Here is a 544504-nt window from a genome sequence, read left to right as displayed (position 1 = left end):
GTTGGGGGGGCAGGGGGGTTAAACTAATATGGCAGAGGGATGGGAACATATGCAGGGAGACAGAGGGAAGTAAAATGGGGGCAGAAGCAAAAGATAGAAGAAGCAAAGTAAAACTGGAGGGCAGAGAAACCCAAGGTAAAAATCAAAAAGGGCCGCATTACAGCAAATTTCTAAAGGAACAAAGTGTGTTAAAAAGACAAGCCTAAAGGCTCTGTGCCTCAATGTGAGTATTCATAATCAGGTGGACGAATTAACTGTGCAGGCAGCTATTAATGAATATGATATAATTGGGATTATGGAGACATGGCTCCAGGGTGACCAAGGCTGGGAACTCAACATCCAGGGGTATTCAACATTCAGGAAGGATAGACAGAAAGGAAAAGGAGTTGGAGTAGCATTGCTGGTTAAAGAGGAAATTAACGCAATAGTAAGGAAGGACATTAGCTTGGATGATTTGGAATCTGTACGGTTAGAGCTACGGAATACCAAAGGGCAGAAAACGCTAGTGGGAGTTGTGTACAAACCACCAAACAGTAGTAGTGAGGTTGGGGACAGCACCAAACAAGAAATTAGGGATGCGTGCAATAAAGATACAGCAGTTATCATGGGCGACATTAATCTACATATAGATTGGGCTAACAAATTGGTAGCAATACGGTGGAGGAGGATTTCCTGGAGTGTATCAGGGATGATGTTCTAGACCAATATGTCGAGGAACCAACTAGAGGCTGGCCATCCTAGACTGGTGATGTGTAATGAGAAAGGACTAATTAGAAATCTTGTTGTGCGAGACCCCTGGGGGAAGAGTGACCATAATATGGTAGAACTCTTTATGAAGATGGAGAGTGACACAGTTAATTCAGAGACTAGGGTTCTGAACTTAAGGAAAGGTAACTTCGATGGTATGAGATGTGAATTGGCAGGAACAGATTGGCGAATGATACTTAAAGGGTTGATGGTGGATAGGCAATGGCAGACATATAAAGAGCACGTGGATGAACTTCAACAATTGTACATCCCTGTCTGGAATAAAAATAAAACGGGAAGGTGGCTCAACCGTGGCTAACAAAGAAAATTAGGGATAGTGTTAAATCCAAGGAAGAGGCATGTAAATTTGCCAGAAAAAGCAGCAAACCTGAGGACTGGGAGAAATTTAGAATTCAGCAGAGGAGGACAAAGGGTTTAATTAGGAGGGGGAAATAGAGTATGAGAGGAAGCTTGCTGGGAACATAAAAAACTGACTGGAAAAGCTTCCATAGAGATGTGAAGATTAGTGAAGACAAACGTAGATTCCTTGCAGTCAGAATCAGGTGAAAGAAATGGCAGACCAATTGAACAAAGACACTAAGGAAGACACAAATAACCTTCCGGAAATACTAGGGCACTGAGGGTCTATCGAGAAGGAGGAACTGAAGGAAATCCTCATTATTCAGGAAATTGTGTTAGGGAATTGATGGGATTGAAGGCCGATAAATCGGCAAGGCTTGATAGTCTGCATCCCAGAGTACTTAAAGAAGTGGCCCTAGAAATAGTGGATCCATTGGTGATCATTTTTCAACAGTCTATCGATTCTGAATCAGTTCCTATGGACCGGAGGGTAGCTAATGTAACACCACTTTTTAAAAAAGGAGAGAGAGAAAACGGGGAATTATAGACTGGTTAGCCTGACATCGGTGGTAGGGAAAATGTTGGAATCAATTATTAAAGATGAAATAGCAGGATACACACCAACAACCTCGGGGTCACCACTGACCAGAAACTTAACTGAACCAGCCACATCAATACTGTGGCTTAGTAACTGATTCAAAGTGATGCATTTCTCAATGATATGGAACAATATTTCACCAGGTAATAAGATGCTACTCAACAAACATTCTTTGTGAGGACTAGTAAAGGTTTAGAATAAAACAGACGCTTAGCCTAAATCTGATGTTTCAACTTCTGACAGTAATTTATTCTGTAAATCTGTGGCTCAAATGTCATCATTAATAATTTTATTCTAAATAATTCTTGTTTCACATTCATTATTGCATTTATTTGGAAGACTGACAACAGAATATCTATATTATTGATCCTGATTCCTTTAGCCACAAGCGACTGCCAATCAAGTTCAGCCTTCATTTTCCAATGATACATTTAATTTAAGTAATTATCTGTAAACATAGATGCGTAACATCACACTGACGTGTAATGTCCCTACCGTCTCCATCACTAGAGCACTTTGAAGAGAGGAGCCCTGTCAATTGGTACAGGAGACAATGGGATCTGTTGGGGAGACCGCAGTCTGCAACATTCTTACTGAAATTCCAGAACAGTGACAAATTACCACGACTGAAAGACTCCTGTAATGTTGCAGCATTAACGGGAGTTATCAATTTAACTAACCAGTCCCATTCTAGCACCTGTGCTGTAAAACATAGGAACAAGGCTAACCCCTCGAACCTGTTCCACCATTCAATGAGATCATGGCTGATCTCTGACCAAACTGCATATACCCGCCTTTGCTCCGTATCCCTTAATACATTTGGTTAACAAAAATCTATCAATCGCAGATTTAATATTAACAACTGACACATCACCAACTGTCATTTGGGGAAGAGTTTCAAACTTCTACCACACTTTGTGTGTGTAAGTGGTTCTTAACTTCACTCCTGAAAGGCCTGGCTCGAACTTTTAGGCTATGTCACCTGCTCCTAAACTCTCCAACCAGGACATACGGTTTCTCTCTTATGTAACCTATCAATTCACCTTATAGGCCCTGAAATTCCGATGTCCCGGGTCCGTACGAAGTGTGTACGGACCCGGGAAGGCATCTGAAAAGCCGGTTTTCAGCACACAATGCGCATACGATGAAAACCGGCTTTTCCGACCTGGCCAACTGGACCTGGACGGGTCTTGCCCGTGCGATGATTTCTCACGCAGAATTCAGAGTTTTAGAAATCTTCTGTCCAGGATTAGGGCACGAATGTTCTGCGCGAGATAAAGCCTTTATTCTCTGCACATCTGTCTGAAACTTTGCTTCAAACAGCTCAATAGCCTTCAGCATAAGCAGCAGTCAGTCGATGCTGAGGCATTCTGCAGAGTAAAAGTTTAATACATACTAAATAAACAGCAGGAAATGGAAACAAGCAGCTTCCTCTCAAAGTAATGAGAGATTCAAATCTTCCAACTTTTATAACATTTGAGGTACCGTGTTGTCTATTGCAGCTTGGAAAGTCGGACATTCAGTACCTAGCTCAGTAATTGTGTTGAGATAGAATGCTTTCCAAGGGGAATACAGAATGTAGACGAAGGCTTCTTGAGAATAATAATGCAAAGGCTTTCCAGCAATTGTAGTGAGTCCCAAAATATGGCCAAAAGTTCCCACAAACAATCTCAGTTGAACAGCGTACTTTCAACCACCTTGGTGAATGGGTCCTGACACACCTTTTACATAGAGGCTCAGCTTCTCGGGAACGGATGGGAGGGCAGGAGTTTTGGAATTTAGGACAAGTGCAGTCATCCCATCCTAACTCCATCATCTTTATGCTGCTGCACTAGGAGAGCAGTTGCTTCATCAGTGTGTTGTGTCATACATCGGCCCAGCCAACAATTCCTGTCCTCGCCAACTTACACCCTCCCCCAAACCAGAAATGTGGTCATCATTCTTATAAACATTTTCTCCTCCTTTCATTTGTACATGCAGTTTAGAAGTCGCTATTTTTTATTTGCTGGCCATGCTATTACACACTGCACAACCACGACCCGTTCAGAAATGCAAGACATTTTTATAGTCTTTATATTGCTTTAATTAACTTTTAAAACTGTTAAAATGTTTAAAATAAATTAGAAAATCTTTAAAGTATTCTAAAAGATAAAAAAATCATCGAAAAATCTCACCTTTCAAAGCCGTGTAGTGATCTCGAACCAAATCCAGAACTGAAGGTAAAAAGAAAATCGGGGGCGTGGCCTATGTAAATGAGCTCCTGTGGGCGGGGACAGACTTTGAAAGAATCCACAGGCATCGCACGCGCTGCGTTCCCGGGCGGCGTGACGTCAGACGCTGCCCGGGAATCTTCAACAAAAAGTCAAAAGAGAAAGGTAAGTGCGCTTTTTTATTTTAGCAGATTGCCCGCGGGAATGTCTTACAGGAATTTCAGGGCCAATGTTTCCATTTGTGAGGAAGAGCATAACTAGAGGTTTTTTCCTCACTAGTTCTCGATAGTGAGGAATTAATTTTGGTTATCAGGGGTGCAGCGCAGATTCATCAGAATGATACCAATGCTTGAAAGGTTAAATTGAGTACAGGCTGCATAAACTTACTTCTATTGCCTTGTGTTCAGAAGGTTGAGTGGGCGGTCTAATTAAGGCCTTTAAAATGATAAAGGGATTTGATGGGGAAGATGCGGAGAAACTATTTCCTCTGGTGGGAGAATCCCGGACAAGAGGTAGGCAATTTAGGAGTGAAATCAGGAAACACTTTTTTTTTCTCAAAATTTAGTGAAAATCTGAAACTGGTTGCTGAGTCAATTGACATTTTCAAGACTGGTCAATTAATTTTGTTGGGTAAGGGTATGAAAGGATATTGAGCAAAGGTCCAAAACCAGGGGTCACAGTCTAAGGATAAGGGGTAAGCCATTTAGGACCGAGATGAGGAGAAACTTCACCAGAGTGGTGAACCTGTGGAATTCTCTACCACAGAAAGTTGTTGAGGCCAATTCACTAAATATATTCAAGAAGGATTAGATGTAGTACTAGGGGGATCAAGGGGTATGGTGAGAAAGCAGGAATGGGGTACTGAGGTTGCATGTTCAGCCATGAACTCATTGAATAGCAGTGCAGGCTCGAAGGGCCGAATGGCCTACTCCTGCAACTATTTTCTATGTTTCTATGAGGCCATCAATATAAGATAGTCACCAAGAAATCCAACAGGGAATTCAGAAGAAACTTCTTTACCCAAAGAGTGGTGAGAACGTGGAACTCGCTAACACAGGGAATGGTTGAAGCGAATAGTGTAGGAGCTGGAGGAGGTTACAGAGATAGGGAGGTTGTCAGGGCTGGAAGAGGTTACAGAGATCAGTAGGAGTGTAGGAGCTGGAGGATGTTAGAGATAGGGAGGGCTGTAGGCCTTGGAGGAGGTTACAGAGATTAGTAGGAGCTGGAGGAGGTTATAGAGATAGGGAGCTGAGTAAGGCTGGAGGAGGTTTTAGAGATAGGTAGGGGTTGGAGGAGGTTAGAGATAGGGAGGTGTGTAGGGGCTGGAGGAGGTTATAGAGATAGGGAGGCCAGTAGTGGCTGGAGGATGTTAAGAGATAGGGAGGGGTGTAGGGTATGGAGAAGGTTACAGAGATAGGGAGGGGTGTAGGCCTTGGAAGTGGTTACAGAGATCAGTAGATGTGTAGGAGCTGGAGGAGGTTAGAGATAGGAAGGTGTGCAGGGGCTGGAGGAGGTTACAGAGATAGGGAGCTGTGTGTAGTTGCTAGAGGCGGTTATAGTGATAGGGAGGAGTGTAGGGCCTGGTGGAGATTATAGAGCTAGGGAGGGTTGTAGGGGCTGGAGGAGGTTACAGAAATAGGGAGGGGTGTAGAGGCTGTGGGTTACAGAGGTAGGGAGGGGTGTAGGGGCTGGAGAAAGTTACAGATATAGGGAGGGGTATAGGCCTAGGAAGAGGTTTCAGATATAGGGAGGGTTGTAGGAGCTGGAGGAGGTAACAGAGATAGGGAGGGGTATAGGGGCTGGAGGAGATTACAGCTAGGGAGGGGTATAGGGGCTGGAGGAGATTACAGCAAGGGAAGGGTGTCGGGGCTGGAGGATGTTAAAGAAAAGGACGGTTGAAGTGCTGGAGGAGATTACAGAGAAAGGCAGGTGTGTAGGGGCTGGAGGGAGTTACAGAGATAGGGAGGGGTGTAGAGTCTGGAAGTGGTTAGAGAGATAGGGATGGGTGTAGGTGCTGAAGGTTACAGAGATAGGAAGGGGTGCAGGGGCTGGGGGAAGTTACAGAGATAGGGGGGGCTGTAAGGCTGGAGGATGTTAGAGAATGGGACGGGTGTAGGGGCTGGAGGTTACAGAGGGAGAGGTGTAAGAGCAGCAGGAGGTTACTGAGATAGGGAGGGTTGTAGGGGCTGGAGAAGGTTACAGAAATAGTGAGGCCAGTAGTGGCTGAAGGTTAGAGATAGGGATGGGTTTAGGGGCTGGAGGTTATAGAGATAGGGAGGAGAGTAGGGGCTGGAGGATGTTAGAGATAGGGAGGTGTGCAGGGACTGGAGGAGGTTACAGAGAGTGGAGAAGAGTACAGAGATAGGGAGAGGTGTAGGCCTTCGAACAGGTTACAGAGATCAGTAGGGGTGTAGAAGCTGGAGGCGGTCACAGAGATAGGGAGGAGTCTAGGGGCTGGAGGAGGTTACAGAGATAGGGAGGTGTGTAGGGACTGGAAAAGGTTACAGAGATAGGGAGGGGTGTAGGGGCTGGAGGAGGTAACAGGGATAAGGAGGAGAGTAAGAGCTGGAGGATGTTACAGAGATAGGAAGGGCTGTAGGGAATGGAGAAGAGTACAGAGATAGGGAGGGGGTAGGCTTTCGAAGAGGTTACAGAGATAAGGAGGGTTGTAGGGGGTTACAGACATGTGGAGGGGCTGGTGGAGGTTAGAGATAGGGAGTTGAGGAAGGCTGGAGGAGGTTGTAGAGATAGGGCGGGTTGTAGGGGCTGGAGGAGGTTACAGAGATAGGGAGGTTTGTAGGAGCTGCTGGATGTTACAGATGGGGAGGGGGTTTCGGGGCTGGAGGTTAGAGATATGGAGTGGTATTGGGGCTGGAGGAGCCTACAGAAATAGGGAGGGGTATAGGGGCTGGAGGAGCCTATAGAAATAGGGAGGGGTGTAGGGGCTGGAGGTTACAGAGATAGGGAGGGTGTAGGGGCTGTAGGTTACAGACAGGGTGGGATATAGGGTCTGGAGGAGGTTACGGAGATAGGGAGGGCTGGAAGAGGTTACAGAGAAAGAGAGTGGTGTAGTGCTGGAGGAGATTACAGAGAAAGGCGGGGGCCAGTGTCGGGGCTGGAGGAGGTTATCGAGGTAGGGAGGGATGTAGGGTGGCAGGAGGCTAGTGAGATCGGAATTGATGGAGTGGTTGGAGGTTACAGAAATAGAGAGGGGTGTAGGGGCTGGAGTAGGTTACAGAGATAGGGAGGGGTGTAGGGCTGTAGGAGAATACAGAGATAGGAAGGGGTTGAGGGGCTGGCGGAGGCTACAGAGATAGGGAGGGGTGTAGTGCTGGAGGAGGTTCCAGAGATAGGGAGGGTTGTAGGGGCTGGAGTAGGCCATACGGCCCCTCGCGCCTGCTCCGCCATTTAATACGACCATGACTGATCAGATCATGGACTCGCGTCCACTTCCCTGCCCGCTCCCCATAACCCCTTAGTCCCTTATCTGTTAAGAAACTGTCTATCTCTGTCTTAAATTAATTCAATGTTCCAGCTTCCACAGCTCTCTGAGGCAGCAAATTCCACAGATCCACAACTCTCAGAAGAAATTTCTTCTCATCTCAGTTTTCAAATGGGCGGCCCCTTATTCAAAGATAATGCCCCCTGGTTCTAGTCTCTCCGATCAGTGGAAACATCCTCTCTGCATGCACCTTGTCAAGCCTCCTCATTATTTTATACGTTCCGATAAGATCACCTCTCATTCTTCTGAATTCCAATGAGTACTCAAACTTTCCTCATAAGTCAACCTCCTCATCTCTGGAATCAACTTAGTGAACCTTCCCTGAACTGCCTCCAAAGCAAGTATATATTTTTGTAAATATGGAAACCAAAACTGCACACAGTATTTCAGGTGTGGTCTCACCAATACCCTGTACAATTGTAGCAAGACTTCCCTGCTTTTATACCCCATCCCCTTTGCAATAAAGGCCAAGATACCATTGGCCTTCCTGATCACTTGCTGTACCTGCACACTATTCTTTTGTGTTTCATGCACAAGTACCCCCAGATCCTGCTGTACTGCAGCACTTTGCAATCTTTCTCCATTTAAATAATAACTTGCTCTTTGATTTTTTTCTGCCAAAGTGCATGACCTTACACTTTCCAACATTATACTCCATCTGTCAAATTTATGCCCACTTCGCCTGTCTATGGTCTTTTGCAGATTTTTTTGTGTCCTCCTCACACATTGCTTTTCCTCCCATCTTTGTATCAACGACAAACCTGGCTACGTTACACTCGGTCCCTGCCTCCGTTACACTCGGTCCCTGCCTCCAAGTCGTTAATATAGATTGTAAATAGTTGGGGTCCCAGCACCGATCCCTGCGGCACCCCGCTGGTTACTGTTTGCCAACCCGAGAATAAACCATTTATCTCTATTCTCTGTTCTCTATTAGTTAACCAATCCTCTAACCATGCTAATATATTACCCCCAACCCCGTGAATATTTATATTGTGTTGTAACCTTTTATCTGGCACCTTGTCAAATGCCTTCTGGAAGTCTAAGTACACCACATCCACTGGTTCCCCTTTATTCATCCTGTTTGTTACATCCTCTATTCTAGCAAATTTGTCAAACATGGAGATAGGGAGAGGTGTAGGGGCTGGAGGAGGTTATAGAGATTGGGACGGTTGTAGGGGCTGGAGGTTACAGAGATAGGGAGGGGTGTAGAGGCTGAAGGTTACAGAGATAGGGAGGGGTGTAGGGGCTGGAGGTTACAGAGATAGGGAGAAGTTTAGGGGCTGGAGGAGATTACAGTTGGGAGGGGTTTAGGGTCTGGAGGAGGCTAGCGAGATAGGGAGGGGTGTAGTGGCTGGAGTTACAGAAATAGGAATGCTTGTAGGGGCTGGAGGAGGTTACAGAGATAGGGAGGGGTGTAGGGGCTGGAGGAGTTTGTAGAGATAGGGAGGGTTGTAGGTGTTGTGTATCTGTAAAGCATGCACTCCCATGTTCCGCCACCAGGGAGCGCATACCCTGGTGTCCCAAGGGCTCCCAGCATCCCTTGGGAGCACTGTATAAGCCGGCCCCTAAGGCCTGTTCCTCACTCGAGTGTCTTAATAAAGACTGAGGTCACTGTTACTTTAACCTCCCTGTGTGCAGTCTCATCTGTGTAAGGAACACAATAGTCGGGACTGGAGGAGGTTAGAGATTTGGAGGGTTCTGAGGGCTGGAGGAGGTTACAGAGATAGGGAGGGGTGTAGAGGCAGGGGGACATTATAGAGATGGGGGGCTGTAAGGCTGGATGAGGTTACAGAGATAGGGAGGGGTGTAGGGGCTGGAGGAGGGTACAGAGATTGGGAGAGGTGCAGGGGCTGGAGGGTACAGAGATAGGGGTGCGTATGGTGGGAGGAGGTTGCAGAGGTAGGGAGGGTGTAGGGGCTGGAGGAGGTTAGAGATAGGGGTGCGTATGGTGGGAGGTGGTTGCAGAGGTAGGGAGGGTGTAGGGGCTGGAGGAGGTTACAGAGATAGGGAGGGGTGTATGGGCTGGAGGAGGTTACAGAGATAGGGAGGGGTGTAGTGGCTGGAGGTTACTGAGATAGGGAGGGGTGTAGAAACTGGAGGAGGTTACAGAAATGTGGAGGGGTGTAGGGACTGGAGGAGATTACAGAGATAGGGAGGGGTGTAGGGACTGGAGGAGATTAGAGATAGAGAGGGTTGTAAGGGCTGGAGGAGATTAGAGATAGGGAGGGGTGTAGGGGCTGGAGGAGGTTACAGAGATAGGGAGGGGAGGGGCCATCGAGGGATTTGAACACGAGGCTGAGAATTTTAAATCAGTGCCTCGCTGGGGCCGAGGGTGGGACCAGGGCAGGAACACAACCCCCACACTACCTAACCCTGCACTAACCCCCATCATCTGTTAAATCACCTGGAGTTCCAGCGACACTCCTCCCCCTCTCTCTTGGTATTTATCTACTCACTGCCTCACTCAAAGCTTATCTCCCATTGACAGTCCATGTGAGGGCCTTCATTGTCCCAGAATTGCTCCCCGTGGACTGACCTTCCCCGTGCCTCCGTCGCCCTCCTCCTGTTCTGTGACGGCCGACAAATTCAGGTTGTGTTTGAGTCAGCAAGCGAAAGATCGGGGGCATAAAAATTAAATCACATGGTGGGCCAGAGGAAGGGGCTTTGGAGGTCTTGTCCGTCCCGTGGGCCATATGTTTCACGCCCCTCATCGACCCTGTCAGAATTTTATGTTTCAATGAGATCACCTCTCATTCTTCTAAACTCTAGAGAATATAGGCCTAGTCTACTCAATCTCTCCTCATAGGACAATGCCCGCATCCCAGGAATCAGTCTGGTGAACCTTCATTGCCATCCTCAATGGCAAGTACATCCTTCCTTAAGTCAGCAGCCAAAACTGTACACAATTCTCCAGGTGTGGTCTCACCAGGGTCCAATATAATTGCGGTAAGACATCAAAGAGCAAGTAATTATTTCAATGGAGAAAAATTGCAAAGTGCCGCAGTACAGCGGGTCCTGGGGATACTTGTGAATGAAACACAAAAGGATAGTATGCAGGTACAGCAAGTGATCAGGAAGACCAATGGTATCCTGCCTTTATTGCAAAGGGGATGGAGTATAAAAGCGGGGAAGTCTTGCTACAGTTATATAAGGTATTAGTGAGGCCACACCTGGAATACTGTGTGCAGTTTTGGTTTCCAAATTTACAAAAGGATATACTTGCTTTGGAGGCAGTTCAGTGAAGGTTCACTAGATTGATTCTGGAGATGGGGGGGTTGACTTTTATGAGGAAAGGTTGAGTAGTTTGGGCCTCTACTCATTGGAATTCAGAAGAATGAGGTGATCTTATCGAAACGTATAAGATTATGAGGGGGCTTGACAAGGTGGATGCAGAGAGGATGTTTTCACTGATGGGGGAGACTCGAACTAGAGGGCATGATCTTAGAATAAGGGGCCACACATTTAAAACAGAGATGAGGAGGAATTTCTTCTCTCTGAGGGTTGTAAAACTGTGGAATTCACTGTGTAAGCTGGGACATTGAATAAATTTAAGACAGAAATAGACAGTTTCTTAAACGATAAGGGGATTTGGGGAACGGGCAGGGAAGTGGACCCGAGTCCATGATCAGATCAGCCATGATCTTCTTGAATGACGGAGCAGGCTCGAGGGGCCGTATGGCCTACTCCTGTTCCTATTTCTTATGATCTTATGTTTACTCTTATCCTCAAATCCTGTGTTAATAAAGGCCGACATACCATTTGCTTTCTTAATTGCATGCTGTGCCTGCATACTAACTTTGTGATTCGTGTACAAGGACACCAAGGTTCCTCTGAACACCAACATTTCCCAATATCTCACCATTTCAAGTAGCTGTTTCCAGTCCACTTTGGCTAAATCACATCTCAGCTGAGTAAAATTGGCCTTTCCCCAATTGAGAACCTTTATTCCTGGTCTATCTTTGTCCTTTTCCATAATTACCCTAAATCTAACTGAATTATGATCACTAGAACCAAAATGCTGTCCCATCGATACCCCTTCCACCTGCCCAGCTTCAGTCCCTAATACTAACCCAGAACTTCCCCCTCTCTTGTTTGGCTTCCGACGTACTGGCTAAAAAGATCCCCTGGTTGCTGACCCCTCTGTGAAGGGAAATAGGTCCTTCCTATCCACTCTATCTAGGCCCCTCATAATTTTATACACCTCATTAAGGTCTCCCTTCAACCTCCTCTGTTCCAAAGAAAACAAACTATTAAGAGGGTTGGTGGGATAGAGGAGATTAGAGATAGGGAGAGGCGAGGCCCTGGAGAGATTTGAACAAGAGGATGTGTATTTTAAAGGCTGAAGCTACCAGCCATCTTGCCCAGCACAGAATGTGACTCACTACCAACAGGAAGGATGTTACTTAACTACTACAAATGTACAATGAGGGGAAATCAATCACACTACCTTTTAACTAACAACGACATGGAAAGAGGGAAATGAATGACCTTTAAACACCTGGTCCACTTGGCAATGAAGTGTCTGAAACTCATAATAGGAAATCCAAGGAAATAAAATATTGACAGAAATTAAACTGTTTTGCTGAAAAAAGAAATCTCGATTTAACTTTTAAAAGATGAATTGTTTAACAGGGGTTTACACTGACTGACCTGACAGGCCGACTCAGGATCCACCCCTCAAGCACCGCGATTGGTTGCAGAACACGCTGCTCCCTGGTCCCTCCGGCCTCTGAGCTCTCTTCCTGTTGGTTCCCAGGGCAATCAATCACCACTCACCAACATTACGCTGCCAGATTAAGTTGACGGGCTCGGAGGAAGAAATAAAATGAGGCCGTGAATCTGAATTAAGAAATAAAATTATAGAAACATGATTAAATGAATGAGGAGAGGCAATATAAACTAAAGGGTACAATCCTAAAGGGGCTGCATGAACAGTGAGACCTGCGGGTATATGTGCACAAATCACTGAAGGTGGCAGGACAGGTTGAGGAAGCGGTTAAAAAAGCTTACAGGATCCTGGGCATCATAGAGTACAAAAGCAAGGAGGTTATGATGAACCTTTGTAAAACACTGGTTCAGCCTCAACTGGAGCATTGTGTCCAATTCTGGGCACCACACATTAGGATGTGAAGGCCTTAAAGAGGGTGCAGAAAAGATTGACAAGAATGATTCACGAGGTGAGGGACTTCAGTTACGTGGATAGACTGGAGAAGCTGGGGTTGTTCTCCTTGGAGCAGAGAAGGTTGAGAGCAGAATTGATAGAGGTGCTCAAATTGCTTTTCCTCCCATCTTTGTATAATTGGCAAACTTGGCTACATTACACTCAGTCCCTTCCTCCAAGTCGTTAATATAGATTGTAAATAGTTGGGGTCCCAGCACTGATCCCTGCAGCATCCCATTGGTTACTGATTGCCAAACCGAGAATGAACCATTTATCCCTACTCTCTGTTTTCTGTAAGTTAGCCAATCCTCTATCCATGCTAATATATTACCCCCCAACGCCGTGAACTTTTATCTTGTGCAGTAACCTGTTATGTGGTACAGAAAAACATAGAAAATAGATGCAGGAGTAGGCTATTCGGCCCTTCGACACTGCACCACCAGTCAATAAGATCATGGCTGATCATTCACCTCAGTACCCCTTTCCTGCTTTCCCTCCATACTCCTTGATCCCTTTAGCCGTAAGGGCCATATCTAACTCCCTCTTGAATATATCCAACAAACTGGCATCAACAACTCTCTGCTGTAGAGAATTCCACAGGTTAACAACTCTGAGTGAAGAAGTTTCTCTCATCTCAGTCCTAAATGGCTTACCCCTTATCCTTAGACTGTGTTCCCTGGTTCTGGCCTTCCTCAACATTGGGAACATTCTTCCTGCATCTAACCTGTCCAGTCCCGTCAGAATTTTATATGTTTCTATGAGATCCCCTCTCATCCTTCTAAACTGAAGTGAATACAGGCCCAGTTGATCCAGTCTCTCCTCATATGTCAGTCCTGCCATCCCAGGAATGAGTCTGGTGAACTTTCACTGCACTCCCTCAATAGCAAGAACGTCCTTCCTCAGATTAGGCGACCAAACTGAACACAATCTTCCTGGTGAGGCCTCACCAAGGCCCTGTACAACTGCAGTAAGATCTCCCTGCTCCTATACTCAAATCCCCTAGCTTTGAATACTAACATACCATTTGCCTTCTTCACCACCTGCTGTACCTGCATGCCAACTTTCAATGACTCATGTACCCAGGTCTCGTTGCACCTCCTCTTTTCCTAATCTGCCGCCATTCAGATAATATTCCGCCTTCGTGTTTTTGTCACCAAAGTGGATAACCTCACATTTATCCATGTTATACTGCATCTGCCAGGCATTTGCCCACTCACCTAACCTGTCCAAATCACCCTGCACCTTCTTATCGTCCTCCTCACAGCTCACACCACCACCCAGCTTAGTGCCATCTGCAAATTTGGAGATATTACACTCAATTCCTTCATCTAAATTGTTAATGTATATTGTAAATAGTTGGGGTCCCAGCACTGAGCCCTGCGGCACCCCACTAGTCACTTCCTGCCATTCTGAAAGGACCCGTTTATCCCGACTCTCTGCCAACCAGTTTTCTATCCACATCAGTACATTACCCCCAATACCATGTGCTTTAATTTTGCACACCAATCTCTTGTGTGGGACCTTGTCAAAAGCCTTTTGAAAGTCCAAATACACCACATCCACTGATTCTCCCTTGTCCACTCTACTAGTTACATCCTCAAAAAATTCTAGAAGATTTGTCAAGCATGATTTCCCTTTCATAAATCCATGCTGACTTGGACCGATCCTGTCACTGCTTTCCAAATGTGCTGCTATTTCATCTTTAATAATTGAGTCCAACATTTTCCCCACTACTGATGTCAGGCTAACCGGTCTATAATTACCCGTTTTCTCTTTCCCTCCTTTTTTAAAAAGTGGTGTTACATTTAGCTACCCTCCAGTCCATAGGAACTGATCCAGAGTCGATAGACTGTTGGAAAATGATCACCAATGCATCCACTATTTCTAGGGCCACTTCCTTAAGTACTCTGGGATGTAGACTATCAGGCCTTCAATCCCATCAATTTCCCCAAGACAATTTCCTGCCTAATAAGGATTTCCTTCAGTTCCTCCTTCTCACTAGACCCTCGGTCCACTAGTATTTCCGGAAGGTTATTTGTGTCTCCCTTCGTGAAGACAGAACCAAAGTATTTGTTCAACTCGTCTGCCATTTCTTTGTTCCCCATTATAAATTCACCTGAATCTGACTGCAAGGGACCTAAGTTTGTCTTCACTATTTTTCTCTTCACGTATCTATAGAAGCTTTTGTAGTCAGTTTTTATGTTCCCAGCAAGCTTCCTCTCATACTCTATTTCCCCCCTCCTAATTGAACCCTATGTCCTCCTCTGCTGAATTCTAAATTTTTCCCAGTCCTCAGGTTTGCTGAGTTTTCTGGACAATTTATATGCCTCTTATTTGGATTTAACACTATCCTTAAGTTCCCTTGTTGGCCACGGTTGAGCCACCTTTCCCATTTTATTTTTATTCCAGACAAGGATGTACAATTGTTGAAGTTCATCCATGTGATCTTTAAATGTTTGCCATTGCCTATCCACTGTCAACCCTTTAAGTATTATTCGCCAGTCTATTCCAGCACCTTGTCAAATGCCTTCTGGAAGTCCAAATACACTACATTCCCTGGTTCCCCTTTATCCACTCTGTTCATTACATCCTCAAAGAATTCTAGCCAATCTAAATTGCCTTGCAGAGTCTTTGCATCCTCCTCACAACTCACAACCCCACCTAGTTTTGTATCGTCAGCAAACTTGGAAATATTACATTTGGTTCCCTCATCCAAATCATTTATATTGTGAATAGCTGGGGCGCAAGCACTGATCCCTGTGGTACCCCACTAGTCACTGCCCGTTACCCCGAAAAAGACCCGTTTATTCCTACTCTCTGTTTCCTGTCAGTTAATCAATTTTCAATCCATGTCAGTACATCATCCCCAATCCCATGTGCTTTAATTATGTTCCATAATCTATAAAATGTTGTAAGATGACAACCAATGCATCTACTATTTCCATGGCTACCTCTATTAGTACTCTGGGACGCAGATCATCAGGCCCTGGGGATTTATCCACCTTCAGTCCCATTAGTTTCTCCAGCACTATTTTCTTACTAATAATCATTTCCTTTAATTCCTCTTGCTCACTGGACCCTTGGTTCCCTCGCATTTCTGGGACATTATTTGTGTCCTCTTCTGTGAAGACAGAACCAAAGTATTGATTTAATTGTTCTGCCATTTCCTTGTTCCCCATTACACATTCTCCCGTTTCTACTGTAACTGACTGGTTTCTCTCCCTCGCCTCCTCTGAAGGTGCTGGCTATGTTAGATCTGGTCCTGTGTAATGAGACAGAATTTATCAACAATCTCCTAGTAAAGGATCCCCTTGGAATTAGTGATCATAGCATGGTTGAATTTCAAATTCAGATGGAGGGTGAGAAAATTGCATCTCAAACCAGCGTACTGAGCTTAAATAAAGGAGACTACAAAGGTATGACGGCAGAGTTGGTTAAAGTGGACTGGGAAAATAGATTGAAGTGTAGGACGTTTGATGAACAGTGGCGTATATTTTGGAGATAGTTCATAACTCTCAAGACAAATATTTCCAGTGAGGAGGAAAGGGTGTAAAAGAAAAGATCGCCATCTGTGTCTAACTAAAGAAATAAAGGATGGTATCCAATTAAAAACAAGGACATACAAAGTGGCCAAAACTACTGGAAGGACAGAAGATTGGGAAGCTTTTAAAAGCCAGCAAAGAATGTCGGTGGATAGTCAAGGGGCTATGGGGGGGGGGGGGGGGGGCGGAGGAACTTACCACAATCACAAAGGAGGTGGTACTCAGTAAGATAATGGGACTAAAGGCGAATAAATCCTCTGGACCTGGTGGCTTGCATCCTAGGGTCTTAAGAGAAGTAGCGGCAGGGATAGTGGATGCATTGGTTGTAATTTACCAAAATTCCCTAGATTCTGGGGATGTTCCAGCAGATTGGAAAACTGCAAATGTAATGTCTCTATTTAAAAAAAGGAAGCAGCCAAAAAGCAGGAAACTTTCGACCAGTTAGCCTAACATCTGTGGTTGGAAAAATGTTGGAGTCCATTATTAAAGAAGTAGTAGCAGGGCATTTGGAAAAGCATAATTCAGTCAGGCAGAGTCAGTATGGATTTATGAAGGGGAAGCCATGTTTTACAAATTTTCTGGAGTTCTTTAAGGATGTGCTGAACAGGGTGGATAAAGGGGAACCAGTGGATGTGGTATATTTGGACTTTCAGAAGGCATTTGACAAGGTGCCACATAAAAGGTTACTGCACAAGATAAAAGTTCACGGGGTTGGAGGTAATATATTAGCATGGATAGAGGATTGGCTAACTAACAGAAAACAGAGAGTTGGGATAAATGGTTCATTCTCTGGTTGGAAACCAGTAACTAGTGGAGTGCCGCAGGAACCAGTGCTGGGACCCCAACTATTTACAATCTATATTAACGACTTGGATGAAGGGACCAATTGTAAGTAGCCAAGTTTGCTGATGATACAAAGATGGGAGAAAAAGCAATGTGTGAGAAGGACACAAAAAACCTGCAAAAGCTCAAACAGGCTAAGTGAGTAGGCAAAAATTTGGGAGATGGAGTATAATGTTGGAAAGTGAGGTTATGCACTTCGGCAGAAAAAAAAAAATCGAAGAGCAAGTTATTATTTAAATGGAGAAAGATTGCAACGTGCAGCAGTACAGCGGGACCTGGGGGGGTCCTGGTCCATGAAACACAAAAGGTTAGTATACAGGCACAGCAGGTGATCAGGAAGGCCAATGAGATATTGGCCTTTATTGCAAAGGGGATGGAATATAAAAGCAGGGAAGTCTAGCTACAGTTATACAGGGCATTAGTGAGGCATCACCTGGAATACTGCGTGCAGTTTTGGTTTCCATATTTAAGAAAAGATATATTTGTTTTGGAGGCAGTTCAGAGAAGGTTCACTTCTTGACAAGGTGGATGCAGAGAGGATGTTTCCACTGATGGGGGAGACTAGAACTAGGGGGCATAATCTTAGAATAAAGAGCCGCCTATTTAAAACGGAGATGAGGAGGAATTTCTTCTCTGAGGGTTGTAAATCTGTGGCATTCGCTGCCTCAGAGAGCTGTGGAAGCTGGGACATTGAATAAATTTAAGACAGAAATAGACAGTTTTTTAACCAATAAGGGAATAGGGGGTTATGGGGAGCGGGCAGGGAAATGGACCTGAATCCATCAGCGGATCAGCCATGATCTTATTGAATGGTGGAGCAGGCTTGAGGGGCCATACGGCCTAATCCTGCTCCTAGTTCTTCTGCTGACTCTGTCTGGGTTCAGTTCTACACTCACTGGTTCTCCTCCCCTGAAGGTGCTGACTCTGGCTGGGTTCAGTTCTACACTCACTGGTTCCCCTCCCCTGAAGGTGCGGACTCTGTCTGGGTTCAGTTCTACACTCACTGGTTCCCCTCCCCTGAAGGTGCTGATTCTGTCTGGGTTCAGTTCCACACTCACTTGTTCCCCTCCCCTGAAGGTGCTGACTCTGTCTGGGTTCAGTTCTACACTCACTGGTTCCCTCCCCTGAAGATGCTGACTCTTGCTGGGCTCAGTTCTACACTGACTGGTTCCCCTCCCCTGAAGGTGCTGACTCTGGCTGGGTTCAGTTCTACGTTCCCTGGTTCCCTTCCCCTGAAGGTGCTGACTCTGGCTGGGTTCAGTTCTATACAGTGACATCATTCACTTTGTTCCTGCACCAAGATGGCCGCGCATGCGCTGTGCTACTCACTGAATCAAAATGGCGGAGCGCTGAACCTGCCTTCCTGCATGAAGATGGCCGCCGATAGCCTGGGCCTGTGACCGGGAGAAAGCCCCGAAGCTGCAACCGCCGATGTTCCGGTTATTATTCCGAGCTTGCGGCGGGCACCGGTTGTTTATGAAGCCTCCCCGGCTCACCGCTGGTTCATTACTCCGCTCCGTCCCGCTGAAAACGACACTTCTGTGGAGCCTCTCAAACACGAGTCTCCTCCGCCATTACACGCACCGCGCATGCTCCAAACACAGCCAGGACCCGCGCCTGCGCACTGAGCTCCTGTGGTCTGCGTGCGGCACATTCTCCACCGCGGGGCATGCTGGGTACATAAGACCATGAGAAATAGGAGCAGGAGTGGGCCATACGGCCCCTTTCCCCATTCAATAAGATTTGATGGGACAGTGTAAGGGCAACTTTACTCCAGCCAACCCGTGCTGTACCTGTTCTGCAGTGTTTGATGGGACAGTGTACAGGGAGATTAACTCTGTGTCTAACCAATGCAGTACCTAACCTGGGAGTGTTTGGGACAGGCTGGAGGGAGATTTAATCTTTATATAACCCATGCTGTACCTGCCCTGGGAATGTCTGGTGAGACAGCGTAGAGGGACTTTTACTCTGCGTCTAACCTGTGTTGCATCTTACCTAGGAATAGTTGATGGGACAGTGTAGAGGGAGAAATGACTCTGCATTTATCCCGTGCTGTTCCTGCCCTGGAGTGTTTGGGGGAGATAGACTCCATGTCTAACCTGTACTGTACCGGCCCTGGCAGTGTTTGATGGGACAATGTTGAGGGGGCTTTACTCTATATCTAACCTGTGCTGTGCATGCGCTGGGAATGTCTCGTGGGACAGTGCAGAGGAATCCTTGCTGTGTTTTTAATATGTGCTGTCCTGCCCTTGGACTGTTTAATGGGACAGTGTAGAGAAACATTTACTCTGTGTTTAAACCATGCTGTACTTCACATGAGAGTGATGCAGCAGAGTGGAGGGACCTTTACTCTGTATCTATCCCATGCTGTACCTGTCCTGGAAGTGTTTGATGGGACAGTGTAGAGTGTGCTTTACTCATTATCTAACCCCGTGCTGTACTTGCCCTGGCAGTGTTTGATGGGACAGTGCAGAGGGAGCTTTATTCTGTATCTAACCAATGCAGTATCTACTCTGGAATGCTTGGGACAGTGTAGAGGGGGATATACTCCGTATCTAACCTGTGTTGTATCTGCCCTTGGACTGTCTAGTGGGACAGTATTGAGGAAGCTTTACTTTGTATCTAAACAAGGCAAGTATATCCTTCCTTAGATAAGGAGACCAAAACTGTGTACAGTACTCCAGGTGTATTCTTACCAAGGCACTGTACAATTGTAGAGCGAGGTTTGATAGGGTTACCCTTTATCTAAATTATGCTGTACCTGCCCTAGGATGTTTATTTGGAAAGTGTAGAGGGTGCTTTACTTAGTACCTAACCAATGCAGTACCTGCCCTGGAAGTGTTTGTTGGGACAGTGTAGAGTGAGCTTTACTCTGTATCTAATTCCTGCTGTACCTGCCCTGGGAATATTTGATGGGATAATGCAGAGAGAGCTTTATGCTGTACCCAACCCGTGCTGTACCTGCCCTGCGAGTGTTTGATGGGGCAGCGTAGACGGAGCTTTACTTTGTATCTAACCTGTGCTGTACCTGCCCTGCGAGTGTTTGATGGGACAGTGTAGACGGAGCTTTACTTTGTATCTAAGTGTGGATAAATGGGTAATTTTCCAGTTGGCAAACAGTGACTAGTGGGGTGCTGCAGGGATCGGTGCTGGGTCCTCAACTATTTACAATCTATATTCATGACTTGGATGAAGGGGCCAAGTGTAATGTAGCCAAGTTTGCTAATTACACAAAGATGGGTGGGAAAGCAAATTGTGAGCAGGACACAAAAAAATCTCCAAAGGAATACAGACAGGCTAAGTGAGTGGGCAAACATTTGGCAGATGGAGTATAATGTGGGAAAATATGGGGTTATTCACTAGGCGACAGTCTTAGAATAAGGAGCCGTCCATTTAAAACTGAAATGAGCAGAAATTTCTTCTGAGGTTTGTAAATCCATGAAATTCTCTGCCCCAGAGAGCTGTGGTGGCTAGCTCATTGAATAAATTAAAGGCGGAGATAGACAGATTTTTGAGTGATAAGGGAATAAAGTGTTATGGGGAGCGGGCAGGAAAGTGGAGCTGACCCCAAGATCAATCAGCCATGATCCAATTAAATGGCAGAGCAGTGTCGAGGGGCCAAGAGGCCGACTCCTGCTCCTATTTCTTATATTATAATCTACCCTGTGCTGTACCTGCCCTGAGAGTGTTTGATGGGACAATGTAGATGGACTTCAGTCTGTATCTAACCTGTGCTGTACCTGCCCTGGGAGTGTTGTTGGGACAATATAGAGGGAGCTTTACTCTGTATCTAACCCGTGCTGTATCCACCCGGGAATGCTTTGGACAGTGTTTTGTGGGGGCAGTGTAGAGGGAGCTTTATTCTGCATCTAACAAATGCTGTATCTGCCCTTGGAATGGTTGGGACAGTGTAGAGGGAGCTGTGCTCCATGTCTAATCTGTGCTGTACCTGCCCTGGGAATGTCTGATGGAACAGTATAGAGTGAGCTTTACTCGATATTTAAACTATGTTGTACCTCCCCTGGGTGAATTTGATGGGACAATTCAGAGGGAGCTTTACTCTGTACCTAACCCGTGCTGTACCTGCCCTGGGAGTGTTTGATGGGGTAGTGCAGTCAGAGCTTTACTTTGTATCTGAGTTGGGATAAATGGGTCATTTTGCTGCTGGCAAACAGTGACTAGTGGGGTGCTGCAGGGATCGGTGCTGGGTCCTCAATTATTTACAATCTATATTAATGACTTGGATGAAGGGACCGAGTGTAATGTAGCCAAGTTTGCTGATGATACAAAGAAGGGTGGGAAAGCAAATTGTGAGGACACAAAAAAATCTGCAAAGGGATATAGACAGGGTAAGTGAGTGGGCAAAGATTTGGCAAATGGAATATAATGTGGGAAAATGTGAGATTATCCACCTTGGCAGAAACAATAGAAAAGCAAATTATAATTTAAATGGAGAAAAATTGCAAAGTGCTGCAGTACAGAGACACCTGGGGGTCGTTGTGCATGAAACACAAAAGGTTACTATGCAGGTACAGCAAGTAATCAGGAAGGCAAATGGAATGTTGGTCTTTATTGGAAGGGGGATAGAGTATAAAAGCAGAGAATTACTTCTACAACTGTACAGGGTATTGGTGAGGCCACACCTAGAGTACAGCGTACAGTTTTGGCCTCCGTATTTAAGGAAGGATATACTTTCACTGGAGGCTGTTCAGAGAAGGTTCACTAGGTTGATTCCGGAGATGAGGGAGTTGACTAATGAAGATAGGTTGTGTAGGTTGGACTTATATCCATTGGCATAGAGAAGAATGAGAGGTGATCTTATCGAAACAGAGTCTCAGAATAAGAGGCCGCACATTTAAAACTGAGATGAGCAGGAATTTCTTCTCTGAGGGTTGTCAATCTATGGAATTCTCTGCTCCAGAGAGCGGTGGAGGATGGGTCATTGAATAAATTTAAGGTGGAGATAGATAGATTTTTGAGCGATAAGTGTTATGGGGAGTGGGCAGGAAAGAGGAGCTGAGTCCATGATCAAATCAGCCAGGATCCTATTAAATGGTGGAGCAGGCCCGAGGGGCCAAGTGGGCTACTCCTGCCCTTGGAATGTCTGGTGGGACAGTGTTGAGGGAGCTTTACTCTGTATCTAAGCAAGGTAACTATAGCCTTCCTTAGATAAGGATGCCAAAACTGTGTACAGTACTCCAGGTGTGGTCTCACCAAGGCCATGTACAATTGTAGAGCGAGGTTTGAGAGTGGATTACCCTGTATCTAAATTATGCTGTACCTGCCCTAGGAGTGTTTATTTGGACAGTGCAGAGGGAGCATTACTTAGTGTCTAACTGATACAGTACTTGCTCTGGGAGTGTTTGAGGGGACAGAGTAGAGGGAGCTTTACTCTGTATCTAACCCCGTGCTGTACCTGCCCTCTGATTGTTTGTTGGGACAGCATGGAGGAAGAAATTACTTTGTATTTATCCATAGCAGTACATGTGCTGGGCATGTTTGATGGGACAGCATAGAGTGAGCTTTACTCTGTTTCTGACCCGTGCTGTACATGCCTGGGAGTATTTGATGGGACATTGTAGAGCGAGCTTTATTCTGTATATATTCCTGCCCTGTGAGTTGATGCGACAGCGTAGAGGAAGCTTTATTCTGTATCCAGCCAATGCAGTATCTACCCTGGAATATTGGGACAGGTTAGAGGGAGATATACTCCGTATCTAACCTGTGTTGTACCTGCCCTTGGAATGTCTGGTGGGACAGTATTGAGGAAGCTTTACTCTGTATCTTAGCAAGGCAAGTATATCCTTCCTTAGATAAGGAGACCAAAACTGTGCACAGTATTCCAGTTATCTCACCAAGGCCATGTACAATTGTAGAGCGAAGTTACAGGGAGAATTACACTTTATCTAAATTATGCTGTACCTGCGCTAGGAGTTTTTATTTGAACAGTGTAGAGGGAGCTTTACTTAATATCTAACCAATGCAGTACCTGCCCTGGGAGTGTTTGATGGGACAGTGTAGAGGGAGCTTTACTTAATATCTAACCAATGCTGTACCTGCCCTGGGAGTGTTTGATGGGACAGTGTAGAGGGAGCTTTACTGTATAACTAATCCGTGTTGTACCTGCCCTAGGAGTGTTTGGGATATTGTCGACTGAGATTTACTCTGCATCAACCCTGGTAGTGTTTGGGACAGGATGGAATGAGACTTGCTCTGTATCTAACCCATGCAGTACCGGTAGTCCTGACATCAGTAGCAGGGAAAACGCTAGAATCTCTTATTAAACACATGATAACAGCACACTTCGGAAGTAATAACAGGATTGGGCAGAATCAACACGGATTTATGAAAGGGAAATTGTACTTGACAAAACTGTTAGTGTTTTTTGAGGTTGTAACTAGCATGATAGATAAGGTGGAACCACTGGATGTGGTGTATTTAGAATTACAGAAGGCATTCGATGAGGTGCCATACAAGAGTTTATTAAACAAAATTAGGGCTCATGGGATTGGACGTAACATACTAGCAAGGTTGAGGGATTGGTTAACGGACAGAAAACAGAGAGTAGGAATAAACGGGTCTTTCCGGGTTGGCAGGCTGTAACTGGTGGGGTGCTGCAAGCATGCAAAGCTAGTTGGGAATGTAAGTTGTGAGGAGGATAAAAAGATGTTTCAAGGGGATATATACAGGCTCAGCGAGTGGGCAAGAACATGGCAAATGGAATATCATGTGAATAAATGTTAAGTTATACACTGATAGTAAAAATAGAAAGGCAGAGTATTTTTTTTAAATGGTGAGAGATCGGGAAATGTTGGTGTTCAGAGGGACCTGGGACACAAATTGCTAAAAGTTAATATGCAGGTACAGCAAGCAATTAAGAAAACAAATGGTATATTGGCCTTTATTACAAGAGCATTTAAGTATAAGAGTAAAGATGTCTTGCTGCAATTATACAGGGCCCTGGTGAGATCGCACTTGGAGTATTGTGCACAGTTTTGGTCTCCTTACCTAAGGAAAGATAAACTTGCTATAGAGGGAGTGCAACGAAGGTTCACCGGACTGATTGCTGGGATGGGGGATTGTCCTATGAGAGATTGAGTAGACTAGGCCTATATTCTCTAGCATTTAACGAGAGGCAATGCCCACATCCCATGAACTAATTTTAAAAAGAGATGAGTGAAGTGTTTAAATTTGATCAAGGACACCAGCCAAATTATTAGAGACACTCCCTGTCCTCAGGACCTGTGTCTAAGGGAGAAGCTGATGGGTTTATCTGATCATCTTTGGGCTAAATGTTGTGCTCATCGAGTTGAGCATCTCATGCCGAGCATCAAACACTCTTCAATCGGGCACAGTATGGGTTAGATATGGAGTGAACCCATCGGTCGCTCCCTGACACAGATACTGAGGGACAGGGAGTGTCCGGGACAATGACATTTCTCACTCAATAAGATATAAATTGATCCTTTACCTCTCCCCATTAATCCTGGGCTCCACACGGGTCGAATCCTGCTCCTGTTTCCCTTCCTGTAACAGCAATGAGCTCAACCCAGCCCATAATGAGCAGGGCTCAGGGAGGTTGGTTGTTAGGCACTGCAGTGATATCATAAAGCAGGGCCATTCCTTGCCCCTTTAAAGGTGAAGAGCTGGGACATCCTGTCTCAATACACAGCCCCCTGTTCATACTGAGAATCCCTGGGGAAGGCCCAAGGCTCAGAGTGTGGAACACCACCCAGGGGGCAAGGGGAGATAAATCAAGGAGTCGGGATTGAGGGCCACCAAGCTTCAGTTTTGGAGCCTGTAGACTGCAGGAGGGGAAGAGTGAGTTCTGTAGTTTCAGGATCCAGGAAGAGAACAAGGAACAGATGGAGAAACCGGTGTGGATTCCAGCACAGTGAGGATGTCGGGGGAGGGAGATTGTGTCGGGCCGTGTATTAGGCGTGTAGGAGGGACAAGAGAGGAAAGGTCAGAGGAGCAATTACTGCAGCAGTGTCCATCAATAGTGAGAGAGAGAAGGTGGGGGTCAGAGTGGGCCCTGGACAGGCCGGTAAACTGTTTGTTTGTTGTGACCAGCTTTCCTTCTGTCACAAATAGCCTCCTGTAGCCCAGTGACACAAACAGCCCATTAAACACCAGCAATGTCCTTTGGTCTGGTGAGGTCTCCCTTTGTGAAACATCGGCTGCTGTTAAAGCTTCTCATTCTGACTCGCTCGCAGTGAGACAGTATTCACTGTCCCTTTTATTCCATAGGCTTCATCTTTGCTGGTATTGGTAACAAGCCCGGGATCACTAAACACAAAACCCAGTCTGTTCATTACTTCTAGCTACTGGACTTAGCGTGTACCCCAGAGCATCTCTCTCTCCTTCAATGTGTGAATAGAGCATCACACCTGCAAAGCTGGTTTAAGTTTATATCCAAGCAACAAATCTATTTAAGAAAAGCCTGTAGGCCAATGAGGCACTGTTCAGGTGTCAGTGTGCAGCTGGTTTGCCCGGTATTTTGCCTGTAATGGAACATGACTGAACATTTCTCCCAGTGTAACCTTTGCTGTAATGAAATGTGTCTTTTAATAAGCCTCACGTTCTTGCTCATGTCTGCTGCAATTGTGTAGAAAGGGGGTGTGTGAAGTGATGGTTTTTGTATGGAGATGTGAAGCAAGGAAACGCTATCTGTGTATGGCAGTGACACAGCCTTGTGGTCACAGGCAGAACAATGCAGCGATATCCTTGTGGTTATTGTTTGAGCAGGGTCAGTTCATGAATGCTCAAGCTAAGAGGTGCCAGGGATGGGGAGCAGCGGCAGTAAATAAAAGCTAAATGTAAATTCTGATGTAATTTATCTTCATTTATTCCTATATTAATAGATTTTGCTGAATGTGGTCCATGCCAAGTGCCAGGATATTGGATAAGGCCCACCATAGAAAATGAGTTTGACACCCTGAGGTAGACAATGTCAACTGGATTCCCCCATCCACCAACCTAACGGCTTCTTTACAAACTCAAGCTAGTTTGTAAGACATGACCATGTTTACCAGAATCCGTGTTCAGTATCTCTAATGGCCCCTTCCCTTTCCCCATGATCGAAAACAGCATCTCTCAGGATCCCTTCAAGCACCTTCCCATAATCGAGGTCACGTTGATGGGCCTTCAGTTCACGAGTTCTGACTTGTGCCCAATTTGGAAAATGGGAACTACACGTGCTGCCTTCCAATCTCAGGCAACAATCCCTGACTCTACTGAGCTGTTGGAGATATGGGCAAGGGACTGACAGAGCACCTGTCCCATCACTTTAAACACCCTTGTCTGGATATCATCCACACCTTGCACGCATCAAGATTAACCCGCATGGCGACTTTGCTGTCAATGAAGAGAGATGAGAATGACCAAAGTGCCATTTGGCCCTCTCAGTGTGACCCTGAAGGACTGTGTCCAGACTCCCCCCATACGATCCTCCCCCCAGATTGTCCTCTCTGAGCTTCAGCCAGCTGATGCTAAACACTCCGGTGGGAAAGACAAAAATCCACAACAATGTGTTGAAAGCAACATTAATTTATTTGTATATATCCCAAATATTAAACTCCAGTCCAGTTACAGGCGTTATTAACATCAGCGGAAACAAACTCCAACTGTCAGAATGAACACGGTTCAGTCGGGATGTGATTAACAGCAACAATAACAGCAGAATCCAACCCCTGCAATCACTTGTGAACTCGCTGGTGTCTCAGCAGGTTGGATGATCGAGTGAATCCCTTCCCACAATCAGAGCAGGTGAATGGCCTCTCCTCAGTGTGAATTTGCTGGTGTCTCAGCAGGTGGGATGACTGAGTGAATCCTTCCCCACACTCGGAGCAGGTGAACGGCCTCTCCCCAGTGTGAACTCGCTGGTGCCTCAGCAGGTCGGCTGACCAAGTGAATCGTTTCCCACAATCGGAGCAGAGGAACGGCCTCTCCCCAGTGTGAACTCGCTGGTGTGTCAGCAGGTTGGATGACCAAGTGAATCGTTTCCCACAATCGGAGCAGGTGAACGGCCTCTCCCCAGTGTGAACTCGCTGGTGTGTCAGCAGGTTGGATGACCAAGTGAATCGTTTCCCACAATTGGAGCAGGTGAATGGCCTCTCCCCAGTGTGAACTCGCCGATGTGTTTCCAGCTGGGACGGGTAGTTGAAACGTTTCCCACGGTCTCCACATTTACACAGTTTTTTCCCAGTGTGACTGCACTTATGTCTCTCCAGGTTGGATGATCGGCTGAAGCCTTGTCCACACACAGAGCACGTGTGCAGTTTCTCCCCGCTGTGAACAGTGCTTTTTGCTTCCATGGTCAAAGACCGATGATATTCAGGTCCCGATGAATTGAATGACTCAGTCAGATCTTAATGTAATGTTTGGTTTGAGCCACTGGTCAACAAATCCTCTCCGTTTAATACCCTGTAAAGTGAATTTCAAATAGGAAAAAGGTTGGATGAGAGAGAACCCACAAAAACACAAAGGCAGGTTGTGAAATTGAGCTGAATGAACCTGGCTATTTGTGCAGCCGTCTGCAGAAAAAAAGTGAGCATGAAAGCTGTCGGATTGTGGTAATAACCCAACTGGTCACTAATGTCCTTCAGGGACGGGAACCCACCACCTGGTCTGGGCCTACACAAGACTCTGGCCTCTATGGGAGGAGGGAGAGGTGGGCGGGGTGAAGGGGAGGGACTTTATACATCTGCAAGTCAACCAGAACTTTGACAGAATCTCCCAAACCCACAACCTCTCCCACCGAGATGGACCAGGGCACAGGTGCATGGGAAATCCATCACCTCCAAGTTCCCCTCCAAGTCTCTCACCATCCTGACTTGGGCATATATCGCCGTTCCTACATCATCACTGGGTGAAAATCCTGGAACTCCTCACCTAACAGCATTGTGGGAGGACCTTCACCACACGGACTGCAGCAGTTCGAGAAGGCCCACCATCACCTTGTCAAGGGGCAAATGGAAATTGGAAATATATTCTGACCTTACTAGCGACACCCACATCCCAAGAATGGGTTAAAACAAATCTGTACATTGAACGCCTGTACAGAAATACTTGTTCCTAACACAATACTCTTCTACATTGTGCGGGCAGTGTGTGTTTTGCAACCTAATCTCCCCGAGAATCCACCGCCGTTGACAGTCTCTCATCGGAAATTGTTGGGCCCAACTGGGCTCAGAGGTACTGGGGGTTAAACCCAGCACCTTCTCCCCCCCTCTCCACTCCAGCTCAAACTGATGCAACAAACAGACCCACACAGGAGGCCAGGGAGCGACTTCCGCATCCAGTGCCCACCCTGATACAGAGCGGCTCTGGATTGGTCGCTCTGTGTTTCCAGTATCGATGCACTTCAGATCAGCCTGTGAGGGAGAAGGGAATAGAGGCTTATGCTGATAGAGTTAGAACCATCGAATCAGAGAATGGTTACAGCGTGGAAGAAGACCATTCGGCCCATCGAGCCCAGTCAGTTCTCTGCAAGAGCACCTCAGCTAGTCCCACTGCCCCGCCCTTACCCCACAGCCCTGCAAATGTTTTTCTTTGAGGAACTTATCCAACTCCCTTTTGAAAGCTGTGATTGAGTCTGCCTCCACCACCCTTTCAGACCGTGCATTCTAGATATTAACCATTCACTACGCAAAAGGCTTTTTTCTTGTGTTGCCTTTGGTTCATTTGCCAATCCCCTTAATCTGTGTCCTCCGGTTCTTGACCCTTCTGCCAATGGGAACAGTATCTCTCTATCTACTCTGGCAAGACCCCTCTTAATTTTGAACACCTCTATCAAATCTCCTCTCAATCTTCCCTGCTCTAAGGAGAACATACAAACATAAGAAATAAGAGCGGGAGTAGACCATTTGGCCCCTCGAGCCTGCTCCATCATTCAATAAGATTATGGCTGATCTGATCATGGACTCAGTTCCACTTCCCTCCCATTCCCCATAAACCTTTACTCCCAAATTGCTCAAAAATCTGCCTATCTCCACCTTCCAGCAGGAAGAGCAGTGCAAGGAAGGGAGTGCAGGGGTCCCCTGCGGTCATCCCCCTGCAAAACAGATGCACTGTTTTGAGTACTGTTGAGGGGAATGACTCATCAGGGGAGGGCAGCAGCAGCCAAGTTCATGGCACCGTGGCTGGCTCTGCTGCACAGGAGGGCAGGAAAAAGAGTGGGAGAGCGATAGTGATAGGGGATTCGATTGTAAGGGGAATAGATAGGCATTTCTGCGGCAGCAACCGAGACTCCAGGATGGTATGTTGCCTCCCTGGTGCAAGGGTCAAGGATGTCTCGGAGCGGGTGCAGGACATTCTGAAAAGGGAGGGTGAACAGCCAGTTGTCGTGGTGCACATTGATACCAAAGACATCGGTTAAAAAAAAGGGATGAGGTCCTACAAGACGAATTTAAGGAGCTAGGAGCTAAATTAAAACGTAGGACCTAAAAAGTAGTAATCTCGGGACTGCTACCAGTGCCACGTGCTAGTCAGAGTAGGAATCGCAGGATAGCTCAGATGAATACGTGGCTTGAGCAGTGGTGCAGCTGGGAGAGATTCAAATTCCTGGGGCATTGGAACCGGTTCTGGGGGACGTGGGACTAGTACAAACTGGACAGTCTGCATCTGGGCAGGACCGGAACCAATGTCCTAGGGGGAGTGTTTGCGAGTGCTGTTGGGGAGGAGTTAAACTAATATGGCAGGGGGATGGGAACCAATGCAGGGAGACAGAGGGAAACAAAAAGGAGACAAAAGCAAAAGACAGAAAGGAGATGAGTAAAAGTGGAGGGCAGAGAAACCCAAGGCAAAAAACAAAAAGGGCCACTGTACAGCAAAATTCTAAATGATCTAAGTGTAATAAAAAGGCAAGCATGAAAGCTCGGTGCCTCAATGCAAGGAGTATTCGGAACACAGGAGAGGGCTCTGAGCTAGTTCGAATGGGTGAGAGCTCAGATGAACAGGATCCCAAGAAAGAATGCAAAAGGCAGGAAGCAACAGAGCAGAGTAGCACTGGGGTAAGTGTAAACCACAAGGTGATAGGAAGGGACAATATGTATGAATATAAAGGAGCTGCAGGAGGGATCAAAACTAAAAATCATGGTTTAAAAACTAGTATTAAAACACTCTACCTAAACGCACACAGCATTCGAAATAAAGTAAATGAGTTGACGGCACAAATCATTACAAATGGGTATGATTTGGTGGCCATTACAGAAACGTGGTTGCACGGTGGCCAAGACTGGGAATTAAACATACAGGGGTATCTGACAATTCGGAAAGATAGACAAGAAGGGAAAGGAGCTGGGGTAGCTCTGTTAACAAAGAAGATGTCAGGGCAGCTGTGAGAGATGATATTGGCTCTAATGAACAAAATGTTGAATCATTGTGGGTGGAGATTAGAGATAGTAAGGGGAAAAAGTCACTGGTGGGCGTAGTTTATAGGACCCCAAATAATAACTTCTCAGTGGGGCGGGCAATAATCAAGGGAATAATGGAGGCATGTGAAAAAGGAATGGCAGTAATCATGGGGGATTTTAACCTACATATCGATTGGTCAAATCAAATCGCACGGGGTAGCGTTGAGGACGAATTCATAAAATGCATACGGGATTGTTTCTTAGAACAGTATGTTACAGAACCTACAAGGGAGCAAGCGATCTTAGATCTGGTCCTGTGTAGTGAGACAAAAATAATAAACGATCTCCTAGTAAAAGATCCTCTCGGAATGAGTGATCACAGTATGGTTGAATTTGTAATACGGATTGAGGGTGAGGAAGTAGTGTCTCAAATGAGTGTACTATGCTTAAACAAAGGGGACTATAGTGGGATGAGGGCAGAGTTGGCTAAAGTAGACTGGAAACACAGACTAAACAGTGGTACAATTGAGGAACAGTGGAGGACTTTTAAGGAGCTCTTTCGTAGTGCTCAACAAAAATATATTCGAGTGAAAAAGAAGGGCGATAAGAGAAGGGATAACCAGCCGTGGATAACCAAGGAAATAAAGGAGAGTATCAAATTAAAAACCAATGCGTATAAGGTGCCAAGGTTAGTGGGAAACTAGAAGATTGGGAAAATTTTAAACGACACCGTTTAGTCTGTGTTTCCAGTCTACTTCAGCCAACTCTGCCCTCATCCCACTGTAGTCCCCTTTGTTTAAGCATAGTACGCTCGCTTGAGACACTACTTCCTCACCTCAATCAAGAATGACTAAGAAAGCAATAAAGAAAGGAAAGATAGATTACGAAAGTAAAACATAAAAAGAGATAGTAAAAGCTTTGACAGGTACATAAAACGGAAAAGAGTGACTAAAGTAAATGTTGGTCCCTTAGAAGATAAGAAAGGGGATTTAATAATGGGAAATATGGAAATGGCTGAGACCTTAAACAATTATTTTGCTTCGGTCTTCACAGTGGAAGACACAAAAACCATGCCAAAAATTGCTGTTCACAGGAATGTGGGAAGGGAGGAACTTGAGACAATCACTATCACTAGGGGGGGTAGTGCTGGACAGGCTAATGGGACTCAAGGTAGACAAGTCCCCTGGTCCTGATGAAATACATCCCAGGGTATTAAAAGAGATGGCGGAAGCTTTAGCAGGTGCATTCGTTATAATCTACCAAAATTCTCTGGACTCTGGGGAGGTACCAGCAGATTGGAAAGCAGCGAATATAACGCCTCTGTTTAAAAAGGGGGGCAGACAAAAGGCAGGTAACTATAGGCCAGTTAGTTTAACATCTGTAGTGGGGAAAATGCTTGAAACAATCATTAAGGAAGAAATAGCGGGACATCTAGATAGGAATAGTGCAATCAAGCAGACGCAACATGAATTCATGAAGGGGAAATCATGTTTAACGAATTTACTGGAATTCTTTGAGGATATCACGAGCATGGTGGATAGAGGTGGACTGATGGATGTGGTGTATTTAGATTTCCAAAAGGCATTCGATAAGGTGCCACACAAAAGGTTACTGCAGAAGATAAAGGTACGCTGAGTCAGAGGAAATGTATTAGCATGGATAGAGAATTGGCTGGCAAACAGAAAGCAGAGAGTCGGGATAAATGGGTCCTTTTCGGGTTGGAAATCGGTGGTTAGTGGTGTGCCACAGGGATCGATGCTGGGACCACAACTGTTTACAACATACATAGATGACCTGGAAGAGGGGACAGAGTGTAGTGTAACAAAATTTGCAGATGACACAAAGATTAGTGGGAAAGCGGGTTGTGTAGACGGGTTGTGTAGAGGACACAGAGAGGCTGCAAAGAGATTTAGATAGGTTAAGCGCTTGGGCTTAGGTTTGGCAGATGGAATACAATGTCGGAAAGTGTGAGGTCATCCGCCTTGGAAAAAAAACAGTAAAAGGAAATATTATTTGAATGGGGAGAAATTACAACATGCTGCGGTGCAGAGGGACCTGGGGGTCCTTGTGCATGAAACTCTTTTTGGGAGTAAACAAAAAACATTAAACCGTGCCCCCCCGATCTGGGGGAAACACCAAACATTTACAGACCCTTTTATTTTTTTTGTGGTTTTTTTTGGGTTTTTTTGGGGGCACAAAAACATATTTTTTCTCCAAGTGCCCCCCACAAAAGGGGAGGGGGACACTAAAAGCACCGGCAATTAAAACAAATTAACTTAAAAACATAAAGTCAAATTAAAATTTGGTTGCCGGGCGTGATGATGCACTCCAGTCCCTCCGGTGACCACCTCTCGCGGAAGGCCGCGAGCGTACCGGTGGACACCGCGTGCTCCATCTCCAAGGACATCCTGGACCGGATGTATGCGCGGAAGAGAGGCAGGCAGTCAGGTTGAACGACCCCCTCGACCGCCCGCTGCCTGGACCGGCTGATGGCCCCCTTGGCCGTGCCCAGGAGCAGTCCTACGAGGAGGCCCTCGGACCTACCCGCTCCCCTCCGCACAGGGTGCCCAAAGATCAGGAGTGTGGGACTGAAGTGCAGCCAGAATTTCAGGAGCAGCTCCTTTAAATAACAAAACAGGGGCTGCAACCTCGTGCACTCAATAAAAACATGGAACACGGACTCCTCCAGACCGCAGAAATTGCAGGCGGCCTGGGAGCCCATGAACCGGCTTAAAAATTTATTGCACGGCACTGCTCCGTGCACCACCCTCCAGGCCAAGTCCCCGACAAATAGTGGGAGGACCCCTGTGTAGAGTGCCCTCCATCGGGGACCCCCGCCTCCTCCGGACGGCAAGATGGTACGCCATGGCGTGTTCGGACGGCAGGCGAGGATGGCAAAGTTGAGAGTGTGCAGGAGCAGCCCGTACAGGAAACCCCTCCGCGCGGAACTGAAAGGCACGGAGGGGATTTCCCCGAGGCGGCTCAAGTTGTGAGGCGCTGGCCCCCGAGGGAGGTTCCGGGGTTTGGCGCCTATGAGGAATTCCGTCCGGACGGGGGTCAGTTCGGACGGGATCTCCCCACGTGCTTGAGACTCCTCGATGCACCTAACGGAGTCGGGGCCCAGAGCTGTTTTTAGCGACTCGATGGCATCGGCCGCGTGGCGGACATTGGCAGAATTTAGGCGCCGCGCCAGCGTGTCTGGCGCCATCCAGCCCGCTCCTCCGCCATCGAGTAGGTCCCTGACCCTGGTCACCTCACCAGCCACAGCCCTCTCATACGACCGCCACAAAAAACCTCGGTCGTGGAGGTATGGATTCCCGAGCAACGGCTCCTGCAAGACGGCCGCCACTCCAGCCGGTGGAGAGCTGCGTTTGGTGGAGACTTTGTTCCAGACCCTGATGAGTTCCTTGTAAAAGACAGGCAGCTCCCGGAGGGCGGTCCTGATGCCCCCCACACTCACAAACAGGAGCTGCGTGTCGTAGTTGAGGCCGTGCTGCTGGCAGAAGAAATACATCGCCAGAGCACGCCACCTAGGAGGGGGCTCGCGTAAAGGTATCTCTGCAGGGTCTGAAGATGGAAAGTCGCAAGCTGGGCGCTGACACACACCAACGACTGACCGCCCTCCCCAAGCAGGAGACTCAAGACCGCGGCAGAGACCCAGTGCTTCCTGTTGTTCCAGAAGAAGTCCACCAGCTTCTTCTGTATCTTGGCGACAAACGCAGGGGGAGGGGTCAAAGTGACCAGCCGGTACCACAGCATTGCGGCCACCAGCTGGTTTATGACTAGCGCTCGACCCCTGTAGGACAGCACTCGAGCAGTCCTGTCCAGCGCCTTAGGCGAGCGGCGACCTTGGCCTCCAGCTCCTGCCAGTTCGCCGGCCAGGCTCCCTCGTCGGGGCTAAGGTAGACTCCCAGATAGAGGAGATGGGTCGTGCTCCAGGCAAAAGGCCTGAGCTCCTCCGGCAGGGAGTCCACCCGCCACTGACCCACCAGGAGTCCGGAACATTTCTCCCAGTTGATCCTGGCGGAGGACGCGGCCGAGTAAATCTCCTGGCACTCACGCATCCTCCGCAGGTCAGCGGGATCCTCTACTGCGAGGAGCACGTCATCGGCGTAAGCCGAGAGGACGACCTCCACGCCCGGCCCTTGCAGAGCCAGTCCCGTCAACCTCGTCCGCAGGAGGCGCAGGAAAGGCTCCACGCAGACGGCGTATAACTGGCCGGGCATGGGGCATCCCTGGCGCACCCCTCTCCCAAAGCGAAGGGGCGCCGTCAAGGACCCGTTAACCTTAATCAGACACTCCGCGGCGGCGTACAGAAGTCGGATCCGGGCGACGAAATGCGTCCCGAACCCGAAAGCGCGCAGAGTTCCGAGCAGATAGTCGTGATCCACCCTGTCGAATGCCTTCTCTTGGTCGAGGGATAGGAAGGCGACCGACAGACCAGCCTCCTGGGAGTAATGGATGAGGTCCTGGACCAGATGGATGTCCCAAAAAGTGAGTTTGCAGGTGCAGCAGGTAATCAGGAAGGCGAATGGAATGTTGGCCTTCATTGCGAGAGGGATGGAGTACAAAAGCAGGGAGGTCCTGCTGCAACTGTATAGGGTATTGGTGAGGCCGCACCTGGAGTACTGCGTGCAGGTTTGGTCACCTTACTTAAGGAAGGATAAACTAGCTTTGGAGAGGGTACAGAGACGATTCACTAGGCTGATTCCGGAGATGAGGGATGATAGATTGAGTAGACTGGGTCTTTACGCGTTGAAGTTCAGAAGGATGAGGGGGGATCTTATAGAAACATTTAAAATAATGAAAGGGATAGACAAGATAGAGGCAGCGAGGTTGTTTCCACTGGTCGGGGAGACTAGAACTAGGGGGCACAGCCTCAAAATACGGGGGAGCCAATTTAAAACCGAGTTGAGAAGGAATTTCTTCTCCCAGAGGGTTGTGAATCTGTGGAATTCTCTGCCCAAGGAAGCAGTTGAGGCTAGCTCATTGAATGTATTCAAATTACTGATAGATAGATTTTTAACCAATAAGGGAATTAAGGGTTACGGGGAGCGGGCGGGTAAGTGGAGCTGAGTCCACGGCCAGATCAGCCATGATCTTGTTGAATGGCGGAGCAGGCTCGAGGGGCTAGATGGCCTACTCCTGTTCCTAATTCTTATGTTCTTATGTTAAATATATTCAATGACCCAGCCTCCACAACTCTCTGGGGCAGAGAATTCTACAGATTTACAACCCTCAAGAGAAGAAATTCCCCCTCATCTCAGTTTTAAATAGGTGACCCCTTATTCTGAAACTATGCCCCTATGAGTGGAAACATCCTCTCTGCATCCACCTTGTCAAGCCCCCTCAGTATCTTTTATGTTTCAATACAATCACATCTCATTCTTCTGAACTGCAATGTGCAGAGACCCAAACTACTCAACCTTTCTTCATAAGTCCACCCCCTCATCTCAGGAATCAACCTGGTGAACCTTCTCTGAACTGCCTCCAATGAAAGTATATCCTTCCTTAAATACAGAGACCAAAACTGTACGCAGTACTCCAGGTGTGGCCTCATCAATACCCTGTACAGTTGTAGCAGAACTTGTCTGCTTTTGTACTCTATCCCCCTTGCAACCCCAGCTTCTCCAGTCCAGGTAACTGAAGTCCCTCATCCCTGGAATCATTCTCGTAAATCTTTTCTGCATCCTCGCTAAGGCCTTCACATTATTCCTTCAGTGCGTTGCTCACAATTGGGCATAATACTCAGGTTGAGGCCGAACCAGTGCTTTGTACAGGTTCATCATAATATCCACACTTTTGTACTCTATACTTCTATTTATAAACAAAGTACTGTCTAATGTAATATAAACAGGAACAGAGTCTAGTGTAGTATAAACAGAGGCAGGGTCAAATGTAATATAAACCGAGACAGGGTCTTGCGTCATTATAAACAGTGACATGGTCTCGGGTGATATTTAAAATTAGTCCCGGTGCCATGAGCTAGTGAGTTCAGAAATAGAAGGATAGAGCAGATGACTGTGTGGCTGGAGAGATGGTGCAGGAGGGAGGGCTTTAGATTCCTGACACATTGGGACCGCTTCTGGGGGAGGTGGGACCTGTATAAGCCGGACGGGTTGCACCTCAACAGAGCCGGGACCAATATCGTCGCGGGGGCGTTTGCCAGTGCTGTTGGGGAGATTTTAAACTAGCTTGGCAGGGGGATGGGAACCTGAAAATAGATTCAGGAGGGAGGGAAGTAAAGCTAGAATTAGAAAGCAAAAATGTAGAAAGTGAGTTTGAAGGACAGAGTTAAAAAAGCAGGAAAAAAGGGTAAAAAAACAAATTTAAAAGATCTTTGTCTAAATACACATAACATTCGTAATAAAATAGATGAGTTGACAGTACAAATAGATATGATTGGATAGCCATGACAGAGACGTGGTTGCAAAGTGACCAGGACTGGGAACTGAATATTCAGGGGTATTTGACAATTCGGAAGGACAGACAGAAAGGAAAAGGAGGTGGGGTAGCGTTGTTGTTAAAGGATGGGATCAGTGCATTAGTGAGAAACGATATTTGCTCAGAAGATCAAGATATTGAATCAGTTTGGGTGAAGATAAGGAATAATAAAGGGAAATAGTCGCTGGCGGGCAGAGTCTGTAGGCCCCCTAACAGTAGCTACACTGTTGGACGGAGTATAAATCAAGTAATAATGGAGGCTTGTAATAAAGGAATGGCAATAATTATGGGTGATTTTAAACTTCATGTTAATTGGACAAAGCAAATTGGTCAGGGTAGCCTTGAGGAGGAGTCCATAGAGTGTATCCGGGATAGTTTCCTTGAACAGTATGTTGCGGAACCAACCAGGGAGCAGGCTATCTTAGATCGAGTACTGTGTAATGAGTAAATAATCTTGTAATAAAAGATCCTCGAGGAATGAGTGACCATAATAAGGTTGAATTTCAAATTCAGTTGGAGGGTGAGAAAGTTGGTCCTCAAACCAGTGTCCTAAATAATGGAGACAACAATGGTATGAGGGCAGAGTTGGCTAAGGTGGACTGGGAAAATAGACGAAAGAATGGGACGGTTGATGAGCAGTGGCAGACATTTAAGGAGATATTTCATAACCTGCAACAAAAATATATCCCAATGAGAAGGAAAGATGGTAAGAGAAGGGATAACCATCCATGGCTAACTAAGGAAATAAGGGACGGTATTAAATTGAAGACAAAGGCATACAATGTGGCCAAGACTAGTGGGAGACCAGAGGTTTATGAAATTTTTAAAAGCCAGCAGAGCACGACTAAAAAAATGATTAAGAGGGAAGATAGATTATGAAAGTAAACTAGCACAAAATATAAAAACAAATCGTAAGAGTCCTTCATGGAAGAAGACACTAAAAACATCCCAATAGTGGATAATCAAGGGGCTGTAGGTAGGGAGGAAAGTAATACAATCACTATCACTAATGACGTAGTACTAAATAAAATAATGGGATTAAAGGCGGACAAGTCCCCTGGACCTGATGGCTTGCATCCCAGGGTCTTAAGAGAAGTGGCTGCAGAGATAGTGGATGCATTGGTTGTAATCTACCAAAATTCCCTGGATTCTGTGGCGGTCCCAAAAGATTGGAAAACCGCAAATGTAACGCCCCTATTTGAAAAAGGAGGCAGACAAAAAGCAGGAAACTATTTCCTAGTTAGCTTAACATCTGTCGTTGGGAAAATGCTAGAGTGCATTATTAAGGAAGCAGTAGCAGGACATTTGGAAAAGCATGATTCAATCAAGCAGATTCAGCATGGTTTTAAGAACGGGAAATCATGTTTGATAAATTCGCTGGAGTTCTTTGAGGATGTAATGAGCAGGGTGAATAAGGTGGTGTATTTGGATTTTCAGAAGGCATTCGATAAGGTGCTACATAAGAGGTCACTGCACAAGATAAATGTTCACAGGGTTGGGGGTAATATGTTATGGCATGGATAGAGGATTGGCTAAACAGAAAAGAGAGTCGGGATAAATGGGTCATTTTCCAGTTGGAAAACATGACTAGTGGAGTGCCACAGGGATCGGTACTGGGTCCTCAACTATTTACAATCTATATTAATGACTTGGACGAAGGGACCAAGTTTGCTGTTATACAAAAATTGTGAGGACACAAAAAAATGTTCAAAAGGATATAGACAGGTTAAGTGAGTGGGCAAACATTTGGCAGATGGAGTATAATGTGGGAAAATGTGAGGTTATCCACTTTGGCAGAAATAATTGAAAAGCAAATTATAATTTAAATGGAGAAAAATTGCAAAGAGCTGCATTACAGAGAAACCTGGGGGTCCTTGTGCATGAAACACAAAAAGTTAGTGTGCAGGTATAGCAAGTAATCAGGAAGGCAAATGTAATGTTGGCCTTTATTGCAAGGAGGATAGAGTATAAAAGCAGAGAAGTCCTGCTACAACTGTACAGGGTATTGGTGAGGCCACACCTGGAGTACTGCGTACAGTTTTGGTCTCCGTATTTAAGGAAGGATATCCTTCCATTGGAGGCTGTTCAGAGAAGGTTCACTAGGTTGATTCAGGAGATGAGGGGGTTGACTTATGAGGATAGGTTGAGTAGGTTGGGCCAATACTCATTGGAGTTCAGAAGAATGAGGGGTGATCTTATTGAAACTTAATGATAATGAGGGGGCTCGACAAGGTGGATGCAAAGAGAATATTTCCATTCATAGGGGAAACTGAAACTTGAGGACATCGTCTTAGAATAAGGGGCTGCCCATTTAAAACTGAGACGAGGAGGAATTTCTTCTCTCAGAGGGTTGTAAATCGGTGGAATTCTCTGCCCCAGAGAGCAGTGGAGGCTGGGTCATTGAATATATTTAAGGCAGAGATAGACAGATTTTTGAGCGATAAGGGAGTAAAGGGTTATGGGGAGCGGGCAGGGAAGTGGAGCTGAGTCCATGATCAGACCAGCTATGATCTTATTGAAGGGCGGAGTAGGCTCGAGGGGCAAAATGACCTACTCCTGCTCATATTTATGTTCTTATGTAATTGTGTGAACATAAACCGTAAGCTCAGAACTGAGCATCGTCTTTAGGGAAGATGGTGAGAAATCCGAGGTGTGGAGAGTGAGAATAAATTATCTGTGACATTCCTTTGCCCACTCGGACCCGGTTGGAAATAGACAATGACATCATTCACTTTGTTCCTGCACCAAGATGGCCATACATGCGCTGTGCTACTCACTGAATCAAGATGGCGGAGTGCTGAAACTGTCTTCCGTTAGACTGGGCCTGTGACCGGGAAAAAGCCCCGAAGCTGCAACCGCCGATGTTCTGGTTATTATTCCGGGCTTGCGGCGGGCACCGGTTGTTTATGAAGCCTTCGCGGCTCCCCGCTGGTCCATTGCTCCCCTCAGACCCGCTGAAAATGACAATTCTGAACAGCGTATGCGAAACGTGTCCGTTCCGCCATTACACGGACTGCGCATGCTCCAAACCCAACCAGGATCCGCGCCTGCGCACTGAGGTCCTGTAGTCTGGGTGCGGCACATTCTCGCTCGCGGGGCATGCCGGATAAAAGCCTCGCCATTGACAGATTGAATTTGTGAATGGAACAGGATTTACTGTGATTGCATTGGGCACTGAACCATGTTCATTCTGGCAGTTACTGTTTGTTTCTGATGATCTTAATAACCCCTATATATGAGCTAGAGATTAATATTGTGTATAAATATGAAATAAATCAGCTTTGTTTCAAACACAGTGTGTCGAATATTTGAAGCAAAGGATAAAAAGAAGAAAAGTAAAAGTGGAGGGCAGAGAAACCCAAGGCAAAAATCAAAAAGGGCCACATTGCAGCAAAATTCTAAATGGGCAAAGTGAGTTAAAAAGACATGCCTGAAGGCTCTGCGCCTCAATGCGATGAGTATTCGTAATAAGATGGACGAACTAACTGCGAAGGCAGCAAATAACGAATATGATATAATTGGCATCACAGAGACATGGCTCCAGGGTGACCAAAGCTGAGAACTCAACATCCAGGGATATTCAGCATTCAGGAAGGATAGACAGAAAGGAAATGGAAATGGAGCTGGATAAAGAGGAAATTAACACAATAGTAAAGAAGGACATTAGCTTGGATGATGTCGAATCTGTATTGGTGGAGCTGCGGAATACCAAAGGGCAGAAAACGCTAGGGGGAGTTATGAACAGACCACCAAACTGTAGTAGTGAGGTCGGAGACAGCATCAAACAAGAAATTAGGGATGCGTGCAATAAAGGTACAGCAGTTATTATAGGCGACTTTAATCTACATATAGATTGGGCTAACCAAACTGGTAGCAATACGGTGGAGGAGGATTTCCTGGAATGTATTAGGGATGGTTTTCTCGACCAGTATGTCGAGGAACCAACTAGAGGGCTGGACTTCCTCGACTGGGTGATGTGTAATGGGAAAGGACTAATTAGCAATCTTGTTGTGCGAGGCCCCTTGGGGAAGAGTGACCATAATATGGTAACATTATTTATCAAGATGGAGAGTGACACAGTTAATTCAGAGACTAGGGTCCTGAAGTTAAGGAAAGGTAACTTCGATGGTATGAGGCGTGAATTGGCTATAAATAGACTGGCAAATGATACTTAAAGGGTTGACGGTGAATAGGCAATGGCAAACATTTAAAGATCACATGGATGAACCTCAACAATTGTACATCCCTGCCTGGAGCAAAAAATAAAACGGGGAAGGTGGCTCAACCGTGGCTAACAAGGGAAATTAAGGATAGTGTTAAATCCAAGGAAGCGGCATATAAATTGGTCAGAAAAAGCAGCAAACCTGAGGACTGGGAGAAATTTAGAATCCAGCAGAGGAGGACAAAGTGTTTAAGTAGGAGGGGGGGAAATAGAGTATACGTGGAAGCTTGATGGGAACATAAACACTAACTGTAAAAGCTTCTATAGATATGTGAAGAGAAAAAGATTAGTAAAGACAAACGTAGGTCCCTTGCAGTCAGAGTCAGGTGAATTTATAATGGGGAACAGAGAAATGGCAGACCAGTTGAACAAATACTTTGCTTCTGCCTTCATGAAGGAAGACACAAATAACCTTCTGGAAATACCAGCTGACAGAGGATCTAGTGAGAAGGAGGAACTGAAGGAAATCCTTATTAGGTGGGAAATTGTGTAAGGGAAATTGATGGGATTGAAGACCAATAAATCCCCGGGGCCTGATAGCCTGCAGCTCAGAGTACTTAAGGGGTCTACAGTGGGATGAGGGCAGAGTTGGCTAAAGTAGACTGGAAACACAGACTCCACGGTGGCACAATTGAGGAACAGTGGAGGACTTTTAAGGAGCTCTTTCATAGTGCTCAACAAAAATATATTCCAGTGAAAAAGAAGGGCGGTAAGAGAAGGGATAACCAGCCGTGGATAACCAAGGAAATAAAGGATAGTATCAAATTAAAAACCATAGCGTATAAGGTGGCTAAGGTTAGTGGGAAACTAGAACATTGGGAAAATTTTAAACAACAGCAAAGAATGACTAAGAAAGCAATAAAGAAAGGAAAGATAGATTACGAAAGTAAACTTGGGCAAAACATAAAAACAGATAGTAAAAATGGAAAAGAGTGACTAAAGTAAATGTTGGTCCCTTAGAAGATGAGAAGGGGGATTTAATAATGGGAAATATGGAAATGGCTGAGACCTTAAACAATTATTTTGCTTCGGTCTTCACAGTGGAAGACACAAAAACCATGCCAAAAATTGCTGGTCACGGGAATGTGGGAAGGGAGGACCTTGAGATAATCATGATCACAAGGGAGGTAGTGCTGGACAGGCAAATGGGACTCAAGGTAGACAAGTCCCCTGGTCCTGATGAAATGCATCCCAGGGTATTAAAAGAGATGGCAGAAGTTATAGCAGATGCATTTGTAATAATCTACAAAAATTCTCTGGACTCTGGGGAGGTATCAGCGGATTAGAAAGCAGTTAATGTAACGCCTCTGTTTAAAAAAGGGGGCAGAAAAAAGGCAGGTAACAATAGGCCGGTTAGTTTAACATCTGTAGTGGGGAAAATGCTTGAAGCTATCATTAAGGAAGAAATAGCGGGACATCTAGATAGGAATAGTGCAATCAAGCAGACGCAACATGGATTCATGAAGGGGAAATCATGTTTAACTAATTTTCTGAAAAACTGATCTCACTTCACATCCCATTGCACGGCCTCATGCTGGATAATTGTGCTCGGTGGTTAGTCTGTCCCGGTCTCATTTCCTGTCTTACCTTGTAACCTGTGTGTACTGTCTACAGGACCGGTGTGTATCTGAGTAAATGGCACTTTCTCTTACCTTTCTCCCCAGTCAATCGATTGAAGCGCTTTCAATCGGAAGAGGCTCACTGGTTGGTGCTCTCTCAATCCTGTGCTGGTTCACCTGCTGTTGTTCCTCAGTCCACAATCCCTGTTACCTTCCAGCTGTAGAACTTTCTCAATCACTCCGCCATTCACTGGGATCTAATTATCACAGGGCAGAAAGTTAGAAGATTAATGTTGTGAAGTGGAATGTAATGTAAAGTGTTTTTCCAATGTTTCAGAAAAGTATATGTCCAGTATTTCTGTTTGATTTTATCCTTTTCCTCAGATCTCCGCCCGTCTGGACTTACAGAAAATCACCAGAATTCTCCCCGGGTTACACACTGTCTGATCTCACCGGGCCCCCGGGTTACACGCTGTCTGATCTCACTGGGCCCCCGGGTTACACACTGTCTGATCTCACTGGACCCCCTGGTTACACATTGTCTGATCTCACTGGGCTCCCGGGTTACACACTGTCTGATCTCACTGGGCCCCCGGGTTACACACTGTCTGAAATCACTGAGCCCACTCCCAGGTTACACACTGTCTGATCTCACTGGGCTCCCGGGTTACACACTGTCTGATCTCACTGGGCCCCCGGGTTACACACTGTCTGATCTCACTGGGCCCCCGGGTTATACACTGTCTGATCTCACTGGGCTCCCGGGTTATACACTGTCTGATCTCACTGGGCCCCCGGGTTACACACTGTCTGATCTCACTGGGCCCCCGGGTTACACACTGTCTTATCTCACTGGGCCCCCGGGTTACACACTGTCTGATCTCACCGGGCCCCCGGGTTACACACTGTCTGATCTCACCGGGCCCCGGGTTACACACTGTCTGATCTCACTGGGCCCCCGGGTTACACACTGTCTGATCTCACTGGGCCCCCGGGTTAAACACTGTCTGATCTCACTGGGCCCCCGGGTTACACACTGTCTGATCTCACTGGGCCCCCGGGTTACACATTGTCTGATCTCACTGGGCCCCCGGGTTACACACTGTCTGATCTCACTGGGCCCCCGGGTTACACACTGTCTGATCTCACTGGGCCCCCGGGTTACACATTGTCTGATCTCACTGGGCCCCCGGGTTACACACTGTCTGATCTCACTGGGCCCCCGGGTTACACACTGTCTGATCTCACTGGGCCCCCGGGTTACACACTGTCTGAAATCACTGAGCCCACTCCCAGGTTACACACTGTCTGATCTCACTGGGCTCCCGGGTTACACACTGTCTGATCTCACTGGGCCCCCGGGTTACACACTGTCTGATCTCACTGGGCCCCCGGGTTACACATTGTCTGATCTCACTGGGCCCCCGGGTTACACACTGTCTGATCTCACTGGGCCCCCGGGGACGGGCGGTGGTGACGAGGGGCCGAGGGGAGGGGGAGAGGAGAAGACGGACAATTACAGAAGTTCCTCAGCTTTCCCCATCCCCCATCTGTCTCCTCCCTCCCCAGTCATTCTGGGGGTGTGCCTGTGTCAGTCTGTGTGCGTGTGTGGGTCTCTTTTGCCCGCTCCCCCTGGACACTCTCCCTCGGCCCCCTCTCTCTCCCCCCCGGGACACTCTCCCTCGGTCCCCTCTCCCCCCGGTGCCGCTCAGCTCCGCTCACTTTCCGCCATCTTGTTTACCTTCACCAACGGCCGGCCTCCGGGAATCCTGGACATGCGCAGTGCCGCCTCCCAGCACGCTCAGGGAGGCGTTGTCCGCCCCTGCAATTGGCTGTTTGACCTGATTGACAGGCCGCCCACCAATCGCGGCCCTGTATCTGCCATTTACTCCGCCCACTCCCACAGTCCGAGGCGGCTCGCTCCGGGTCACGTGGCTGCGATTCGAACTCGCGCCGCCGTTCACTCAGCACCAGTGACGTCATCAACCCGGCAAGAAGGGGTGTGTGACGTCAAAACCCCAGCAAGGTGAGGTGTGTGACATCATGAACCTGGCAACGCAGTCTATGTGACGTCATGTAGCCTGGCAAGGTCGATACCGACCCCACAGGATGGCATATAACGAGCCTAGCACCAGGGGAGGGCATCGGCCCCACAGGATGGGCATATACTGAGCCTGGCACCAGGGGAGGGCACCGACCCCACAGGATGGCCGAGTATTGAGCCTGGCACCAGTGGTGCTGGGGGGAGCGGGGGAGAGGAGGGCACAAACCTCACAGGATGGCCGAGTATTGAGCCTGGCACCAGTGGTGCTGGGGGGAGCGGGGGAGAGGAGGGCACAAACCTCACAGGATGGCCGAGTACCGAGCCTGGCACCAGGGGCGGAGAGGGCACCAGGAAAACCATTGTCCCATTGGTTGTCACGTGTGTGTCCAGCGGGGCGGGAGCTGCGGGTTTTACCATCAGTGACATGCCCAGATTACCCAGGTGTATCGGCGCTGCATGGCCCATGGGACAGGAACAAGAAGGAGAGAATGTTCTGAAGTTCTATCCTGTACTTACAGTGATGACTTTTGTAAACTCCTTTTACAGGGTGTTAGAAGGAGAAGATTAGCACACGGGAAGCTCAAACCCAAAGATCACATCCCTATGTGCCAGAGTCAGTCGATTCATCAAGGGCTGATTATCATCGGCCTGTTACATAAGAACATAAGAAATAGGAGCAGGAATAGGCCGTACGGCCCCTGGAGCCTGCTCCGCCATTTAATACAATCATGGCTGATCTGATTATAGACTCAGGACCACGTTCCTGCCTGCTCCCAATAACCCCTTAATCCCTTATCGGTTAAGAAACTGTTGACCTCTGTCTTAAATTTATTCAATGTCTCAGCTTCCACAGTTCTCTGAGGCAGCGAATTCCACAGATTTACAACCCTCTGAGAAAAGCAATTTCTCCTCATCTCAGTTTTAAATGGGCGGCCCCTTATTCTAAGATTATGCCCCCTAGTTCTAGTCTCCCCTATCAGTGGAAACATCCTCTCTGCATCCACCTTGTCAAGCTCCCTCATAATCTTATACTTTTCCATAAGATCACCTCTCATTCTTCTGAATTCCAATGAGTATAGGCCCATTCTACTCAACTTTTCCTCGTAAGTCAACCCCCTCATCTCCGGAATCAACCTAGTGAACCTTCTCTGAACTGCCTCCAAAGCAAGTACATCCTTTCATAAATATGGAAACCAAGGCAGTATTCCAGGTGTGGCCTCACCAATACCCTGTACAATTGTAGGAAGACTTCCCTGCTTTTATACTCCATCTCCTTTGCAGTAAAGGCCAAGATACCATTGGCCTTCCTGATCACTTGCTGTACCTGCATACTAACCTTTTGTGTTTCATGCACAAATACCCCCAGGTCCCACTGTACTGCAGCACTTTGCAATTTTTCTCCATTTAAATAATAACTTGCTCTTTGATTTTTTTTTGCCAAAGTGCATGACCTCACACTTTCCAACATTATGCCAAATTTTTGCCCACTCACTTAGCCTGTCTATGACATTTTGAAGGTATTTTGTGTCCTCCTCACACATTGCTTTTTATCCCATCTTTGCATAGTCAGCAAACCTGGCTACATTGCACTCGGTCCTTTCTTCCAAGTTGTTAATATAGATTGTAAATAGTTGGGGTCCCAGCAGCACCCCACTAGTTACTGATTGCCAACCCGAGAATGAACCATCTATCCCTACTCTCTGTTTTCTGTTAGCCAATCCTCTATCCATGCTAATATAATTACCCTTAATCCCGTGAACTTTTATCTTGCGCAGTAACCTTTTATGTGGCACCTTGTCAAATGCCTTCTGGGAGTCCAAATACACCACATCCACTGGTTCCCCTTCATCCACCATGTTCGTTACATCCTCAAAGAATTCCAGCAAATTTGTCAAACATGACTTCCCCTTCATAAATCCATGCTGTCTCTGCCTGACCAAATTATGCTTTTCCAAATATCCTGCTACTGCTTCTTTAATAATGGACTCCAACATTTTCCCAACCACAGATGTGAGGCTAACTGGTCTAGTTTCCTGCTTTTTGTCTGCCTCCTTTTTTAAATAGTGGTGTTACATTTGCCGTTTTCCAATCTGCTGGGACCGCCCAGAATCCAGGGAACTTTGGTAAATTATAACCAATGCATCCACTATCCCTGCCATTACTTCTCTTAAGACCCTAGGATGCAAGTCATCAAGTCCAGGGGATTTATCCGCCTTTAGTCCCATTATCTTACTTCTTAGTGATTGTGATAAGGTCCTCCGCCCCCCCCCCCCATACCCCCTTGACTATCCACTGTTGGAATATTGCTTGTGTCCTCTACCGTAAAGACTGATACAAAATATTTGTTCAGAGTTTCTGCCATCTCCATGTACCCCATCATTAATTCGCGATATCGTCCTCTAAGGGACCAACATTTACTTTAGTCACTCTTTTCCTTTTTATTACCGAGAGAAACTCTTGCTATCTGTTTTTATATTTTGTGCTAGTTTACTTTCATAGTCTATCTTCCCTTAATGATTTTTTTAGTCGTTCTTTGCTGGCTTTTAAAAGCTTCCGCATCTTCTGTCCTCCCACTTGTTTGGGTAACTTTGTATGCCCTTGTTTTAAATTGGATACCGTCCTTTATTTCTTTAGTTAGCCACGGATGGCTATCTTTTCTTTTACACCCTCAATGGAACTGGAACTGGATTGCAGTGGGACTTCCAGGAGAATATTAAAGTTGGGCACCACAGAAATAATTACAACGAGCGTCAATATCAGGCCAACTTATTCCCGGGGCATTCATTCATCGTGGGCCACCCTGACTTGTGAGAGGTCACCACCGCAGGTCAGGAGGATAAAAGAACAGCGTGGGTCCTGGGACATCGTGGGTCACCTTGACCTGTGAGAGGACATATTCTCATCCGTTCCGTGTACTGCTTTCATCTGCATAGTGCTACATCTAACGAGATTCATGATCGGTATTGAAGTATATCCTGGAATGTAATGTAAACCTGTTATTATCTGCTCCATGTAATACCCTTATTTGCACAGTACTACATGTAACTTGATTTATGGATTGTACTAAACTGTACCTTGAAATGAAATGCACGCTAGTGCATCGTATGGAACTGCTGTCAGCATCCAAACGAATTGTATGGAATTGCTGACTGCAAAGTACTGAACTACTTTCCAATGTATTGAGAAAATTTTATTTGAATAAAGTATATTTTTGAAGAAAAAAAAGCCACCGCGGGTCGGGAGGATAAAAGAGCATACCACTGCAGCTTCCAGAGTGAGCTGCTACAAGTGTGTGACGGCTTCGAGGTGGGCGACTGGATGACATCATCAAAACCCAGGTCACAGTTTGGAGTGTGGGCAGGAACATCGGCGGGTCCAGGTACAGCGGGGGAGCGGGAAGGTCGGGGCGGAGGATCGGCGAGAGATCGTGGCGGTGGAACGGTGAGAGATCGTGGCGGAGGTGCGGTGAATGAGGGTACGGGCCCAGAAGAGCCGAGAGCCCAGGGGCAGCACTGGCCTGCCCACACTACGATATGTGTGCGCACTAGGTCCTTGCATCAGAGCAGGTCTCCTGCCGTCCTGGTTAACCCTTGCCACTGGATAAAGGCCAAGCTCTGTCAATCCCATGTGGTGGCTGGTGTGCGACGGTCACCACATGTTAAAACAATCCAGGCACAGGCATCTTCCACCCTTTAATTGAAGTTCAGGACTGGAATATCGGCTCCTTCATTGAAACATCTGCGAACCCATGTGGAAGCAAGTCATCCTGGTTCCAGGGACCGCCAATGATGATGAAGACCATTCTCGGGGAGGTTGCGGGTATTCCCGGGATTCTGTAGATATTGTGGGAGGCAGATTAGTTCGGTGACAATCACAGATCCGCCCCGGAATAGACAAAACAATCTGTGACCCTCCTGTGAAGCGCCTGGGGACCTTTTACTGCGGTAAAGGCACTATATAAACACAAGTTGTTGTTGTTGTCCCGCCAATCCCTCTTTTTTTTCATAGGCAGTCCCTCGGAATCGAGGAAGGCTTGCTTCCACTTCGAAAATGAGTTTTTTTTGTGGTTGAACACTCCAATATGAGAGCCACAGACCCTGACACAGGTGGGACAGATATTCGTCGGAGGAAGGTGGGGATGGCACTGATTTATCACACGCTCCTTCCGCTGCCTGCGCCTGACCTCTTCACGCTCGTGGCGTTGAGATTCGAAGAGCTCAGCAACCTCCCGATGCACTTCCTCCACTTCGGGCGGTCTTTGGCCAGGGACTCCCAGGTGTCAGTGGGGATGTTACACTTTACCAGGGAGGCTTTGAGGGTGTCCTTGTAACGTTTCCTCTGCCCACCTTTGGCTCGATTGCCGTGACAGTGCTCTGTGTAGAGCGCTTGCTTTGGGAGTCGCGTGTCGGGCATGTGGACAATGTGGCCTGCCCAGCGGAGCTAGTCGAGTGTGGTCAGTGCTTCAATGCTGGGGATGTTGGCCTGGTCGAGGACGCTAACATTGGTGCGTCTGTCCTCCCAGGGGATTTACAGGATCTTGCGGAGACATCGTTGGTGGTATTTCTCCAGCGACTTGAGCTGTCTGCTGTACATGGTCCATGTCTCTGAGCCATACAGGAGGGCGGCTATTACTATAGCCTGTAGACCATGAGCTTGGTGGTAGGTTTGAGGGCCTGGTCTTCAAACACTCTTTTCCTCAGGCGGCCGAAGGCTGCACTGGTGCACTGGAGGCGGTGTTGGATCTGGTGGTCAATGCCTGCCCTTGTTGATAAGAGACTCCCGAGGTTTGGGGAATGGTCCCCGGTGTCCAGGGCCGCACCGTGGACCTTGCTGACTGGGGGGCAGTGCTGTGCGGCGGGGACAGGTCACTGGAGGACCTTTGTCTTACGGATGTTTAGTGTAAGGCCCGAGCTCTCGGCCGCCTCAGTAAATACGTCACAATGTCCTGGAGTGGAACACAGGGGCAAAGGTCGCCACCCGTTAAACATTCAAATATTTCAACCCAACCGCCAAGCCCCGAGCGCGAGCCTCGCTCAACCCAAATCATGGCCGCAAACCCCGCCTCCCGGCAGCGCTGATTGGCCAGGGACGGCCCAGTGAGGAGCTCCCGGGGGAGCGGATTGGTCGGAGCGACTGTCACCCAGAGTGAGGGAGGCGGGCGCAGGCCTGGGCCTCAGTGGGACTCGGAGCTCGGGCAGTGTGTTTCGGCCGGGCGCGACGCGGCGCTGGGCCCTTGTGTCGGTTAGTTGGAGCCGGTGGTAGCGGCTGCCTGGTTTTATACCCGGGGGGCTGGGGTGAGGAGGAGGAGGAGGAAGAGGAAGAGGAAGAGGAAGATGATGAAGAAGAAGAAGAAGGTTGGAGCAGGATGTGGGGTGGGAAGTGAGAATAGGTGTAAGGAGTCAGAATGGGAGTGAGGAGGAGGGAGGATGCGGGGCAGGATGTGGGTGGTGTGTGAGGAGGGGGACAGTGTGGTTGAGGGGAGGATGGGGGTGAGGATGTGGGTGGTGTGTGAGGAGGGGGACTGTGGTTGAGGGGGAGATGTGGGTGGCGTGTGAGGAGAGGGACTGTGTGGTTGAGGGAAGGATGGGGGTGAGGAGGTGGGTGGGGGGTGAGGAGGGGGACAGTGTGGTTGAGGGAAGGATGGGGGTGAGGAGGTGGTGGTGTGTGAGGAGGGGGACAGTGTGGTTGAGGGGAGGAAGGGGGTGAGGATGTGGGTGGGGGGTGAGGATTTGGGTGGGGGGTGAGGAGGGGGACAGTGTGGTTGAGGGAAGGATGGGGGTGAGGAGGTGGGAGAATGTGGGTTAAGATGTGGGGAGGAGATGGGGGAAGAGGATGGGGCAGTGAGGAGGAGGGGGTGGGATGTGAGGAGGAGATGGCACAGGAATGTGGAGGTGAAGGAGGGGTCACATTGTCCAGTTTAACACTTTGCCGATTGTACAAACTATAAATTTACTTTTAATTTGTTTAATTTTAGCAGCGCCGTGGCTCTTGTCAGCTCCTAGAATCATAGACGCACACAGCACAGGAGGAGGCCATTCAGCCCATGGTGCCTGTGAAAGAGCTGTCCCATTAGTCTCACTCCCTGCTCTTACCTCAGAGCCATGCGAATGTCTCCTATTTAACAATTTAGCCAATTCTCTTTTGAAAGTTACTATTGAATCTGCTTCCACTGCCCTTTCAGGCAGGGCACTCCAGATCACCATAACTTGCTGTTTAAAAATGTATCCCCTCATTTACCCCCTGGATTGTTTTTTGCCATTTGCCAATTATCTTCAGATCTCGGAGTTTCAATCCCAGGAGAAAATGAAGACAATCCTACATTCTCTGAGGCAGAAGAAAACCTCTTGACGATTTTGAGTTTGAGCAGCAAGAGAGCATCTCTGAAATGACGGTGAATTCTCAGTGGGCTGATGTGGGCTGTGCCTCTACAGTTAGTGTGTTATGTATCCCATGCTGGCTAACAGAACTCTATCCCTGTGCATTTTCAGCAGCGTAGCTTGGCGTTTATTAAGCATTGTGATCAATATGCTGGTGACCTGCAATAGTTTTGCTTCCTCCTTGAACTCTTTTTGTCTACACAGGAACAGTCGAATCAATCGCAGGTTCTCATCGACTCTGAATTTTCTACATTGCGCAATATTTTGGATGAAAAGGAACAGAATTTGGTCGAAGAACTGAATGAGGAAAAGGATGATATTTTATTCAGAATGGAGACAAATCTGTGAGAAATCTGAGACAATTCACGATAAGCTTTCCTTGCTGTAGATAAAGAACCTGAACTTGGGGATAGAAAATACAATTTTGAAGTTTGCAGACGAGTCAAAACTTGGCAACGTAGTGAATAGTGAGCAGGATAGAAGCAGACTTCAGGAGGACAAAGACAGACTGGAGAAATGGGCAGACACATGGCAGGTACAGTTTAACGTGGCTGAGTGTGAGGTGATGCACTTTGGGAAGAACAACATGGAGAGGCAGTGTAATCTAAATGGTGCTATTTTGAGCGTTGTGCAAGAACAGAAGGAACTGGGGTAAATGTTCACAAATCTTTGAAGGTGGCAGAGCAAATTGATAAGACAGTGAAGAAAGCTTGTGGGATACTTGGCTTTGTAAACGGGGGCATTGAATTCAATACAAGGAAGTCATGCTGAACCTTTACATATCACTGGTTAGGCTGCAGCTGGAGTATTGTGTAGAATTCTGGGAACCAGACTTGAGGAAGGATGTCAAGGTCTTGGAGAGAGTAAGGAGGAGGTTTATTGGGATGAGAGTAGGAACGAGGGACTTCAGTAAAGTGGAGAGATAGCAGAAGCTGGGATTGTTCTCCTTGGAGCAGCAAAGGTCAAGGGGACACCTAATGGAGATAATCAAAATTCTGAGGGGTTTTGATTGAGCAAACGGGAGAAACTGTTTCTTCTGGCAACCGGACCGGTAGCCCGAGGTCACAGATCTAAAATAATTGGCAAGAGAACTAGAGGGGAAATGTGGAGATATGTTTTCAGATTTGGAACCTGAAAGGGTGGTGGAAGCAGATTCCATCGGGACGTTCAAAGGGCAATGGGAAATGTAGCTGGAGAGAACTAATTTGCAGGGTTATGGGGAAAGGATTGGGTGTGGGAATAAATTGGACAGCTCTTTCACAGGATCAACAGCTTTAATCTCCTCGGTGTCTTTGACATCCAGGCCCACATCACATCCCTGCTGTCTACTCTGCTGTGCCTGAATACTTTTACAAAAATTATTCATTCACAGAGTTGTGGAAATCTGGAACACTCTCCCTCAAAAGACTGAATGTGAGAATCAAACAAATCACCATTTTCCAGACTGAGATGGGTATATTTGTGTTGGTTAAGGGCATCAAGGGATATGGAGCAGAAGTGGGTAAATGCAGTTGAGGTACAGATCGAACTGAATGGTGGAACAGGCTCCTCCTGTCCCTGTGCACCATCCTCTGCAGTCAGCCATGTTTATAATATTCCCACAACACTGGAGTTCCCGAGTGCTGCAGTAACCTCGTGCTTTGGAATTGCTTATTCCGAATGCATTCAGCATTCACGTCTATACAGCTTACTGTAGATGTTCCATCTTTTGGCCCCTAGTTTACCCTTGTTAATGTTACCTGGTTCTTGTATATCACCCACCTGCTGTTCAGATTCCACTCTGTAATCAATGTCATGTGGATCACCTTTCCTCCTGGCCTTCTCCCTCCTCCAATGAAAATGCTTCTTGCAGTTACTTCACCGTTCCTGACCAGTTCCATGGTTTTTATTTGGTCATCTCTCTCCCATTTTTTGTCACAGGAACAGCGCCATTTACGTTTCAACGTCCCAGTATTATTTTCGCAGCAGATTTACATAATTTGCGATTTTCTTTGCAAACATCTTTGTCACCCAGAACAGGAAGTATAACACAGGGAATTGCCTTGATTTTCTCGGCCATCCTTGCATGGGAGGGTTCAGTACCCTTACAGGATTTCATACATTGTCATTTAACGCCCCCCCCCCCCCCCGCACCGCTCCTCCAGTAGCTTTTGTCATTTATCTTCAATGTGCACAGACCTATCCCTGGGTAACCAACTCATCATCATTACCACACTCATCGCCACCCATCTCCCGACAGCCAGAATCTCCATGCACATTAACAGACTGCAGGAAGATATCAGTGAACTGGTCACGTGGGCAGAACAGTGGCAAATAGAATTCAATCTGCAGAAGTGTGAGGTCATGCATTTTGGGAGGGTTAACAAGGCAAGGGAGTATACATTAAATGATGGAACACTGAGCAATGTAGAGGAGCTGACACTGAGACACACACGGGCCATACAGTACCAGGCGGGAGTGAATCATTCTCCTTTACCCACTGTGTGCTGTACATGTACAGGAGATGACACTGAGACACACATGGACTTTACAGTAGCAGACGGGATTTATGAGGATGTTGCCTGGACTGGAGAATTTTAGCTTTGAGAAAAGACTGATAGGCTGGGGTTGTTTATTCTTTGGCAAAGAGGAGGCTGAGGAGAGACCTGAGTGAATAGGAAGGAGCTATTTCTCTTAGCAGTGGGGTCAACAAGCAGGTGGCATAGATTTAAAGTAATTGGGAGGAGGTTTAGCGGGTATTTGAGGGGAAATGTTTTCACCCAGAGCTTGGTTGGGGTATGGAACTCACTTACCGAAAGGTTGGTAGAGGCAGAAAACCTCACCACGACTAAAACGTACTTGAATGTGCACTTGAAGTGTCATAACCTACAGGGCTAGGACCGAGAGCTGGAAAGTGGGATTAGGCCGGATAACTCTTCGTCGGCCGGCACGGACACAATGGGCCGAAATGGCTTCCTGCCCTGCTGTAAATTTCTATGATTCTATGAACTGCATCTTTGTCCTAACTATGTTCTCTGGCTTCTGAACTACTTGTTCCTCCATTACTTGGTCTTCTGCATTCGGAGTTAGTGCTTGATCTAATTAAATGGTGGAACAGTCTTGAGGGGCTGAATAGCCTACTCCTGTTGTAAGACCAACTCGCTACACGTGCTACTCACGTCATTCTCAGCATCGTGGATGCTCCAGAGTGAATCCATCCTCAGCTCCAATTCCACAACGTGGTCCGTCAGGAGCTGGAGGCGGGTACACTTCCCGCACACGTAGTTGTCAGGGACACCGGAAGTGTCCCTGAGTTCCCACATGGTACAGGAGGAGCATATCACTTCAGATTTTGGGCAGCTGAGATCAGTGAGTTGCTCCACACTTTACTATTGACTCTCTAGCTCTCTCATGCTGCAAAGTCGAGCCTTGTTTAGTCTGTTTGAGCACTGCCAGTGGTCTGCTGTGCGTTAACATTTGTGTTTCTGTCTATTTCAGGAGAGTCCGCCAGAGGAGCAGAGGTACGACACGCTCCAAAAATAACTGAACAACATTATAAAGTAGGATATTGAAGAGCGGTTTTATTTTCTGCTGTTCAATATTTCATAGTACGCTTCACTAATAATGTAAATATTAGCCAAACATAGCGGGAGGCAGCCTGTCTCTGGGAGCATTTAAGGGACCCACCCAGTATAGAGTGTGGAGACATGTAATGGACATTCTCAACCCTGGTACGGAGGGCCTTTCTTGGTTTCTAACTTAACCCGTAAAATCCTCAATAAGTGGGCACATCTTAAGAATACCAGACACGAGTAAAAGAATATAAATATTATCCATATCTCTTCAAATAAGAAAATAGATGAAATGGCAGCATTTGATGTCTGATTCATGATTTATAATGCAACAATCTAATAATCACAACTATTTTAGAAGCAATCGGCCATTAGAATTCATTCATTAGTAAACAAAAACAGTGATCTAAATCATTAACCTGTTACACTGGGTTCTCTCATGGTTTAAAACTGGAAAATTAATGCACGAGTATATTCACAACTGATTTGGTCAAATCACTTTTAATCACCTCCTGACTCCCCAAAGCCTTTCCCCCATCTCAAAGGCATAAGTCAGGAGTGTGATGGAATACTCTCCACTTTCCTGGATGAGTTTAGCTCCAACAAAGTTCAAGAAGCTCGACACCATCCAGGACAAAGCATCCCGCTTGATTGGCACCCCATCCACCACCTTCAACATTCACTCCCTCCACCACCGGCGTACCGTGGCTGCAGTGTGTACCATCTACACGTTGCACTGCAGCAACTCCCAAACCCGCGACCTCTACCACCCAGAGGGACAAGGGCAGCAGTTGCAGGGGAACACCCTCACCTGCAAGTTCCCCTTCACGTTGCACACCATCCTCACTTGGGAAATATATCAGCTGTTCCTTCATCGCTGGGTCAAAATCCTGGAACTCCCTCCCTAGCATCCCTGTGGAAGCACCTTCACCACACGGACTGCAGTGGTTCAAGAAGGTGGCTCACCACCCCCTTCTCGAGGGCAATTAGGGATGGGCAATAAATTCTGGCCTTGCACCACCATATCCCAGCAACGAATGAAAAAAATACAGAAGAGACTTTCAACATGAAATGTTCACACTTTCATGGACAAAGATGAAGGAGCGGCCTTGAAGGGAGTGGAACACGGGGAAGGTTGAAAATATTTGTGAACAAAATGAAGTAAATCAGAAATATAATGGTTACGATGTCAGGAATGTGTTTGTTTTTAGGAAAGAGATCTGTTTTATAAAAAATATTTCTGAGCCGCCTCCAGCGAGTGTTTGAAGAGCAGCTGGTTCGGCCGCTCAACGTGCCCTCACTCTGCCCATTTGTACCTCAGAATTGCAGTCAGGGTCCTCTGTACATCACGGGACCCCGGTTTGATGAGGTTTCCCCCCTGAAACAGGCAGACTTTCCCGCTGCCCATCTCAGGACCCCACCCACAGTGACGATGGCTGAAGCACCAGCGTAAATTTTAGTGCCATTTCCAGGCGACTATCGCTCCGGTTACACCAGGCGGGGTCTCTTAAAATCAGTCCTGTTAGTTCAGGATAGGAGCAGGAGGAGGCCATTCTGCCCCTGGAGCCTGTCCCACCATTCAATGAGATCACGGCTGATCTGTGACCTGTCTCCATAAACCCGCCTTTGGCCCATATCCCACAATCCCTTTGGTTAACGAAAATCCATCAACCTCCGGTTTAAAATTAACAATTGAAGCTGCATCAATTGTGGTTTGCAGAAGAAAATTCCAAACTTCTCCCACCCTTTGTGTGTCGAAGTATTTTCTAACTTCACTTCTGAAAGGCCTGGCTATAATTTTTAGATGATGCCCCTAGTCCTTGACAACCCACGCAGCGGAAAGACTTACTCTCGGTTCTTAATATCTTGAAAACTTCGATCAAATCACGTCTTAAACTTTTAAATTCCAGGGATGGGTAAGGTGAAAATTTAAAATAAGAACGTTTAGTACATGACTCTGGGATGTAGTTAAGCCCCCAATTCACTTAAAAAAAAATCAATGTTGCTTCTGTTGTGTAGTTTAATAACAGGCTTGCCAGAAGAGGTGTTGCACTAATTCATCTCAAACACCGCCATGTAGTGTCACCTTCTGCCTGTGGAGCAACATTACAGGCAGGAAGATCACCGGATTCTTGTGTTACACAGCTCATTCCACCCAGTAACTCCCCGTCTACAATTCACCATCGATTTGTTTCTTCTCTCTTCCCCACCCCCCTCCGCGCACGCGCTTTCTCTCCCTCGCTCCCTCGCTCCCCAGCTCCCTCCCCGCACCACCTGTGACTGGGACCAATGGCCAGCAGGTGGCAGGTTGAAATTTTGGGATGGGCCTGTTGGTGAACTTTAACCCCACAGATTGTCAGTGGTGTGGAGTTTTTCCTGCCATCATTCAGCCCCGGGGAGAATCTCTCAGTGAAAGTGTGGAGATGGGACATGATGGGACAAGTTGTCTGCATTGTAAAATAACATCTGTACACCCTCATAGTCCAGGTACACCCTGATCGTCAGGGTCTTCACACTCTGGGTGAGGTGGGTTAGTGAGGGGGAGGTGCCGGCAAAATAGCCTCTTCCGGGATCCAGCCCCACAATCCAGTATCCGGTCTCTGTGCTCGGGGTGAATGGCCCTTTTCTCCCGGCAGACTCTCTGACCACTCCCAGACCCCACCTTGTTCCACACCTCCACCTCTGATCCCAGGACACAGCCCCAGGGATCAAACCTCTCCAGGGTGTCAGGGAGCGGCTGCCATTTGTCTCCATGTCTCACACGGGTCCGGTCCTCAGACAGGATGAGCCGGGGATTCGCTGTGTTCGGATCTAGAGTCATCGAGGCTGGAGCTTGGGTAAAGTTCAAATACAACAGTCAGTGATTCAGTTTCTTGCTGTGATTTATTCAAACACTTTCCTGTTTAAAGTGCCGACTCGGGCTCTGGCTTGTTATCATAGAATCAGCTACTGCTCCAGGGTTTACGCCCTGGGGGGGCGATTTACGTCGATTTCGGGCCCGAATCAGCGCCCGGAGATAAAGACCCGAAAACCGCTGGAGAGAGCGGGGGAGGAACATAGAAACATAGAAATTGGGTGCAGGAGTAGGCCATTCGGCCCTTCGAGCCTGCACCACCATTCAATAAGATCATGGCTGATCATTCACCTCGGTACCCCTTTCCTGCTTTCTCTCCATACCCCTTGATCCCTTTAGCCGTAAGGGCCATAACTAACTCCCTCTTGAATATATCCAGTGAACTGGCATCAACAACTCTCTGCGGTAGAGAATTCCACAGGTTAACAACTCTGAGTGAAGAAGTTTCACCTCATCTCAGTCCTAAATGGCTTACCCCTTATCCTTAGACTGTGTTCCCTGGTTCTGGACTTCCCCAGCATCGGGAACATTCTTCCTGCATCTAACATGTCCAGTCCCGTCAGAATTTTATACATTTCTATGAGATCCCCTCTCATCCTTCAGTGAATACAGTCCCAGTTGATCCAGTCTCTCCTCATTTGTCAGTCCTGCCATCCCGGGAATCAGTCTGGTGAACCTTCGCTGCACTCCTTCAATAGCAAGAACGTCCTTCCTCAGATTAGGAAACCAAAACTGAACACAATATTCCAGGTGAGGCCTCACTAAGGTCCTGTACAACTGCAGTAAGACCTCCCTGCTCCCATACTCAAATCCATTAACGAGGAAGGCCTTCTTCACCTCCTGCTGTACCTGTATGTCAACTTTCAATGACTGATGTACCGTGACACCCAGATCTCATTGCACCTCCCCTTTTCCTAATCTGCCACCATTCAGATAATATTTTGCCTTCGCATGGGGGGAGGGGGAGAGAGAGCGGGTGGTGTGGGGGAGGGCGCGCAAAGAGAGAGAGCATGGGGGACAGAGAGTGGGGAGGGGGAGAGAGCGCAGGGGGGGCAAGAAAGTGGAGGGGTGGAGAGAGAAAGGGGGGAAGAAAGAGCAGGTGGGGGTGAGGGGAGAGAGCAGTGGGAGGGGAGAGAGCAGTGGGAGGGGAGAGAGCGCGGGGGGAGGGGGAGAGGGGTGGGGGCAGCTGTTTCCAAAGGCCACAAGGAAAGTGGTGTTGTGAATAAAATATTTCACAGGTAAGACAGCGTCCAGTATAAGGAATGCGATGGAAATAAACACATTGTAATTACATCTGAAGGAGAAACTTACATTTCCAATGTTCCTGACAAATATCTCAAACCACTTCCCATACCCTCTGCATAAAGTAGTTGGGAGTGATTTACGTCTCACTATTGTCCGGATTTACACCATAAACAGACCAGTAACGAGACAAAAATCACCCGCAGTGGTTCCCACTAAGGGCCGCCGGGAAATTATGCCACAGCCGCGAAATAGGAATCCAGCGTTCCCACAGAGGGAATGATGCAAGGAGTTAATTCCCTCCGGTATCCTGGACAATATTTATCCATCAACCAACATCATGAGAACTGGTTATCTGGTCATTATCACTTTGCTGCTTGTGGGAGCTTGCTGTGCACAAATTGCAACAGTGACTACACTTTAAAAACTCTTCATTGTCTGTAAAGAGCTTCGGGACGTCCCGAGGTCGTGAAAGGTCGGATATAAAAACAGGTTCTTTCTATTTATTCTGTGTGTAACAATTTCTCTGTGGCCGGGAGGTGCAGGAATTGTCCTGTCCGCTGCTGGCTGTTCCTCGACTTTTCCCCTCCGCCCCACAACCCCCCCCCCCCCCCCACCATCCTATCTCCTTCCCCCCCCTCCCCCACCATCCTATCTCCTTCCCCCTCCCCCCGCTATATTTTCCCGCCATTCTCTGAGTTCGAGACTATCGCTACTTTGTTGTCGACTCTGACTGTGTTAAACCTCTGGATGTTTATCTTCTCTCTGTGGCTAAGGATCTTGAATACTTCAGTAAGATGACCCCAAGCCCTCCCTTATCCAATGCAAAGACTCCTGACTTCCAGACTAGACACGGACATCAGCGATCTTTTAATCCAGGGTCTGGAAGTCGGTTTAGGCCTTTCTCATCTGGATTGAGAAATGCGAGAGAACAGATCGGCAAGTATAAGTGCTGGAGCGGTGGGCCTGGGACATCGTGGCCCCCAGCCTGCGAGAGAACAGCTCCGCAGGTCGGCAAGTATAAGAGCTGGACCACTCCAACCTCCAGCGTGAGCTGCTCCAAGTATGCAATGATTTTGAGATGGGCGACTGGGTGACGTCATCAAAATCCTGGTTGCCGTTTTGGCGCGTGGGCAGGAACATTGGCAGGACCCAGGTACAGAGGAGTGGAAGGTCGGGGCGGATGAGTAGTGAGTGTTTGTGGCGAGATGCGGTGAACGTTTATGGCGGAGGAGCGGCGAGAGATCGTGGCGGAGGTGCGACAGATGAGGGTACGGGGCCCAGAAGAGCCGAGGGTCCAGTGGTAGCACAGGTCAGCCCACACTGCGATATGTGCGTGCACTAGGTCCGTGCAGCAGAGCAGGTCTCCAGTCCTGGTTAATCCTTGCCTCTGGATAAAGGCCTGGCTCTGTCAAGCCCGTGTGGTGGCTGATGTGCAACGGTCACCACACGTTTAAAAAAAAAATCCAGGCACAGGTATCTTCCACCCACTCAATTGGAGTTCAGGAGTGGAACCTCGGGTCCTTTATCGAAACACCTGTGAACTCGTGGAAGCAAGTCATCCTCGTTCAAGGGACCACCTATGATATAAAGCAGGAAAAGGAATATAGGAGATTTACTGGGGTTAATGTCGTCTATCATGTCTCTCCACATTGTGTATTGTAAAGTGCCATTGAACTTTCTGATAGGCAGGGTGTCATCTGCTACTGACAGCTTGAGATAATCCTCACTAATCCTGTAAATATTACACAGTTGATGTTATAAATTGACCATAAACACTTTAACAAACTGCAGAGTTTCAGTAAAGAACATGTTCTACCTCCTCTTCCGACAAGCTTCCTCCTGAAATAAATAAAACACAAACAGTGAGGAGGTCAGTAAAAGGCTTCAGGAGGCCATCGACAGGCTGGTGAAATGAGCAGATACAGGGCGGATAAAATTTTAAACAGAGACGTGTGAAGTGATGCATTTTGGAAGAAAGAATGAGGAGAGGCAATATAAACTAAATGGTCCAATTTTAAATGGGGTGCAGGAACAGAGACCTGGGGGTCACATACACAAATCTTGAAGGAGCGTGGGGATTGGTTTTAACAGTGAATCTCAGAAATGTACAGCATGGCAGGAGGCCATTCAGCCCATCGTGTCCGTGCCAGCCGACAAAGCGCTATCCAGCCTAATCCCACGCTCCAGCTCTTGGTACATAGGTTTAAAGGCTACACCGCTTCAAATACATATTCAAGTATTTTTAAATGTGATGAGAGTTTCTGCCTCTACCACCGTTTCAGGCAGTGAGTTCCAGATCCCCACCACCTCTGGGTGAAGCATTTCCCACTCAAATCCTCTCTAAACCTGCAAGGAATTGATTTAAATCGACGCCCCCTGATTGTTGACCCCTCTAAGGGAAATAGGCCCTTCTATCCACTCTATCGAGACCCCTCATAATTCGATACACCTCAATATGGTCTCCCCTCAGTCTCCTCTGTTCCAAAGTAAACAACCCCCAGCCTATCGAATCTTTTGTCATAGCTAAAATTCTCCAGTCCAGGCAACATCCTCGTAAATGTCCTCTGCACCCTCTCTAGTGCAGTCACATCTTTCCTGTAATGTACGCAGTACTCCAGCTGTGGCATAACTCGTGCTTTATGCAGTTCAAGCGTAATCTCCCTGCTTTGTATTCAATGCCTCAGTGAATGAAGGCAAGTATTCCATATGCCTTCTTAACAACCTTATCTACCTGTCCTGCTATCTTTGGGGATCTGTGGACATGCATTCCAAGGTCCCTCTGTTGGCTCAGAGACATGGACCATGTACAGTCGACACCTCAAGTCGCTGGAGAAATACCACCAACGATACCTCCGCAAGATCCTACAAATTCCCTGGTAGGACAGGCACACCAACATCAGTGTCCTCGTCCAGGCCAACATCCCCAGCATTGAAGCACTGACCACACTTGGTCAACTCCGCTAAGCAGGCCACATTGTCCGCATGCCAGACACGAGACTCCGAAAGCAAGCACTCTACTTGGAACTCCTTCATGGCAAATGAGCCAAAGGTGGATAGAGGAAATGCTACAAGGACACCCTCAAAGCCTCCCTGATAAAATGCAACATCCCCACTGACACTTGGGAGTCCCTGGCCAAAGACCACCCTAAGTGGAGGAAATGCATCTGGGAGGGCGCGGAGTGCCTTGAGTCTCATTGCCGATTGCATGCAGAAGACAAGCGCAGGCAGCGGAAAGAACATGCAGCAAACCTGTCGCACCCTCCCTTACCCTTAATGACTGTGACAGGGACTGTGGTTCTCGTATTGGACTATTCAGCCACCTAAGGACTCATTCTAAGAGTGGAAGCAAGTCTTCCTCGATTCCGAGGGACTGCCAATGTTGATGATGTTCCACAATGACTTGTGATGATCAGGAATGCATGAATGACAGCGTGGAGCAAGCAGATTCCATAGTAATTTTAAAAAGGGAATTGGAAATACACTTGAAAAGGAAATAAATGCAAGGCTGTGGGGAAAGAGGAGTGGGACTAATTGGAAAGCTCTTTCAAAGAGCCGCACAGACACAATGGGCCATTTGTGCTGTAGGATTCTATGATTGTAAGTAGTTGAATATTCCGATTCGTGTGCCAGATACTGGAACTATACATCAGTGCCACTCACACACACACACAGTGACTGTCACACCCACCGTACCAGACACACCCACACACTCACAACATGGAACTGTAACTGGATTGCAATGTGAGTTCCGGCAGATATTAATCAATTGGGCAGCACACAAATAATTATAAGCAAAGTACTATGATCACTCTGCGCTCGGACTCGGTGCCGGGGAGCTCTCGGACTCGGCGCTCGCTGCCGGGGGTTGCCCGGACTCTGCACTCGGTGCCGGGGACCTCTCGGACTCTGCGCTCGGTGCCGGGGGCGCTCGGACTCTGCGGTTTGTATTTTATTTATTTCCCCGCCCGCGCTTCACTCCGTTATTTATTTTTAAAAACACTCATAAAACTCACTTTCCGCCGGTGATCCGGGCTCTCGGGTGGTGTTTGTGCCGAGCATGCGCGGTACGGGCCGGGCGCTTGTGTGTGTGTGGTGTTGTCGGGGGTGCAGGGGGCGCTTGCGCGGTGTCAGCCACAACTCAGCGCGGGGGCCGGAGCACTTTCTGTAACGCGGGGGTTTGTGGGTACCCTAGCCACCATTACTATTCGTCATTTCAACCAACCTGTGCGGCAGCTGGGCCTGAAAATCAGCTTCACTACCCCAGTGCTGGGAAAGAGCGACAAGAGACAACATTTTTTAAGTTTCTGCTGATGGGTTGTTTGGCTATTTCCAACCCCCCCCCCGAAAAAAAATTAATCTTTTTTTAAATAAAAATAGAGCAACTTTTGAGAAAGCAACATGATATTGGGTGGGAGGATAGAAACAGTCAAGAAAGCCCTCTGGTTTCTTGAGCATCTCTTTGTCCCAACACACTATTCACCAGCTGAAAGGATATAGATATGATTCAGTTGGTGGGCCTCACAGGCTAGCTTTCATTCAAATATTGGAATATGTGTTGGTCTTTTCCTCTTTCCTCCCCTCCTCTGTGTGTGCGAGCCAGCCGTGGCTTAGTGGGTAGCACTCTCACACCTGAGTCAGAAGGTTGTGGGTTGAAGTCACACTCCAGAGACTTGAACACAAAATCTAGGCTGACACTCTAGGGCAGTGCTGAGGGAGTGCTGCTCTGTCGGAGGTGCCGTCTTTTGGATGAGACGTTAAACCAAGGTCCTTTCTGCTCTCTCAGGTGGACGTAAAAAATTCCATGACACAATTTTGAAGATGAGCAGGGGAGTTATCCCTGGTTCCCTGGCCAATATTCATCACTCAATCAACATCATTAAAACAGATTATCTGGTCATCCTTATATTGTAGATATTGGCTGCTGCATTTCCCACTTTATATCAGTGACTGCACTTGAAAATTGGGTGCAAGCACTTTGGAACGTCCAGTGATCATGAAAGGCGCTATATAAATGCAAGTCTGTCTGTCTCAATCGATGTTTAAAGAGGCCATTAATGGCCCTTTAGAATCATAGAATCGTTACAGCACAGAAGAAGGTCATTCAGCCCGTCGAGCCCGTGCCCACTCTCAGCTCAACCCACTCCCCTGCCCTTTCCCTGTAGCCCATATCTTTCCCACTATTTGGTGGTCGATAGAATACACCTAGTAGTATAATGGATGAGGTAGAAAGAATGAGGAGAGGACATATAAACTAAATGGTACAATCCTGAAAGGGGTGCACGAAGAGAGAGACCTGGGAGTAAATGTGCATAAATCGTTAATGATGGCAAGGCAGTTTGAGAAAGCAATTAAAAAGGCTTACAAGATCCTGAACATGAGTATGGAAATTATGATGAACCTGTATAAAACACTGGTTCGGCCCCCAACTGGAGTTTTGTGTTCAATTCTGGGCACCACACTTTCGGAAGGCTGTGAAGGCCTTAGACAAGGGCAGAAAAGATTTATGAGAATGATTCCAGGAATGAGGGCCTTCAGTTACATGGATAGACTGGAGAAGCTGGGATTGTTCTCATTGAAGCTGAGACGATGGAGAGGAGATTTGATCGAGGTTTTCAAAATCATGAGGGGTCTGGACATGTAGCTAGAGGGAAACTGTTCCCATTGGCAGAAGGGTCGAGAACCAGAAGACATATAGAGTAAGGTGATTAACAAAAGAACCAAAGGTGACCTAAGAAAAAACTTTTTTTATGCAGCGAGTGGTTCAGATCGGGAATGCAGAGCCTGAAAGGGTGGTGGAGGCAGACTCAATCTTATCTTTCAAAAGGGAGTTGGATAAATATCTGATGGAAAATAATTTACAGGCGGGGAAGAGGGACTAATTGAGAGTCGGCATTGGCTCGACGGGCCGAATGGTCTTCTTTGTGCTGTAACCATTCTATGGTTCTAATTTGTTGTTTCTCTGCTAGTCACTGGGACCCTGAAGCCCAAGAGATGTCAGGGCACATAGGATTGGGCGAGGAGAACATAAGAAATTGGAGCATGAGAGGCCATTTAGCCCCTCGAGCCTGCTCTGCCTTTCAGTAAGATCATGGCTGGTCTTCTACCTCAACTCCACTTTCCTCCACTATCCCCATATCCATTGATTCACTTAATATCCAAAAATCTATTGATCTCTGTCTTCAATATACTCAACAACTGAGGTTCCAAAGCTCTCTGGGGTAGAGAATTCCAAAGATTCAACACCCTCTGAGTGAAGAAATTTCTCCTCATCTCAGTCCTAAATGGCTGACCCTTTATTCTGAGACTGTGACCCCTGGTTCTAGACTCCCCAGCCAGGGGAAACATCCTCCCTGCATCTACCCTATCAAGCCCTGTAAGAATATAGGCCGAGTCTACTCAATCTCTCCTCATAGGTAAATCCCCCTATCCCAGGAATCAGTCTGGCGAGCCTTCAGCTAAATTTATAATGGGGAACAAGGAAATGGCAGACCAATTGAACAAATATTTTGGTTCTGTTTCACGAAAGAAGACACATATAAGCATATAACCTTCCGGAAACACTAGGGAACCGAGGGTCTAGTGAGAAGGAAGAACTGAAGGAAATCCTTATTAGTCAGGAAATTGTGTTAGGGAAATTGATGGGATTGAAGGCTGATAAATCCCCAGAGCCTGATAGTCTGCATCCCAGAGTACTTAAGGAAGTGGCCCTAGAAATAGCGGATGCATTGGTGGTCATTTTCCAACAGTCTATCGATTCTGGATCAGTTCCTATGGGCTGGAGGGTAGCTAATGTAAGACTACTTTTTTTAAAAGGAGGGAGAGAGAAAACGCGTAATTGTAGACAGGTTAGCCTGACATCAGTAGTGGGGAAAATGTTGGAATCAATTATCAAAGATGAAATAGCAGCGCATTTGGAAAGCATTGACAGTATTGGTCCAAGTTAGCATGGATTTATGAAAGGGAAATCATGCTTGACAAATCTTCTAGAATTTTTTGAGGATGTAACTACTAGAGTGGACAAGGGAGAACCAGTGGATGTGGTATATTTGGACTTTCAAAAGGCTTTTGACAAGGTCCCACACAAGAGATTAGTGTGCAAAATTAAAGCACATGGTATTGGGGGTAATGTATTGACGTGGATAGAGAACTGGTTGGCAGACAGGAAGCAGAGAGTAGGGATAAACGGGTCCTTCTCAGAATGGCAGGCAGTGACTAGTGGGGAGCCACAGGGCTCAGTGCTGGAACCCCAGCTATTTACAATATACATGAATGATTTAGATGAAGAAATTGAGTGTAATATTTCCAAGTTTGCAGACGACACTAAGCTGAGTGGCGATGTGAGCTGTGAGGAGGATGCTACGAGGCTGCAGGGTAAATTGGGCAGGTTAGGTGAGTGGCCAAATGCATGGCAGATGCAGTATAATGTGGATAAATGTGAGGTTATCCACTTTGGTGGCAAAAACATGAAGGCAGAATATTATCTGAATGGCGGCAGATTAGGAAAAGGGCAGGTACAACGAGACCTGGGTGTCACGGTACATTAGTCATTGAAAGTTGGCATGCAGGTACAGCAGGTGGAGACAAAGGCAAATGACATATTGGACTTCATAGCTAGGGTATTTGAGTATAGGAGCAGGGATGTCTTAATGCAGTTGTACAGGGCCTTGGTGATGCCTCACCTGGAATATTGTGTTCAGTTTTTTGTTCTCCTAATCTGAGCAAGGACGTTCTTGCTATTGAGGGACTGCAGTGAAGGTTCACCAGATTGATTCCTGGGATGGCAGGACTGACATATGAGGAGAGACTGGATCGACTGGGCCTGCATTCACTGGAGTTTTGAAGAATGAGAGGGGATCGCACAGAAACATATACAATTCTGACGGGACTGGACAGGTTAGATGCAGGAAGAAGGTTTCCGATGTTGGGAAGTCCAGAACCAGGGGACACAGTCTGAGGATAAGGGGTAAGCCATTTAGGAACGAGATGAGGAGAAACTTCTTCACTCAGAGAGTGTTAACCTCTGGAATTCTCTACTGCAGAGAGTTGTTGATGCCAGTTCGTTAGATATATTCAAGAGGAAGTTAGATATGGCCCTGATGGCTAAAGGGATCAAGGGATATGGAGAGAAAGCAGGAAAGGGGTACTGAGGTGAATGATCAGCCATGATCTTATTGAATGGTGGTGCATTCCTAGTTTCTATGTTTCTATGCTTCATTATATTCCCTCTATGGCAAGTGTATCCTTCCTTAGGTAAGGAGACTAAAATTGTACACAATACTCCAGGTGCGGTCTTACCCAGGGCCCTATATAATTGCATTCGGATGGCTTTATTCTTGTACTCAAATCCTCTTGTATTAAAGGCCAACATATCATTTGTTTTTCTAATTGCTTGCTGTGCCTTCATGTTAGGTAGGTTTTAAAGAACACTTCAAAGGTGGAAAGTGAAGTTAAATGGAGAGATGAAACGATTTAAGTAGGGAATTCCAGCGCTTAGGACTGAGGCAGCTCAAGGCGCGATCGTCAATGGTGGAGCAATTAAAATCGGTCATGATCAAAAGGCTAGAATAGGTGGAGTATTGAAATCTGGGGGATTATAGGGCAGGAGGAGATTCCAAAGCTTTGAAGGAGCAAGCCCATGGAGGGATTTGAAAACAAGGATGAGAAGTTTGAAATTGATGTGTTGCTTAACTGAGCGCCAATGTCGGTCAGAAAGCACAGGAGTGATGGGAGAATGGGACTTGGTGAGAGTTAGGACCACGGGCAACCGAATTTTGAATGGCCTCAACTTTATAGAGGGTAGAACTAGGTAGGCCAGCCAGGAGTGCATCGGAATAGTCAAGTCTAGAGGTGATGGATGAGGCTTTCGGCAGCAGATAAGTTGAGTTAGGGCAGAGACGGGCGATATTATGAAGGGCGATATTCGTGATAGAACGGATATGAGACGGGAAGCACAATTTGTGATCAAATATCACACCAAGGTTGTGAACAGACTTGGTCAGCCTCAGACAGTTGCCAGCAAGATAGATCGAATCAGTGGAAAGGGACCGAAGGTTGTGGCATGAACCAAAGACAATGGCTTCAGTCTTCCCGATATTTAATTGGAGAAAATTTCTACCCATCCAGTGCTGGATGTTGGTCAAGCAGTCCAATAGTATATAAAGTACATATTCACGTAGCAGAATGGATGGAAAGATTGCTACAAAACAGAAATAAGAGTGCAGAAGTTTAAGGACGTTTCTCAGACTGGTGGAAAGTGAGAGGTGGTGTCCCACAGGGATCTGTGCTGCTGGGACCAATGCTGTTTACCATGGTTTAGACTCAGAATTTCGAGTATGGTGTCAGAATTTGAAGATGACACCAAATTGGATGGTATTACTAATAGTGTGGGGGATGCACCAAAATACAGGAAGACATAAACAGGCTTGCAAAGTGGGCAGAGGAATGGGGAATGAAATTCAACATTGTGAAATGTGAGCTGGTTCATTTTGGTAGAAGGAATAAGGAGACCACTTATTCCTTAGAAGGGAAGAAATTAAATGAATGACAGGTATAAAAAGACCTGGGAAAAAAGACACAAAAATTAGCAACACAATTTGGACAGGCCATAAATAGTGCAAAGAAAATACTGGGCTCATTTCTAGAACAGAATACAAATACAAAAGCAGAGAGGTAACATTTACTCTATATTGAACGTTGGTTAGACACAGTTAGAGCACTGTGAGTAGTTCTGGGCTTCACACTATAAAAGGATATTGACGCACTAGAGAAAATGTTGAAAAGATTTACAAGAATGTTACCAGAATTGAGAGGATGCAACTCGCAGGCAAGATTGAGCGGGCTGGGGCTTGGGTTTTCTCTGGAAAAGGGGAGACTAAGAAAAGACCAGAAAGATATGAAGGAGTTTGATAGGGTAGATGTGGATAAACTGTTTCCACTTATGGCTGAGTCAGAACAAGGAGATAGAAACATAAGATAGTCACTGACAGATCAAATAAAGAATTAGGAGCAATTTATTTACTCAGAGGGTGGTGAGAATGTGGAACTTGTTGCCACAAGGAGTGGTTGAAGCAGATAGCATTTAAGGGGAGGCTTGATGTATCCATGAGGGAGAAGGGAATAGAGGGATATGGGGACAGGATAAGATCATTAGAGTGAGAAGAGGTTCGTATGGAGTATAAACACTGGCACAGACCAGTTGGGCTGAATGACCTGTTTCTATGCTGTAAATTCTATATCTGTATGGCAGGGGTGGTTTAATACTCGGGTCTACGGGACCCTGGGGTGGATGAATGCTCAGAACTATGTGGCCCTTGCCCATGAGGTGCTTTAATGCATAGGCTGATTGGCCCTCCCCAGACTGGCTCAGCAATTGGGGTTTTCAATGGCGGAATCGTTACCTAGAGTCCCCCGCACGGCAGAAAGTGCCCTATCAATGACAACGGGAGCCCAGTGCTCAGGCGCAGGACTGGGCTGCACTCTGAGCATGTGCAGTGCCAGTGATGGAGATGGTCTCGGGCGGAAGAGACGGTTCCCCGAGGTGGTAGGAGCTTGTGGGTGCAGGGGAGTAATTGGACCCCTGGGTGGGCTGAGCAGCTTCATAAACTCTCGGTAAAGGCCTCAGGTCCTGAATAAAAGCCCAGGCCCCGAATAAGAGCCCACTGGTCTCGAGTTTGCAACGTAATGATAGGCTCCGTCGCTCCAGGTAACTGGCCGCCATGTTGGACAGGGAGGGATCAGGGCTCCTGCGTGGCCATCTTGCTAGTGACTTTCTCCCCGGAGACAGACCCAGGCTACAGTACATGCGCGGCCATCTTGGTACAGGAGCAGAGGGTGGGCGGGGCTTCAGGGTCCCAGTGACCAGGAGAGAAAATCATTGCCTCATTGATTTTATTCTCACTCTGCACGCAGCGGGTGTAGAACTGAACCCAACCTGAGCAAAGGGAGGGAGAAAACTGGGGATGGAGGAATGAAATGATGGAGATGTTACGATTGGGTTTGGATTTCAGCACGAGCAGGGAGGGAGAGTGAGTGGGACAGGGATTTACAGCTTTGGGGAACAAGAGAGGAAAGAATATTCCATAGAAACTAGGATTGCCTGTCAATTTCTATCCTGTGCTGACCTTTGTAAACTCTTTTTACAAGGTATTAGAAGGGCAGGATTTACAGACGGGAAACGTGAACCAAACATCACATCAAGATCTGACAGAATCACGCGATTCATCAGGACCTGACTATCTGCGGCCTTTCAAAGTAGGAGAAATGTTTATCTGTTTGGTCTGTGGGAATAGATTTCCAACATCAGTGTGACTGGAAAAGCACCGAGACACACACACACCCGAGTGACAGTGTTCCAGTGCAATGACTGTGTAAAGAGCTTTAATCAGTTACACAGCCTGAAAAACATCGCACCATTCACAGTGGGCAGAAACTGTACACGTGCTCTGTGTGTGGTCGAGGCTTCAACTGATCGTCCAACCTCCATAGACACAAGGACACCCGCACCATGGATAAACCATGGAAATGTGGAGACTGTGGGAAGGGATTCAATTACCCATCTGAGCTGGAAACTCATCGACACAGTCACACCAGGGAGAGGCCATTCACCTGCCCCGTGTGTGGGAATGGATTCACTCGGTCATCCAACCTGCTGACACACCAGCAAGTTCACACTGGGGAGAGGTTGTTCATCTGCTCAGTGTGTGGGAAGGGATTCGCTCGGTCATCCAACCTGCTGAGACACCAGCGAGTTCACAAATGATTGCAGGGTTTGGATTCCGCTGTTGTTGCTGCTGTTATTCACATCCTAATGAACTGTGTTCATTCTGTTAGCTGGTGTTTGTTTCTGCTGATGTTAATAACCCTTCAACTAGGCTGGAGTTTAGTATTTTGATACTTCAATTAACAGTGTTGATATTTGATGTCTCCAAGATAAGAGGAGGCTAATTGATGTCCTCTTTCTGTTCGGGGCGCAGGAGCAGTGAGAGATCGGGACCCAGGAGCGAGGTTTTGGGTCCAGGAGAGGCGAGGGCCCAGGGGCAGCATGGGCCAGCCCACACTGCGATACGTGGATAGTAGGAGCATGCGTGCACACTAGGTCCATGCAGCAGGACTTGTTCTCCAGTCATCTTGGTTAACTCTTGCCACTGGATCAACACCTAGCTCTGTCAAGCTCGTGTGGTGGCTGGTGTGCAACAGCCACCCCACATTAAAAGAATCCATGCACAGGCATCTTCCACCCTTCAGTATGTAGCTTGGGACCTCGAATGTCAGGTCCCTCATTGAAACACCTGTGAACTCATCCCTTTTTGGTGTGGAAGCAGGACATCCTCAATACGAGTGACGGCCTCATACTATACCACCATCTTGAGCCTTTTCTCCTTTCTGACTCTAGATTAGTTCAGTTCTCATACCTTCGGTTACTCAGGGACAAATCCCAGCTCCCCATACCTTCCAGAGTGCCTCTCCTAGCCTTGGTATCCAGGGAAGGTATCGGTAACATGCCCGGGATCACTAAACACAAAACCCAGTCTGTTAATCACTTTCAGTTACAGGACTTAGTGTGTGCCCCACAGCATCTCTCTCACCTTCGATTTGTGATTGGAGCATCACGCCTGCAAACCTGGGTTCAATTTAAATTTAAATCCACACCGTGTATTTAAAAAAAAATACATACAAGTACACAGATCACATCAAATAATTGGCAACGGTTTAGAGTCAACAAGATGAACATGTAGCCACACCAAGGCCCAATAAACCAGCTCTGTATTCACAGGAGAAAGTCTGTTATGTAACTCCTCGAGTGACAGAAAGATCGGGACCATAAGAATATCTAGAATCTGTTGTAAATATATTTGAAATCCTCACTGGTACAACCTGTCTATTTCTTTTCAATTGAAGATGAGGAGGGGTTGGAAGAGAAGTTAGGGTGAGGGGTGAAGGTGGACGGAGAGGAGTTGTAATGGAGAAAATGCAGCAGCCAATTTGTGCACAGCCAGATCGCACAAACAGCAATGTAATGATAACAAGATAATCCATTCTCAGTGATGTTAGTTGGGGGATACACATTGTGCAGGACACCACCTGTTCTTCCTCAGAATCGTGGCCATGGGATCTTTTATGTCCAACTTATGGACTCGGGTGACATCGGTTTGATGTCTCATCTGAAAGACAGTACCTCTGATGTGCAGCACTCCCTCTGTACTGCACCTGGAGTCTCGGCCTAGATTATGTGCTCAGGTCTCTGGATTGGGAATTGAACCCCGACCCCCTGACTCAGGGCCAAGAGTGTTACCACTGAGCCAAGGCTGACATGGTCTGTTCCCTGTTCCCATTACACTAGACCATGCCTGTGTTATTACACTAACCCCACCCATTCATACTGCCGTGGGCCTTCACTCTGTTATTAGACATTCGGCAAAGCATTTGCTACAACAATAAAACAACCAGAACTTACATTAATATAGCGCCTTTAACTCAGTGAAACTTCTCATGGTGCTTAACAAGATCGATATCAATAAAAGAAACATTTTTGACACAGAGCCACAGTGAACGATATCAGGACAGATTCGCAAAAGATTGATCGAAGAGGTATATTTTAAAAATAACCTTGAAAGAGGAGGTGGAGGTTTCGGGGAATTCCAGAGCTGAGAGCTTCGGCAGCTGAAGGCATGGCCGCCAATGGTGAAGCGATTAAAATCAGGGATGCTCAAGAGGACAGATTTGGAGGAGCGCAGGGAACTCGGAGGGTTGTGGGGCTGGAGGAGATTACAGAGATAGGGAGGGGCGAGGCCATGGAGAGTTTTGAAACCAAGGATGAGCATTTTTAAATTGAGGCGTTGCTTAACTGGGAGCCAATGTAGGTCAGTGAGCACAGGGGTGATGGGTGAATAAGATTATAACAATAGGCCTTGACTTGCACACACTATTAGATGAGACCCAATCTTTGTTTTGTTGCACTAGATACTGGCTGTGTGACCATCACACTAGATCCAGCATTGTGTTCAGTATAACACTCGAGTCTGCCTCTGTTATTATTGGATCAAACACTGTCTTTGTTACTCTCACAGTGGGCCATGCATTTGCTGTTATTACTCTGGATCCTGTCTCCACTCTTATTGTATGGGCCCCTGTCTCTGGAATTGTTACACTAGACCCGGCCTCTGCTATGATTGGAAAATAACCTGTCCCTGTTATTCCAGTTCTAGTGCACACCTCTATTATTATAACTATAGATCTTGTCTCTGTTGTATTCAATAGAGTATGTTTCTGATATTGTTAAAGTAGACCCGGCTTCTGTTAGTGTGACACTATCACCTCTTTCAGTTATTATTGCAAAAAAACTTTAGATTCTTAAAGATTTGTTTCTAGTGTAAAACAAGGCCTTGTTTCAGTTATTAATGCACTATACCCTGTCTCTGTTTATATTACACTAGACCCTGTCTCTGTTTATATTACACTAGACTTTGTCTCTGTTTATATTACACTAGACCCTGTCTCAGTTTATTGAACCTCGACCATGTCTTAGTTATTGCAGCACTAAACAACATCCACAAATATTGGAAGAGGTTGGGGAGGAAACATTGAAAGTAACAGTCAGAAAATAGAAGACTGGAGACAGAAACAGAGCAAATTTCGCTGGATAGTTGCAAGTGTTTCATTCCTTTCCAAACGAAGGACATAACCAGTGAGAGAATGAGATATTTATTAACCTCACGGCAGGTATAGGTACAGTTTCACTGTTGCCATCACTGGCACCAATTATCACACACTGGGGGTAAATCTCAGGAGCTTCTGTGCGATGGTGAGGTGATCACTGGACAATAAAGCTCAGAGACTGGTGGGGAGCTGCTCATTATCCTCAATGTGATTTAATCCCCTTTCCCACTGAATACTGCGGACAGACATGGTCACCTTGGTAACAGAATGGTCAGTGTGACATCACTTTCTAAACAAGTGCACACAAGACAATGGGTTATCAGTAAATGGTAAAGGTATTAAACACTCTGCAATTACATTGTGAAGAAAATGGAAATAAAATGCTGGAAAATAATTGCTGAAGATAATAATTTATCTGTGGTATTGACTAGCAAACTTGAAGAATGATGTGTTTTGTTTACACACACACACAAACATATATCTACATAATATCAGGCTCTGTGTGTGCGCTTTTCTGTTTTCTGCTGCACCCGATGGTGAAATTACTGTGGACTTTTGGACCCTGCGGCAGCCTATCCGGCGGCGCTTGCTGGGTCAGGATCGAAAGAGTCTGCGCGCTGTTCCTCCTCCCACTGCCTGGGGGAATGGGGCAGATATTTTAAGGGGCAGCGACTCCCCTTTCTCTGCCTATTTATAGTTAAAGGGACAGTCCAGTTTATCTTGGGGTGTCGGAGGACTTCACTAACAGAGCTCCCATTAACAGTCGCTCCCTTCTGTACTGTGCAGTGATTGTAAAGCTGTCTATTTCAGTGACTTGAGCCTTTCTAAAATGTCTCACTGTTTTTGATGTTCCAGTGACGAAGGTTTCGGTTAAAGGTGGAGTAAAATTTGTTTCAAAATATTCTGTTCTTACCCTCCCTCAACCCCCCAAATTTTAGAACACTCTGCAGTACTGCCTGGGAAGTTCCCAAGTTCGTTCCTTGATCTGGGCTGTTAGTTGATCTCAGCCAAGGCAGCAGTTCAAGGGTTATAATTGTCCTCAGTAGCACTGGGCTAAACATGAGTAAAAATCAGCCAGTGTCCCTGCTCTTCATACCGATCCAGTGACCTCAACTGGGAAGTGTGTGGATAAGAACATAAGACATAAGAACATAAGAATTAGGAACAGGAGTAGGCCATCTAGCCCCTCGAGCCTCCTCCGCCATTCAATAAGATCATGGCTGATCTGGCCGTGGACTCAGCTCCACTTACCCGCCCGCTCCCCGTAACCCTTAATTACCTTATTGGTTAAAAATCTATCTATCTGTGACTTGAATACATTCAATGAGCTAGCCTCAACTGCTTCCTTGGGCAGAGAATTCCACAGATTCACAACCCTCTGGGAGAAGAAATTCCTTCTCAACTCGGTTTTAAACTGTCTCCCCCGTATTTTGAGTCTGTGCCCCCTAGTTGTAGTCTCCCCTACCAGTGGAAACAACCTCTCTGCCTCTATCTTGTCTATCCCTTTCATTATTTTAAATGTTTCTATAAGATCACCGCTCATCCTTTTGAACTCCAACGAGTAAAGACCCAGTCTACTCAATCTATCATCATAAGGTAACCCCCTCATCTCCGGAATCAGCCTAGTGAATCGTCTCTGTACCCCCTCCAAAGCCAGTATATCCTTCCTTAAGTAAGGTGACCAAAACTGCACGCAGTACTCCAGGTGCGGCCTTACCAATACCCTATACAGTTGCAGTAGGACCTCCCTGCTTTTGTATTCCATCCCTCTCACAATGAAGGCCAACATTCCATTCGCCTTCCTGATTACCTGCTGCACCTGCAAACTAACTTTTTGGGATTCATGCACAAGGACCCCCAGGTCCCTCTGCACCTCAGCATGTTGTAATTTCTCCCCATTCAAATAATATTCCCTTTTACTGTTTTTTTTCCCCAAGGTGGATGACCTCATACTTTCCGACATTGTATTCCATCTGCCAAACCTTAGCCCATTCACTTAACCTATCTAAATCTCTTTGCAGCCTCTCTGTGTCCTCTACACAACCCGCTTTCCCACTAATCTTAGTGTCATCTGCAAATTTTGTTACACTACACTCTGTCCCCTCTTCCAGGTCATCTATGTATATTGTAAACAGTTGTGGTCCCAGCACCGATCCCTGTGGCACACCATTAACCACCGATTTTCAACCCGAAAAGGACCCATTTATCCCGACTCTCTGCTTTCTGTTCATCAGCCAATTCTCTATCCATGCTAATACATTTCCTCTGACTCTGCGTACCTCTATCTTCTGCATTATTTGAGGACAGGATTTGAGGCTGTGATGCCTACCACAGTGGAAATCCTGCTGGCACTCACTGAATCGACTGACGGTGAGGCACGAGAGGTTAAATAATGTCTGTGGAATTGCACACAGCCAGATTCAGCACTTTCTGGAGATAAAAAATCTCAGCTGCTGAAAGGAATGTTGATTTTTAGACAGTGAAGATGGAGGGAGAGTGTCTAGAATAAGGAGGGACAGGAGGGGACAGAATGTTCTGTAGAATCTAGAATTGTCTGTTCTGAACTTAAAGTAACGTTTGTAACCACCATTTATTTGCAGGGTATTAGAAGGGGAGGATCTGCAGCTGGGAAACTCAATCCAAACATTGCCTCAAGATTTGACAGATTCCCGGATTGATCAGGATCACCTTCTCATCAGCCTTTGTAAAAACACCAATCACAGCGGGGAGAAACAGGACACATGTTGTGTGTGTGGATACACCTTCAACCAATCGTTCAGCCTGTGAGACTCGTGTACCCACCGGACTCAACACTAAATGTGGGGACAGTGGGAATGGATGGTGTTGTACATGGAAAGTGATTCAGTCGCTCATCTCACCAACTGACATTTGAGTAATTAGATAACAGACTTTCTCCTGTGAATATAGAGCTGGTTTATTGGGCTGTGATGTGTTTACTTATTCATCTTGTTGACTCTAAACCATCGCCAATTATTTGATGTGATCAGTTTATATGTACATATTTTGAAAATACATTTGCTGAGTGGATTCAAATGCAAATTGAAACCAGGTTTGCAGGCGTGATGCTCCATTTGCACATCGAAGGTGAGAGAGATGCTGTGGGGCACACGCTAAGTCCAGTATCTGAAGGTGATTAACAGACTGGGTTTTATGTTTCGTGATCCTGGGCGTGTTACCAACACCTTCCCTGGATACCAAGGCTAGGAGAGGCACTCTGGAAGGTATGGGGAACTGGGACTTGTCCCAGAGAGTAACCGAAGATATGAAAACTGAAATAACCTCGAGTTAAAAAGGAGAAAAGGCCCAAAATGGTGCAGTTGGTAACAGAACATACATCAGTCTCCTCTTATAGTGGAGACATCCAATATTGACACACTTTGTTATTTGAAATATCAAACTATTAAACTCCAGCCGAGTTATAGGGGTTATTAACATCAGTAGAAACAACCCCCAACTGACAGAATGAACACGATTCAGTCAGGATGCGATTAACAGCAATTACAGTAGAATCCAACTCCTGCAGTCACTTGTGAACTCGTTGGTATCTCAGCAGGTGGGATGACCGAGTGAATCCCTTCCCACATACAGAGCAGGTGAATGGCCTCTCCCCGGTGTGACTGCGATGATGCATTTCCAGTTTATAAGGTTGGGTTCAGTTCTGCACCCACTGTGCGCAGATGAGAATAAAATCAATGAGCTGCTAATTTTCTCTGCTGGATACTGGGCCTTCTGTGCTGGCCCAATAGGGTGAGCCCGGGCTGGCCCAATAGGGTAATGTAATGACCAGAACTGTGTGAGTACTCCAGCTGTGTCCTAACTAGTGTTTTACACAGTTCTAGCACAACCTCCAGAGGGAGGTGGGAGTCTGGAACTTACTGCCCGAAAGAGCAGCAGAGGCAGAAACCCTCATCGCATTTACAAAAGTACTTGGATATACACTGGAAGTGCATTAACCTACAGGGCTTCAGACCAAGAGCTGGAAAGTGGGATTAGGCTGGATAGCTCTTTTTCGGCCGCACAGACATGATGGGCCGAATGGCCTCGTTCTGTGTTGTAAACTGCTATGATTCCATGTCACCAATCCCCTCCTGTCTGATATAATATTGCGAAACACAGTGAAAGGCCAGAAGATTGGGAAATTTTTAGAAACCAACAAAGCACGACTAAAAAAATGATAAAGACAGAGAAGATAGCATATGAGAGCAAACTAGCAAGAAATATAAAAACAGACAGTAAGAGCTTCTACAGGTATATAAAATGGAAACAAGCGGCTAAAGTAAATGCTGGTCCCTTAGAGGATGAGACTGGAGAATTAATAACGGGAAACACGGAAATGGCAGAGATTTTGAACAAATATTTTGTATTGTTCTTCACGGTAGAGGACACTAAAAACATCCCAACAGTTGATAATCAAGGAGCTATTGCGGTGGTGAGTGTGGGGTGAAGCGGGACTTAAAACAGTCACTATCACTAGAGATAAAGTACTCGGCAAACAAATGGGACTAAAGGTGGACAAGTCCCCAAGACTTGATAGCATGCATCCTAGGGTCTTAAAAGTGGCTGCAGAGATAGCGGATGCACTGGTTGTAATCTACCATTCCCTGAATTCTGGAGAGGTCCCAGCGGACTGGAAAACTGCAAATGTAACACCCCTATTCAAGTAAGGAGGGAGGCAGAGCAGGAAACCATAGACCAGTTAGCCTACCATCTCAGTGGGAAAATACTGGAGTCCAGCATGAAGGAAGTAGTAGCAGGACATTTAGAAAATCATACTGCAGTCAGGCAGTCAGCATGGTTTTATGAAAGGGAAATCATGTTTTGACAAATTTGCTGGAGTTGTTTGAAGATGTATCAAGCAGAGTGGATAAAGGAGAACCAGTGATGTTGTATATTTGCATTTCCAGAAAACATTCGAGAAGGTGTCACATAAAAGGTTACTGCACAAGGTAAGAGCTCAAGGGATTGGGGGCAATATATCAAAATGTATAGAGGATTGGCTACCGAACAGAAAACAGAGTCAGTATAAATGGGTCATTTTTCGGTTGGCAAACCGTAACTAGTGGGGTGCCGCAGGGATCAGTGCTGGGGCTTCAACAACTTACAATTTATATTAATGACTTGGATGAAGGGACTGAGTGTAACGTGGCCAAATTTTCTGATGATACAAAGATAGGTTGTTGTGAGGAGGACGCAAAGAATCTACAAAGGGATATAGATAGGCTCAATGAGCGGGCAAAAATCTGGCAGATGGAATATAATGTGGTAAAATGTCAGGTTATCCCCTTTGGTAGGAAAAATAAAAAAGCAAATTATTATTTAAATGGAGACAATTACAAAATGCTATAGTGCAGGGGGATCTAGGGGTTCTTGTACATGAAACTCAAAAGATTAGCATGCAGGTGAAGCAAGTAATCAGAAGGCAAATGGAATGCTGGCCTTTATTGCAAGGGGGATAGAGTATGAAAGTAAGGAAGTCCTGCTACAATTGTACAGGGTATTGGCAAGACCACACCTGGAGTACTGCGCAGTTTTGGTCTGGACTTGTCTCCATTCCCGTGCCAAGGGGATTGCTACACCAGATGGGAGGGGCAACATTTGGGGACACTGATTCCCCACTAATTCCCATTCCCCTTCTTTCTGGTGGATAATGGAGGGGCCACTGTGTGTAATGTGCAAGTCAGTAAGAATTGTCAGCAAGCTCTTTCTAATTGGAGATTTTATTCATGTGGAAACTTTCACACACTATTGTAGATTTTGTACCAAAGATCAGTTTAGGATTAAAGTAAAAGTTCATAATTTTATTGCAAACTGAATTTCTGTTGAGAGTCGATGAATTAAGGGGAAAGATAACACACAGCATTTCTTAAATGGACACTGCAGCCCCGAGAACACAATCAGCAATATATCCAGAATATTAAAGTCCAGCCCAGTTATAGAGTTATTAACATCAGCAGAAACAAACCACAACTGTCAGAATGAACATGGTTCAGTCGGGATGTGATTAACAGCAGCAATAACAGTAGATTCCAACTCCTGCAGTCACTTGTGAACTCGCTGGTGTGTCAGCAGGTTGGATGACTGACTGAATCCCTTCCCACACTCAGAGCAGGTGAACGGCCTCTCCCCAGTGTGAACTCGCTGGTGTGTCAGCAGGTGGGATGACCGAGTGAATCCCTTCCCACACTCAGAGCAGGTGAATGGCCTCTCCCCAGTGTGAACTCGCTGGTGTCTCAGCAGGTGGGATGACCGAGTGAATCGCTTCCCACACTCAGAGCAGGTGAACGGCCTCTCCCCAGTGTGAACTCGCTGGTGTGTCAGCAGTGTGGATGATGTAGCGAATCCCTCCCCACACTCAGAGCAGGTGAATGGCCTCTCCCCAGTGTGAACTCGCTGGTGTCTCAGCAGGTGGGATGAATGAGTGAATCCCTTCCCACACTCAGAGCAGGTGAATGGCCTCTCCCCAGTGTGAGTACGCTGGTGTTTCACCAGGTCGGATGAACAAGTGAATCCCTTCCTACACTCAGAGCAGGTGAACGGTCTCTCCCCAGTGTGAACTCGCTGGTGTATCAGCAGGTGGGATGAACAAGTGAATCCCTTCCCACACTCAGAGCAGGTGAACGGCCTCTCCCCAGTGTGAACTCGCTGGTGTATCAGCAGGTGGAATGATGTAGTGAATCCCTTTCCACATTCAGAGCAGGTGAACGGCCTCTCCCCAGTGTGAACTCGCTGGTGTATCAGCAGCTGGGATGATGTAGTGAATCCCTTTCCACACTCAGAGCAGGTGAATGGCCTCTCCCCGGTGTGAACTCGCTGGTGTATCAGCAGGGTGGATGACCGAGAGAATCCCTTCCCACACTCGGAGCAGGTGAACGGCCTCTCCCCAGTGTGATTGTGTCGATGAATTTCCAGCTCTGATGGTGATCTGAATACCTTCCCACAGTCACCACATTTCCACGGTTTCTCCATGGTGCGGGTGTCCTTGTGACTCTCCATGGTTGGATGATCAGTTGAAGCCTCGTCCACGCACACAACACGTTTACAGTTTCTCCGCGCGGTGAATGGTGCGATGTTTTTTCAGGCTGTGTAACTGGTTAAAGCTCTTTCCATAGGCAGTGGAACACTCACTCGGGTGTGTGTGTGTCTCGGTGCCTTTCCAGTCACACTGACATTTGAAATCTTTTCCCACAGGCAGAACAGGCAAACATTTCTCCTTCCACTTTCAAAGGCCGATGATATTCAGGTCCTGAAGAATCGATTGACTCCGTCAGATCTTGACGTGATGTTTGGTTTGTGTTTCCTGTCTGAAAATCTCCCCTTCTAATATTCTGTAAAAGGAGATAATAAAACTCATCACTGTCAGTACAAGACAGAAATTCAGAATAGACAATCTAGGGACCAAGTTTCAACAGGAGTTGCTCCTATTTTTTTGGAACAACTAGTTTTTTTTTGAATATCCTAGAAATCGCAATTCTCCCCATTTAGTTTGCTCCAGTTTCAGTCGGTTAGTTCAGTTTTTTTTTTAGTTCAGTTTTTTTTTCCAAAAGAGGGCGTTACCAGCCACTTACGCCTGTTTTGGCCATTTAAGTAAGTTTAGACAGCGAAAAGTTACTCCAAACTAACTTAGGCCTGAGTAAATGTCCACTTTGATATGTTCAGAAAAACCTTGCGGACACTTTAGCAATCAGTCGCATGTAGCCAGAGTTAAGGGGAGGGGGAAGTGAAGTTAGAGGATTTTCCAAAGCATTAAACACTTCATTTTTAAAAATAAAGAACCATCATCAATAATAAATGATCAATAAATCAATCAATAAATAAATCAATAAATAAAAAAAATCAATAAATCAATAAATAAAAAATTATCAATTCCTACCTCACCTACTGCAGCACCGATGCGTTGGGGAGCACCGGGAGCCCTCCAGCAGCACACGGCCCACACTCAGCCCTGCCTGCCTGCCTGATTACATTTTCAAGGGGAAGAGCTCGGGTGTGCCCCGCCGCCGAGGAGGTGGTCCGGTGGGGCCCGCTGCCGAGGAGGTGGTCGGGCGGCCCCATCGCGGAGGAGGTGTTCAGGCGGGCCGGCGAGGAGGCCTTGAGGTAAGAGCAGTGGTGGTGAGGTGAGGCCCGAGGTTGGGCAGCGGCGAGGCGAGGGGTGGCGAGGTGAGGCCTGAGGTTGGGCAGCAGTGAGGTGAGGGACGGTGAGGCGAGGCCCGGGTTTAGGCAGCAGTGAGGCGAGGGACGGTGAGGCACGCAGGCCACTCGGCCAGGGATAGGGTCACCCGGAGCCACGATGCGCTGGGAGGGCCAGGAACTACTGCACATGTGCACAGACTTCACTACGCACGCGCGCAGCTGCCAGCACTTTTTTGGGCGAAGGGCTGTAGCTCCGCCCCCCACTGCTTCTGCTGCGCTGCACCCAGTCCAAAGCAGGCCTGATCATCGTGGAGAATCCCGAGGTAAGTATTAGGTGCGCTTTTCCTTCTAGAAAGTCGACGGACCTCTCGGAGGTGCACCATTCTACGGGTCGGTCGAAACTTGGCCCCAGAGTTTCCATGGAACATTCTTTCCTCTCTTGTTCTTCCAAAGCTGTAAATCCCTGTCCCACACATTGTCCCTCCTGCTGTGCTGAAATCCAAAACCATCGCACATTTCTAGACTGTTTCTCCTCCACTGCTAGTTTTCACCACTAATACTGGCTGGGTTCAGTTCTACATTCACTGGTTCCCCTCCCTCTCCTCCCCTGAAGGTGCTGACTCTGGCTGGGTTCAGTTCTACACTCACTGGTTCCCCTCCCTCTCCTCCACTGAAGGTGCTGACTCTGGCTGGGTTCAGTTCTACACTCACTGGTTCCCCTCCCTCTCCTCCCCTGAAGGTGCTGACTCTGGCTGGGTTCAGTTCGACATTCACTGGTTCCCCTCCCTCTCCTCCCCTGAAGGTGCTGACTCTGGCTGGGTTCAGTTCTACACTCACTGGTTCCCCTCCCTCTGCCTCCCCTGAAGGTGCTGACTCTGGCTGGGTTCAGTTCTGCACTCACTGGTTCCCCTCCCTCTCCTCCCCTGAAGGTGCTGACTCTGGCTGGGTTCAGTTCTACATTCACTGGGTCCCCTCCCTCTCCTCCCCTGAAGGTGCTGACTCTGGCTGGGTTCAGTTCTACACTCACCAGTTTCTCTCCAGTAGTGACCTATGTGCCCAATCTCCCTGTGTGAACCTCAACATTGAGTGTCGACAGGCTTTTCCACTGTCCTCACCTGAGGCCTCACACGTGCATTTTCCAGCAGGGTCACTGGACCCTCCTCCCAATTACTCAGTTTCTAAACGATAAGCGGATAAGGGGCTATGAGGAGTGGGCAGAGAACATAAGAACATAAGAAATAGGAACAGGAGTAGGCCATACGGCCCTACGAGCCTACTCTGCCATTCAATAAGATCATGGCTGATTCGAGTATTGACTCAGCGCCACTTACCCGCCCGCTCCCCATAACCCCTTATCGGTTAAGATACTATCTATTTCTGTCTTAAATTTATTCAATGGCCCGGCTTCCATAGCTCTCTGAGGCAGCAAATTCCACAGATTTACAACCCTCAGAGAAGAAATTTCTCCTCGTCACAGTTTTAAATGGGCGGCCCCTTATTCTAAGATTATGCCCTCTAGTTCTAGTCTCCCCCATCAGTAGAAACATCCTCTCTGCATTCACCTTGTCAAGCCCCCTCATAAATATTATATGTTTCGATAAGGTCACCTCTCATTCTTCTGAATTCCAATGAGTAGAGGCCCAACCTACTCAACCTTTCCTCATAAGTCAACCCCCTCATCCCCGGAATCAACCTTGTGAACCTTCTCTGAACTGCCCCCAAAGCAAGTATATTCTTTCGTAAAATTGGAAACCAAAACTGCACGCAGCATTCTAGGTGTGGCCTCATCAATACCTTATATAGCTGTAGCAAGACTTCCCAGCTTTTATACTCCATCCCCTTTGCAATAAAGGCCAAGATACCATTGGTCTTCCTGATCACTTGCTGTATCTGTATTTCATGCACAAGTACCCCCAGGTCCTGCTGTACTGCGGCACTTTGCAATCTTTCTCCATTTAAATAATAACTTGCTCTTTCATTTTTTTCTGCCAAAGTGCATGACCTCACACTTTCCACATTATACTCCAGCTGCCAAATTTTCGCTCACGCACTGAGCCTGTCTATGTCGTTTTGCAGATTTTGTGTGTCCTCCTCACACATTGCTTTTCCTCTCATCTTTGTATCATCAGCAAATTTCGCTAAGTTACAATCAGTCCCTTCTTCCAAGTCATTAGTATAGATTGTAAATAGTTGGGGTCCCAATACTGATCCCTGTGGCACCCCACTAGTTACTAGTTGCCAACCCAAGAACGAACCATTTAGCTCGACTCTCTGTTTTCTGTTAGTTAACCAATCCTCTATCCATGCGAATATATTGCTCCCAACCTCCTCCATATTTCCTCATAAGTTCACACACTCATCTCTGAAATCAACCTTGTGAACCTTCTCTGAACTGCCTCCCCTCTCCTCCCTTAAGATGCTAACTTTGGCTGGGTTCAGTTCTGCACTCACTGGTTCCCCTCCCCTCCCCTGAAGATGCTGACTCTGTCTGGTTTTAGTTCTGCACTCACTGGTTAACATAAGAATTAGGAGCAGAAGTAGGCCATACGGCCCCTCGAGCCTGCTCCGCCATTTAATACGATTATTCGTGAGCCGATCATGGACTCAGGTCCACTTCCCCGCCCGATTCCCATAACCCCTTATCGTTTAAGAAACTGTCTATTTCTGTCTTAAATTTATACAAATGTCCCAGCTTCCACAGCTCTCTGAGGCAGCAAATTCCACAGATTTACAACCCTCAGAGAAGAAATTTCTCCTCATCTCAGTTTTAAATGGGCGTCCCCTTATTCCAAGATTATGCCCCCAAGTTCTGGTCTCTCCTATCAGTGGAAACATCCTCTCTGCATCCACCTTGTCAAGCCCCCTCATAATCGTAGATGTGTTTCGATAAGATCACCTCTCATTCTTCTGAATTCCAATGAGTAGAGGCCCAACCTACTCAACCTTTCCTCATAAGTCAACCCCCTCATCTCCGGAATCAACCTTGTGAACCCTCTCTGAACTGCCTCCAAAGCAAGTATATCCTTTCTTCAATATGGAAGCCAAAAGTGCACGCAGTATTCCAGGTGTGGCCTCACCAATACTCTGTACAACTGTAGCTAGACTTCCCTGCTTTTATTCTCCCTCCCTTTTGCAATAAAGGCCAAGATTCCATTGGCCTTCCTGATCACTTGCTGTACCTGCATACTAACCTTTTGTATTTCATGCACAAGTACCCCCAGGTCCCACTGTACTGCAGCACGTTGCAATTTTTCTGCATTTAAATAACAACTTGCTCTTTGATTTTTTTTCTGCCAAAGTGCGTGACCTCACACTTTGCAATATTATACTCCATCTCCCAAATTTTTGCCCATTCCCTAAACTTCTGTCCTTTTGCAGATTTTGTGTGTCCCCCTCACTCATTGCTTTTCCTCCCATCTTTATATCGTCAGCAAACTTGGCTATGTTACACTCGGTTCCTTGTTCCAAGTCGTTAATATAGATTGTAAATAGTTGGGGTCCCAGCACTGATCCCTGCGGCAACCGACTAGTTACTGATTGCCAAACCGAGAATGAACCATTTATCCTGACTCTCTGTTTTCTGTTAGTTAGCCAATCCCCTATCCATGCTAATATATTGCCCCCAACCTCCTCCATATTTCCTCATAAGTTCACACACTCATCTCTGAAATCAACCTCGTGAACCTTCTCTGAATTGCCTCCCCTCTCCTCCCCTGAAGATGCAGACTCTGTCTGGTTTCAGTTCTGCACTCACTGGTTCCCCTCCCACTCCTCCCCTGAAGGTGCTGACTCTGGCTAGGTTCAGTTCTACATTCACTGGTTCCCCTCTCTCTCTTCCCTGAAGGTGCTGACTCTGGCTGGGTTCAGTTTTAGACTCACTGGTTCCCCTCCCCTGAAGGTGCTGACTCTGGCTGAGTTCAGTTGTATACTTGCATGTTCCCCTCCCTCCCATCCGCCCCTTCCCTTAAGGCGCTAACTCTGGCTGTGTTCAATTCCACATTCACTGTTTCCCCTCCCTCCCCTCTCCAGCAGGCAGAGTTTAGGGAGCTAGCAGGGAGATTAAAAAGCAGGACCTCAAAAGGTAGTAATCTCTGCATTACTCCCGGGTGCCACGAGCTAGTGAGTACAGAAATTGGAGGATAGAGCAGATGAATGCGTGGCTGGAGAGATGGTGCAAGAGGGAGGGCTTTAGATTCCTGACACATTGGGACCACTTCTGGGGGAGGTGGGACCTGTAAAAACCGAATGGGTTGCACCTCAACAGAGCCGGGACCAATATCCTTGTGAGAGGGTGAGGGGGTTTGCTAGTGTTATTGGGGAGGGTTTAAACTAGCTTGGCAGGAGGATGGGAACCTGACAATAGATTCAGCAGGGAGGGGAGCAAAGCTGGAATTAGAAAGCAAAAATAAGGAAAGTGAGTTTGAAGGAGAGAGGAAACAAGCAGGAAAAAAGGGTAAAAAAAACAAACTTAAAGGCACTTTGTCTAAATGTACGTAGCATTTGCAGCAAAATAGATATGTTGACGGCACAAATTGAGACAAATGGGTATGATCTGATAGTCATTACAGAGACGTGGTTACAAGGACCGGAAATTAAATATTCAGGGGTACTTGACAATCCGGAAGGACAGACAGAAAGGAAAAAGAGGTGGAGTAGCTCTATTGATAAAGGATGGAATCACTGCAATAGTAAGAAACGATATTGTCTCAAATGATAAGGATGTTGAAACAGTTTGGGTGGAGATAAGGAACAATAAGGGGAAAAAGTCACTGGTGGGCATAGTCTATAGGCCCCCTAACAGTAGCAACTCTGTTGGTCGGAGCATAAACCAGGAAATAGAGAGGGCTTGTAAAAAGGGAACAACTAATCATGGGTGATTTTAATCTCCATATTGATTGGATAAATCAAATTGGTCAGGGCAGCCTTGAGGAGGAATTGATGGAGTGCATAAGGGACAGGTTCCTTGAGCAGTATGTAACGGAACCAACCAGGGGGCAGGCTATCTTAGATCTGGTCCTGTGTAATGAGACAGGATTAATAAACAATCTCCTCGTAAAGGATCCCCTCGGAATGAGTGATCATAGCATGACTGAATTTCAAATTCAGATGGAGGGTGAGAAAGTTGGATCTCTAACCAGCGTACTAAGCTTAAATAAAGGAGACTATGAAGGTATGAGGGCAGAGTTGGGAAAAGTGGACTGGGAAAATAGATTAATGTGTAGGACGGTTGATGAACAGTGGTGTACATTTAAGGAGATATTTCACAACTCTCAAGAAAAATCTATTCCAGTGAGGAGGAAAAGGTGCGAGAGAAAATAGAGCCATCCATGGCTAGCTAAAGAAATAAAGGCCGTTATCCATTAAAAACAGGTATACAAAGTGACCAAATCTAGTGGGAGGACAGAAAACTGGGAAGCTTTTAAAAACCAGCAAAGAATAACTAAAAAATGAGTAAGAAAGGGAAGATAGACTGTGAAAGTAAACTGGCACAAAATATAAAAACAGTTAGCAAGAGTTTCTATAGGTATATAAAAAGGAAAAGAGTGGCTAAAGTAATTGTTGGTCCTTTAGAGGACGAAACCAGGGAATTAGTAACGGGGAACAGGGAGATGGCAGAAACTCTGAACAAATATTTTGTATCCGTCTTTACGGTAGAGGACACTAATATTCCAACAGTGGATAGTCAAGGGGATACAGGGGGGGAGGAACTTAACACAATCACTAAGGAGGTGGTACTCAGTAAGATAATGGGATTAAAGGCAGATAAAACCCCTGGACCTGATGGATTGTATCCTAGGGTCTTAAGAGAAGTAGCGGCAGGGATTGTGGATGCATTGGTTGTAATTTACCAAAATTCCCTGGATTCTGGGGAGGTCCCAGCAGATTGGAAAACTGCAAATGTAATGCCACTATTTCAAAAAGGAGGCAGACAAAAAGCAGGAAACTATAGATCAGTTAGCCTAACATCTGTGATTGGGAAAATGTTGGATCCATTATTAAGGAAGCAGTAGCAGGACATTTGCAAAAGTAAAATTCAGTCATGCAGAGTCAGCATGGATTTATGAAGGGGAAGTCATGTTTGACAAATTTGCTGGAATTCTTTGGGGATGTAATGAACCGGGTGAATAAGGGGGAACCAGTGGATGTGGTGTATTTGGACTTCCACAAGGCATTTGACAAGGTGCCACATAAAAGGTTACTGCACAAGATAAAAGTCCACGGGGATGGGGGTAATATATTAGCATGGATAGAGGATTGGCTAACTAACAGAGAACAGAGAACAGAGAATCAGGATAAATAGTTCATTCTCTGGATGGCAACCAGTAACTAGTGGGGTGCCACATTGATCAGTGCTGGGACCCCAACTATTTACATTCTATATTAACGACTTGGAAGAAGGGACTGAGTGTAACGTAGCCAAGTTTGCCGACGATACAAAGATGGGAGGACAAGTAAAATCTGCAAAAGGACACAGACAGGCTCAGTGAGTAGGCAAAAATTTGGCAGATGGAGTATAATGTTACAAAGTGTGAGGTCATGCACTTTGGCAGAAAAAAAATCAAAGAGCAAGTTATTATTTAAATGGAGACAGATTGCAAAGTGCCGCAGTACAGTGGGACCTGGGGGTACTTGTGCATGAAACACAAAAGGATAGTATGCAGGTACAGCAAGTGATCAGGAAGGCCAATGGAATGGAGTATAAAAGCAGGGAAGTCTTGCTACAGTTGTACAACGTATTGGTGAGGCCACACCTGGAATACTGCGTGCAGTTTTGGTTTCCATATTTACGAAAGGATATACTTGCTTTGGAGACAGTTCACAGAAGGTTCACGAGGTTGATTCCATGGATGAGGGAGTAAGGTTGAGTAGGTTGGACCTCTACTCATTGGAATTCAAAAGAATGAGAGGAGATCTAATCAAAATCTATTAGATATAAGGGGGCTTGTAAAGGTGGATGCAGAGAGGATGTTTCCACTGATGGGGGAGACTAGAACTGGAAGGCATGATCTTAGAATAAGAGGCCGTCAATTTAAAAGAGAGATGAGAAGAAATTTCTACTATCAGACGGTTGTAAATCTGTGGAATTCACTGCCTCGGAGAGCTGTAGAGGCTGGGACATTGAATAAATTTAAGACAGAAATAGACAGTTTCTTAAATGATAAGGGGGATAAGAGGTTATGGGAATCGGGCAGGGAAGTGGAGCTGAGTCCAAGATCAGATCAGCCATGATCTTATTGAAACTCTTTTGAGTTAACCTGCAAAACATAAAACATGTATCCGTGCCACCCGACCTGGATGACACACACAAGACATTTATAAGGCCCTTTTTTTGTTTTTTTTGTGTGTTTTTTTTTGGGCACTAAAATCAAATTTTTCCTTATTCCAGTGCCCCCTATAAAAGGAGAGGGGGACACTAAAAGCACCGGCAATTAAAACAAATTAAACTTTAAAACGTAAAATCAAATTAAAATTTGGTTGCCGGGCGTGATGATGCACTCCAGTCCCTCCGGTGCCCACCTCTATGATCTTATTGAAACTCTTTTGAGTTTACCTGCAAAAACATAAAACATGTATCCGTGCCACCCGACCTGGATGACACACACAAGACATTTACAAGGCCCTTTTTTGGTTTTTTTGGGGGGTTTTTTTGTGTTTTTTTTTTGGGCACTAAAATCAAATTTTTCCTTTTTTCCAGTGCCCCCTATAAAAGGAGAGGGGGACACTAAAAGCACCGGCAATTAAAACAAATTAAACTTTAAAACGTAAAATCAAATTAAAATTTGGTTGCCGGGCGTGATGATGCACTCCAGTCCCTCCGGTGCCCACCTCTATGATCTTATTGAAACTCTTTTGAGTTTACCTGCAAAACATAAAACATTAAGACCATGCCACCCGACCTGGGTGACACAGCAGACATTTTCAAGGCCCCTTTTTTTTTTAAATTATTTTTTTTGGGTTTTTTTTGGGGCGCTAAAATCAAATTTTCCCAGTGCCCCCTATAAAAGGGGAGGGGGACACTAAAAGCACCGGCAATGAAAACAAATTAAACTTTAAAACGTAAAATCAAATTAAAATTTGGTTGCCGGGCGTGATGATGCACTCCAGTCCCTCCGGTGCCCACCTCTATGATCTTATTGAAACTCTTTTGAGTTTACCTGCGAAAACATAAAACATGTATCCGTGCCACCCGACCTGGATGACACACACAAGACATTTACAAGGCCCTTTTTTGTTTTTTTTTGGGGGGTTTTTTGTGTTTTTTTTTTGGGCACTAAAATCAAATTTTTCCTTTTTTCCAGTGCCCCCTATAAAAGGAGAGGGGGACACTAAAAGCACCGGCAATTAAAACAAATTAAACTTTAAAACGTAAAATCAAATTAAAATTTGGTTGCCGGGCGTGATGATGCACTCCAGTCCCTCCGGTGCCCACCTCTATGATCTTATTGAAACTCTTTTGAGTTTACCTGCGAAAACATAAAACATGTATCCGTGCCACCCGACCTGGATGACACACACAAGACATTTACAAGGCCCTTTTTTTTTTTTTTTTTTGTGGTTTTTTTTTGGGCACTAAAATCAAATTTTCCTTTTTTCCAGTGCCCCCTATAAAAGGAGAGGGGGACACTAAAAGCACCGGCAATTAAAACAAATTAAACTTTAAAACGTAAAATCAAATTAAAATTTGGTTGCCGGGCGTTATGATGATGCACTCCAGTCCCTCCGGTGCCCACCTCTATGATCTTATTGAAACTCTTTTGAGTTTACCTGCGAAAACATAAAACATGTATCCGTGCCACCCGACCTGGATGACACACACAAGACATTTACAAGGCCCTTTTTTTTTTTTTTTTGTGGTTTTTTTTTTGGGCACTAAAATCAAATTTTCCTTTTTTCCAGTGCCCCCTATAAAAGGAGAGGGGGACACTAAAAGCACCGGCAATTAAAACAAATTAAACTTAAAAACGTAAAATCAAATTAAAATTTGGTTGCCGGGCGTGATGATGCACTCCAGTCCCTCCGGTGCCCACCTCTATGATCTTATTGAAACTCTTTTGAGTTTACCTGCGAAAACATAAAACATGTATCCGTGCCACCCGACCTGGATGACACACACAAGACATTTACAAGGCCCTTTTTTGTTTTTTTTTGGGGGGTTTTTTGTGTTTTTTTTTGGGCACTAAAATCAAATTTTTCCTTTTTTCCAGTGCCCCCTATAAAAGGAGAGGGGGACACTAAAAGCACCGGCAATTAAAACAAATTAAACTTTAAAACGTAAAATCAAATTAAAATTTGGTTGCCGGGCGTGATGATGCACTCCAGTCCCTCCGGTGCCCACCTCTATGATCTTATTGAAACTCTTTTGAGTTCACCTGTGAAAACATAAAAACAATAAACGGTGCCACCCGACCTGGGTGACACTCCAGACATTTTCAAGGCCCTTTTTTTTCCCCCCTTTTTTTTTGGTTTTTTTTTTGTGTTTTTCTTTTTTTTTTTGGTTTTTTTTTTTGGGCACTAAAATCACAATTTTCCCCAGTGCCCCCTATAAAAGGGAAGGGGGACACTAAAAGCACCGGCAATTAAAACAAATTAAACTTTAAAACGTAAAATCAAATTAAAATTTGGTTGCCGGGCGTGATGATGCACTCCAGTCCCTCCGGTGCCCACCTCTATGATCTTATTGAATGGCGGAACAGGCTCGAGCAGCTGTGTGGCCTACTCCTGCTCCTATTTCTTATGTTCTTATAAGGTGCTGACTCTGTCTGGGTTCAGTTCCAGACACTGACATCATTCACTTTGTTCCTGCACCAACATGGCCGCGCATGCGCTTTGCTACTCACTGAATATAGATGACAGACCGTTGAACCTGACTTCCTATACCAAAATGTCCGCCGTTAGCCTGGGCCTTTGACCGGGAGAAAGCCTCGAAGCTGCAACCGCCGATATTCCGGTTATTATTTCGGGCTTGCGGCGGTCACCGGTTGTTTATGAAGCCTCGCCGGCTCTCCGCTGGTTCATTACTCCGCTCTGCACCGAAGGAAAGGACACTTCTGAGGAGCCTGCCCAAAACGTACTGCCTCCGCCATTGCCCGCATCGCACATGCTCCAGAGCCCCTCCCCCCCCCCAGGACCCGCGCCTGCGCACTGAGCTCCTGCAGTCTGGGGGCGGCACATTCTTCCCCGCGAGACATGCTGGGTCCATAAGACCATGAGAAATAGGAGCAGGAGTGGGCCACCCGGACCCCCGGGCCTGCTCCCCATTCAATAAGATCATAGCTGATCTGATCATAGAGTCAGCTCCACATCCCTGTCCGCTCTTTACTCCCTTATCGCTCAAAAATGTGTCCATCTCCAACTTAAATATATTCAATGAACCAGCCTCAACTGCTCTCTAGGGCAGAGAATTCCACAGATTTACAACCCTCTGAGAAAAGAAATTCCTCCTCATCTCAGTTTTAAATGGGCTGAGGAGAAAGGCTGCATTTGTGAATAGAACAGGATTTACTGTGATTGCATTGGACACTGAAACATGTTCATTCTGGCAGCTCTTGTTCATTTCTGATGATCTTAATAACCCTTATACCTGAGCTGGAAATTGATACCCTGTATAAATGTTGAATAAATTATCTGTGTTTCAAACACAGTGTTTCGAATATTTGATTGCTCCGTGATCACAGGAGACCAATTGATGTTTCATTTTAGTGCTTTTCTTAATTTAACTTATATCACTTCTTACCGAGTTTGCCTTCTATCATATAAACCCCAAACTTGTTCTGTTTGAGGTCCGACAAGACGAATTTATGGAGCTAGGAGCTAAATTAAAAAGTAGGACCTCAAAGGTAGTAATCTCAGGATTGCTACCAATGCCACGTGCTGGTCAGAGTAGGAATCGCAGGATAGCTCAGAGGAATACGTGGCTTGAGGAGTGGTGCAGAAGAGAGGAATTCAAATTCCTGGAATATTGGAACCGGTTCTGGGGGAGGTGGGACCAGTACAATTGATCTACACCTGGGAAGGACCAGAACCAATGTCCTCAGGGGAGTGTTTGCTAGTTCTGTTGGGGAGGGGTTAGACTAATATGGTTGTGGGATGGCAACTTATGCAGGGAGACAGAGGGAAGTAGAATGCAGGCAGAAGCAAAGCCATTGTAAATGTCAACAATTGTATTTAAGTGCTGTTCAGAGGGCAGTGTCATTAATTTAGAATTTTTTACATCAACAACAATACCAGGAATCAGAGAGTGTAGATGAATGGAGTAGGATTCAAGAGTAGAAAGAAGAAAAGTAAAAGTGGAGGGCAGAGAAACCCAAGACAAAAAGCAAAAAGGGCCACATTACAGCAAAATTCTAAAGGGGCAAAGTGTGTTGGAAAGACAAGCCTGAAGGCTCTGTGCCTCAATGCGAGGAGTATTCGTAATAAGGTGGACGAATTAACTGCACCGATAGCTGTTAACAGATATGATGTAATTGGCATCACGGAGACATGGCTCCAGGGTGACCAAGGCTGGGAACTCAACATTCAGGAATATTCAACATTCAGGAAGGATAGACAGAATGGAAAAGGAGGTGGGGTGGCATTGCTGGTTAAAGAGGAAATTAACGCAATAGTAAGGAAGGACATTAGCTTGGATGATGTGGAATCAGTATGGGTGGAGCTACGGAATACAAAAGGGCAGAAAACGCTAGTGGGAGTTATGTACACACCACCAAACATTAGTAGTGAGGTTGGGGGCAGCATCAAATAAGAAATTAGGGATGCGTGCAATAAAGATACAGCAGTTATCATGGGCGACTTTAATCTGCATATTGATTGGGCTAACCAACCCGGTAGCAATGCAGTGGAGGCGGATTTCCTGGAGTCTTTTACGGATGGTTCTCTAGACCAATATGCCGAGGAACCAACTAGAGGGTTGGCCATCCTATGCTGGGTGATGTGTAATGAGAAAGGACTAATTAGCACTCTTGTTTGCGAGGCCCCTTAGGAAAGAGTGACCATAATATGGTAGAATTCTTTATTAAGATGGAGAGTGACACTGTTAATGCAGAGACTAGGGTCCTGAATTTAGGAAAGGTAACTTCGATGGTATGAGACATGAATTGGCTAGAATAGACTGGTGAATGATACTTAAAGGGTTGTCGGTGGCTTGACAATGGCAAACATTTAAAGATCACATTGATGAACTTCAGCAATTGTACATCCCTGTCTGGAGTAAAAATAAAACGGGGAAGGTGGGTCAACTGTGGCTAACAAGGGAAATTAAATAGAGTGTTCAATCCAAGGAGGAGGCATATCAACTGGTCAGATAAAGCAGCAAATCTGAGGACTGGGAGAATTTTATAATTCAGCAGAGGAGGACAAATGGTTTAATTTGGAGGCGGAAAATAGAGTTTGAGAGGAAGCTTGCTGGGAACATAAAAACTGTCTGCAAAAGATTCATAGAAACATAGAAACATAGAAAATAGGTGCAGGAGTCGGCCATTCGGCCCTTCTAGACTGCACCGCCATTCAATGAGTTCATGGCTGAACATTCAACTTCAGTACCCCATTCCTGATTTCTCGCCATACCCCTTGATCTGTAGATATGTGAAGAGAAAAAGATTAGTGAAGACAAACGTAGGTCCTTCGCAGTCAGATTCAGGTGAACTTATAATGGGGAACAAAGAAATGGCGGACCAGTTGAACAAATACTTTGGTTCTGTCTTCATGAAGAAAGACACCAATAACCTTCCGGAAATACTAATGGACCGAGGGTCTAGTGAGAAGGAGGAGCTGAAGGAAATCCTTATTAGACGGGCAATTGTGTGAGGGAAATTGATGGGATTGAAGGCAGATTAATCCCCAGGGCATGATAGACTGCATCCCAGAGTACTTAAGGAAGTGGCCCTAGAAATAGTGGATGCATTGGTGATCATTTTCCAACCGTCTATCAACACTGGATCAGTTCCTATGGGCTGGAGGGTTGCTAATGTAACACCACTTTTTTTAAATGGCGGGAGAGAGAAAACGGGTAATTATAGACCAGTTAGCCTGACATCAGTAGTGGGAAAAATGTTGGAATTCATTATTAAAGATGACATAACAGCGCATTTGGAAAGCAGTGAAAGGGTCAGTTCAAGTCAGCATGGATTTATGAAAGGGAAATCATGCTTGACAAATCCTCTAGAATTTTTTGAGGATGTAACTAGTAAAGTGGACAAGGGAGAACCAGTGGATGTGGTGTATTTGGACTTTCAAAAGGCTTTTGACAAGGTCCCACATAAGAGATTGGTGCACAAAATCAAAGCACCTGGTATTGGGGGTAATGTACTGAAGTGGATAGAGAACTGGTTGGCAGACAGGAAGGAGAGAGTTGGGATAAAGGACTCCTTTTCAGAATGGCAGGCAGTCACTAGTGGGATGCCGCAGGACTAAATGCTGGGATGCAAGCTATTTACAAGATAAATTAATGATTTAGATGAAGGAATTGAGTGTCATATCTCCAAGTTTGCAGATGACACTAAGTTAAGTGGCGGTGTGAGCTGTGAGGAGGACGCTAAGAGACTGCAGGGCTACTTGGACCGGTTAGGTGAGTGGGCAAACTCATGCCAGATGCAGTATAATGTGGATAAATGTGAGCGAATCCACTTTGGTGGAAAAAGCATGAAGGCTGGGTCTTTATTCACTGGAGTTTAGAAGGATGAGAGGGGATCTCATGGAAACATATAAAATTCTGACGGGACTGGACAGGTTAGATGGAGGAAGAATGTTTCCAATGCTGGGGAAGTCCAGAACCAGGGGACCTTATCTGAGGATAAGGGGTAAGCCATTTAGAACTGAGATGAGGAGAAACTTCTTCACTCAGAGAGTTGTTAACCTGTGGAATTCCCTACTGCAGTGAGTTGTTGATGCCAGTTCATTGGATATATTCAAGAGGGAGTTAGACATGGCCCTTATGGCTGAAGGGATCAAGCGGTATGGAGAGAAAGCAGGAAAGAGGTACTGAGGGAATGATCAGCCATGATCTTATTGAATGGTGGTGCAGGCTTGAAAGGCCGAATGCCCAACTCCTGCACCTATTTTCTATGTTGCTATGTTTCTATGTTTGAGTACATGAGTTGTGGTTGTAGTAGACTTAAATGCAGTGTCTTACTTTAAATTCAGCTGAAATCCTTTGAACCACCCCTTTATTGAACTGTCTTGCATAAGATTTATCATGGGTGACTTTAATATGGATATAGATTGGGCTAACCAAACTGAAAGCAAGATGGTGGAGGAGGATTTCCTGGAGTGCATAAGGGATGGTTTTCTCGACCAATGTGTCGAGGAACCAACTGGGGGGAGGCCATCTTAGACTGGGTGTTGTGTAATGAGAGAGGATTAATTAGCAATCTCGTTGTGCGAGGCCCCTTGGAGAAGAGTGACCATAATATGGTGGAATTCTACATTAGGATGGAGAATGAAACAGTTAATTCAGAGACCGTGGTCCAGAACTTAAAGAAGGGTAACTTTGAATATATGAGGGGTGAATTGGCTAGGATAGATTGGCGAATGATATTTATGGGGTTGACTATGGATGGGCAATGGCAGACATTTAGAGACCGCATGGATGAACTACAACAACTGTACACCCCTGTCTGGCGTAAAAATAAAAAAGGGAAGGTGGCTCAACTGTGGCTATCAAGGGAAACAGGGATAGTATTAAAGCCAAGGAAGTGGCATACAAATTGGCCAGAAATAGCAGCGAACCCGGGGACTGGGAGAAATTTAGAACTCAGCAGAGGAGAACAAAGGGTTTGATTAGGGCAGGGAAAATAGAGTCCGAGATGAAGCTTGCAGGAAACATTAAGACAGACTGCAAAAGTTTCGATAGATATGTAAAGAGAAAAAGGTTAGTAACGACAAACGTAGGTCCCCTGCAGTCAGAATCAGGGGATGTCATAACGGGGAACAAAGAAATGGCAGACCAATTGAACAAGTACTTTGGTTCGGTATTCACAGGAGGACACAAACAACCTTCCAGATATAAAAGGGGTCAGAGGGTCGAGTAAGAAGGAGGAACTGAGGGAAATCCTTATTGGTCGGAAAATTGTGTTGGGCAAATTGATGGGATTGAAGGGCCAATAAATCTCCAGGGCCTGATGGACTGCATCCCAGAGTACTTAAGGAGGTGACCTTGGAAATAGCGGATGCATTGACAGTCATTTTCCAACATTCCATAGACTCTGGATCAGTTCCTATGAAGTGGAGGGTAGCAAATGTAACACCACTTTACAAAAAAGGAGGGAGAGAAAAAACAGGTAATTATAGACCGGTTCGCCTGACATCGGTAGTGGGTAGAATGATGGAATCAATTATTAAGGATGTCATAGCTGCGCATTTGGAAAGAGGTGACATGATAGGTCCAAGTCAGCATGGATTTGTGAAAGGGAAATCATGCTTGACAAATCTTCTGGGATTTTTTGAGGATGTTTCCAGTTGAGTGTGTTAGTGTGAATGTTTTGAAGAATCACTCAACACTCAGAGTCAGTTCCAATGCCAATGCGGCCTTTATTTTCGTTAGCGGGGAGGAAGCCTCAGGACTGGATCCAGGCACTTCTCTCCGATGAACAAAGAAACTCATTGATATTTATATGTTTTACAATAGTTCTTTACAGTTACTCAGGCCACTTCGGCTGGACACAATCCAATCATAACGATTATAGATTACGTATAGGTTTCTTTAACCCAATAGAATTCTCCTGATATCTCAGGAGCTGTATGTTAGGTTTTTGTCAGCTCGGGCTGATTAATGACCTCGTTATGTGAGGCAGGTTCCCCCCTTTTCTCTGTTCCTCGGGGCTCGGCTGTGTGAAATCACTGATTATACCAGTGTACTATAAAGGTTCGTTAGAATTATCTTGTATCCAAGGCATTCCTGGTAGTGGGCCTCACTAGGTCATTGCTCGGTCAGCCTCAGTCAGTAGTTCATTACTTGACTAACTGAGTACCCATCATGCTTGGGCAACCATTTTATATGCGGCCACTTTAAACTTATATGAGTTTAGCTTTATTCAGCAGGTGCCTAATTCCGAGTGTTTTGACATATTCAGCAGGTGCCTAATGCCTACAACAAGTGGACAAGGGAGAACCAGTTCATGTGGTGTATTTGGACTTTCATAAGGCTTTCGACAAGGTCCCACACAAGAGGTTAATGTGCAAAGTTAAAGCACATGGGATTGTGGGTAGTGTGCTGACGTGGATTGAGAACTGGTTGGCAGACAGGGAGCAAAGAGTAGGAGTAAATGGGTACTTTTCAGAATGGCAGGCAGTGACTAGTGGGGTACCGCAAGGTTCTGTGTTGGGGCCCCAGCTGTTTACATTGAACATTAATGATTTAGACGAGGGGATTAAATGTAGTATCTCCAAATTTGCGGATGACGCTAAATTGGGTGGCAGTGTGAGCTGCGAGGAGGATGCTATGAGGCTGCAGAGTGACTTGGATAGGTTAGGTGAGTGGGCAAATGCATGGCAGATGAAGTATAATGTGGATAAATGTGAGGTTATCCACTTTGGTGGTAAAAACAGAGAGACAGACTATTATTTGAATGGTGACAGATTAGGAAAAGGGGAAGTGCAACGAGACCTGGGTGTCATGGTACATCAGTCATTGAAGGCTGGCATGCAGGTACAGCAGGCAGTTAAGAAAGCAAATGGCATGTTGGCCTTCATAGTGAGGGGATTTGAGTACAGGGGCAGGGAGGTGTTGCTACAGTTGTACAGGGCCCTGGTGAGGCCACACCTGGAGTATTGTGTACAGTTTTGGTCTCCTAACTTGAGGAACGACAATCTTGCTATTGAGTGAGTGCAGCGAAGGTTCACCAGACTGATTCCTGGGATGGTGGGACTGACATGTCAAGAAAGACTGGATCAACTGGGCTTGTATTCACTGGAGTTCAGAAGAATGAGAGGGGATCTCAGAGAAACGTTTACAATTCTGACGGGTTTAGACAGGTTAGATGCAGGAAGAATGTTCCCAATGTTGGGGAAGTCCAGAACCAGGGGTCACAGTCCAAGGATAAGAAGTAAGCCATTTAGGACCGAGATGAGGAGAAACTTCTTCACCCAGAGAGTGGTGAACCTGTGGAATTATCTACCACAGAAAGTTGTTGAGGCCAATTCACTAAATATATTCAAAAAGGAGTTAGATGAAGTCCTTACTACTAGGGGTTCAAGGGGTATGGCGAGAAAGCAGGAATGGGATACTGAAGTTGCATGTTCAGCCATGAACTCATTGAATGGTGGTGCAGGCTCAAAGGGCCGAATGGCCTACTCCTGCACATATTTTCTATGTTTTCTATGTTTCTATGTAAGATTTGAAATCCGTTACTTTCTGTATCAGTTAACCCGGTTTTGGAACCGATTGAATTTAACAAACTCATCCATACATTTTACACGTAATAGCCTGTGAAATATCGTGATATTTGTAATTGTTATTGCCACAAACTCCGTTCCCTAGTCACTGATTCCATCCCTCTCCCCAACTTCTGCCTGACGCTGAACCAGCCTGTTCGCAACCTTGGTGTCATACTTAACCGTAAAATAAGTTTTTGACCACATATCCACATCATAACTAAGATTGCCTATTTCCACCTCTGTAACATCGCCCGTCTCTGCTCTTGCCTCAGCTCATCCACTGCTGAAGCCCTCATCAATGCCTTTGTTATTTCTGGTCTTGACAATTCCAACGCACTCCTCCCACATTCTACCCTATATAAACTAGAGTTGATCCAAAACTCGGCTGCCCGTGTCCTAACTCACATCAAGTCCTGGTCACCTATCACCCCTCTGCTCACTGACCTGCACTGGCTTTTGTTAAGCAATGCCTTGAGTTCAAAATTCTAATACTTATTTTCAAATCCCTCCATGGCCTTGCCCCTCCCTAGCTCTATAAACTCCTCCAGCACCACATCTGCTCCCCACACCCCCACACCCCGGCCAAAAATATAGCTGCCTTCCTGAGCATCCCTGATTATAATTGTTCAACTACTGGTGGCTTTGTTGGCTGTACCTTCTGTTGCCCAGGCCCCAAGTTCTGGAATGCCCAGCTTCAACCTTCCTGTCTAACCCGTGCTGTACCTGCCCTGGCAGTTTTTGATGGGATCGTGTGTAGCAAGCTTTTCTCTGTATCTAGTGGACATAGTCTCAGAAAAAGTGGCCGCCCATATAAAACTGAGTTTTGGAGGAATTTCTTCTCTCAGAGGATTGTAAATCTGTGAATTTTCTGCCCCAGAGAGCTGTGGAGGCTGGGTCATTGAATATATTTAAGGTGGAGATAGACAGATTTTTGAGCGATAAGTGAGTAAAGTGTTCTGGGGAGCAAACAGGAAAGTGGAACTGACTCTATGATCAGACCAACCATGATCTTATTGAATGGGAAGCATGCTCGGGGTCTGGGTGGCCCACTCCTGTTCCTATTTCTCATGGTCTCCACCCACCGAGCCTGTTTTTTTCCCTTGTCTCTAGTGCCCACTGATCATTATCCCACCATTCACACCCTATCCTGACTAATGTTGTTCTAACTCCTACCAGTACCATTTGAATTCGGCCCATCCTCCCTTTTGTCTCTCTAATCACTCCTGCCTTCCCCCTATCACAGACCTTCTCTGTTGTCCTTTCTCCCCCTCCCCCTTTCAGTGCTCCTTCAGGATCGGTTCTTTCCCAGCACTCTCCAGTTGTGACGGAGGGCCGCGGCCCCGCCCCCTCTGACGCTGCCCACAGATGCTGCCTGAGCCGCGGACACTTCCAGCATCTTCTGTTTGTGTCGCCAGAGACACTTTCCCTTCAGCACCGCGCGCCCTGGATTGTTCGCCGATTGATTGATTGGTGCCGCGGCCCCGCCCCGCCGCTGATTGGCGCGGAGCAGCGCGCGCTGGGTGGGCTGGTGCGCCGCGTCGCCTCGCCATTGGCTGGGGCTGCGTGCTGCGCGCGCGCGGGCGGTTGGCGGTTTGTTGGCGGACTCCGCTCGCGGCCTTTGAGCTCGGGGGCCCGGGTGAGGCGGGGCGGAGTTGTGCGCAGGCGCGGGCCAGCTTATTGGCCGCGGATGGACGGACGTTTTGCCGCCGCCGTGGAGGATGCAGGAGCGGCCCGAGCAGCGCGCCCGGTCTCCCTGTGGACTCACGGACACGCGCGGGCAGCGAGATTTGGTCGGCGGGTGGCGGCTGCGGGGCACCTTCGGGTGGGGACGGGCCTTGGTTACTGTCGGGGGTTGCGGTGAATTCGGCCGCCATCTTTGGGTAGCGCGGGACTGCCCGCCGCGGGGAGCGGCAGCAGCAGGGCTTCCTCGACGTCACAATGCTTGCCATTGTCCCACTGCAGGGCAGGGAGCATGCGTGGCGGCCATCTTACTGCAGGGAGGCCATCAGGTGCAGGATGGGGACCAGTGACATGAATACATGAGAACATCCGATATAGGAGATGAGTCGGCATTTGGTCCCTCGAGCCTGCCGCCATTCAATAAGATGATGGCTGCAACATTAGGGGTGGTTCTCCTTGGAGCAGTGAAGGTGCAGGGCAGGTTTAACAGAGGTGCTCACAATCAGGAAGGCTTTAGATTGAGTCACAGACCAGACTTATGTGTTCTGCTCACACAATCAGAATGGTTACTGCACGGAAGGCCATTCAGCCCATCCAGCCCTTGCTGGCTCCCAGCTAGTCCCTCTGCCCCGCCCTTTCCTCCGGCCATGCAAATGTTTTCTTTCAGATAATTATACAACTCCCTTTTGAAAGCAGTGATTGAGTCTGCCTCCACCACCTTTTTCAGGCCGTGCATTCCAAATCGTAACCACTTGCTGCATAAATAAGATTTTTCTTACATCACCTTTGGTTCTTCTGCCAATTCGCTCATGTACCAGCAGGTTGGATGAACGAGTGAATCCCTTCACATACTCAGGGCAGTTGAATGGCCTTTCTCCATTGTCACGGCGTCGATGAGTTTCCAGTGCAGAGGGGCAATTGAATCCCTTCCCACAATCCCCACATTTCCACGGTTTCTCCGTGGTGTGGGTGTCCTTGTGTCTCTCCAGGTTGGACGATCAGTTGAAGCCTGATCCACACACAGAGCATGTGTACAGTTTCTCCCCACTGTGAATGGAGCGATGTTTTTTCAGGCTATGTAACTGGTTGAAGCTATTTTCACAGGCAGTGCACTGGAACACTCTCACTTGGGTGTGTGTGTGTCTCGTTCATCCCACCTACTGGTACACGAGCGAATTCACACTGAGGAGAAGCTGTTCAACTGTCCTGTGTGTAGTTTCTTTGTGTGTCTTACCCGCAGTCTACCAAAGAGTGCACCATCGGAGCAGGCCAGGGAGCAGAAGGAGCAGCATGGCGGCCTGGCCCAGCAGTCTGTGCGGACCCTAGCCTGCGACCACCATTGGAGCAGGCCGGGGAGCAGAAAGAGAAGCATGGCAGCCTAGCCCAGCAGACTGAGCGGCCCCCGGCCTGCGACCACCATTGAAGCAGGCCGGGGAGCGGAAGGAGCAGCGTGGTGGCGTACCACTCCAGGGAGCAGAATGTGCTGCAGCAGGAGAGCAATGGCAGTGAAAAGGGCCGTCACAAAGGTCCAGGTCAGTGATTGGAGCTTGGGCAGGTACAGCAGGAGTGGCGAGGTCGGGGTGAAGGAGCGGCGAGAGATTGTAGAGGGACGTGATTGGGGCCCAGGAGAGGCGCGAGGTCAGGGCCTAGAAGAGCCGAGGACTCAGGTGCAGCATGGACCAGTCCACACTGCGATTTGTGTGCGCACTAGGTCCGTGCAGCAGAGCTGGTCTCCAGTCATCTTGATTAATCCTTGCCACTGGACCAAGACCTAGCTCTGTCAAGGCAGTGTGGTGGCTGGCATGCAACGGTCACCACACGTTAAAAATTCCACGCACAGGCATCTTCCAGCCTTCAAGATTTAGTTTGGACCTGGAATTTTAGGTCCTTCATTGAAACACATGTGAACTTTTTAACATGGAAGCAAGTCATCCTCGATTCAAGGGACTGCCTATGATGATGATGATCTTCTGCCAATCACCATAAATCTGTCTCCTCTGGTTCTCAACCCTTCTGCCAGCGAGAACAGTATCTCTCTATCTAATCTGTCTGGACCACTCATGATTTGGAACACCTCTATCAACTTTGCTCTCAACCGTCTCTGCTCAAAGAAGAACAACCCCAGCTTCTCCAGTCTATCCACGTAACTGAAGTCCCTCATCTCATGAATCATTTTTGTCAATGTTTTCTGCACCCTCTCTAAGACCTTCACGTCCTAATGTGCGGTGCCCAGAATTGGACACAATGCTCCAGTTGAGGCTGAACTAATGTTTTACAAAGGTTCATCATAACCTCCTTGCTTTTGTACGCCATGCCTCTGTGATGCACAGGATCCTGTAAATTTTTTAACTGCTTTCTCAGCCTGTCCTGCCACCTTCAGCGATTTGTGTGTGTAAACCCGCTCACTGTTCATGCAGCCCCTTTAGGATTGTACCCTTTAGTTTATGTTGCCTCTACTCGTTCATTTATTCATGCTTCTCTAATTTTATTTCTTAACTCAGATTCACGGCCTCAATTTATTACCTCCTCTGAGCCCCTCAACTTAATCTGGCAGCATAATGTTGGCGAGTGGTGATTGATTGCCCTGGGAATCAACAGGAAGAGAGCTCAGAGATCGGTGGTGTTATGCTCATAATAAAGTAATGCAACTAAGTACTGTAGATAATGAGTAAATGTAACCTGAGCTCCTTTATTCAGACTCCAAAGTGTTGGTACAGTGTGGGAGGCCTGCTTAGATGCAGTGCTCCCAAGGGATGCTGGGATCCAACAGGTAAGCCCTCTGGTGGCAGTATTATACAGGTTACCTGGGGTTGCATACATGACATCACTCCCTCCCAAAGTCAATATTACTCTTATTTACAGGGTGAGATGATTTGGGGCTTTTCACTCCCTTGTCGATCGTCTCGGTACAAATGCAATTGTGGGTGAGTTGGTTGGTTCTTCGCTGGGCTGCTGGACAGCTGCCCTTGCCGGGCTGCTGGGGCTGGTGAGTTCCGTTTTGTGGTCAACCGTGCTGTCGGTTGTCGCTTGTGTATATGTTGGAGTGTATCGGGCAGACCGTGTGTGGCAAACATGGCTTGAAGGCTTTCGATGGTGGCAGTGGATGTGCTTACAGACAATATTACACATTCAATCCATTTTTAAGCATCCACAACAACCAAAAACATTTTGCCTCGGAACGGGCCTGCAAAGTCATTGTGGATCCTCGACCATGGTTTGGAGGGCCATGACCACAAACTTAGCGGTGCCTCTCTGAGTGTATTGCTCAGTTGAGAGCAAGTGTTGCATTGGTGCACGCATGACTCTAAGTCTGCGTCGATGCCGGGCCACCACACTTGGGATCTGGCTTTCGCTTTCATCATTACTATGCCTGGGTGGGTACTGTGTAGGTCATGTATGAACATTTCCCTGCCTTTCTTCGGCAAAACCACGCGATTACCCCACAATCGCCTGTATGGACATTTCATCGTTGCACCGCTGGAATGGCTTGATCTCTTCATGCATCTCCGCTGGGATGCTGGACCAGCTCCCATGGAGGACACCATTTTTTACAAGGGACAGTAAAGGATCCTGGCTGGTCCAGGTCCTGATCTGGCGGGCGGTAATGGGTGACTTTTCATTTTCGAATGCATCCATCACCAAGAGCAAGTTGCAGGCTTTGCCATTTCCACCCCGATGGTGGGCAATAGTAGCTGACTGAGAGCATCAGCGCATTTCTCTGCCTGGTCTGTGGTGGATTACATAGTTGTATGCAGCCTGCATGAGCGCCCATGTTTGGATGCGGGCAGAGGCATTGGCATTAATCCCATTGCTCTCTGAGAATAGCGATATCAGCGGCTTATGGTCATTTTCCAGCTCAAACATGGGACCAAACAGATACTGGTGCATTTTTTTCACCCCGTAAATGCATGCCAGAGCTTCTTTTTCAATCATGCTATAGACCCTTTCGGCCTTGGACAAACTCTTGGATGCATAGACGACCGGTTGCAATGTTCCCGATTTGTTAGCTCGTTGTAACACACACCCGATCCCGTATGAAGACGCATTGCAAGCTAGCACTAAGCGTTTACATGGGTTATACAAGACAAGCAGTTTGTTGGAACATAACAGATTTCTGGCTTTCTCAAAAGCAGCCTCTTGTGATTTACCCCATACCCAGTCGTCTCCCTTGCATAGTACATGTAGAGGTTCTAGCAAGGTGCTTAACCCAGGTAGGAAATTACCGAAATAGTTGAGTCCCCTGAACGATAGCAGCTCTGTCATGTTCTGTGGTCTTGTTGCATTCTTGATGGCCTCCGTCTTGGCGTCGGTGGGTCTGATGCCATCTGCCATAATTCTTCTCCCTAAGAACTCGATCTCTGGTGCCAGGAAAACACACTTTGCGCATTTCAACCTGAGTCCCACATGATCTAGCCGACTTTGAACCTCTTCCATGTTCTGCAAGTGTTCGACGGTGTCCCGCCCTGTGACCAGTACGTCGTCCTGGAAAACCACGATGCATGGAACCAACTGCAGCACACTTTCCATGTTCCTTTGGAAAATTGTTGCGGCCGATCGAATCTCAAACGGGCACCTATTGTAGATGAACAGATCTTTGTGCGTGTTAATGCAGGTGAGGCCTTTCGAAGATTCCGCCAGCTCCTGCGTCATGTAGGCCGAGATCAGGTCCAACCTGGTGAACTTCTTTCCTCCAGCCAGAGTCACAAATAGGTCATCTGCCTTGGGTAGCGGGTACTGGTCCTGTAGCAAAAAACAGTTAATCGTTACTTCCTAGTCCCCACAAATTCTGACCGTGCCGTCACCTTTGAGAACCAGAATAATCGGGCTGGCCCACTCATTGAACTCTACCGGTGCAATGATGCCTTCTCACTGCATCCTGTCCAGCTCAATTTCCACTTTCTCTCGCATCATATATGGTACCGCCTGTGCCTTTTGCTGGATGGGTTGTGTACCGGGTACCAAGTGGATCTGTCCCTTTGACCCCGAGAAACTTCCGATGCCTGGCTCAAACAATGACAGGAACTTGCTCAGAACCTGGGCACATGAGGCGTCATCAACAGACGAGAGTGCTCGGATGCTGTCCCAGTTCCAGCGGATTTTTCCCAGCCAGCTTCTGCCGAACAGCGTGGGGCTATCTCCTGGTGCAATCCATAGTGAGAGTTCGTGCACTGCTCCATCATAGGAGACTTTTACTGCTGCGCTGCCAATTACAGGGATCAGCTCTTTAGTGTAAGTTCTTACCTTGGTATGAATGGAGCTAATCTTGGGCCTGTGTGCCTTGTTGCACCATAGCCTGTCAAAGGCCTTTTTGCTCATGATAGACTGACTCACACCCGTGTCCAGTTCCATGGATACTGGAATTCCATCCAGTTTGACTTTTAGCATGATCGGTGGCCATTTCGTGGTGAAGGTGTGTACCCAGTACATTTCTGCCTCCTCAGTTCTAGTCTCTAGTTCAGCCTGATCCGTCATGGATCTGTTCTCCTCCGCAACATGGTGGTTTGCAGGGTTTGCAGCTCATCTGCACATTCGCTGGAGGTGTCCCATTGTTCCACAGCCTTTGCACACACAGTGTTTGAAGCGATATTGATGGGCTCAATGATCACCTTCACAGCAACATCAAGGTGTTAACTGCCTTGCATTAATGATTGATGGCAGACTCTGGGTCATCTGCGGACGTACAGCTGCAGGCGTGTACATTCTGCCATATCCATTTCTGCCTGAAAAGGACATTACTTTGTGTACAGTACTTGGCAAAACCTCTTTATGCTGCAAAATTCGTTTAGTGTTATCGTTGGTGGCCATAAATGCCTGGGCTATCGTTATGGCTTTGCTCAGATTTGGTGTTTCAACAGTCAACAGTTTGCGAAGGATAACCTTATGGCCAATGTCAAGCACAAAAAGTCTCTAAGCATTTGCTCAAGGAATCCATCGAATTCCAATGTCCTGCAAGGTGCCTTAGTTCGGCGATGTAGCTTGCCACTTCCTGGCCTTCAGACCACTGACACATGTAGAATTGAAACCTTGCCATCAGAACGCTTTCCTTCGGATTTAGGTGTGTTCAGACCAGCGTACACAGTTCTTCATAGGATTTGGTTGTTGGTTTCACCGGAGCGAGAAGATGCTTCATGAGGCCATAGGTTGTTGCCCCGCAGACGGTGAGGAGGATCGCCCCTCGTTTGGCAGTGTTCTCATCTGCTTCTAGCTCGTTGACTACAGAGTATTTGTCGAGTCACTCCATGAAGGCCTCTCAATCATCCCCTTCTGAGAATTTCTACATGAGACCAACAGTGTTCCATGATTGGTCGCGTGGTTGTTCATTATCTCGTCGCCAATTGTTATGCTCATAATAAAGTAATGCAACTGAATACTGTAGACATAGAAACATAGAAAATAGGTGCAGGAGTAGGCCATTCGGCCCTTCGAGCCTGCACCACCATTCAATAAGATCATGGCTGATCATTCCTTCAGTACCCCTTTCCTGCTTTCTCTCCATACCCCTTGATCCCTTTAGCCGTAAGGGCCATATCTAACTCCCTCTTGAATATATCCAATGAACTGGCATCAACAACTCTCTGCGATAGGAAATTCCACAGGTTAACAGCTCTCTGGGTGAAGAAGTTTCTCCTCATATCAGTCCTAAATGGCCTGCCCTTTATCCTAAGTCTGTGTCCCCTGGTTCTGGACTTCCCCAACATTGGGAACATTCTTCCCGCATCTAAGCTGTCCAGTCCCATCAGAACCTTACTTGTTTTTATTAGATCCCCTCATCCTTCTAAACTCCAGTGTATAAAGGCCCAGTTGAACCAGTCTCTCCTCGCATGTCAGTCGAACCATCCCTGGAACCAGCCTGGTGAACCTTCGCTGCACTCCCTCAATAGCAAGAACATCCTTCCTCAGATTAGGAGACCAAAACTGAACACAATATTCCAGGTGGAGCCTCACCAAGGCCCTGTACAACTGCAGTAAGACTTCCCTGCTCCTATACTAAAATCCCCTTGCTATGACGGCCAACATACCATTTGCCTTCTTCACCGCCTGCTGTACCTGCATGCCAACTTTCACTGACTGATGAACCATGACACCCAGATCTCGCTGCATCTTCCCTTTTCCTAATCTGCCGCCATTCAGATAATATTCTGCCTTCGTGTTTTTGCCCCCAAAGTGGATAACCTCATATTTATCCACATTATACTGCATCTGCCATGTATTTGCCAACTCGCCTAACCTGTCCAAGTCACCCTGCCGCCTCTTAGCATCCTCCTCACAGCTCACACCGCCACCCAGTTTAGTGTCATCTGCAAACTTGGAGATTTTGCACTCAATTCCATCATCTAAATCATTAATATATATTGTAAAGAGCTGGGGTCCCAGCACTGAGCCCTGCGGCACTCCACTAATCACTGTCTGCTATTCTGAAAAGGACCCGTTTATCCCAACTCTCTGCTTTCTGTCTGCCAATCAGTTTTCTATCCTCATCAGTACATTACCCCCAATGCCATGTGCTTTAATTTTGCACACCAATCTCTTGTGTGGGACCTTGTCAAAGCCTTTTGAAAGTCCAAATACACCACATCCACTGGTTCTCCCTTGTCCACTCTACTAGTTACATGCTCAAAAAATTCCAGAAGATTTGTCAAGCATGATTTCCCTTTCATAAATCCATGCTGACTTGGACCAATCTATCACTGCTTTCCAAATGCACTGCTATTTCATCCTTAATGATTGATTCCAACATTTTCCCCACTACTGATGTCAGGCTAACTGGTCTATAATTACCCGTTTTCTCTCTCCCTCCTTTTAAAAAAAAAGTGGTGTTACATTAGCAACCCTCCAGTCCATACGAACTGATACAGAGTTGATAGACTGTTGGAAAATTACCAATGCATCTGCTATTTCTAGGGACACTTGCTTAATTACTCTGGGATGTAGACTATCAGGCCTTGGGGATTTATCGGCCTTCAATCCCGTCAATTTCCCAAACACAATTTCCCGCCTAATAAGGATATCCTTCAGTTGCTCCTTCTCTGGCCCCTCTGTCCCCTGGTACATCCAGAAGGTTATTTGTGTCTTCCTTTGTGAAGACAGAACCAAAGTATTTGTTGAATTGGTCAGCCATTTCTTTGTTCCCCATTATAAATTCACCCGAATCCGACTGCAAGGGATCTACGTTTGCCTTCACTAATCTTTTTCTCTTCACATATCTATGGACGCTTTTGCAGTCAGTTTTTATGTTTCCAGCAAGCTTCCCCCTCTTAATTAAACCCTTTATCCTCCTCTGCTGAATTCTAAATTTCTCCCAGTCCTCCAGTTTGCTGCTTTTTCTGGCTAATTTATATGACAATGAGTAACTGTGACCTAAGCTCCTTTATTCAGACTCCAGAGTGCTGGTACAGTGTGGGAGACCTGCTTATATACAGTGCCCCTAAGGGATGCTGGGATCCCTTAGGACTCCAACAGGTAAGCCGTCTGCTGGTAGTATGCAACCCCAGGCAACCTGTATAATACATGACAGGTGGGCCAAGGCAGCAGCGTGTTCTGCGACCAATCGCGCTGATTGAGGGTTGGATCCTGAGTCAGACTGTCAGGTGAATCAGTGTGAACCCCTCTTAAAGAATTTATCTTTTCACAGTTAAATCGAGGTTTGTTTTGGCAACATAAGAGGTGAACATTTGTCAGTATTTTGTTTCCCTGGAGTTCCTATTATGAGTTCCAGGCACTTCAGTGCCAAGTTGAATAAAAATTGAAAAGATCATTCATTTCCCTCTTAGCATGTCACTGTTAGTTAAAGGAACAGAGATTGATTTCCCCTCATTATGCATTCGTAGTAGTTAAAGTAACAGCCTTCCTATTGGTAGTGAGTCACATTCTGTGCTGGAGGAGATGGCTGGTGGTTTCAGCCTTTAAAATACTCCTCCACTTGTTGAAATTCCTCCAAAGTATCACCCTTGCCTATCTCTGTAGCCTCCTCCAGCCCAGCAACCCTCTTAATATTTTGGTTTTTTTTCTTTGGAACAGAGGAGGCTGAAGGGAGACGTTATTGAGGTGTATAAAATTATGAGGGGTCTAAATCGAGTGCATAGGAAGGACCTATTTCCGCTCGCAGAGGGGGGTCAACAACCAGGGGGCATAGATTTAAAGTAATTGGTAGGAGGTTTAGAGGGGAAATCTCCTCACCTAGAGGGTGATGTGGGGTCTGGTACTCACTGCCTGAAAGGTTGGTAGAGGCAGAAACCCTCATCACATTTAAAAAATACTTGGATGTGTACTTGAAGTACTATAACCTACATGGCTACGGACAAAGAGCTGGAAAGTGGGATTAGGCTGGATAGCTCTCTGTCGGCCTGCGCAGACACGATGGGCCTAAATGGCCTCCTTCCATGCTGTAAATTTCTATGCTTCTATAATGAGAAACAATTTACAGTGTCGGGGGTCTGTGTTGCTGTTAGTTAAAAGGTACAGAGATTGATTTACCTTCATTATGCATCTTTAGTCATTAAACAAAATCTTTTTCTGTTAGCAGTGAGTCACATTCTGCACTGGGAGAGACAGCTGGTGGCGTCAACCTTTAAAATACTCCATGTCCAAGTCCCACCAAGGTCTCGCCCCTCACTATCTCTGTAACCTCCTCCAGCCCACCAACTCTCTTAATTATAAGGAGAAACAATTTTCAGTGTCAGAAGGCTCGGTAACCAGAGGTCACCGATTTAATGTGATTGGCAAATGAACCAGATGCTACACGAGGGGGAAAAAATTAAGCAGCCAGATGTTATGGCCTGTAACGCACTGCCTGTATGGGAGATGGAAGCAGATTCACATGTTACTTTCAAAAGAGATAAATATTTGAGTTGGAAAGATTTGCAGGGTTATGAGGCAAGAGGAGTGGTTTGCATCCTCATAGAAACATAGAAACATAGAAAATAGGTGCAGGAGCAGGCCATTCAGCCCTTCTAGCCTGCACCGCCATTCAACGAGTTCATGGCTGAACATGAAACTTCAGTACCCACTTCCTGCTTTCACGCCATACCCCTTGATCCCCCGAGTAGTAAGGACTTCATCTAACTCCCTTTTGAATATATTTAGTGAATTGGCCTCAACTACTTCCTGTGGTAGAGAATTCCACAGGTTCACCACTCTCTGGGTGAAGAAGTTTCTCCTTATCTCGGTCCTAAATGGCTTACCCCTTATCCTTAGACTGTGACCCCTGGTTCTGGACTTCCCCAACATTGGGAACATTCTTCCTGCATCCAACCTGTCCAATCCCGTCAGAATTTTAAACGTTTCTATGAGGTCCCCTCTCACTCTTCTGAACTCCAGTGAATACAAGCCCAGTTGATTCAGTCTTTCTTGATAGGTCAGTCCCACCATCCCGGGAATCAGTCTGGTGAATCTTCGCTGCACTCCCTCAACAGCAAGTATGTCCTTCCTCAAGTTAGGAGACCAAAACTGTACACAATACTCCAGGTGTGGCCTCACCAAGGCCCTGTACAACTGTAGCAACACCTCCCTGCCCCTGTACTCAAATCCCCTCGCTATGAAGGCCAACATGCCATTTGCTTTCTTAACCGCCTGCTGTACCTGCATGCCAACCTTCAATGACTGATGTACCATGACACCCAGGTCTCGTTGCACCTTCCCTTTTCCTAATCTGTCACCATTCAGATAATAGTCTGTCTCTCTGTTTTTACCACCAAAGTGGATAACCTCACATTTATCCACATTATACTTCATCTGCCACGCATTTGCCCACTCACCTAACCTATCCAAGTCACTCTGTAGCCTCATAGCATCCTCCTCGCAGCTCACACTGCCACCCAACTTAGTGTCATCCGCAAATTTGGAGATACTACATTTAATCCCCTCGTCTAAATCATTAATGTACAATGTAAACAGCTGGGGCCCCAGCACAGAACCCTGCGGTACCCCACTAGTCACTGCCTGCCATTCTGAAAAGTACCCATTTACTCCTACTCTTTGCTTCCTGTCTGACAACCAGTTCTCAATCCACGTCAGCACACTACCCCCAATCCCATGTGCTTTAACTTTGCACATTAATCTCCTGTGTGGGACCTTGTCGAAAGCCTTCCGAAAGTCCAAATATACCACATCAACTGGTACTCCTTTGTCCACTTTATTGGAAACATCCTCAAAAAATTCCAGAAGATTTGTCAAGCATGATCTCCCCTCTACAAATCCATGCTGACTTGGACCTATCATGTCACCATTTTCCAAATGCGCTGCTATGACATCCTTAATAATTGATTCCATCATTTTACCCACTACTGAGGTCAGGCTGACCGGTCTATAATTCCCTGCTTTCTCTCTCCCTCCTTTTTTAAAAAGTGGGGTTACATTGGCTACCCTCCACTCGATAGGAACTGATCCAGAGTCAATGGAATGTTGGAAAATGACTGTCAATGCATCCGCTATTTCCAAGGCCACCTCCTTAAGTACTCTGGGATGCAGTCCATCAGGCCCTGGGGATTTATCGGCCTTCAATCCCATCAATTTCCCCAACACAATTTCCCGACTAATAAAGATTTCCCTCAGTTCCTCCTCCTTAATAGACCCTCCGACCACTTTTATATCCGGAAGGTTGTTTGTGTCCTCCTTAGTGAATACTGAACCAAAGTACTTGTTCAATTGGTCTGCCATTTCTTTGTTCCACGTTATGACTTCCCCTGATTCTGACTGCAGGGGACCTACGTTTGTCTTTACTAACCTCTTTCTCTTTACATACCTATAAAAACTTTTGCAATCCGCCTTAATGTTCCCTGCAAGCTTCTTCTCGTACTCCATTTTCCCTACCCTAATCAAACCCTTTGTCCTCCTCTGCTGAGTTCTAAATTTCTCCCAGTCCCCAGGTTCGCTGCTATTTCTGGCCAATTTGTATGCCACTTCCTTGGCTTTAATACTATCCCTGATTTCCCTAGATAGCCACGGTTGAGCCACCTTCCCTTTTTTATTTTTACGCCAGACAGGAATGTACAATTGTTGTAATTCATCCATGCGTTCTCTAAATGTCTGCCATTGCCCATCCACAGTCAACCCCTTAAGTATCATTAGCCAATCTATCTTAGCCAATTCATGCCTCATACCTTCAAAGTTACCCTTCTTTAAGTTCTGGACCATGGTCTCTGAATTAACTGTTTCATTCTCCATCCTAATGCAGAATTCCACCATATTATGGTCACTCTTCCCCAAGGGGCCTCGCACAATGAGATTGCTAATTAATCCTCTCTCATTACACAACACCCAGTCTAAGATGGCCTCCCCCCTAGTTGGTTCCTCGACATATTGGTCTAGAAAACCATCCCTTATGCATTCCAGGAAATCCTCCTCCACCGTATTGCTTCCAGTTTGGCTAGCCCAATCTATGTGCATATTAAAGTCACCCATTATAACTGCTGCACCTTTATTGCATGCACTCCTAATTTCCTGTTTGATGCCCTCCCCAACATCACTACTACTGTTTGGAGGTCTGTACACAACTCCCACTAACGATTTTTGCCCTTTAGTGTTCTGCAGCTCTACCCATATAAATTCCACATCATCCAAGCTAATGTCTTTCCTAACTATTGCATTAATCTCCTCTTTAACCAGCAATGCTACCCCACCTCCTTTTCCTTTTATTCTATCCTTCCTGAATGTTGAATACCCCTGGATGTTGAGTTCCCAGCCCTGATCATCCTGGAGCCACGTCTCCGTAATCCCAATCACATCATATTTGTTAACATCTATTTGCACAATTAATTCATCCACCTTATTGCGGATACTCCTTGCATTAAAACACAAAGCCTTCAGGCTTGCTTTTTTAACACCCTTTGTCCTTTTAGAATTTTGCTGTACAGTGGCCCTTTTTGTTCTTTGCCTTGGGTTTCTCTGCCCTCCACTTTTCCTCATCTCCTTTCTGTCTTTTGCTTTTGCCTCCTTTTTGTCTCCCTCTGTCTCCCTGTATAGGTTCCCATCCCCCTGCAATATTAGTTTAACTCCTCCCCAACAGCACTAGCAAACACTCCCCCTAGGACATTGGTTCCGGACCTGCCCAGGTGCAGACCGTCCGGTTTGTACTGGTCCCACCTCCCCCAGAACCGGTTCCAATGCCCCAAGAATTTGAATCCCTCCCTGCTGCACCACTGCTCAAGCCATGTATTCATCTGCGCTATCCTGCGATTCCTACTCTGACTAGCACGTGGCACTGGTAGCAATCCCGAGATTACTACTTTTGAGGTCCTACTTTTTAATTTAGCTCTGTCTGAAGAGAAGTAGCGGCAGGGATAGTGGATGCACTGGTTGTAATTTACCAAAATTCCTTGGATTCTGGGTAGGTCCCAGCAGATTGGAAAACTGCAAATGTAACGCCCCTATTTAAAAAAGGAGGCAGACAAAAAGCGGGAAACTAGTTAGCCTAACATCTGTGGTTGGGAAAGTGTTGGAGTTCATTATTAAAGAAGCAGTAGCAGGACATTTGGAAAAACAAAGTTCGGTCAAGCAGAGTCAGCATCGATTTATGATTGACAAATTTGATGGAATTCTTTGAGGATGTAACGAACAGGGTGGATAAAGGGGAACCAGTGTATTTGGACTTCCAGAAGGCATTTGACAAGGTGCCACATAAAAGGTTACCGCACAAGGTAAAAGTTCATGGGGTTGGGGGTAACATATCAGCATGGATAGAGGATTGGCTAACTAACAGAAAACAGAGAGGTGGGATAACTGGTTCATTGTCTGGTTGACCATCAGTAACTAGTGGGGTGCTGCAAGGATCAGTGCTGGGGCCTCAACTATTTACAATTTATATTAATTACTTGGATGAAGGGACCGAGTGTAACGTAGCCAAATTTGCTGATGATACAATGATGGGTGGGAAAGCAAGTTGTAAGGAGGACACAAATAATCTACAAAGGGATATTGATAGGCTCAATGAGCTGGCAAAAATCTGGCAGATGGACTATAATGTAGTAAAATGTCAGGTTATCCCCTTTGGTAGGAAAAATAAAAAAGTAAATTATTATTCAAATGTGGCAATTACAAAATGCTGTAGTACAGAAGAATCTGGGGGTTCTTGGACATGAAACTCAAAAAGTTAGTATGCAGGTACAGCAAGTAGGCAAATGGAATGCTGGGGGATGGTATAAAAGTAGGGAAGTCCTGCTACAACTGTACAGGGTGTTGGTAAGACCACACCTGGAGTACTGCACACAGTTTAGGTCTGGATTGTCTCCATTCCCGTGCCGAGGGGATTGCTACACCAGACAGGAGGGTAACAATTGGGGACACTGATTCCCCACCAATTCCCATTCCTCTTCTTCCTGGTGGATAATGGAGGGGCCACTGAGTGTAATGTGCAAGTCAGTAAGAATTGTCAGCAAGCCTTTTCTAATTGGAGATTTTATTCAGTGGAAACTTTGACACTATTGTTGATTTTGTACCAAAGATCAATTTAAAATTAAAGTAAAAGTTCATAATTTTATTCCAAACTGAATTTCTGTTGTGAGTCGCTGAATTAAGGGAAAAAAACACACAGCGTTTCTTAAATGGACACTGCAGCCTCGAGAACACAATCAGCAATATATCCAGAATATTAAAGCCCAGCCCAGTTATAGGGTTATTAACATCAGCAGAAACAAACCTCAACTGTCACAATGAACATGGTTCAGTGGGATGTGATTAACAGCAGCAATAACAGCAGATTCCAACTCCTGCAATCACTTGTGAACTCACTGGTGTGTCAGCAGGGTGGATGACCGATTGAATCCCTTCCCACACTCAGAGCAGGTGAAGGGCCTCTCCCCAGTGTGAAGTCGCTGGTGTGTCAGCAGGGTGGCTAACTGAGTGAATCCCTTCCCACACTCAGAGCAGGTGAACGGCCTCTCCCCAGTGTGAATTCTCTGGTGTGTCAGCAGGGTGGATGATCGAGTGAATCCCTTCCCACACTCAGAGCAGGTGAACGGCCTCTCCGCAGTGTGAACTCGCTGGTGTCTCAGCAGGGTGGATGACCCAGTGAATCCTTTCCCACACTCAGAGCAGGTGAACGGCCCCTCCCCAGTGTGAACTCGCTGGTGTGTCAGCAGGTTGGATGAATAAGTGAATCCCTTCCCACACTCAGAGCAGGTGAACGGCCTCTCCCCAGTGTGAACTCGCTGGTGTTTCAGCAGGGTGGATGACCCAGTGAATCGCTTCCCACACTGAGAGCAGGTGAACGGCCTCTCCCCAGTGTGATTGCGTCGATGTATTTCCAGCTCAGATGGTTTTCTGAATCCTTTCCCACAGTCACCACATTTCCACGGTTTCTCCGTGGTGCAGGTATCCTTGTGACTCTCCATGTTTGGACGATCAGTTGAAGCCTCACCCACGCACACAACACGTTTACAGTTTCTCTGCAATTTGAATGGTGCAATTGTGCAGCTGGCTCAAGCTCTTTCTACAGTCAATGTACGGGAACACTCACTCGGGTGTGTGTGTCTCGATGCTTTTCCAGTCACACTGATGTTTGAAATCTTTACCCACAGACAGAACAGACAATCATTCCTCCTTCCACTTTCAAAGGCCGATGATATTCAGGTCCTGAAGAATCGATTGACTCCGTCAGATCTTGATGCGACGTTTGATTTGTGTTTCCTGTCTGAAAATCTAACCTTCTAATACGCTGTAAAAGGAGATAACAAAACTCATCACTGTCAGTACAAGACAGAAATTCAGGATAGACACATCTAGTTTCCATGGAAAATTCTTTCCTCTCTTGTTCTTCCAAAGCTGTAAGTCCCTGTCCCACAGATTGTCCCTCCTGCTGTGCTGAAATCCAAACCCATCGCACTTTTCTAGACTGTTTCTCCTCCACTCCCAGTTTTCACCACCAATTCTGGCTGGGTTCAGAAATACACTCACTGGTACACTTCCTTCCCCTCCCCTGAAGGTGCTGACTCTGGCTGGGTTCAGTTCTACACTCACTGGTTCCCTCCCTCTCCTCCCCTGGAGGTGCTGACTCTGGCTTTGGTCAGTTCTACATTCACTGGTTCCCCTCCCTCTGCTTCCCCTGATGGTGCTAGCTCTGGCTGTGTTAAGTTTTGCAATCACTGGTTTACTCCCTCCCATTTACCCTTCACCTTAAGGTGCTGAGTCTGGCTGTGTTCAGTTCTGCACTCAGTAGTTCCCCACCCTATCCCTCCCCTGAAGACGTTGACTCTGGCTGGGTTCAGTTCTACATTCACTGGTTCCCCTCCCTCTCCTCCCCTGGACGTGCTGACTCTGGCTGGGTTCAGTTCTACATTCATTGGTTCCCCTCCCTCTCCTCCCCTGAAGATGCTGACTCTGGCTGGGTTCAGTTCTACATTCACTGCTTCCCCTCCCTCTCCTCCCCTGAAGATGCTGACTCTGGCTGGGTTCAGTTCTACACTCACTGGTTCCCCTCCCTCTTCTCCCCTTAAGGTGCTGACTGTGGCTGGGTTCACTTCTATGCTCACTGGCTCCCCTCTCCTCCGCTAAAGGTGCTGACTCTGTCTGGGTTCAGTTCTATACTCACTGGTTCCCCTCTCTACTTCCCTAAAGATGCTGATTCAGGCTGTGTTCAGTTCTACACTCACTGGTTCTCCTCCCCTGAAGGTACTGACTCTGGCTGGGTTCAGTTCTACACTCACTGGTTCCCCTCCATCTCCTTCCCTGAAGATGCTGACTCTGCCTGGGTCCAGATTTAGACTCGCTGGTTCCCCTCGCTCGCAGCTCTCTCCTCCTCTAAAGTTGCTGAGTCTCACTGTGCTCAATTCCGCACTCACTTGTTCCCCCCCCACCCTCTCCTCCCCTGAAGGTGCTGACTCTGGCTGGGTTCAGCTCTGCATTCGCTTGTTCCCCTCCCTCTTCTCCCCTGAAGTTGCTGACTGTGACCGGGATCAGTTCTACACTCACTGGTTCCCCTCATTCCCATCCCTCCCCTCCCCTGAATGTGCTGACTCTGGTTGGGCTCAGTTCTGCACTCACTGGTTCCCCTCCCTCCCCTGAAGGTGCTGACTCTGTCTGGGTTCAGTTCCACATTCACTGGTTCCCGTCCCCTAAAGATGCTGACTCTGTCTGGGATCAGTTCTACAATACCGGTTCCCCTCCCCTCCATCTTTCTCCTCCCCTGAAGATGCTGACTCAGGCTGGGTTCAGTTCTACATTCACTGGTTACCCTCTCTCCCATGATGGTGCTGACTCTGACTAGGTACAGTTCTACACTCACTGGTTCTCCTCCCTCTCCTCTCTGCGGGGAGTGTTCAGAGTGGGGTGGACGAGTTGACTGTGCAGATGGCGGTTGGTGGATGTGGTGTGGTTGGCGTCGCGGGGGCGTGGCTCCGGGGTGGCCGGTGCTGGGGGCTCGACATCCGGGGGTGTTCGGCATTTGGGAAGGATTCTGACGGGACGGGGCGGGTTGGGTGCGGGGGGAATGTTCCCGGTGTTGGGTGGGTCCGGAGCCGGGTGGTGACATGCTCTTGGGATGGGGGGTGGGCTGTTTGGGGCTGGGATTGGGAGAGACTTCTTCACTCGGGGAGTTGTTGGCCTGTGGGGTTCCCTGCCGCGGAGAGTTGTTGATGCCAGTTCATTGGATGTGTTCGGGAGGGAGTTGCATGTGATCCTTGCGGCTAGGCGGGTCGGGGGGTATGGAGGGGCGTGGGGGGTGAGGTGCTGGGGTGGGTGATCAGCCATGATCTTGTTGAATGGTGGTGCAGGCTCGAAGGGCCGAATGGCCTACTCCTGCACCTAGTTTCTATGTTTCACTGGTTCCCCTCCCCTGAAGGGGCTGACTCTGTCTGGGTTCAGTTCTACACTCACTGGTTCCCCTCCCCTGAAGGTGCTGACTCTGTCTGGGTTGAGTTCTATACTCACTGATTCCTCTCCCATGATGGTGCTGACTCTTGACTAGGTACAGTTCTACACTCACTGGTTCTCCTCCCTCTCCTCTCTGCGGGGAGTGTTCAGAGTGGGGTGGACGAGTTGACTGTGCAGATGGCGGTTGGTGGATGTGGTGTGGTTGGCGTCGCGGGGGCGTGGCTCCGGGGTGGCCGGTGCTGGGGGCTCGACATCCGGGGGTGTTCGGCATTTGGGAAGGATTCTGATGGGACGGGGCGGGTTGGGTGCGGGGGGAATGTTCCCGGTGTTGGGTGGGTCCGGAGCCGGGTGGTGACATGCTCTTGGGATGGGGGGTGGGCTGTTTGGGGCTGGGATTGGGAGAGACTTCTTCACTCGGGGAGTTGTTGGCCTGTGGGGTTCCCTGACGCGGAGAGTTGTTGATGCCAGTTCATTGGATGTGTTCGGGAGGGAGTTGCATGTGATCCTTGCGGCTAGGCGGGTCGGGGGGTATGGAGGGGCGTGGGGGGTGAGGTGCTGGGGTGGGTGATCAGCCATGATCTTGTTGAATGGTGGTGCAGGCTCGAAGGGCCGAATGGCCTACTCCTGCACCTAGTTTCTATGTTTCACTGGTTCCCCTCCCCTGAAGGGGCTGACTCTGTCTGGGTTCAGTTCTACACTCACTGGTTCCCCTCCCCTGAAGGTGCTGACTCTGTCTGGGTTGAGTTCTATACTCACTGATTCCCCTCCCATGAAGGTGCTGACTCTGACTGAGTTCAGTTCCAGAAACTGACATCTTTCACTTTGTTCCTGCACCAAGATGGCCGCGCATGCGCTTTGCTACTCACTGAATCAAGATGGCGGAGCGCTGAACCTGACTTCCTGCACAAAGATGGCCGCCGTTAGCCTGGGCCTGTGACCGGGAGAAGGGCCTGTGACCGGGAGAAAGCCCCGAACCAACAACCGCCGATATTCCGGTTATTATTCCTGGCTTCCGGCGAGCACCGGTTGTTTATGAAGCCTCCCCGGCTCCCCGCTGGTCCATTACTCCACTCCGTCCCGCTGAAAAGGACACTTCTGAGAAGCCTGTCCAAAATGTGTCTCCTCCGCCATTAAACGCACCGCGCATGCTCCAAATCTAGCCAGGGCCCGCGCCTGCGCACTGAGCTCCTGTAGTCTGGGTGTGTCACAGTCTCCCCCGCGGGGCATGCTGGGTATATAAGACCATGAGAAATCGGAGCAGCAGTGGGCCACCCGGACCCCCGAGCCTGCTCCCCATTCAATAAGATCATGGCTGGTCTGATCATTGACTCAGCTCGACTTCCCTGCCCGCTCCACAGAACCCTTTACTCCCTTACCAAACCTGGAGTACCGTGCACAGTTTTAGTCTCCTTATCTAAGGAAGGATGTACTTGCCTTACTTAGATACACAGAGTAAAGCTTCCTCAACACTGTCTCACTAGACATTCCAAAGGCAGGCAATAGGAGCGGCGTGGGAGGATGAAGGGTGGCGGCAACAGCGACTGAGAGTGGCGGCAGTCCGAGGGGCTAGCATCACGAGAGGAGCATCTTGGGAGGATGAAGGGCGGTAGCAGCGACTGAGAGCAGCGACAGTCCGAGGGGCCAATATTGTGAGAGGAGCAACGTGGGAGGATGAAGGGCAGTGGCAGTGACTGAGACAGGCTGCAGTCCGAGGGACTAGCATCGCGAGAGGAGCAGCTTGGGAGGATGAAGGGCGGTGGCAGAGACTGAGAGCGGCAGCAGTCCGAGGAACAATGCTGCTGCAGAGGCCGAAGGTAAAACAAAGAAGTAGAAAGAAATCAAAGTGTGACATCACAGCCAAGTGGGTAAGTGATTGGCTGGTGGATTGGTGAGTATTTAATCTTTTTTTTCTTCTTTTTATTTCTTTATCAGTAGGTAACTTTGACATTGTTGCCAAATTAAGTTAATCTAATGGTTAAGTCATGGCAGGATCGCCAAGACCCATGTCATGCTCCTCCTGTGCTATGTCGAAAGTCAGGGACGCTTCCAATGTCCCTGATAACTACATGTGCAGGAAGTGTATCCAGCTGCACCTCCTCATGGATCGTATTGCAGCACTGGAGCTGTGCATGGATTCGCTCTGGAGCATCTGTGATGCTGAAGCTGTCATGAATAGCACATTTAGTGAGTTGGTCACACCGCAGGTAAAGGTTATTCAGGCAGATAAGGAATGGGTGACCATCAGGCAGAGCAGCGGAAGGAAGGTAGTGCAGGGGTCCCCTGCGGTCATCCCCCTCCAAAATAGATACACCACCTTGGGTGCTGTTGGGGAGGTGACTCATCGCGGGGGGTGGGGCCGGGCGGGTAGCAGCAGCCAAGTTCATGACACCAACGGTGGATCTGCTGCACAGGAGGGCAGGAAAAAGAGGGGAGAGGTATAGTGGTAGGGGATTCTATTGTAAGGGGAATAGATAGGTATTTATGCAACCACAATCGAGACTTCAGGATGGCATATTCCTTCCCTGGTGCAAGGGTCAAGGATGTCTCGGAGCAGCTGCGGCACATTTTGGAAGGGGTGGCTGAACAGCAAGTTGTCGTGGTGCTTATAGGTACCAACAATATAGGTAAAAAAACAGGATGAGGTCCGACAAGCTGAATTTAGGGAGCGAGAAGTTAAATTAAAAAGCAGGATCTCAAAGGTAGTAATCTCAGGATTGCTACCAGTGCCACGTGCTAGTCAGAGTAGAAATAGTAGGATGGCTCAGATGAATATGTGGCTTGAGGAGTGGTGCAGGAGGGAGGGATTCAAATTCCTGGGACTCGGGGAGGTGGGACCAGTACAAACCGGATGGTCTGCACCTGGCAGAACTGGAACCAATGACCAAGGGGAGTGTTTGCTAGTGCTGTTGGGGGGGAGAGGGGATAAACTAATATGGCAGGGGGATGGGAACCTATGCAGGGAGACAGAGGGAAGTAAAATGGGGTCAGAAGCAAAAGATAGAAGAAGCAAAGTAAAACTGGAGGGCAGAGAAACCCAAGGCAAAAATCAAAAAGGGCCGCATTACAGCAAATTTCTAAAGGAACAAAGTGTGTTAAAAAGACAAGCCTAAAGGCTCTGTGCCTCAATGTGAGTATTCATAATCAGGTGGACGAATTAACTGTGCAGGCAGCTATTAACGAATATGATATGATTGGGATTATGGAGACATGGCTCCAGGGTGGCCAAGGCTGGGAACTCAGCATCCAGGGATATTCAACATTCAGGAAGGAATAGACAGAAAGGAAAAGGAGTTGGAGTAGCATTGCTGGTTAAAGAGGAAATTAACGCAATAGTAAGGAAGGAAATTAGCTTGGATGATTTGGAATCTGTACGGTTAGAGCTACGGAATACCAAAGGGCAGAAAACGCTCGTGGGAGTTGTATACAAACCACCAAACAGTAGTAGTGAGGTTGGGGATAGCATCAAACAAGAGATTATGGATGCATGCAATAAACATACAGCAGTTATCATAGGTGACTTTAATCTACATATAGATTGGGCTAACAAATTGGTAGGATTTCCTGGAGTGTATTAGGGATGATGTTCTGGACCAATATGTCGAGGAACCAACTAAAGGCTGGCCATCCTAGACTGGGTGATGTGTAATGAGAAAGGACTAATTAACAATCTTGTTGTGCGAGATCCCTGGGGGAAGAGTGACCATAATATGGTAGAACTCTTTATGAAGCTGGAGAGTGACACAGTTAATTCGATGGTATGAGATGTGAATTGGCAAGAACAGACTGGCAAATGATACTTAAAGGGTTGACGGTGGATAGGCAATGGCAGACATTTAAAGAGCACGTGGATGAACTTCAACAATTGTACATCCCTGTCTGGAATAAAAATAAAACGGGGAAGGTGGCTCAACCGTGGCTAACAAAGGAAATTAGGGATAGTGTTAAATCCAAGGAAGAGGCATATAAATTTGCCAGAAAAAGCAGCAAACCTGAGGACTGGGAGAAATTTAGAATTCAGCAGAGGAGGACAAAGGGTTTAATTAGGAGGGGGGAAATAGAGTATGAGAGGAAGCTTGCTGGGAACATAAAAAACTGACTGGAAAAGCTTCCATAGAGATGTGAAGATTAGTGAAGACAAACGTAGGTCCCTTGCAGTCAGAGTCAGGTGAAAGAAATGGCAGACCAATTGAACAAAGACTTTGGTTCTGTCTTCACTAAGGAAGACACAAATAACCTTCCAGAAATACTAGGACACTGAGGGTCTATCGAGAAGGAGGAACTGAAGGAAATCCTTATTAGTCAGGAAATTGTGTTAGGGAATTGATGAGATTGAAGGCCAATAAATCGCCAAGGCCTGATAGTCTGCATCTCAGGATACTTAAAGAAGTGGCCCTAGAAATAGTGGATTCATTGGTGATTTTTCAACAGTCTATCGACTCTGAATGTGTTCCTATGGACCGGAGGGTAGCTAATGTAACACTACTTTTTAAAAAAGGAGGGAGAGAAAACGGGGAATTATAGACTGGTTAGCCTGACATCGGAGGTGGGGAAAATGTTGGAATCAATTATTAAAGATGAAATAGCAGCGCATTTGGAAAGCAGTGACAGGATCAGTCCAAGTCAGCATGGATTTATGAAAGGGAAATCATGCTTGACAAATCTTCTAGAATTTTTCAGATGTAACTAGTAGAGTGGATAAGGGAGAACCAGTGGATGTGGTGTATTTGGACTTTCAAAAGGCTTTTGACAAGGTTCCGCACAAGAGATTGTGTGCAAAATTAAAGCACATGGTATTGGGGGTAATGTGTTGATGTGGAGAGAGAACTGGTTGGCAGACAGGAAGTAGAGAGTCGGCATAAACGGGTCCTTTTCAGAATGGCAGGCAGTGACTAGTGGAGTGCTGCAGGGCTCAGTGCTGGGACCCCAGTTCTTTACAATATACATTAACGATTTGGATGAAGGAATAGAGTGTAATATCTCCAAGTTTGCAGATGACACTAAATTGGGTGGCGGTGTGAGCTGTGAGGAGGACGCTAAGAGGCTGCAGGGTGATTTGGACAGATTAGATGAGTGGGCAAATGCATGGCAGATGCAGTATAATGTGGATAAATGTGAGGTTATCCATTTTGGGGGCAAAAACACGAAGGCAGAATATTATCTGAATGGCGGCAGACTAGGAAAAGAGGAGGTGCAACGAGACCTGGGTGTCATGATTCATCAGTCACTGAAAGTGGGCATGCAGGTACAGCAGGCGGTAAAGAAGGCAAATGGTATGTTGACCTTCATAGCAAAGGGATTTGAGTATAGGAGCAGGGAGGTCTTATTGCTGTTGTACAGGGCCTTAGTGAGGCCTCACCTGGAATATTGTGTTCAGTTTTGGTCTCCTAGTCTGAGGAAGGACATTCTTGCTATTGAGGGAGTGCAGCGAAGGTTCACCAGACTGATTCCAGGGATGGAGGGCTTTCATATGAGGAGAGACTGGATCAACTGGGCCTTTATTCACTGGAGTTTAGAAGGATGAGAGGGGATCTCATAGAAACATATAAGATTATAAGATTCTGATGGGACTGGACAGGTTAGATGCGGGAACAATGTTCCCGATGTTGGGGAAGTCCAGAACCAGGTGACATAGTCTTAGGATAAGGGGTATGCCATTTAGGACTGAGATGAGGAGAAACTTCTTCACTCAGAGAGTTGTTGATGCCAGTTCACTGGATATACTCAAGAGGGAGTTAGATATGGCTCTTACGGTTAAGGGGATCAAGGGGTATGGAGAGAAAGCAGGAAAGGGGTACTGAAGGAATGATCAGCCATGATCTTATTGAATGGCGTTGCAGGCTCGAAGGCCACATGGCCGACTCCTGCACCTATTTTCTATGTTTCTATGGACTAGGCTCCACTTCCCTATCCGCTCCCCATAACCCTTTACTTCCTTATCACTCCAAAATGTGTCTAAATCCACCTTAAATATATTCAATGGCACCCAGATTCCACAGCTCTTTGGGGGCAGAGAATTCCATGGATTTACAACCTCATCTCAGTTTTAAATGGGTGGCCCCTTATTTGAGACTGTGTCCCCGAGTTTTAGTTTCCCTGATGAGTGGAAATATCCTTTCTACATCCACCTTGTCGAACCCCCTCATTATCTTATAAGGTTCAATAAGATCACCCATCATTCTTCTGGACTCCAATGTGTATAGGCCCAACCTATCCTCATAAGTCATCCCCCTCATCTCTGGAATCAACCAAGTGAACCTTTTCGGAACAGCCTCCAATGCAAGTATATCCTTCCTTAAATACGGTGACCAAAACTGTGCACAGTACTCCTGGTGTGGCCTCACCAATACCCTTTACAGTTGTAGCAGGAATTCTCTGCTTTTATACTCTATCCCTTTTTACAATAAAGGCCAACATTCCATTTGCCTTCCTGATTACTTGTTGTACCTGCACACTAACTTTTTGTGTTTCATGCACCAGACCCCCAGGTCCCTCTGTACTGCAGCACTTTGCAATTTTTCTCCAATTAAATTGTAATTTGCTTTTCTATTATTTCTGCCAAAGTGAATAACCTCACATTTTCCCACATTATACTCCATCTGCCAATTTTTGTCCACTCACTTAGCCTTTCTATCTCTTTGCAGATTTTTTGTATCCTCCTCACAATTTCCTTTCCCACCCATCTTTGTGTAGTCAGAAAACTTGGCAACATTACACTCAGTCCCTTCATCCAAGTCATTAGTATAGATTGTAAATAGTTGGGAACCCAGCACCAATCCCTGCATCATCCCACTAGTCACTGGTTGCCAACCGGAAAATGACCCATTTATCCCGACTCTATTTTCTGTTTGTTAGCCAATCTTCTATCCATGCTAATATATTACCCCCAACCCTGTGAGCTTTTATCTTGTGCAGTAACCTCTTAAGTCGCCCCTTATCGAATGCCTTCTAGAAATCCAAATATACCACATTCACTGGTTCCCCCTTATCTACCCTGCTCATTACATCCTCAAAGAACTCCAGAAAATTTGTCAAACATGATTTCCCTTTCATAAAACCATGCTGAATCTGCTTGATCGAATCATGTTTTTCCAAATGATCCGCTACTGCTTCCTTAATAATGGACTCCAGCATTTTCCCAACCACATATGTTAGGCTAACTGGTCTATAGTTTCCTGCTTTTTGTCTGCCTCCTTTTTTAAACAGGAGCGTTACATTTGCAGTATTCCAATCTGCTGGGACCGACCCAGAATCCAGGGAACTTTGGTAGATTACAACCAATGCATCCATTATCTCTGCAGCCACTTCTCTTAAGATCCTAGGATGTAAGGCATCAGGTCCAGGGGCCTTTAGTCCCATTATCTTACTGAGTACCAGCTCCTTTGTGATTGTGGTAAGATCCTTCCCCGCCTATAGCCCCTTGGCTATCCACTGTTGGGATATTTTTAATGTCCTTAAACATAAAGACTGATACAAAATATGTGTTCAGATTTTCTGCCATCTCCATGTTCCCCATCACTGATTCCCCGGTTTCATCCTCGAAGGGACCAACATTTACTTTAGCCACTCTTTTCCTTTTTATATACCTGTAGAAACTCTTGCTATCTGTTTTTATATTTCGTGCTAGTTTACTTTCATAATCTATCTTCCCTTTCTTAATTTTTTTAGTCATTCTTTGCTGGCTTTTAAAAGCTTCCCAATCTTCTGTCCTCCCAGTAGTTTTGGCCACTTTGTATGCCCTAGTTTTTAATTGGATCCCATCCTTTATTTCATTAGTTAGCCCTGGATGGCTATCTTTTCTTTTACACCCTTTCCTCCTCACTGGAATATATTTTCCTTGAGAGTTGTGAAATATTTCCTTCAATGTATGCCACTGTTCATCAACGGAAGAAATAGCGGGACATCGAGATAGGAATAGTGCAATCAAGCAGACGCAACATGGATTCATGAAGGGGAAATCATGTTTAACTAATTTACTGGAATTCTTTGAGGATATAACGAGCATGGTGGATAGAGGTGTACAGATGGATGTGGTGTATTTAGATTTCCAAAAGGCATTCGATAAGGTGCCACACAAAAGGTTACTGTAGAAGATAAAGGTACGCGGAGTCAGAGGAAATGTATTAGCATGGATAGAGAATTGGCTGGATAACAGAAAGCAGAGAGTCGGGATAAATGGGTCCTTTTCGGGTTGGAAATCGGTGGTTAGTGGTGTGCCACAGGGATCGGTGCTGGGACCACAACTGTTTACAATATATGTTGTAGGCATTAGGCACTTGCTGAATATATCAAAACTCATATAAGTTTAAAGTGGACATATATAAAATGGCTGCCCAAGCATGATGGGAACCCCGTTAGTCAATGAATGAACTGGGACTGACCGAGCAATGACCGAGCAATGACCCTGTGAGGCCCACTACCAGGAATGCCTTGGATACAAGATAATTGTAACGAACCATTATAGTCCACTGGTATAATCAGTGACTTCACACAGCCGAACCCCGAGGAACAGAGCTAAGGGGAGAACCTGCCTCACATAACGAGGTCATTAATCAGCCTGAGCTGACAAAAACTGAACACACAGCTCCTGAGGTGTCAGGGGAATTCTATTGGGTTAAAGAAATCTATATGCAATCTATAATCGTCATGATTGGATTGTGTCCAGCCGAAGTGGGCTGAGTAACTGTAAAGAACTATTGTAAAACATATAAATATCGATGAGTTTCTTTGTTCGTTGGAGAGAAGTGCCTGGATCCAGTCCTGAGGCTTCCTCCCCGCATGTGAAAATAAAGGCCGCATTGGTGTTGGAACCGTCTCTGAGTGTTGAGTGATTCTTCTGAGAAAACATTCAAGCTAACAGTGGCATCACAAACAGGATTTCGGGGTCGCTGATGCTCTTGGAGAAACCGGGTGAGTATACCTTAAACAAAATTTTATAACGGGTGCGGAAGGTGGATGCTGGTTGATCGACACGAGGAGACGGTCCAATATCTCAAAAACCTAGCCTGAGCCTGAATTAAGAGGACTTTAGTCCCACGTGATGGCCAGGAACTAAGTAGGTGCCGGGAACACACTTGGACCGTGGGATCATGATACCGAAAGACATCTTCCGGACCCAGTTGTGTAATTTGAAGTATACCCCGGGGTAGAACCAAGCGGTGTACAGTGGCTAACGGAATCCAAACCTGTGAACAGGGTCGGACCAACGGGCAGAGCGGTGGTAGGTAGTCATTAAGGATACGTAGAGCACTGCTGGAATTGCTTAAACGCATTTTAAGAATTGTATAAGTTTGTGTAACAGCAGAACTTGTGACCTGACAGTAGCCAGGAGACGGTCTACTACAAGTTACAATAGGTAGAAAGCGGACCTCTGAGAGTAGATTCCTAACGGTTCTAGTCCTATCCAGGAATGGCCACGAAAGCAAGTAACCTCGAGTGGGGACCAGAAGGGTCCCTTACCCGCCACCTGGCGGAAAAACAAAAGAAACTAATCGAGAAAATGATTAGAGCAGAGTGGGATCCTCAGGACCTGCCAGCGAAGCAAAGGGAATGGTGGGAGAAGGAAAAGAAAGACAAAGAGGGAAAGGCAGTAGTTTTGATACTGCGAGCCCATGTAAAGTTAACAGAGAAAGTTAACCAGTATGTGCAAACAAAAAGAAAGCAAGTAACTGTTGATAACGAACAGACAGTTTTGCCAGTCCTGACCATAAATAGCCCAAGTGCGCCACCTAGTGAGGAAGATTGGGAATGCCTGGGGAATGAAACGGATAGTTGTGACTCGGTTAAAGCGGACATCTTGCCACCCCCATATGCCACAATAAACCCGGCCAAGATCACGCCGCTAAAGGTGGAACGCATACCCGCGGTCCCAGCAGGAGCAAGACGTCATGGCAGTCCCGCCCTACCCGCACAAACACGAATAACATAGACATCGTTGTCCCCCGGGGACACGATGTAGTTGTTAGACAAACTGCCACCCCTAATACCCCGCCATAGCAATGCAACCTTCTGGCAGAAGCTCAAGGAAATGAAAATTTGCCACCAGCTCCACAATCAAGACATCGCTGGTATAGTTAGGATTAAAATGCCAGAAAACTACTGGGACAGACTACATAATGAGTACCGAAGCGGTACCTGGTGTACCGACCTGTCTGCTACGAGGCAGCAGCAGGAGACGAGCATGACAGCATTCAAAGCGAACGTGACACTCGTCTTAGGCCAGGTTCCCGTAAACTGGAACTCTATAGTGGGAGTAGTGCAAAAGAAGGACGAACGGGCACAAGAGTATGGGGTTAGAAAATTTGAGGCGTTCTTGGCACATAGCGGAGTACTGGACGCAGACCGGCAGAACCCGGCCTTCATACAGTTGTATAAGGACGGACTAAGCTCCGCACACCAAGCCATCCTAAAAACAGGCTTAGTGGTCTATAATAATTTTGATGATCTGGAAAGTTGGGTGACCTCGGCAGACAATCAACAAAGGTCCAAAATAGCCGACAGTACAGCGGAGGTCTGCACGGCCACCGACAAAAAGGCGGCTGAGACATGTTATAACTGCAACAAAACGGGACATCACCGCGCCGAGTGTAGAGCCCCAAAACGCGACGGACGCAAAAAGTGTAGGAACTGTGACCGATTAGGTCACGAGTCAAAGGACTGTTGGGCAAAGGGAGGCAGCAAGGAAGGGAAGGGACCGCAACGGGGACCTAAAACAGGACAAAACCCCAATGAAAGAGCCCCAGACGTTAGTACCCTCGGAAATCAGCAGCTGCTGGACATTATACAGCAGCTGACCCAGAAGCAGACGAATCCCCAATGAATCGCATCGGCCCCCAGCCAAGAACCCGATCCCCGTATGTGGATCAATGCATCGTTAGGGGGCCGGTGATGCGGTATGTTGATAGACACCGGGGCATCGGTATCCCTAACCAATCTCGACCTACCCACTACCCGGCGATCCATCATAATCCAAGGGGTAGGGGGAGACAGGACCACGGCATATCAAAGTGAAACACAAGTGCTCAAGGTGGGCGGTATAATGGTACTGGTCCAGTTCAGGGTATGTCAAAATTCAGAGGGCACTATATTAGGGATGGACCTACTCCGCGAACTAGGCACCATAGTGGACGCACAGCGAAGGCGGGTAACCTGGAAGACTAAGAAAGGATATAAGGATAAAGTTGCCAGGAGATGGGCCCCAGTAAAAAATATAGCCACATTAGGTAAAACAGGCACCTTGACGAGAGACTGGTCTAAGGACGGGATGTTGGGATTACTGTGTCAGGCCATCCCGGGAGTTTGGGCAAAAAGCAAACAGGACTGTGGACTCATTGATATAACACCGGAGAAGGTCACGGGACTGGTACATCCTCCCCACAAACAATACCCTTTTAAACCAGAGGCCATGCGGGCCACTGAGGAAATAATAGAAGCCCTGGTAGACCAAGGCATATTACGACAGACAGTGTCAGTCACGAACTCCCCGATGTGGCCAGTTAAAAAGCCGGATGAGAGTTACCGACTAACGATAGATTATACAGCCCTAAATAAAGTAACGCCCAGGGAACACCCGATTGTGGCCAGCCCAGCGACTATCTTCAACGGTCTGAATCCGGAACACAGGATTTTCACCCTTTTAGATATTGCTAACGGATTTTGGTCAATCCCACTGGACCCTGCGTCTCAGGAAAGATTCGCATTTACCTCCAGAGGCAGACAATACACGTGGATCCGACTCCCTCAGGGATTCCATAATAGTCCGAACATTTTCCACCGAGTCATGAGTAATGCCTTGGAACAGTGTAACTTAACCCCTTACAATCGCTCAATCCTTCACTACGTGGATGACATCTTGATAGCCTCGTCAAGCAACCGAGAGCACTTAGGGGCCGTAGCCACGGTTTTAAGGACTCGAGACAAGGCAGGTTTTAAAATAAATCCAAAAAAGGCACAGATCGGGCAAGCCATGGTTCGATATCTGGGACATGATATCAGTCAGGGGAAAAAGACCCTTCCGACAGACCGAAAGACAGCCATCGCTGATATGCCCCGACCAACTAAGGTGCAGGCAGTGTGACGGGTGATGGGCTTGTTCAACTATTGCAGGAATTTCATTCCTCAATTTGAGAATATGGCCGAACCCATTCAGCGACTAGTGAGGGGAGGAAAACCAGGAACAGAACAGGTAGAGTGGGGATTGGAGCAAGAGGAAGCCTATGGGAAATTAAAAGCCGAATTATTGGCAGCCCCGGCGCTGAAGCTACCTGACATGACGAAGCCGTTATCGAGGGAGGTTTCTATAGCGCCGTCATAACCCAGGAAAAGGGAGGGGTAATGAGACCAGTAGCGTATTACTCAACACAAGAGTCCCCGGTAGTGAAGGGACTTCATCGGTGTCTGGCTGCCCTCGATTGCGCCGCTTGGGCTGCAAGAATATGCGAACCAGTCACAATGTCGGGGCAGCTAATCCTACACATGAAGCACACCATAGTGGAATTGCTAAACACCGGGAGGTTAAAAACAGTGTCAGATGCGCGACGAGCTACCTGGGAGGCAGTACTATTACCCAAAGACCAGTCTATACAAGTAATCAGGGATATAGGTTTTAATCCCGTGGAGAGAATAGTGACCGAAGGTGAACCCCACAGTTGCAAAACTGAGATAGACCAAGGAACGGAAGGGGGAATAGCCGATGAACCTCTGAGCGACCCCGATTTAACCCTTTACGTTGATGGGTCCCGACGATATATTGACGGGCAATTCCGCACCGGATGGGGCGTGGTAGACCAGGACGGTACCACCCTCCTGCGAGGGGCACTGGAAGGAACAGTGTCCGCCCAAGTGGCGGAGCTTGTAGCATTGACGAAAGCCCTCAAATGGGCAGAGAGAAAGCGTGTAAATGTTTATACTGACAGCCGGTACGCATTCGGGGTAGTACACGACTACATGATAGCATGGAGCAGACGTGGATACATAACTTCAGTGGGGGGACATATTAAACACGAGAATATAGTTCGGGAATTGGTAAAAGCCGTTAAAAGACCTGTGACGGCAGCAGTAATAAAGATCAAGGCGCATCAAAGGGTAGAGACCAGGGAACAGCGGGGAAACATGCTGGCAGATCAAGCAGCCAGAAGCGCAGCGGAAGAAGATGAGCCCCAGATAATCAAAGTAGCCGTGATAGGACCAGGAGAGCTGAATATCCGTAAGGTACAGGAAGAAAGTAGCTCGGAGGAACGGTCGCTATGGGAAAGCAAGGGGGCCAGCATTGGGGAGGACGGGGTGTGGAGGAAGGGATTACAAGTAGTCACCCCGTCCTCAATCCAGACCGAACTACTCCGGCTACACCACGAGCCGGACCACACTGGGCGAGACGGAATGCTGAGCCGTCTACTCAAAGACTGGTGGTGGGCCGGGGTAGGGCGAGACGTAGCCAAGCATTGCCAGCGCTACATAGTATGCACACAGCATAATCCAGGCAGACCCATAAAGGTCAAAATGGCACATCAGACACGTCCCAGGGGCCCGTGGGAGAATCTACAGATTGATTTCACAGGGCCCCTACCCAACAGTCGGGGAAAGAAATACTGCCTGGTCATTATCGATCAGTTTACCAGGTGGGTTGAGGCTTTTCCCACCCGGGATTGTGGAGCATCCAGGGTAGCGCAGATTCTCGCATTCGACATAATCCCACGGTGGGGAGTGCCCCTTCAAATTGACTCAGACCAGGGGACACACTTCACGGGACAGGTCATGAAGTGGGCATGCGGTCTGCTCGGAATCCGACACCGGTTCCACATCCCGTACCACCCCCAGAGCTCAGGAATGGTTGAGCGAATGAACCGCACCCTCAAGACAGCAATTGCCAAAGCCATAACTGAAACCGGGAAGGGATGGGTGGATGTTTTACCCTGTATACTAATGAGACTTAGGGCTACCCCTAACCGGACCACAGGCCTGACCCCCTTTGAATTAATGACGGGGAGGGCCATGAGACTCCCCGAAGGCTTCATAACGGGGGGAGAGGACATGGGGCCTTTACGAGATCGGATTAAACAATATGTAAAACAATTAGATTCACAGCTAAAGGAACTAAGGAAAGAGGTGGTAGAGCAACAGACCATACGGGACTTGGAGACCCAAAACAAAGGAAAGGTCGACGCACAGCTCCCACAGGTAGGCGACAAAGTGTTGGTACAAGTCACCCCCAACAGGACGGGGTTTGCCCCAAGATGGACCGGGCCGTATGACATCATTTTGACTAGCGACACGTGTGCATGTGTCGACATGAGAGGGAGAGGCTGGTGGAAGCACTGGTCGCAATTAAAAAGGTATAACTCAGAAGGGTAATGGCCGAACCAAGGGTGATACGCCTAGACGAGACGGAATGGTATGCTGCAAAATACCAGGAGTGGTTAGACACCCTTTTGGAAGGGGTGTTCGGAGGAATAGCTTTGGTCTTGGTGATAATAGGAGTTTGGGTAATATTTAAGTGGGTAAAGACACGGGCGCACGCCCTACAGATTCAGCTCGAAATGGTTCGATTATAACCTTGTGCTTCTGATTTCGCAGGGTGACAGGGATACTCGTAGAGCAAAACCTAACCCCTGGTGACGACCAGGCCGTCTGTTTAAAATTACAGATAATACTTACCTGAATGAGAATACGAACGGCGCTACTCATAATATGGATAGCCCTGCGACATGCACGTACCCCGGACAACACCGACGGACAGCACAGCACGCTGGAAATAAACAATCACATGAACTATGGAGTTTTATTCAATTTGACGGACGGAGTGTGTGTCCCAGCGACTAAAGATTGGAGCAAGGACAGGACTTATTTTAATGCATGGTTACAAGTAAACCCTAATAAGAACCGGGTATGTGTACAGTGCTCCACGGGTATAAGGAGCAGCTGCATTAAACATAGGGATGTCAAAGGGCCGATGAATGTACTTTCGGCATAATTTGCGCACCTCCGGGACAGTCCCAGCAATCAGTCATCTGCAAAAAGGGAATGAGGCTGTGTGGGAACTACGAGGAGGCGGGGGCGGCTGCAATATCATTGTATGTATGTTTCTCACCCCTTCCGACACCGCACCCCATAAGAACCACTACATTGCCCGAGGAACTGCCTTGTCCCATAACTACTAAGGGACCAGAGAACGGGATTGTAATGTACAACGAAGGGGAATTATTGTATGATAATGTTAAACATGAAATTGTGCCTGTTCTGATCAATATTTCAGGCATCCAGATGCTGGAATACTGTACAGAACAGTCAAGGAAGATATACAATGTATTAAGTAAAGTTGTAATGCAGCAGGCTGCCGATGCAATGGGTGCCAGTAGATTCCGGGGACAGGGGTCAGCCCCCAGGGTCAAGAGGGAAATAGTTAATGATATTGCCACCGTTTTCAATACAGGGACCTCCGTAGTAAACTCGATAGATATACAAGGGTTAAATGAGAGGGCGGAACAGCTTAGAGGGGTGATGAAGGGGTTATTAGAGAGGGTGGAGCAAAACCAGGAAGACCAAGCCAACCTAGGAAAGGAGGGTGCCGAAATCCAGTTGGATGGCATCTCAGTCCTGGAAGCTCACGCCAAAACCATCAATCACCTCATTGATAGAGAAAAAGAAGATACAGGAAAGCAAAGACAGGGGCAACTCTGTCACGCTTATGGTCTGTGGATGGTGGGACAGATCCACCACAATCTCGACCAGATCTAACGCGGGGAAGTACCCGATTGGATAGACAGTTCACATTTGGTTCAGTTGGCTAACCAGAGGGGGACACTGGATAATTGTACTCTGAAGGGACTGACCCGAGTATACCCAGCAATTCCATATTGCCAGATGGGTAGGAATACTGGGATAGGGATAGTCCTGATGATCCCTATAGCCACGCCGGACTTAGGGCCGTTCCCCCTGTACCAACTAGAGAATATCGGAGTAATGCGGGAAAATGTCTCCATGCATTACTATCTGACCACCACCTCCGCCGTTCGTCAAAACAACATACTTACCAGGATTTCCCTAACAGATTGCAAGCAAAGGGGGGAGATCACAATATGCCCTCACCCAGTAGACCGAGGTGAGCTAGACGAGTGCGGGTTTAACCGAACCGACGGGTGTGTACTAGAAATAGTGCCCGCACACAGGCACTTTGCGAGGGCAGGCTATGGAGGGAAAGGAAGATACTGCGTCTCTACTACTGAGCGGTCATACCAGTATAATGACCTGCAGTGCCCTATACCACAGCCAAACTTTTGCTTTACGCCACTACGACCTGTCACGATCGGGCAAGCGCATATCACCCAGGTTAGGTGCCGGAAGTCCGAAGTTATTGAGGTAACCGATCAGCTCCATGATCATTTGCAGGATTATGATGAGCCAGATCAAGTCCCTATCCCACATCTAACCGAAGTATTACGAGAGTTGAGGCTCAGAGTGGGTCAATCCGTAAAGCTCTACCACCAACTGCAAACTAAAATCAAAGTACTGGAAGAAGATATCGATGTAGACTTACAAAGTCAGAGTTGGTGGAGAAAGGTCTGGGACTGGGGAATAAATGTGAACATCCATCCTTGGATTCGAATAATTTCACACATACTGGTCGGGATACAATTGATCTTAGCAATAACATGGGGCATAATGGCCTGCCAGGCATGCAAGCACCATGCACAACAAAGAGGGACCCATGACCGGTCCCCCAAATACTAAACAAGCCTGTCTAATAAAGGGGCAGGAGGATTTCGCCTTTGTCAACTTGATTTAAGCAACCGCATGAAACCGCATGACTGGCCAGCACGTTGAGGCAGGGAGCACCGGGCCATGCACAAAATCTAATAAAAGTAGGGCGGTCGGTTAAAGGGGGACTAGGACTAGTCCCTTTACTGAAAGGAGGGAATTGTTGTAGGCATTAGGCACCTGCTGAATATATCAAACACTAGGCATTAGGCACCTGCTGAATATATCTAAACTCATATAAGTTTAAAGCGGCCACATATAAAATGGCTGCCCAAGCATGATGGGAACCTCGTTAGTCAAGTAATGAACTGGGGCTGACCGAGCAATGACCGAGCAATGGCCCTGTGAGGCTCACTACCAGGAATGCCTTGGATACAAGATAATTATAATGAACCAGTGATTTCACACAGCCGAAGCCCGAGGAAGAGAGATAAGGGGAGAACCTGCCTCACATAACGAGGTCATTAATCAGCCCAAGCTGACAAAAACCGAACATGCAGTTCCTGAGGTATCAGGGGAATTCTATTGGGTTAAAGAAACCTATATGTAATCTATAATCGTTATGATTGGATTGTGTCCAGCCGAAGTGGGCTGAGTAACTGTAAAGAACTATTGTAAAACATATAAATATCGATGAGTTTCTTTATTCGGCGGAGAGAAGTGCCTGGATCCAGTCCTGAGGCTTCCTCCCCGCTAGCGTAAATAAAGGCCGCATTGGCGTTGGAACCGACTCTGAGTGTTGAGTGATTCCTCTGAGAAAACATTCACGCTAACATGGGCATCCTGGAGAAGTTCTCGGAGGGTGAGGACTGGGAAGCCTATGTCGAACGGCTAGACCAGTACTTTGTAGCCAACGAGCTGGACAGAGAAGAAAGCACGGCAAAAAGGAGAGCGGTCCTCCTCACGGTCTGCGGGGCACCGACCGACAGCCTCATGAAGAATCTTCTGGCTCCAGTGAAACCCACAGATAAGTCATATGAGGAGCTGTGTACACTGGTTCGGGAGCATCTTAACCCGAGGGAGAGCATGCTGGTGGCGAGGTTTCAGTTCTACACATGCCAGCGATCTGAAGGTCAGGAAGTGGCGAGCTATGTCGCCGAGCTAAGGCGACTTGCAGGACAATGTGAGTTTGATGGCTACCTGGAGCAAATGCTCAGAGACTTTTTTGTACTGGGCATTGGCCACGAGACCATCCTCCGAAAACCTTTGACTGTAGAGACACCGACCCTCAGTAAGGCCATTGCAATAGCACAGGCGTTTATGTCCACCAGTAATAACTCCAAACAAATCTCTCAGCACACAAGTGCTAGCAATGTTCATAAATTAACTGGAACTGTGTTTGCAAGCAGAAATGTACAGGGCAGAAACCAAGAGTCTGCAACTGCCAGCAGGCCTCAGGTGACCCAGATGACTCGGAGTCCGCAACAAAGGATGAATGCAAGGCAATTCACACCTTGTTGGCGTTGTGGAGGCTTCCATTCAGCCTATTGAAGCCGCTTCAAAGGTTATGTTTGCAAGAGCTGTGGAACAATGGGGCATTTCCAATGAGTTTGCAGACGAGCTGCAAGCTCTGTGAAACTTGCTAACCACCACGTGGCAGAGGAAGATCGGTTCATGGTGGATCAAAGTAATTTTGAGCCTGAGAGAGGAGGCAGATGCTGAAGTACACGGGGTGCACACATTTTCAACGAAATGTCCACCTATAATGCTAAATGTAAAATTGAATGGCTTACCCATAGCCATGGAACTGGACACTGGCACTAGCCATTCCATCATGAGTAAAAAGATGTTTGAGAGACTGTGGTGCAACAAGGCACTCAGACCAGCCCTGAGCCCCATCCACACGAAACTGAGTATGTACACCAAAGAGCTTGTCACTGTCCTGGGCAGTGCCATGGTCAAGGTCACCTACGAGGGCATGATGCACGAATTGCCACTCTGCATTGTCCCGGGCGATGGCCCCACACTGCTTGGAAGGAGCTGGCTGGGCAAAATCCACTGGAACTGGGATGACATCTGAGCGCTATCACATGTCGATGAGGCCTCATGTACCCAGGTTCTTAACAAATTTCCTTCCCTTTTTCAGCCAGGCATTGGAAACTTTTCCGGGGCGAATGTGCAGATCCAATTGGCATGACCCATTCACCACAAGGCGCGAGCGGTACCTCACATGATGAGGGAGAGAGTGGAAATCGAGCTGGACAGGCTGCAATGCGAGGGCATCATCACCCCAGTGGAATTCAGCGAGTGGGCCAGCCCGATTGTTCCAGTACTCAAAAGTGATGGCACGGTCAGGATTTGCAGCGATTATAAAGTAACTATTAATTGTTTCCCGCTACAGGACTAATACCCGCTACCTAAGGCAGACAACCTATTTGCGATGCTGGCAGGAGGCAAGATGTTCACCAAGCTCGACCTGACTTCGGCTCACATGACGCAGGAGCTGGAGAAGTCTTCGAAGGGCCTCACCTGCATCAACACGCACAAGGGACTGTTCATCTACAACAGATACCCGTTTGGAATTCGGTCTGCTGCAGCGATCTTCCAGAGAAACACAGAGAGCCTACTCAAGTCGATACCACGCATAGTGGTTTTTCAGAACAACATATTGGTCATGGGTTGGGACACCGTCGAGCACCTACAAAACCTGGATGAGGTCGTCCAGCGATTGGATCGCATAGGGCTGCAGCTGAAGAGGTCGAAATGCATCTTCATGGCAACAGAAATGGAGTTTTTGGGGAGAAAGATCGCAGCGGATGGCATTCGGCCCACAGACGCCAAGATAGAGGCTATTAGGAATGCTCCCAGGCCACAGAACGTCATGGAGCTGCAATCGTTCCTGGGACTCCTCAACTATTTTGGTAACTTCCTACCATGATTAAGCACCCTCTTAGAGCCCCTACATGTGTTATTGCATAAAGGTGAGAACTGGGTATGGGGAAAAAACAAGTAATTGCTTTTGACAAATCCAGAAACATTTTATGCTCCAACAAGCTGCTTGTATTGTATAACCCGTGTAAAAGAATTGTGCTAGCATGTGCTGCATCAGCGTACGGAGTCGCGTGTGTATTACAAGAAGCTAACATTGCAGGGAAGTGCAACATGTCGCCTATGCCTCCAGGAGATTTTCTAAGGCCGAGAGAGCCTACAGTATGATTGAGAAAGAGGCATTAGCGTGTGTGTTCGTGGTAAAGAAAATGCATCAATATCTGTTTGGCCTCAAATTTGAGCTGGAAACCGATCACAAGCCCCTCATATCCCTGTTTGCTGAAAACAAGGGGATAAATATTAATGCCTCAGCCCGCATACAAAGATGGGTACTCGCACCATCAGCGTATAACTATACCATCCGCCACATGCCAGGCACCGAGAACTGTGCAGATGCTCTCAGCCAGCTACCATTGTCCACCACGGAGGTGGAAATGGCGCAGCCTGCAAACTTGTTGATGGTGGCACAGCCCACAGACTTGTTGATGGTCATGAAAGCATTTGAAAATAATAAATCACCTGTCACAGCCTGCCAGATTAGGACTTGGATCAGCCAAGTTCCTCTGCTGTCCCTAGTAAAAAAACTGTGTACTGCATGGGAGCTGGGCCAGCATCCCCGTTGAAATGCAAGAGCTAATCAAGCCGTTCCAGTGGCAAAAGGACGAGTCGTCCATTCAGGCAGACGGCTTGTTGTGGGGTAACCGCATAGTGCTACCCAAAAAAGGGCAGGGAGACGTTCATCTCGGATCTCCACAGCACACACCCGGGTATAGTAATGATGAAAGCAATAGTCAGATCCCACGTGTGGTGGCCCAGTATCGACTCTGATTTAGAGTCCTGTGTACGGCAATGCCGCGTGAGTGCTCAGTTGAGGCACCACTATGTTTGTGGTCCTGGCCCTCCAGACCATGGTCAAGAATCCATGTCGACTATCTGGGCCCGTTTCACGGTAAAATGTTCCTGGTGGTGGTGGATGCTTTTTCAAAATGGATTGAATGTGAAATAATGTTGGGAAGCACTGTCACCACCACCATTGAAAGCCTGAGGGCCATGTTTGCCACCCACGGCCTGCCTGACATACTGGTCAGTGACAACGGGCCATGTTTCACCAGTGCCGAATTTAAAGAATTCATGACCCGCAATGGGATCAAACATGTCACCTCGGCCCCGTTTAAACCAGCCTCCAATGGGCAGGCAGAGCGGGCAGTACAAACCATCAAACAGAGCCTTAAACGAGTCACAGAAGGCTCACTCCAAACCCGCCTGTCCCGAGTATTGCTCAGCTACCGCACGAGAGCCCACTTGCTCATGGGTGATCCCGGCTCAGCTACTCATGAAAAGGACACTTAAAACCAGACTCTCACCGGTTCACCCCAACCTGTATGATCAGGTAGAGAGCAGGCGGCAGCAACAAAATGTAAACGATAGTGGCGGCACTGTGTCATGGGAAATTGATCTGAATGACTCTGTGTATGTGCTAAACTATGGACATGGTCCCAAGTGGATCGCGGGCACGGTGATAGCTAAAGAAGGGAGTAGAGTGTTTGGAGTCAAACTAGACACTGGACAAATTTGCAGAAAGCACCTGGACCAAACGAGGCTGTAGTTCACAGACTGCCCTGAACAAACCACAGCAGACACCACCTTTTTCGAGCCCACAACACAAAGGATCAATGACACCACCCCGGACCAGGAAATCGAACCCATCATGCCCAACAGCCGAGCAAGGCCAGGCTCACCCAGCAGCCCTGCAGGGCCAACACACGCCAGCGCAGCGAGGGCACAGCCAACACACCAGAATAGACATTTGTACCGAGGCAGTCCACCAGGGAAAGAAAGGCTCCCGACCGCCTCTCTTTGTAAATAGTTTTCACTTTGACTTTGGAGGGGAAGTGATATTGTGGCTCTGTAAAGCATGCACTCCCATGTTCCATCACCAGGGAGTGCATCCCCTGACATCCCAAGGGATCCCAGAATCCCTTGGGAGCACTGTATATAAGCCGGCCCCTAAGGCCTGTTCCTCACTCTGGAGTGTCTTAATAAAGACTGAGGTCACCGTTACTTTAACCTCCCTGTGTGCAGTCTCATCTGTGTTAGGAACACAATAGCGACGAGATAACCAACAACCACGCGAAAATGCAGAGAACTGTTGGTATCCTGGAGAAATTCTCAGAAAGGGACGATTGGGAGGCCTGCATGGAGCAACTCGACCAATACTTTGTCGTCAATGAGCTGGAAGTGGATGAGAACACTTCCAAACGAAGGCCGATCCTCCTCACTGTCTGTGGAGCAACAACCTATGGCCTCATGAAGAATCTTCTCGCTCCGGTGAAACCAACAAGCAAATCCTATTAAGAACTGTGTACGCTTTTCCGAAAGCACCTAAATCCGAAGGAAAGCGTTCTGATGGCAAGGTATCGATTCCATACGTGTGAGCAGTCTGAAGGCCAGGAAGTGGCGAGCTACATCACCGAACTAAGGCGCCTTGCAGGACATGAGCTGTGAGAAGACCGCTAAAAGGCTGTATGGTGACTTGGACAGGTCAGGTGAGTAGGCAAACGCGTGGCAGATGCAGTATAATATGGATAAATATGAGGTTATCTACTTTGGTGGCAAAAACACGAAGGCAGAATATTATCTGAATGACGGCAGATTAGGAAAAGGGGAGGTGCAGCGAGACCTGGGTGTCATGGTACATCAGTCTATGAAAGTTGTCATGCAGGTGCAAAAGGCGGTGAAGAAGATAAATGGTATGTTGGCCTTCATAACTAGGGGATTTGAGTATAGGAGCAGGGAGGTCTTACTGCAGTTGTACAGGGTCTTAGTGAGGCCTCATCTGGAATATTGTGTTCAGTTTTGGTTTCCTAATCTGAGGAAGGACGTTCTTGCTATTGAGGGAGTGCAGTGAAGGTTCACCAGACTGATTCCCGGGATGGCAGGACTGACATATGAGGAGAGACTGGATCGACTGGGCCAGAAATAGCAGCGAACCTGGGGACTGGGAGAAATTTAGAACTCAGCAGAGGAGGACAAAGGGTTTGATTAGGGCAGGGAAAATGGAGTATGAGAAGAAGCTTGCAGGGAACATTAAGACGGATTGCAAAAGTTTCTATAGATATGTAAAGAGAAAAAGGTTAGTAAAGACAAACGTAGGTCCCCTGCAGTCAGAATCAGGGGAAGTCATAACGGGGAACAAAGAAATGGCGGACCAATTGAACAAGTACTTTGGTTCGGTATTCACGAAGGAGGACACGAACAACCTTCCGGTTATAAAAGGGGTCGGGGGGTCTAGTAAGGAGGAGGAACTGAGGGAAATCCTTATTAGTCGGGAAATTGTGTTGGGGAAATTGATGGGATTGAAGGCCGATAAATCCCCAGGGCCTGATGGACTGCATCCCAGAGTACTTAAGGAAGTGGCCTTGGAAATAGTGGATGCGTTGACAGTCATTTTCCAACATTCCATTGACTCTGGATCAGTTCCTATGGAGTGGAGGGTAGCCAATGTAACCCCACTTTTTAAAAAAGGAGGGAGAGAGAAAACAGGGAATTATAGACCGGTCAGCCTGACATCGGTAGTGGGTAAAATGATGGAATCAATTATTAAGGATGTCATAGCAGTGCATTTGGAAAGAGGTGACATGATAGGTCCAAGTCAGCATGGATTTGTGAAAGGGAAATCATGCTTGACAAATCTTCTGGAATTTTTTGAGGATGTTTCCAGTAGAGTGGATAAGGGAGAACTAGTTGATGTGGTATATTTGGACTTTCAGAAGGCTTTCGACAAGGTCCCACAGAAGAGATTGATGTGCAAAGTTAGAGCACATGGGATTGGGGGTAGTGTACTGACATGGATTGAGAACTGGTTGTCATACAGGAAGCAAAGAGTAGGAGTAAATGGGTACTTTTCAGAATGGCAGGCAGTGACTAGTGGGGTACCGCAAGGTTCTGTGCTGGGGCCCCAGCTGTTTACACTGTACATTAATGATTTAGATGAGGGGATTAAATGTAGTATCTCCAAATTTGCGGATAACACTAAGTTGGGTGGCAGTGTGAGCTGCGAGGAGGATGCTGTGAGGCTGCAGAGCGACTTGGATAGGTTAGCTGAGTGGGCAAATGCATGGCAGATGAAGTATAATGTGGATAAATGTGAGGTTATCCACTTTGGTGGTAAAAACAGAGAGACAGACTATTATCTGAATGGTGACTGATTAGGAAAAGGGGAGGTGCAAAGAGACCTGGGTGTCATGGTACATCAGTCATTGAAGGTTGGCATGCAGGTGCAGCAGGCGGTTAAGAAAGAAAATGGCATGTTGGCCTTCATAGCAAGGGGATTTGAGTACAGGGGCAGGGAGGTGTTGCTACAGTTGTACAGGGCATTGGTGAGGCCACACCTGGAGTATTGTGTACAGTTTTGGTCTCCTAACCTGAGGAAGGACATTCTTGCTATTGAGGGAGTGCAGCGAAGGTTCACCAGACTGATTCCCGGGATGGCGGGACTGACCTATCAAGAAAGACTGGATCAACTGGGCTTGTATTCACTGGAGTTCAGAAGAATGAGAGGGGACCTCATAGAAACGTTTAAAATTCTGACGGGGTTAGACAGGTTAGATGCAGGAAGAATGTTCCCAATGTTGGGGAAGTCCAGAACCAGAGGTCACAGTCTAAGGATAAGGGGTAAGCCATTTAGGACCGAGATGCGGAGGAACTTCTTCACCCAGAGAGTGGTGAACCTGTGGAATTCTCTACCACAGAAAGTTGTTGAGGCCAATTCACTAAATATATTCAAAAAGGAGTTAGATGAGGTCCTTACTACTAGGGGGATCAAGGGGTATGGCGAGAAAGCAGGAATGGGGTACTGAAGTTGAATGTTCAGCCATGAACTCATTGAATGGCGGTGCAGGCTAGAAGGGCCGAATGGCCTACTCCTGCACCTATTTTCTATGTTTCTATGTATTCACTGGAGTTTAGAAGGATGAGGGGGGATCTCATAGAAACATATAAAATTCTGACGGGACTGGACAGGTTAGATGCAGGAAGAATGTTCCCGATGTTGGGGAAGTCCAGAACCAGGGGAGACATAGTCTAAGGATAAGGGGTAAGCCATTTAGGACTGAGATGAGGAGAAACTTCTTCACTCAGAGAATTGTTAACCTGTGGAATTCCCGACCGCAGAGACTTGTTGATGCCAGTTTATTGGATATATTCAAGAGGGAGTTAGATATGGCCCTTATGGCTAAAGGGATCAAGGGGCATGGAGAGAAAGCAGGAAAGGGGAACTGAGGTAAATGATCAGCCATGATCTTACTGAATGGTGGTGCAGGCTTGAAGGGCCGAATGGCCTACTGCTGAACCTATTTTCTATGTTTCTATATTTCTATTGCGAATTCGATGGATTCCTTGAGCAAATGCTTGGCATTGGCCATGAGGTTATCATTTGCAAACTATTAACTGTTGAAACACCGAATCTGAGCAAAGCTATAACGATAGCCCAGGCATTTATGTTCACCAGCGATAACACCAAACAAATTTTGCAGCATAACGAGGTTTCGGCAAGTACTGTACACAAAGTAACGCCGTTTTTAGGCAGAAATGCATATGGCAGAACGTACACGCCGGCAGCTGCAAGACCTCAGATGACCCAGAATCCACCATTAATCATTAATGCGATGCATTTAACACCTTGTTGGAGCTGTGGAAGTGATCATCAAGCCCATCAATGCCGCTTCATACACTATCTGTGCAAAGGGTGTGAAACAATGAGACACCTGCAGCGAATGTGCAGACGAGCTGCAAACTCTGCAAACCACCACGTTGCAGAGGAGAACAGATCCATGGCGGAGCAGGCTGAACTACAGACTCGAACTGAGAAAGGCAGAAGTGTATGGGGTACAGACCTTCACCATGAAATGCCAACCGATCATGCTAAAAGTTGAACTGGATGGAATTCCAGTATCTGTGGAACTGGACACGGGTGCGAGTCAGTCGATCATGAGCAAAAAGGCCTTTGACAGGCTGTGGTGCAACAAGGCAAAAAGGCCAAAGCTTAGCTCCATTCATACCAAGCTAAGAACTTACACCAAAGAGCTGATCCCTGTAATTGGCAGCGCAGCAGTAAAAGATCCTATGATGGAGCAGTGCACGAACTCCCACTATGGATTGTACCAGGAGATAGCCCCAAACTGTTTGGCAGAAGCTGGCGAAGAAATATCCGCTGGAACTGGGACGGCATTCGAGCATTTCCATCCATTGACGATGCCTCATGTGCCCAGGTTCTGAGCAAGTGCCCGTCATTGTTTGAGCCAGGCATCGGAAGTTTCTCGGGGTCAAAGGTACAAATCCACTTGGTTCCCGGTACACAAACCATATATGATGCGAGAGAAAGTGGTAATTGAGCTGGACAGGCTGCAGCAAGAAGGCATCATCGCGTCAGTGGAGTTCAACGAGTGGGCCAGTCCTATTGTTCCGGTTCTCAAAGAAGACGGCATGGTCAGAATTTGTGGGGACTATAAAGTAACAAATAACCGTTTTTTGCTGCAGTTCCAGTACCCGCTACACAAGGAAGACGACCTATTTGCGACTCTGTTTGGAGGAAAGTAATTCACCAATTTGGACCTGATCTCGGCCTACATGACGCAGGAGCTGGCGGAATCTTTGAAAGGTCTCACCTGCATCAGCATGCACAAAGGTCTGTTCATCTACAATAGGTGCCCGTTTGGGATTCAATCAGCCGCGGCAATTTTCCAAAGGAACGTGGAGAGTCTGCTAAGTTCCGTGCACCATGGTTTTCCAGGATGACATACTGGTCACAGGTTGGGAGACCATCAAACACTTGAAGAACCTGGAAGAGGTTCTAAGTCAGCTAGATCGCATGAGACTCAGGTTGAAATGCTCGAAGTGTATTTTCCTGGCACCAGAGGTCGAGATCTTAGGGAGAAGAATTGCGGCAGATGACATCAGACCCACCGTCGCCAAGACGGAGACCATCAAGAACGTGCCGAGACCACAGAACATGACGGAGCTGCGGTCGCTCCGGGGGCTCCTCAACTCGTTTGGTAATTTCCTACCTGGGTTAAGCACCTTGCTAGAACCCCTACATATGCTGCTATGCAAGGGAGATGACTGGGTATGGGGGAGATCAAAAGAGGCTGTTTTTGAGAAAGCCAGAAATCTGTTATGTTCCAACAAACTGCTTGTTCTGTATAACCCATGTAAATGTTTAGTGCTCGCTTGTGATGCGCCTTCATACGTGGTCGGGTGTGTGATACAACAAGCTGACGAATTGGGAACATTGCAACCGGTCGCCTATGCTTCCAGAAGTTTGTCCAAGGCCGAAAGGGCCTATAGCATGATTGAAAAAGAAGCTCTGGCATGCACTTACGGGGTGAAAAAAATGCACCAGTATCTGTTTGGTCGCAAGTTTGATCTAGAAACTGATCAAAAGCCACTCATATCACTATTCTCAGAGAGCAAAGGGATTAATATCAATGCCTCTGCCCGCATCCAAAGATGGGCGCTCACGCTGGCTGCATACAACTATGTAATCCGCCACAGACCAGGCACAGAGAACTGCGCTGATGCTCTAAGTCGGCTACCATTGCCCACCATCGGGGTGGAAATGGCACAGCCTGCAGACTTGCTCTTGGTGATGAATGCATTCGAAAACGAAAAGTCAACCGTTACGGCCCGCCAGATCAGGACCTGGACCAGCCAGGATCCTTTACTGTCCCTTGTAAAAGAACTGTGTCCTTCATGGGAGCTGGTCCAGCGTCCCAGTGGAGATACATGAAGAGATCAAGTCGTTCCAGCGGTGCAAATGTCCATACAGGTGGACTGTCTTTTGTGAGGTAATTGCGTGGTTTTGCCAAAGAAAGGCAGGGAAATGTTCATACGCGACCTACACAATACCCACCCAGGCATAGTAATGAAGAAAGCTATAGCCAGAGCCCATGTATGGTGGCCTGGCATCGACGCAGACTTAGAGTCGTGCGTGCACCAATGCAACAGTTGCTCTCAACTGAGCAATGCACCCAGAGAGGCACCGCTAAATTTGTGGTTATGGCCCTCCAAACCTTGGCCGAGGATCCATGTTGACTTTGCGGGCCCGATCCTAGGCAAAATGTTTTTGGTTGTTGTGGATGCTTATTCAAAATGGATTGAATGTGTAATAATGTCTGTAAGCACGTCCATCGAAAGCCTAAAAGTCATGTTTGCTATGCACGGCCTGCCCGATTTCTTTGTCAACGACAATGGGCCATACTTCACCAGTGCTGAATTCAAGGAATTCATGACCCACAATGGGATCAAGCACATCATATCTGTCCCGTTCAAGCCCACAACCAATGGTCAGGCAGAACGGGCAGTCCAGACCATCAAGCAAAGCTTGAAATGCGTGTCGGAAGGCTCCCTGCAGACCCGCCTGTCCCGAGTCCTGCTCAGCTACCGCACCAGACCCCACTCGCTCACCGGGGTTCCCCCAGCCAAGCTGCTCATGAAAAGGGCGCTCAAAACAAGGCTCTCTCTTGTCCACCCTGATCTCCATGATCACATCGAGGATAGGTGGCATCAACAAAGCATGTACCATGATCGCGCAAATGTTTCACGCGATATTAAAGTCAATGACCCTGTATTTGTATTCAATTATGGACATGGTCCCAAATGGTTTGCTGGCACTGTCATAGCCAAAGAAAGGAGTAGTGTGTTTCAGGTCAAACTTGCCAATGGACTAATGTGCAGAAAGCATTTGGACCAAACCAAACTGCAATTCACAAACAGCCACGAGCAACCTGATGAGGACACCACCAACTTCGACCCTCCAACATACACACAAGTGGCAACCGACATCACGGTTGACCACGAAACTGAACTCACCATCCCCAGCAGCCCGGAAAGGCCAGCTGTCCAGCAGCCCAGTGAAGAACCAACCAACTCACCGACACCCGCATTTGCACCGAGACGATCGACAAGGGAGTGAAAAGCCCCAAATCGTCTCACCCTGTAAATAAGAGTACTATTGCCTTTGGGAGGGAGTGATATCATGTTTGCCACCCCAGGCAACCTGTATAATACTGCCATCAGAGGGCTTACCTGTTGGATCTCAGCATCCCTTGGAAGCATTGTATATAAGCAGGCTTCCCACGCTGGAGTCTGAATAAAGGAGCTAACGTCACACTTACTCATTTTCTACAGTGCTCAGTTGTATTACTTTATTATGAGCATAACACCACCGATCTCTGAGCTCTCTTCCTGTTGGTTCCCAGGGCAATCAATCACCACTCGCCAACATTATGCTGCCAGATTAAGTTGAGGGGCTCAGAGGAAGTAATAAATTGAGGCCGTGAATCTGAGCTAAGAAATAAAATTAGAGAAGCATGAATAAATGAACGAGGAGCGGCAAGATAAACTAAAGGATACAATCCTAAAGGGGCTGCATGAACAGTGAGAACAGCGGGTTTACGTGCACAAATCACTGAAGGTGGCAGGACAGGTTGAGAAAGCAGTTAAACAAGCTTACAGTGTCCTGGGCATCATAGAGGCATGGCGTACAAAAGCAAGGAGGTTATGATGAACCTTTGTAAAACTGGTTCAGCCTCAACTGGTGCATTGTGTCCAATTCTGGGCACTGCACATTAGGATGTGATGGCCTTCGAGAGGGTGCAGAAAAGATTTACAAGAATGATTCATGAGATGAGCCATTTCAGTTATGTGGATAGACTGGAGAAGCTGGGGTTGTTCCCCTTTGAGCAGAGAAGGTTGAGAGCAGAATTGATAGGTGTTCAAAATCATGAAGGATCCAGACAGATCAGATAGAAAGATATTGTTCCCACTAAAGTGTTGAGAACCAGAGGAGACAGATTTATGGTGATTGGCAGAAGATCATCCTCATAGGCAGTCCCTCGAATCGAGGATGATTTGCTTCCACGTTACAAAGTTCACAGGTGTTTCAATGAAGGACCTAAAATTCCAGGTCGAAACTAAATCTTGAAGGATGGAAGATGCCTGAGCATGGAATTTTTAACGGGTGGTGACCGTTGCATGCCAGCCACCACTCGAGCTTGACAGAGGTCTTGGTCCAGTAGCAAGGATTAACCAAGATGACTGGAGACCAGCTCTGCTGCACGGACCTAGTGCACACACATATCGCAGTGTGGGCTGGCCTGTGCTGCACCTGGGCCCTCGCCTCTTCTAGGCCCTGAACTCGCGCCTCTCCTGGGCCCCGATCACGTCCCTCTACAATCTCTCGCTGCTCCTTCGCTCCAACCTCGCCCCTCCTGCTGTACGTGCCCACGCTCCAATCACTGACCTGGACCCTGGCGACGTCCCTTTTCACTGCCGTTGCTCTCCTGCTGCAGCACGTGCTGCTCCCTGGAGCGATATGCCATCACACTGCTCCTTCCGCTCCCTGGCCTGTTTCAATGGTGCTCGCAGGCTGGGGGCCGCTCAGACTGCTGGTCGAGGCCACCACGCTGCTTCGTCCACTCGCTGGCCTGCTCCGATGGTGCTTGCAGGCCTGGGGCCGCTCAGTCTGCTGGGCTAGGCCGCCATGCTTCTCTTTCTGCTCCCTGGCCTGCTCCGATGGTGCTCGCAGGCCAGGGGCCGTGCAGACTGTTGCGCCAGGTCGCCATGCTGCTCCCTGGCCTGCTCCGATGGTGCACTCTTTGGTGGACTGCAGGTAAGGCACACAGAGCAACTACACACAGGACAGTTGAACGGCCTCTCCCCAGTGTGAATTCGCTCGTATACCAGCAGGTGGGATGAACGAGACACACACACACGAGTGAGAGTGTTCCAGTGCACTGCCTGTGAAAAGAGCTTTAACCAGTTACACAGCCTGAAAAAACATCGCACCATTCACAGTGGGGAGAAACTGCACACATGTTCTGTGTGTGGATCAGTCTTCAACTGATCGTCCAACCTGGAGAGACACAAGGACACCCACACCATGGAGAAACCGCGGAAATGTGGGGATTGTGGGAAGGGATTCAATTGCCCCTCTGCACTGGAAACTCATCGATGCCGTGACAATGGAGAGAGGCCGTTCAACTGCCCTGTGTGTGGGAAGGGATTCACTCATTCATCCAACCTGCTGGTACATGAGTGAATTGGCAGAAGAACCAAAGGTGATAGAAGAAAAATCTATTTTATGCAGCAAGTGGTTACGATTTGGAATGCACGGCCTGAAAAAGGTGGTGGAGGCAGACTCAATCACGGTTTTCAAAAGGGAGTTGTATAATTATCTGAAAGAAAACATTTGCAGGGCCAGAGGAAAGGGCGGGGCATTGTAACTAGCTGGGAGTCAGCAAGGGTTCAATGGGCTGAATGGCCTTCCGTGCTGTAACCATTCTGATTGTGTGAGCAGAACAACTCTGCTCCCTGACTCAATCTAAAGCCTTCCTGATTGTGAGCACCTCTGTTAAACCTGCCCTGCACCTTCACTGCTCCAAGGAGAACCACCCCAGATGCTGCAGCCATCACCTTATTGAATGGCGGCAAATGGCCGAAGCATCTCCTATTTCTGATGTTCTCATGTATTCATGTCACTGGTCCCCATCCTGCACCTGATGGCCTCCCTGCAGTAAGATGGCCGCCGCGCATGCTCCCTGCCCTGCAGCGGGACAATGGCAACATTGTGATGTCGAGTAAGCCCCGCCCCTTTCGCTCCCTGCGGCGGGCGGTCCCGCGCTGCCCAAAATGGCGGCCGAATTCCCCTCATTCACCGACAGTAACCAAGGCCCGTCCCCTCCTGAAGGTGCCCTGCAGCCGCCACCCGCCGACTCGGCGGCCAAATCTCGCTGCCCGCGTGAGTCCGCAGGGAGGCCGGGCGCGCTGCTACATCCTCCGCGACGGCGGCGGTGGCGAAACATCGTCCGTCCGTCCGCGGCCAATAGGCTGGCATCACGCCTGCGCACAATCCGCCCCGCCTTACCCGGGCCCCGAGTTCAAAGGCCGCGAGCGGAACCCGCCAACAAACCGCCAATCGCCCGCGCGCGCGCAGCACTCAGCTCGCAGCCAATGGCGAGGCGGCGCGGGGCACCAGCCCACCCAGCGCGCACTGCTCCGCGCCAATCAGCGGAGGGGTGGGGGCCGGGGCCACGGCACCAATCAATCAATCGGCGAACAATCCAGGGCGCGCGGTGCTGAAGGGAAAGTGTCTCTGGCGACACAAACAGAAGATGCCGGAAGTGTCCGCAGCTCAGGCAGCATCTGTGGGCAGCGTCAGAGGGGGCGGGGCCGCGGCCCTCCGTCACAACTGGAGAGTGCTGGGAAAGAATAGATACTGAGGAGCACTGAAAGGGGGAGGGGGAGAAAGGACAACAGGGAAGGTCTGTGATAGGGGGAAGGCAGGAGAGATTAGAGAGACAAAAGGGAGGATGGGCCGAATTCAAATGGTACTGGCAGGAGTTAGAACAACATTAGTCAGGATAGAATGTGAGTGGTGGGATAATGATCAGTGGCCATTAGAGACAAGAAAAAAAAACAGGCTCGGTGGGTGGAGACCATGAGAAATAGGAACAGGACTGGGCCACCCGGACCCCGAGCCTGCTTCCCATTCAATAAGATCATGGCTGGTCTGATCACAGACTCAGCTCCACTTCCCTGCCCGCTCCCCAGAACTCTTTACTCACTTATCGCTCAACAATCTGTCTATTTCCGCCTTAAATATATTCAATGACCCAGCCTCCACAGCTCTCTGGGGCAGAAAATTCACAGATTTACAATCCTCTGAGAGAAGAAATTCCTCCACATCTCAGTTTTATATGGGTGGCCACTTTTTCTGAGACTATGTCCACTAGATACAGAGAAAAGCTTGCTACACACGATCCCATCAAAAACTGCCAGGGCAGGTACAGCAGGGGTTAGACAGGAAGGTTTAAGCTGGGCATTCCAGAACTTGGGGCCTGGGCAACAGAAGGCACAGCCAACAAAGCCACCAGTGGTTGAACAATTATAATCAGGGATGCTCAGGAAGGCAGCTATCTTTTTGGCCGGGGTGTGGGGGTGGGGGGAGCAGATGTGGGGCTGGAGGAGTTTATAGAGCTAGGGAGGGACGAGGCCATGGAGGGATTTGAAAATAAGTATTAGAATTTTGAACTCAAGGCATTGCTTAACAAAAGCCAGTGTAGGTCAGCGAGCAGAGGGGTGATAGGTGAGCAGGACTTGGTGTGAGTTAGGACACGGGCAGCCGAGTTTTGGATCAACTCTAGTTTATGTAGGGTAGAATGTGGGAGGAGTGCATTGGAATTGTCAAGACCAGAAGTAACAAAGACATGGATGACGGCTTCAGCAGTGGATGAGCTGAGGCAAGAGCAGAGACGGGCGATGTTACAGAAGTGGAAATAGGCAATCTTAGTTATGATGTGGATATGTGGTCAAAAACTTATTTCAGGGTTAAGTATGACACCAAGGTTGTGAACAGACTGGTTCGGCGTCAGGCAGAAGTTGGGAAGAGGGATGGAATCAGTGACTAGGGAACGGAGTTTGTGGCAATAACAATTACAAATATCACGATATTTCACAGGCTATCACGTGTAAAATGTGTGGATGAGTTTGTTAAATTCAATCGGTTCCAAAACCGGGTTAACTTGTCGAAAGCCTTATGAAAGTCCAAATACACCACATGAACTGGTTCTCCCTTGTCCACTTGTTGTAGGCATTAGGCACCTGCTGAATATATCAAAACACTCGGCATTAGACACTTGCTGGATATATCTAAACTCCTATAAGTTTAAAGTGGCCACATATAAAATGGCTGCCCAAGCATGATGGGTACTCAGTTAGTCAAGTAACGGATTTCAAATCTCACATAGAAACATAGAAAACATAGAAAATAGGTGCAGGAGGAGGCCATTCGGCCCTTCGAGCCTGCACCACCATTCAATGAGTTCATGGCTGAACATGCAACTTCATACCCCATTCCTGATTTCTCGCCATACCCCTTGATCCCCCGAGTAGTAAGGATTTCATCTAACTCCTTTTTGAATATATTTTGTGAATTGGCCTCAACAACTTTCTGTGGTAGAGAATTCCACAGGTTCACCACTCTCTGGATGAAGATGTCTCTCCTCATCTCGGTCCGAAATGGCTTACTTCTTATTCTTAGACTGTGACCCCTGGTTCTGGACTTCCCCAACATTGGGAACATTCTTCCTGCATCTAACCTGTCTAAACACATCAGAATTTTAAACGTTTCTATGAGATCCCCTCTCATTCTTCTGAACTCCAGTGAATACAAGCCCAGTTGATCCAGTCTTTCTTGACATGTCAGTCCCACCATCCCAGGAATCAGTCTGGTGAACCTTCGCTGCACTCGCTCAATAGCAAGATTGTCCTTCCTCAAGTTAGGAGACCAAAACTGTACACAATACTCCAGGTGTGGCCTCACCAAGGCCCTGTACAACTGTAGTAACACCTCCCTGCCCCTGTACTCAAATCCCCTCACTATGAAGGCCAACATGCCATTTGCTTTCTTAACTGCCTGCTGCACCTGCATGCCAACCTTCAATGACTGATGTAGCATGACACCCATCTCGTTGCACTTCCCCTTTTCCTAATCTGTTACCATTCACATAATAGTCTGTCTCTCTGTTTTTACCACCAAAATGAATAACCTCACATTTATCCACATTATACTTCATCTGCCATGCATTTGCCCACTCACCTAACCTATCCAAGTCACTCTGCAGCCTCATAGCATCCTCCTCGCAGCTCACACTGCCACCCAACTTAGTCTCATCCGCAAATTTGGAGATACTACATTTAACCCCCTCGTCTAAATCCTTAATGTACAATGTAAACAGCTGGGGCCCCAGCACAGAACCTTGCGGTACACCACTAGTCACTGCCTGCCATTCTGAAAAGTCCCCATTTACTCCTACTCTTTGCTTCCTGTCTGCCAACCAGTTCTCAATCCACGTCAGCACACTACCCACAATCCCATGTGCTTTAACTTTGTACATTAATCTCTTGTGTGGGACCTTGTCGAAAGCCTTATGAAAGTCCAAATACACCACATGAACTGGTTCTCCCTTGTCCACTTGTTGTAGGCATTAGGCACCTGCTGAATATATCAAAACACTCGGCATTAGACACTTGCTGGATATATCTAAACTCCTATAAGTTTAAAGTGGCCACATATAAAATGGCTGCCCAAGCATGATGGGTACTCAGTTAGTCAAGTAATGAACTACTGACTGAGGCTGACCGAGCAATGACCTAGTGAGGCCCACTACCAGGAATGCCTTGGATACAAGATAATTATAACGAACCTTTATAGTACACTGGTATAATCAGTGACTTCACACAGCCGAGCCCCGAGGAACAGAGATAAGGGGGGAACCTGCCTCACATAACGAGATCATTAATCAGCCCGAGCTGACAAAAACCTAACATACAGCCCCTGAGATATCAGGAGAATTCTATTGGGTTAAAGAAACCTAAATGTAATCTATAATCGTTATGATTGGATTGTGTCCAGCTGAAGTGGGCTGAGTAACTGTAAAGAACTATTGTAAAACATATAAATATCGATGAGTTTCTTTGTTCATCGGAGAGAAGTGCCTGGATCCAGTCCCGAGGCTTCCTCCCCGCTAGCAAAAATAAAGCCCGCATTGGCGTTGGGACCGACTCTGAGTGTTGACTGATTGTTCAAAACATTCACACTAACACACTCAACTGGAAACATCCTCAAAAAATTCCAGAAGATTTGTCAAGCATGATTTCCCTTTCACAAATTCATGCTGACTTAGACCTATCATGTCACCTCTTTCCAAATGCGCAGCTATGACATCCTTAATAATTGATTCCATCATTTTACCCACTACCAATGTCAGGCTGACCGGTCTATAATTACCTGTTTTTTCTCTCCTTCCTTTTTTGTAAAGTGGTGTTACATTAGCTACCCTCCACTTCATAGGAACTGATCCAGAGTCTATGGAATGTTGGAAAATGACTGTCAATGCATCCGCTATTTCCAAGTACTCTCCTTAAGTACTCTGGGATGCATTCCATCAAGCCCTGGGGATTTATTGGCCTTCAATCCCATCAATTTGCCCAACACAATTTCCCGATCAATAAGGATTTCCCTCAGTTCCTCCTTCTTACTAGACCCTCTGATTCCTTTTATATCTGGAAGGTTGTTTGTGTCCACCTTAGTGAATACCGAACCAAAGTACTTGTTCAAGTGGTCTGCCATTTCTTTGTTCCCCGTTATGACATCCCCTGATTCTGACTGCAGGGGACCTACGTTTGTCTTTACTAACCTTTTTCTCTTTACATATCTATCGAAACTTTTGCAGTCTGTCTTAATGTTCCCTGCAAGCTTCATCTCGGACTCTATTTTCCCTGCCCTAATCAAACCCTTTGTCCTCCTCTGCTGAGTTCTAAATTTCTCCCAGTCCCCGGGTTCGCTGCTATTTCTGGCCAATTTGTATGCCACTTCCTTGGCTTTAATACTATCCCTGTTTCCCTTGATAGCCACAGTTGAGCCACCTTCCCTTTTTTATTTTTACGTCAGACAGGGATGGACAGTTGTTGTAGTTCATCCATGCGGTCTCTAAATGTCTGCCATTGCCCATCCACAGTCAACCCCATAAATATAATTTGCCAATCTATCCTAGCCAATTCACGCCTCATATATTCAAAGTTACCTTTCTTTAAGTTCTGGACCACGGCTTCTGAATTAACTGTTTCATTCTCCATCCTAATGTAGAATTCCACCATATTATGGTCACTCTTCTCCAAGGGGCCTCGCACAACGAGATTGCTAATTAATCCTCTCTCATTATACAACACCCAGTCTAAGATGGCCTCCCCCCAGTTGGTTCCTCGACATATTGGTCTAGAAAACCATCCCCTATGCACTCCAGGAAATCCTCCTCCACCATCTTGCTTCCAGTTTGGTTAGCCCAATCTATATCCATATTAAAGTCACCCATGATAAATCTTATGCAAGACAGTTCAATAAAGGGGTGGTTCAAACGATTTCAGCTGAATTTAAAGTAAGACACTGCATTTAAGTCTACTACAACCACAACTCATGTACTCAAACATAGAAACATAGCAACATAGAAAATAGGTGCAGGAGTAGGCCATTCGGTTTTTCAAGCCTGCACCACCATTCAATAAGATCATGGCTGATCATTCCCTCAGTACCTCTTTCCTGCTTTCTCTCCATACCGCTTGATCCCTTCAGCCATAAGGGCCATATCTAACTCCCTCTTGAATATATCCAATGAACTGGCATCAACAACTCACTGCGGTAGGGAATTCCACAAGTTAACAACTCTCTGAGTGAATAAGTTTCTCCTCATCTCAGTTCTAAATGGCTTGCATCTTATCCTTAGATAAGGTCCCCTGGTTCCGGACTTCCCCAGCATTGGGAACATTCTTCCTCCATCTAACCTGTCCAGTCCCATCAGAATTTTATATGTTTCCATGAGATCCCCTCTCATCCTTCTAAACTCCAATGAATAAAGGCCCAGCCTTCATGCTTTTTCCACCAAAGTGGATTCGCTCACATTTATCCACATTATACTGCATCTGGCATCAGTTTGCCCACTCACCTAACCTGTCCAAGTAGCCCTGCAGCCTCTTAGCGTCCTCCTCACAGCTCACACCGCCACTTAGCTTAGTGTCATCTGCAAACTTGGAGATATGACACTCAATTCTTTCATCTAAATCGTTAATTTATCTTGTAATTAGCTGGCATCCCAGCATTGAGTCCTGCGGCATCCCACTAGTGACTGCCTGCCATTCTGAAAAGGAGTCCTTTATCCAAACTCTCTCCTTCCTGTCTGCCAACCAGTTCTCTATCCACGTCAGTACATTACCCCCAATACCAGGTGCTTTGATTTTGCGCACCAATCTCTTATGTGGGACCTTGTCAAAAGCCTTTTGAAAGTCCAAATACACCACATCCACTGGTTCTCCCTTGTCCACTTTACTAGTTACATCCTCAAAACATTCTAGAGGATTTGTAAAGCATGATTTCCCTTTCATAAATCCATGCTGACTTGAACTGACCCTTTCACTGCTTTCCAAATGCGTTGTTATTTTATCTGTAATAATGAATTCCAACATTTTTCCCACTACTGATGTCAGGCTAATTGGTCTATAATTACCCGTTTTCTCTCTCCCGCCTTTTTAAAAAAGTGGTGTTGCATTAGCAACCCTCCAGCCCATAGGAACTGATCCAGAGTTGATAGATGGTTGGAAAATGATCACCAATGCATCCACTATTTCTAGGGCCACTTCCTTAAGTACTCTGGGATGCAGACTATCAGGCCCTGGGGATTTATCTGCCTTCAATCCCATCAATTTCCCTCACGCAATCGCCCATCTAATAAGGATTTCCTTCAGCTCCTCCTTCTCACTATACCCTCGGTCCGCTAGTATTTCCACAAGGTTATTGGTATCTTTCTTCATGAAGACAGAACCAAAGTATTTGTTCAACTGGTCCGCCATTTCTTTGTTCCCCATCATAAATTCACCTGAATCTGACTGCAAAGGACCTACGTTTGTCTTCACTAATCTTTTTCTCTTCACATATCTATAGAATCTTTTGCAGCCCGTTTTTATGTTCACAGCAAGCTTCCTCTCAAACTCTATTTTCCGCCTCCAAATTAAACCATTTGTCCTCCTCTGCTGAATTATAAAATTCTCCCAGTCCTCAGATTTGCTGCTTTATCTGACCAGTTGATATGCCTCCTCCTTGGATTGAACACTCTATTTAATTTCCCTTGTTAGCCACGGTTGAGCCACCTTCCCCATTTTATTTTTACTCCAGACAGGGATGTACAATTGTTGAAGTTCATCAATGTGATCTTTAAATGTTTGCCATTGCCAAGCCACCGACAACCCTTTAAGTATCATTCACCAGTCTATTCTAGCCAATTCATGTCCCATACCATCGAAGTTACCTTTCCTAAATTCAGGACCCTAGTCTCTGAATTAACTGTGTCACTCTCCATCTTAATAAAGAATTCTACCATATTATGGTCACTCTTTCCCAAGGGTGCTAATTAGTCCTTTCTCATTTCACATCACCCAGCCTAGGATGGCCAGCCCTCTAGTTGGTTCCTCGGCATATTGGTCTCGAAAACCATCCGTAAAAGACTCCAGGAAATCCGCCTCCACTGCATTGCTACCGGGTTTGTTAGCCCAATCAATATGCAGATTAAAGTCTCCCATGATAACTGCTGTACCTTTATTGCACGCATCCCTAATTTCTTATTTGATGCTGCCCCCAACCTCACTACTACAGTTTGGTGGTGTGTACATAACTCCCACTAGCGTTTTCTGCCCTTTTGTATTCCGTAGCTTGACCCATACTGATTCCACATCATCCAAGCTAATGTCCTTCCTTACTATTGCGTTAATTTCCTCTTTAACCAGCAACGCCACCCCACCTCCTTTTCCATTCTGTCTATCCTTCCTGAATGTTGAATACCCCTGAATGTTGAGTTCCCAGCCTTGGTCACCCTGGACCCATGTCTCCGTGATGCCAATTACATCATATCTGTTAACAGCTATCTGTGCAGTTAATTCGTCCACCTTATTATGAATACTCCTCACATTGAGGCACAGAGCCTTCAGGCTTGTCTTTCCAACACACTTTGCCCCTTTAGAATTTTGCTGTAATGTGGCCCTTTTTGCTTTTTGTCTTTGGTTTCTCTGCCCTCCACTTTTACTTTTCTTCTTTCTACTCTTGAATCCTACTCCATTTATCTACACGCTCTGATTCCTGGTATTGTTGTTGATGTAAAAAAAATTCTAAATTAATGACACTGCCCTCTGAACAACACTTAAATACAATTGTTGACATTTACAATGGGTTTGCTTCTGCCCGCATTCTTTTTCCCTCTGCCTCCCTGCATAGGTTCCTATCCCCCAACCATATTAGTCTAACCCCTCCCCAACAGAACTAGCAAACACTCCCCCGAGGACATTGGTTCTGGTCCTTCCCAGGTGTAGATCAATTGTACTGGTCTCACCTTCCCCAGAACCGGTTCCAATATTCCAGGAATTTGAATCCCTCTCTTCTGCACCACTCCTCAAGTCACGTATTCCTCTGAGCTATCCTGCGATTCCTACTCTGACCAGCACATAGAATTGGTAGCAATCCTGAGATTACTACCTTTGAGGTCCTACTTTTTAATTTAGCTCCTAGCTCCATAAATTCGTCTTGTAGGACCTCAAACAGAACAAGTTTGGGGTTTAAATGATAGAAGGCAAACTCGGTAAGAAGTGATATGTTAGATTAAGAAAAAGCACTAAAATGAAACATCAATTGGTCTCCTGTGATCACGGAGCAATCAAATATTCGAAACACTGTGTTTCAAACACAGATAATTTATTCAATATTTATACAGGATATCAATTTCCAGCTCAGGTATAAGGGTTATTAAGATCATCAGAAATGAACAAGAGTTGCCAGAATGTTTCAGTGTCCAATGCAATCACAGTAAATCCTGTTCTATTCACAAATGCAGCCTTTCTCCTCAGCCCATTTAAAACTGAGATGAGGAGGAATTTCTTTTCTCAGAGGGTTGTAAATATGTGGAATTCTCTGCCCTAGAGAGCAGTGGAGGCTGGTTCATTGAATATATTTAAGGCAAAGATGGACAAATTTTTGAGCGATAAGGGAGTAAAGGGCTCTGGGGAGCGGGCAGGGATGTGGAGCTGACTCTATGATCAGATCAGCCATGATTTTATTGAATGGGGAGCAGGCCCGGGGGTCCGGGTGGCCCACTCCTGCTCCTATTTCTCATGGTCATATGTACCCAGCATGTCCCGCGGGGAAGAATGAGCCGCCCCCAGACTACAGGAGCTCAGTGCGCAGGCGCGGGTCCTGGGTGGGAGGGGCTTTGGAGCATGTGCGGTGCGGGTAATGGCGGAGGCAGTATGTTTTCCGCACGCTCCTCAGAAGTGTCCTTTTCATCGGTGCAGAGCGGAGTAATGAACCAGCGGGGAGCCGGCGAGGCTTCATAAACAACCGGTGCCCGCCACAAGCCCGAAATAATAACCGGAATATCGGCGGTTGCAGCTTCGGGGCTTTCTCCCGGTCACAGGCCCATCTAATGGCGGACATTTTGGTGTAGGAAGTCAGGTTCAACGGTCTGCCATCGATATTCAGTGAGTAGCAAAGCGCATGCGCGGCCATGTTGGTGCAGGAACAAAGTGAATGATGTCAGTGTCTGGAACTGAACCCAGCCAGAGTCAGCACCTTCAGGGGAGGGGAACCAGTGAGTGTAGAACTGAACCCAGACAGACTCAGCACCTTCAGGGGAGGGGAACCAGTGAGTGTCAAACTGAACCCAGACAGACTCAGCACCTTCAGGGGAGGGGAACCAGTGAGTGTAGAACTGAACCCAGACAGAGTCAGCACCTTCAGGGAAGGGGAACCAGTGAGTGTAGAACTGAACCCAGACAGAGTCAGCACCTTCAGGGGAGGAGAACCAGTGAGTGTAGAACTGAACCCAGCCAGAGTCAGCACCTTATAAGAACATAAGAAATAGGAGCAGGAGTAGGCCATACAGCTGCTCGAGCCTGCTCCGCCATTCAATAAGATCATGGCTGATCTGATCTTGGACTCAGCTCCACTTCCCTGCCCGATTCCCATAACCTCTTATCTCCCCTTATCGTTTAAGAAACTGTCGATTTCTGTCTTAAATTTATTCAATGTCCCAGCTTCTACAGCTCTCTGAGGCAGTGAATTCCACAGATTTACAACCGTCTGATAGTAGAAATTTCTCCTCATCTCTCTTTTAAATTGGTGGCCTCTTATTCTAAGATCATGCCTTCCAATTCTAGTCTCCCCCATCAGTGGAAACAGCCTCTCTGCATCCACCTTTACAAGCCCCCTTATATCTAATACATTTTGATTAGATCTCCTCTCATTCTTTTGAATTCCAATGAGTAGAGGCCCAACCTACTCAACCTTACTCCCTCATCCATGGAATCAACCTAGTGAACCTTCTGTGAACTGTCTCCAAAGCAAGTATATCCTTTCGTAAATATGGAAACCAAAACTGCACGCAGTATTCCAGGTGTGGCCTCACCAATACGTTGTACAACTGTAGCAAGACTTCCCTGCTTTTATACTCCATTCCATTAGCCTTCCTGATCACTTGCTGTACCTGCATACTATCCTTTTGTGTTTCATGCACAAGTACCCCCAGGTCCCACTGTACTGCGGCACTTTGCAATCTGTCTCCATTTAAATAATAACTTGCTGTTTGATTTTTTTTCTGCCAAAGTGCATGACATCACACTTTCTAACATTATACTCCATCTGCCAAATTTTTGCCTACTCACTGAGCCTGTCTGTGTCCTTTTGCAGATTTTACTTGTCCTCCCATCTTTGTATCGTCGGCAAACTTGGCTACGTTACACTCAGTCCCTTCTTCCAAGTCGTTAATATAGAATGTAAATAGTTGGGGTCCCAGCATTGATCCCTGTGGCACCCCACTAGTTACTGGTTGCCATCCAGTGAATGAACCATTTATCCTGATTCTCTGTTCTCTGTTAGTTAGCCAATCCTCTATCCATGCTAATATATTACCCTCATCCCCGTGGACTTTTATCTTGTGCAGTAACCTTTTATGTGGCACCTTGTCAAATGCCTTGTGGAAGTCCAAATCCACCACATCCACTGGTTCCCCCTTATTCACCCGGTTCATTACATCCCCAAAGAATTCCAGCAAATTTGTCAAACATGACTTCCCCTTCATAAATCCATGCTGACTCTGCATGACTGAATTTTGCTTTTGCAAATGTCCTGCTACTGCTTCTTTAATAATGGATCCAACATGTTCCCAATCACAGATGTTAGGCTAACTGGTCTATAGTTTCCTGCTTTTTGTCTGCCTCCTTTTTGAAATAGTGGCATTACATTTGCAGTTTTCCAATCTGCTGGGACCTCCCCAGAATCCATGGAATTTTGGTAAATTACAACCAATGCATCCACAATCCCTGCCGCTACTTCTCTTAAGACTCTAGGATACAAGCCATCAGGTCCAGGGGTTTTATCTGCCTTTAATCCCATTATCTTACTGAGTACCACCTCCTTAGTGATTGTGTTAAGTTCCTCCCCCTCTGTATCCCCTTGACTATCCACTGTTGGAATATTAGTGTCCTCTACCGTAAAGACCGATACAAAATATTTGTTCAGAGTTTCTGCCATCTCCCTGTTCCCCGTTACTAATTCCCCGGTCTCGTCCTCTAAAGGACCAACATTTACTTTAGCCACTCTTTTCGTTTTTATATACCTATAGAAACTCTTGTTATCTGTTTTTATATTTTCTGCTAGTTTACTTTCACAGTCTATCTTCCCTTTCTTACTCATTTTTTAGTTATTCTTTGCTGGTTTTTAAAAGCTTCCCAGTTTTCTGTCGTCCCACTAGATTTGGTCACTTTGTATGCCCTTGTTTTTAATGGATAATGGCCTTTATTTCTTTAATTAGCCATGGATGGCTCTATTTTCTCTCGCACCTTTTCCTCCTCACTGGAATCGATTTTTCTTGAGAGTTGTGAAATATCTCCTTAAATGTACACCACTGTTCATCAACCGTCCTGCACTTTAATCTATTTTCTCAGTCCAAGTTACCCAACTCTGCCCTCATACCTTCATAGTCTCCTTTATTTAAGCTTAGTACGCTGATTTGAGATCCAACTTTCTCACCCTGCATCTGAATTTGAAATTCAGTCATGCTCTGATCAATCATTCCGAGGGGATCCTTTACTAGGAGATTGTTTATTAATCCTGTCTCATTAGACAGGACCAGATCTAAGATAGCCTGCCCCCTGGTTGGTTCTGTTACATACTGCTCAAGGAACCTGTCGCTTATGCACTCCATGAACTCCTCCTCAAGGCTGCCCTGACCAATTTGATTTATCCAACCAATATGGAGATTAAAATTACCCATGATTATTGTTGTTCCCTTTTTACAAGCCCCCACTATTTCCTGGTTTACGCTCCGACCAACAGAGTTGCTACTGTTCGGGGGCCTATAGACTATGCCCACCAGTGACTTTTTCCCCTTATTGTTCCTTATCTCCACCCAAACTGTTTCAACATCCTTATCATTTGAGACAGTATCATTTCTTACTATTGCAGTGATTCCATCCTTTATCAATAGAGCTACCCCACCCCCTTTTCCTTTCTGTCTGTCCTTCCGGATTGTCAAGCACCCCTGAATATTTAATTACCGGTCCTTGTAACCACGTCTCTGTAATGGCTATCAGATCATACCCATTTGTCTCAATATATCTATTTTGTTACAAATGCTACGTGCATTTAGACAAAGTGCCTTTAAGTTTGTTTTTTTTACCCTTTTTTCCTGCTTGTTTCCTCTCTCCTTCAAACTCACTTTCTTGATTTTTGCTTTCTAATTCCAGCTGCCCAACCTCAGGCCTTGCCTCACCGCCCCTCACCTCGCCGCTGCCCAACCTCGGGCCTCACCTCGCCACCACTGCTCTTACCTCAAGGCCTCCTCGCTGGCCCACCTAAACACCTCCTCCACGATGGGGCCGCCCGACCACCTCCTCGGCAGTGGGCCCCAACGGACCACCTCCTCGGCGGCGGGGCACACCCGAGCTCTTCCCCTTGAAAATGTAATCAGGCAGGCAGGCAGGGCTGAGTGTGGGCCGTGTGCTGCTGGAGGGCTCCCGGTGCTCCCCAACGCATACTGCTGCATTAGGTGAGGTAGGAACTTATAATTTTTTATTTATTGATTTATTGATTTATTTTATTTATTGATTTATTTATTGATTGATTTATTGATCATTTATTATTGATGATGGTTCTTTATTTTTAAAAGTGAAATGTTTAATGCTTTGGAAAATCCTCTAACTTCCCTCTAACTTCACTTCCCCCTCCCCTTAACTCTGGCTACCTGCGCCTGATTGCTAAAGTGTCCGCAAGGTTTTTCTGAGCATATCAAAGTGGACATTTACTCAGGCCTAAGTTAGTTTGGAGTAACTTTTCGCTGTCTAAACTTACTTAAATGGCCAAAACAGGCGTAAGTGGCTGGTAACGCCTTCTTTTGGAAAAAAAAACTGAACCAAAAAGAAACTGAACTAAAAAAAAAACTGAACTAACCGACTGAAACTGGAGCAAACTAAATGGGGAGAATTGCGATTTCTAGGATACTCAAAAAAAAAACTCGTTGTTCCAAAAAAATAGGAGCAACTCCTGTTGAAACTTGGTCCCTAGATTGTCTATTCTGAATTTCTGTCTTGTACTGACAGCGATGAGTTTTATTATCTCCTTTTACAGAATATTGGAAGGGGAGATTTTCAGACAGGAAGCACAAACCAAACATCACATCAAGATCTGACGGAGTCAATCGATTCTTCAGGACCTGAATATCATTGGCCTTTGAAAGTGGAAGGAGAAATGTTTGCCTGTTCTGCCTGTGGGAAAAGATTTCAAATGTCAGTGTGACTGGAAAGGCACCGAGACACACACACACCCGAGTGAGTGTTCCACTGCCTATGGAAAGAGCTTTAACCAGTTACACAGCCTGAAAAAACATCGCACCATTCACCGCGCGGAGAAACTGTAAACGTGTTTTGTGCGTGGACGAGGCTTCAACTGATCATCCAACCATGGAGAGTCACAAGGACACCCGCACCATGGAGAAACCGTGGAACTGTGGTGACTGTGGGAAGGTATTCAGATCACCGTCTGAGCTGGAAATTCATCGACGCAATCACACTGGGGAGAGGCCATTGACCTGCCCAGTGTGTGGGAAGGGATTCAGTCAGCCATCCACTCTGCTGAGACACCAGCGAGTTCACACTGGGGAGAGGCCGTTCACCTGCTCTGAGTGTGGGAAGGGATTCACTCAGTCATCTGACCTTGTAGTTCACCAGCGAGTTCACACTGGGGAGAGGCCATTCACCTGCTCCGTGTGTGGGCAGGGATTCACTCGGTCATCCAAACTTGTAGCTCACCAGCGAGTTCACACTGGGGAGAGGCCATTCACCTGCTCCGAGTGTGGGAAGGGATTCACTCAGTCATCCAACCTGCTGATACACCAGCAAGTTCACGCAGGAGAGAGGCCGTTCACCTGTTCTGAGTGTGGAAAGGGATTCACTCAGTCATCCCACCTTGTAGCTCACCAGCGAGTTCACACTGGGGAGAGGCCATTCACCTGCTCTGAATGTGGGAAGGGATTCACTACATCATCCCACCTGCTGAGACACCAGCGAGTTCACACTGGGGAGAGGCCATTCACCTGCTCTGAGTGTGGGAAGGGATTCACTCATTCATTCCACCTGCTGAGACACCAGCGAATTCACACTGGGGAGAGGCCGTTCACCTGCTCTGAGTGTGGGAAGGGATTCAGTCAGTCATCCAACCTGCTGATACACCAGCGAGTTCACACTGGGGAGAGGCTGTTCACCTGCTCTGAGTGTGGGAAGGGATTCACTTGTACATCCGACCTGCTGACACACCAGCGAGTTCACAAGTGACTGCAGGAGTTGGAATCTGCTGTTATTGCTGCTGTTAATCACATCCCGACTGAACCATGTTCATTCTGACAGTTGGGGTTTGTTTCTGCTGATAATAACCCGATAACTGGGCTGGACTTTAATATTCTGGATATATTGCTGATTGTGTTCTCGGGGCTGCAGTGTCCATTTAAGAAACGCTGTGTGTTATCTTTCCCCTTAATTCAGCGACTCTCAACAGAAAGTTAGTTTGCAATAAAATTATGAACTTTTACTTTAATCCTAAACTGATCTTTGGTACAAAATCTACAATAGTGTGTGAAAGTTTCCACTGAATAAAATCTCCAATTAGAAAGAGCTTGCTGATAATTCTTACTGACTTGCACATTACACACAGTGGCCCCTCCATTATCCACCAGAAAGAAGGGGAATGGGAATTAGTGGGGAATCCGTGTCCCCAAATGTTGCCCCTCCCGTCTGGTGTAGCAATCCCCTTGGCACGGGAATGGAGACAAGTCCAGACCAAAGCTGTGCACAGTGCTCCAGGTGTGGTCTTACCAATACCCTGTACAATTGTAGCAGGACTTCCCTACTTTCATACTCTATCCCCCTTGCAATAAAGGCCAGCATTCCATTTGTCTTCTGATTACTTGCTTTACCTGCATGCTAATCTTTTGAGTTTCATGTACAAGAACCCCTAGATCCCTCTGGACTAAAGCATTTTGTAATCATTTCCATTTAAATAATAATTTGCTTTTTTATTTTTCCGACCAAAAGGAGCTAACCTGACATTTTACCACATTATAGTCCATCTGCCAGATTTTAGCCCGCTCATTGAGCCTATCTATATCCCTTTGTAGATTCTTTGCGTCCTCCTCCTTGCTTTCCCGCCTATTTTTGTATCATCAGAAAATTTGGCTATGTTACACTCAGTCCCTTCATCCAAGTCATTAATATAAATTGTAAAAAGTTGAAGCCCCAGCACTGATCCCTGCGGCACCCCACTAGTTACAGTTTGCCAACCGAAAAATGACCCATTTATGCTGACTCTGTTTTCTGTTAGGTCGCCAAACCTCTATCCATTCTGATATCTTGCCCCCAACCCCTTGAGCTCTTACCTTGTGCAGTAACCTTTTGTGTGACACCTTCTCGAATGCTTCCTGGAAATGCAAATATACAACATCAACTGATTCTCCTTTATCCACTCTGCTCGTTACATCTTCAAACAACTCCAGCAAATTTGTCAAAACATGATTTCCCTTTCATAAAACCATGCTGACTGCCTGACTGTAGTATGAGTTTCTAAATGTCCTGCTACTACTTCCTTAATGCTGGACTCCAGTATTTTCCCCACTGAGATAGTAAGCTAACTGGTCTATGGTTTCCTGCTCTGTGCCTCCCTCCTTACTTGAATAGGGGTGTTACATTTGCAGTTTTCCAGTCCGCTGGGACCTCTCCAGAATTCATGGAATTTTGGTAGATTACAACCACTATCCACTAGTGCATCCAGTATCTCTGCATCCACTTCTTTTAAGACCCTAGGATGCAAGCTATCAGGTCCAGGGGACTTGTCGAGCTTTAGTCCCATTTGTTTGCTGAGTACTTTATCTCTAGTGATAGTGACTGTTTTAAGTCCCCCCCCCCCCACCTCACCACCACAATAGCTCCTTGATTATCAACTGTTGGGATGTTTTTAGTGTCCTCTACCTTGAAGTCCAATACAAAATATTTGTTCATAATCTCTGCCATTTCCATGTTTCCCGTTATTAATTCTCCAGTCTCATCCTCTAAGGGAACAGTATTTACTTTAGCTGCTTGTTTCCATTTTATATACCTGTAGAAGCACTTACTGTCTGTTTTTATATTTCTTGCTAGTTTGCTCTCATATGCTATCTTCTCTGTCTTTATCATTTTTTTTAGTCGTCCTTTGCTGGTTTCTAAAAATTTCACAATCTTCTGGCCTTCCACTGTGCTTTACAACATTATATCAGACAGGAGGGGATTGGTGACATGGAATCATAGCAGTTTACAACACAGAACGAGGCCATTCGGCCCATCATGTCTGTGCGGCCGAAAAAGAGCTATCCAGCCTAATCACACTTTCCAGCTCTTGGTCCGTAGCCCTGTAGGTTAACGCACTTCCAGTACATATCCAAGTATTTTTGTAAATACGATGAGGGTTTCTGCCTCTACTGTTCTTTCAGGCAGTAAGTTCCAGACTCCCACCTCCTTCTGGAGGTTATGCTCGAACTGTGTAAAACACTAGTTAGGACACAGCTGGAGTACTCACACAGTTCTGGTCATTACATCACCCTATTGGGCCAGCCCGGGCTCACCCTATTGGGCCAGCACATAAGGCCCAGTATGCAGCAGAGAAAATGAGCAGCTCATTGATTTTATTCTCAATCTGCGCACAGTGGGTGCAGAACTGAACCAACCTTGTAAGCTGGAAATGCATCGTCACGGTCACACCAGGGAGAGACCATTCACCTGCTCTATATGTGGGAAGGGATTCACTCGGTCATCCCACGTGCTGAGATATCGACGAGTTCACAAGTGACTGCAGGAGTTGGATTCTACTGTTATTGCTGTTAATCGCACCCTGACTGAATCGTGTTAGTTCTGTCAGTTGGGGGTTGTTTCTGCTGATGTTAATAATCCCTATAACTGGGCTGGAGTTTAATGATTTGATATTTCAAATAACAAAGTGTGTCGATATTTGATGTCTCCACTATAAGAGGAGACTGATTTATGTCCTATTACCAACTGCTCCATTTTGGGCCTTTTCTCCTTTCTAACTCTGGATTATTTTAGTTCTTATACCTTTGGTCACTCTCAGGGGCAAGTCCCAGTTTCCCATACCTTCCAGAGTTGATCCCTTAGCCTTGGTATCCAGGGAAGGTGTTGATAACACGCCCAGGATTACTAAACATAAAACCCAGTCTGTTAATTACCTTCAGATACTGGACTTAGCGTGTGCCCCACAGCATCTCACTTACCTTCGATGTGTGAATGGAGCATCTCGCCTGCAAACCTGGTTTCAATTTAAATTTGAAACCACTCAGCAAATGTATTTTTAAAAATATGTACATAAAAACTGATCACGTCAAATAATTGGCGACTGTTTAGAGTCAACAAGATGAATAAGTAAACACATCACGGCCCAATAAACCAGCTCTATATTCACAGGAGAAAGTCTGTTATCTAACTCCTCGAATGTCAGTTGGTGAGATGAACGACTGAATCACTTTCCATGTACAACACCATCCATTCCCACTGTCCCCACATTTACAGTGTTGAGTCAGGTGGGTGCACGAGTCTCACAGGCTGAACGATTGGTTGAAGGTGTATCCACATACACAACATGTGTCCTGTTTCTCCCCGCTGTGATTGCTGTTTTTACAAAGGCTGATGAGAAGGTGATCCTGATCAATCCAGGAATCTGTCAAATCTTGAGGCGATGTTTGGATTGAGTTTCCCAGCTGCAGATCCTCCCCTTCTAATACCCTGCAAATAAATAGTGGTTACAAACATTGTTACTTTAAATACAGGATAGAAATTCAGAACAGACAATTCTAGATTCTACAGAACATTCTGTCCCCCCTAAGCTGTAAATTCCTTATTCTAGACACTCTCCCTCCATCCTCACTGTCTAAATTCAACATTCCTTTCATCGTCTGAGATTTATTATCTCCAGAAAATGCTGAATCTGGCTGAGTGCAATTCCACAGACAGTAGTTAACCTCTAGTGCCTCACCATCAGTCGACTCAGTGAGTGCCAGCAGGATTTCCACTGTGGTAGGCATCACAGCCTCAAATCCTGTCCTCAAATGACATCCACACACTTCCCAGTTGAGTTCACTGGATCGGTATGAAGAGTAGGGACACTGGCTGATTTTTACTCATATTTAGCCCAGTGGTACTGAGGACAATTATAATTCCTGAACTGCTGCCTTGGCTGAGATCAACTAACAACCCAGATCACGGATCGAACTTGGGAACTTCCCAGTCAGTACTGCAAAGTGTTCTAAAATTTGGGTGGTTGGGGGAGGGTTAGAACAGAATATTTTGAAACAAATTTTATTCCACCTTTCATCGAAACCTTCGTCACTGGAACATCAAAAACAGTGAGACATTTTAGAAAGGCTCAAGTCACTGAAATAGACAGCTTTACAATCACTGCACAGTACAGAAGGGAGCGACTGTTAATGGGAGCTCTGTTCGTGAAGTCCTCCAACACCCCAAGATAAATTGGACTGTCCCTTTAACTATAAATAGACAGAGAAAGGGGAGTCGCTGCCCCTTTAAATATCTGCCCCATTCCCCCAGGCAGTGGGAGGAGGAACAGCGCGCAGTCTCTTTCTATCCTGACCCAGCAAGCACCGCCGGATAGGCTGCCGCAGGGTCCAAAAGTCCACAAAAAATGTATACATCTGGTGTAGCAGAACAACTGAAAAGCACACACACAGAATCTTTGCTATATATATATATATGTTTGTGTGTGTGTAAACAAAACACATCATTCTTAATGTTTGCCAGTCAATACCACAGATAAATTATTATCTTCAGCAATTCTTTTCCAGCATTTTATTTCCTTTTATGTAAAATGTAATTGCAGACTGTGGAATACATTTACCATTTATTGATAACCCATTGTCTTGTGTTGTCTTGTTTAGAAAGTGATGTCACACTGACCATTCCATTACCGAGGTGACCATGTCTGTCCGCAGTATTCAGTGGGAAAGGGGATTAAATCACACTGAGGATAATGAGCAGCCCCCCACCGGTCTCTGCGCTTTATTGTCCAGTGATCACCTCACCATCACACAGAAGCTCCTGAGATTTACCTCCGTGTGTGATAATTGGTGCCAGTGATGGTAAAAGTGAAGCTGTACCTATACCTGCCGTGAGGTTAATAAATCTCTCATTCTCTCACTGGTTATGTCCTTCGGTTGGGAAGGAATGAAACACTTGCAACTATCCAGCGAAATTTGCTTTATTTCTGTCTCCAGTCTTGTGTTTTCTGACTCTTACTTTCACTGTTTCCTCCCCAACCATTTCCAATATTTGTGGACATTGTTTCGTGCTGCAATAACTAAGACATGGTCGAGGGTCAATAAACTGAGACAGGGCCTCTTGCAGTATAAACAGAGACAGGGTCTAGTGTAATATAAACAGAGACAGGGTCTAGTGCAGTAATAACTGAGACAGGGTCTAGTGTAATATAAACAGAGACAGGGTCTAGTGTAATATAAACAGAGACCGGGTCTAGTGTAATATGAACAGAGACAGGGCCTAGTGTAATATAAACAGAGAAGGGTCACGGGTAATATAAACAGAGACAGGGTCACGGGTAATATAAACAGAGACAGGGTCTCGGGTAATATAAACAGAGACAGGGTCTCGGGTAATATAAACAGAGACAGGGTCTCGTAACATAGAAACATAGACAATAGGTGCAGGAGTAGCCCATTCGGCACTTCGAGCCTGCACCACCATTCAATAAGATCATGGTTAATCATTCACCTCAGTACCTCTTTCCTGCTTTCTCTCCATACCCTTGCTCCCTTTAGCAGTCAGGGCTATATCTAACCCTCTCTTGAATATATCTAATGCAACAACAACTCTCTGCGGTTGAGAATTCCACACGTTAACAACTCTCTGAGTGAAGAAGTTTCGCATCATCTTGGTTCTAAATGTCTTACCCCTTATCCTTAGACTGTGACCCCTGGTTCTGGACTTCCCCAACATCAGGAACATTCTTCCTGATTCTAACCTGTCTAGTCCCGTCAGAATTTTATATGTTTCTATGAGATCCCTTCTCATTCTTCTAAACTCCGGTGAATACAGGCCCAGTCAATCCAGTCTCTCCTCAGATTTCAGTTCTGCCATCCTGGGAATCAGTCTGGTGAACCTTCGCTCCACTCTCTCAATAGCAAGAACGTCCTTCCTCAGATTAGGAGACCAAAACTGAACACAACATTCCAGATAAGGCCTCACCAAGGCCCTGTACAACTGCATTAAGACCTCCCTGCTCCTATACTCAAATCCCCGAGCTATGAAGGCCAACATGTCATTTGCCTTCTTCACCACCTGCTGTACCTGCATGACAACTTTCAATGACTGATGTACCATGACACCCAGGTCTCATTATGCCTCCCCTTTTCCTAATCTGCCACCATTCAGATAATATTCTGCCATCATGTTTTTGCCACCAAAGTGGATAACCTCACAATTATCCACATTATAATGCATCTGCCATGCATTTGCCCACTCACCTAACCTGTCCAAGTCACCCTGCAGCCTCCTCACAGCTCACACCGCCACCCAGCTTAGTGTCATCTGAAAACTTGGAGATATTACACTCAATTCCTTCATCCAAATCATTGATGTATATTTTAAATAGCTGGGATCCCAGCACCGAGCTCTGCGGCACCCCACTAGTCACTGCCTGCCATTCTGAGAAGGACCCGTTTATCCCGACTCTCTGCTTCCTGTCTGCCAACCAGTTCTCTATCCACGTCAATACATTACCCCCAATACCATGTGCTTTAATTTTGCACACCAATCTCTTGTGTGGGACCTTGTCAAAAGCCTTTTGAAAGTCCAAATACACCACAATCACTGGTTCTCCCTTGTCCACGCTACCAGTTACATCCTCAAAAAATTCTAGAAGAGTTGTCAAGCATGATTTCCCTTTCATAAATCCATGCTGACTTGGACCGATCCTGTCACTGCTTTCCAAATGCGCTGCTCTTTCATCTTTAGTAATTGATTCCAACATTTTCCCCACTACTGATGTCAGGCTAACCGATCTATCATTCCCCGTTTTCTCTCTCCCTCCTTTTTTAAAAAGTGGTGTTACATTAGCTACCCTCCAGTCCATAGGAACTGATCCAGAGTCGATAGACTGTTGGAAAATAATCACCAATGCATCCACTATTTCTTGGGCCACTTCCTTAAGTACTCTGGGGTGCAGACTATCAGGCTCTGGGGATTATCGGCCTTCAATCCCATCAATTTCTCCAACACAATTTCCTGACTAATAAGGATTTCCTTCAGTTCCTCCTTCTTGCTAGACCCTCAGTCCCTGAGTATGTCCGAAAGATTATGTGTCTTCCTGCATGAAGACAGAACCAAAGTATTTGTTCAATTGGTCTGCCATTTCTTTGTTCCCCCATTATAAATTCACCTGAATCTGACTGCAGGGGACATACGTTTGGCTGCACTAATCTTTTTCTCTTCACATATCTATCGAAGCTTTTGCAGTCAGTTTTTATGTTCCAAGCAAGCTTCCTCTCATACTCTATTTTCCCCCTTCTAATTAAACCCTTTGTCCTCCTCTGCTGAATTTTAAATTTCTCCCAGTCCTCAGGTTTGTTGCTTTTTCTGGCCAATTTATATGCCTCTTCCTTGGATTTAACACTATCCCTAATTTCCCTTGTTAGCCATGGTTGAGCCACCTTCCCTGTTTTATTTTTTACAGGGATGTACAATTGTTGAAGTTCATCCATGCAATCTTTAAATGTTTGCCATTGCCTATCCACCGTCAATCCTTTAAGTATCATTTGCCAGTCTATTTTAGCCAATTCACATTTCATACAATCTAAGTTACCTTTCCTTAAGTTCAGGACACTAGTTTCTGAATTAACTGTGCCACTCTCCATCTTAATAAAGAATTCTACCATATTATGGTCACTCTTCCCTAAGCGGCCTCGCACAACACGATTGCTCATTAGTCCTTTCTCATTACCCAGTCTAGGATGGCCAGCCCTTTAGTTGGTTCTCCGACATATTGGTCCAGAAAACCATCCCTAGTACACTCCAGGAAATCCTCCTCCAGCGTATTGTTACCAGTTTGGTTAGCCCAATCTATATGTAGATTAAAGTCGCCCATGATAACTGCTGTACCTTTATTGCACACATCCTGCTGTCCCCAACCTCACTATTACTGTTTGATGGTCTGTACACAACTCCCACTAGCATTTTCTGCCCTTTGGTATTCCGCAGCTCTAACCATACAGATTCCACATCATCCAAGCTAATGTCCTTCCTTACTATTGCGTTAATTTCCTCTTTTACCAGCAATGCTACTCCACATCCTTTTCCTTTCTGTCTATCCTTCCTGAATGTTGAATACCCCTGGATGTTGAGTTCCCAGCCTTGGTCACCCTGGAGCCATGTCTCCGTAATTCCAATCAGATCATATTCATTAATAGCTACCTGCGCAGTTAATTCGTCCATCTTATTACAAATACTCCTCGCATTGAGGCACAGTGCCTTCATGCTTGTCTTTTTAACACACTTTGTCTCTTTTTGAATTTTGCTGTAATGTGGCCCTTTTTGATTTTTGCCTTGGGTTTCTCTGCCCTCCAATTTTACTTTTCTTCTTTCTATCTTTTGCTTCTGCCCCCCCATTTTACTTCCCTCTGTCTCCCTGCATAGATTCCTATCCCCCTGCCATATTAGTTTAACCCCTCCTCAACAGCACTAACAAACACTCCCCCTAGGACATTGGATCCAGTTCTGCCAAGGTGCAGACCATCCGGTTTGTACTGGTCCCACCTCCCCCAGAACCGGTTCCAACATCCCAGGAATTTGAATCCCTCCCTGCTGCACCACTGCTCAAGCCACGTATTTATCTGAGCTATCCTGCCATTCCTACTCTGACTAGCAAGTGGCATTGGTAGCAACCCTGAAATTACTACCTTTGAGGTCCTATCTTTAATTGAATGCCTAGCTCCCTAAACTCAGCTTGAAGGACCTCATCCCGTTTTTTTAACCTATATCGTTGATACCTATATGTACCACGACAGCTGGTTGTTCACCCTCCCTCTCCAGAATGCGCTGCATCCACTCCGAGACATCCTTGACCCTTGCACCAGGGAGGCAACATACCATCCTGGAGTCTCAATTGCAGCCGCAGAAACGTCTCTCTATTCCCCTTACAATAGAATCCCCTATCATTATAGCTCTCCCATTCTTTTTCCTGCCCTCCTGTGCAGCAGAGCCACCCATGGTGCCATGAACTTGGCTGCTGCTGCCTCCCCTGATGAGTCATCTCCCCCCAACAATACCCAAAACTCTGTATCTGTTTTGGAGGGAGGTGACCACAGGGGACCCCTGCACTACCTTTTTTCCACTGCTCTTCCTGATGGTCACCCATTCCTTATCTCCCTGTGTAACATTTGCCTGCGGTGTGACCAACTCACGAAACGTGCTATTCACGACATCCTCAGCATTGCAGATGCACCAGAGTGAATCCATGTGTTTAATATAAGCAGGGACAGGGTCTAGTGTAATATAAACAGAGACAGGGTAAAGTGTAATATAAACAGAAAAAGGATCTAGTGTAATATAAACAGAGACAGGGTCTAGTGTAATATAAACTGAAACTGGGTTTAGTGTAATATAAACAGGGACAAGGTCTAGTGTAATATAAACAGGGACAGGGTTTAGTGTAATATAAACAGAAACAGGGCCTCGTGTAATATAAACAGGGACAGGATCTAGTGTAATATAAACAGAGACAGGGTCTACTAATATAAACTGAAACAGGGTCTAGTGTAATATAAACAGGGACATAATCTCGTGTAATATAAACTGAGACAGGATCTAGAGTAATATAAACAGAGACAAGGTGTAGTGTAATATAAACAGGGACAGGGTCTAGTGTAATATAAACACAGACAGGGTCAAATGTAATATAAACACAGACAGGGTCAAGTGTAATATAAACACAGACAGCGTATAGTGCATTAATAACTGAGACAAGGCTGAGTTTTACACTAGAAACAAGAGGTGATAGTATCACACTAACAGAAGCCGGGTCTACTTTAACAATACTAGAAGTAGACTATAGTGAATACAACAGAGACAAGATCTATAGTTATAATAATAGAAGTGTGCACTAGAACTGGAATAACAGGAGAAGGTTATTTTCCAATCATAGCAGAGGCCGGGTCTAGTGTAACAATTCCAGAAACAGGGTCCCTCACAATAAGAGTGGAGACAGGGTCCAGACAACAAATGCATGGCCCACTGTGAGAGTAACAAAGACAGTGTTTGATCCAATAATAACAGAGGCAGACTCGAGTGTGATACTGAACACAATGCTGGATCTAGTGTGATGGTCATACAGCCAGTATCTAGTGCAACAAAACAAAGATTGGGTCTCATCTAATAGTGTGTGCAAGTCAGGGCCTATTGCTATAATCTTATTCACTCATCACCCCTGTGCTTACTGACCTACATTGGCTCCCAGTTAAGCAACGCCTCAATTTAAAAATTCTCATCCTTGGTTTCAAAACTCTCCATGGCCTCGCCCCTCCCTATCTCTGTAATCTCCTTCAGCCCCACAACCCTCCGAGTTCCCTGCGCTCCTCCAAATCTGTCCTCTTGAGCATCCCCGATTTTAATCGCTCCACCATTGGCGGCCGTGCCTTCAGCTGCCGAGGCTCCAAGTTTTGGAATTCCCCGAAACCTCCACCTTCTCTTTCAAGATTCTTTTTAAAAACTACCTCTTTGATCAACCTTTTGGGAATCTGTGCTGATATCTTTCTCTGTGGCTGTGTCAAAAATGTTTTTTTTTTATATCGATCTTGTTAAGCACCGTGAGAAGTTTCACTGAGTTAAAGGCGCTATATTAATGTAAGTTCTGGTTGTTTTGTTGTTGTATCAAATGTTTTGCCGAATGTCTAATAACAGAGTTGGGGCCCACTGCAGTATGAATGGGTGGGGTTAGTGTAATAACACAGGCACGGTCTAGTGTAATGGGAACAGGGAACAGACCATGTCAGCCTTGGCTCAGTGGTAGCACTCTCGGCCCTGAGTCAGGGGGTCGGGGTTCAATTCCCAATCCAGAGACCCGAGCACATAATCTAGGCCGAGACTCCAGGTGCAGTACAGAGGGAGTGCTGCACGGTCAGAGGTGTCGTCTTTCAGATCAGACATTGAACCGATGTCCCGTCTAGTCCCTAAGCTGGACATAAAAGATCCCACGGCCACGATTCTGAGGAAGAACAGGCGGAGTTCTCCATGGTGTCCTGCACAATGTGTATCCCTCAACTAACATCACTGAGAACGGATTATCTTGTCATCATTACATTGCTGTTTGTGGGATCTGACTGTGCACAAACTGGCTGCTGCATTTCCTCCATTACAACTCCTCTCCAAGCCCCCCCCCCCCACCCTAACTCCTCTCTAACCCCTCCTCATCTTCCATTCACTTCAATTGAAAAGAAATAGACAGGTTGTACCAGTGAGGATTTGAAACAGATTTACAACAGATTCTAGATGTTCTTAGGGTCCCGATCTTTCTGTCACTCGAGGAGTTAGATAACAGACTTTCTCCTGTGAATACAGAGCTGGTTTATTGGGCCTTGGTGTGGCTACATCTTCATCTTGTTGACTCTAAACCTTTGCCAATTATTTGATGTGATCTGTATACTTGTATGTATTTTTTTTTTTTAAATACACGGAGTGGATTTAAATTTAAATTGAAACCAGGTTTGCAGACGTGATGCTCCAATCACACATGGAGCAGGTGAATGGCCTCTCCCCAGTGTGAACTCGCTGGTGTGTCAGCAGGGCGGATGACCGAGTGAACCCCTTCCCACACATGGAGCAGGTGAACGGCCTCTCCCCAGTGTGACTGCGTCGATGTGTTTCCAGCTCAGATGTGTAATTGAATCCCTTCCCACAGTCTCCACATTCCCATGGTTTCTCCATGGTGCGGGTGTCCTTGTGTCTATGGAGGTTGGACGATCAGTTGAAGCCTCGACCACACACAGAGCACGTGTACAGTTTCTCCCCACTGTGAATTGTGCAATGTTTTTCAGGCTGTGTAACTGGTTAAAGCTCTTTACACGGTCATTGCACTGGAACACTGTCACTCGGGTGTGTGTGTCTCGGTGCTTTTCCAGTCACACTGATGTTTGAAATCTATTCCCACAGACAGAACAGATAAACATTTCTCCTACTTTGAAAGGCCGCAGATAGTCAGGTCCTGATGAATCGCGTGACTCTGTCAGATCTTGATGTGATGTTTGGTTCACGTTTCCCGTCTGTAAATCCTGCCCTTCTAATACCTTGTAAAAGGAGTTTACAAAGGTCAGCACAGGATAGAAATTGACAGACAATCCTAGTTTCCATGGAATATTCTTTCCTCTCGTTCCCCAAAGCTGTAAATCCCTGTCCCACTCACTCTCCCTCCCTGCTCGTGCTGAAATCCAAACACAATCGTAACATCTCCATCATTTCATTCCTCCATCCCCAGTTTTCTCCCTCCCTTTGCTCAGGTTGGGTTCAGTTCTACACCCGCTGCGTGCAGAGTGAGAATAAAATCAATGAGGCAATGATTTTCTCTCCTGGTCACTGGGACGCTGAAGCCCCGCCCACCCTCTGCTCCTGTACCAAGATGGCCGCGCATGCACTGTAGCCTGGGTCTGTCTCCAGGGAGAAAGTCACTTGCAAGATGGCCACGTAGGAGCCCTGATCCCTCCCTGTCCAACATGGCGGCCAGTTACCTCGAGCGACGGGGCCTATCACTACGTTTCAAACTCGGGACCAGTGGGCTCTTATTCGGGGCCTGTGGGCTTTTATTCAGGACCTGAGGCCTTTACCGAGAGTTTATGAAGCTGCTCAGCCCACCCAGGGGTCCAATTCCTCACCTTCATCCACAAGCTCCTACCACCTCGGGGAACCGTCTCTTCCACCCGAGACCATCTCCACCACTGGCACTGCACATGCTCAGAGTACAGCCCAGTCTTGCGCCTGAGCACTGGGCTCCCGTTGTCATTGATAGGGCACTTTCTGCCGTGCGGGGAACTCTAGGTAATGATTCCACCATTGAAAACCCTAATTGCTGAGCCAGTCTGGGGAGGGCCAATCAGCCCAAGCATTGAAACATAGAAACATAGAAAATAGGTGCAGGAGTAGGCCATTCGGCCCTTCTAGCCTGCACCGCCATTCAATGAGTTCATGGCTGAACATGCAACTTCAGTACCCCATTCCTGCTTTCTCGCCATACCCCTTGATTCCCCTAGTAGTAAGGACTTCATCTAACTCCTTTTTGAATATATTTAGTGAATTGGCCTCAACAACCTTCTGTGGTAGAGAATTCCACAGGTTCACCACTCTCTGGGTGAAGAAATTCCTCCTCATCTCGGTCCTAAATGGCTTCCCCCTTATCCTTAGACTGTGTCCCCTGGTTCTGGACTTCCCCAACATTGGGAACATTCTTCCTGCTTCTAACCTGTCTAACCCCGTCAGAATTTTAAACGTTTCTATGAGGTCCCCTCTCATTCTTCTGAACTCCAGTGAATACAAGCCCAGTTGATCCAGTCTTTCTTGATAGGTCAGTCCCGCCATCCCGAGAATCAGTCTGGTGAACCTTCGCTGCACTCCCTCAATAGCAAGAATGTCCTTCCTCAGGTTAGGAGACCAAAACTGTACACAATACTCCAGGTGTGGCCTCACCAAGGCCCTGTACAACTGTAGCAACACCTCCCTGCCCCTGTACTCAAATCCCCTCGCTATGAAGGCCAACATGCCATTTGCTTTCTTAACCGCCTGCTGTACCTGCATGCCAACCTTCAATGACTGATGTACCATGACACCCAGGTCTCTTTGCACCTGCCCTTTTCCTAATCTGTCACCATTCAGATAATAGTCTGTCTCTCTGTTTTTACCACCAAAGTGGATAACCTCACATATATCCACATTATACTTCATCTGCCATGCATTTGCCCACTCACCTAACCTATCCAAGTCGCTCTGCAGCCTCATAGAATCCTCCTTGCAGCTCACACTGCCACCCAACTTAGTGTCATCTGCAAATTTGGAGATACTACATTTAATCCCCTCGTCTAAATCATTAATGTACAGTGTAAACAGCTGGGGCCCCAGCACAGAACCTTGCGGTACCCCACTAGTCACTGCCTGCCATTCTGAAAAGTCCCCATTTACTCCTACTCTTTGCTTCCTGTCTGACAACCAGTTCTCAATCCATGTCAGCACACTACCCCCAATCCCATGTGCTTTAACTTTGCACATTAATCTCTTGTGTGGGACCTTGTCGAAAGCCTTCTGAAAGTCCAAATATACCACATCAACTGGTTCTCCCTTGTCCACTCTACTGGAAACATCCTCAAAAAATTCCAGAAGATTTGTCAAGCATGATTTCCCTTTCACAAATCCATGCTGACTTGGACCTATCATATTACCTCTTTCCAAATGCACTGCGATGACATCCTTAATAATTGATTCCATCATTTTACCCACTACCGATGTCAGGCTGACCGGTCTGTAATTCCCTGTTTTCTCTCTCCCTCCTTTTTTAAAAAGTGGGGTTACATTGGCTACCCTCCACTCCATAGGATCCAGAGTCAATGGAATGTTGGAAAATGACTGTCAATGCATCCACTATTTCCAAGGCCACCTCCTTAAGTACTCTGGGATGCAGTCCATCAGGCCCTGGGGATTTATCGGCCTTCAATCCCATCAATTTCCCCAACACAATTTCCCGACTAATAAAGGATTTCCCTCAGTTCCTCCTCCTTACTAGACCCTCCGACCCCTTTTATATCCGGAAGGTTGTTTGTGTCCTCCTCAGTGAATACCGAACCAAAGTAGTTGTTCAATTGGCCTGCCATTTCTTTTTTCCCCGTTATGACTTCCCCTGATTCTGACTGCAGGGGACCTACGTTTGTCTTTACTAACCTTTTTCTCTTTACATATCTATAGAAACTTTTGCAATCCGTCTTAATGTTCCCTGCAAGCTTCTTCTCGTACTCCATTTTCCCTGCCCTAATCAAACCCTTTGTCCTCCTCTGCTGAGTTCTAAATTTCTCCCAGTCCCTGGGTTCTCTGCTATTTCTGGCCAATTTGTATGCCACTTCCTTGGCTTTAATGCTATCCCTGATTTCCCTTGATAGCCACGGTTGAGCCACCTTCCCTTTTTTATTTTTACGACAGACAGGAATGTACAATTGTTGTAGTTCATCCATGCGGTCTCTAAATGTCTGCCATTGCCCATCCACAGTCAACCCCTTCAGTATCATTTGCCAATCTATCCTAGCCAATTCACGCCTCATACCTTCAAAGTTACCCTTCTTTAAGTTCTGGACAATGGTCTCTGAATTAACTGTTTCATTCTCCATCCTAATGCAGAATTCCACCATATTATGGTCACTCTTCCCCAAGGGGCCTCGCACAACGAGATTGCTAATTAATCCTCTCTCATTACACAACACCCAGTCTAAGATGGCCTCCCCCCTAGTTGGTTCCTCGACATATTGGTCTAAAAAACCATCCCTTATACACTCCAGGAAATCCTCCTCTACCGTATTGCTTCCAGTTTGGTTAACCCAATCTATGTGCATATTAAAGTCACCCATTATAACTGCTGCACCTTTATTGCACGCACCCCTAATTTCATGTTTGATGCCCTCCCCAACATCACTACTACTGTTTGGAGGTCTGTACACAACTCCCACTAACGTTTTTTGTCCTTTGGTATTCTGCAGCTCTACCCATATAGATTCCACATCATCCAAGCTAATGTCCTTCCGAACTATTGCCTTAATTTGCTCCTTAACCAGCAATGCTACCCCACCTCCTTTTCCTTTTATTCTATCTTTCCTGAATGTTGAATACCCCTGGATGTTGAGTTCCCAGCCCTGATCATCCTGGAGCCACGTCTCCGTAATCCCAATCACATCATATTTGTTAACATCTATTTGCACAGTTAATTCATCCACTTTATTGCGGATACTCCTTGCATTAAGACACAAAGCCTTCAGGCTTGTTCTTTTAACACCCTTTGTCCTTTTAGAATTTTGCTGTACAGTGGCCCTTTTTGTTCTTTGCCTTGGATTTCTCTGCCCTCCACTTTTCCTCATCTCCTTTCTGTCTTTTGCTTTTGCCTCCTTTCTGTTTCCCTCTGTCTCCCTGCATTGGTTCCCATCCCCCTGCCATATCAGTTTAAATCCTCCCCAACAGCACTAGCAAACACTCCCCCTAGGACATTGGTTCCGGTCCTGCCCAGGTGCAGACCGTCCGGTTTGTACTGGTCCCACCTCCCCCAGAACCGGTTCCAATGCCCCAGGAATTTGAATCCCTCCCTGTTGCACCACTGCTCAAGCCACGTATTCATCTGCGCTATCCTGCGATTCCTACTCTGACTATCACGTGGCACTGGTAGCAATCCCGAGATTACTACTTTTGAGGTCCTACCTTTTTAATTTAGATCCTAGCTCCTTAAATTCGTTTCGTAGGACCTCATCCCTCTTTTTACCTATGTCGTTGGTACCAATGTGCACCACGACAACTGGCTGTTCTCCCTCCCTTTTTAGAATGTCCTGCACCCGCTCCGAGACATCCTTGACCCTTGCACCAGGGAGGCAACATACCATCCTGGAGTCTCGGTTGCGGCCGCAGAAACGCCTATCTATTCCCCTCACCATTGAATCCCCTATCACTATAGCTCTCCCACTCTTTTTCCTGCCCTCCTGTGCAGCAGAGCCAGCCACGGTGCCATGAACTTGGCTGCTGCTGCCCTCCCCTGATGAGTCATCCCCCTCAACAGTACCCAAAGCTGTGTATCTATTTTGCAGGGGGATGACCACAGGGGACTCCTGCACTACCTTCCTTGCACTGCTCTTCCTGTTGGTCTTCCATTCCCTATCTGGCTGTGGACCCTTTCCCTGTGGTACGACCAACTCGCTACACGTGATGCTCACGTCATTCTCAGCATCGTGGATGCTCCAGAGTGAATCCATCCTCAGCTCCAACTCCGCAACGCGGTCTGTCAGGAGCTGGAGGCGGATACACTTCCCGCACACGTAATCGTCAGGGACACCGGAAGTGTCCCTGAGTTCCCACATGGTACAGGAGGAGCATAACACCCGACCGAGCTCTCCTGCCTTAACTTAACCCTTATATACACTTAAATTGGCAACAACAATGTTAAAAGTTACTCACTGATATAGAAGAGAAAAAAGAAAAACTACTCACCAATCACCAGCCAATCACTTACCCTCTTGGCTGTGACGTCACCTTTTGATTTCTTTCTACTTTTTTGCCTTCTCCCTGTAGCTGCACAAGTCATGCCTTTTATAGGCCTCTCCAACGGACCTCCTCGACGCTGGGCCCGACTGCCGCCGACGCTGGGCCCCGGACTCCCTGCTGTGCCTTTTATAGGCCGCTCCACGCACCTCCTCGACGCTGCTCCCGACTGCCGCCGACGCTGGGCCCCGGACTCCCTGCTGTGCCACGTCATGGGCAAGGGCCACATAGTTCTGAGCAATCATCCACCCCAGGGTCCCGTCGACCCGAGTATTAAACCACCCCTGCCATACAAATGTAGAATTTACAGCATAGAAACAGGTCATTCAGCCCAACTGGTCTGTGCCAGTGTTTATACTCCATACGAACCTCTTCTCACTCTAATGATCTTATCCCATCCTGTCCCCATATCCCTCTATTCCCTTCTCCCTCATGGATACATCAAGCCTCCCTTTAAATGCTATCTGCTTCAACCACTCCTTGTGGCAACAAGTTCCACATTCTCACCACCCTCTGAGTAAATAAATTGCTCCTAATTCTTTATTTGATCTGTCAGTGACTATCTTATGTTTCTATCTCCTTGTTCTGACTCAGCCATAAGTGGAAACAGTTTATCCACTATATCATCTATTATATTCAAAAGGGAGTTAGATGAAGTCCTTACTACTCGGGGGATCAAGGGTTATGGCGAGAAAGCAGGAAGGGGGTACTGAAGTTTCATGTTCAGCCATGAACTCATTGAATGGCGGTGCAGGCTAGAAGGGCTGAATGGCCTGCTCCTGCACCTATTTTCTATGTTTCTATGTTTCTACCCTATCAAACTCCTTCATATCTTTCTGGTCTTTTCTTAGTCTCCCGTTTTCCAGAGAAAGCCCAAGCCCCAGCCCGCTCAATCTTGCCTGCGAGTTGCATCCTCTCAATTCTGGTAACATTCTTGTAAATCTTTTCAGCATTTTCTCCAGTGCATCAATATCCTTTTATATTGTGAAGCCCAGAACTACTCACAGTGCTCTAACTGTGTCTAACCAACTTTCAATATAGAGTAAATGTTACCTCTCTGCTTTTGTATTTGTATTCTGTTCGAGAAATGAGCCCCTGTATTTTCTTTGCACTGTTTATGGCCTGTCCAAATTGTGTTGCTAATTTTTTGTGTCTTTTTTCCCAGGACTTTTTATACCTCTCGTTCATTTAATTACTTCCCTTCTAAGGAATAAGTGGTCTCCTTATTCCTTCTACCAAAATGAACCAGCTCACATTTCACAATGTTGAATTGCATTCCCCATTCCTCTGCCCACTTTGCAAGCCTGTTTATGTCTTCCTGTATTTTGGTGCATTCCCCACACTATTAGTAATACCATCCAATTTGGTGTCATCTTCAAATTCTGACACCATACTCGAAGTTCTGAGTCTAAACCATGGTAAACAGCACTGGTCCCAGCAGCACAGATCCCTGTGGGACACCACTTCTCACTTTCCACCAGTCTGAGAAACGTCCTTAAACTTCTACACTCTTATTTCTGTTTTGTAGCAATCTTTCCATCCATTCTGCTATGTGAATATGTACTATATATAATATCAGACTGCTTGACCAACATCCAGCACTGGATGGGTAGAAATTTCCTCCAATTAAATATCGGGAAGACTGAAGCCATTGTCTTTGGTTCATGCCACAACCTCCGGTCCCTTTCCACTGATTCGATCTATCTTGCTGGCAACTGTCTGAGGCTGACCAAGTCTGTTCGCAACCTTGGTGTGCTATTTGATCACAAATTGTGCTTCCCATCTCATATCCATTCTATCACTAATACCACCCTTCATAATATCACCCGTTTCTGCCCTAACTCAACTTATCTGCTGCCGAAAGCCTCATCCATCACCTCTAGACTTGACTATTCCGATGCACTCCTGGCTGGCCTACCTAGTTCTACCCTCTATAAAATTGAGGCCATTCAAAACTAGGCTGCCCGTGGTCCTAACTCTCACCAAGTCCCATTCTCCCATCACTCCTGTGCTTTCTGACCTACATTGGCTCTCAGTTAAGCAACACATCAATTTCAAAATTCTCATCCTTGTTTTCAAATCCCTCCATAGGCTTGCTCCTCCAAAGCTTTGGAATCTCCTCCTGCCCTATAATCCCCCAGATTTCAATACTCCGCCTATTCTGGCCTTTTGACTATCACCGATTTTAATTGCTCCACCATTGACGATCACGCCTTCAGCTACCTCAGTCCTAAGCTCTGGAATTCCCTCCTTAAATCGTTTCACCTCTCCATTCAACGTCACTTTCCACTTTTTAAGTGTTCTTTAAAACCTACCTAACATGCAGGCGCAGCAAGCAATTAAAAAAGCAAATGATATGTTGGCCTTTAATACAAGAGGATTTGAGTACAAGAGTAAAGCCATCCGAATGCAATTATATAGGGCCCTGGGTAAGACCGCACCTGGTGTATTGTGTACAATTTTGGTCTCCTTACCTAAGGAAGGATACACTTGCCATAGAGGGAATATAATGAAGCATAGAAACGAGGAATGCACCACCATTCAATAAGATCGTGGCTGATCATTCACCTCAGTACCCCTTTCCTGCTTTCACTCCAAATCCCTTGATCCCTTTAGCCATCAGGGCCATATCCAACTCCCTCCTGAATATATCTAATGAACTGGCATCAACAACTCTCTGCAGTAGAGAATTCCAGAGGTTAACAACTCTCTGAGTGAAGAAGTTTCTCCTCATCTCGTTCCTAAATGGCTTACCCCTTATCCTTAGACTGTGTCCCCTGGTTCTGGACTTCCAAATATCGGAAACATTCTTCCTGCATCTAACCTGTCCAGTCCCGTCAGAATTTTATATGTTTCTGTGCGATCCTCTCTCATTCTTCTAAACTCCAGTGAATGCAGACCCAGTCGATCCAGTCTCTCCTCATATGTCAGTCCCGCCATCCCAGGAATCTGTCTGGTGAACCTTCGCTGCACTCCCTCAACAGCAAAAACGTCCTTGCTCAGATTAGGAGAACAAAAAACTGAACACAATATTCCAGGTGAGGCATCACCAAAGCCCTGTACAACTGCATTAAGACCTCCCTGCTCTTTTACTCAAATCCCCTAGCTATGAAGGCCAATATGTCATTTGCCTTCGTCTCTACCTGCTGTACCCGCATGGCAACTTTCAATGACTAATGTACCATGACACCCAGGTCTCGTTGTACCTCCCCTTTTCCTAATCTGCAGCCATTCAGATAATATTCTGCCTTCAAGTTTTTGCCACCAAAGTGGATAACCTCACATTTATCCACATTATACTGCATCTGCCATGCATTTGCCCACTCACCTAACCTGTCCAAGTTACCCTGCAGCCTCAAAGCATCCTCCTCACAGCTCACATCGCCACCCAGCTTAGTGTCGTCTGCAAACTTGGAGATACTACACTCAATTCTTTCATCTAAATCATTGATGTATATTGTAAATAGCTGGGGTCCCAGGACTGAGCCCTGTGGCACCCCACTAGTCACTGCCTGCCATTCTGAGAAGGACCCGTTTATCCCTACTCTCTGCTTCCTGTCTGCCAACCAGTTCTCTATCCACGTCAATACATTACCCCCAATACCATGTGCTTTAATTTTGCACACTAATCTCTTGTGTGGGACCTTGTCAAAAAGCCTTTTGAAAGTCCAAATACACCACATCCACTGGTTCTTCCTTGTCCACTTTAGTAGTTACATCCTCAAAAAATTCTAGATTTGTCAAGCATGATTTCCCTTTCATAAATCCATGCTGACCTGGACCAATCCTGTCAATGCTTTCCAAATGCACTGCTATTTCATTGATAATTGATTCCAACATTTTCCCCACTACTGATGTTAGGCTAACCACTCTATAATTCCCCGTTTTCTCTCTCCCCCCTTTTTAAAAAAGTAGTCTTACATTAGCTACCCTCCAGTCCATAGGAACTGATCCAGAGTCGATAGACTGTTGGAAAATGATCACCAATGCATCCACTATTTCTAGGGCCACTTCCTTAAGTACTCTGGGATGCAGACTATCAGGCTCTGGGGATTTATCAGCCTTCAATCCCATCAATTTCCCTAACACAATTTCCTGACTAATAAGGATTTCCTTTAGTTCTTCCTTCTCACTAGACCCTCGGTTCCCTAGTGTTTCCGGAAGGTTATATGCTTATATGTGTTTTCTTTCGTGAAACAGAACCAAAATATTTGTTCAATTGGTCTGCCATTTCCTTGTTCCCCATTATACATTTACCTGAAGGCTCGCCAGACTGATTCCTGGGATAGGGGGATTTACCTATGAGGAGAGATTGAGTAGCCTCGGCCTATATTCTTACAGGGCTTGATAGGGTAGATGCAGGGAGGATGTTTCCCCTGGCTGGGGAGTCTAGAACCAGGGGTCACAGTCTCAGAGTAAAGGGTCAGCCATTTAGGACTGAGATGAGGAGAAATTTCTTCACTCAGTGGGTGTTGAATATTTGGAATTCTCTACCCCAGAGAGCTTTGGAAACTCAGTTGTTAAGTATATTGAAGACAGAGATCAATAGATTTTTGGATATTAAGTGAATCAATGGATATGGGGATAAGTGGAGGAAAGTGGAGTTGAGGTAGAAGACCAGCCATGATCTTACTGAAAGGCAGAGCAGGCTCGAGGGGCCAAATGGCCTCTCCTGCTCCTATTTCTTATGTTCTTCTCGCCCAATCTCATGTGCCCTGACATCTCTTGGGCTTCAGGGTCCCAGTGACCAGCAAAGAAACAACAATTAAAACAATAGAATGGTTACAGCACAAAGGCGGCCATTCGGCCCGTCAATCCCATGCCGACTCTCAGTTAGTCCCTCTTCCCCGCCTGCAAATTATTTTCCATCAGATATTTATCCAACTCCCTTTTGAAAGATAAGATTGAGTCTGCCTCCACCACCCTTTCAGGCTCTGCATTCCCGATCTGAACCACTCGCTGCATAAAAAAAGTTTCTTCTTAGGGCACCTTGGGTTCTTTTGTTAATCACCTTACTCTACATGTCTTCTGGTTCTCGACCCTTCTGCCAATGGAAACAGTTTCCCTCTAGCTACATGTCCAGAGCCCTCATCATTTTGAAAACCTCGATCAAATCTCCTCTCCATCGTCTGCTTCAATGAGAACAATCCGCGATTCACCAGTCTATCAACGTAACTGAAGGCTCTCATTCCTGGAATCATTCTCATAAATCTTTTCTGCACCTTGTCTAAGGCCTTCACAGCCTTCCTAACGTGTGGTGCCCAGAATTGGACACAAAACTCCAGTTCGGGGCCGAACCAGTGTTTTATACAGGTTCATCATAATTTCCACACTCATGTTCAAGATCCTGTAAGCTTTTTTAATTGCTTTCTCAATCTGCCTGCCACCATCAACGATTTATGCACATATACCCCCAGGTCTCTCTCTTTGTGCACCCTTTTCAGGATTGTACCATTTAGTTTATATGTCCTCTCCTCATTCTTTTTACCTCATCCATTACACTACTTGGTGTATTCTATAGACCACCAGATAGTGGGAAAGATATGGGCTTCAGGGAAAGGGCAGGGGAGTGGGCTGAGCTGAGAGTCGGCACGGGCTCGACGGGCTGAATGACCTTCTTCTGTGCTGTAACGATTCTATGATTCTCAAGGGCCATTAATGGCCTTTAAACATCGATTGAGACAGTCAAACTTGCATTTATATAATGCCTTTCATGATCATTGGACGTTCCAAAGCGCTTGCACCCAATTTTCAAGTGCAGTCACTGATGTAAAGTGGGAAATGCGGCAGCCAATATCTACAATATAATAATGACCAGATAATCTGTTTTAATGATGTTGATTGAGCGATGAATATTGGCGAGGGAACCAGGGATAACTCCCCTGCTCATCTTCAAAATTGTGTCATGGAATCTTTTACGTCCACCTGAGAGAGCAGAAAGGACCTCAATTTAACGTCTCATCCAAAAGACGGCACCTCCGACACAGCAGCACTCCCTTAGCACTGTACTGGAGTGTCAGCCTAGATTTTGTGTTCAAGTCTCTGGAGTGTGACTTCAACCCACAACCTTCTGACTCAGATGTGAGTGTGCTACCCACTGAGCCACGGCTGGCTCGAACACACACAGGAGGGGAGCAAAGAGGAAAAGACCAACACATATTCCTATATTTGAACCAAAGCTAGCCTGTGGGACCCACCAACGGAATCATGTCGATATCCTCTCAGTTGGTGAATAGTGTGTTGGGACAAAGAGATGCTCAAGAAACCAGAGGACTTTCTTGACTGTTTCTATCCTCCCACTCAATATAATGTTGCTTTCTCAAAAGTTGCTCTATTTTTATTTTTTCGGGGGCGGGCATGGGGGGGGGGGGGTGGTGGAAATGTCCAAACAACCCATCAGCAGAAACTTTAAAAACGTTGTCTCTTGTCGCCCTTTCCCAGCACTGGGGTAGTGAAGCTGATTTTCAGGCCCAGCTGCCACACTGGTTGGTTGAAATAACGAACAGTAATGGTAGCTACGGTACCCACAAACCGCCGCGCTACAGAAAGCGCTCCGGCCCCCTCGCTGAGTTGTGGCTGACACCGCGCAAGCGCCCCCTGTACCCCCGACAACGGCACACACACAAGCGCCCGGCCCGCACCGCGCATGCTCGGCACAAACACCACCCGAGGGCCCGGATTACCGGCGGAAAGTGAGTTTTATGAGGGTTTTTTAAATAAATAACGGAGTGAAGCGCGGGCGGGGAAATAAATAAAATACAAACCGCAGACTCCGAGCGCCCCCGGCACCGAGCGGAGCGGATTGAGCGGCCACAGCACTGGGTTTCCTTTAGGGTGCCACGTGATCAACGCCACGGCCGTGACTGACGTGACCTTCCACCAATAGGGAGAGACGGAGGTGCTTGGAGGGCTGAGGTGACGCGGGCACTCCAAGCAATCGGGGGATCCGAGGGGTGGGACTTCCACTGCACAGACAAGAATAATGCAGCGGAGGGCGCTCTTCTGAGTTTCGGCGTGAACTCCTGAGTGGAATGGATACATGTTAGGGAAAACTTCTGAGGAAAACACACGAGGGAAGAAAGGAATAGAAGCTTGTGAGACAAGTGGAATAGCTTTTTAAAATTTGTTTATGGGATGCGGGCATCACTGGCGTTTATTGCACTCGAGAAGGTGATGAGCATGAAATTATATTTAAATAAACTTGTGTGGTGAAGCTCTGGCCCTTCGAAAGGTTGCTCACTGTGGCCGCTCTCCCAGATTCCAGACCCAGCTCTGTGCTCACTGTGGCAGCTCTCCCAGATTCCAGACCCAGCTCTGTGCTCACTGTGGCTACATTCCCAGATTTCAGCCCCAGCTCTGGGCTCACTGTGGCCCCTCTCCCAGATTCCAGCTCTGTGCTCACTGTGGCCCCTCTCCCAGATTCCAGCCCCAGCTCTGTGCTCACTGTGGCCCCATTCCCAGATTCCAGCTCCAGCTCTGGGCTCACTGTAGCCCCTCTCCCAGATTCCAACTCTGTGCTCACTGTTGCTCCTCTCCCAGATTCCAGCCCCAGCTCTGGGCTTACTGTGGCCCCTCTCCCAGATTCCAGACCCAGCTCTGTGCTCACTGTGGCTCCTCTCCCAGATTCCATCCCCAGCTCTGGGCTCACTGTGGCCCCTCTCCCAGATTCCTGCCGCAGCTCTGAGCTCACTGAGGCCCCCTTCACAGATTCCAGCCCCAGCTCTGTGCTCACTGTGGCCCCTCTCCTAGATTCCAGCCCCAGCTCTGTGCTCACTGACCCCTCTCCCAGATTCCAGCCCCAGCTCTGTGATCATGGTGGCCCCTCTCCCAGATTCCAGCCGCAGCTCTGAGCTCACTGTGGCCCCCTTCCCAGATTCCAGCTCTGGGTTCACTGTGGCCCCTCTCCTAGATTCCTGCCGCAGCTCTGTGCTCACTGTGGCCCCTCTCCCAGATTCCAGCCCCAGCTCTGTGCTCACTGTGGCTACATTCCCAGATTTCAGCCCCAGCTCTGGGCTCACTGTGGCCCCTCTCCCAGATTCCAGCTCTGTGCTCACTGTGGCCCCTCTCCCAGATTCCAGCCCCAGCTCTGTGCTCACTGTGTCCCCTCTCCCAGATTCCAGCCCCAGCTCTGTGCTCACTGTGGCCCCTCTCCCAGATTCCAGCCCCAGGTCTGTGATCACTGTGGTCCCTCTCCCAGATTCCTGCTGCAGCTCTGTGCTCACTGTGGCCCCATTCCCAGATTCCAGCTCCAGCTCTGGGCTCACTGTAGCCCCTCTCCCAGATTCCAACTCTGTGCTCACTGTGGCCCCTCTCCCAGATTCCAGCCCCAGCTCTGGGCTTACTGTGGCCCCTCTCCCAGATTCCAGACCCAGCTCTGTGCTCACTGTGGCTCCTCTCCCAGATTCCAGCCCCAGCTCTGTGCTCACTGTGGCCCCTCTCCCAGATTCCAGCTCTGTGCTCACTGTGGCCCCATTCCCAGATTCCAGCTCTGGGCTCACTGTGGCCCCTCTCCCTGATTCCAGCTCTGTGCTCACTGTGGCCCCTCTCCCAGATTCCAGCCCCAGCCCCAGCTCTGTGCTCACTGTGGCCCCTCTCCCAGATTCCAGCCCCAGCCCCAGCCCCAGCTCTGTGCTCACTGTGGCCCCTCTCGCAGATTTCAGCCCCAGCTCTGGCTCACTGTGGCCTCTCTCCCAGATTCTAGCTCTGTGCTCACTATGGCCCCTCTCCCAGATTCCAGCTCTGTGCTCACACTGTGGGCCCTCTTCCAGATTCAAGCTCTGTGCTCTCTCTCAGCTGCTCTCACCTGTGGCCAGTGCCACACAATCGTCCCCAGCACAGCTGAGCTGGACACCAAGCTCTGCCCCCTAGTTGCACCACCACTAATTGGAGGACCCGCCGCCAGTTTGCTCCTCCCACCTCCGCCAGTTTGCTCCTCCCACCTCCGCCGGGCTCTTCCCATTGGTCAGTCAGGCCAGGCCCCGGTGTCACGTGCTCCAGTTCACTCCGCCCCCTCGCAACACCAGGTGACAGGTGGCTGAATCCGCTCCATTCGGTGTCCGGGGAGCTCTTGACCGACTCTCGGGTTTGGGTGTTACTATATTCCCTCTCCCTGCACCCACCTCGAGTTAAATCGGCTCAGAAAACGCATTTTCTGTCGGTGATTCGGCCTCAACGGCCGACCTTTCCCAAGACACTAATAAAAAAGTAAAATACTGCAGATGCTGGAAATCTCAGCGACAGTGGAGAGAGAAACAGAGTTAACGTTTCAGGTCGATGACCCTTCGTCAAATCTGGCGAATGTTTGAAATGACACCGAGCCCGGTGCGCAGGCGCAGGAGAGGCCAGTTTGTGGGACTCCTGAGCATGCGCGGTGCTGAGCAGGTGAGCTGGACATTTAAAGGGACCCTGTCTCTATCTGTGTTGTGGTTAATTCCAGGAACACTCTTCCAGATCATTCTAGAATGCAAAGATAAGCCTCGGCTTCTATTATCCACTGCCAACAATCTTCTTAAACACCTCTCCCCTAGCTCTTCCACGTTTAATCCGAGATCTCAGGGAACAAGAGGGGCAGATTCTAGAAACAATGGAGAAAAACCTTCGAGAAATTCAAGAGAATTAAAATTCTATTCAGGAGGAGCTCTCAGCGTTGCAGAAACAGATGGAGCAAAAAGACGGACTGATATTTCTGAAGTTGAGGATTATATTGTGGGTCAGTTCAGTGAAACTTTCCACAGTCACAAAATAACCGACGATAACTGAAATAAATGCAGCATTTGCTGAACATTTCTAAACTGATTTAAACCCATTGTTTTATCTGTTCATGGGCGGTTCCGCTATCGACACGGAATGATCCCACTCCCACACTGTCTGTAGAATCATGGGAATGAATTGTCGTGATCGTAGTACTTTGCTTATAATTATTTCTGTGCTGCCCCATTGTTTAATATCTCTCGGAACTCACATTGCAATCCAGTTACAGTTCCATGTTGTGAGTGTGTGGGTGTGTCAGGTACGGTGTGTGTGACAGTCACTGTGTCTGTGAGTGGCACTGATGTATAGTTCCAGTATCTGATACACGAATCGGAATGTTCAACTACTTACATTCATAGAATCCCACAGCACAAATGGCCCATCGTGTCTGTGCGGCTCTTTGAAAGAGTTTTCCAATTATTCCCACTCCTCTTTCCCCATAGTCCTGCATTTATTTCCTTTTCAAGTGTATTTCCAATTCCCTTTTTAAAATTACTATGGAATCTGCTTCCTCCACGCTGTCATTCAGTGCATTCCTGATCATCACAAGTCATTGTGGAACATCATCATCATAGGCAGTCCCTCGGAATCGAGGAAAACTTGCTTCCACTCTTAGAATGAGTCCTTAGGTGACTGAACAGTCCAATACGAGAACCACAGTCCCTGTCACAGGTGGGCCAGACGGTGGTTGAGGGTAATGGAGGGTGGGACAGGTTTGCCGCACGTTCTTTCCGCTGCCTGCACTTGTCTTCTGCATGCAATCGGCAATGAGACTCGAGGCACTCCGCACCCTCCCGGATGCACTTCCTCCACTTAGGGCGGTCTTTGGCCAGGAACTCCCAGATGTCAGTGGGGATGTTGCACTTTATCAGGGAGGCTTTGAGGGTGTCCTTGTAACGTTTCCTCTGCTCACCTTTGGCTCATTTGCCATGAAGGAGTTCGGAGTAGAGCGCTTGCTTTCGGAGTCTTGTGTCTGGCATGCAGACAATGTGGCCTGCCAAGCAGAGCTGATCAAGTGTGGTCAAAGCTTCAATGCTGGGAATTGCCTGGACGAAGAAACTGATGATGGTGGATTTGCAGGATCTTGCGGAGGCACCGTTGGTGGTATTTCTCCAGCGACTTGAGGTGTCGACTGTACATGGTCCACGTCGCTGAGCCAACAGAGGGACCTTGGAGTACATGTCCACAGATCCCCGAAGGTAGCAGGAACAGGTAGATAACATTGTTAATAAGGCATACGGAATACTTGCCTTCATTCACCGAGGCACTGAATACAAGAGCAGGGAGATTACGCTTGAACTGTATAAAACACAAGTTAGGTCACAGCTGGAGTACTGCGTGCAGGTCTTGTCAGCACATTACAGGAAAGATGTGATTGCACTAGAGAGGGTGCAGAGGAGATTTACAAGGATGTTGCCTGGATTGGAGAATTTTAGCTATGACGAAAGATTCGATAGGCTGGGGGTTGTTTACTTTGGAACAGAGGAGGCTGAGGGGAGACCATATTGAGGTGTATCGAATTATGAGGGGTCTAGATAGAATGGATAGGAAGGGCCTATTTCCCTTAGAGGGGTCAACAACCAGGGGGCATAGATTTAAAGCAATTTGTAGCAGGTTTAGAGGGGATTTGAGGGGGAAATGTTTCACCCAGAGGGTGGTGGGGATCTGGAACTCACTGCCTGAAATGATGGTAGAGGCAGAAACCCTCACCACATTTAAAAATACTTGAATATGTACTTAGAGGCGTAACCTTTAAACCTATGTACCAAGAGCTGGAGTGTAGGATTAGGCTGGATAGCTCTTTGTCGGCCGGCATGGACACAATGGGCTGAATGGCCTCCTGTCGTGCTGTACATTTCTATGATTCATTTAAAACCAATCCCCACACTCCTTTGAGATTTGTGTATGTGACCCCCAGGTCTCTGTTACTGCACCCTATTTAAAATTGTACCATTTAGTTTATATTGCCTCTCCTCATTCTTTCTTCCAAAGTGCATCACTTCACACGTCTCTGTTTTAAATTTTATCCGCCCTGTATCTACTCATTTCACCAGCCTGTCGATGGCCTCCTGAAGTCTTTTACTAACCTCCTCACGGTTTGTGTTTTATTTATTTCAGGAGGAAGCTTGTCGGAAGAGGAGGTAGGACATGTTCTTTACTGAAACTCTGCAGTTTGGTAAAGTGTTTATGGTCAATTTATAACATCAACTGTGTAATATTTACAGGATTAGTGAGGACTATCTCAAGCTGTCAGTAGCAGATGGCACCCTGCCTATCAGAAAGTTCAATGGCACTTTACAATACACAATGTGGAGAGACATGATAGACGACATTAACCACAGTAAATCTCCTATATTCCTTTTTCTGATTTATATCACAGGCAGTCCATTGAACAAGGATGACTTGCTTCCACAAGTTCACAGGTATTTCGATAAAGGACCCGATGTTCCAGTCCTGAACTCCAATTGAGTCGGTGGAAGATGTTTGTGCCTGGATTTTTTTTAACGTGTGGTGACCGTTGAACATCAGCCACCACACGGGCTTGACAGAGCTAGGCCTTTATCCAGTGGCAAGGGTTAACCAGGACGACTGGAGACCTGCTCTGCTGCACGGACCTAGTGCGCGCACATATCGCAGTGTGGACTGGCCAATGCTACCCCTGGCCCTCGGCTCTTCTGGGCCCTGTACCCTCATCTGTCGCACCTCTGCCATGATCTCTCGCCGCTCCTTCACCATAAACGTTCACCGCATCTCGTCACAAACACTCGCTACTCATCCGCCCCGACCTTCCCACTCCTCTGTACCTGGGTCCTGCCGATGTTCCTGCCCTCGCACCAAAATGGCGACTAGGGTTTTGATGACATCACCCAGTCGCCCATCTCAAAATCATTGCGTACTTGGAGCAGCTCACGCTGGAGGTTGGAGTGGTCCAGCTCTTATACTTGCCGACCTGCGGAGCTGTTCTCTTGAGGTTGGGGTGGGGCGTGAGAGGGAGCCATGATGTCCCAGAGCCGCCGCTCCAGCGCTTGTACTTGCCGACTGCAGAGCTGTTCGAGGTTGGGGGGGAAGAGGGGGCCACGATGTCCCAGGCCCACCGCTCCAGCTCTTATACTTGCCGACCTGCGGAGCTGTTCTCTCGCAGGCTGGGGGGTGGGGGCCACGATGTCCCAGGGCCGCCGCTCCAGCACTTATACTTGCCGACCTGTTCTCTCGCATTTCTCAATCCAGATGAGAAAGGCCTAAACCGGCTTCCAGACCCTGGATTGAAAGATCGCTGATGTCCGTGTCTAGTCTGGAAGTCAGGAGTCTTTGCATTGGATAAGGGAGGGCTTGGGATGATCTTACTGAAGTATTCAAGATCCTTAGCCACAGAGAGAAGATAAACATCCAGAGGTTTAACACAGTCAGAGTCGACAACAAAGTAGTGATAGTCTCGAACTCAGAGAATGGCGGGAAAATATAGCGGGGGGAGGGGGAAGGAGATAGGATGGTGGGGGCGGGGGGGGGGGAAGGAGATAGGATGGTGGAGGAGGGGGAAGGAGATAGGATGGTGGAGGAGGGGGAAGGAGATAGGATGGTGGAGGAGGGGGAAGGAGATAGGATGGTGGGGGCGGGGGGGGGAAGGAGATAGGATGGTGGAGGAGGGGGAAGGAGATAGGATGGTGGGGGGGGGGAAGGAGATAGGATGGTGGGGGAGGGGGAAGGAGATAGGATGGTGGGGGAGGGGGAAGGAGATAGGATGGTGGGGGAGGGGGAAGGAGATAGGATGGTGGGGGAGGGGTTGTGGGGCGGAGGGGAAAAGTCGAGGAGCAGCCAGCAGCGGGCAGGACAATTCCTGCACCTCCCGGCCACAGAGAAACTGTTACACACAGAATAAATAGAAAGAACCTGTTTTTATATCCGATGTTTCATGACCTCGGGACGTCCCGAAGCTCTTTACAGACAGTGAAGAGTTTTTAAAGTGTAGTCACTGTTGCAATTTGTGCACAGCAAGCTCCCACAAGCAGCAAAGTGATAATGACCAGATAACCAGTTCTCGTGATGTTGGTTGATGGATAAATATTGTCCAGGACACCGGACGGAACTAACTCCTTGCATCATTCCCTCTGGGGGCTTCCAGCAGTCCCTTTAAGGACCACAGGTTGGGCCATTCTACAGACTGTTCCACTGGGCGGGACTTGCACAGCTCACACAACGACCAATGGAAGACCAAGATTGCACGGGGTTCCCATGTACATTCTGGGATCCGGTTTGCATAAACTAATGAGGCCTCCCCCATGTTTAGTGCGGGAACGCTGGATTCCTATTTTGCGGCTGTGGCATAATTTCCCGGCGGCCCTTAGTGGGAACCACTGCGGGTGATTTTTGTCTCGTTACTGCTCTGTTTACGGTGTAAATCCGGACAATAGTGAGACGTAAATCACTCCCAACTACTTTATGTAGAGGGTATGGGAAGTAATACATTGTGAGAAGTGGTTTGAGATATTTGTCAGGAACATTGGAAATGTAAGTTTCTCCTTCAGATGTAATTGCAGTGTGTTTATTTCCATCGCATTCCTTATACTGGACGCTGTCTTACCTGTGAAATATTTTATTCACTACACTACATTCCTTGTGGCCTTTGGAAACAGCTGCCCCCACCCCTCTACCCCTCCCCCTGCTCTTCCCCCCCTCACCTGCTCTTTCTCCCCCTCTTCGCTCTCTCCACACCCCCCCACTTTCTCGCCCCCCTGCGCTCTCTCCCCCTCCCCCCCGCTCTCTGTCCCCCACTTTTCCTCCCCCCGCTCTCCCTCCCCCCCCAACCACCCGCTCTCTCTCCCCCTCCCCCCACGCGAAGGCAGAATATTATCTGAATAGTGGCAGATTAGGAAAAGGGGAGGTGCAATGAGATCTGGGTGTCATGGTACATCAGTCATTGAAAGTTGGCATACAGGTACAGCAGGCGGTGAAGAAGGCCTTCTTAGTTGGGGGATTTGAGTATGGGAGCAGGGAGGTCTTACTGCAGTTGTACAGGACCTTAGTGAGGCCTCACCTGGAATATTGTGTTCAGTTTTGGTTTCCTAATCTGAGGAAGGACGTTCTTGCTATTGAGGGAATGCAGCGAAGGTTCACCAGACTGATTCCCGGAATGGCTGGATTGACATATGAGGAGAGACTGGATCGACTGGGCCTGTATTCACTGGAGTTTAGAAGGATGAGAGGGGATCTCATAGAAATATATAAAATTCTGACGGGACTGGACAGGTTAGATGCAGGAAGAATGTTCCCGATGCTGGGAAAATCCAGAACCAGGGAACACAGTCTAAGGATAAGGGGGAAGCCATTTAGGACTGAGATGAGGAGATACTTTTTCACTCAGTTGTTAACCTATGGAAATCTCTACTGCAGAGAGTTGTTGATGCCAGTTCATTGGATATATTCCCCAAGGGAGTTAGTTCTGGCCCTTAGGGCTAAAGGGATCAAGGGGTATGGAGAAAAAGCAGGAAAGGGGTACTGAGGTGAATGATCAGCCATGATCTTATTGAATGGTGGTGCAGGCTCAAAGGGCCGAATGGCCTACTCCTGCACCCAATTTCTATGTTTCTATGTTTCTCCCCCCGCTCTCTCCAGTGGTTTTCGATTCTTTATCTCCGGGCGCTGATTTGGGCCCAAAATCGACGTAAATCGCCCCCCAGGGCATAAACCCTGGAGCAGTAGCTGATTCTATGATCACAACCCAGAGCCCGAGTGGGCACTTTAAACAGGAAAGTGTTTGAATAAATCACAGCAAGAAACTGAATCACTGACTGTTGTATTTTAACTTTCCCCCAGCTCCAGCCTCGATGAGTCTGGATCCGAACACAGCGAATCCCCGGCTCATCCTGTCTGAGGACCGGACCCGTGTGAGACATGGAGACAAATGGCAGCCGCTCCCTGACACCCTGGAGAGGTTTGATCCCTGGGGCTGTGTCCTGGGATCAGAGGTGGAGGTGTGGAACAAGGTGGGGTCTGGAAGTGGTCAGAGAGTCTGCCGGGAGAAAAGGGCTATTCACCCCGAGCACAGAGACTGGATACTGGATTGTGGGGCTGGATCCAGGAAGAGGCTATTTTGCCGGCACCTCCCCCTCACTAACCCACCTCACCCAGAGTGTGAAGCCCCTGACGATCAGGGTGTACCTGGACTATGAGGGTGGACAGATGTTATTTTACAATGCAGACAACTTGTCCCATCATGTCCCATCTCCACACTTTCACTGAGAGAATCTTTCCCTACTTCTCCCCGGGGCTGAATGATGGCGGGAAAAACTCCGCACCACTGACAATCTGTGGGGTTAAAAGTCACCAACAGGCCCATCCCAAAATTTCAACCTGCCACCTGCTGGCCGTTGGTCCCAGTCACAGGTGGTGCGGGGAGGGAGCTGGGGAGCGAGGGAGCGAGGGAGAGAAAGCGCGTGCGCGGAGGGGGGTGGGGGGGGGCGAGGAAGAGAGAAGAAACAAATCGATGGTGAATTGTAAACGGGGAGTTACTGGGTGGAATGAGCTGTGTAACACAAGAATTCGGTGATCTTGCTGCCTGTAATGTTGCTCCACAGGCAGAAGGTGACACTACATGGCGGTGAATTAGTGCAACACCTCTTCTGGCAAGCCTGTTATTAAACTGCACAACAGAAGCGACATTGATTTTTTTTTTTTTTTTAAGCGAATTGGGGGCTTAACTACATCCCAGAGTCATGTACTCAACGTTTTTATTTTAAATTTGCACCTTACCCATCCCTGGAATTTAGAAGTTTAAGCCGTGATTTGATCGAAGTTTTCAAGATATTAAGAACCGAGAGTAAGCCTTTCCGCTGCGTGGGTTGTCTAGGACTAGGGGCATCGTCTAAAAATTATAGCCAGGCCTTTCAGGAGTGAAGTTAGAAAATACTTCGACACACAAAGGGTGGGAGAAGTTTGGAATTTTCTTCTGCAAACTGCAATTGATGCAGCTTCAATTGTTAATTTTAAACCGGAGGTTGATGGATTTTCGTTAACCAAAGGGATTGTGGGATATGGGCCAAAGGCGGGTTTATGGAGACAGGTCACAGATCAGTCGTGATCTCATTGAATGGTGGGACAGGCTCCAGGGGCTGAATGGCCTCCTCCTGCTCCTATCCTGAACTAACAGGACTGATTTTAAGAGCCCCCGCGTGGTGTAACCGGAGCGACAGTCACCTGGAAATGGCACTAAAGTTTACGCTGGTGCTTCAGCCATCGTCACCGTGGGTGGGGTCCTGAGATGGGCAGCGGGAACGCCTGCCTGTTTCAGGGGGGGAAACCTCATCAAACCGGGGTCCCGTGATGTACAGAGGACCCTGACTGCAATTCTGAGGTACAAATGGGCGGAGTGAGGGCACGTTGAGCGGCCGAACCAGCTGCTCTTCAAACACTCGCTGGAGGCCGCTCAGAAATATTTTTTATAAAATAGATCTCTTTCCTAAAAACAAACACATTCCTGACATCGTAACCATTATATTTCTGATTTACTTCATTTTGTTCACAAATATTTTCAACCTTCCCCGTGTTCCACTCCCTTCAAGGCCGCTCCTTCATCTTTGTCCATGAAAGTGTGAACATTTCATGTTGAAAGTCTCTTCTGTATTTTTTTCATTCGTTGCTGGCCAGCATTTATTGACCATCCCTAATTGCTCTCGAGAAGGGGGTGGTGAGCCACCTTCTTGAACCACTGCAGTCCGTGTGGTGAAGGTGCTCCCACAGGGATGCTAGGGAGGGAGTTCCAGGATTTTGACCCAGCGATGAAGGAACAGCTGATATATTTCCCAAGTGAGGATGGTGTGTAACGTGAAGGGGAACTTGCAGGTGAGGGTGTTCCCCTGCAACTGCTGCCCTTGTCCCTCTGGGTGGTAGAGGTCGCGGGTTTGGGAGTTGCTGCAGTGCAACGTGTAGATGGTACACACTGCAGCCACGGTACGCGGTGGTGGAGGGAGTGAATGTTGAAGGTGGTGGATGGGGTGCCAATCAAGCGGGATGCTTTGTCCTGGATGGTGTCGAGTTTCTTGAACTTTGTTGGAGCTACACTCATCCAGGAAAGTGGAGAGTATTCCATCACACTCCTGACTTATGCCTTTGAGATGGGGGAAAGGCTTTGGGGAGTCAGGAGGTGATTGAAAGTGATTTGACCAAATCAGTTGTGAATATACTCGTGCATTAATTCTCCAGTTTTAAACCATGAGAGAACCCAGTGGAACAGGTTAATGATTTAGATCACTGTTTTTGTTTACTAATGAATGAATTCTAATGGCCGATTGCTTCTAAAATAGTTGTGATTATTAGATTGTTGCATTATAAATCATGAATCAGACATCAAATGCTGCCATTTCATCTATTTTCTTATTTGAAGGGGTATGGATAATATTTACATTCTTTTACTCGTGTCTGGTATTCTTAAGATGTGCCCACTTATTGAGGGTTTTACGGGTTAAGTGAGAAACCAGGAAAGGCCCTCCGTACCAGGGTTGAGAATGTCCATTACATGTCTCCACACTCTATACTGGGTGGGTCCCTTAAATGCTCCCAGAGACAGGCTGCCTCCCGCTATGTTTGGCTGATATTTACATTATTAGTGAAGCGTACTATGAAATATTGAACAGCAGAAAATAAAACCGCTCTTCAATATCCTACTTTATAATGTTGTTCAGTTATTTTTGGAGCGTGTCGTACCTCTGCTCCTCCGGCGGACTCTCCTGAAATAGACAGAAACACAAATGTTAACACACAGCAGACCGCTGGCAGTGCTCAAACAGACTAAACAAGGCTCGACTTTGCAGCATGAAAGAGCTAGAGAGTCAATAGTAAAGTGTGGAGCAACTCACTGATCTCAGCTGCCCAAAACCTGAAGTGATATGCTCCTCCTGTACCATGTGGGAACTCAGGGACACTTCCGGTGGTCCCTGACAACTACGTGTGCGGGAAGTGTATCCGCCTCCAGCTCCTGACGGACCGCGTTGCGGAATTGGAGCTGAGGGTGCATTCTCTCTGGAGCATCCACGATGCTGAGAATGACGTGAGTAGCACGTGTAGCGAGTTGGTCTTACCACAGGTGAAGGGTCCACAGCCAGATAGGGAATGGAAGACCAACAGGAAGAGCAGTGCAAGGAAGGTAGTGCAGGGGTCACCTGCGGTCATCCCCCTGCAAAACAGATACACCACTTTGAGTACTGTTGTGGGCGATGACTTACCAGGGGAAGGCAGCAGCAGCCAAGTTCAAGGCGCCATGGCTGGCTCTGATGTACAGGAGGGCAGGAAAAAGAGTGGGAGAGCGATAGTGATAGGGGATTCAATTGCAAGGGGAATAGATCGGCGTTTCTGCGGCCGCAACCGAGACTCCAGGATGGTATGTTGCCTCCTTGGTGCAAGGGTCAAGGATGTCTTGGAGCGGGTGCAGGACATTCTGAAAAGGGAGGGTGAACAGCCAGTTGTCGTGGTGCACATTGGTACCAACGATATAGGTAAAAAACGGGATGAGGTCCTATGAGACGAATTTAAGGAGCTAGGAGCTAAATTAAAAAGTAGGACCTCAAAAGTAGTAATCTCGGGATTGCTACCAGTGCCATGTGCTAGTCAGAGTCGGAATCGCAGGATAGCTCAGATGAATACGTGGCTTGAGCAGTGGTGCAGCAGGGAGAGATTCAAATTCCTGGGGCATTGGAACCGGTTCTGGGGGAGGTGGGACGAGTACAAAACGGACGGTCTGCACCTAGGCCGGACCGGAACCAATGTCCGAGGGGGAGTGTTTGCTAGTGCTGTTGGGGATGAGTTAAACTAATATGGCAGGGGGATGGGAACCAATGCAGGGAGACAGAGGGAAACAAAATGGAGACAGAAGCAAAAGACAGAAAGGAGATGAGTAAAAGTGGAGGGCAGAGAAACCCAAGGCTAAAAACAAAAAGGGCCACTTTACAGCAAAATTCTAAAGGGTCAAAGTATAATAAAAAGGCAAGCCTGAAAGCTCTGTACCTCAATGCGAGGAGTATTCGGAATAAGGTGGATGAATTAACTGTGCAGATAGCAGTTAACGGATACGATGTGGTTGGCATCACAGAGACATGGCTCCAGGGTGACCAAGGCTGGGAACTCAACATCCAAGAGTATTCAACATTTAGGAAAGATGGACAGAAAGGAAAAGGAGGCGGGGTGGCATTGCTGGTTAAAGAGGAAATTAATGCAATTGTAAGAAAGGACATTAGCTTGGATGATGTGGAATCGGTATGGGTGGAGCTACGGAATACCAAGGGGCAGAAAACGCTAGTGTGAGTTGTGTACAGACCTCCAAACAGTAGTAGTGATGTTGGGGAGGGCATCAAACAGGAAATTAGGGGTGCATGCAATAAAGGTGCAGCAGTTATCATGAGTAACTTTAATATGCATATAGATTGGGCTAACCAAACTGGAAACAATACGGTGGAGGAGGATTTCCTGGAGTGCATAACAGATGGTTTTCAAGACCAATATGTCAAGGAACCAACTAAGGGGGAGGCCATCTTAGACTGGGTGTTGTGTAATGAGAGAGGATTAATTAACAATCTCGTTGTGCGAGGCCCCTTGGGGAAGAGTGACCATAATATGGTAGAATTCTACATTAGGATGGAGAAGGAAACAGTTAATTCAGAGACCATGGTCCAGAACTTAAAGAAGGGTAACTTTGAAGGAAAAAGGCATGAATTGGCTAGGATAGATTGGCGAATGATACTTAAGGGGTTGACAGTGGATGGGCAATGGCAGACATTTAGAGACCGCATGGATGAACTACAACAATTGTACATCCCTGTCTGGCGTAAAAATAAAAAAGGGAAGGTGGCTCAACTGTGGCTATCAAGGGAAATCAGGGATAATATTAAAGCCAAGGAAGTGGCATACAAATTGGACAGAAATAGCAGCGAACCAGGGGACTGGGAGAAATTTAGAACTCAGCAGAGGAGGACAAAGCGTTTGATTAGGGCAGGGAAAATAGAGTATGAGAAGAAGCTTGCAGGGAACATTAAAATGGACTGCAAAAGCTTCTATAGATATGTAAAGAGAAAAAGGTTAGTAAAGACAAACGTAGGTCCCCTGCAGTCAGAATCAGGGGAAGTCATAACTGGGAACAAAGAAATGTCAGACCAATTGAACAAGTACTTTGGTTCGGTATTCACTAAGGAGGACCCTAACAACCTTCCGGATATAAAAGGGGTCAGAGGGTGTAGTAAGAAGGAGGAACTGAGGGAAATCCTTATTAGTTGGGAAATTGTGTTGGGGAAATTGATGGGATTGAAGGCCGATAAATCCCCAGGGCCGGATGGTCTGCATCCCAGAGTACTTAAGGAGGTGGCCTTGGAAATAGCGGATGTATTGATAGTCATTTTCCAACATTCCACAGACTCTGGATCAGTTCCTATGGAGTGGAGGGTAGCCAATGTAACCCCACTTTTTAAAAAGAGGGAGAGAGAAAACAGGAAACTATAGACCGGTCAGCCTGACATCGGTCGTGGGTAAAATGATGGAATCAATTATTAAGGATGTCATAGCAGCGCATTTGGAAAGAGGTGACATGATAGGTCCAAGTCAGCATGGATTTGTGAAAGGGAAATCATGCTTGACAAATCTTCTGGAATTTTTTGAGGATGTTTCCAGTAAAGTGGACAAGGGAGAACCAGTTGATGTGGTCACAGTCTAAGGATACGGGGTAAGCTATTTAGGACAGAGGAGAAACTTCTTCACCCAGAGTGGTGAACCTGTGGAATTCTCTACCACAGAAAGTTGTTGAGGCCAATTCACTAAATATATTCAAAAAGGAGTTAGATGTAGTCCTTACTACTAGGGGCATCAAAGGGTATGGCGAGAAAGCAGGAATGGGGTACTGAATTTGCATGTTCAGCCATGAACTCATTGAAAGGCGATGTAGGCTCGAAGGGCCGAATGGCCTATTCTTGCACCTATTTTCTATATTTCTATGTTAGGGCCTTTGAGAGGAGCAGATGGGAACTAATGAAAGGAAACGGTTGGAAAGCTAATAAGCAAAGACCCGGGTTGGACAAATTGAGTCAGTTTAGTGAAGTGCATGGGCTGGTACTCAATATTGAGGGCGAGTCACTGGGGAGCTGGGACAGGGATTTTTGCAAACAGGTACAGGGGCAGCAAGAAACAGAAATAACTGCTGGGGGAAACTGAGCACATAAGATAATAGAGGATGCACTGACGGCAGGAAGAATGCTTGTAAAGACACTGAGAAAGTCACCTTTCTTAAGGAAGGATATACTGGCTTTAGAGGGGGTACAGAGACAATTCACTCGGCTGATTCTGGAGATGAGGGGCTTACCTTATGATGATAGATTGAGTAGACTGGGTCTTTACTCGTTGGAGTTCAGAAGGATGAGGGATGATTTTATATAAACATTTAAAATAATGAAAGGGATAGAAAAGATAGAGGCAGAGAGGTTGTTTTCGCTGGTCGGGGAGACTAGAACTAGGGGGCACAGCCTCAAAATATGGGGGAGCCAATTTAAAACCGAGTTGAGAAGGAATTTCTTCTCCCAGAGGGTTGTGAATCTGTGGAATTCTCTGCCCAAGGAAGCAGTTGAGGCTAGCTCATTGAATGTATTCAAATCACAGATAGATAGATTTTTAACCAATAAGGGAATTAAGGGTTACGGGGAGCGGGTGGGTAAGTGGAGTTGAGTCCACGGCCAGATCAGCCATGATCTTGTTGAATGGCGGAGCAGGCTCGAGGGGCTAGATGGCCTACTCCTGTTCCTAATTCTTGTGTTCTTATGTTCTTACAACAATGTGCAGATATTGGAACATAGGTACAGGAGTAGGTCATTCAGCCCCTCGAGACTGTTCCACCATTTAATTAGATCAAGCACTAACTCCGAATGCAGAAGACCAAGTAATGGAGGAACAAGTAGTTCAGAAGCCAGAGAACATAGTTAGGACAAAGATGCAGTTCATAGAATCATAGAAATTTACAGCAGGGCAGGAGGCCATTTCGGCCCATTGTGTCCGTGCCGGCCGACGAAGAGTTATCCGGCCTAATCCCACTTTCCAGCTCTTGGTCCTAGCCCTGTAGGTTATGGCACTTCAAGTGTACATTCAAGTACATTTTCGTCGTGGTGAGGTTTTCTGCCTCTACCAACCTTTCGGTAAGTGAGTTCCATACCCCAACCACCCTCTGGGTGAAAATATTTCCCCTCAAATACCCGCTCAACCTCCTACCAATTACTTTAAATCTATGCCCCCTGCTTGTTGACCCCACTGCTTTGGGAAATAGGTCCTTCCTATTCACTCAGGTCTCTCCTCAGCCTCCTCTTTGCCAAAGAATAAACAATCTCAGCCTATCCAGTCTTTCCTCAAAGCTAAAATTCTCCAGTCCAGGCAACATCCTCATAAATCCCGCCTGGTAGAAACATAGAAACATAGAAAATAGGTGCAGGAGTAGGCCATTCGGCCCTTCTAGCCTGCACCGCCATTCAATGAGTTCATGGCTGAACATGCAACTTCAGTACCCCATTCCTGCTTTCTCACCATACCCCTTGATACTGTAAAGCCCATGTGTGTCTCAGTGTCATCTCCTGTACATGTACAGTATACAGCGGGCAAAGGAACAATTCACTCCCCTCTGCTACTGTAGAGCCCACGTGTCTCAATGTCAGCTCCTCTACACTGCTCAGTGTCCCACCATTTAATGTGTATTCCCTCGCCTTGTTAGCCCTCCCCAAATGCATGACCTCACACTTCTGCGGATTGAATTCTATTTGCCACTGTTCTGCCCACGTGACCAGTTCACTGATATCTTCCTGCAGTCTGTTAATGTGCAGGGAGATTCTGGCTGTAGGGAGGTGGGTGGTGATGAGTGCGGTAATGATGATGAGTTGGTTACCCAGAGATAGGTCTGTGCACATTGAAGATAAATGACAAAAGGTACTGGAGGAGCAGGGGAGGCTAAATGACAATGTATGAAATCCTGTAAGGGCTCTGAACCATCCCATGCAAGGATGGCCGAGAAAATCAAGGCAATTCCCTGTGTTATACTTCCTGTTTTTGGTGACAAAGATGTTTGCAAAGAAAATCGCAAATTATGTCAATCTGCTGCGAAAATAATACTGGGACATAAATGGCGCTGTTCCTGTGACAAAAAATGGGAGAGAGCTGACCAAATAAAAACCATGGAACTGGTCAGGAACATTGAAGTAGCTGCAAGAAGCATTTACATTGGAGGAGGGAGAAGGCCAGGAGGAAAGGTGATCCACATGACATTGATTACAGAGTGGAATCTGGACAGCAGGTGGGTGATATACAAGAACCAGGTAACATTAACAAGGGTAAACTAGGGGCCAAAAGATGGAACATCTATAGTAAGCTGTATAGACGTGAATGCTGAATGCATTCGGGATCAGCAATTCCAAAACACGAGACTACTGCAGCACTCGGGAACTCCAGTGTTGTGGGAATATTATAAACATGGCTGACTGCAGAGGATGGTGCACAGGGACAGGAGGAGCCTGTTCCACCAGTTAGATCATGGCTGATATGTACCTCAACTGCATTTACCCACTTCTGCTCCATATCCTTTGATGCCCTTAACCAACAACAATCTACCCATCTCAGTCTGGAAAATGTTGAATTGTTTGATCCGAGCATTCAGTCTTTTGAGGGAGGGAGTTCCAGATTTCCACAACTCTGAATGAATTTTTAAAAAAGTATTCAGGCACAGCAAAATAGACAGTAAGGATGTGATGTGGGCCTGGATGGCAAAGACATCGAGGAGATTAAAGCTGTTGATCCTGTGAAAGAGCTGTCCAATTTATTCCCCCACCCAATCCTTTCCCCATAACCCTGAAAATTAGTTCTCTCCAGCTACATGTCCCATTGCCCTTTGAACGTCCCGATGGAATCTGCTTCTACCGCCCTTTCAGGTTCCAAATCTGAAAACATATCTCCACATTTCCCCTCTAGTTCTCTTGCCAATTATTTTAGATCTGTGACCTCGGGCTACCGATCCGGTTGTCAGAAGAAACAGTTTCTCCCGTTTGCTCAATCAAAACCCCCTCAGAATTTTGAATACCTCCATTAGGTGTCCCCTTGACCTTTGCTGCTCCAAGGAGAACAATCCCAGCTTCTGCTATCTCTCCACTTTACTGAAGTCCCTCATCCTACTCTCATCCCAATAAACCTCCTCCTTACTCTCTCCAAGACCTTGACATCCTTCCTCAAGTGTGGTTCCCAGAATTCTACACAATACTCCAGCTGCAGCCTAACCAGTGATATGTAAAGGTTCAGCATGACTTCCTTGTATTGAATTCAATGCCCCCGTTTACAAAGCCAAGTATCCCACAAGCTTTCTTCACTGTCTTATCAACTTGCCCTGCCACCTTCAAAGATTTGTGAACATTTACCCCAGTTCCTTCTGTTCCTGCACAACCCTCAAAATAGCACCATTTAGATTATACTACCTCTCCATGTTGTTCTTCCCAAAGTGCATCACCTCACACTCAGCCACGTTAAACTGCACCTGCCATGTGTCTGCCCATTTCTCCAGTCTGTCTTTGTCCTCCTGAAGTCTGCTTCTATGCTGCTCACTATTCACTACGTTGCCAAGTTTTGACTCGTCTGCAAACTTCAAAATTGTGCTTTCTATCCCGAGGTTCAGGTTATTTATCTACAGCAAGGAAAGCTTATTGTGAATTGTCTCAGATTTCTCACAGATTTGTCTCCATTCTGAATAAAATATCATCCTTTTCCTCATTCAGTTCTTCGACTAAATTCTGTTCCTTTTCATCCAAAATATTGCGCAATGTGGAAAATTCAGAGTCGATGAGGTTCTGCGATTGATTCGACTGTTGCTGTGAAGACAAAAAAAGTTTGTTAAAGAAGAAAACAAAACTATTGCAGGTCACCAGCACATTGATTACAATGCTTAATAACCACCAAGCCACGCTGCTGAAAATGCACAGGGAAAGAGTTCTGTTAGCCAGGCATGGGGTGCATAACACGCTCCCCGTACAGGCACAGCCCACATCGGCCTACTGAGAATTCACCTTCATTTCGGAGCTGCTCTCTTGCTGCTTAAACTCAAAATCATGAGATTTCCTTCTGCCTCAGAGAATGTAGGATTGAGTTCATTTTCACCTGCAATTTAAATTAAATGAGGTCTGAAGTTAGTTGGCAAAAAATCCAGGGAGGAAATGAGGGGAAACATTTTTACACAGCGAGTTAAGGTGATCTGGAGTACACTGCCTGAAAGGGAGGTGGAAGCAGATTCAATCGTAACTTTCAAATGGGAATTGGATAAATAGTTGACTAGGAGACATTCACAGGGCTCTGGGGAAAGAGCAGAGGAGTGAGACTAATGGGACAGCTCTTTCAAAGAGCCAGCACAGGCACGATGGGCAGAATGGCCTCCAGTGCTGTGTGTTTCTATGATTCTAGGTGCTGACAGCAGAGTCAGGGTTCTGCTACAATTAGGATTAAATGTGAATTTTAAAATAAATTCTTAGCTGGACCAACTGTTTTAACTTCACTTCATAATGGTTGCAGCTGGTGCAAAGCTGAAGTGGAGTCAAACTCTCTCCTGGCCCACGGTCAATGGAAACTATTGGTCTTCAGAGTTACTCTGCACATCTCCCCTCGCCATCAATCTCAAACTGCTTTGCATCAACACAGAGTATGTGACATGACTGTCCCAATCACACTGAGCCAGGACATACTGAGTTAAGACATGCAGAATCAGCTGAACTATGAACAGAAGTACTGAGCTTTCTATACTTCAACAACATTAGATGCACCGTAAGATTCCTGCCCTCCTCCAGCTCACAAGATATCCTGAAATTTAAATAAAATGCAAAGTCTGGCAACACCATGTTTCCTATTGGGAAGGAGAGAGCAGGGGAGTTCACCTCAGTGTCCTGGGTCAATCCTTCAACCAACATCACTAAAACAGATGAGCTGGGCATTGTCACAGTGCTGTTTGCAGGATCTTGCTGTGCGCAAATTGGCTGTTGCGTTTCCTACTTTACAACACCGACTACACCTCAAAAGTACTTCATTGGCTGTAAAGCACTTTGGGATGCCCTGAGCTCGTGAAAGGCGCTATATAAATGCAAGTCTTTCTTTCTTTCTACGGGATCAACACACGCCATTATTGCAGCATGACATGCCCTCTGCTAGAAACTGTCAGACACAAGTCAGCGACAGTGTGTGACTGAGATAGTTCTGATACAGCATCATTTCCTGTTGTTGCTGATTCAATCATTTCTTGCCCATACTCCCAGCTATGAGCAGATTCTTCACACTAAAGTCTAATTTAAGAACACACATACACACCTTACAATAGATGACAGCCCCCTCAAAAAAAACAGAAGATACCATGCACAGATGGTCTTTAATCCATGACTAAGATTACCCACCATTATATTATGGGAATTATTTGCATCCATCCTCTGCCTCACCATTCCTCCTCCTCATCCCATCCCCCTTCCTCTCCCCCTCCTCACCATTCCCCCTCCTCATCCCATCCCCCTTCCTCTCCCACTCCTCATCATATCCCCCATCCTCTCCCTCTCCTCATCCCATCCCCCTTCCTCTCCCCCCCTCCTCTCCCCCCTCCCCAATGCACATTGGGCCCATACTCTCTGGAGTTAAGAAGAGGTGTGATCTCATTGAAACACAAGATTCTGAGGGGGACTGACAGGGTAGATGCTGAGAGGTTGTTTCCCCTGTCTGGAGAGTCTAGAACTAGGGGACATAGTCTCAGGATAAACGGTCGGTCATTTAAGACCGAGATGAGGAGGAATTTCTTCACTGAGAGGGATGTGAATCTTTGAAATGCTCTAACCCAAAGGGCTATGGATGCTGAGTCTCTGAGTATATTTAAGGCTGAGATCGATAGATTTTTGGACTCTGGGGGAAATCAAGGGATATGGGGATTGGGTGGGAAAGTAGAGTTAAGGTCGAAGATTAACCATGATCTTATTGAACGGGGGAGCAGGCTTGAATGGTAAGGGGGGGTGGAGGGGACCCTGATAATAAAGGATGACAAAGAATAATAAAGAACTTAGTTTCCCCTCAATTGCATCTGTGCTATTCTCCTCAACAACTCCATGCAGCAGCAAATTCCACATTCTCAACACTCTCTGGGTAAAGAAGTCATCCTCTTAAAACTGTGCCTTCATATAGTGTGACAGGAGGGAGATAATTGCACCAAGACCTGTCCCCAACTCCTCCTGTCTATTTTTCTGTATTACCAATTTGGGTTTTTTAAGACTCAGAAGGTTATGGGTTTAAGTCCTGCTCCAGAACCTTGAGCACAAAATCTAGGCTGACACACCAATGCAGTGCTGAGGGAGCGCTGCACTGTCGGAGGTGCCGTCTTTTGGATGAAATCTTAAACCGAGCCTCCCGTCTACCCCCTCAGGTGGATGTAAAAGATCTCACGGCACTATTTTGAAGAGCAGGGGAAGTTATCCACAATACCCTAGCCAATATTTATCCCTCAACCAACATCAACAAAAACATATTATTTGGTCGCTAACACATTGCTGCTTGTGGGAGCTTGCCGTGTGCAGATTGACGGCCACGTTTCCGACATTACAACCACAAATACACTTCAAAAGTAGTTCCAGATCACAACAACTCGCTGTGTTTATAAAAACAAAGTTGCATTTCACCCCGCTTCTTAAATCGGTGTCAACACTGAGCCACGTGAGGAGATATTAAGACAGGTGACCAAAAGCTGGTAAAAGAGGCAGGTTTTAAGGAGCGCTTTAAAGGAGAGGGGTAGCGAGGCGGAGAGGTTTAGGGAGAGAATCCAGAGCTCAGGGCCCAGGCAGCTGAAGGCACGGCTGCGGTTTGTGAATTTAAAAATGATCCGCTATATGGTGCCCACTCCAAATAACAGACTTGGCAGGTCCGGAATTAGGTGCATTACCTTCCAATAGATGAAACATTTGATCTGTGCCTTCTGCAGCACATCCTGTACCCAGCAGCCAGGCCTGTGGCTCACTCACTGGGCAGCAGACCCTGTCATTGCAAACACTATTTCAATGTGTTTCCCCTCTGTAACAATCCACAACAACATTCAACACATTATATATAGTACAGACTGGAGCAAACACATCCCCCTCCTCCTCACCCCCCGGGTATAAAACCAGGCGGCCGCCCTCAGCCGCTCCCACCGGCTCCAACTCACCGACACAAAGGCCCAGCGCCGCGTCACTGGCGCCCGGCCCAAACACACTGCCCGAGCTCCGAGTCCCACTGAGGCCCGGGCCCACCTCCCTCACTCTGAGTGACAGACGCTCCGGCCAATCCGCTTCCCCCGGGAGAGCCCCGCCCCGGAAACCCGCCTCCCTCACTCTGAGTGACAGGCGCTCCGGCCAATCGGCTTCCCCCGGGAGCTCCTCACCGGGCCGCCCCTGGCCAATCAGTGCCGCTGGGAGGCGGGGTTTGCGGCCATGATTTGGGTTGAGCGAGGCTCGCGCTCGGAGCTTGGCGGTTGGGTTGAAATATTTGAATGTTTAACGGGCGGTGACCTTTGCCCCTGTGTTCCACTCCAGGACATTGTGACGTATTTACTGAGGCGACCGAGAGCTCGGGCCTGACACTAAACATCCGTAAGACAAAGGTCCTCCAGCAGCCTGTCCCCGCCGCACAGCACTGCCCCCCAGTCAGCAAGGTCCACGGCGCTGCCCTGGACACCGGGGACCATTCCCCAAACCTCGGGAGTCTCTTATCAACAAGGGCAGGCATTGACCACCAGATCCAACACCGCCTCCAGTGCAGCCTTCGGCCGCCTGAGGAAAAGAGTGTTTGAAGACCAGGCCCTCAAACCTACCACCGAGCTCATGGTCTACAGGGCTGTAGTAATAGCCGCCCTCCTGTATGGCTCAGAGACATGGACCATGTACAGCAGACAGCTCAAGTCGCTGGAGAAATACCACCATAGATGTCTCCGCAAGATCCTGCAAATCCCCTGGGAGGACAGACGCACCAACGTTAGCGTCCTCGACCAGACCAACATCTCCAGCATTGAAGCACTGACCACACTCGACCAGCTCCGCTGGGCAGGCCACATTGTCCGCATGCCAGACACGGGACTCCCAAAGCAAGCGCTCTACACGGAGCTCCGTCATGGCAAACGAGCCAAAGGTGGGCAGAGGAAACGTTACAAGGACACCCTCAAAGCCTCCCTGATGAAGTGCAACATCCCCACTGACACCTGGGAGACCCTGGCCAAAGACCGCCCTAAGTGGAGGAAGTGCATCGGGAGGTTGTTGAGCACTTCGAATCTCAACACCGCGAGCGTGAAGTGGTCAGGCACAGGCAGCGGAAGGAACGTGTGATAATTCAGTGCCACCCACCACTTCCTCCGACGAATATCGGTTCCACATGTGACAGGGTCTGTGGCTCTCATATTGGACTGTTCAACCACCAAAGATCTCATATTTTAGGAGTGGAAGCAAGCCTTCCTCAATTCCGAGGGACTGCCTATGAAAAAAAAGAGGGATTGGCGGGACAACAACAACAACAACTTGTCTTTATATAGCGCCTTTAACGCAGTAAAACGTCCTCTGGCGCTTCACAGGAGGGTCACAGATTGTTTTGTCTATTCCGGGGCAGATCTGCGATTGTCACCGAACTAATCTGCCTCCCACAATATCTACAGAATCCCGGGAATACCCGCAACCTCCCCGAGAATAGTCTTCATCATCATCGGCGGTCCCTGGAACCAGGATGACTTGCTTCCACATGGGTTCGCAGATGTTTCAATGAAGGAGCCGATATTCCAGTCCTGAACTCCAATTGAAGGGTGGAAGATGCCTGTGCCTGGATTGTTTTAACGTGTGGTGACCGTCTCACACCAGCCACCACACAGGATTGACAGAGCTCGGCCTTTATCCAGTGGCAAGGGTTAACCAGGACGGCAGGAGATCTGCTTTGCTGCAAGGACCTAGTGCGCACACATATCGCAGTGTGGGCAGGTCCGTGCTGCCCTGGGCTCTCGGCTCTTCTGGACCCCGTACCCTCATTCATCACACCTCCGCCACGATTTTTCACCGTTCCTCCGCCATGATCTCTCACTGTTCCTCCGCCACGATCTCTCACCGTTCCTCCACCACGATCTCTCACCGCACCTCCGCCACGATCTCTCACCGTTCCACCGCCACGATCTCTCACCGTTCCACCGCCACGATCTCTCACCGTTCCTCCACCACGATCTCTCACCGCACCTCCGCCACGGTCTCTCACCGTACCTCCGCCACGATCTCTCACCGTTCCTCCGCCACAATCTCTCACCGTTCCTCCGCCACGATCTCTCACCGTACCTCCGCCACGATCTCTCACCGTTCCTCCGCCACGATCTCTCACCGTTTCTCCGCCCCGACCTTCCCGCTCCTCCGCCACGATCTCTCACCGTTCCTCCGCCACGATCTCTCACCGTACCTCCGCCACGATCTCTCACCGTACCTCCGCCACGATCTCTCACCGTACCTCCGCCACGATCTCTCACCGTTCCTCCGCCACGATCTCTCACCGTTCCTCCGCCACGATCTCTCACCGTTCCTCCGCCCCGACCTTCCCGCTCCTCCGCCACGATCTCTCACCGTACCTCCGCCACGATCTCTCACCGTACCTCCGCCCCGACCTTCCCGCTCCTCTGCCACGATCTCTCACCGTACCTCCGCCACGATCTCTCACCGTTCCTCCGCCACGATCTCTCACCGTTCCTCCGCCCCGACCTTCCCGCTCCTCCGCCACGATCTCTCACCGTACCTCCGCCCCGACCTTCCCGCTCCTCCGCCACGATCTCTCACCGTACCTCCGCCACGATCTCTCACCGTTCCTCCGCCACGATCTCTCACCGTTCCTCCGCCCCGACCTTCCCGCTCCTCCGCCACGATCTCTCACCGTTCCTCCGCCCCGACCTTCCTGCTCCTCCGCCACGATCTCTCACCGTACCTCCGCCACGATCTCTCACCGTTCCTCCGCCACGATCTCTCACCGTTCCTCCGCCCCGACCTTCCCGCTCCTCCGCCACGATCTCTCACCGGTCCTCCGCCACGATCTCTCACCATTCCTCCGCCACGATCTCTCACCGTACCTCCGCCACAATCTCTCACCGTACCTCCGCCACGATCTCTCGCCGTTCCTCCGCCACGATCTCTCACCGTACCTCTGCCACGATCTCTCACCGTTCCTCCGCCCCGACCTTCCCGCTCCTCCGCCACGATCTCCCACCGTTCCTCCGCCACGATCTCTCACCGTTCCTCTGCCCCGACCTTCCCGCTCCTCCGCCACGATCTCTCACCGTTCCTCCGCCACGATCTCTCACCGTTCCTCCGCCCTGACCTTCCCGCTCCTCCGCCACGATCTCTCACCGTTCCTCCGCCACGATCTCTCACCGTTCCTCCGCCACGATCTCTCACCATTCCTCCGCCACGATCTCTCACCATTCCTCCGCCACGATCTCTCACCATTCCTCCGCCACGATCTCTCACCATTCCTCCGCCACGATCTCTCACCGTACCTCCGCCACGATCTCTCACCGTTCCTCCGCCACGATCTCTCACCGTTCCTCCGCCACGATCTCTCACCGTACCTCCGCCACGATCTCTCACCGTTCCTCCGCCACGATCTCTCACCGTTCCTCTGCCACGATCTCTCGCCGCTCCTCCGCCACGATCCCTCGCCGCTCCTCCGTCCCGATCTCTCGCCGCTCCTCTGTCCCGATCTCGCATCGTTCCTCCGCCACGATCTCTCACCGTTCCTCCGCCACGATCTCTCACCGCTCCTCCGCCACGATCTCTCGCCGCTCATCCGTCCCGACCTTCCCGCTCCTCCGCTGTACCTGGACCCCGCCGATGTTCCTGCCCACGCTCCAAACTGTGACCTGGATTTTGATGATGTCATCCAGTCGCCCACCTCGAAGCCGTCGCACACTTGTAGCAGCTCACTCTGGAAGCTGCAGTGGTATGCTCTTTTATCCTCCTGACCCACGATAGTCTTTTTTTTCCTTCAAAAATATACTTTATTTATATAAAATTTTCACAGTACATTGGAAAATAGTTCAGTACCTTGCGGTCAGCAATTCCATACAATTCGTTTGGATGCTGACAGCAGTTCCATACGATGCACCAGCGTGCATTTCATTTCAAGGTACAGTTTAGTACAATCCGTAAATCACGTTACATGTACGACTGTGCAAATAAGGGTATTACATGGAGAAGATAATAACAGGTTTACATTACATTCCGGGATACATTTCAATACCGATCATGAATCACGTTACATGTAGCACTATGCAGATGAAAGCAGTACACGGAACGGATGAGAATATGTCCTCTCGCAGGTCAGGGTGACCCACGATGTCCCAGGACCCACGCTGCTCTTTTATCCTCCTGACCTGAGGTGGTGTCCTCTCGCAGGTCGGGGTGGCCCGCGATGAATGAATGCCCCGGGAATAAGTTGCCCTGATATTGACGCTCAGATTTTAATTATTTCTCTGGTGCCCAACTTTAATATTCTCCTGAAAGTCCCACTGCAATCCAGTTCCAGTTCTATTGAGGGTGTAAAAGAAAAGATAGCCATCCGTGGCTAACTAAAGAAATAAAGGACGGTATCCAATTAAAAACAAAGGCATACAAAGTGGCCAAAACTAGTGAGTGAACAGAAGATTGGGAAGCTTTTAAAAGTCAGCAAAGAATGACAAAAAAAATCATTAAGAAAGGGAAGATAGACTATGAAAGTAAACTAGCACAAAATATAAAAACAGACAGCAAGAGTTTCTATAGGTATATAAAAAGGAAAACAGTGGCTAAAGTAAATGTTGGTCCCTCAGAGGACGAGAACGGGAATTAGTGATGGGGAACAAAGAGATAGCAGAAACTCTAAACAAATATTTTGTATCAGTCTTTAAGGTAAAGGACACAAGCAATATTCCAACAGTGGATAGTCAAGGGGTTTTCGGGGGGGTGGGGGAAAGAACTTATCACAATCACTAAAAAGTAAGATAATGGGACTAAAGGCGGATACATTCCCTGGACCTGATGACTTGCATCCTACGGTCTTAAGAGAAGTAACGGCAGGGATAGTGGATGCATTGGTTACAATTTACCAAAATTCCCTGGACTCTGGGAGGTCTCAGCAGATTGGAAAACTACAAATGTAACGCCCCTATTTAAAAAAGGAGGCAGACAAAAAGCAGGAAACTAGGCCAGTTAGCCTAACATCTGTGGTTGGGAAAATGTTGGAGTACATTATTAAAGAAACAGTCGCAGGATATTTGGAAAAGCATAATTCGGTCAGGCAGAGTCAGCGTGGATTTATGAAGGGGAAGTCATGTTTGACAAATTTGCTGGAATTCTTTGAGGATGTAACAAACATGGTGGATAAAGGGGAACCAGTGGATGTATATTTGGACCTCCAGAAGGCATTTGACAAGGTGCCACATAAAAGGTTACTGCGCAAGATAAAAGTTCACGGGGTTGGGGGTAATAGATTAGCATGGATAGAGGATTGGCTAACAGAAAACAGAGAGTCGGTATAAATGGTTCATTCTCGGATTGGCAATCAGTAACTAGTGGGGTGCCGCTGGGACCCCAACTATTTACAATCTATATTAACAACTTGGAAGAAAGGACCGAGTGTAACGTAGCCAAGTTTGCTGACGATGCAAAGATGGGATAAAAAGCAATGTGTGAGGAGGACACAAAATACCTGCAAAACGACATAGACAGGCTAAGTGAGTGGGCAAAAATTTGGCATAATGTTGGAAAGTGTGAGGTCATGCACTTTGGCAAAAAAAAAATCAAAGAGCAAGTTATTATTTAAATGGAGAAAAATTGCAAAGTGCTGCAGTTCAATGGGACCTGGGGATATTTGTGCATGAAACACAAAAGGTTAGTATTCAGGTACAGCAAGTGATCAGGAAGGCCAATGGTATCTTGGCCTTTACTGCAAAGGGGATGGAGTATAAAAGCAGGGAAGTCTTCCTACAATTACAGGGTATTGGTGAGGCCACACCTGGAATACTGCCTTGGTTTCCATATTTACGAAAGGATGTACTTGCTTTGGAGGCAGTTCAGAGAAGGTTCACTAGGTTGATTCCGGAGATGAGGGGATTGACTTACAAGGAAAGGTTGAGTAGAATGGGCCTCTACTCATTGGAATTCAGAAGAATGAGAGGTGATCTTATCGAAACGTATAAGATTGTGAGGGGGCTTGACAAGGTGGATGCAGAGAGGATGTTTCCACTGATAGGGGAGACTGGAACTAGGGGGCATAACCTTAGAATAAGGGGCCGCCCATTTAAAGCTGAGATGAGGAGAAATTTCTTCTTTCAGAGGGTTGTAAATCTGTGGAATTCGCTGCCTCAGAGAGCTGTGGAAGCTGGGACATTAAATAAATTTAAGACAGCGGTAGACAGTTTCTTAACCGATAAGGGATTAAGGGGTTATGGGGAGCGGGCAGGAAAGTGGACCTGAGTCTATAATCAGATCAGCCATGATTGTATTAAATGGCGGAGCAGGCTCCAGGGGCCTTACGGCCTACTCCTGCTCCTATTTCTTATGTTCTTATGTAAAAGGCCGATGATAATCAGCCCTTGATGAATCGACTGACTGTGGCAGATCGGGATGTGATCTTTGGGTTTGAGCTTCCCGTATGCTAATCTTCTCCTTCTAACACCCTGTAAAAGGAGTTTACAAAAGTCATCACTGTAAGTACAGGATAGAACTTCAGAACATTCTCTCCTTCTTGTTCCTGTCCCGTGGGTCATGCAGCGCCGATACACCTGGGTAATCTGGGCCTGTCACTGATGGTAAAACCCGCAGCTCCCGCCCCGCTGGACACACACGTGACAACCAATGGGCCAATGGTTTCCTGCTGCCCTCCACGCACCTGGTGCCAGGCTCAATACATGGCAATTCTGTGGTGTTGGTGCACTCCCCGCGTCCGCCACCCCCCACCACTGTTGCCAGGCTCAATACTCGGCCATCCTGTGGGGTTTGTGCCCTCCCCTGGTGCCAGGCTCAATACTCGGCCATTCTGTGGGATTTGTGCCCTCCCCTGGTGCCAGGCTCGGTATACGCCCATCCTGTGGGGTCGGTGCCCTCCCCTTGTGCTAGGCTCGGTATATGGCCATCTTGTAGGGTTTGTGCCCTCCCCTAGTGCCAGGCTACCGCGGTATACACCCATCCTGTGGGGTCTGTGCCCTCCCTTGGTTCCAGGCTCGGTATATGCCATCCTGTGGGGTGGGTGCCCTCCCCTGGTGCCAGGCTCGGTATACACCATCCTGTGGGGTGGGCGCCCTCCCGTGGTGCCAGGCTCGGTATACGCCCATCCTGTGGGGTGGGTGCCCTCCCCGACATGACATCATAGAGACTGCGTTGCCAGGTTACTGTGTCACACAGCTCGCGTTGCTGGGGTTTGACGTCACACACCCCTTCTTGCCGGGTTGTGACGTCACGCAGCTCATGCGACCGAATTGGTGACGTCATTGGCGCTGAGTGAGTGGCGGCGCGGGTTCGAATCGTAGCCACGTAGCAAGCCGCCTCCGACAGTGGGAGTGGGCGGGGTAAATGGCAGAAACAGGGCCGCGATTGGTGGGCGGCCTGTCAATCAGGTCAATCAGCCAATTGCAGGGGCAGACAACGCATCCCTGAGCGCGCTGTGAGGCGGCACTGCGCATGTGCGGGATCTCCGCAGGCTGGCCTTTGGTGAAGGTAAACAAAATGGCCGAAAGTGAGCGGAGCTGAGCGGCACCGGGGGGGGGGCCGAGGGAGAGTGTCCCGGGGGGGAGGGCAAAAGAGACACACGGGCGCACAGACTGACACAGGAGGCACACCCCCAGAATGACTGGGGAGGGAGGAGACAAACCGGGTGTGAGAGTGGTGGGGGTTCCTGGGAAAGCTGACGGACTCCTGTAATTGTCCCCCACTCCTCTCCCCCTCCCATCCCCTTTCCTCCCCCTCCCCTCGGCTTCTCGTCACCGGGGCCCAGTGAGATCAGACGGTGTTCAACCCGGGGGCCCAGTGAGATCAGACAGTGTGTAACCCGGGGTCCCAGTGAGATCAGACAGTGTGTAACCCGGGGGCCCAGTGAGATCAGACAGTGTGTAACCCGGGGGCCCAGTGAGATCAGACGGTGTTTAACCCGGGGGCCCAGTGAGATCAGACAGTGTGTAACCCGGGGGCCCAGTGAGATCAGACAGTGTGTAACCCGGGGGCCCAGTGAGATCAGACAGTGTGTAACCCGGGGCCCAGTGAGATCAGACAGTGTGTAACCCGGGGGCCCAGTGAGATCAGACGGTGTTTAACCCGGGGGCCCAGTGAGATCAGACAGTGTGTAACCCGGGGCCCAGTGAGATCAGACAGCGTGTAACCCGGGGGCCCAGTGAGATCAGACAGTGTGTAACCCGGGGCCCAGTGAGATCAGACAGTGTGTAACCCGGGGGCCCAGTGAGATCAGACGGTGTTTAACCCGGGGGCCCAGTGAGATCAGACAGTGTGTAACCCGGGGCCCAGTGAGATCAGACAGCGTGTAACCCGGGGGCCCAGTGAGATCAGACAGTGTGTAACCCGGGGGCCCAGTGAGATCAGACAGTGTGTAACCCGGGGGCCCAGTGAGATCAGACAGTGTGTAACCCGGGGGCCCAGTGAGATCAGACGGTGTTTAACCCGGGGGCCCAGTGAGATCAGACAGTGTGTAACCCGGGGGCCCAGTGAGATCAGACGGTGTTTAACCCGGGGGCCCAGTGAGATCAGACAGTGTGTAACCCGGGGGCCCAGTGAGATCAGACAGCGTGTAACCCGGGGGCCCAGTGAGATCAGACAGTGTGTAACCCGGGAGCCCAGTGAGATCAGACAGTGTGTAACCCGGGGGCCCAGTGAGATCAGACAGTGTGTAACCCGGGGGCCCAGTGAGATCAGACCGTGTGTAACCCGGGGTACCAGTGAGATCAGACAGTGTGTAACCCGGGGGCCCAGTGAGATCAGACAGTGTGTAACCCGGGGGCCCAGTGAGATCAGACGGTGTGTAATCCGGGGAGAATTCTGGTGATTTTCTCTAAGTCCAGACGGGCGGGACAGAGATCTGAGGAAAAGGATAAAATCAAACAGAAATACTGGACATATACTTTTCTGAAACTTTGGAAAAACACTTTACACTACATTCCACTTCACAACATTAATCTTCTAATTTTCTGCCCTGTGATAATTAGATCCCGGTGAATGGCGGAGTGATTGAGAAAGTTCCACAGCTGGAAGGAAACAGGGATTGTGGACTGAGGAACAACAGCAGGTGAACCAGCATAGGATTGTGAGAGCACCAACCAGTGAGCCCCTTCTGATTGAAAGCGCTTCAATAGATCGACTGGGGAGAACGGTAAGAGAAAGTGCCATTTACTCAGATACACACCGGTCCTGTAGACAGTACACACAGGTTACAAGGTAAGACAGGAAATGAGACCGGGGGAGACTAACCACCGAGCACAATTATCCAGCATGAGGCCATGCAATGGGATGTGAAGTGAGATCAGTTTCTGTCTAAACACAGTCACAGTGAATCTTGTGTGTGTTTTAGAGTAAAGGGCTTTGATCTTAGAGGTGACTCCAGTTTGAGGCCGAGCCCAGCAGATGGACCGGTCTCTGTACATTAGGTGCGGCTGAACTCACACTGACACCATCAGAGCTCAATGTTCAAATATTTTCCATCTGGTGAGAGAGCCAATGGAAAGATTGAACCGGAAGCACATCATCAATTCACTGATCACGGTGCACAGACCGATCTGAAAGACCAGCACGGCCTATCACCCACAGAATCAAGTATTCATTCATCAACATTTAGAATTATAAGAAAATATATTGATAACTACTTTATATTGATAACTACTAATATTGAAGCATTGATCACTAGAGATGTGTAGTATTCTAATATACTGAAACACAGATATGGAGAGTTGCAATTTATTGATTGGCCTCATACTTGACCCCAGGGTGAGCTTCCGAACCCATATTCCCTCAATCACCAAGTACGCTTACTTCCACCTCCATAACATCGCCGGTCTCTGCCCCTTCCTCAGCTCATCTGCTCAAACCCTCATCCATGCCTCTGATCGGCCTCACACCTCACACTCTCCGTAAACTTAAGCTTAAACCTAGGGAGCATAGTTTTAAGGTGGTTGGTGGAAGGTTCAGAGGGGATTTGAGGGAGGGGCTTCTTTACGCAGAGGGTTGTGGGGATCTGGAACGCACTGCCTGGAAGAGTGGTGGACACAGAAGCCCTCACCACTTAAGAGATGGTTGGATGGGCACTTAAAGTGCCGTAACCTGCAGGGTTACAGACCTCGAGCTGGTAATTGGGATTAGACTAGATCACCTCTTGTTGGCCAGAGCAGATATAATGGTAAGTGCTGCACGGAATCGAATATGGCCAGGGTGATCTTGACTAGTTTCGATCGCCTAGATGGGTAGGAGAGAAATGTTGCCAGATTTTTTTCCCATAAATTGGCCTGGGTTTTTACCTGTTTTTTGCCTCTCCCAGGCCATCACATGGTTCTGGTTGAGGTGGAGTGTAGAATGTTTCGGTGCAAGGGGTGTCGCAGTTGTGTGAGGCGCGCTGGTTGCTATTTACCTTTCCACCATTGTTCATAGATTTATATATAACCTTCAGGGCTGCTGACCGAGGGCCGTGCGGCTCTTTGTCGGCCGGCACGGACACGATGGTCAGAAATGGCCTCCTTCTGTGCTGTAAATTTCTATGTTTCGAAAATACTCCTGCCCGTATTCTTATTCAAGAACACAAGTAGCAGGAGTTGGTCATACGGACCCTCCCATCTGCTCCACCATTCAGTAAGATCTCTATTCGATAAAGAATTTTAAAGATTCACAACTCTCTGAGTGAAGAAATAGCTCCTCTTAGTCTTAAATGACCGATCTCTTATCCTAATGCTAGATCCCCTAACTCACGACTATCCAGCCCTTGTCAGTTCCTCCTAAGAATTTTATATGTTTCAATGATATCACCTTCCGTTCTTCTAAACTCCAGAGAATATAGGCCTATTCTACTCAATCTGTCCTCAGCCCTCTCATCCCAACTTGTACCAATTTCCGTTCACCCATCACCCCTGAGCTCGCTGAACTACATTGGCTCCTGGTCCATCAATGCACCGCTTTCAAAATTCTCATCCTTGTTTTGAAATCCATCCAGGACCTTGCCCCTCCCTATTGCTGTAACCTCCTCCAGCGCGACAACTCTCAGATCTTTGCATTCCTCCAATTCTGGCCTCTTGAGCAGCTCCAATTTTCATTCCACCAATATTGGTGGCCGTACCTTCAGCTGCCAAGTCCATAAGCTCTGGAATTCCCTCCCTAAACCCCTCCACCTTTAAAACGCTCCTTAATACCTAGCCTTTTGGACCAGCTTTCAGTCACCTGTGCTAATATTTCCTTACGTGACTGGGCGTAAAATTTTGTTTGCTAACAGTCCTGTGAAGTGCCTTGCGACATTTTACTACGTTTAAGGCGTGATATAAATGCAATTTGTTGCTGAAATCTGAAGATATTTTGAATTATAATGATACGAAACTACAGGCATGGGGAATTGCAATAGATTGATAACTACAGAGGAAAAGGATTGTTATGTATTGCCAATAGCGTGAATTCTTTTAAGGTGAGGTGACCCTTGCACATTAGCTACCGCACGGGCTTGGCAGAGCAAGGTCTTGGTCCAATGGCAAGGGGATCCAAGATGACTGGAGACCAGGCTGTGCTGCATGTTTCCTCTGGCACTGATTCTCACTGGAATACAGTTTCTTCTGGCACTGACTCTCTCTGGGGTACAGTTTCCTGTAGCACTGACTCTCCCTGGGGTACTGTTTCCTCTGGCACTGACTCTCACTGGAATACAGTTTCCTCTGGCACTGATTCTCACTGGAATACAGTTTCCTCTGGCACTGATTCTCACTGGAATACAGTTTCCTCTGGCACTGATTCTCACTGGAATGCAGTTTCCTCTGGCACTGACTCTCACTGGGGTACAGTTCCTCTGACACAGATTTACTATGTACCTAATTTGTGCTGTCCCTGCCCTTATTAGGAGAAATAAAAAAGCAAATTATTATTTAAATGGGGAGAGATTACAATATGTCTTGTACAGAGGGATCTGGGGGTCCTTGTACATTAAACACAAAAATTTAGCATGCAGTTACTGCAATTAATTAGGAAGGCAAATAGAATGCTGGCCTTTATTGCAAGGGGGATGGAGTATAAAAGTGGGGAAGTCCTGATGCAACTGTATATAGCATTGGTAAGACCACACCTGGAGTACTACGTACAGTTTTGGTCTCCTTATTTAAGGAAGGATATACTTGCACTGGAGGCTGTTCAGAGAAGGTTCACGAGGTTGATTGCTGAGATGAAAGGTTGAGCAGGTTGGGCCTATACTCCTTGGAGTTTAGAAGATTTAGAGGTGATCTTTTGAAATGTATAAGATTTTGAGGGGGCTTGACAGAGTAGATACAGAGAGGATGTTTCCCCTCGTGGGGGTATCTAGAACTAGGGGGCATAGTTTCAGGATAAGGGGTCGCTCATTTAAAATGGAGGTGATGATGAATTTCTCCAGGAGGGCTGTGAATGTTTTGAATTTTTTACCTCAGAGAGCTGTGGGGGCTGGGTCATTGAATGTATTTAAAGTGGAGATAGACAGATTTTTGAAAGATAAAGGAGTCAAGGATTATGGGGAGCGGGCAGGGAAGTGGAGTTGAGGCCTGGATCCAATCAGCCATGATCTTATTGAATGGCGGAGCAGCCTCGATAGGCCAAATGGCCAACTCCTGCTATTTCTTATGTTCGATACCTGCCCTTTGAGTGTTTGACGGGACAGTGTAGAGGGAGCTTTACTCTAGATCTAATCCAGGCTGTACCTGCCCTGGGAGTGTTTGATGGATAATGTAGACGGAGATTTACTGTCTCTCTAACCTGTGCTAACCGAGCAAGTTGTGAGGACACAACAAATGTACAAAGGGATATAGATAGGCTAAATGAGTGGGGAAAACTTTGGCAGATAGAGTATAATGTGGGAAAACGAGGTTATCCACTTTGGTTGGGGAAATAATAAAGCAAATTATTTAAATTGTGAGATTACGAAATGCGGTGGTTTAGCGGGATCTGGGGGTCTTAGTACATTAAACACAAAAATTTAGCATGCAGTTACTGCAATTAATCTGGAAGGCAAATGGAATGTTGGCCTTTATTGCAAGGGGGATGGAGTATAAAAGTAGGGAAGTCCTGCTACAACTGTACATGGCGTTGATAAGACCACACCTGGAGTACTGCGTACAGTTTTGGTCTCCTTATTACAGGAAGGATACACTTGCACTGGAGGCAGTTCAGAGAAGGTTCCTGAGGTTGATTACTGAGATGAAGGGGTTTTCATAATGAGAAAGATTGAGCAGATTGGGCCTGTAATCATTGGAGTTTAGAAGACTTAGAGGTGATCTTATTGAAACGTATAAGATTCTGAGGGGGCTTGACAGGGTAGATACAGAGAGAATGTTTCCCCTCGTGAGGGAATCTAGAACTAGGGGCATAGTTTCAGGATAAGGGGTTGCTGATTTAAAAGGGGAATGAGGAGGAATTTCTTCTCTGAGGGTTGTGAATCTCTGGAATTCTCTACCTCAGAGAGCTGTAGCGGCTGGGTCATTGAATGTCTTTAAGGTGGAGATAGACAGATTTTTGAACGACAAAGGAGTCAAGGATTATGGGGAGTGGGCGGGGAAGTGGAGTTGAGACCTGGATCCAATCAGCCGTGATCTTATTGAATGGCGGAGCAGGCTCCGTGGAGCCAAATGGTCTACTGCTCCTATTTCTTATGTTCCATGCCTGCCCTGGGAGTGTTTGATGGGACAGTGCAGAGGGAGGATTGCTCTGTATCTAACCCATGCTGCACATGCCCCGGGAGTTTTTGACAGGACAGTGTACAGGGAGCGTAATGCTGTATCTAACCCGTGCTGTACCTGTCCTGGGAGTCTCTGATGGGACAGTGTAGGCGGAGGTTTACTCTGTATCTAATCCGTGCTCTACCTGCCCTGGGAGCATTTCGTTAGACAGTGTACATAAGAGCATAAGGAACAGGAACAGGAGTAGGCCATACGGCCCCTCGATCCTGCTCCGCCATTCAATAAGATCATGGAATCAGCTCCACTTCCCCGCCCGCTCCCCATAACCCCTTATCCCCTTATCGTTTAAGAAACTGTCTATTTCTGTCTTAAATTTATTCAATGTCCCAGCTTCTACAGCTTTCTGAGGCAGCGAATTCCACAGATTTCGAACCCTGTGAGAGAAGAAATTTCTCCTCATCTCTGTTTTAAATGGGCGGCCCCTTATTCTTAGATCATGCCCTCTAGTTCTCGTCTCCTCCATCAGTGGAAACATCCTCTCTGCATCCACCTTGTCGAGCCCTCTCATAATCTTATACGTTTCGATAAGATTGCCTCTCATTCTTCTGAACTCCAGTGAGTAGAGGCCCAACCTACTTAACCTTTCCTCATAAGTCAACCCTCTCATCCCTGGAATCAACCGAGTGAACCTTCTCTGAACTGCCTCCAAAGCAACTATATCCTTTTGTAAATATGGAAACCAAAACTGCACACAGTATTCCAGGTGTGGCCTCACCAAAAACGTGTATAGCTGCAGCAAGACTGCCCTGCTTTTATACTCCAACCCCTTTGCAATAAAGTCCAAGATACCATTCGCCTTCCTGATTACTTGCTGTATCTGCATACTATCCTTTTGTGTTTCATGCACAAGTACCCCCAAGTCCCGCTGTACTGTGGCACTTTGCAATCTTTCTCCATTTAAATAACAACTTTCTCTTTGATTTTTTTCTGTCAAAGTGCATGACCTCACACTTTCCAACATTATACTCCAACTGCCAAATTTTTGCCCACTCACTTAGCCTGTCTATGTCCTACAGATTTTTTGTGTCCTGCTCACACATTGCTTTTCCACCCATCTTTGTATTGTCAGCAAACTTGGCTACGTTACACTCAGTCCCTTCTTCCAAGTCGTTAATATAGATTGTAAATAGTTGGGGACCCAGCACTGATCCCTGCGGCACCCCACTAGTTACTGGTTGCCAACCAGAGAATGAACCATTTATCCCGACTCTCTGTTCTCTATTAGTTAGCCAATCCTCTATCCATGCTAATATATTACCCCCAACTCCGTGAACTTTTACCTGGTGCAGCATCCTTTTATGTAGCACCTTGTCAAATGCCTGCTGGAAGTCCAAATACACCATATCCACTGGTTCCCCTTTATCCACCCTGTTCGTTACATCCTCAAAGAACTCCAGCAAATTTGTCAAACATGACTTCCCCTTCATAAATTCTTGCTGACTCTGCCTGATCGAATTTTGCTTATCCAAATGTCCTGCTACTGCTTCTTTAATAATGGACTCGGGCAACATTTTCCCAACCACAGCTAACTGGTCTATAGTTTCCTGTTTTTTGTCTGCCTCCTTTTTTAAATCGGGGCGTTACATTTGCAGTTTTCCAATCTGCTGGGACCTCTCCAGAAACCAGGGAATTTTGGTAAATTACAACCATTGCATCTACAATCCCTGCCGCTACTTCTCTTAAGACCCTAGGATGCAAGCCATTAGGTCCAGGGGATATATCTGCCTTTAGTCCCATTATCTTACTGAGTACCACCTCCTTAATGATTGTGATTGTGTTAAGTTCTTTTCCCCCCCCACCCCATAGCCCCTTGACTATCCACTGTTGGAATATTGTTGGTGTCCTCTAACGTAAAGACTGATACAAAATATTTGTTCAGAGTTTCTGCCATCTCCATGTTTCCCATTATTAATTCCCCGGTCTCGTCTCTAAGGGACCAACATTTACTTTAGCCACTCTTTTCCTTTTTATATACCTATAGAAACTCTTGCTATCTGTTTTTATATTTTGTGCTAATTTACTCTCATAGTCTATCTTCCCTTCTTTATTTTTTTAGTCGTTCTTTGCTGACTTTTAAAAGCTTCCTAGTCTTCTGTCCTCCCACTAGTTTTGGTCACTTTCTATGCCCTTGTTTTTAGTTGGATACCATCCTTTATTTCTTCAGTTAGCCACGGATAGCTATCTTTTCTCTTGCACCCTTTGCTCCTCACAGGAATGTATTTTTCTTGAGAGTTGTGAAATATCTCCTTAAATGTACACCACAGTTCATCAACCGTCCTACACATTAATCTATTTTCTCAGTCCACTTTACCCAACTCTGCCCTCATACCTTCATAGTCTCCTTTATTTAAGCTTAGTACGCTGGTTAGAGATCCAACTTTCTCACCTTCCATCTGAATTTGAAATTCAATCATGTTATGATCACTCATTCCGAGAGGATCCTTTACTAGGAGATTGTTTATTAATCCTGTCTCATTACACAGGATCAGATCTAAGATAGCCTGCCTCCTGGTTGGTTCTGTTACATACTGCTCAAGGAACCTGTTCCTTATGCACTCCATGAACTCCTCCTCAAGGCTGCCCTGACCAATTTGATTTGTCCAATCAATATGGACGTTAATATCGCCTATGATTATTGCTGTTCCCTTTTTACAAGCCCCCACTATTTCATGGTTTATGCTGCGACCAACAGAGTTGTTACTGTTCGGGGACCAAAAGACTATGCCCACCAGTGACTTTTTCCCCTTATTATTCCTTATCTCCACCCAAATTGTCTCAACACCCTTATCATTTGAGCCAATATCGTTTCTTACTATTGCAGTGATTCCATTCTTTATCCATAGAGCTACTCCACCTCCTTTTCCTTTCTGTCTATCCTACCGGATTGTCAAGTACCCCTGAATATATAATTCCCGGTCCTGGTCACCTTGCAACCACGTCTCTGTAATGGCTATCAGATCATACCCATTTGTCTCAATTTGTGCCGTTAACTTATCTATTTTGTTACAAATGCTACGTGCATTTAGACACAGTGCCTTTAAGGTTTTTTTAAATCTTTTTTTCCTGCTTGTATCCTCTCCTTCAAATTCACTTTCTTTATTTTTGCTTTCTAATTCCAGCTTTACTCCTCTCTCTATTGAATCTATTTTCAGGTTCCCAACACCCTGTCAAGCTAGTTTAAACCCTCCCCAACAACACTAGCAAACCCACCCGCAAGGATATTGGTCCCTGCTCTGTTGAGGTGCAACCCGTCCGGCTTGTACAGGTCCTGCCTCCCCCAGAAGCAGTCCCAATGCCTCAGGAAACTAAAGCCCTCCCACCTGCACCATCTCTCCAGCCATCTGCTCGATCCTCCTATTTCTGTACTCACTAGCTCGTGGCACCAGGAGTAATCCAGAGATTACTACCTTTTGAGGTCCTGCTTTTTAATTTCTCTCCTAGGTCCCTAAACTTTGCCTGCAGAACCTCATCCCTCTTCCTACCCATGTCATTGGTACCGATGTGAACCATAACCTCTGGCTGTTCAACCTCTCCCCCCAGAGTGCAGAGAGAGCTTTACTCTCTACATAACCCGTGCTGTACCTGTCTTGTGAGTGATTGATGGGACACTTCAGAGGGAGCTTTGCTCTGTATCGAACCCATGCTCTACCTGCCCTGTGAGCTTTGATGGGTTGGTGTAGGGGAAGCTTTCCTCTATATCTAACCCATACTCTACCTGCCCTAGTTGTGTCTGATAGGACAGTGTAGAGGGAGGTTTACTCTATCTAATCCAAGCTGTACCTGTCCTGGGAGTGTTTGATAGGAGAGTGTAGAGGGAGGTTTACTCTCTATCTAACATAAGCTGTACCTGCTCTTGGAATATTTGATGGGACAGTGTAGAGGGAACTTTGCTCTATATCTAATCCATGCTGTAGCTGCCCTGCAAGTGTTTGATGGGACAGTGTAGACGGAACTTTACTCTGTTTCTGACACGTGCTGTACCTGCTCTGGGAGTTTTTGATGGGACAGTGTAGAGGGAGATTTATTCTATATCTAAAATTTTGCTATACCTGCCCTGCGACTGTTTGATGTGGCAGTGTAGAGGGAGCTTTACTCTGTATCTAACCCGTGCTGTACCTGCCCTGAGAGTATTTGATGGGACAATGTAGAGGGAGCTTTACTTTGTATCTAACCCGTGTTGTACCTGCTCTGCGAGTGTTTGATGGATAATGTAAACGGAGATTTACTCTGTATCTAACCTGTGCAAACTTAGCAAGTTGTGAGGAGGATGCAAAGAATCTACAAAGGGATATAGAGAGGCTAAGTGAGTGGGAAAAACTTTGGCAGATGGAGTATAATGTGGGAAAATGTGTAGTTATCCACTTTGGTCGGAGAAATAAAACAGCAAATTATTATTTAAATGGGGAGAGATTACAAAATGTGATAGTACAGAGGGATCTGGGGGTCCTTGTACATTAAACACACAAAGTTAGTGTGCAGTTACAGCAATTAATTAGGAACACAAATGGAATGTTGTCCTTTATTGCAAGGGGGATGGAGTATAAAAGTAAGAAAGTCCTTCTGCAACTGTACAGGGCATTGGTGAGACTACACCTGGAGTACTGCGTACAGTTTGGTCTTATTTAAGGAGGAGTATACTTGCACTGGAAGCAGTTCAGAGAAAGTTCCCGAGGTTGATTACTGAGATGAAGGAGTTGTCATAAGAAGAAAGGTGAAGCAGGTGGGGCCTGTACTCTTTGGAGTTTAGAAGACTTAGAGGTGATCTTATTGAAACGTATAAGATTCTGAAGGGGCTTGACAGGGTTGATACAGAGAGGATGTTTCCCCTTGTGGAGGAATCTAGAACTAGGGAGCATAGTTTCAGAATAAGAGGTAGCTCATTTAAAACTGAAATGGAGGAATTTCTTATCTGAGGGATGAGAATCTTTGGGATTCTCTACCTCAGAGAGCTGTGGAGGCTGGGTCATTGAATGTATTTAAGGTGGGGATAGACAGATTTTTGAATGATAAGGGAGTCCAGGGTTATGGGGAGTGGATGGGCAAGTGGAGTTGAGGCCAGGATCAGATCAACCATGATCTTTTTGAATGGCGGAGCAGGCTCGAGGGGCCAAATGGCCAACTCCTGCATCTATTTCTTATGTTCTATACCTATCCTTGGAGTGTTTGATGGGACAGTGTAAAGGGAGCTTTCCTCTATATTTAATCCAGGCTGTACCTGTCCTGGGAGTGTTTGATGGAACAGTGTAGAAAGAGATTTACTCTGTATCTAACCAGTATTGTACCTGTCCTGGGAGTGTCTGATGGGACAGTATAGAGAGAGGTTTACGCTATCTAATCCGTGTTGTACCTGCCCTGGTGGGATAGTGTACACAGGACTTTACTCTGTATCTGACCCATGCTGTACCTGCTTTGGGAGTGTTTGGGGCAGTGTAGAGGTAGGTTTACTCTGTATCTAACCTGTGCTGTACTTGTCCTGGGAGTGTTTGATGGGACAGTGTAGAAGGAGCCTTGCTCTTATCTAGCATATGCTATGCCTGCCCTGGCATTGTTTGATCGGGGAGTATAGAGGGAGCTTTACCCTCTGCCTAACCCATGCAATACCTGCCCTTGGAGTGTCTGTTGGCCGGTGTCGAGGAAACTTTACTCTGTATTTAACCCGTGCTGTACCTCCCCTGGGAGTGTTTGATGGGACAGTATAGAGGGAGCTTTACTCTGTATCTAACCCATGCTGTGTGGGCCCTTGGAGTATTTGATGGGACAGTGAAGTGGGACCATTACTGTGTATTAAGACCCAAGGTTGCAAGCTATCAGGTCCAGGGGACTTTTCCATCTTTAGTCCCATTATTTTATTGAGCCTTTTTTTTGTGATAGTGATTGCTTTAAGTTCCTCCCTCGCTATAGCCTCTTGATTATCTATTATTGGGATGTTTTTAGTATCTTCTACCGTGAAGACTGATACAAATTATTTGTTCAAAGTCTCTGCCATTTACCTGTTCCCTATTATTAATTCCCCAGTCTCGTCCTCTAAGGGATCAACATTTACTTTAGCTACCCTATCCTTTTTACATACCTGTAGAAGCTCATACTATCTTTTTTTATATTGCTTGCTAGTTTACTCTCATAATCTATCTTCCCTCTCTATTATTTCTTTAGTCATCATTTGGTGTTTTTTTTAAAAATTGCCAATGCTCCAGCCTCCCACTGATCTTGGCCACTTTGTATGACATTGTTTTCAAATTGATATCATCCTTTACTTCCTTCGTTAGCCACGGGTGATTCTCCCTTCGCTTAAAGTCTTTCCTTCTCACTGAAATATATTTTTGTTGAGTTATGAAATATTTCCTTTATTGTTTGTCATTGCTTCTCAACTGTCTTACACTTTAATCTATTTTCCCAGTCAACTTAAGCCAACTTTTTTTTTAATATGTTCACAGGGTGTGGGCGTCGCTGGCAAGGCCAGCATTTATTGCCCATCCCTAATTGCCCTTGAGAAGATGGTGGTAAGCCACCTTCATGAACTGCTGCAGTCCGTGTGGTGATGGTAGTGCCACAGTGCTGTTAGTGAGGGAGTTCCAGGAATTTGACCTCGCGACGATGAAGGAATGGCGATATGCTTTCAAGTCAGGATGGTGTATGACTTGGAAGGGAACGTGGAGGTGGTGGTGTTCCCATGCGCTTGCTGCCCTTGTCCTTCTTGATGTTAGAGATCGCGGGTTTGGGAGGTGCTGCCGAAGAAGCCTTGGCGAGTTGCTGCAGTGCATCTTGTAGATGGTACACACTGCAGCCACGGTATGCCAGTGGTGGAGGGAGTGGGTGTTTAAGGTGGTGGATGGGGTGCCAATCAAGCGGGCTGCTTTGTCCTGGATGGTGTCGAGTGTTGTTGGAGCTGCGCTCATCCAGGCAAGTGGAGAGTATTCCATCACACTCCTGACGTGTGCCTTGTAGATGATGGAAAGGCTTTGGGGAGTCAGGAGATGACACACTCGCCTCAGAATACCCAGCCTCTGACCTGCTCTTGTTGCCACAGTATTTATTTGGCAGGTCCAGTTAAGTTTCTGGTCAATGGTGACCCCCAGGATGTTGATGGTAGGGGATTCGGCGATGGTAATGCCATTGAATGTTAAGGGGCGGTGGTTAGACTCTCACTTGTTGGATATAGTCATTGTCAGGCACTCGAGTGGCGCGAATGTTACTTGCCACTTATCAGCCCAAGTCTGAATGTTGTCCAGGGCTTGCTGCAAGCGGGCATGGACTGCTCCATTATCTGAAGAGTTGCGAATGGAACTGAATACTGTGCAGTCATCAGCGAACATCCCCAGTTCTGATTTTTGTCCTTTGTAGTCGCCTTTATTTAGAATCAGGGCACTGGTTTGAGGTCTGACTTTCTCACCCTCCAACTTAATTTGAAATTCAACCATGTTATGATCACTTTCTCCGAGAGGATCCTTTACTATGAGATAATTTATTAATCTTGTCTCATTGCACAGTACCAGATCTAAGATAGCCTGCTCCCTGATTGGTTCTTCAACTTACTGTTCAAGGAAACCATCCCGGGTACACTCTTATAAACTCTTCCTCAAGTCTACCTTGGCCAATTTGATTTGTCTAATCAATATGAAGATTAAAGTCGCCCATGATTATTGCCGTACCTTTCTTACAAGCCTCCATTATTTCTTGATTTATTCTCCGTCCAACAGTGTAGCTACTGTTAGGGGGCCTATGGACTACGCCCACCAGTGACTTCTTCCCCTTATTATTTCTTATCTCCACTCAAACTGATTCTACATCTTGATCTTCTGAGCCAATATCATTTCTCACTACTGCACTGATCTCATCCTTTATTAAGAGAGCTACCTCACCTTTTCCTTTCTGTCTATCCTTCTGAATTGTTAAATACCCCTGAATATTCAGTTCCCAGCCTTGGTCACCTTGCAACCACATTTCTGTAATGGCTATCAGATCATACCCATTTGTATCTATTTGTGCCGTCAACTCATCTATCTTGTTACAAATGTTGCGTGCATTCAGATAAAGAGCTTTTAATTTTGTCTTTTTACCATTTTCCCCTGCTTTGACCCTACTTTCTGTTGCACTCTTATTTTATACATTCTGTCCCTTCCTGTCACAGTCTGGTTATCATTTCCCCCACCGCTACCCTGCTCTATTGCCTTCTCCTTGCTCTTTGACTTTTTAAATTTCCGCTCACCTGAACCCTCCCCCCTTCCCCCCCCCCCCCCACCCCCAGTACTGGTGCCAGTGCCCCATGAACCGAAACCCATTTCTCCCACACCAGTCTTTGAGCCAGGTGTTATCTCTCTGATCTTATTTACCCTATGCAAATTTGCTCGTGGCTCGGGTAGTAATCCAGAGATTATTGCCTTTGTGGTTCTGCTTTTTAATTTAGCCCCTAGCTGCTCAAAATCCCTCAGCAGAACCTCTTTCTTTGTTCTGTCTATGTCATTGGTCCCTATGTGGGCCACGACAACTGGATCTTCCCCCTCCCACTCTCCAGCCCGGAGGAGATGTCCTTAACCTTGGCACCGGGCTGGCAACACAGCCTTCGGGACTCCCGCTCTCGGCTGCAGAGAACAGTATCTATCCCCCGAACTATACTCTTTCCTACCACTACAACATTTATTTTTACTCCCCCCATTGAATGGCCCCCTGTACCACGGCGCTGTGGTCAGTTTGCTCATCCTCCCTGCAGTCCCCGCCCTCGTCCAAACAGGGAGCAAGAATCTCGTACCTGTTGGACAATTGCAAGGGCTGAGGCTCCTCAATCACTACCTCCTGGGCCCCCACAGCTGCCTCGCTCGTAGTCACACCCTCCTGTCCCTGACCACGGACCAAATTTGAATGAATTAATCTAAGGGGTGTGACAGCCTCCTGGAACACAGTGTCCAGGTAACTCTCCCCCTCCCTGATGTGTCGCAGTGTCTGCAGCTCGGACTCCAGCTCATCAACGCGGAGCCGAAGTTCCTCGAGCAGCCAACACTTACTGCAGATGTGGTCGCCGTAGGCCTCAATGGGGTCAACCAGCTCCCACATGTAGCAGCAGTAACACATCGCCTGCCCTGCCATCTCGAATGGGTTTAATTAAGTTTTCACGTTTTGAAAGTTTAGATTTTTAATCCCAGCTCTTAATTTAAACCAATGCCCAAGAAAAGAGAAAAACTGACCAACCAATCACTTCCCTGCTTTCCTGTGATATCACACTTTGAATCTTTTTACTTCTTACCCTCCCAGGTCACTTGGTGCTGTTTCGGCTGTCTGCTCGGCTGACTCACGCCCTTTGTAGGCTTACCGCTGCTCCCACTCTCGGGCCCTTTCCGAAGTCCCACTGCTCGGCTGACTCACGCCCTTTGTAGGCTTACCGCTGCTCCCACTCTCGGGCCCTTTCCGAAGTCCCGCTGCTCGGCTGACTCACGCCCTTTGTAGGCTTACTGCTGCTCCCACTCTGTGCCCTTTCCGAAGTCCTGCTGCTCGGCTGACTCACGCCCTTTGTAGGCTTACTGCTGCTCCCACTCTGTGCCCTTTCCGAAGGTAGGTTTTCCCCCTCGTGTTGGTTCTCTCACCACCTGCTGCAGGCCCAGTCTGGCAGCTATATCCTTCAGGACTCGGCCAGCTCGGTCAGTAGTGGTGCTGCCGAGCCAGTCTTGATGGACGTTGAAGTCCCCCACCCAGAGTACATTCTGTGCACCTTGCTACTCTCAGTGCTTCTTCCAAGTGGTGTTCAACATGGAGGAGTACTGATTCATCAGCTGAGGGAGGGCGGTGGGTGGTAATCAGCAGGAGGTTTCCTTGCCCATGCTTGACCTCGAGCCACGAGACTTCATGGGGTCCGGAGTCAATGTTGAGGAGTCCCAGGGCCACACCCTCCCGACTGTATACTACTGTGCTGCCACCCCTGGTGGGTCTGTCCTGATGGTGGGACAGGACATACCCAGGGATGGTAATGGAGGAGTCTGGGACATTGTCTGAAAGGTATGATTCTGTGAGTATGACGATGTCAGGCTGTTGCTTGACTAGTCTGGGGCATCTCTCCCAATTTTGGCACAAGTCCCCAGATGTTGGTGGGAAAGACTGGGCTGGGTGTGCCGTTGTCATGTCCGTAACCGGGGCGGAGGTCGATGCTGGGTGGTCCGTCCGGTTTTATTCTTATTGATTTTCGTAGCGGTGGATCAATTGATGAATCAGTATGGTCTTGAATGGCAGAGCAGGGTCGAGGAGCCAAATGGCCTACTCCTGCTTCTAATTCTTATGTGTTTATATCTTAGCCCAGATCATTTCTCTATATTAAGAGCAATGGTCCCAACACTGACCCTGGGTACACCACTGTTTACATCCCTCCAGTCTGAAGAACATCCATTAACCACTACTGTCTGTTTTCTGTCCTTTACCCAACTTCCTCTCCACGCGACCCCACTCCCTTTAATACCGTGAGCCTTAATTTGATCAACAAGCCTCCTGTCCGGCACCTTATCAAACACCTTTTGACAATCCATCTACACAACATCCACTGCATTTCCTTTCTCACTGCACTGTGTTATTTCCTGCAATAATCCCTGCTGTCTGTCCTCAATCAACCCATTTCACTACCAAATGTTGCAACGTTTACTTCTGTAGCCAGAATCACCCGCGCAGGGGTAAAGTGCTCTATCAATGACAACAGGAGCCCAGACGTGGGACCGGGCTGTGCTCTGAGCAGGCGCAGTGCCAGTGGTGGAGGTGGTCTGAGGCGGAAGAGATGTTCCGCGAGTCGGTAGGAGCTTGTGGGCTCAGCGGAGGAATTGGACCCCTGGGTGGGCTGGGCAGCTTCATAAACACCTGGTGTAGGCCTCAGGCCCCGAATACGAGCCCACAGGCCCCATGTTTGACCCGCGGTGATAGACCTGACCGCTCGGGGTAACTAGCCGAATTCTTGGACAGGATCAGGGCGCCTACACGGCCATCTTGCTACAGGAGCAGAGGGTGGGCGGGGCTTTAGGGTCCCAGTGACCAGGAGAGAAAATGATTCCTCATTTATTCTCAGTCTGCACACTAGGGATGTAGAACTGAACTCAACCAGAGAAGAGGGAGTGAGAAAACAGCAGATGGAAGAAAGAAATGATGGAGGTGGAGCGATGAGTTTGGATTTCAGCAGCGGGAGGAGGGAGAGTGTGTGGGACGGGAATTTACAGCTTTGGGGGAACAAGAGAGAAAAGAATGTTCCATCGAAACTCGGAATGTCTGTCCTCCATTTCTATCCTGCACTTCCAGTGCTGACTTTTGTAAACTCCTTTTACAGGATATTAGAAAAGGAGGATTTGCAGACGGGAAACTCCAACCAATCATGTCGAGATCTGACAGTCACTCGATTCACCTGTATATCATCGGCCTTTGAATGTGGAAGGAGAAACATTTGTCTGTTCTGTCTGTGGGAAAAGATTTTCAACATTAGTGTGACTGGTAAAGCACCGAGACACACACACCCGAGTGAGAGTGTTCCAGTGCACTGACTGTGGAAAGAGCTTTCACCAGTTACACAGCCTGAAAAAACATCGCACCATTCACAGCGGAGAGAAACCGTTCATGTATTGTGTGTGTGGACGAGGCTTCAACTGATCGTCCAACCTGGAGAGACACAAGGACACCTGCACCATGGAGCAACCGTGGAAATGTGGAGACTGTGGGAAGGGATTCAATTCCGCATCTGAGCTGGAAACTCATCGACGCAGTCACACCGGAGAGAGGCCGTTCACCTGCCTCGTGTGTGGTAAGGGATACACTCGGTCATCCGCCCTGTTGGTACACCAGCGAGTTCACACTGGGGAGAGGCCATTCATCTGTCCTGTGTGCGGGAAGGGATTCACTCGTTCATCCCACCTGCTAGCACACCAGCGAATTCACACTGGGGAGAGGCCATTTACCTGTCCCGTGTGCAGGAAGGGCTTCACTCAGTCATCCAGCCTGCGGGCACACCAGCGTATTCACACTGGGGAGAGGCCGTTCACCTGCTCAGTGTGTGAGATGGGATTCACTCGTTCATCCCACCTGCTAGCACACCAGCGAATTCACACTGGGGAGAGGCCATTTACCTGTCCCGTGTGTGGGAAGGGCTTCACTCAGTCATCCAGCCTGCGGGCACACCTGTGCACTCACACTGGGGAGAGGCCATTCATCTGCTCCGAGTGTGGGAAGGGCTTTACTTGTTTATCCAACCTGCTGACACACCAACGCATTCACACTGGGGAGAGACCGTTCATCTGCTCTGAATGTGGAAAGGGTTTCGTTCGATCATCCCAGCTGCTAGCACACCAGCAAGTTCACACTGGGGAGAGGTCGTTCACCTGCTCCGAGTGTGGAAAGGGATTCACTGATTCATCCACCCTGCTGACACACCAACGCATTCACACTGGGGAGAGACCATTCACCTGCTCCGAGTGTGGGAAGGGATTCACTCGAACATGTGACCTGCTGACACACCAGCGAATTCACAGGGGACTGCGGGGGTTGGACTCTGCTGTTATTGTTGCCGTTAATCACATCCCGGACTGAACCATGTTCACTCGGACCGTTGGGGTTTGTTGCCGCTGGTGTAATTAATCCCTACAACTGGGCTGGAGTTTAATTTTCTGGACATCATAGAATGGTTACAGCAGAGAAGGAGGCCTTTCAGACCGTCGAGCCCGTGCCGGCTCTCTGCAAGAGCACTTCAGCTAGTCCCACTCCCTGCCCTTTCCCCGTAGCCCTGCAAATGCTTTATTTCCGGTACTTATCCAATTCCCTTTTTGAAAGCCACGATTGAATCTGCCTCCACCAGCCTTTCAGGCCGTGCATTCCAGATCCTAACTACTCGCTGCGTAAAAAAAGTTTTTTCTCATGTCGCCTTTGGTTCTTTTGCCGATCACCTTGAATCTGTGTCCTCTGGTTCTCCATCCATCCGCCAGTGGGAATATTTTCTCTACTCTGTCCAGACCCCTCATGATTTTATCAAATCTCCTCTCAACCTTCTCTGTTCTAAGAAGACCCCCAGCTTCTCCAGTCTATCCATAGAACTGATGTCCCTCATCCCGCAAATCTTGTTGTGCGAGGCCCCTTGGGGAAGAGTGACCATAATATGGTAGAATTCTTTATTAAGATGGAGAGTGACACAGTTAATTCAGGGACTAGGGTCCTGAACTTGGGGAAAGCTAACTTCAATGGTATGAGATGTGAATTGGCTAGAATAGACTGGCAAATTATACTTAAAGGTTTGCCGGTGGATAGACAATGGCAAACATTTAAAGATCACATGGATGAACTTCAACAATTGTACGTCTCTGGAGTAAAAATAAACCTGGGAAGGTGGCTCAACCGTGGCCAACAAGGGAAATTAAGGATAGTGTTAAATCCAAGGAAGAGGCATATAAATTGGCCAGAAAAAGCTGCAAACCTGAGGACTGGGAGAATTTTGTAATACAGCAGAGGATGACAAAGGGTTTAGTTAGGAGGGGGAAAATAGAGTATGAGAGGAAACTTGCTCGGAACATAAAAACTGACTGCAAAAGCTTCTATAGGTATGTGAAGAGACAAAGATTAGTGAAAACAAATGTAAGTCCCTTGCAGTCAGATTCGGGTGAATTTATAATGGCGAACAAAGAAATGGCAGACCAGTTAAACAAATACTTTGGTTCTGTTTTCACGAAGGAAGACACAAATAACCTTCCGGAAATACAAGGGGACCAAGGGTCTAGTAAGAAGGAGGAACTGAAGGGTATCCTTATAAAGCGGGAAATTGTGTTCGGGAAATTAATGGGATTGAATGCCGATAAATCCCGAGGGCCTGATAGTCTGCATCCCAGAGTACTTAAGGAAGTGGCCCTAGAAATAGTGGATGCATTGGTGGTCATTTTCCGACAGTCTATCGACTCTGGATCGGTTCCTATGGACTTGAGGGTAGCTAATGTAACACCACTGTTTAAAAAAGGAGATCGATTAGCCTGACATCAGTAGTGGGGAAAATGTTGGAATCAATTATTAAAGATGAAATAGCAGTGCATTTGGAAAGCAGTGACAGGATCGTTCCAAGTCAGCACGGATTTATGAAATGGAAATCATGCTTGACAAATCTTCTGGAAGTTTTTGAGGATGTAACTAGTGGAGTGGACAAGGGAGAACCAGTGGATGTGGTGTGTTTGGACTTTCAAAAGGCTTTTGACAAGGTCCCACACAAGAGATTGGTGTGCAAAATCAAAGCACATGGTCTTGGGGGTAATGTACTGACGTGGATAGAGAACTGGTTGGCAGACAGGAAGCAAGGAGTGGAAATAAACTCCTTTTCAGAATGGCAGGCAGTGACTCGTGGGGTGCCGCAGGGTTCAGTGCTGGGACTCCAGCTATTTACAATTTACATCAATGATTTGGATGAAGGAATTGAGTGTAATATCTCCAAGTTTGCAGATGACACTAAACTGGGTGGCGGTGTGAGCTGTGCGTTTGACGCTAAGAGACTGCAGGGTGACTTAGACAGGTTAGGTGAGTGGGAAAATGCATGGCAGATGCAGTATAATGTGGATAAATGTAAGGTTATCCACTTTGGGGGCAAAAATACAAAGGCAGAATATTATCTGAATGGCTGCAGATTAGGAAAGGGAGGTGCAACGAGACCTGGGTGTCATGGTTCATCAGTCATTGAAAGTTGGCATGCAGGTACAGCAGACGGTGAAGGCGGAAAATGGTATGTTGGCCTTCATAGTTAGGGATTTGAGTACAGGAGCATGGAGGTCTTACTGCAGTTGTACAGGGCCTTGGTGAGGCCTCACCTGGAATATTGTGTTCAATTTTGGTCTCCTAATCTGAGGAAGGACGTTCTTGCTATTGAGGGAGTGCAGCGAAGGTTCACCAGACTGATTCCCGGGATGGTGGGACTGACATATGAGGAGAGACTGGATCAACTGGGCCTTTATACACTGAAGTTTAGAAGGATGAGAGGGAATCTCATAGAAACTTGCAAGATTCTGACGGGACTGGACAGGTTAGATGTGGGAAGAATGTTCCCGATGATGGGAAAGTCCAGAACCAGGGGACACAGTCTTAGGATAAGGGGTAGGCCTTTTAGTACTGAGATGAGGAGAAACTTCTTCACTCAGAGAGTTGTTAACCTGTGGAATTCCCTACCACAGAGAGTTGATGATGCCAGTTCATTGGATATATTCAAGAGGGAGTTAGATATGGTCCTTACGGCTAAAGGGATCAAAGGGGTATGGAGAGAGCAGGAAAGAGGTACTGAGGGAATGATCAGCCATGATCTTATTGGATGGTGGTGCAGGCTCGAAGTGCAGAATGGCCTACTCCTACACTCGTTTTCTATGTTTCTTAATCATTCTTGTAAATCTTTTCTGCGCCCTCTGTCAAACAACTGTCAAATAAATTAGCTTTGTTTCCTACATACAGTGAATCGATTCCTTGATTTCTCCATGGGGAGGCTAATTGACATCCTGTTATCGACTGTTCCATTTTTAAGCTTTTTCTCCTTTGTTAAAGGAAGACTTGTATTTATAAAATGCTTTTCACAGCCTCTGTTTTAGTGATGTTGGTTGAGGGATAAATGTTGACCAGGACACCGGAGAGATATTTTTTTCTTCGAAATAACGTCATGGAATCTTTTACACCCACTTGAGAGGTCAGATGGGTCTGATTCATTTTTTTATTCGTTCAATGGATGGTAGGCATCGCTGGTAAGGCCAGCGTTGCTGGTTACAGAGGAGATTAACACAATAGTAATGAAGGACATTAGCTTGGATGATGTGGAATCTGTATGGGTAGAGCTGCAGAACACCAAAGGGCAGAAAACGCTAGTGGGAGTTGTGCACTGACCACCAAACAGTAGTAGTGAGGTTGGGGTTGGCATCACACAGGAAATAAGGGATGCGTGCAATAAAGGTAGAGCAGTTATCATGGGTGACTTTAATCTACATATAGATTGGGTGAACCAAACTGGTAGCAATACATTGGAGGACGATTTCCTGGAGTGTATAAGGGATGGTTTTATAGACCAATATGTCGAGGAACCAACTAGAGAGCTGGCCTTCCTAGACTGGGTGTTATGTAATGAGAGAGGATTAATTAGCAATTTTGTTGTGCGAGGCCCCTTTGCGAAGAGTGACCATAATATGGCAGAATTCTTCATTAAGATGGAGTGTGACACAGTTAATTCAGAGACTAGGGTCCTGAACTTAAAGAAAGGTAACTTCGATGGTATGAGATGTGAATTGGCTAGGATAGACTAGCGAATGATACTTAAAGGGTTGACGGTGGATAGGCAATGGCAATCATTTAAAGATCACATGGATGAACTTCAACAATTGTACATCCCTGTCTGGCGTAAAAATAAAACGGGGAAGTTGGCTCAACCGTGGCTAACAAGGGAAATTAGGGGATAGTGTTAAATCCAAGCAAGAGGCATATAAATTGGCCAGAAAAAGCAGCAAACCTGAGGACTGGGAGAAATTTAGAATTCAGCAGAGGACAAAGGGTTTAATTAGGAGGGAGGAAATAGAGTATGAGAGGAAGCTTGCCGGGAACATAAAAACTGACTGCAAAAGCTTCCATAGATATGTGAAGAGAAAAAGATTAGCGAAGACAAATGTAGTCCCTTGCAGTCAGAATCAGGTGAATTTATAATGGGGAACAAATAAATGGCAGACCAATTAAACAAATACTTTGGTTCTGTCTAAACTAAGGAAGACACAAATAACCTTCCAGAAATACCAGGGGACCGAGGGTCTAGCGAGAAGGGGGAACTGAAGGAAATCCTTATTAGTCAGGAAATTGTGTTCGGGAAATTGATGGGATTGAAGGACGATAAATCCCCAGGGCCTGATCGTCTGCATCACAGAGTACTTAAGGAAATGGCCCTAGAAATAGTGGATGCATTGGTGGTCATTTTCCAACATTCTATTGACTCTGGATCAGTTCCTATGGATTAGAGGGTAGTTAATGTAAAACCACTTTAAAAAAAAAAATGAGGGAGTGAGAAAACAGGGAATGATAGACCGGTTAGCCTGACATCGGTAGTGGGGAAAATGTTCGAATCAATGATTAAAGATGTAACAGCAGCAGCTTTGGAAAGCAGTGAATGGCTCGGTCCAAGACGGCATGGATCTATGAAAGGGAAATCATGCTTGACAAATCTTCCAAAAAATTTTGAGGATGTAACTAGCAGAGTGGACAAGGGAGAACCAGTGGATGTGGTGTATTTGGACTTTCAAAAGGCTTTTGACAAGGTCCCACATGAGATTAGTGTACAAAATTAAAGCACTTCTATTGGGGGTAATGTATTGACGTGGATAGAGAACTGGTTGGCAGACTGGAGGCAAAGATTCGGAATAAACTGTTTTTTTTCAGAATGGCAGGCAGTGACTAGTGGGGTACCGTAAGTTTCAGTGCTGGGACCCCAGCTATTAACAATATACATTAATGATTTAGACGAAGGAATTGAATGTAATATCTCCAAGTTTGCAGACGACACCAAGCTGGGTGGCAGTGTGAGCTGGAAGGACGATGCTAAGAGGCTGCAGGGTGACTTGGACAGGTGAGGTGAGTGGGCAAATGCATGGCAGATGCAGTATAATGTGGATAAATGTGAGGTTATCCACTTTGGTGGCAAAAACAGGAAGGCAGAATATTATCTGAATGGTGACAGATTAGGAAAAGGGGAGGTGCAGCGAGACCTGGGTGTCATGGTTCATCAGTCATTGAAAGTTGGTCTGCAGATACAACAGGCGGTAAAAACGGAAAATGGCATGTTGGCCTTCATTGCGAGAGGATTTGAGCACAAGAGCAGGGAGGGCTTACTGCAGTTGTACAGGGCCTTGGTGAGGCCACACCTTGAATATTGTGTACAGTTTTGGTTTCCTAATCTGAGGAAGGATATTCTTGCTATTGAGGGAGTGCAGCGAAGGTTCACCAGACTGATTCCGGGATGGCAGGACTGACATATGAAGAAAGACTGGATCGACTCGGCTTATATTCACTGGAATTTAGAAGAATGAGAGAGGATCTGATCGAAACATATACAATTCTGACAGGATTGGACAGGTTAGATGCAGGAAGAATGTTCCTGATGGGGAAGTCCAGAACCAGGAGTCACAGTCTAAGGATAAGAGGCTGAGGTGAGAAGAAACTTCTTCACTCAGAGAATTGTGAACCTGTGGAATTCTCTACCAGAGAAAGTTGTTGAGGCCAGTTCGTTCGATATATTCAAAAGGGAGTTAGATGTGGCCCTTACAGTTAAAGGGATCAAGGGGTATGGAGAGAAAGCAGGAATGGGGTACTGAAGGTGCATGATCAGCCATGATATTGAATGGTGGTGCAGGCTCGAAGGCCCAAATGGACGACTACTGCACCTTTTTTCTATGTTTCTATGTATTTATTGCCCATCCATAATTGCCCTTGAGAAGATGGTAGGGAGCTACCTTCTTGAACCGCTGCAGTCCGTGTGGTGATGGTACTCCCACAGTACTGTTAGGAAGGGAGTTCCAGGATTTTGACTCAGCAGCAATGAAGGAACGGCGATATGCTTCCAAATCAGGATGGTGTGTGACTCGGACGGGAATATGGAGGTGGTGGTGTTCCCATGCGCCTGCTGCCCTTGTCCTTCAAGGTGGTCGAGGTCGTGGGTTCGGGAGGTGCTGCTGAAGAAGCCTTGGCGTGTTGCTGCAGTACATCTTGTACATGGTAAACACTGCAGCCATGGTACGTCGATGATGGAGGGAGTGAATGTTTAAGGTGTTCGATGGGGTGCCAATAAAGCGGCCTGCTTTGTCCTGGATGGTATCGAGCTGCTTGTGTTGTCGCAGTTGCACCCATCCAGGCAAGTGGAGAGTATTCCATCACACTCCTGACTTGTGCCTTGTAGATGGTGGAAAGGCTTTGGGGAGTCAGGAGGTGAGACACTGGCCGTAGAATACCCAGTCACTGACCTGCTCTTGTTGCCACAGTATTTATGTGGCTGGTCCAGTTAAGTTTCTGGTCAATGGTAACCCCGAGGATGTTGATGGTAGGGGATTCGGCGATGGTAATGCCATTGAATGTTATGGGGAAGTGGTGTCTCGCTTGTTCGAGATAGTCATTGCCTGGCACTTTTGTGTCGTGAATGTTACTTGCCACTTATCAGCCCAAGCCTGAATGTTGTCCAGGTCTTGCTGTATACGGGTATGGACTGCTCCATTATCTGAGTAGTTACGAATGGAACTGAACACTGTGCAGTCATCAGCGAACATCCCCATTTCTGGAAGGAAGGTCATTGATAAAACAACTGAAGATGGTTGGGCCCAGGCCCTGCCCTGAGGAACTCCTGGGGCTGTGATGATTGACCTCCAACCACCACAACCATTTTCCTTTGTGCTAGATATGACTCCAACCAGTGGAGAGTTTTCCCCCTGATTCCTCTTGACTTCAGTTTTTCTAGGGCTCCTTGATGCCACACTCGGTCAAATGCTGCCTTGATGTCGAGGGCAGTCATTCTCACCTGACCTCTGGAATACAGCTGTTTTGTCCATGTTTGGACCAAGGCTGTAATGAGGTCTGGAACCGATGGTCCTGGGGGAACCCAAACTGGGTATCGGTGAGCAGGTTATTAGTGAGTAAGTGCCGCTTGATAGCGCTGTGGACGACATCTTCCATCACTTTGCTGATGATTGAGAGTAGACTGATGGAGCGGTAATTGGCCGGATTAGATTTGTCCTGCTTTTTGTGGATAGGACATACCTGGGCAGTTTTCTATATTGTTGGGTAGATGCCAGTGCTGTAGCTGTACTGGAACAGCTTGGCTAGAGGCACGGCTAGTTCTGGAGCACAAGTCCTCAGCACAACAGCCGGGATGTTGTCGGGGCCCATAGCCTTTGCTGTATCCAGTGCATTCAGCCGTTTCTTGATATCACGTGGAGTGAATCGAATTGACTGAAGACTGGCTTCTGTGATGGTGGGGACCTCAGGAGGAGGCCGATATAGATCATCCACTCGACACTTCTGGCTGAAGATGGTTGTAAACACTTCAGCCTTTTCTTTTGCAGTCACGTGCTGGGCTCTGCCATCATTGAGGATGGGGATATTCATGGTGCCTCCTCCTCCCGTTAATTGTTTCATGGTCACCACCATTCACCACTGGATGTGGCAGGACTAGAGCTTTAATCTGATCCGTTGGTTGTGGGATCGCTTAGCCCTGTCTATGATATGCTGCTTCCGCTTTTTAACATGCGTGTCGTCCTGTGTTGCAGCTTCCCCAGGTTGGCACCTCATTTTCAGGTACGCCTGGTGCTGCTCCTGGCATACTCTTCTGCACTCTTCATTGAACCAGGGTTGGTCCCCTGGCTTGATGGTAATGGTAGAATGTGAGGGATTTGCCGGGCCATGAGGTTACAGATTGTGGTGGAATACGATTCTGCTGCTGCTGATGGCCCACAGTGCCTCATGAATGCCTAGTTTTGAGCTGCTAGATTTGTTCTGAATATATCCCATTTAGCACGATGGTAGTGCCACACAACACAATGGAGGGTGTCCTCCGTGTGAAGACGGGAGTTCATCTCCAGAATGACTGTGCGATGGTCGCTGCTACCAATGCTGTCATGGACAGATGCATCTGCAACAGGTAGATTGGTGAGGACGAGGTCAAATAGGTTTTTCCCTCATGTTGGTTCTCTCACCACCTGCTGCAGGCCCAGTCTGGCAGCTATGTCCTTCAGGACTCGGTCAGCTCGGTCAGTTGTGGTGCTACCGAGCCACTCTTGATGATGGGCATTGAAGTCCCAGAGTACATTCTGTGTCTTTGCTACTCTCAGGACTTCTTCCAAGTGGTGTTCAACATGGGGGAGTACTGATTCATCAGCTGATGGAGGGCAGTAGGTGGTAATCAGCAGGTTTCCTTATCCATGCTTGACCTGAAGCCATGAGACTTCATGATGTCTGGGGTTTTACCTATTACTGATGTCAAACTGATGGGCCTATAGCTACCTGGGTCTGCATTGTCACCTTTTTAAAAAATGGGGACTCCTTCCAATCTGTCGGAACCATTCCAGAGTACAGTGAGCAATTAAAAATACAGGCAATTAGCGATAATTAATCCCTGCCCGTGAGCTTGGTCCACTTGAACCCAGATAGCTTCAGCTGTGCCTAATGAGGCAATATCAAGTCTCTCTCGAGCTGTTAGATTCTCACAGATAAAAATAGCAACCCCACCTCCCCTTTGGCCTACACTAACCTTTCTGAAACCCTTGTAGCCCTTTAGGTGAATGTCTGTGCCATCATTGTCATCTAGTCATGTCTGAGAAATACACAATGTCTAAATTCTTCAACACAGCACAAGATTGCAATTCTGACAATTTGCTTCTAACACTCCTTTGCATTTACATGAAAGCAATTCAAAAGGTCTCACATCTATTAATTCTTGTTTGCTCCCTAACTGGTTTATCTTCATGCTTTGCTGCTATGTAATTATCACGTGCAGTAAGGCTAACTTTGAACTTATCTACACTATCCCCTTGCTGAACACCTCCCGATTATTGATGAGGTGAAGCTTCTTCTTGCAGAGGTCCTGAAGCCGATGTTGAATCCCACGGATTTGCCTGTTCCTCTCCCTCGATCTGGACATGATGGTAATAGCCCGGAGACTACTAACCTTGCACCCCTTTGCTGAAGGACATCTATGAGGCTTTTGTAGGAATCCTGCAAAACAAATGGACTTCTATCCATGATATCGTTAGTTCCAATATGTAAACCTACTGCAGAATCCTGACACTCACCTTTCATTAGTTCATCCACACGATCCCGGAGATCAGCTATCTTGGCTCCTGGAAAACAGAAGTCTGCTCTTGACACAGCCTTGCCTCTACACAGGGTGCTGTCTGTGTGCCTGATGATGGAGTCCCCTATGAGGATTTCCGTTTGCCTCTTGCTTTTCCTTGGCTGTTCAAACAACGTCCTTTTGAACTTTGCAGCCTTCCTCTTATCTTTTCCAAGATGCTGATATGAGCATTGAGGTTCGGTGTCACTGCTGCTAACATCACTGCCTGTTCTCCAAATCACAAAGTGGGGCATACCTGTTTGAAGTAATCAGAAAATCCAAAGAAACTGTCCCTTTAAACGGGCACATAGACTCTCCCTTTAAACGGGCACATAGACAATGTGAAACTAAGAAAGAAGCATTATTGGCCAACTAAAAGTAAACCAGATGCTGGCGCCTGTAAGTCACCATAGGCAGTCCCTCGGAATCGAGGAAGACTTGCTTCCACTCTGAGCATGAGTTTTTAGTTGGCTGAACAGTCCAATCCGAGAACCACAGTCTCTGTCACAGGTGGGACAGACAGTGGTTGAAGGAAAGGGTGGGTGGGGAGTCTGGTTTGCCGCACGCTCTTTCCGCTGCCTGCACTTGACGTCTGCATGCTCTCGGCGACGAGACTGAGGAGCTCAGTGCCTTCCCGCATGCTCTTCCTCCACTTCGGGCGGTCTTTGGCCAGGGACTCCCAGGTGTCAGTGGAGATGTCACACTTTATCAGGGAGGCTTTGAGGGTGTCCTTCTAACATTTCTGTTGCCCACCTTTGGCTCGTTTGCTGTGGGCAAGTTCCGAGTAGAGTGCTTGCTTTGGGAGTCTCGTGTCTGGTATGTGAATTATGTGGCCTGCCCAGCGGAGCTGATCGAGTGTGGTCAGTGCTTCAATGCTGGGGATGTTGGCCTGGATGAGGACGCTAATGTTGGTGAGTCTGTCCTCCCAGGGGATTTGTAGGATCTTGCGAGACATCGTGGGTGGTATTTCTCCAGCGACTTGAGCTGTCTACTGTACATGGTCCACGTCTCTGAGCCATACAGGAGGCGGGAATTACTACGGTGCCTGTAAGTAGCGCTCCACCAGCCGACATCCAACTGAACCCCGACTGCTGAAGCTGTGGTTGTCAGTGCCAGGCACAGGACCAGGGGGCCAGGGACAATTTTTGGTCCGGGGCGCTGTGCATGGTTATTACTTCAGCATCACGGAGTGCAGCAGAGTCACTGCAAAACTCCCGCCAACTTTAGCGGAAAGCACTGTTCTCACCGCGCCCAGTCGCAAACTCTCTTGCACCCCATTACGTGAGCTGGGGGCAGTAACACGAGATGCAAAGTAGCAAAATTTCACTCCCTCTCCCTTTAAACAAACACAGAGACACTGCAAATTTAAACAGAGACACTGCCCAGTTAAACAGGCAGTGACACCCTCAAAGCCGCCTTGAAAAAATGCAACATCCCCACCGACACCTGGGAATCCCTGGCCTAAGACCACCCGAAGTGAAGGAAAGCTTCCGGGAAGGCGCTGAACAGCTCGAGTCTCTTCGCCGGGAGCAAGCTGAAGCCAAGCACCGACAGCGGAAGGAGCGCACGACAACCCAGGCTCCCCATCCACCCGTTCCTTCAACCACCTTCTACCTCACCTGTGACAGAGACTGTAATTCCTGCATTGGACTCTTCAGTCACCTGAGAACTCATAGAAACAAAGAAACTAGGTGCTGGAGCAGGCCATTTGGCCCTTCGAGCCTGCACCACCATTCAATATGATCATGGCTGACCATGCAACTTCAGTACCCCATTCCTGCTTTCTCTCCATACACCCTGATCCCTTTAACCGTAAGGGCCACATCAAACTCCCTTTTGAATATGTCCAACGAACTGGACTCGACAACTTTCTGTGGCAGAGAATTCCACAGGTTCACAACTCTCTGGGTGAAAACGTTTCTCCTCATCTTGGTCTGTTGATACTGGATTCTTTTCCCTTCAATCTGTTTCAGCGAATTCACTGACACACGAACACTTTTAGTCTTAGCAACATAAGACCTTTATTCTGTAGATTCTCCGGCCGGGACCTGTTAGGATAAAGGGAACACTCTCGATTCGAGCCTGTCCTCCTCTCTACTGACAAGTCCCGTAACAGTACAAAAGCTCAACACTTATACATTGTTGCAGCAGAACACATTTGAGTGACACTCAGTTTATACAATCATTGGTCGATTTCCCCCATAGCATACCCAATTGCAGGCTAACAACTCTCCAAATAGGGCGGGCTCCAGGGATGTGTTTATTGTTTCGATTTTCATAGTATTTCCCTATTTCATGGCTGTTTATAGCAGCCCCTCGTCTGACTCATGTCTAACTTTTGCTTTTTCGCGTAACTCGTGTTTGACCGCAACTCTGAGTAACCCCTTTTTGTGCTGACATTGTAGTTATCACAGCTTGACATCTTTGGTCAGCCATTTACCCATGATTCCCTATCTCCATCCTTTTGCTACCTTCTCTAGCCATCTACCACTTTCGCAATCCTTTTTCACATTCTCATTCCCCCCTTTTATCATTCCATGATAACCCTGGTGATTATTCCAGGAGTATCGCATTCAGCCGTTCGCATTCTTGTTTCTCATACTCTTCTTGATTCTCGAGTAAATCTTTAGTCTGTTGAACCAGATTCCGGGAGCCCGTGACTGTAAGAGTTTGCTCCAATTTTGCCATCATTACTTTACAACAGACATTAAAGCAACCAATAATCAGACAACAGGTAACTATTATCATAACGAGAATAACTGCTCCATGCATTAAATAAGATCTCCAGGATCCTCCAAATAACCAATCCAACCAACTATTTCCTTTCTCTGGGTATACCCCCTTTTGGGGCATGGGACAGTGAGTGGTCCTATAGTTCCTACTGCAAAGAGGACCGGGAGGGTTGGTGTTGCTGTCTTGAAGGTGCAGTTGAGGAGGAACACGAATCCTTCCTTAGCTCTATAACACTTTACGTCGGTGTTGCTAACACTCGTGAACTGCTTATACCACCAATTGCTAGGTTCCCTTAAATTTGAGCCTGATCCTACCAATTGGTAAGCATCAAACGGGTATGCCCATGTTTCTGAGCTGACATGAGTTCCGTTACACTGACCACAGATAACTTGCCTTCCTGCGGTCACGTTCAGGCATCTTTGCTCGTTACAGGTACAGGTAAACTGGCCCTTACGCACTCGACAGTGCTGACGGGCACACTGCGTCTGCACACAGGTGGCGTTCCCGGGGACCAGGGCATATACACAACCCTACCCTTGTCCTGAGAAGCAAAGCGGGTAGCTTGCAATGTCCGAGCATACCGCTCCGTTCTTTCCCTGGGACCCCCTGCACTCAGGATTCATGGAGTCTATTAATTCCACACATCTTCCCGGTATACCCTTTCTATATTCGCCCGTTTGTCCCTCACAGGGTGCGTCCGAGGTATCCGCCGTATATAAGTCGCGGGGTGGCCACGAACAGGGCCTCTACTGATTGGGCTAGTGGGTAACACACAGTTCGATTACCATGCAATCGGGTATGGGTTTGATAAAGTAAGTTATCCTGTAGCCCTTCTAGTTCTGCTAGGATAGCACAAGATAGCACAATTATACCTGCTAGCTTACACATGCTTAAATAATTTTAGACGATACTATACATTAGTTAACAATAGGATAAGGATAGATCAGAAAACAGCTAAGTCTGTTTGTTCCTTTCTCCTGCCGTGTTCTTGGCGTTTTTCTTCCTGCCCCAAGGATGTGGTTTATTCAGCTATGGAGGAGAGGAAATCTGGAACAGAAACAAGGGTTAGGACGACCAGTGAGAGGCTCATTATGAAGTAATAAGTTTACAGTGGTGCAGGTGAACCCAGACACTTCTCCCTTCAACCTTAGCTGCGGTGGGGGTAGTGAATAACACCTGAAAGGGCCCCTCCCATCGTGGCTCCAACCCATTTCTAATCCATTTCTTAATCAGGACATACTTCCCTGGTGCCACGAGGGACGATTCGGGTAACACTGGGAGGTCGAGGTGAGCCTCTCGAACCTGGTTGTGAGCTAGTCGCAGAGCCTGAGTCAGAGAAAGAACATAGGTGGTCATCAGTCGAGCTGGGATACCATATCTAGGAACAATTTCCCTCATTCACACCTTAACAACAGTTTGAGCCTTATTGTCCAGGGTAGGGTAGGCTTCAATCCATCTGCTAAACACATCTACTGTTACTAACACATATTTGTAACACTGAACTCTTTGCAACTCAATGTAGTCCAACTGTAAGGTCTCAAAGGGGCCTTCTGGTAGGGGCGTCTTACCCCAATCACAGGGGACTCCCTTCCCTGGATTATGCTGTTGGCAAACAAGGCAGCGACTACTGATGTTCTGGGCTAGCATCTGGAGTCTAGGGTGCCACCAAGTGGCCAAAAGCGTGTCACTTGTTGTCCTCGCTCCACAATGAGTAGCAAAATGCATACATTCAATAACCCATAGAGCCAACTCGTCAGACATGCAAGTCTGTTCTGCGGGAGTGGTCCAGAGTTTAGAAACATTATCATAAGTACATCCATAATCTTTCCACAACAGTTTATCCTTTTCAGGAGCGTCCTCCTGTGCTTTAATGACATCTTGGATGGTTGGCATTGGTTTTTCCGAGGCTAACTTATCCTTGGCAGGACTTTTAGTTTGACTCATCATTCTAGGCACCACCATTTGTTGTCCGCAAGAGACCTTTTTAGCCTCTCTGTCAGCACGGCGGTTTCCTATATCGACCGGAGAGTTTCCGGTAGTGTGGGCAGTGCACTTGACAATAGCAATACGTTTAGGAAGCATGAGGGATTGCAACAAATCTGATACTAGTTGCCTATGAGATATCTCGTTTCCCTGTGAGGTCAGGAATCCCTTATCTTTTTCATAACTGTCCGAAATCATGGGCTACCCCAAAGGCATACCTAGAGTCGGTATGGATATTGACTTTGAGGTCTTTGGCCAAGATACAGGCTCGGGTGAGGGCGAATAGTTCAGCTTGTTGGGCAGAATAGGCGGTTTCAAAAGCGGCAGATTCCAAGACCTGATTCTCCTGGTTTACTATGGCGTATCCTGAGATTCGTGTACCTTCTGGATTAATAGAAGAACTTCCGTCAACATACATAATACAGTCTGGGTCTTCCATTGGTACGTCAACTAAATCTTCCCTGACCGACGAGGCCTCCTGAATTAAAGATAAACAATCATGACTGGGTTCTTCCTCATCTTGGGGTGGCTCAGTAAGAAAACAGGCCGGATTAATGGTAGTACAGTGCCGAAAGGTCAGTTTAGGATTATTCAGTAGGTAGATCTCATATCTGCTTTGCCTGACCATGGTAAGGTGTTGAGTCTGCAGTTGGCCCAGGAGGGCAGCTACAGAGTGAGACGTGTACACAACAATATCCTGCTGGAGAGTAATGTTGGCAGCGGATTGAAGGCTATTGTAGATAGCGGTTAATATTTGGGTACATACAGGGTGCCCCAAGGCAACGGGGTCTATTTTGGAAGAGTAGTTGGCAACAGGCCTATGCTTATCCCCGTGTTTCTGAGTTAACACAGCAGTGGCACAGTCTTTCAAGATTGTGCAGTACAGTTGAAAGGGCCGGTCATAAAGGGGTCGGCCCAAAGCCGGAGCTTGCAGCAGGGCTGTCTTTAGTTCCTTAAAGGCTTGAACGTCTGTGGCTTCTATTTCAAAGCTGCCTTCTTTAGTTGTGTACGGTGTGAGGTGCTTAGTCATCAGGGCAACGTTAGGGATCCAGGATCTACAGTAATTGATCATCCCCAACCACTGTCGCATTTGTTTAGCCGTGCTAGGGACTGGAAACCGGCAAATCGGTTCGTCATCCGGGGAGGTTCTCTGTACAATCAAGTTACGTAATCGGGGGACGGTTGGCCAAAGAGGTTGTTCTGGGAGAAGTTAGTGTAAGATCCCCGTCCTCTCCCCCCTTGCCCCCCTCCTCTTCCTCTTTCGTGCCGACGGGAGGGATACTCTCTACTCCAATGTCCTTCTTGCCCACAATTAAAACACCCATCTCTTCTCTCCCATCCTCGGCCTCTTCCCATACCGGGCCGGGGACAATAGGGTGGTCCGTAATTAGCAGGGCCTGGGCCATTTGGGTGATGGGTATATCCGTATCCTTGGTTATCCACCCATCCCTTTACACAGTACTGTGGTTCCATTTGATATCCCCTTGGGTCGGGTTTCGGTCCTCCCCGTGAGGGCTCTTCCCTTATTACATATTCGGTCTTGACCCGGGTTAGGGGGGCACCTCCTCCTTCCCCTCCCTTCTTCTCCTGCCAATAATATTTTACCGCTCTTTCCATTTGGGCTTTACTGGTATCTGCCCAATTCATATTATTTGTCCGGATAGCGTGAGCAATCGAATAGGGCAGGCACTGAAGTAGAATAGCGCAGAATTGAGGTGAATTATCCCCTGCCCTGAAGGCATTATCTCCTGATTGACCTCCGTATATTCCAATAAATCTTTCCATAAATTTGTCGGCAGTTTCTTCTCGTTTAGGTTTAGTCTCTAATACTGCTGCCATACTGATGGGCTTCTGAAGGTTCTTGCTGAGAGCATTAAAGATAGCGTTTAGGCGATCCTGGGCATTATTAGGGTGAGCAGTCACTAATGCATCATGGGTGGCTCGCCTCAAATTTTCTAAGAACCGGACGTGTTCAGTCGGGCTCAGGGTCTGCTGCACTAAGGACCACAAGTCTCTTGATTCCGCATTATAAACTCCAATGGTGAGTCGGAGGCGATCTATAAATTTGACCGGTTCTCTCTTTCGATCTGGTATGGTAGCCAGGATGGTCATAATCTCATTTGGTTTCCATGGTACATATACATCTATAGTGGGGTGGTTTGCAGCTTGTTGTGCATCAGGGTTTGACATTGGTCGGACTGGGAATTTCTAGGTCGGAGGATGGTTTGGAGCTGTCTGACTGCTCGGCACCTCCGCGTCTTGATCGGTGGGAGTGTTTGCTATGCCTTTCACAACTGGGACTGGTAGTTTGACTAGAGGATTTACGGGACTGTCTGTGATGTCGAGATATAGTTCTGCCCTTCCGAGTGTGAGATCTGGTCCTCTCAGCTATATTGCCTGTGAACTGGGGATCTGAATCGCTATCAGAGGATGAGGAGTCCGTTTGGGCTTGTCGCTTCGTTGGTGTGGGGTTACGGTTATCTTTAACTCCTCTTGTCGGAGTGTAAGGTGGAGGGGGATGGGAAGGAGGCTGTGGTGAAGGGCCCGGGGCTGCAGGAGGCGCCGTTGGGCGCGGCTGTGTCCATTCATCAATTTCATCATCAGCCTCGGTCAACGCAAAACCAACCATTCGACTACGTAGTCTATCGGTACCCTTCTCAGAGGTCCCAAGGGAACTCTTAGTACGTTTCTCGTGCGCGCACTCTTTCTTTAGGACGTCTACAGTTTTAACATGTCCTCCTTCTGTCAAGGACAGCCCTAATTTAGTGGCGTTTTCCTGCCAGCTTGACAGAAGGGACTCATCTTTCAGCTTTTGACAGTACTGTCTCCATTTGGCTATTAAATCCTTTTTTAACCACTGGGACCATATATATATATATTTTTACTCAACAAACCTATCCTTTGTGCATTTCCTGGCTCCGTAACTTATCATCCGACTATACGTAATTCAATAAGGTTCACACTCTTAAACTTCCCACATCCAGGACAACACTACGAAGGGTTAAAAAAAACTTTCACTGTTTGAAAAAGTGGGTGGAGCTAAAACAAACCACAACTCCCCGGTCTCCCCACACAAGCTTTCTCATCCACAGTAAAAATCATACAAGCATTTAAAACAGACGTTCACAAGATTCTCTCTTTTTTTTTGGATCCATGACCTTTCAGGGAATTCGTAGTTTTATCTAAATTACCCATCCTTGTGTCGCCGCACGTTGGATCGGGGTCCTAATTAATCCGAATCGTCCCCCACGCCACCCCGTGGTGATCTCAGTTTAGCTTACCCAGAGCCTAGGTGGACCAAGTGATATACAAGATCGACACCGCACCTGGCGTAAGTACAGTTTAAAATTTACACAGTCCCGCAGCTTAATTTTACATAATTCCCTAACCTCCGCGTTTCCCTACGCGGTTCGCGCGATTCTCTATTTACTTGGGCCTCGAACCCACACAGCCTGTTCGTGACGCCGCACGACACTCCTTACTTTTTCTAGGTTCCCGATTTAAATCCAATCAGTGCCTAGACGGGCCAAGTGATATACAAGGTCGACGTCACACCTGACTTGGACACTTATTTTCTAAATTTAAAACGTGTTCGCCAGATTGACTTGGATCTCGTTCAGACACCACCTGAGAACCAGCGAGTGGCTAAACTTTCCTCAGACTTTTGAAACCGGAGGAAACTGGAGCAGTATTGAAATTATACTTACTCCAGTGGCCATTTTCCCCTCGTCTCGTCCAAGGCTAGTCTAGCTCTTAATTCGCAAGTTTTCGGCAGTCGTCCGTTGAGATCCCACTTCTGACACCAAATGTTGATACTGGATTCTTTTCCCTTCAATCTGTTTCAGCGAATTCACTGACACACGAAAACTTTTAGTCTTAGCAACATAAGACCTTTATTCTGTAGATTCTCCCGGCCGGGACCTGTTAAGATAAAGGGGAACACACTCGAGTCGAGTTTGTCCACCTCTGTCCTGACAAGCTACGTAACAGTACAAAAGCTCAACACTTATACATTGTTACAGCAGAACACATTTGAGTGACACTCAGTTTATACAATCATTGGTCGATTTCCCCCATAGCATACCCAATTGCAGGCTAGCAACTCTCCAAATAGGGCTCCAGGGATGTGTTTATTGTTTCGAATCTCATCACACTTCCCTATTTTACTGCTGTTTATAGCAGCCCCTCATCTGAATCATGTCTGACTTTTGCTTTTTCACGTAACTCGTGTTTGACCACAACTCTGAGTAATCCTTTGTTTGTGTCGACAGGGCAAATATCGCAGCTGCACAATTTCTCTTGGCCATTTTCCCATGATCCCTTACTAACACATTCGTAAACCTTCTATCTACATTCTCACCGGCATCTGGATGCCTGAAATATTGATCAGAACAGGCACAATTTCATGTTTAACATTATCATGCAATAATTCCCCTTCGTTGTACATTACAATCCCATTCTCTGGTCCCTTAGTAGTTATGGGACAAGGCAGTTCCTCGGGCAATGTAGTGGTTCTTATGGGGCGCGGTGTTGGAGGGGGTGAGAAACATACATACAATCATATTGCAGCCGCCCCCGCCTCCTCGTAGTACCCACACAGCCCCACTCCCTTTTTGCGGATGACTGATTGCTGGGATTGTCCCGGAGGCGCGCAAATTATGCCGAAAGTACATTCATCGGGCCCTTTGACATCCCTCCGTTTAATGCAGCTGCTCCTTATACCCGTGGAGCACTGTACACATACTCTTATTCTTATTAGGATTCACTTGTAACCATGCATTAAAATAAGTCCTGTCCTTGCTCCAGTCCTTGGCTGCTGGGATGCACATTCCATCCATTAAATTAAACAAGACTCCATAGTTCATGTAGTTGTTTATTTCCAGCGTGCTCTGCTGTCAGTCGGTGTTGCCCAGGGTACGTGCATGTCGCAGGGCTATCCATATTACGAGTAGCGCCGTTCGTATTCCCATTCCGGTAAGTATTATCTGTAATTTTAAACAGATGGCCTGGTCATCACCAGGGGTTAAGTTTTTTGCTCCACGAGTATCCCTGTCACCCTGCAAAATCAGAAGCACAAGGTTATAATCGAACCATTTCGAGTTGAATCTGTGGGGCGTGCGCCCATGTCTTTACCCACTTAAATATTACCCAAACTCCTATTATGACCAAGGCCAAAGCTATTCCTCCGAACATCGTTGTCTGCTTTACCGTTAGGTTGGGTTTGTGGACTACACCTACCCACCGTGGGGTACATTGGCTCTATTGCCATAGGTGATGGTGCTATGGCTGCGCACTGCACTATCCGTCTAGTCCCGTTATCTCTTCCAGCCTGTTTATCTTAGCTTTTAACTCTTCAATTTGTTTTATTGAGTATCTATTCCTTTATTGTATAAGGCAAGTATTATTACATAAGCTAGTTCTGTTTTTATTTCATGTTTCCTCTGTTTGGTGAGTCTTTTTTTTCCTATTAAGAAATCCAAACTAATAATGTTCAGTATCTTAAACGGCTGTTAATGGAAAGGGTTAACTCCTTTCCAGGTTTGTAAGAAGACCTGATGTCATTACGTGACTTCACGTAATCATCTGGAAAAAAAAAAGTCTTTGTGCCTTCAAAACTTACTTAGAAATTAGGAATCCGTTAAACAGCATAAATAATAAAAATCTTCTCATCAGGGAAGACGGCATTTTAGAGTAAACTCCAATGTTTTCTTAACTTCTAATTCAAGTACTTGCCAAATAAATTTTTTTTTTAATTGATATAAAACGAGACCACACATTTTTAATAGCAATTTTGTTTACTGAAATTCAATTTTTTTTTAAAATTTCTCTCTCAGCCCAAAATCTAAACTTCTGTGCAATTTTCTATAAGAATTTAAGAATTCAGTAAGATTCTCTAATTCCCAGTTTTTTTTTTTCTCTGTGCTGAGTTCGCATAGCTTAGATCTTCAAAACTCTCCTGCTTGTTTAGACTGTTCGGGACTTTTCTTGATAAACACTGTCCATTTTGGAAATCTTTTCAAACTGCATTGAAACTTTCTCATAATTTAAAATGTTGAGTGTTTTTTTACCTCTTCCAAATTTTTTTATTTTTCTAATTAAACCAATATCTTTTTCACAGCAAACATCAACTAATATTTAATAAGTTATGTCTTTTTCCATCACAAACACATTTTGTTTACTTTCAAAGTGGCGTCTTTATTTTCTGTGCCTTCTCTGAATATCTCAAAATCCCAATTCAAACTTTGTAATTTCAATCTTTATTTAAAACCTTTTTTTTTTTGCTAGAAGCTCTTTTTTTTTTAAAAAGCATTCTTTATCTCATTCTGAGACTAAATTTATGTCTTTCAACCCAGTCAGTCATTGCATGTTTTCTTTCGACAAGTAAATTCTTTTTTTTAACCACCGGGACCATGTATTTTTAATCTTTTGCTCAACAAACCTATCCTTTGTACATTTCCTAGCTCCGTAACTTATCATCCGAATAAATCCACACCTGCGTTTCTAACTTAAAATGTCTTAAAACTTCCCACATACAGGACAGCACTACAAAGGGTTAGCTAAAATAAACAGACACTTGCATTCCTCTTCCAACCAGGCTTTCAGAAACATGACAACAAAAAAATTCATTCCGCAGTCACAAAATCACACAGGCACTTCTCATTTAAAACAGACGTTCACAAAAGTCTCTCTTCTTTCCTATTAATCTTTTTTTTTCTTTGGCCGGTTCTATTCCTCTTCCATACTTCACTTAAGACAATCACCGTCAGTTTTTTTAAATCTTAGTTTCCTATGTTAATTTACATGGGCTCGCAGTATCAAGACCACAGCCTTTTTTTCTTTTTGACTTTCCGTTCCTTCTCCCACCATTCCCTTTGCTTTGCTGGTAGTTCCTGAGGATTCCACCCTGAGCTAATAATTTTTTTTCGATTAGCTTCTTTTGTTTTTTCCGCCAGATGGCGGGTAATGGACCCTTCTGATCCCCACTCGAGTTTACTTGCTTTCATGGCCATTCCTGGGTAGGACTAGTACCGTTAGGAATCTACTCTGAGGTCCGCTTCCTTCCTAGCGCAACTTGGAGTAGACCGTCTCCTAGCTACTGTCAGGTCACAAGTTCTGCTGTTACACAAACTTATACAATTCTTAAAAGGCGTTTAAGCAATTTCCCGCAGTGCTCTACGCCTCCTTAACGACTACCTACCACCGCTCGGCCCGTTGGTCCGACCCTGTTCACAGGTTTGGATTCCGTTAGCCGCTGTACACCACTTGGTTCTACACCGGGGTATTTCAAATTACACTACTGGGTCCGGAAGATGTCTCTCGGGATCACGATCCCACGGTCTAAGTGTGTTCCCTACACCTACTTGGTTCCTGGCCGTCACGTGGGACAAAAGTCCTCTTAATTCAGGCCCAGGCTAGGCGTTTGAGATATTAGACTGTCTCCTCGTGTCGATCAACCGGCTTCCACCTTCCGCACCCTTTATACTTAAAAATTGTTTTTTATACTCACCCGGGTTTTTCCAAGGGCGTCCAGCGACTCTGGGATATCCCGTCGACTACGCCACTGTTAGCGTGAATGTTTTCTCAGAAGAATCACTCAACACTCAGTCGGTTCCAACACCAAAGCAGCCTTTATTAACGCTTAGCGGGGAGAAAGTCTCAGGACTGTATCCAGGCTTCTCTCCACAGAACAAAGGGTTACATGGACTTTTATATGTTTCACAACAGTTTTTACTACAGTTACTCAGCCCATCACGGCTGGACATAATCCAATCAAAACGATTATAGATTACATATAGGTTCTTTTAACCCAATAGAATTCCCCTGGTGCCTCAGGAACTACATGTTCGGTTATTGTCAGCTCGGGCTGATTGATGACCTTGTTACAGGAGATAGGTTCTCTCCCTATCTCTTTCTTCTTGGGGAAATAATTGGTTTATGACCTTGTTTACAGGAGATGGGTTCTCTCCCTATCTCTTTCTTCTTGGGGAATTAATTGGTTTATTATTCTTATCCTGCATCCAAGGCATTCGTATAGTGGGCCTCACAGGGTCATTGCTCGGTCATTGCTTAGTCAATAGTTCACAGCTTGACTACCTGATTTCCCATCATGCCTGGGCAGCCATTTTGTGTGTGGCCACTTTAAACTTATATGAGTTTAGATATATTTAGCAGGTGCCTAATGCCTAGTGTTTGATATATTCTGCAGGTGCCTATCTCCTACAACATGGGTTAAACCCTACATCTCTTATTATCGGTACGGACTGATCTTTGGGTATCAACACCGCTTCCCAAGTCGCCCGTCGGGCATCTGACACCGTTTTTAACCTTCCAGTGTTCAGCAATCCCACTATAGTGTGCTTAGTGTGTATAACCAACTGTCCGGACATGGTCACAGGCTCACATACCCTCACAGCCCAGGCTGCACAGTCGAGGGCCACTACGCATCGATGGAGTCCCTTTACTATCGGGGATTCCTGTGTGGAGTAATACGCTACAGGTCTCATCGCACCCCCCTTTTCCTGGGTCACTACTGTGCTGTAAAAGCCCCCTCCAGGTTGTAATACACGTGGAATGGTTTGGACATGTCTGGTAACTTTAGAGCAGGGGCTGACAGCAGCCCAGCCTTTAACCGTCCACAGGCTTGCTTCTGTTCCACCCCCCATTCCACTTGCTCTGTCCCAGGTTTTCCGCCCTTGACTAAACACTCTACAGTAGTTAAACATTCCCATTACCCACCGTACGCCCTGCACTCTGGTGGGTCGAGGCATGTCGGCAATCGCCGCTTTCCGATCCGTCGGGAGGGTTTTGGTTCCCTGACTAATGTCATGCCCCATGTATCGTACTCTAGCCTGTCCTATTTGTGCTTTCCTTGGATTTATCTTAAACCCTGCTTCCCTAACGTCCTCAATACCACAGTTAGGGTGCCTCGGTGCTCCCGGTCATTTGACGAGGATATTAGGATGTCATCCACGTATTGTAATATCGTACTGTTGTACGGTGTTAGGTCGCATTCTTCCAGGGTCCTACTCATAACTCGATGAAAAATGTTTGGGCTGTTGTGGAACCCTTGGGGGAGCCGTGTCCACGTATATTGCTTGCCCTGGGAAGTGAAAGCGAACTTTTCCTGGGACTCAGGATCCAATGGGATCGACCAGAATCCGTTAGCGATGTCCAGGACGGTGAAGACCTTGTGTTCCGGACTCAGGCCGTTAAAAATTGTGGCAGGACTGGCTCCGATTGGGTGTTCCTTTATTCAGGGCAGTGTAGTCTATTGTTAGTCGGTAGCTATCATCGGGTTTTTTCACCGGCCACATTGGAGAGTTCGTGACTGATACTGTTTGTCTCAATATACCTTGTTCTACCAAGGCTCTTATGATTTACTCCGTGGCTCATATGGCTTCAGGTTTAATCGGGTACGCTTGTGGGGAGGGTAAATGGGCCCTATGATCTTTTCTGGTAATATATTAATTAGTCCACAGTTTTGTTTGTCCTTAGCCCATATATCAGGCAGGGCTTGACATATTTAGTCCCAACATCCCTTCTTTAGTCCAGTCCCTAGTTAACTTGGCTGCATTACCCACGGTTGCTACAATCTTCACTGGGACCCACTTTCCGCTGATTTTGTCTTTATGTCCCTTTCTCGTTGTCCAAATTACTTGTTTGTTTCGGGCGTCTACTACCATGCCTTGCTCACTCAACAAATCCATTCCTAATATGGTACCCTCCGTGTTCGGACATACCCAGAATTGTACCGGTAGCATAGTGCCGTCTACTTCTAGCAATTGGTATTCACTCTGATATGCAACGGTTTGGTTACCTCCTACTCCCTGTACAATAATCGATCGTCGGGTCGTGGGCAAGTCAAGGTTGGTCAGGGACACTGATGTACCCGTATCTATTAACATGTCGCTCCGCCGGCCCCCTAACGATGCGTTGACCCACAGACGAGGATCACGTCCCTGACCGGGGGACGATGCGATTCAAAGGGACTGTTTCTGTTGCTGGGTTAGCTGCTGGATGATGTCCAAAAGCTGCTGGTTCCCCAGTTTATTGGTGTCTACTGTTTTCTCATCCGATCGCGGTTTCTTTTTTCGTACCAAGGGAGGTCTCTGACCCTCCCGACCACCTCCCCTTGACCAACAGTCTGGTTGTTCATGTCCCCATCTACCACAGTTCTGACACTTTTTGGGAGTAACTTCTACACGGCACTCCGCTCGGCGGTGTCCCGGTTCTTTACACTTATAACATACTTCAGGTGTCACGGCAGCTGCTGCACGGATTTCTGTGGTGTGGGCTGCAGCTTTGGATCTCTGCTGATTATCTACCGCAGTGGCCCAGTTTTCCAGGTCATCATAATTATTAAATACCACTAGCCCTGTCTTCAGTATAGTTTGGTGTGTGGGGCTTAACCCATCTTTATACAGCTGTATAAAGGCTGGGTTCTGCCCATCTACGTTTGGTACTCCACTATGTGCTAAAAAGCTTCAAATTTCCTCGTTCCGTATTCCTGTGCTCCCTCGCCTTCCTTTTGGGTTACACCTACTATCGAATTCCAATTCACGGGGACCTGTCCTAAAGCTGTTGTAACTTACATTTTAAATGCTGCTATATCGGCTTCTTGCTGTTGCTGGTCAGTGGACAGGTCCTCGCACCAAGCCCCGTCTCTATAAGCTGCGGGTAGCCGTGCCCAGTAATTTTCGGGCATCTTAGTTCTAACTAATCCCACTACATCCCGATTGTGGAGTTGGTGGCAAATGCGCATTTCTTGAATTTTTTGCCAAAAAGCCGCATTGCTACTTCGGGGTAGCAGGACTGGTAATTTGTTTAGCAGCTGCATCGTATCCCCGGGAGATAGGGAGATGTACGTCATTTTTACTTGCGGGGGTCGAGCAGCTTGTCCCGTTCCTCCTTGCCCAGGGCACCGCGCTGGGATCCCTGGTATATATTCTAGTTTTATCGGGGCTGCTTTGGCCGAGTATGTCGGGGCATATGGAGGGGGCAGAGCATCTCCTTCGCCCCCATCATACTCATTCGTCCCTTCATCTGGGAATCCCCAGTCAATGTCCTCCTCATTAGGTGGTGCACACACGTCCTTGGTCAGGGTGGGCAGGACGGTCGGTCCGGACATGACCTTCCCCTTCTCCCTTTTATATCTTATATATTGGTTTACCTTTTCTGTCAATATTACATGGGCCCGGAGGATCAGGACCAAGGCTTTTTCATCTTTATCTTTCCTTTCCTGTTTCCACCACTCTCGCTGATCCTCTGGCGAGTCGTGGGGTTTCCAACCTGATGTAATCATCTGACTTATCATCTTTTTCTGTTTTCCCACCAAGTGGCGGGTAAGGGACCCTTCGGGTCCCCACTCAAGTTCTGTTGTTATATTGGCCATGTTTAGAACTTCGTATAGTTAGAGATCTGACCCTCAGAGGTCTGCCTCCCCCGACGTGACTTGTAGTAGACCACCTCACTCTCAGCGGTCCACCTCCCCCGACGTGACTTGTAGTAGACCACCTCACTCTCAGCGGTCCGCCTTCACCAGCGTGACTTGTAGTAGACCACCTCACTCTCAGCGGTCCGCCTTCACCAGCGTGACTTGTAGTAGACCACCTCACTCTCAGCGGTCCGCCTTCACCAGCGTGACTTGTAGTAGACCACCTCACTCTCAGCGGTCCGCCTTCACCAGCGTGACTTGTAGTAGACCACCTCAGTCTCAGCGGTCCACCTCCCCCGACGTGACTTGCAGGAGGCTGTTTCTATCCACTGTCAGGTTACGAATCTGCTATTACACAAACTCGTGCAATTCCTAAAACACGTATAAGCAATTCCCGCAGTGCTCTATGCCCTCCTTAATGACGACCTACCACCGTTTTGCCTGTTGGTCTGACTCTCCTTACAGGTCAGATATTGTGTCAGCCTTCGGACACTGCCTGGTCCCTTCCCCCTGGGATTTATTGCCCCCTTCCTTGTTGGGTCCGAGAGGTCTCGCTTTTGGTCTCTACGCCTACTTGATCCTGGCCGTCACGTGGGACTAAGTCCTCTTAATTCAGGCTCAGGCTAGGTGCGTGAGATATTGGACCATCCATCCATGTCGATCGACCTGTGCGTTCACCTCCAACACCCCGCTATTTTTATGCTCGGACTTATACTCACCTGGATTCTCCAGGGGTGTCCCAATGACTTCCGCAATATCCTGCCAACTACGCCATTGTTAGCGCGAATGTATCCTCCAAGAATCACTCGTCATTCAGGGTCGGTCCATACTTCAAAATGGTTTATTACGCCGGCGGGGAGATGAAGCAACTGGTGGGTCCAGGTACCTTTCTCCGCCGAACAAAGGGTTTCATGGATTTTTATGTGTTTTACAACAGTTTACTACAGTTACATCAGCCCATTTTGGCCGGACACTATCCAATCATATTGATTATAGATTCAAATCGACCAATAGAAGTAGTTTCTAACCATTATGTGACTGCGTGATTGTCTCATGTGTTGCTAAGGGTTATTCATGGTCTTGTGACATGGTCTGCCCCCCCCCCCCCTTATCTTACTGTCCTTGGGTGCTGTCTTTGGGCAGTCTCCTTATCTTAGTCCTGTTACAGAGTCATATTGTTCTAACATGGACCGGGACATCTCGTCTGGGGCCTATTAGCCCGTTGATTAGGGACATCTGCAGAGCTCATGTGTATCCCTGTGTGAGAAAACAGCAGTTATCAGTAACTAAGAATGCAGCCTCTTTCTGCTGGCTGAAATCCCTTGGGGCTTTGCTAAACCACAAGTAGCCATCTTTACACATTTTACACACGCATTTAATACTACAGTTACATATTTCGTTCTAACATCTATTCTACAGGTGCCGTTGCCCGAGGGGAAAATCTTTCTCTAGAACACTGACTGCTCCATTCTCCCCCCACCCCCACGTTGGTATGGCAGGGGCTCCTGGCATTCATGTACACACAAGTTCAGGGAAGTTGTGGTGCGAGAAGAGCGTTAGATGCCTTGTCGATGCAGTGACCGGTGCGTAGGGACAAGCTAGTTCCGGAGCTGCTGGGTGGTGTCCCTGCAGTCCTGTGGTGGTTCAGTGCCCGGTGCTGGCAGTGGGAAGCCGTTTGGCTCGCGTAGCCTGCTCTCGGGGCTGTCGCCGTGGTTCCTAACATCAGGCAGGTTCACAGATGTCTATGACCCCTCGACCCCCCCCCCCCCGGTCCTTTCTTTACGCCCTGGGTCCCAGCTGCTCCCTGAGGAGCTGTCGTCGAGCAGTGCACAGGGAACAGCTGACTCACTGGCCTGAGTGTCGCTTGGTTTGAGATCCTGGCTGGTGCTTGTTTCCTCTGGGGAAACAGTGGCGGGTGACCCGACATCTAGGGATATGGCCTTAGTGCAGTCTGCTCCTTCAGGCTCGTGGCAGTTGGTGCCATCGATTGCCTGAGTGATGGAGCCGACCCAGGGCATGGTATCACCACCGGTGCCTTTACCCTGCTGAGGTCACTTGCTTAGCAGCTCGTGTGTGTTGGCTGCTTGTGGCCACACTTCGTGGTGCATGACTCTGGTCCCTGGGACGCAGGCTACTGCATTGGGTAGCTTGCTGGACCTGTGTGCACCCGATGTGTGTCTGCCGCTGCATTGGCTGCGTGTGGTGGGAATCACACATCGCACAGCTTTACTTATGGACACTCTGGGGGTCCGATCGTGATCTCGTGACTTTTCCTCACTGGTTGAATATGCACAGTTCCGATCATCAATTACACATTGTGCATAATCACATGACCTTTCCTCGCTGGTTGCATGTATGCAATTCCGTTTATCAGTTACACATTTTACATGGTCAGTTACACACTTTACATAATCCGTTACACCTTTAGTCTCTAACTTACAATTCTTGTTACATTGCTTAATTGTGTGGAACTGTCCCTTTAATTGTAGTGGGTTGCCGGCCTCCTTTAAGGGAGCCTTGCTTACTTTACCCCAATCCGCTTCTCTGTTTGGTACCACGTGTTGCTCCATCAGCGCTGCACCTCGTGGCCTGGCCGCGGCCATCTTTGTCTTCAGCGCATCGCCTCGTGGTGCGGGCGCCATCTTTTCTTCGTCCACGATGTTGACTGCGACGATCCTCTTCACCCCGCGTTCTGCCTCCGTTGTTGGGAAGTCGCTGCTGGATCCGATTTTCTCCCTCCTGAGTCCTGCCACTGGAGCCTGGAAGGTGCCTTCGGGTCGTCTCAGCTGGATCATCTCCACGCAGTCGTGCTGGGCTGTCTGTGTCTCGGGTGCCGTGCTGGTCAGTTCATCGGTGCTGGGTCCACCCTTGGGGGAGGGCTTGCTTTGCCTCTGAGCGCAGAGGGCTTCGATCGCTGGAGGGGTGAAATCTTCCCACTGCCACTGGATCTTCTCCATCCACCTTCTGCCGAGCAACGTTGGTCCATCACCTGCAACAATCCACAAAGGTAACTTGTGCACCGCGCCATCATGGAGTACCTTTACATTCACACTACCAACGACTGGGATGATTTCATTGGTGTAGGTGTGCAGTTTTGCCTGAACCGGGGCCAACTCAGGTTGTTCAGCTGGATTGTCCCATAGCCTCTCAAAGGCTGACTGGCTCGCCCCCGTGTCCACTTCCATGAAGACTGGACTTTGCTCTGTCTCGACTTCCATCTTCAGCGGGGAGCACTCATTGGTGCAGGTAAACATGCTATGTACTTCCCTGTTAGATCGCTTAATTTCCAATGAAATACGAACTCCGATGGTAGTTTTAACTTTTTAATCTTGGCAGAGAGCAACAAACTGCTTGGCTTCAAGCCAGGTCTTTGTTCTCACTGAGACACATGGTCAGAATGGCTGTATTTATGCCTGGATCAATTTACAGAAAAGAACTCGCCTTCTTTGACCTTATTGGCTCAATTGAAAGTCTTTTAACGTTTTATTGGCTCGCTACCCAAGGTCCGAAAATGTCAAGTTGATTGATGAGTTAATGCAACATGCCGAACTCCATGTCGCAGCCTTGACTTGGGGGTCTGTGAATTTTCAGAGTCTGTCTAAATGAGCCTGTTTGAATTCTCTATCAATCCCCCCTTTGATTCTTTCACAAACTGAATCATAAAACATCAGGTATCACTGGTTAAACATTCTACAAAATAATTTCATACATGTTAATAGAGTTTCCTTCTAAACTTTGTTGATGTGTTTCGCCACATGTCCGGACTAGTAGCTTCCACACAAATTTACACCAACCCGAGTTCCATCGTGGCCACAATGGAAGTCTGGTTTTAATAGGTTAATTAACCTTATTCCAATTTAATCCAAATCAATATCTTAATTCAACCAGTAAACAACCTTTCCTTAAGCATAGCATACCCCTGTGCCACGTACAGACGGTCTGCTGGGACCTGCAAGGTGTCTCACCTGCGGGACAGCAGCTACAGCCGCCTGGTCGCAACAACATTTAATCAACATAAACAAACAATTTACATGTAATTTCCTTGCTACCCTACTATTCCCCTTTGGTGCAGAGGGTCGGCTAGTAAGAAGTAGGCCTGTGCCTAGAATACCTACAATCAATAATACAGTACATTTATACATTTTCGCGAAAAGTAATTGTCCTTATTAGATTTCAGCTTCAGTTACAGGTGCTCGTTTAACGTGTGAAGCGTGGATCCAGGCTTTCTTTCCTTGGACTTTAACAGCTGCCTGGGTGGTCAATAACACTTGATAAGGTCCCTCCCACTTGGCACCCAAAGGTTCTTTATGCAACTTTTTCACATACACCCAGACTCCCGGGATGATGTCGTGTCCTCCTTTGGGTGGATTACCCCAAGCTGCCGATACCTGTCGGGAAACAGAACTAATAGCATTGGTTAAGTTCTGACAGTATGATAACAAAGTGTCACTCATTAAGTGAACATCAGCTTTCCGTAAATCGATAGTTCCTGGCAGCGACATGGATCTTCCTGTTATAATTTCAAATGGGCTTAGACCTGTAGTTCTGTTCGGGGTTGCCCTAATGCTACATAGCACTATTGGTAGTGCCTGGGGCCATGGTGTTCCTTCTTGGTGATATTTTGCAAGCTGTTGTTTCAGAGTTCGATTCATTCGCTCTACTTGTCCTGATGATTGTGGATGATAAGGACAGTGTAAATCCCACGTAATGTTCAGTAACCTACAGACTTCTTGGCAGACAGCACCTGTGAAGTGTGTTCCCTGATCTGAGTCAATGCTACTCGGAACTCCCCATCGGGGAATGTAATCCTTACACAAGACCTTTGCAGTGTGATTGGCTGTGGCTCTTTTAGTTGGGACAGCTTCTACCCATCTCGACAATCTGTCGACCATGACAAGAATGTTAGTGTATCCTTGGCATGAAGGAAGAGATATATAATCAGCCTGCAGATGCTGGAATGGTCCGACAAGGGCAGGGGGCCTCAGTTGGGGCATTACCGTGATGGGTCCAGAATTATTTTTCTGGCAGACCACACAGCGGTCTGTTACCAGCTGGGCATGTTTTTTAAATTCCTGACCCCACCAGCTTTTCTGGAACCGTGCCGTCATCTGTTGTGAGGCCAAGTGTCCCCACGAGTGGATCTGTTGGGCTAAAAAAGGCATAAGCGCTTGTGGCGCGACTGGCTTGTCGGTAACTCTTTGTCTCCAGACACCATCTTCGCATAGCTTAATTCCTGCCTCAATCCATGTCCATTTTTCCTCTCGGGAGCATTCGCCTTGCATTGTTTGAAGGTCTCGTGTCAGAGTCCTGAGTGCTTTCAATCTGCACATCTGTGTTGGTTCTTGGGGGAACGCTCTGTGAGGCGGCATCTTTAGCTGCCTGATCGGCTAGGGCATTTCCCTGTGCTTCTGTGGTATTTTCCTTGGTATGGGCCTTACACTTCAGGATGGACACTTCCTGAGGTAATTGTATGGCCTCCAGTAAGTCTCGGACTTCTTTTCCATTTCGGATAGGTGTACCAGCAGCAGTGAGGAATCCTCTTTTCCACCATAACATACCAAAGTCGTGAGCGACTCCAAAAGCATAACGCGAATCTGTGTAGACATTAGCTGTCTGTCCTTCTGCTATTCGACATGCTTCTGACAGGGCCCGTAACTCGGCCTGTTGTGCTGACGTTCCTGAGGGTAAACGTCCTTTTGCCACTACCTCATATAAGGTTGTAACTGCCCATCCTGCTTTTCTGGTACCATTGTCAACAAAGGAGGAACCATCTGTAAACAGGATGAGGTCTGGGTTGTGCAGAGGCCCCTCTGCTGCTAAGGCTGCTTCTTCTGTTTCTTTTAAAATCTCCACGCAGTCATGCTCTTCACATTCTCCCCCCTCTTGCTCCCTCGATTCTGATATCGGGAGCATAGTTGCGGGATTAACCGGGCTGGCCCGGACGATATGGAGATTAGGAGCTTCCAAAACTGCTGTCCAGCGGGTCCATCTTGCTGCTGTCACCTGAGACATTCTATTCATAGACAGCAAAGCGTGTACGGTGTGGGGACACTTGACAATCAGCTTTTGGTCGAGGACTAGACCCGCAGTGATCATTACCGCTCGACATGTAGCTTCCATGGCCCTTAGGCAATTTCCCCATCCGAGGGCTACCGCATCCAGTTTTGCTGAATAATAGCCAATAGGTCTTTGCCGATCCCCATGTTCTTGTGTCAGTATAGCTGTCATATATCCTTCTTTCTCATGGACAAACAGGGTAAATGGCTTACCACTGTCGGGGATTCCCAGAGCCGGTGCCAAACACAAAGCCTTTTTCAAACTCAGGAAGACCTCTTGCTGTTCTTTAGTGAGGGTGATGGCTTCTTTAGAGGCACATTTCCCCTTTAAAATATCATTCAGTGGCTGAGCAAGCTGTGTGAAGGAGTCAATCCAATTTCTGTTAAAGTTACACAATCCCAAAAAGACCTTAGTTCCTGAATAGTGGTGGGTTTTTTAGCAGCCCAAATGGCTGCAGTTCTATCCTGGGTAAGTTCTCTCTTTCCTTGTGAAATCTTTTGTCCCAGGTATACAACCTCTTCTTGGGATATTTATGCTTTGTCGATGCTGGCTTTATGTCCTTTCAGCCGAAGGTGATCCAGCAAAGCTCGTAAATCTTGTTCATGCTGTTCTTCCGTGTTTGAAGCTAGCAGGATATCGTCTACATATTGGATGACTGTGGATGACAGGGGAGGTAATTCTCGCAAATGGCTTTGTAAAGCCATGTGGAATACCGTAGGGCTGTTGTGGAAACCCTGCGGTAACCGGGTCCAAGTATACTGTTGTCTTTGGACAGTGAAAGCAAACCACTGTCGAACCTCCGGTGCCAGAGGCACCGACCAAAATCCGGTGGCCATATCTATAACCGAGAAATATTTATGTTCCAGTTTGAGGGCATTAAAAATGGTGGAGGGATCTGCGACCAAAGGAGCTTTTTGATCAATACACTGGTTAGCTTTCCTATAATCGACAGTCAAATGGCAAGTCTCATTAGATTTCTGTACCGGCCACACGGGGCTATTGGAGGAGCTATGCGTTTTAATAAGCACCCCTTGTTTCTCCAATTGCTGAATAACCAGTAAGATTCCCGCGATGGCAGTTGGACTGATGGGATACTGTTTAGTGCATGGAGGCTTGGTCCCTGTAAATGACGCAGGCTCCATCTGGAGTAGGCCACAATCGTTCTTATCTTTAGCCCATATCGGGTGTTCCTTCAATTCTTCTTTCTTTAAAGTTCTAATTGACCATGTCACCCGACCATTCTCGAAATGCAACGATGAATCTATTTGGATTAGAACGTCCATTCCCAAAAGGGGTTGATCTACTGGGCCTATCCAGACCGGCGTGGTTAGTTCATGTGGACCCAGCCCTATAAGTACCGGTGTTGTCCTTTTAATTTCCATTTTATGGCCCCCAACTCAATAGGCTGTACGTGCCCTACCATCCAACGGCAAAAAGTCTCCATATTTTAGGGGTAAGCATGTTAATTCCGCCCCTGTGTCTAAAAGACAGTCCACATCCTTATCGCCCACCTTCACAGTTATATATAGCCCATCTCCCCTTTGTTGCATTAGTGCGAGGAGGGGGGCCAGGGTGGGCTCTAATCGTTTTTTGCTATCCCAAGTAACTCCTTCTGTTGTTGTATTATCAGTCGCTTAAATGCTTCTATGAGGTCGTTATTGTATCCCTGGCTGCGTCCTCTTCCCCAGCCACGACCTTTCTGTTTTGCCCTGCACGTCTTGGCCCAGTGACCTTCTTTCCCACAATAATGACATTTTCCGGGTAATTTTCCTAATAACTGTTTATCGGAATCCTGGGATTTCCATCCCATAGCCTGTACAGCTCGGACTTTAGCTCCCATATCCTGATCTAATTGGTTACATCGATCCACCAATGCTGCAAAATTAGTTCCTCTACCTTCCCAGTCCGGTAACACTACCTTAAGCATTTTGGACAGTTCTGGCTTTAGTTCTGCCACGAAAGCTGCTTTCAGGGGTCCAAACGCTTGTTCATCCATTTCCTCATCCGTATTATTCATACCCGAATGTTCTAGCCACGTGCATCTAAACCGCTCGTCATACTCCAGGACCTCCTCTGTTCCTTTCTGTTGGCAGGCTGCAATTTTTCCCCAGTCTGTCTTAGCTGGACTGAAGGCTTGCAGCCAGTGTTTAATCGCCTCCCATCCTGCGTCTAATTCTTGCTCATTCTGCCCCAAAGCTTCATCTACCTTGTCGTGCAATTTTCTTCCCTGTGTTTTTGGCACCATTATGGTCAAAATTTGCACTCCGTCCCAGGGATGAAGTTGATATATATTTCTTAAGCGGTCCAATTGGTCCCACGTTTTTACTCCCCCTTTCTTTGGATTGAGCAATTCTTTGGACCATTTATCAATTTTCTCTGGGTCTGCTGGAGCATGAACTAAGTATTCTTCGTACACCCTTCTCTTTGTTTTTTTGGTTCCGCCCTCATCCGCAGTCTCTTCTGATTTGACTACAACTCATCTTTTTTTAAACGGGGCAAAGCGCACCCCTAATTCTTCATCATCCTCCGACACTGTATTGTCGGAGGATTCAGAAACCGTATCTATTCCTCGGTCGTGTCTTCGGGTTTGCGCTTTTAATTTATCCAAACATGGGTACCCTGGGAATTGATCAATACATTTTCCTTTTCCCATTACTGTCTCTTGACCTAATGATTTTTTCCATTCTTTAATTTCACCTTTAAGATCTTTAACTTCCGCTTCCAGCTTTTCAAGTTCAAGCTTTTTCTGTCGCAGCTGTGCACAAACTGCTTGCAATTGATCCTTTGTACTGGTAAGTTCTCGATCATGTTGGGAACGCATTATAATTTCATTCCAGTTTTGGATCTGGCCCATAACCGCTAGGGACCATCTAGTTCGCTCTTTATTTTTCATACAGATCGTTTTTCCCCAGACCCTTTTAATCTCGTCCAAGGACCATTGTCCTTTGGAGGTTCCGTACTTTTGTTCGATCTTAATACAGGTTTTAGATAAGTTGAATTGTTGCTCTATGTATTCTTTCAACTGTTCGAGAATTAAATCTAGCGAAACTTGAGGTGGTGCCTGCCCACCTTTAACAGTTGCAGGCAATTCTTTGCCCTTATCTCCTGCCTCCATTTCTTTACTGAGTTCTTTACTGGGGTCTCGAGTCTTAGGCCTGCTAGCCGATCAATAGGTCGGTGATTAATTAACTAACACACCGCCGAAGTTTAGACGTCTATGGGACCTAGAGCCGACTACCAACCGGAGGGTTCGCAAACCGGAGGCTTTCGGAATCGCATAGAAGGAGAGGCGAATTTAGACTTTTGACTGAGGACTTTTTTTAAAAAGAGGAGTTCTTACCTCAATATGTAGGTCTGATGTCCAAAATTCAGTTTCTTTCCTCAGCGATCCTGTTCGCAGCGCCAAAATTGTTAGATCTCTTAATTTCCAATGAAATACGAACTCCGATGGTAGTTTTAACTTTTTAATCTTGGCAGAGAGCAACAAACTGCTTGGCTTCAAGCCAGGTCTTTGTTCTTACTGAGACACATGGTCAAAATGGCTGTATTTATGCCTGGATCAATTTACAGAAAAGAACTCGCCTTCTTTAACCTTATTGGCTCAATTGAAAGTCTTTTAACGTTTTATTGGCTCGCTACCCAAGGTCCAAAAATGTCAAGTTGATTGATGAGTTAATGCACATGCCGAACTCCATGTAGCAGCCTTGACTTGGGGGTCTGTGAATTTTCACAGTCTGTCTAAATGAGCCTGTTTGAATTCTCTATCACTCCCCGTGGGACTGGGCTGCCTCTCTGTCTGACAAGTTATAATCCACGCTTGATTCATGGCCACCTACAGACTCCTCATCGACACAGTTAGTCCTATTTCTCTTACACATTCACTGCAGGTGGCCCTTTGTGCTGCAGCCTTTGCAAACATAGTCTTTAAAACGGCACTAGTGAGCCCTCTAATTCCCTCCACAACTCCAGCATGGTGCTTCTGGATTAATCCCCCTTGCCGGCACTGAGTTAAGGGACTCAGGGGCCTGTTCTCTCTTCCCTGAGAGGATTCGCGCTTTACAGTCCAGCTCCTGAACGGCGTCTCACTGTGCACAGTACCTGCGGGTTTCAGTCCTGAGGGTGAGACATCTGCCTAGAGCCGCAGGTCGAGGTCATGAAAGACTGGCTCACAGAGATGGCCTTCTGCAGGGTGACTGTGGTATCTGACAACAGTAACTTTTGGAGAAGGCCCTCATGTCCAATTCCAATGATGAAAATGTCCCGCAGCACTTCGTTAAGGTGGGTGCTGAACTCGCTCGGTGCCACCAGCCTCCTGAGGTCTGCGGCAGACTTCGCGACTTCTTGGCCTCAGGCCGTCGGTGGGCATAGAACCAGTGTCTGGCTGTGAGGATGCTCTCCTTGGGCTTGAGTTGCTCCTGGATCAGGGTTATGAGCTCCTTGTATGACTTGGTCATTGTCTTCGCTGGTGCTAGTAAGTCCCTGATGAGGCCATAGACGTTGGGCCCACAATTCGTTAGTAGGATAGCGCGGCGCTTATCAGCCAGTGTGGCCGGGTCATCACCTGCCAGGTCATTTGCTGTGAAAAAGTGTTCTAACCTCTCCACAAAGGTGTTCCAATCATCACCATCGGCGAACTGCTGCAACGTATCAAGGGTAGCCATTTCCGCATGAAATTTCGTATTCTCGTCACCAGTTGTTGTGTCCTTAGATACTCTAACAATGACTCCACGAGGCAGTGTGTTGTACTTGAACTGTAGTGACCTTAGTCCTTTATTAGTTAACTTCAGAGTGAGGATCACACCTGGTGGCCTGCCTTTTGTGGTAGGCCAGGCACACCTGCACAGGTAACCTACAAGTCTCCCACCTTGATATGGTACCAACCGTGACCATGTAAGATACATGACAATCAGGTCTTTAGCACCTCCACTGATAGATGTCAACAATCCTTGGTTAGGGGCTGGGGTTTGAGTGCAGGTTTAGCAGTTAGTGGTTATTTGTTAGGATTGGGGTTAGTGGTTGTGATAGTCAATAGGATATTAGGCTTAGGAGATAGTGATTAACTTAGAAAGCACTATTGACAGTATAAGTGTCACTGGACGTGCCCTTTTCCATTTCATGTCTTTAACCTCATGCAGACGAGTCACAAAACAGCCTCACAAACTGTTCATTCAAGGAACCTTCATTCCTGCAAACCTCGTTTTCCTCCCTTAGAATCATAGAATCATAGAACCATAGAAGCACGGAAGGAGGCCATTTCTGCCCATCAGGTCCGCACCGGGCAACAAGAGGCAATCCAGCCTAATCCCACTTTCCAGTTCCAGGTCTGTAACGCTGCAGGTTATGACACTTCAGGTGCAAATCCACATACTTTTTAAATGTGGTGAGGGTTTCTGCCTCTACCACCCTTTCAAGCCAGTGAGTTCCAGAGCCCCACAACCCTCTGCATGAAGAAATTTCCCCTCAAATCCCCTCTAATCCTTCTACCAATTATTTTAAATTTATGCCCCCTCATTGTTGACCCCTCTGCTAAGGGAAATAGGCCCTTTCTATCCACTATATCTAGGCCCCTCATAATTGTATATGTTGTGTTCCTAACACAGATGAGACTGCACACGGAGGGTAAAATAACAGTGACCTCAGTCTTTATTAAGACACTCCAGAGTGAGTAACAGGCCTTATATACAGTGCTCCCAAGGGATGCTGGGATCACTTGGAACTTCAGGGGATGCACTCCCTGGTGGCAGAACATGGGAGTGCATGCCTTACAGATACACAACAGTATACACCTCAATGAAGTCTCCCCTCAGCCTTCTCTGTTCCAATGATAACAAATCCAGCCCATCTAATCTGTCCTCATAGCTTAAATTCTCCACTCCCGGCAACATCCTCATAAATCTCCTCTGTACTCTCTCCAGTGCAATCACGTCCTTCCTGTAATGTGGTGACCAGAACTGCACGCAGTACTCTAGCTGTTGCCTAACAGGTGTTTATACAGTTCAAGCATAGCCCCCTAGCCTTGTATTATATGCCTCGGCTAATATAGTCAAGAATTCCGCATGCCTTCTTAACCACTTTATCCACCTGTCATGCTACTTTCAGGAATCTGTGGACATACACTGCAAGGTCATTTGATTCCTCTACACTTCTCAGTGCCATATCATTTACAGTGTATTCCCTTTCCCTTTTAGCCCTCCCCAAATGCATTGCCTCACACTTCTCTGGATTAAATTCCATTTGCCACTGTTCTGCCCACCTAACCAGTTGATCGATATCTTCCTGCAGTCTACAGCTTTCTTTTTCATTATCAACCACACAGCCTATTTTAGTATAATCTGCAAACTTCTTAACCATACCCCCCTATATTTAAGTCTAGATCATTGATGTATATCACAAAAAGAAAGGAACCTAGTACTGAGCCCTGCAGAACCCCAGTCGCAAAAACACCCATCAACCATTCACCTTTGCCTCCTGCCTCTGAGCCAATTTTGATCCAACTTGCTATTTTGACCTGGATCCCATGGGCTTTTACTTTTGTGACCAGTCTGCCATGTGGGACCTTATCAAAAGCTTTGCGAAAATCCATATACATTACATCATACAGTTTGCCTTCATCGATCCTCCTGGTTAACTCCTCGAAAAATTCAATCAAGTTAGTCAGACACGGCCTTCCTTTAACAAATCTGTGCTGACTGGCCTTGATTAATCCGTGTCTTTCTAATTGAATAATTATCCACTCACTCAGGATTTTTTCCAATAATTTTCCCACCACTGAGGTTAGGCTGACTAGCCTGTAATTACTCGGTCTATCCCGTTTTCCCTTCTTAAACAAAAGTACCACATTAGCAGTCCTCCAGTCCTCTAGCACCACACCAGAAGCCAGAGAGGATTGGAAAATGATTGTCAAAGCTGCTGCTATTTCCTCTTTTGCTTTGCTAAACAGCCTGGTCATACATTTCATCTGGGCCAGGGGACTTATCCGCTTTCAAAGCTACCAAACGCCTTAATACCTCCTCGCTCGCTCCATTTATTTAATCTAATATGTCACACTTCTCCTCCTCGATAGTAGTGTCTGCATCGCCCCTCTCTTTTGTGAAAACAGATGCAAAGTATTCATTAAGAACCATACCCACATCTTCTGCCTTCGTTCACATCTCTACATTTCTCACAGAACATTAATTAGGGACATTAGATTTTGAGATTTTTGGAACAAGAACAGACATTTGTTGCGCTGGTTACATCCAATTATCAGTCTTTCTGAAAAGGGCATCTGACAATAATCAGTCACCAGGCTCCACCAGTCGCCATGTGATTCCACCGTCATATCTTCATCCATTACCCACCTTTCATCATCACCACCCATGACCATTCCCCACACTGAGGCTCGCTCATTCCCGAGTGGATGTTAAACGCCAGCATGGACTGGTTAGTCCAAATGGCCCGATTCTGTGCCATATAATCCTATATAATTTTGTAGTCCCAGTTTTTGTGGTTCCTGGATTTGGTGTCTCAGTGTAAGTAGTCCCTGGATTTAGTTTCTCAGTGTAACTGGTCCCTGGATTTAGTTTCTCAGTGCAAGTTGTCCCTGGATTTGGTGTCACAGTGTAAGTGGTCCCTGGATTTGGTGCCTCAGTGTAAGTGGTCCCTGGGCTTGGTGCCTCAGTGTAAGTGGTCCCTGGGCTTGGTGCCTCAGTGTAAGTGGTCCCTGGGCTTGGTGCCACAATGCGAGTACTCCCTGGATTTGGTGTCACAATGTAAGCGGTCCCTGGATTTGTTGTCAAAAGCACCTCGTCACTGGGACTGAGGGCAAACCCGCAGCCCAGCAACACGTTCAGCACAGAATGATCACACTCAAATCTATTCCCAATTTACACTGTCCACATTAATTCACCAGTAACATCCCAGTGACCACAAGTAACTGCAGCCCCGCATCTAACTTCAGTGAAACACACAATTCAAAACATTTTAAAGGGAAAATAAACCCCATCACAGCTCAACAGAGGTGATTAATGTGCACTAAATCCTCCTCACTCATACACCTCCTTCACCCCAACTCCTCTTTCATCCCTACAATTTCATTTATACCATCACTTACACTAATCATCCACACTGGAGGTAAATCTCAGGAGCTTGTGTGAGATGGTGAGGTGATCACTGGACAATAAAGCTCCAAGACTGGTGAGGAGCTGCTCATTATCCTCGGTGTGATTTAATCCCCTTTCCCACTGAATACTGTGGACAGACATGGTCACCTTGGTAACAGAACGGTCAGTGTGACATCACTTTCTAAACAAGACCACACAAGACAATAGGTTATCAATAAATGGTAAAGGTATTAAACACTCTGCAATGTAATTGCAAAGAAAATGGAAGTAAAATGCTGGAAAATAATTGGTGAAGATAGTAATTTGTCTCTGGAATTGACTTAAATATTAGGAATGATGTGCTTTACACACACACACACGTATATGTATATATATATATATAGCAAAGAACTTGTGTGCTCTTTTCAGTTGTTCTGCGTAACCTGATGCGATCCACATTCTATGTTCTTTAGCCCATCCGGTGGTGCTTGCTGGGTCAGGATATAAAGAGACCACACGCTGTTCCTCCTCCCACTGCCTGGGGAAATGGGCAGATATTTAAAGGGACAGGGACTCCCCTTTCTCTGTCTCTTTTATAGTTAAAGGGACAGTCCAGTTTATCTTAGGGTGTTGGAGGACTTCACTAACAGAGCTCCTATTAACAGTCGCTCCCTTCTGTACTGTGCAGTGAGTACAAAGCTGTCTATTTCAGTGACTTGAGCCTTTCTAAAATGTCTCACTGTTTTTGATGATCCAATTGTATAATTTGGAAAGATTTCAGAATTGTGCAGTGTGACGAAGATTTCGGTTAAAGGTGGAGTAAAATTTGTTTCAAAATATTCTGTTCCAACCCTCCCCCAACCCCCCAAATTTTAGAACACTGCAATACTGACTGGGAAAGTCCCAAGTTCGATCCGTGATCTGGGTTGTGAGTTGATCTCAGCCAAGGCAGCAGTTCAGGAATTATAATTGTCCTCAGTACCACTGGGTTAAATATGAGTAAAAATCAGCCAGTGCCCCTGCTCTTCATACCGATCCAGTGACCTCAACTGGGAAGTGTGTGGATGTCATTTGAGGACAGGATTTGAAGCTGTGATGCCTACCGCAGTGGAAATCCTGCTGGCACTCAGAGTCGACTGACGGTGAGGCACTAGAGGTTAACTAATATCTGTGGAATAGCACCCCGCCAGATTCAGCACTTTCTGGAGATAATAAATCTCGGACGATGAAAGGAATGTTGAATTTAGACAGTGAGGATGGAGGGAGAGTGTCCAGAATAAGGAATTTACAGCTTAGGGGGGACAAGAGGGGACAGAATGTTGTGTAGAATCGAGAATTGTCTGTTCTGAATTTCTATCCTGTATTTAAAGTAACAATGTTTGTAAGCACCATTTATTTGCAGGGTATTAGAAGAGGAGGATCTGCAGCTGGGAAACTCAATCCAAACATTTGACAGATTCCCGGATTGATCAGGATCACCTTATCAACCTTTGTAAAAACACCAATCACAGCGGAGAGAAACAGGATACATGTGTGTATGGATACACCTTCAACCAATCGTTCAGCCTGTGAGACTCGTGTACCCACCTGACTCAACACTGTAAATGTGGGGACAGTGGGAATGGATGCTGTTGTACATGGAAAGTGATTCAGTCGCTCATCTCACCAACTGACATTCGAGGAGTTAGATAACAGACTTTCTCCTGTGAATATAGAGCTGGGTTATTGGGCCGTGATGTGTTTACTTATTCATCTTGTTCACTCTAAACCTTTGCCAATTATTTGATGTGATCGATTACATTTACATATTTTTAAAAATACGTTTGCAAAGTGGATTCAAATTTAAATTGAAACCAGGTTTGCAGGCGTGATGCTCCATTCACACATCACAGCTGAGGGAAATGGTGTGGGGCACACGCTAAGCCCAGTATCTGAAGGTGATTAACAGACTGGGTTTTGTGTTTAGTGATCCCAGGTGTGTTATCAACACCTTCCCTGGATACCACGCTAGGGGAGACATTCTGGAGGAATGGGGAAGTGGGACTTGTCCAGAAGAGTAATTGAAGGTATGAGAACTGAAATAGTCTAGAGGTAGAAATGTGCAAAATGGTGCAGTCGGTAACAAGACATCAATTGGTCTCATTTTATTTTGGAGTCATCAAATATCGACACGTGGTGTTATTTGAAATATCAAACTATTAAACTCCAGCCTAGTTATAGGGGTTATTAACATCAGCAGAAACAAACCCCAACTGACAGAATGAACATGATTCAGTTAGGATGTGATTAACAGCAGCAATAACAGTAGAATCTAACCCCTGCAGTCACTTGTGAACTCGCTGGTGTGTCAGCAGGTGGGATGACCGAGTGAATCCCTTCCCACACTCAGAGCAGGTGAACAGCCTCTCCCCAGTGTGACTGTGACGATGCATTTCCAGCTTACAAGGTTGGGTTCAGTTCTGCACCCGCTGTGCGCAGAGTGAGAATAAACTCAATGAGCTGCTGATTTTCTCTGCTGGGTCTTCTGTGCTGGCCCAACAGAGTGAGCCCGGGCTGGCCCAATAGGATGAGCTGGGCCTGGAACCGGGGGGATACACGGGGCCAGTGGGCTGTGATTCAGGGCCTGGGACCGAGCCCGGGTGTGCTTGAAGCGAATGGTGCGGAGTGTTGTCTCTCGGACCTGGGCTCGCATTCGGGCTGTGTGAAGCCCGCGTCCCCCTGGGGTTTATTAACCCATGGAACTATTTGTTCTGTACTTTTCTGACCGACAGGCGACAAATCCCGCACCCGCACCCCTTCCTGGCCCGAATCATTCCATGCAGGTGGTACCGAGATACAGGACTGAGGGAGGCATGCACTGGGACTGGTGTAAGGCACTTCGGCTGGGGGAGGCATACACTGGGACTGGGGTAAGGCACTTTGGGGTTTGAGGATGTAACGAGCAGAGTGGATAAAGGAGAACCAGTTGATGTCGTATATTTGGATTTCCAGAAAGCGTTCTATAAAGTGCCACACAAAAGGTTACTGTACAAGCTAGGAGCTCACAAAGTTGGGGGTAATATATCAGCATGAATAGGGGGTTGGCTAACTAACAGAAAACAGTCAGGATAAATGGGTCATTTTCAGGATGGCAAACTGTAACTAGCGGGGTGCCGCAGGGATCAGTGCTGGGGCCTCAACTATTTGAAATTTATATTCATGACTTGGATGAAGGGACCGAGTGTAATGCAGCCAAATTTGCTGATGATACAAAGATAGGTGGGAAGCAAGTTGTGAGGAGGATGCAAAGAATCTACAAGGGGATATAAATAGGCTCAGTGAATGGGCAAAAATCTGGCAGATGGACTATAATGTGGTAAAATGTCAGGTTAGCTCTTTTGGTAGGAAAAATAAAACAGCAAATTATTTAAATGGGGATGATTACAAAATGCTGTAGTACAGAGGGATCTGGGGTTCTTGTACATGAAACTCAAAGTTAGCATGCAGGTACAGAAATTAATTAGGAAGGCAAATGGAATGCTGGCCTTTTTTGCAATGGGGATAGAGTATAAAAGTAGGGAAGTCCTGCTACAGCTGTACAGGGTATTGGTAAGACCACACCTGGAGTATTGCGCACAGTTTTGGTCTGGACTTGTCTCTATTCCCGTGCCGAGGGGGTTGCTACACCAGACGGGAGGGGCAACATTTGGGGACACTGATTCCCCACCAATTCCCATTCCCCTTCTTTCTGGTGGATAATGGAGGGGCCACTGTGTGGAATGTGCAAGTCAGTAAGAATTGTCAGTAAGTTCTTTCTAATCGGAGATTCTATTCAGTGAATACTTTCACACACTATTGTAGATTTTGTACCAAAGATCAGTTTGGGATTAAAGAAAGTTCACAATTTTATTGCAAACTAACTTTCTGTTGAGAGTTGCTGAATTAAGGGGAAAGATAACACACAGCGTTTCTTAAATGGACACTGCAGCCCCGAGAACGCAATCAGCAATATATCCAGAATATTAAAGTCCAGCCCAGTTATAGGGTTATTATCAGCAGAAACAAACCCCAACTGTCAGAATGAACATGATTCAGTCGGGATGTGATTAACAGCAGTAATAACAGCAGATTCCAACCACTGCAGTCACTTGTGAACTCGCTGGTGTTTCAGCAGGTTGGATGACCGAGTGAATCCCTTCCCACACTCCGAGCAGGTGAATGGCCTCTCCCCAGTATGAACTCACTGGTGTCTCAGCAAGTGGGATGACCAAGTGAATCGGTTCCCACACTCGGAGCAGGTGAACTGTCTCTCCCCAGTGTGACTGCGTCGATAAATTTCCAGCTCAGATGGTGATTTTAATCCCTTCCCACAGTCACCACATTTCCACGGTTTCTCCATGGTGCGGGTATTCTTGTGACTCTCCATGGTTGGACGATGGGTTGAAGCCTCACCCACACACACAACACGTTTACAGTTTCTTCGTGCTTTGAATGGTGCGATGTTTATTCAGGCTGTGTAACTGGCTAAAGCTCTTTCCACAGACAGTGCACTGGAACACTCACTCGGGTGTGTGTGTCTCAGTGCTTTTCCAGTCACACTGAAATCTTTTCCCACAGGCAGAACAGACAAACATTTCTCCTTCCACTTTCAAAGGCCGATGATATTCAGGTCCTGATGAATCGATTGACTCTGTCAGATCTTGACGTGATGTTTGGTTTGTGTTTCCTGTCTGAAAATCTCCCCTTCTAATATTTTGTAAAAGGAGATAATAAAACTCATCACTGTCAGTACAAGACAGAAATTCAGAATAGACACATTTGGTTTACATGAAACATTCTTTCCTCTCGCTCTTCCAAAGCTGTAAATCCCTGTCCCACACATTGTCCCTCCTGCTGTGCTGAAATCCAAACCATCGCACATTTCTCGACTGTTTCTCCTCCACTCCCAGTTTTCACCACCAATTCTGGCTGGGTTCAGGTCTACACTCACTGGTTCCCCTCCCTCTCCTCCCCTGAAGGTGCTGACTCTGGCTGGGTTCAGGTCTACACTCACTGGTTCCCCTCCCCCTCCTCCCTGAAGGTGCTGACTATGGCTGGGCCCCGTTCCACATTCACTGGTTTCCCTCCCTCTCTTCCTGTAAAAGTGCTGACTCTGGTTTTGAGGAACAGGGTGGATGAAGGGGAACCAGTGGATGTGGTGTATTTGGATTTCCAGAAGATATTTGACAAGGTGCCACATCAAAGGTTACTGCACAAGATAAAAGGGTTGGGGGTAATATATTAGCATGGATAGAGGATTGGTTAACTAACAGAAAACAGAGAGTCGGGATAAATTCCCGGGTTGGCAATCAGTAACTAGTGGGGTGCTGCAGGAATCAGTGCTGGGACCTCAACTATTTACAATCTAGATTAACAACTTGGATGAAGGGACTAAGTGTAATGTAGCCAAGATGGGAGGAAATGCAATGTGTGAGGAGGATACAAAAAACCTGCAAAAAGACATAGACAGGCTGAGTGAGAGGGCAAAAATTTGGCAGATGGAGAATAATGTTGGAAAGTGTGAGGTTATGCACTTTGGCAGAAAGAAAATCGAAGAGCAAGTTATTATTTAAATGGAGAAAAATTTGCAGTTTAGCAGGACCTCGGGGGTCCTGCTGCATGAAACTCAAAAAGTAAGTATACAGGTACAGCAAGTGAACAGGAAGGCCAATGGAATCTTGGCCTTTATTGCAAAGGGGATGGAGTATAAAAGCAGGGAAGTCTTGCAACAGTTATATAGGGTATTGGTGAGGCCACACCTGGAATACTGCGTGCAGTTTTGGTTTCCATATTTAAGAAAGGATATACTTGCTTTGGAGGCAGTTCAGAGAAGATTCACTCAGTTGATTCCGGAGATGAGGGGGTTGACTTATGAGGAAAGGTTGAGAAGTTTGTGCCTCATTGGAATTCAGAAGAATGAGAGGTGATTTTATCGAACCATATAAGATTATGAGGGAACATGACGAGGTGGATGCAGAGAGGATGTTTCCACTCATCAGGGAAACTAAAACTCGGGGACATAGTCTCAAATAAGGGGCCGCCCATTTAAAACTGAGATGAGGAATTTCTTCTCTCAGAGGGTTGTAAATCCATGGAATTCTCTGCCCCAAAGAGCTGTGGAATCTGGGTGTCATTGAATATATTTAAGGTGGATTTAGACACATTTTTGAGTGATAAGGAAGTAAAAGGTTATGGGGAGCGGACAGGGAAGTGGAGCCTAGTCCATAGAAAATAGGTGCAGGAGTAGGCCATGCGGCCCTTCGAGCCTGCACCGCCATTCAATAAGATCATGGCTGATCATTCCTTCAGTACCCCTTTCCTGCTTTCTCTCCATACCCCTTGATCCCCTTAACCATAAGAGCCATATCTAACTCCCTCTTGAATATATCTAACGAACTGGCATCAACAACTCTCTGCGGCAGGGAAGTCCACAGGTTAACAACTCTTTGAGTGAAGAAGTTTCTCCTCATCTCAGTCCTAAATGGCCTACCCCTTATCCTAAGACTATGCCCCCTGATTCTTGACTTCCCCAACATCGGGAACATTCTTCCTGCATCTAACCTGTCCAGTCCCATCAGAATCTTATATGTTTCTATGAGATCCCCTCTCATCCTTCTAAACTCCAGTGAATAAAGGCCCAGTTGATCCTGTCTCTCTTCATATGACAGCCCAGCCATCCCTGGAATCAGTCTGCACTCCCTCAATAGCAAGAACGTGCTTCCTCAGACTAGGAGACCAAAACTGAACACAATATTCCAGGTGAGGCCTCACTAAGGCCCTGGACAACTGCAGTAAGACCTCCCTGCTTCTATATTCAAATCCCCTAGCTATGAAGGCCAACACACCATTTGCCTTCTTTACCGCCTGCTGTACCTGTGTGTCCACTTTCAGTGACTGATGAACCATGACACCCAGGTCTTGTTGCACCTCCCCTTTTCCTAGTCTGCCGCCATTCAGATAATATTCTGCCTTCGTGTTTTTGCCCCCAAAATGGATAACCTTACGTTTATCCACATTATACTGCATCTGCCATGCATTTGCCCACTCACCTAACCTGTCCAAGTCACCCTGCAGCCTCTTAGCGTCCTCCTCACAGCTCACACTGCCACCCAGTTTAGTGCCATCTGCAAACTTGGAGATATTGCACTCAATTCCTTCATCCAAATCGTTAATGTATATTGTAAAGAGCTGGGGTCCCAGCACTGAGCCCTGCAACACTCCACTAGTCACTGCCTGCCATTCTGAAAAGGACCCGTTTATCCCGACTCTCTGCTTCCTGTCTGCCAACCAGTTCCCTATCCATGTCAGTATATTACCCCCAATACCATGTGCTTTAATTTTGCACAACAATCTCTTGTGCGGGACCTTGTCAAAAGCCTTCTGAAAGTCCAAATACACCACATCCACTGGTTCTCCCTTGTCCACTCTGCTAGTTACATCCTCAAAAAATTCCAGAAGATTCGCCAAGCATGATTTCCCTTTCATAAATCCATGCTTACTTGGTCCGATCCTGTCACCGCTTTCCAAATGCGCTGCTATTTCATCCTTCATGATCGATTCCAACATTTTCCCCACTACTGATGTCAGGCTCACCGGTCTATAATTACCCGTTTTCTCTCTCCCTCCTATTTTACAAAGTGGTGTTACATTAGCTACCCTCCATTCCATGGGAACAGATCAGAGTCGATAGACTGTTGGAAAATGATCACCAATGCATCCACTATTTCTAGGGCCACTTCCTTGAGCACTCTGGGATGCAGACTATCAGGCCCCAAGGATTTATCGGCCTTCAATCCCATCAATATCCCCTACACAATTTCCTGCCTAATAAGGATATCCTTCAGTTCCTCCTTCTCACTAGACCCACTGTCCCCTAGTACATTCGGAAGGTTATTTGTATCTTCCTTCGTGAAGACAGAACTGAAGTATTTGTTCAATTGGTCTGCCATTTCTTTGTTCCCCATTATAAATTCATCTCAATCCGACTGCAAGGGATCTACGTTGGTCTTTACTAATCTTTTTCTCTTCACACATTTATAGAAGCTTTTGCAGTCAGTTTTTATATTCCCTGCAAGCTTCCTCTCGTACTCTATTTCCCCCCTTTTAATTAAACCCTTTGTCCTCCTCTGTTGAATTCTAAATTTCTCCCAGTCCTCAGGTTTGTTGCTTTTTCTAGCCAATTTATATGCCTCTCCTTGGCTTTAACACTATCCTTAATTTCCTTTGTTAGCTATGGTTGAGCCACCTTCGCAGGCTTATATTTACTCCAGACAGGGATGTACATTTGCTGAAGTTCATCCACGTGATCTTTAAAAGGTTTGCCATTGCTTATCCACCATCAACCCTTTGAGTATCGTTTGCCAATCTATTCTAGCCAATTCACGCCTCATACCGTCGAAGTTAGCTTTCCTTAAGTTCAGGACCCTAGTTTCCGAATTAACTTTGTCACTCTCCATCTTAATAAGGAATTATGCCATATTATGGTCACTTTTCCCCAAGGGGCCTCGCACAACAAGATTGCTAATTAGTCCCTTCTCATTACACATCACCCAGTCAAGGATGGCCAGCTCCCTGCGTGGTTCCTCGATGTATTGGTCTAGAAAACCATCCCTAATACACTCCGGGAAATCCTCCTTCACCACATTGCTACCAGTTAGGTTAGCCCAATCAATGTGTAGATTAAAGTCACCCATGATTACTGCTGTACCTTTATTGCACACATCCCTTATTTCTTGTTTGCTGCTGTCCCCAACCTCACTAATGTTTTCTGCCCTTTGGAATTCCGCAGCTCCACCCATATTGATTCCACATCATCCAGGCTAATGTCCTTCCTTACAATTGCATTGATTTCATCTTTAACCAACAACGCCATCCTGCCTCCTTTTCCTTTCTGTCTATCCTTCCTAAATGCTGAATACCCTTGGATGTTGAGTTCCCAGCCTTGGTTCCCCCTGGAGCCATGTCTCCATGATGCCAATCACATCGTATCCGTTAACTGCTATCTGAGCAGTTAATTGATCCACCTTATTCCGAATACTCCTCGCATTAAGGCACAGAGCCTTCAGGCTTTTTTTTTTTAAAACACACTTTGCCCCTTTAGAATTTTGCTGTAATGTGGCCATTTTTGTTTTTTGCCTTGGGTTTCTCTGCCCTCCACTTTTACTGTTCTCTTTTCTATATTTTGCTTCTGACTCCATTTTATTTCCCTGTCTCCCTGCATAGGTTCCCATCCCCCTGCCATATTAGTTTAACCCCTCCCCAACAGCACTAGCAAACACTCCCCCTAGGACATTGGTTCCAGTCCTGCCCAGGTGCAGACCGTCCGGTTTGTATTGGTCCCACCTCCCCCAGAACCGGTTCCAATGTCCCAGGAATTTGAATCCCTCCCTTCTGCACCACTCCTCAAGCTACGTATTAATCTGAGCTATCCTGCGATTCCTACTCTGACTAGCACGTGGCACTGGTAGCAATCCTGAGATTACTACTTTTGAGGTCCTACTTTTTAAATTTAGCTCCTAGCTCCCTAAATTCACCTTGTCGGACCACATCCCATTTTTTTACTTATGTCACTGGTACCTATATGCATCACGACAACTGGCTGTTCACCCTCCCTTTTCAGAATGTCCTGCACCCTCTCCGAGACATCCTTGACCCTTGCACCAGGGAGGCAACATACCATCCTGGAGTCTCGGTTGCGGCCGCAGAAACGCCTATCTATTCCCCTTACAATTGAATCCCCTATCACTATCGCTCTCCCATTCTTTTTCCTGCCCTCCTGTGCAGTAGAGCTAGCCACAGTGCCAATAACTTGGCTGCTTCTGCTCCCCCCTGATGAGTCATCCCCCTCAACAGTACTCAAAGCGGTGTATCTGTTTTGCAAGGGGATGACCGCAGGGGATCCCTGCACTACCTTCCTTGCACTGCTCTTCCTGTTGGTCTTCCATTCCCTATCTGGCTGTGTACCCTTTACCTGTGGTAAGACCAACTCACTAAATGTGCTATTCATATTATTCTCAGCATCGTGCATGCTCCAGAGTGAATCCACCCGCAGCTCCAGTCCCGCACATGAAGTAGTCAAGGACACCGGAGACCATGACTTAACCCTTAGATACACTTAAATTGGCAACAGTGCTAAAAGTTACTTACTGATAGAGAAAAGGAAAAGAAAAACTACTCACCAATCACTTACCCCCTTGGCTGTGACGTGACATTTTGATTTCCTTCTACTTATTTTTTGCCTTCTCCCTGTAGCTGCACCGCCAGCTCTCTCCAACGCACTTCCCAACTGCTGATCTCGTGGCCTTTATAGGCCTCTCGCCGACCCCGGACTCTCGCCTCAGCAACGCACCTCCCGACTGCTGATCTCGCGGCATTTATAGGCCTCTCGCCAACCCCGGACTCTCGCCTCAGCAACGCACCTCCCGACTGCTGATCTCACGGCATTTATAGGCCTCTCGCCGACCCCGGACTCTCGTCTCCATGATCAGATCAGCCATGATCTTATTGAATGGGGAACAGGCTCGAGGAGCCAAATGGTCTACTCCTGCTCCTATTTCTTACGTTCTAGACTGTTTCCCCTCCACTCCCAGTTTTCCCCACCAATTCTGGCTGCATTCAGTTCGACACTCACTGGTTCCCCTCCCTCTCCTCCCCTGAAGCTGCTGACTGTGGCTGGGATCAGTTCTACACCAACTGGTTCCCCTCCCCTGAAGGTGCTGACTCTGGCCGATTTCAGTTCCAGACACTGACTTTATTCCTACACCAAGATGGCCGAGCATGCGCTGTACTACGCATGCGGAGTGCTGAACCTGCCTTCCTGTACCAATATGGCCACCGTTAGCCTTGGCCTTTGACCGGGAGAAAACCCCGAAGCTGCAACCACCGATATTCCAGTTGTTATTCCGGGCTTGCGGCGGGCACCGGTTGTTTATGAAGCCTCCCCGGCTCCCCACTGGTCTATTACTCCGTTCTGTCCCGCTGAAAAGGACAGTTCTGTGGAGCATGTCCAAAACATATCTCCTCTGCCATTACACGCACCGCGCCTGCTCCAAAGCCAGCAAATGCCCACGCCTGCGCACTGAGCTCCTGTAGTCTGGGTGCGGCACATTCTCCCCCGTGGGGCATGCTGGGTATATAAGACCATGAGAAATTGGAGCAGGAGTGGGCCACCCGGACCCCCGAGCCTGCTCCCCATTCAATAAGATATTGGCTGGTCTGATCATAGACTCAGCTCCACTTCCCTGCCCGGTCCCCAGAACCCTTTACTCCCTTATCGCTCAAAAATCTTTATCTCCGCCTTAAATATATTCAATGACCCAGCCTCCACTGCTCTCTGGAGCAGGGAATTCCACAGATTTACAACCCTCAGAGAAGAAATTCCTCCTTTTCTCAGTTTTAAATGGGCTGAGGAGAAAGGCTGCATTTGCGAATAGAACAGGATTTACTGTGATTGTATTGGGCACTGAACCATGTTCATTCTGGCAGCTCTTGTTTGTTTCTGATGATCTTAATAACCCCTATACCTGAGCTGGAGATTAATATTGTGTATAAATGTTGAATAAATTATCTTTGTTTCAAACACAGTTTGTCGAATATGTGATTCCTCCATGATCAGAGGAGACTAATTGATGTTCTGTTACCGACTGTTCCATTTTAGTGCTTTTTCTTAACCTAACATATCATTTCTCACCTAATTCACCTTTTATCACATCAAACCCCAAACTTGTTCCGTTTGAATACATGAGTTGTGGTTGTAGAAGAGTTAACTGCACTGTCTCACTTTAAACTCAGCTGAAATCCTTTGAACCACCCCTTTCTTGAACTGTCTTGCATAAGATTTGAAATCCGTTACTTTCTGTATCAGTTAACCCATTTTTGGAACCAAGTTAATTTTAAAAACTCATCTACACATTTTGCATGTGATAGTCTGTGAAATGTTCTGATATTTGTAATTGTCATTGCCACAAACTCCGTTCCCTAGCCACTGACTCCATCCCTCTCTCCAACTTCTGTCTGACGCTGAACCAGACTGTTCACAACCTTGGTGTCATACTTGACCCTGAATAAGTTTTTGACCACATATCCACAGCATAACTAAGAATGCCTATTTCCACCTCTAAGATCGCTTGTCTCCACTCTTGCCTCAGCTCATTCACTGCTGAAGCCCTCATCCATGCCTTTGTTACTTCTGGACTTGAAAATTCCAATGCACTCCTCCCACGTTCTACCTTACATAAACTGGATTTGATCCAAAACTCAGCTGCCTGTGTCCTAACTCGCATCAAGTCTAGTTCACCCATCACCTCTGTGCTTGCTGATCGATATTGGCTTCTGGTTAAGCAACGCCTTGATTTTAAATTCTAATACTTATTTTCAAATCCCTCCATGGTTCCGCCCCTCACTTCTCTGTAAACTCCTCCAGCCCCACAACCGCCCACCCGCCCATGTGATATCTGTCTTCCTGAGCATCCCTGATTATAATTGTTCAACTATTGGTTGCTTTGGTGGCTGTGCCTTCTGTTGCCCAGGCCCCAAGTTCTGGAACACCCAGCCTAAACATTTCTGTCTAACCCGTGCTGTACCTGCCCTGGCAGTTTTTGATGGGATAGTCTAGAGCAAGTTTTTCTCTGTATCTACTCTGTGCTGTATCTTCCTTCGGAGTGAATGATGGGACAGTGCAGAGTGAGCTTTACTCAGTATCTAACCAGTGTTGTTCCTGCCCTGGGTGTGTTTGATGGGACAGTATAGAAACATAGAAAATAGGTGCAGGAGTAGGCCATTCGGTCCTGCAACGAGTGATCGGGGCAGAGGAGTGATGACAGTTCATGGCTGAGATTTAGTGCGATATCGTGATGGAGGTTCAGCGAATGTTTGGTGTGAAGGTGTGGCGGGAGATCGTAGTGGAGGTGTGACGAGTGTTTTTGTGGAGGAGGAGCAGAGAGGGATCGTGGTGGAGGTGTAGCGAATGTTTGTGGTGGAGGAGTGGTGAGAGATCGCGGCAGAGGTGCGACAATGAGGGTACAGGGCCAAAGGAGCCAAGGACCCAGGGGCAGCACGGGCCAGTCCACACTGCGATATGTGTGTGCACTAGGTCCGTGCAGCAAAACAAGTCTCCAGTAATCCTGGTTAACCCTCGCCACTGAATCAATGGCTGAGCTCTGTCAAGCCTGTCAAAATCCACGCACAGGCATCTTCCACCCCGTCAATTGGAGTTCAGGACTGGAACATCGGGTCCTTCATTGAAACATCTGTGATCTCATGTGGAAGCAAGTCATCCTCGTTCGAGGGACTGCCAATGATGATCTAGCCCATGCTTTACCTGCCTTGCGATTGAGCAGAACAGTGTAGAGGGAGCTTTACTCTGTATCTATCCCATGCTGTAGTTTCCTCTGGCACTGACTCTCACTGGGGTACAGTTTCCCTGACACTGACACTTACTGGGGTACAGTTCCTCCAGCACAGATCTACTGTATATTTAATTCATGCTATACCTACCATGGGAGTGTTTGATGGGACAGTGTAGAGAAGCTTTATTCTATATCTAACCAATGCAGTATCTACTCTGCAATGCTTGGGACTGGGTAGAGGGAGATATACTCCGTATCTAACCTGTGTTGTAGATACATAGAAACATAGAAAATAGGTGCAGGAGTAGGCCATTCGGCCCTTCGAGCCTCACCAACAATCAATAAGATCATGGCTGATGATTCACCTCAGTACCCCTTTCCTGCTTTCTCTCCATACCCCTTGATCCCTTGATCCCTTTAGCCGTAAGGGCCATATCTAACTCCCTCTTGAATATATCTAACGAACTGGCATCAACAACTCTCTGTGGTAGAGAATTCCACAGGTTAACGACTCTGAGTGAAGAAATTTCTCCTCCTCTCGGTCCTAAATGGCTTACCCCTTCTCCTTAGACTGTGACCCCCTGGTTCTGGACTTCCCCAACATCGGGAACATTCTTCCTGCATCTAACCTGTCCAGTCCCATCAGAATTTTCTGTGTTTCCATGAGATCCCCTCTCATGCTTCTAAACTCCACTGAATACAGGCCCAGTCAATTCAATCTCTCCTCAAATGTTAGCCCTGCGATCCCAGGAATCAGTCTGGTGAACCTTTGCTGCACTCCCTCAATAGCAAGAACGTCCTTCATCACAGTAGGAGAACAAAACTGAACACAATATTCCAGGTGAGGCCTCACCAAGGCCCCGTACAACTGCGGTAAGACCTCCCTGCTCCTACACTCAAATCCCCTAGCTATGAAGGCCAACATGCCATTTGCCTTCTTCACCACCTGCTGTACCTGCATGCCAACTTTCAATGACTGATGTACCATGACACCCAGGTCTCGTTGCACCTCCCCTTTTCCCAATCTGTTGCCATTCAGATAATATTCTGCCTTCGTGTTTTTGCCCCCAAAGTGGATAACCTCACATTTTTTCACATTGTACTGCATCTGCCCACTCACCTAACCTGTCCAAGTCAACCTGCAGCCTCCTCACAGCTCTCACTGCCACCCAGCTTAGTATTGTCTGCAAACTTGGAGATATTATACTCAATTCCTTCATCTAAATCATTGATGTATATTGTAAATAGCTGGGTCCCAGCACTGAGCCCTGCGGCAACCCACTAGTCACTGCCTGCCATTCTGAAAAGGACCCGTTTATCCAGACTCTCTGCTTCCTGTCTGCCAACCAGTTCTCTCTCCACATCAATACATTACAACCAATACCATGTGCTTTAATTTTTCACACAATCTCTTGTGTGGGACCTTGTCAAAAGCCTTTTTAAAGTCCAAATACACCACATCCACTGGTTTTCCCTTGTCCACTCTACGAGTTACATCTGAAAAAATTCTAGAAGATTTGTCAAGCATGATTTCCCTTTCATAAATCCATGCTGACTTGGACCGATCCTGTCACTGCTTTCCAAATGCGCTGCTATTTCATCTTTAATAATTGATTCCAACATTTTCCCTACTACCGATGTCAGGCTAACCAGTCTATAATTCCCCGTTTTCTCTCCCTCCTTTTTAAAAAAGTGATGTTACATTAGCTACCCTCCGGTCCATAGGAACTGATTCAGAATCGATAGACTGTTGAAAAATGATCACCAATGGATCCACTATTTCTAGGGCCACTTCTTTAAGTACTCTGGGATGCAGACTATCAGGCCTTGCCAATTTATCGGCCTTCAATCCCATCAATTCCCTAACACAATTTCCTGACTAATAAGGATTTCCTTCAGTTCCTCCTTCTCGATAGACCCTCAGTGCCCTAGTATTTCCGGAAGGTTATTTGTGTCTTCCTTAGTGTCTTTGTTCAATTGGTCTGCCATTTCTTTCACCTGATTCTGACTGCAAGGAACCTACGTTTGTCTTCACTAATCTTCACATCTCTATGGAAGCTTTTCCAGTCAGTTTTCTATGTTCCCAGCAAGCTTCCTCTCATACTCTATTTCCCCCCTCCTAATTAAACCCTTTGTCCTCCTCTGCTGAATTCTAAATTTCTCCCAGTCCTCAGGTTTGCTGCTTTTTCTGGCAAATTTACATGCCAATCCTTGGATTTAACACTATCCCTAATTTTCTTTGTTAGCCACGGTTGAGCCACCTTCCCATTTTATTTTTATTCCAGACAGGGATGTACAATTGTTGAAGTTCATCCACGTGCTCTTTATATGTCTGCCATTGCCTATCCACCATCAACCATTTAAGTATCATTCGCCAATCTGTTCCTGCCAATTCACATCTCATACCATCGAAGTTACCTTTCCTTAAGTTCAGAACCCTAGTCTCTGAATTAACTCTCCATCTTCATAAAGAGTTCTACCATATTATGGTCACTCTTCCCCCAGGGGTCTCGCACAACAAGATTTCTAATTAGTCCTTTCTCATTACACATCACCAGTCTAGGATGGCCAGCCTCTAGTTCGTTCCTCGACATATTGGTCTAGAACACCATCCCTGATACACTCCAGGAAATCCTCCTCCACCATATTGCTACCAATTTGTTAGCCCAATCTATATGTAGATTGATGTCGCCCATGATAACTGCTGTATCTTTATTGCACGCATCCCTAATTTATTGTTTGGTGCTGTCCCCAACCTCACTACTACTGTTTGGTGGTTTGTACACAACTCCCACTAGCGTTTTCTGCCCTTTGGTATTCCGTAGCTCGAACCATACAGATTCCAAATCATCCAAGCTAATGTCCTTCCTTACTATTGCGTTAATTTCCTCTTTAACCAGCAACGCCACTCCAACTCCTTTTCCTTTCTGTCTATCCTTCCTGAATGTTGAATACCCCTGGATGTTGAGTTCCCAGCCTTGGTCACCCTGGAGCCATGTCTCCATAATCCCAATTATATCATATTCGTTAATAGCTGCCTGCACAGTTAATTCATCCACCTGATTATGAATACTCACATTGAGGCACAGAGCCTTTAGGCTTGTCTTTTTAACACACTTTGTTCCTTTAGAAATTTGCTGTAATGCGGCCCCTTTTGATTTTTACTTTGGGTTTCTCTGCCCTCCAGTTTTACTTTGCTTTTTCTATCTTTTGCTTCTGCCCCCATTTTACTTCCCTCTGTCTCCCTGCATATGTTCCCATCCCTCTGCCATATTAGTTTAACCCCCCCCCCAACAGCACTAGCAAACACTCCCCTTGGTCATTGGTTCCAGTCCTGCCAGGTGCAGACCATCCGGTTTGTACTGGTCCCACCTCCCTGAGTCACAGGAATTTGAATCCCTCCCTCCTGCACCACTCCTCAAGCCACATATTCATCTGAGCTATCCTGCTATTTCTACTCTGACTAGCACATGGCACTGGTAGCAATCCTGAGATTACTACCTTTGAGGTCCTGCTTTTTAATTTAACTTCTCAGTCCCTAAATTCAGCTAGTCGAACCTCATCCCGTTTTTTTTTAAACCTATATTGTTGGTCCCTATATGTACCACGACAACTTGCTGTTCACCCTCCCCTTCCAAAATGTGCCGCAGCCGCTCCGAGACATCCTTGACCCTTGCACCAGGGAAGGAATATGCCATCCTGAAGTCTCGATTACGGTTGCATAAATACCTATCTATTCCTCTTACAATAGAATCTCCTACCACTATACCTCTCCCCTCTTTTTCCTGCCCTCCTGTGCAGCAGATCCACCGTTGGTGTCATGAACTTGGCTGCTGCTACCCACACCCCACCCCCACCACCCCGCGATGAGTCATCTCCCCAACAGCACCCAAGGCGGTGTATCTGTTTTGGAGGGGGATGACTGCAGGGAACCCCTGCACTACCTTCCTTCCGCTGCTCTGCCTGATGGTCACCCATTCCCTATCTGCCTGAATAACCTTTACCTGCGGTGTGACCAACTCACTAAATGTGCTATTCATGACAGCTTCAGCATCGCGGATGCTCCAGAGCGAATCCATGCGCAGCTCCAGTGCCGCAATGCGATCCGTCAGGAGGTGCAGCTGGATACACTTCCTGCACATGTAGTCATCAGGGACATTGGAAGCATCCATGACTTCCCACATAGCACAGGAGGAGCATAACATGGGTCTGGGCTATCCTGCCATGACTTAACCATTAGATTAACTTAATTTGGCAACAATGCAAAGCTTACCTACTGATAAAGAAATAAAAAGAAAAAAAAATTAAATACTCACCAATCCACCAGCCAATCACTTACCCACTTGGCTGTGACGTCACCCTTTGATTTCTTTCTACTTCTTTGTTTTACCTTCCGTCTCTGGACCAGCTGGCCCCTCGGACTGCTGCCGCTCTCAGTCGCTGCCACCACCCTTCATCCTCCTGCGTGGTTCCTCTCGTGATACTGGCCCCTCGGACTGCTGCCGCTCTCAGTCGCTGCCACCGCCCTTCATCCTCCTGCGTGGCTCCTCTCGTGATACTAGCCCCTCGGGCTGCTGCCGCTCTCAGTCGCTGCCACTGCGTGGCTCCTCTTGCGATGTTAGCCCCTCGGACTGCTGCCACTCTCAGTCGCTGCCACCGCCCTTCATCCTCCTCTCGCGATACTAGCCCCTCGGACTGCCGCCACTCTCAGTCGCTGCTGCCGCCCTTTATCCTACCATGCCACTCCTTTCGCGATGCTGGCCCCTCGGACTGCTGTCACTCTCAGTCGCTGCTGCCGCCGCCCTTCATCCTCCCACGCCGCTCCTATTGCCTGCCTTTGGAATGTCTGGTGAGACAGTGTTGAGGAAGCTTTACTCTGTGTATCTAAGCAAGGGAAATACATCCTTCCTTAGATAAGGAGACCAAAACTGTGCACGGTACTCCAGGTTTGGTAAGGGAGTAAAGGGTTCTAGGGAGCTGGCGGGGAAGTCGAGCTGAATCAATAATCAGACCACCCGTGATCTTATTGAATGGGGAGCAGGCTCGGGGGTCCGGGTAGCCCGCTCCTGCTCCTATTTCTCATGGTCTTATGTACCCAGCATGCCCCGCGGGGGAGAATGTGCCGCACCCAGACTACAGGAGCTCAGTGCGCAGGCGCAGACACTGGCTGGGTTTGGAGCATGCGCGGTGCGTGTAATGGCGGAGGAGACACATTTTCGACAGGCTCCTCGGAAGTGTCCTTTTCAGCGGGACGGAGTGGAGTAATGGACCAGCGGGGAGCCGGGGAGGCTTCATAAACAACCGGTGCTCGCCAGAAGCCCGGAATAATAACCGGAATATCGGCGGTTGTAGGTTCGGGGCTTTCTCCCGGTCACAGGCCCAGGCTAACGGCGGCCATGTTTGTACAGGAACCAAATGAATGATGTCAGTTTCTGGAACTGAACTCAGCCAGAGTCAGCACCTTCAGGGGAGTGGAACCAGTGAGTGTAGAACTGTACCCAGCCTGAGTCAGCATCTTCAGGGGAGGAGAAAGGTGGAGGGGAGGGGAACCGGTATTGTAGAACTGATCCCAAATAGAGTCAGCATCTTTAGGGGAGGGGAACCAGTGAGTGTGGAACTGAACCCAGACAGAGTCGGCACTTTCAGGGGAGAAGAGAGAGGGGAACAAGTGAATGCAGAACTGAACCCAGCCAGAGACAGCATCTTTAGGGGAGGAGAGGGTAGCCAGTGAGTTTGGAACTGAACCCAGTCAGTCAGCACCTTCACGAAAGGAGAGGGAGGGGAACAAGTGAGTGTGGAATTGAGCACAGTCAAACTCAGCAACTTCAGAGGAGGAGAGAGCTGCGAGCGAAGGTAACCAGCGAGTCTATATATGAACCCAGGCAGAGTCAGGGTCTTCAGGGAAGGCGAGGGAGGGGAACCAGTGAGTGTAAAACTGAATACAGCCTGAGTCAGCAGCTTTAGGGGAGGAGAGAATTGTGAGGGAAGGGAACCAGTGAGTATAGAATTGAACCCAGACAGAGTCAGCACCTTTAGTGGAGGAGAGGGGAGCCAGTGAGCATGGAAGTGAAGCCAGCCACAGTCAGCACCTTAAGGGGAGAAGAGGTAGAGGAAGCAGTGATTGTAGAACTGATCCCAGACAGAGTCAGCAGCTTTAGGGGTGAAGAGGAAGGGGAATCAGTGAGTGTAGAACTAAACCCAGCCAGAGTCAGCACCTTCAGGGGAGGGGAACCAGTGACTGTGGAACTGAACCCAGCCAGAGTCAGCATCTTCAGGGGAGGGGGATGGATTGGAACCAGTGAGTGCAAAACCGATTCCAGACAGAGTCAGCATCTTCAATGGAGGAGAGGGGAGCCAGTGCGTCTATATCTGAACCCAGCCAGAATCAGTACCGACAGGGAAGGAGCAGCAGGGGAACCAGTGAGTGTAGAACTGAACCCAGCCAGAGTCAGCATCTTGAGGGAAGCGAGTGAGTGTAGAACTGAACCCAGCCAGAGCCAACATCTTCAGGGGAGGAGAGGGAGGGGAACCAGTGAATGTAGAACTGAACCCAGCCAGAGCCAACATCTTCAGGGGAGGGATAGGGTGGGGAACCAGTGAGTCTGCACCTAGGCAGGACCGGAACCAATGTCCTAGGGGGAGTGTTTGCTAGTGCTGTTGGGGAGGAGTTAAACTAATATGGCAGGGGGATGGGAACCAATGCAGGGAGACAGAGGGAAACAAAAAGGAGACAAAAGCAAAAGACAGAAAGGAGATGAGTAAATGTGGAGGGCAGAGAAACCCAAGGCAAAAAACAAAAAGTGCCACTGAATATAAAGGGGCTGCAGGAGGGGTCAAAACTAAAAGAATCATGGTTTAAAAACTAGTATTAAAACACTCTACCTGAACTCACGCAGCATTCGAAATAAAGTAAATGAGTTGACGGCACAAATCATTACAAATGGGTATGATTTGGTGGCCATTACAGAAACGTGCTTGCAGGGTGCCCAAGACTGGGAATTAAACATACAGGGGTATCTGATGATTCGGAAAGATAGACAAGAAGGGAAAGGAGGTGGGGTAGCTCTGTTAATAAAGGATGATATCAGGGCAGTTGTGAGAGACGATATTAGCTCCAATGAACAAAATGTTGAATCATTGTGGGTGAAGATTAGAGATAGTAAGGGGAAACATAGAAACATAGAAAATAGGTGCAGGAGCAGGCCATTCAGCCCTTCTAGCCTGCACCGCCATTCAATGAGTTCATGGCTGAACATGAAACTTCAGTACCCCCTTCCTGCTTTCACGCCATACCCCTTGATCCCCCGAGTAGTAAGGACTTCATCTAACTCCCTTTTGAATATATTTAGTGAATTGGCCTCAACTACTTCCTGTGGTAGAGAATTCCACAGGTTCACCACTCTCTGGGTGAAGAGGTTTCTCCTTATCTCGGTCCTAAATGGCTTACCCCTTATCCTCAGACTGTGACCCCTGGTTCTGGACTTCCCCAACATTGGGAACATTCTTCCTGCATCCAACCTGTCCAAACCCGTCAGAATTTTAAACGTTTCTATGAGGTCCCCTCTCACTCTTCTGAACTCCAGTGAATACAAGCCCAGTTGATCCAGTCTTTCTTGATGGGTCAGTCCCACCATCCCGGGAATCAGTCTGGTGAATCTTCGCTGCACTCCCTCAATAGCAAGAATGTCCTTCCTCAAGTTAGGAGACCAAAACTGTACACAATACTCCAGGTGTGGCCTCACCAAGGCCCTGTACAACTGTAGCAACACCTCCCTGCCCCTGTACTCAAATCCCCTCGCTATGAAGGCCAACATGCCATTTGCTTTCTTAACCGCCTGCTGTACCTGCATGCCAACCTTCAATGACTGATGTACCATGACACCCAGGTCTCGTTGCACCTTCCCTTTTCCAAATCTGTCACCATTCGGATAATAGTCTGTCTCTCTGTTTTTACCACCAAAGTGGATAACCTCACATTTATCCACATTATACTTCATCTGCCACGCATTTGCCCACTCACCTAACCTATCCAAGTCACTCTGTAGCCTCATAGCATCCTCCTCGCAGCTCACACTGCCACCCAACTTAGTGTCATCCGCAAATTTGGAGATACTACATTTAATCCCTTCGTCTAAATCATTAATGTACAATGTAAACAGCTGGGGCCCCAGCACAGAACCCTGCGGTACCCCACTAGTCACTGCCTGCCATTCCGAAAAGTACCCATTTACTCCTACTCTTTGCTTCCTGTCTGACAACCAGTTCTCAATCCACATCAGCACACTACCCCCAATCCCATGTGCTTTAACTTTGCACATTAATCTCCTGTGTGGGACCTTGTCGAAAGCCTTCTGAAAGTCCAAATATACCACATCAACTGGTACTCCTTTGTCCACTTTATTGGAAACATCCTCAAAAAATTCCAGAAGATTTGTCAAGCATGTTCTCCCTTTCACAAATCCATGCTGACTTGGACCTATCATGTCACCATTTTCCAAATGCGCTGCTATGACATCCTTAATAATTGATTCCATCATTTTACCCACTACTGAGGTCAGGCTGATTGGTCTGTAATTCCCTGCTTTCTCTCTCCCTCCTTTTTAAAAAAGTGGGGTTACATTGGCTACCCTCCACTCGATAGGAACTGATCCAGAGTCAATGGAATGTTGGAAAATGACTGTCAATGCATCCGCTATTTCCAAGGCCACCTCCTTAAGTACTCTGGGATGCAGTCCATCAGGCCCTGGGGATTTATCGGCCTTCAATCCCATCAATTTCCCCAACACAATTTCCCGACTAATAAAGATTTCCCTCAGTTCCTCCTCCTTACTAGACCCTCTGACCACTTTTATATCCGGAAGGTTGTTTGTGTCCTCCTTAGTGAATACTGAACCAAAGTACTTGTTCAATTGGTCTGCCATTTCTTTGTTCCCCGTTATGACTTCCCCTGATTCTGACTGCAGGGGACCTACGTTTGTCTTTACTAACCTTTTTCTCTTTACATACCTATAGAAACTTTTGCAATCCGCCTTAATGTTCCCTGCAAGCTTCTTCTCGTACTCCATTTTCCCTGCCCTAATCGAACCCTTTGTCCTCCTCTGCGGAGTTCTAAATTTCTCCCAGTCCCCAGGTTCGCTGCTATTTCTGGCCAATTTGTATGCCACTTCCTTGGTTTTAATACTATCCCTGATTTCCCTAGATAGCCACGGTTGAGCCACCTTCCCTTTTTTATTTTTACGCCAGACAGGAATGTACAATTGTTGTAATTCATCCATGCGGTCTCTAAATGTCTGCCATTGCCCATCCACAGTCAACCCCTTAAGTATCATTAGCCAATCTATCTTAGCCAATTCATGCCTCATACCTTCAAAGTTAATCTTCTTTAAGTTCTGGACCATGGTCTCTGAATTAACTGTTTCATTCTCCATCCTAATGCAGAATTCCACCATATTGTGGTCACTCTTCCCCAAGGGGCCTCGCACAATGAGATTGCTAATTAATCCTCTCTCATTACACAACACCCAGTCTAAGATGGCCTCCCCCTAGTTGGTTCCTCGACATATTGGTCTAGAAAAAGTCACTGGTAGGCGTAGTTTATAGGCTCCCAAATAATAACTTCACGGTGGGGCGGGCAATAATCAAGGGAATAATGGAGACATGTGAAAAAGGAACGGCAGTAATCATGGGGGATTTTAACCTACATATCGATTGGTCAAATCAAATCGCACTGGGTAGCATGGAGGAGGAATTCATAGAATGCATACAGGATTGTTTCTTAGAACAGTATGTTACAGAACCTACAAGGGAGCAAGCTATCTTAGATCTGGTCCTGTGTAATGAGACAGGAATAATAAACGATCTCCGAGTAAAAGATCCTCTCGGAATGAGTGATCACAGTATGGTTGAAATTGTAATACAGATTGAGGGTGAGGAAGTAGTGTCTCAAACGAGCGTACTATGCTTAAACAAAGGGGACTACAGTGGGATTAGGGCAGAGTTGGCTAAAGTAGACTGGAAACACAGACTAAACGGTGGCACAATTGAACAGTGGCGGACTTTTAAGGAGCTCTTTCATAGTGCTCAACAAAAATATATTCCAGTGAAAAAGAAGGGCGGTAAGAGAAGGGATAACCAGCCGTGGATAAGCAAGGAAATAAAGGAGAGTATCAAATTAAAAACCAATGCGTATAAGGTGGCCAAGGTTAGTGGGAAAATAGAAGATTGGGAACATTTTAAACGACAGCAAAGAATGAATAAGAAAGCAATAAAGAAAGGAAAGATAGATTACGAAGGTAAACTTGCGCAAACATAAAAACGGATACTAAAAGCTTTTACAGATATATAAAACGGAAAAGAGTGACTAAAGTAAATGTTGGTCCCTTAGAAGATGAGAAGGGGGATTTAATAATGGGAAATATGGAAATGGCTGAGACCTTAAACAATTATTTTTCTTCAGTCTTCACAGTGGAAGACACAAAAAGCATGCCAAAAATTGCTGGTCATAGGAATGTGGGAAGGGAGGACCTTGAGACAATCACTATCACTAGGGGGGTAGTGCTGGACAGGCTAATGGGACTCAAGGTAGACAAGTCCCCTGGTCATGATGAAATGCATCTCAGGATATTAAAAGAGTTGGCGGAAGTTATAGCAGATGCATTCGTTATAATCTACCAAAATTCTCTGGACTCTGGGGAGGTACCACCGGATTGGAAAGCAGCTTATGTAACGCCTCTATTTAAAAAAGGGGGCAGACAAAAGGCAGGTAACTATAGGCCGGTTAGTTTAACATCTGTAATGGGGAAAATGCTTGAAACTATCATTAAGGAAGAAATAGCGGGACATCTAGATAGGAATAGTGCAATCAAGCAGACGCAGCATGGATTCATGAAGGGGAAATCATGTTTAACTAATCTACTGGAATTCTTTGAGGATATAACAAGCATGGTGGATAGAAGTGTACCGATGGATGTGGTGTATTTAGATTTTCAAAAGGCATTCGATAAGGTGCCACACAAAAGGTTACTGCAGAAGATAAAGGTACACGGAGTCAGTGGAAATGTATTAGCATGGATAGAGAATTGGTTGGCGAACAGAAAGCAGAGAGTCGGGATAAATGGGTCCTTTTCGGGTTGGAAATCGGTGGTTAGTGGTGTGCCACAGGGATCGGTGCTGGGACCACAACTATTTACAATATACATAGATGACCGAGAGGAGTGGACAGAGTGTAGTGTAACAAAATTTGCAGATGACACAAAGATTAGTGGGAAAGCGGGTTGTGTAGAGGACACAGAGAGGCTGCAAAGAGATTTAGATAGGTTAAGCGAATGGGCTAAGGTTTGGCAGATGGAATACAATGTCGGAAAGTGTGAGGTCATCCACCTTGGGAAAAAAAACAGTAAAAGGGAATATTATTTGAATGGGGAGAAATTACAATGTGCTGCGGTGAAGAGGGACCTGGGGATCCTTGTGCATGAAACTCTTTTTGGAGTTCACCTGCAAAACATAAAACATTAAACGGTGCCACCCGACCTGGGTGACACTCCAGACATTTACAAGGCCCTTTTTTTTTCCCCCCTTTTTTTTGTTTTTTTTTGTGTTTTTCTTTTTTTGGTTTTTTTTTTGGGTTTTTTTTTGGGCACTAAAATCACAATTTTCCCCAGTGCCCCCTATAAAAGGGAAGGGGGACACTAAAAGCACCGGCAATTAAAACAAATTAAACTTAAAAACGTAAAATCAAATTAAAATTTGGTTGCCGGGCGTGATGATGCACTCCAGTCCCTCCGGTGCCCACCTCTCGCGGAAGGCCGCGAGCGTACCGGTGGACACCGCGTGCTCCATCTCCAAGGACACCCTGGACCGGATGTAAGAGCGGAAGAGAGGCAGGCAGTCAGGTTGAACGACCCCCTCGACCGCCCGCTGCCTGGACCGGCTGATGGCACCCTTGGCCGTGCCCAGGAGCAGTCCTACGAGGAGGCCTTCGGACCTACCCGCTCCCCTCCGCACAGGGTGCCCAAAGATCAGGAGAGTGGGACTGAAGTGCAGCCAGAATTTCAGGAGCAGCCCCTTCAAATAATGGAACAGGGGCTGCAACCTCGTGCACTCAATAAAAACATGGAACACGGACTCCTCCAGACCGCAGAAATTGCAGGCGGCCTGGGAGTCCGTGAACCGGCTTAAAAATTTGTTGCACGGCACTGCTCCGTGCACCACCCTCCAGGCCAAGTCCCCGATGAATAGTGGGAGGACCCCTGCGTAGAGTGCCCTCCATCGGGGACCCCCGCCTCCTCCGGACGGCAAGATGGTACGCCATGGCGTGTCCGGACGGCCGGCGAGGATGGCAAAGTTGAGGGTGTGCAGGAGCAGCCCGTACAGGAAACCCCTCCGCGCGGAACTGAAAGGCACGGAGGGGATTTCCCCGAGGCGGCTCAAGTTGTGAGGCGCCGGCCCCCGAGGGAGGTTCCGGGGTTTGGCGCAGATGAGGAATTCCGTCCAGACGGGGGTCAGTTCGGACGGGATCTCCCCACGTGCTTGAGCCTCCTCGATGCACCTAACGGAGTCAGGGCCCAGAGCTGTTTTTAGCGACTCGATGGCATCGGCCGCGTGGCGGACGTTGACAGAATTTAGGCGCCGTGCCAGCGTGTCTGGCGCCATCCAGCCCGCTCCTCCGCCATCGAGCAGGTCCCTGACCCTGGCCACCTCACCAGCCACAGCCCTCTCTTCCGGCCGCCACATAAAACCTCGGACGTGGAGGTACGGATTCCCGAGCAGCGGCTCCTGCAGGACGGCCGCCACTCCAGCCGGTGGAGAGCTGCGCTTGGTGGAGACTTTGTTCCAGACCCTGATGAGTTCCCTGTAAAAGACAGGCAGCTCCCGGAGGGCGGTCCTGGCACCCCCCAAGTTCACAAACAGGAGCTGCATGTCATAATTGAGGTCGCGCTGCTGGCGGAAGAAATACCTCGCCAGAGCACACCACCTAGGAGGGGGCTCGACGTAAAGGTATCTCTGCAGGGTCTGAAGACGGAAAGTCGCGAGCTGGGCGCTGACGCACACCAACGACTGACCGCCCTCCTCAAGCGGGAGACTCAAGACCGCGGCAGAGACCCAGTGCTTCCTGTTGTTCCAGAAGAAGTCCACCAGCTTCTTCTGTATCTTGGCGAGGGGGAGGGGTCAAAGTGACCAGCCGGTACCACAACATTGCGGCCACCAGCTGGTTTATGACTAGCGCTCGACCCCTGTAGGACAGCACTCGGAGCAGTCCTGTCCAGCGCCCTAGGCAAGCGGTGACCTTGGCCTCCAGCTCCTGCCAGTTCGCCGGCCAGGCTCCCTCGTCGGGGCTAAGGTAGACTCCCAGATAGAGGAGATGGGTCGTGCTCCAGGCAAAAGGCCTGAGCTCCTCCGGCAGGGAGTCCACCCGCCACTGACCCACCAGGAGTCCGGAACATTTCTCCCAGTTGATCCTGGCGGAGGACGCGGCCGAGTAAATCTCCTGGCACTCACGCATCCTCCGCAGGTCAGCGGGATCCTCTACCGCGAGGAGCACGTCATCGGCGTAAGCCGAGAGGACGACCTCCACGCCCGGCCCTTGCAGAGCCAGTCCCGTCAACCTCGTCCGCAAGAGGCGCAGGAAAGGCTCCACGCAAACGGCGTATAACTGGCCGGACATGGGGCATCCCTGGCGCACCCCTCTCCTAAAGCGAAGGGGCGCCGTCAAGGACCCGTTAACCTTAATCAGACACTCCGCGGCGGCGTACAAAAGTCGGATCCGGGCGACGAAATGCGTCCCGAACCCGAAAGCGCGCAGAGTTCCGAGCAGATAGTCGTGATCCACCCTGTCGAACGCCTTCTCTTGGTCGAGGGATAGGAAGGCGACCGACAGACCAGCCTCCTGGGAACAATGGATGAGGTCCCGGACCAGATGGATGTTATCGTGGATTGTCCGGCCCGGGACCGTGTAGGACTGGTCGGGGTGGATCATGTGGTCCAGCACGGCACCAAGGCGAGCAGACATCGCCCTGGCGAAAATTTTGTAGTCCGTGCTGAGGAGGGAGACCGGGCGCCAGTTCTTAAGGAGGCGGAGATCGCCCTTCTTAGGCAGCAGGACGATGACTGCCCTGCGCCAAGAGAGGGGCATCTCCCCGGTCGCCAGACTTTCCCCCAGGACCCGCGCGTAGTCGCCCCCCAGAACGTCCCAGAACGCCCTGTGGAACTCCACGGTCAGCCCGTCCAGCCCCGGGGATTTTCCCCTCGAGAGCCGGTCGAGGGCACCGGTCAGCTCCGCCAGGCTTAGCGGAGCTTCCAGATTTTCGGCGCCCTCCGGGCTGACCTTCGGCAGGTCCTCCCACAAAACTCTACGCGCTTCCTCGCTGGACGGATCCGGAGAGAACAGAGCCCCGTAATATTCACGGGCCCTGTTGTTGACGCCCTCCGGATCCGAGACGAGAGAGCCGTCGTCGGCCAGCAGCGTCAAGAGCTGCTTACGGACACTCTGCCTTTTTTCCAGCGAGTAGAAGAAGGGGGAGCCGCGGTCCAGATCCCGCAGGAACCGGATCCGCGACCTCACGAACGCGCCTCGGGACCCGACGAGCTGCAGGTCCTTCAGCGCGGCCTTCTTCGCTTCATACACCGTCCGCAGGGCCGGGTCCTGGACGACTTGACCGAGACGGGCTTCCAGGTCGAGCACCTCTTTTTCTAGGCGCCCGACTCTGGCCGCCCGCCTCTTGGTCGACCCCCTCGCGTACTCTTGACAGAAGACGCGGACGTGAGCCTTGCCCACGTCCCACCATAGCCTCAAGGAGGGGAAGCCCCCCTGCTTCCTTCTCCAGTCGGACCAGAATCGACGGAACGAGTCCTGGAACCGCACGTCCTCCAGCAGCCGGTTGTTAAAGTGCCAGTACGCGGACCCCGTCCTCGCGCGGAGCGAAGCGAGCTCCGCCCACACCAGGTGGTGGTCCGAACACGGCACCGGCCGCATGGAGGCCGCCGGGACGCAGGAAACGTACGCCCGAGACACGTAAAGGCGGTCGACTCTAGACCATCCAACTCCAGGCCTCACCCAAGTAAAGGCGCTGGAGTCGGGGTGGAGATTTCGCCAGATGTCCACCAAGTCGAAGGACCCGACCAGGTCCCTCAACTTCTCCATCGCCGTCATGCACTGCGGGGCACCGGAGCGGTCCCTCGCCTCGAGGGTGCAGTTAAAATTCCCCCCGAGGACAATGCAGTCGCCGACGTCGACGGAGCCAAGAAGAGCGGACACCTCTTCAAAGAAGCGCGTTTGCTGCGGGCCGGGCTGAGGGGCGTACACGTTCACGAGATGGAGCGGCACGTCCCCCAGGCGAACCGTTACGTGCAGCAAGCGGCCTGGCACGGGCTCCTCGACCCCCAAGATCTCCGGCTGAAAATGCGGGCCCAGCAAGATGGCCACCCCACTAGAAATGGCGGTGAAGTGGCTCATGCGGACCTATCCTTGCCATTCCAGGAGCCACGTGGCTTCGTCTCCCGGAACGGTGTGGGTTTCTTGCAGGAAGCACACCGCATATTTCCCCTCCCGCAGGAGCGAAAAATTGTAAAATCTACGGCGTGCCCCTCTGCCGCCGTTGATGTTGAGGCTGGCTATGGTTACCTTCATGGCAAAAGCATAGTGCAACCTCTACCTTAACCTATTGTGGGGGAGGGAACGGAGTCTTTTGTTGAGCTCCGCTCCCTCCGCAGCCCAGCGAGGAGTCCCTCGAGCTCGCGCAGCTCAAGGTGTTGCTCCTTTGTCAAGGGCCCGCCCGCGGCCAAGGTTTTAACGGCGGCGCGGACGGACGCCTTGATCAGCTCTGGCTCGGACCATTTTTCCAGGGCCAGTCGGGCTTGGTTGCAGCGACCCCGGCTCTGGGCCAAAAAGTCCCGGAGTTCCTTTGCAGGAATGAGGATGGTCTCGGCGGCGGCCGCGAGCAGATCCACCGCCTCGCTGGCGGTGGTCTCTAGTTCTTCTCCCGCGTCCCCCACCGAGTCCCCGTCCTCCTCCGGGAGGTGGCCGCCAGCAGCCGGCCCATCGACCGCACAAGGCACGGCAAATGAACCGGCCGCTCCAACTGGCCCTGGCTCTGCCCCGATCCCACCCCCAGGATCGTCGGCAGAGGAGTCCCCACTGGGCTCTTTTAAAAATGGTGCTGGGTCGGGAAATGACAGCGGAAGGGGTTCCCCCTCCGCCCCAGGAACCGGGGAACAAGGAGAGACCCGGCCATAGGAAATCCCCAGGCTCCCCAAGTGCACCAGCTCCAAAGTAAGGGGCGAGGGTGGGTGTTCCTCCCCCTCCCCGCTGCCACCCCCCGGTCCAGCATGTACAGTATCATTAAAATCGGTTGTTTCATTCTCTGCCGGGTCGAGCGACTCCCGGGGGAGGTTGGGTATTGGCTGGGCGGGCTCAGGTTCGGCCTTTTCGGCCACGCCCGCCTCAGTCCCCGGGACGCCCGGCCCGGCGGCAATGCTTTCCTCCGCGGTCCCCACGCCCCCCACGACGGGCAGATACTCCACGCCATCCCCGGGAGGCAGAGGCTGGGCAGCCTCAACTGTCTCACCCTCCCCGGGGACAGACTCCTCCCGCCTACGGCGCAGCTTGGGGGCGCTGGTGGGGGACGCGGGACACGCGGCGGGCACCGCCTCCACCGCGGAGGGATGTTGTTCCCCCTCCGCCTCATTGGGGCGGTGCCTCTTTTTGTTCCTGGGGGCGCGCGGAGGCAGGGAGACCTCCATGTGTGCCGAGGCCTCACGCTCCGCCCCCCCCTTTTCCTTTTCTTGCCCGCGCCCGGGCCCCTCTGTGGTGTTATTCAAGGGCTCGGGCACGGGCTCGGGGCACCCCGCGCTCGCCGGTGACTGGGTTGGGCCGAGCGCGGTAAACAAATTGTCTGGCGCACCGAGGGGACCCGCCTCTGGATGTTTTGCCTTGTCCCGCGCCTTCCTTCCGGTCGGACGCTCTCCCTGCCCCCCGCCGGAGGCCCTGAAAACAAAGGCCTCCGACGATGCCCGCGCACCCATGGCTCCCGGCACGCGGACGCAACTAGGGCGAGGGGTGGCGGCAGCGCTAGCCTTGGCCGCCTTCGGTGGTTTGGCGGCCTTGGAGGCGGGGCAGTTCTTGCGAACGTGCCCCACCTCCTTGCAGGCATGGCACCGCACGCCGTCCGACGTCCAGAAGACGCGGTAGGCAGTCCCCTCGTGCACCACATTAAAATTTCCCTCCGTCGAGTCCTCCCGCGCCAGCCGGACAAAGAGCTGGCGGCGGAAGGAGAACACGTGGCGCAGGCTGTTCTCCCTGAGGCCGAGCGGTATGGGGTTGATCCCTGACCTTACCTCCCCCAGTTGTTGTAGGTGAGGGAGGAGGAGCCCAGCGGGAACAAAGGGCGGGACGTTCGACACGATGACCCTCTGCGCGGTGGCCTCGAGAGGATCCACCGGCAGGAACGTCCCGCCCACCGTGAGCCCCCTTTCGAGGGCCAGGGACACCGCCCGCTCCGACCCCAGGAAGAAAACAGCCTTCCCAGACATCTTGGAGGCCGCGACAATGGCCGAGGGGCCGACTACCCCAGCCATCGCCCGCACGCACTCCTCGATGCTCATTGTGGGGTGAGTGTAGCTCTTGACCCCGTGTTTCTTCGTAATGAGTCTGAATGGTGGCAGGGCAGCGGGTGGCGCAGGAGGTGCCGTGGAAGCGGTTGCCACCTGCGCATATGTCTTCGCTGGCCCTGCCACCGGCGTGGATGGGGTCGCCATCACGGGGTCCCTTTAAGGGCTACACCCACCCCAAAGTCACAGGCCTTAATGGTCTTTATTAGCCTCGTTGGTGTTTGAACAGAGGGAGCTCTGAAAGAGGCACCTCTCCCCTTGTTAATGATTGGGGAGGGGCCTTGTTCCCTCTGCTCAGTGTCTTAATTGTTTTTTTTTTAAATTAGGAGAAAGGGGCCTCAGAGAGAGAGGGGAGAAACAGAGTAACAGAGAAAGAGAGAGGGGGGTGGGAAGGGGGGGGAACTGCGAGGGCAGGTCTCCCCTCGCAGCTGTGGGTGGGTGCACTCCCCAGATGGCAAAACACAAAAAACACAGTCCTTGGGGTGGGTCTTCAGGTGGGGGGAGAAGACGTCTTCACCTGGGGCAGCTAGAGCCACCAGGCACACACTCCTAACGATGTTAATAGGGTAAATGAGAAAAATCTTCAGCCTGGTAGCTCCAGCTATCGCAGGCTAGGCAATTGGGGGGGGGGGTTCAATTGTGGGGGGGGCCTAGTTGTAAGCAAGGCCCCCACACACACTACCACACACACACACACCCCCCGCGATGTTCCGGCCCTCAGTGGTCTTCTTTCCTCCCCCCACCGATACAACAAAGTCTGTTTGGGAAATGCACCCACACCCACCTGTAGAAAATGTAGAGTCTCCCTCCTTCCACACTGGATGTTGTTGGTCTTTCCCCCTCTCTCCAACTCTTTGCAGAAATGCTAAAGTTGTTCAATGTTTTCTTTTCTCCTCCTCTCCCTCTGGGTAAAAGTTGGTGGTGAAGCCCCTTCCTTCCTTCTCTTCCTGGGCTGGTCTCAGGGCTCTCCAGGCAGGAGCTCAAGTTGATAGCTGCTCTCCCCTCTGCAGCTCAGCTCCAACTGAGCAGGACACGCCTCCACTGCTCCACGATTGGTCCTTGTGCATGAAACTCTTTTTGGAGTTCACCTGCAAAACATAAAACATTAAACTGTGCCACCCGACCTGGGTGACACTCCAGACATTTACAAGGCCCTTTTTTTTTTCCCCCCCTTTTTTTTTTCTTTTTTTGGTTTTTTTTTGGGGCACTAAATTCACAATTTTCCCCAGTGCCCCCTATAAAAGGGAAGGGGGACACTAAAAGCACCGGCAATGAAAACAAATTAAACTTTAAAACGTAAAATCAAATTAAAATTTGGTTGCCGGGCGTGATGATGCACTCCAGTCCCTCCGGTGCCCACCTCTCGCGGAAGGCCGCGAGCGTACCGGTGGACACCGCGTGCTCCATCTCCAAGGACACCCTGGACCGGATGTAAGAGCGAAAGAGAGGCAGGCAGTCAGGTTGAACGACCGCCTCGACCGCCCGCTGCCTGGACCGGCTGATGGCACCCTTGGCCGTGCCCAGGAGCAGTCCTACGAGGAGGCCTACGGACCTACCCGCTCCCCTCCGCACAGGGTGCCCAAAGATCAGGAGAGTGGGACTGAAGTGCAGCCAGAATTTCAGGAGCAGCCCCTTCAAATAATGGAACAGGGGCTGCAACCTCGTGCACTCAATAAAAACATGGAACACGGACTCCTCCAGACCACAGAAATTGCAGGCGGCCTGGGAGTCCGTGAACCGGCTTAAAAATTTGTTGCACGGCACTGCTCCGTGCACCACCCTCCAGGCCAAGTCCCCGACGAATAGTGGGAGGGCCCCTGTGTAGAGTGCCCTCCATCGGGGACCCCCGCCTCCTCCGGACGGCAAGATGGTACGCCATGGCGTGTCCGGACGGCAGGCGAGGATGGCAAAGTTGAGAGTGTGCAGGAGCAGCCCGTACATGAAACCCCTCCGCGCGGAACTGAAAGGCACGGAGGGGATTTCCCCGAGGCGGCTCAAGTTGTGAGGCGCCGGCCCCCGAGAGAGGTTCCGGGGTTTGGCGCCGATGAGGAATTCCGTCCGGATGAGGGTCAGTTCGGACGAGATCTCCCCACGTGCTTGAGCCTCCTCGATGCACCTAACGGAGTCAGGGCCCAGAGCTGTTTTTAGCGACTCGATGGCATCGGCCGCGTGGCGGACGTTGGCAGAATTTAGGCACCGCGCCAGCGTTTCTGGCGCCATCCAGCCCGCTCCTCCGCCATCGAGCAGGTCCCTGACCCTGGTCACCTCACCAGCCACAGCCCTCTCTTCCGACCGCCACATAAAACCTCGGTCGTGGAGGTACGGATTCCCGAGCAGCGACTCCTGCAGGACGGCCGCCACTCCAGCCGGCGGAGAGCTGCGCTTGGTGGAGACTTTGTTCCAGACCCTGATGAGTTCCCTGTAAAAGACAGGCAGCTCCCGGAGGGCGGTCCTAGCACCCCCCAAGTTCACAAACAGGAGCTGCGTGTCATAATTGAGGTCGCGCTGCTGGCGGAAGAAATACCTCGCCAGAGCACACCACCTAGGAGGGGGCTCGACGTAAAGGTATCTCTGCAGGGTCTGAAGACGGAAAGTCGCGAGCTGGGCGCTGACGCACACCAACGACTGACCGCCCTCCTCAAGCGTGAGACTCAAGACCGCGGCAGAGACCCAGTGCTTCCTGTTGTTCCAGAAGAAGTCCACCAGCTTCTTCTGTATCTTGGCGACAAACGCAGGGGGAGGGGTCAAAGTGACCAGTCGGTACCACAACATTGCGGCCACCAGCTGGTTTATGACTAGCGCTCGACCCCTGTAGGACAGCACTCGGAGCAGTCCTGTCCAGCGCCCTAGGCGAGCGGCGACCTTGGCCTCCAGCTCCTGCCAGTTCGCCGGCCAGGCTCCCTCGTCGGGGCTAAGGTAGACTCCCAGATAGAGGAGATGGGTCGTGCTCCAGGCAAAAGGCCTGAGCTCCTCTGGCAGGGAGTCCACCCGCCACTGACCCACCAGGAGTCCGGAACATTTCTCCCAGTTGATCCTGGCGGAGGACGTGGCCGAGTAAATCTCCTGGCACTCACACATCCTCCGCAGGTCAGCGGGATCCTCTACCGCGAGGAGCACGTCATCGGCGTAAGCTGAGAGGACGACCTCCACGCCCGGCCCTTGCAGAGCCAGTCCCGTCAACCTCGTCCGCAAGAGGCGCAGGAAAGGCTCCACGCAAACGGCGTATAACTGGCCGGACATGGGGCATCCCTGGCGCACCCCTCTCCTAAAGCGAAGGGGCGCCGTCAAGGACCCGTTAACCTTAATCAGACACTCCGCGGCAGCGTACAAAAGTCGGATCCGGGCGACGAAATGCGTCCCGAACCCGAAAGCGCGCAGAGTTCCGAGCAGATAGTCGTGATCCACCCTGTCGAACGCCTTCTCTTGGTCGAGGGATAGGAAGGCGACCGACAGACCAGCCTCCTGGGAACAATGGATGAGGTCCCGGACCAGATGGATGTTATCGTGGATTGTCCGGCCCGGGACCGTGTAGGACTGGTCGGGGTGGATCATGTGGTCCAGCACGGCACCAAGGCGAGCAGACATCGCCCTGGCGAAAATTTTGTAGTCCGTGCTGAGGAGGGAGACCGGGCGCCAGTTCTTAAGGAGGTGGAGATCGCCCTTCTTAGGCAGCAGGACGATGACTGCCCTGCGCCAAGAGAGGGGCATCTCCCCGGTCGCCAGACTTTCCCCCAGGACCCGCGCGTAGTCGCCCCCCAGAACGTCCCAGAACGCCCTGTGGAACTCCACGGTCAGCCCGTCCAGCCCCAGGGATTTTCCCCTCGAGAGCCGGTCGAGGGCACCGGTCAGCTCCGCCAGGCTTAGCGGAGCTTCCAGATTTTCGGCGCCCTCCGGGCTGACCTTCGGCAGGTCCTCCCACAAAACTCTACGCGCTTCCTCGCTGGACGGATCCGGAGAGAACAGGGCCCCGTAATATTCACGGGCCCTGTTGTTGACGCCCTCCGGATCCGAGACGAGAGAGCCGTCGTCGGCCAGCAGCGTCAAGAGCTGCTTACGGACACTCTGCCTTTTTTCCAGCGAGTAGAAGAAGGGGGAGCCGCGGTCCAGATCCCGCAGGAACCGGATCCGCGACCTCACGAACGCACCTCGGGACCCGACGAGCTGCAGGTCCTTCAGCGCGGCCTTCTTCGCTTCATACACCGTCCGCAGGGCCGGGTCCTGGACGACTTGACCGAGACGGGATTCCAGGTCGAGCACCTCTTTTTCTAGGCGCCCGACTCTGGCCGCCCGCCTCTTGGTCGACCCCCTCGCGTACTCTTGACAGAAGACGCGGACGTGAGCCTTGCCCACGTCCCACCATAGCCTCAAGGAGGGGAAGCCCCCCTGCTTCCTTCTCCAGTCGGACCAGAATCGACGGAACGAGTCCTGGAACCGCACGTCCTCCAGCAGCCGGTTGTTAGAGTGCCAGTACGCGGACCCCGTCCTCGCGCGGAGCGAAGCGAGCTCCGCCCACACCAGGTGGTGGTCCGAACACGGCACCGGCCGCATGGAGGCCGCCGGGACGCAGGAAACGTACGCCCGAGACACGTAAAGGCGGTCGACTCTGGACCATCCTACTCCAGGCCTCACCCAAGTAAAGGCGCTGGAGTCGGGGTGGAGATTTCGCCAGACGTCCACCAAGTCGAAGGACCCGACCAGGTCCCTCAACTTCTCCATCGCCGTAATGCACTGCAGGGCACCGGAGCGGTCCCTCACCTCGAGGGTGCAGTTAAAATCCCCCCCGAGGACAATGCAGTCGCCGACGTCGACGGAGCCAAGAAGAGCGGACACCTCTTCAAAGAAGCGCGTTTGCTGCGGGCCGGGCTGAGGGGCGTACACGTTCACGAGATGGAGCGGCACGTCCCCCAGGCGAACCGTTACGTGCAGCAAGCGGCCTGGCACTGGCTCCTCGACCCCCAAGATCTCCGGCTGAAAATGCGGGTCCAGCAAGATGGCCACCCCACTAGAAATGGCGGTGAGGTGGCTCATGCGGACCTCTCCTTGCCATTCCAGGAGCCACGTGGCTTCGTCTCCCGGAACGGTGTGGGTTTCTTGCAGGAAGCACACCGCATATTTCCCCTCCCGCAGGAGCGAAAAATTGTCAAATCTACGGCGTGCCCCTCTGCCGCCGTTGATGTTGAGGCTGGCTATGGTTATCTTCATGGCAAAAGCATAGTGCAACCTCTACCTTAACCTATTGTGGGGGGGGAGTGGAGTCATTTGTTGACCTCCACTCCTTCAGCAGCCCAGCGAGGAACTTTTTGAGCCGGCGCAGCTCAAGGCCTTGAGCCTTTGATAAGGGCCTGCCCGCGGCCATGGTTTTAGCGGCGGCGCGGACGGACGCGACGAGCAGCCCCGGCTCGGACCATCTTTCCAGGGCCAGACGGGCTTGGTCGCGGCGACCCCGGCACTGGACCAAAAAGTCCCGGAGTTCCTCTGCGGGAATGAGGAGGGTCTCAGTAGCGGCCGCGAGCAGATCCACCGCCTCACTGGCGATGGACTCGAGATCTTCACCCGCGTCCTCCACCGAGTCCCCGTCCCCCTCCGGGAGGTCGCCGCTAGCAGCCGGCCCGTCGACCGCACGAGGTACGGCAAACGGCCCGGCCGCTCCATCTGGCCCTGGCTCTGCCCCGATCCCACCCCCAGGATCGTCGGCAGAGGAGTCCCCACTGGGCTCTTTTAAAATTGGTGCTGGGTCGGGAAGCCACAGCGGAAGGGGTTCCTCCTCCGCCCCAGGAGCCGGGGAACACGGAGAGACCTGGTTTAGAAAATTCTCCAGGTCCACCAAGTCCCTCAGCTCCAAAGTAGGGGGCGAGGGTTGTTGTTCTTCCCCCTCCCCGCCGCCTCCCCCCAGCCCAGCGTGTATGGATTCATTAAACTTGTTCATATTTTCAGTTTCTACCGAGTCGAGCAAATCCCGGGGGAAGTTGGGTATTGGCTGGGCGGGCTCAGGTTCGGCCTTTTCGGCCCCGCCCGCCTCAGTCCCCGGGACGCTCGACCCGGCAGCTACGCATTCCTCCACTGGCCCCACGCCCCCCACGACAGGCAGATCTTCCACGCCATCCCCAGGAGGCAGCGGCTGGGCAGCCTCGACTGCCTCACCCTCCCCTGGGACAGACTCCTCGCGCCTGCAGCGCAATTTGGGGGCGCTGGTGGGGGACGCGGGACACGCGGCGGGCACCGCCTCCTCCGCGGAGGGATGTTGTTCCCCCTCCGCCTCATTGGGGCGGTGCCTCTTTTTGTTCCTGGGGGTGCGCGAAGGCAGGGAGACCTCTATGTCTGCCGAGGCCTCCCGCTCCGCCCCCACCTTTTCCTTTTCTTGCCCGTGCCCGGGCCCCTCCGCGGTATTGGTCAAGGGCTCAGGCACGGGCTCAGGGCACCCCGCGCTCGCCGGTGACGGGGTTGGGCTGAGCGCGGTGGTCAAATTTTCTGGCGCACTGAGGGGACCCGCCTCTTGATGTTTTGCCTTCTTCCGCGCCTTCTTTCCGGTCGGACGCTCTCCCTCCCCCCCGCCGGAGGCCCTGAAAACAAAGGCCTCCGACGATGCCAGCGCACCTACGGCTCCCGGCACGCGGACGCAACTAGGGGGAGGGGTGGCGGCGGCGCCAGCCTTGGCCGCCTTCAGTGGTTTGGCGGCCTTGGAGGCGGGGCAGTTCTTACGAACATGCCCCACCTCCCTGCAGGCATGGCATCGCACGCCGTCCGACGTCCAGAAGACGCGGTAGGCAGTCCCCTCGTGCACCACATTAAAATACCCCTCTGTCGTCTCCTCCCGCGCCAGCCGGACAAAGAGCTGGCGGCGGAAGGAGAACACGTGGCGCAGGCTGTTCTCCCTTAGGCCGAGCGGTATGGGGTTGATCCTTGACCTTACCTCCCTCAGTTGGTGTAGGTGAGGGAGGAGGAGCTCAGCAGGAACAAAGGGCGGGACGTTTGATATGATGACCCTCTGCGCATTGGCCTCGAGAGGATCCACCGGCAGGAACGTCCCGCCCACCGTGAGCCCCTTTTCGAGGGCCAGGGACACCGCCCGCTCCGACCCCAGGAAGAACACAGCCTTCCCAGACATCTTGGAGGCTGCAACAATGGCCGAGGGGCCGACTACCCCAGCCATCGCCCGCACGCACTCCTCAATGCTCATTGTGGGGTGAGTGTAGCTCTTGACCCCGTGTTTTTTGGTTATTAGTTTGAATGGTGGCAGGGCAGCAGATGGCGCAGGAGGCACCGTGGATGTGGATGCCGCCTGCGCATATGTCCTTGCTGGCCCCGCCACCGGCGTGGATGGGGTCGCCATCACGGGGTCCCTTTAAGGGCCACACCCACCCCAAAGTCACAGGCCTTAATGATCTTAATTGGCCTCGTATATTAACTGAGCAGAGGAGCCCTTAATGAGGCACCTCTCCCCGAGTTGGCAATTGGGGAGGGGCCTTGCTCCCTCTGCTCAGTTGTCTTAATTGTTCCCTTTTTTTAAAAAAAAAATTAGGAGAAAGGGGCCTCAGAGAGAGAGGGGAGAAACAGAGTAACAGGGAAAGAGAGAGGGGGGTGGGAAGGGGGGGCGGGAACTGCGAGGGCAGGTCTCCCCTCGTAGCTGTGGGTGGGTGCACTCCCCAGATGGCAAAACACACAAAACACAGTCTTTGGATTGGTCTTCAGGTGGGGGGAGAAGACGTCTTCACCTGGGGCAGCTAGAGCCACCAGGCACACACTCCTAACGATGTTAATTGGGTGATTAAAAAATCTTCAGCCTGGTAGCTCCAGCTATCCCAGGCTAGGCAAATGTGGGGGGTGGGGGGGGTTCCAATTGTGGGGGGGGCCTAGTTGTAAGCAAGGCCCCCACACACACTACCACACACACACACACCCCCCGCGATGTTCCGGCCCTCAGTGGTCTTCTTTCCTCCCCCCACCGATACAACAAAGTCTGTTTTGGAAATGCACCCACACCCACCTGTAGAATTGTAGAGTCTCCCTCCTTCCACACTGGATGTTGTTTTGGTCTTTTCCCCCTCTCTCCAACTCTTTGTAGAAATGGTAAGATGTTAAAAGTTTTCTTTTTTTCCTCCTCTCCCTCTGGGTGAAAGTTGAAGGTGAAGCCCCTTCCTTCCTTCTCTTCCTGGGCTGGTCTCAGGGCTCTCCAGGCAGGAGCTCAAGTTGATAGCAGCTCTCCTCACTGCTCACAGCTCCAACTGAGCAGGACACGCCTCCACTGCTCCACGATTGGTCCTTGTGCATGGAACTCTTTTTGGAGTTCACCTGCAAAACATAAAACATTAAACTGTGCCACCCGACCTGGGTGACACTCCAGACATTTACAAGGCCCTTTTTTTTTTTTTCCCCCCTTTTTTTTTTTCTTTTTTTGGTTTTTTTTTTGGGCACTAAATTCACAATTTTCCCCAGTGCCCCCTATAAAAGGGAAGGGGACACTAAAAGCACCGGCAATGAAAACAAATTAAACTTTAAAACGTAAAATCAAATTAAAATTTGGTTGCCGGGCGTGATGATGCACTCCAGTCCCTCCGGTGCCCACCTCTCGCGGAAGGCCGCGAGCGTACCGGTGGACACCGCGTGCTCCATCTCCAAGGACACCCTGGACCGGATGTAAGAGCGGAAGAGAGGCAGGCAGTCAGGTTGAACGACCCCCTCGACCGCCCGCTGCCTGGACCGGCTGATGGCACCCTTGGCCGTGCCCAGGAGCAGTCCTACGAGGAGGCCTTCGGACCTACCCGCTCCCCTCCGCACAGGGTGCCCAAAGATCAGGAGAGTGGGACTGAAGTGCAGCCAGAATTTCAGGAGCAGCCCCTTCAAATAATGGAACAGGGGCTGCAACCTCGTGCACTCCATAAAAACATGGAACACGGACTCCTCCAGACCGCAGAAATTGCAGGCGGCCTGGGAGTCCGTGAACCGGCATGAATCCCAAAAAGTTAGTTTGCAGGTGCAGCAGGCAATCAGGAAGGTGAATGGAATATTGGCCTTCATTGCAAGAGGGATGGAGTACAAAAGCAGGGAGGTCCTTCTGCAAATTACATACAAATTGGCCAGAAATAGCAGTGAACCCGGGGACTGGGAGAAATTTAGAACTCAGCAGAGGAGGAAAAAGGGTTTGATTAGGGCAGGGAAAATGGAGTACGAGAAGAAGCTTGCAGGGAACATTAATGCGGATTGCAAAAGTTTCTATAGGTATGTAAAGAGAAGAAGGTTAGTAAAGACAAACGTAGGTCCCCTGCAGTCAGAATCAGGGGAAGTCATCACTGGGAACAAAGAAATGGCAGACCAATTGAACAAGTACTTTGGTTCGGTATTCACTAAGGAGGACACCAACAACCTTCCGGATATTAAAGGGGTCAGAGGGTCTAGTAAGGAGGAGGAACTGAGGGAAATCTTTATTAGTCGGGAAATTGTGTTGGGGAAATTGATGGGATTGAAGGCAGATAAATCCCCAGGGCCTGATGGACTGCATCCCAGAGTACTTAAGGAGGTGGCCTTGGAAATAGTGGATGCATTGACGGTCATTTTCCAACATTCCATAGACTCTGGATCAGTTCCTATCGAGTGGAGGGTAGCCAATGTAACCCCACTTTTTAAAAAAGGAGGGAGAGAGAAAACAGGGAATTATAGACCGGTCAGCCTGACATCGGTAGTGGGTAAAATGATGGAATCAATTATTAAGGATGTCATCGCAGTGCATTTGGAAAATGGTGACATGATATGTCCAAGTCAGCATGGATTTGTGAAAGGGAAATCATGCTTGACAAACCTTCTGGAATTTTTTGAGGATGTTTCCAGTAAAGTGGACAAGGGAGAACCAGTTGATGTGGTATATTTGGACTTTCAGAAGGTTTTCGACAAGGTCCCACACAAGAGATTAATGTGCAAAGTTAAAGCACATGGGATTGGGGGTAGTGTGCTGACATGGATTGAGAACTGGTTGTCAGACAGGAAGCAAAGAGTAGGAGTAAATGGGTACTTTTCAGAATGGCAGGCAGTAACTAGTGGGGTACCGCAAGGTACTGTGCTGGGGCCCCAGCTGTTTACATTGTACATTAATGATTTAGACGAAGGGATTAAATGTAGTATCTCCAAATTTGCGGATGACACTAAGTTGGGTGGCAGTGTGAGCTGCGAGGAGGATGCTATGAGGCTGCAGAGTGACTTGGATAGGTTAGGTGAGTGGGCAAATGCATGGCAGATGAAGTATAATGTGGATAAATGTGAGGTTATCCACTTTGGTGGTAAAAACAGAGAGACAGACTATTATCTGAATGGTGACAGATTAGGAAAAGGGGAGGTGCAACGAGACCTGGGTGCCATGGTACATCAGTCATTGAAGGTTGGCATGCAGGTACTGCAGGATGTTAAGAAAGCAAATGGCATGTTGGCCTTCATAGCGAGGGGATTTGAGAACAGGGGCAGGGAGGTGTTGCTATAGTTGTACAGGGCCTTGGTGAGGCCACATCTGGAGTATTGTGTACAGTTTTGGTCTCCTAACTTGAAGAAGGACATTCTTGCTATTGAGGGAGTGCAGCGAAGATTCACCAGACTGATTCCCGGGATGGTGGGACTGACCTATCAAGAAAGACTGGATCAACTGGGCTTGTATTCACTAGAGTTCAGAAGAATGAGAGGGGACCTCATAGAAACGTTTAAAATTCTGACGGGTTTAGACAGGTTAGATGCAGGAAGAATGTTCCCAATGTTGGGGAAGTCCAGAACCAGGGGTCACAGTCTAAGGATAAGGGGTAAGCCATTTAGGACCGAGATGAGGAGAAACTTCTTCACCCAGAGAGTGGTGAACCTGTGGAATTCTCTGCCACAGAAAGTAGTTGAGGCCAATTCACTAAATATATTCAAAAGGGAGTTAGATGAAGTCCTTACTACTCGGGGGATCAAGGGTTATGGCGAGAAAGCAGGAAGGGGGTACTGAAGTGCATGTTCAGCCATGAACTCATTGAATGGCGGTGCAGGCTAGAAGGGCTGAATGGCCTACTCCTGCACCTATTTTCTATGTTTCTATGTAACTGTATGGGGTATTGGTGAGGCCGCACCTGGAGTACTGCGTGCAGTTTTGGTCACCTTACTTAAGGAAGGATATACTAGCTTTGGAGGGGGTACAGAGACGATTCACTGGGCTGATTCCGGAGATGAGGCGGGGTTACCTTATGATGAAAGATTGAGTAGACTGGGTCTTTACTCGTTGGAGTTCAGAAGGATGAGGGGTGATCTTATGGAAACATTTAAAATAATGAAAGGGATAGACAAGATAGAGGCGGAGAGGTTCTTTCCGCTGGTCGGGGAGACTCGAACTAGGGGGCACAGCCTCAAAATACGGGGGAGACAATTTACAACCGAGTTAAGAAGGAATTTCTCCTCCCAGAGGGTTGTGAATCTGTGGAATTCTCTGCCCAAGGAAGCAGTTGAGGCTAGCTCATTGAATGTATTCAAGTCACAGATAGATAAATTTTTAACCAATAAGGGAATTAAGGGTTATGGGGAGCGGACGGGTAAGTGGAGCTGAGTCCACGGCCAGATCAGCCATGATCTTGTTGAATGGCGGAGCAGGCTCGAGGGGTTATATGGCCTACTCCTGTTCCTAATTCTTATGTTCTTATGAGTGTAGACCTGAACACGGCCAGAGTCAGCTCCTTTAGGAGAGGAGAACCAGTGAGTGTAGAACTGAACCCAGCCGGAGTCTGTACTTTCAGGGCAGGAGAGGGAGAGGCACCAGTGAGTGTAGAACTGAACCCAGCCAGTGTCAGCAGCTGCAGGTGAGGAGAAGGAAGTGTACCAGTGAGTGAGTGTATTTCTGAACCCAGCCAGAATTGGTGGTGAAAACTGGGAGTGGAGGAGAAACAGTCTAGAAATGTGCGATGGGTTTGGATTTCAGCACAACAGGAGGGACAATGTGTGCGACAGGCATTTACAGCTTTGGAAGAACAAGAGAGGAAAGAATGTTCCATGGAAACTTGATGTGTCTATTCTGAATTTCTGTCTTGGACTGACAGTGATGAGTTTTGTTATGTCCTTTCACAGCTTTTTAGAAGGTTAGACTTTCAGACAGGAAACACAAATCAAACGTTGCGTCAAGATCTGACGGAGTCAAACGATTCATCAGGACCTGAATATCATCGGCCTTTGAAAGTGGAAGGAGGAATGTTTGTCTGTTCTGCCTGTGGGTAAAGATTTCAAATATCAGTGTGACTGGAAAAGCACCGAGACACACACACCCGAGTGAGTGTTCCAGTGCATTGACTGTGGAAAGAGCTTTAGCGGTTGCACAGCCTAAATGAACATTGCACCATTCAAATTGCAGAGAAACTGTAAACGTGTTGTGTGCGTGGGTGAGGCTTCAACTGATCGTCCAAACATGGAGAGTCACAAGGATACCCGCACCACGGAGAAACCGTGGAAATGTGGTGACTGTGGGAAGGGATTCAGAAAACCATGTGAGCTGGAAGTTCATCGACGCAGTCACACTGGGGAGAGGCCGTTCACCTGCTGTGAGTGTGGGAAGGGATTCACTCGATTATCCCATCTACAGTCACACCAGCGAGTTCACACTGGGGAGAGGCCATTCACCTGCTCTGAGTGTGGGAAGGGATTCACTTGTTCAACCCACCTGCTGACACACCGGCTAGTTCACACTGGGGAGAGGCCATTCACCTGCTCTGAGTGTGGGAAGGCATTCATTCAGTCATCCACCCTGCTGAGACACCAGCGAGTTCACACTGGGGAGAAGCCGTTCACCTGCTCTGAGTGTGGGAAGGGATTCACTCGGTCATCCAACCTGCTGACACACCAGCGAGTTCACAAATGACTGCAGGGGTTGGAATCTGCTGTTATTACTGCTGTTAATCACACCCGACTGAACCATGTTCATTCTGACAATTGGGGTTTGTTTCTGCTGATGTTAATAACCCTATAACCTATAACTGGGCTGGACTTTAATATTCTGGATATATTGCTGATTGTGTTCTCGGGGCTGCAGTGTCCATTTAAGAAACGCTGTGTGTTATCTTTCCCCTTAATTCAGCGACTCTCAACAGAAAGTTAGTTTGGAATAAAATTATGAACGTTTACTTTAATTTTAAATTGATCTTTGGTATAAAATCTACAATCGTGTCAAAGTTTCCACTGAATAAAATCTCCAATTAGAAAGAACTTGCTGACAATTCTTACTGACTTGCACATTACACACAGTGATCCCTCCATTATCCACCAGAAAGAAGGGGAATGGGAATTGGTGGGGAATTTGTGTCCCCAAATGTTGCCCCTCCCGTCTGGTGCAGCAATCCCCTTGGCACGGGAATGGAGACAAGTCCAGACCTAAACTGTGCGCAGTACTCCAGGTGTGGTCTTACCAATGCCCTGTGCAGTTGTAGCAGGACTTCCCTACTTTTATACCATCCCCCAGCATTCCATTTGCCTTCCTGATTACTTGCTGTACCTGCATACTAACTTTTTGAGTTTCATGTCCAAGAACCCCCAGATCCTTCTGTACTACAGCATTTTGTAATTGTCACATTTGAATAATAATTTACTTTTTTATTTTTCCTACCAAAGAGGATAACCTGACATTTTACCACATTATAGTCCATCTGCCAGATTTTTGCCAGCTCATTGAGCCTATCGATATCCATTTGTAGATTATTTGTGTCCTCCTTACAAACTTGCTTTCCCACCCATCTTTGTATCATCAGAAAATTTGGCCGCGTTACACTCGGTCCCTTCATCCAAGTAACTAATATACATTGTAAATAGTTGAGACCCCAGCACTGATCCCTGCGGCACCCCACTAGTTACTGATGGTCAACCAGACAATGAACCAGTTATCCCACCTCTCTGTTTTCTGTTAGTTAGCCAATCCTCTATCCATGCTGATATGTTACCCCCAACCCCATGAACTTTTATCTTGTGCAGTAACCTTTTATGTAGCACCTTGTCAAATGCCTGCTGGAAGTCCAAATACACCATATCCACTGGTTCCACTTTATCCACCCTGTTCGTTACATCCTCAAAGAATTCCAGCAAATTTGTCAAACATGACTGCCCCTTCATAAATCCATGCTGACTCTGCCTGACCGAACTTTGTTTTTCCAAATGTCCTGTTACTGCTTCTTTAATAATGGACTCCAACACTTTCCCAACCACAGATGTTAGGCTTTTTGTCTGCCTCCTTTTTTAAATAGGGGCGTTACATTTGCAGTTTTCCAATTTGCTGGGACCTACCCAGAATCGAGGGAATTTTGGTAAATTACAACCAGTGCATCCACTATCCCTGCCGCTACTTCTCTTCAGACACGAGGATGCAAGCCACTCCACTGCTCTTGCCTCATAACCCTGCAAATCTTTCCAACTCAAATATTTATCTCTTTTCAAAGTAACATGAATCTGTTTCCATCACCCTTACAGGCAGTGCGTTCCAGGCCATAACATCTGGCTGCTTAATTTTTCCCCCTCGTGTAGCATCTGGTTCATTTGCCAATCACCTTAAATTGGTGACCTCTGGTTACCGAGCCTTCTGACACTGAAAATTGTTTCTCCTTATTAAGAGAGTTGATGGGCTGGAGGAGATTGCAGAGATAGTGAGGGGCGAGGCCTTGGTGGGACTTGGACATGGAGTATTTTAAAGGTTGAGGCCACCAGCTGTCTCCCAGTGCAGAATGTGACTCACTGCTAACAGGAAAGGTTTTTGTTTAATGACTAAAGATGCATAATGAGGGTAAATCAATCTCTATACCTTTTAACTAACAGCAACACAGACCCCCGACACTGTAAATTGTTTCTCATTATAGAAGCATAGAAATTTACAGCATGGAAGGAGGCCATTTAGGCCCATCGTGTCTGCGCAGGCCGACAGAGAGCTATCCAGCCTAATCCCACTTTCCAGCTCTTTGTCCGTAGCCTTGTAGGTTATAGTACTTCAAGTACACATCCAAGTACTTTTTAAATGTGGTGAGGGTTTCTGCCTCTACCAACCTTTCAGGCAGTGAGTACCAGATCCCCCACCACTCTCTAGGTGAAGAAATTTCCCCTCAAAACCTCCTACCAGTTACTTTAAATCTATGCCCCCTGGTTGTTGACCCCCCTCTGCGAGCGGAAATAGGTCCTTCCTATGCACTCTATTTAGACCCCTCATAATTTTATACACCTCAATAACGTCTCCCTTCAGCCTCCTCTGTTCCAAAGAAAACAAACCCAAACTATTAAGAGGATTGCTGGGCTGGAGGAGGCTACAGAGATAGACAGGGGTGATACTTTGGAGGAATTTCAACAAGTGGAGGAGTATTTTAAAGGCTGAAACCACCAGCCATCTCCTCCAGCACAGAATGTGACTCACTACCAATAGGAAAGCTGTTACTTTTACTACTACAAATGCATAATGAGGGGAACTCAATCTCTGTTCCTTTAACTAACAGTGACATGCTAAGAGGGAAATGAATGATCTTTTCAATTTTTATTCGACTTGGCACTGAAGTGCCTGGAACTCATAATAGGAACTCCAGGGAAACAAAATACTGACAAATGTTCACCTCTTATGTTGCCAAAACAAACCTCGATTTAACTGTGAAAAGATAAATTCTTTAAGAGGGGTTCACACCGACTCACCTGACAGTCCGACTCAGGATCCAACCCTCAATCAGCGCGATTGGTTGCAGAACATGCTGCTGCCTTGGCCCACCTGTCATGTATTATACAAGTTGCCTGGGGTTGCATACTACCAGCAGACGGCTTACCTGTTGGAGTCCTAAGGGATCCCAGCATCCCTTAGGAGCACTGTATATAAGCAGGTCTCCCACACTGTACCAGCACTCTGGAGTCTGAATAAAGGAGCTTAGGTCACAGTTACTCATTGTCATATAAATTAGCCAGAAAAAGCAGCAAACTGGAGGACTGGGAGAAATTTAGAATTCAGCAGAGGAGGAAAAAGGGTTTAATTAAGAGTGGGAAGCTTGCTGGAAACATAAAAACTGACTGCAAAAGCATCCATAGATATGTGAAGAGAAAAAGATTAGTGAAGACAAACGTAGGTCCCTTGCAGTCGGATTCGGGTGAATTTATAATGGGGAACAAAGAAATGGCTGACCAATTGAACAAATACTTTGGTTCTGTCTTCACAAAGGAAGACACAAATAACCTTCCGGATGTACCAGGGGACCGAGGGGCTAGAGAAGGAGCAACTGAAGGATATCCTTATTAGGTGGGAAATTGTGTTTGGGAAATTGACGGGATTGAAGGCCGATAAATCCCCAAGGCCTGATAGTCTACATCCCAGAGTAATTAAGGAAGTGTCCCAAGAAATAGCGGATGCATTGGTAATTTTCCAACAATCTATCGACTCTGTATTAGTTCCTATGGACTGGAGGGTTGCTAATGTAACACCACTTTTTTTTAAAAAAAGAGAGAGAAAACGGGTAATTATAGACCGGTTAGCCTGACATCAGTAGTGGGGAAAATGTTGGAATCAATCATTAAGGATGAAATAGCAGCGCATTTGGAAAGCAGTGATAGATTGGTCCAAGTCAGCATGGATTTATGAAAGGGAAATCATGCTTGACAAATCTTCTGGAATTTTTTGAGGGTGTATCTAGTAGAGTGGACAAGGGAGAACCAGTGGACGTGGTGTATTGGACTTTCAAAAGAGATTGGTGTGCAAAATTAAAGCACATGGTATTGGGGGTAATGTACTGATGTGGATAGAGAACTGATTGGCAGACAGGAAGCAGAGAGTCGGGATAAATGGGTCCTTTTCAGAATAGCAGACAGTGATTAGTGGAGTGCCGCAGGGCTCAGTGCTGGGACCCCAGCTCTTTACAATACATATTAATGACTTAGATGATGGAATTGAGTGCAAAATCTCCAAGTTTGCAGATGACACTAAATTGGGTGGCGATGTGAGCTGTGAGGAGGACGCTAAGAGGCGGCAGGGTGACTTGGACAGGTTAGGCGAGTGGGCAAATACATGGCAGATGCAGTATAATGTGGATAAATGTGAGGTTATCCACTTTGGGGGAAAAAACACGAAGGCAAAATATTATCTGAATGGTGGCAGATTAGGAAAAGGGGAGATGCAGTGAGACCTGGGTGTCATGGTTCATCAGTCAGTGAAAGTTAGCATGCAGGTACAGCAGGCGGTGAAGAAGGCAAATGGTATGTTGGCCGTCATAGCAAGGGGATTTTAGTATAGGAGCAGGGAAGTCTTACTGCAGTTGTACAGGGCCTTGGTGAGGCTCCACCTGGAATATTGTGTTCTGTTTTGGTCTCCTAATCTGAGGAAGGACGTTCTTGCTATTGAGGGAGTGCAGCGAAGGTTCACCAGACTGGTTCTAGGGATGGTTGGACTGACATATGAGGAGAGACTGGATCAACTGGGCCTTTATACACTGGAGTTTAGAAGGATGAGGGGATCTCATAGAAACATGTAAGATTCTGATGGGACTGGACAGCTTAGATGCGGGAAGAATGTTCCCAATGTTGGGGAAGTCCAGAACCAGGGGACACAGACTTAGGATAAGGGGCAGGCCATTTAGGACTGATATGAGGAGAAACTTCTTTACCCAGAGAGTTGTTAACCTGTGGAATTCCCTACCGCAGAGAGTTGTTGATGCCAGTTCACTGGATATATTCAAGAGGGAGTTAGATATGGCCCTTACGGCTAAAGGGATCAAGGGGTATGGAGAGAAAGCAGGAAAAGGGTACTGAAGGAATGATCAGCCATGATCTTATTGAATGGTTGTGCAGGCTCAAAGGGCCGAATGGCCGACTCCTGCACCTATTTTCTATGTTTCTATGTCTACAGTACTCAGTTGCATTACTTTATTATGAGCATAACAATTGGCGACAAGATAATGAACAACCATGCGAACAACCATGGAACACTGTTGGTCTTGTGGAGAAATTCTCAGAAGGGGATGATTGAGAGGCCTTCATGGAGTGACTCGACAAATACTCTGTCGTCAACGAGCTAGAAGCAGATGAGAACACTGCCAAACGAGGGGCGATCCTCCTCACCGTCTGCGGGGCAACAACCTATGGCCTCATGAAGAATCTTCTCGCTCCGGTGAAACCAACAACCAAATCCTATGAAGAACTGTGTACGCTGGTCCGAACGCACCTAAATCCGAAGGAAAGCGTTCTGATGGCAAGGTATCAATTCTACATGTGTCAGTGGTCTGAAGGCCAGGAAGTGGCAAGCTACATCGCCGAACTAAGGCGCCTTGCAGGACATTGGAATTCGATGGATTCCTTGAGCAAATGCTTAGAGACTTTTTGTGCTTGGCATTGGCCATAAGTTTATCCTTCGCAAACTGTTGACTGTTGAAACACCGAATCTGAGCAAAGCCATAACAATAGCCCAGGCATTTATGGCCACCAACGATAACACTAAACGAATTTCGCAGCATAAAGAGGTTTTGGCAAGTACTGTACACAAAGTAACGTCCTTTTCAGGCAGAAATGGATATGGCAGAATGTACACACCTGCAGCTGCACGACCTCAGATGACCCAGAGTCTGCCATCAATCATTAATGCAAGGCAGTTAACACCTTGATGTTGCTGTGAAGGTGATCATCGAGCCCATCAATGCCGCTTCAAACACTATGTGTGCAAAGGCTGTGGAACAATGGGACACCTCCAGCGAATGTGCAGATGAGCTGCAAACCCTGCAAACCACCATGTTGCGGAGGAGAACAGATCCATGGCGGATCAGGCTGAACTAGAGACTAGAACTGAGGAGGCAGAAGTGTACTGGGTACACACCTTCACCACGAAATGGCCACCGATCATGCTAAAAGTCAAACTGGATGGAATTCCAGTATCCATGGAACTGGACACGGGTGCGAGTCAGTCTATCATGAGCAAAAAGGCCTTTGACAGGCTGTGGTGCAACAAGGCACACAGGCCCAAGATTAGCTCCATTCATACCAAGGTAAGAACTTACACTAAAGAGCTGATCCCTGTAATTGGCAGCGCAGCAGTAAAAGTCTCCTATGATGGAGCAGTGCACGAACTCTCACTATGGATTGCACCAGGAGATAGCCCCACACTGTTCGGCAGAAGCTGGCTGGGAAAAATCCGCTGGAATTGGGACAGCATCCGAGCACTCTCGTCCATTGATGACGCCTCATGTGCCCAGGTTCTGAGCAAGTTCCCGTCATTGTTTGAGCCAGGCATCGGAAGTTTCTCGGGGTCAAAGGGACAGATCCACTTGGTTCCCGGTACACAACCCATCCACCAAAAGGCACGGGCGGTACCATATATGATGCGAGCAAAAGTGGAAATTGAGCTGGACAGGCTGCAGTGAGAAGGCATCATCGCGCCGGTAGAGTTCAATGAGTGGGCCAGCCCTATTATTCTGGTTCTCAAAGGCGACGGCACGGTCAGAATTTGTGGGGACTAGGAAGTAACGATTAACTGTTTTTTGCTACAGGACCAGTACCCGCTACCCAAGGCAGATGACCTATTTGTGACTCTGGCTGGAGGAAAGAAGTTCACCAGGTTGGACCTGATCTCGGCCTACATGACGCAGGAGCTGGCGGAATCTTCGAAAGGCCTCACCTGCATCAACACGCACAAAGATCTGTTCATCTACAATAGGTGCCCGTTTGAGATTCGATTGGCCGCAGCAATTTTCCAAAGGAACGTGGAAAGTGTGCTACAGTTGGTTCCACACATCGTGGTTTTCCAGGACGACGTACTGGTCACAGGTCGGGACACCATCGAACACTTGCAGAACATGGAAGAGGTTCTAAGTCGGCTAGATCACGTGGGACTCAGGTTGAAATGCGCAAAGTGTGTTTACCTGGCACCAGAGGTCGAGTTCTTAGGGAGAAGAATTGCGGCAGATGGCATCAGACCCACCGACGCCAAGACGGAGGCCATCAAGAATGCGACGAGAGCACAGAACGTGACAGAGCTGCCGTCATTCTGGGGACTCCTCAACTATTTCGGTAATTTCCTACCTGGGTTAAGCACCTTGCTAGAACCTCTACATGTGCTATGCAAGGGAGATGACTGGGTATGGGGTAAATCACAAGAGGCTGCTTTTGAGAAAGCCAGAAATCTGTTATGTTCCAACAAACTGATTGCCTTGTATAACCCATGTAAATGCTTAGTGCTAGCTTGCAATGCGTCTTCATACGGGATCGGGTGTGTGTTACAACAAGCTAACAAATCGGGAACATTGCAACCGGTCGCCTATGCATCCAAGAGTTTGTCCAAGGCCGAAAGGGTCTATAGCATGATTGAAAAAGAAGCTCTGGCATGCATTTACGGGGTGAAAAAAATGCACCAGTATCTGTTTGGTCTCATGTTTGAGCTGAAAACTGACCATAAGCCGCTCATATCGCTATTCTCAGAGAGCAACGGGATTAATGCCAATGCCTCTGCCCGCATCCAAACATGGGCACTCATGCTGGCTGCATACAACTATGTAATCTGCCACAGACCAGGCAGAGAAATGCGCTGATGCTCTCAGTCAGCTACCATCGGGGTGGAAATGGCAAAGCCTGCAACTTGCTCTTGGTGATGGATGCATTCGAAAATGAAAAGTCACCCGTTACCGCCCGCCAGATCAGGACCTGGACCAGCCAGGGTCCTTTACTGTCCCTTGTAAAAAATGGTTTCCTCCATGGGAGCTGGTAGAGCATCCCAGCGGAGATGCATGAAGAGATCAAGCCGTTCCAGCGGTGCAACGACGAAATGTCCATACAGGCGGACTGTCTTTTGTGGGGTAATCGCGTGGTTTTGCCTAAGAAAGGCAGGGAAATGTTCATACACGACCTACACAGTACCCACCCAGGCATAGTAATGATGAAAGCTATAGCCAGATCCCATGTGTGGTGGCCCGGCATCGACGCAGACTTAGAGTCATGCATGCGCCAATGCAACACTTGCTCTCAACTGAGCAATACACCCAGAGAGGCACCGCTAAGTTTGTGGTCATGACCCTCCAAACCATGGTCGAGGATCCACAATGACTTTGCAGGCCCGTTCCTAGGCAAAATGTTTTTGGTTGTTGTGGATGCTTAAAAATGGATTGAATGTGTAATATTGTCTGTAAGCACATCCACTGCCACCATCGAAAGCCTTCAAGCCATGTTTGCCACACACGGTCTGCCCGATGTCCTTGTCAGCGACAATGGGTCGTACATCACCAGTGCTGAATTCATGGAATTCATGACCCGCAATGGGATCAAGCACATCACATCTGCCCCGTTCAAGCCCACATCCAACGGTCAGGCAGAACGGACAGTCCAGACCATCAAGCAAAGCTTGAAATGCTTATCGGAAGGCTCCCTGCAGACCCGCCTGTCCCAAGTCCTGCTCAGCTACCGCACCAGACCCCCCTCACTCACGGGGGTTCCCCCAGCCAAACTGCTCATGAAAAGGGCGCTCAAAACAAGGCTCTCTCTTGTCCACCCTGATCTCCATGATCACATCGAGGACAGGTGGCATCAATGAAGCATGTACCATGATCATGCAAACTTATCACGTGATATTGAGGTCAATTACCCTGTATTAGTACGCAATTGTGGACATGATCCCAAATGGTTTGCTGGCACTGTCATAGCCAAAGCAGGGAGTCAGATGTTTCAGGTCAAGGCCTTGAGCTGCGCCGGCTCAAAAAGTTCCTCGCTGGGCTGCTGAAGGAGTGGAGGTCAACAAACGACTCCACTCCTCCCCCACAATAGGTTAGGTAGAGGTTGCACTATGCTCTAGTCATGAAGATAACCATAGCCAGCCTCAACATCAACGGCGGCAGAGGGGCACGCCGTAGATTTGACAATTTTTCGCTCCTGCAGGAGGGGAAATATGTGGTGTGCTTCCTGCAAGAAACCCACACCGTTCCGGGAGATGAAGCCACGTGGCTCCTGGAATGGCAAGGAGAGGTCCGCATGAGCCACCTCACCGCCATTTCTAGTGGGGTGGCCATCTTGCTGGGCCCGCATTTTCAGCCGGAGATCTTGGGGGTCGAGGAGCCCGTGCCAGGCCGCTTGCTGCACGTAACGGTTCGCCTGGGGGACGTGCCGCTCCATCTCGTGAACGTGTACGCCCCTCAGCCCGGCCCGCAGCAAACGCACTTCTTTGAAGAGGTGTCCGCTCTTTTTGGCTTCGTCGACGTCGGCGACTGCATTGTCCTCGGGGGGGATTTTAACTGCACCCTCGAGGCGAGGGACCGCTCCGGTGCCCCGCAGTGCATTACGGCGATGGAGAAGTTGAGGGACCTGGTCGGGTCCTTCGACTTGGTGGACGTCTGGCGAAATCTCCACCCCGACTCCAGCGCCTTTACTTGGGTGAGGCCTGGAGTTGGATGGTCCAGAGTCGACCGCCTTTACGTGTCTCGGGCGTACGTTTCCTGCGTCCCGGCGGCCTCCATGCGGCCAGTGCCGTGTTCGGACCACCACCTGGTGTGGGCGGAGCTCGCTTCGCTCCGCGCGAGGACGGGGTCCGCGTACTGGCACTTTAACAACCGGCTGCTGGAGGACGTGCGGTTCCAGGACTCGTTCCGTCGATTCTGGTCCGACTGGAGAAGGAAGCAGGGGGGCTTCCCCTCCTTGAGGCTATGGTGGGACGTGGGCAAGGCTCACGTCCGCGTCTTCTGTCAAGAGTACATAACTCAATCTTCCCGAAAGAAGGTAATAGCAACTTAAAATCAACCACCTTCAAAATCCTGAGACCAATCCCTTCCCCAGGAACAACAAGACCTCCGCTCCAACCCGCCCCCTTGGCCGCATGTTAAATCCAGCCTGAGGCTTTTAATCGGCACTAGGCCCAGAAATAACTAAAAACAAAGTGACCCGACTACTCAATCCCTAAAAGCCACAAAAATTTAAGAGACCACCCTGAACAGAGAACCCTCCCACACAACCTGATCGAGACCCCCCCCACACACACAACCTAACCGAGACCCCCCCCAACACACAACCTAACCGAGACCCCCCCCCAACACAACCTAACCACGATTCCCCCCCCCCCACACACAACCTAACCGAGACCCCCCACACACACACAACCTAACCGAGACCCCCCCCAACACAACCTAACCGAGACCCCCCCAAAACAACCAAACCAAGACCCCCCACACACATCCTAACCGAGAGCCCCCCACACACACAACCGAACTGAGACCCTGCCCCCACACACAACCTAACTGCGATTCCCCCCCACACACACAACCTGAGACCCCCCACACACAACCTAACCACGATTCCCCCCCCACACACAACCTAACCGAGACCCCCCCCCCCACACACAACCTAACCGAGACCCCCCACACACACACAACCTAACCGAGACCCCACAGCAAGATACAGTTGCATAAAAACAAAAATAATTTTTTTTTCAAAAAAATAAAATCAGGGTTCCCAGCAAAACAAACGGCCTCAACAAATGGAGGTCATCATCATCATAGGCAGTCCCTCGGAATCGAGTAAAACTTACTTCCGCTCTAAAAGTGATTTCTCAGGTGACTGTACAGTCCAATACGGGAATTACAGTCTCTGTCTCAGGTGGGACAGACAGCCATTGAGGGGAGGGGTGGGACAGGTTTGCCGCACACTCTTTCCACTGCCTGCTTGTTTTCTGCATGCTCTCGGTGATGAACTCGAGGTGCTCAGCGCCCTCCCGGATGTCTTCCTCCACTTAGGTCGGTCTTTCGCCAGAGATTCCCAAGTGTCAGTGGGGATGTTGCACTTTATCAGGGAGGCTTTGAGGGTGTCCTTGTAATGTTTCCTCTGCCCACCTTTGGCTCATTTGCCATGAAGGAGTTCCGAGTAGAGCGCTTGCTTTGGGAGTCCCGTGTCGGGCATGCGGACAATGTGGTCTGCCCAGCGGAGCTGGTCAAGTGTGGTCAGTGCTTCAATGCTGGGGATGTTGGTCTGGTTGAGGACGCTAATGTTGGTGCGCCTGTCCTCCCAGGGGATTTGTAGGATCTTGCGGAGACACATTGGTGGTATTTCTCCAGCGACTTGGTGTCTACTGTACATGCTCCATGTCTCTGAGCCATACAGGAGGGCGGGTATTACTACAGCCCTGTAGACCATGAGCTTGGTGGTAGGTTTGAGGGCCTGGTCTTCAAACACTCTTTTCCTCAGCCACCGCTCGCTCCAACCCGATAAATAAACAACGGACTGACTCTCCACAACCAAAAAATGTTAGCAAACCCACCAAATCCCCCCTGCTCGCCATGTAACCAAATGTAATCTGCAAATTTACAAATTTTTAAATGAATAAAATGTGAAGACACAGACTCAGGGACATGTGGCACCACACTGTGACCAATCAGCATTCTGCCCAACAGCAGCAACAAGGCTCCGTTTCCAACAGACTGATTCCACAGGATCCTTGAATGGCTTAAACAATAACAATAACTCCCCAATTAATATCCCTAACTTAGAACACTGATAATATTAACAATAAATCCAAAAAATACAATTGACTTATTTACAATTAATAAGTTCCCTAACTCCACAGGAATCAATTGAATACATAGTAAGGAACTGACAACCCACCTAATAACCAATTTTAAATGACAACCCCCCTCCCCCGTCACCCCCTGCAAAAGATAACCCTGCCTAAACCAACAACCCCCTAAGAAGGACTGTATATAAATACAATCCAATCTCCATCAATTTAATCTCTTGGCACAATTCAATTTACCATCAATTTAATAATAAAACACTTGCATAAAAGTTCCAAAGGAACATTACCCCACTGTCCCAAACAACAAAGGCCCTAACCCTAGAAATAGAATGGTACACCAGTATCCAGAATAAAATTAGAGCAAGGCGTCAGTGTCCAGAACGACACACAAAGCCACAGCCTCTCTGATACAGCAAATAATGGACAGGAGAAAACCCAAACAACTAAAAAGAGGAAGCTAGAACAGAATGTATATTACCCATATTAACCCCGCCCCACATCTAATCTAAAAACAGAGCATTGCATCAGTGTCCAGAACGATACGCAAAGGCACAGCGGTCTAGACACAATAAACAGGGGGCATCAGAGAATCCAATTTACCAAAAAGAAGAAACTAGAACCTAAAGGATCATACTGTTAATCAACATAATTCAAAATAATGACAATAACTAAAGAGGATAAATCAAGCGACAAGGGCAAGAAAGGCTGAGTAGTAAACTCCGGAAAGTGTGAGCCGATCAAAAGTGGCAGTAAGGAATGCAACATTCCAAAGGGGCGTTACCCCACTGTCCGAAACACCAACAACAACCTCAAAAAACACTAACAGGTTTGTCAAGTACAATTTCCCCTTCATAAATCCGTGTTGATTCTGCCCAATCCTGTTATTACTTGCAAAGTGCCCTGTTACCACGTGCTTAATAATCGATTCTAGCATTATCTCTATCACTGATTTCATGGCTACCGGTACTGCACGGCTTAGATACAGAGTAAATCTCACTCCATCCTGTCCCAAACAATACCAGGGTTGATACAGAGTAAATTTCAGTCTACAGTATCCCAAACACTCCCAGGGCACATACAGCATGGGTTAGATACAGAGTAAAGCTCCCTCTACACAGTCCCATCAAACACTCCCCGGGCAGGTACAGTATGGGTGAGATACAGAGTAAAGCTCCCTCTACACAGTCCCATCAAACACTTCCCGGGCAGCGACAGTACAGGTTAGACACAGAGTATATCTTACTCTACCTTGCCTCAAATACTCCCAGGGCACGTACAACACGGGTCAGATACAGAGCAATCTCCACCCATGACTAGACCACACCCACTGATTGCTTAACCAGAAGGCAATGCCGGTCAGCGAGCACAGGGTGATGGGTGAGCTGGACTTGTTGCGAGTTAGGGCATAGGCAGCCGAGTTGTGGATCAACTCGAGTTTATGTTGGGTAGAATGTGGGAGGAGTGCGTTGGAATGGTCATGTCCAGAGGTGACGAAGGCATGGATGAGGGCTTCAGCAGCGGATGAGTGTAAACGGGCGATGTTTCAGAGGTGGAATAAGCAATCTTAGTTATGCTGCGGATAGGATATGTGGTCAAAAACTTATGTCAGGGTCAAGTAAGACACCAAGGTTGCGAACAGTCTGCTTGAGCATCAGACAGAAGTTGGGGAGAGGGATGGAGTCGGTGGCTAAGGAACGGAGTTTGTGACAATGACAATTACAAATATTAAAATATTTCACAGGCTATCACATGCAAAATGTGTGGGTGAGTTATTTTTAATTAAATCGGTTCCAAAAACGGGTTAACTGATACAGAAAGTAACGGATTTCAAATATTATGCAAGACAGTCCAATAAAGGGGTGGTTCAAAGGATTTCAGCTGAGTTTACAGTGAGACACTGCAGTTAAGTCTACTACAACCACAAGTCATGTATTCAAACGGAACAAGTTTGAGGTTTGATATGATAGAAGGCGAACTAGGTGAGAAGTGATGTAAGTTAGAGTAAGAAAAAGCACTAAAATGGAACAGTCGGTAACAGAAAATCAATTACTCTCCTCTGATCACGGAGAAACATAGAAAATAGGTGCAGGAGTAGGCCATTCGGCCCTTCGAGCCTGCACCACCATTCAATAAGATCATGGCTGATCATTCACCTCAGTACCCCTTTCCTGCTTTCTCTCCATACCCCTTGATCTCTTTCGCTGTAAGGGCCATATCTAACTCCCTCTTGAATATATCCAATGAACTGGCATCAACAACTCTCTGCGGCAGAGAATTCCACAGGTTAACAACTCTCTGAGTGAAGAAGTTTCTCTTCAGCTCAGTCCTAAATGGATTACTCCTTATCCTTATACTGTGTCCTCTGGTCCTGGATTTCCAAAACATTGGGAATATTCTTCCTGCATCTAACCTGTTCAGTCCCATCAGAACTTTATATGTTTCTATGAGATCCCCTCTCATCCTTCTAAACTCCAGTGAATACAGGCTCAGTTGATCCAGTCTTTCCCAATATGTCAGTCCTGCCATTCTGGGAATCAGTCTGGTGAACCTTTGCTGCACTCCCTCAAAATAACAAGAACGTCCTTCTTCAGATTAGGAGACTAAAACTGAACACAATATTCCAGGTGAGGCCTCTCCAAGGCCCTGTACAACTGCAGTAAGACCTCCCTGCTCCTATACTCAAATCCCCTAGCTATGATGGCCAACATACCATTTGCTTCTTCACCGCCTGCTGTACCTGCATGCCAACTTTCAATGACTAATGTACCATGACACCCAGGTCTCGTTGCACCTCCTCTTTTCCTAATCTGCCGCCATTCAGATAATATTCTGCCTTCATGTTTTTGCCACCAAAGTGGATAACCTCACATTTACCCACATTATACTGCATCTGCATGCATTTGTCCAATCACCTAACCTGTCCAAGTCACCCTGCAGCATCTTAGCATCCTCCTCACAGCTCACACTGCCACCCAGTTTAGTGTCATCTGCAAACTTGGAGATAATACACAAATTCATTCATCTACATAATTGATGTATATTGTAAATAGCTGGGGTCCCAGCACTGAGCCCTGCGGCACCCCACTAGTCACTGCCTGCCATTCTGAAAAGGACCCGTTAATCCTGACTCTCTGCTTCCTTCTGCCAACTAGTTCTCTATCCATGTCAGTACATTACCCCCAATACCATGTGCTTTAATTTTGCACACAAGTGTCTTGTGTGGGACATTGTCAAAAGCCCTTTGAAAGTCCAAATACACCACATCCACTGGTTCTCCCTTGTCCACTCTACTGGAAACATCCTCAAAAAATTCTAGAAGATTTGTCAAGCATGATTTCCCTTTCACACATCCATGCTGACTTGGACTGATCCTGTCACTGCTTTCCAAATGTGCTGCTATTTCATCTGTAATAATTGATTGCAACATTTTCCTCACTATTGAGGTCAGGTTAACCTGTCCATAATTATTCGTTTTCTCTCTCCCTCCTTTTTTAAAAAGTGGTGTTATATTAGCTACCCTCCAGTCCATAGGAACTGATCCAGAGTCCATAGACTGTTGGAAAATAGTCACCAATGCATCCACCATTTCTATGGCCACTTCCTTAAGTACTCTGGGAAGCAGACTATCACGCCACGGGGATTTATCGGCCTTCAATCCCATCAATTTCCCTAACACAATTTCCCGCCTAATAAGGATTTCCTTCAGTTCCTCCTTCTCACCAGATCCTCTGTCCCCTAGTATTTCCAGAAGGTTATTTGTGTCTTCCTTCATGAAGACAGAACCAAAGTATTTGTTCAACTGGTCTGCAATTTCTTTGTTCCCCATTATAAATTCACCTGAATCTGACTGCAAGGGACCTACGTTTGTCTTCACTAATCTTTTTCTCTTCACATATCTATAGAAGCGCTTGCTGTCAGTTTGTATGTTCCTAGCAAGCTAAATCTCATACTCTATTTTCCCCCTCCTAATTAAACACTTTGTCCTCCTCTACTGGATTCTAAATTTCACCCAGTCCTCAGGTTTGATGCTTTTTCTGGCCAATTTATATGCCTCTTCCTTGGATTTAACACTATCCTTAATTTCCCTTGTTAGCCACGGTTGAGTCACCTCCGTTTTGTTTTTACTCCAGACAGGGATGTACAATTGTTGAAGTTCATCCATGTGCTCTTTAAATGTTGCCATTGCCAATCCACCATCAACCCTTAAGTATCATTCGCCACTCTATTCTAGCCAATTCACGTCTTATACCATCGAAGTTACATTTCCTTAAGTTCAAGACCCTAGTCTCTGAATTAACTGTGTCACTCTCCATCTTGATAAAGAATTCTGCCATATTATGGTCACTCTTCCCAAAGGGGCCTTGCACAACAAGATTGCTAATTAGTCCTTTCTCATTACACATCATCCAGTCTAGGATGGCCAGCCCTCTAGTTGTTTCCTCGACATATTGGTCTAGAAATACACTCCAGGAAATCTTCCTTCACCATATTGCTACCAATTTGGTTAGCTCCATTTATATGTAGATTAAAGCCGCCCATGATAACTGCTGTACCATTATTGCATGCATCTCTAATTTCTTGTTTGATGCTGTCCACGACCCCACTGTTTGGTGGTCTGTACACAACTCCCACTAGCGTTTTCTGCCCTTTGGTATACCGCAGCTCCACCCATACAGATTCCACATCATCTATATCCTTCCCTACTATTGTGTTAATTTCCTCTTTAACCAGCAAAGCTACCCCACCTCCTTTTCCTTTCTGTCTATCCTTCCTGAGTGCTGATTACTCATGAGTTCTCAGCTTTGGTCACCCTGGAGCCATGTCTCCGTGATGCCAATTATATCATATTTGTTAATTGCTGCCTGCGCAGTTAATTCGTCCACCTAATTACGAATACACCTCGCATTGAGGCGCAGAGCCTTCAGGCTTGTCTTTTTAACACCCTTTGCCCCTTTAGAATTTGGCTGTAATGTGGCCCTTTTTCATTTTTGACTTGGGTTTCGCTGCCCTCCGCTTTTACTTTTCTTATTTCTATCTTTTGCTTCAAATATTCGACACACTGTGTTTGAAACAAAGCTGATTTATTCAACATTTATAGACAATATTAATCTCCAGCTCACATATAGGGGTTATTAAGATCATCAGGAACAAACAATAACTGCCAGAATGAGCATGGTTCTGTGCCCAATGCAATCACAGTAAATCCTGTTCCAGTCACAAATGCAGGATGTCAATGGCGGGGCTTTTGTCCAGCATGCACGACGGGCGAGAATGTGCCGCACCCAGACTACAGGAGCTCATTGCGCAGGGGCGGGTCCTGCCTGGGGTTTGAGCATGCGCGGTCCGTGTAATGGCGGAAAAGCCACGTGTAGCATGGGCTGCTCAGAATTGTCATTTTCAGCGGGTCGGAGGGGAGCAATGGACCAGCGGGGAGCCGGGGAGGCTTCATAAACAACCGGTGCCCGCCGCAAGCCCGGAATAATAACCGGAATATCGACGGTTGCAGCTTCGGGGTTTTCTCCCGGTCACAGGCCCAGGCTAACGGCAGCCATCTTCGTGCAGGAAGGCTGCTTCAGTGCTCAGCCATCTTGATTCAGTGAGTAGCACAGCGCATGCGCGGCCATCTTGGTGCAGGAACAAAGTGAATGATGTCAGTGTCTGTTTCCAACCGGGTCCTAGTGCGGAAAGGAATGTATCAGATAATTTATTCTCACTCCCCACATCTTGGATTTCTCGCCATCTCCGCGAAAGGCGTTGCTCAGTTGAGTTTATGTTCACACAATTACATAAGAATATAAGAAATAGGAGCAGGAGTAGGTCATTTGACCCCCCGAACCTGCTCGCCATTCAATAAGATCATGGCTGGTCTGATCATGGACTCAGCTCCACTTCCCTGCCCGCTTCCCATAACCCTTTACTCCCTTATCACTCAAAAATCTGTCTTTCTCCGCCTTAAATATATTCAATGACCCAGCCTCCACAGCTCTCCGGGCAGAGAATTCCACAGATTTACAACTCTCTGAAAGAAGAAATTCCTCCTCATCTCAGTTTTAAATGGCCGGCATCCACCTTGTCGAGCCCCCTCATTATCATTAAGTTTCAATAAGATCACCTCTCATTCTTCTGAACTCCAATGTGTATAGGACCAGCCTACTCAACCTATCCTCATAAGTCAACCCCTTCATCTCCTGAATCAACCTAGTGAACCTTCTCTGAACTGTCTCCAATGCAAATATATCCTTCCTTAAATACGGAGACCAAAACTGTACGCAGTACTCCAGGTGTGGTCTCACCAACACCCTGTACAGTTGTAGCAGGACTTCTCTGCTTTTATACTCTATCCCCTTTGCAAGATAGGCCAATATTCCATTTGCCTTCATGATTACTTGCTGGTCTGCACAATAATTTTTTGTGTTTCATGCACAAGGACCCCCAGGTCTCTCTGTAATGCAGCTCTTTGCAATTTTTTTCTATTTAAATTATAATTTACTTTTCTATTATTTCTGCCAAAGTGGATAACCTCACATTTTCCCACGTTATACTGCATCTGCCAAATGTTTGCCCACTCACTTAACCTGTCTACATCCCTTTGCCGATTTTTTGTGTTCTCGCAATTTTTGTATCAACAGCAAACTTGGTCCCTTCATCCAAGTCATTAATATAGATTGTAAATAGTTGAGGACCCAGCACCGATCCCTGCGGCACTCCACTCGTCATATTTGCCAACTGGAAAATGACCCATTTATCCCGACTCTCTGTTTTCTGTTTAGCCAATCCTCTATCCATGCCATAACATATTACCCCCCATCCCTGTGAGCTTTTATCTTATGCAGTAACCTCTTATGTGGCACCTTATCGAATGCCTTCTGGAAATCCAAATACACCACCTTATTCACCCTGCTCATTACATCCTCAAAGAACTCCAGCGAATTTATCAAACATGATTTCCCTTTCATAAAACCATGTTGAATCTGCTTGATTGAATCATGCTTTTCTACTGCTTCCTTAATAATGGACTCCAGCATTTTCCCAATGACAGATGTTAGGTTAACTGCTTTTTGTCTGCCTCCTTTTTCAAATACATTTGCAGTTTTCCAATCTGTTGTGACCGCCCCAGAATCCAGGGAATTTTGGTAGATTACAACCAATGCATCCACTATCTCTGCAGCCACTTCTCTTAAGACCCTGGGATGGAAGCCATCAGGTCCAGGGGACTTGTCCACCTTTAATCCCATTATTTTATCTAGTACTACGTTATTAGTGATAGTGATTGTATTACATTCCTCCCTACCTACAGCCCCTTGATTAACCACTATTGGGATGTTTTTAGTGTCTTCTACTATGAAGGACTCTTACTATCTGTTTTTATATCTTGTGCTAGTTTACTTTCATAATCTATCTTCCCTCTTAATCATTTTTTAGTCGTGCTCTGCTGGCTTTTAAAAATTCCCAATCCTCTGGCCTCCCACTAGTCTTGGCCATGTTGTATGCCTGTGTTTTCAATTTGATATCGTCCCTTATTTCCTTAGTTAGCCACGGATGGTTATCCCTTCTCTTACAGTCTTTCCTTCTCATTGGATATATTTTTGTAGTAGGTTTTGAAATATCTCCTTAACTATCTACCACTGCTCATCAACCGTCCCATTCTTTAGTCTATTGTCCCAGTCCACTTTAGCCAAGTCTGCCCTCATACCATTGTAGTCTCCTTTATTTAAGCTTAGGACCCTGGTTTGAGAACCAACTTTCTTACCCTCCAACTGAATTTGAAATTCAACCACATTATGGTCACTCATTCCTAGAGGATCTTTTACTACAAGATCATTTATTAATCCTGCCTCATTACACAGTATTAGATCTAAGATAGCCTGCTCCCTGGTTGGTTCCGCAATTAACTGTTCAAGGAAACTATCCCGGATACACTCTATGGACTCCTCCTCAAGGCTACCCTGGCCAATTTGCTTTGTCCAATCAACATAATGTTTAAAATCACCCGTAATTATTGCCGTTCCTTTATTACAAACTTCCATTATTTCTTGATTTATGCTCCGTCCAACAGTGTAACTACTGTTAGGGTGCCTATAGACTATGCCCATCAGTGACTTTTTCCCTTTATTATTCCTTATCTCCACCCAAGCTGATTCAATATCTTGATCCTCTGAGCAAATATCGTTTCTCACTAACACACTGATCCCATCTGTTATTAGCAGCGCTACCCCACCTCCTTTTCCTTTCTGCCTGTCCTTCCGAATTGTCAAATACCCCTAAATATTCAGTTCCCAGTCCTGGTCACTTTGCAACCACATCTCTGTAATGGCTATCAGATCATACCCATTTGTATCTATTTGTGCCGTCAACTCATCTATTTTGTTACGAATGTTATGTGCATTTAGACAAAGATCTTTTAAATTTGTTTTTTTACACTTTTTTCCTGCTTTTTTACTCTGTCCTTCAAACTCACTTTCTACATTTTTGCTTTCTAATTCTAGCTTTACTTCCCTTCCTCCTGAATCTATTTTCAGGTTCCCATCCCCCTGCCAAACTAGTTTAAACCCTTCCTAGCACTAGCAAACCCACCCGCGAGGATATTGGTCCCGGCTCTGTTGAGGTGCAACCCGTCCGGCTTATACAGTGCCACCTCCCCCAGAAGTGGTCCCAATGCGTCAGGAATCTAAACCCCTCCCACCTGCACCATCTCTCCAGCCACGCAGTCATCTGCTCTATCCTCCTATTTCTGTGCTCACTAGCTCGTGGCACCGGGACTAATTTTAAATATCACCCGAGACCCTGCCTCTGTTTATATTACACTAGACCCTGTCCCTGTTTGTATTACATTAGACAGTACTTTCTTTAGAAATAGAAGTATAGAGTACAAAAGTGTGGATATTATGATGAACCTGTACAAAGCACTGGTTCGGCCTCAACCTGAGTATTATGCCCAATTGTGGGCAACGCACTTTAGGAATAATGTGAAGGCCTTAGAGAGGGTGCAGAAAAGATTTACGAGAATGATTCCAGGGATGAGGGACTTCAGTTACCTGGACTGGAGAAGCTGGGGTTGCAAGGGGGATCGAGTATAAAAGCAGAGAAGTTCTGCTACAACTGTACAGGATATTGATGAGGCCACATCTGGAGTACTGCATACAGTTTTGGTCTCCGTATTTAAGGAAGGATATACTTTCACATTGGAGGCAGTTCAGAGAAGGTTCACCAGGTTGATTCCTGAGATGAGGGGGTTGACTTATGAAGAAAGGTTGAGTAATTTGGGTCTCTGCACATTGCAGTTCAGAAGAATGAGATGTGATTGTATTGAAACATAAAAGATACTGAGGGGGCTTGACAAGGTGGATGCAGAGAGGATGTTTCCACTCATAGGGGAATCTAGAACCAAGGGGCATAGTTTCAGAATAAGGAGTCGCCCATTTAAAACTGAGATGAGGCGGAATTTCTTCTCTTGAGGGTTGTAAATCTGTAGAATTCTCTGCCCCAGAGAGCTGTGGAGGCTGGGTCATTGAATATATTTAAGGCGGAGATAGACAGATATTTGAGCGATAAAGGAATAAAGGTTTTTGGGGAGTGGGAGGAAAGTGGAGCTGAGCCCATGATCAGATCAGCCATGATCGTATTGAATGGCGGAGCAGGCTCGAGGGGCCAAATAGTCTACTCCCGCTCTTATTTCTTATGTTCTTATGTTCTCCTTAGAGCAGGGAAGATTGAGAGGAGATTTTATAGAGGTGTTCAAAATTAAGAGGGGTCTTGCCAGAGTGGATAGAGAGATACTATTCCCATTGGCAGAAGGGTCGAGAACCAGAGGACACAGATTTAAGATGATTGGCAAAAGAACCAAAGGCAACACAAGAAAAAAGCTTTTTGCGTAGTGAGTGGTTAATATCTGGAATGCACGGCCTGAAAGGGTGGTGGAGGCAGACTCAATCACGGCTTTCAAAAGGGAGTTGGATAAGTTCCTGAAAGAAAAATATTTGCAGGGCTGTGGGGTAAGGGCGGGGCAGTGGGACTAGCTGAGGTGCTCTTGCAGAGAGCTGGCACGGGCTCGATGGGCCGAACGGTCTTCTGTGCTGTAACCATTCTCTGATTCGATGGTTCTAACTCTATCAGCATAAGCCTCTATTCCCTTCTCCCTCACAGGCTGATCTGAAGTGCATCGATACTGGAAACACAGAGCGACCAATCCAGAGCCGCTCTGTATCAGGGTGGGCACTGGATGCGGAAGTCGCTCCCTGGCCTCCTGTGTGGGTCTGTTTGTTGCATCAGTTTGAGCTGGAGTGGAGAGGGGGGGGGGTGGGGAGAAACTGCTGGGTTTCACCCCCAGTACCTCTGAGCCCAGTCGGGCCCAACAATTTCCGATGAGAGACTGTCAATGGCGGTGGATTCTAGGGGAGATTAAGCTGCGAAACACACACTGCCCGCACAATGTAGAAGAGTATTGGTTTAGGAACAAGTATTTCTGTACAGGCGTTCAGTATGCAGATTTGTTTTAAGCCCTTCTTGGGATGTGGGTGTCGCTAGTAAGGTCAGAATATATTTCCAATTTCCATTTGCCCCTTGACAAGGTGATGGTGGGCCTTCTCGAACCGCTGCAGTCCGTGTGGTGAAGGTCCTCCCACCATGCTGTTGGGTGAGGAGTTCCAGGATTTTCACCCAGTAACGATGTAGGAACGGTGATATATGCCCAAGTCAGGATGGTGAGAGACTTGGAGTGGAACTTGGAGGTGATGGATTTCCCATGCACCTGCTGCCCTGGTCCATCTAGGTGGGAGAGGTTCTAGGTTTGGGAGGTTCTGTCAAAGTTCTGGTTGACCTGCAGATGTATAAAGTCCCTCCTCTTCGCCCCGCCCACCTCTCCCTCCTCCCATAGAGGCCAGAGTCTTGTGTAGGCTCAGGGTGGTGGGTTCCCGTCCCTGAAGGACATTAGTGACCAGTTGGGTTTTTACGACAATCCGACAGCTTTCATGCTTACTTTTTTTTCTGCTGACGGCCGCACAAATAACCAGGTTCATTCAGCTCAATTTCACAACCTGCCTTTGTGTTTTGTGGGTTCTCTCTCACCCACCCTTTTTCTTGTTTGAAATTCACTTACAGGGTATTAAACGGGGAGGATTTGTCGACCGGAGGCTCAAACCAAACATCACATTAAGATCTGACGGAGTCACTCGATTCATCGGGACCTGAATATCATCGGCCTTTGACCATGGAAGCAAAAAGCACTGTTCACAGCGGGGAGAAACTCTACACGTGCTCTGTGTGTGGACAAGGCTTCAGCCGATCATCCAACCTGGAGAGACACAAGCGCAGTCACACTGGGGAGAAACCGTGTGGGGACTGTGGGAAACGTTTCAACTACCCGTCCCAGCTGGAAACACATCAGCGAGTTCACACTGGGGAGAGGCCGTTCACCTGCTCTGATTGTGGGAAGGGATTCACTCAGTCCTCCCACCTGCTGACACACCAGCGAGTTCACACTGGGGAGAGGCCGTTCACCTGCTCTGAGTGTGGGAAGGGATTCATTCGGTCCTCCCACCTGCTGACACACCAGCGAGCTCACACTGAGGAGAGGCCATTCACCTGCTCTGAGTGTGGGAAGGGATTCACTACATCATCCAACCTGCTGACACATCAGCGAGTTCACACTAGGGAGAGGCCGTTCACCTGCTCGGATTGTGGGAAGGGATTCACTCAGTCATCCAACCTGCTGACACACCAGCGAGTTCACACTAGGGAGAGGCCGTTCACCTGCTCCGATTGTGGGAAGGGATTCACTCAGTCATCCAACCTGCTGACACACCAGCGAGTTCACACTAGGGAGAGGCCTTTCACCTGCTCTGATTGTGGGAAGGGATTCACTACATCATCCAACCTGCTGACACACCAGCGAGTTCACACTGGGGAGGAACCATTCACCTGCTCCGTTTGTGGGAAGGGATTCATTCAGCCCTCCCACCTGCTGACACACCAGCGAGTTCACACTAGGGAGAGGCCGTTCACATGCTCCGATTGTGGGAAGGGATTCACTACATCATCCAACCTGCTGACACACCAGCGAGTTCACACTGGGGAGAGGCCGTTCACCTGCTCCGATTGTGGGAAGGGATTCACTCAGTTCTCCCACCTGCTGAGGCACCAGCGAGTTCACACTGGGGAGAGGCCGTTCACCTGCTGCGAGTGTGGGGAGGGATTCACTCAGTCCTCCAGCCTGCTGGCACACCAGCGAGTTCACACTGGGGAGAGGCCGTTCACCTGCTACGATTGTGGGAAGGGATTCACTCAGTCCTCCCACCTGCTGACACACCAGCGAGTTCACACTGGGGAGAGGCCGTTTACCTGCTCCGATTGTGGGAAGGGATTCACTCGGTTCTCCCACCTGCTGACACACCAGCGAGTTCACACTGGGGAGAGGCCATTCACCTGCTCGGAGTGTGGGAAGGGATTCACTACATCATCCAACCTGCTGACACACCAGCGAGTTCACAAGTGATTGCAGGGGTTGGATTCTGCTGTTATTGCTGCTGTTAATCACATTCCGACTGAATCGTGTTCATTCTGACAGTTGGAGTTTGTTTCCGCTGATGTTAATAACGCCTGTAACTGGACTGGAGTTTAATATTTGTGATATATTCAAATAAATTAGTGTTGCTTTCAACACATTGCTGTGGATTTTTGTCTTTCCCACCGGAGTGTTTAGCATCAGCTGGCTGGAGCTCAGAGAGGACAATCTGGGGGAGGATCGTATGGGGGGAGTCTGGACACAGTCCTTTCGGGTCACACTGAGAGGGCCAAATGGCACTTTGGTCATTCTCATCTCTCTTCACTGACAGCAAAGTCGCCATGCGGGTTAATCTTGATGCGTGTAAGGTGTGGATGATATCCAGACATGGGTGTTTAAAGAGATGGGACAGGTACTCTGTCAGTCCCTTGCCCATATCTCCAACAGCTCAGTAGAGTCAGGGATTGTTGCCTGAGATTGGAAGGTAGCACACGTAGTTACCATTTTCCAAATTGGGCACAAGTCAGAAATCGTGAACTGAAGGCCCATCAACGTGACCTCGATTATGGGAAGGTGCTTGAAGGGATCCTGAGAGATGCTGTTTTCGATCATGGGGAAAGGGAAGGGGCCATTAGAGATACTGAACACGGATTCTGGTAAACATGGTCATGTCTTACAAACTAGCTTGAGTTTGTAAAGAAGCCGTTAGGTTGGTGGATGGGGGAATCCAGTTGACATTGTCTACCTCAGGGTGTCAAATTCATTTTCTATGGTGGGCCTTATCCAATATCCAGGCACTTGGCATGGGCCACATTCAGCAAAAGCTATTAATATAGGAATAAATGAAGATAAACTACATCAGAATTTACATTTAGACTTTATTTACTGCTGCTGCTCCCCATCCCTGGCACCTCTTAGCTTGAGCATTCATGAACTGACCCTGCTCAAACAATAACCACAAGGATATCGCTGCATTGTTCTGCCTGTGACCACAAGGCTGTGTCACTGCCATACACAGATAGCGTTTCCTTGCTTCACATTTCCATACAAACACCATCACTTCACACATCCCCTTTCCACACAATTGCAGCAGACATGAGCAAGAATGTGAGGCTTATTAAAAGACACATTTCATTACAGCAAAGGTTACACTGGGAGAAATATTCAGTTATGTTCCATTACAGGCAAAATGCCGGGCAAACCAGCTGCACACTGGCACCTGAACAATGCCTCATCGGCCTACAGGCTTTTCTTAAATAGATTCGCTGCCTGGTTATAAACTTAAACCAGCTTTGCAGGCGTGATGCTCTATTCACACATTGAAGGAGAGAGAGATGCTCTGGGGTACACGCTAAGTCCAGTAGCTGGAAGTGATTAACAGACTGGGTTTTGTGTTTAGTGATCCCGGGCTTGTTACCAATACCAGCAAAGATGAAGCCCATGGGATAAAAAGGACAGTGAATGCTGTCTCACTGCGAGCGAGTCAGAATGAGAAGCTTTAACAGCTGATGTTTCACAAAGGGAGACCTCACCAGACCAAAGGGAGACCTCACCAGACCAAAGGACATTGGTGGTGTTTAATGGGCTGCTTGTGTCACTGGGCTACAGGAGGCGATTTGTGACAGAAGGAAAGCTGGTCATGAGAATGTGGCAAAAGGACGGAGATAGGGAATCATGGGAAAATAGCTAAAGAAATGTCAAGAGGCAGACAATTGCAGAATCGACAGAAAAGAAAAGGGGTTACCAAGAGTTGAGGTTGAGGTTAGACACGGGTCATGAGAAAGACGCAAGGTGGCACAAAGAAAGAAAGCAATGCTAGATAGGAGGAGAAAAGTAATGGATTTTACTGATAAGGAGGAAGGGAAACTAATTGGGTTTTTACCGATAAGGGAAGACAGTGTAACGAAGCTATAACAAATGGCACCAGCCCTAATTGGGAGACTTCCTTGACTGCCATTGGACATACTCGGGGGGGGGGGGGGCAGAAAGGGATTGGATAGACCAAGTGCCAATCAAATGTGTTCTGTTTTGAAATGTATAACTGTGGTTGTTTCGTGCTGAAAAGGTGCTTGTCCAGAGGAAGGTGAACAGGCTCTGATTTGAGAGTGTCCCTTTGTCTTGACAAGTCCCGGCCGGAGAATCTTCAATAAAGGTCTTTTACAGAAAAGGCAACAAAGGTGTTACGTGTCAGTGTTTTCACTGAAACAGATTGAAGGAAAAAGAATCCAAAATTAACAGTCACAGCAAACAAACAGTTTACCGGCCTGTCCAGGGCCCCACTCTGACCCCCACCTTCTCTCTCTCACTATTGATGGACACTGCTGCAGTAATTGCTCCTCTGACCTTTCCTCTCTTGTCCCTCCTACACCCCTAATACACAGCCCGACACAATCTCCCTCCCCCTACATCCTCACTGTGCTGGGATCCACACCAGTTTCCCCATCTGCTCCTTGTTCTCTCCCTGGATCCTGAAACTACAGAACTCACTCATAGAAACATAGAAAATAGGTGCAGGAGTAGGCCATTCAGCCCTTCTAGCCTGCACCGCCATTCAATGAGTTCATGGCTGAACATGCAACTTCAGTACCCCCTTCCTGCTTTCTCGCCATACCCCTTGATCCCCCAAGTAGTAAGGACTTCATCTAACTCCCTTTTGAATATATTTAGTGAATTGGCCTCAACTACTTTCTGTGGTAGAGAATTCCCCTGCTGAAGTCTACAGGCTCCAAAACTGAAGCTTGGTGGCCCTCAGTCCCGACTCCTTGATTTACCTCCCCTTCTTTCCTCCTCTTTCCCCCTTGGTTGTGTTCCACACTCTGGGCCTTGGGCCTTGGGTCTTCCCCGGGGATTCTCAGTATGAATAGTGGGATGTGTATTGAGACAGGACGTCCCAGCTCTCCTCCCCTTTCCCCCTTGGTTGTGTTCCACACTCTGGATCTTGGACCTTCCCCGGGGATTCTCAGTATGAACAGGGGGATGTGTGTTGAGACAGGTCGTCCCAGCTCTCCACCTTTAAAGGGGCAAGGAATGGCCCTGCTTTATGACATCACTGCAGTGCCTAGCAACCAACCTCCCCTGAGCCCTGCTCATTATGGGCTGGGTTGAGCTCAGTGCTGTTACAGGAAGGGAAACAGGAGCAGGATTCGACCCGTGTGGAGCCCAGGATTAATGGGGAGAGGTACAGGATCAATTTGTATCTTATTGAGTGAGAAATGTCATTGTCCCAGACACTCCCTGTCCCTCAGTATCTGTGTCAGGGAGCGACCGATGGGTTCACTCTGTATCTAACCCGTACTGTGCCCGACTGGAGAGTGTTTGATGCTGGGCATGAGGTGCTCAGCTCAATGAGCACAACATTTTACCCAAAGATGATCGGATAAACCCATCAGCTTGTCCTCTGGACACAGATCCTGAGGACAGGGAGTGTTTCTAATAATTTGGCTGGTGTCCTTGATCAAATTTAAGCATCTCACTCATCTCTTTTTAAAATTAGTTCATGGGATGTGGGCATTGCCGTTCATTAAATGCTAGAGAATATAGGCCTAGTCCACTCAATCTCTCATTGGACAATCCCCCCATCACAGCAATCAGTCTGGTGAACCTTCGTTGCACTCCCTCTATAGCAAGTTTATCTTTCCTTAGGTAAGGAGACCAAAACTGTGCACAATACTCCAGGTGCGATCTCACCAGGGCCCTGTATAATTGCAGCAAGACATCTTTACTGTTATACTCAAATGCTCTTGTAATAAAGGCCAATATACCATTTGCTTTCTTAATTGCTTGCTGTACCTGCATATTAACTTTTAGCAATTTGTGTACAAGAACACCAGGTCCCTCTGAACACCAACATTTCCCGATCTCTCACCATTTAAAAAAAATACTCTGCCTTTCCATTTTTACTATCAGTGTGTAACTTAACATTTCTTCTCATGATATTCCATTTGCCATGTTCTTGCCCACTCGCTGAGCCTGTATATATCCCCTTGAAACATCTTTTTATCCTCCTCACAACTTACATTCCCAACTAGCTTTGCATGCTAGCAGCACCCCACCAGTTACAGTCTACCAAACTCGGAATGACACGTTATTCGTACTCTCTGTTTTCTGTCCATTAACCAATCCTTAATCCTTGCTAGTATGTTATGTCCAATCCCATGAGCCTTAATTTTAATAAACTCTTGTATGGCACCTCATCGAATGCCTTCTGTAAATCTAAATACACCACATCCAGTGGTTCCACCTTATCTATCATGCTAGTTACAACCTCAAAAAACACTTAACAGATTTGTCAAGTACAATTTCCCTTTCATAAATCCGTGTTGATTCTGCCCAATCCTGTTATTACTTCCGAAGAGTGCGGTTATCATGTGCTTAATAAGATATTCTAGCGTTTTCCCTGCTACTGATGTCAGGACTACCGGTACTGCACGGGTTAGATACAGAGCAAGTCTCATTCCATTCTGTCCCAAACACTACCAGGGTTGATGCAGAGTAAATCTCAGTCTACAATATCCCAAACACTCCCTGGGCAGGGACAGCATGGATTAGTTACACAGTAAAGCTCCCTCTGCACTGTCCCATCAAACACTCCCAGGGCAGGGACAGCTCGGGTCAGATACAGAGTAAAGCTCCCTCTACACTGTCCCATCAAACTCTCCCAGGGCAGGTACTGCACGGGTTATGTTCAGCGTAAAGCTCCCTCTGAACAGTCCCATTAAAAGTCACAGGGCAGGTACAGCACGGGTTAAATACAGAAGTAATTTCTTGCACTACACTGTCCCATCAAACATTTTCAGGGCAGGTACAGCATGTGTTAGATACAGAGTAAAGCTCCCTCTACACTGCCCCATCAACCACTCCCAGGGCAGGTACTGCATTGGTTAGATATTAAGTAAAGCTCCCTCAACACTGTTCAAATAAAAACTCCTAGGGCAGGTACAGCATAATTTAGATCAAGTGTAATTCTCTCTATAACTTCGCTCTACAATTGTACATGGCCTTGATGAGATAACTGGAATACTGTGCACAGTTTTGGTCTCCTTATCTAAGGAAGGATATACTTGCCTTGCTAAGATACAGAGTAAAGCTTCCTCAACACTGTCCCACTAGACATTCCAAGGACAGGTACAACACAGGTTAGATACAGAGTATATCTCCCTCTAACCTGTCCCAATATTCCAGGGTAGATACTGCATTGGCTGGATACAGAATAAAGCTTCCTCGACACTGTCGCATCAACTCACAGGGCAGGTGCAGCATGGAATATATACAGAGTAAAGCTCGTTCTACAATGTCCCATCAAACACTCCCAGGGCATGTACAGCACGGGTCAGAAACAGAGTAAAGCTCACTCTATGCTGTCCCATCAAACATTCCCAGCGCATGTACTGCACGGGATAAATACAAAGTAATTTCTTCCTCTATGCTGTCCCAACAAACAATCCGAGGGCAGGTACAGCATGGGGTAGATACAGAGCGAAGCTCACTCTGCATTGCCCCATCAAACACTCCAGGGCATGTACAGCACGGGTTAGATACAGAATAAAGCTCCCTCTACACTGTCCCTCAAACACTCCCAGAGGAAGTACTGTATCAGTTAGACAGTAAGTGATGCTCCCTCTGCACTGTCCAAATAAACAATCCTAGGGCAGGTACAGCATAATTTAGATGCAGGATAATCCACTCTCAAACCTCACTCTACAATTGTACATGACCTTGGTGAGACCACATCTGGAGTACTGTACACAGTTTTGGCATCCTTATCTGAGGAAGGATATATGGGTAGAGCTGCAGAACACCAAAGGGCAAAAAACGTTAGTGGGAGTTGTGTACAGACCTCCAAACAGTAGTAGTGATGTTGGGGAGGTCATCAAACAGGAAATTAGGGGTATATGCAATAAAGGTGCAGCAGTTATAATGGGTGACTTTAATATGCACATAGATTGGGCTAGCCAAACTGGAAGCAATATGGTGGAGGAGGATTTCCTGGAGTGCATAAGGGATGGTTTTCTGGACCAATATGTCGAGGAACCAACTAAGGGGGAGGCCATCTTAGACTGAGTGTTGTGTAATGAGAGAGGATTAATTAGCAATCTCATTGTGCGAGGCCCCTTGGGGAAGAGTGACCATAATATGGTGAAATTCTGCATTAGGATGGAGAATGAAACAGTTAATTCAGAGACCATGGTCCAGAACTTAAAGAAGGGTAACTTTGAAGGTATGAGGCGTGAATTGGCTAGGATAGATTGGCGAATGATACTTAAGGGGTTGACTGTGGATGGGCAACGGCAGACATTTAGAGACCGCATGGATGAACTACAACAATTGTACATTCCTGTCTGGCGTAAAAATAAAAAAGGGAAGGTGGTTCAACCATGGCTATCAAGGGAAATCAGGGATAGTATTAAAGCCAAGGAAGTGGCATACAAATTGGCCAGAAATAGCAGCGAACCCGTGGACTGGGAGAAATTTAGAACTCAGCAGAGGAGGACAAAGGATTTGATTAGGGCAAATGGAGTACGAGAAGAAGCTTGCAGGGAACATTAAGGCAGATTGCAAAAGTTTCTATAGATATGTAAAGAGAAAAAGGTTAGTAAAGACAAACGTAGGTCCCCTGCAGTCAGAATCAGGGGAAGTCATAACAGGGAACAAAGAAATGGCAGACCAATTGAACAAGTACTTTGGTTCGGTATTCACTAAGGAGGACACAAACAACCTTCCGGATATAAAAGGGGTCAGAGGGTCTAGTAAAGAGGAGGAACTGAGGGAAATCTTTATTAGTCGGGAAATTGTGTTGGGGAAATTGATGGGATTGAAGGCCGATAAATCCCCAGGGCTTGATGGACTGCATCCCAGAGTACTTAAGGAGGTGGCCTTGGAAATAGCAGATGCATTGACTGACTTTTTCCAACATTCCATTGACTCTGGATCAGTTCCTATGGAGTGGAGGGTAGCCAATGTAACCCCACTTTTTAAAAAAGGAGGGAGAGAGAAAACAGGGAATTATAGACCGGTCAGCCTGACCTCAGTAGTGGGTAAAATGATGGAATCAATTATTAAGGATGACATAGCAGCGCATTTGGAAAGAGGTGACATGATAAATCCATGCTGACTTGGACCTGTGAAAGGGAAATCATGCTTGACAAATCTTCTGGAATTTTTTGAGGATGTTTCCAGTAAAGTGGACAAGGGAGAACCAGTTGATGTGGTATATTTGGACTTTCAGAAGGCTTTCGACAAGGTCCCATACAAGAGATTAATGTGCAAAGTTAAAGCACATGGGATTGGGGGTAGTGTGCTGACGTGGAATGAGAACTGGTTGTCAGACAGGAAGCAAAGAGTAGGAGTAAATGGGTACTTTTCAGAATGGCAGGCAGTGACTAGTGGGGTACCGCAAGGTTCTGTGCTGGGGCCCCAGCTGTTTACATTGTACATTAATGATTTAGATGAGGGGATTAAATGTAGTATCTCCAGATTTGCGGATGACACTAAGTTGGGTGGTAGTGTGAGCTACGAGGAGGATGCTATGAGGCTGCAGAGTGACTTGGATAGGTTAAGTGAGTGGGCAAATGCATGGCAGATGAAGTATAATGTGGATAAATATGAGGTTATCCACTTTGGTGGTAAAAACAGAGAGACAGACTATTATCTGAATGGTCACAGATTAGGAAAAGGGGAGGTGCAACGAGACCTGGATGTCATGGTACATCAGTCATTGAAGGTTGGCATGCAGGTACAGCAGGCGGTTAAGAAAGTAAATGGCATGTTGGCCTTCATAGCGAGGGGATTTGAGTACAGGGGCAGGGAGGTGTTGCTACAGTTGTACAGGGCCTTGGTGAGGCCACACCTGGAGTATTGTGTACAGTTTTGGTCTCCTAACTTGAGGAAGGACATTCTTGCTATTGAGGGAGTGCAGCGAAGATTCACCAGACTGATTCCCGGGAAGGTGGGACTGACCTATCAAGAAAGACTGGATCAACTGGGCTTGTATTCACTGGAGTTCAGAAGAATGAGAGGGGACCTCATAGAAACGTTTAAAATTCTGACGGGTTTAGACAGGTTAGATGCAGGAAGAATGTTCCCAATGTTGGGGAAGTCCAGAACCAGGGGTCACAGTCTGAGGATAAGGGGTAAGCCATTTAAGACCGAGATGAGGAGAAACTTCTTCACCCAGAGAGTGGTGAACCTGTGGAATTCTCTACCACAGAAAGTAGTTGAGGCCAATTCACTAAATATATTCAAAAGGGAGTTAGATGAAGTCCTTACTACTCAGGGGATCAAGGGGCATGGCGAGAAAGCAGGAAGGGGGTACTGAAGTGCATGTTCAGCCATGAACTCATTGAATGGCGGTGCAGGCTAGAAGGGCTGAATGGTCTATTCCTGCACCTATTTTCTATGTTTCTATAGTTGCCTTGCTTAGATACAGAGTAAAGCTCCCTCAACACTGTCCCACCAGACATTCCAAGGGCAGGAGTAGCACATTTGGCCCCTCGAGCCTGCTCCACCATTTAATAGGTTCCTGGCTGATTTGATCATGGACTCAGCTCCACTTCCATACCCACTCCCCATAACCCTTATCGCTCAAAAATCTATCTATCTCCGCCTTAAATTTATTCAATGATCCATCCTCCACTGCTCTCTGGAGCAGAGAATTCCATAGATTGACAACCCTCAGAGAAGAAATTCTTCCTAATCTCAGTTTTAAATGTGCAGCCTCTTATTCCGAGACTCTGTTTCAATAAGATCACCTCTCATTCTTCTCTACGCCAATGGGTATAAGCCCAACCTATCTTCATAAGTCAACTCCCTCATCTCCAGAATCAACCTAGTGAACCTTCTCTGAACAGCCTCCAGTGAAAGTATATCCTTCCTTAAATACGGAGGCCAAAACTGTACGCTGTGCTCTCGGTTTGCCCTCACCAATACCCTGTACAGTTGTAGAAGTAATTGTCTGCTTTTATACTCTGTCCCCCTTCCAATAAAGACCAACATTCCATTTGCCTTCTTGATTACTTGCTGTACCTGCATAGTAACCTTTTGTGTTTCATGCACCACGACCCCCAGGTGTCTCTGTACTGCAGCACTTTGCAATTTTTCTCCATTTAAATTTAATTCTATTGTTTCTGCCAAGGTGGATAATCTCACATTTTCCCACATTATACTCCATTTGCCAAATGTTTGCCCACTCACTGAACCTGTCTATATCTCTTTACACATTTTTGTGTCCTCACAATTTGTTTTCCCACCCTTCTTTGTATCATCAGCAAACTTGGCTACATTACACTCAGTCCCTTCATCCAAGTCATTAATATAGATTGTAAATAATTGAGGACCCAGCACCGATCCCTGCAGCACCCCACTATTCACTGTTTGCCAGCAGAAAAATGACCCATTTACCCCAACTCAGATACAAAGTAAAGCTCTGACTACACTACCCCATCAAACACTCCCAGGGCAGGTACAGCACGGGTTAGGTACAGAGTAAAGCTCCCTCTGCATTGTCCCATCAAATTCACCCAGGGAAGGTACAACATAGTTTAAATATAGAGTAAAGCTCACTCTATACTGTTCCATCAGACATTCCCAGGGCAGGTACAGCACATATTAGAAATGGAGTACATCTTCTTCTACTCTGTCCCAACCATTCCAAGGGCAGATACAGCATTTGTTAGATATTGAGTAAATCTCCCTCAACACTGTCCCACCAGACATTCCAAGGGCAGGTACAGCACGGGTTAGATACAGAGTACAGCTCCCTCTACACTGTCCAAAGCATTCCCGGGTAGATACAGCATGGGTTAGATACAGAGTAAAGCTCCTTCTACACTGTCCCAACAACACTCCCAGGGCAGGTACAGCACGGGTTAGATACAGACTGAAGTCCATCTACATTGTCCCATCAAACACTCTCAGGGCAGGTACAGCACAGGGTAGATTATAATATAAGAAATAGGAGCAGGAGTAGACCTCTTGGCCCCTCGAGACTGCTCTGCCATTTAATTGGATATGGCTGATTGATCTTGGGGTCAGCTCCACTTTCCTGCCTGCTCCCCATAACACTTTATTCCCTTATCACTCAAAAATCCGTCTATCTCCGCCTTTAATTTATTCAATGAGCCAGCAACCACAGTTCTCTGGGGCAGAGAATTTCATGGATTTACAAACCTCAGAAGAAATTTCTGCTCATTTCAGTTTTAAATGGACGGCTCCTTATTCTCAGACTGTCGCCTAGTGAATAACCCCATATTTTCCCACATTATACTCCTTCTGCCAAATGTTTGCCCACTCACTTAGCCAGTCTGTATCCCTTTGGAGATTTTTGTGTGTCCTGCTCACAATTTGCTTTCCCACCCATCTTTGTGTAATCAGCAAACTTGGCTACATTACACTCGGCCCCTTCATCCAAGTCATGAATATAGTTTGTAAATAGTTGAGGACCCAGCACCGATCCCTGCAGCACCCCACTAGTCACGGTTTGCTAACCAGAAAATTACCCATTTATCCACACTTGGATACATAGTAAAGCTCCGTCTACACTGTCCCATCAAACACTCGCAGGGCAGGTACAGCACGGGTTCGATACAGAGTAAAGCTCCCTCTACACTGCCCCATCAAACACTCAGAGGACAGGTACAGCACAGGTTGGGTACAGCATAAAGCTCTCTCTACATTATCCCATCAAATATTCCCAGGGCAGGTACAGCAGGAATTAGATACAGAGTAAAGCTCACTCTACACTGTCCCAACAAATACTTCCAGGGCAGGTACTGCATTGGTTAGGTACTAAGTAAAGCACCCTCTACACTTTCCAAATAAACATCCTAGGGCAGGTACAGCATAATTTAGATAAAGGGTAACCCTATCAAATTTCGCTCTACAATTGTACAGTGCCTTGGTGAGACTACACCTGGAGTACTGTACACAGTTTTGGTCTCCTTATCTCAGGAAGGATATACTTGCCTTGCTTAGATACAAAGTAAAGATTCCTTAATACTGTCCCACTAGACAGTCCAAGGACAGATACAACACAGGTTAGATATGGAGTATAACCCCCTCTACACTGTCCCAAGCATTCCAGAGTAGATACTGCATTGGTTAGATACAGAATAAAGCTCCCTCTGCACTGTCCCATCAAACACTGCCAGGGCAAGTACAGCACAGGGTTAGATAATGAGTAAAGCTCATTCTACACTGTCCCATCAAACACTTCCAGGGCAGGTACAGCACGGGATAGATACAGAGTAAAGGTCCCTCCACTCTGCTGCATCACTCTCACGTGAAGTACAGCATGGTTTAAACACAGAGTAAATGTCTCTCTACACTGTCCCATTAAACAGTCCAAGGGCAGGACAGCACATATTAAAAACACAGCAAGGATCCCTTTGCACTGTCCCACGAGACATTCCCAGCGCATGCACAGCACAGGTTAGATATAGAGTAAAGCCCCCTCAACATTGTCCCATCAAACACTGCCAGGGCCAGTACAGTACAGGTTAGACATGGAGTCTATCTCCCCCAAACACTCCAGGGCAGGAACAGCACGGGATAAATGCAGAGTCATTTCTCCCTCTACACTGTCCCATCAACTATTCCCAGGGAAGGTGCAACACGGGTTAGATGCAGAGTAAAGCTCCCTCTGCACTGTCCCATCAACTATTCCTCGGGAAGGTGCAACACAGGTTAGATGCAGAGTAAAAGTCCCTCTACGCTGTCTCACCAGACATTCCCAGGGCAGGTACAGCATGGGTTACATAAAGATTAAATCTCCCTCCAGCCTGTCCCAAACACTCCCAGGTTAGGTACTGCATTGGTTAGATACAGAGTTAATCTCCCTGTACACTGTCCCATCAAACACTGCAGAACAGGTACAGCGCGGGTTAGCAAGCGTAAAGCTGCCCCTCGACTGTCCCATCAAATCTTATTGAATGGGGAGGAGGCTCGCGAGGCTGTATGACCCACTCCTGCTCCTATTTCTCATGGTCTTATGTACCCAACATGCCCCGCGGTGGAGAATGTGCCGCATCCAGACTACAGGAGCTCAGTGCGCAGGCGCGGGTCCTGGCTGTGCTTGGAGCATGCGCAGTGCGTGTAATGGCGGAGGAGAATCGTTTTTGACAGGCTCCACAGAAATTTCGTTTTCAGCGGGAGGGAGCGAAGTAATGGACCAGCGGGGAGCCGGGGAGGCTTCATAAACAACCAGTGCCCGCCGCAAGCTCAGAATAATAACCGCAATATCGCCGATTGCAGCTTCGGGGCTTTCTCTCGGTCACAAGCCCAGGCTAACGGCGGCCATATTTGTGCAGGAAGGCAGGTTCAGCGCTCCGCCACCTTGATTCAGTGAGTCGTGCAGCGCATGCGCCATCATCTTGGTGCAGGAACAAAGTGATTGATATCAGTCTGTGGAACTGAACCCAGCCAGAGTCAGCATCTTCAGGGGAGGGGAACCAGTGAGTGTGGAACTGAACCCAGCCAGAGTCAGCAGAAGAACGAGGAGCAGGAGCAGGCCGTATGGCCCCTCGAGCCTGCTCCACCATTCAATAAGATCATGGCTGATCCGATGATGGAATCAGGTCCATTTCCCTGCCTGCTCACCATAACCCCCTATTCCCTTATTGGTTAAAAAACTTTCTATTTCTGTCTTAAATTTATTCAATGTCCCAGCTTCCACAGCTCTCTGAGGCAGCGAATTCCACAGATTTACAACCCTCAGAGAAGAAATTCCTTCTCATCTCAGTTTTAAATAGGTGGCTCTTTATTCTAAGATTATGCCCCCTGGTTCTAGTCTCCCCCATCAGTGGAAACATCCTCTCTGCATCCACCTTGTCAAGAAGTGAACCTTCTCTGAACTGCCTCCAAAGCAAATATATCTTTTCTTAAATATGGAAACCAAAACTGTACGCAGTATTCCAGGTGATGCCTCACTAATACCCTGTATAACTGTAGCTAGACTTCCCTGCTTTTATACTCCATCCCCTTTGCAATAATTGGCCTTCCTGATCACCTGCTGTACCTGCATACTAACCTTTTGTGTTTCATGGACCAGGACCCCGCAGGTCCCGCTGTACTGCAGCACTTTGCAATCTTTCTCCATTTAAATAATCACTTGCTCCTCGATTTTTTTTTTCTGCCAAAGTGCATAACCTCACTTTCCAACATTATACTCCATCTCCCAAATTTTTGCCTACTCACTTAGCCTGTTTGAGGTTTTGCAGGTTTTTTGTGTCCTTCTCACACATTGCGTTTCCTCCCATCTTTGTATCATCAGCAAACTTGGCTACTTACACTTGGTCCCTTCATCCAAGTCATTAATATAGATTATAAATAGTTGGCGTCCCAGCACTGATCCCTGTGGCACCCCACTAGTTACTGGTTTCCAACCAGAGAATGAACCATTTATCCCCACTCTCTGTTTTCTGTTAGTTATCCAATCCTCTATCCATGCTAATATATTACCCCCAACCCCGTGAACTTTTATCTTGTGCAGTAACCTTTTATGTGGCATCTTGTCAAATGCCTTCTGAAAGTCCAAATATACCACATCCACTGGTTCTCCTTTATCCACCCTGTTCAGCACATCCTTAAAGAACTCCAGAAAATTTGTAAAACATGGCTTCCCCTTCATAAATCCATACTGACTCTGCCTAACTGAATTATGCTTTTCCAAATGCCCTGCTACTGCTTCTTTAATAATGGACTCCAACATTTTTCCAACCACAGATGTTAAGCTAACTGGTCTATAGTTTCCTGCTTTTTGGCTGCTTTTTTTTAAATAGAGACATTACATTTGCAGTTTTCCAATCTGCTGGAACATCCCCAGAATCTAGGAAATTTTGGTAAATTACAACCAATGCATCCACTATCCCTGCTGCTACTTCTCTTAAGACCCGAGGATGCAAGCCACCAGGTCCAGAGGATTTATTCGCCTTTAGTCCCATTATCTTACTGAGTACCACCTCCTTTGTGATTGTGGTAAGTTCCTTCGCCCCCCCCCCCATAACCCCTTGACTATCCACCGACATTCTTTGCTGGCTTTTAAAAGCTTCCCAATCTTCTGTCCTTCCAGTAGTTTTGATCACTTTGTATGCCCTTGTTTTTAATTGGATACTATCCTTTATTTCTTTAGTTGGACACAGATGGCTATCTTTTCTTTTACACCCTTTCCTCCTCACTGGAAATATTTGTCTTGAGAGTTATGAACTATCTCCAAAATGTATGCCACTGTTCATCAAACATCCTACACTTCAATCTATTTTCCCAGTCCACTTTAACCAACTCTGCCGTCATACCTTTGTAGTCTCCTTTATTTAAGCTCAGTACGCTGGTTTGAGATGCAATTTTCTCACCCTCCATCTGAATTTGAAATTCAACCATGCTATGATCACTAATTCCAAGGGGACCCTTTACTAGGAGATTGTTGATAAATTCTGTCTCATTACACAGGACCAGATCTAACATAGCCAGCACCTTCAGAGGAGGCGAGGGAGAGAAACCAGTCATTTACAGTAGAAACGGGAGAATTTGTAATGGGGAACAAGGAAATGGCAGAACAATTAAATCAATACTTTGGTTCTGTCTTCACAGAAGAGGACACAAATAATGTCCCAGAAATGCGAGGGAACCAAGGGTCCAGTGAGCAAGAGGAATTAAAGGAAATGATTATTAGTAAGAAAATAGTGCTGGAGAAACTAATGGGACTAAAGGTAGATAAATCCCCAGGACCTGATGATCTGCGTCCCAGAGTACTAATAGAGGTAGCCATGGAAATAGTAGATGCATTGGTTGTCATCTTACAAAATTCTATAGATTATGGAACATAATTAAAGCACATGGGATTGGGGGTGATGTACTGACATGGATTGAAAATTGATTAACTGACAGGAAACAGAGAGTAGGAATAAACGGGTCTTTTTCGGGGTAACAGGCAGTGACTAGTGGGGCACCACAGGGATCAGTGCTTGTGCCCCAGCTATTCACAATATAAATGATTTGGATGAGGGAACCAAATGTAATATTTCCAAGTTTGCTGACGATACAAAACTAGGTGGGGTTGTGAGTTGTGAGGAGGATGCAAAGACTCTGCAAGGCAATTTAGATAGGCTAGAATTCTTTGAGGATGTAATGAACAGGGTTGATAAAGGGGAACCATGGAATGTAGTGTCCTTGGACTTCCAGAAGGCATTTGACAAGGTGCTGGAATAGACTGGCGAATGATATTTAAAGGGTTGACGGTGGATAGGCAATGGCAAACATTTAAAGATCACATGGATGAACTTCAACAATTGTACATCCTTGTCTGGAGTAAAAATAAAGTGGGAAAGGTGGCTCAACCGTGGCTAACAAGGGAACTTAAGGATAGTGTTAAATCCAAGTAAGAGGCATATAAATTGGCCAGAAAAAGCAGCAAACCTGAGGACTGGGAAAAATTTAGAATTCAGCAGAGGAGGACAAAGGGTTTAATTAGGAGGGGGAAAATAGAGTATGAGAGGAAGCTTGCAGGGAACATAAAAACTGACTGCAAAAGCTTCTATAGATACGTGAAGAGAAAAAGAGTAGTGAAGACAAACGTAGGTCCCTTGCAGTCAGATTCAGGTGAATTTATAATGGGGAACAAAGAAATGGCAGACAAGTTGAACAAATACTTTGGATCTGTCTTCACGAAGGAAGACACAAATAACCTTCCGGAAATACTAGTGGACCGAGGGTCTAGTGAGAAGGAGGAACTGAAGGAAATCCTTATTAGGCAGGAAATTGTCTTGGGGAAATTGATGGGATTGAAGGCCGTTAAATCCCCGCGGCCTGATAGTCTACATCCCAGAGTACTTAAGGAAGTGGCCCTAGAAATAGTGGATGCATTGGTGATCATTTTCCAACAGTCTATGGACTCTGGATCAGTTCCTATGGACTGGAGGGTAGCTAATGTAACACCACTTTTTAAAAAAGGAGGGAAAGAGAAAAGGGTAATTATAGACCGGTTAGCCTGACATCAGTAGTGGAGAAAATGTTGGACTCAATTATTAAAGATGAAATAGCAGCACATTTGGAAAGCAGTGACAGGATCGGTCCAAGTCAGCATGGATTTATGAAGGGGAAATCATGCTTGACAAATCTTCTAGAATTTTTTGAGGATGTAACTAGTAGAGTGGACAAGGGAGAACCAGTGGATGTGGTGTATTTGGACTTTCAAATGGCATTTAACAAGGTCCCACACAAGAGATTGGTGTCCAAAATTAAAGCACATGGTATTGAGGGTAATGTACGGACGTGGATAGAAAACTGGTTGGCAGACAGGAAGCAGAGAGTCGGGATAAACGGGTCCTTTTCAGAATGGCAGGCAGTGACTAGTGGGGTGCCGCAAGGCTCAGTGCTGGGACCCCAACTATTTACAATATACATTAACAATTTAGATGAAGGAATTGAGTGTAATATCTCCAAATTTGCAGATGGCACTAAGCTGGGTGGTGGTGTGAGCTGTGAGGAGGACGTTAAGAGGCTGCAGGGTGACTTGGACAGGTTAGGTGAGTGGGCAAATGCATGGCAGATGCAGTATAACGTGGATAAATGTGAGGTTATCCACTTTGGTGGCAAAAACACGAAGGCGGAATATTATCTGAATGGCGGCAGATTAGGAAAAGAGGAAGTGCAAAGAGACCTGGGTACATCAGTCATTGAAAGTTGGCATGCAGGTACAGCAGGCGGTGAAGAAGGCAAATGATATGTTGGTATTCATAGCTAGGGGATTTGAGTAGAGGAGCAGGGAGATCTTACTGCAGTTGTACAGGGCCTTGGTGAGGCCTCACCAGGAATATTGTGTTCAGTTTGGTCGCCTAATCTGAGGAAGGACGTTCTTGCTATTGAGGGAGTGCAGTGAAAGTTCACCAGACTGATTCCCAGGATGGCAGGACTGACATATGAGGAGAGACTGGATCAACTGGGCCTGTATTCACTGGAGTTTAGAAGGATGAGAGGGGATATCATAGAAACATATAAAATTCTGACGGGACTGGACAGGTTAGATGCAGGAAGAATGTTCCCAATGTTGAGGAAGGCCAGAACCAGGGAACACAGTCTAAGGATAAGGGGTAAGCCATTTAGGACTGAGATGAGGAGAAACTTCTTCACTCAGAGAGTTGTTAACCTGTGGAATTCTCTACAGCAGAGAGTTGTTGATGCCGGTTCGTTGGATATATTCAAGAGGGAGTTAGATGGCCCTTATGGCTAAAAGGATCAAGGGGTATGGAGGGAAAGCAGAAAAGGGGTACTGAGGTGAATGATCAGCCATGATCTTATTGACTGGTGGTGCAGTGTCGAAGGGCCGAATGGCCTACTCCTTCTATTTTCTATGTTTCTCTGTACCACATAACAGGTTACTGCACAAGATAAAAGTTCACGGGATTGGGGTAATATATTAGCATGGATAGAGGATTGGCTTACGAATAGAAAACAGAGTAGGGATGAATGGTTCATTCTCGGTTTGGCAATCAGTAACCAATGGGATGCTGCAGGGATCAGTGCTGGGACCCCAACCATTTACAATCTATATTAACGACTTGGAGGAAGGGACTGAGTGTAACGTAGCCAATTTGCCAATGATACAAAGATGGGAGGAAAAGCAATGTGAGGAGGACACACAAAATCTGCAAAAAGACAGAGACAGGCTAAGTGAGTGGAGATGGAGTATAATGTTGGAAAGTGTGAGGTCATACACTTTGGCAAAAAAAATCAAAGATTGAAGAACAACTTATTATTTAAATGGAGAAAGATTGCAAAGTGCTGCAGTACAGCGGGACCTGGGGGTACTTGTGCATGAAACACAAAAGGTTAGTATGCAGGTACAGCAAGTGATCAGGAAGACCAATGGAATCTTGGCCTTTATTGCAAAGCGGATGGAGTATAAAAGCAGGGAAGTCTTGCTACAGTTGTACACGGTATTGGTGAGGCCAGACCTGGAATACTGCGTGCAGTTTTGGTTTCCATATTTACGAAAGGATATACATGCTTTGGAGGCAGTTCAGAGAAGGTTCACTAGGTTGATTCCGGAGATGAGGGGGTTGACTTATGAGGAAAGGTTGAGGAGGTTGGGCCTCTACTCATTGGAATTCAGAAGAATGAGAGGTGATCTTATCGAAATGTATAAGATTATGAGGGGGCTTGACAAGGTGGATGCAGAGAGGATGTTTCCATTGATAGGGGAGACTAGAACTAGAGGGCATAATCTTAGAATAAGGGGCCACCCATTTAAAACTGAGATGAGGAGGAATTTCTTCTCAGAGGGTTGTGGACCTGTGGAATTCACTGCCTCAGAGAGCTGTGGAAGCTGGGACATTGAATACATTTAAGACAGAAATAGACAATTTCTTAAATGACAAGGGAATAAGATGTTTTTGGGGAGTGGGCAGGGAAGTGGACCTGAGTCCATAATCGGATCAGCCATGATCATATTAAATGGCGGAGCAGGCTCGAGGGGCTGTATGGCCTTCTCCTGCTTCTATTTCTTATGTTCTTTTGTAGATAGGTTGAGTGAGTGGGCAAACACATGACAGATGCAGTACAACGTGGATAAATGTGAAATTATCCACTTTGTTAGGAAAAACATATGGACAAGGTATTATTTAAATGATGATGGCTTGGGAAGTGTCGATGTACAGAGGGACCTGGGTGTCCTTGAACACCAGTCATTGAAAGCAAACATGCAGGTGCAGCAAGCAGTTAGGAAGGCAAATGGTATGTTGGCCTTCATTGCAAGAGGATTTGTGTACAGGAGCAAGGATGTCCTACTACAGTTATACAGGGCCCTGGTGAGACCGCACCTGGAGTATTGTGTGCAGTTTTGGTCTCCTTACCCAAGAAAGGATATACTTGCCATAGAGGGAGTGCAGAAAAGGTTCACCACACTGATTCCTGGGATGGCAGGACTGTCGTATAAGGAGAGATTGGGTCGACTGGGCCTGTATTCTCGTGTTTAGAAGAATGAGAGGGGATCTCATTGAAACGTATAAAATTCTGACTGGGTTGGATAGACTGGATGCTAGGAGGATGTTTCCCCTGGGCCGGGAAGTCTAGAACAAGGGGTCACAGTCTCAGGATACGGGGTAGGAAATTTAGGGCCGAGATGAGGAGAATATTTTTCACTCAGAGGGTGGTGAACCTGTGGAATTCTCTACCACAGAAGGCTGTGGAGGCCAAGTCACTGAATATATTTAAGAGGGAGATAGATAGATTTCTAGAAACAAAAGGCATCAATGGGTATGGGGAAAAAGCTGGAATATGGTGTTGAGATAGAGGATCAGCCATGATCTTATTGAATGGCGGTGCAGACTCGAAGGGCCGAATGGCCTACTATTGCTCCTATTTTCTATGTTTCTATTTGGCTTGTCAAGCCCGTTCCAGCTCCCAGCTAGTCCCACTGCCCCGCCCTTTCCCTGAGCCCTGCAAATGTTTTCTTTCAGATACTTATCCAACTCCCTTTTGAAAGCTGTGATTGAGCCTGTCTCCACCACCCTTTCAGGCCGTGCATTCTGGATCCCAACCACTCGCTGAATAAAATAGATTTTTCTTCGGTCGCCTTTGGTTCTTTTGCCAATCACCTTAAATCCGTCTCCTCTGGTTCTCGACCCTTCCACCAGTGGGAACAGTATCTCTCTATCTACTCTGTCCCGACCCCTCATGATTTTGATCACCTCTATCAATTCTGCTCTCAACCTTCTCTGCTCCAAGGAGAACAACCCCAGCTTCTCCAGTCTATCCACGGAACTGAAGTCCCTCACCTCGTGAATCATTCTTGTCAATCTTTTCTGCACCCTCTCTAAGGCCTTCACATCCTAATGTGTGGTGCCCAGAATTGGACACAATGCTCCAGTTGAGGCCGAACCAGTGTTTTACAAAGGTTCATCATAACCTCCTTGCCTTTTGTACTCTGTGATGCCCAGGATCCTGTAAGCTTTTTTAACTGCTTTCTCAACCTGTCCTGCCACCTTCAGTGATTTGTGCACATATACCCGCAGTTCTCACTGTTCATGCAGCCCCTTTAGGATTGTACCCTTTAGTTTATATTGCCTCTCCTCATTCATTTAATCATGTTTCTCTAATTTTATTTCTTAACTCAGATTCACGGCCTCAATTTAGTTCTTCCTCCGAGCCCCTCAACTTAATCTGGCAGCGTAATGTTGGCGAGTGGTGATTGATTGCCCTGGGAACCAACAGGAAGAGAGCTCAGAGGCCGGAGGGCCCAGGGAGCAGCATGTTCTGCAACCAATCGCGGTGTTTGAGGGGTGGATCCTGAGTCGGCCTGTCAGGTGAGTCAGTGTAAACCTCTGTTAAACAATTCAACTTTTAAAAGTTAAATCAAGATTTCATTTTTCAGCAAAACAGTTTAATATCAGTCAGTATTTTATTTCCCTGGATTTCCTGTTCTGAGTTTCAGACACTTCATTGCCAAGTGGACCAGGTATTTAAAGGTCATTCATTTCCCTCTTTCCATGTCGCTATTAGTTAAAGGTACAGAGATTGATTTCCCCTCATTATGCATTCGTAGTAGTTAAGTAAAATGCTTCCTGTTGGTAGTGAGTCACATTCTCTGCTGGGCAAGATGGCTGGTAGCTTCAGCCTTTAAAATACGCATCCTCTTGTTCAAATCTCTTCACGGCCTCGCCCCTCCCTATCTCTAACCTCCTCTATCCCACCAACCCTCTTAATAGTTTGTTTTCTTTGGAACAGAGGAGGTTGAGGGGAGACCTTAATGAAGTGTATAAAATTATGAGGGGCCTAGGTAGAGTGGATAGGAAGGACCTATTTCCCTTCACAGAGGGGTCAGCAACCAGGGGATCTTTTTAGCCAGTACGTAGGAAGCCAAAAAAGAGAGGGGGAAGTTCTGGGCTTAGTATTAGGGACTGAAGCTGGGCAGGTGGAAGGGGTATCGATGGGACAGCATTTTGGTTCTAGTGATCATAATTCAGTTAGATTTAGGGTAGTTATGGAAAAGGACAAAGATAGACCAGGAATAAAGGTTCTCAATTGGGGAAAGGCCAATTTTACGAAGCTGAGATGTGATTTAGCCAAAGTGGACTGGAAACAGCTACTTGAAATGGTGAGAGATTGGGAAATGTTGATGTTCAGAGGAATCTTGGTGTCCTTGTACACGAATCACTGAAAGTTAGTATGCAGGCACAGCATGCAATTAAGAAAGCAAATGGTATGTCGGCCTTTATTACAACAGGATTTGAAGATAAGAGTAAACTTAAGATCATAAGAAATATGAACAGGAGTAGGCCATACAGTCCCTCGAGCCTGCTCCGCCATTCAATAAGATCATGGCTGATCTGATCATGTACTCGGGGTCCACTTCCCTGCCCGTTCCCCAAATCCCCTTATCGTTTAAGAAACTCTCTATTTCTGTCTTAAATTTATTCAATGTCCCAGCTTCCACAGTGAATTCCACAGTTTTACAACCCTCAGAGAAGAAATTCCTCCTCATCTCTGTTTTAAATGTATGGCCCCTTATTCTAAGATCATGCCCTCTAGTTCGAGACTCCCCCCATCAGTGAAAACATCCTCTCTGCATCCACCTTGTCAAGCCCCCTCATAATCTTATACGTTTCGATAAGATCACCTCTCATTCTTCTGAATTCCAATGAGTAGAGGCCCAAACTACTCAACCTTTCCTCATAAGTCAACCCCCCAATCTCCAGAATCAATCTAGTGAACCTTCACTGAACTGCCTCCAAAGCAAGTATATCCTTTTGTAAATATGGAAACCAAAACTGCACACAGTATTCCAGGTGTGGCCTCACTAATACCTTTTATAACTGTAGCAAGACTTCCTTGCTTTTATACTCCATCCCCTTTGCAATAAAGGCCAAGATACCATTGGCCTTCCTGATCACTTGCTGTACCTGCATACTATCCTTTTGTGTTTCATGCACAAGTATCCCCAGGACCCGCTGTACTGCAGCACTTTGCAATCTTTTTCGATTGAAATAATTACTTGCTCTTTGATGTCTTACTGCAATTATATTGGACCCTGGTGAGACCACACCTGGAGAATTGTGTACAGTTTTGGCTGCTGATCTAAGGAAGGATGTATTTGCCATTGAGGATGGCAATGAAGGTTCACCAGACTGATTCCTGGGATGCAGGGATTGTCCAATGAGGAGAGATTGAGTAAACTAGGCCTATATTCTCTAGATTTAGAAGAATGAGAGCTGATCTCATTGAAACATACAAAATTCTGACGGGGCTTGACAAGGTAGATCAGGGGCGTCAAACATACGGCCCACGGGACGGACATGGCCTCCAAAGCCCCTTCCTCTGGCCTACCATGTGATTTAATTTTTATGCCCCCGCCCCGCCCCCGATCTTTCACTTGCTGACTCAAACACAATCTGAATTTGTCGGCTGTCACAGAACAGGAGGAGGGCGGGGAAGGCCGTCCCCGTCCCCGTCCCCGTCACCTCCTCCAGCCATTACACCCCTTCCTATCTCTGTAACCTCCTCCAGTCCCTCCACCCCTCCCTATCTCTGTAACCTCCTCCAGCCCCAACATCCCTGCCTTTCTCTGTAACATCCTCCAGCCCCTACACCCCTCCCTATCTCGCTAGCCTCCTCCAGCCCCTGCACCCCTTCCTATCTCTATAATCTCCGCCAGCCCCTCCATGCCTCCCTTTCTCTGTAATCTCCTGCAGCACTACACCCCTCCCTTTCTCTGTAACCACCTGCCCTTACACGCATCCCTATTTCTGTGACCTCCAGCCACTACACCCCTCCCTATCTCGCTAGCCTGCACCAGCCCCTACAACACACCCTACCTCTCTAACCTCCTCCAGCCCCAACACCCCTTGCTATCTCTGTAACCTCCTCCAGCCCTTACACCCTCCCTATCTCTGTAACCTCCTCCAGCCCCTACACCCCTTCCTATCTCTGTAATCCCCTCCCCCCCTCCCCATTTCTGTAACCTCCTCCAGCCTCGACACACCTCCCTATCTCTAAACTCCTCCAGCCCCTACATTCCTCCCCATTTCTGTAACCTCCTCCAGCCCCTACATCCCTCCCTAACTGTGTAACTTCCTCCAGCCCCTATACCCCCCCGCTATCTCTATAACCTCCTCTAGTCCCTACAACCCTCGCTATTCTCAAACTCCAGCCCTACAAACCTCCCTAGCTCTATAACCTCCTCCAGCCCCAATATCCCTGCCTTTCTCTGTAACATCCTCCAGCCCTCACACCCCTCCCTATCTCGCTAGCCTCCTCCAGCCGCTACACCCCTTCCTATCTCTATAATCTCTGCCAGCCCCTACATGCCTCCCTTTCTCTGTAATCTCCTGCAGCACTATACCCCTCCCTTTTTCTGTAACCTCCTCCAGTCCCTACACCCCTCCCTATCTGAAACCTCCTCCAGCCCCTACACCCCTCCCTATCTCTAACCTCCAGCCCTTACATCCCTCCCTATCTCTGTAACCTGCAGCACCTATAACCCTCTCTATTTCTGTAACCTCCTCCAGCCCCTACAACCGTCCCAACCTCTTTAACCTCCTCCAGCCCCTACACCCCTCCCTATCACCATGTTTGACAAATTTGCTAGAATTCTTTGAGGACGTAACAAAGAGGGTGAATAAAGGGGAACCAGTGGATGTGGTGTACTTGGACTTGCAGAAGGCATTTGACAAGGTGCCACAAAGGTTACTACACAATATAAATATTCACGGGGTTGCGGGTAATATATTAGCATGGATAGAGGATTGTCTAACGAACAGAAAGCAGAGAGTAGGGATAAATGGTTTATTCTCGGGTTGGCAAACAGTAACCAGCGGGGTGCTGCAGGGATCAGTGCTGGGACCCCAACTATTTACACTCGGTCCCTTCCTCCAAGTCGTTAATATAGATTGTAACGTAGCCAGGTTTGTCGTTGATACAAAGATGGGAGGAAAAGCAATGTGTGAGGAGGACACACAAAATCTGCAAAAGAACATAGACAGGGTAAGTGGGCATAAATTTGACAGATGGAGAATAATATTGGAAAGTGTAACGTCATGCACTTTGGCAGAAATAAAGCAAAGAACAAGTTATTATTTAAATGGAGAAAGATTGCAAAGTACAGCGGGACTCGGGGGTACTTGTGCATGAAATGCAAAAGAATAGTATGCAGGTGCAGCAAGTGATCAGGAAGGCCAATGGTATCTTGGCCTTTATTGCAAAGGGGATGGAGTATAAAAGCAGGGAAGTCTTGCTACAGTTGTACAGGGTATTGGTGAGGCCACACCTGGAATACTGTGTAGTTTTGGTTTCCATATTTACAAAAAATATACTTGGTTTGGAGGCAGTTCAGAGAAGGTTCACTCGGTTGATTCCAGTGATGAGGGGGTTGACCTATGAGGAAAGGTTGAGTAGGTTGGGTCTCTGATCATTGGAATTCAGAGGAATGAGAGGTGATCTTATCGAAACGTATAAGATAATGAGGAGGGTGACAAGGTGGATACAGAGAGGATGTTTTCACTGTTAGGAGAGACTAGAACTAGGGGGCGGCATTATCTTAGAATAAGGGGCCGCCCATTTGAAAACTGAGATGAGGAGAAATTTCTTCTCTCAGAGGGTTGTGGATCTGTGGAATTCGCTGCCTCAGAGAGCTGTGGTAGCTGGGACATTGAATATATTTAAGACAGAAATAGACAGTTTCTTCAACGACATGGGAATAAGGAGTTATGGAGAGTGGGCAAGGAAGTGGACCTGAGTCCGTGATCGGATCAGCAATGTATTAAATGGCAGAGCAGATTCGAGGGGCCGTATGGCCTACTCCTGCTCCTATTTCTTATGTTCTCTAACGTCTGCAGCCTCACAACCCTTCCTATCTCTCTAACCGCCTCCAGACCCTACACCCCTCCCTATCTCTCGAACCGCCTCCAGACCCTACACCCCTCCCAGCTCTGTAACCTCCTGCCCTTACACGCATCCCTATCTCTGTGACCTCCAGCCACTACACCCCTCCCTATCTCGCTGGCCTGCACCAGCCCCTACAACCCTCCCTATCTCTATAACCTCCTCCAGTACTACAACCCTCCCTTTCTCTGTAACCACCTCCAGCCCCTATACCCCTCCCTAGCTCTGTAACCTCCTCCAGCTCCTACAACCCTCCCAAATCTGTAACCTCCTCCTAGGTCTACACCCCTCCCCATATCTGGAACCTACTCCAGCCCCTACACCCCTCCCTATCTCTGTAACCTCCTCCAGCCCCTACAAACCTCCCTATGTCTGTAGCCTCCACCAGCCCGACAACCCTCCCTATCTCTCTAACTGCCTCCAGACTCGACACATCTCTCTATCTCTGTGACCTCCTCCGGCTCCTACACCCCTACTGATCTCTGTAACCTCTTTGAAGGCCTACACCCCTCCCTTTCTCTGTAACCTTTTCCAGTCCCTACTACCCTCCCTCTCTGTGTAACCTCCTCCAGCCTCTACAACCCTCCCAATCTCTAACCTCCTCCAGCACCTACACATCTCCCTATCTCTGCAACCTCCTCCAGCCCCTACACCCCTCCCTATCTCTGTAACCTTCTGCAGCCCCGAAACCCCTCCCTATCTCTGTAACCTCCTCCAAGGCCTACATCCCTCCCTTCTCTGTAACCTTCTCAAAGCCCCTCCACCCCTCCCTCTCTCTCTCTCTCGCTCTGTAACCTCCAGCCCCTACACCCCTCCCTATCTCTGTAAACTCCTCGAGCCCTACACCCTCCCTATCTCTGTAAACCTCAGCACCTACATCCATCCCTATCTCTGCAACCTCCAGCCCCTACATCCCTCCTTATCTTGCTAGCCTCCTCCAGCCCCTACTCCCTCTCTATCTCTATAACCTCCTCCAGAACCTACACACCTCCCTATCTGTAACCTCTTGCAGCCCCATACACCCCTCCGTATCTTTAATTTCCTCCAGGCCCTATAACCCTCCCTATCTCTGTAACCACCTCCAGAACCTACACCCTCCCTATCTCTGTCGCCTCCTCCAGCCCCTACATCCCTCCCTATCTGTAATCTCCTCCAGCCCCTACACCCGTCCCTATCCCTATAACCTCCTCCAGCTCCTATAACCCTCCCTATCTCTCTAACCTATAGCCCCTACACGCCTCCATATCTCTGTAACCTCCTCCAGCCCCTACAAACCTCCCTATCACTGTACCTCCAGCCCTACAACCCTCCCGATCTTTATAACCTCCAGCCCCTAAATCCCTCCATATCTCGGTAACCTCCAGCCCCTACACCCCTCCCTAGCTCTGTAACCTCCTCCCACCCTACACCCCTCCCTATCTCTATAATCTCCTCCAGCCCCTACACCCCTCCCTATGTCTGTAACGTACTCCAGCCCCAATACCTCTCCCTATCTCTGTAACCTCCTCCAGCTCCTACACCCCTCCCTAGCTCTGTAACCTCCTCCCACCCTACACCACTCCCTATCTCTGTAACATCCTCCAGTCCCATCATCCCTCTGTATCTCTGTAACCTCCAGCTGGCCGTACAACCCGCCTTACCTCTCTAACCTCCCCCAGCCCCAACAAACCTCCCTATCTCTGTAACCTCCTCCAGCCCCTACACCCCTCCCTATCTCTGTAACCTACAGCCCCCACACCCCTCCCTATTCTTGTAACCTCCTCCAGCCCCTACAAACCTCCCAACTCTGTACCTCCAGCCCCTACACCCCTCTATCTCTAGCCTCCTCCAGCCCCTACACCCCTCCCTATCTGTAACCTCTTGCAGCCCCTACACCACTCCCTATCTCTATAACCTCCATCCACTACACTGCTCCCTATCTTGCTAGCCCCGGCCAGCCCCTACACCCCTTCCTATCTCTATAACCTCCCCCAGAACCTACACATCTCCCGATCTCTGTAACCTCCTCCAGCCCTGACACCCCTCACTATCTCTGTAACATCCTCCAGCCCCTACACCCCTCCCTATCTCTATAACCTCCTGTAGCCCCCACACCCCTTCCTATCTCTACAACCTCCAGCCACTACACCCTCCCTATTTCGCTAGCATTCTCCATCCCTTAAACCCCTCCCTTCAAGCGGCAGATTAAGAAAAGGGGAGGTGCATCGAGACCTGGGTGTCATGGTTTATCAATCATTGAAAGTTGGCATGCAGGTACAGCAGGCGGTGAAGAAGGCAAATGGTATGTTGGCCTTCATAGCAAGGGGATTTGAGTATAGGAGCAGGGAAGTCTTGCTGCAGTTGTACAGGGCCTTGGTGAGGCCCCACCTGGAATATTGGTTTTGGTCTCCTAATCTGAGGAAGGACGTTCTTGCTATTGAGGGAGTGCAGCGAAGGTTCACCAGCCTGATTCCAGGGATGGCTGGACTGACGTATGAGGAGAGACTGGATCAACTAGGCCTTTATACATTGGAGTTTAGAAGGATGAGAGGGGGTCTGATAGAAACATACAAGATTCTGACGGGACGGGACAGGTTAGATGCAGGTAGAATGTTCCCGATGTTGGGGAAGTCCAGAACCAGGGGACACAGTCTTAGGATAAGGGGTAGAACCATTTGGGACTGAGGTGAGGAGAAACTTCTTCACTCGGAGAGTTGTTAACCTGTGGAATTCCCTGCTGCAGAGAGTTGTTAATGCCAGTTCATTGGATATATTCAAGAGGGAGTTACATATGGCCCTTACGGCTAAGGGGATCAAGGGATATGGAGAGAAAGCAGGAAAGGGTTACTGAGGGAATGATCAGCCATGATCTTATTGAATGGTGGTGCAGGCGCGAAGGGCCGAATGGCCTACTCCTGCACCTATTTTCTATGTTTCTATGAGTGTGTCAGTATTTACAGGGGATCCCCGGGAGTGTGTCAGTATTTACAGGCGATCCCCGGGAGTGTGCCCGTATTTACAAGGATCCCCGATAGTGTGTCGGTATTCATAGAGGGTTCCCGTGAGTGTGTCAGTACTTAACTGGGGGTCCCCGGGAGTGTCTCAGATTTGACAGAGGGGCCCCAGGGGTGTGTCAGTATTTACAGGGATTCCCGTTAGTGTGTCGGTATTTACAGGGGGTCCCTGGGAGTTGTCAGTATTTATCGAGAGTTCCCGGGAGTGTGTCAGCATGTACGGGGGTGTCTGTATTTACAGGTAGTCCCCGGGAGTGTATCAGTATTTACAGGGTGTCCCCAGGAGTGTGTCTGTATTTACAAGGGGTCCCTGTGAGTGTGTCAATGTTTATGGGGGTCCCCGGGAGTGTGGCAGTATTTACTGTGGATCCCCGGGGAATATGTCAGTATGTTCAGGGGTTATCCCATGGAGTGTGTCAGTATTTACAGGGGGTCCTCGGGATTGTGTCGGTTTTTACTGGGAGCTCCCGGGAGTGTGTCAGTGTTTACAGGGGCTCCTTGGGAGTGTGTCAGTGTTTACAGGGGATCTCCAGGGAATGCGTCAGTATCTACAGGAGGTGTCACAGGGGATGCGTCAGTATTTACAGGGGGTCCTCGGGAGTGTGTCAGTGTTTACAGGGGATCCCCAGGGAATGTGTCAGTATCTAGAGGAGGTGTCCCAGGGAGTGTGTCAGTATTTACAGGGGGTCCTCGGGATTGTGTCGTTTTTTTACTGGGAGTTCCCGCGAGTGTGTCAGTGTTTGCAGCGGGTATCGCGGAGTGTGTCAGTAATAAAAGGGTGTCGACAGGAGTGTGCCCATATTTACAAGGACGCCCGATAGTGTGTTAGTATTTACAAGTAGTCGCCAGGATTGTGTCAGTATTTACAGGAAATTCCCAGGAGTGTGTCTATATTTACAGCGGGTCTCCAGGAGTGTGTCAGTGTTTACGGGAGTCCCCAGGGGTGTGCCCGTATTTAGAAGGACCCCCAATGATGTGTCTGTATTTACAGGGGCCCCAGGAATGTGTCTGTATTTACACGGGGCCCACGGGAGTGTGCCAGTGTTTACCGGGGGTATCCAGGAGTGTATCGGTATTTACAGGAAGTCCCCGGGAGTGTGTCAGTATTTATAGGGGGTCCCCAGGAATGTGTCTGTATTTACACGGGTCCCCCGGGAGTGTTTACCGGGGGTATCCAGGAGTGTATCTGTATTTACAGGTAGTCCCCGGGAGTGTGTCAGTATTTCTTGGGGGTCCCCAGGAATGTGTCTGTATTTACAAGGGGTCCCTAGGAATGTGTCTGTATTTTACAGGGGCTCCCTGGGAGTGTCCATATTTACAGGAGTCCCTGGGAGTGTCAGTTTTTGCAGGGTGTCTCCGGGGAGTGTGTAAGTAGCACAGGGAGTCCCTGGGAGTGTGTCAGTATTTCCAGGGAGTTCCCGTGGAGTGTGTCGGTCTTTACAGGGAGACCCGGGGAGTGTGTAGGTATTTACTTGGTGACTGAGGTGAACTCGCCCCAGATGTTGGGGTAACCCTCTGCTGGCTTTGAGCCCGGGCTGGGCCCAAGGACACGGGAGTGACATCTAGCCTGACATCTGTAAAAGATCGGACAGAGACTGGTGTCATAGAGGAGTCAGCAATAAATGTCTTCCTTCAACTAACCCCTGATATTCTCCAATAATGTTCCAAGATCTCCTCTTTTTCGAGGCAATGACCCCCACACTGGGATGTCAGGTTTTGCTGACGAGCTATTCGCCTGTGAGGGGCTTCGCAACCACCTAAACACTGCCTCTCCTGCACACAGGCTCTATGCACACTCCATACATGCTTACCCCCTCACAAGGGTCATAGAATCATAGAAATTTACAACACACAATGAATTCATTTTGGCCCATCATGTCCACGCCGGCCGACAGAGTTATCCAGCTAAATCCCGTTTTTCTGCCCTTGGTCCGTAGCCCTGTAGGTTACGGCATTTCAAGTGCACATCCAAGCACTTTTTAAATGTGGTGAGGGTTTCTGCCTCTACCACCTTTTCTGGCAGTGAGTTCCAGACCCCCACAACCCTCTGTGTGAAGAAATTTCCCCTCAAATCCCCTCTAATCCTCCTGCCAATTACTTTAAATCTATGCCGAATGGTTGTTGACCCTCTTCACTCTATCTAGGCCCCTCTTAATTTTATACACATCAGAAAAGTCTCCCCTCAGCCTCCTCTGTTCCAAAGAAAACCAACCCAGCCTATCCAATCGTTCCTCATAGCTAAAATTCTGCAATCCAGGGCATCATCCTTATAAATCTCCTCTGTGCAATGACATCTTCCCTGTAATGTGACCAGAACTGATCGCAATATTCTAGCTGTGGCTTAACTCGTGTTCTACATAGTTCAAGCATAACCTCCCTGCTCTTGAATTCTTGGGCCGTTGGACAGCGAGTAGGAACAGCGATCCCGGCTGATTTGCAAACCCCATCACCCCCAGCCCAGCCCCGGGACATCAAGCTCCAATCATGTCCCTATTCCTGCACACCGGCCGAGATCAGGTTAACTCAGACGGGGCCAGGGATGGAGACTGGGCCTTCCCTGCGAGCGCTGTGTGGACAGGTCCCACGCGTATCCCCTCCTCCCCCTCCGCCAGTACCTGCGTTGCTATCTTGCTGGGCTGGGGGGCAGGGTCAGGGTGACCCGAGCGGGCAAACCATTTGACGAGGGGTCAGGGGTGGTGACCTTACTGCCAGGCGGAGGCAGGAGTAGGACGTGACCTCCGGTTCCTCCTGTAGCCCGTGGCCTCGATCTGTCCCACTTTTTAATGTTCTGAAACGCCAGCATAGAAAGATCCCACAATCAGAGCGCGCCCTCAGCTCCATTTACCCGCCCTTCACAGAAACAGGCCATTCGGCCCAACCAGTCTCTGCTAATTGCAGCCTTCTCCCCTTAACCGAGCACAGTCCAGGAGTGAAACTGTGAAGCCTCCCCAGGTCGGTCAGCTCCATGCTATACTGGGCGGGGGCGGGGGGTAGGGGGGGAAACTGAAGGGGGTGATATTAACAACAAGGGGTTGTTGCATTTCCACCGTCAAACTGTAGCTCCGCCCCCTCTCCTTGTAGCCCCTCCCCCTTGGCACCTCCAACTAGCCCCGCCCCCTATAGTTCCCCCCCCACACGTAGCTCCTCTTGTACCCCGCCCCCTGTGGCCCCCTCCCCCTGCAGCCCCGCCCACCGCCAGCGGGACCCACAGAGCCGCCTCTCTCCCGCTCGCTGTCCCCGGGGCCTCCGCTCCGACTTTGTCCGCGCGGCCCAGCCTCGCCGTCGCTCCTGGCAACCCTCACTTCCGGTCAGCGGCTGACGGACCTGCCCCGTCTCCCTTGGCAACTGCGGAGAGAACTTTAAAAACCGCGATTAATTCATGAAAGGTTCGCAGCAGTCAGATTATTTTTATGATACGATTCTCAGCTTTATCATTTTATTATAAAATAAACAAATGCGAAGTTGTTTTTTTAATTTAAACATTGCGCCTGCGCTCTACCGACGCCTTTCTGTGACGTCAGGAGGTCATCTCACTCGAGGAGCCCAGTGCGCAGGCGTGGGCTGTATGTGGCGCATGCGCATTGTGCCATTGTTCAGAGCGGACGCGGGCTGTGAGCGGGCGGAGGCCGGACACAGTTTGGGGTTGAACGTGAAACTGCGGGGCGCAGGAGAGTAACGTACTCGACAGGTGGGCTTCATAAACACCTGGTGCACGTCGCGAACCCGGACTAAGAAACAACAGGTCTCGAGTTTGCAGCTCCCGGGCGTTTTCGCGGGAACAGGCCCAGATTGACAGTCGCCATGTTTGTAAAGGACAGTTGCAGGTTGGTGCGCGGCCATCGTGAGTCATCGCTCAATAGAGCGCATGCGTGGCCATCTTTGTGACAGAACAATGTGTGGGCGGGGCTTCAGTGTCCCAGTGAACCCAGCCAGAGTCAGCACCTTCAGGGGAGGAGAGGGAGGGGAACCAGTGAGTGCAGAACTGAACCCAGCCAGAGTCAGCACCTTCAGGGGAGGAGAGGGAGGGGAACCAGTGAGTGTAGAACTGAACCCAGCCAGAGTCAGCACCTTCAGGGGAGGGGAGGAGAGGGAGGGGAATCAGTGAGTGTAGAACTGAACCCAGCCAGAGTCAGCACCTTCAGGGGAGGGGAACCAGTGAGTGTAGAACTGAACCCAGCCAGAGTCAGCACCTTCAGGGGAGGAGAGGGAGGGGAACCAGTGAGTGTGGAACTGAACCCAGCCAGAGTCAGCACCTTCAGGGGAGGAGAGGGAGGGGAACCAGTGAGTGTAGAACTGAATCCAACCAGAGTTGGTGGTGAAAACTTATCAGAGGACAAGGTGTCTTCAGACGTGCAATGTGTTTGAATTTCAGGACAGTATGTATGGGATGGGGATTTACATCTTTGGAAGAACTAGGAGGAAAGAATGTTCCATAGAATCGAGAATTATCTATTCTGAATTTCTGTCCTGTACTTGACGTAATTATTTTTGTAAACTCCTTTTCCAGGGTATTAGAAGGGGTGGATTTGCAGACGGGGAACTCAAACCAAACATCACGTTAAGATCTGACAGAATCACTCAATTCCTCAGGACTTGAATATCATCAACCTTTGAATGCGGAAGGAGAAATGTTTGTCTCTTCTCTGAGGGAACAGATTTCAAACATCAGTGTGACTGGTAAAGCACCAAGACACACACACACACCCGAGTGAGAGTGTTCCAGTGAACTGCCTGTGGAAAGAGCTTTAAGCAGTTACACAGCCTGAAAAAACATCACACCATTCACAGCGTGGAGAAATCGTACACGTGGTCTGTGTGTGGACGAGGCTTCAACTGATTGTTCAACCTGGAGCGACACAAGGACACCGGCACCATGGAGAAACCGTGGGAATGTGGTGACTGTGGGAAGGGATTCAATTGCCCATCTGTACTGGAAATTCATCAGCGCAGTCACACTGGGGAGAGACCGTTCACCTGCTCTGTGTGTGCAAAGGGATTCACTTTGAAATCCAACCTGCTGACACACCAGCGAGTTCACACTGGAGAGAGGCCGTTCACCTGCTCCGTGTGTGGGAAGGGATTCACTCAGTCAGCCCACCTGCTGACACACCAGCGAGTTCACACTGGGGAGGGGCCGTTTACCTGCTCTGAGTGTGGGAAGGGATTTACTGTGTCATCCCGTCTGCTGGCACATCAACGAGTTCACACTGGGGAGAGACCGTTCATCTGCTCAGTGTGCGGGAAGGGATTCCATCGGTCATCCCACTTGCTGTCACATCAGCGAGTTCACACTGGGGAGAGGCCATTCAACTGCTCTGCGTGTGGCCTGGGATTCACTCAGTCATCTAACCTGCTGAAACACCAGCGAGTTCATACTGGGGAGAGGCCGTTCATCTGCTTCGTGTGTGGGAAAGGATTCATTCAATCATCCAACCTGCTGACACACCAGCAAGTTCATACTGGGGAGAGGCCATTCACCTGCCTCGTGTGTGGGAAAGGATTCACTCAGTCATCCAACCTGCTGACACACCAGCGAGTTCACAAGTGATTGCAGGGTTTGGATTCTGCTGTTATCCCAAACTGAATCATGTCCATTTTGAAAGTTCGGTTTTTTTTCTGCTGTTATTGATTACCCCTATAACACAGTTTAATATTCTGGTTATTGGACCAATTAATCAAGGACAGTCAGCATGGATTTGATAAGGGAGGGTCATGTCTGATTAACTTGATTGAATTTTTCAAGGAGGCAACCAGGAGGGTTGGTGAGGGCAAAGCATATGATGTAGTGTATATAGATTTTATCAAAGCTTTTGATAAGGTCTCGCATAGCAGACTGGTCATAAAAGTAAAAGCCCATGGGATCCAGGGCAAAGTGGCAAGTTGGATCCAAAATTGGCTCCGAGGCAGGAAGCAAAGTGTATTGGTTGATGGGTGTTTTTGTGACTGGAAAGATGTTTCCAGTGAGGTTCCGCAGGGCTCCGTACTAGGTCCCTTGCTTTTTGTGGTATACGTCAATGATCTTGAATATAGGGGGTATGATTAAGAAGTTTGCAGATGATAAAATCTGCTGTGTGGTTGATGAAGAAGAAGAAGAAAGCTGTAGACTGCAGGAAGATATCAATCAACTGGTCAGGTGGGCAGAACAGTGGCAAATGGAATTTAATCCAGAGAAGTGTGAGGTAAAGCATTTGGGGAGGGCCAACAAAGAAAGGGAATACACGTTAAATGGTAGGACATTGAGATGTGTAGAGGAACAAAGGGACCTTGGAGTGCATGTCCACAGATCCCTGAAAGTAGCAGGCTGAGACATAGACTACGAGAGCAGGGGGGTTATGCTTGAACAGTATAAAACACTGGTTAGGCCACAGCTGGAGTACTGCGTGAGTTCTGGTCGCCGCATTACAGGAAGGATGTGATTGCACTGGAGAGGGTACAGAGTAGATTTACAAGGGTGTTGCCGAGAGTGGAGAATCTTAGCTATGAGGACTGATTGGTTAGACTGGATTTTTTTCCCTTGGAACAGAGGAGGCTGAGGGGAGACCTCATTGAGGTGTATAAAATAATGAGGGGCCTAGATACAGTGGATATAGGAAGGCCCAATTTCCCTTAGCGGAGGGGGTCAACAGCCACGTGGCATGAATTTAAAGTAATTGGTAGAAGGTTCAGGGGGATTTGAAGGGAAATTTATTGAGTAGGTTGTGGGGGAGGCAGAAACCCTCACCACATTTAAAAAGTACTTGGATGTCCATCTGAAGTACCATAACCTGCAGGATTATGGACCTAGAGCTGGAAAGTTTGATTATGCCGGATAGCCTCTTGTTGGCCGGCATGGACACAATGGGCGGAAATGGCCTCCTTCCATGCTATGAACTTCTATGATTCTAAAATCAATGTGAAATGGGTCAGATAAAAATAATGCTGATTTGTATTTGCATCCATACTTAACTCTTTTTAAAGAGTTTTCTTCAAACACTGAAAGCTGCAACAAATGGAGCTAAACTTTGTTAAACAATTGATAATAAAATGAAATTAATCAGCAAGGTTGGTTTTGGATTTCTCTCGGATGGAGCTGAACATGATTTGCCTTGAAATGCCGCTGGTGTCCAGTAGGTGACGCTGTCTCACCAATTAACTCCGACTGAGAGATGCGAGACTGGCCTCTAGAGCAGGAGGAATGTGGGCAGCTCCGGGTCAGACACTGAACATACTGCACCCCTCAGGGACATCACACACTGTCCTCCATGGAGCAACTCGGGGTCAGCCACTGAACTCACTCACCCCACAGGGACATCACACACTGCCCCTTCCCTGGAGCAAATCGGTATAGGGTTAAGCAGATTAGAACATTAAGTGCGTGGCTCAAAGATTGGTGTGGGAGGCATGAGTTTTGCTTTACTGGCACTGGCATCAGCACTGGGTAAAGAGGGAGCGATTCTGTTAGGATGGGTTCCACTTGATCTGGGCTAGAACCAGTGTCCTGGTGAATCGAATAACTAGGGCAGTAAACAGGGCTTTCAACTAATGAAGGTTGCAAGGGTGGGGGGATTCAGAAAAGTGTACAGCACAGTTTAGATATAGAGATAAAGCAACAAGAGACATGTCAAGGCTCCAGAGCAGAGTTTTGGGTAAAATAAGCAGAGTGGGTCAGGAAGGGACAGAGCGTAACAAAGGTAATAGGACATTACTGACTCAGGAGACATCAGGGAAAAATAGAATAAAAGTCCAAGCTAAAGGCACTATCTCTGAATGCATGATGTATTCGCAATAAAATAGATGATTTAATAGCGCAGATAGAAATTAATAGGTTTGATCTAATAGCTATTACGGAGATGTCGTTGCAAAATGACCACGGTTGGGAAATAAATATTCCAGGATACATAACTTTTAGAAGAGATAGAAAAATGGAAAAGGAGGAGGGGTAGCCCTGATATTAAAGGATGGGATAAAGACAGTAGAGGGAAAGGATCTTAGCTCGGAAAATCAAGAAGTAAAATCAGTTTGGGTGGAGCTAAGAAACAGTAAGGTGCAGAAAACATTTGGCGTTCTTCATAGGCCCCCAAACTACAGTGGCACTGTATAAATCATGAAATTAGAGGTGCATGTAATAAAGGTGATACAATAATTATGGGGGACTTTATTCTGCATATAGACTGGGAAAACCAAATTTGCAGTTATTGTATGGAGGACGAATTCATGGAAGGTATACAAGATGGTTTTCTAGATCAGTATGTTGAGGACCCAACTAGAGAACTGGCTATTTTTGATCTAGTATTGTGCAATAAGAAAGGGTTAATTAAGAACCTTGCAATAAAGGGGTCCTTAGGGAAGAGTGACCATAATATGATAGAATTTTATATTATGTTTGAAAGTGATTTAGTTAAATCCGAAACTAGGGTTTAAATCTACACAAATTAAACTATGTAGGCAAGGGGGGAGTGTTGGTTAAAGTAGACTGGGAAACTACAATAAAAGGTATGATAGTAGAAAAGCAATGGCTAGCATTTAAAGAATTAATACATAATTTACAACAAACATACATTCATTTAAGGCATGAAAACCCCACAGGAATAGCGGTCCAACCATGGTCAACAAGAGAAGTTGAAGATAGTATTAGATCAAAGGAATATTCTGATAATGTTGCCAAAAAGAGCAGTAAGCCTGATGATTGGGAAGATTATAGAATTCACCAAAGGATGACCAACAAATTCCTAAAGAAAAGGATAAAAGAATATGAGAATAAAATAACGAGAGACAAAAAAACAGACCGCAAAAGCTTCTATAGGTATATAAAAAGGAATAGATTAGCAAAAGTAAATGTGCATCCCCTACAGGCTCAGACATGACAAATTATAATGGGAAACAATGAAATGGCAGGGAAATTAAACGCATACTTTGTGTCTGTCCTCATGGAAATAGACGCAAAAAACTTGCTGGAACTACTGAAGAACCACGGCTTTAGAGAGAATGAGGAACTGAAAGAAGTTAGTAATAGTAAAAAAAATGGTACTGGAGAAATTAATGGGGCAGAAAGCCAATATATCCCCTGGACCCGATGGCCTACATCCTAGGGTATTGAAAAAGGTAACTATAGAAATAGTGGATGCATTGGTTGCCATCTTCCAAAATTCCATAGATTCTAGAACAGTTTCCGTGGATTGGAAGGTAGTAAATGTAACTGAGCTATCTAAGAATGGAGAGTTAAAATAGGGAACTAGAGACAAGTTAGCCTGACATCAGTCGTAAAGGAAAATGCTAGATTCCATAATTAAGGATGTGATAACAGGCACGTAGAAAATAACAAGATTGGGCAGTCAATACAGCTTAAGGAAAGGGAAATCATGTTTGACAAATCTGTTAAGAGTTTTTTGAGATTGTAACTAGCAGAATAGGTAAGGGGGAACCAGTGGATGTGGTGTATTTGGATTCAGAAAGGATTCGATAAGGTGCCACATGAGGTTATTAAATTACGGCTCATGGGATTGGGGGTAATATACAAGCATGGATTGAGGATTGGTTAATAAACAGAAAACAGAGTAGGAATAAATGGTTAATTTTCAGGTTTGCAGGCTGTATCTGGTGGGGCACCACAAGAATTGGTGCTTGGGCCTCAGCTATTCACAATATACATCAATGATTTGGATGAGAGGACCAAATGTTATATATCCAAGTTTGCTGATTATACAAAGCTAGATGGCAATGCAAGTTGTGAGGAGGATGCAAAGAGGCTTCAAGGGGATATAGAGAAGGTAAGTGAGTGGACTGGAACATGATGAATGGAATATAATGTAGAGAACTGTGAAGATATTCACATTGGTAGGAAAAATAGAAAAGCAGAGTATTTTTTAAATGGTGAGAGAAGTTGGTGTTCATAGGGATCTGGGTGTCCTTATAGAAGAATCACTGAAAGTTAAATTGCAGGTACAACAATCAATTAAGAGAACAAATGGTATGTTGGCCTTTATTACAAGATGATTTAAGTAAAACATAAACGCGTCTTACTACAATTATATAGGGCCTTGGTGAGACCACATCTGGAGCATTGTCTACAGCCATAGAGAGAGTGCTACGAATATTCACCAGACTGGTTCCTGGGATGGGGTATTGTCCTATGAGGAGAGATTGGGTAGTCTACAGTTTAGAACAATGAGAGGTAATCTCTTTGAAACCTGCAACATTCTTACAGGGCTTGATAGGGTAAATGCAGGGAGTCTAGAATAAGGGGTCGGCAATTTAAGACTGAGATGAGGAGAAATTTCTTCACTCAGAGGGTGGTGAATCTTTGGCATTTCCTGCCCCAGAGGGCTATGGAAGTTCAGTCTTTGTGTATATTCAAGACAGACATCGATACATTTCGATGCTGATATCGATGGCGGACTGGTTCATTGGAGATGTCCAGCTGTATCATAAGAAAATAAGAAATAGGAGCAAGAGTAGGCCATTTGGCCCATTGAGCCTGCTCCACCACTCAATAAGATCATGGCTGATCTGATCATGGACTCAGTTCTACTTCCCTGCCCGCTAAGGAAATCAAGGAGTATGGTGATAATGCAGGAAAGTAGAGTTGAGGTAGATGATCAGCCATGATCTCATTGAATAGCGGAGCAGACTCGAGGGGCCAAACGGCCTACTCCTGCTCCTATTTCTATGTTCTTATGGTGACAGTAAGTAACAGGATAGGTAAAGTCGAACTGCAGGTGTACAGATACAACTAAGGGATCAGTCTGCCCAGTGACGAGAGGACACTTGACTTATGAGGAAAGGTTGAGTAGGTTGGGCCTATACACATTGGAGTTCAGAAGAGTGAGAGGTGATCTTATCGAAACATATGAGATAATGAGGGGTCTCGACAAGGTGGATGCAGAAAGGATATTTCCACTCATAGGGGAAACTAAAACGAGGGAACATAGACTCAGAATAAGGGGCCGCCTATTTAAAACTGAGATGAGGAGGAATTTCTTCTCTCAGAGGGTTGTAAATCTGTGGAATTCTCTGCCCCAGAGAGCTGTGGAGGCTGGGTCTTTGAATATATTTAAGGCAGAGATAGACAGATTTTTAAGCGATAAGGGAATAAAGGTTGATAGGGAGCGGGCAGGAAAGTGGAACTGAGTCCATGATCAGATCAGCCATGATCTTATTGAATGGTGGAGCAGGCTCGATGGGCCGAATGGCCCGATCATGCTCTTATTTCTTATGTTCTTATTTTCTTATGACTCAGCTGGATATCTCCAATGATTCAGTCTGCCATCGACATCAGCATCGTGCTGGATCAATTGCTAAAAATGGTTACTCATTGGTTAACTGCCAAAAATGGAAAACAAATGCTATAGCTCATTATGAAATAGTCTGTGCCTGGTTCTATGCAGAGCTGCAGTTCCCCACCTCCATTATATGAAGAGAGCTCGATGTGATCTAACCGAGCACTTTGAGCCTTATTGATGCCACGATAGAAACAGTCTGTAATTTCTCGAGAGCTGAAATATGGAAGGAGAAAGATCTGGCTCTTTCTATTTCTCTGTGTATCGTCCTCCATCTTTCCTCAACCCCTCTGCCCCCTTCTCCCTCTCTATCTGTTTGTCTGTTTGGGTTTTGTTCTTTTTTCTGATCAGCCAGCCCTCTCTGTGACAGTCATCCACTTTCTATCCTTCTGTCCCTCTCCTCATTTCCTCATTTCCTCATTTCTCTCTATGGTCTCTCCCTGGCGCACAGACCCTCCCTCTCTAACGCAGCCAAAGCATGTCACAGTCCCTAAAAAAGGCAATGTCAGGGCGGTGAAGGATCTTCTTATTCATTAATGGAATAAGGACATCGCTGGCAAGATCAGCCTTTCCTAAATGCCTTTGAGAAGATGGTGGTGAGCCACTTCCTTGAACAACTGCAGTCCGTTTAGTGAATATATTCCCGCAGTACTGTTAGATAGGGAGAGATAGAATTGTGAACCAGTGACGATGAAGGAATGGCGATATATTACCAACTCACGATGGTGTGTAACTTGGAGGGGAACTTGGAGATGGTGGTTTTCCCATGCGCCTGCTGCCCTTGTCCGTCTAGTTGCTGGAAACCTTGGCGAGTTTCTGTATCTTGTAGATGGTACACACTGCAGCCACGATGCGCCGGTGCAATGTTACCGAATAGACAAAAACCGGTCTGTTAAAACATATAAACAACACCCAACAACAATCCCAGTTTATAACGGTTCACATTAAGGACACACATGAGATAATAATAAGGCGTTGTTGTGTGTATTGTATCACATTATAATACCAGAGACCCGGAGAGTTTGGAAGGAACTTGATGAATGGTCTGAGAATAATTGTGTTATGGGCAGGAGATTGAGTGACCAATGGCTGTGCTCCTGGAAGTGCAAATACATCCCGCTCGTACAGCTGTGCGAGGCAGAGGAAACAGACAGAAGGGCGGATATAGAATGACAGACTTTCCAATCTGGTGTCCATTCCATTATAACCATGTACCGCGACCTCTGCTGCAGACCCGGGATCACAGGATGGGGAAAATAACAACCATGGCAAAGAAATGAAGGGACACCTTATCAGTGAACTCCTGGTAAACTAGGGGAGTGAGTAGGAGCTGGAACTTCAAATAGAGAAATACCACTAATTAAAAAGGGTTAGGTTCCAGAACTTACTGTTTATAGAGTTAAATCTGTGAGGCTAAGGACACAGAAGTAAAACTGTGAATGAGGCCTTGATGGTTGTGACGGCTCCCGCGAGACGCCATAGTGGATCCCAGCAGAGGACCCGGCTGTAGATCTCCACAGACCATGTAGGGAGTGCAAGATACTGAAGGATTCTATCACGGCACTTTAAAGAGAGGAAACATTCCCGATAAACCATTATACACAAAGGGATAGTCCCAGAGATTCAGAACACATTGGAACAGCTCTTGGAGTCTGTCCACAGGTAAATGGGACCTTGAGGTCCAGTGTCAATTGGTGGAAATTCAGCGCCAGGATCAATTGCTCTGAGACTCTCTTCCCCGAATTCACTGATCTCCGGCCAGTCTGAGCAAAGCCGGGCCTCTCCCCGCCATGGGCCAGTGATTCCAGCAGAGGATGGTTTGTAAAGTTAGCTCATACCTCATCTGGGAGTGCGTGATCCTTACATGTACAGAGATTACTGTCTATTGTGTGCTTCATTGGATGGTGTCAGAGGAGTTGCAGACTGTTTTGGCCACATGCTGCATCTAAGTTCGTTCTGCTTCATGAACGACTACACAGTGAGATTTACTCTGTACCTAACCCCTGTCTATCTGCCCTGGATGTTTTTGATGTGACTATATCTTAAACGTGCTGTTTCTGACCTGGGAGTGATTTATGGGGCAGTATAGAGGCAGCTTTACGCTGTATCTAGCCCGTGCTGTACCTGCCCTGGGAGTGTTTGATAGGAGTTTCTAGAGGGACCTTTACCTGACCTGGGAGGGTTTCACGGGACAGATTAGAGGGAGCTTTACCCAGTATCTATCTGGTGCTGGACTTGACGTGGGAGTGTTTTATGGCCACATTAAACAAGCTTTACACTGTATCTAACACGTACTGTACCTGACCTGGGAGTGTTTGATGCACAGTTTAAATATGCTTTACACTGTAAGTAAGCCAAGCTGTACGTGACCTGGGAGTGTTTGATGGGACAGTGTAGAGCAGTGGTGGGCAAAATACGACCCGTGGGCCATATCCGCCAACTCATTCCATCCGACCGCTGGATGGGACAGAAATAGAGCGCGAGCCGGAGCTCGAGCTGTACATTCGTCTATCCACTTTCACTTCGCATGGGTCAGAGACAGACCCGAACTGCAGCCAAGAAAAAACCATAGTAATACTTCATTCAAATTAATAATTCGCAAAATCGATTCTCCCCGGCCCGATTAAAAGGATCTGTTCCGTGAGTCTGGGCCCCAATGGCGGACGTGTGTACCCAGAAAGCACTGCGTGCTACAATATGCCCTATCCATTTTAGAGTGGTGTCATGGCTGCTCATCTCCACAACTCTTTTACCGAAGAAAGTGACCGGTGCTGCATCTTTCCTCTCCCTGTATGATGGTAGGGGAGTTCTCATCTGCAGCGGCATTAGTAATCTTTGCAGAGGGGTATATGGATGAGTGAGTTGGGATTTCACAGCGCTGATTTACAGAGACCAGAAGATACCACAACATCTTCAATTTTTATCTTTGATTCATTTCTAGGCGGTATCGACTACATGTGTATGTAAGATAGCATCTGACTACTATCTGAATTTATATTTATGCAATGTTCATGTTTATCAAATGTTCCCTCTACTTTTGTTTCACGCACGGTCCCTTTAAATTTGCTGCTCAGCCACTCGGCAGCCGCACATGCGCAGTGTCTCTTCCAGCGGCAGGAACTGGGGAGTGGCCTGCGCGGGACCGCGCGATTGTTGCGTGACCGTGCGGCCACGCGCGTTAGGGCCAACATTGGTGGGCGGCCCTCAACACCTCAACAAAACTTGTTACTTGGCCCTGCAGCCCAAATAATTGCCCACTCCAGGTCTAGGTGACGGAAGCCATGACGAGTTGCTGCATCTTGTAAATGGTACACACTGCAGCCACGGTGCGCAGGTGCAATGTTACCGAATAGACAAAAACAGACCTATTAACAAATATAGACAACAATCCCAGCCCCCAGGTCAGGTGTAACGCCATCTATTCTGGGTTGTAACGGTTCACATTAAGGACACATATGAGATAATAACAAGGCATTGTTGTGTGTATTGTACCACATTGTAATGCCAGAGTCCCGGAGAGTCTGGAGGGAACTTGATGAATGGTCTGTGAATAATTGTGTTATGGGCAGGAGGGTAAGAGTAACCAATGGCTGTGCTCCTGGAAGTGAAAATCCGTCCCGCTCATACAGCTGTGCGGGGCAGAGGGAACAGACAGAAGTGCGGATATAGAATAACAGACTTTCCAATCTGGTGTCCATTCCATTATAACCACATACCACGACCTCTGCTGCAGACCCGGGACCACAGGATGAGGAAACATAGAAACGTAGAAAATAGGTGCAGGAGTAGGCCATTCGGCCCTTCGTGCCTGCACCACCATTCAATAAGATCATGGCTGATCATTCACCTCACTACCCCTTTCCTGCTTTCTCTCCATAACCCTTGATCGCTTGAGCCATAAGGGCCATATCTAACTCCCACTTGTATATATCTAACGAACTGGCATCAACAACTCTCTGCAGTAGAGAATTCCACAGGTTCACAATTCTCTGAATGAAGAAGTTTATCATCATCTCAGTCCTAAATTGCTTACCCCATATCCTCAGACTGTGACCCCTGGTTCTGGACTTACTCAACATCGGGAACATTCTTCCTACATCTAACCTGTCCACTCCCGTCAGAATTTTATATGTTTCCATGAGATCCCCCCTCCCCCATTCTTCTAAACTCCAGTAAATACAGGCCTAGTCGATCCAGTCTCTCCTCATATGTCAGTCCTGCCTTCCCGGGAATCAGTCTTGTGAACCTTCCCTGCACACCCTCAATAAGAAGAACGTCCTTCCTCAGATTCGGAGTCCAAAACTGAACACAATATTCCAGGTGAGGCCGAACTAAGGCCCTGTACAACTGCAATAAAACCTCCCTGCTCCTATACTCAAAACTCCTAGCTATGAAGGCCAACATGCCATTTGCCTTCTTCACTGCCTGCTGAACCTGCATGCCAACTTTCAATGACTGATGTACCATGACACCCAGGTCTCCCTGCACCTCCCCTTTTCCTAATCTGCTGCCATTCAGATCATATTCTGCCTTCCTGTTTTTGCCACCAAAGTGTATAACCTCACATTTATCCACATTATACTGCATCTGCCACGCGTTTGCCCACTCACCGAACCTGTCCAAGTCACCCTGCATCCTTTTAGCGTTCTCCTCACAGCTCACACTGCCACCCAGCTTAGAGTCATCTGCAAACTTGGAGATATTATACTCAATCCCCTCATCCAAATCATTAATGTTTATTGTAAATAGCTGGAGTCCCAGCACTGAGCCCTGCGGTACCCCACTAGTCACTGCCTGCCATTCTGAAAAGGACCCATTTATCCCAACTCTCTGCTTCCTGTCTGCCAACCAATTCTCTATCCACACAGTACATTACCCCCAATAACATGTGCTTTAATTTTGCACATCAATCTCTTGTGTGGGACCTTGTCAAAAGCCTTTTGAAAGTCCAAATACACCACATCCACTGGTTCTCCCTTGTCCACTCTACCAGTTACATCCTCAAAAAATTCCAGAAGATTTGTCAAGCAGGATTTCCCTTTCATAATCCATGCTGACTTGGACCGATCCTGTCACTGCTTAACAGATGTGCTGCTATTTCATCTTTAATAATTGATTCCAACATTTTCCCCACTACTGATGTCAGGCTAATTGGTCTATAATTCCCCGTTTTCTCGCTCCCTCCTTTATTAAAAAGTAGTGTTACATTAGCTACCCTCCATTCCAGAGGAACTGATCCAGAGTTGATAGACTGTTGGAAAATGATCACCAATGCATCCACTATTTCTAGGTCCACTTCCTTCAGTACTCTGGCTTGCAGAATAGCACGCCCTGGGGATTTATCGGCCTTCAATACCATCAATTTCCATAACACAATTTCCTGACTAATAAGGATTTCCTTCAGTTAGAAACATAGAAACATAGAAAATAGGTGCAGGAGTAGGCCATTTGGCCCTTCGAGCCTGCACCACCATTCAATAAGATCATGGCTGATCTTTCGCCTCAGTACACCTTTCCTGCTTTCTCTCCATACCCCTTGATCCCTTTAGCCACAAGCACCACATCTAACTCACTCTTGAATATATCTAATGAACTGGCATCAACAACTCTCTGCGGTAGGGAATTCCACAGGTTAACAACTCTCTGAGTGAAGAAGTTTCTCCTCATCTCAGTCCTAAATGGCTTACTCCTTATCCTTAGACTGTGTCCCCTGGGTCTGAACTTCCCAACATCGGGAACATTCTTCCTGCATCTAACCTGTCCAGTCCCGTCAGAATTTTATATGTTTCTATGAGATCCTCTCTCATCCTTCTAAACTCCAGTGAATACAGGCCCAGTCGATCCAGTCGCTCCTCATATGTTAGACCAGCCATCCCGGGAATCAGTCTGGTAAACCTTCGCTGCACTCCTTCAATAGAAGAACGTCCTTCCTCAGATAGGAGACCAAAACTTAACACAATATTGCAGGTGAGGCTTCACCAAGGCCCTGTACAACTGCAGTAAGACCTCCCTGCTCCTATACTCAAAACTCCTAGCTATGAAGGCCAACATGCCATTTGCCTTCTTCACCGCCTGCTGAACCTGCATGCCAACTTTCAATGACTGATGTACCATGACACCCAGGTCTCCCTGCACTTCCCCTTTTCCTAATCTGCCACCATTCAGATAGTATGCTGCCTTCGTGTTTTTGGCCCCAAAGTGGATAACTTCACATTTATCCACATTAGGCTGCATCTGCCATGTATTTCCCCACTCGCCGAACCTGTCCAAGGCACCTGCAGCCTCTTGGCATCCTCCTCGCAGCTCATAACGCCACCCAGTGTAGTGCCATCTGCAAACTTTGAGATATTACACTCAATTCCTTCCTCTAAATCATTAATGTATATTGTAAAGAGCTGGGTTCCCAGCACTGAGCCCTGCGGCACCCCACTAGTCACTGCCTGCCATTCTGAAAAGGACCCATTTAGCCCGACTCTCTGCTTCCTGTCTGCCAATCAGTTCTCTATCCACATCAGTACATTACCCCCAATAACATGTGCTTTAATTTTGCACACCAATCTCTTGTGTGGGACCTTGTCAAAAGCCTTTTGAAAGTCCAAATACACCACATCCACTGGTTCTCCCTTGTCCACTCTACTAGTTACATCCTCAAAAAATTCCAGCAGATTTGTCAAGCATAATTTTCCTTTCATAAATCCATGTTGACATGGACCGATCCTGTCACCGCTTTCCAAATTCGATGTTATTTCATCTTTAATAATTGATTCCAACATTTTCCCCACTATTGATGTCAGGCTAACCAGTCTATAATTACCTGTTTTCACTCTCCCTCCTTTTTTAAAAAGAGGTGTTACATTAGCTACCGTCCAGTCCACAGGAACTGATCCAGAGTCGATAGACAGTTGGAAAATGATCACCAATGCATCCACTATATCTAGGGCCACTTCCTTAAGTCCTCTGGGATGCAGACTATCAGGCCCCGGGGGTTTATCGGCCTTCAATCCCATCAATTCCCCTAACACAATTTCCTGCCTAATAAGGATATCCTTCAGTTCCTCCTTTTCACTAGACCCTTGGTCCCCTATACTTCTGGAAGGTTATTTGTGTCTTCCTTCGTGAAGGCAGAACCAAAGTATTTGTTCAACTGGTCTGCCATTTCTTTGTTCCCCATTATAAATTCACCTGAATCTGACTGCAAGGGACCTATGTTAGTCTTCACTAATCTTCTTCTCTTCCCATATCTATAGAAGCTTTTGCAGTCAGTTTTTATGTTCCTGGCAAGTTTCCTCTCATACTCTATTTGCCCCCTCCTAATTAAACCCTTTGTACTCCTTTGCTGCATTACAAAATTCTCCCAGTCCTCAGCTTTGCTGCTTTTCCTGGCCAATTGATATGCCTCTTCTTTGGATTTAACATTATCCTTAATTTCCCTTGTTAGCCACGGTTGAGCCACCTTCCCCGTTTTATTTTTTACTCCAGACAGGGATGTACAATTGTTGAAGTCATCAATGTGATCTTTAAATGTTTGCCATTGCCTATCCACCGTCAACCCTTTAAGTATCACTCGCCAGTCTATTCTAGCCAATTCACATCTCATACCATCGAAGTTACCTTTCTTAAGTTCAGGACCCTCGTCTCTGAATTAACTGTGTCACTCTCCGTCTTAATAAGGAATTCTACCATATTATGGTCACTCTTCCCCAAAGGACCTTACACAACAAGATTGCTAATTAGTCCTTTCTCATTACACATCAGCCAGTCTAGGATGGCCAGCCCTCTAGTTGGTTCCTCAACATATTGGTCCAGAAAACCATCACTAATACACTCACGGAAATCCTCCTCCATCATATTGCTACCAGTTTGGTTAGCCCAATCTATATGTAGATTAAAGTCGCCCATGATAACTGCTGTACCTTTATTGCACACATCCCTAATTTCTTGTTTGATGCTGTCCCCAAACTCACTACTACTGTTTGGTGGTCTGTACACAACTCCCACTTGCGTTCTCTGCTCTTTGGTATTCCGCAGATCCATCCATACAGATTCCACATCATCCAAGCTAATGTCCTTCCTTACTATTGTATAAATGTCCTCTTTTCCAAGCAACGCTATCCCACCGCCTTTTCCTTTCTGTCTATCTGTCCTGAATGTTGAATACCCCTGGATGTTGAGTTCCCAGCCTTGGTCACCCTGGAGCCATGTTTCCGTGTCAATGGTATCATATTCATTCATTGCTGCCTGTGCAGTTAATTCATCTACCTTATTACGAATACTCCTCGCATTGAGGCACAGAGCCTTCAGGTTTGTCTTTTTAACACACTTTGCCCTTCTAGAATTTTGCTGTAATGTGGCTCTTTTTGATTTTTGCCTTGGGTTTCTCTGCCTTCCACTTTTACTTTTCTTCTTTCTATCTTATGCTTCTGCCCCTATTTTACTTCCCTCTGACTCCCTGCATAGGTTCCCATCCCCCTGCCACATTAGTTTAACTCCTCCACAACAGCACTAGCAAACACTCCCCCTTGGACATTGGTTGCGGTTCTGCCCAGATGCAGGCCGTCCGGTTTGTACTGGTCCCACCTCCCCCAGCACTGTTTCCAATGTCCCAGGAATTTGAATCCTCCCTTCTGCACCACTCCTCAAGCCACGTAGTCATCTGAACTATCCTACGATTCCTACTCTGACTAGCATGTGGCACTGGTAGCAATCCTGAGATTACTACCTTTGATTCCTCCTTCTCGCTAGATCCTCGGTCCCCAATATTTCCTGAAGGTTATTTGTGTCATCCTTCATGAAGACAGAACCGAAGTATTTGTTGAATTGGTCTGCCATTTCTTTGTTCCCCATTATAAATTCACCTGGTTCTGACTGCAAGGGACCTACGCTTATCTTCACTAATCTTTTTCTCTTCACATATCTATAGAAGCTTTTGCAGTCAGTTTTTATGTTCCCAGCAAGCTTCCTCTCATACTCTATTTCCCCCCTCCTAATTGCCGTTTGTCCTTCTGTGCTGAATTCTAAATTTTTCCCAGTCCTCAGGTTTGCTGCTTTTTCTGGTCAATTTATATGCCTCTTCCTTGGATTTAACACTATCCCTAATTTCCCTTGTTAGCCATCTCAAAGAAATGAAGGGACACCTGATCAGTGAACGCCTGGTAAACTAGGGGCGTGAGTAGAGCTGGAACTCCAAATAGAGAAATACCACTGATTAAAAGGGGTTAGATTCCAGAACTTACTGTCCATTGTGTTAAACCTGTGGGGCTGAGGACACAGGAGTAAAACTATGAGTGAAAGCTTGTTGGTGTGATGGCTCCCGTGAGAAAACGCACTGTATCCCAGCAGATGATCCGGCTGTAGACCCCCACAGACCATGTAGGGAGTACAAGGTATGGAAGGATTCTATCTCGGCTCTTTAAAGAGAGGAAACATTTCTGACAAACCATTATACACAAAGGGATAGTTCTAGAGATTCAGAACACATGGGAACAGCCCTTGGGGTCTGTCCACAGGTGAATGGGACCTTGAGGTCTGGTGTTGATTGATGGAAATTCAGTGCCAGCATCAATTGGTCACAGACCTTGTTCCCTGAATTCACTGATCTCCAGCCACTCTGAGCAAAGCTGAGCCGCTCCCCGCCATGGCCAGTGATTCCGGCAGGGGAATGTTCGCTTTTACAGCCTGGAGCAAAGGGCTTTCACCTGCTCACATCAGCTTCCTGAGTTTACTGGTTCCAGTCAATCTGCAATAATCTGAATCTACCCAGCATCTCCCGGGGTGTAACTTTCAAACTCTAACACTGTGCTGGGATGGCATTGTAGTATTGGCCAAAGGCAGCACATGGGCCTTAGACACAGACTCAGAGAGCCTCCCAGTACAATATAGTTACAATCCCCACACCAGCCCCATTGTGGTCTCTCTCAGGGGGATTTAGTGCCCCATTTGCAGGATCAGGATTATTTTTTGTGATGTAGGTCGATAATATAAAGAACTGACGCTGAATTTATGAAATAATAAAGCAAGAGTGTTGGAGTTTACCAATCCCAGCACAACATGTCCCCTCCGCACTGTGTGGGGAGACACGGGCCAGTCCCCGGGACTTCCTTCATGTGGACCGTGGCCACAACTGATCTAACCGGGGAGACAATGGGTTCTGCTTGATTCTAAAACACAGAACGATGGCAGCTCCAGAATGTCTGAGGATAGAGCAGGCCGTTCCTTCAACACTGGGAAACACAACCTGTGAGCTCAAATTTAATTCACAGCATTGGCGTTTGCTGAATGGAAGAATTTGTGCGTGAAAGATGATTACATTCCTTATTCCCGACTGTCAATTATGTATTATTGGATAAGATGAAATTGGAATTAGGATTAAAATGTTCTTGATAAAGATTTCGGATCATTGTTGCTAGAAATTCTGCATTAATGGAGCAGGAAGATGATTCAAGCCAGGCCTGGTGCAGATTTAATTTCACAGCAGAACTTCAGGCTGGTTCCAGGCACACTTCCTGTTCGCAGTCTCTGAGACACTGGCTCCTCACACTGGGACACTGTGTGTCCACAGTCTCACCCAGTCTCTGAGACACTGGCTCCTCACACTGGGACACTGTGTACACACAGTCTCACCCAGTCTCTGAGACACTGGCTCCTCACACTGGGACACTGTGTAACCACAGTCTCACCCAGTCTCTGAGACACTGGCTCCTATCCGCTGTCACTGTTTATATTCTTCTATCCCCCATTGCTCTCTCCCCACTTGACAGGTTGCTGTTTGTGAGGATATTTGCCTCCAGAGGTTTAGCGGGATGTCTGTTCAGTCCTGGCCATTTTATGGATGGCTAATTATCAGCAAGGCGCTGTGAGACATCTAGGCACTGGAGGCGGTGTGGGCAAGAGGCAGAGGCTGATGCTGGTGTCAAAGGGCTGAGGTTTGAGATAGACTGGGGAAACATGGGCTTCACAGACTGAAAAGGAAAGCTGGAAGGAGCTCAGAAAAAGGTGGTTATGTGGGTGGAAAAGCGGGATTCAAAACATCGCTTTGGTAAATTGTGAGAGAAGAACTCTGGGACCCGGGTTAACACTGGGAGATGATAAACTTAGGACTGATCTCAGGAATTATTCTCCCAGAGAGTGAGCAACTCTTGGAGTGGACTCCAGGAGGAGCTGGGGGTGACACTCACTACCAAGGACAACCTCCTCCCACTGAGCCTGGGCTGTGTTCTCCGCGGGCCTGCTGTCCTCAGGACCATGAGGCCGGGTGGTCCTGTGCTGTATTTCACACAGTAAGAACAAGCCGGAGTGTGTGAATGTGAGGCTTCAGTGTGTGAGGAACCGGCATCCTCAGACACTGCTGTGGTCCAGAAATTTTCACAAATGAAATGCTGCATTGCCTACGTCATTGCTGGAGTGATTTCACCACCAGATTCCACGCCCCGCCCCCACCTAAGATGGGATCCCAATATCGGGCGGTAATTGTGCTTCCACCACATGTTGGATTCGGGAAACCCAGAGAAAACTCTGCTTGGGTCATGGCGGGGTCACACAGCAGGGCGGAAATCTAATCACGGTGCACACTGGATGTCTACGAGCCAAGGGATGAAATCCAGCCCCCAGGACAGATGTTTGTCTTCCGTATTCGGGAGTAAAGTAGCGCCTACACAGAACGCACAGAGTAAAACAGAATCGAAATGGAGCAATGGAACTCGCCCAATATTCCCTCCATTCTTTTCTCTTTCCGTACCGCCCAGGCCCTATAAGGGTTGATCCGCCCTCAGGGCCTTTCCCTGCAGCTAGATCACTGCACTTGTGGCAAGCGAGGCTCCCTGGCGCCATCTACTGGTAAGGACTCAACCGCCCTTGGGCTCTTTCCCCACCGGTGGGTCACTGTACCTGCCTCGGACCGGCGCGACTCTCTGGCGCCCTCCCCTGGCCCACTGTATATTGTAAGATTGGTCTTTCCCCACCGGTGGGTCTCTGTACCTGCAGCTCTCTGGCGCCCTCCCATGGCCTGCTGTATATTGTAAGATTGGTCTTTCCCCGCCGCTGGGTCATTGTACCTATCTCGGGCCGGCGCGACTCTCTGGCGCCCTCCCCTGGCCTGCTGTATATTGTAAGATTGGTCTTTCCCCACCGGTGGGTCTCTGTACCTGCAGCTCTCTGGCGCCCTCCCATGGCCTGCTGTATATTGTAAGATTGGTCTTTCCCCGCCGCTGGGTCACTGTACCTATCTCGGGCCGGCGCGGCTCTCTGGCGCCCTCCCATGGCCTGCTGTATATTGTAAGATTGGTCTTTCCCCGCCGCTGGGTCTCTGAACCTGCCTCAGGCCGGCGCGGCTCTCTGGCGCCCTCTCCTGGCCCGCTGTATAATGTACGATTGACGGTTGAGAGCCTTTCTTTGGTCTGCTCACCACATACTCCCAACCCGACGGCCGCCGACTCAATGTCCATTTTATTTTATTGTTTGGATTGCCGGAAAGCACACAATGATTGGCTCTGAGTTTTATGGATTCACTGAACATTGGATCCTTTTGGTTCTCGTGAATGAATTGGGCACATTTCATCACGACATGTAATTGACCAATAAAATTGGAGCTGACGATTTTTTAACTCCCAGGTAGGGTTTCAGTGTCAACTCATTCTTTCGCTCTGGCAGCTGAAGGGCATGTGCTCTTTTTACAGGAAGTCGAATATTCAGCACAACCCCGCGAGCTGGAGCCGGCACCATCCAAAGGGGAAATATTCTCCACCTCTGCGGTCCTTCCCATCACGCTCCCGTTTGTGGTCATTCCTGTGTTGCAAGAGCGGGAAAATCAAGAGGCCCATAAAAGGGGCCCCGAGAGTCAGGAAGAACCAGCTGGTGCAGGAACAAAAAGTTAAAAAAAAAATCAAAATCGAAGTGTGACATCACAGCCAAGTGGGTAAATGATTGGCTGGTGGATTGGCGAGTATTTTTCTTTTTCCTTTCGGTAGGAAACCTTTGGCATTGTTGCCAAATTAAGTTAATTTAACGGTTAAGTTATGGCAGGAGAGTCCCGACCCGCGTCATGCTCCTCCTGTGCTATGTGGGAAATCAGGGATGATTCCAGTGTCCCTGACTACTATGTGTGTGGGAATTGTATCCAGCTGCAGCTCCTGACAGACTGCATTGCGGCACTGGAGCGGCACATGGAGTCACTTTGGAGCATACGCGATGCTGAGCATGTCGTGAATAGCACGTTTAGTGAGTTGGTCACACCGCAGGTAATGGTTACAAAGGCAGATAGGAAATGGGTGACCATCAGGCAGAGTAGGAAGGTAGTGCAGGGGTCCCCTGCGGTCATATCCCTCCAAAACAGATATACCACTTTGGATAATGTTGGGGGGGATGGCTCATCAGGGGAGGGCAGCAGCAGCAAAGTTCATAGCACCATGGGTGGCTCTGCTGCACAGGAGGGCAGGAAAAAGAGTGGGAGAGCTAGAGTGGTAGGGGATTCTATTGTAAGGGGAATCGATAGGCGTTTCTGTGGCTGCAATCGAGACTCCAGGATGGTATGTTGCCTCCCTGGTGCAAGGGTCAAGGATGTCTGAGTGGCTGCAGGGCATTCTGGAGGGGAGGGTGAACAGTCAGTTGCCGTGGTGCATATAGGTACCAAGGATATAGGTTAAAAAATTGGATGAGTCCTACAAGCTGAAATTATGGAGCTAGGAGGTAAATTAAAAAGTAGAACCTCAAATGTAGTAATCTCAGGATTGTTATCAGTGCCACGTGCTAGTCAGAGTAGAAATAGCAGGATAGTTAAGATGAATATGTGCCTTGAGCAATGGTGCAAGAGGGAGGGATTCAAATTCCTGGGACTTTGGAACCGGTTCTAGGGGAGGTGGGACCAGTACAAACCGGATGGTCTGCACCTGGGCAGGACCAGAACCAATGTCCTAGGAGGAGTGTTTGCTAGTGCTTTTGGGGAAGGTTTAAACTAATATAGCAGGGGGATGGGAATCTATGCAGGGAGACTGAGGGAAGTAAAATGGGAGCAGAAGCAAAAGGTAGAAAGGAGATAAGGAAAAGTGGAGGGCAGAGAAATCAAAGGCAAAAATCAAAAAGGGCCACATTACAACATCATTCTAAAAGGACAACGAGTGTTAAAAAAACAAACCTGAAGGCTCTGTGCCTCAATGCGAGGAGCATTCGTAATAAGGTGGATAAGTAACTGTGCAGATAGCTGTTAACGGATATGATGTAATTGGGATTATGGAGACATGGCTGGGAACCCAACATCCAGAGGTATTCAATATTCAGGAAGGATAGACAGAAAGGAAAAGGAGGTGGGGTAGCGTTGCTAGTTAAAGAGGAGATTAACGCAATAGTAATGAAGGACATTAGCTTGGATGATGTGGAATCTGTATGGGTAGAGCTGCGGAACAGCAAAGGGCAGAAAACGCTAGTGGGAGTTGTGTACAGACCAGCAAACAGTAGGAGTGAGGTTGGGGATGGCATCAAACAGGAAATTAGGGATGCGTGAAATAAAGGTACAGCAGTTATCATGGGTGACTTTAATTTACATATAGATTGAACTAACCAAGCTGGTAGCAATACGGTGGAGGAGGATTTCCTGGACTGTATAAGCGATGGTTTTCTACACGAATATGTCGAAGAACCAACGAGAAGGCTGGCCATCCTAGACTGGGTGTTGTGTAATGAGAGAGGATTAATTAGCAATCTTGTTGTGCGAGGCCCCTTGGCGAAGAGTGACCATAATATGGTAGAATTCTTCATTAAGATGGCGAGTGACACAGTTAATTCAGAGACTAGGGTCCTGAACTTAAAGAAAGGTAACTTTGATGGTATGAGATGCGAATTGGCAAGGATAGACTGGCGAATTATACTTAAAGGGTTGACAGTCAATAGGCAATGGCAGACATTTAAAAATCACATGGTTGAACTTCAACAATTGTACATCCCTGTCTGGCATACAAATAAAATGGGGAAGGAGGCTCAACCATGGCTAACAAGGGAAATTAGGGATAGTGTTAAATCCAAGGAAGAGGCATATAAATTGGCCAGAAAAAGCAGCAAACCTGAGGACTGGGAGAAATTTAAAATTCAGCAGAGGAGGACAAAGGATTTAATTAGGAGGGGGAAAATAGAGTATGAGAGTAAGCTTGCAGGGAACATAAAAACTGACTGCAAAAGCTTCTATAGATATGTGAAGAGAACAAGATTAGTGAAGACAAATGTAGGTCAGTATCAGGTGAATTTATAATGGGGAACAAAGAAATGGCAGACCAATTGAACAAATACTTTGGTTCTGTCTTCACTAAGGAAGACACAAATAACCTTCAGGAAATACCAGGGGACCAAGGGTCTAGTGAGAAGGAGGAACTGAAGGAAATCCTTATTAGTCTGGAAATGTTGTCAGGGAAATTGATCGGATTTCAGGCCGATAAATTCCCAGGGCCTAATAGTCTGCATCCCAGAGTACTTAAAGAAGTGGCCCTAGAAATAGTGGATGCATTGGTGGTCATTTCCCAATATTCTATATACTCTGGATCAGTTCCTATGGATTGGAGGGAGCTAATGTAACCCCACTTTTTAAAAAAGGAGGGAGAGAGAAAACAAAGAATTAGAGACCGGTTAGCCTGACATTGGTAGTGGGGGAAATGTTGGAATCAATTATTAAAGTTGTAATAGCAGCACATTTGGAAAGCAGTGACAGGATCAGTCCAAGTCAGCATGGATTTATGAAAGGGAAATCATGCTTGACAAATCTTTTAGAATTTTTTGAGGATGTAACTAGTACAGTGGACAAGGCAGAACCAGTGGATGTTGTGTATTTGGACTTTCAAATGGATTTTGACAAGGTCCCACACAAGAGATTAGTGTGCAAGATAAAAGCACATGGTATTGGGGTTAATGTATTGACGTGGATAGAGAACTGGTTGGCAGACAGGAAGCAAATAATAGGAATAAACGGGTTCTTTTCAGAATGGCAGGCAGTTACTAGTGGGGTACAGCAAGGTTCAGTGCTCGGACCCCAGCTATTTACAATATACATTAATGATTTAGACGAAGGAATTGAATGTAATATCTCCAAGTTTGCAGATGACACTAAGCTGGGTGGCAGTGTGAGCTGTGAGGAGGATGCTAAGAGGCTGCAGGGTGACTTGGACAGGTTAGGTGAGTGGGAAAATGCATTGCAGATGCAGTATAATGTAGATAAATGTGAGTTTATCCACTTTGGTGGCAAAAACAGGAAAGCAGAATATTATCTGAATGGTGACAGATTAGGAAACGGGTAAGTGCAACGAGACCTGGGTGTCATGGTACATCAGTCATTGAAAGTTGTCATGCAAGTACAGCGGGTGGTAAAGAAGGCAATTGGCATGTTGGCCTTCATAGCGAGAGTATTTGAATATAGGAACAGGGAGTCTTACTGCAGTTGTACAGGGCCTTGGTGAGGCTACACCTTGAATATAGTGTTCAGTATTAGTCTCCTAATCTGAGGAAGGACGTTCTTGCTATTGAGGGAGTGCAGCGAAGGTTCACCAGACTGAATCCCGGGATGGCAGGACTGACATATGAAGAAAGACTGGATCGACTAGGCTTATATTCACTGGAATTTAGAAGTATGAGAGGGGATCCCATAAAAATATATAAATCTCTGACGGGATTGGACAGGTTAGATGCAGGAAGAATGTTCCCGATGTTGGGGAAGTCCAGAACCAGGGGACACAGTCTAAGGATAAGGGGTAAGCCATTTAGGACCGAGATGAGGAGAAACTTCTTCACTCAGAGAATTGTGAACCTGTGGAATTCTCTACCACAGGAAGTTTTTGAGGCCAGTTCATTAGATATATTCAAAAGCGAATTAGATGTGGCTCTTGCGGCTAAAGGGATCAAGGGGTATGGAGAGAAAGCAGGAATGGGGTACTGAAGTTGCATGATCAGCCATGAGCTTATAGAATGGTGGTGCAGGCTCAATGGGCCGAATGGCCTATTCCTGAATCTATTTTCTATGTTTCTATGGTCAGGGCTCTCATCGCTCTGATGGTCAATCAGTTGTTTATTCTCTTCCAGCAAGGCAGATAGTCTGCTCTGTAGGATATTAAAGCGATGCGTCACATTCCTCGCTCTTGTTTTTACCATTACTGCCACCATTTTTGGAGCCACCACATCCTGACTTCTCTCCAGCACAGACCGAGTCCGGCCTGACACGGTGAACTCTGTAGAAAGCAGTTGAGGGCCCGTTAATTCAGGACAGTCACTGAGCTGTTTACACATGAACATGTTGTGAATCACGGTTGGATTCCTTTCCTGTGCTGCACCAATGAACTGTGATGATCAGCGGTTCAGCACCACTAATGGATTCAGTACAGCCCAACCCTGACCAGTGTAAATGGATCGAACCAGCTGGATACATGTGGGAGACTGACCAGGAGGGTCTGATCAATAAAATAGATTGATCACTGCAGCTAAACCCACCTGATCTTTATAAATGCACCGGACTATCTAGATACATGTGGGGAGGGGACTGGCCAGGATGGACTGCTCATTACAACAATAACAACGTTCATTTATACAGCAGTGTTAACTTAGTAAATCACCCCAAGTCACTTTGCATGAGTGTAATTAGACAAAACAATATACTGAGCCAAAGAAGGAGACATGAGTACAGGTTACCAAAAGTGTGGTCAGAGATAGGTTCTGAGGATGGTCTTAAAAGAGGAGTGAAATGGAGAGGTTTAGGAAGAGAATTCTAGAGATTAGGGCCCAGACAACTAAAGGCACGGCCGCCAATGATGAGGTGAAGAAAGTGGAGGATGCACAAGAGGCCAGAGAATGAGCAATGCAGAGTTCATAGAACCATCGAAATTTACAACAAGGAAGGAGGCCATTCAGCTCATCATGTCTGTGCCGGCCAACAAAGAGCTATCCAGCCAAATCCCACTTTCCAGGCCTTGGTCTGTAGCCCTGTAGGTTACTGCATTTCAAGTGCACATCCAAGTACTTCTTAAATGTGGTGAGGGTTTCTGTCTCTACCATGCACTGAGTTCCACACCCCCACCACTCTCTGGATGAAAGAATTTGCCCTCAAATCCCCTCTAAACCTCCTACCAATTACTTTAAATCTATGCCCCTAGGGTTGCTGCCCACTCTGCTATGGGAAACAGGTCCTTCCTATCCACTCTATCTGGGCCCCTCATAATGTTATACACCTCAATTAGGTCTCCCCTCAGCCTCCTCTGTTCCAAAGAAAACAACCCCAGCTTATCGACTATTTTCTCATAGCCAAAATTCTCCAGTCCAGGCAACATCCTCGTAAATCAGCTCTGGACCCGTTCTGGAGCAATCACATTGTTCCTGTTATGTGGTGACCAGAACTGCACACAGTACTTCAGCTACGGCCTAAATAGTGTTTTATACAGTTAAAACATAACCTCCCTACTCTTATATTCTAGTCCTCGGTTAATAAAGCAAGTATGCGGTATGTCTTCTTAACCACCTAATCCACCTGTGCTGCTACCTCAGGGATCTGTGGACCTGCACTCCAAGGTCCTTTGTTCTTATACACTTTTCAGTGTCCTACCATTTAATGTGTATTCCCTTGTCTTGTTAGCCCTCCCCAAACGCATTAACTAACGTTTCTACGGATTGAATTCCATTTGCCACTGTTTTGCCCACCTGACCAGTACATTGATAGCCTGGAAATCCTGGCCTCCCGGGTCTGTACTGAGTGTGTACAGACCCGGGAAGGCATCGCAAAAGCCGGTTTTCAGCACACAAAGTGCATGCGCTGAAAACTGACTTTTCACTCTGTCAAGCAGATCCTCCATATCTCGGCAGCCGGGACATTTGCATGGGCAAGATTGTAGTATTTATCTTGCCCAGCGGATGTCCTGAAAACTCTTGCGCTTGATAAAAGCAGGCACATAGCCTACTTTTACAGGCTTAAGAGCTTTAAAAAATTAAAAAATAAAATTTAATAAACACATGTTATTGTTTAAAAACCCTCCCCACTAAGTAAATTCATTTAAAATCATAATTAGAATTTTTTTAAATCGGAAAAATATTTTTTTTGTAAGACATAACTAACTTTAATTTAAATGAATCATAAAGATGTGGTGTATTTTTTCCATCTTTTATTTTTGTTTTGGTGTTTAGGACGGTGTTTCTCAATCATAATCATCATCATCAGAGGCGGTTCCTCGAACGAAGATAACTTGCTTCCACACCAAAAGGGATGAGTTCGCAGATGTTTCAATGAAGGACACGATATTCCAGTCCTGAGCTCCAGGGGTGGAAGATGCCTGTGTGTGGATTTTTTGACGTGTGGTGACCGTTGCAGATCAGCCACCAAATGGGTTTGACAGAGCTAGCCTTTATCCAGCGGCAAGGGTTAACCAGGACGACTGGAGACCTGCCCTGCTGCATGGACCTAGTGCACACACATATCGCAGTGTGGGCTGGCTCGTGCTGCCCCTGGGCCCCCGGCTCTTCTGGGTCTCGAACCCCAATTTGATGCACCTCCACCATGATCTCTCACTGCTCCTCTGCTACAAACACTCGCCACACCTCCGCCATGACCTCTCACTGCTTACATCTCTAACAATAGCCAATACTGGAAGCTGTTATAACTCTTAACTTTTTCCACCTCTGATGAAAAACTATCGACCTGAAATGTTAACTCTGTTTCTCTCTTCACAGATGCTGCCTGACTGCTGAGTATTTCCAGCATTCTCTGCTTATATTCCCGCTTTAATTAACATCAGTGAAATATAGTGGTCCAACTGTAATTCTCAGCGGGCTCTGATATAGCACCTTTAATGTAGTGAAGTGAACAAAGGAGTATTATGAGAAAAAAGAATTTGACACCAAGCTGCATTAGTAGAAATTAGCGCAGGTGACCAAAAGCTTGATAAAAGACTAATGTTTTAAGGAATGCCTTGAAAGGGTTTGGAGGTAAAGAGAGGTAGAGAGGCGGAGTGGTTTAGGCAGGGAGTTCCAGAGCTTGGGACCTCGGCAATAGAAGGCACGACCACCAATGGTTGAGCGATTATAATCAGGGATGCTCAAGAGGGCATGGAGAGATTTGAAAATAAGAATGGGAATTTTGAAATCGAGGCATTGCTTAACCAGAAGCCAATGTAGGTCAATGAGCAAAGGAGTGATGGTTGAGCAGGACTTGGTATGAGTTAAGACATGGGCAGCCGAGTTTTGGATCACCTCAAGTTTACGTAGTGTAGAATGTGGGAGGCCAGCCAGGAGTGCATTCGAATAGTCAAGTCTAGAGGTAACAAAGGCACGAATGAGGGCTTCAGCAGCAGATGAGTTGAGGCAAGGGCAGAGATGGACAATGTTACAGAGGTGGAGATAGACGGTCTTAGTTATGCTGCCGATATGTAGTCGAAAGCTATGCGGATATGTGGGTCGAAAGTCAAGAGATAATCAGAGTAGACAGACCTGAAGCAGAAGCAGGAACTGAGCCACAGAGCTTCCAGAGCTGACCTGCGAGCCAGGAAGCTAAAGCGCACAAGGGCTGTTCCTAACCATGATCCATGAAGTGAGACAGAGCTGAGTGGAGATACAATAAACTGGAAGTTAACTGACTCATACAAAACAAAAATCTTGGACTTCACAAACCTACCAGTAGTTTTGTCCCTAATAAAACAAATTGTGTTCGATAATGCTCCACACTTGTACAAAAAAAATGACCTTGAATGCACACTAATAAAGTAGTGTAATTAAGTGGTTACAGGGCAACATCAGTAACTAGATTTTCCTGTCTTTGCTAATTGTGGCAAAAAAAATAGAAAGTAAAAAAGTGGTACCAGAAAAAGATGAATTAATGCAGCATCCTGCAGTTGCAGTCAAACTGAAATGGAAATATTTAACTCCAGCTCAGACCTGTACCTTGTGGGTTAAGAAAAACATGTGTACAATATCACCAGAGAAACGGACGTACAGTAGAATTTGCTGCTCATGAGTCTAAATCTAACGAGCATCAGCAGATATACTACAGAGGAACAAAAAGGGGGAGGAGCAGGTGCAAGATTTAAGTGACTCACATAGAAAAAAAGTTTATACTTTTACAATTAGGATGTTTGTTACCAAGTCCTGACTGGTTAGTGGTTTCTCAGGAAATGCACATTCTGACTTTGGGTCACAAATCCGATTTAAAAAATGGGCATTGCTCCAGACCAGATGTGGTCTGTCACTGAACGGTGCATTTAAAGTGGTGGCAGGAACTTCCTGTCTCGGGCTTGCTGCCACTCCAGTGACCCGGGGACACCAGCTCCGCTCGGTTTGGCTATGCTCCCTGGAGTCAGACCCATTTCAGGGTTGTCGCTGTTAAAGACCGTGTTTTAATTAAAAAGGCAAAACTGGATGAAGTGTTCCCCAGCCCCGCTCGCTCGGGTGGGTCAGACAGACAGCAGCACTCAGAGGGTCGCCCGTCACCAAGCCCATTGCTGGGAGATTCGCTGCTGCACCCACAGCAGCCCAAGCTCCAACCTCCCCGCTCCGGGCACTCCCTCAGTTAGTGGTATTCATGCTGCCCGGCCGCACTGCTCCACTCCTCCTCCTCCTCCATTCACTGGCTCCTCTCCATGGTTACCGCCGCACTCCTCAATCATAATAATGGGAACTCCAACTTATGGACTTCCCATTATTATGAATGTGAAAATACTGTACCTTGATTGGCTGCCCAGAGCCATGTGACTTCAGCTCCAGCTTACGTCCATCCTGATGTGCACGCACTCTGACGCGCAGTGAGTGAAGGCCTCAGGACCCTGATCTTCCCAATCTACCTTAGCCTGCTGTACCTGCATGCCAACTTTCAATGACTGATGTACCATGTCTCGTTGCACCTCCCCTTTTCCTAATCTGCCACCATTCAGATAATATTTTGTCTTCGTATTTTTGCTCCCAAAGTGGATAACCTCACATTTATCCACATTATACTGCATCTGCCATGCATTTGCCTACTCACCTAACCTGTCTAAGTCACCCTGCAGCCTCTTAGCCTCCCCCTCACAGCTCACACCGCCACCCAGCTTAGTGTCATTTGCAAACTTGAAGATATTACACTCAATTCCATCATCCAAATCATTGACGTATATTGTAAAGAGCTGGGGTCCCAGCACTGAGCCCTGCAGCACTCCACTAGTCACTGCCTGCCATTCTGAAAAGAACCCTCTTATTCCGACTCTCTGCTTCCTGTCTGCCAACCAGTTCTCTATCCACATCAGTACATTACCCCCAATACCATGTGCTTTGATTTTGCACACCAATCTCTTGTGTGGGACCTTGTCAAAAGCCTTTTGAAAGTCCAAATACACCACATACACTGGTTCTCGCTTGTCCACTCTACTAGTTACATCTTCAAAAAATTCCAGAAGATTTGTCAAGCATGATTTTCCTTTCATAAATCCATGCTGACTTTGACTGATCCTGTCACTGCTTTCCAACTGCGCTGCTATTTCATCTTTAATAATTGATTTCAACATTTTCCCCACCACTGATGTCAGACTAACCGGTCTATAATTACCCGCTTTCTCTCTCCCTCCCTTTTTATACCGAGCTCATGAGCCCAGTTGAAATAAGTAAGGGCACCAGCTTTATTAACCGAAGTTACAGGTAAGGGGCGGGTCCAGTGAGATTCTCCTGAAACGGAGTTTTATTCCGGAGGAAGTGGAAAGCTGAAGGTGGAGACCCGCAGAGGTGAGCACGACATGGTCAGGACAGTTGTAGCTTCCATTGACGGACATTTAAACAAGGAAACCTGCATCGTACAAAGTGGCAGATGGGAATGACGATTTGGATTGCAGGGGTTTGCAGGACCTGAATACTGAGCGCAGAACTGTAACGCCTTTGAGCTCCTGACCATTGGGTGTGTTTTTGAGTGTATTTTTAAGTGCTACTGCATGATCTGTATGCTCAATAAATCATCGAATGCTTAAGCTGAACATTTCAAGAAGCTTAGTGATCTTGGAGGAATGGTTAAATCACCTGATCAGGAAAAGATTGTTTTTCTGGTAAGGAATGCTCACTGTCAAATGATTGGGTCCCTGGGAGTGTGTCAATATTAACAGGTAGTCCCCGGGAGTGTGTCAGTATTTACAGGGGTTCCTCGAGAGTGTATCAGTATTTACAGGGGTTCCCCGAGAGTGTATCAGTATTTACAGGCGGTCCCCTGGAGTGTATCAGTATTTACAGGGGGTCTCCGGGAGTGTGTCAGTATTTACAGGGGATCTCCGAGAGTGTGTCAGTATTACAGGGGGTCCCCGGGAGTGTGTCAGTAGTTACAGGAGGGGCCCGGGAGTGTGTCAGTATTTACAGGGGATCCCCGAGAGTGTGTCAGTATTTACAGCGGGTCCCCGGGAGTGTGTCAGTATTTACAGGGGGTCCCCAAGAGTGTGTCAGTATTTACAGGGAATCCCTGAGAGTGAGTCTGTATTACAGGGAGTCGCCGGGAGTGTGTCAGTATTTACAGGGGGTCCGGGGGAGCGTGTCAGTATTTTCAGGGAGCCCCAGGAGTGTGTCAATGATTACAGGGTGTCTCCAGGAGTGTGTCAGTAATTACAAGGGATCCCAGGGAGTGTGACAGTATTTACAGGGGTCCCTGGAAGTGTGTCGCGTTTTACAGGGATTCACGGGAATACGTCATTATTTACAGGGGGTCCCCAGGAGTGCATCAGTGTTTACAGGGGGTCCCCGGGGAGTGTGTCATTTTTTACAGAGCTCCCCAGGAGTGTGTCAGTATTTACAAGGGGTCCCTGTGAGTGTGTCAGTGTTTACGGGGATCCCTGGGAGTGTGGCAGCATTTACAGAGGATCCCCAGGGCTTATGGCAGTGCGTAAAACGGATGTCCCCAGGAGTGTGTCTGTATTTACAGGGGATCTCCAGGGAATGTGTCAGTATCTACAGGTAGTGTCCCAGGGAGTGTGTCAGTATTTACAAGGGATCCCTGTGAATTTGTCTGTATTTAGAGGGGGTCCCCAGGGACGTGTCAGTGTTTACAGCAGGTACCCAGGAGTGTGTCTGTATTTACAAGGGGTCATCGGGAGTGTGTCAGTATTTACAGGGGGTCCCCAGGAGTGTGTCTGTATTTACAAGGGGTCATCGGGAGTGTGTCAGTATTTACAGGGGGTCCCCAGGAGTGTGTCTGTATTTACAGGTTGTCCCCAGGAGTGTGTCAGTATTTACAGGCGATCCCCGAGAGAGTGTCAGTATTTACAGGGGGTCCCCGGGAGTGTGTCAGTATTAAAAAGTGGTCCTCGGGAGTGTGTCATTTTTTAAGGGGATCTCCGAGAGTGTGTCATTATTAACAGGTGGTCCCCGGGAGTGTGCAGGTATTTACAGGGGATCCCCGAGAGTGTGTCAGTATTTATAGGGGATCCCCGAGAGTGTGTCAGTATTTACAGGTGGTCCCCGGGAGTGTGTCAGTATTTACAGGGGGTGCCCGGGAGTGTGTCAGTATTTACAGGGGGTCCCTGGGAGTGTGTCAATACTTACAGGATATGCCTGGGAGTGTGTCAGTATTAACAGGGTGTCACCAGAGTGTGGCAGTACTTACAGGGTGTACCCGGGAGTGTGTTGCTATTTACAAGGAGCCCCGGGAGTGTGTCAGTGATTACAGCCGGTTCCCAGGAGTGTGTCAGTATTTACAGGGGGTTCCAGGGAGTGTGACAGTATTTACAGGGGGTCCCAAAGAGTGTGTGGATATTTACAGGGATTCCCGGGAATAAATCATTATTTATAGGGGTCCCCGGGAATGCGTCAGTGTTTATAGGGGGTCCCTGGGAGTGTGTCAGTGTTTACAGGGGGTCCCCGGGAGTGTGTCAGTGTTTACAGGGGATCCCCGAGAGTGTGTCTGTGTTACAGCGGGTCGCCGGGAGTGTGTCAGTATTTACAGCGGCTCCCCAAGAGTGTGTCAGTATTTACAGGGAATCCCTGAGAGTGAGTCTGTATTACAGGGGGTCGCCGGGAGTGTGTCAGTATTTACAGGGGATCCCCGGGAGCGTGTCAGTGTTTACAGGGAGCCCCGGGAGTGTGTCAGTGATTACAGGGAGTCTCCAGGAATGTGTCAGTATTTACAAGGGTTCCCAGGGAGTGTGACAGTATTTACAGGGGTCCTTGGAAGTGTGTCGTTATTTACAGGGATTCACGGGAGTGTGTCAGTATTTACAGGGGGTCCCCGGGAGTGCGTCAATGTTTACAGGGGGTCCCCGGGGAGTGTGTCATTTTTTACAGAGCTCCCCAGGAGTGTGTCAGTATTTACAAGGGGTCCCTGTGAGTGTGTCAGTGTTTACGGGGATCCCCGGGTGTGTGGCAGCATTTACATAGGATCCCCAGGGCTTATGGCAGTGCGTAAAACGGATGTCCCCAGGAGTGTGTCTGTATTTACAGGGGATCTACAGGTATTGTCCCAGGGAGTGTGTCAGTATTTACAAGGGATCCCTGCGAGTTTCTCTGTATTTAGAGGGGGTCCCCAGTGACGTTTCAGTGTTTACAGCAGGTCCCCAGGAGTGTGTCCGTATTTATAGGGGGTCCCCAGGAGTGTGTCTGTGTATACAGGGGGTCCCGAGGAGTGTGTCTGCATTTACATGGGGTCCCCCGGAGTGTGTGAGTGTTTACAGGGGGTCCCCGGGAGTGTGTCAGTATTTGCAGGGGGTTCCCAGGAGTGTGTCAGTGTATACACGGGGTCTCCAGGAATGTGTCTGTATTTACAGGTGATTCCCAGGAGTGTGTCAGTATTTACAGGGGATATTGAGAGAGTGTCAGTATTTACAGGGGGTCCCCGGGAGTGTCAGTATTAAAAAATAGTCCTCGGGAGTGTGTCATTTTTTAAGGGGATCTCCGAGAGTGTGTCATTATTAACAGGTGGTCCCCGGGAGTGTGCAGGTATTTACAGGGGATCCCCGAGAGTGTGTCAGTATTTATAGGGGATTCCCGAGAGTGTGTCAGTATTTACAGGGGGTCCCCGGGAGTGTGTCAATACTTACAGGATATGCCCTGGAGTGTGTCAGTATTAACAGGGTGTCACCGGAGTGTGGCAGTACTTACAGGGTGTACCCGGGAGTGTGTTACTATTTACAAGGAGCCCCGGGAGTGTGTCAGTGATTACAGGCGGTTCCCAGGAGTGTGTCCGTATTTACAGGGGGTCCCAGGGAGTGTGACAGTATTTACAGCGGGTCCCAGGGAGTGTGTCGATATTTACAGGGATTCCCGGGAATACGTCATTATTTATAGGGGTCCCCGGGAATGCGTCAGTGTTTACAGTGGGTCCCCGGGAGTGTGTCAGTGTTTACAGGGGGTCCCCGGGATTGTGTCAGTGTTTACAGGGGTCGCCGGGAGTGTGTCAGTTTTTACAGGGGTCCCCGGGAGTGTGTCAGTATTTACAAGGTATCCCTGTCAGTGTGTCAGTGTTTACGGGGATCCCTGGGAGTGTGTCTGTATTTACAGGGGATCCCCAGGGAATGTGTCAGTATCTACAGGATGTGTCCCAGGGAGTATGTCAGTATGTACAAGGGATCCCTGCGAGTTTGTCTGTATTTACAGGGGGTCCCTGGGTGTGTGTTGGTATTTAGAGGGGGTCCCCAGGAATGTATCAGTGTTTACAGCAGGTACCCAGGAGTGTGTCTGTATTTTCAAGGGGTCATCGGGAGTGTGTCAGTGTTTACAGGGGGTCCCAGGGCGTGTGTCAGTATTTACAGGGGGTCCCCGGGTGTATGTCAGTGTATACAGTGGGTCCCCAGCAATGTGTCTGTATTTACAGAGGGACCCCGGGAGTGTGTCAGTATTTACAGGTGGTCCCTGGGAATGTGTCAGTATTGATAGAGGATCCCCGAGAGAGTGTCAGTATTTACAGGTGGTCCCCAGGAGTGTGTCAATATTTACAGGAGGTTTCCGGGAGTGCATCAGTATTTACAGGGGGTCCCCAGGAGTGTGTCAGTATTTACAGGGGGTCCCTAGGAGTGTGTCTGTATTTGCAGCAGGTCCCCAGGGGTGTGTCAGTGTTTACAGGGGGTCCCCAGGAGTGAGTCTGTATTTACAGGGGTGCCCTGGAGTGTGTCAGTGTTTACAAAGCGTCCCCTTGGATGTGTCGGTAATTATAGAGGGTCTCCGGGAATGAGTCAAATACTTACAGTGGTTCCCCCGGAGTGTCTCCATGTTTACAAGGTGTCCCCACGGGTGTGTCTATGTTGACAGGGGGTCCCCTGCAGTGAGTCAGTACTTACAGGGGTCCCCGGGAGTGTCTCAGTATTTACAAGGGCTCCCGAGAGTGTGTCAGTATTTACAGGGAATCCCCAGGAGTGTGTCAGTATTTACAGGGGGTCCCCGTGAGTGTGTCAGTATTTGCAGGGGGTCCCCGTGAGTGTGTCAGTATTTGCAGGGAATCCCCAGGAATGTGTCAGTATTTGCAGGGAATCCCCAGGAGTGTGTCAGTATTTACAGGGAATCTGCAGTAGTGTGTCAGTATTTGCAGGGAATCCCCTGGAGTGTGTCAGTATTTGCAGGGAATCCCCAGGAGTGTGTCAGTATTTACAGGGGGCCACCGGTGGCATGTCGTTGTTTACAAGGGGTCCTTGGAGAGTGTGTTGGTATTTATAGAGGGTCCCCAGGAGTGAGTCAATACTTACAGTGGGTCCCTGGGAGTGTCTCTGTGTTTGTAGGGTGTCCCCAGGTGTGAGACAGTATTTACCGGGGGTCCCTGGCAGTGTGTCAGTATTTACACGGAATCCCCGGGAGTGTGTCAGTATCTGCAGGAGGTGTCCCTGGGAGTGTCTCCGTATTTACAGGGGATCCCCGGGAGAGTGTCAGTATTTACAGGGGATCCCCGGCTTTGTGTCAGTGTTTACAGCGGGTACCCAGGAGTGTGTCAGTAATAACAGGGTATCCACGACAGCGTGCCCGAATTTACAAGGACCCCCGATAGTGTGTCGGTATTTACAAGTAGTCGCCAGGACTGTGTCAGTATTTACAGGGAATCCCCAGGAATATGCCTATATTTACAAGGGGTCCCAGGGAGTTTGTCAGTGTTTACAGGGGGTCCCCAGGAGTGTGTCAGTGCTTATAGGGGGTCCCCGGTGGTGTGTCGGTGTTTACAGGGGGTTCCCAGGTGTGTCTCAGTGTTGACAGGGTGTTAGATCTCTTAATTTTCAATGAAATGCGAACTCCGGTTGTAGTTTTAATGTAATTTTATTCTGGCAGCAGCAACAAGCTTCTGGCTTTAAGCCAGGCCTTTGTCCTTCTGAGACCACATGGCCAAAATGGCTGTTCTTTTTACTCAATTTACAGAAAAGAACGCGCCTTCTTTGACCTTATTGGCTCAATTGATATACTGTTAACCTTTAATTGGCTTGCTACCAAAGGTCCTAAAATGTCAAGTTGATTGATGACTTAATGCAACATGCTGAGTTGTACGTAGCAGCTTTGACTTGGGGTCTGTGAATTCTCACATCCTATCTGAATGCAGCCTGTTTGAATTCTCTATCAATCCCCCCTTTGATTCTTTCACAAACGGAATCATAAAACATCAGCTATCACTGGTTAAACATTCTACAAAATAATTTCATGCATGTTAATATAGTTTCCTTCTAAAATTTGTTGATGTGTTTCGCCACATGTCCGGACTAGTAGCTTCCACACAAATTTACACCAACGCGAATTCCATCGTGGCCACAATGTAAGTCTGGTTTTAGTAAGTTAATTAACCTTATTCCAATTTAATCCAAATCAATACCTTAATTCAACCAGTAAACAACCTTCCCTTAAGCATAACATACCCCTGTGCCACGTACAGACGGTCTGCTGGGACCTGCAAGATGTCTCACCTTAGGGACAGCAGCTGCAGATGCCTGGTTGCAAAAACATTTAATCAACATAAACAAACAATATAAAAGTAAAATAATTACAACAAATAGAATTAAACCTTCCACCAATGAAGTTCCTATTGAACCGAGCCATTCAGTGGCTACGCTCCACAAAGTGAATGATGGGGGTTGCTTAAGTTTTTCTACCTCCTTTTGGATATGCTCCGCTAAGTGGGTAATTTCTCCGGAGCTATCTGGGATGTACGTGCAACACTCAGTTCCGAGGTAGGCGCAAGTACCTCCCTTTTCAGCCAGGATGTAGTCAAGGGCCAGTCTATTCTGTAGGGCTACTATGCAGATTGCTATCATTTCTGCATTGATTTTAACTAGGGCTACCCATTCCACAACGGATGCCATGTTAATGGATTCCCTTGCCAGTCTGGTGGTCCCATACCTGGGGATCAGAATGGCAAAGAACCTCTCTGTTTCTGTGATAGCTCTCTTAGGACGGTGTAAATGTTCCGACAGTGGCTTTATATGAAACATATATGGCACAATGTAGGCTAAATAGCAGGATTCCATCCAATTCTGGGGCAGCCAAGGGTAGGCCTTGTGGCCACACACCCAATAGGTGCCATTATAGGCAATGACTGTTAGCTGTTTCTTTGTCAGCAACACTCCAGGGCCTGTCCAGGCTTTTCCATCTGTTTTATTCAGAATCCCCGTTACGTTAAAAACTCCCACATCGGCCCAGTTTGGACGGTTCCGTGGCTTGATTATATTATAATTCCGGGAGCAGTTACTATACCCCATATTTTGGCCTCCTTTGATGTTTCTAATCAGACAGACCGATTCCCCCGGTCTTCCTATTCCCGTTGTTTTAGTGATAACAAAAAATGGGGGCCATTTGGAATTATTGTACCACGGTTGGTATCCCCTTCAAAGGTAGTCAGATTGTAACTTGCTGACTTCCATTTTCGTGCCCAGTTTTCTGTATCCTGAAACGCATTGCCTGTTTTGTTTTGATTAATTATCCCCTCAGCCATTTCCGAGATATTCAAGGGAACTGGCCTCAAGGGAATCCCTCCCTTTAAATGAATAGGAATATGCGCACACACCCAACAACTAGAAATGTTACCTTGTTTGACATAAATGTATGACATATATAAAAAGGTATTTACATGTAATTCCCTTGCTACCCTACTATTTCCCTTTGGTGCAGAGGGTCGGCTAGTAAGAAGTAGGCAAATGCCTAGAATACCTACAGTCAGTAATACAGTAAATTTCTACATTTTGGCAAAAAGTAATTGTCCTTATTAGATTTCAGCTTCAATTAGAGGGTGCTCATTTAACGTGTGAAGCGTGGATCCAGGCTTTCTTTCCTTGGACTTTAACAGCTGCCTAGGTGGTCAATAACACTTGATAAGGTCCCTCCCACTTGGCACCCAAAAGTTCTTTATGCAACTTTTTCACATACACCCAGACTCCCGGGATGATGTCGTGTCCTCCTTCGGGTGGATTACCCCAAGCTGCCGATACCTGTTGGGAAACAGGACTAATAGCATTGGTTAGGTTCTGACAGTATGATTAGAAAGTGTCACTCATTAAGTGAACATCAGCTTTCCGTAAATCGATAGTTCCTGGCAGTGACATGGGTCTTCCTGTTATAATTTCAAATGGGGATTAGACCTGTAGTTCTGTTTGGGGTTTCCCTAATACTACATAGCACTATTGGGAGTGGGGCCATGGTGTTCCTTCTTGGTGATATTTGGCAAGCCGTTGTTTCAGAGTTCGATTCATTCGCTCTACTTGTCCTTATGATTGTGGATGATAAGGACAGTGTAAATCCCACGTAATGTTCAGTAACCTACAGTCTTCTTGGCAGACAGCACCTGTAAAGTGTGTTCCCCGATCTGAGTTAATGCTACTCGGGACTCCCCATCGGGGAATGTAATTCTTACACAAGACCTTTGCAGTGTGATTGGTTGTGGCTCTTTTAGTTGGGACAGCTTCTACCCATCCAGACAATCTGTCGACCATGACAAGAATGTTAGTGTATCCTTGGCATGAAGGAAGAGATATATAATCAACCTGCAGATGCTGGAATGGTCCGACAGGGGCAGGGGGCCTCAGTTGGGGCATTACCGTGACGGGTCCAGAATTATTTTTCTGGCAGACCACACGGCAATCTGCTACCAGCTGGGCATGTTTTTTAAATCCCCGACCCCACCAGCTTTTCTGGAACCGTGCCGTCATCTGTTGTGAGGCCAAGTGTCCCCACGAGTGGGTCTGTTGGGCTAAAAAAGGCATAAGCGCTTGTGGCGCGACTGGCTTGTCGGTAACTCTTTGTCTCCAGACACCATCTTCACATAGCTTAATTTCTGCCTCAATCCATGTCCATTTTTCCTCTCGGGAGCACTCACCTTGCATTGTTTGAAGGTCTCGTGTCAGAGTCCTGAGCGCTTTCAATCTTCACATCTGTGTTGGTTCTTCTGGGGGAACGCTCTGTGAGGCGGCATCGTTAGCTGCCTGGTCGGCTAGGGCATTTCCCTGTGTTTTTGTGGTATTTTCCTTGGTATGGTCCTTACACTTCAGGATGGACACTTCCTGAGGTATTTGTATGGCCTCCAGTAAGTCTCGGACTTCTTTTCCATTTCGGATAGGTGTACCAGCAGCAGTGAGGAATCCTCTTTTCCGCCATAACAGACCAAAGTCGTGAGCGACTCCAAAAGCATAACGTGAATCTGTGTAGACATTAGCTGTCTGTCCTTCTGCTATTCGACATGTTTCTGACAGGGCCTGTTGTGCTGACATTCCTGAGGGTAAACATCCTTTTGCCACTACCTCACATAAGGTTGCAATTGCCCATCCTGCTTTTCTGGTACCATTGTCAACAAAGGAGGAACCATCTGTAAACAGGATGAGGTCTGGGTTGTGCAGAGGCTCCTCTGCTGCTAAGGCTGCTGCTTCTGTTTCTTTAAAATCTCCACGCAGTCATGCTCTTCACATTTTCCCCCCTCTTGCTCCCTCGATTCTGACATCGGGAGCATAGTTGCGGGATTAACCGGGCTGGCCTGGAGATTAGGAGCTTCCAAAACTGCTGTCCAGCGGGTCCATCTAGCTGCCGTCACCTGAGACATTCTATTCATAGACAGCAAAGCGTGTACGGTGTGGGGACACTTGACAATCAGCTTTTGGTTGAGGACTAGACCCGCAGTGATCATTACCGCTCGACATGTGGCTTCCATTGCCCTTAGGCAACTTCCCCATCCGAGGGCTACCGCATCCAGTTTTGCCGAATAATAGCCAATAGGTCTTTTCTGATCCCCATGTTCTTGTGTCAGTATAGCTGTCATATATCCTTCTTTCTCATGGACAAACAGGGTAAATGGCTTACCACTGTTGGGGATTCCCAGAGCCGGTGCCGAACACAAAGCCTTTTTCAAACTCAGGAAGGCCTCTTGTTGTTCCTTAGTGAGGGTGATGGCTTCTTTAGAGGCACGTTTCCCCTTTAAGATATCATTCAATGGCTGAGCAAGCTGTGTGAAGGAGTCAATCCAATTTCTGTTAACGTTACACAATCCCAAAAAAGACCTTAGTTCCTGAATAGTAGTGTTTTTTTTTAGCAGCCCGAATGGCTGCAGTTCTATCCTGGGTAAGTTATCTCTTTCCTTGTGAAATCTTTTGTCCCAGGTATACAACCTGTTCTTGGGATATTTGTGCTTTGTCGATGCTGGCTTTATGTCCTTTCAGCCGAAGGTGGTCCAGCAAAGCTCATAAATCTTGTTCATGCTGTTCTTCCGTGTTTGAATTAGCAGGATATCGTCTACATATTGGATGACTGTGGATGACAGGGGAGGTAATTCTCGCAAATGGCTTTGTAAAGCCATGTGGAATACTGTAGGGCTGTTGTGGAAACCCTGCGGTAACCGGGTCCAAGTATACTGTTGTCCTTGGACCGTGAAAGCAAACCACTGTCGAACCTCCGGTGCCAGAGGCACCGACAAAAATCCGTTGGCCATATCTATAACCGAGAAATATTTATGATCCGGTTTGAGGGCATTAGAAATGGTGGAGGGATCTGCGACCAACTGAGTTTTTTGATCAATACACTGGTTAGCTTTCCTATAATCGACAGTCAAACGCCAAGTCTCATTAGATTTCTGTACCGGCCACACGGGGCTATTGGAGGAGCAATGCGTTTTAATAAGCACCCCTTGTTTCTCCAATTGCTGAATAACTGGTAAGATTCCCGCGATGGCAGTTGGACTGATGGGATACTGTTTAGTGCATGGAGGCTTGGTCCCGGTAAGTGTCACAGGCTCCATCTGGAGTAGGCCACAATCGTTTTTATCTTTAGCCCATATCGGGTGTTCCTTCAATTCTTCTTTCTTCAAAGTTCTAATTGACCATGTCACCCGACCATCCTCAAAATGCAACGATGAATCTACTTGGATTAGAATGTCCATTCCCAAAAGGGGTTGATTTACTGGGCCTATCCAGACCGGCGTGGTTAGTTCATGTGGACCCAGCCCTATAAATACCGGTGTTGTCCTTTTAATTTCCATTTTATGGCCCCCAACTCCATAGGCTGTATGTGCCCTACCATCCAACGGCAAAAAGTCTCCATATTGTGTTCTTATGTTCGTATATTGTAGGGGTAAGCATGTTAATTCCGCCCCTGTGCCTAAAAGACAGTCCACATCCTTATCACCCACCTTGATAGTTATATATAGCCCATCTCCCCTCTGTTGTATTAGTGTGAGTGCGAGGAGGGGGGCCAGGGTGGGCTCTAATCGTTTTTTGCGATCCCAAGTAACTCCTCCTCTGTTGTTGTATTGTCAGTCACTTAAATGCTTCTATGAGGTCATTATCTTGTGACAAGCCTGGTTTGTTGGCTGAATTGTATCCCTGGCTGCGTCCTCTTCCATGGCCACGACCTTGCTGTTTTGCCCTGCACGTCTTGGCCCAGTGACCTTCTTTCCCACAATAATGACATTTTCCGGGTAATTTTCTTAATAACTGTTTATCGGAATCCTGGGATTTCCATTCCATAGCCTGTACAGCTCGGACTTTAGCTCCCATATCCCTGTCTAACCAATGCTGCAAAGGTAGTTCCTCTACCTTCCCAGTCCAGTAACACTACCTTAAGCATTTTGGACAGTTCTGGCTTTAGACCTGCCACGAAAGCTGCTTTCAGGGGTCCAAATACTTGTTCATCCATTTCCTCATCCATATTATTCATACCCGAATGTTCTAGCCATGTGCATCTAAACCGCTCGTCATATTCCAGGACCTCCTCTGTTCCTTTCTGTTGGCAGGCTGCAATTTTTCCCCAGTCTGTCTTAGCTGGACTGAAGGCTTGCAGCCAGTGTTTAATCGCCTCCCATCCTGCGTTTAATTCTTGCTCATCCTGCCCCAAAGCTTCTTCTACCTTGTCGTGCAATTTTCTTCCCTGTGTTTTTGGCACCATTATGGTCAAAATTTTCACTCCGTCCCAGGGATGAAGTTGATATATATTTCTTAAGCGATCCAATTGGTCCCACGTTTCCACTCCCCCTTTCTTTGGATTGGGCAACTCCTTGGACCATTTATCAATTTTCTCTGGGTCTGCCGGATCATGAAATAATCCCAGGATTCTGCATACACTCTTTTCTTCGTTTTTTTGGTTCCGCCCTCATCCGCAGTCTCTTCTGATTTGACTACAACTCGTCTTTTTTTAAATGGGGCAAAGCGCACCCCTAATTCTTCATCCTCCAACCCTGTATCGTCAGAGGATTCAGAATCCGTATCTATTCCTCGGTCGTGTCTTCGGGTTTGCGCTTTTAATTTATCCAAACATGGGTACCCTGGGAATTGACCGATACATTTTCCTTTTCCTATTACTGTCTCTTGACCTAATGATTTTTTTCCATTCTTTAATTTCACCTTTAAGATCTTTAACTTCCGCTTCCGACTTTTCAAGTTCAAGTCTTTTCTGTCACAGCTGTGCACAAATCGCTCTTTATTTTTCATACGGGTCGTTTTTCCCCAGACCCTTTTGATCTCGTCCAAGGACCATTGTCCTTTGGAGGTTCCGTACTTTTGTTCGATCTTAATACAGATTTTAGATAAGTTGAATTGTTGCTCTATGTATTCTTTCAACTGTTGGAGGATTTCATCTATCGAAACCTCAGGTGATGCCCGCCCACCTTTAACAGTGGTAGGCAATTCTTTGCTCTTATCTCCTGCTGCCATAATACTTATTTCTTTACTGGGGTCTCGTGTCGTAAGCTTTCCAGCCGATCAGTGGGTCAGTGATTAATTAACTAACACACCGCCGAAGTTAGACATCTATGGGAGCTTGAGCCGACTACCAACTGGAGGGTTCGCAAAATGGAGGCTTTCGGAATCGCATAGAAGGAGAGGCGAATTTAAACTTTTGACCGAGGACTTTTATAAAGAGGAGTCCTTACCTCAGTATGTAGGTCCGATGTCCAAAATTCAGTTTCTATCCTCAACGATCGTGTTCATGACGTCAAAATTGTTAGATCTCTTAATTTTCAATGAAATGCGAACTCCGGTTGTAGTTTTAATGTAATTTTATTCTGGCAGCAGCAACAAGCTTCTGGCTTTAAGCCAGGCCTTTGTCCTTCTGAGACCACATGGCCAAAATGGCTGTTCTTATACCTGACTCAACTTACGTGTCTTCTTTGACCTTATTGGCTCAATTGAGATACTGTTAACCTTTAATTGGCTCGCTACCAAAGGTCCTAAAATGTCAAGTTGATTGATGACTTAATGCAACATGCTGAGTTGCACATAGCAGCTTTGACTTAGGATCTGTGAATTCTCACATCCTGTCTGAATGCAGCCTGTTTGAATTCTCTATCACAGGGGGTCCCCAGGGGTGTGACAGTATTTACAGGGACCCCCGATATTGTGTTGGTGTTTACAGGGGGTTCCCGGGTGTGTGTCAGTGTTTACAGGGGGTCCCCGGGAGTGTCAGTGTTTACAAAGCGTCCCCTTGGAGTGTGTCGGTATTTACAGAAACATAGAAACATAGAAAATAGGTGCAGGAGTAGGCCATTTGGCCCTTCGAGCCTGCACCACCATTCAATAAGTTCATGGCTGATCATTCCCTCAGTACCCCTTTCTTGCTTTCTCTCCATACCTCTTGATCCCTTTAACCGTAAGGGCCATAATCTAACTCTCTCTTGAATATATCCAATGAACTGGCATCAACAACTCTCTGCGGCAGGGAATTCCACAGGTTAACAACTCTCTGAGTGAAGAAGTTTCTTCTCATCTAAATGGCCTACCCCTTATCCTAAGACTGTGTCCCCTGGTTCTGGACTTCCCCAACATCGGGAACATTCTTCCTGCATCTAACCTGTCCCGTTCCATCAGAATCTTATATATTTCTATGAGATCCCCTCTCATCCTTCTGAACTCCAGTGTATAAAGGCCCAGTTGATCCAGTCTCTCCTCATATGTCAGTCCCGCCATCCCGGGAATCAGTCTGGTGAACCTTCGCTGCCCTCCCTCAATAGCAAGAACGTCCTTCCTCAGATTAGGAGACCAAAACTGAACACAATATTCCAGGTGAGGCCTCACCAAGGCCCTGTACAATTGCAGTAAGACCTCCATGCTCCTATACTCAAATCCCCTAGTTATGAAGGCCAACATACCATTTGCCTTCTTCACCGCCTGCTGTACCTGCATGCCAACTTTCAATGACTGATGAGCCATGACACCCAGGTCTCGTTGCACCTCCCCTTTTCCTAATCTGCCGCCATTTAGATAATATTGTGCCTTCGTGTTTTTGCCACCAAAGTGGATAACCTCACATTTATCCACATTATACTGCATCTGCCATGCATTTTCCCACTCACCTAACCTGTCCAAATCACCCTGCAACCTCTTAGCATCCTCCTCACAGCTCACACCGCCACCCAGTTTAGTGTCATCTGCAAACTTGGATATATTACATTCAATTTCTTCATCCAAATCATTAATGTATATTGTAAAAAGCTGGGGTCCCTGCACTGAGCCCTGCGGCACTCCACTAGTCACTGCCTCCCATTCCAAAAAGTACCCGTTTATCCCTCTCTGCTTCCTATCTGCCAACCAATTCTCTATCCAAGCCAGTACATTACCCCCAATACCATGTGCTTTGATTTTGCACACCAATCTCTTATGTGGGACCTTGTCAAAGGCCTTTTGAAAGTACAAATACACCTCATCCACTGGTTCTCCCTTGTTCACTCTACTAGTTACATTGATTCCAACATTTTCCCCGGGAGTGAGTCAGTACTTACAGGGGGTACCCGGGAGTGTCTGTGTTTGCAGGGTGTCCTCAGGGATGTGTCAGTACTTACAGGGGACAGCAGAAGTGTCTGTGTTGCCATGGGGTCCCCAAGGGTGTGGCAGTACTTACAGGGACCCCTGATAGTGAGTCAGTATTTATAGGGGGTCTTCGGGAGTGTGTCAGTTTTTACAGGGAGTTCCTGGGAGAGTGTCAGTATTTACAGGGACCCCTGATAATGTGTCGTGTTTACAGGGGGTCCCCGGGAGTGTGTTGTTGTTTACAGGAGATGCTCGGGAGTGTGTCAGTGTTTACAAGGGGTCCCCGGGAGTGTGTCAGTGTTTACAGAGGGTCCCTGGGAGTGCATCAGTATATACAGGGTGTCCCCGGGAGTGTCTCCATATTTACAGGGGATCCCTGGGAGTGTATTAGTATTTACAATGGATCCTCGGGAGTGTGTCAGTATTTACAGGAGGTCCCCAGGAATGTGTCAGTATTTATACGGGATCCCCGGGTGTGTGTCAGTGTTTACAGGGGGTAACCAGGAGTGTGTCAGTAATAACAGGGTGTCCGAAATTACGAGGACCCCCGATTGTGTGTCAGTGTTTGCAAGTAGTCACTATGACTATGTCAGTGTTTACAGGGGGTCCCCAGGAGTGTGCCAGTATTTACAAGGACCCCCAATAGTGTGTCAGTGTTTACATGGGTTCCCGCGAGTGTCTCAGTATTTACAGGGGGTCACGAGAAGCGTGTCAGTATTTACAGGGGCTCCATCGGGAGCATGTCAGTATTTACAGGGGGTCCCCGGGGAATGTGTCAATATCTAGAAGGGGTGCCCCAGGGAATGTGTTATTATTTACAGGGGGTCTCCGGGAGTGTCTCAGTATTTACAGGGGGTCCCCGGGAGTGTCTCAGTATTTACAGGGGGTCCCCGGGAGTGTGTAAGCATGTACAGGCGGTTTCTGTATTTACAGGGGATCCCCAGGGAATGTGTCAATATCTAGAAGGGGTGTCCCAGGCAGTGTGTTAGTATTTACAGGGGATCCCTTGGAGTTTGTCTGTATTTACAGGGGTTCCCCGGGAATGTGTCGGTATTTACTGGGAGTTCCCGGGAGTGTGTCTGTATTTACAGGGGATCCCTGGGTGTGTGTCAGTGTTTACAGCGGGTACCCAGCAGTGTGTCAGTAATAACAGGTGGTCCACGGGAGTGTGCCCACATTTACAAGGACCCCCGATGGTGTGTCTGTATTTACAGGCATTCCCCGGGAGTGTGTCGGTATTTACGGGTGGTCCCCGGGGAGTGTGTTGGTATTTACAGGTAGCCCCTGGGAGTGTGTCAGTATTTACAGGGGTTCCCCAGGAATGTGTGTGCATTTACAGGGGGTCTATGAGAGTGTCTGTGTTTACAGGGGGTACCTAGGGGTGCATCAGTATTTACAGGGGTGACTGGGACTGTGTCGGTATTTACAGAGGGTCCCCGGGAGTGTGTCAGTTTTTACAGGGTGTCTCCGGGGAGTGTGTAAGTAGCACAGGGAGTCCTTGGGAGCATGTCAATATTTCCAGGGAGTTCACCGGGGAGTGTGTCGGTATTTATAGAGGGTCCACGGGAGTGAGTCAGTACTTACAAGGGGTCCCCAGGAGTGTCTCTGTATTTACAGGGTGTCCCCCGGGGTGTGTCAGTATTTACAGGGTATGCTCGGGAGTGTCTGCGTTGACAGAGGGTCCCAAGGGGTGTGTCAATACTTACAGGGACCCCCGATAGTGAGTCAGTACTGAAAGGGGGTTCCCCGGGAGTGTCTCAGTATTTACAGGGGTCACTGGGGGACTGTGTCGTATATTTAGTTGGTCCCTGGGAATGAGTCAGTACTTACAGGGGGTCCCCAGGAGTGAGTCAGTACTTACAGGGGGTCCCCAGGAGTGTCTCAGTGTTTACAGGGTGTCCCCAGGGATGTGTCAGTATTTACAGGGTGTCCTTGGGAGTGTCTGTGTTGACAGAGGGTTCCCAGGTGTGTGTCAGTACTTACAGGGACCCCCGATAGTGAGTCAGTACTGAAAGGGGGTTCCCCGGGAGTGTCTCAGTATTTACAGGGGTCACTGGGACTGTGTCGTATATTTAGAAAGGGTCCCCGGGAGTGAGTCAGTACTTATAGCGGGTCCCCCAGAGTGTGTCGTTGTTTATAGAGGGTCCCTGGGAGTGTGCCAGTATTTACAGGGTTTCCCCATGAGTGTCTCCGTATTTACAGGGGATCCCCGGGAGTGTGTCAGTATTTACAAGGAGTCCTTGGGAGTGTGTCAGTAATTACAGGAGGACCCCAGTAGTGTGTCAGCATTTACAGGGGATTCCCGGGTGTGTGTCAGTGTTTACAGGGGGTAACCAGGAGGTGTCCGAAATTACAAGGATCCCCGATTGTGTGTCAATATTTGCAAGTAATCACTAGGACTGTCAGTATTTACAGGGGATCCCCAGGAGTGTGTCTATCTTTACAAGGGGTCCTTGGGCGTTTGTCAGTGTTTACAGGGTGTCCCCAGGGTTGTCAGTATTTACAGGGGGTCCCTGGGAGTGTGTCATGTTTACAGGTAGTCCCCAGGAGTGTATCAGTTTTTACAGAGGTTCCCTCGAGTGTCTCAGTATTTACAGGGGGTCCCTGGAAGTGTGTCAGCATTTACATGGAGTCCCCGGGAGTGTGTCAATATTTACAGGGGGTCCCGAGGAGCGTGCCAGTATTTACAGGGGCTCCATCGGGAGCATGTCAGTATTTACAGGGAATCCCCAGGAGTGTGTCTATCTTTACAAGGGATCCTTGGGTGTTTGGCAGTGTTTACAGGGTGTCCCCAGGGTTGTGTCAGTGTTTACAGGGTGTCCCCAGGGCTGTGTCAGTATTTACAGGGACCCCCAATAGTGTGTCAGTGTTTACAGGGGGTCCCTGGGAGTGTGTCATGTTTACAGGTAGTCCCCAGGAGTGTGTCAGTTTTTACAGGGGTTCCATCGAGTGTCTCAGTATTTACAGGGGGTCCCTGGAAGTGTGTCAGTATTTACATGGAGTCCTCGGGAGTGTGTCAATATTTACAGGGGGTCCGAGGAACGTGCCAGTATTTACAGGGGCTCCATCGGGAGCATGTCAGTATTTACAGGGGGTCCCCGGGAGTGTCTCAGTATTTATAGGGGTTCCCCGGGAGTGTGTAAGCATGTACAGGCGGTTTCTGTATTTACAGGGGATCCCCAGGGAATGTGTCAGTATCTAGAAGGGCTGTCCCAGGGAGTGTGTTATTATTTACAGGGGGTCTCCGGGAGTGTCTCAGTATTTACAGGTGGTCCCCGGGAGTGTGTAAGCATGTACAGGCGATTTCTGTATTTACAGGGGATCCCCAGGAGTGTGTCTATATTTACACGGGGTCCTTGGGCATTTGTCAGTGTTAACAGGGGGACCTCAGGAGTGTGTAAGTATTTACAGGGACCCCCAATAGTGTGTCGGTGTTTACAGGGGGTCCCTGGGCGTGTTTCATGTTTACAGGTCGTCCCCAGGAATGTGTCAGTGTTTACAGGGGTTCCCGCGTGTGTCTCAATATTTACAGGGGGTCCCTGGGAGTGTGTCAGTATTTACATGGAGTCCCCGCGTGTTTCATGTTTACAGGTCGTCCCCAGGAATGTGTCAGTGTTTACAGGGGTTCCCGCGTGTGTCTCAGTATTTACAGGGGGTTCCGAGGAGCGTGTCAGTATTTACAGGGGTTTCGCCGGGAGCATGTCAGTATTTACAGGGGGTCCCCGGGAGTGTCTCAGTATTTACAGGGGGTCCCCGGGAGTGTGTCAGTATTTACAGGGAGTCCCCGGGAGTGTCTCAGTATTTACAGGGGATCCCTGGGTGTGTGTTAGTGTTTACAACGGGTACCCAGCAGTGTGTCAGTAATAACAGGTGGTCCTTGGAGTGTGCCCACATTTACAAGGACCCCCAATGGTGTGTCTGTATTTACAGTGGTTCCCCAGGAGTTGTCAGTATTTACAGGTGGTTCCCGGGGAGTGTGTCGGTATGTATTTACAGGGGATCCCTGGGAATGTGTCAGTATTTACAGGTGGTCCCCGGGAGTGTGTCAGTATTTACAGAGGTTCCCCAGGAGCATGTCAATATTTACAGGGGTCCCCCCGGGAGTGTCTCAGTATATACAGGGGGTCCCCGGGATTGTGTATTTACAGGGGATCCTCAGGGAATGTGTCAGTATCTAGAAGGAGTGTCCCAGGGAGTGTGTCAGTATTTACAGGGGGTCCCTGGGAGTGTCTCAGTATATACAGGGGGTCCCGGGAGTGTGTATTTACAGGGGATCCTCAGGGAATGTGTCAGTATCTAGAAGGGGTGTCCCAGGGAGTGTGTCAGTATTTACAGGGGATCCCCGGGAGTGTGTCTGTATTTACAGGAGTTCCCCGGGGGTGTGTCGGTATTTACTAGGAGTTCTCCGGAGTGTGTCAGTGTGTACAGCGAGTACCCAGGAGTGTGTCAGTAATAACAGGTGGTCCACGGGACTGTGCCCGTATTTACAAGGACCCCCGATGGTGCATCTATGTTTACAAAGGGTCCCCGGGGACTGTGTCGGTATTTATAGGGGGTCCCTCGGGGGGGTGTCAATGTTTACAAAGGGTCCCCGGGGACTGTGTCGGTCTTTACAGGGGGTCCCCAGGAGTTTGTCTGTATTTATAGGAGGTCCCCGGGAGTGTGTCAGTGTTTACAGGGGGTATCCAGGAGTGTATTGGTATTTACAGGTAGTCCCCGGGGGTGTCAGTATTTATAGGGGGTCCCCAGGAATGTGTCTGTATTTACAATGGGTCACTAGGAATGTGTCTGTATTTACAGTGGGTCACTAGGAATGTGTCTGTATTTACAGCAGGTCCATGGGAGTGTCTGTGTTTACAGCGGGTCCCCAGGGATGTATCCATATTTACAGGAATCCCTGGGAGTGAGAGAGTTTTTACAGGGTGTCCCCGGGGAGTGTGTAAGTAGCACAGGGAATCCCCGGGAGTGTGTCAGTATTTCCAGGGAGTTCCCGTGGAGTGTGTCGGTATTTACAGGGAGACCCGGGGAGTGTGTAGGTATTTACTTACTTGGTGACTGAGGTGAACTCGCCCCAGATGTTGGGGGAACCCTCTGCTGGCTGTGAGCCCGGGCTGGGCCCAAGGACACGGGAGTGACATCTAGCCTGACATCTGTAAAAGATCGGACAGAGACTGGTGTCACAGAGGAGTCAGCAATAAATGTCTTCCTTCAACTAACCCTGGTATTCTCCCAAGATCTTGGTAATGTCCCAAGATCTCCTCTTTTTCGAGGCAATGACCCCCACACTGGGATGTAAGGTTTTGCTGACAAGCTATTCGTCTGCGAGCGGATTCACAACTAACCCTAAACACTGCCTCTCCCACACACTGGCTCTTTGCACACTCCATACACGTTTACCCCCTCACAAGGGTCATAGAATCATAGAAATTTACAACACAGAAGGAATTCATTTCATCCCATTGTGTCCACGCCGGCCGACAAAGAGCTATCCAGCTAAATCCCGTTTTTCTGCCCTTGGTCCGTAGCCCTGTAGGTTACGGCACTTCAAGTGCACAGCCAAGTACTTTTTAAATGTGGTGATGGTTTCTGCCTCTACCAACCTTTCAGGCAGTGAGTTCCAGACCCCCTCCACATGCTGGGTGAAGAAATTTCCCCTCAAATCCCCTCTCCTACCAATTACTTTAAATCTATGCCGAATGGTTGTTGACCACTCTGCTAAGGGAAAAAGGTCCATCCTATTCACTCTATCTAGGCCCCTTTTAATTTTATACACATCAGAAAAGTCTCCCCTCAGCCTCCTCTGTTCCAAAGAAAACCAACCCAGCCTATCCAATCGTTCCTCATAGCTAAAATTCTCTAGTTCAGGCAACATCCTCATAAATCCCCTCCGTACCCTCTCTCTAGTGCAATCACATCTTTCCTGTAATGAGGTGACCAGAACTGATCGCAGTATTCTAGCTGTGGCTTAACTGCTGTTCAAGCATAACCTCCCTGCTCTTGAACTCTTGGGCCATTGGACAGCGAGTAGGAGCAGCGATCCTGGCTCATTTGCAAACCCTCCACGCCAGCCCAGCCCAGGGTCATCAAGCTCCAATCATGTCCCGATTCCTGCACACCTGCCGAGATCAGGTTAACTCAGATGGGGCCAGGGATGGAGACTGGGCCTTCCCTGTGAGCGCTGTGTGGACAGGTCCCACACGTATCCCCTCCTCCCCCTCCGCCAGTACCTGCGTTGCTGTCTTGTTGGGCTGGGGGGGGGGGGGGTTGGGGTCAGGGTGACCCGAACGGGCAAACCATTTGACGAGGGGTCAGGGGTGGTGACCTTACTGCCGGGCAGAGGCAGGAGTGGGACGCGACCTCCGGTTCCTCCTGTAGCCCGTGGCCTCGATCTGTCCCACTTTTTAATGTTCTGAAATGCCAGCATAGAAAGATCCCACAATCAGAGCGCGTCCTCAGCTCCATTTACCCGCCCTCCTGTAACATTTCACAGAAACAGGCCATTCGGCCCAACCTGCTAATTGCAGCCTTCTCCCCTTAACCCAGCACAGTCCAGAGGTGAAACTGTGAGGCCTCCCAAGGTCGGTCAGCTCCATGCTATACTGGGCAGGAGGGGAGGGGACTGAAGGGGGTGGTATTAACAAGGGGTTGTTGCATTTCCACCATCAAACTGTAGCGGCTCCCCGTTGCCCCTCCTCCATAGTGCCGCCCCTTATAGACCCACCCCCGATAGCCTATCCCCTGTAGCGCTGCCCCCTATAGCTCCGCCCCCTGTAGTCCCTCCCCTGTAGCCCCTCCCCTGTAGACCAGCCCCCTGTAGCCCCTCCCCTGTACACACACCCCCCCTGTAGACATGCCCCCTATAGCTCCGCCCCTGTAGCGCTGCCCCCTGTAGACACGCCCCCTGTAACTCCTCCCCTATAGCCCCACCCCCTGTAGACACGCCCCCTGTAACCCCTCCCCTATAGCCGATCCCCCTGTAGACTATCCCCCCGTAGCAGCGCCCACGGGAGCCCCCTCTGTGGCCCCTCCCCCTGTAGCCCCGCCCACAGTAGCCCCCCATGGCCCCGCCCCTGTAGCCCCACCCCATAGCCTATCCCCCATCGCCCCGCCCCCTGTAGACCCACCCCTAAAGACTCTCCCCCTGTAGACTAACCTCCTGTAGCCCCGCCCCCTGTAACCCCTCCCCTGTAGCACCACCCCCCATAGCCCCGCACCCTGTAGCCACGCCCCTGTCGACATGCCCCCTGTAGCCCCGCCCACGGTAGCCCCCCCTGTGGCCCCACCCACGGTAGCCCCCCCTGTAGCCCCACCCCCTGTAGCCCCACCCCCTATCCCCCATAGCCCCGCCCCCTGTAGCCCCGTCCCCTGTAGACACGCCCTCTATAGACTCTCCCCCAGTAGACCCACTCCCCATAGCCTATCGCCTATGGCCCCGCACCCTGTAGACACGCCCCCTGTAAACCCTCCCCTATAGCCCTACCCTCCCATAGCCCCGCCCCCTGTAGACCCACCCCTGTAGACACGCCCCCTGCAGAACCACCCTTGTAGACACGCCCCCTGTAGCCCCGCCCCCTCCCCTGTAGCCCCGCCCACCATCAGTGGGACCCACAGAGCCGCCTCTCTCCCGCTCGCGGTCGCTGGGACTTCCGCTCCCACATTGTCCGCGCGGCCCAGCCTCGCCGCCGCTCCTGGCAACCCTCACTTCCGGCGTCAGTGCGTCTCTTCCGGTCAGCGGCTCGCGAACCTTCCGTGTCTCCCATGGCAACTGGGGAGAGAACTTTAAAAACCGCAATTAATTCATGAAAGGTTCGGAGCAGTCGGTTTGTTTTTATGATACGATTCTCCGCTTTATCATTTTCTTATAAAATAAACAAATGCCAAGTTGTTTTTTATTTTAAAAATCGCGCCTTTCTGTGACGTCAGGAGGTAATCTCACTCGAAGATCCCAGTGCGCAGGCGTGGGCTGTATGTGGAGCATGCGCAGTGTGCCATTGTTCAGAGCGGACGCGGGCTGTGAGCGGGCGGAGGCCGGAAACAGTTTGGAGTTGAACGTGAATCTGCGGGGCGCAGGAGAGTAACGTACTCGACAGGTGGGCTTCATAAACACCTGGTGCAGGTCGCCAACCCGGACTAAGGAACAACGGGTCTCGAATTTTCAGCTGCGGGGCGTTTTCGCGGTGACAGGCCCAGGCTGACGGTCGTCATCTTTGTAAAGAACAGTTGCAGGTTGGTGCGCGGCCATCATGCTTCATCGAGCAATAGAGCGCATGCGTGGCCATCTTTCTGAAAGAACAATGTGTGGGCGGGGCTTCAAAATCCCAGTGAACCCAGCCAGAGTCAGCATCTTCAGGGGAGGAGAGGGAGGGGAACCAGTGAGTGTAGAACTGAACCCAGCCAGAGTCAGCACCTTCAGGGAAGGAGAGGGAGGGGAACCAGTGAGTGTAGAACTGAACCCAGCCAGAGTCAGCACCTTCAGGGGAGGGGAACCAGTGAGTGTAGAACTGAACCCAGCCAGAGTCAGCACCTTCAGGGGAGGAGAGGGAGGGGAACCAGTGAGTGTAGAACTAAACCCAGCCAGAGTCAGCACCTTCAGGGGAGGAGAGGGAGGGTAACCAGTGAGTGTAGAACTGAACCCAGCCAGAGTCTGCACCTTCAGGGGAGGAGAGGGAGGGGAACCAGTGAGTGTAGAACTAAACCCAGCCAGAGTCAGCACCTTCAGGGGAGGAGAGGGAGGGTAACCAGTGAGTGTAGAACTAAACCCAGCCACAGTCAGCACCTTCAGGGGAGGAGAGGGAGGGGAACCAGTGAGTATAGAACTGAACACAGCCACAGTCAGCACCTTCATAGAAACATAGAAAATAGGTGCAGGAGTAGGCCATTTGGCCCTTCGAGCCTGCACCACCATTCAATAAAGAATCATGGCAGATCATTCACCTCAGAACCCCTTTCCTGCTTTCACTCCATACCCCTTGATCCCTTTAGCTGTAAGGACCATATCTAACTTTCTCTTGATTATATCCAATGCACTGGCATCAACAACTCTCTGTGGTAGGGAATTCCACAGGTTAAGAAATCTCTCTGAGTGAACAAGTTTCTGCTCATCTCAGTCCTAAATGGCTTACCCCTTATCCTTAGACTATGTCCCCTGGTTCTGGACATCCCCAACATCGGGAACATTCTTCCTGCATCTAACCTGTCCAGGCCCGTCAGAATTTTATATGTTTCTATGAGATCCCCTTCTAAACTCCAGTGAATACTGGCCCTGTCGATCCAGTCTCTCCTCATATGTCAGTCCTGCCATCCCGGGAATCAGTCTGGTGAACCTTCGCTGCAGTTCCTCAAAAGCAAGAACGTCCTTCCTCAGATTAGGAGACCAAAATTGAACACAATATTCCAGGAGAGGCTTCACTAAGGCCTTGTACAACTGCAGTAAGACCTCCCTGCTCCTACACTCAAATCCCCTACCTATGAAGGCCAACATACCATTTGCCTTCTTCATCGCCTGCTGTACCTGCTTGCCAACTTTCAATGACTGATGTACTATGACACCCAGATCTCGTTGCACCGCCCCTTTTCCTAATCTGCCACCATTCAGATAATCTGCCTTGGTGTTTTTGCCACCAAAGTGGATAACCTCACATTTATCCACATTATACTGCATCTGCCACACGTTTGCCCACTCCCCTAACCTGTCCAAATTACCCTGCAGCCTTTTAGCATCCTCCTCACACCACCACCCACTTAGTGTCATCTGCAAACTTGGAGATATTACACTCAATTCTCTCGTGCAAATCATTAATGTATATTGTAAGTAGCTGGGGTCCCAGCACTGAGCCCTGCGGCACACCACTAGTCACTGCCTGTCATTCTGAAAAGGACCCATTTATCCCTGCTTCCTGTCTGCCAACCAATTCTCTATCCACATCAGTACATTACCCCCAATACCATGTGCTTTAATTTTGCACACCAATCTCTTGTGTGGGACCTAGTTAAAATCCTTTTGAAAGTCCAAATGCACCACATCCACTGGTTCTCCCTTGTCCACTCTACGAGTTACATCCTCAAAAAATTCTAGAAGATTTGTCAAGCAGGATTTCTCTTTCATAAATCCATGCTGACTTGGACCGATCCCGTCACTGCTTTCCAAATGTGCTGCTATTTCATCTTTAATAATTGATTCCAACATTTTCCCCACTACTGATGTCAGGCTAACCGGTCTATAATTACATGTTTTCTCTCTCCCTCCTTTCTTAAAAAGTGGTGTTACATTAGCTACCCTCCAGTCCATAGGAACCGATCCAGACTCGATAGACTCGTTGGAAAATGAACACCAATGCATCCACTATTTCTAGGGCTACTTCCTTCAGTACTCTGGGATGCAGACTATGAGCTCCCGGGGAATTATCGGCCTTCAATCCCATCAATTTCCCTAAAACAGTTTCCCGCCTAATAAGGATTTCCTTCAGTTCCTCCTTCTCACTAGACTCTCGGTCCCCAAGTATTTCCGGAAGGTTATTTGTGTCTTTCTTCGTGAAGACAGAACCAAAGTATTTGTTTAACTGGTCCGCCATTTTTTTTCCCCCCATTATAAATCCACCTGCATCTGACTGCAAGGGACCTATGATTGTTTTCACCAATCTTTTTCTCTTCACATATCTATAGAAGCTTTTGCAGTCAGTTTTTATGTTTCCAGCAAACTTCCTCTCATACTCTATTTTCCCCCTCTTAATTAAAGCCTTTGTCCTCCTCTGCTGTATTACAAAATTCACCCAGTCCTCAGGTTTGCTGCTTTTTCTGGCCAATTTATATGCCTCTTCCTTGGATTTAACACTATCCTTAATTTCCCTTGTTAGCCACGGTTGAGCCACCTTCCCCGTTTTCCTTTTACTCCAGGCCGGGATGTACAGTTGTTGAAGTTCATCCATGTGATCTTTAAATGTTTGCCATTGTCTATCCACCGTCAACCCTTTAAGTATCACTCGCCAGTCTATTCTAGCCAATTCACGTCTCATACCATCGAAGATACCTTTCCTTAAGTTCAGGACCCTAGTCTCTGTGTCACTCTCCATCTTAATAAAGAATTCTACCATATTATGGTCACTCTTCCCCAAGGGGCCTCGCACAACAAGATTGCTAATTAGTCCTTTCTCATTGCACATCACCCAGTCTAGGATGGCCAGTCCTCTAGTTGGTTCCTCGACATATTGGTTTAGAAAACCATCCCTAATACACTCCAGGGGAGGGAAGGAGAGGGGAACCAGTGAATGTAGAACTGAACCCAGCCGGAGTCAGCACCTTCAGGGGAGGGAGAGAGAGGGGAACCAGTGAGTGTAGAACTGAACCCAGCCAGAGTCAGCACCTTGAGGGGAGGGAGGGAGAGGGGAACCAGTGAATGTAGAACTGAACCCAGCCAGAGTCAGCACCTTCAGTGGAGGGGAACCAGTGAGTGTAGAACTTAACCCAGCCAGAGTCAGCACCTTCAGTGGAGGGGAACCAGTGAGTGTAGAACTGAACCCAGCCAGAGTCAGCACCTTCAGTGGAGGGGAACCAGTGAGTGTAGAACTGAACCCAGTCAGAGTCAGCACCTTCAGGGGAGGAGAGGGAGGGGAACCAGTGAGTGTAGAACTGAACCCAGCCAGAGTCAGCACCTTCAGGGGAGGAGAGGGAGGGGAACCAGTGAGTGTAGAACTGAACCCAGCCAGAGTCAGCACCTTCAGGGGAGGAGAGGGAGGGGAACCAGTGAGTATAGAACTGAACCCAGACAGAGTTGGTGGTGAAATCTGGGAGCGGAGGACAAGCTGTCTTCAGACCTGCGATGTGTTTGAATTTCAGGACCGGGAGGACGGAGCGTGTATGAGATGGGGATTTGCAGCTTTGGAGGAACAAGAGAGGAAAGAATGTTGCATGGAATCTAGAATTGTCTGTTCTGAATTTCTGTCCTGTACTTGCAGTAATGATTTTTGTAAACTTCTTTTCCAGGGTATTACAAGGGCAGGATTTGCAGACGGATACTGAAACCAAACATCACATCAACATCTAATGGAATCATTCGATTTCTCAGGACCTGAATATCATTGGCCTTTGACTGTGGAAGGAGAAATGTTTGCCAATTCTGTCAGTGGGAATAGATTTCAAACATCATTGTGACTGGAAAAGCACCAAGACACACACACCCGAGTGAGAGTGTTCTAGTGAACTGACTGTGAAAAGAGCTTTAACCAGTCACACAGTCTGAAAAAACATCGCACCTTTCACAGCGCGGAGAAACTGTAAACGTGTTGTCTGTGTGGAGGAAGCTTCAACTGATCGTCCAACCTGGAGACGCGAGAACACCCACACCATGGAGAAACTGTGGGAATGTGGGGACTGTGGGAAGGGATTCAGTTTCCCGTCCCACCTGGAATCTCATCGGCGCAGTCACACCGGGGAGAGACCGTTCACCTGCTCGAAATGTGGGAAGAGATTCACTCAGTCATCCAACCTGCTGTCACATCAGCAAGTTCACACTGGGGAGAGGCCGTTCACCTGCTCCAAGTGTGGAAAGGGATTCACTCAGTCGACCAACCTGTTGACACACCAGCGAGTTCACACTGGGGAGAGACCGTTCACCTGCTCTGTGTGTGGGAAGGGATTCACTACCTCATCCAACCTGCTGAAACACCAGCGAGTTCACACTGAAGAGAGGCCGTTCACCTGCTCTGTGTGTGGGAAGGGATTCACTCGGTCATCCCACCTGCTGAGACACCAGCGAGTTCACAAGTGATTCCAGAGTTTGGATTCTGCTGTTATTGCTGCTGTTATTCAAATCCTTCTGAACTGTTTGTTTCTGCTGATGTTACTAATCCTTCAACTCGACTGGAGTTTAATATTTTGATATTTCAAATAACAGTGTCGATATTTGATGTCTCCAAGATAAGAGGAGACTAATTGATGTACTGTTTCTGACTGCTCCATTTTTGATCAGGGCCCAGGAGAGGCGAGGGCCCAGGGGCAGCATTGGCCAGCCCACACTGCGAACCGTGGATAGTAGGAGCATGCGTGCACACTAGGTCCGTGCAGCAGAGCTTGGTCTCCAGTCACCTTGGTTAACCCTTGCCATTGGATCAAAACCTAGCTCTGTCAAGCCCGTGTGCAACAGCCACCCGACGTTGAAAGAATCCATGCACAGGCATCTTCCACCCTTTAGTATGTAGTTCGGGACCTCGAATGTCAGGTCCCTCATTGAAACACCTGTGAACATCCCTTTTTGGTGAGGAAGTGGGACATCCTCGATATGAGGGACGGCCTAATACTATACCACTATTTTTTAGCCTTTTCTCCTTTCTGACTCTAGATTAGTTCAATTCTCATACCTTCGGTTATTCAGAGAAATCCCAGCTCCCCATACCTTCCAGAAAGTCTGTTATCTAACTCCTTGAGTGACAGAGAAAGATCGGGACCCTAAGAACATCTAGAATCTGTTATAAATATGTTTCAAATCCTCACTGGGACTACCTGTCTATTTCTTTTCAGTTGAAGTGAATGGAAGATGAGGAGGGGTTGGAGAGTAGGGATGGAAGAGAAGTTAGGGTGGGAGGGGGCGGAGCGTTGGAGAGGAGTTAGGGTGGGGGGTTGGAGAGTAGGAAAGTAGGGGTGAAGGAGGAGTTGTAATGGAGGAAATGCAGCAGCCAGTTTGTGCACAGCCAGATCCCACAAACAGCAATGTAATGATGACCAGATAATCTGTTCTCAGTGATGTTAGTTGGGGGATACACATTGTGCAGGACACCGGGGGAGAACTCCACCTGTTCTTCCTCAGAATTGTGGCCGTGGGATCGTTTATGTCCAACTTAGGGACTAAACGGGACATCGGTTTAATGTCTGATCTGAAAGACGACACCTCTGACCGTGCAGCACTCCCTCTGTACTGGCACCTGGAATCTCAGCCAAGATTATGTGCTCGGGTCTCTGGATTGGGAATTGAACCCCGACCCCCTGACTCGGGGCCGAGAGTGCTACCACTGAGCCAAGGCTGACATGTTCTGTTCCCATTACACTAGACTGTGTCTGTGTTATTACACTAACCCCACCCATTCATACTGCAGTGGGCCTTCACTCTGTTGTTAGACATTCGGCAAAGCATTTACTACAACAACAAAACAACCAAAACTTACATTAATATAGCGCCTTTAACTCAGTGAAACTTCTCACGGCACTTAACAAGATCGATATCAATAAAGAAACATTTTTGACACAGAGCCACAGAGAAAGATATCAGGACAGATTCCCAAAAGGTTGATCAAAGAGGTATATTTTAAAAAGAACCTTGAAAGAGGAGGTGGAGGTTTTGGGGAATTCCAGAGCTGAGAGCTTCAGCAGCTGAAGGCACGGCCGCCAATGGTGGAGTGATTAAAATCGGGGATGTGCAAGAGGACAGATTTGGAGGAGCGCAGGGAACTCAGAAGGTTGTGGGGCTGGAGGAGATTACAGAGATAGGGAGGGGCGAGGCCATGGAGAGTTTTGAAACCAAGGATGAGAATTTTTAAATTGAGGCGTTGCTTAACTGGGAGCCAATGTAGGTCAGTGAGCACAGGGGTGATGGGTGAATAAGATTATAGCAATAGGCCCTGACTTGCACACACTATTAGATGAGACCCAATCTTTGTTTTGTTGCACTAGATACTGGCTGTGTGACCACCACACTAGATCCAGCATTGTATTCAGTATAACACTCGAGTCTGCCTCTGTTATTATTGGATCAAACACTGTCTTTGTTACTCTCACAGTGGGCCATGCATTTGCTGTTATTACTCTGGACCCTGTCTCCATTCTTATTGTATGGGCCCGTGTCTCTGGAATTGTTACACTAGACCCGGCCTGTGCTATGATTGGAAAATAACCTGTCACTGTTATTCCAGTTCTAGTGCACACCTCTATTATTATAACTATAGATCTTATCTCTGTTGTATTCAATAGAGTATGTTTCTGATATTGTTAAGTAGACCCGGCTTTTGTTAATGTGACACTATCACCTCTTTCAGTTATTATTGCAAAAAAACTTTAGATTTTTAAAGACTTGTTTCTAGTGTAAAACAAGGCCTTGTTTCAGTTATTAATGCACTATACCCTGTCTCTGTTTATATTACACTAGACCCTGTCTCTGTTTCTGTTACACGAGACCCTGTCTCTGTTTATATTACACGAGACTGTCTCTGTTTATATTACACTAGACCCTGTCTCTGTTTATATTACACTATACCCTGTCTCTGTTTATATTATACTAGACCCTGTCTCTGTTTAAATTACACGAGACCCTGTCTCTGTTTAAATTACACTAGACCCTGTCTCTCTTTATATTACACTAGACCCTGTCTCTCTTTATATTACACTAGACCCTGTCTCTGTTTAAATTACACTAAGACACTGTCTCTGTTTAAATTACACTAAGACACTGTCTCTGTTTAAATTACACGAGACCCTGTCTCTGTTTAAATTACACGAGACCTTGTCTCTGTTTATATTACATGAGACCCTGTCTCTGTTTATATTACACGAGACTGTCTCTGTTTATATTACACTAGACCCTGTCTCTGTTTAAATTACACTAGACCCTGTCTCTTTATATTACACTAGACCCTGTCTCTGTTTATATTACACTAGACCCTGTCTCTGTTTATATTACACTAGACCCTGCCTCTGTTTATATTACACTAGACCCTGTCTCTGTTTATATTACACGAGACCCTGTCTCTGTTTATATTACACGAGACCCTGTCTCTGTTTATATTACACGAGACCCTGTCTCTGTTTATACTACACTAGACCCTGTCTCTGTTTATACTGCACTAGACCCTATCTCAGTTTACTGAACCTCAACCATGTCTTAGTTATTGCGGCACTAAACAACATCCACAAATATTGGAAGAGGTTGAGGAGGAAACAGTGAAAGTAACAGTCAGAAAATAGAAGACTGGAGACAGAAACAGAGCAAATTTCACTGGATAGTTGCAAGTGTTTCATTCCTTTCCAAACGAAGGACATAACCAGTGAGAGAATGAGATATTTATTTACCTCACGGCAGGTATAGGTACAGTTTCACTGTTGCCATCACTGGCACCAATTATTACACGAGGGTAAATCTCAGGAGCTTCTGTGTGATGGTGAGGTGATCACTGGACAATAAAGCTCCGAGACTGGTGGAGGGCTGCTCATTATCCCCAGTGTGATTTAGTCCCCTTTCCCACTGAATACTGCGGACAGACATGGTCACCTTGGTAACAGAATGGTCAGTGTAACATCACTTTCTAAACAAGAGCACACAAGACAATGGGTTATCAATAAATGGTTAAGGTATTAAACAGTCTGCAATTACATTGTGAAGAAAATGGAAATAAACTGCTGGAAAATAATTGCTGAAGATAATAATTTATCTGTGGTATTGACTAGCAAACTTTAAGAATGATGTGTTTTGTTTACACACACACAAACATATATATATATATATATCAAAGGCTCTGTGTGCGCGCTTTTCAGTTGTTCTGCTACACCCGATGTAGAAATTTTCTGTGGACTTTTGGACCCTGCGGCAGCCTATCCGGCGGTGCTTGCTGGGTCAGGATATAAAGAGACTGCGCGCTGTTCCTCCTCCCACTGCCTGGGGGAATGGGGCAGATATTTAAAGGGGCAGGGACTCCCCTTTCTCTGCCTATTTATAGTTAAAGGGACAGTCCAGTTTATCTTGGGGTGTCGGAGGACTTCACTAACAGAGCTCCCATTAGCAGTTGCTCCCTTCTGTACTGTGCAGTGATTGTAAAGCTGTTTATTTCAGTGACTTGAGCCTTTCTAAAATGTCTCACTGTTTTTGATGTTCCAGTGATGAAGATTTCGGTTAAAGGTGGAGTAAAATTTGTTTCAAAATATTCTGTTCTGACCCTCCCTCAACCCCCCAAATTTTAGAACACTCTGCAGTACTGACTGGGAAGTTCCCAAGTTCGTTCCTTGATCTGGGCTGTTAGTTGATCTCAGCCAAGGTAGCAGTTCAAGGGTTATAATTGTCCTCAGTATCACTGGGCTAAATATGAGTAAAAATCAGCCAGTGTCCCTGCTCTTCGAACCGATCCAGTGACCTCAACTGGGAAGTGTGTGGATGTCATTTGAGGACAGGATTTGAGGCTGTGATGCCTATCACAGTGGAAATCCTGCTGGCACTCATTGAGTCACCTGACGGTGAGGCACTCGAGGTTAACTAATGTCTGTGGAATTGCACTCAGCCAGATTCAGCATTTTCTGGAGATAAAAAATCTCAGATGCTGAAAGGAATGTTGATTTTAGACAGTGAGGATGGAGGGAGAGTGTCTAGAATAAGGAGGGACAGGAGGGGACAGAATGTTCTGTCGAATCTAGAATTGTCTGTTCTGAATTTCTATCCTGTATTTAAAGTAACAATGTTTGTAACCACCATTTATTTGCAGGGTATTAGAAGGGAAAGATCTGCAGCTGGGAAACTCAATCCAAACATCACGTCAAGATTCGACAGATTCCCGGATTGATCAGGATCACCTTCTCATCAGCCTTTGTAAAAACACCAATCACAGCGGGGAGAAACAGGACACGTTGTGTGTATGTGGATACAGCTTCAATCAATCGTTCAGCCTGTGAGACTCGTGCACCCACCTGACTCAACACTGTAAATGTGGGGACAGTGGGAATGGATGGTGTACATGGAAAGTGATTCAGTCGCTCAACTCAGCAACTGACGTTCGAGGAGTTAGATAACAGACTTTCTCCTGTGAATATAAAGCTGGTTTATTGGGCCGTGATGTGTTTACTTATTCATCTTGTTGACTGTAAACCATCGCCAATTATTTGATGTGATCAGTTTTTATGTACATATATTTAAAAATACATTTGCTGAGTGGATTCAAATACAAATTGAAACCAGGTTTGCAGTTGTGATGCTCCAATCACACAGCGAAGGTGAGAGAGATGCTGTGGGGCACACGCTAAGTCCAGTATCTGAAAGTGAGTAACAGACTGGGTTTTGTGTTTAGTGATCCTGGGCGTGTTACCAACACCTTCCCTGGATACCAAGGCTAGGAGAGGCACTCTGGAAGGTATGGGGAACTGGGACTTGTCCCAGAGAGTAACCGAAGATATGAGAACTGAAATAATCTAGAGTTAAAAAGGAGAAAAGGCCCAAAATGGTGCAGTTGGTAACAGAACATAAATCAGTCTCTTATAGTGGAGACATCAAATATTGACACACTTTGTTATTTGAAATATCAAACTATTAAACTCCAGCCGAGTTATAGGGGTTATTAACATCAGCAGAAACAACCCCCAACTGACAGAATGAACACGATTCAGTCAGGATGCGATTAACAGCAATTACAGTAGAATCCAACTCCTGCAGTCACTTGTGAACTCGTTGGTATCTCAGCAGGTGGGATGACCGAGTGAATCCCTTCCCACATATAGAGCAGGTGAATGGCCTCTCCCCGGTGTGACTGCGACGATGCATTTCCAGTTTATAAGGTTGGGTTCAGTTCTGCACCCACTGTGCGCAGATGAGAATAAAATCAATGAGCTGCTTATTTTCTCTGCTGGATACTGGGCCTTCTGTGCTGGCCCAATGGGGTTAGCCCGGACTGGCCCAATAGGGTGATGTAATGACCAGAACTGTGTGAGTACTCCAGCTGTGTCCTAACTAGTGTTTTACACAGTTCGAGCATAACCTCCAGAGGGAGATGGGAGTCTGGAACTTACTGCCTGAAAGAGCAGCAGAGGCAGAAACCCTCATCGCATTTACAAAAGTACTTGAATATGCACTGGCAGTGAGTTAACCTACAGGGCTACGGACCAAGAACTGGAAAGTGGGATTAGGCTGGATAGCTCTTTTTTGGCTGCACAGAGATGATGGGCCGAATGGCCTCGTTCTGTGTTGTAAACTGCTGTGATTCCATGTCACCAATCCCCTCCTGTCTGATATAATGTTGCGAAGCACAGTGGAAGGCCAGAAGATTGGGAAATTTTTAGAAACCAGCAAAGGACGACTAAAAAAATGATAAAGACAGAGAAGATAGCATATGAGAGCAAACTAGCAAGAAATTTAAAAACAGACAGCAAGAGCTTCTACAGGTATATAAAATGGAAACAAGCGGCTAAAGTAAATGTTGGTCCCTTAGAGGATGAGACTGGAGAATTAATAACGGGAAACACGAAAATGGCAGAGATTTTGAACAAATATTTTGTATTGTTCTTCACGTTAGAGGACACTAAAAACATCCCAACAGTTGATAATCAAGGAGTTATTGCGGTGGTGAGGTGTGAGGGGGGACTTAAAACAGTCACTATCACGAGAGATAAAGTACTCAGCAAACAAATGGGACTAAAGGTGGACAAGTCCCCTGGACCTGATAGCATGCATCCTAGGGTCTTAAAAGAAGTGGCTGCAGAGATAGTGGATGCACTGGTTGTAATCTATCAAAATTCCCTGAGTTCTGGAGAAGTCCCAGCGGACTGGAAAACTGCAAATGTAACACCCCTATTCAAGTCAGGAGGGAGGCACAGAGCAGGAAACCATAGACCAGTTAGCCTACCATCTCAGTAGGAAAATACTGGAGTCCAGCATTAAGGAAGTAGTAGCAGGACATTTAGAAAATCATACTGCAGTCAGGCAGTCAGCATGGTTTTATGAAAGGGAAATCATGTTTTGACAAATTTGCTGGAGTTGTTTGAAGATGTAACAAGCAGAGTGGATAAAGGAGAACCAGTTGATGTTGTATATTTGCATTTCCAGAAAACATTTGAGAAGGTGTCACACAAAAGGTTACTGCACAAGGTAAGAGCTCAAGGGGTTGGGGGCAATATATCAGAATGGATAGAGGATTGGCTACCTAACAGAAAACAGAGTCAGCATAAATGGGTCATTTTTCGGTTGACAAACTGTAACTAGTGGGGTGCCGCAGGGATCAGTGCTGGGGCTTCAACAACTTACAATTTATATTAATGACTTGGATGAAGGGACCGAGTGTAACATAGCCAAATTTTCTGATGATACAAAGATAGGTTGTTGTGAGGAGGACGCAAAGAATCTACAAAGGGATATAGATAGGCTCAATGAGCGGGCAAAAATCTGGCAGATGGACTATAATGTGGTAAAATGTCAGGTTATCCCCTTTGGTAGGAAAAATAAAAAAGCAAATTATTATTTAAATGGATACAATTACAAAATGCTGTCGTGCAGAGGGATCGAGGGGTTCTTGTACATGAAACCAAAAGATTAGCATGCAGGTAAAGCAAGTAATCAGAAGGCAAATGGAATGCTGGCCTTTATTTCAAGGGGGATGGAGTATAAAAGTAGGGAAGTCTTGCTACAATTGTACAGGGCGTTGGTAAGACCACACCTGGAGTACTGCGCACAGTTTTGGTCTGGACTTGTCTCCATTCCCGTGCCAAGGGGATTGCTACACCAGACGGGAGGGGCAACATTTGGGGACAAGGATTCCCCAACAATTCCCATTCCCCTTCTTTCTGGTGGATAATGGAGGGGCCACTGTGTGTAATGTGCAAGTCAGTAAGAATTGTCAGCAAGCTCTTTCTAATTGGAGATTTTATTCAGTGGAAACTTTCACACACTATTATAGATTTTGTACCAAAAATCAACTTAGGATTAAAGTAAAAGTTCATAATTTTATTGCAAACTGAATTTCTGTTGAGAGTCGCTGAATTAAGGGGAAAGATAACACACAGCGTTTCTTAAATGGACACTGCAGCCCCGAGAACACAATCAGCAATATATCCAGAATATTAAAGTCCAGCCCAGTTATAGGGTTATTATCAGCAGAAACAAACCCCAACTGTCAGAATGAACGTGGTTCAGTCGGGATGGGATTAACAGCAGCAATAACAGCAGATTCCAACTCCTGCTGTCACTTGTGAACTCGCTGGTGTGTCAGCAGGGTGGATGACCGAGTGAATCGCTTCCCACACTCAGAGCAGGTGAATGGCCTCTCCCCAGTGTGAACTCGCTGGTGTGTCAGCAGGGTGGATGACCGAGTGAATCCCTTCCCACACTCAGAGCAGGTGAACGGCCTCTCCCCAGTGTGAACTCGCTGGTGTTTCACCAGGTCGGATGAAGAAGTGAATCCCTTCCCACACTCAGAGCAGGTGAACGGCCTCTCCCTAATGTGAACTCGCTGGTGTATCAGCAGGTTGGATGACTGATTGAATCCCTTCCCACACTCAGAGCAGGTGAACGGCCTCTCCCCAGTGTGAACTCGCTGGTGTCTCAGCAGGTGGGATGACCGAGTGAATCGCTTCCCACACTCAGAGCAGGTGAATGGCCTCTCCCCGGTGTGAACTCGCTGGTGTCTCAGCAGGGTGGATGATGTAGTGAATCCCTTCCCACATTCAGAGCAGGTGAATGGCCTCTCCCCAGTGTGAACTCGTTGGTGAGCTACAAGGTGGGATGACTGAGTGACTCTCTTTCCACACTCAGAGCAGGTGAACGGCCTCTCCCCAGTGTGAACTCGCTGGTGTATCAGCAGGTTGGATGACTGAGTGAATCCCTTCCCACACTCAGAGCAGGTGAATGGCCTCTCCCCAGTGTGAACTCGCTGGTGAGCTACAAGTTTGGATGACCGTGTGAATCCCTGCCCACACACGGAGCAGGTGAATGGCCTCTTCCCAGTGTGAACTCGCTGGTGAACTACAAGGTCGGATGACTGAGTGAATCCCTTCCCACACTCAGAGCAGGTGAACGGCCTCTCCCCAGTGTGAACTCGCTGGTGTCTCAGCAGGTCGGATGACTGAGTGAATCCCTTCCCACACTCAGAGCAGGTGAACGGCCTCTCCCCGGTGTGAACTCGCTGGTGTGTCAGCAGGTCAGATGACTGAGTGAATCCCTTCCTACACACGGGGCAGGTCAACGGCCTCTCCCCAGTGTGATTGCGTCGATGAATTTCCAGCTCTGATGGTGATCTGAATACCTTCCCACAGTCACCACATTTCCACCGTTTCTCCATGGTGCGGGTGTCCTTGTGACTCTCCATGGTTGGACGATGGGTTGAAGCCTCGTCCACGTACAAAACACATTTACCGTTTCTCCGCGCGGTGAATGGTGCTATGTTTTTTCAGGCTGTGTAACTGGTTAAAGCTCTTTCCACAGGCAGTGGAACACTCACTCGGGTGTGTGTGTGTCTCTGTGCCTTTCCAGTCAAGCTGACATTTGAAATCTTTTCCCACAGGCAGAACAGGCAAACATTTCGCCTTCCACTTTCAAAGGCCAATGATATTCAGGTCCTGAAGAATCGATTGACTCCGTCAGATCTTGATGTGATGTTTGGTTTGTGCTTCCTGTCTGAAAATCTCCCCTTCCAATATTCTGTAAAAGGAGATAATAAAACTCATCGATGTCAGTACAAGACAGAAATTCAGAATAGACAATCTAGGGACCAAGTTTCGACAGGAGTTGCTCCTATTTTTTTGGAACAACGAGTTTTTTTTTTGAGTATCCTAGAAATCGCAATTCTCCCCATTTAGTTTGCTCCAGTTTCAGTCGGTTAGTTCAGTTTTTTTTTAGTTCAGTTTCTTTTTGGTTCAGTTTTTTTTTCCAAAAGAGGGCGTTACCAGCCACTTACGCCTGTTTTGGCCATTTAAGTAAGTTTAGACAGCGCAAAGTTACTCCAAACTAACTTAGGCCTGAGTCAATGTCCACTTTGATATGCTCAGAAAAACCTTGCGGACACTTTAGCAATCAGGTGCAGGTAGCCAGAGTTAAGGGGAGAGGGAAGTGAAGTTAGAGGGAAGTTAGAGGATTTTCCAAAGCATTAAACATTTCACTTTTAAAAATAAAGAACCATCATCAATAATAAATGATCAATAAATCAATCAAAAAAAAAAAAAAAAAAATCAATAAATAAAAGATTATAAGTTCCTACCTCACCTACTGCAGCACCTATGCGTTGGGGAGCACCGGGAGCCCTCCAGCAGCACACGGCCCACACTCAGCCCTGCCTGCCTGCCTGCCTGATTACATTTTCAAGGGGAAGAGCTCGGATGTGCCCCGCCGTCGAGGAGGTGGTCGGGCGGCCCCATCGTGGAGGAGGTATTTAGGCAGGTCGGCGAGGAGGCCTTGAGGTAAGAGCAGTGGTGGCGAGGTGAGGCCCAAGGTTGGGCAGCAGCGAGGGGTGGTGAGGCGAGGCGCGAGGTTGGGCAGCGGCGGGAAGAGGGATGGTGAGGCGAGGGAAGGTGAGGCGAGGCCCGGGTTTAGGCAGCAGCGAGGCGAGGGGCGGTGAGACAGGCAGGCCACTTGGCCAGGGATAGGGTCACCCGGAGCCACGATGCGCTGGGAGGGCCAGGAACGACTGCGCATGTGCACAGACTCCACTGCGCATGGGCGCAGCTGCCGGCACTTTTTTCGGCGAAGGGCTGTAGCTCCGCCCCCCACTGCTTCTGCTGCGCTGCACCCAGTCCAAAGCAGGCCTGATCATCGTGGAGAATCCCGAGGTAAGTATTAGATGCGCTTTTCCTTCGCGAAAGTCGACGGACCTCTCGGAGGTGCGCCATTCTACGGGTCGGTCGAAACTTGGCCCCCGAGTTTCCATGGAACATTCTTTCCTCTCTTGTTCTTACAAAGCTGTAAATCCCTGTCCCACACATTGTCCCTCCTGCTGTGCTGAAGTCCAAAACCATCGCACATTTCTAGACTGTTTCTCCTCCACTCCTAGTTTTCACCAGCAATACTGGCTGGGTTCAGTTCTACACTCACTGGTTCCCCTCCCTCTCCTCCCCTGAAGGTGCTGACTCTGGCTGGGTTCAGTTCTACACTCACCAGTTTCTCTCCAGTAGTGATCTATGTGCCCAATCTCCCTGTGTGAACCTCAACAGTGAGTGTCGACAGGCTATTCCACTGTCCTCACCTGAGGCCTCACACGTGCATTTTCCAGCAGGGTCACTGGACCCTCCTCCCAATTACTCAGTTTCTAAACGATAAGCGGATAAGGGGTTATGAGGAGTGGGCAGAGAACATAAGAACATAAGAAATAGGAACAGGAGTAGGCCATACGGCCCCTCGAGCCTACTCTGCCATTCAATAAGATCATGGCTGATTCGAGCATGGACTCAGCTCTACTTACCCGCCCGCTCCCCATAACCCCTTATCGGTTAAGATACTGTCTATTTCTGTCTTAAATTTATTCAATGGCCCGGCTTCCATAGCTCTCTGAGGCAGCAAATTCCACAGATTTACAACCCTCTGAGAGAAGAAATTTCTCGTCAGTTTTAAATGGGCGGCCCCTTATTCTAAGATTATGCCCTCTAGTTCTAGTCTCCCCCATCAGTAGAAACATCCTCTCTGCATTCACCTTGTCAAGCCCCCTCATAAATCTTATATGTTTCGATAAGGTCACCTCTCATTCTTCTGAATTCCAATGAGTAGAGGCCCAACCTACTCAACCTTTCCTCATAAGTCAACCCCCTCATCCCCGGAATCAACCTTGTGAACCTTCTCTGAACTGCCCCCAAAGCAAGTATATCCTTTCGTAAAATTGGAAATCAAAACTGCACGCAGTATTCTAGGTGTGGCCTCATCAATACCTTATATAGCTGTAGCAAGACTTCCCAGCTTTTATACTCCATCCCCTTTGCAATAAAGGCCAAGATACCATTGGTCTTCCTGATCACTTGCTGTATCTGCATTTCATGCACAAGTACCCCCAGGTCCTGCTGTACTGCGGCACTTTGCAATCTTTCTCCATTTAAATAATAACTTGCTCTTTCATTTTTTTCTGCCAAAGTGCATGACCTCACACTTTCCACATTATACTCCAGCTGCCAAATTTTCGCTCACGCACTTAGCCTGTCTATGTCGTTTTGCAGATTTTGTGTGTCCTCCTCACACATTGCTTTTCCTCTCATCTTTGTATCATCAGCAAATTTCGCTACGTTACAATCAGTCCCTTCTTCCAAGTCGTTAATATAGATTGTAAATAGTTGGGGTCCCAATACTGATCCCTGCGGCACCCCTCTAGTTACTAGTTGCCAACCCAAGAACGAACCATTTATCTCGACTCTCTGTTTTCTGTTAGTTAACCAATCGTCTATCCATGCGAATATATTGCTCCCAACCTCCTCAATATTTCCCCATAAGTTCACACACTCATCTCTGAAATCAACCTCGTGAACCTTCTCTGAACTGCTGCCTCTCTCCTCCCCTTAAGATGCTAACTTTGGCTGGGTTCAGTTCTGCACTCACTGGTTCCCCTCCCTCCCCTGAAGGGGCTGACTCTGGCTGGGTTCAGTTCTGCACTCACTGGTTCCCCTCCCCTCCCCTGAAGATGCTGACTCTGGCTGGTTTTAGTTCTGCACTCACTGGTTAACATAAGAAATAGGAGCAGAAGTAGGCCATACGGCCCCTCGAGCCTGCTCCGCCATTTAATACGATTATTCGTGATCTGATCATGGACTCAGGTCCACTTCCCCGCCCGATCCCCATAACCCTTATCGTTTAAGAAACTGACTATTTCTGTCTTAAATTGATACAAATGTCCCAGCTTCCACAGCTCTCTGAGGCAGCAAATTCCACAGATTTACAACCCTCAGAGAAGAAATTTCTCTTCATCTCAATTTTAAATGGGCGGCCCCTTATTCTAAGATTATGCTGGGTTCAGTTCTACATTCACTGGTTCCCCTCTCTCTCTTCCCTGAAGGTGCTGACTCTGGCTGGGTTCAGTTTGAGACTCACTGGTTCCCCTCCCCTGAAGGTGCTGACTCTGGCTGAGTTCAGTTGTATACTCGCATGTTCCCCTCCCTCCCATCTGCCCCTTCCCTTAAGGCGCTAACTCTGGCTGTGTTCAATTCCACAGTCACTGTTTCCCCTTTCTCCCCTCTCCAGCAGGCAGAGTTTAGGGAGCTAGCAGGGAGATTAAAAAGCAGGATCTCAAAAGGTAGTAATCTCCGCATTATTCCCGGTGCCACGAGCTAGCGAGTACAGAAATAGGAGGATAGAGCAGATGAATGCGTGACTGGAGAGATGGTGCAAGAGGGAAGGCTTTAGCTTCCTGACACATTGGGACCACTTCTGGGGGAGGTGGGACCTGTACAAACCGAATGGGTTGCACCTCAACAGAGCCGGGACCAATATCCTTGTGGGAGGGTGGGGGGGTTTGCTAGTGTTGTTGGGGAGGGTTTAAACTAGCTTGGCAGGAAGATGGGAACCTGACAATAGATTCAGCAGGGAGGGGAGCAAAGCTGGAATTAGAAAGCAAAAATAAAGAAAGTGAGTTTGAAGGAGAGAGGAAACAAGCAGGAAAAAAGGGTAAAAAAACAAACTTAAAGGCACTTTGTCTAAATGCACGTAGCATTTGTAACACAATAGATATGTTGACGGAACAAATTGAGACAAATGGGTATGATCTGATAGCCATTACAGAGACGTGGTTACAAGGTGACCAGGACTGGGAATTAAATATTCAGGGGTACTTGACAATCCGGAAGGACAGACAGAAGGAAAAGGAGGTGGGGTAGCTCTATTGATAAAGGATGGAATCACTGCAATAGTAAGAAACGATATTGTCTCAAATGATAAGGATGTTGAAACAGTTTGGGTGGAGATAAGGAACAATAAGGGGAAAAAGTCACTGGTGGGCATAGTCTATAGGCCCCCGAACAGTAGCATCTCTGTTGGTCGGAGCGTAAACCAGGAAATAGTGGGGGCTTGTAAAAAGGGAACAACAATAAACATGGGTGATTTTAATCTCCATATTGATTAGATAAATCAAATTGGTCAGGGCAGCCTTGAGGAGGAGTTCATGGAGTGCATAAGGGACAGGTTCCTTGAGCAGTATGTAATGGAACCAACCAGGGGGCAGGCTATCTTAGATCTGGTCCTGTGTAATGAGACAGGATTAATAAACAATCTCCTAGTAAAGGATCTCCTCGGAATGAGTGATCAGAGCATGACTGAATTTCAAATTCAGATGCAGGGTGAGAAAGTTGGATCTCTAACCAGCGTACTAAGCTTAAATAAAGGAGACTATGAAGGTATGAGGGCAGAGTTGGGTAACTTGGACTGGGAAAATAGATTAAAGTGCAGGACGGTTGATGAACAATGGTGTACATTTAAGGAGATATTTCACAACTCTCAAGAAAAATCTATTCCAGTGAGGAGGAAAAGGTGCAAGAGAAAATAGAGCCATCCATGGCTAACTAAAGAAATAAAGGCCGTTATCCATTAAAAACAAGGGCATACAAAGTGACCAAATCTAGTGGGACAACAGAAAACTGGGAAGCTTTTAAAAACCAGCAAAGAATAACTAAAAAATGAGTAAGAAAGGGAAGATAGACTGTGAAAGTAAACTAGCACAAAATATAAAAACAGATAGCAAGAGTTTCTATAGGTATATAAAAAGGAAAAGAATGGCTAAAGTAATTGTTGGTCCTTTAGAGGACGAGACCGGGGAATTAGTAACGGGGAACAGGGAGACGGCAGAAACTCTGAACAAATATTTTGTATCCGTCTTTACGGTAGAGGACACTAATATTCCAACAGTGAATAGTCAAGGGGATACAGGGGGGGAGGAACTTAACACAATCACTAAGGAGGTGGTACTCAGTAAGATAATGGGATTAAAGGCAGATAAAACCCCTGGACTTGATGGCTTGTATCCTAGGGTCTTAAGAGAAGTAGCAGCAGGGATTGTGGATGCATTGGTTGTAATTTACCAAAATTCCCTGGATTCTGGGGAGGTCCCAGCAGATTGGAAAACTGCAAATGTAATGCCACTATTTCAAAAAGGAGGCAGACAAAAAGCAGGAAACTATAGACCAGTTAGCCTAACATCTGTGATTGGGAAAATGTTGGATCCATTATTAAGGAAGCAGTAGCAGGACATTTGCAAAAGCAAAATTCAGTCATGCAGAGTCAGCATGGATTTATGAAGGGGAAGTCATGTTTGACAAATTTGCTGGAATTCTTTGGGGATGTAATGAACCGGGTGAATAAGGGGGAACCAGTGGATGTGGTGTATTTGGACTTCCACAAGGCATTTGACAAGGTGCCACATAAAAGGTTACTGCACAAGATAAAAGTCCACGGGGATGGGGGTAATATATTAGCATGGATAGAGGATTGGCTAACTAACAGAGAACAGAGAATCAGGATAAATGGTTCATTCTCTGGATGGCAACCAGTAACTAGTGGGGTGCCACAGGGATCAGTGCTGGGACCCCAACTATTTACATTCTATATTAACGACTTGGAAGAAGGGACTGAGTGTAATGTAGCCAAGTTTGCCGACGATACAAAGATGGGAGGACAAGTAAAATCTGCAAAAGGACACAGACAGGCTCAGTGAGTAGGCAAAAATTTGGCAGATGGAGTATAATGTTAGAAAGTGTGAGGTCATGTACTTTGGCAGAAAAAAAATCAAAGAGCAAGTTATTATTTAAATGGAGACAGATTGCAAAGTGCCGCAGTACAGTGGGACCTGGGGGTACTTGTGCATGAAACACAAAAGGATAGTATGCAGGTACAGCAAGTGATCAGGAAGGCTAATGGAATGGAGTATAAAAGCAGGGAAGTCTTGCTACAGTTGTACAACGTATTGGTGAGGCCACACCTAGAATACTGCGTGCAGTTTTGGTTTCCATATTTATGAAAGGATATACTTGCTTTGGAGACAGTTCACAGAAGGTTCACTAGGTTGATTCCATGGATGAGGGAGTAAGGTTGAGTAGGTTGGGCCTCTACTCATTGGAATTCAAAAGAATGAGAGGAGATCTAATCAAAATGTATTAGATATAAGGGGGCTTGTAAAGGTGGATGCAGAGAGGATGTTTCCACTGATGGGGGAGACTAGAATTGGAAGGCATGATCTTAGAATAAGAGGCCGTCAATTTAAAAGAGATGAGGAGAAATTTCTACTATCAGACGGTTGTAAATCTGTGGAATTCACTGCCTCGGAGAGCTGTAGAAGCTGGGACATTGAATAAATTTAAGACAGAAATAGACAGTTTCTTAAACGATAAGGGGGGATAAGAGGTTATGGGAATCGGGCAGGGAAGTGGAGCTGAGTCCAAGATCAGATCAGCCATGATCTTATTGAATGGCGGAGCAGGCTCAAGCAGCTGTATGGCCTACTCCTGCTCCTATTTCTTATGTTCTTATAAGGTGCTGACTCTGTCTGGGTTCAGTTCCACACTCACTGGTTCCCCTCCCCTGAAGGTGCTGACTCTGGCTGGGTTCAGTTCCAGACACTGACATCATTCACTTTGTTCCTGCACCAACATGGCCGCGCATGCGCTTTGCTACTCACTGAATATAGATGGCAGACCGTTGAACCTGACTTCCTACACCAAAATGTCCGTCGTTAGCCTGGGCCTGTGACGGGGAGAAAGCTCCGAAGCTGCAACCGCCGATATTCCGGTTATTATTTCGGGCTTGCGGCGGTCACCGGTTGTTTATGAAGCCTCGCCGGCTCCCCGCTGGTTCATTACTCCGCTCAGCACCGATGAAAAGGACACTTCTGAGGAGCCTGCCCAAAACGTACTGCCTCCGCCATTAACCGCACCGCACATGCTCTAAAGCCCCTCCACCCCCCCCAGGACCCGCGCCTGCGCACTGAGCTCCTGTAGACTGGGGGCGGCACATTTTTCCCCGCGGGACATGCTGGGTCCATGGGACCATGAAAACTGGGAGTCGGAATGGGCCACCCGGACCCCCGGGTCTGCTCCCCATTCAATAAGATCATAGCTGATCTGATCATAGAGTCAACTCCACATCCCTGCCCGCTCCTCAGAGCTCTTTACTCACTTATCGCTCAAAAGTTTGTCCATCTCCGCCTTAAATATATTCAATGAACCAGCCTCCACTGCTCTCTAGGGCAGAGAATTCCACAGATTTACAACCCTCTGAGAAAAGAAATTCCTCCTCATCTCAGTTTTAAATGGGCTGAGGAGAAAGGCTGCATTTGTGAATAGAACAGGATTTACTGTGATTGCATTGGACACTGAAACATGTTCATTCTGGCAGCTCTTGTTCATTTCTGATGATCTTAATAACCCTTATACCTGAGCTGGAAATTGATACCTTGTATCAATGTTGAATAAATTATCTGTGTTTCAAACACAGTGTTTCGAATATTTGATTGCTCCGTGATCACAGGAGACCAATTGATGTTTCATTTTAGTGCTTTTTCTTAATCTAACTTATATCACTTCTTACCGAGTTTGCCTTCTATCATATAAATCCCAATCTTGTTCTGTGTGAGGTCCTACAAGACGAATTTATGGAGCTAGGAGCTAAATTATAAAGTAGGACCTCAAAGGTAGTAATCTCAGGATTGCTACCAATGCCACGTGCTGGTCAGAGTAGGAATCACAGGATAGCTCAGAGGAATATGTGACTTGAGGAGTGGTGCAGAAGAGAGGGATTCAAATTCCTGGAATATTGGAACCGGTTCTGGGGGAGGTGGGACCAGTACAATTGATCTCCACCTGGGAAGGACCAGAACCAATGTCCTCGGGGGAGTGTTTGCTAGTTCTGTTGGGGAGGGGTTAGACTAATATGGTTGGGGGATGGGAACCTATGCAGGGAGACAGAGGGAAGTAGAATGCGGGCAGAAGCAAATCCATTGTAAATGTCAACAATTATATTTAAGTGCTGTTCAGAGGGCAGTGTCATTAATTTAGAATTTTTTTACATCAACAACAATACCAGGAATCAGAGAGTGTAGATGAATGGAGTAGGATTCAAGAGCAGAAAGAAGAAAAGTAAAAGTGGAGGGCAGATAAACCCAAGACAAAAAGCAAAAAGGGCCACATTACAGCAAAATTCTTAAGGGGCAAAGTGTGTTGGAAAGACAAGCCTGAAGGCTCTGTGCCTCAATGCGAGGAGTATTCATAATAAGGTGGACGAATTAACTGCACAGATAGCTGTTAACAGATATGATGTAATTGGCATCACGGAGACATGGCTCCAGGGTGACCAAGGCTGGGAACTCAATATTCAGGGGTATTCAACATTCAGGAAGGATAGATAGAATGGAAAAGAAGGTGGGGTGGCGTTGCTGGTTAAAGAGGAAATTAACGCAATAGTAAGGAAGGACATTAGCTTGGATGATGTGGAATCAGTATGGGTGGAGCTACAGAATACAAAAGGGCAGAAAACGCTAGTGGGAGTCATGTACACACCACCAAACAGTAGTAGTGAGGTTGGGGGCAGCATCAAATAAGAAATTAGGGATGCGTGCAATAAAGGTACAGCAGTTATCATGGGCGACTTTAATCTGCATATTGATTGGGCTAACCAACCCGGTAGCAATGCAGTGGAGGCGGATTTCCTGAAGTCTTTTACGGATGGTTCTCTAGACCAATATGCCGAGGAACCAACTAGAGGGTTGGCCATCCTAGGCTGGTTGATGTGTAATAAGAAAGGACTAATTAGCATTCTTGTTTGCGAGGCCCCTTAGGAAAGAGTGACCATAATATGGTAGAATTCTTTATTAAGATGGAGAGTGACACTGTTAATGCAGAGACTAGGGTCCTGAATTTAGGAAAGGTAACTTCGATGGTATGAGACATGAATTGGCTAGAATAGACTGGTGAATGATACTTAAAGGGTTGTCGGTGGCTTAGCAATGGCAAACATTTAAAGATCACATGATGAACTTCAACAATTGTACATCGCTGTCTGGAGTAAAAATAAAACGGGGAAGGTGGTTCAACTGTGGCTAACAAGGGAAATTAAATAGAGTGTTCAATACAAGGAGGAGGCATATCAACTGGTCAGATAAAGCAGCAAATCTGAGGACTGAGAGAATTTTATAATTCAGCAGAGGAGGACAAATGGTTTAATTTGGAGGCGGAAAATAGAGTTTGAGAGGAAGCTTGCTGGGAACATAAAAACTGTCTGCAAAAGATTCTATAGATATGTGAAGAGAAAAAGATTAGTGAAGACAAACGTAGGTCCCTTGCAGTCAGATTCAGGTGAAATTATAATGGGGAACAAAGAAATGGCGGACCAGTTGAACAAATACTTTGGTTCTGTCTTCATGAAGAAAGACACCAATAACCTTCCGGAAATACTAGCGGACCGAGGGTCTAGTGAGAAGGAGGAGCTGAAGGAAATCCTTATTAGACGGGCAATTGTGTGAGGGAAATTGATGGGATTGAAGGCAGATAAATCCCCAGGGCCTGATAGTCTGCATCCCAGAGTACTTAAGAAAGTGGCCCTAGAAATAGTGGATGTATTGGTTATCATTTTCCAACCGTCTATCAACTCTGGATAAGTTCCTATGGGCTGGAGGGTTGCTAATGTAACACCACTTTTTAAAAAAGGCGGGAGAGAGAAAACGGGTAATTATAGACCAGTTAGCCTGACATCAGTAGTGGGAAAAATGTTGGAATTCATTATTAAAGATGGCATAACAGCGCATTTGGAAAGCAGTGAAAGGGTCAGTTCAAGTCAGCATGGATTTATGAAAGGGAAATCATGCTTGACAAATCCTCTAGAATTTTTTGAGGATGTAACTAGTAAAGTGGACAAGGGAGAACCAGTGGATGTGGTGTATTTGGACTTTCAAAAGGCTTTTGACAAGGTCCCACATAAGAGATTGGTGCGCAAAATCAAAACACCTGGTATTGGGGGTAATGTACTGACATGGATAGAGAACTGGTTGGCAGACAGGAAGGAGAGAGTTGGGATAAAGGACTCCTTTTCAGAATGGCAGGCAGTCACTAGTGGGATGCCGCAGGACTCAATGCTGGGATGCCAGCTATTTACAAGATAAATTAATGATTTAGATGAAGGAATTGAGTGTCATATCTCCAAGTTTGCAGATGACATTAAGCTAAGTGGCGGTGTGAGCTGTGAGGAGGACGCTAAGAGGCTGCAGGGCTACTTGGACAGGTTAGGTGAGTGGGCAAACTCATGCCAGATGCAGTATAATGTGGATAAATGTGAGCGAATCCACTTTGGTGGAAAAAGCATGAAGGCTGGGCCTTTATTCACTGGAGTTTAGAAGGATGAGAGGGGATCTCATGGAAACATAAAATTCTGACGGGACTGGACAGGTTAGATGGAGGAAGAATGTTCGCAATGCTGGGGAAGTCCGGAACCAGGGGACCTTATCTAAGGATAAAGGGTAAGCCATTTAGAACTGAGATAAGGAGAAACTTCTTCACTCAGAGTTGTTAACTTGTGGAATTCCCTACCGCAGTGAGTTGTTGATGCCAGTTCATTGGATATATTCAAGAGGGAGTTAGATATGGCCCTTATGGCTGAAAGGATCAAGCGGTATGGAGAGAAAGCAGGAAAGAGGTACTGAGGGAATGATCAGCCATGAGCTTATTGAATGGTGGTGCAGGCTTGAAAGGCCGAATGCCCTACTCCTGCACCTATTTTCTATGTTGCTATGTTTCTATGTTTGAGTACATGAGTTGTGGTTGTAGTAGACTTAAATGCAGTGTCTTACTTTAAATTCAGCTGAAATCGTTTGAACCACCCCTTTATTGAACTGTCTTGCATAAGATTTATCATGGGTGACTTTAATATGGATATAGATTGGGCTAACCAAACTGGAAGCAAGATGGTGGAGGAGGATTTCCTGGAGTGCATAACGGATGGTTTTCTAGACCAATATGTCGAGGAACCAACTGGGGGGAGGCCATCTTAGATAGGGTGTTGTGTAATGAGAGAGGATTAATTTGCAATCTCGTTGTGCGAGGCCCCTTGGAGAAGAGTGACCAAAATATGGTGGAATTCTACATTAGGATGGAGAATGAAACAGTTAATTCAGAGACCGTGGTCCAGAACTTAAAGAAGGGTAACTTTGAAAATATGAGGCGTGAATTGGCTAGGATAGATTGACACATGATATTTACGGGGTTGACTGTGGATGGGCAATGGCAGACATTTAGAGACCGCATGGATGAACTACATCAACTGTACATCCCTGTCTGGCGTAAAAATAAAAAATGGAAGGTGGCTCAACTGTGGCTATCAAGGGAAACAGGGATAGTATTAAAGCCAAGGAAGTGGCATACAAATTGGCCAGAAATAGCAGCGAACCCGGGGACTGGGAGAAATTTAGAACTCAGCAGAGGAGAACAAAGGGTTTGATTAGGGCAGGGAAAATAGAGTACGAGATGAAGCTTGCAGGGAACATTAAGACAGACTGCAAAAGTTTCGATAGATATGTAAAGAGAAAAGGGTTAGTAAAGACAAACGTAGGTCCCCTGCAGTCAGAATCAGGGGATGTCATAACGGGGAACAAAGAAATGGCAGACCACTTGAACAAGTACTTTGGTTCGGTATTCACTAAGGAAGACACAAACAACCTTCCAGATATAAAAGGGGTCAGAGGGTCTAGTAAGAAGGAGGAACTGAGGGAAATCCTTATTGGTCGGGAAATTGTGTTGGGCAAATTGATAGGATTGAAGGCCAATAAATCCCCAGGGCTTGATGGACTGCATTGCAGAGTACTTAAGGAGGTGACCTTGGAAATAGCGGATGCATTGACAGTCATTTTCCAACATTCCATAGACTCTGGATCAGTTCCTATGAAGTGGAGGGTAGCTAATGTAACACCACTTTACAAAAAGGGAGGGAGAGAAAAAACAGGTAATTATAGACCGGTCAGCCTGACATCGGTAGTGGGTAAAATGATGGAATCAATTATTAAGGATGTCATAGCTGCGCATTTGGAAAGAGGTGACATGATGGGTCCAAGTCAGCATGGATTTGTGAAAGGGAAATCATGCTTGACAAATCTTCTGGAATTTTTTGAGGATGTTTCCAGTTGAGTGTGTTAGTGTGAATGTTTTGAAGAATCACTCAACACTCAGAGCCAATGCGGCCTTTATTTTCTCTAGCGGGGAGGAAGCCTCAGTACTGGATCCAGGCACTTCTCTCTGATGAACAAAGAAATTCATCGATATTTATATGTTTTACAAGAGTTCTTTCCAGTTACTCAGCCCACTTCGGCTGGACACAATCCAATCATAACGATTATAGATTATGTATAGGTTTTTTTTAACCCAATAGAATTCTCCTGATATCTCAGGGGCTGTATGTTAGGTTTTTGTCAGCTCGGGCTGATTAATGACCTCGTTATGTGAGGCAGGTTCCCCCCTTATCTCTGTTCCTCGGGGCTCGGCTGTGTGAAGTCACTGATTATACCAGTGTACTATAAAGGTTCGTTATAATTATTTTGTATCCAAGGCATTCCTGGTAGTGGGCCTCACTAGGTCATTGCTCGGTCAGCCTCAGTCAGTAGTTCATTACTTGACTAACTGAGTACCCATCATGCTTGGGCAGCCATTTTATATGTGGCCACTTTAAACTTATATGAGTTTAGATATATTCAGCAGATGCCTAATGCCTACAACAAGTGGACAAGGGAGAACCAGTTCATGTGGTGTATTTGGACTTTCATAAGGCTTTCGACAAGGTCCCACACAAGAGATTAATGTGCAAAGTTAAAGCACATGAGATTGTGGGTAGTGTGCTGACGTGGATTGAGAACTGGTTGGCAGACAGGAAGCAAAGAGTAGGAGTAAATGGGTACTTTTCAGAATGGCAGGCAGTGACTAGAGGGGTACCGCAAGGTTCTGTGCTGGGGCCCCAGCTGTTTACATTGTACATTCATGATTTAGACGAGGGGATTAAATGTAGTATCTCCAAATTTGCGGATGACACTAAGTTGGGTGGCAGTGTGAGCTGCGAGGAGGATGCTATGAGGCTGCAGAGTGACTTGGATAGGTTAGGTGAGTGAGCAAATGCATGGCAGATGTGGATAAATGTGAGGTTATCCATTTTGGTGGTAAAAACAGAGAGACAGACTATTATTTGAATGGTGACAGATTAGGAAAAGGGGAGGTGCAACGAGAGCTGGGTGTCATGCTACATCAGTCATTGAAGGTTGGCATGCAGGTACAGCAGGCGGTTAAGAAAGCAAATGGCATGTTGGTCTTCATAGTGAGGGGATTTGAGTACAGGGGCAGGGAGGTGTTACTACAGTTGTACAGGGCGTTGGTGAGGCCACACCTGGAGTATTGTGTACAGTTTTGGTCTCCTAACTTGAGGAAGGACAATCTTGCTATTGAGCGAGTGCAGCGAAGGTTCACTAGACTTATTCCTGGGATGGTGGGACTGACATGTCAAGAAAGACTGGATCAAGTGGGCTTGTATTCACTGGAGTTCAGAAGAATGAGAGGGAATCTCAGAGAAACGTTTACAATTTTGACGGGTTGAGACAGGTTAGATGCAGGAAGAATGTTCCCAATGTTGGGGAAGTCGACAACCAGGGGTCACAGTCTAAGGATAAGAAGTAAGCCATTTAGGACCGAGATGAGGAGAAACCTCTTCACTCAGAGAGTGGTGAACCTGTGGAATTCTCTACCACAGAAAGTTGTTGAGGCCAATTCACTAAATATATTCAAAAAGGAGTTAGATGAAGTTCTTACTACTAGGGGGATCAAGGGGTATGGCGAGAAAGCATGAATGGGGTACTGAAGTTGCATGTTCAGCCATGAACTCATTGAATGGTGGTGCAGGCTCGAAGGGCCGAATGGCCTACTCCTGCACCTATTTTCTATGTTTTCTATGTTTCTATGTAAGATTTGAAATCCGTTACTTTCTGTATCAGTTAACCCGGTTTTGGAACCGATTGAATTTAACAAACTCACCCATACATTTTACACGTGATCGACTGTGAAATATCGTGATATTTGCAACTGTTATTGCCATCAAACTCCGTTCCCTAGTCACTGATTCCATCTCTCTCCCCAACTTCTGTCTGACGCTGAACCAGTCTGTTCGCAACCTTGGTGTCATACTTAACCCTGAAATAAGTTTTTGACCACATATCCACATCATAACTAAGATTGCCTATTTCCACTTCTGTAACATCGCCCGTCTCTGCTCTTGCCTCAGCTCATCCACTGCTGAAGTGTGAGGTTATCCACTTTGGTGGTAAAAACAGAGAGACAGACTATTATCTGAATGGTGACAGATTAGGGAAAGGGGAGGTGCAAAGAAACCTGGGTGTCATGGTACATCAGTCATTGAAGGTTGGCATGCAGGTACAGCAGGCGGTTAAGAAAGCAAATGGCATGTTGGCCTTCATAGCGAGGGGATTTGAGTACAGGGGCAGGGAGGTGTTGCTACAATTGTACAGGGCCTTGGTGAGGCCACACCTGGAGTATTGTGTACAGTTTTGGTCTCCTAACCTGAGGAAGGACATTCTTGCTATTGAGGGAGTGCAGCGAAGGTTCACCAGACTGATTCCCGGGATGGCGGGACTGACCTATCAAGAAAGACTGGATCAACTGGGCTTGTATTCACTGGAGTTCAGAAGAATGAGAGGGGACCTCATAGAAACGTTTAAAATTCTGACAGGGTTAGACAGGTTAGATGCAGGAAGAATGTTCCCAATGTTGGGGAAGTCCAGAACCAGGAGACACAGTCTAAGGATAAGGGGGAAGCCATTTAGGACCGAGATGAGGAGGAATTTCTTCACCCAGAGAGTGGTGAACCTGTGGAATTCTCTACCACAGAAAGTTGTTCAGGCCAATTCACTAAATATATTCAAAAAGGAGTTAGATGAAGTCCTTACTACTCGGGGAATCAAGGGCTATGGTGAGAAAGCAGGAATGGGGTACTGAAGTTGCATGTTCAGCCATGAACTCATTGAATGGCGGTGCAGGGTAGAAGGGCCGAACGGCCAACTCCTGCACCTATTTTCTATGTTTCTATGTTTCTATCCATGCCTTTGTTACTTCTGGTCTTGACAATTCCAACGCACTCCTCCCACATTCTACCCTACATAAACTAGAGTTGATCCAAAACTCGGCTGCCCGTGTCCTAACTCACACCAGGTCCTGCTCACCTATCACCCCTCTGCTCGCTGACCTACACTAGCTTTTGTTAAGCAATGCCTTGAGTTCAAAATTCTAATATTTATTTTCAAATTCATCCATGGCCTCGCCCCTCCCTAGCTCTATAAACTCCTCCAGCCCCACATCTGCTCCCCCCACCCCCACACCCCGGCCAAAAAGATAGCTGCCTTCCTGAGCATCCCTGATTATAATTGTTCAACCACTGGTGGCTTTGTTGGCTGTGCCTTCTGTTGCCCAGGCCCCAAGTTCTGGAATGCCCAGCTTAAACCTTCCTGTATGTAAAGAGAAAAAGTTTGGTGAAGACAAACGTAGGTCCCCTGCAGTCAGAATCAGGGGAAGTCATAACGGGGAACAAAGAAATGGCAGACCAATTGAACAAGTACTTTGGTTCGGTATTCACTAAGGAGGATACAAACAACCTTCCGTATATAAAAGGGGTCAGAGGGTCTAGTAAGGAGGGGGAACTGAGGGAAATCTTTATTAGTCGGGAAATTGTGTTGGGGAAATTGATGGGATTGAAGGCCGATAAATCCCCAGGGCCTGATGGACTGCATCCTAGAGTACTTAAGGAGGTGGCCTTGGAAATAGCGGATGCATTGACAGTCATTTTCCAACATTCCATTGACTCTGGATCAGTTCCTATGGAGTGGAGGGTAGCCAATGTAGCCCCACTTTTTAAAAAAGGAGGGAGAGAGAAAACAGGGAATTATAGACCGGTCAGCCTGACCTCAGTCGTGGGTAAAATGATGGAATCAATTATTAAGGATGTCATAGCAGTGCATCTGGAAAATGGTGACATGATAGGTCCAAGTCAGCATGGATTTTTGAAAGGGAAATCATGCTTGACAAATCTTCTGGAATTTTTTGAGGATGTTTCCAGTAAAGTGGACAAAGGAGAACCAGTTGATGTGGTATATTTGGACTTTCAGAAGGCTTTCGACAAGGTCCCACACAAGAGATTAATGTGCAAAGTTAAAGCACATGGGATTGGGGGTAGTGTGCTGACGTGGATTGAGAACTGGTTGTCAGACAGGAAGCAAAGAGTAGGAGTAAACGGGTACTTTTCAGAATGGCAGGCAGTGACTAGTGGGGTGCCGCAAGGTTCTGTGCTGGGGCCCCAGCTGTTTACACTGTACATTAATGATTTAGTCGAGGGGATTAAATGCAGTATCTCCAAATTTGCGGATGATACTAAGTTGGGTGGCAGTGTGAGCTGCGAGGAGGATGCTATTAGGCTGCAGAGTGACTTGGATAGGTTAGGTGAGTGGGCAAATGCATGGCAGATGAAGTATAATGTGGATAAATGTGAGGTTATCCACTTTGGTGGTAAAAACAGAGAGACAGACTATTATCTGAATGGTGACAGATTAGGAAAAGGGAAGGTGCAACGAGACCTGGGTGTCATGGTACATCAGTCATTGAAGGTTAGCATGCAGGTACAGCAGGCGGTTAAGAAAGCAAATGGCATGTTGGCCTTCATAGCGAGGGGATTTGAATACAGGGGCAGGGAGGTGTTGCTACAGTTGTACAGGGCCTTGGTGAGGCCACACCTGGAGTATTGTGTACAGTTTTGGTCTCCTAACTTGAGGAAGGACATTCTTGCTATTGAGGGAGTGCAGCGAAGGTTCACCAGACTGATTCCCGGGATGGCGGGACTGACCTATCAAGAAAGATTGGATCAACTGGGCTTGTATTCACTGGAGTTCAGAAGAATGAGAGGGGACCTCATAGAAACGTTTAAAATTCTGACGGGTTTAGACAGGTTAGATGCAGAAAGAATGTTCCCAATGTTGGGGAAGTCCAGAACCAGGGGTCACAGTCTGAGGATAAGGGGTAAGCCATTTAGGACCGAGATGAGGAGAAACTTCTTCACCCAGAGAGTGGTGAACCTGTGGAATTCTCTACCACAGAAAGTAGTTGAGGCCAATTCACTAAATATATTCAAAAGGGAGTTAGATGAAGTCCTTACTACTCGGGGGATCAAGGGTTATGGCGAGAAAGCAGGAAGGGGGTACTGAAGTTTCATGTTCAGCCATGAACTCATTGAATGGCGGTGCAGGCTAGAAGGGCTGAATGGCCTGCTCCTGCACCTATTTTCTATGTTTCTCTGTTTCTATGTCTAACCCGTGCTGTAACTGCCCTGGCAGTTTTTGATGGGATCGTGTGTAGCAAGCTTTTCTCTGTATCTAGTGGACATAGTCTCCGAAAAAATGGCCGCCCATATAAAACTGAGATGTATAGGAATTTCTTCTCTCAGAGGGTTGTAAATCTGTGATTTTTCTGCCCCAGAGAGCTGTGGAGGCTGGGTCATTGAATATATTTAAGGTGGAGATAGACAGATTTTTGAGTGATAAGTGAGTAAAGTGTTCTAGGGAGCAAACAGGAAAGTGGAACTGACTCTATGATCAGACCAGCCATGATCTTATTGAATGGGAAGCATGCTCGGGGTCCGGGTGGCCCACTCCTGTTCCTATTTCTCATGGTCTCCACCCACCGAGCCTGTTTTTTTTTCTTGTCTCTAATGGCCACTGATCATTATCCCACCATTCACACCCTATCCTGACTAATGTTGTTCTAACTCCTGCCAGTACCATTTAAATTCGGCCCATCCTCCCTTTTGTCTCTCTAATCTCTCCTGCCTTCCCCCCCATCACAGACCTTCCCTGTTGTCCTTTCTCCCCCTCCCCCTTTCAGTGCTCCTTCAGGATCTATTCTTTCCCAGCACTCTCCAGTTGTGACGGAGGGCCGCGGCCCCGCCCCCTCTGACGCTGCCCACAGATGCTGCCTGAGCCGCGGACACTTCCAGCATCTTCTGTTTGTGTCGCCAGAGACACTTTCCCTTCAGCACCGCGCGCCCTGGATTGTTCACCGATTGATTGATTGGTGCCGCGGCCCCGCCCCGCCGCTGATTGGCGCGGAGCAGCACGCGCTGAGTGGGCTGGTGCCCCGCGCCGCCTCGCCATTGGCTGCAGGCTGAGTGCTGCGCGTGGGCGGGCGGTTGGCGGTTTGTTGGCGGGCTCCGCTCGCGGCCTTTGAACTCGGGGGCCCGGGTGAGGCGGGGCGGAGTTGTGCGCAGGCGCGGGCCAGCCTGTTGGCCGCGGACGGACGGACGATGTTTCGCCTCCGCCGCCGTCGCGGAGGATGGAGCAGCGGCCCGAGCAGCGCACCCGGCCTCCCTGCGGACTCACATACTCATGGACACGCGCGGGCAGCGAGATTTGGGTGGCGGCTGCAGGGCACCTTCAGGCGGGGACGGGCCTGGTTACTGTCGGGGAATGAGGGGAATTCGGCTGCCATTTTGGGCAGCGCGGGACCGCCCGCCGCAGGGAGCGACAGGGGCGGGGCTTCCTCGACATCACAATGTTGCCATTGTCCCTCTGCAGGGCAGGGAGCATGCGCGGCGGCCATCTTACTGCAGGGAGGCCATCAGGTGCAGGATGGGACCAGTGACATGAATACGTGAGAACATCAGAAATAGGAGATGCGTCGGCCATTTGCCGCCATTCAATAAGGTGATGGCTGCAGCATCTGGGGTGGTTCTCCTTGGATTAGTGAAGGTGCAGGGCAGGTTTAACAGAGGTGCTCACAATCAGGAAGGCTTTAGGTTGAGTCAGGGAGCAGAGTTGTTCTGCTCACACAATCAGAATGGTTACAGCACGGAAGGCCATTCAGCCCATCGAACCCTTGCTGGCTCCCAGCTAGTCACACTGCCCCGCCCTTTCCTCTGGCCCTGCAAATGTTTTCTTTCAGATAATTATACAACTCCCTTTTGAAAGCCGTGATTGAGTCTGCCTCCACCACCTTTTTCAGGCCGTGCATTCCAAATCGTAACCACTTGCTGCATAAAATAGATTTTAATTACATCACCTTTGGTTCTTCTGCCAATTCGCTCATGTACCAGCAGGTTGGATGAATGAGTGAATCCCTTCCCACACACAGGGCAGTTGAATGGCCTCTCTCCATTGTCACGGCGTCGATGAGTTTCCAGGGGCAATTGAATCCCTTCCCACAATCCCCACATTTCCACGGTTTCTCCATGGTGTGGGTGTCCTTGTGTCTCTCCAGGTTGGACGATCAGTTGAAGACTGATCCACACACAGAACATGTGTATGGTTTCTCCCCACTGTGAATGGTGCGATGTTTTTTCAGGCTGTGTAACTCGTTAAAGCTCTTTTCACAGGCAGTGCACTGGAACACTCTCACTCGTGTGTGTGTGTCTTGTTCATCCCACCTGCTGGTATACGAGCGAATTCACACTGGGGAGAGGCCGTTCAACTGTCCTGTGTGTAGTTTCTTTGTGTGCCTTACCCGCAGTCCACCAAAGAGTGCACCATCGGAGCAGGCCAGGGAGCAGCATAGTGGCCTGGCGCAACAGTCTGCACGGCCCCTGGCCTGCGAGCACCATCGGAGCAGGCCAGGGAGCAGAAAGAGAAGCATGGCGGCCTAGCTCAGCAGACTGAGCAGCCCCCGGCCTGCAAGCACCATCGGAGCAGGCCAGCGAGCGGACGCAGCAGCGTGGTGGCCAAGACCAGCAGTCTGAGCGGCCCCCAGCCTGCGTGCCCCATTGAAACAGGCCAAGGAGCGGAAGGAGCAGTGTGGCGGCATACCACTCCAGGGAGCAGCACGTGCTGCAGCAGGAGAGCAACTGCAGTGAAAAGGGACGTCGCCATGGTCCAGGTCAGTGATTGGAGCATGGACAGGTACAGCAGGAGCGGCGAGGTTGGAGCGAAGGAGCAGCGAGAGATTATAGAGGGACGTGATCGGGATCCAGGAGAGGCACGAGTTCAGGGTCCACAAGAAGCGAGGGCCCGGGTGCAGCACAGGCCAGCCCACACTGCGATATGTGTGTGCACTAGGTCCGTATGCAGCAGAGCTGGTCTCCAGTCATCTTGGTTAATCCTTGCTACTGGACCAAGACCTCTGTCAAGCTCGAGTGGTGGCTGGCATGCAACGGTCACCACACGTTAAAAATTCCACGCTCAGGCATCTTCCACCCTTCAAGATTTAGTTCGGACCTGGAATTTTAGGTCCTTCATTGAAACACCTGTGAACTTTTTAACGTGGAAGCAAATCATCCGCGATTCGAGGGACTGCCTATGATGATGATCTTCTGCCAATCACCATAAATCTGTCTCCTCTGGTTCTCAACCCTTTAGCCAGTTGGAACAGTATCTCTCTATCTGATCTTTCTGGGTCCTTCATGATTTTGAACACCTATCAATTCTGCTCTCAACCTTCTCTGCTCAAAGGAGAACAACCCCAGCTTCTCCAGTCTATCCATGTTACTGAATTCCCTCATCTCGTGTGTCATTGTTGTAAATCTTTTCTGCACCCTCTCTAAGGCCTTCACATCCTAATGTGCAGTGCCCATAATTGGACACAATGCTCCAGGAGGCTGAACCAGTGTTTTACAAAGGTTCATCATAACCTCCTTGCATTTGTACGCCACGCCTCTGTGATACCCAGGATCCTGTAAGTTTTTTAACTGGTTTCTCAACCTGTCCTGCCACCTTCAGTGATTTGTGCGCATAAACCCACAGTTCTCACTGTTCATGCAGCCCCTTTAGGATTGTACCCTTTAGTTTATCTTGCCGCTCCTCATTCATTTATTCATGCTTCTCTAATTTTATTTCTTAACTCAGATTCACGGCCTCAATTTACTACTTCCTCTGAGCCCCTCAACTTAATCTGGCAGCATAATGTTGGCGAGTGGTGATTGATTGCCCTGGGAACCAACAGGAAGAGAGCTCAGAGATCGGTGGTGTTATGCTCATAATAAAGTAATGCAACTGAGCACTGTAGACAATGAGTAAGTGTGACGTCAGCTCCTTTATTCAGACTCCAGCGTGGGAGGCCTGCTTATATACAGTGCTCCCAAGGGATGCTGGGATCCATCAGGTAAGCCCTCTGATGGCAGTATTGTACAGGTTGCCTGGAGTTCCAAACATGATATCACTCCCTCCCAAAGTCAATAGTACTCTTATTTACAGGGTGAGACGATATGGGGCTTTTCACTCCCTTGTCGATCGTCTCAGTACAAATGCAGGTGTGGGTGAATTGGTTGGTTCTTCGCTGGGCTGCTGGACAGCTGGCCTTGCTGGGCTGCTGGGGATGGTGCGTTCACTTTCGTGGTCAACCGTGAGGTCGGTTGCCACTTGTGTGTATGTTGGAGGGTCGAAGTTGGTGGTGTCCTCATCAGTTTGCTCGTGGCTGTTTGTGAATCGCAGTTGGGTTTGGTCCAAATGCTTTCTGCACATTAGTCCATTGGCAAGTTTGACCTGAAACACCCTACTCCTTTCTTTGGCTATGACAGTGCCAGCAAACGTTTTGGGACGATGTCCATAATTGAATACAAATACAGGGTCATTGACTTTGCTTGTTGGTTTCACCAGAGCGAGAAGATTCTTCATGAGGCCATAGGTTGTTGCCCCGCAGACAGTGAGGAGGATCGGCCTTCATTTGGCAGTGTTCTCATCACCTTCCAGCTCGTTGACGATGAAGTATTGGTCGAGTCGCTCCATGAAGGCCTCCCAATTGTCCCTTTCTGAGAATTTCTCCAGGATACCAACAGTTCTCTGCATTTTCGCGTGGTTCTTCATTATCTCATCGCTATTGTGTTCCAACACAGATGAGACTGCACACAGGGAGGTTAAAGTAACAGTGACCTCAGTCTTTATTAAGACACTCCAGAGTGAGGAACAGGCCTTAGGGGCCGGCTTATATACAATGCTCCCAAGAGATGCTGGGATCCATTGGGATGTCAGGGGATGCACTCCCTGGTGGCGGAACATGGGAGTGCATGTTTTACAGGTACACAACATCACTCCCCCCCCCCAAAGTCAAAGTGAAAACTATTTACAAGGAGAGGCGGTCGGGAGCCTTTCTTTCCATGGTGGACCGTCTCGGTCCAAATGGCTATACTGGTGTGTTGGCTGTGCCCTCGCTGGGCTGGCGTGTTGTTGGCCCTGCAGGGCTGCTGGGTGAGCCTGGCCTTGCTGGGCTGTTGGGCATGATGGGTTCGATTTCCTGGTCCGGGTTGGTGTCATTGATCCTTTGGGTGTGTGTTGTGGGCTCGAAAAAGGTGGTGTCTGCTGTGGTTTGTTCAGGGCAGTCTGTGAACTACAGCCTCGTTTGGTCCAGGTGCTTTCTGCAAATTTTTCCATTGTCTAGTTTGACTACTAACACCCTACTCCCTTCTTTAGCTATCACCGTGCCCGCGATCCACTTGGGACCATGTCCATAGTTTAGCACATACACAGGGTCATTCAGATCAATTTCCCATGACACAGTGGCACGACTATCGTTTACATTTTGTTGCTGCCGCCTGCTCTCGACCTGATCAGAGTGAACCAGCGAGACTGTGGTTTTAAGTGTCCTTTTCATGTGTAGCTCAGCTGGGGTCACCCCTGTGAGCGAGAGGGGTCTCGTGCGGTAGCTGAGCAGTACTCTGGACAGGCAGGTTTGGAGTGAGCCTTCTGAGACTCGTTTAAGGCTCTGTTTGATTGTTTGTACTGCCCACTCTGCCTGCTCATTGGAGGCTGGATTAAACGGGGCCGAGGTGACATGTTTGATCCCATTGCGGGTCATGAATTCTTTAAATTCGGCACTGGTGAAACATGGCCCGTTGTCACTGACTAGTATGTCAGGCAGGCCGTGGGTGGCAAACATGGGCCTCAGGCTTTCAATGGTGGCAGTGGCGGTGCTTCCCAACATTATTTCACATTCAATCCATTTTGGAAAAGCATCCACCACCACCAGGAACATTTTACCGAGAAACGGGCCCACATAGTCGACATGGATTCTTGACCATGGTCTGGAGGGCCAGGACCACAAACTTAGTGGTGCCTCAACTGAGCACACACGCAGCATTGCCGTACACAGGACTCTAAGTCAGAGTCGGTACTGGGCCACCACACGTGGGATCTGGCTATTGCTTTCATCATTACTATACCCGGGTGTGTGCTGTGGAGATCCGAGATGAACGTCTCCCTGCCCTTTTTGGGTAGCACTATGCGGTTACCCCACAACAGGCAGTCTGCCTGAATGGACAGCTCGTCCTTTCGCCACTGGAACGGCTTGATTAGCTTTTGCATTTCAACGGGGATGCTGGCCCAGCTCCCATGCAGTACACAGTTTTTTTACTAGGGACAGCAGAGGATCTTGGCTGGTCCAAGTCCTAATCTGGCAGGCTGTGACAGGTGATTTACTATTTTTAATGCTTTTATGACCATCAACAAGTCTGCGGGCTGCGCCACCATCAACAATTTTGCAGGCTGCGCCATTTCCACCCCCGTGGTGGGCAATGGTAGCCGACTGAGAGCATCTGCACTGTTCTCGGTACCTGGCCTGTGGCAGATGGTATAGTTATATGCTGATAGCGCGAGTACCCACCTTTGTATGCGGGCTGAGACATTAGTATTTATCCCCTTGTTTTCAGTGAACAGGGATATGAGGGGCTTGTGATCGGTTTCCAGCTCAAATTTGAGGCCAAACAGATATTGATGCATTTTCTTTACCACGAACACACACACTAATGCCTCTTTCTCAATCATGCTGTAGGCTCTCTCGGCCTTAGACAAGTTCCTGGAGGCATAGGCGACAGGTTGCACTTCCCCGCAATGTTAGCTTGTTGTAATACACGCTCGACTCCGTACGACGACGCATCACATGCTAGCACAAGTCTTTTACATGGGTTATACAATAAAAGCAACTTGTTGGAGCATAAAATGTTTCTGGCTTTCTCAAAAGCAATTACTTGTTTTTTTCCCCATACCCAGTTCTCACCTTTATGCAATAACACATGTAGGGGCTCTAAGAGGATGCTTAATCCTGGTAGGAAGTTACCAAAATAGTTGAGGAGTCCCAGGAACGATTGAGGCTCCATGACGTTCTGTGGCCTGGGAGCATTCCTGATAGCCTTTGTCTTGGCATCTGTGGGCCGAATGCCATCCGCCGCGATCTTTCTCCCCAAAAACTCCACTTCTGTTGCCATGGAGACGCACTTCGACCTCTTCAGCTGCAGCCCTATGCGATCCAATCGCTGGAGGACCTCCTCCAGGTTTTGTCGGTGCTCGACAGTGTCCCGACCCATGACCAATATGTTGTTCTGAAAAACCACCGTGCGCGGTATCGACTTGAGTAGGCTCTCCATGTTTCTCTGGAAGATCGCTGCAGCCGACCGAATTCCAAACGGGTATCTGTTGTAGATGAACAGTCACTTGTGCGTGTTGATGCAGGTGAGGCCTCTCGAAGACTCCTCCAGCTCCTGCATCATGTCGGCCGAAGTCAGGTCGAGCTTGGTGAACGTCTTGCCTCCTGCCAGCGTCGCAAATAGGTTGTCTGCCTTAGGTAGCGGGTATTGGTCCTGTAGCAAGAAATGATTAATAGTTACTTTATAATAGCCGCAAATCCTGACCGTGCCATCACTTTTGAGTCCTGGAACAATCGGGCTGGCCCACTCGCTGAATTCCACTGGGGCGATGATGCCCTCGCATTGCAGCCTGTCCAGCTCGATTTCCACTCTCTCACTCATCATGTGAGGTACCGCTCGCGCCTTGTGGTGAATGGGTCATGCCAATTGGATCCGCACCTTCTCCCCAGAAAAGTTTCCAATGCCTGCCAAGCAGTGTGGGGCCATCGCCCGGGACAATCCAGAGTGACAATTCATGCACCGTGCCCTCGTAGGTGACCTTGACCATGGCGCAGCCCAGGACAATGACAAGCTCTTTGCTGTACATTCTCAGTTTCGTGTGGATGGGGCTCAGGGCTGGTCTGAGTGCCTTGTTGCACCACAGTTTCTCAAACATCTTTTTACTCATGATGGATTGGCTAGTGCCAGTGTCCAGTTCCATGGCTACAGGTAAGCCATTCAATTTTACATTTAGCTTATAGGTGGACATTTCGTCGAAAATGTGTGCACCGCATGTACTTCAGCATCTGCCTCCTCTCTGAGGCTCAAAATTACTTTGATCCACCATGGACCGATCTTCCTCTGCCATGTGGTGGTTAGCAGGTTTTGCAGAGCTTGCAGCTCGTCTGCAAGCTCATTGGAGGTGCCCCATTGTTCCACAGCTCTTGCAAACATACCCTTTGAAGCGGCATGAATAGGCTGAATGGAAGCCTCCACAACGCCAACAAGTTGTGAATTGCCTTGCATTCATCCTTTGTGGCGGACTCTGAGTCATCTGGGTCACCTGAGGCCTGCTGGCAGTTGCAGACTCTTGGTTTCTGCCCTGTATATTTCTGCTCGCAAACACAGTTCCAGTTAATTTATGAACATTGCTAGCACTTGTGTGCTGAGAGATTTGTTTGGTGTTATCACTGGTGGACAAAAACACCTATGCTGTCTCAATGGCCTTACTGAGGGTCGGTGTCTCTGCAGTCAAAAGTTTTCATAGGATGGTATCGTGGCCAATGCCCAGTACAAAAAAGTCTCTGAGCATTTGTTCCAGGTAGCCATCAAACTCACATTGTCCTGCAAGTCGCCTTAGCTCGGCGACGTAGCTCGCCACTTCCTGACCTTCAGATCGCTGGCATGTGTAGAACCGATACCTCACCATCAGCACACGCTCCTCGGGTTAAGATGCTCCCGAACCAGTGTACACAGCTCCTCATATGACTTATCTGTGGGTTTCACCGGAGCCAGAAGATTGTTCATGAGGCTGTAGGTCGGTGCCCCGCACACCATGAGGAGGACCGCTCTCCTTTTTGCAGTGCTTTCTTCTCCGTCCAGCTCGTTGGCTACAAAGTACTGGTCTAGCCGTTCGACGTAGGCTTCCCAGTCCTCACCCTCCGAGAACTTCTCCAGGATGCCCACAGTTTGCTGCATCTTTGCGTTGGATTTGTGTACTCGTCGCCAGTTATTGTGTTCCAAACACAGATGAGACTGCACACAGGGAGGTTAAAGTAACAGTGACCTCAGTCTTTATTAAGACACTCCAGAGTGAGGAACAGGCCTTAGGAGCCAGCTTAGATACAGTGCTCCCAAGGGATGCTGGAATCCCTTGGGATTTCAGGGGATGCACTCCCTGGTGGCGGAACATGGGAGTGCATGCTTTACAGATACACAACAGTTGCCAACTGTTATGCTCATAAAAAAGTAATGAACTGAGTACTGTAGACAAGGAGTAAGTGCGACCTTAGCTCCTTTATTCAGACTCCAGAGTGCTGGCACAGCGTGGGAGGCCTGCTTATATACAGTACACCCAAGGGATGCTGGGATCCCTTCAGACTCCAACAGGTAAGCCCTCTGGTGGCGGTATTATATAGGTTGCCTGGGGTTGCATACATGACAGGTGGGCCAAGGCATCAGCGTATTCTGCAACCAATTGCGGTGCTTGAGGGTTGGATCCTGAGTCGGCCTGTCAGTTAAATCAAGGTTTGTTTTGTCAACAAAACAGTTTAATATTTGTCAGTATTTTGTTTCTCTGGAGCTCCTATTATGAGTTCCAGGCACTTCATGCCAAGTGGAATAGATGTTGAAAAGAGCGTTCATTTCCCTCTTACCATGTCACTGTTAGTTAAAGGTACAGAGATTGATTTCCCCTCATTATGCATTCGTAGTAGTTAAAGTAACATCCTTCCTATTGGTAGTGAGTCACATTCTGTGCTGGAGGAGATGGCTGGTAGCATCAGCCTTTAAAATACTCCTCCACTTGTGGAAATCCCTCTAAAGTATCAGCTCTGCCTATCTCTGTCATCTCCTCCAGCCCAGCAACCTTCTTAATAGTTTGGGTTTGTTTTCTTTGGAACAGAAGAGGCTGAGGGGAGACCTTATAGAGCTGTATAAAATTATGAGGGGCCTAGATAGAGTGCATAGGAAGGACCTATTTCCGTTCGTAGAGGGGTCAACCACCAGGGGGCATAGATTTAAAGTAATTGGTAGGAGGTTTAGAGGGGATTGAGGGCAAATTTCTTCACCTAGAGGGTGGTGTGGGGTCTGGTACTCACTGCCTGAAAGGTTGGTCGAGGCAGAAACCTTCACCACATTTAAAAAGTACTTGGATGTGTACTTGAAGTACTGTAACCTACAAGGCTACGGACTAAGAGCTGGAAAGTGGAATTAGGCTGGATAGCTCTCTGTCGGCCTGCGCAGACATGATGGGCCTAAATGGCCTCTTTCTGTACTGTAAATTTCTATGCTTCTATAATGAGAAACAATTTACAGTGTCGGGGGTCCATGTTGCTGTTAGTTAAAGGTACAGAGATTGATTTACCCTCATTATGCATCTTTAGTCATTAAAAACTCTTTCCTGTTAGCAGTGAGTCACATTCTGCACTGGGAGATTCAGCTGGTGGCCTCAACCTCCTCTTGTCCAAATCCCACCAAGGCCTCGCCCCTCACTATCTCTGTAACCTCCTCCAGCCCACCAACTCTCTTAATAAGGAGAAACAATTTTCAGTGTCAGAAGGCTCGGTAACCAGAGGACACCGATTTCAGGTGATTGGCAAATGAACCAGATGCTACACGAGGGGGAAAAATTAAGCAGCCAGATGTTATGGCCTGGAATGCACTGCCTATAAGGGTGATGGAAGCAGATTCACGTTACTTTCAAAGGAGATAAATATTTGAGTTGGAAAGATTTGCAGGGTTATGAGGCAAAAGCAGCAGAGTGGCTTGCATCCCAGTGTCTTAAGAGAAGTAGCAGCAGGGATAGTGGATGTACTGGTTGTAATTTACCAAAATTTCTTGGATTCTGGGTAGGTCCCAGCAGATTGGAAAACTGCAAATGTAATGCCCTTATTTAAAAAAGGAGGCAGACAAAAAGCGGGAAACTAGTTAGCCTAACATCTGTGGTTGGGAAAGTGTTGGAGTTCATTATTGAAGAAGCAGTAGCAGGACATTTGGAAAAACAAAGTTCGGTCAAGCAGAGTCAGCATCAATTTATGAAGGGGAAGTCATGTTTGATAAATTTGATGGAATTCTTTGAGGATGTAACGAACAGGGTGGATAAAGGGGAACCAATGTATGTTGTGTATTTCGACTTTCAGAAGGCATTTGACAAGGTGCCACATAAAAGGTTACTGCACAAGGTAAAAGTTCACAGGGTTGGAGGTAACATATCAGCATGGATAGAGGATTGGCTAACTAACAGAAAACAGAGAGGCAGGATAACTGGTTCATTCTCTGGTTGACCATCAGTAACGAGTGGGGTGCTGCAGGGATCAGTGCTGGGGCCTCAACTATTTACAATTTATATTAATTACTTGGATGAAGGGATCGAGTGTAACAAAGTCAAATTTGCTGATGATACAAAGATGGGTGGGAAAGCAAGTTGTAAGGAGGACACAAATAATCTACAAAGGGATATAGATAGGCTCAAGGAGCTGGCAAAAATCTGGCAGATGGACTATAATTTGGTAAAATGTCAGGTTATCCCCTTTGGTCGGAAAAATAAATTATTATTTAAATGTGACAATTAAAAAATGCTGTAGTACAGAAGGATCTGGGGGTTCTTGTACATGAAACTCAAAAAGTTAGTATGCAGGTACAGTAAGTAATCAGGAAGGCAAATAGAATGCTGGCCTTTATTGCAAGGGGGATGGAGTATAAAAGTAGGGAAGTCCTGCTACAACTGTACAAGGTGTTGGTAAGACCACACCTGGAGTACTGCGCACAGTTTAGGTCTGCATTGTCTCCATTCCCGTGCCGAGGGGATTGCTACACCAGACGGGAGGGGCAACAATTGAGGACACTGATTCCCCACCAATTCCCATTCCTCTTCTTCCTGGTGGATAATGGAGGGGCCACTGTGTGTAATGTGCAAGTCAGCAAGAATTGTCAGCAAGCTTTTATTGAGTGGAAACTTTGACACTATTGTAGATTTTGTACCAAAGATCAATTTAAAATTAAACTAAAAGTTCATAATTTTATTCCAAACTGAATTTCTGCTGTGAGTCACTGAATTAAGGGAAAAAAATAACACACAGCATTTCTTAAATGGACATTGCAGCCTCGAGAACACAATCAGCAATGTATCCAGAATATTAAAGTCCAGCCCAGTTATAGGGTTATTAACATCAGCAGAAACAAACCTCAACTGTCACAATGAACATGGTTCAGTTGGGGTGTGATTAACAGCAGCAATAACAGCAGATTCCAACCCCTGCAATCACTTGTGAACTCGCTGGTGTGTCAGCAGGGTGGATAACTGATTGAATCCCTTCCCACACTCAGAGCAGGTGAACGGCCTCTCCCCAGTGTGAATTCGCTGGTATGTCAGCAGGGTGGATGATCGAGTGAATCCCTTCCCACACTCAGAGCAGGTGAACGGCCTCTCCACAGTGTGAACTCGTTGGTGTCTCAGCAGGGTGGATGACCCAGTGAATCCCTTCCCACACTCAGAGCAGGTGAACGGCCCCTCCCCAGTGTGAACTCGCTGGTGTGTCAGCAGGTTGGATGAATAAGTGAATCCCTTCCCACACTCAGAGCAGGTGAACGGCCTCTCCCCAATGTGAACTCGCTGGTGTTTCAGCAGGGTGGATGACCCAGTGAATCCCTTCCCACACTCAGAGCCGGTGAACGGCCTCTCCCCAGTGTGATTGCGTCGATGTATTTCCAGCTCAGATGGTTTACTGAATCCTTTCCCACAGTCACCACATTTCCACGGTTTCTCCGTGGTGCGGGTATCCTTGTGACTCTCCATGTTTGGACGATCAGTTGAAGCCTCACCCATGCACACAACACGTTTACAGTTTCTCTGCAATTTGAATGGTGCAATGTTCATTGAGGCTGTGCAGCTGGCTAAAGCTCTTTCCACAGTCAATGCACGGGAACACTCACTCGGGTGTATGTGTCTCAATGCTTTTCCAGTCACACTGATGTTTGAAATCTTTACCCACAGACAGAACAGACAATCATTCCTCCTTCCACTTTCAAAGGCTGATGATATTCAGGTCCTGAAGAATCGATTGACTCCGTCAGATCTTGACGTGATGTTTGGTTTGTGTTTCCTGTCTGAAAATCTAACCTTCTAATACGCTGTAAAAGGAGATAACAAAACTCATCACTGTCAGTACAAGACAGAAATTCAGAATCGACACATCTAGTTTCCATGGAACATTCTTTCCTCTCTTGTTCTTCCAAAGCTGTAAGTCCCTGTCCCACACATTGTCCCTCCTGCTGTGCTGAAATCCAAACCCATCACACTTTTCTAGACTGTTTCTCCTACACTCCCAGTTTTCACCACCAATTCTGGCTGGGTTCAGAAATACACTCACTGGTACACTTCCTTCCCCTCCCCTGAAGGTGCTGACTCTGGCTGGGTTCAGTTCTACACTCACTGGTTCCCTCCCTCTCCTGCCCTGAAGGTACAGACTCTGGCTGGGTTCAATTCCACACACACTGGTTCCATTCCCTCTCCACCCCTGAAAGTGCTGACTCTGGCTGTGGTCAGTTCTACATTCACTGGTTCTCCTCTCCTAAAGGAGCTGACTCTGGCCGTGTTCAGGTTTACACTCACTGGTTCCCCTCCCTCTGCTTCCCCTGATGGTGCTAGCTCTGGCTGTGTTCAGTTTTGCAATCACTGGTTTCACTCCCTCCCATCTACCCTTCCCCTTAAGGTGCTGAGTCTGACTGTGTTCAGTTCCGCACTCAGTGGTTCCCCACCCTATCCCTCCTCTGAAGAAGTTGATTCTGGCTGGGTTCAGTTCTACACTCACTGGTTCCCCTCCCACTCCTTACCTGTCGGTGCTGATTCTGGCTGGGTTCAGATATAGACTCACTGGCTCCCCTCTCCTCCCCTAAATCTGCTGACACTGTCTGGGTTCAGTTCCACACTCACTGGTTCCCCTCCCCTAAAGATGCTGACTGTGTCTGGAATCAATTCTACAATACCGGTTCCCCTCCCCTCCATCTTTCTCCTCCCCTGAAGATGCTGACTCAGGCTGGGTTCAGTTCTACATTCACTGGTTCTCCTCCCTCTCCTCTCTGCGGGGATTGTTCAGAGTGGGGTGGACGAGTTGACTGTGCAGATGGCGGTTGGTGGATGTGGTGTGGTTGGCGTCGCGGGGGCATGGCTCCGGGGTGGCCGGGGCTGGGGGCTCGACATCCGGGGTTGTTCGGCATTTGGGAAGGATTCTGACAGGACGGGGTGGGTTGGGTGCCGGGGGAGTGTTCCCGGTGTTGGGTGGGTCCGGAGCCGGGGGGTGGCATGCTCTTGGGATGGGGGGTGGGCTGTTTGGGGCTGGGATTGGGAGAGACTTCTTCACTCGGGGAGTTGTTGGCCTGTGGGGTTCCCTGCCGCGGAGAGTTGTTAATGCCAGTTCATTGGATGTGTTCGGGAGGGAGTTGGATATGGTCCTTGCGGCGAGGGGGGTATGGAGGGGGCGTGAGGAGTGAGGTGCTGGGGTGGGTGATCAGCCATGATCTTGTTGAATGGCGGTGCAGGCTCGAAGGGCCGAATGGCCTACTCCTGCACCTAGTTTCTATGTTTCACTGGTTCCCCTCCCCTGAAGGTGCTGACTCTGGCTGGGTTGAGTTCTACACTCACTGGTTCCCCTCCCCTGAAGGTGCTGACTCTGGCTGGGTTCAGTTCTACACTCACTGGTTCCCCTCCCCTGAAGGTGCTGACTCTGTCTGGGTTGAGTTCTATAATCACTGGTTCCCCTCCCCTGAAGGTGCTGACTCTGACTGAGTTCAGTTCCAGAAACTGACATCTTTCACTTTGTTCCTGCACCAAGATCGCCGCGCATGCGCTGTGCTTCTCACTGAATCAAGATGGCGGAGCGCTGAACCTGACTTCCTTCACAAAGATGGCCGCCGTTAGATGGGCCTGTGACCGGGAGAAAGCCCCGAACCTACAACCGCCGATATTCCGGTTATTATTCCGGGCTTCCGGCGAGCAGCGGTTGTTTATGAAGCCTCCCCGGCTCCCCGCTGGTCCATTACTCCGCTCCGTCCCGCTGAAAAGGACACTTCTGAGGAGCCTGTCCAAAATGTGTCTCCTCCGCCATTACACGCACCGCGCATGCTCCAAACCCAGCCAGGGCCCGCGCCTGCGCACTGAGCTCCTGTAGTCTGGGTGTGGCACATTCTCCCATGCGGGGCATGCTGGGTATATAAGACCATGAGAAGTAGGAGCAGGAGTGGGCCACCCGGACCCCCGAGCCTGCTCCCCATTCAATAAGATCATGGCTGGTCTGCTCATTGACTCAGCTCGACTTCCCTGCCCGCTCCACAGAACCCTTTACTCCCTTACCAAACCTGGAGTACCGTGCACAGTTTTGGTCTCCTTATCTAAGGAAGGATGTACTTGCCTGACTTACATACACAGAGTAAAGCTTCCTCAACACTGTCTCACCAGATATTCCAAAGGCAGGCAATAGGAGCGGCGTGGGAGGATGAAGGGTGGCGGCAGCAGCGACTGAGAGCGGCGGCAGTCCGAGGGGCCAATATCGCGAGAGGAGCAACTTGGGAGGATGAAGGGCGGTGGCAGTGACTGAGAGCGGTGGCAGTCCGAGGGGCCAGCATCGCGAGAGGAGCAGCTTGGGAGGATGAAGGGCGGTGACAGAAACTGAGAGCGGCAGCAGTCCAAGGAACCAGCATCGCGAGAGGAGCAGCGCGGGAGGATGAAGGGTAGTGGCAGTGACTGAGAGCGGCAGCAGTCCGAGGAACGAGCTGGTGCAGAGGCCGAAGGTAAAACAAAGAAGTAGAAAGAAATCAAAGGGTGACGTCACAGCCAAGTGGGTAAGTGATTGGCTGATGGATTGGTGAGTATTTAATCTTTTTTTTCTTCTTTTTATTTCTTTATCAGTAGGTAACCTTTGACATTGTTGCCAAATTAAGTTAATCTAATGGTTAAATCATGGCAGGATAGCCGAGACCCATGTCATGCTCCTCCTGTGCTATGTGGGAAGTCAGGGATGCTTCCAATGTCCCTGATGACTACATGTGCAGGAAGTGTATCCAGCTGCAACTCCTGATGGATCATATTGCAGCACAGGAGCTGCGCATGGATTCGCTCTGGAGCATCTGCGATGCTGAAGCTGTCATGAATAGCACGTTTAGTGAGTTGGTCACACCGCAGGTAAAGGTTATTCAGACAGATAGGGAATGGGTGACCATCAGGCAGAGCAGCGGAAGGAAGGTAGTGCAGGGGTCCCCTGCGGTCATCCCCCTCCAAAACAGATACACCACCTTGGGTGCTGTTGGGGAGATGACTCATCGCGGGGGGTGGGGGCGGGCGGGTAGCAGCAGCCAAGTTCATGACACCAACGGTGGATCTGCTGCACAGGAGGGCAGGAAAAAGAGGGGAGAGGTATAGTGGTAGGGGATTCTATTGTAAGGGGAATAGCTAGGTATTTTTGCAACCGCAATCGAGACTTCAGGATGGCATATTCCTTCCCTGGTGCAAGGGTCAAGGATGTCTCGGAGCAGCTGCGGCACATTTTGGAAGGGGCGGGTGAACAGCAAGTTCTCATGGTGCATATAGGTACCAACATTATAGGTAAAAAAAAAAGGATGAGGTCCGACAAGCTGAATTTAGGGAGCGAGAAGTTAAATTAAAAAGCAGGACCTCAAAGGTAGTAATCTCAGGATTGCTACCAGTGCCACGTGCTAGTCAGAGTAGAAATAGCAGGATAGCTCAGATGAATATGTGGCTTGAGGAGTGGTGCAGGAGGGAGGGATTCAAATTCCTGGGACTCGTGGATGTGCGACCAGTACAAACCGGATGGTCTGCACGTGGCAGGACTGGAACCAATGACCAAGGGGAGTGTTTGCTAGTGCTGTTGGGGGGGAGGGGGGATAAACTAATATGGCAGGGGGATGCGAACCTATGCAGGGAGACCGAGGGAAGTAAAATGGGGGCAGAAGCAAAAGATAGAAGAAGCAAAGTAAAACTGGAGGGCAGAGAAACCCAAGGCAAAAATCAAAAAGGGCCGCATTACAGCAAATTTCTAAAGGAACAAAGTGTGTTAAAAAGACAAGCCTAAAGGCTCTGTGCCTCAATGTGAGTATTCATAATCAGGTGGACGAATTAACTGTGCAGGCAGCTATTAACGAATTTGATATGATTGGGATTATGGAGACATGGCTCCAGGGTGACCAAGGCTGGGAACTCAACATCTAGGGATATTCAACATTCAGGAAGGAATAGACAGAAAGGAAAAGGAGTTGGAGTAGCATTGCTGGTTAAAGAGGAAATTAACGCAATAGTAAGGAAGGACATTAGCTTCGATGATTTGGAATCTGTACGGTTAGAGCTACAGAATACCAAAGGGCAGAAAACGCTAGTGGGAGTTGTGTACAAACCATCAAACAGTAGTAGTGAGGTTGGGGACAGCACCAAACAAGAAATTAGGGATGCGTGCAATAAAGGTACAGCAGTTATCATGGGCGACATTAATCTATATATAGATTGGGCTAACAAATTGGTAGCAATACGGTGAAGGAGGATTTCCTGGAGTGTATTAGGGATGATTCTAGACCAATATGTCGAGGAACCAACTAGAGGCTGGCCATCCTAGACTGGGTGATGTGTAATGAGAAAGGACTAATTAGCAATCTTGTTGTGCGAGACCCCTGGGGGAAGAGTGACCATAATATGGTAGAACTCTTAATGAAGATGGAGAGTGACACAGTTAATTCGATGGTATGAGATGTGAATTGGCAAGAACAGACTGGCAAATGATACTTAAACGGTTGACGGTGGATCGGCAATGGCAGACATTTAAAGAGCACGTGGATGAACTTCAACAATTGTACATCCCTGTCTGGAATAAAAAATAAAACTGGGAAGGTGGCTCAAGCGTGGCTAACAAAGGAAATTAGGGATAGTGTTAAATCCAAGGAAGAGGCATGTAAATTTGCCAGAAAAAGCAGCAAACCTGAGGACTGGGAGAAATTTAGAATTCAGCAGAGGAGGACAAAGGGTTTAATTAGGAGGGGGGAAATAGAGTATGAGAGGAAGCTTGCTGGGAACATAAAAAACTGACTGGAAAAGCTTCCATAGAGATGTGAAGATTAGTGAAGACAAACGTAGGTCCCTTGCAGTCAGAATCAGGTGAAAGAAATGGCAGACCAATTGAACAAAGACTTTGGTTCTGTCTTCACTAAGGAAGACACAAATAACCTTCCGGAAATACTAGGGCACTGAGGGTCTATCGAGAAGGAGGAACTGAAGGAAATCCTTATTAGTCAGGAAATTGTGTTAGGGAATTGATGGGATTGAAGGCCGATAAATCGCCAAGGCCTGATAGTCTGCATCCCAGGGTACTTAAAGAAGTGGCCCTAGAAATAGTGGATCCATTGGTGATTTTTCAACAGTCTATCGACTCTGAATCAGTTCCTATGGACCGGAGAGTAGCTAATGTAACACCACTTTTTTAAAAAAAGGAGGGAGAGAAAACGGGGAATTATAGACTGGTTCGCCTGACATCGGAGGTGGGGAAAATGTTGGAATCAATTATTAGAGATGAAAGAGTAGTGCATTTGGAAAGCAGTGACAGGATCGGTCCAAGACAGCATGGATTTATGAAAGGGAAATCATGCTTGACAAATCTTATAAAATTTTTTCAGATGTAACCAATAGAGTGGACAAGGGAGAACCAGTGGATGTGGTGTATTTGGACTTTCAAAAGGCTTTTGACAAGGTCCCGCACAAGAGATTGTGTGCAAAATTAAAGCACATGGTATTGGGGGTAATGTATTGATGTGGAGAGAGAACTGGTTGGCAGACAGGAAGCAGAGAGTCGGGATAAACGGGTCCTTTTCAGAATGGCAGGCAGTGACTCGTGGAGTGCTGCAGGGCTCAGTGCTGGGACCCCAGTTCTTTACAATATACATTAACGATTTGGATGAAGGATTAGAGTGTAATATCTCCAAGTTTGCAGATGACACTAAACTGGGTGGCGGTGTGAGCTGTGAGGAGGACGCTATGAGGCTGCAGGGTGACTTGGACAGATTAGATGAGTGGGCAAATGCATGGCAGTATAATGTGGATAAATGTGAGGTTATCCATTTTGGGGGCAAAAACACGAAGGCAGAATATTATCTGAATGACGGCAGACTAGGAAAATGGGAGGTGCAACGAGACCTGGGTGCCATGGTTCATCAGTCACTGAAAGAGGGCACGCAGGTACAGCAGGCGGTAAAGAAGGCAAATGGTATGTTGGCCTTCATAGCTAGGGGATTTGAATATAGAAGCAGGGAGGTCTTACTGCAGTTCTACAGGACCTTAGTGAGGCCTCACCTGGAATATTGTGTTCAGTTTTGGTCTCCTAGTCTGAGGAAGGACATTCTTGCTATTGAGGGAGTGCAGCGAAGGTTCACCAGACTGATTCCAGGGATGGCTGGACTGTCATATGAGGAGAGACTGGATCAACTGGGCCTTTATTCACTGGAGTTTAGAAGGATGAGAGGGGATCTCATAGAAACATATAAGATTATAAGATTCTGACGGGACTGGACAGGTTAGATGCATGAGGAATGTTCCCGATGTTGGGGAAGTCCAGAACCAGGGGACATAGTCTTAGGATAAGGGGTAGGCCATTTAGGACTGAGATGAGGAGAAACTTCTTCACTCAGAGAGTTGTTGATGCCAGTTCACTGGATATATTCAAGAGGAAGTTAGATATGGCTCTTACGGTTAAGGGGATCAAGGGGTATGGAGAGAAAGCAGGAAAGGGGTACTGAAGGAATGATCAGCCATGATCTTATTGAATGGCGGTGCAGGCTCGAAGGGCCGCATGGCCTACTCCTGCACCTATTTTCTTTGTTTCTATGGACTTGGCTCCACTTCCCTATCCGCTCCCCATAACCCTTTACTTCCTTATCACTCAAAAATGTGTCTAAATCCACCTTAAATATATTCAATGGCACCCAGATTCCACAGCTCTTTTGGGCAGATAATTCCATGGATTTACAACCTCATCTCAGTTTTAAATGGGTGGCCCCTTATTTGAGACTGTGTCCCCGAGTTTTAGTTTCCCCGATGAGTGGAAATATCCTCTCTACATCCATCTTGTCGAACCCCCTCATTATCTTATAAGATTCAATAAGATCACTCATCATTCTTCTGGACTCCAATGTGTCTAGGCCCAACCTATCCTCATAAGTCAACCCCCTCATCTCCGGAATCAACCTGGTGAACCTTCTCTGAACAGCCTCCAATGCAAGTATATCCTTTCTTAAATACGGAGACCAAAACTGTGCGCAGTACTCCTGGTGTGGCCTCACCAATACCCTTTACAGTTGTAGCAGGAATTCTCTGCTTTTATACTCTATCTCCTTTTGCAATAAAGGCCAACATTCCATTTGCCTTCCTGATTACTTGCTGTACCTGCACACTAACTTTTTGTGTTTCATGCACCAGACCCCCAGGTCCCTCTGTACTGCAGCACTTTGCAATTTTTCTCCATTTAAATTATAATTTGCTTTTCTATTATTTCTGCCAAAGTGAATAACCTCACATTTTTCCACATTATACTCCATCTGCCAATTTTTGCCCACTCACTTAGCCTGTCTATCTCTTTTCAGATTTTTTGTATCCTCCTCACAATTTCCTTTCCTACCCATCTTTGTGTAGTCAGCAAACTTGGCTACATTACACTCGGTCCCTTCATCCAAGTCATTAGTATAGATTGTAAATAGTTGGGAACCCAGCACCAATCCCTGCAGCATCCCACTAGTCACTGTTTGCCAACCGGAAAATGACCCATTTATCCCGACTCTATTTTCTGTTAGTTAGCCAATCTTCTATCCATGCTAATATATTACCCCCAACCCTGTGAGCTTTTATCTTGTGCAGTAACCTCTTAAGTCGCCCCTTATCGAATGCCTTCTAGAAATCCAAATATACCACATTCACTGGTTCCCCCTTATCTACCCTGCTCATTACATCCTCAAAGAACTCCAGCAAATTTGTCAAACATGATTTAGCTTTCATAAAACCATGCTGAATCTGCTTGATCGAATCATGCTATTCCAAATGATCCGCTACTGCTTCCTTAATAATAGACTGCAGCATTTTCCCAACCACAGATGTTAGGCTAACTAGTCTATAGTTTCCTGCTTTTTGTCTGCCTCCTTTTTTAAACAGGAGCGTTACATCTGCAGTATTCCAATCTGCTGGGACCGCCCCAGAATCCAGGGAACTTTGGTAGATTACAACCAATGCATCCACTATCTCTGCAGCCACTTCTCTTAAGATCCTAGGATGTAAGGCATCAGGTCCAGGGGCCTTTAGTCCCATTATCTTACTGAGTACCACCTCCTTTGTGATTGTGGTAAGATCCTTCCCCGCCTATAGCCCCTTGGCTATCCACTGTTGGGATATTTTTAATGTCCTCAACCATAAAGACTGATACAAAATATGTGTTCAGATTTTCTGCCATCTCCATGTTCCCCATCACTGATTCCCCGGTTTCGTCCTCGAAGGGACCAACATTTACTTTAGCTACTCTTTTCCTTTTTATATACCTGCAGAAACTCTTGCTATTTGTTTTTATATTTCATGCTAGTTTACTTTCATAGTCTATCTTCCCTTTCTTAATTTTTTTAGTCATTCTTTGCTGGCTTTTAAAAGCTTCCCAATCTTCTGTTCTCCCAGTAGTTTTGGCCACGATGTATGCTCTTGTTTTTAATTGGATACCATCCTTTATTTCGTTAGTTAGCCCTGGATAGCTATCTTTTTTTTTACACCCTTTCCTCCTCACTGGAATATATTTTCCTTGAGAGTTGTGAAATATTTCCTTCAATGTATGCCACTGTTCATCAACGGAAGAAATAGCGGGACATCTAGATAGGAATAGTGCAATCAAGCAGACGCAACATGGATTCATGAAGGGGAAATCATGTTTAACTAATTTACTGGAATTCTTTGAGGATATAACGAGCATGGTGGATAGAGGTGTACAGATGGATGTGGTGTATTTAGATTTCCAAAAGGCATTCGATAAGGTGCCACACAAAAGGTTACTGCAGAAGATAAAGGTACGTGGAGTCAGAGGAAATGTATTAGCATGGATAGAGAATTGGCTGGATAACAGAAAGCAGAGAGTCGGGATAAATGGGTCCTTTTCGGGTTGGAAATCGGTGGTTAGTGGTGTGCCACAGGGATCGGTGCTGGGACCACAACTGTTTACAATATATGTTGTAGGCATTAGGCACCTGCTGAATATATCAAAACACTAGGCATTAGGCACCGGCTGAATATATCTAAACTCATATAAGTTTAAAGTGGACACATATAAAATGGCTGCCCAAGCATGATGGGAACCCCATTAGTCAAGTAATGAACTGGGGCTGACCGAGCAATGACCGAGCAATGACCCTGTGAGGCCCACTACCAGCAATGCCTTGGATACAAGATAATTATAACGAACCATTTTAGTACACTGGTATAATCAGTGACTTCACACAGCGGAACCCCGAGGAACAGAACTAAGGGGAGAACCTGCCTCACATAACGAGGTCATTAATCAGCCCGAGCTGACAAAAACCGAATGCACAGCTCCTGAGGTATCAGGGGAATTCTATTGGGTTAAAGAAACCTATATGTAATCTATAATCGTTATGATTGGATTGTGTCCAGCCGAAGTGGGCTGAGTAACTGTAAAGAACTATTGTAAAACATATAAATATCGATGAGTTTCTTTGTTCGTTGGAGAGAAGTGCCTGGGTCCAGTCCTGAGGCTTCCTCCCTGCATGCGAAAATAAAGGCCGCATTGGCGTTGGAACCGACTCTGAGTGTTGAGTGATTCTTCTGAGAAAACATTCACGCTAACAGTGGCGTCACAAACAGGATTTCGGGGTCGCTGATGCTCTTGGAGAAACCGGGTGAGTATACCTTAAACAAAATTTTATAACGGGTGCGGAAGGTGGATGCTGGTTGATCGACACGAGGAGACGGTCCAATATCTCAAAAACCTAGCCTGAGCCTGAATTAAGAGGACTTTAGTCCCACGTGACGGCCAGGAACTAAGTAGGTGCCGGGAACAAACTTGGACCGTGGGATCGTGATACCGAAAGACATCTTCCGGACCCAGTAGTGTAATTTGAAATATACCCCGGGGTAGAACCAAGCGGTGTACAGCGGCTAACGGAATCCAAACCTGTGAACAGCATCAGACCAACGGGCAGAGCGGTGGTAGGTAGTCGTTAAGGATACGTAGAGCACTGTGGGAATTGCTTAAACGCATTTTAAGAATTGTATAAGTTTGTGTAACAGCAGAACTTGTGACCTGACAGTAGCCAGGAGACGGTCTACTACAAGTTACGCTAGGTAGAAAGCGGACCTCTGAGAGTAGATTCCTAACGGTTCTAGTCCTACCCAGGAATGGCCACGAAAGCAAGTAACCTCGAGTGGGGACCAGAAGGGTCCCTTACACGCCACCTGGCAGAAAAACAAAATAAACTAATCGAGAAAATGATTAGAGCAGGGTGGGATCCTCAGGACCTGCCAGCGAAGCAAAGGGAATGGTGGGAGAAGGAAAAGAAACACAAAGAGGGAAAGGCAGTAGTTTTGATACTGCGAGCCCATGTAAAGTTAACAGAGAAAGTAAACCAGCATGTGCAAACAAAAAGAAAGCAAGTGCCTGTTGAAAACGGACAGACAGTTTTGCCAGTCCTGACCATAAATAGCCCAAGTGCGCCACCTAGTGAGGAAGATTGGGAATGCCTAGGGAATGAAACGGAATGAATGCCACCCCCATATGCCACAATAAACCCGGCCAAGATCGCGCCGCTAAAGGTGGAACGCATACCCGCGGTCCCAGCAGGAGCAAGACGTCATGGCAGTCCCGCCCTACCCGCACAAACACGAATAACATAGACATCGTTGTCCCCCGGGGACACGATGTAGTTGTTAGACAAATTGCCACCCCTAATACCCCGCCATAGCAATGCAACCTTCTGGCAGAAGCTCAAGGAAATGAAAATTTGCCACCAGCTCCACAATCAAGACATCGCTGATATAGTTAGGATTAAAATGCCAGAAAACTACTGGGACAGACTACATAATGATTACCAAAGCCGTGCCTGGTGTACCGACCTATCTGCTACTAGGCAGCAGCAGGAGATGAGCATGACAGCATTCAAAGCGAACGTGACACTCGTCTTAGGCCAGGTTCCCGTAAACTGGAACTCTATAGTGGGAGTAGTGCAAAAGAAGGACGAACGGGCACAAGAGTATGGGGTTAGAAAGTTTGAGGCGTTCTTGACACATAGCGGAGTACTGGATGCAGACCGGCAGAACCCGGCCTTCATACAGTTGTATAAGGACGGACTAAGCTCCGCACACCAAGCCATCCTAAAAACAGGCTTAGTGGTCTATAATAATTTTGATGATCTGGAAAGTTGGGTGACCTCGGTAGACAATCAACAAAGGTCCAAAATAGCCGCCAGTACAGCGGAGGTCTGCGTGGCCACCGACAAAAAGACGGCTGAGACATGCTATAATTGCAACAAAACGGGACATCGCCGCGCCGAGTGTAGAGCCCCAAAACGCGACGGACGCAAAAAGTGTAGGAACTGTGACCGATTAGGTCATGAATCAAAGGACTGTTGGGCAAAGGGAGGCAGCAAGGAAGGGAAGGGACCGCAACGGGGACCTAAAACAGGACAAAACCCCAATGAAAGAGCCCTAGACGTTAGTACCCTCAGAAATCAGCAGCTGCTGGACATTATACAGCAGCTGACCCAGAAGCAGACGAATCCCCAATGAATCGCATCGGCCCCCAGCCAAGAACCCGATCCCCGTATGTGGATCAATGCATCGCTAGGCGATGCGGTATGTTGATAGATACAGGGGCATCAGTATCCCTAACCAATCTCGACCTACCCACTACCCGTCGATCCATCATAATCCAAGGGGTAGGTGGAGACAGGACCACGGCATATCAAAGTGAAACACAAGTGCTCAAGGTGGGCGGTATAATGGTACTGGTCCAGTTCTGGGTATGTCAAAATTCAGAGGGCACTATATTAGGGATGGACCTACTCTGCGAACTAGGCACCATAGTGGACGCACAGCGAAGGCGGGTAACCTGGAAGACTAAGAAAGGATATAAGGATAAAGTTGCCAGGAGATGGGCCCCAGTAAAAAATATAGCCACATTAGGTAAAATAGGCACCTTGACGAGAGACTGGTCTAAGGATGGGATGTTGGGATTACTGTGTCAGGCCATCCCGGGAGTTTGGGCAAAAAGCAAACAGGACTGTGGACTCATTGATATAACACCGGAGAAGGTCACGGGATCGGTACATTCTCCCCACAAACAATACCCTATTAAACCAGAGGCCATGTGGGCCACTGAGGAAATAATAGAAGCCCTGGTAGACCAAGGCATATTATGACAGACAGTGTCAGTCACGAACTCCCCGATGTGGCCAGTTAAAAAGACGGATGAGAGTTACCGACTAACGATAGATTATACAGCCCTAAATAAAGTAACGCCCAGGGAACACCCGATTGTGGCCAGCCCAGCGACTATCTTCAACGGTCTGAATCCGGAACACAGGATTTTCACCCTTTTAGATATTGCTAACGGATTTTGGTCAATCCCACTGGACCCTGCATCTCAGGAAAGATTCGCATTTACCTCCAGAGGCAGACAGTACACCTGGACCCAACTCCCTCAGGGATTCCATAATAGTCCGAACATTTTCCACCGAGTCATGAGTAATGCCTTGGAACAGTGTAACTTAACCCCTTACAATAGCACAATCCTTCACTACGTGGATGACATCTTGATAGCCTCGTCAAGCGACCAAGAACATTTAGGGGCCGTAGACACGGTTTTAAGGACTCTAGACAAGGCAGGTTTTAAAATAAATCCAAAAAAGACGCAGATCGGGCAAGCCACGGTTCGATATCTGGGACACGATATCAGTCAGGGAAAAAAGATCCTTCCGACAGACCGAAAGACAGCCATCGCTGATATGCCCCGACCAACCACGGTGCGGGCAGTGCGACGGGTGATAGACTTGTTCAACTATTGCAGGAATTTCATTCCTCAATTTGCAAATATGGCCGAACCCATTCAGCGACTAGTGAGGGGAGGAAAACCAGGAACAGAACAGGTAGAGTGGGGATTGGAGCAAGAGGAATCCTATGGGAAATTAAAAGCCAAATTATTGGCAGCCCCGGCGCTGAAGCTACCTGACATGACGAAGCCGTTATCGAGGGAGGTTTCTATAGCGCCGTCATAACCCAGGAAAAGGGAGGGGTAATGAGACCAGTCGTGTATTACTCAACACAAGAGTCCCCGGTAGTGAAGGGACGATGTCCCGTTTTGTTGCAATTATAGCATGTCTCAGCCGTCTTTTTGTGCTGCAAGAATATGCGAACCAGTCACAATGTCGGGGCAGCTAATCCTACACACGAAGCACACCATAGTGGAATTGCTAAACACCGGGAGGTTAAAAACAGTGTCAGATGCGCGACGAGCTACCTGGGAGGCAGTACTATTACCCAAAGACCAGTCCATACAAGTAATCAGGGATATAGGTTTTAATCCCGCGGAGGGAATAGTGACCGAAGGTGAACCCCATAGTTGCAAAACTGAGATAGACCAAGGAACGGAAGGGGGAATAGCCGATGAACCTCTGAGCGACCCTGATTTAACCCTTTACGTTGATGGGTCCCGACGATATATTGACGGGCAATTCCTGCGAGGGGCACTGGAAGGAACAATGTCCGCCCAAGTGGCGGAGCTTGTAGCATTGACCGAAGCCCTCAAATGGGCAGAGGGGAATGTTTATACTGACAGCCGGTACGCATTCGGGGTACTACACGACTACATGATAGCATGGAGCAGGCGTGGATACATAACTTCAGGGGGGGGACACATTAAACACGAGAATATAGTTCGGGAATTGGTAAAAGCCGGTAAAAGACCTGCGACGGCAGCAGTAATAAAGATCAAGGTGCATCAAAGGGTAGTGAGCAGGGAACAGCGGGGAAACATGCTGGCAGATCAAGCAGCAATCAAAGGGTAGAGACCAGGGAACAGCGGGGAAACATGCTGGCAGATCAAGCAGCCATCAAAGGGTAGAGACCAGGGAACAGCGGGGAAACATGCTGGCAGATCAAGAAGCCATCAAAGGGTAGAGACCAGGGAACAGCGGGGAAATATACTGGCAGATCAAGCAGCCAGAAGCGCAGCGGAAGAAGATGAGCCCCAGATAATCAAAGTAGCCGTGATAGGACCAGGAGAGCTGAATATCCGTAAGGTACAGGAAGAAAGTAGCTCGGAGGAACGGTCGCTATGGGAAAGCAAGGGGGCCAGCATTGGGGAGGACGGGGTGTGGAGGAAGGGATTACAAGTAGTCGCCCCGTCCTCAATCCAGACCGAACTACTCCGGCTACACCACGAGCCGGACCACACTGGGCGAGACGGAATGCTGAGCCGTCTACTCAAAGACTGGTGGTGGGCCGGGGTAGGGCGAGACGTAGCCAAGCATTGCCAGCGCTGCATTGTATGCGCACAGCATAATCCAGGCAGACCCATAAAGGTCAAAATGGCACATCAGACACGTCCCAGGGGCCCGTGGGAGAATCTACAGATTGATTTCACAGGGCCCCTACCCAACAGTCGGGGAAAGAAATACTGTCTGGTCATTATCGATCAGTTTACCAGGTGGGTTGAGGTTTTTCCCACCCGGGATTGTGGAGCATCCACGGTAGCGCAGATTCTCGCATTCGACATAATCCCACGGTGGGGAGTGCCCCTTCAAATTGACTCAGACCAGGGGACACACTTCACGGGACAGGTCATGAAGCGGGCATGTGGTCTGCTCGGAATCCGACACCGGTTCCACATCCCGTACCACCCCCAGAGCTCAGGAATGGTTGAGCGAATGAACCGCACCCTCAAGACAGCAATTGCCAAAGCCATAACTGAAACCGGGAAGGGATGGGTGGATGTTTTACCCTGTATACTAATGAGACTTAGGGCCACCCCTAACCGGACCACAGGCCTGACCCCCTTTGAATTGATGACGGGGAGGGCCAAGAGACTCCCCGAAGGCTTCATAACGGGGGGAGAGGACATGGGGCCTTTACGAGATCGGATTAAACAATATGTAAAACAATTAGATTCACAGCTAAAGGAACTAAGGAAAGAGGTGATAGAGCAACAGACCATACAGGACTTGGAGACCCAAAACAAAGGAAAGGTCGACGCAGAGCTCCCACAGGTAGGCGACAAAGTGTTGGTACAAGTCACCCCCAACAGGACGGGGTTTGCCCCAAGGTGGACCGGGCCGTATGACATCATTTTGACTAGCGACACGTGTGCATGTGTCGACATGAGAGGGAGAGGCTGGTGGAAGCACTGGTCGCAATTAAAAAGGTATAACTCAGAAGGGTAATGGCCGAACCAAGGGTGATACGCCTAGACGAGACAGAATGGTATGCTGCAAAATACCAGGAGTGGTTAGACACCCTTTTGGAAGGGGTGTTCGGAGGAATAGCTTTGGTCTTGGTGATAATAGGAGTTTGGGTAATATTTAAGTGGGTAAAGACACGGGCGCACGCCCTACAGATTCAGCTCGAAATGGTTCGATTATAACCTTGTGCTTCTGATTTCGCAGGGTGACAGGGATACTCGTAGAGCAAAACCTAACCCCTGGTGACGACCAGGCCGTCTGTTTAAAATTACAGATAATACTTACCAGAATGGGGATACGAACGGCGCTACTCATAATATGGATAGCCCTGCGACATGCACGTACCCTGGACAACACCGACGGACAGCACAGCACGCTGGAAATAAACAATCACATGAAGTATGGAGTTTTATTCAATTTGACGGACGGAGTGTGTGTCCCAGCGACTAAAGATTGGAGCAAGGACAGGACTTATTTTAATGCATGGTTACAAGTAAACCCTAATAAGAACCGGGTATGTGTACAGTGCTCCACGGGTATAAGGAGCAGCTGCATTAAATGGAGGGATGTCAAAGGGCCCGATGAATGTAATTTCGGCATAATTTGCGCACCTCCGGGACAGTCCCAGCAATCAGTCATCTGCAAAAGGGGAATGGGGCTGTGTGGGTATTACGAGGAGAGGAGGCGGGGGCGGCTGCAATATCATTGTATGTATGTTTCTCACCCCTTCCGACACCGCGCCCCATAAGAACCACTACATTGCCCGAGGAACTGCCTTGTCCCATAACTACTAAGGGATCAGAGAATGGGATTGTAATGTACAACGAAGGGGAATTATTGTATGATAATGTTAAACATGAAATTGTGCCTGTTCAGATGCTGGAATACTGTACAGAACAGTCAAGGAAGATATACAATGTATTAAGTAAAGTTGTAATGCAGCAGGCTGCCGATGCAATGGGTGCCAGTAGATTCCGAGGACAGGGGTCAGCCCCCAGGGTCAAGAGGGAAATAGTTAATGATATTGCCACCGTTTTCAATACAGGGACCTCCGTAGTAAACTCGATAGATATACAAGGGTTAAATGAGAGGGCGGAACAGCTTAGAGGGGTGATGAAGGGGTTATTAGAGAGGGTGGAGCAAAACCAGGAAGACCAAGCCAACCTAGGAAAGGAGGGTGCCGAAATCCAGGTGGATGGCATCTCAGTCCTGGAAGCTCACGCCAAAACCATCAGTCACCTCATTGATAGAGAAAAAGAAGATACAGGAAAGCAAAGACAGGGGCAACTCTGTCACGCTTATGGTCTGTGGATGGTGGGACAGATCCACCACAATCTCGACCAGATCCAACGCGGGGAAGTACCCGATTGGATAGACAGTTCACATTTGGCTCAGTTGGCTAACCAGAGGGGGACACTGGATAATTGTACTCTGAAGGGACTGACCCGAGTATACCCAGCAATTTCAGATTGCCAGATGGGTAGGAATACTGGGATAGGGATAGTCCTGATGACCCCTATAGCCACGCCGGACTTAGGGCCGTTCCCCCTGTACCAACTAGAGAATATCGGAGTAATACGGGAAAATGTCTCCATGCGTTACTATCTGACCACCACCTCCGCCGTTCGTCGAAACAACATACTTACCAGGATTTCCCTAACAGATTGCAAGCAAAGGGGGGAGATCACAATATGCCCTCACCTGGTAGACCGAGGTGAGCTAGACGCGTGCGGGTTTAACCGAACCGACGGGTGTGTACTAGAAATAGTGCCTGCACACAGGCACTTCGCGAGGGCAGGCTGCGGAGGGAAAGGAAGATACTGCGTCTCTACCACAGAGCGTTCATACCAGTATAATGACCTGCAGTGCCCTATACCACAGCCAAACTTTTGCTTTACGCCACTACAACCTGTCATGATCGGGCAAGCGCATATCACCCAGGTTAGGTGCCGGAAGTCCGAAGTTATTGAGGTAACCGATCAGCTCCATGATCATTTGCAGGATTATGACGAGCCAGATCAGGTCCCTATCCCACATCTAACTGAAGTATTACGAGAGTTGAGTCTCAGAGTGGGTCAATCCGTAAAGCTCTACCACCAACTGCAAACTAAAATCAAAGTACTGGAAGAAGATATCGATGTAGACTTACAAAGTCAGAGTTGGTGCAGAAAGGTCTGGGACTGGGGAATAAATGTGAACATCCATCCTTGGATTCGAATAATTTCACACATGCTGGTCGGGATACAATTGATCTTAGTAATAACATGGGGCATAATGGCCTGCCAGGCATGCAAGCACCATGCACAACGAAAAGGGACCCATGACCGGTCCCCCAAATACTAAACAAGCCTGTCTAATAAAGGGGCAGGAGGATTTGGCCTTTGTCAATTTGATTTAAGCAACCGGGGCTCCTGAAACCGCATGACTGGCCAGCACGTTGAGGCAGGGAGCACCGGGCCATGCACAAAATCTAATAAAAGTAGGGCAGTCGGTTAAAGGGGAACTAGGACTAGTCCCTTTACTGAAAGGAGGGAATTGTTGTAGGCATTAGGCACCTGCTAAATATATCAAACACTAGGCATTAGGCACCTGCTGAATATATCAAAACACTAGGCATTAGGCACCTGCTGAATATATCTAAACTCATATAAGTTTAAAGCGGCCACATATAAAATGGCTGCCCAAGCATGATGGGAACCTCGTTAGTCAAGTAATGAACTGGGGCTGACCGAGCAATGACCGAGCAATGACCCTGTGAGGCTCACTACCAGGAATGCCTTGGATACAAGATAATTATAATGAACCAGTGATTTCACACAGCCGAAGCCCGAGGAAGAGAGATAAGGGGAGAACCTGCCTCGCATAACGAGGTCATTAATCAGCCCAAGCTGACAAAAACCGAACATGCAGTTCCTGAGGTATCAGGGGAATTCTATTGGGTTAAAGAAACCTATATGTAATCTATAATCGTTATGATTGGATTGTGTCCAGCCGAAGTGGGCTGAGTAACTGTAAAGAACTATTGTAAAACATATAAATATCGATGAGTTTCTTTGTTCGGCGGAGAGAAGTGCCTGGATCCAGTCCTGAGGCTTCCTCCCCGCTAGCGTAAATAAAGGCCGCATTGGCGTTGGAACCGACTCTCAGTGTTGAGTGATTCCTCTGAGAAAACATTCACGCTAACATGTGCATCCTGGAGAAGTTCTCGGAGGGTGAGGACTGGGAAGCCTATGTCGAACGGCTAGACCAGTACTTTGTAGCCAACGAGCTGGACAGAGAAGGAAGCACTGCAAAAAGGAGAGCGGCCCTCCTCACGGTCTGCGGGGCACCGACCGACAGCCTCACGAAGAATCTTCTGGCTCCAGTGAAACCCACAGATAAGTCGTATGAGGAGCTGTGTACACTGGTTCGGGAGCATCTTAACCCGAGGGAGAGCATGCTGGTGGCGAGGTATCGGTTCTACACATGCCAGCGATCTGAAGGTCAGGAAGTGGCGAGCTATGTCGCCGAGCTAAGGCGACTTGCAGGACAATGTGAGTTTGATGGCTACCTGGAGCAAATGCTCAGAGACTTTTTTGTACTGGGCATTGGCCACGAGACCATCCTCCAAAAACTTTTGACTGTAGAGACACCGACCCTCAGTAAGGCCATTGCAATAGCACAGGCGTTTATGTCCACCAGTAATAACTCCAAACAAATCTCTCAGCACACAAGTGCGAGCAATGTTCATAAATTAACTGGAACTGTGTTTGCAAGCAGAAATGTACAGGGCAGAAACCAAGAGTCTGCAACTGCCAGCAGGCCTCAGGTGACCCAGATGACTCGGAGTCCGCAACAAAGGATGAATGCAAGGCAATTCACACCTTGTTGGCATTGTGGAGGCTTCCATTCAGCCTATTCAAGCCGCTTCAAAGGTTATGTTTGCAAGAGCTGTGGAACAATGGGGCATTTCCAATGAGTTTGCAGACGAGCTGCAAGCTCTGTGAAACCTGCCAACCACCACATGGCAGAGGAAGATCGGTTCATGGTGGATCAAAGTAATTTTGAGCCTGAGAGAGGAGGCAGATGCTGAAGTACACGGGGTGTACACATTTTCAACGAAATGTCCACCTATAATGCTAAATGTAAAATTGAATGGCTTACCCATAGCCATGGAACTGGACACTGGCACTAGCCAGTCCATCATGAGTAAAAAGATGTTTGAGAGACTGTGGTGCAACAAGGCACTCAGACCAGCCCTGAGCCCCATCCACACGAAACTGAGTATGTACACCAAAGAGCTTGTCACTGTCCTGGGCAGTGCCATGGTCAAGGTCACCTACGAGGGCATGATGCATGAATTGCCACTCTGCATTGTCCCGGGCGATGGCCCCACACTGCTTGGAAGGAGCTGGCTGGGCAAAATCCACTGGAACTGGGATGACATCTGAGCGCTATCACATGTCGATGAGGCCTCATGTACCCAGGTTCTTAACAAATTTCCTTCCCTTTTTGAGCCAGGCATTGGAAACTTTTCCGGGGCGAAGGTGCAGATCCAATTGGCATGACCCATTCACCACAAGGCGCGAGCGGTACCTCACATGATGAGGGAGAGAGTGGAAATCGAGCTGGACAGGCTGCAATGCGAGGGCATCATCACCCCAGTGGAATTCAGCGAGTGGGCCAGCCCGATTGTTCCAGTACTCAAAAGTGATGGCACGGTCAGGATTTGCAGCGATTATAAAGTAACTATTAATTGTTTCCCGCTGCAGGACTAATACCCGCTACCTAAGGCAGACAACCTATTTGCGATGCTGGCAGGAGGCAAGATGTTCACCAAGCTCGACCTGACTTCGGCTCACATGACGCAGGAGCTGGAGAAGTCTTCGAAAGGCCTCACCTGCATCAACACGCACAAGGGACTGTTAATCTACAACAGATACCCGTTTGGAATTCGGTCTGCTGCAGCGATCTTCCAGAGAAACATAGAGAGCCTACTCAAGTCGATACCACGCATGGTGGTTTTTCAGAACAACATATTGGTCATGGGTTGGGACACCGTCGAGCACCTACAAAACCTGGATGAGGTCCTCCAGCGATTGGATTGCATAGGGCTGCAGCTGAAGAGGTCGAAATGCATCTTCATGGCAACAGAAATTGAGTTTTTGGGGAGAAAGATCGCAGCGGATGGCATTCGGCCCACAGACGCCAAGATAGAGGCTATTAGGAATGCTCCCAGGCCACAGAACGTCATGGAGCTGCAATCGTTCCTGGGACTCCTCAACTATTTTGGTAACTTCCTACCACGATTAAGCACCCTCTTAGAGCCTCTACATGTGTTATTGCATAAAGGTGAGAACTGGGTATGGGGAAAAAACAAGTAATTGCTTTTGAGAAAGCCAGAAACATTTTATGCTCCAACAAGCTGCTTGTATTGTATAACCCGTGTAAAAGAATTGTGCTAGCATGTGCTGCATCAGCGTACGGAGTCGCGTGTGCATTACAACAAGCTAACATTGCAGGGAAGTGCAACATGTCGCCTATACCTCCAGGAGCTTTTCTAAGGCCGAGAGATCCTACAGTATGATTGAGAAAGAGGCATTAGCGTGTGTGTTCGTGGTAAAGAAAATGCATCAATATCTGTTTGGCCTCAAATTTGAGCTGGAAACCGATCACAAGCCCCTCATATCCCTGTTCGCTGAAAACAAGGGGATAAATACTAATGCCTCAGCCCACATACAAAGGTGGGTACTCGCACTATCAGCGTATAACTATACCATCCGCCACAGGCCAGGCACCGAGAACTGTGCAGATGCTCTCAGCCAGCTACCATTGCCCACCACGGGGGTGGAAATTGCGCAGCCTGCAAACTTGTTGATCGTGGCACAGCCCGTAGACTTGTTGATGGTCATGAAAGCATTTGAAAATAATAAATCGCCTGTCACAGCCTGCCAGATTAGGACTTGGACCAGCCAAGATCCTCTGCTGTCTCTAGTAAAGAAAACTGTGTACTGCATGGGAGCTGGGCCAGCATTCCCGTTGAAATGCAAGAGCTAATCAAGCCGTTCCAGTGGCAAAAGGACGAGTTGTCCATTTAGGCAGACTGCCTGTTGTGGGGTAACCGCATAGTGCTACCCAAAAAGGGCAGGGAGACATTCATCTCGGATCTCCACAGCACACACCCGGGTATAGTAATGATGAAAGCAATAGCCAGATCCCACGTGTGGTGGCCCAGTATCGACTCTGACTTAGAGTCCTGTGTACGGCAATGCCGCGTGTGTGCTCAGTTGAGGCACCACTATGTTTGTGGTCCTGGCCCTCCAGACCATGGTCAAGAATCCATGTCGACTATCTGGGCCCGTTTCACGGTACAATATTCCTGGTGGTGGTGGATGATTTTTCAAAATGGATTGAATATGAAATAATGTTGGGAAGCACCGCCACCACCACCATTGAAAGCCTGAGGGCCATGTTTGCCACCCATGGCCTGCCTGACATACTGGTCAGTGACAACGGGCCATGCTTCACCAGTGCCGAATTTAAAGAATTCATGATCTGCAAAGGGATCAAACATGTCACCTCGGCCCCGTTTAAACCAGCCTCCAATGGGCAGGCAGAGGGGTAGTACAAACAATCAAACAGAGCCTTAAACGAGTCACAGAAGGCTCACTCCAAACCCGCCTGTCCCGAGTACTGCTCAGCTACCGCACGAGACCCCATTTGCTCACAGGTGACCCCGGCTGAGCTATTCTTAAGGACACTTAAAACCAGACTCTCGCCGGTTCACCCCAACCTGTATGATCAGGTAGAGAGCAGGCAGCAGCAACAAAATGTAAACAATAGTGGCGCCACAGTGTCATGGGAAATTGATCTGAATGACCCTGTGTATGTGCTAAACTATGGACATGGTCCCAAGTTGATCGCGGGCACGGTGATAGCTAAAGAAGGGAGTAGAGTGTTTGGAGTCAAACTAGACAATGGACAAATTTGTGGAAAGTACCTGGACCAAACGAGGCTGTAGTTCACAGTCTGCCCTGAACAAACCACAGCAGACACCACCTTTTTCGAGCCCACAACACACACCCAAAGGATCAATGACACCACCCTGGACCAGGAAATCGAACCCATCATGCCCAGCAGCCCAGCAAGGCCAGGCTCACCCAGCAGCCCTGCAGGGCCAACAACATGCCAGCACAGCGAGGGCACAGCCAACACACCAGAATAGACATTTGTACTGAGGCGGTCCACCAGGGAAAGAAAGGCTTCCGACCGCCTCTCCTTGTAAATAGTTTTCACTTTGACTTTCAGGGGGAAGTGATGTTGTGTATCTGTAAAGCATGCACTCCCATGTTCCGCCACCAGGGAGTGCATCCCCTGACATCCCAAGGGATCCCAGCATCCCTTGGGAGCACTGTATGTAAGCCGGCCCCTAAGGCCTGTTTCTCACTCTGGAGTGTCTTAATAAAGACTGAGGTCACTGTTACTTTAACCTCCCTGTGTGCAGTCTCATCTGTGTTAGGAACACAATAGCGACGAGATAACGAACAACCACACGAAAATGCAGAGAACTGTTGGCATCCTGGAGAAATTCTCAGAAAGGGTCGATTGGGAGGCCTGCATGGAGCAACTCGACCAATACTTTGTTCTCAACGAGCTGGAAGGGGATGAGAACACTGCGAAACGAAGGCTGATCCTCCTCACTGTCTGCGGGGCAACGACCTATGGCCTCATGAAGAATCTTCTCGCTCCGGTGAAACCAACAAGCAAATCCTATGAAGAACGGTGTACACTGTTCCGAAAGCACCTAAATCCGAAGGAAAGCGTTCTGATGGCAAGGTATCGATTCCATACGTGTGAGCGGTCTGAAGGCCAGGAAGTGGCGAGCTACATTACCGAACTAAGGCGCCTTGCAGGAGATGAGCTGTGAGAAGGACGCTAAAAGGCTGTATGGTGACTTGGACAGGTCAGGTGAGTGGGCAAACGCGTGGCAGATGCAGTATAATATGGATAAATATGAGGTTATTCACTTTGGTGAAAAAAACACGAAGGCAGAATATTATCTGAATGGCGGCAGATTAGGAAAAGGGGAGGTGCAGTGAGACCTGAGTGTCATGGTACATCAGTCTATGAAAGTTGTCATGCAGGTGCAAAACGCGGTGAAGAAGATAAATGGTATGTTGGCGTTCATAACTCGCCAACATACCATTTGAGTTTAGGAGCAGGGAGGTCTTACTGCAGTTGTACAGGGTCTTAGTGAGGCTTCACCTGGAATATTGTGTACAGTTTTGGTTTCCTAATCTGAGGAAAGACGTTCTTGCTATTGAGGGAGTGCAGTGAAGGTTCACCAGACTGATTCCCGGGATGGCAGGACTGACATATGAGGAGAGACTGGATCGACTGGGCCTGTATTCACTGGAGTTTAGATGGATGAGGGGGGATCTCATAGAAACATACAAAATTCTGATGGGACTGGACAGGTTAGATGCAGGAAGAATGTTGCCGATGTTAGGGAAGTCCAGAACCAGGGGACATAGTCTAAGGATAAGGGGTAAGCCATTTAGGACTGAGATGAGGAGAAACTTCTTCACTCAGAGAGTTGTTAACCTGTGGAATTCCCTCCCGCAGAGACTTGTTGATGCCAGTTCATTGGATATATTCAAGAGGGAGTTTGATATGGCCCTTACGGCTAAAGGGATCAAGGGGCATGGAGAGAAAGCAGGAAAGGGGAACTGAGGTGAATGATCATCCATGATCTTACTGAATGGTGGTGCAGGCTTGAAGGGCCGAATGGCCTACTCCTGCACCTATTTTCTATGTTTCTATATTTCTATTGCGAATTCGATGGATTCCTTGAGCAAATGCTTGGCATTGGCCATGAGGTGATCCTTTGCAAACTATTAACTGTTGAAACAGCGAATCTGAGCAAAGCCATAACGATAGCCCAGGCATTTATGTCCACCAGCGATAACACCAAACAAATTTCGCAGCATAACGAGGTTTTGGCAAGTACTGTACACAAAGTAATGCCGTTTTTAGGCAGAAATGCATATGGCAGAACGTACACGCCGGCAGCTGCAAGACCTCAGATGACCCAGAATCCACCATTAATCATTAATGCGATGCATTTAACACCTTGTTGGAGCTGTGGAAGTGATCATCAAGCCCATCAATGCCGCTTCATACACTATCTGTGCAAAGGGTGTGAAACAATGAGACACCTGCAGCGAATGTGCAGACGAGCTGCAAACTCTGCAAACCACCACGTTGCAGAGGAGAACAGATCCATGGCGGAGCAGGCTGAACTACAGACTCGAACCGAGAAAGGCAGAAGTGTATGGGGTACAGACCTTCACCATGAAATGCCAACCGATCATGCTAAAAGTTGAACTGGATGGAATTCCAGTATCTGTGGAACTGGACACGGGTGCGAGTCAGTCGATGATGAGCAAAAAGGCCTTTGACAGGCTGTGGTGCAACAAGGCAAAAAGGCCAAAGCTTAGCTCCATTCATACCAAGCTAAGAACTTACACCAAAGAGCTGATCCCTGTAATTGGCAGCGCAGCAGTAAAAGATCCTATGATGGAGCAGTGCACGAACTCCCACTATGGATTGTACCAGGAGATAGCCCCAAACTGTTTGGCAGAAGCTGGCGAAGAAATATCCGCTGGAACTGGGACGGCATTCGAGCATTTCCATCCATTGACGATGCCTCATGTGCCCAGGTTCTGAGCAAGTGCCCGTCATTGTTTGAGCCAGGCATCGGAAGTTTCTCGGGGTCAAAGGTACAAATCCACTTGGTTCCCGGTACACAAACCATATATGATGCGAGAGAAAGTGGTAATTGAGCTGGACAGGCTGCAGCAAGAAGGCATCATCGCGTCAGTGGAGTTCAACGAGTGGGCCAGTCCTATTGTTCCGGTTCTCAAAGAAGACGGCATGGTCAGAATTTGTGGGGACTATAAAGTAACAAATAACCATTTTTTGCTGCAGTTCCAGTACCCGCTACACAAGGCAGACGACCTATTTGCGACTCTGTTTGGAGGAAAGTAATTCACCAATTTGGACCTGATCTCGGCCTACATGACGCAGGAGCTGGCGGAATCTTTGAAAGGCCTCACCTGCATCAGCATGCACAAAGGTCTGTTCATCTAAAATAGGTGCCCGTTTGGGATTCAATCAGCCGCGGCAATTTTCCAAAGGAACGTGGAGAATCTGCTAAGTTCCGTGCACCATGGTTTTCCAGGATGACATACTGGTCACAGGTTGGGAGACCATCAAACACTTGAAGAACCTGGAAGAGGTTCTAAGTCAGCTAGATCGCATGAGACTCAGGTTGAAATGCTCGAAGTGTATTTTCCTGGCACCAGAGGTCGAGATCTTAGGGAGAAGAATTGCGGCAGATGACATCAGACCCACCGTCGCCAAGACGGAGACCATCAAGAACGTGCCGAGACCACAGAACATGATGGAGCTGCGGTCGCTCCGGGGGCTCCTCAACTAGTTTGGTAATTTCCTACCTGGGTTAAGCACCTTGCTAGAACCCCTACATATGCTGCTATGCAAGGGAGATGACTGGGTATGGGGGAGATCAAAAGAGGCTGTTTTTGAGAAAGCCAGAAATCTGTTATGTTCCAACAAACTGCTTGTTCTGTATAACCCATGTAAATGTTTAGTGCTCGCTTGTGATGTGCCTTCATACGTGGTCGGGTGTGTGATACAACAAGCTGACGAATCGGGAACATTGCAACCGGTCGCCTATGCTTCCAGAAGTTTGTCCAAGGCCGAAAGGGCCTATAGCATGATTGAAAAAGAAGCTCTGGCATGCACTTACGGGGTGAAAAAAATGCACCAGTATCTGTTTGGTCGCAAGTTTGATCTAGAAACTGATCAAAAGCCACTCATATCACTATTCTCAGAGAGCAAAGGGATTAATATCAATGCCTCTGCCCGCATCCAAAGATGGGCGCTCACGCTGGCTGCATACAACTATATAATCCGCCACAGACCAGGCACAGAGAACTGCGCTGATGCTCTAAATCGGCTACCATTGCCCACCATCGGGGTGGAAATGGCACAGCCTGCAGACTTGCTCTTGGTGATGAATGCATTCGAAAATGAAAAGTCAACCGTTACGGCCCGCCAGATCAGGACCTGGACCAGCCAGGATCCTTTACTGTCCCTTGTAAAAGAACTGTGTCCTTCATGGGAGCTGGTCCAGCGTCCCAGTGGAGATACATGAAGAGATCAAGTCGTTCCAGCGGTGCAAATGTCCATACAGGTGGACTGTCTTTTGTGAGGTAATCGCGTGGTTTTGCCAAAGAAAGGCAGGGAAATGTTCATACGCGACCAACACAATACCCACCCAGGCATAGTAATGAAGAAAGCTATAGCCAGAGCCCATGTATGGTGGCCCGACATCGACGCAGACTTAGAGTCGTGCGTGCACCAATGCAACAGTTGCTCTCAACTGAGCAATGCACCCAGAGAGGCACCGCTAAATTTGTGGTTATGGCCCTCCAAACCTTGGCCGAGGATCCATGTTGACTTTGCGGGCCCGATCCTAGGCAAAATGTTTTTGGTTGTTGTGGATGCTTATTCAAAATGGATTGAATGTGTAATAATGTCTGTAAGCACGTCCATCGAAAGCCTAAAAGTCATGTTTGCTATGCACGGCCTGCCCGATTTCTTTGTCAACGACAATGGGCCATACTTCAAGGAATTCATGACCCACAATGGGATCAAGCACATCACATCTGTCCCGTTCAAGCCCACAACCAACGGTCAGGCAGAACGGGCAGTCCAGACCATCAAGCAAAGCTTGAAATGCGTGTCGGAAGGCTCCCTGCAGACCCGCCTGTCCCGAGTCCTGCTCAGCTACCGCACCAGACCCCACTCGCTCACCGGCGTTCCCCCAGCCAAGCTGCTCATGAAAAGGGCGCTCAAAACAAGGCTCTCTCTTGTCCACCCTGATCTCCATGATCACATCGAGGATAGGTGGCATCAACAAAGCATGTACCATGATCGCGCAAATGTTTCACGCGATATTAAAGTCAATGACCCTGTATTTGTATTCAATTATGGACATGGTCCCAAATGGTTTGCTGGCACTGTCATAGCCAAAGAAAGGAGTAGTGTGTTTCAGGTCAAACTTGCCAATGGACTAATGTGCAGAAAGCATTTGGACCAAACCAAACTGCGATTCACAAACAGCCACGAGCAACCTGATGAGGACACCACCAACTTCGACCCTCCAACATACACACAAGTGGCAACCGACATCACGGTTGACCACGAAACTGAACTCACCATCCCCAGCAGCCCGGAAAGGCCAGCTGTCCAGCAGCCCAGTGAAGAACCAACCAACTCACCGACACTCGCATTTGCACCGAGACGATCGACAAGGGAGTGAAAAGCCCCAAATCGTCTCACCCTGTAAATAAGAGTACTATTGCCTTTGGGAGGGAGTGATATCATGTTTGCAACCCCAGGCAACCTGTATAATACTGCCATCAGAGGGCTTACCTGTTGGATCTCAGCATCCCTTGGAAGCATTGTATATAAGCAGGCTTCCCACGCTGGAGTCTGAATAAAGGAGCTAACGTCACACTTACTCATTTTCTACAGTGCTCAGTTGTATCACTTTATTATGAGCATAACACCACCGATCTCTGAGCTCTCTTCCTGTTGCTTCCCAGGGCAATCAATCACCACTCGCCAACATTATGCTGCCAGATTAAGTTGAGGGGCTCAGAGGAAGTAATAAATTGAGGCCGTGAATCTGAGCTAAGAAATAAAATTAGAGAAGCATGAATAAATGAACGAGGAGCGGCAAGATAAACTAAAGGATACAATCCTAAAGGGGCTGCATGAACAGTGAGAACAGCGGGTGTACGTGCACTAATCACTGAAGGTGGCAGGACAGGTTGAGAAAGCAGTTAAACAAGCTTATAGTGTCCTGGGCATCATAGAGGCATGGCGTACAAAAGCAAGGAGGTTCTGATGAACCTTTGTAAAACTGATTCAGCCTCAACTGGAGCATTGTGTCCAATTCTGGGCACTGCACATTAGGATGTGATGGCCTTCGAGAGGGTGCAGAAAAGATTTACAAGAATGATTCATGAGATGAGCCATTTCAGTTATGTGGATAGACTGGAGAAGCTGGCGTTGTTCCCCTTTGAGCAGAGAAGGTTGAGAGCAGAATTGATAGGTGTTCAAAATCATGAAGGATCCAGACAGATCAGATAGAAAGATATTGTTCCCACTAAAGTGTTGAGAACCAGAGGAGACAGATTTATGATGATTGGCAGAAGATCATCCTCATAGGCAGTCCCTCGAATCGCGGATGATTTGCTTCCACGTTAAAAAGTTCACAGGTGTTTCAATGAAGGACCTAAAATTCCAGGTCGAAACTAAATCTTGAAGGATGGAAGATGCCTGAGCATGGAATTTTTAACGGGTGGTGACCGTTGCATGCCAGCCACCACTCGAGCTTGACAGAGGTCTTGGTCCAGTAGCAAGGATTAACCAAGATGACTGGAGACCAGCTCTGCTGCACGGACCTAGTGCACACACATATCGCAGTGTGGGCTGGCCTGTGCTGCACCTGGGCCCTCGCCTCTTCTAGGCCCTGAACTCTGCCTCTCCTGGGCCCCGATCACGTCCCTCTACAATCTCTCGCTGCTCCTTCGCTCCAACCTCGCCCCTCCTGCTGTACGTGCCCACGCTCCAATCACTGACCTGGACCCTGGCGACGTCCCGTTTCACTGCCGTTGCTCTCCTGCTGCAGCACGTGCTGCTCCCTGGAGCGATATGCCTTCACACTGCTCCTTCCGCTCCCTGGCCTGTTTCAATGGTGCTCGCAGGCTGGGGGCCGCTCAGACTGCTGGTCGAGGCCACCACGCTGCTTCGTCCGCTCGCTGGCCTGCTCCGATGGTGCTTGCAGGCCTGGGGCCGCTCAGTCTGCTGGGCTAGGCCGCCATGCTTCTCTTTCTGCTCCCTGGCCTGCTCCGATGGTGCTCGCAGGCCAGGGGCCATGCAGACTGTTGCGCCAGGCCGCCATGCTGCTCCCTGGCCTGCTCCGATGGTGCACTCTTTGGTGGACTGCAGGTAAGGCACACAGAGCAACTACACACAGGACAGTTGAACGGCCTCTCCCCAGTGTGAATTCGCTCGTATACCAGCAGGTGGGATGAACGAGACACACACACACGAGTGAGAGTGTTCCAGTGCACTGCCTGTGAAAAGAGCTTTAACCAGTTACACAGCCTGAAAAAACATCGCACCATTCACAGTGGGGAGAAATCGCACACATGTTCTGTGTGTGGATCAGTCTTCAACTGATCGTCCAACCTGGAGAGACACAAGGACACCCACACCATGGAGAAACCGTGGAAATGTGGGGATTGTGGGAAGGGATTCAATTGCCCCTCTGCACTGGAAACTCATCGGCGCCGTGACAATGGAGAGAGGCCGTTCAACTGCCCTGTGTGTGGGAAGGGATTCACTCATTCATCCAACCTGCTGGTACATGAGTGAATTGGCAGAAGAACCATAGGTGATATAAGAAAAATCTATTTTATGCAGCAAGTGGTTACGATTTGGAATGCACGGCCTGAAAAAGGTGGTGGAGGCAGACTCAATCACGGCTTTCAAAAGGGAGTTGTATAATTATCTGAAAGAAAACATTTGCAGGGCCAGAGGAAAGGGCGGGGCATTGTAACTAGCTGGGAGTCAGCAAGGGTTCAATGGGCTGAATGGCCTTCCGTGCTGTAACCATTCTGATTGTGTGAGCAGAACAACTCTGCTCCCTGACTCAATCTAAAGCCTTCCTGATTGTGAGCACCTCTGTTAAACCTGCCCTGCACCTTCACTGCTCCAAGGAGAACCACCCCAGATGCTGCAGCCATCACCTTATTGAATGGCGGCAAATGGCCGAAGCATCTCCTATTTCTGATGTTCTCATGTATTCATGTCACTGGTCCCCATCCTGCACCTGATGGCCTCCCTGCAGTAAGATGGCCGCCGCGCATGCTCCCTGCCCTGCAGCGGGACAATGGCAACATTGTGATGTCGAGGAAGCCCCGCCCCTGTCGCTCCCTGCGGCGGGCGGTCCCGCGCTGCCCAAAATGGCGGCCGAATTCCCCTCATTCACCGACAGTAACCAAGGCCCGTCCCCGCCTGAAGGTGCCCTGCAGCCGCCACCCGCCGACTCGGCGGCCAAATCTCGCTGCCCGCGTGAGTCCGCAGGGAGGCCGGGCGCGCTGCTACATCCTCCGCGACGGCGGCGGTGGCGAAACATCGTCCGTCCGTCCGCGGCCAATAGGCTGGCCTCGCGCCTGCGCACAATCCGCCCCGCCTTACCCGGGCCCCGAGTTCAAAGGCCGCGAGCGGAACCCGCCAACAAACCGCCAACCGCCCGCGCGCGCGCAGCACTCAGCTCGCAGCCAATGGCGAGGCGGCGCGGGGCACCAGCCCACCCAGCGCGCACTGCTCCGCGCCAATCAGCGGAGGGGAGGGGGCGGGGCCACGGCACCAATCAATCAATCGGCGAACAATCCAGGGCGCGCGGTGCTGAAGGGAAAGTGTCTCTGGCGACACAAACAGAAGATGCCGGAAGTGTCCGCAGCTCAGGCAGCATCTGTGGGCAGCGTCAGAGGGGGCGGGGCCGCGGCCCTCCGTCACAACTGGAGAGTGCTGGGAAAGAATAGATACTGAAGGAGCACTGAAAGGGGGAGGGGGAGAAAGGACAACAGGGAAGGTCTGTGATAGGGGGAAGGCAGGAGAGATTAGAGAGACAAAAGGGAGGATGGGCCGAATTCAAATGGTACTGGCAGGAGTTAGAACAACATTAGTCAGGATAGAATGTGAGTGGTGGGATAATGATCAGTGGCAATTAGAGACAAGAAAAAAAAACAGGCTCGGTGGGTGGAGACCATGAGAAATAGGAACAGGACTGGGCCACCCGGACCCCGAGCATGCTTCCCATTCAATAAGATCATGGCTGGTCTGATCACAGACTCAGCTCCACTTCCCTGCCCGCTCCCCAGAACACTTTACTCACTTATCGCTCAAAAATCTGTCTATTTCCGCCTTAAATATATTCAATGACCCAGCCTCCACAGCTCTCTGGGGCAGAAAATTCACAGATTTACAATCCTCTGAGAGAAGAAATTCCTCCACATCTCAGTTTTATATGGGTGGCCACTTTTTCTGAGACTATGTCCACTAGATACAGAGAAAAGCTTGCTACACACGATCCCATCAAAAACTGCCAGGGCAGGTACAGCACGGGTTAGACAGGAAGTTTTAAGCTGGGCATTCCAGAACTTGGGGCCTGGGCAACAGAAGGCACAGCCAACAAAGCCACCAATGGTTGAACAATTATAATCAGGGATGCTCAGGAAGGCAGCTATCTTTTTGGCCGGGGTGTGGGGGTGGGGGGAGCAGATGTGGGGCTGGAGGAGTTTATAGAGCTAGGGAGGGACGAGGCCATGGAGGGATTTGAAAATAAGTATTAGAATTTTGAACTCAAGGCATTGCTTAACAAAAGCCAGTGTAGGTCAGCGAGCAGAGGGGTGATAGGTGAGCAGGACTTGGTGTGAGTTAGGACACGGGCAGCCGAGTTTTGGATCAACTCTAGTTTATGTAGGGTAGAATGTGGGAGGAGTGCATTGGAATTGTCAAGACCAGAAGTAACAAAGGCATGGATGACGGCTTCAGCAGTGGATGAGCTGAGGCAAGAGCAGAGACGGGCGATGTTACAGAAGTGGAAATAGGCAATCTTAGTTATGATGTGGATATGTGGTCAAAAACTTATTTCAGGGTTAAGTATGACACCAAGGTTGTGAACAGACTGGTTCGGCGTCAGGCAGAAGTTGGGAAGAGGGATGGAATCAGTGACTAGGGAACGGAGTTTGTGGCAATAACAATTACAAATATCACGATATTTCACAGGCTATCACGTGTAAAATGTGTGGATGAGTTTGTTAAATTGAATCGGTTCCAAAACCGGGTTAACTGATACAGAAAGTAACGGATTTCAAATCTCACATAGAAACATAGAAAACATAGAAAATAGGTGCAGGAGGAGGCCATTCGGCCCTTCGAGCCTGCACCACCATTCAATGAGTTCATGGCTGAACATGCAACTTCATACCCCATTCCTGATTTCTCGCCATACCCCTTGATACCCCGAGTAGTAAGGATTTCATCTAACTCCTTTTTGAATATATTTTGTGAATTGGCCTCAACAACTTTCTGTGGTAGAGAATTCCACAGGTTCACCACTCTATGGATGAAGATGTCTCTCCTCATCTCGGTCCGAAATGGCTTACTTCTTATTCTTAGACTGTGACCCCTGGTTCTGGACTTCCCCAACATTGGGAACATTCTTCCTGCATCTAACCTGTCTAAACACATCAGAATATTAAACGTTTCTATGAGATCCCCTCTCATTCTTCTGAACTCCAGTGAATACAAGCTCAGTTGATCCAGTCTTTCTTGACATGTCAGTCCCACCATCCCAGGAATCAGTCTGGTGAACCTTCGCTGCACTCGCTCAATAGCAAGATTGTCCTTCCTCAAGTTAGGAGACCAAAACTGTACATAATACTCCAGGTGTGGCCTCACCAAGGCCCTGTACAACTGTAGTAACACCTCCCTGCCCCTGTACTCAAATCCCCTCACTATGAAGGCCAACATGCCATTTGCTTTTTAACTGCCTGCTGCACCTGCATGCCAACCTTCAATGACTGATATAGCATGACACCCATCTCGTTGCACTTCCCCTTTTCCTAATCTGTCACCATTCACATAATAGTCTGTCTCTCTGTTTTTACCACCAAAATGAATAACCTCACATTTATCCACATTATACTTCATCTGCCATGCATTTGCCCACTCACCTAACCTATCCAAGTCACTCTGCAGCCAAATAGCATCCTCCTCGCAGCTCACACTGCCACCCAACTTAGTCTCATCCGCAAATTTGGAGATACTACATTTAACCCCCTCGTCTAAATCATTAATGTACAATGTAAACAGCTGGGGCCCCAGCACAGAACCTTGCGGTACACCACTAGTCACTGCCTGCCATTCTGAAAAGTCCCCATTTACTCCTACTCTTTGCTTCCTGTCTGCCAACCAGTTCTCAATCCACGTCAGCACACTACCCACAATCCCATGTGCTTTAACTTTGTACATTAATCTCTTGTGTGGGACCTTGTCGAAAGCCTTATGAAAGTCCAAATACACCACATGAACTGGTTCTCCCTTGTCCACTTGTTGTAGGCATTAGGCACCTGCTGAATATATCAAAACACTCGGCATTAGACACTTGCTGGATATATCTAAACTCATATAAGTTTAAAGTGGCCACATATAAAATGGCTGCCCAAGCATGATGGGTACTCAGTTAGTCAAGTAATGAACTACTGACTGAGGCTGACCGAGCAATGACCTAGTGAGGCCCACTACCAGGAATGCCTTGGATACAAGATAATTATAACGAACCTTTATAGTACACTGGTATAATCAGTGACTTCACACAGCCGAGCCCCGAGGAACAGAGATAAGGGGGGAACCTGCCTCACATAACGAGATCATTAATCAGCCCGAGCTGACAAAAACCTAACATACAGCCCCTGAGATATCAGGAGAATTCTATTGGGTTAAAGAAACCTAAACGTAATCTATAATCGTTATGATTGGATTGTGTCCAGCTGAAGTGGGCTGAGTAACTGTAAAGAACTATTGTAAAACATATAAATATCGATGAGTTTCTTTGTTCATCGGAGAGAAGTGCCTGGATCCAGTCCCGAGGCTTCCTCCCCGCTAGCAAAAATAAAGCCCGCATTGGCGTTGGGACCGACTCTGAGTGTTGAGTGATTCTTCAAAACATTCACACTAACACACTCAACTGGAAACATCCTCAAAAAATTCCAGAAGATTTGTCAAGCATGATATCCCTTTCACAAATTCATGCTGACTTAGACCTATCATGTCACCTCTTTCCAAATGCGCAGCTATGACATCCTTAATAATTGATTCCATCATTTTACCCACTACCGATGTCAGGCTGACCGGTCTATAATTACCTGTGTTTTCTCTCCTTCCTTTTTTGTAAAGTGGTGTTACATTAGCTACCCTCCACTTCATAGGAACTGATCCAGAGTCTATGGAATGTTGGAAAATGACTGTCAATGCATCCGCTATTTCCAAGTACTCTCCTTAAGTACTCTGGGATGCATTCCATCAAGCCCTGGGGATTTATTGGCCTTCAATCCCATCAATTTGCCCAACACAATTTCCCGATCAATAAGGATTTCCCTCAGTTCCTCCTTCTTACTAGACCCTCTGATCCCTTTTATATCTGGAAGGTTGTTTGTGTCCACCTTAGTGAATACCGAACCAAAGTACTTGTTCAAGTGGTCTGCCATTTCTTTGTTCCCCGTTATGACATCCCCTGATTCTGACTGCAGGGGACCTACGTTTGTCTTTACTAACCTTTTTCTCTTTACATATCTATCGAAACTTTTGCAGTCTGTCTTAATGTTCCCTGCAAGCTTCATCTCGGACTCTATTTTCCCTGCCCTAATCAAACCCTTTGTCCTCCTCTGCTGAGTTCTAAATTTCTCCCAGTCCCCGGGTTCGCTGCTATTTCTGGCCAATTTGTATGCCACTTCCTTGGCTTTAATACTATCCCTGTTTCCCTTGATAGCCACAGTTGAGCCACCTTCCCTTTTTTATTTTTACGTCAGACAGGGATGGACAGTTGTTGTAGTTCATCCATGCGGTCTCTAAATGTCTGCCATTGCCCATCCACAGTCAACCCCGTAAATATCATTTGCCAATCTATCCTAGCCAATTCACGCCTCATATATTCAAAGTTACCTTTCTTTAAGTTCTGGACCACGGCTTCTGAATTAACTGTTTCATTCTCCATCCTAATGTAGAATTCCACCATATTATGGTCACTCTTCTCCAAGGGGCCTCGCACAACGAGATTGCTAATTAATCCTCTCTCATTATACAACACCCAGTCTAAGATGGCCTCCCCCCAGTTGGTTCCTCGACATATTGGTCTAGAAAACCTCCCCTATGCACTCCAGGAAATCCTCCTCCACCATCTTGCTTCCAGTTTGGTTAGCCCAATCTATATCCATATTAAAGTCACCCATGATAAATCTTATGCAAGACAGTTCAATAAAGGGGTGGTTCAAACGATTTCAGCTGAATTTAAAGTAAGACACTGCATTTAAGTCTACTACAACCACAACTCATGTACTCAAACATAGAAACATAGCAACATAGAAAATAGGTGCAGGAGTAGGCCATTCGGTCTTTCAAGCCTGCACCACCATTCAATAAGATCATGGCTGATCATTCCCTCAGTACCTCTTTCCTGCTTTCTCTCCATACCGCTTGATCCCTTCAGCCATAAGGGCCATATCTAACTCCCTCTTGAATATATCCAATGAACTGGCATCAACAACTCACTGCGGTAGGGAATTCCACAATTTAACAACTCTCTGAGTGAATAAGTTTCTCCTCATCTCAGTTCTAAATGGCTTGCCTCTTATCCTTAGATAAGGTTCCCTGGTTCCGGACTTCCCCAGCATTGGGAACATTCTTCCTCCATCTAACCTGTCCAGTCCCATCAGAATTTTATATGTTTCCATGAGATCCCCTCTCATCCTTCTAAACTCCAATGAATAAAGGCCCAGCCTTCATGCTTTTTCCACCAAAGTGGATTCGCTCACATTTATCCACATTATACTGCATCTGGCATCAGTTTGCCCACTCACCTAACCTGTCCAAGTAGCCCTGCAGCCTCTTAGCGTCCTCCTCACAGCTCACACCGCCACTTAGCTTAGTGTCATCTGCAAACTTGGAGATATGACACTCAATTCTTTCATCCAAATCGTTAATTTATCTTGTAATTAGCTGGCATCCCAGCATTGAGTCCTGCGGCATCCCACTAGTGACTGCCTGCCATTCTGAAAAGGAGTCCTTTATCCCAACTCTCTCCTTCCTGTCTGCCAACCAGTTCTCTATCCACGTCAGTACATTACCCCCAATACCAGGTGCTTTGATTTTGCGCACCAATCTCTTATGTGGGACCTTGTCAAAAGCCTTTTGAAAGTCCAAATACACCACATCCACTGGTTCTCCCTTGTCCACTTTACTAGTTACATCCTCAAAACATTCTAGAGGATTTGTAAAGCATGATTTCCCTTTCATAAATCCATGCTGACTTGAACTGACCCTTTCACTGCTTTCCAAATGCGCTGTTATTTTATCTTTAATAATGAATTCCAACATTTTTCCCACTACTGATGTCAGGCTAATTGGTCTATAATTACCAGTTTTCTCTCTCCCGCCTTTTTTAAAAAGTGGTGTTGCATTAGCAACCCTCCAGCCCATAGGAACTGATCCAGAGTTGATAGATGGTTGGAAAATGATCACCAATGCATCCACTATTTCTAGGGCCACTTCCTTAAGTACTCTGGGATGCAGACTATCAGGCCCTGGGGATTTATCTGCCTTCAATCCCATCAATTTCCCTCACACAATTGCCCATCTAATAAGGATTTCCTTCAGCTCCTCCTTCTCACTATACCCTCGGTCCGCTAGTATTTCCACAAGGTTATTGGTATCTTTCTTCATGAAGACAGAACCAAAGTATTTGTTCAACTGGTCCGCCATTTCTTTGTTCCCCATCATAAATTCACCTGAATCTGACTGCAAAGGACCTACGTTTGTCTTCACTAATCTTTTTCTCTTCACATATCTATAGAATCTTTTGCAGCCCGTTTTTATGTTCACAGCAAGCTTCCTCTCAAACTCTATTTTCCGCCTCCAAATTAAACCATTTGTCCTCCTCTGCTGAATTATAAAATTCTCCCAGTCCTCAGATTTGCTGCTTTATCTGACCAGTTGATATGCCTCCTCCTTGGATTGAACACTCTATTTAATTTCCCTTGTTAGCCACGGTTGAGCCACCTTCCCCATTTTATTTTTACTCCAGACAGGGATGTACAATTGTTGAAGTTCATCAATGTGATCTTTAAATGTTTGCCATTGCCAAGCCACCGACAACCCTTTAAGTATCATTCACCAGTCTATTCTAGCCAATTCATGTCTCATACCATCGAAGTTACCTTTCCTAAATTCAGGACCCTAGTCTCTGAATTAACTGTGTCACTCTCCATCTTAATAAAGAATTCTACCATATTATGGTCACTCTTTCCCAAGGGGCCTCGCAAACAAGAGTGCTAATTAGTCCTTTCTCATTACACATCACCCAGCCTAGGATGGCCAGCCCTCTAGTTGGTTCCTCGGCATATTGGTCTCGAAAACCATCCGTAAAAGACTCCAGGAAATCCGCCTCCACTGCATTGCTACCGGGTTGGTTAGCCCAATCAATATGCAGATTAAAGTCGCCCATGATAACTGCTGTACCTTTATTGCACGCATCCCTAATTTCTTATTTGATGCTGCCCCCAACCTCACTACTACAGTTTGGTGGTGTGTACATAACTCCCACTAGCGTTTTATGCCCTTTTGTATTCCGTAGCTTGACCCATACTGATTCCACATCATCCAAGCTAATGTCCTTCCTTACTATTGCGTTAATTTCCTCTTTAACCAGCAACGCCACCCCACCTCCTTTTCCATTCTGTCTATCCTTCCTGAATGTTGAATACCCCTGAATATTGAGTTCCCAGCCTTGGTCACCCTGGAGCCATGTCTCCGTGATGCCAATTACATCATATCTGTTAACAGTTATCTGTGCAGTTAATTATGAATACTCCTCACATTGAGGCACAGAGCCTTCAGGCTTGTCTTTCCAACACACTTTGCCCCTTAAGAATTTTGCTGTAATGTGGCCCTTTTTGCTTTTTGTCTTGGGTTTCTCTGCCCTCCACTTTTACTTTTCTTCTTTCTACTCTTGAATCCTACTCCATTTATCTACACTCTCTGATTCCTGGTATTGTTGTTGATGTAAAAAAAATTCTAAATTAATGACACTGCCCTCTGAACAACACTTAAATACAATTGTTGACATTTACAATGGGTTTGCTTCTGCCCGCATTCTACTTCCCTCTGCCTCCCTGCATAGGTTCCTATCCCCCAACCATATTAGTCTAACCCCTCCCCAACAGAACTAGCAAACACTCCCCCGAGGACATTGGTTCTGGTCCTTCCCAGGTGTAGATCAATTGTACTGGTCCCACCTCCCCCAGAACCGGTTCCAATATTCCAGGAATTTGAAACCCTCTCTTCTGCACCACTCCTCAAGTCACGTATTCCTCTGAGCTATCCTGCGATTCCTACTCTGACCAGCACATAGAATTGGTAGCAATCCTGAGATTACTACCTTTGAGGTCCTACTTTTTAATTTAGCTCCTAGCTCCATAAATTCGTCTTGTAGGACCTCAAACAGAACAAGTTTGGGGTTTAAATGATAGAAGGCAAACTCGGTAAGAAGTGATATAAGTTAGATTAAGAAAAAGCACTAAAATGAAACATCAATTGGTCTCCTGTGATCACGGAGCAATCAAATATTCGAAACACTGTGTTTCAAACACAGATAATTTATTCAATATTTATACAGGATATCAATTTCCAGCTCAGGTATAAGGGTTATTAAGATCATCAGAAATGAACAAGAGTTGCCAGAATGAACATGTTTCAGTGTCCAATGCAATCACAGTAAATCCTGTTCTATTCACAAATGCAGCCTTTCTCCTCAGCCCATTTAAAACTGAGATGAGGAGGAATTTCTTTTCTCAGAGGGTTGTAAATATGTGGAATTCTCTGCCCTAGAGAGCAGTGGAGGCTGGTTCATTGAATATATTTAAGGCGAAGATGGACAAATCTTTGAGCGATAAGGGAGTAAAGGGCTCTGGGGAGCGGGCAGGGATGTGGAGCTGACTCTATGATCAGATCAGCCATGATTTTATTGAATGGGGAGCAGGCCCGGGGGTCCGGGTGGCCCACTCCTGCTCCTATTTCTCATGGTCTTATGTACCCAGCATGTCCCGCGGGGAAGAATGAGCCGCCCCCAGACTACAGGAGCTCAGTGCGCAGGCGCGGGTCCTGGGGGGGTGGGGCTTTGGAGCATGTGCGGTGCGGGTAATGGCGGAGGCAGTATGTTTTCGGCACGCTCCTCAGAAGTGTCCTTTTCATCGGTGCAGAGCGGAGTAATGAACCAGCGGGGAGCCGGCGAGGCTTCATAAACAACCGGTGCCCGCCGCAAGCCCGAAATAATAACCGGAATATCGGCGGTTGCAGCTTCGGGGCTTTCTCCCGGTCACAGGCCCATCTAACGGCGGACATTTTGGTGTAGGAAGTCAGGTTCAACGGTCTGCCATCGATATTCAGTGAGTAGCAAAGCGCATGCGCGGCCATGTTGGTGCAGGAACAAAGTGAATGATGTCAGTGTCTGGAACTGAACCCAGCCAGAGTCAGCACCTTCAGGGGAGGGGAACCAGTGAGTGTAGAACTGAACCCAGACAGACTCAGCACCTTCAGGGGAGGGGAACCAGTGAGTGTCGAACTGAACCCAGACAGACTCAGCACCTTCAGGGGAGGGGAACCAGTGAGTGTAGAACTGAACCCAGACAGAGTCAGCACCTTCAGGGGAGGGGAACCAGTGAGTGTAGAACTGAACCCAGCCAGAGTCAGCACCTTATAAGAACATAAGAAATAGGAGCAGGAGTAGGCCATACAGCTGCTCGAGCCTGCTCCGCCATTCAATAAGATCATGGCTGATCTGATCTTGGACTCAGCTCCACTTCCCTGCCCGATTCCCATAACCTCTTATCCCCCCTTATCGTTTAAGAAACTGTCGATTTCTGTCTTAAATTTATTCAATGTCCCAGCTTCTACAGCTCTCTGAGGCAGTGAATTCCACAGATTTACAACCGTCTGATAGTAGAAATTTCTCCTCATCTCTCTTAAATTGGCGGCCTCTCATTCTAAGATCATGCCTTCCAATTCTAGTCTCCCCCATCAGTGGAAACAGCCTCTCTGCATCCACCTTTACAAGCCCCCTTATATCTAATACATTTTGATTAGATCTCCTCTCATTCTTTTGAATTCCAATGAGTAGAGGCCCAACCTACTCAACCTTACTCCCTCATCCATGGAATCAACCTAGTGAACCTTCTGTGAACTGTCTCCAAAGCAAGTATATCCTTTTGTAAATATGGAAACCAAAACTGCACGCAGTATTCCAGGTGTGGCCTCACCAATACGTTGTACAACTGTAGCAAGACTTCCCTGCTTTTATACTCCATTCCATTAGCCTTCCTGATCACTTGCTGTACCTGCATACTATCCTTTTGTGTTTCATGCACAAGTACCCCCAGGTCCCACTGTACTGCGGCACTTTGCAATCTGTCTCCATTTAAATAATAACTTGCTCTTTGATTTTTTTTCTGCCAAAGTGCATGACATCACACTTTCTAACATTATACTCCATCTGCCAAATTTTTGCCTACTCACTGAGCCTGTCTGTGTCCTTTTGCAGATTTTACTTGTCCTCCCATCTTTGTATCGTCGGCAAACTTGGCTACGTTACACTCAGTCCCTTCTTCCAAGTCGTTAATATAGAATGTAAATAGTTGGGGTCCCAGCATTGATCCCTGTGGCACCCCACTAGTTACTGGTTGCCATCCAGTGAATGAACCATTTATCCTGATTCTCTGTTCTCTGTTAGTTAGCCAATCCTCTATCCATGCTAATATATTACCCCCATCCCCGTGGACTTTTATCTTGTGCAGTAACCTTTTATGTGGCACCTTGTCAAATGCCTTGTGGAAGTCCAAATACACCACATCCACTGGTTCCCCCTTATTCACCCGGTTCATTACATCCCCAAAGAATTCCAGCAAATTTGTCAAACATGACTTCCCCTTCATAAATCCATGCTGACTCTGCATGACTGAATTTTGCTTTTGCAAATGTCCTGCTACTGCTTCTTTAATAATGGATCCAACATGTTCCCAATCACAGATGTTAGGCTAACTGGTCTATAGTTTCCTGCTTTTTGTCTGCCTCCTTTTTGAAAGAGTGGCATTACATTTGCAGTTTTCCAATCTGCTGGGACCTCCCCAGAATCCATGGAATTTTGGTAAATTACAACCAATGCATCCACAATCCCTGCCGCTACTTCTCTTAAGACTCTAGGATACAAGCCATCAGGTCCAGGGGTTTTATCTGCCTTTAATCCCATTATCTTACTGAGTACCACCTCCTTAGTGATTGTGTTAAGTTCCTCCCCCCCTGTATCCCCTTGACTATCCACTGTTGGAATATTAGTGTCCTCTACTGTAAAGACGGACACAAAATATTTGTTCAGAGTTTCTGCCATCTCCCTGTTCACCGTTACTAATTCCCTGGTCTCGTCCTCTAAAGGACCAACAATTACTTTAGCCACTCTTTTCCTTTTTATATACCTATAGAAACTCTTGCTATCTGTTTTTATATTTTGTGCTAGTTTACTTTCACAGTCTATCTTCCCTTTCTTACTCATTTTTTAATTATTCTTTGCTGGTTTTTAAAAGCTTCCCAGTTTTCTGTCGTCCCACTAGATTTGGTCACTTTGTATGCCCTGTTTTTAATGGATAATGGCCTTTATTTCTTTAATTAGCCATGGATGGCTCTATTTTCTCTCGCACCTTTTCCTCCTCACTGGAATAGATTTTTCTTGAGAGTTGTGAAATATCTCCTTAAATGTACACCACTGTTCATCAACCGTCCTGCACTTTAATTTATTTTCCCAGTCCAAGTTACCCAACTCTGCCCTCATACCTTCATAGTCTCCTTTATTTAAGCTTAGTACGCTGATTAGAGATCCAACTTTCTCACCCTGCATCTGAATTTGAAATTCAGTCATGCTCTGATCACTCATTCCGAGGGGATCCTTTACTAGGAAATTGTTTATTAATCCTGTCTCATTAGACAGGACCAGATCTAAGATAGCCTGCCCCCTGGTTGGTTCTGTTACATACTGCTCAAGGAACCTGTCGCTTATGCACTCCATGAACTCCTCCTCAAGGCTGCCCTGACCAATTTGATTTATCCAACCAATATGGAGATTAAAATTACCCATGATTATTGTTGTTCCCTTTTTACAAGCCCCCACTATTTCCTGGTTTACGCTCCGACCAACAGAGTTGCTACTGTTCGGGGGCCTATAGACTATGCCCACCAGTGACTTTTTCCCCTTATTGTTCCTTATCTCCACCCAAACTGTTTCAACATCCTTATCATTTGAGACAGTATCATTTCTTACTATTGCAGTGATTCCATCCTTTATCAATAGAGCTACCAAACCCCCTTTTCCTTTCTGTCTGTCCTTCCGGATTGTCAAGCACCCCTGAATATTTAATTACCGGTCCTTGTAACCACGTCTCTGTAATGGCTATCAGATCATACCCATTTGTCTCAATATATCTATTTTGTTACAAATGCTACGTGCATTTAGACAAAGTGCCTTTAAGTTTGTTTTTTTTACCCTTTTTTCCTGCTTGTTTCCTCTCTCCTTCAAACTCACTTTCTTGATTTTTGCTTTCTAATTCCAGCTGCCCAACCTCAGGCCTTGCCTCACCGCCCCTCACCTCGCCGCTGCCCAACCTCGGGCCTCACCTCGCCACCACTGCTCTTACCTCAAGGCCTCCTCGCCGGCCCACCTAAACACCTCCTCCACGATGGGGCCGCCCGACCACCTCCTCGGCAGTGGGCCCCAACGGACCACCTCCTCGGCGGCGGGGCACACCCGAGCTCTTCCCCTTGAAAATGTAATCAGGCAGGCAGGCAGGGCTGAGTGTGGGCCGTGTGCTGCTGGAGGGCTCCCGGTGCTTCCCAACGCATACTGCTGCAGTAGGTGAGGTAGGAACTTCTAATTTTTTATTTATTGATTTATTGATTTATTTTATTTATTGATTTATTTATTGATTGATTTATTGATCATTTATTATTGATGATGGTTCTTTATTTTTAAAAGTGAAATGTTTAATGCTTTGGAAAATCCTCTAACTTCCCTCTAACTTCACTTCCCCCTCCCCTTAACTCTGGCTACCTGCGCCTGATTGCTAAAGTGTCCGCAAGGTTTTTCTGAGCATATCAAAGTGGACATTTACTCAGGCCTAAGTTAGTTTGGAGTAACTTTTCGCTGTCTAAACTTACTTAAATGGCCAAAACAGGCGTAAGTGGCTGGTAACGCCTTCTTTTGGAAAAATAAACTGAACCAAAAAGAAACTGAACTAAAAAAAAACTGAACTAACCGACTGAAACTGGAGCAAACTAAATGGGGAGAATTGCGATTTCTAGGATACTCAAAAAAAAACTCGTTGTTCCAAAAAAATAGGAGCAACTCCTGTTGAAACTTGGTCCCTAGATTGTCTATTCTGAATTTCTGTCTTGTACTGACAGCGATGAGTTTTATTATCTCCTTTTACAGAATATTGGAAGGGGAGATTTTCAGACAGGAAGCACAAACCAAACATCACATCAAGATCTGACGGAGTCAATCGATTCTTCAGGACCTGAATATCATTGGCCTTTGAAAGTGGAAGGAGAAATGTTTGCCTGTTCTGCCTGTGGGAAAAGATTTCAAATGTCAGTGTGACTGGAAAGGCACCGAGACACACACACACCCGAGTGAGTGTTCCACTGCCTGTGGAAAGAGCTTTAACCAGTTACACAGCCTGAAAAAACATCGCACCATTCACCGCGCGGAGAAACTGTAAACGTGTTTTGTGCGTGGACGAGGCTTCAACTGATCATCCAACCATGGAGAGTCACAAGGACACCCGCACCATGGAGAAACCGTGGAACTGTGGTGACTGTGGGAAGGTATTCAGATCACCGTCTGAGCTGGAAATTCATCGACGCAATCACACTGGGGAGAGGCCATTGACCTGCCCAGTGTGTGGGAAGGGATTCAGTCAGCCATCCACTCTGCTGAGACACCAGCGAGTTCACACTGGGGAGAGGCCGTTCACCTGCTCTGAGTGTGGGAAGGGATTCACTCAGTCATCTGACCTTGTAGTTCACCAGCGAGTTCACACTGGGGAGAGGCCATTCACCTGCTCCGTGTGTGGGCAGGGATTCACTCGGTCATCCAAACTTGTAGCTCACCAGCGAGTTCACACTGGGGAGAGGCCATTCACCTGCTCCGAGTGTGGGAAGGGATTCACTCAGTCATCCAACCTGCTGATACACCAGCAAGTTCACGCAGGAGAGAGGCCGTTCACCTGTTCTGAGTGTGGAAAGGGATTCACTCAGTCATCCCACCTTGTAGCTCACCAGCGAGTTCACACTGGGGAGAGGCCATTCACCTGCTCTGAATGTGGGAAGGGATTCACTACATCATCCCACCTGCTGAGACACCAGCGAGTTCACACTGGGGAGAGGCCATTCACCTGCTCTGAGTGTGGGAAGGGATTCACTCATTCATTCCACCTGCTGAGACACCAGCGAATTCACACTGGGGAGAGGCCGTTCACCTGCTCTGAGTGTGGGAAGGGATTCACTTGTACATCCGACCTGCTGACACACCAGCGAGTTCACAAGTGACTGCAGGAGTTGGAATCTGCTGTTATTGCTGCTGTTAATCACATCCCGACTGAACCATGTTCATTCTGACAGTTGGGGTTTGTTTCTGCTGATAATAACCCGATAACTGGGCTGGACTTTAATATTCTGGATATATTGCTGATTGTGTTCTCGGAGCTGCAGTGTCCATTTAAGAAACGCTGTGTGTTATCTTTCCCCTTAATTCAGCGACTCTCAACAGAAAGTTAGTTTGCAATAAAATTATGAACTTTTACTTTAATCCTAAACTGATCTTTGGTACAAAATCTGCAATAGTGTGTGAAAGTTTCCACTGAATAAAATCTCCAATTAGAAAGAGCTTGCTGATAATTCTTACTGACTTGCACATTACACACAGTGGCCCCTCCATTATCCACCAGAAAGAAGGGGAATGGGAATTAGTGGGGAATCCATGTCCCCAAATGTTGCCCCTCCCGTCTGGTGTAGCAATCCCCTTGGCACGGGAATGGAGACAAGTCCAGACCAAAGCTGTGCACAGTACTCCAGGTGTGGTCTTACCAATACCCTGTACAATTGTAGCAGGACTTCCCTACTTTCATACTCTATCCCCCTTGCAATAAAGGCCAGCATTCCATTTGCCTTCTGATTACTTGCTTTACCTGCATGCTAATCTTTTGAGTTTCATGTACAAGAACCCCTAGATCCCTCTGGACTAAAGCATTTTGTAATCATTTCCATTTAAATAATAATTTGCTTTTTTATTTTTCCTACCAAAAGGAGCTAACCTGACATTTTACCACATTATAGTCCATCTGCCAGATTTTTGCCCGCTCATTGAGCCTATCTATATCCCTTTGTAGATTCTTTGCGTCCTCCTCCTTGCTTTCCCGCCTATTTTTGTATCATCAGAAAATTTGGCTATGTTACACTCAGTCCCTTCATCCAAGTCATTAATATAAATTGTAAAAAGTTGAAGCCCCAGCACTGATCCCTGCGGCACCCCACTAGTTACAGTTTGCCAACCGAAAAATGACCCATTTATGCTGACTCTGTTTTCTGTTAGGTCGCCAAACCTCTATCCATTCTGATATCTTGCCCCCAACCCCTTGAGCTCTTACCTTGTGCAGTAACCTTTTGTGTGACACCTTCTCGAATGCTTCCTGGAAATGCAAATATACAACATCAACTGATTCTCCTTTATCCACTCTGCTCGTTTCATCTTCAAACAACTCCAGCAAATTTGTCAAAACATGATTTCCCTTTCATAAAACCATGCTGACTGCCTGACTGTAGTATGAGTTTCTAAATGTCCTGCTACTACTTCCTTAATGCTGGACTCCAGTATTTTCCCCACTGAGATGGTAAGCTAACTGGTCTATGGTTTCCTGCTCTGTGCCTCCCTCCTTACTTGAATAGGGGTGTTACATTTGCAGTTTTCCAGTCCGCTGGGACCTCTCCAGAATTCATGGAATTTTGGTAGATTACAACCACTATCCACTAGTGCATCCAGTATCTCTGCATCCACTTCTTTTAAGACCCTAGGATGCAAGCTATCAGGTCCAGGGGACTTGTCGAGCTTTAGTCCCATTTGTTTGCTGAGTACTTTATCTCTAGTGATAGTGACTGTTTTAAGTCCCCACCCCCCCACCTCACCACCACAATAGCTCCTTGATTATCAACTGTTGGGATGTTTTTAGTGTCCTCTACCTTGAAGTCCAATACAAAATATTTGTTCATAATCTCTGCCATTTCCATGTTTCCCGTTATTAATTCTCCAGTCTCATCCTCTAAGGGAACAGTGTTTACTTTAGCTGCTTGTTTCCATTTTATATACCTGTAGAAGCACTTACTGTCTGTTTTTATATTTCTTGCTAGTTTGCTCTCATATGCTATCTTCTCTGTCTTTATCATTTTTTTTAGTCGTCCTTTGCTGGTTTCTAAAAATTTCACAATCTTCTGGCCTTCCACTGTGCTTCACAACATTATATCAGACAGGAGGGGATTGGTGACATGGAATCATAGCAGTTTACAACACAGAACGAGGACATTAGGCCCATCATGTCTGTGCGGCCGAAAAAGAGCTATCCAGCCTAATCACACTTTCCAGCTCTTGGTCCGTAGCCCTGTCGGTTAACGCACTTCCAGTACATATCCAAGTATTTTTGTAAATACGATGAGGGTTTCTGCCTCTACTGTTCTTTCAGGCAGTAAGTTCCAGACTCCCACCTCCTTCTGGAGGTTATGCTCGAACTGTGTAAAACACTAGTTAGGACACAGCTGGAGTACTCACACAGTTCTGGTCATTACATCACCCTATTGGGCCAGCCCGGGCTCACCCTATTGGGCCAGCACATAAGGCCCAGTATGCAGCAGAGAAAATGAGCAGCTCATTGATTTTATTCTCAATCTGCGCACAGTGGATGCAGAACTGAACCAACCTTGTAAGCTGGAAATGCATCGTCACAGTCACACCAGGGAGAGACCATTCACCTGCTCTATATGTGGGAAGGGATTCACTCGGTCATCCCACGTGCTGAGATATCGACGAGTTCACAAGTGACTGCAGGAGTTGGGTTCTACTGTTATTGCTGTTAATCGCACCCTGACTGAATCGTGTTAGTTCTGTCAGTTGGGGGTTGTTTCTGCTGATGTTAATAACCCCTATAACTGGGCTGGAGTTTAATGATTTGATATTTCAAATAACAAAGTGTGTCGATATTTGATGTCTCCACTATAAGAGGAGACTGATTTATGTCCTATTACCAACTGCTCCATTTTGGGCCTTTTCTCCTTTCTAATTCTGGATTATTTTAGTTCTTATACCTTTGGTCACTCTCAGGGGCAAGTCCCAGTTTCCCATACCTTCCAGAGTTGATCCCTTAGCCTTGGTATCCAGGGAAGGTGTTGATAACACGCCCAGGATTACTAAACATAAAACCCAGTCTGTTAATTACCTTCAGATACTGGACTTAGCGTGTGCCCCACAGCATCTCACTTACCTTCGATGTGTGAATGGAGCATCTCGCCTGCAAACCTGGTTTCAATTTAAATTTGAAACCACTCAGCAAATGTATTTTTAAAAATATGTACATAAAAACTGATCACGTCAAATAATTGGCGACTGTTTAGAGTCAACAAGATGAATAAGTAAACACATCACGGCCCAATAAACCAGCTCTATATTCACAGGAGAAAGTCTGTTATCTAACTCCTCGAATGTCAGTTGGTGAGATGAGCGACTGAATCACTTTCCATGTACAACAGCATCCATTCCCACTGTCCCCACATTTACAGTGTTGAGTCAGGTGGGTGCACGAGTCTCACAGGCTGAACGATTGGTTGAAGGTGTATCCACATACACAACATGTGTCCTGTTTCTCCCCGCTGTGATTGCTGTTTTTACAAAGGCTGATGAGAAGGTGATCCTGATCAATCCAGGAATCTGTCAAATCTTGAGGCGATGTTTGGATTGAGTTTCCCAGCTGCAGATCCTCCCCTTCTAATACCCTGCAAATAAATGGTGGTTACAAACATTGTTACTTTAAATACAGGATAGAAATTCAGAACAGACAATTCTAGATTCTACAGAACATTCTGTCCCCCCTAAGCTGTAAATTCCTTATTCTAGACACTCTCCCTCCATCCTCACTATCTAAATTCAACATTCCTTTCATCGTCTGAGATTTATTATCTCCAGAAAATGCTGAATCTGGCTGAGTGCAATTCCACAGACAGTAGTTAACCTCTAGTGCCTCACCATCAGTCGACTCAGTGAGTGCCAGCAGGATTTCCACTGTGGTAGGCATCACAGCCTCAAATCCTGTCCTCAAATGACATCCACACACTTCCCAGTTGAGTTCACTGGATCGGTATGAAGAGTAGGGACACTGGCTGATTTTTACTCATATTTAGCCCAGTGGTACTGAGGACAATTATAATTCCTGAACTGCTGCCTTGGCTGAGATCAACTAACAACCCAGATCACGGATCGAACTTGGGAACTTCCCAGTCAGTACTGCAAAGTGTTCTAAAATTTGGGTGGTTGGGGGAGGGTTAGAACAGAATATTTTGAAACAAATTTTATTCCACCTTTCATCGAAACCTTCGTCACTGGAACATCAAAAACAGTGAGACATTTTAGAAAGGCTCAAGTCACTGAAATAGACAGCTTTACAATCACTGCACAGTACAGAAGGGAGCGACTGTTAATGGGAGCTCTGTTCGTGAAGTCCTCCAACACCCCAAGATAAATTGGACTGTCCCTTTAACTATAAATAGACAGAGAAAGGGGAGTCGCTGCCCCTTTAAATATCTGCCCCATTCCCCCAGGCAGTGGGAGGAGGAACAGCGCGCAGTCTCTTTCTATCCTGACCCAGCAAGCACCGCCGGATAGGCTGCCGCAGGGTCCAAAAGTCCACAAAAAATGTATACATCTGGTGTAGTAGAACAACTGAAAAGCGCACACACAGAATCTTTGCTATATATATATATATATGTTTGTGTGTGTGTAAACAAAACACATCATTCTTAATGTTTGCCAGTCAATACCACAGATAAATTATTATCTTCAGCAATTCTTTTCCAGCATTTTATTTCCTTTTATGTAAAATGTAATTGCAGACTGTGGAATACATTTACCATTTATTGATAACCCATTGTCTTGTGTTGTCTTGTTTAGAAAGTGATGTCACACTGACCATTCCATTACCGAGGTGACCATGTCTGTCCGCAGTATTCAGTGGGAAAGGGGATTAAATCACACTGAGGATAATGAGCAGCCCCCCACCGGTCTCTGCGCTTTATTGTCCAGTGATCACCTCACCATCACACACAAGCTCCTGAGATTTACCTCCGTGTGTGATAATTGGTGCCAGTGATGGTAAAAGTGAAGCTGTACCTATACCTGCCGTGAGGTTAATAAATCTCTCATTCTCTCACTGGTTATGTCCTTCGGTTGGGAAGGAATGAAACACTTGCAACTATCCAGCGAAATTTGCTTTATTTCTGTCTCCAGTCTTGTGTTTTCTGACTCTTACTTTCACTGTTTCCTCCCCAACCATTTCCAATATTTGTGGACATTGTTTCGTGCTGCAATAACTAAGACATGGTCGAGGGTCAATAAACTGAGACAGGGCCTCTTGCAGTATAAACAGAGACAGGGTCTAGTGTAATATAAACAGAGACAGGGTCTAGTGCAGTAATAACTGAGACAGGGTCTAGTGTAATATAAACAGAGACAGGGTCTAGTGTAATATAAACAGAGACCGGGTCTAGTGTAATATGAACAGAGACAGGGCCTAGTGTAATATAAACAGAGAAGGGTCACGGGTAATATAAACAGAGACAGGGTCTCGGGTAATATAAACAGAGACAGGGTCTCGGGTAATATAAACAGAGACAGGGTCTCGTAACATAGAAACATAGACAATAGGTGCAGGAGTAGCCCATTCGGCACTTCGAGCCTGCACCACCATTCAATAAGATCATGGTTAATCATTCACCTCAGTACCTCTTTCCTGCTTTCTCTCCATACCCTTGCTCCCTTTAGCAGTCAGGGCCATATCTAACCCTCTCTTGAATATATCTAATGCAACAACAACTCTCTGCGGTTGAGAATTCCACACGTTAACAACTCTCTGAGTGAAGAAGTTTCGCATCATCTTGGTTCTAAATGTCTTACCCCTTATCCTTAGACTGTGACCCCTGGTTCTGGACTTCCCCAACATCAGGAACATTCTTCCTGATTCTAACCTGTCTAGTCCCGTCAGAATTTTATATGTTTCTATGAGATCCCTTCTCATTCTTCTAAACTCCGGTGAATACAGGCCCAGTCAATCCAGTCTCTCCTCAGATTTCAGTTCTGCCATCCTGGGAATCAGTCTGGTGAACCTTCGCTCCACTCTCTCAATAGCAAGAACGTCCTTCCTCAGATTAGGAGACCAAAACTGAACACAACATTCCAGATAAGGCCTCACCAAGGCCCTGTACAACTGCATTAAGACCTCCCTGCTCCTATACTCAAATCCCCGAGCTATGAAGGCCAACATGTCATTTGCCTTCTTCACCACCTGCTGTACCTGCATGACAACTTTCAATGACTGATGTACCATGACACCCAGGTCTCATTATGCCTCCCCTTTTCCTAATCTGCCACCATTCAGATAATATTCTGCCATCATGTTTTTGCCACCAAAGTGGATAACCTCACAATTATCCACATTATACTGCATCTGCCATGCATTTGCCCACTCACTTAACCTGTCCAAGTCACCCTGCAGCCTCCTCACAGCTCACACCGCCACCCAGCTTAGTGTCATCTGAAAACTTGGAGATATTACACTCAATTCCTTCATCCAAATCATTGATGTATATTTTAAATAGCTGGGATCCCAGCACCGAGCTCTGCGGCACCCCACTAGTCACTGCCTGCCATTCTGAGAAGGACCCGTTTATCCCGACTCTCTGCTTCCTGTCTGCCAACCAGTTCTCTATCCACGTCAATACATTACCCCCAATACCATGTGCTTTAATTTTGCACACCAATCTCTTGTGTGGGACCTTGTCAAAAGCCTTTTGAAAGTCCAAATACACCACAATCACTGGTTCTCCCTTGTCCACGCTACCAGTTACATTCTCAAAAAATTCTAGAAGAGTTGTCAAGCATGATTTCCCTTTCATAAATCCATGCTGACTTGGACCAATCCTGTCACTGCTTTCCAAATGCGCTGCTCTTTCATCTTTAGTAATTGATTCCAACATTTTCCCCACTACTGATGTCAGGCTAACCGATCTATAATTCCCCGTTTTCTCTCTCCCTCCTTTTTTAAAAAGTGGTGTTACATTAGCTACCCTCCAGTCCATAGGAACTGATCCAGAGTCGATAGACTGTTGGAAAATAATCACCAATGCATCCACTATTTCTTGGGCCACTTCCTTAAGTACTCTGGGGTGCAGACTATCAGGCTCTGGGGATTATCGGCCTTCAATCCCATCAATTTCTCCAACACAATTTCCTGACTAATAAGGATTTCCTTCAGTTCCTCCTTCTTGCTAGACCCTCAGTCCCTGAGTATGTCCGAAAGATTATGTGTCTTCCTTCATGAAGACAGAACCAAAGTATTTGTTCAATTGGTCTGCCATTTCTTTGTTCCCCCATTATAAATTCACCTGAATCTGACTGCAGGGGACATACGTTTGGCTTCACTAATCTTTTTCTCTTCACATATCTATCGAAGCTTTTGCAGTCAGTTTTTATGTTCCAAGCAAGCTTCCTCTCATACTCTATTTTCCCCCTTCTAATTAAACCCTTTGTCCTCCTCTGCTGAATTTTAAATTTCTCCCAGTCCTCAGGTTTGTTGCTTTTTCTGGCCAATTTATATGCCTCTTCCTTGGATTTAACACTATCCCTAATTTCCCTTGTTAGCCATGGTTGAGCCACCTTCCCTGTTTTATTTTTTACAGGGATGTACAATTGTTGAAGTTCATCCATGCAATCTTTAAATGTTTGCCATTGCCTATCCACCGTCAATCCTTTAAGTATCATTTGCCAGTCTATTTTAGCCAATTCACATTTCATACAATCTAAGTTACCTTTCCTTAAGTTCAGGACACTAGTTTCTGAATTAACTGTGCCACTCTCCATCTTAATAAAGAATTCTACCATATTATGGTCACTCTTCCCTAAGAGGCCTCGCACAACACGATTGCTCATTAGTCCTTTCTCATTACCCAGTCTAGGATGGCCAGCCCTTTAGTTGGTTCTCCGACATATTGGTCCAGAAAACCATCCCTAGTACACTCCAGGAAATCCTCCTCCAGCGTATTGTTACCAGTTTGGTTAGCCCAATCTATATGTAGATTAAAGTCGCCCATGATAACTGCTGTACCTTTATTGCACACATCCTGCTGTCCCCAACCTCACTATTACTGTTTGATGGTCTGTACACAACTCCCACTAGCGTTTTCTGCCCTTTGGTATTCCGCAGCTCTAACCATACAGATTCCACATCATCCAAGCTAATGTCCTTCCTTACTATTGCGTTAATTTCCTCTTTTACCAGCAATGCTACTCCACATCCTTTTCCTTTCTGTCTATCCTTCCTGAATGTTGAATACCCCTGGATGTTGAGTTCCCAGCCTTGGTCACCCTGGAGCCATGTCTCCGTAATTCCAATCAGATCATATTCATTAATAGCTACCTGCGCAGTTAATTCGTCCATCTTATTACAAATACTCCTCGCATTGAGGCACAGTGCCTTCATGCTTGTCTTTTTAACACACTTTGTCTCTTTTTGAATTTTGCTGTAATGTGGCCCTTTTTGATTTTTGCCTTGGGTTTCTCTGCCCTCCAATTTTACTTTTCTTCTTTCTATCTTTTGCTTCTGCCCCCCCATTTTACTTCCCTCTGTCTCCCTGCATAGATTCCTATCCCCCTGCCATATTAGTTTAACCCCTCCTCAACAGCACTAACAAACACTCCCCCTAGGACATTGGATCCAGTTCTGCCAAGGTGCAGACCATCCGGTTTGTACTGGTCCCACCTCCCCCAGAACCGGTTCCAACGTCCCAGGAATTTGAATCCCTCCCTGCTGCACCACTGCTCAAGCCACGTATTTATCTGAGCTATCCTGCCATTCCTACTCTGACTAGCAAGTGGCATTGGTAGCAACCCTGAAATTACTACCTTTGAGGTCCTATCTTTAATTGAATGCCTAGCTCCCTAAACTCAGCTTGAAGGACCTCATCCCGTTTTTTTAACCTATATCGTTGATACCTATATGTACCACGACAGCTGGTTGTTCACCCTCCCTCTCCAGAATGCGCTGCATCCACTCCGAGACATCCTTGACCCTTGCACCAGGGAGGCAACATACCATCCTGGAGTCTCAATTGCGGCCGCAGAAACGTCTCTCTATTCCCCTTACAATAGAATCCCCTATCATTATAGCTCTCCCATTCTTTTTCCTGCCCTCCTGTGCAGCAGAGCCACCCATGGTGCCATGAACTTGGCTGCTGCTGCCTCCCCTGATGAGTCATCTCCCCCCAACAATACCCAAAACTCTGTATCTGTTTTGGAGGGAGGTGACCACAGGGGACCCCTGCACTACCTTTTTTCCACTGCTCTTCCTGATGGTCACCCATTCCTTATCTCCCTGTGTAACATTTGCCTGCGGTGTGACCAACTCACGAAACGTGCTATTCACGACATCCTCAGCATTGCAGATGCTCCAGAGTGAATCCATGTGTTTAATATAAGCAGGGACAGGGTCTAGTGTAATATAAACAGAGACAGGGTAAAGTGTAATATAAACAGAAAAAGGATCTAGTGTAATATAAACAGAGACAGGGTCTAGTGTAATATAAACTGAAACTGGGTTTAGTGTAATATAAACAGGGACAAGGTCTAGTGTAATATAAACAGGGACAGGGTCTAGTGTAATATAAACAGAAACAGGGCCTCGTGTAATATAAACAGGGACAGGATCTAGTGTAATATAAACAGAGACAGGGTCTACTAATATAAACTGAAACAGGGTCTAGTGTAATATAAACAGGGACATAATCTCGTGTAATATAAACTGAGACAGGATCTAGAGTAATATAAACAGAGACAGGGTCTAGTGTAATATAAACAGAGACAAGGTGTAGTGTAATATAAACAGGGACAGGGTCTAGTGTAATATAAACACAGACAGGGTCAAGTGTAATATAAACACAGACAGGGTCAAGTGTAATATAAACACAGACAGCGTATAGTGCATTAATAACTGAGACAAGGCTGAGTTTTACACTAGAAACAAGAGGTGATAGTATCACACTAACAGAAGCCGGGTCTACTTTAACAATACTAGAAGTAGACTATAGTGAATACAACAGAGACAAGATCTATAGTTATAATAATAGAATTGTGCACTAGAACTGGAATAACAGGAGAAGGTTATTTTCCAATCATAGCAGAGGCCGGGTCTAGTGTAACAATTCCAGAAACAGGGTCCCTCACAATAAGAGTGGAGACAGGGTCCAGACAACAAATGCATGGCCCACTGTGAGAGTAACAAAGACAGTGTTTGATCCAATAATAACAGAGGCAGACTCTAGTGTGATACTGAACACAATGCTGGATCTAGTGTGATGGTCATACAGCCAGTATCTAGTGCAACAAAACAAAGATTGGGTCTCATCTAATAGTGTGTGCAAGTCAGGGCCTATTGCTATAATCTTATTCACTCATCACCCCTGTGCTTACTGACCTACATTGGCTCCCAGTTAAGCAACGCCTCAATTTAAAAATTCTCATCCTTGGTTTCAAAACACTCCATGGCCTCGCCCCTCCCTAGCTCTGTAATCTCCTTCAGCCCCACAACCCTCCGAGTTCTCTGCGCTCCTCCAAATCTGTCCTCTTGAGCATCCCCGATTTTAATCGCTCCACCATTGGCGGCCGTGCCTTCAGCTGCCGAGGCTCCAAGTTTTGGAATTCCCCGAAACCTCCACCTTCTCTTTCAAGATTCTTTTTAAAAACTACCTCTTTGACCAACCTTTTGGGAATCTGTGCTGATATCTTTCTCTGTGGCTGTGTCAAAAATGTTTTTTTTTTATATCGATCTTGTTAAGCACCGTGAGAAGTTTCACTGAGTTAAAGGCGCATATTAATGTAAGTTCTGGTTGTTTTGTTGTTGTATCAAATGTTTTGCCGAATGTCTAATAACAGAGTTGGGGCCCACTGCAGTATGAATGGGTGGGGTTAGTGTAATAACACAGGCACGGTCTAGTGTAATGGGAACAGGGGACAGACCATGTCAGCCTTGGCTCAGTGGTAGCACTCTCGGCCCTGAGTCAGGGGGTCGGGGTTCAATTCCCAATCCAGAGACCCGAGCACATAATCTAGGCCGAGACTCCAGGTGCCAGTACAGAGGGAGTGCTGCACGGTCAGAGGTGTCGTCTTTCAGATCAGACATTGAACCGATGTCCCGTCTAGTCCCTAAGCTGGACATAAAAGATCCCACGGCCACGATTCTGAGGAAGAACAGGCGGAGTTCTCCATGGTGTCCTGCACAATGTGTATCCCTCAACTAACATCACTGAGAACGGATTATCTTGTCATCATTACATTGCTGTTTGTGGGATCTGACTGTGCACAAACTGGCTGCTGCATTTCCTCCATTACAACTCCTCTCCAAGCCCCCCCCCCACCCTAACTCCTCTCTCACCCCTACTCTCTAACCCCTCCTCATCTTCCATTCACTTCAATTGAAAATAAATAGACAGGTTGTACCAGTGAGGATTTGAAACAGATTTACAACAGATTCTCGATGTTCTTAGGGTCCCGATCTTTCTGTCACTCGAGGAGTTAGATAACAGACTTTCTCCTGTGAATACAGAGCTGGTTTATTGGGCCTTGGTGTGGCTACATCTTCATCTTGTTGACTCTAAACCTTTGCCAATTATTTGATGTGATCTGTATACTTGTATGTATTTTTTTTTTTTAAATACACGGAGTGGATTTAAATTTAAATTGAAACCAGGTTTGCAGACGTGATGCTCCAATCACACATGGAGCAGGTGAATGGCCTCTCCCCAGTGTGAACTCGCTGGTGTGTCAGCAGGGCGGATGACCGAGTGAACCCCTTCCCACACATGGAGCAGGTGAACGGCCTCTCCCCAGTGTGACTGCGTCGATGAGTTTCCAGCTCAGATGTGTAATTGAATCCCTTCCCACAGTCTCCACATTCCCATGGTTTCTCCATGGTGCGGGTGTCCTTGTGTCTATGGAGGTTGGACGATCAGTTGAAGCCTCGACCACACACAGAGCACGTGTACAGTTTCTCCCCACTGTGAATGGTGCAATGTTTTTCAGGCTGTGTAACTGGTTAAAGCTCTTTACACGGTCATTGCACTGGAACACTGTCACTTGGGTGTGTGTGTCTCGGTGCTTTTCCAGTCACACTGATGTTTGAAATCTATTCCCACAGACAGAACAGATAAACATTTCTCCTACTTTGAAAGGCCGCAGATAGTCAGGTCCTGATGAATCGCGTGACTCTGTCAGATCTTGATGTGATGTTTGGTTCACATTTCCCGTCTGTAAATCCTGCCCTTCTAATACCTTGTAAAAGGAGTTTACAAAGGTCAGCACAGGATAGAAATTGACAGACAATCCTAGTTTCCATGGAATATTCTTTCCTCTCGTTCCCCAAAGCTGTAAATCCCTGTCCCACTCACTCTCCCTCCCTGCTCGTGTTGAAATCCAAACACAATCGTAACATCTCCATCATTTCATTCCTCCATCCCCAGTTTTCTCCCTCCCTTTGCTTAGGTTGGGTTCAGTTCTACACCCGCTGCGTGCAGAGTGAGAATAAAATCAATGAGGCAATGATTTTCTCTCCTGGTCACTGGGACCCTGAAGCCCCGCCCATCCTCTGCTCCTGTACCAAGATGGCCGCGCATGCACTGTAGCCTGGGTCTGTCTCCGGGGAGAAAGTCACTTGCAAGATGGCCACGCAGGAGCCCTGATCCCTCCCTGTCCAACATGGCGGCCAGTTACCTAGAGCGACGGGGCCTATCACTACGTTTCAAACTCGGGACCAGTGGGCTCTTATTCGGGGCCTGTGGGCTTTTATTCAGGACCTGAGGCCTTTACCGAGAGTTTATGAAGCTGCTCAGCCCACCCAGGGGTCCAATTCCTCACCTGCACCCACAAGCTCCTACCACCTCGGGGAACCGTCTCTTCCACCCGAGACCATCTCCACCACTGGCACTGCACATGCTCAGAGTACAGCCCAGTCTTGTGCCTGAGCACTGGGCTCCCGTTGTCATTGATAGGGCACTTTCTGCCGTGCGGGGGACTCTAGGTAATGATTCCACCATTGAAAACCCTAATTGCTGAGCCAGTCTGGGGAGGGCCAATCAGCCCAAGCATTGAAACATAGAAACATAGAAAATAGGTGCAGGAGTAGGCCATTCGGCCCTTCTAGCCTGCACCGCCATTCAATGAGTTCATGGCTGAACATGCAACTTCAGTACCCCATTCCTGCTTTCTCGCCATACCCCTTGATTCCCCTAGTAGTAAGGACTTCATCTAACTCCTTTTTGAATATATTTAGTGAATTGGCCTCAACAACTTTCTGTGGTAGAGAATTCCACAGGTTCACCACTCTCTGGGTGAAGAAATTCCTCCTCATCTCGGTCCTAAATGGCTTACCCCTTATCCTTAGACTGTGTCCCCTGGTTCTGGACTTCCCCAACATTGGGAACATTCTTCCTGCATCTAACCTGTCTAACCCCGTCAGAATTTTAAACGTTTCTATGAGGTCCCCTCTCATTCTTCTGAACTCCAGTGAATACAAGCCCAGTTGATCCAGTCTTTCTTGATAGGTCAGTCCCGCCATCCCGAGAATCAGTCTGGTGAACCTTCGCTGCACTCCCTCAATAGCAAGAATGTCCTTCCTCAGGTTAGGAGACCAAAACTGTACACAATACTCCAGGTGTGGCCTCACCAAGGCCCTGTACAATTGTAGCAACACCTCCCTGCCCCTGTACTCAAATCCCCTCGCTATGAAGGCCAACATGCCATTTGCTTTCTTAACCGCCTGCTGTACCTGCATGCCAACCTTCAATGACTGATGTACCATGACACCCAGGTCTCTTTGCACCTGCCCTTTTCCTAATCTGTCACCATTCAGATAATAGTCTGTCTCTCTGTTTTTACCACCAAAGTGGATAACCTCACATTTATCCACATTATACTTCATCTGCCATGCATTTGCCCACTCACCTAACCTATCCAAGTCGCTCTGCAGCCTCATAGAATCCTCCTTGCAGCTCACACTGCCACCCAACTTAGTGTCATCTGCAAATTTGGAGATACTACATTTAATCCCCTCGTCTAAATCATTAATGTACAGTGTAAACAGCTGGGGCCCCAGCACAGAACCTTGCGGTACCCCACTAGTCACTGCCTGCCATTCTGAAAAGTCCCCATTTACTCCTACTCTTTGCTTCCTGTCTGACAACCAGTTCTCAATCCATGTCAGCACACTACCCCCAATCCCATGTGCTTTAACTTTGCACATTAATCTCTTGTGTGGGACCTTGTCGAAAGCCTTCTGAAAGTCCAAATATACCACATCAACTGGTTCTCCCTTGTCCACTCTACTGGAAACATCCTCAAAAAATTCCAGAAGATTTGTCAAGCATGATTTCCCTTTCACAAATCCATGCTGACTTGGACCTATCATATTACCTCTTTCCAAATGCACTGCGATGACATCCTTAATAATTGATTCCATCATTTTACCCACTACCGATGTCAGGCTGACCGGTCTGTAATTCCCTGTTTTCTCTCTCCCTCCTTTTTTAAAAAGTGGGGTTACATTGGCTACCCTCCACTCCATAGGATCCAGAGTCAATGGAATGTTGGAAAATGACTGTCAATGCATCCACTATTTCCAAGGCCACCTCCTTAAGTACTCTGGGATGCAGTCCATCAGGCCCTGGGGATTTATCGGCCTTCAATCCCATCAATTTCCCCAACACAATTTCCCGACTAATAAGGATTTCCCTCAGTTCCTCCTCCTTACTAGACCCTCCGACCCCTTTTATATCCGGAAGGTTGTTTGTGTCCTCCTCAGTGAATACCGAACCAAAGTACTTGTTCAATTGGTCCCCATTTCTTTGTTCCCCGTTATGACTTCCCCTGATTCTGACTGCAGGGGACCTACGTTTGTCTTTACTAACCTTTTTCTCTTTACATATCTGTAGAAACTTTTGCAATCCGTCTTAATGTTCCCTGCAAGCTTCTTCTCGTACTCCATTTTCCCTGCCCTAATCAAACCCTTTGTCCTCCTCTGCTGAGTTCTAAATTTCTCCCAGTCCCTGGGTTCTCTGCTATTTCTGGCCAATTTGTATGCCACTTCCTTGGCTTTAATGCTATCCCTGATTTCCCTTGATAGCCACGGTTGAGCCACCTTCCCTTTTTTATTTTTACGACAGACAGGAATGTACAATTGTTGTAGTTCATCCATGCGGTCTCTAAATGTCTGCCATTGCCCATCCACAGTCAACCCCTTCAGTATCATTTGCCAATCTATCCTAGCCAATTCACGCCTCATACCTTCAAAGTTACCCTTCTTTAAGTTCTGGACAATGGTCTCTGAATTAACTGTTTCATTCTCCATCCTAATGCAGAATTCCACCATATTATGGTCACTCTTCCCCAAGGGGCCTCGCACAACGAGATTGCTAATTAATCCTCTCTCATTACACAACACCCAGTCTAAGATGGCCTCCCCCCTAGTTGGTTCCTCGACATATTGGTCTAAAAAACCATCCCTTATGCACTCCAGGAAATCCTCCTCTACCGTATTGCTTCCAGTTTGGTTAACCCAATCTATGTGCATATTAAAGTCACCCATTATAACTGCTGCACCTTTATTGCACGCACCCCTAATTTCATGTTTGATGCCCTCCCCAACATCACTACTACTGTTTGGAGGTCTGTACACAACTCCCACTAACGTTTTTTGTCCTTTGGTATTCTGCAGCTCTACCCATATAGATTCCACATCATCCAAGCTAATGTCCTTCCGAACTATTGCCTTAATTTGCTCCTTAACCAGCAATGCTACCCCACCTCCTTTTCCTTTTATTCTATCTTTCCTGAATGTTGAATACCCCTGGATGTTGAGTTCCCAGCCCTGATCATCCTGGAGCCACGTCTCCGTAATCCCAATCACATCATATTTGTTAACATCTATTTGCACAGTTAATTCATCCACTTTATTGCGGATACTCCTTGCATTAAGACACAAAGCCTTCAGGCTTGTTCTTTTAACACCCTTTGTCCTTTTAGAATTTTGCTGTACAGTGGCCCTTTTTGTTCTTTGCCTTGGATTTCTCTGCCCTCCACTTTTCCTCATCTCCTTTCTGTCTTTTGCTTTTGCCTCCTTTCTGTTTCCCTCTGTCTCCCTGCATTGGTTCCCATCCCCCTGCCATATCAGTTTAAATCCTCCCCAACAGCACTAGCAAACACTCCCCCTAGGACATTGGTTCCGGTCCTGCTCAGGTGCAGACCGTCCGGTTTGTACTGGTCCCACCTCCCCCAGAACCGGTTCCAATGCCCCAGGAATTTGAATCCCTCCCTGTTGCACCACTGCTCAAGCCACGTATTCATCTGCGCTATCCTGCGATTCCTACTCTGACTATCACGTGGCACTGGTAGCAATCCCGAGATTACTACTTTTGAGGTCCTACTTTTTAATTTAGCTCCTAGCTCCTTAAATTCGTTTCGTCGGACCTCATCCCTCTTTTTACCTATGTCGTTGGTACCAATGTGCACCACGACAACTGGCTGTTCTCCCTCCCTTTTTAGAATGTCCTGCACCCGCTCCGAGACATCCTTGACCCTTGCACCAGGGAGGCAACATACCATCCTGGAGTCTCGGTTGCGGCCGCAGAAACGCCTATCTATTCCCCTCACCATTGAATCCCCTATCACTATAGCTCTCCCACTCTTTTTCCTGCCCTCCTGTGCAGCAGAGCCAGCCACGGTGCCATGAACTTGGCTGCTGCTGCCCTCCCCTGATGAGTCATCCCCCTCAACAGTACCCAAAGCTGTGTATCTGTTTTGCAGGGGGATGACCACAGGGGACTCCTGCACTACCTTCCTTGCACTGCTCTTCCTGTTGGTCTTCCATTCCCTATCTGGCTGTGGACCCTTTCCCTGTGGTACGTGATGCTCACGTCATTCTCAGCATCGTGGATGCTCCAGAGTGAATCCATCCTCAGCTCCAACTCCGCAACGCGGTCTGTCAGGAGCTGGAGGCGGATACACTTCCCGCACACGTAATCGTCAGCTCACCGGAAGTGTCCCTGAGTTCCCACATGGTACAGGAGGAGCATAACACCCGACCGAGCTCTCCTGCCTTGACTTAACCCTTATATACACTTAAATTGGCAACAACAATGTTAAAAGTTACTCACTGATATAGAAGAGAAAAAAGAAAAACTACTCACCAATCACCAGCCAATCACTTACCCTCTTGGCTGTGACGTCACCTTTTGATTTCTTTCTACTTTTTTGCCTTCTCCCTGTAGCTGCACAAGTCACGCCTTTTATAGGCCTCTCCAACGGACCTCCTCGACGCTGGGCCCGACTGCCGCCGACGCTGGGCCCCTGACTCCCTGCTGTGCCTTTTATAGGCCGCTCCACGCACCTCCTCGACGCTGCTCCCGACTGCCGCCGACGCTGGGCCCCGGACTCCCTGCTGTGCCACGTCATGGGCAAGGGCCACATAGTTCTGAGCAATCATCCACCCCAGGGTCCCGTCGACCCGAGTATTAAACCACCCCTGCCATACAAATGTAGAATTTACAGCATAGAAACAGGTCATTCAGCCCAACTGGTCTGTGCCAGTGTTTATACTCCATACGAACCTCTTCTCACTCTAATGATCTTATCCCATCCTGTCCCCATATCCCTCTATTCCCTTCTCCCTCATGGATACATCAAGCCTCCCCTTAAATGCTATCTGCTTCAACCACTCCTTGTGGCAACAAGTTCCACATTCTCACCACCCTCTGAGTAAATAAATTGCTCCTAATTCTTTATTTGATCTGTCAGTGACTATCTTATGTTTCTATCTCCTTGTTCTGACTCAGCCATAAGTGGAAACAGTTTATCCACTATATCATCTATTATATTCAAAAGGGAGTTAGATGAAGTCCTTACTACTCGGGGGATCAAGGGTTATGGCGAGAAAGCAGGAAGGGGGTACTGAAATTTCATGTTCAGCCATGAACTCATTGAATGGCGGTGCAGGCTAGAAGGGCTGAATGGCCTGCTCCTGCACCTATTTTCTATGTTTCTATGTTTCTACCCTATCAAACTCCTTCATATCTTTCTGGTCTTTTCTTAGTCTCCCGTTTTCCAGAGAAAGCCCAAGCCCCAGCCCGCTCAATCTTGCCTGCGAGTTGCATCCTCTCAATTCTGGTAACATTCTTGTAAATCTTTTCAGCATTTTCTCCAGTGCATCAATATCCTTTTATATTGTGAAGCCCAGAACTACTCACAGTGCTCTAACTGTGTCTAACCAACTTTCAATATAGAGTAAATGTTACCTCTCTGCTTTTGTATTTGTATTCTGTTCGAGAAATGAGCCCCTGTATTTTCTTTGCACTGTTTATGGCCTGTCCAAATTGTGTTGCTAATTTTTTGTGTCTTTTTTCCCAGGACTTTTTATACCTCTCGTTCATTTAATTACTTCCCTTCTAAGGAATAAGTGGTCTCCTTATTCCTTCTACCAAAATGAACCAGCTCACATTTCACAATGTTGAATTGCATTCCCCATTCCTCTGCCCACTTTGCAAGCCTGTTTATGTCTTCCTGTATTTTGGTGCATTCCTCACACTATTACTAATACCATCCAATTTGGTGTCATCTTCAAATTCTGACACCATACTCGAAGTTCTGAGTCTAAACCATGGTAAACAGCACTGGTCCCAGCAGCACAGATCCCTGTGGGACACCACTTCTCACTTTCCACCAGTCTGAGAAACGTCCTTAAACTTCTACACTCTTATTTCTGTTTTGTAGCAATCTTTCCATCCATTCTGCTATGTGAATATGTACTATATATAATATCAGACTGCTTGACCAACATCCAGCACTGGATGGGTAGAAATTTCCTCCAATTAAATATCGGGAAGACTGAAGCCATTGTCTTTGGTTCATGCCACAACCTCCGGTCCCTTTCCACTGATTCGATCTATCTTGCTGGCAACTGTCTGAGGCTGACCAAGTCTGTTCGCAACCTTGGTGTGCTATTTGATCACAAATTGTGCTTCCCGTCTCATATCCATTCTATCACTAATACCACCCTTCATAATATCGCCCGTCTCTGCCCTAACTCAACTTATCTGCTGCCGAAAGCCTCATCCATCACCTCTAGACTTGACTATTCCGATGCACTCCTGGCTGGCCTACCTAGTTCTACCCTCTATAAAATTGAGGCCATTCAAAACTAGGCTGCCCGTGGTCCTAACTCTCACCAAGTCCCATTCTCCCATCACTCCTGTGCTTTCTGACCTACATTGGCTCTCAGTTAAGCAACACATCAATTTCAAAATTCTCATCCGTGTTTTCAAATCCCTCCATAGGCTTGCTCCTCCAAAGCTTTGGAATCTCCTCCTGCCCTATAATCCCCCAGATTTCAATACTCCGCCTATTCTGGCCTTTTGACCATCACCGATTTTAATTGCTCCACCATTGACGATCACGCCTTCAGCTACCTCAGTCCTAAGCTCTGGAATTCCCTCCTTAAATCGTTTCACCTCTCCATTCAACGTCACTTTCCACTTTTTAAGTGTTCTTTAAAACCTACCTAACATGCAGGCGCAGCAAGCAATTAAAAAAGCAAATGATATGTTGGCCTTTAATACAAGAGGATTTGAGTACAAGAGTAAAGCCATCCGAATGCAATTATATAGGGCCCTGGGTAAGACCGCACCTGGTGTATTGTGTACAATTTTGGTCTCCTTACCTAAGGAAGGATACACTTGCCATAGAGGGAATATAATGAAGCATAGAAACTAGGAATGCACCACTATTCAATAAGATCGTGGCTGATCATTCACCTCAGTACCCCTTTCCTGCTTTCTCTCCAAATCCCTTGATCCCTTTAGCCATCAGGGCCATATCCAACTCCCTCCTGAATATATCTAATGAACTGGCATCAACAACTCTCTGCAGTAGAGAATTCCAGAGGTTAACAACTCTCTGAGTGAAGAAGTTTCTCCTCATCTCGTTCCTAAATGGCTTACCCCTTATCCTTAGACTGTGTCCCCTGGTTCTGGACTTCCAAATATCGGAAACATTCTTCCTGCATCTAACCTGTCCAGTCCCGTCAGAATTTTATATGTTTCTGTGCGATCCTCTCTCATTCTTCTAAACTCCAGTGAATGCAGACCCAGTCGATCCAGTCTCTCCTCATATGTCAGTCCCGCCATCCCAGGAATCTGTCTGGTGAACCTTCGCTGCACTCCCTCAACAGCAAAAACGTCCTTGCTCAGATTAGGAGAACAAAAAACTGAACACAATATTCCAGGTGAGGCATCACCAAAGCCCTGTACAACTGCATTAAGACCTCCCTGCTCTTTTACTCAAATCCCCTAGCTATGAAGGCCAATATGTCATTTGCCTTCGTCTCTACCTGCTGTACCTGCATGGCAACTTTCAATGACTAATGTACCATGACACCCAGGTCTCGTTGTACCTCCACTTTTCCTAATCTGCAGCCATTCAGATAATATTCTGCCTTCAAGTTTTTGCCACCAAAGTGGATAACCTCACATTTATCCACATTATACTGCATCTGCCATGCATTTGCCCACTCACCTAACCTGTCCAAGTTACCCTGCAGCCTCAAAGCATCCTCCTCACAGCTCACATCGCCACCCAGCTTAGTGTCGTCTGCAAACTTGGAGATATTACACTCAATTCTTTCATCTAAATCATTGATGTATATTGTAAATAGCTGGGGTCCCAGGACTGAGCCCTGTGGCACCCCACTAGTCACTGCCTGCCATTCTGAGAAGGACCGTTTATCCCTACTCTCTGCTTCCTGTCTGCCAACCAGTTCTCTATCCACATCAATACATTACCCCCAATACCATGTGCTTTAATTTTGCACACTAATCTCTTGTGTGGGACCTTGTCAAAAAGCCTTTTGAAAGTCCAAATACACCACATCCACTGGTTCTTCCTTGTCCACTTTAGTAGTTACATCCTCAAAAAATTCTAGATTTGTCAAGCATGATTTCCCTTTCATAAATCCATGCTGACCTGGACCAATCCTGTCAATGCTTTCCAAATGCACTGCTATTTCATTGATAATTGATTCCAACATTTTCCCCACTACTGATGTCAGGCTAACCACTCTATAATTCCCCGTTTTCTCTCTCCCCCCTTTTTAAAAAAGTAGTCTTACATTAGCTACCCTCCAGTCCATAGGAACTGATCCAGAGTCGATAGACTGTTGGAAAATGATCACCAATGCATCCACTATTTCTAGGGCCACTTCCTTAAGTACTCTGGGATGCAGACTATCAGGCTCTGGGGATTTATCAGCCTTCAATCCCATCAATTTCCCTAACACAATTTCCTGACTAATAAGGATTTCCTTTAGTTCTTCCTTCTCACTAGACCCTCGGTTCCCTAGTGTTTCCGGAAGGTTATATGCTTATATGTGTTTTCTTTCGTGAAACAGAACCAAAATATTTGTTCAATTGGTCTGCCATTTCCTTGTTCCTCATTATACATTTACCTGAAGGCTCGCCAGACTGATTCCTGGGATAGGGGGATTTACCTATGAGGAGAGATTGAGTAGCCTCGGCCTATATTCTTACAGGGCTTGATAGGGTAGATGCAGGGAGGATGTTTCCCCTGGCTGGGGAGTCTAGAACCAGGGGTCACAGTCTCAGAGTAAAGGGTCAGCCATTTAGGACTGAGATGAGGAGAAATTTCTTCACTCAGTGGGTGTTGAATATTTGGAATTCTCTACCCCAGAGAGCTTTGGAAACTCAGTTGTTAAGTATATTGAAGACAGAGATCAATAGATTTTTGGATATTAAGTGAATCAATGGATATGGGGATAAGTGGAGGAAAGTGGAGTTGAGGTAGAAGACCAGCCATGATCTTACTGAAAGGCAGAGCAGGCTCGAGGGGCCAAATGGCCTCTCCTGCTCCTATTTCTTATGTTCTTCTCGCCCAATCTCATGTGCCCTGACATCTCTTGGGCTTCAGGGTCCCAGTGACCAGCAAAGAAACAACAATTAAAACAATAGAATGGTTACAGCACAAAGGCGGCCATTCGGCCCGTCAATCCCATGCCGACTCTCAGTTAGTCCCTCTTCCCCGCCTGCAAATTATTTTCCATCAGATATTTATCCAACTCCCTTTTGAAAGATAAGATTGAGTCTGCCTCCACCACCCTTTCAGGCTCTGCATTCCCGATCTGAACCACTCGCTGCATAAAAAAAGTTTCTTCTTAGGGCACCTTTGGTTCTTTTGTTAATCACCTTACTCTACATGTCTTCTGGTTCTCGACCCTTCTGCCAATGGAAACAGTTTCCCTCTAGCTACATGTCCAGAGCCCTCATCATTTTGAAAACCTCGATCAAATCTCCTCTCCATCGTCTGCTTCAATGAGAACAATCCGCGATTCACCAGTCTATCAACATAACTGAAGGCTCTCATTCCTGAAATCATTCTCATAAATCTTTTCTGCACCTTGTCTAAGGCCTTCACAGCCTTCCTAACGTGTGGTGCCCAGAATTGGACACAAAACTCCAGTTGGGGGCCGAACCAGTGTTTTATACAGGTTCATCATAATTTCCACACTCATGTTCAAGATCCTGTAAGCTTTTTTAATTGCTTTCTCAATCTGCCTGCCACCATCAACGATTTATGCACATATACCCCCAGGTCTCTCTCTTTGTGCACCCTTTTCAGGATTGTACCATTTAGTTTATATGTCCTCTCCTCATTCGTTTTACCTCATCCATTACACTACTTGGTGTATTCTATAGACCACCAGATAGTGGGAAAGATATGGGCTACAGGGAAAGGGCAGGGGAGTGGGCTGAGCTGAGAGTCGGCACGGGCTCGACGGGCTGAATGACCTTCTTCTGTGCTGTAACGATTCTATGATTCTAAAGGGCCATTAATGGCCTTTAAACATCGATTGAGACAGTCAAACTTGCATTTATATAATGCCTTTCATGATCATTGGACGTTCCAAAGCGCTTGCACCCAATTTTCAAGTGCAGTCACTGATGTAAAGTGGGAAATGCGGCAGCCAATATCTACAATATAATAATGACCAGATAATCTGTTTTAATGATGTTGATTGAGCGATGAATATTGGTGAGGGAACCAGGGATAACTCCCCTGCTCATCTTCAAAATTGTGTCATGGAATCTTTTACGTCCACCTGAGAGAGCAGAAAGGACCTCAGTTTAACGTCTCATCCAAAAGACGGCACCTCCGACACAGCAGCACTCCCTTAGCACTGTAGTGGAGTGTCAGCCTAGATTTTGTGTTCAAGTCTCTGGAGTGTGACTTCAACCCACAACCTTCTGACTCAGATGTGAGTGTGCTACCCACTGAGCCACGGCTGGCTCGAACACACACAGGAGGGGAGGAAAGAGGAAAAGACCAACACATATTCCTATATTTGAACCAAAGCTAGCCTGTGGGACCCACCAACGGAATCATGTCGATATCCTCTCAGTTGGTGAATAGTGTGTTGGGACAAAGAGATGCTCAAGAAACCAGAGGGCTTTCTTGACTGTTTCTATCCTCCCACTCAATATAATGTTGCTTTCTCAAAAGTTGCTCTATTTTTATTTTTTCGGGGGCGGGCAGGGGGGGGGGGTGGTGGAAATGTCCAAACAACCCATCAGCAGAAACTTTAAAAACGTTGTCTCTTGTCGCCCTTTCCCAGCACTGGGGTAGTGAAGCTGATTTTCAGGCCCAGCTGCCACACTGGTTGGTTGAAATAACGAACAGTAATGGTAGCTACGGTACCCACAAACCGCCGCGCTACAGAAAGCGCTCCGGCCCTTTTGCTGAGTTGTGGCTGACACCGCGCAAGCGCCCCCTGTACCCCCGACAACGGCACACACACAAGCGCCCGGCCCGCACCGCGCATGCTCGGCACAAACACCACCCGAGGGCCCGGATTACCGGCGGAAAGTGAGTTTTATGAGGGTTTTTTAAATAAATAACGGAGTGAAGCGCGGGCGGGGAAATAAATAAAATACAAACCGCAGAGTCCGAGCGCCCCCGGCACCGAGCGGAGCGGATTGAGCGGCCGCAGCACTGGGTTTCCTTTAGGGTGCCACGTGATCAACGCCACGGCCGTGACTGACGTGAGCTTCCACCAATAGGGAGAGACGGAGGTGCTTGGAGGACTGAGGTGACGCGGGCACTCCAAGCAATCGGGGGATCCGAGGGGCGGGACTTCCACTGCACAGACAAGAATAATGCAGCGGAGGGCGCTCTTCTGAGTTTAGGCGTGAACTCCTGAGTGGAATGGATACATGTTCGGGAAAACTTCTGAGGAAAACACACGAGGGAAGAAAGGAATAGAAGCTTGTGAGACAAGTGGAATAGCTTTTTAAAATTTGTTTATGGGATGCGGGCATCACTGGCGTTTATTGCACTCGAGAAGGTGATGAGCATGAAATTATATTTAAATAAACTTGTGTGGTGAAGCTCTGGCCCTTCGAAAGGTTGCTCACTGTGGCAGCTCTCCCAGATTCCAGACCCAGCTCTGTGCTCACTGTGGCTACATTCCCAGATTTCAGCCCCAGCTCTGGGCTCACTGTGGCCCCTCTCCCAGATTCCAGCTCTGTGCTCACTGTGGCCCCTCTCCCAGATTCCAGCCCCAGCTCTGGGCTTATTGTGGCCCCTCTCCCAGATTCCAGACCCAGCTCTGTGCTCACTGTGGCTCCTCTCCCAGATTCCAGCCCCAGCTCTGGGCTCACTGTGGCCCCTCTCCCAGATTCCTGCCGCAGCTCTGAGCTCACTGAGGCCCCCTTCACAGATTCCAGCCCCAGCTCTGTGCTCACTGTGGCCCCTCTCCCAGATTCCAGCCCCAGCTCTGTGCTCACTGACCCCTCTCCCAGATTCCAGCCCCAGCTCTGTGATCATGGTGGCCCCTCTCCCAGATTCCAGCCGCAGCTCTGAGCTCACTGTGGCCCCCTTCCCAGATTCCAGCTCTGGGTTCACTGTGGCCCCTCTCCTAGATTCCTGCCGCAGCTCTGTGCTCACTGTGGCCCCTCTCCCAGATTCCAGCCCCAGCTCTGTGCTCACTGTGGCTACATTCCCAGATTTCAGCCCCAGCTCTGGGCTCACTGTGGCCCCTCTCCCACATTCCAGCTCTGTGCTCACTGTGGCCCCTCTCCCAGATTCCAGCCCCAGCTCTGTGCTCACTGTGTCCCCTCTCCCAGATTCCAGCCCCAGCTCTGTGCTCACTGTGTCCCCTCTCCCAGATTCCAGCCCCAGCTCTGTGCTCACTATGGCCCCTCTCTCAGATTCCAGCCCCAGGTCTGTGATCACTGTGGTCCCTCTCCCAGATTCCTGCTGCAGCTCTGTGCTCACTGTGGCCCCATTCCCAGATTCCAGCTCCAGCTCTGGGCTCACTGTAGCCCCTCTCCCAGATTCCAACTCTGTGCTCACTGTGGCTCCTCTCCCAGATTCCAGCCCCAGCTCTGGGCTTACTGTGGCCCCTCTCCCAGATTCCAGACCCAGCTCTGTGCTCACTGTGGCTCCTCTCCCAGATTCCAGCCCCAGCTCTGTGCTCACTGTGGCCCCTCTCCCAGATTCCAGCTCTGTGCTCACTGTGGCCCCATTCCCAGATTCCAGCTCTGGGCTCACTGTGGCCCCTCTCCCTGATTCCAGCTCTGTGCTCACTGTGGCCCCTCTCCCAGATTCCAGCACCAGCCCCAGCCCCAGCTCTGTGCTCACTGTGGCCCCTCTCGCAGATTTCAGCCCCAGCTCTGGCTCACTGTGGCCTCTCTCCCAGATTCTAGCTCTGTGCTCACTATGGCCCCTCTCCCAGATTCCAGCTCTGTGCTCACACTGTGGCCCCTCTTCCAGATTCAAGCTCTGTGCTCTCTCTCAGCTGCTCTCACCTGTGGCCAGTGCCACACTATCGTCCCCAGCACAGCTGAGCTGGACACCAAGCTCTGCCCCCTAGTTGCACCACCACTAATTGGAGGACCCGCCGCCAGTTTGCTCCTCCCACCTCCGCCAGTTTGCTCCTCCCACCTCCGCCGGGCTCTTCCCATTGGTCAGTCAGGCCAGGCCCCGGTGTCACGTGCTCCAGTTCACTCCGCCCCCTCGCAACACCAGGTGACAGGCGGCTGAATCCGCTCCATTCGGTGTCCGGGGAGCTCTCGACCGACTCTCGGGTTTGGGTGTTACTATATTCCCTCTCCCCGCACCCACCTGGAGTTAAATCGGCTCAGAAAACGCATTTTCTGTCGGTGATTCGGCCTCAACGGCCGACCTTTCCCAAGACACTAATAAAAAAGTAAAATACTGCAGATGCTGGAAATCTCAGTCTGTGGAGAGAGAAACAGAGTTAACGTTTCAGGTCGATGACCCTTCGTCAAATCTGGCGAATGTTTGAAATGACACCGAGCCCGGTGCGCAGGCGCAGGAGAGGCCAGTTTGTGGGACTCCTGAGCATGCGCGGTGCTGAG

The 544504-nt window shown here is 47.5% G+C and overlaps 8 protein-coding genes and 2 long non-coding RNA genes across 17 annotated transcripts; 5 read left to right on the top strand and 5 right to left on the bottom strand.

The window, feature by feature from the left end:
- Positions 1-26535: 26535 nt before the first annotated feature.
- On the bottom strand, positions 26536-91502 carry LOC139250063 (zinc finger protein 420-like). The gene is made up of 4 exons (XM_070872634.1): positions 91260-91502; positions 79348-80615; positions 71979-72039; positions 26536-27332 (listed from the first exon to the last, which is right to left on the bottom strand). Exons 2-4 carry the CDS (start codon positions 80281-80283, stop codon positions 26662-26664), a joined length of 1668 nt encoding a protein of 555 aa, XP_070728735.1. The 5' UTR covers positions 80284-80615; positions 91260-91502; the 3' UTR covers positions 26536-26661.
- LOC139250060 (uncharacterized) lies at positions 39521-44292 on the bottom strand. The gene is made up of 3 exons (XR_011591262.1): positions 44266-44292; positions 42637-42800; positions 39521-39716 (listed from the first exon to the last, which is right to left on the bottom strand). It is a non-coding gene; the product is annotated as an uncharacterized lncRNA (long non-coding RNA).
- LOC139250059 (uncharacterized) lies at positions 49795-55730 on the top strand. The gene is made up of 3 exons (XR_011591261.1): positions 49795-49828; positions 51169-51499; positions 54442-55730. It is a non-coding gene; the product is annotated as an uncharacterized lncRNA (long non-coding RNA).
- Positions 91503-114845: 23343 nt separating the features above from the next.
- Positions 114846-119396, bottom strand: LOC139250072 (zinc finger protein 239-like). Its single transcript, XM_070872650.1, has 2 exons — positions 119139-119396; positions 114846-116119 (listed from the first exon to the last, which is right to left on the bottom strand). Exon 2 carries the CDS (start codon positions 115794-115796, stop codon positions 115191-115193), a length of 606 nt encoding a protein of 201 aa, XP_070728751.1. The 5' UTR covers positions 115797-116119; positions 119139-119396; the 3' UTR covers positions 114846-115190.
- A 39498-nt stretch (positions 119397-158894) lies between these two features.
- On the top strand, positions 158895-164821 carry LOC139250058 (zinc finger protein 239-like). 2 transcript variants are annotated; one of them, XM_070872632.1, is made up of 3 exons: positions 158895-159138; positions 163283-164370; positions 164455-164821. In XM_070872632.1, the coding sequence occupies exons 2-3, from the start codon at positions 163615-163617 to the stop codon at positions 164482-164484; spliced, it is 786 nt and encodes a 261-aa protein (XP_070728733.1). In that variant the 5' UTR covers positions 158895-159138; positions 163283-163614; the 3' UTR covers positions 164485-164821. The 2 variants fall into 2 exon arrangements, with proteins under 2 accessions (XP_070728733.1, XP_070728732.1); XM_070872631.1 differs by having other exon boundaries at positions 163283-164821.
- Positions 164822-210913: 46092 nt separating this feature from the next.
- Positions 210914-518409, top strand: LOC139250064 (zinc finger protein 239-like). Of its 7 annotated transcripts, none has more exons than XM_070872639.1 (3): positions 210914-211687; positions 219509-219672; positions 235533-239620. In XM_070872639.1, exon 3 carries the CDS (start codon positions 235886-235888, stop codon positions 236780-236782), a length of 897 nt encoding a protein of 298 aa, XP_070728740.1. In that variant the 5' UTR covers positions 210914-211687; positions 219509-219672; positions 235533-235885; the 3' UTR covers positions 236783-239620. The 7 variants fall into 7 exon arrangements, with proteins under 7 accessions (XP_070728740.1, XP_070728737.1, XP_070728738.1 ...); XM_070872636.1 differs by lacking the exon at positions 210914-211687 and adding an exon at positions 213997-214260; XM_070872637.1 differs by lacking the exon at positions 210914-211687 and adding an exon at positions 218013-218031.
- Positions 235921-320464, top strand: LOC139250067 (gastrula zinc finger protein XlCGF7.1-like). The gene is made up of 2 exons (XM_070872647.1): positions 235921-236000; positions 319370-320464. Exon 2 carries the CDS (start codon positions 319623-319625, stop codon positions 320151-320153), a length of 531 nt encoding a protein of 176 aa, XP_070728748.1. The 5' UTR covers positions 235921-236000; positions 319370-319622; the 3' UTR covers positions 320154-320464.
- LOC139250068 (zinc finger protein 850-like) lies at positions 337118-433962 on the top strand. Its single transcript, XM_070872648.1, has 4 exons — positions 337118-337356; positions 342858-344246; positions 377067-377652; positions 432812-433962. The coding sequence occupies exons 2-4, from the start codon at positions 342967-342969 to the stop codon at positions 433244-433246; spliced, it is 2301 nt and encodes a 766-aa protein (XP_070728749.1). The 5' UTR covers positions 337118-337356; positions 342858-342966; the 3' UTR covers positions 433247-433962.
- On the bottom strand, positions 441137-442731 carry LOC139250071 (zinc finger protein 256-like). The gene has a single exon (XM_070872649.1). The coding sequence runs from the start codon at positions 442512-442514 to the stop codon at positions 441393-441395; it is 1122 nt and encodes a 373-aa protein (XP_070728750.1). The 5' UTR covers positions 442515-442731; the 3' UTR covers positions 441137-441392.
- LOC139250062 (zinc finger protein 664-like) lies at positions 472321-475283 on the bottom strand. Its single transcript, XM_070872633.1, has 2 exons — positions 475070-475283; positions 472321-473341 (listed from the first exon to the last, which is right to left on the bottom strand). Exon 2 carries the CDS (start codon positions 473085-473087, stop codon positions 472473-472475), a length of 615 nt encoding a protein of 204 aa, XP_070728734.1. The 5' UTR covers positions 473088-473341; positions 475070-475283; the 3' UTR covers positions 472321-472472.
- Positions 518410-544504: the final 26095 nt, after the last annotated feature.

Source organism: Pristiophorus japonicus, unplaced genomic scaffold (genome assembly GCF_044704955.1).
Source record: "Pristiophorus japonicus isolate sPriJap1 unplaced genomic scaffold, sPriJap1.hap1 HAP1_SCAFFOLD_343, whole genome shotgun sequence".
Taxonomy (NCBI): Eukaryota; Metazoa; Chordata; class Chondrichthyes; family Pristiophoridae; genus Pristiophorus; species Pristiophorus japonicus.
The sequence above is the reverse complement of the archived record's forward strand: the minus strand, read 5'-3'. Positions and strand labels throughout refer to the sequence as shown.

What these genes read in the sequence shown, in the direction of transcription:
- LOC139250064 (XM_070872639.1), top strand. Translation starts at nt 235,886, where the DNA reads ATGGAGCAACCGTGGAAATGTGGAGACTGTGGGAAGGGATTCAATTCC.
- LOC139250063 (XM_070872634.1), bottom strand. Translation starts at nt 80,283, where the DNA reads ATGGAGAGTCACAAGGACACCCGCACCATGGAGAAACCGTGGAAATGT. An exon ending in CATCCAACCTGCTGACACAC is followed by an intron (nt 72,040 to 79,347) that starts CAGCGAGTTCAC and finishes TTATTGTTGTAG; the next exon opens with CAAATGCTTTGCCGAATGTC. An exon ending in CGGCAGTATGAATGGGTGGG is followed by an intron (nt 27,333 to 71,978) that starts GTTAGTGTAATA and finishes CATTACATTAAG; the next exon opens with ATCTGACTGAGTCATTCAAT.
- LOC139250058 (XM_070872631.1), top strand. Translation starts at nt 163,615, where the DNA reads ATGGAGAGTCACAAGGACACCCGCACCATGGAGAAACCGTGGAACTGT.
- LOC139250067 (XM_070872647.1), top strand. Translation starts at nt 319,623, where the DNA reads ATGAACATTGCACCATTCAAATTGCAGAGAAACTGTAAACGTGTTGTG.
- LOC139250071 (XM_070872649.1), bottom strand. Translation starts at nt 442,514, where the DNA reads ATGGAGAGTCACAAGGACACCCGCACCATGGAGAAACGGTGGAAATGT.
- LOC139250062 (XM_070872633.1), bottom strand. Translation starts at nt 473,087, where the DNA reads ATGAACATTGCACCATTCAAATTGCAGAGAAACTGTAAACGTGTTGTG.
- LOC139250068 (XM_070872648.1), top strand. Translation starts at nt 342,967, where the DNA reads ATGGAAGCAAAAAGCACTGTTCACAGCGGGGAGAAACTCTACACGTGC. An exon ending in ACACACCAGCGAGTTCACAA is followed by an intron (nt 344,247 to 377,066) that starts GTGATTGCAGGG and finishes TCATCAGCGCAG; the next exon opens with TCACACTGGGGAGAGACCGT. An exon ending in ACCTGCTGACACACCAGCGA is followed by an intron (nt 377,653 to 432,811) that starts GTTCACAAGTGA and finishes TGGAGACGCGAG; the next exon opens with AACACCCACACCATGGAGAA.
- LOC139250072 (XM_070872650.1), bottom strand. Translation starts at nt 115,796, where the DNA reads ATGGAGAGTCACAAGGATACCTGCACCACGGAGAAACCGTGGAAATGT.